At 43.4% G+C, this 576,716-nt stretch overlaps 4 protein-coding genes across 7 annotated transcripts; 2 read left to right on the top strand and 2 right to left on the bottom strand.

Annotated features, from left to right (window-relative positions):
- Positions 1 to 67,568: 67,568 nt before the first annotated feature.
- On the bottom strand, positions 67,569 to 276,127 carry plxna4 (plexin A4). Its single transcript, XM_069670686.1, has 31 exons — positions 274,892 to 276,127; positions 262,077 to 262,259; positions 166,160 to 166,288; positions 155,046 to 155,146; positions 139,368 to 139,491; positions 135,020 to 135,173; positions 132,194 to 132,293; positions 131,419 to 131,533; positions 123,101 to 123,301; positions 122,212 to 122,308; positions 119,297 to 119,487; positions 114,608 to 114,759; positions 113,244 to 113,367; positions 110,478 to 110,614; positions 109,779 to 109,946; positions 108,718 to 108,811; positions 106,870 to 107,109; positions 106,617 to 106,763; positions 105,576 to 105,810; positions 104,788 to 104,930; positions 102,334 to 102,602; positions 95,784 to 95,850; positions 94,489 to 94,635; positions 93,900 to 94,059; positions 90,811 to 90,914; positions 87,561 to 87,660; positions 84,683 to 84,873; positions 80,437 to 80,606; positions 75,478 to 75,690; positions 72,902 to 73,052; positions 67,569 to 71,326 (listed from the first exon to the last, which is right to left on the bottom strand). The coding sequence occupies exons 1-31, from the start codon at positions 276,125 to 276,127 to the stop codon at positions 71,231 to 71,233; spliced, it is 5,739 nt and encodes a 1,912-aa protein (XP_069526787.1). The 3' UTR covers positions 67,569 to 71,230.
- A 55,469-nt stretch (positions 276,128 to 331,596) lies between these two features.
- chchd3a (coiled-coil-helix-coiled-coil-helix domain containing 3a) lies at positions 331,597 to 407,110 on the bottom strand. Of its 4 annotated transcripts, XM_069671217.1 has the most exons (10): positions 406,905 to 407,110; positions 405,617 to 405,892; positions 404,959 to 405,055; positions 395,587 to 395,680; positions 383,815 to 383,995; positions 364,104 to 364,118; positions 362,321 to 362,404; positions 351,054 to 351,124; positions 336,913 to 337,048; positions 331,597 to 332,275 (listed from the first exon to the last, which is right to left on the bottom strand). In XM_069671217.1, exons 1-10 carry the CDS (start codon positions 406,983 to 406,985, stop codon positions 332,252 to 332,254), a joined length of 1,059 nt encoding a protein of 352 aa, XP_069527318.1. In that variant the 5' UTR covers positions 406,986 to 407,110; the 3' UTR covers positions 331,597 to 332,251. The 4 variants fall into 4 exon arrangements, with proteins under 4 accessions (XP_069527318.1, XP_069527319.1, XP_069527315.1 ...); XM_069671218.1 differs by lacking the exon at positions 364,104 to 364,118; XM_069671214.1 differs by lacking the exons at positions 405,617 to 405,892; positions 406,905 to 407,110 and having other exon boundaries at positions 404,959 to 405,607.
- Positions 407,111 to 411,980: 4,870 nt separating this feature from the next.
- On the top strand, positions 411,981 to 544,644 carry exoc4 (exocyst complex component 4). Its single transcript, XM_069671506.1, has 20 exons — positions 411,981 to 412,063; positions 412,770 to 412,959; positions 415,624 to 415,818; positions 421,010 to 421,203; positions 423,607 to 423,716; positions 425,642 to 425,742; positions 426,919 to 427,073; positions 431,355 to 431,535; positions 445,843 to 445,988; positions 446,141 to 446,229; positions 462,957 to 463,053; positions 495,609 to 495,711; positions 496,733 to 496,849; positions 509,610 to 509,746; positions 511,592 to 511,747; positions 513,296 to 513,474; positions 524,385 to 524,526; positions 528,492 to 528,670; positions 528,811 to 528,970; positions 542,575 to 544,644. The coding sequence occupies exons 1-20, from the start codon at positions 411,984 to 411,986 to the stop codon at positions 542,810 to 542,812; spliced, it is 2,949 nt and encodes a 982-aa protein (XP_069527607.1). The 5' UTR covers positions 411,981 to 411,983; the 3' UTR covers positions 542,813 to 544,644.
- A 791-nt stretch (positions 544,645 to 545,435) lies between these two features.
- Positions 545,436 to 561,313, top strand: lrguk (leucine-rich repeats and guanylate kinase domain containing). The gene is made up of 20 exons (XM_069671576.1): positions 545,436 to 545,564; positions 546,137 to 546,238; positions 546,452 to 546,533; positions 546,705 to 546,805; positions 547,073 to 547,154; positions 547,267 to 547,391; positions 548,578 to 548,721; positions 548,830 to 548,910; positions 549,056 to 549,142; positions 549,376 to 549,482; positions 549,809 to 549,931; positions 550,797 to 550,893; positions 553,458 to 553,571; positions 554,763 to 554,961; positions 555,729 to 555,848; positions 557,100 to 557,257; positions 557,510 to 557,598; positions 557,914 to 557,982; positions 560,716 to 560,834; positions 561,045 to 561,313. The coding sequence occupies exons 1-20, from the start codon at positions 545,436 to 545,438 to the stop codon at positions 561,245 to 561,247; spliced, it is 2,331 nt and encodes a 776-aa protein (XP_069527677.1). The 3' UTR covers positions 561,248 to 561,313.
- Positions 561,314 to 576,716: the final 15,403 nt, after the last annotated feature.

The following is a 576,716-nucleotide window of genomic DNA, read 5'->3' as shown; positions in this document are numbered from 1 at the left end:
ACTTCTCTTGCATATTTATCGTCAGATCCTTGGTTCTTCCCTCCACTTGTGTGTCATTAAGCATGCATGCACGATGTAAGACACATGTAACTTCTGTATAACATAACTTTATTAAGCTCTACTTTTATAAACTATGTTGAAAGCTAGCATGCCCTTTTTCTACAGAGCTGCAACAAGAACTGCTTTACAGATACTGATATTGTGCTATTGTAGAGTTGACCTTCTCAAACTTGAACATGGCTGGCTTTTAACAGCCTGTTGTTATACTGAACAAAGCGTAGTCGCAATAACTTTATAGAAGCCTCAATGCCAAAAATCTAACATCCTTCTCTGCCAACTCTCTTTAATGTTCACTCTATTGAAAGCAAATGTTTTTCGGTCCTTCTCAGACATTTCACAGACACAGTGTGTGTGCACTGTGCAGTCAACAATCTGTCCTCAGCTTATTTAGAAGCAAAAGAGAAGCAATGTGAATAACAAATAATGAAGCATTACCATTTGTCTGGTCAGAGGTGGGAGAGAGCTGAGTCATAGCTCCTTGGCAGCTTGAAAGAAACAGATTTAGTTTAAAGAACAGAGTAACCATGGAGGTGGAAGGAGAGCAGGAAGAGGCCTCCGCTGAGTCTAATAGAGTATATTGGTACCATGGACAGCGGCTGTAAAACCCTCATGGTCCTGATAGAGACGGCATTCATTAAAGAGTGAATGCTAACAAGCTGATGTTCGCTGCTGATGACAACGTTTCAAATACAAAAAGATATTGTCGGAGAACAAAATGTACCAAATCTCGGTGCATGTAGCCTGCTTATTATGAGCTTCATATCCCCGTGCTTTTACCCTGGCTGTGACAGCACTGTGAGCACACACAGAGCCTGGTTTTAGACCTATTAATCTCTGCCCACATCCCGGATATTTGCAGCTATTCAAATAGAAAAGATTTGAAAAATAATGAAGTGAAACAAAATAGCAATTCAGTCTAATGATGAGGAAAATAAACATTAAGCCTGTTCCAGTTGTGAGACAGGTTTCAGGTTGCATAGCAACTAAACCCAAACATCAAAACAGAAACATTTATGTTCTCTGGATCTCTAAATGCTCCATATGCAATGATTTAGACTGATGTGTCGACAGTCTGTGTATAAATTAAAAGTTCAGGTGCGCAGGATTCAGGCTCTGATACTTTGGATGGCAAATAACACTTTTTAATGATTCACCAGAGAAGGTCACCAGCACACGATGTGTTTGCAAAGATCATGTTGCCGGGTCCTTTGATGTTGTGCAGATGATTTAATTTGACTGATTACAACTTGTACTGACACATACAGGCGTGTCTTCCACACTATTAAAGGTTATATGTGTGCAGGCAGACTTTTTAAACACTCATATGGCTGAAAAATGGAATGATTCCCATTTCTTACTATTACATGGTTAGTTAGTGTTTGAGCATCTGTGAAAAGAGAAAACAACAACACACAGAGAAAAGCTTTGGGGAATATAATTAAGATTGCGCCTCAGGAATGAGCAGAACGTGCACAAGCAAGTGTTTACAAATCTGTACAAATGGGACAGCTTTAGTTTGAAGCAGTTTCGCACACTCTGCTATCCAACATGTGGGTCATGAGTTTATAGTAGGATCTGGGTTTGTGGCTGTGGGGAATCAACACACAGATAGCCCCTTCTTTTAAATAAACAGTGCTTTGTTCAGCGACTACAAATTGACTTGTGGGCTGCAGCTGTGTTACTTATCATCTACTGTTTCTAACGGTGTTCAAATGTATGTTTAATCAGCATGAGCAGCCTCGTGACGGGAACTTTTGGCAACTTGCGCATCCTTCTTCCTGTCGCCAAACGCATAACCTCATGCCGTGAGCAGGTGAAGCCGCTAAAAGTAAACACCTCTGCTTCGTGAACCGTCCGTTCATGCGGCCACAGCATCAAGACGAGGTTCCGCTAATAACGGGCACTCAATCATCCCGTTGACATTACATATGACGGCTGCTGCGTCCGCGCATGTTTACAGGCAGGTGACACACACACACACGCAGACTCTGCATGCAGAGCGTCAGGTCTCTATGTGCTCCATGGAAGAGATGCGCCGTGTGATATAAGACAGACTTTTCCTGGAGATAAGTTAAGGAAAACGTGTACGAAAACATTTGTGTTTATCCCGGTATTGACTGTATTGCAAAATCCAAGTCGTGGTCGGACGTCACACCGGTGACGTTGTGAAATCGATATACCGCCAACCCCTACTTTGTGCTCTCACTGTAAGCTATTAAAAAGAAATGAGGCTGGATGATGAAACACTTAATGCAGATATTAACTGATTACAAGCCCAAATTATCAACCGCTGTAATCTGCATTTTTTTTTTGGCTTTTTATTATTTTATTTTAGAGAGAGGACAGCGGATAGTAGCGGAAATGGGGGAAGAGAGAGTGGGGATGACACGCGGCAAAGGGCCGAGGAGGGGAGTTGAACCCAGGGCCGCCTTTGTATATGGTCGCTGATTTTACCGCTGAGCTAAATCTGCATATTTTTATGTCAGTTGTGAGCGACAAAGTAAAAAAAGTCGATCTTATAATGTCCCTTGACTCATGTTATAGACACCACACTTTAATTTACACACTGTATTCAGAACTTAACCTCCACAGGGCTGAGCAACTGATAGCAACTTCCTACAAAGGCAGCAGTGTGCGAGTGTGACTGCACCTGAATGAGAAAGTGTATGTTGCAAGTTTGTTAAATTTAATCTTCCAACAGATACACGACATTATTAAGGTGTAATGACGGCACATCTGATGCTTTGATGTCTTAATTCAGTTATGCACAGTAACATTAACCTGGTAAAATGCTAATAATATCTGTAAGGTGTGATACGCAGCATGTGCGAAGGAAATGATGAGCAGACAGAGGCAATTATGCATTATTCAATCTTTTCTCTAAAAATAGCCCTCACCATCTGCTGGGCCTGTGCAATAAATCCCCATGTTCACTATTTTGTAGATAAATATCATCAGCCAGGAGAAGGTGCTTTGCTCATTTTCTCATCCAACTGTTGTTAATTGGTGACTAAATGAGAGACCTGACCTTTGTTTAAAGCCATGTGTTCGTACAGTACCTGCGTGCATGCTGGTGTCTGTGTCTGTGAGCGAGCAGAGCAGGGAGTGAGACGTGAGAAAAAAAAGAATGATGCCAAAGTATAGAAGAGGCTGAGATGAGGAGAAATGGAGGGAGAGGGCAACTTTTCACTTGGCCCCCATCCAGCCCTCATATCAGCTGTCTGTTGAGCTTTTTCAAAGGCAATTTATTTTTAGATATTTCAAAAACTCATTTGAAGGCGATTTTCACTCTATGGCTGCAGCCCTCGCCTTCAGCCTCCTCCCTCAGCGCCAGTCTCACCCCCCTCTCATGTGGCACCCGATGTGTCGCAGAGCCCATTCCTTGGCAGTCAGCACAGTTTTGATTTAATTCTGAGGGCCATCTGTAATCCCCTGCAGGACACAGAGGCCCGGAGCCCCGCACAGCACACCTCTCTATCTCACTATCTGCCTTTCTTTTCCTCTGCTCTCCCCGGACCTTACCTTTTTCTTTCTTCTTCACTATCAGCTGCCCCCCCCTCGGCCCCACTGTGGGACTGTCAACACATCTCATACATGCAGGGATAATGGGATTGCAGAGCTTCAAAGACTTACAGCAGCTCGAAAAAAGACGTTAGGCTGAACCATGAGGACAACTAGAATGCACTGATGTTCAGCATTGTTGTTGGTATATAAGTATCAAGTCATGTTTCATTGAAGACGCCAAGGGGTCAATGTCTGCTAATGCAAATGCACATCTCTAGTAAGCTGTATCATCATTAGGAAGCACATTATAGCCTGTGTTTATTCTAGTTATAGTTTTGTATTTGATTCTTCCATTAAAATGTCTGTCTTTGATAGACTGAAGTTTAGATTGATTGACAAGTACGCCCGAATGATGGCTCTGTGTGCAAATGTGTGGACTGAAAACGCTATATAACAACTTTCTACACAGCTTGAGAATGTTATACTTCTTTAAAGTCTCCCGAATATCTCTATGTATCTGCTTATAAATGCAAAACCTGCTGGATGTTTGTCATCAAGGTGACCACCTCATTATTGTTCTGTTGCAGGGCAGCAGACGTGAATTTGCGGGACACACGATGGCGAGAGAAATGACTATTATAGAGGCAGCTGGCACACCCGAAAAACTATGCAGAATTAATTTGTAGTTATAGTCTTACAACAGCAACAACAGCAAAGACAACAACACAAGATTACTGTTTGAAATTCAAAGAATATTAAGAGCGCTTACAGTTTAAGTGGCAATAGCAGCACGCTAAATATCTTTCGAACTGAATGATACGAAGGCCACTGAAAAAATTAAATGGGAGCGCCAGATAAAACCTCCATAAATTGATTTTCAACGACTTTACAAATAAATTTGAACATCTCAATTTAAATTGGATAGGCTCAACCACAAAATAAAGTCTGACTTGACTCAGGCAGACCTGAGGAGGAGGAGAGCCATACATTTAAAAAACAGCCCACTCCCCCAGGACACATCGAACATTTAAATAAACTCTGCTTTTAGCGTTGAATATGGAACATTTAAAGTAGCCTATTTAACCCCGCTTATATGCGTTTCCACTCTCACCCTATCTTTGTTTGCTGTGTAGTGAGAGGGAGGGTGGAGCTGCCCCTTCCTTTATTACTTACTTACTTTATTTTCTTGTTTTGTTAGTATTTTTGGTTTGAAATGTACAACCAGGAGAAGCAGCAAGCAGGCTATCAATCTCTTCCGCTCTGTGTCAGTACCATGGACAGCGATGCACCTGTCGTACACATGCACCACCGGCAGAAAAATATTTTTAAACCATAACAGTTACTGGGGGGAACATTTTCAATGTGGGACTATATTTTTGGGAACGTTTTTGGGAGTTACATGGTTAATATATCACATTTTTAACAAAAATACATTGAAATGCGGGACATCTGCTTTGATTTGGAGAACGTGGCGGGACACGGGACAAACGTCCCAACGCAAAATGCGTGACGGGTGGTCACCCTATTTGTCATCCAAGTATCTAACTACATTTCAGCTGGCTTTGGTTGTACAAACGAAAACAGTCCACGTGGAGAGCAATAGAGGCTGACCACATCAGCCCACTGTAACAGTTAGCTGCATAAACAGTTGTTTCACAGAAGCCCTAAAACCAACCATCGCTCCCTGAGGCTACATGGTGGTCAGACGGTAGCAGATGGTTTCTGAGATTTTAGCCTCTTAACAGTTTTAGATGTTGAACTTAAGCTCCTGTTATGGTCATTTTTTCATATTTAAACACCATATGTTGGTCTATTCGACCACAAACTGTACAGAAATCCAGAGAAAGCTGCTAATGGAAGATCTTTTCCATGCATTGAACAAACACTTGGTTTAAAACCAAGGCATTATTTTACAACAGTACTTGGGCTGTCATGGTAACCGCATGACCGCAATACCGCAGTTATGTGGTGGCAACCGAGGGTTGGACCCAGTGACCGTCATCATCGCTGTTTTGCTGATGATTACTATAAAAAAAACCAATAAAATTACTATTAAAAAAAACCTATAAAATTACTATAAAAAACAACAAAAAAAACGTCCTGTGCACTGCCTGTCGGCACCTGTGTCCTGTCGCACTTGAAGCTGTTTGTTCGCACTTATTGACTTTGTTCCCTCCTGTCTCGATCGTTGCTTGTGTTGCATTAACACTCAGATGTCTGTCGCTTTGGAGTAAGTGTTGGACTAAAGCGTCTGCTAAATGAAATGGTAACATTGTGTTTTTCTTTTTTTATATCATAGACCCAGGGATGTTGCTAAGTACACGTCCTGCCTCTCTGACGCATTCAAATCTAAAGGGACACAATAAACTTACTATCCATGCGTCCCAGGGAAGCACCTCATCTTTCCCATACAGAACGAAACATTATGAACAACAAACATGTTTTAAAAATCACAGTAATCAGCTAAAGTAACCTTGCTGTCAGAGCAACGCTGTTTCAACTCTCTGCGCAGACGAGCCCGTGTGCAGTCTCGCAACATGCTTGTTTAGCCGCTACAACACGAACAACTAGCCCGTCACCACAGATTTCATTTCAATAATTAAGGATACAAACTTAGTTGGTTAAACTTGGTTAATAAACTTGCGTTTCCACCGCTCATGTCGATGATGTTTTACCGTCTGGAGGATGCGCTGTAGTTAAATAAATAAAAACATACTCCAGCAGCAGGCTGGGGCAGCGGTTAACTGCCCAACCACAGGGGGTGTTAGTGTTTAACCATGGTCAGAAACATTCAGTACCCTGACAGCCCTAAACCGTACCTATAAAATTCTGCCCTTTTACTACTTTGGAGAAAATGGCTCTGTTGTTGCGCCCCATTGCACCTGTACCGCTCATGCAATCTAAGTCTAATTTCCAGAGTCAGAGTGGACATCTGAACTGGGCCACTACCTCGCTTCCTGCTTCATGTGCTCCTCAAACCACAACAGATTGCAGTGTTTCCCATACAAGTCAAGATGCCGTGACCGTCCACACACTAGTCCCAGCACAACACCTTTTATGATCCATCTAGCTAAGATGTTTCATAACCATTATGTCATCTTTTACTGCCATCCAGCACGATTGGTACCTCGGGAACATCTTGAAATAGGACTTCCTGGTGCTTGAAACATAATTGTCAGTGTTCAGAAGTCGCACAGAAGTTTAGAAAGAACATATCTGCTGCTGAAAAGTTACACTAGCTTGGCGGAAATATCTCTCCTGGACATTGCTCCTCACAGGCTGATTGGAAGTTACCCTGCGAGTGTCTGCCTGTCAGGGTAAAGCAGTTTGGCGCTCGGTTGACTCTGTAAGCTCTGGTCAGAGATAAGCACCTGGCTGGAGAGCTTTTCCATTTCCTCCCAAAGCACCCAATCAAGTAGTGGCTGCAACTCAGCACTAAAGAGACCTAAATACTCCGCGCTCTTCCTGTCTCCCTCTCCCCCGTGGAAGTCTCTCTGACTCCTGCCTTCACTCTGTCTTTCCAGTTCTTTCAGTCTCTTTTTGAACTCTTGCCTCACTCTTATCCCAAAGAGCTCCAGTTTGTACATCCAGTTTGTGTCGGTTCCTCTTGTTTATGATGAGATAGACCAATTAAATTTCCACTTGTGGAGATTGTGGATATCTGCCCAGTTTTGGCTGACTGTTGAAGTTGTAGCTTGAGGTTGCGACACTGCTGTGTGTGTTAATTAGAATGATCAAGGGGCCACAGCGCTTGTCATCCTTCACACTCTGATTCAGGCCAAAATGACTATGTTACACTTTTGAATTTGTGCCCTAATCTACCTGCATAGTGGTCTCCGCCAGGGTCAGCCCTACACATGGGTCTGTATGTGACTGACTCACTGAGTGAGTCAGTGACGGTACTTTCAGAGCCCTAGAGAGATTAAGAGTTTTGACATTGTGATGGCGGATCATGGAGCATATTGGACCTCCACTGACGCGACTCTCTGTCTGTATGGCTCTGGATACTTTGTTCGGGGAGTAGGCGGGGCTGTCCTCACCATGTCCACAGCATGCATATCCAGGGGTAGTTTCGGGACCTTAGTTAACACACAGCGAAAACAACAGTATGAGCCGAGACGAAGATGTGGCGAGTGAGCGAGGGGGAGAGAGGGACAGATCGCATGCAACTTACGTCTGTAACTTATACACTTATGGCCTGCGGGAGACTTATGACTACGTTTTTATGTCAAAGAAAATTAAGCAGGAACCGCAATAAGGAGCCTGTGAGAGAATTTATCGATCAAATCACTTCCTGGAAAAGTTACAAATAAAGTTATAACAACGGGCCGGGAAACACTTCAAAATAAAAGCATTGTTTTCAAACGAGGGGAGTCAGAATTCCAGATTGGGCTTTTACTTTGAAAAAGCATACAAGAAGTGTCGACCTAATTTACTCTCCGTGCCTGTGACTTTTACTACAGGAAGAGATGTTAATATTGCCGTCAGTCATCAGTAGGACTCATCACACTTCATTTTCACTGTGTATTTTGGCCGAGAACCGCGCGCAGCTCGCAATAAATATAGGCCTCTTATTCTCTGTGTCACACCAGCAGTGTGAGGACTCGTCTGTTTTCATGCATTTAAAATGAAAATGAACACGTCCCTCAGCCGTCACGCACACGCCACGCTTCCAGTGTTGCCCACAAAAGCGCACATTGACCTGCTGCGGTCAGCCACACACTAGGTTTTACCTACTCTTGTTAAACTTTAAAAGGATATTGTTTTTGTCTGATAACTGGGGAGCCATTTTTCACATGCACAATCCCCCCAATAATCCAGTGGCCCATAAGTTACCAGTAGTAACTTCTATAGATAAAAAAAGTAGGCGAGTACGAGCAGGATTTTAAGGGTTTAAGATAATTGAGGTATGGATTATGCAGCAGCTGCAAATGCCATCTGATTGTTTTGAAGATATGTTTGGCCTTTACAGGTAATTGCACTGAATGAATCGATGAAATGATGAATGGGAAGAAGTTCTCAGATTAGTTTTTCCCAAAGTCGAGTGCATTTATTTTTCATTACTTTGCCGTCTGGTAAACCGCGATGCTCACTAAACCATAAAGCCCCCTAACTTTTTGTTTTTTTTAAGAAGATTTTGGATTTTTTTCAGTGTTTTGTGGAAGAACATCTGCTGTCGAGATGAAAGGGAATGAAGCTGTTATCCAAAGAAACAAGATCACATGATATTATAGTTGTTGCGTAAATCAGACGCTCTCGGTCTTAAATTTAAGTCTTGTGTCCCGTCGTCTCCGTGACCGTGACTTTTCCCTCTTTTTCTTTCTTTTCTCAACATCGGCAGGTGATGTCTTTGAAAGTGCTGAGTCAGCAGTGCCCATGATACGCTGGCTGGATACTTTGTCTTGCTCGTGACCTTCGCTGCTCCTCTGATGTCCATAACAAATTGCCCCAGGGTATCAGCATGATCATGCAGTGGCAACACGGCATAGGAATAACAAAAAGCTTATCCATGCTGCATTGCGTGTGTGTGTTTGTGCGTTGATGCTGCAGTTTTTTAATTACAGTCGTTGGTGTCTTTCCTTAAAGGAAAATGAACACTGCCCTGCACATTTCAATTCATGCCCGTTAGTGCTAATGAAATACCTACTACTGTGTGTAAATATTGCTGCAAATCCCAGTTATTAATTACTGAAGCCGTTTCTGTGGCTGTAGGCACAATTTTAAATTACAGGTGTGTGCATATTCATGATTGCCAGTTTTCACCTATTTCTATCCCCCCCTGTACAGTAATCAGTGGCTTTGGTTATTAACGTGTTTAAATATGTGATTTATTGAGTGCAAATGGCCCATTGGTCAAACTGTAAGTGGCCGTGTCATCCACGAGTGCTGCAGGGGTTGTAATTCCCTCTCTGTTCAATACACACTCTCAGCCCCTTGATGAACAAGCTGGGCAGGGCGATTTGCAGCAGAAGCAGGATTTTATAGCGTGTGTGTGTGTGCCTTTATGTGTGTGTGTGTGTACATGTGCAAGTGTCGACGCATTTAGTAGTTAACACAAATGTGCATGTGAGAGCGTTGGCACATTTAAACAACATTGCCGGGATCTCTGTCTGTGCTTTGAATCATTAACCCACCATTAAAATTGCTTACACACACAGTAGTAAAGCGCTCAAACACTGGCACTCCTTCTATCCAGACTTGATGGGGTTTTTCACAGTCAGGGTCACTCACACGGACCTGTGGGACCCCATCACACTCTGAGCTCAGCATGATAGATGAGGGCTCTTATTGTTGAGCCAAGATAGCAAGCTAGCACCCCTGCCCCACCCCTCCAAATCTGAGCCACACACACACTTTGCTGCTGTCGCAGCATTGCATTGGCACACACTCTCATAAAGTTCCAAGGGCATCGATTCCACTTTGCTTCATTAATATGTATTGGAAATTATTTTCCACTTTGTTAAAGCAAGTCTCGCCTCCCTGAAGGTTAGGTCCTGTGGGAGTGTGTGCACGTGTGTGTATCGTTTGAGCTGTGCCAAATACTGTAGATTTGTGGTAATCAAAGTACGATGCCTGTTCAATTCCTGCTCAGCAGAACAAGACAATAGATGATGCTTCATGCTACATGATAGTATGTTGTTCAGCTTGTGTTTAACGGAGACGGAAAACATCTTGTAATTACATTAGCATTCCCTTAATATTGATATTTCAGGAGAAGCTGCTGGATCATAATTGATGACTCTCCTGCCGGTGAAAATAAAACCAAGACAACAGATTTGCACTTAGAAAAGTATTCAAAACAGTTAGTTATTAATATTCAATCTTTTAAATCTGTCTTTTGCCTCCAGTCCCAACCTTTTAAATATGAGCCTTTGCCAATACCTATCATTAACTGAGCCCGCCGGCTGCTCTGTGCTTTGCAAACTCACCTGCTCTCAACGCTGCATGTTAGGAGACCTCAGAGCGTTTCACTGAGCTCAAAGGGCCATTTTTGACAGCTGGGGTACGCAGAGCAAATAAGCAAAGCATTGGATATGGATTGAGCTTTATATAGCCAATACTGAGCTATTAAAAATGCTTGGATCGGCCCCAGCCTGCACCCCGTGGATGTGTTTACTGCTGCTGATAATGATACCCCTCCTGAACAGCGTTGTTTGTTGCCTCTGCTGGTTAAAATGGTTACTGGCGTTTTTAGTTTTAGCTGATTAATGTTGCTCCAGAGCAGCTACACTGAAACTTTTATCAGTTGGTTGATGTGTCCTCTGCAAGCTGCTGCCTGCGCTCTGCCAAAGATTGTTTGTAAAAAGACGGATCACTCTGTTAAACAACAAAAAACGTAGTTCACTGTTGATTGTAGAGGAAAGTTAGAGTTACAGCTCTTCTCTGCAGCATTGATCAAGCTGACTGGAGTACAGGAGAGTCCCAGTTAACGGAACGACCCCCCAGTGTTTGGATTAGGTAGTTTCAGTTTGTCAGAACACTCAGTATCAATCATCAATGAACATTTATTATCTTCTGCTGCTCATTTTCAGCCGAGGAAATTTATAGCTAATACATTTAGCTGCTACCTTTATCACTGTGTTGTCTCTTCTTACCCAACAACAGGTGTTCACAGATGGAAACTAATTCTTTTAGTTGTGGTTGTTTACAACTGTAGTTACTTGCAAATTAGAGCTGCACGATACATCAATTGTGATGTGCAAATGTGCAATAGTCACATCGCAGGACGTGCGATAGAAGCAAATTAAGTGAAACATGTCAAGCTGCTACTTTATTGTTGCTCGGTGCAAAATGAAAACCTGTTAGTTTCTCGTTTTTCATGACTCGTCCACAACATTAGTGCAGCTCTTTCTCAGAGCACTGACTGACCTGACCGCTGTGCAGCAGAGTCTGTGCGCCACCTGCCTGTAAACTGTAAACAAGCGCGCGACGCTGCTGCCGTCACAGATGACGTCAGCAGGATGATCGAGGCCGACGCCCAGTTACGCGATGTCTGGTGGCTTATAAGTGAGTGTATTCCCGTTATCAACGGCACCTAAACGCTGTGGCTACATAAACAAACCGTTCACAGAGTGAGCCGCCGACTGTTTACTTTTAGCGGCTTCTCCTGTAGCACACACGGCGTGAGGTGGTGTGTGCCGACAGGAAGTGGGACATAGAAAAATTTTATTGTTGATTGTTAATTGTTCATATGAACATGAAACACACTGCTTTTGTCTGGTCTAATTTTTTAGTTTGTTTGCAATGTTAGTTTTTTTTCAATATCGTGCAGCCCTATTGCAAAGGATAAAAGCTACACATGATAAGATTTGATAGGGATTTGCTCTGCTATGGAGTCCCAGCCCAACTCCTTGCGGACTGTAAATGGTTGTGGAAAACAAACTCTTTCACTAATTATTTTGTTAATAAGGTTTATAATGCATTAATACCAGCGAGACGGTCGACAATATGACATATAACATCAATCACTTTGCCTCTCTTCTAGAAATACTTCTATGATGGCGGCCCCAGGCTCCCCTGCACTCTCAATTCTTTCACTGATTAGCGCTAATCATCGTGTGTGTGTGTGTGCGTTTCTAGGTGTGTGCGCTGGGCATTGTTTCTAAATGGGGCATAATATTGGCAGTCCTGGCGCAAAGCTGGTCTCGTCGGGGAGCTGGTGACACCCGAGGCTGATTTGATTAAAGCCACTAGATCCCTTTCTAAGGCTGCTCATTACACCGGGGCAGCTAGGGAGCCGACGACAAGACCACTTAGCATATATAATAGGCAGGTAGTGGGAGTGCAGATTAATGGGAGGATTGGGGGGGAAGTTGTAGAGAGAGAGAGAGATAGAAACTTTCTCATAAAAGATCCCAAAAGAAGCTCACTTCAAGACTTAGCAACTATTAATGCAATTTTTCACTTTTACATGTAGCTCACCCTAAAGGTATTACAGACCTCTTGTTGATGAAATGTCAAGTATAATTTTAATGTGGCCCGTGTTTAATATATGGCCCTCGGATAGATTAATCGAGACCCACCCCCAAATCGCAGTTTTCCCTCCCTGAGGCGAATGAAATAACAGCAACCTACATTAGTGTTATGAATATACTCGCAGATGTGTGAAATTAATCCACAGAAAACGCCACTTAATTTTTCAAAAGAGCAGGAAATGTTAGCCTCGTTCAAATTGAAAATATCATAATGAAAGATTTTTACTGCACGGGCACGCCGCACATTTTCCACTCCCCCTACGTGCAGGCTCATACATAGAGGAGACGATTCTCCCCCTACATCCTTTAGAAATAAGAGATTTAAATGGAGGTGTCAGCGGCGGGAAGATGGATAGGTCTCAGTTAATGTGTTTTTTCTCACTCGGTAGGAATTAACTCCTCTTCTCAACTCTGGCTCACCCGGGACTGCAGAGTAATGAACCCTAAAAGGAAAGCGCTGAGCATGTTTATCTTTTCTCCTGTGTCTCTGCTGCCACACACCCAAATTCCTCGACTCGACCCATGACTTATTGAGAGGCTCAAAGCTCAGAGCCAATTTCACAAACATCCTCCATCTCCTATTTACTCTTAGGTGTGTTCATTGAAGGGGGGAAAGAGGCCTTTAGTGTATAGGTTAAGATTTGTGTATATTGTGCGTATGATTGTGCAGCAGTGATATGAGGGAGTGTGTGTATACAGTATGTGCACCTAGGGAGCTTTAGTCCCCTTACATAAAAGGAGAAAATCAAGTGTTTTGTTAGTACTGAAAATAGTTTTCATTCTGCACTAGCTGACCAAACTGGAGAGCTTTAATGCAGCTGAAACTCATCTTTTCTTTTTCCAGACATGGGGATGAATCATGACTTTCAGTTTCAGCACAGACAGGGCAGAATGTGAACGTCTGCTCACTAATACATCTGTTCTAGCCAGAGTCAGAAAGACTGCTCTTTGTTTTGTTTAACAAAGTTTTGTTTGTCCATTTTCATTGTATCTCTCTTGTAGACACATTTGTATTTGAACATAGACATACTCCACAGTGCAACAAACTGGGACAAATTCTACTGATTTTGGGATGGTTAATGGTATAGAACCATGGTTCTCAACTGGTGGGTCGGGACCCAAAAGTGGGTCGCTGAGTTGTTTTCAGTGGTTTGCAGATGTGTGCTTAAAAAAGTTGTGGCAAAAAGTCTATGCTGCACTTGTATTTTGAAGGGCATGGGTTTCCTACAATGACGCGTCTCAATCTGCTCTCATTGTATGGAATTGAAGCCAAAATAGCCCCTGTGACAGGCGCTGCCATCCTGCGATGGTGACGTCATTTGGACCCAGAGTCTGCGCAGTAGAGTTCGGCGGGTGGCGCCGTCGTAGCCACTTCCTCTAACCAAAACAATAACTTAACTTACTTCTTGTGTTGGTCTGAAGCAGACGTTCACAGGTATGTCAACTTCAACGACTGTAGTGATTGTTTTAGTTACGTCTCCTCTCGCCGTTCCTCCTCTACTCTGCTAATCCGGAACAGATCGGCTGCAGGAGCCGGATTTGTCAACAGAGCTGTCAATCATCCTTTTTACAGCATCAAATAACTAATTAAAATTAAACTTGTCAGAAAAATGAACACTTGGACGTAAATCAGCATGATAAGAACTAACTATAATGACAGAAACCATGTTTGAGAAACATTTATTTGGCGTGTATTTTGATTTTATAGTTTGACTCATGTCCCATCTGTTAACATGGAGGAGGCGGGCTTTATGACTTATACTGCAGCCAGTCAGCAGGGGGCGACAGAGAGGGTTCGGCTTCACTTTTAGGGAGCTGTCATGTCGTCCATCTTTTTCTACCGTCTATGGTTTCGTATGACGTGCGTGCAGTAGTTTATTCAGTGTAGTTCATTCACACTCCATGTATCCGCTGATCGGGTAATCCCTGCTACAGTTACATGTACATTCTTGAAACTTGATGAGCCCGATAGTAGTTACACTTTTGTCGCACTTTTTAGTTTATTTCTGTTGGAAAAACAGCTGTTAATTGAATGAATTGTCGAGGGAGTATTTTCCTCTTATGCACCGTTACCTGCAGGTCATTTTGGTTGACTGTAACACTGTTGTGTGTTGTGATGTTGACATGGACTCAGGTCCAAACTGCACCATTTTTCATTCAATAAATTTGAGTGAAATGTTTCAGATATTTGGGTGGTGATTTGTCATTAAAGAGGTGGTGATGGGTCCTGAGGGTAGACCAGCTGAGAACCACTGGTGTAGAATACCGTGCTGTCATGACACATCTTACATCTATGTTAAGCTTTGACTGAATTATTAACTTGCAATTACTTAGACGTGTTAGACATTGTATAAAAACATCAGATTCCATTTATCACCAGTGTGAACCAGTGTGTGTTTGAAGTTCAGGGATTCTCAGTGCTAATGGCCTGTCATGTCTGGATGAAACCCAGTCACCCCTAAGAAATGTCCTCCGACAGCTGAGGGCCTCTCCTCCCGCTCTCTGGAGGAGAAGGGTCCCCTTTTAGTCGACAAAACCCCACAAGGCAGCGCCTGACTGGGCCTTTGTCCTCTGTGTCCCGCCTGGATATGGTCCTCTGCTTCTCTGCTTTTTCTCTCTCTTAGCTTGACATCCATGACAATTACTTCAAGCCTAGGGGAGGTGATGCAAAAGGACATGTGCAAGGGCACAAGTGAAGTACAGTCTACATGCTTACAGGGCGTATACGCAAAGTAGCTCCAAAAGTTTGTTACTCATTATAATTCATTTCTCAATATGTTGTGTAGTACAGATTCCTCCTCCTCACTCAGCACACACCTTTCCTGTGTTTGCCGACACATCACATGGATATTGATGTTAATTAGCGAGCTTCTTGCTAGCAAGTCAGGTGCTCAGCATTATCTAACCATCCATTAAAACTGTGCGACGTGCCCATTGAATACAATTTTCTTCTAACCAGATAGCCATCCATCAGTGTGTGTCGGCTATTGACGGGTGGGTAATGAATAGCTTTTACAGGTAACCATAGATAACGCAACACATTTAAACTCAATCAAACTGCCTGCTGTGTTACCAAACTGATTGATCCTCTGCTGAGACTCTCTGAATATTCCTCCAATATTTGGCTAAAGCGTTTTGCTCGGCTCCGTCGTGGTAGAAAACATTTGTGTTCGTCTGCGTGTGTGAAAGTGTGTGTAAAACAATGCTGCTATTGTTTAGAAATCTGTCGTACATCCACATTTTAAGCCAAGAATTATTGATTTTTCCGTTCTTTATTTGTTTAGAGAAAATCAGTCCAGCAGTCTAGACTTCCTCCAGCATGGTCTTACTTTCATACTGTTTAAATAAGTATTTCTTACAGTGTCTCTTGGTTACAAAACTGCGATCTCTGACCAACTGGCATCAATCTTTAGAAAACTGCTCTGGCTATATTTCCCATTCTCTCTGTTAGAAAATGGTTTTTGCCAATTGCACAAAAGCAGACATTAAAATTAAAACATTCATTGACAAAAACCCGTTTTATATTAATGATATTGTCCTTTCATTACGCTCCTGTGGTCTGTGGATGTGCCACAGCCACAGTTAATTCCACTGGATGCTGGCCAGGCTCGGAGCCGCTATTTGATTATAATCCATCCCCCTCATCAAAGATCAGCTCCTCTGATTGCTTTGTGCTGTGTTTGACAAGATTAAGTCCCTTTTCCCGCATTGGTCGTAAAGATTGTGTTGGATATATGGTTCTTCCGACTGGAAATGTATTTAAACTGCACTTCTCGACACAAGTCGTACCAGGCCGGATTTATTTCATACACCATGACTGTATTTAAAAGCAATGTTCCCCTTAAGCAAAAATATAATCCTCTATATGTGGAAATAAGTGTGTCTGGTGTTTGTCATGTAATTGTTGGACATCAGAGGAGAGATGAGAGAATTGTTGTTTGATTGAGAGTCCTCAAAGATGGCGGCAAAACGCCCATAAAAAGTTTGCACTGGATCGAACAAGCTGCAAAACAAGTGTGTTTGCTGCTTCTAACTCCATATGTTTACTGTAAGCTGAAATTACATTACAAGCCCTCAAACAGCTGCCACGCGAGACTTCGCCAAGTCATTAAGGCATTTCACTCCTAAACTCAATTAAACCAAAAAACTGGTGAATCAGCTTATTCAGTTTGGACGTTAACTTTGAGTCAGTGGAGCCAGACCAGAGTCTACTTTAAACTGTCCAATGACATACTGTACATTTATTCATTCAGGTGAGGAGTGAAGGAGGATGTCCGACACAAAAGGGTGTCGGTCTATGGCCCTTGGCTGCTGCTGCTGTGAGGTTATACTTCATTTATTCAGTGTTTAAAGAACACAAGTGATATTATGAAGACTCTATAAAGAAGCATTGGGTGTGTAATGTTCTATCAACTATTTACAGCCAAATACTTTCATTTGTTATTCATCCCTAAATGTTTTGTGAGGAAATAATTCATCACACTGCACATTAATAGCACTTAGTTGTTTACATCTTGTGTTTGAGAAGGAAACGTGTCATTGAATCCAATCACTGTAATGACTGAAATAATAGTACTGAACTCCTGATCAAACCCCTGCTGGTCCATCATTGTAATTCCGTTCTATTGGACGGTAACAATGCGCTGCCATAAAGCAAAATGCCTCATATTACCAGAGAAGTTTACTTACTTTTGTCAGGAGTAAATATGTCTGAAAGCAGGTACTTTGGCAGGGGGATACACCGTTACATTTAGCTTGGCATGCAGCAGCCAGAGCGTGAACTTCTGTCCTTCAAGCTCTAACGGGATAACAATTTTGTAGTCATTTGCATACCAGCTGACCTGCATTATGTATGTGTTCTCAAACGCAACCAAGTGCACTCACGTGTGCATACACGCATGCAAACTCATGTACACAGACACCTTTACTTGCACACGTACACACAAAAACCTCTGACCCTGCATATTAATGGAACGTTGACGACAAGAAACTCCTGAAAGCGCATTAATACTCCTAAAAATATCCATAAAATCCAGATCAGCGTGTAACTGGACAGAAATATTGCCATTTTAATGGGCGTCCTTGTGACCGATTACCCTGATTTAGGGAACTGTGTTTCTTGTTTCAATGATGTGTTAAAAACAACAGGGTACTACAGAAGACTGTCATCATCCAGGTTACAAAAAAACAAATAGTTAAGACTCACCATGCCCACTTTTGTGTCCGTGATGCATTTAAATTAGGAAAATCTGCAATATCCAACCTAAAAGAAACACTAATTAACACTGAAACATTGATTCGTTAGTCATTTTTTGTTGTTCATAACAGCAACAAGCACAGATGTACAGATGGTAAATAAAACATTTGTTCTTGTTACTACTTTGCATAACAGAAGTATAAAGGTAGATGTCATGTGGACTTAAAAAATGCTATATTCTGACCTTTAAGTTTAGGACTTTGGAGTTGCTAATGCGACCCTTCATTTTATCCTCTACGTCCATTCCGTTATTGTAATCAGGCGAAGCATCATAATGGATTTCTGACCACCACAGGAACTTCACAAATCTACTTTACTCTCTGTGTGTTTGTCAAATAGCGTGGGACTCTCTGAGGGATGGAAAGCACATAAAAGCAAACAAAGATAAGTCTCTTCTGGGAAAACATAACCGCACATTTTACACCCTACACACCTGCCAGCAGTTTGTAATGTGGCACGTTGTATTTTGCATGTCCAATTGCTGTGCATAAATTCCCAAATGAGACACGACGCTGTATGAAATAATGTAAACAAAGCGGAAAAAAGTTGCCTTTACGTGGTTGGAATATTTATGGCTCTTTTTGATACAATTATGTGAACCTTGCGATGATGAAACTGAACAGAAACGGTCGTTTTCAGGGGTTTACTGCATATTTGTAGCCACAGGCTATGAAAGCAGTTGCCTGGCGACTTTCTCCTCGTACCACTTCCCTCATCTCTGACCCAGAAGCCCCAGCAGTCACACAAAAGGATTGGCTGAGATTACTCTGCTCCACTGCATCAAAAACGACCTGCCCAGGGGCAAATTTGATTGGTTAAAACACGGCATCCGTGGCTATTTTCCATGTGGAAGAATGGAAGCCCACAGCAATGCACCAGCGGAGCAGGTTCATAATACATATTTATACCTGCAGTCTGTGGAGCATTTATACCTTTACTCTTTTCATTTATGTGTTGTTTCTTATCTTCTCACCTCTGGCTGTGTTTCTCATTTATGTGGGCAGATTTGCCTTTTGTGTATTTTTGCTATTATCATATTCATTTTTTGTTGCTCACCTTGTGGAGAAGAGCTCCAGGGGATTAATGATGGAAGACAGTGGCAAAGAAAAGGAAAGCGACTTGCCTAATCGCAAACTTTTGAAAGACTTCCTTCTACTTATTTTTTGTTATTGTATTATTGAAAGTATTTAGGATGTTAAAGCTGGTAACACACAGGAATCTTCTATTACTGTATATAAGGGATGCACGATATTATCGGCTCGTTATCGTTATCTGCAGATTATGGCTTGAAAATGACCTAACAGCAGATAAGTAATTTTTCCGCCAATAAAACAGCGCTTTAATTCTGCCTAAATGCTCCATGATTCCCTAAAAAAGCCTCATGTAATGCTATGACATTAGTTCTCAACAATATACAAATAAAGACTAAAAAGTCACAGAAACTCGAGCCAATGAAAAGTAGTTAAACAACTTTCACAGCTCTTAACTAGCTAACAGTTAGCTCACATTCTCGTCATTTTACCAACTTAACATCAAACACGCCGAAAATACACTCACGGCCAAAGCCAACGCTAACAGAGAGTAACATAAACATCAGAGCAAAACTAACTTACATATTCATGGATGCACACACGATAAAAAGAGTCCGTCTGCGATAACTGATGTCGCTGTAGTTGGTGCAGTAAACAAGTCCGGGCATGTCTTTTTTGGGGGGATGCTGTATTCAGGTGCGCTCAGAAACGTGAGTGATCAGACACGAGACCTTTTGTACAACGCCTCTTCCGTGCAAAGATGCAAGATGTCTGCTTTATGGTAGTTTTTGGCCTTTGCAATAAGAGTAGGCATGATATCAATTCCACTACAGAGGAGACTTGAAGTTCTCTGCAATTAGATGGAAAAAAAACGTATTTAATATATCGGTATTGAAATCGGCAAAAAGTGTTAGAAAATATCGGCACAAAAACGACTATATGTGATCTTAAGCAGTCCATCAAACGGATCAAAGGATGAGATCAACTTGTTCTCCTATCTTGAATAAAGACGTAGAAAACATGGATCATTATGGACCCTCGTTTAAATTAATCGTAATCAAACACTTATAAGATCACTGCAATTTTCCTTTGGTTCATGACCTGTGAAACGATCCCGCCCTGGTCCGTTGCTAATTGGTGAGAGTGAAGGCCGGGACAATTGTGATGTGTGCAATTATTGCTCAAATTGGATATACTGTAGAGCAATAATGCATCTTTTCTGTTGCCAAGAGAACCCAGAGGGCTCAGGCGGAGTGATTTAGAGCGCCATATAGCTTTTTGACTGACATCAAATCCTACAATTGCGAACAATGCTGTAATGGCAATGGAAATCTTTGCAGTTACAATTGCTTGCTGCCATTATGCACCAGGGCCTCTTTGGCTTTTGTGGAGAAGACACAAAATTGCTCTGTTATTATCTAACCGTTCCCCTCCTCCTCCCATCATCTCTTCTTGAATAAAGTTGCCCTGAGAGCGAGATAAACACGAGAGGAGTTGGTTTTCTTCTTCTTACGACAGACAAACCTACGTTGATTGTTAGGAGGAGTGACGAGGACAGCCTGTGTGTGTTTGTTGGTCCCGTCGGTCGAGGATGGAGAGACGTATTTAGGCCTGTTCTTGTGCCAGTGATCCAGCAGAGATTGAAGGGATTTCCTGTTCTGTATGTCGCCTACACAGTCAACCCCTCCTACCATCTCTGCTGTCGTTTACCTTCCTACTTGACCCCCAGCCTATCCAAATCCTCTCCCACTCCTCTCCTCACTATTCGCAGTCTCTTTCCCTCCCACACCGTCGCTATTTTCTCCATCCATTACTCCCTCCCATCATCATCCGTCTGTCTGCTTTCCTGACTCCTCAACTCTCCTGCTGTTTTTCTACTCTTTACTCCCTTGATTTCAGTTGTCTGTTTCCTCCTTCCAATCACCCCTCCTCCTCTTCTTCATCCTTTCTTCTTTGCTTTTTTTTTTTGAGTTCCTATATCCACTCCCTGAGGGGGAAGTATGGGTCTGGTGAACATGGAGAGCCCGGAACAAATCAGTCTATCGATCTGTCGATGTATCCCTCGCTCTGCCCCTCTGATCGTCAGCAGAAAACAAAGTGTTTATTAAGCGAAACCTTCCCAATCTCCTTCCACCCCCACCCTTCCTCTCTCTGCTCCACTATCCCCCTCACTTGGTAATGGAGAGCCTGTTTCTGGGACCTGTCCACCCGGCTGAGACTTGTCGTGTCTTCCAATTACATTTCTTTAGCAAAGTCCCACCTGTCAGGGTTCCTAACTTCTGCATTTCTTCACCTGCTTCCTCACCCTGTCCACCTCTGCTGCCAATTTAAAGTTGGCCTGAACTATTCCCACAGCAAGAGCACACACCTACCTCTTATTTATGACGATGCACTGCAGCAAAGCAGAGCCATGAGGAGAAGAGTGACGTGGAGTGAAGTGGAGTGTTTATCAGTCATCTGCAGTCTATAGGGCTTAAATTGGGCCTGAATTTTGTTCGGAACGATTGCATTATGGCTTCTTCTGAAAGGCCTGAATTTGATTGAAATGGAAAGCAGTGCCTTCTTGCTCTGAAAATACATCACAGCTGATTAGATTATGGAGAACTGCAGGGGGGGTTGGAGGGGAGCGTGTGCAGAGTGGTGGCAGATATGCGGCTAAAATGCAAGCAAAATGTTGTGTGCTAACCGCCGAGCGCGAGGAGAAAGCAGGAGAGAGGGATGAGTAATGGTGGCGGCATGAGAGACACTGACTGCAAACAAAATTAATTCCTGGATCTCTTGATCCTTCCCCGTCTGATCGCAGCAACCTCATATCGATACGGTGTTAGCTGGAGTCAGAGGTGCTGCAGCAGAGCAGCTCGCCTTTACTTTGACAGACAGACAGAATAGATCCATGCCATTCCCAGCCGCGGGGCTCCCCAGCCTCACATAATCAATCAGCCATTAATGGAGTAAGTGGCTGTGGAAGGATATTAAATGTTAATTGCTGTAAGGTATTGATAACACCCATTGATCTCCGAGATAATTGCAATCAGTGAAAACAAAGATACATTATATGAGACTAAGCCCCCTTTACTAGAAGCCTGAGCTTAACAATGATGAATGGACATCTGGACGAGATGTGCTCTTGTTGTGCACATCGCTTAGCTGCGCGTCCTCATGGGGATGTTTAATAGCAGCTCCAACGATGACAACAATGTTATATAATTTTTTTCAATCAATCAGGTCTCTTTTTTAATTAATTTCATCCTGATTGAATCCTGTTTGATGAGGGCCTTCTATAGCAGTAAAGATAGATTTTATTAAAGGGCGAGTTCGCCTATTTTCAACTGTCAGTCCTATCATGCTATTATGGGGAGCTAATGCCATTATGTAGAAAAGAAATGCATCGCTCTGTGCCTTTGGAGGACGCTATCCGCTTCTCCAATAGGCCCTCGAAAACTTCCGGGAGACTACGTAAAATGCGTCATCTGGCGGTGGCCAGGGAGCTCGCTAAACTACACTTCCTCAATCTAAGACGCCCGCCTCCGATGTCATGTGTCATTCAAAACTGTCAGGTTTGAAATGTAGACTGCAGACCTGAAGATTTTTTAGATGATCCACCGTTATATTCTCATCGTATTTTGTATTCTGTACCGCTCTGAGCCTTTGCCTGCAGCAGTAGTATTTCACTCCAGTGTCTCTCGCTGGGCCGTTTCAGAGGGAGGGGCGCAATGCACGCTGGGTGTTGTAGGAATGTAGAATGGGCGAAACCACGAGCTGTTTGTGCAACTTTCTCCACAGCTATGGCGCCAATTTCAAATATTATTGCTTCTATGGATTACAGAGAACACCAGCTTTGACTGACAGTGGCTTTTTCCTGCTCCTTTAAGGGTCAATTCTGCCTTTGGGAGGATCTGTTCCTTTGTTTAGCGTAACCCGACCTGAAAACACAACGCAGCCTCTATAAACAGTTTATATCATGGGAAACTTAATCACCAAAATAAGGTTTGTTCAGCAAGACAGGTAATAAAAGTTGAGCATAAAAGCAATCAGTGCCTGTCATACTCACCTAATTAAAATATTTTCTCTTGACTGACAAGTTAAACTTTAAATGTACAGCACCATTACCCACTGACAAACCACACACTGGCTGCTTTTATCCACAGATAAAAACCTTCTAACTTGAATTTAAATATTTCAAATTGAGGACAAACCTCCTCATCGCCTCCTGTTCTCGCTGTCTGCAGTGTGTTCGCTGGGAAAGCTTGATGCCCATAAATGACTTGTTGGGAGCAGAAGGAGACGACGGCATCAGTCAGTTCATTATAGATTAACCCCTCAGTGGAGTGTGAGGTCGATCGGAGAGCAAAACAACAATCTACAAGCTGCAGTCAGAGGGGAAGAGTCAGGACTTAGTGATCTAACTGTGTGTGTGTGTATGTGCATGTAGCATATATGTGTGTGTGTGTGATGAGGTAGAATCAGAGTGGGGTGGATGGAGAGCTGCGGCTACTCCCATGCCACCTGAGAGGAATTGGCAGGCCCTGGTGAGGCGTCGTGTCAGAATGCGTGTTGAATAATGCATGGCCTCAGAGCGGTTGTGCTCTCTAATACCACATGACTCTGAGACACCCCTCCTAAGATCAATAACACTTAGAAGCTGCTTTATAATGAAGGAGACACTAAAATTCCATCATCAGGCAATTAGTTGAACTCTGCCTCCCGTTCCTCACCCCTCCTCTCCCATCTCTCTCTGGCAGCGCCGTGCACACCATTTGTTACAAGAGAGTAATGTGGAGACAGGACCGCCTTTGATGGAGTGTTTCTCCGTGTTTGATGAGGAAGTTTGTCACAGCTGTTTTTTAACACCAGAGTTTAAGAGTGAGAGTCGGATTTCCCTCTCTGTAGGTTTTTTTTGCTCAGTGTGTGAGAGAAGAGGGAGAAATGTACAGTGAGAGTGTGAGAAAACGACATTTCGCTCTTTTCCCTGCTGCTCTCAGGCCCGGGGCACATGTATTACCAATTTCCTCTAAACTCTGGCTACATATCAAAAACATTACAACTTACTATGAAGAGTTCTCAGAGAGAGGCCAGTAAGTAAACTGTGAGAGCGAGTGCAGCAGTTACAGAGGCAGTCCATTATGCCTTCTTCTCGCAATATGCCGTGCGGTCTGTGCGACTGCATATATAATGACTGAATGAGCTCTGCAGACAGGAGCGCGCTCTAGGGAGGTCAAGGGTCAGGAAGCGATAATGCAGTGTAAATGTACTGGCTTGGGATTTGGAGTTCATTAGAGGTCCATTATAGTCTTTGAGTGACATCACTCTCTCAGGGAGCAGGAAGAAAGAAGGAGATCCATCATACGCGGCCTGGAGTGTCTTAGGTAGGGCGGACACGAACAACTGTTTTGATAATCGATTGATCTGTCCATTATTTCTACCATTAATCGATTAGATAAAAAGCTACATTTTAGTATTAGCACTATATTCAAAACACAAAACATATTATCCTGCTTTCTTGTACAATGAAATGTTAATATATCAATAATGTAACTCAATTAATAGGTTGTTGATTTACTTAATAATGTCACATGAAAAAGGAAGTACAGACGAGGCCTCTACAATAAAACTGGACATTGGGGATGCAGCCATGAAGTGAGTATAATAGGGAAATGTAACTGACCAATATGTTTAATCAGATGTTGCTTAAGTTTCTGTTGTGAATAAAAATACTTTAGTCTGTCTCTGACTAACGGCATGAAATGTTCAAAAACTCCATAACGTTATGTTTTACTCCAGAGGCTGAATTTCAGCTAATTAGTACTTATAAAGCGCTTTTCTAGTCTTGCGACCACTCAAAGCTGCTTTTACACTACATGTCGCATTCACCCATTCACACACACATTCACACACTGATGGCAGATGCTGCTACCTAAAGTGCCCAACTGTCAGTTATCACATTCATATCCGATGGCTGTGCCACCGGGAGCAATTTGGGGTTCAGTGTCTTGCCCTGAGCCACAGCCGCCCACAGCTTTACTACCACAGTACACTGTCCTCCTCTGCTTCATCAGCGGCCCGGCTATGGGCCCGAGTTTCAGTCCGTTACATTTGTTTTCAAATGAAGGTTAGAAACCGTAATCGTGCGTTTGTCTGTGTAAACGGACACTAATCAATCAGAGGCGGACACATCATCAGCACTGCACAACAAATGGATACTCCTCATTGAAAAATAATTGTTTATCCCCGAGGAGACTGGAGATGTTTTAACTTCCTGTAATTCATCATGTGAGCTACACAAGCCGCGGCATTGGCTGGCTGCCTCCAGTGACGTTTTACACAGCCCACACCGTGCATCACTTTTTAGTCTAATATTGTCAGAAAGCAGCTTTAAAAACATTTGTTTGTCTCTACTTTTTAAAGGTTCACATTCGTGCATGATCACAAAACAAGCTGAACTGTAAGGCCAAGCCTTCATACTGCAGGGCCAGCACTTCTTACCTAAGTCTTGTGATTGGTTTATGAACCCCCTTTATTTTTAACTCCGTTATTGCCCCTTCCACCACCTCCTCACCTCATCCTATATTCATATTCATAATCAGCATCTGTAAAACCGCTGCTGTCATCTGCAAGTAACAGAATTTATTAGGCGAGAGCAGAAAGGAGAGAGATTACCCGCGTGGACGGTGAATCGGCTTAATTTGGACCCGAGCCAACATCTCATTATTCATCCTCTTCACTGTTTATTGGTGAGGAGTAGGAGAAGAGGTGGAGAGGGAGCAGTCAGGGAGTCAAGGAGTCATCCAGGGCTGCGTGGTTCTACAGGGGATCTTTTCTCTTCGCTTTCTGGGTCCTGGAGGTCAATCTGAGCTTCGGCCTCCTCTGTCAGTCTGGAATAATAGAATAATGGCATAATTAACTGGCAAGACGATTTTGCCCCGGGGACGCGCTCTGCTGCTCCATTAGAAGGAGCCGGAGCCCTGGTCCTGGCTGTAATTAGGTCTCCATGGGTTCTAATTGTCCTGCAGTTTTAGAGTTTAAATCGTAGCGGTGTGCCAGGATGAGATCTGCAATGAGGGAAGTGGAACAGCTTTCATGCACATGCACACTGAAGGTGTCTCTTTAGTGCACCAGACCCAATGAAGGCCAAATGTTGGTACAAATGTGATGGAGTTGGGCTTAAAGTCAAATATTAGTTACCTCACGTTGCTCTGGTTGAAAGTTTCAAAGAGCTGTAGAGCTTGTGAGCTTTTGTACGGAAGCCCGTAGCGGACATGCATCCATACATTTTATTTACTTTACTCGACTTATCATATTATCACAAGATAACGTCGCAGCACCACCGTCACGTCAGATAATCACAACTCGTGTCCCCAGAGTTGCAAAGGCACAAGTCGAACAGGCTCAGCTTGCCTCATTAGTGGGCGATGTTAAAATGATATCTCCTGGTGTGTAATATCACCGTGACCAGCCTGTTGTTTTATTTTCTAGATCGCTGGAAAACTATCCCGTTATCGCGAGAAAATAAGCTCTGTTATCCCGAGATAATGGGAAAAATAAGTCGAGATCTCGAGAAAACGACCAGAAATTCCCCGTCATCACGGGAAAACTGAGTAAATACAATGTATGGATGCATGTCCGCTAAGGGCTTCCGTACTTTTGTCTATTTGTTGTTCTAAAAAAGTTGGCAGGCTGCATGCTAAGCTACGTACATTAGAACAGACGCGAAGCAGCTCCCCTGTAGCTTGTTAGCGCTCCGTCACTCTCCACCACCGCTTCTAGCTGTGTCATGCTCTTAACACAACAGAACACTTCGAGCCCATATTGACTCTCTGATGCTTTAACAAAGCCTTAGCAAGCTTCGCCGTAGCTGCTCCACCCAGCACTCGGCTCTTACTGATCTCCCGTTGAAAGAGATAGCAGTACATATTGGTTTTTCATCCAGCCGCTTGTACTGTGCTCCACTGGATACACAGAGCTGCGCCGCTTCATTCCTGTTTCAGATTTATTTGAATTTTCATCACCTCTATCGATCGAGCCCCTTTACTCAAGGGACAAAGATGCAGACTAAATGACTATTGACTGCCAAATGTTTGAAAAATGCATTTGTCAGACCACCAGTGCTATTGATGAGGGTGTATTAAAAAATGTATCTGCAGAATCAATGAGGAGGAAGGAGAAAGTCCATAGCAATAGACTACCAGTGAGGGTCTTGCTCTATTATTTGTCCTTCTCTGTAGCTCTCACTGTATCCCTCTTTTTCTTTCCGTCTGTCTTTTGTCTCCTAGCGCTATGTGCTAACCACTGCTGGCGCATTGCAGTAAACTAGGGGAGGTAGAGTAGTGGGGTGTGTATGTATGTGTGTGTGTGTGTGAGGAGTTGCAGCAGAGGCATCGACAAGCATCCGTGAGTTTACTGTCTCCATAAATCCCACTTACCCACACGTGCACACATGCACTCGCTCCACATCCAGACATACTGACCTTTTCTTACAACTTCTTTTTTATCTCGGCACAAAACGCTGAGGATGAATCACATTGGAATGTAAATGTCACACTCATTCCTCTGGGTTATTAATGAAGTTTGGAATAATATAGCAGAATGTTTTAAATGAAACACTGACAGACTTTTGTTTTTTCAATATGTGCTTCCAGTGTTTGCGTAAACTCCTTGATGGATGCACGATATTATCGGCATCGGCAGATATGTCGGCTGATATTTTCCGCCGATAAAACAACGCTTTAATTCTGCCTAAATGCTCGGTGATTCCCTAAAAAAGCTTGACGTAATGCTACAACATTAACTTGGCGCGAGTGTGCGCGCGCACTGCCTGCGCAAAGTTATCAACAATATACAAATAAAGACTAAAAAGTCACAGAAACTCGAGCCAATGAATAGAAGTTAAACAACTTTCACAGCTCTTAACTAGCTAACAGTTAACTCACATTCTCGTCATTTTACCGACATAACATCAAACATGCTGAAAATACATTTGCGGCCAAAGCCGACGCTAACATAGAGTAACATAAACATCAGTGCAAAAGTAACTTACATATTCATGGACGCACACACGATAAAAATAGTCTGTCAGGGATCACTGATGTCTCTGTAGTAGGTGCAGTAAACAAGTCCGGGCATGTCTCCCTCACTGCCGTGTTTGGGGGGGATGCTGCATTCAGGTGCGCTCAGAAATGTGAGTGATGAGACACGTGACCTTTTGTACAACACCTCTTCCGTCAGGCGTGAAGAAGGGTGCAAGATGTCTGATTTATGGCAGTTTTTGGCCACTACAATAAGAGTAGGCATGATATCAATTCCACTAAAGGGGAGACTTGCTGTTCTATAGAAAATTTGGTGGAAAAAATGTGTTTAATATATCCGTATAAAAATCAGCAAAAAGGGTTTGAAAATATCGGCAAAAAATCCAATATTGTGCATCCCTAGAAAATAATGAATATTCAAAAGATGCAAAGACATGTCCTCGATAACGATCAATGTATGTTAAAGGCCCTTCCCCTCTCAGGTAGGGAAAGTCTTTTCCCTCTCAGGTGGCTCAGATCTGCATCATAACTAAACTGCGGTCTTAAAATATTTGCATTCAGTTTAACAGGATTCGGACTCCAATTCCTCCTCACATCCCAAGTTTTTTTTCCCCATGACAACCTTGTGCAGCATCTTCATTTCCGTAATATTTGAATTTGCAAATCTTGTTTGACTTGTGAACCAATCACGGCCACAGTCATCCGTGCAGAAATGTTAGCTGTCTGGGAGCTAGCCGTACAGTTTGATGGTTGTGTTTGCTGTGGGATTTTAACATCCTCATTTCATGACTGGCTGGACTTTATAGAGGAGATGATGAAAGGTGCCACAGTCTACACCATCTCGTATATCACGTCCTCTTCACACACACACACACACACACACACACACACACACACACACACACACACACACACACACACACACAGGCTCGCACGCTCGGCCTCTGTCCATCTCTCCCTCCCCGTCTCTATTTTATCTCTCCATATAAACTGGCATACCTTCCGGCTAATGCTCTATCAAGATCGTTAGCGGGTGATGGACAGCGTTTGATGTGTGTCATCATTACCCGGAAGAATGTGTGTATGTTTACGGACTGAAGTGAGTCCCAGTCAAATTGGAGCAGCTCTGTAAAGGTGCGCGGTGACCTTTGACATTTGAAAGCAGAAAACACAGGATGATGATGGGCCTGGATTAAAGGAAATATCATCATGATGGGTTTGATTATGTTTGGCCTTTATTGCCACAGAGGAAGATGATGGAATAGAGATGGTCTCGGGGATGTTTGTAGTGCTTTGAAGTAATATTGATAGCATTGTTTAGAAGTGAGAGGCCCTGTAGATGAAACAGCCAGCAACACAGCCATGTTCAGAGCTTTAGAGATAAGCGCCTGATTTTAACGTGAAGGTGCAAAAAAAAGTTCCAAAAGCACTTGGGAGCGGAGGTTTGCCTTGTGGGCCGCTGTTGTAATTCTTGGTCTAATATAATGATGTATTGGTGAAGGGTTTCAAGCGTAAAATCCAGGTCAAGCGGACTTCAGAGAGTTAATTAAGGGACAAAAAGAGGACTTGAACCTGGGCCTGCTTATCTCAAGGGTGGGCAGGTGAGTGATTTGAGGTCAAGATGCATCACTTCCTTGCAGAGGAGGATATGTGTGCATGTGCACATGCTTGCACGTGCATCAACACCTGCTTCCGCGCATGTAACTGTGTGACACCCAGTCAGCAAACCAAACTTGTCTCGGTGATGAATGGCATTGTAAACATTGAGCTGGGCCAAAACAGCCCCCTGGAGACAGTCCATGTTTGTGTGAGATCAGCAGAAAAAGCTCTTATCGGGCTTATAATGGTCCGTCCCCTCAGCATGGGGACGGTATGTGCTTTGCATCCTAATGTCCTAATCTATTCTTCATTAAAGCTTAACGCAGCAGTTAACGCGCCCTCTGATAGCATCACACTGTGCCCTCGCAGCGGCACACACCAGGCCTGCGTGCCACTGATAAAGTTTCTAAATGCAATAGAGATGGCTGAAATACGGCGCGGAGAACGCCACCTCGGGATGCCGGCAGAGCCGCGCAGATACCCGATCTCATTAAGAACACTGAAGTGTTAATTTTAAGAGAGAGATCTCCATATTTCTCATGCCTCCATAATTCAGAGAGGACGCTGACGTTTGGAGGGCCCTGTCATGAGGTGCCATGTGTTCCCTGGTGGATGATGCCATCTGGCCCAGTTTACAGCGGGCTGCTAAGGCCACCAAGAGGGCTCAAGCAGCTGATGTTTAACTGGCACCGACTTGAACCCTAAACCAACCAAGCGGAGTGTGTGTGGGCAGGAGCACTCCCACACCTCCAGTCTGTTAAGTTGTACTGCCGCACGATGACAGATGTGGCTGTGTTAGTGCCAGCATTTGCTAGAAAATACAAGACTACAAGGGACATATTCATGGACAGAATGCCAACACGAAATCTCAAGTCTGCTGTAAAATTAAATATATAAAAAAAGAACATTTAATTGGAAATGTTCATCAATTTGTCACCCGTATCAGGTGAAAGAGCCTTAAAAAAAACACAAGGAACACAAAGAGGAGCGCGATGTAAATCTCCCAAAGAATGAATAATGGATTATAGAGTGGAGGAGAAAGATAATGGGAGAAAAATGAAGAGAAAGCAGAGACAGATGATTGACAATGACAAGAAAGATAATAGAGAGAGTGATCAAAATTCACCAGGCTCTCCTCTGCATTCAGGCAACAAGCCCATTATGCACAAACCCATGGAGCTGTGTTGCTCATCGCCTGCAGGCCCTGAAGTGTCTCAGCCTGCACAATAACACCTCAAGGAGCTCGGTGGCCATTTTTAGTTGGAATCCAGGATTACTTTTTTATCCCTTATTATTCTTTCATTCACTATGCTCCCTCTGATTCTTCCTTCACTTACAAATTCATCCAACTTTTAACAACATGCTTCTGTCAGGACAAATACGCAACTGATCCTCCTCTGGCTTTCTCTCTTTTTAAATGAGCTGCTTTTCTTTTTGCTTTCTCAACGTGTGAGTGATGCCACCTCCAAGATAATAAGCAAAACTACGGCATTAAAATCAAGTGGCTGTCTCGCTCACTCGCTGTCTAAACCTTGTACAAAAATGTTGCTGCTTAAAGGAATAACACACCCACAGGTAGTGAACTTGAAGCAAACTTTTCTGATGCTTTATAAGAAGAAAGAAATCCGCAGCACAATCACTGAATGTGGAAACAGTTTTAATATTCATGTTGTGCTTGTTCTTTACATTGAGGTCAAAGGTCAGGAACTGTTTAGGATTCACTGCCTTGTTTATTTCTCTCTTATTTATGCAGTGAGAATCAAAATGAAAATTCATATCACTCAGTCAGGGACGAGACATTCAGTCTCTGCTGTTAAGGAAACTGTTTTGATTTCACCTCTGCAGATTTCGCTTTGCCAGACGACCGTGTCTCACTTTTATACCTCCATTAATGTGCAACAGAAAACACGGTTAAAAGAAATGCAGTGCAAACCAGATTTATTTTTTTTTTAAACATAATGAAAAAGGTTTTAAATTAGAATCTCAAAGTCACAAGATTTTATACAGAATGTAGCTGCATAACATTCACTTATTCTGTATTTTTGTGTCTTACAAAAGAAATCCAGGCATAATTTACTTATAAATAACTTTTTGATCGTTCTGTTTAGGCAGCACAAACAATTGGGGGAAAATTGCACTCTTAGTTAAAGATGTAATCTCGAAGATCTCAGTTTCGTTCTCTTTGGCGGCACCTTTGGCGACAAACGGTACTTGCGGGAGCACACTTCCCAGATATCCAGACAGCGCTGCATGTGTGACGTCCACAGTTGGCTCCGGTTGTAACTCTTGATTTTCCTCGCTGACGGTCGCTTTCCTTTTTAGACTGTTTGCCTTCATCTGAGCGTCGAGTTTGTTTCTTTTTCTTTGGATTTTCACTTCTTGTTGAAGTTGTATCTGTAGTCATCAATCTTTTCTTTTTTTGTTCAGCCATAGTAGATTACTGTTTACTCGCAACACTTGCAGAGACCGGAAATCAGCCGCTTAGCTCCGCCTACCCTCTCTGGCAGGCCAACCACTGCTGGGTGATGGAAACATGTCACTAATGGGAACCGCTTTTTTTGCCACAGACAGCCAGTCTGTAATACTGCAAATACAAAGGCTCCACAGGCTCAATCACCATTGTGTTACCTCATTCGGCGATAGATAGTGACTTAACAGACATTTATTTACATGAAAATCTTCCAGATTATCACTTTAAATATTTAAAAAGTCACATGCTTACATGAGGATGTGTTTATATCTCTATATTCATATATGTCTATACACTCTTAATTTTAAGGGGACATGCGTCAGAAGTGTCCATATGTGCACGTTAGATGGGGTGGGCTGCAATTCTATTAGCCAAACGTATTTTGTGATTTCGCCCAATGAGGCAGATTTGCATTAATTTCAATCCTGCTTGTGATGAATAATTGTTGAATGTCATTGTTTTAGTCAGTTTGTGTAACTGAGAATCTTTTTTTTTTCTTTGAGTCAGAAGCTGAATAATCCCAGTTTTCACTGAACTCTTCCAGCAGAGTGGTTTGCATTTAAGCGCCTTGCTTAAGCGCACCTTGATTAAAGTTTAGGAGTGTTAATCGTTCTCACTGTGTGATCCGATTTACTCCACATCAAACTGTCCTAACTTTATCAGCTGAGGGGGAGAATCCATCACGTTGTCATGTTCCCGTTCAGCCTCAGTATTGATTAATGTAAGCAGAGGACGAGGCATCTCATCACTAAATGAGTTTCAGATTGTCACTCCAGTTTATTAGGCTCCATGCTGCAACGTGTGTGCATAGGTGGAGTGTAATTACAGCTCTCACCCTGGCTGTCTGTTGTTGTGCTGACCATGGCAGTATGTTTCACACACATTCATGTATGAGGACAGAAATACTTTGTTAGTGCTGATGTGCGGATACTCGAGTGAGAACGTGTTATTTAGTCTGTTGGATGGTGACACTGCAAGAGTGCAAATGTAGTACATCTTGTCCTGTATTTTCCTCTCAGCTGTCTGCCTTCCGCTCTGTACCATCCACTCTGATATTAACAAGATGATTAAAGGAGCCAACTTAGGAATCGTGTGTGAAAGATGAGAAACGCTGGGGTTAGCAGGAAGAAAGGTGGAAAGAACGCTGAGAAATTTTACTTGAAGTGACACCGTACACTTTTTCTAGTCCTAGTATAATTCTCTGCACACAATCAGACAATCTTAATGTTCCCTTAGATTTTTAATACAACACTAGGGCTGTCATGGTAACCGTGTGACCGCAATACCGCGGTAATGTGATGCCAACTGCAGGGTGGCCCTAGTGACCGTCATCGCCGCTATTTTTTATTATATCATAGGCGATACTAAATGTAATGTTTACTGCACAAAAATAATTACCGATAGCTGTACTGACTTAGCCACACATAACACCTGTTACTGCCTGTTCCAAAACCTCCTGCCTTATCGAAAACTCATGTTTGCATAAGGTATACCGACTGAACACAGAGCTTGATTGAAGTGAGTAGAGTCAACACTGTAGCACTTCTCACTAAACTCCTCATCGCTGAATGAACGCGCTCCGAGCAACCTTTCCATGTTCAATTACCTCCCTTCTAAGTGGCTGTTATGACATACTGTACAGAGCACCTGTGGATTTTCTTCCTCTGAGCTTTGAGCCGCTGAGCCTCGACTCCACATCAGGCTTCTGTCGATGTTCACAATTGGATCGGTTATTAAAGGGGAAAAGTGCAGGACTGCGTGAAGAGGAAACTTTCTGGATGGATTATGGCAGGTGTTGTCCCTGACAGTCCCCCTTTTCTTGTCTTTTATAACCTAAAGCGCCTCGTGTGAGGAATAACTTCACGGGAAATCTTATGATGTATGTGCTCTGATTGGGAGATTCACTATAACACAGCTCTCAGGTGTGATACCTTTAGTAGGGAGTACCTCTGATAATGGCTCAGGGGCTCTGTGTGCTTCAAAGTTGATTTCACAGTTGTTAAATTTATGTCGCAGCACGCTGAGGATATCTCAAGGCAGTGAAGCCAATGCACTCATCCCTCTGCTTTTTCTGTCTTCCATTTCTGACCTGCTTCAATCGTCCCAACTACCTGAAGAAGTCGGTGGTCCCACTCTTGTTTTGTCTCCGAGACGTGATAGATTACCGCCGGTCTGTCTTTAGATTTATGACCCGCTGTCTCGGGCGTGCTGCATTATGAAGTTGGAACGAGCGACACAATCTAATATTCCGAACTTAAATGATGAATAATGTCGCACACCTCCCGCACGCAGCCCATAGGTATCAAAGCAGAGGAATATTAAGCATTTCCAAACTCAATTTGAAACCCACCGGTGGGAAAGTGGCGTTTATAATGGAGGCGGTGGGCCATCAGATCTGAGGTTGAGAGCCGGCTGATCGGAGCTATTTTTCCAGCACTTTCAATTTGCGATGGAGATTTGGACGGCGATGGCGCGGCGTCGACAGGTAATCTGGTACAGCCATTAGTGCCTGTTAAGTGGCCGGGTCTCAGTGTCACACCTTGTCCATCAGTCTCTATTTATCGAACACGGACTTTCCATTTCACAGGACGCTCCCTCGCATCCCCTACCCCCCTCTCAGACCCTGTCCTCAGAGCAGGTTACCACATGCTGATAGTCTGGCAGAAGTGCTGACACCCCAAATCGACAACACAGACTAATGCAGTGTAAATGGATGAACTGACCCGCCTCATCAACCCCCACCAACCCCCAGCCCTGTGTTAAGACACCCCCCTTCCTTCAATCACTCTATCCGACCGCTGAACCACTCTGATAAGGGGCCACAACCGCAGAGGGGCCCCTGATTGCCAAGGGCTAATAATGCTAACATGGAGATGTTCATAATAAGGAAGGAATAATAGAGGACTTTAAAATCCTCATCAGACCGTGGTTATGTGACACCAACCGCAGGGTGGACCCACCCCAGGGTGGCCGTCATCACAGTTGTTTTAAATTGCCTTTAAACATCACAGAACTATAGCTTACCTACTTAAAATCCCACGTTCAATAAATGAACTGAAACTGAAATAAAATGTAAAAAACGTAATAAAAATAAAAGTTCCAATATAAGCAGTGAAGCTTAACTCAAACGCCACACGTCACATTTACAGGTCGCTGTGGCAGCTGGGAGAAAACCGCAAGACCTGAAGGCTGCGACCGGGGCGGCAGTTGACCACCGAACCGCAAGGGGGCGCTAAAGTTTCACCGCATTTGGAAAAAATTACCGTAGCTTAAATTAAGATTGCAAAGTGGCATCAAGAAGTCGTTCTTTTTCAGTGCATTAGGGCCCGATCAGACAGAACGTGTTTTAGCAGCGGGGGGCAGCTTTTTCATTGTGTTCAGTGAGAGGGATGCTTTTTGCGTGCTGCTGTTGCGTTGCAGAGCGGCTCGCATTTTTCCGCTCTGTGCGGCTCGCTTTTTTGAGGAAATGCTGTGAGCGCTGAGTTCAAAAAACTTCAACTCAAAGTAGAGTCCAATCGGATGAAAGGAGAGGCCTTCTGTCAGTTTACAATATAACGGTTAGGTTAATGACAGCTAATGATTTGGTGGTTGCCTCAACAACAGTAGAACAACGTTCTGTCTGATCGGGGCCTCGAGACCCCGCTCTCTCCTCCCCATATTTTCCTGTCTCTCTTCAGCTGTCCTATCGAGTAAGTCAAAACCAGTGGAAAACAAAATGATGTAAGGGCGATTGGCAGAAATGAGCAAATCTTTTCACAACACTGGAAGTAACCTTTAAAGGTCAAAGTACGGGAGGGTAAAAAAATCCAATCCTAATAAAAACCCATTGACTTTGTGCTGCTTTTTGTTTAAAAGGTTCTTGCAGTGGAAGGTTTTCATTCAGTCTGCAAGCGACGCAATCGATCTGCGGCCAGAAGTGTGTTCGTTTCTTGTTCAACAACCAGGAAATCCAACCGGTGTGTGAATGTGTGACAAGTTTGCTTGCCCAGAGAAGCTGGACGTGTCACATGGCTGTCAAACAGAGCGTCTACATTTTTAGACGTCTGTTTCTCTGTGTGTTATCATGTTCATTATTCACCATGTAACGCACTGAAGCTTCCTGGTTTCTTATTTTTTATAAAAAGACAGTAAAAATACAGATCTTTGGAATTATAGTAGCATTACTTTGATGCTTGAGTCTTCATGCCAGTAGGAATACTGCCTATAGGTGTGATGATCTGCGTCTAATGTATGATGGTCACTTATTGACTCCCTAGCCAGCTTCACAAGAGGCTGTGATTTGTCTACTGTCTGGCTGCATCTATGAAGTGAAATGAGATCCAAATGTTAAAAGGTGCTTTGTTGGTGGAGAATAAAGGAAGTGATGGCAATCACACCCTTGATGAAACAATTATCCTCCCCTCAGTCTGCTGCCACAGCTGACAGTCTGAGGCCGAGACGGGAGCCTGCGCCCCACTGTTCCACTCCCTCGCCACCTCCATTTGTCTCCTGTCCTCTCCAACCCCCCTCCCTCATTTTTTGTCATCTCCTCCACCTAGCCATCACTGTAATTAGTGCCTCTGTCATTTGCTCTGACATGGGTGAGCACGTGTTGGTCTGTGCGTGTGCGTGTAAAAGAGTGAGTGCGCGCGTGATAGGGGGGGGGGGGGGGGGGGGGGATAAAGTGGAGCAGCAATAGGTCGACTTCCCGAGCGATCGATTCTCAATTGCCTTAGAAGCGCTTTTCTTCTGTTTTTTTGCCCATTCAACACATGATTAAAGCCGGCGGGGCAATTACCATTCATCTGGAAGGAGACAGGAAGAACAGGCCCTCAAAGAAATGTGAGAATCAATCCATTATGAGCAGCTCTCCTCCTACTTCTCTCTCTTTCTTTCCTTCTCCCTCCCGGCTCTTTCTTCCCTCTCTTTCCGCAGCTTCTTCTTCTCCTCACGCCTAATTTATATCTTTCTGTCCCCCTTTCCGTCACTATCCTTCCCGTCTCTCTTTCCCTGGTCACCGTAATTACTTCTTTGGTCTCAGTCAGACACTTTTTTACCTTGTTACATTACAGTATGCCCACAACAACATCAGCAACACTTCATCCGCCTTTCTTCATCAGCCCTTTATCCACCAAAAGAGACTATTGATCCTATGATTTGACATCTCTGTAAAGGAACAGTTTCATCTGAAATAACAGCTTTTAAGTAAAGAAGACAATGCTCTGTGTGTCTGGGGCGTAGCATGTATGTTCTGCTCCAATATAAAGGTAAAAAATAGCTTGGAATATTTGATGAACAATCTGTGTAACAACAAATGAAATAGAAATCAATGTCAAGTGGGATTGCGGCTCTTTGCTCTGATAGAGAAGCAGGAAATGAGGATGTGTACACTCTTTGTAATTGCTTTTTTAAGTGGGACTGTCCCAGGTCTGGCTCATTCATGGAGCGATCCTGAGTCTCAGGTCATTAAACCTGGGAAATAATGTGGGTGAATTCATTAAGGGCTGGTGATTGTTGACGGCTCGCGTGGGTTGAGAATGGCCGGAGATAAGGAAAGGTCTCGGTAATTGGAGTTCTTTGGACACCAAGGCCTCGCGCATAGTCGGGAGAAAATAGGATATAAGATTATCTGCAGCTGACACACACGCAAAAGCCTCTTCACGCACACCTAGAGTTCACTGACATACTCATTCAAAAAGGCGTACTGTAAATACACACACACAAATATCAATGAAGCCTGAGGAAATTATGTTACGAGTGCAACAGCCCTAAAAATCAGCTCATTTATGATAATATAAAAAATCCAATTTGCTGCCGTTCCTCATGAGGAGTGATAAGCAGCGTGCGTGTGAGCGCGAACGTCTCCACCTTTTGATGGAAAGGTGACAGCCGGGCACAATCCCAGGCCCAACAACTTTGCCTCTTTACTCCGAAATCACACAGCCGAGCCCTTCTTCATCAAATCTGAGAGGTGTAGACTCTCTTCTCCGACGCAGCAGGAAAGCGTGACTGATTGAAGTTGATTTCCCCTCACAGTGCTTTGCATCGCAGCAGAATGGCGAAACACGCAAAGACGGTCGAGTAGGCAGACGTGGTCGGGGCTGATAAGTAGAAGCTCAACCCCCACCCTCCGGCGCTGGACGACAAAGGCTCCATAAAGACTGTAGGAATGTGATTATTCTGTAAACTGGTGCGAAGGCAAGCGAGTGGTCAGCTGTGGTGTGAGTGTAGTTTTAGTTTCACTGTGTGTGTGTGTGAGCAGAAACATCAGATCCTGGTCTCACATCCAATAAGAGATGATTACATCCAGAGATAATGACCTCTACTGGATACCAGTGCCCACACACCCACACACATCACCCATGTGACACATTACTCAATCTCGATGAGTTAATTAAGCCGTAATTACAAAGTCAGCCCTCCCCCTTTTACCATGAACGTTACACCAAATATAATATTGTCATTATTGCAGCAGTAAATCAACAGCAGATTCGTTTAGGGCTGAAGTGGTCCTGTGGTTTTCAAATGACTATTTACTGGGATTAAACCATTAATACCATGCCCTCCTTGACTCACTTTTGATGTAGAATTCAAAACTGCGGATTGCTTTTCAGAAACAGGCGCTTTACCGTTGCTAGGTTACGAAAATAGTCTGGCAGCACTTCCGCGTTAAGCAGCAGCTCTACTTCTGGAAATTGTACCCTCGAAAAAACGAAACGATACGCTTCTCCTCCGCCATTGTTGTTGACAAAGTTGATATCTGAAGTCCCGCATCTTCTTGATTTTGATTGGTCGGTGAGAGAGAAGTGATACCGATGAGCGTGGCGGTGTTCCAAAAATGTAACTATTTTCAACTGAGCGCAGCGACAACAACAGCTGATGCCTGATTGGCTGCAGGAGCTGTATTGGTCAACAGAGCTGTCAATCGTCCTTTTAACAGCATCAAATAACTAATTCAATCTAAACTTGTCAGAAAAATTAACGCTTGAACGTAAATCAGCATGATAATAACTAACATAATGATAGAAACCATGTTTGAGAAACATTTATTTGGCATTTATTTTGATGTTATAGTTTGCCTCATGTCCCATCTGTTAACATGGAGAAGGCGGGCTTTATGACCTATACTGCAGCCAGTCAGCAGGGGGCGCTTGAAATGTTCTGGCTTCACTTTTAGGGAGCTGTCATGTCGTCCATCTTTTTATACAGTCTGTGGTGGACACTGACCCTTATTTAGACAATACACAGTTCTGATATGTTTTAGTTGTCCCACGTGTGTATGAATTTTGAGCTGGTGTTTGTGTGGTTTTAGATACAGGGTAAGCTTAATGCCCTTTGCACTCTTCAACCCACTCTGTCGGCATTTATTTATCAAGCAGGTGGATTGTTGGCTACCATTTTATCATTAAAAGTTATTGTACAATATTGTTATTACTTATAACAAAACAGACATGAGTTGCTATTTTTAGATACACCTAGCTCATGCTAACGCAGTTTTGTACAACAGTCCTGCAGCTCCAAATAAGCTGGCTGATTGCATATGTAGTTATGTACACGTCTAACCTAATCAACTTCTAAACATAGAGTGATTGTTTTTATGTTTTAACTAAGATGGGTTGTGGTTAAGTTGACCTGAGGATGCTTTAAAGTGACCATTTGTTAAATGTAACACAAAAAGACCCAAGAAGAGCAGGTGATATTTCGTGTCATTTTATGGCTTGAAACAGGATTTGGAACACAGCATGGACTAAGCATTTCAAATACAGGTGCAAATTGTTTGAGATTGTCAGTTGCTTGTATTCCCTTTATTACAAACTTGATGGTGCCTTGTTAATGTTACCGATATATTTGTTGTGGTAATTAGTTTACATGTTGTTTATCCAGGCTGTCAGTAAAGCTTACTCAATGCAGTGACATTTGTACATTTATTTTTGCTCCCTTTCTGCTACTACTACTCCACACTCAAAGTACAGAATAAAACATGGAGAAAATGTTTGGACCTATAGCCTCTTATCTCCAAGACGACCATTAACATCTTTCAATTTTCCACTGTCTTTTTAATTTCCCTCAAAATGCTATTCCGCGTTGCGCTGCGTGCCTAATGGTAGCCCCGAACGATTCCTTTTGTCCACCAACAGAATTACAAATAAGCACACAGCGCCATAAAACAGCACATTGCCTCCGTGCCCCTCAGGCCAGGCAGCAATGAAATTGATTGATAATCAGCGAATAGGATCACAGCAAATATGATCCCTGGATATTAACGGGGCTATTGTAGCAACACATTTTCTTTTCATTAGAGTCCAGAGTACCCTCCATCCTAATGAATTGCCAAGAGTTAAGAGTGCTTTTTAGGTGGCAGACCTTGGTTGGTTATTAATCATTTAAATGGCACGGTACCAATTAAGCCCCACAGTGCTGGGCATTAAGGCTTTTAAATGGCCCCAGATTACCCCGGACCACTCCACTAAGAACCTTTTAATTACCTCCCTTACCCGAGAAGGCCCCAGTCAATGAATACATCAATGTGTGGATACATTCATACAGCAGGCTCTTGGTATCTAATTGCTATGATTGACTTTTAGAGGAGGGTGTTTATGGATGAGGGAGAATATGAAGTTGTTGGTACAGATATATTTGCATTGAAGACGGAGCAGAAACATAGAACGTTGTCAGGCAGGAGACAAGGTCAAGAGAAAACTTTTTGCAGTTCTACGATTGTCATCCGCAGTTTGACTAAATGTGAGCAATTAGAAGAGGAGTTGTGTAAAATGAATTCCTAATAAGCTCAGTGGAGTTGTTTCACCAAGTGATGCTAATCGTCTTTTGTGTATATCTCATTAGACGGAACTAAAGCAAACCACAGTCCAGAAACAATTAAATTACATGCATGCAAAGTGAAATCATTTGTCAATTATGTTATCTTGTCATTTCATCCAATAAGGTTTGGATTCTGTCTCTTTGTGCCTCTCCGGTGCTTGTCGTAACTCTGACGATGACTTGACATAAGACGAGGCTCCCCCTTCTCATGGAGCCCGAGATATGTCATTAATTAAGGAGAAGAAAAAGACCCTGACAAGGAAATTGAATTAATTATATGTTTAAGATCTTGGAGGGTAACAAAATGTGGTACATTTCTCTGGAGACGAAAGATACGGCCAGTTATCATAAGTGAGAAATTAAATTCAATATTCGGCGCTGCTATAAAACCACATGATATATTTTCATGAAATAGCAATAGAGACCACGCGGGGAAGTATAACAGTCGGAGAACGTGCTGCTGAAAATTAGAAGAATGCTTTTGTTGGATGGAATCTTTTCATTTAGAGAAAAGGTGGCTGGTTTTACCCCAGACATTCACGCTGATGTGACCTCACATTAGTCTTTTAGTGTAGTTTTAACATTTTAATTGGGTTTTAGGACCTGATAAAAGATAGGCCTACTCGGCATATAAAAGGACAAGGAGGAGGATTTTTGCAAAGCTATGAAAGTCTTTCTAAGGTTTCTGGATGTTCTGCATCAGGGGCGTTACTGACATTGTTAGGGGCAGTGATCCACACATGGAAAAAGGGCACCCAAAGTCAGATGTTACAATGTGAAGAACCATGTGTGAAGCTTCATTTAAAGACCTGCAGTAACAAGAAGCTTTAAAATCCAAGAAATCTATTCTACAGGTTTAAAAGGTTGAACAGGTTTATTTTAAACAAAAGAAATAATGCACATTACTAGGGGACAAAATATCAGTACAGCAATATATAGTCGTCCTGACGTGTGCGTATCGTAACGCGTATATCGTATCATCTACATCATATAGCGTTTCGTGAGTTAACCTGGCATTCATGGAAACTGGTCATAACTGTCGAGTTGAACCCAGACTACACTTTGTTCCTCTTTTCCAAAGTGCATTAATGCATTGTTATCTTGGGCACGTATCGCGTATCGCATCGTGTATATCGAATCGTGTATTGTATCACGTATCGTATCACATATATTGTATTGCGTATATTGTGTTGTATATATCGTATCGCGTTTATCATATCGCATACATGTTTATCACATTGCGTATATATCGTATCGCCTATATATCATATCGCTTATATCGTATTGTATATCGTATTGTGTATCGTATCACATAACGTGTTGCGTATATTGTGTTGCCTATATCGTATCGCGTATATCGTATCGCGTATATCTTATCGCGTATATTGTATTGTGTATCGTATGACGTATCGTATCACATATAGCGTGTTGCGTATATTGTGTTGCGTATATCGTATCACATATATCATATCGCGTATCACATATATTGTATCGCTTATATATTGTATCGCATATTGTATCGTGTATCGTAACACGTATCATAACGTATCGTAACACGTAACGTATCATGAGTTAACCTGCGATTCCCACCCCTACACATTACAAGGTCTTAAGATACATCATTAAAACCTGTGCATTGCATTCATGGAAACTGGTCATAACTGTTGAGTAGAACCCAGACTACACTTTGTTCCTCTTTTCCAAAGTGCATTAACGCACCGTGATGTATCATAATATGATATGCAATATATCAATTATCGCAGAATTGCTGTATTGTGATATTATTGTTATCTTGGGCACGTATCGCGTATCCTATCGTGTATTGTATCACGTATCGTATCAAATATATCATATTGCGTATATTGTGTTGTATATATCGTATCGCGTTTATCATATCGCATTCACATATAGCGTATCGCATATATATCGTATCACCTATTGTATCGCGTATATCGTATTATATATCGTATTGTGTATCGTATCACATATAGCGTGTTGCGTATATCGTATCACGTATTGTATCGCGTATATCGTATTGTGTATCGTATCACGTATCATATCACAGTTAGCGTGGTGCGTATATTGTGTTGCATATATCGTATCGCATATATCATATCGCGAATCACGTATATCGTATCGCTTATATATCGTATCGTGTATTGTAACGCGTATCATAACATGTATCGTAACACGTAACTTATCGTGAGTTAACCTGCGATTCCCACCCCTACACATTACAAGGTTTTAAGATAAATCATTAAAACCTGTGCATGGCATTCATGGAAACTGGTCAGAACTGTTGAGTAGAACCCTGACTACCCTTTGCTCCTCTTTTCCTCAATGCATGTAACACACCTGCACCAGGAGTACAGTGACACATCCTCAGTTATACAAATCCAGGACACAAAGCCTGTTTACAAGGCTGCATCTCAGGAGGCGAGCTGTTTTTCCTCTGCTGTCAGAGTTCCCCTTCTCTTCCTGTTGCAGTGAAACCATGTAATGCTATTAGTCAGCGTTTGCATTTCAGCACTGTGAGGGTGCTTCACAATTCTTCTCATGATGTTTTCTTTATCCCTGAGCTCGTCTTAAAGGCTCTGCAAGCAGCTTAATTCTCACTATCAGCCAAGGCTCCTCCACATTGTTCACCAATAAACCTCCGCGTCCTAAATGTGTTATTTTTTTTAACAATTTGAGCAAAGTATCTGAAGAGTGCTGGAATTGTCGAGCCATTTCACAGCACATTTCCTAATTGCCGTCTTCAGCTCAATCAGCCGTGTGTTTCGCTATTAGGCTCCGTTGCAAACAAACGCTCTGCTGTCTTTTCACTGCTTTGTCATAAACACAACCGCCGACTGAACACATGAACACAGGCATGCACAGGCACACCTTACATAAACACAACAACAACCAGCTGCCTATCAGATTGGAACAGCTGGAATAAACACGTAAAAACCAGCGCTCTAAGAGGTTGCAATCAAACTCTGAGCACCGCCAACACAATCGAGGAGAGGATCTGATGAACAGATGGAAAGTCGGGCAGCTGAAGACGTGCTGCTCGCTATGAGCTCCCCAGTTTGCTTTTTTAATATAGGATTAGTCACAATATAAATCGCACTAAATGTGAAGAAGAACATCTGAAAGTTTTAAAACACAATGCAGTAAATACTGAAGTTTAACTCAAGCAAAAGTATGTAGGTCTATTCAGCCATTAGTTAGTGATAAGCAGGCAGAGTTCAGCTGAGCTGCTGCACAATAATCAGGTCAAGACCTAAAACATGCACACAACACGGCTACATGTGAAGTTGCACACATTCGCCAAGTGACAATTGCGTGATTGAACGGACACTGGCCTGTAATTACAGACTACCACAATATGTCTGCTGCCCTCTGTTCCTCAGTCCCCCTCCATACGTCCCCAAAGCCACTGACCCGTTGCCTTCTATGTAATGACCGCTGAACGGGTCATTCTGTCTTATTGACACAGCCTGGACATTATGGCGTGTCACTACTGGGATCACAGCTCCAACAGTAATGGTTGCTGTTGTGGATCACCGTCCCAGTTAATGGCCTCTGCTACAGGGTGAGGAAAGAGTCTGCGTCGCCGCTGCCGCCGTCCCTCTGTCCATCTGTCTGTCAGCAAAACTCTGGAGGTCATGGCCTATTTCGGGAGAGCCGCTGACATTAACAGTGCCTGCAGTTATGAATGCATTCATTCATTCATCCATACATGAAGAAAGATCAGACACACAGCGTCCCGGCAGTGGGCCCCAGGTCCATTAGAGTGACATGGATGTTGACCCTCCCCTCCTCACTCCCTCTAGCAATCCCACATATTGAGGGGCTGGATCACAGAGCCTGAACTCAGTGATTATCCAGGCGACAGATGGAGGGGACACATGGAGAAAATCGTCCGCCTTCCATTAGAACACGCGCACACACACACAGCCTCAGAACAGGGATGTATATATTAAATACGACTGTGTTCTCGTTTTAAAGTCTGTTAAGAAACATGGAGAATTTTTTTAGATGGATAGAAGACAGAAATATGCATTTTAAAGTAGGTTTTAAACAACTTTTCAGTCATGGTTTAAAACAGTAATTTCCTTGATATAAGCAGTCACGACAAAAGCAAACTGATCGCTGCCCTGCCATCTGGTTTCAGAGCAGTGCCAAATACAGAATGCTAATAGATTCAATAAAACAATTTTAACTGTAATGGGCAGTAATATGAGATGCAGGTTACCTTTGGCTTTATTAAATGTCATGCACAAATACACAAAGCTATAAATGAACATCAAACACATACATTGTGTTACCGTTCCATCCACATAGTTGAAGATATCACATTGTGTTTCAAGAGCATCAGCCAGAAGATGATGCTGGATAGGTGATAAATGATATAGTTATTTTAATGCCTGTCTCCAATGCCACTTGGTAAAGTTCAGATGAAGCTATCTACGGCATGCTGACAAGAAAAGGCTTTCTAGTTTCCTGCATAGTTTTTCCCTGTAGGTGGTACATTAGCAGGTAAAGGGGAAGCAGGAGGACACATTTCTATAGAACACAACATATGCATTTACAGGACAGGATGCCAAATAAAAAAAGAAATGAAATGAAAAGTCCTTATAGTAGCTTTAAGTTGTGTTTTGTCTATAAAACGACAAACTGTCTGCGGAAGAGAGGAGAGCAGCTTTAAAATTTGACAGCAGCGGGATGATTGGTCAACAGACATCGAGGCTAACTCTGGTTGGTTTAGTACTTAAATAGTATACGCCCATAATCAGCTGATCCCCACACAGTAAGGAAAGGGAGGAAGAACGAGAGAGAGAGAACATGACATGATGAATGATGGCTAATGGATGAATGAATGAGTATAAACAGTGTTCCTTCTTGAACTTGCACTACATTTCAAACAGGAGAGACTTCAGCAAGAGTGTGTGAAGAATGTGCAAAGTCTTACGTGATTAGACTTCATTGTGATGTCTTCATGTGCTTGAAGGCATACACTTACAAAAGGATGTTTAACAGTCATAGTCAAGTAAACTAATTAATCCATTAATACAAGGAAATATACAGCAGCATATTCTCTCAGCTGACCTACAGCTCAGTTGTTATTAGTCAGCAAACGATCAATTAAGGCCATGTCTACACGTACACGGGTATTTTCTCTGTGTTTTGCTCTTTCGTCCACACAAACATCATTTTAGGTCACTGAAAACAGATCTTTTGTAAAACCCCGGCCAGGGTGGAGACTTTTAGATACTCCTTTTCGACAGAGGCGTGTCGATGTTGTAAACAGCGTTTTGGCTCGTGACGTCAGGCTGTGCTGTTATCTTCTCTGTGAGGTGTCACACATGAGGCGACAATCCTTGCAAAACGACGGACGTCACAAAAACAGTGATGCTTAACAGGACCTTTTATATGTTACTCGTCCACTATATTTATATATCACCCCTCGTCCTCGATGCACCATTGCAGCCCAGTCTCTCTGCAATAGATTTTTTCAGACTTTTGATTGGCTGTGATTTTCTTTACCTTCTTAGCATGACTGGGTTATATCGCCTCCTGTTGGTGTGGTGTTTTCATGACAGCGTTTCTGTTGTGTTTTTGCGTTTTCATTTGGATGGGGATTTTTTTATAACCGTGCTTGTGTGGACGGGGTGTTTTTATGGAAACGAATGAGGCAAAAACTCGATTCCTGGAAACCTCAGCAAACCCCAAAAGGAAACCGTGTTGGTGCGAGACTTGAGGAAACTGGGGGGAAAACACATTTCTCCTTGGTTGTTGAAGGAATGTTTGTTTTTCAGCAGCACAGGGGTCATGGTATTTGGAAGTGTTTCCAGTATTATGAAAATAAAATGCAATGCTCTTTCTGTATATTCCATTTCACTGGATTGAGTGGCTTCCATCCCCGCAGGGTTTGATTAGGTATGTTCTTTGGTTTTCAGAAACAAGGTTACCACTTAAAGGTAGCATCCCTGAAAACGCCCGCGTTGGTCCGGTGGGAGCAGAATTTTGATGAGGCTGGAGAGAAAGCATAATCTCCTCAATTTCATTGTTTTCCCATTTCTACATTATTTCCATGAGACGCGTGCATCTCGAGGCCCCGCTCACAGATTCAATGTGGCGAATGTAATTCTGTGTGTGCTCCCCTGGGCGCTGAATAGGTGTTAGTGACTTGACTGACTTTAGCTTGCGTGCCTGAGGCCCTGATGGGATCTGTGCCACCCATGTACCTCGTAATCTCTTTGGAACAACACTGTCCCCCAGCACAGAGTGTCTACCTGGCCACAGGAAACGTGTGTGTGTGTGTGATTTTATTTTGCATGTATTTGTCTGCCTGATTTTACGTCCAGTTCTTTCTGCCTGCTTGTATGATTGACTTCTGTCTATCTTTTCCCGCTCTCTCTCCCTTTTAAAGGAGATTGCATCGGTCACTGTTTACAAGTCTATCGCCATGGTAACAGTAGCAGCTTCTTAAGCACCTCCACACCCAATTATCTCTGGTCCTCAGGCATGTTGGACTCTCTGCACTTCCTCCTGTCCCCAAACATCTTTATTCAGTATTAGACTTACAAACACTCGCATACATTCACACACACACAGTCACATCAATGGTGAGAATATTGGTGGCAAGAGAACTAGGTTAGTGATGAAAGTTAGTGGCAGGATAAATTACTGGAGTCAATCTGAAGTTGCCTGTTATATGAGACTCGGCACTAGAATAACAGCAGGCTGTAAGTGGCACAGGAGATTGTGTGCCAGAACAAAAGTTATGAGTGTAATTCAGTGCGTCAGACGAGTGAAACTGAATGACATTTTCAGGAATAGATTTTTTAAATTATGAATGAATCAGAAATTTTGATAACAGCAGTTGCAGGTTATAGAAACCGAATCTGTTGCATTTGAAGGAATGAATGAAAACAACTCTGCAAAACTTTTCCAACTAAAAGTTACAAATTTGCAACTTTCCCATTAAAGTCAGAAGAGTCTGATGGAAAGTTTGTCTCTCAGTGAAGCATGAGGCTGACATTTTGGAGCTGGACGATACAGGTGGCGGTTTAGGTCATCGCTCTGCAGCAGCTCGGGACGGGTCGCTGCGTCTGCCTGTGAGGGAGCGCTCCTCTCCTGGCTCTGAGGCCGGTCCCCATGGGTCATCGGTGTTGGGCCTTTCCCCAAATTTGGCTGGTCTTGCAGGCTGCGCTCAGGCTGATCGCACAGACTTTTGTTGTTGCTTGGAGAAGTGGGAAGTTTTTTCTCTTTGACCTACCACAGACAGTTTGCCTGTGCAAAATCTCTGGGGCTCCAGAGTGTGGTTCTCAGTGGACTGTCAGTGTGATTAAAAGAGGAGAGTAAAGACGCTTTCCCACTGGTCAAAAAACCCACTAACACCCTCTAACATCCGGCTTTTATGCTTAATGGGAAAGGCTACAATCGGCATTCAGGCCCGGTTCAAATTCAGTAGACCTGGGCAATTATCGCCTCGGCTCCGATCGGCATGATGAGAACACAAAACCTGTGTCGACACACTAATCTCCGCCCCCTTTCCAGCGCGATGCTATGCTCCGTCGCTAACTTCTGCGACTCCTTGGCCCAATCCCAATCTCCACCCTAAAGCCTAAGCACTGAACACTCACAGACTTTAATGGCGTCAGGCGTCCAGTGCATGAGTGCGTGAGTCCGTGAGTCCGTGAGGGTCTGAGAACTGCATAAAAATGATGAATGGGATGCACTATGATGGCATCACACGTTGCCTGGAAACCAGATGGGCCATTAAATTTAATAAGTAAAAAAAAAGCTGACCTGCAGCATGTATTTGTGTGTCTGTTTATTTTAAGATAAGATAAGATAAGCTTTATTAAACAAACTATCAAAAGTCAGAAAGGCATTAATGTTAATCATTTGTGAATATCTAATTGTCACTTACAGATAAATGTATTTGCGGTTCCCGTCACCGTCGATGCTCGAATTATTTACATTTATTATTATTTTTTGGTCAAACTTTATTGAACTACTTCAATGTACGAACATTTGTTTACATTTAGTGGGGGGCTGGACAATCACGTTTGTATATGTCACCAAGTTCGCTATGAACCCTGGGTAAATCCCACAGGAAAGTCTGCAGATATGCGGACCCACGGAAAGTCCGTAATTTGGCGTTGTAAAGTCCGCATCAGAGCCCTCACACACTTGCTGATCTGACAGTGGGACAGCACTAAGCAGTCACACACTGAACAGGAACGCGCCTCAAAGTCCGTGAGTCCGTGAGCCCGTGAGTGTGGAGATTGGGATTGGGCCCTTGTCAACAATAAACAGACTAATGAGTAATAAACCTAACCACTCTAACATTTTCATTGTTTACCAACCCTGATGTAGGCGCGTTTGTGACGCTGCAGAAAAGAGAGGAGCATACTTCACTGGCAATGGGAAAAGAGACAATCGGCATCTGTAAGCGGGTCTGAAAAACCTGCATCAACACGCTAATTTTGGTGGGAAAGAGGAATAATATAACTAAACACATTATTGTAGTAAAACAATTGATCAGTACTCGACTCTCCCAGAAAGCCGTGTTCTTTCTTTCCTGTTGCTAAGGCTTACATATGTTCAGTTACTCCAAAGGGAGACAGTATTAGGATTTATCAGGTGTTTCACTCTGAAGTTTTGTCTCCACTTTGTGAACTGTGAAATTTTCTCCTGTTGTGGGGGTGAAAGTGAAGTAGCAAGGTCAGGAGGAGATGGAGGAATTAAGTTGGAGAAAAGCAGACAGGCTCACCAGGCAATTATAACAAGATTAAGGGGAGATTTGAGATGTGAGAGATATTGTACCCGCATGCTTATGCACATAGGCAGACCAATTTCGGCCTCTCCCACTCGCTCTCCCACACACTAACACAAAACCCTGTAATTTACTTTGGCATATAGAGAGACAAAGCTTGCTGCTTGTCTTTACAGACATTTAGTGACACAGAAGCCAGAGACAGTCGCTCATACAGACACTTTGAGAGTGGCGACAGGTGAAGAAAAGTCTCTATTGCTGTTTGCATTTTAGCTGTGTTGAAGTCTTCCTCTTCCTCCCCCCTCTGAGATCATTCCCTCTGTGAAATTCAGGAGGAGTCTTCACAGCACAGCACAGAGAGATGGCACCTAGCAGATAGTCAGACTAGCAGAATAGAGAGATCAGATTCGTGCATCCTTTTCAAGTGTCACAGTTTGACCTTTTCACCTCGACTCCATTTGTCAGTTCCCATCACTCCTGCAGCCCATCTCTCAAGCGTAGCGCGCACACCCTGCTAACATTTGCATTGAGCAATGGCTACATTAGCTCATAGCTGCTGCCTCACCACCCATTAGTCAATTAAAGGGTTAATGACATGTCACAGAAGAAGGTTCAGTGGGCACACGCGACTTCCAGACGACCAACCTTTAATCTAGCCCACTTAAATATGCATGAGCCCTCCCAGTGGGGCTTTAATGGCCCTTAGTTCCTCCCTCCATCTAAACCCACACACCCCCACGTCTGACAAATGAGATACTACACCTTGAGTTACCAAGACAACACTTTGCTCAAGGTTCTGTGAAATAGACCATCGAGGGAGGTACTTGTCAAAAATGTGTCTTGGCTGCTGTCAGCGAGCCTCTCCTGACCGCTATTATTTTTTTATTGTGGGAAAACGTGAAGAGAAAAGTGAAACACAGCACAACACAGACAAAACATGTTTAAGTTTAAGGGCAATAGAAACAGGTACAAAAAGAAATCAGACAAACAAGGAAACAAATTAAACAAACAGACACAAGAAAGAACAAATAAACAGGAAGAGAAAAGACAGAAGAATCTTTGAAATGAGAGGGTTTCTGTGTGTGAATGCACATTAGGAATGTGTGGGTGGTGTGGTGAGGAAGCTCATTTGTAATGGGGTTGGGGTTTCAGGGTGGGGGGGTTTAGGAGCCGTACTAGGGGTTGCTGACCGGAGCTACACTGCCGGGGTATATGGGGAAAAATGAACCTTTTGGAATATATTTTTGTGAAACATCTCACATCATTTGTGAGGCTCATAACAGCTGGCTAACTTTTCTATTTTGCAATTTTCCATGCATGAGTGATGGTCAACATACCTCTCACCTCTCACCACGTTTAATCCGTTACATTTAATGCAAAGCGGGACGCATGTTTACAATTCAAACGTGATCACCGATTGTGATGTGTGCGCACAGTTAGCAGGCTGTTTGCGCTTCTCGTTGCGGCTGCACTTCTTCTCATTATGAATTTAATTCCTGACGTTGTGATAGCCATTTCTACCGAAACATTACCAATGCACAGTTGTCTGATTTTGCATAAGAAGCACTTGTCATTTTGGATGTATTGTGTTAATGTTGCTGGGAGCTGTCCGGTGCTGCCGGGTGCTGAAGTCTCTCATGTTGACACGTGAAACTTTTGTTGTTCTTGCCTTCAGTCAGTTGTTTTAAGCTTTTAGCTATTTTGTTGAATAACCTTAGGGTGGCAGGCTTTTGGGATCATCTTGTCCCGGGCCTGGGCGAGATACACGGCGGCGCTGGATATGAGGGTGTGGTGGAGGGAGGGGCAGAGGAGCTTGTTTATACGTTATCTTTCTGGCTGGGCCCAACAACGCGAAATTCTGTCTGTTTAGAACGACGTCTTTCTGACTTTTACTTTACTTACATATTCACCAGAATCCCAGATGTCCCAGTATTCCACGAGCACTTGAATGCAGCATGTCTTTGTGGATCTATGTGGATCTGGAGACCATGAGATGAGTCTCAGACTTGACTTGAACTCTCTGTATGTGGCTGTAGAACAGTCGTTTCTGCGGCGTCTCCAGCTTGTGCAAAATGCTGCCGCACGTCCGCTAACTGGGAGGAAAAAGCACGAAAGTATTACGCAAATCTCTCTCTTCACTGGCTGCCTGTCCGTTTCAGGATACATTATAAGATTTTGTTGATTGTTTTTAAGGTTTTAAATGGAATGGCTCCGTCTAATGTCTCCGATCTCCTGCATTACTATACCCCCATTAGAGCACTTAAGTCGACCAACCACTTGCTCTTAGAAATCAAGACTCGTGCCTTTGTGGTGGCTGCTCCTAAGCTATGGAACAGCCTACCTTTACATATAAGAACTGCACAGTCGCTTGATATCGCTGCTTAAGACCCATCTTTTCTCGATGGCCTTCAATTACAGCTGATTTTGTCTTATACCGTCCAGAAATTATTTATATTTTTATTCTGTTTTTGGTTTTATTCTTCTATTTTATTCTATTCTATTTATTTTAGTAACTGTGTAATATTGTATATGTGGATTCTCTTGCCTCTGCAGCACTTAAATAGTTTAAATGTGCTTTATAAATAAACCTGACTTGACTCATTGGTGCCAAAATGAAGCTGAAAGTACATTTGTTGCTATTCTGAGTTAAATAAGTTTCCATAACTTCATGTTGAATTTTCACTTTGTGTCTTAGTGCATAGGTGAAAAAGTAACTAAATCTGACAGTTTTCTTATAACTTCCTTCTTATAGTGCTATTCCAGTTTTACAATAACCTTTCACAATACGATTGTCTATTGTATCTCATCTTTTGCTGACTTAAAGTTAAAGATAAAGTGCTCACCCAACACTGTTTTCACAGTCTCACAGTTTCTTCCAGGAAAACCTTTTAAAGGCCAAAACCTTGTTTGACTCTTTTATATTAAATGTGTTCAATCCTTCTGTTTGTTGTGCACCTGCACACAAAGAGAAAACAGAAGATCGACAAATTCTGTTGTTGGCACTTTTTGAATAACCTTGCCTTTTGCTTTCGAGCCTCGGTTTAGGTAGGCGGTTAAATCGGTGGCTCATGTACATAGACTACAGTCCTCGATGCGGCGGCCCCCTTGGCCCTTTGCCACACTTCATCCCCTGTTCTCTCCTCCCCTGTTTCCAACACTATCCACCATCCTCTCTGTCAATAAAGGCATAAACGACCAAAAAATAATCATAAAAAAAAAAAGGTATAATTGCTTTCTGTCGTCAGTTAAGCTTGGCGGTTAAATCGGTGGCCCATGTACATAGGCTACAGTCCTCGATGCGGCGGCCCCCTCGGCCCTTTCTTGCGTGTCATCCCCCGTTCTCTGCTCAAACAGTGTTTCCAACACTATCCACCGTCCTCTCTGTCATTAAAGGCATAAAATACATCAAAAAATAATCTTAAAAAGAAAAAAGATATAATTGCTTTCAAAGTGCAATTACAGCCTTTTACTTTACTAAGACAGTAAATTATTATTTCAAATATGTTTCTTGTGCATTGATTTATACGCTTTGGGTTATTATGGCATGATTTTAAAAGCCTCCTGAACCTTTCCTCCAGCCCTCCCTCATGTCCCCGGTGACCTGAGAGTATATTGCTGTCTAAAGGCATTCCTGTGATTCTTTCCGGATCAATCGTGAACATATGGAAATCCTGGGAATGACAGATGCACGGCCATTCAGTTATTGTAAACACGCCAATAATATCAATGAAGGGAGGCTAAACGGCAGAGGTCGTTTGGGTTGGCTCTAAACATGTCGATAATGTTTATTTAAGAGACTGAAGTGGGCAGCGCAGAGCCCACTGTTTCTGCACGGATCTGTTTCAATGCATAGATGGAATCAATGTGCGAGTGAGCTTATGTCATTTGAGTATGAAGTGAGTGGTTTGCCCTTGCTTTTTCAATTTTCACTCTGACCTCACACAGATCCCCACTAGAATAATAATGGCAGAAGTGGGGTGGTAACCGCGCTACAGTGTAGGGGACAAGTCTCATTGCACTTGGGAAAACAAGGTCATCCGCCAACCTCCTCTCTCAGAGCAAATACTCTGAGGGAAATCCACCATTACCGGCTCCCCAAAGGGGGTATCAAGTCAATTCCCAGCAGGCCACACGAGCAAACACACACATACAAGCAGGCCGCAGACTCTCTGACACACACACACGCAGTCTCAGGCATGTCCGCACTCCCTTCACTCCCTCTGACCTCACCTCAATTAGTGGGAGACGTCTTTGTTTGGGTTGCCGTGCCTAATTAGCATGGTTCACCGCAGAGCAAGTGCTCTCTTAAATTCATTTATCAAAGGGGGCCTGGGACAATGCTTCATGTCACACCATTAGGATTGCAATCTCTCTCATCATCTCTCCAGCTCGTTTCATGAAGCCATTTGACAGTTGTGAGCGAGGGAATGAGGTAGGGATGGAGGGGAAGGGGGGGACGTTATGGAGCGATGGGCGGAAGGTAGCAGCATGTAAAACAGAATGCAAGAGAGAGGATACATGTGGATACTGAGCGAAACAGACAAATCGTGTTAGCGGGAGAGACGAGGAAGAGGGCGAAAAGACGGGAGAAAAATGAGCGACAACGTTTGAGAAAGCGGCAGATGGAGGACGAGAGGGTTGAATAGATTTTTTTAAAGACAAATAAACGAGGTAGAAAGGGAAGGGAGAGAGAAAACGGGCTCAAGGGTATTCAAATTGAGGCCAGTCTGAGAGGGACTGGACAGATATGTGTATAGACAGCCTGAATCCCTCCCTATCACACCTTCCCCATGAGGACGCAGCTTAATGGCTCTTTGTATACACACACTGCCTATAGAGGCCACTGCAGCCTTCAACATGCATCAAATATTCAAAGCATCTTCTCTTCTTAAGACACACACACTTGCGCACACAAACACATTTCTCTCACAGCCTCTAAGCCATAAATGTCAATAAAGAAAGCAAAGCTGGCACGTCTGCCTCTCTCCCTCTCCGTCGCCGTCTGTCTCTGTTTTGCTCCCTCCTTCTTTTAGTAAAAGGGAATTGTTTATCAGAATTGCTAGAGGATGTTGTGAATCATTTTTCAGAACGTTATCATTTGTTATTTTTCACATGGTGTGCAAATTGATGCATGGGTAACAGAGGGGACGCGGGGGTTGGTAGAGAGAAGGCACCGAGGGAGACGACCATCAGACCATCAATCACCGTGAAGTAGCCCACAATGACAAGTAGAAGGTCTTTGACATCTTTGACTGACTTGATTGATGTGTTTTTGAAGTGTGGGGAGAGCCGGTGTCAAACTTCCGTCTCTGGCGTGGAGCAGATAGATCACACATCACACCGCGGCGCTCAGCTGGGATCAGGGAGGTACTTTTAAACAGTTCGTGTGGATCTACTTACAATGTAAGAAAGGAGACGTGACTTTGTTCACTTTAACTTTGACTACAGTTTAATCTCATAATTATTAGCCCTGTATGAGTGTGTTGGCACCTGCTCTGGCCTCTGAACACAGTAGTTGACTTTGAACGTCTCTTTTTTACAGCTGCTCCAAGGTAACTGTTGAGCAGCTTTCTGTTGCACACAGTAAAACGCAGCCTGTTGCTGCACCGCGAGGTGTCCCAGTTGAACTATAACGTCAGGTCTTTTCTCTGTAATGTATTTCACAATACTGTTGCACAGAGACTCTATTGTGCCACCGATGTGACATTCAAATCCTTTCAGCTGCTATGCACCATTAGTGTGTTCACTGCTAAGACTCAGTTTGAAAGCTGCTTTGAAGGTCAGTCACAACTTCAGATTGTGTGATTGTGCTTTATTCTCTTGTAGCTGCGCTTTAGAGGAGAAAGTCTTATACAGTGTGTGTGCGTATATGTGTGTGTGTATGAGAGAGATATGTAGAAAAAGACAGGAGTAAATGGGTGGGATTTGAACTACATGTATGGGGGGGGGATTATGCTGTTTTTAGACTTTAAGACATATAATGTTACAGTGTTGGATGTCCACACTAAACGTGGGTGAAGTTTAAAATCTGTAGGTATAAGTATGCTCTTCTCAGCTCAGTCTGCAGGCTGCTGTGAACGCCAGGTTTCACACAGTTTTTTCTACAGGCTTCCGTGAGCTGGCCAATCAGAAGAAAGTGGGCTTGTAGGGGCGGGGTTTCTTATGGTGGCTGCACACTGCCCAGACTAACGCCAACCAACACCAACTGTCAGGTCAGTGTGCGCTGACAGTTGGTGTTGGTTGGAGTTAGTTGGACGTTGACATGTCCTTTTGGGTTTGATGGAAAAGCCGGACCAATGTGCGCCTTTTCCCAATTAACATTCTGAGAGTGCGTTCCCTTGACAACTACTCGCGTGCAAACATCAGTACGCACAACCTTCGTCCATGTAAATTAGAGCAAAAACTTAAACAAGAAAAAGTAGGCAACAAAAGTCTGTCCTGTCAGCTGGTGTCTGGGCAGTGTGGAGCTGGCAGTTGGTTTTTGTAACATTCTAAAGTCAGTCTTTAGAATGTTCCAGCAACTGCCAACTTTAGAATGTTGAGCTGAGTTGGGCGTTGCCTGGGCAACGTGCAGCCACCTTTAAAGGGACGGAGCTGATTGAGTCGTCTAAGGCAGAGGCTGTATGAGGGCCTGCACAGAGCACCACTGTGAGAAAAATGAGTTTTTTTAACTGTAAATTATGCTAAGCTACTCCACAGGTATCACAGAGCGAAATATGAAGCTTGAAATTAGCATAACACCCCCCCTTTAAAGGATGTGAAGTTTTTGAAGTTTGGTCCTAGAACTGAGGCTAGAGCAAAAATAGGAATTACATTTTCAAGACATCTGTAGTCATTTACGTTAAAGAACGGTGCAAGAGAGTCAAACTGTAGCAACATTAACTTGAGAGTGCCGTTCACAATGACTAAAAGGGTCAGTGGAAGATGTAGGGAAGAAGAGACATGATTAGAAATGACGCAGATACACAAAGTTTATTTCTGGAGGGAGTTCCCAAAATAATTAGTTTTAGTGTGAATGAATAATCAGCATTTAAAGTGACCAAACTGCCAACTGCCGTCTCATTACAAATATGTTAGTTATGCTTTGCTGAAGGCTTTAAGATGGCAGGGAAATGTGGAAGCATGCAAGGCTATTTCCCTCCCAACAAATCTAATTACACTCATTATAACTATGATAGGAGCAGTGTTTTTGATGGTGTGTCACCCTGTTGCTATTTCAGTCTTGTTCAAAAGACACTCAGGAAGTGTTTGAACATCATATAACTTTATTGACTCATGTTGGCATGTCAAAAGGCTTTGATGTTCTCCAAAAACACCCAAAACTTTTAACTATGTTTAGCTCAAAATTAACTCTAAGTTAATTTTTAAAAATTAAGTCTAAGATTCTTTTGACCATTTGTGTTTATTATAAGCTGAACGATGTTCATGGCGGGTTTGTGACGTCAGACAGCGTCGAGACCTAAAGGAGTATACTTCACTGGCAATGGGAACAGAGACAATCGTCATCTATAAGCAGCTCTTCCCGGGTCTGAAAAATTTGTGTCAACACGCTCTATTCAGGTGGGAAAGGTGCATTAGAGTTCTCTTTTGTTCCATGAAGTTGCAAAAAATGAGTAGAGTCATGTTCTTCCTCCTCTTCTCCAGCTATTTTCTCTGGGTGCTCTCTTTCACACCGCTCTGTCTCTCAGCGTTAAGGGTGGCAAGGCAAGGTGACATTTGAAAAGTGCATTTCCCTCTTCGCTCCGTCAATCTGTTCTTCTCCCTCGCAGACAGCCCCCTCCATCTGCACACTGCCACGGCACACACACACACACACACCTTCTCCCCGCCCGCTGACAACGACGTCCCTGGTTACCACCGGGGCCGTGTGCTTATGGTAGACCAGCCCGCGACCTCTGGCCCCCTAGATGACACTCTGGCCGGCTGCGGTGTGACCCGAGGGCCCATTACGAGTCAAAGCAAACACCAGATCTGTCACATACACTCCTGTGACGAGCTGTCGGACACAACACTGTCACCTCCTGCTGACGGGTTGTCAACACCTGTGTCAAGATGATCGATTAGCAGATTGAGTCCCAAAACCTTTCCTCCCGCGTGCTCTCCCCTCTTTAGACTGATTAAAGGCGGGCTGCAATCACTTACACTCCCTCGCAGACAGGCAGCAGGTCTGTTTGTCTCCCTGGTGACAAAGTTTTGTTGCACGTTCGGAAGCTAATTGCTCGACTCATTAGCCGCGTGTGTGTGTTGCTGTCTCGGAGCAGTGGGGGATTTGATATTATCTTGTTATGGTGAGATGTTTTACAGTGCGAGTGGTGATCTCTCAACCTGAGGCATAAAATGGCCCGAGTGTGATCTGTTCATTCCACTCGTTCATTTTTAATGGCCTTTGAAGAGAACGCTTGTTTTCCATCACCACCACCGTCCTGGCAGCGAGGTAAACAGATGGAAACTGACAGTGAGCGAGCGTCTCACAACAAGTGTCTCACTCGCCATTTCTCCTCCTTGACAGAATCCAGCACGCCTTGGCTTCAAACGCTTTCTTCCCTCAGCGGGAAGCCAGTAAAATATCCTGCAGACATTATAGGGATTTATATAGCATGAGGACTGGAAGAAACACCAGTGTGAAGTTGACAGCTTTTCTACTTGTCACAAATAATGCCACTCTACTGTACGTTTATTGTGCTTCTCTGTGCAGGCAGCTCCGGTTTTATGCTGCAGCTGCCTTTTAAAAAAGCTAATTTGTTTCCATCTTAAATGTTTAATAACTTAAAGGAAACAACCGTCCTTCATTGTCGCTCTGTGTGCGTTTCATGTTGTGTTTTTAACGGGGTAATCCGCTTGTCATTTACGTGACATTTGCAGGCGGAGACACTCTTCATCCTGCAGTACACGAGTGCAATAATCACGGCCGCGGCAAAGCTATTGACAAATTGATGTTATTGTGACTTTAAATGCGCCCATAAACAAGCGATTCATTAATCACTTTATGCTGAGGGCTTTTGATCAGCGAGGAGAGATTGTGTTCAAGGACTTGTTGAAGGTCGCGGCGTGCAGATCTGTGATTGCTGTGTAAATCGATTATGGCAACAGCTCCCTCCAAGGATGCTGTCGGAGAGGCAGGCGGCTCCTCGCGCGGCCTCAGAACAGGAGACACTTCATACATCACAGACATGCACACGGACATATTAACATCCTTGTGCTGTTTTCACATTGTCACGAGTCTGCTGTCTCAAACAAGTACAAACGCAATCAAGTGTGCTTCCCCATACATGTACATATACTGCACTAACTGACTGACACAGCTTTAATCCAGCTTTAGTCATGTGACGCACGTCTGCCTCCTGATCAGCAGCATGTTTGCTCAGTTGGCTAAAGCATTATAAAATCTCTTAAAGGTAAAATAAGATGCATTTTGTCACAACACATTCAAACTGGGCCCCTCCTCCTGGGTGTCACCAGAAGCTCACTCTCACTCTCTTGTGTGAGCAGACGCCCACCCCGCCGAGCTAACACCGACAGCATCATGGTTACCTTTGCGTTAGCATGCTAATTGCCGGTTACCTTTGCGCTAGCATGCTAATTGCCGGTTACCTTTGCGCTAGCATGCTAAATGCCGGTTACCTTTGCGCTAGCATGTTAAATGCTGGTGACCTTTGGCGCTAGCATGCTATGCTATGGGGCCCAGTTGCTAATTTGAACCACTCCCGCACTCACCTATGCACTGTGATTGGCTCAGGGAACCACAACAGCGCCCCTCCTGAAAACGTCCCGAGCAAAGCAAAGCAACAGAATAGATGCAATAGAGGGAAGTCCTGTTCTTTAACAAATGGACTTCCTGTTATCTCCACCTGTTGAAGGCCGTGAGTTCTGGGGCAGACAGAGATGTGGTTTTCCACCCCAAATAAAGTGGGAACATTGACGGATCACTGCACTGTCCTGCTGACAGCCTCAGGACCACTCTGGCCAAGTGCACTCTGCTGGTGTCCTGTCAGCCGCCGGCTACATTTGGGAAAGAGACTGATATGAAGAGGACGGTGAAAGAGTGAGGGATGTAACTGGAGGGGATTGCGACGGTAGAAAATGAGAGGCAGCTTGAAAGAGAGAAGCATTTAGATGACAACGGGAAGAGCGAGGAAGGAAGAGAAAAAGAGCAGAGCCAGGTGAAGTTCCGTTCAGTCTTCTGAGGAGGGATGGGGCTGTTTTGTCAGCTCCTACAGGCTGAGGGTTATCTGTCTCCCCCAGCTGTGCCACCCAGCTGTCACACACTGCTCTGCTCCGCTCTGTCCTGGCATCCTGGCACACAGCACCTTTATCTGCCTGTCTGTCTGTGTGTGTGTGTGTGTGTGTGTGTGTGTGTGCTGCACATTTTAAGATTATTAGCATGCAAATGAGCAGGTTCAGGTTATTTATGCAGCACTAACCAACGTGACCATCACTTTAGCTAGCTAGCAGCCTAGCATCCTCCCATGCCAGTCTGTGCATGATAAAAGTTTTCTCTTCTGTCTTGGAATCTCTCTGTAGTCATTTCCCAGTGGAAGCCACGTGTCTCCTCTAGACACCAGACCAATCTGCGGCGCCCACCGCCGCTCTCAGCACCCCAGCCCCGCCGGGTAAGAGCCTCAATTACCCAGAGCATATCACCGCAAACAGCCACTTTGCAGCCAACCACCTGTGACTCGCCACTGTGGGAAGCTTTGGCTGCGACGTGGCTGTGTAGAGGGGGAGAACAGCCAAAGCCTTGGGCTGGCCAGCCAACCATTGATTAAAGGAATCAGTATTGATTAAGGGAGCAGGGGACATCTGGAATGGACCAATTTATGTCCCCACATCAATTATTCAAATGGCTGCTGCTGAATTGGATTAAAGGACGATCTTCCTGCCATCGTTTCTACCCTTCTACAATCTGTATCCTCTCAGCAAGCTGTCCGCCTCTTGAATGCAAACTTTGAGTTCACACATAGACATCTATTGTGAACACAACTGGTGTAAGTCACTGTGGCTTTGCTCTGCTAAATGACGAGCATTGGGACAATCCTTGGGCAAACTTTTTGCAGCCCCTGATCACTGGCTAATGCCGATAGCCGGTCGTAGGCCCACACTGTGTTGTCAGATTTGTTTCTCAGTTTGCCCTTCTGTCTCCATGTTGACATCTTGAAGGCTTGAACGCATCACAGAACGGCTCAGCCTGCTCACGTCCCGGCCAGAGGGTTATTCATATTCATAATGTTGGTGCTACAGAAGCTGTGAAATTGTGCGCCGCTTTGTTCGTGTGCGGTGTGTGTCGGTCGGTGGGGGGTTGTGGGTGTTTGTGTTCGTGTCTGTGTCCCTGCGCCTGGCGGGGATTCGTCTTTGTGTATCATGCAGCAGCGGGCCCACAGAGACGGGCCAGCTCTGAGCCCAGCTGATGGGCTCCTGTCCATTGTAGACAGGCTAACATGGCGGGGATGAGGAGGGTGAGTGAGCCAGGGACGGACGCCCACAGGTGGCTGAGAGTGATAGAGGGCTGCCCTTTGTCTGCGGCCCCACAGGAGCCCCTCACACAAACACTGACGCCTCTGACTGTGATTGATGGATGATTTTCTGATACGATCATGGAGTCAAAAGCAGACTCATTTTATTTCTTCCATTTTTATATTAGTTTATTATACATGTTTATGCAGCAGTAGTGGTTTTGTCCGTCGCTCAGCTTCCTAATCCATTATCAACTGCAAAAAACGTGTTCAACATGTAAGCAGACAATAAAGTCATGATAAATTCAGCATACTTCTTTACCAGCTAATCAATTCCCCGTTCTGTCGAGGCTCGCACAGCTCCGGTAATTCGTGTTTCGGCGGGAGCGTATGGCGCCGGAGCCCGGGGAGCAAATGTGCAGTTTAGAGCGAACTGCATGGTTGTTATTGATCAGGAGCTGAAGTGGGGGGAGAAGATTTGTGGAGCCCATAAAGGGGAGACTTCAGAGCATGTTTGCTAGAGTGTGTGAGGCAGCGTTGTGTCAGATCAATGGCAATGTTTAGCATAACAGGATGTGTCTAGACATTGTGTGGCTGTGGTGGTGGTCATGGAGAGATTTCCCACTTGTAGTTTGGTAGCAGTCGCAGTAGGACTTTTTATTAGCGTCTCAGACAGGACGAGATGTATCTAAAGCACTCGGATCTCAGCGAGGACCCGGAGAAGAACTTCTGCTCATTGATTTGACTCCAGCAGACTTCTCGTCTCGGCTTGAACGTCGCTTCAGTGTTCAAACTCTTTGTTCTGACAGACTTGCGTCTTCATTCTCCATCTGCAGCGTTTAGGGTGTTTCTGGCTGTCCCGACGTGCCTGTCTGATTTTTTTTTTTTCTTTCCCCCCGCCGCCACCAGCAACACAAACATTTACCTAGACCGAGCAGACGGAGGAGAGGCGACTAATACCGGTAATTGCTCCCATCTGCTTGCGTGCAGTTGTCGATATCTCTGAGTCCGCCGCTGAAATTAGACCCATCAACCATTGTCCGAGCCGCACTCCTATCATCAATCCATCCGTCCTGCCGACCAGACAGTGCGCGCCGCAGCCACATGACAAACCCTCGGTGCAAATGACGGCGGGGATCATCGGAGATTATTAAAATGATTTTTGGCAGAGATTTATCGCCAAACTAAAACATTTAATTCCAGTTTTTGAAAGAGTAATAGCAGAGGAATAATCAGCTGTCATACTTTTACTGAGTCATTTAAAAAAGCTTCAAAACACTCAGCATGATGAGTCACCTTTCAGAGGCCAAAACCTGCACAGATATAAAAGACCAAAAGCGAGATCATGTTATTTTTTACACCTTTCACAGTCTGACACTTCAGAGTCTGGGATAAAACCTCTTCCTCCTCTGCTGTCTTTGTTCTCCAAACACAAACTGCACCATTAGCGAGGCCGAACCATCACTTAGCTTGAAGTGTTTTCTTTTAAAGGTAACCGATCTGCGAGTGCAACCCCTCGCTCTCCTGCCTGCACCTGTTACTCAAACATGTCCTCCTTTGTAAGGTAACTTTGCCACAGGAGCTGCTGCAGTGATATGAATCTTTTGAATCGCTGTGCAGACGGTTAATCTAATCGTCTCTTGTCTCGAAGATAAGTCTGTTAAGCCGAGCTGGCCGGAGGATGAATGCGGGTTCAAGTCCCCAAAGCTGCAGGTTCAGCCTCATCGATTGTCCGATCCCGTAACCCCCCCTGCCTTTTAACACTGATTGCCTCCAAAGCAGCAAAGTCCTGTCGTCTCCTCCTCGTCTGTCCATCACTCGACCTCCACGTGGAGTTTTATTTTTTTTCCCAGTGATGTGATAGCAGGGTGGGGGTTTAGGGTGAAAGTGCTGCGGTGATCACGGGAGTGTGGAAAACCACCTCTAGTGAGAAGCAATCATAGCCGCCTCTCTATCATCCTGCCCCCTCCCGCCACCTCTCCCCACCCGTCACCCCGTCCATTATCCCCACCTCAGTAGACACTTCACGGACCCTCCCTCCTCTTTCTACCTCTCGTCCTCCCTCTCCTTCCACCTTCCCTCTTTCCATTTCTCACCCATTACTCCCAGTTCACTGCTCGGTATATGGAGGGTGACACTGGGCCAATTCAATCTCTCGCCCCCGTCGGCCGCTGCAGCCTCCCCTCCTGCGGGGTGTCACTCTGTTTTCTACACTTCACACCTCCGCTTCCCTCCTCTGCGACACACAACTTTCTATTTCCTCATCTGTCACTCCGGTTTTACATTGACTTCTATTTTTTTTAGCTTACCTCTGACTTTTAAAGTCCTGTTTGTCTCATGGAAGGTGTTTGAAGATGGCCTTGCGGTGCTGGCGTAGTGATATGCTTTATTGTGCCGCTGTAGCAGTTAGAAAGTTGATGTTGCTAAAAGTTAGTGTAGATACTTTTGCAGAATCATGCGTGCTTGAGGCATTTTACAGAGTGGCTTCATGTCTAGCTTATAGGTTCAAGCCATTTATACTAGGGGTTGACTGATATGTTTTCTTAGGGCCGATACAGATACCGATTATTCGTAATCAAGGAGACCAATAACTGATATTTGGAACAGATATACAATTGTAGTAAAAATGAAACTTTTGGTGTCAAAATTTAGAATAACAAACTTGAAATGCCTTTAAGCATGTTTAATTAACAAAAACCTTTCAACATTATTTTAAAACAAATGACTTTTGAGTGCTTTCCTCGTCAGGGATTTATTCCTTAAACCTGCCTTTGTTAATGTTGTTTTGTTTGGCGATAATGATATTCATGGCGATATAAAAAAAAGAACTGAATAATGTTTTGTATGTCATTTCAGGCAGCAGCATTTATTCATTTAAACTGAAGTGCTTCCCTTGTTTTCCAATGAACTTCCATCATATTAACTACTAGGGCTGGTGATATGGCTAAAGAAATGTCAATTAGATGTTAATCTTTAGAGAAATAGGGAAGAAAAGCGAAATTTAGGCCCTATAAAGGTAATTCATTAATGTGTTTATTCATTAAGCCCATAAACCTGCTCACTGTGCAGGCATCACGTCGCTGCCGCCGGTGTTTTCCGGTGTTTTCTGAAGCAGCACGTAACGACGATGGCCGCTCTCTGTGCATTAAAATGCAATTGTTCTTCTTGTCTTCAATCCTTTTACTAATATCTAATAAACACTGAAGTCTGCTCTCGCCCAACACGCTCTCTGCTCTCAGCGTAGCACCCCCGGTTTACACGGACAGACAGGCATCTCTCATACTCGTATTGATTTAAAGCGCAGGCGAGTGCTTCTAAAAATGTTCTTGGAGGTCCGACCTCTTGTAGCCACAAGACTGAAGTAGTGCCCTTCCTGGGCACTAAATTCTCATGAAGGCTGTAGGCTGCGCGAGAACAGTATGATATGGCACAGCCAGATTGCTCAGCGATTATTAGGTCTCGTGTTCAGCCCACGCCAAGACTGACTGACCATGAAGAAGTTGCTGACGTTCGCTATAGTTTTCAAGCTTATTTATGACCATCGGTTTACATATATATATAAAGACACCAACACATACGGGCGAGTAATGTGACGTTTGAAATACTAAATACGTTGCACTGGCACCAACGTTACTCCAAGATATAACTATTACTGCGTAAATAAACGTTATATAACTGTATGACTGCAACACGGTGCATTCAGTAGGGGTGTAACGGATCAGATCATATTTCAGTCAACCCCTAATTTATACCAACACTGTACCTGGCATCTTCATTGTACTGATCAGGGCTCATTTATGTCAGAGAACACCACACACTTTTGTAACCTGCCCCTTACAGGTCAAATAAGATCCATAGATTCACCCCATGGAGCTCATCTTCCTCTCATTCAGATGAGGAATTAAACAGTATTTGCATCACTTGGAGGAGCATCCGGCGGAGTTGGAGCCAAACACAATGAGAGGTCCAGGCCCTGTGAGCCAGACTTCCTCTTTAATTATGAAAATGCATCCGCCAGTTTGTAACTACAACATCCAACTTGGAAGATGGAACAGAAAAGTTGTCGATGTCGGGAGGATGCATTAACTGTACATCTGTAGGATTTACTCTCTCAGCCCTGTTGGATCCAGTTAAACCTTCCCTTTAAGAGATGGAAAGTAGCTGCACACCTACTTTCACACGTGGCTCCATATACCTACATCTAATGTTATCAGCTGGTTCTCACAGCTAACCCCAGTCTTCAAGTGTTAGTCTGTAGTTGCAGATATTTGAGCCCAGCTTTGTTCACTCCGACGCCAACTTGGAGAGATGTTTGGCCAATTGTGCGATTGCTTTGTCTCTGGGTAGAGAAGCTGCTTTGTGAGCCAAAATCAACTGCGATGACAGAGGTTTGGACACATCCTATTTGCATGCTCGGCTACTGCCCCTGTTCTCACAGAGCAAGATTTATAGACAGCGTGACTGTAGGATGCTTTTTTACACATCGTTTAGAGATCCACTCCTCAAGCGTCTCCTATTCAGAATTGGACTATCAGTGTGTGCACGCTGAGCACGACTTCCCCCGTACAAAGATTTATTCCAAACCTTGGATTCTTTATCTTCCCCAGTGGCACTGTGGAAAATCAGACCATAGACTCTGAATTAATTGGATAAAACCATCATTTGAATAATTTGGATACTTAAGTCTAAAATGATTGGGGCCATTATGTGTCTTAAAATCAGAGGGTTTTACTTTCATTGTGGAAGTCTTGTCCTGCTACTAAAAGCAGTACATTATTTGTTCTTGTGCGTCCTGACTCTTGACATGCATACAGTCAACAGCATGAAGAATAATTAGACGTCTCAGACTTTAGAGCATAGGAGAAATGGCTACTCTCTTTTTTTTTGTCAACCCTTGAAGCAGACAAAGGGAGACCTGACATGGCCTTAAAATCCCTGAACACCCGGTCTGACTGACGTAGCACCTGTCACTGTGACAGAAGGGAGAAGTAGAGCTACTTGACAGCACACAGTGAAGTCTTTATGTGCAAATGCATTCAAAGAATTCAGAGCGATTGTCGCAGGTTATTGCTTTGAGTTTTATCTAACGGTGCATAAAAGGTGTGTCTCATACCAGCTGGAAAATATGGCTGCAACATTGACTGTAAAGCTTCTGATTGCCGAGTGTAGAGCCTGCTTTACTGACACCTCTCCAAGTGTCCGGTGTTGATGCTGTTGCACCTGTTAGGTCAGAATAACTTACTTCTGTATGATATATGGATTAGGGTTACTTTAGCAAGCGTGGCTCCACCCACAGCACGTGCAGAGGTCTGTGAGGTTGAATGGGTGTTTAAATATTTATCAAGTGTGCATCCTGCAGGAAGCTGAGTGTTTCCCTGCGGGATAAAGGGCATGTCATAGTTTAAATCTGGCCTGTAGTATTTTTAAGATTCAGACCATCACATTTCAATATATTATTCAATGTAAGCTTGTTTTGTCAGCATGATTCAAAGGTTAGTCTCCAACAGGGGCCTATACTACGAAGCAAGTTCAACATACCCAATCACGCTAAACACGACGCTGGTTATCAACTCGATGCGTTAATGACAGATTTATTCCCTCAGCCGTATCAAACTATGGAGCAAATAAATAAAAAAACACAATTTAAACAGTAAGAATGCTTACAAGTACAAAAGTACTTCAGGCTGCGGTGCTGTGATGTTGTGTATATATATCAGTAAAGCTCGATGAATATCTGTCATGAATATATTTCATAAAGTCAGACGGTGAAGCGGAAGTGTTTAACCGGCCTCTCTCTCTCTCTCCCTCCTCCCTCTCAGCATCTTCTCGCAGAGCTCCTGAATCAAGAGACCTGATCGGCAGTGTTGTGACCAAGTCATCTTCGCTCAAGTACCAAGTAAGTCTCAAGTCATTTTTTGTTGTGCAAGTCAAGTCAAGTCACAGGTTAGGTCAAGTCAAGTCCCAAGTCAAGTTTTTTTCCACCCAAGATCCAGCCCTCTCACCTGTAGTATCCGGTCTATATAAAGAGAAAAGACAAGGTGTTAGCAGCCTGTCTCATAATGATATTATTGGCCCATTTCTATAACCTGTTCAAAAATAAGACAGTGAATTGTATCTGTATGATCTTGGCACAGACGCAGCCATGATGATGGTCTGCTCTGAGACCGTACTGAGTAGTAACGAGTACGACTGATGAGGCTTCTCTTTGGGGGCTTTGATGTTACTTGTTGCCATAGTGAGGAGTTTGACTGGCAGCCAGTCATCCAATCATGACAGTCGCATACCGGGGAGATTTTTGAGTCATCCAATCATGATTCCCAGTTTGCGCTGCGTACATACTTGATAGTTAGACAGAAACTTGACAACACTGAATTATACAATTTTATATGTAACAGCTAACATTCAAACTTCAGTGGGTGGTGTTTAGTTCAGGATTATCTCTTGTCTCGGACTTAACCTGCTCCGGACCAGCATAGGTTACCATGGCGATCTGCCCTTCGTTGTACTTAAAACTCGGAGTAAACCCTGAAGTTACCTTGACAACCGCAAATCCTGCTTCATAGTGTAACCCTGCAGGCATGCAGTCTGCTAACGTGCACAAAGAGCAGAAACAATCATGAAGGCTTGGTTTCATAATAAAGTTTATTCTATATTACAAATAGTATTTTGTTCTTGACTGCAAAATAGGAATGCATTATATTTACATACACAGGTATACAATTAATTATAACAAAGTTAGAGAAGCTCGCCTTATATCCCCCAGGTTCGTTTTTATCTCTCAATAAGATACTCTTTATCTTTCAAATATGGTCTAGTAAAAGTCTTTTCTAGCATGTTTCTGTAACACCTGCTATAACACTGAGCTAGGAGGACATTTTTAGTTCCTACAAAACGTTTGAAGGTGGAAACTTTATCTGTGCTCTTGGCAACACGAGGCGGCTGCGAGCAGACAACCTCTGTTGCGGGAGAAGGGACGGGGGCAAGGAGAAAATGAAAGACAGGATGTTACACTGGGGGGCAGATTCACAATGACAGTCCAGGACTCTCACCGGGTGTTATTTATTAACACGCGGCTGTGAGGGGAAAACTTTGGGCATCTAGACGGAGTACACATCGGCTACATGAATGAAAGAGGCTCTTAGAAATTGTCTAGAGGTGTTTCAGTAGTTAGTTTTTTTTACAATATTGACACCAGCCTTGTATTCAGTCCTTTGTCTCTCTTAATCCAATAACAGGTAAGAATCGATTTGATATGTTTATATAACATGTCCAGCAAACACCTTGTGAATGTACCCCTCCAAGCTGAAACAACAGACATTCATATAGCTGCAGAAGGTAGTTAATGGACAATGGTGGATATCTCACGTACATTTGACTTAAAGGCTAAAACAGAAACAGTCACTTGCCAAACTCAGTCTTAAACATAAGTCTACTATCAAGCCCTAATGTGCCTCTCCGGTTACAAAGTTCTTTATCTACATGATGAAACTGAAAAGGATTGTAACATGTGGTGCAGACTGATGCAGTCTGTTGTTGCTTTTATGGCATGAACCTTTGTTTGCCGTTCTTCAGAAAATCAGGACTGAAAATATCACTGAACAAAAGTCTGGGCTCGACCGACGATGAGTTAAAGAATATCAGGAAAGGATGCGTTAGAAACTTCAACACAAGATGTAATAGCAGCGAAGACAGAGCAAGGCTCAACTTGCATCTTCAATGTACCAAAACTGAAACCACAGAGGAGACAGCTCTCCCTCAACACTGATGGCCGCTAATAGAGGACACGTTAACTTGAAATGATTTGTCTTCTTGTGAGATCCATAATCTTAAATGAACAGTTGGCTTGTAACTTCAAAGTCCCTAGTAGTAGTAGAAGTATATAAATATCTTTGAGCAAGGCAGTTTCATACCATCCAAATAGGTCAACATGCAAGGGTATATAGTATCTGTTTTCTTAAGCATCTAACACGTCACAAAAATGGGCATGAGGTTCTGCAGGAGGACTTGAACTGGATAAAGGTTCCACCTTAAACGAAAGTTATAGTTTTTATTACATGAACAATCCACTGTTTCCATCTCGATTCTTCCAAGCAAAAGAAAGATAAAAGAACACATCCACATCATCATTGCAAGGCTTAATTTTCTTATTTTTCACTTTTTTTTAAATAAGTTTCTTAAATTGTTTACGTTTTACATGCGCTTAAAAAGCCAATAAAGGACCCAAGGTGGACCTAGGGCGGTCTTCACACATTCACATCACCACATGGGGCACGTTGTCAAGGCAAAAGAAAGGGCAGAGGTCAAAAGGTACGGAGGGCGCCTCCATCATCTCTCTTTCAATCGCTCTCTCCAACAAGTCGTATCTACTTTAATGTCCATCGTTTTGTGTTGATCCTGCCGTGATGCTCACGTCTTGTTCTGCTCCTGCTCCGCTTTATCAGATTTTTTCTTTTTTTCTTCTTCTTTTTTTTTGAGGCTTGGAGAAGGCCGCCCCCTGCCGCCACTGAGGACAACTACACTAATACAGACAAGAGCGCCTCAACAGTTACACACTCAAGAGTTGGGGTTTTGCCGTATGCAACTAGCTACCATCTCCAACGCTTGTGCAAAACAGAAAGAAAGTCAGGAGCCGGACACAGGGGTGAACGGTGTGCCGAGAGCCGGAGAGAACCGGGACGATGGAAAGAGAAAGAGGATGGGATCACCTCGCCCGCAGAGCCCCTCTCCTCGACACACTGAGGTCAGAAAAATCACACAGGTTTCTTAAAGTTCCAGTCACAATATTTTTTTTGTCCTAGAAGTGGTTGTCTTCTACATAGTCCTTTTTTTGTTAGTTCCTCAGTGGCACTTTACAAATACATTTTTGACCGTTTTGAAAATTTCAAGCTCCTTTGGTTTTTGGCTGACCGACTTAGTCCATCTTGTTTGATTTCTCCACACAAAAGTCTTTAAATAAGAACATCCTGGGAAAGAAGTGCTACTCTCACAACAGACCCCTTTGGGGAGCAGTCAGCCGTCTCCGGCTGTGCTGTATTGAATCAATCTTGTTATTTTAAAAGGATCAAGCAGTTCCTTACCCAGTACATTTCAGTCAGCTCTTCCTTTTTACTGTAGATATCTGGGCAGTCGGGATCTTAGGCAACTGCTGATCGTGTGTGTATCTGTGCGGGTGTGTGTGCTTTGATAGACCGTCGCAGTGGCGGCACAAGATTGGAAGAGGCGAGAGCCAGAAAAAGAAGACCGCTCCTGGTGTTTGGATGAGCAGCCAGAACACTGTCTTCCACAGTTGGTTGTGTGCTTCTTACAGAGGATCCACTTTGGGTCAGTGCCCTCCCGGGTTTTGTCTAATAGGTTAATTTTGCAGTAGCCACGTAAGCCGGATGGAAGCAGAAATCATGAGCATTTTCTTCGACGTAAATGTAAGCTGGGCGGGGGGAGAATGTGCGAATGTTGCGAGGGGGGTATAGATTGGGGGATGCTCTGGTTTGTAAAGTTTTAGTGTCAGTCACGTTTGAATAAAGGAAAAGTTCAGAGAAGCACTAATCCTTCCCTTCCCCCATCAGTCTGTTTCTTAAATACAACTCCAGCTACATTGAAAGAACATTCTAGGTTTGCCTGGACTCGCCCCAAATTTCGCAGATATGTATGCTTTGCTTGTAGGTACAGTGTAAACTTGGCAAACCATCCTTGCATTAATTTTCTTCAGAGGTGTTCATTTGGCTTGCAGTCATCAGTTGTGATGTTTCCTCTTGATTCCTTATATTGAATATAGAACTACAATAAACAGGACTCTAGAGATGGTTTTATTTTAACTATCCTATTTTCAAAAAGTTCTCAACAAAATGGACACCAGCATCGTGGTTGTTAAAGAATCACCTATCAGTGTAAATTCTTGAAGGCAACATAAAAATGTTTCTCCCCTCTTCTCGTCCAGCAGGGGGACCGAAGTTAGCCAATATGGCTGCTTTCGAGCAGTCATCCCTTGGAGCTCTCCCTGTGGTGGAGCTGAGGGATCTCCCACATTGCACTGAAGGAGACGCCAACCACAGCCCTGAACCACCCGTCAGATCGTTTCTGGTAAACTAGTCTATGCAGCAGAGTGGATGAGGAAAAGAAAATATCTCTCGGGGAAGAGGAAGCAGAAAAAAGGTCAAGGAAGAAGTCATCATCTTTGAAAGGCGGAGGGAGGAAGTCACATGATGAAAAAGATGGGGACAGGTCTTCGCTCAGGCACGGCTCGGTTTCTGATGGGGTCTTTTCCCAGTGCGCCCTGGGAAGTGCAGTCCTCAGCTCTCCAGACTCATGAAGGCCACCACCTGCTCCAGCTTGAAGGCCAGCCTCTGTTTCCTGGCTCCGTCGTCCTGCTCCAGTGAGCACACAATCTGCCGCAGGGCACAGAGGTAAACACACACACACACACACTTTAGTTAAAGTAGTTAACATGACAAAGCTGCAGTCAGTCCCCTCAAATCTGGTGTTTCATGGTAAATAATCAAAATGGTCCAATGTGTTGTGTATTTTCTGATATATTGAGAGTAAAACCTCATTAAGATTCTTGTAAGTGTTGGTTAATAGTGAAAGGTGCTTATTAATTTTATTATGTTAGTAAAAACGCTGTTAGACATTTAATATAAACTCATTTTAACTTATTAAGCTGCTTAGCCCTTTTTAAAGCCGTATACATTTCTTATAATCCATTTTATAGGGTTGCAAACATTTTTATTTAGTTTATTGTATTACTGCTGCTGTCACAGTTAAACTTAAGCTTGCTTTTTTTAACATTGATACATACGTCTTCATGCACTGGTCTTAAACACTATGTCTTTAACAGGAATTGGATCCAAGGTGAATGCTGGTAAGAAGTTGCTCCAGGTGGGGTTTGAACCCAAGTCCCTGGTGTGATAACTCAACACCTAACCTGGTGAGCTACAAGCACCCTGCCACTACTCAGAAGTGAACTAATATTTACAGATGATCCAAGACTATAGCTGTAAATATAAGAATCATGTATTTACTACATTAAACTTAAAGTTACCTGCGACAGAATGAGTTAGTTAGACTAAACGATCGTGTTTGTAACGCTACTAAGAAACGTAAAAGACTTTTTAATGTGCTTAATCTATAACCTCTTAACAAGTTTAATTATAATCTACAATCTTGTGAAATGTATCGCTTTATTATCTTATTTAAGGAGTATAAATGTATATATATATATACATATATATATATGTATATATATATATTATGTTCCTATCATATAATTGTATCTTAATCAATTAGCTCATACGTCTATAATATTATGAGATTAGTCCCATTATTATATTAATTTTATTGACTATTTTTCTGTTTATTGTTGCTCTACTTTAAACTTTTTAGTTTATAACACATTTATACTATTTATACTGTACTGTATTGTAATATTCTGTCATTCCTACTCGCTCACCTAACACATCCTAGCTCAGATCATTGATTATCGTTAAAGAAATTAAATGCTTTTGGGTTCTTAGCTTTAAGTTTGCCGTCTGATAATTTTTGTCGGTTGTCTCTCAAATCAATTATTCTTCACTGAACTGGATTTAAATTTGTACTGAACACTAAAAAACACTCTATCTAACTTTAAACATGAATACATATTGAAAGTTATCCATAGATACTCTATTGATCCTGGGATCAGGGACATTTAAAGTTGTTACTGAATGTTTGTTATCAGATTAATTAACTTTAATAACTAGCATTACTTTAATTCACATAAAGAGTAATTTGGCCCTGCATGAAAAGTCATACATTATTTGTGGATATTAAAATTTAACTTTTACTTTAATAAATAAGCCACTTTAAGACCTATTTTCAGTGGACTATTCTCTTGCATTAGGTTTAAATTGTACTAAATCTTATATAGTGATGCTGCAGACGTGTTGTCAGGAAGTGTAGCGTGTGTAAGTGTCAGGATCACATACCTCCTCAGCGTATTTGCCCACGTAGGAGTAAATCTCACTAAGAGAGCTCATGCTGTTGAACTCATTCATGTGCATCCGTGACTGTTCTGCCAAGTAGGCGTTCATGTCCTGGTCGCTGATCGCTGGCATCTTGTTAATGTCTGAGTAGTACCTGGAGGAATAACACAAAGCAAAGACGCATGTTGGAGTCATGTTTGCTGTGGGGAACACTGTAATAAAAACCAGGTGCTGTGTTTGAATGTAGATAGTGCTGCTGCTGTCCTTACAGCTCATTACTCCTTGCAGTGTTTACAGCAGGTCTTTGAGGATATCTAACTAAAGCGTGTAGCATAAAGGCAACAAGTGTGTCGCAGGGTAACATGAGTGATATGGAGTCATAGTAGACACTGACAGGCCTTCGATTTCAACCTTGAACAGCACAACAGAAACAAATACACACCCTGCGTTGAAGTAAGGGTAATCAGTCACTGTCAGCAGCAGCTGTGTTGCCCCTATCAACTATGTTAATTAAAGCTGCGTATTTACATATTAAATTCCTGTAGCTGCAGCCGCTTGAGGACAGGCCGGGTGTTTGGCTGGATAACTCTGGGCATGTGTGAGGGAGAGATGCATTTGCCAGGAAGCGAGTCTTCAGAGCAAACTGAGCAAAGGAAAAGACAGGTGGGTGTTGCTTATAGCCTTTGCACAGAGGTCACGCACACACATCAACACCTGTTCGGTGCTGGAGGGCAGTGGTGGGGAGCGCCTAGCAGGGGATTGTTAGTGCAGAGACCAGGTGTGCTTGTTTTAGGAAGAAGTTAGCATAAACACACTTAAGTCTTTTACTTTGAAGGAAACAACAGGGGTTATTTCCTAATTATTACACTAGCAAAGGATTAGCTTAACTGCGCTCTGTAGTGCCAGAAATAATGAACTTTTAGCAGATATGTTTACAAGAAGGGTTAACAGTCTGTCTCCTCTACGCCTGACAGGTGAGATTTGATTTTAATCAAGAGAGCTTTACATTGCAGACAGCTGATCTAAAACTCACTTGTGAATGTCAAACTGCAACACAAAGAAAGTTTTTAGGCATCAAGGCGTGCTTATGCAACTCCAGCCATGCATATGTATGCAGTATAGATTAAGGGTTGGATTAAAGTAAAATCTTAGAAAACCAGATCTTTTTTGCACAGTTGCTCTAAGAACTGCATTATGAGCGTTTCTTTAAAATGTAACATTAGCAAATGTACTGATCCATATGCGCGCCCTCTTGTAAACAAATAATGTTATGACAGCTGTGATGGATTCGTCATTGTCAGGAGACCATCAACTCCCACATCAAATTCAAGGCGAGTGTCGATATCTCACGAGCTCGCTTCACTTCACAGCCCCGAATTCATAACATCAACATACTGCAGCAGCTACAAAGATCTGTGGGGAAGAGAGCTGCACTGCCTTCTAACCCTAATGTACAAAAAGAAGTAAAACTGCTGAAGCAGCATTGTTAAAAGTCTAAAATAACTACACGTGTCTCTGCAGAGAGGCCGTGAACAAGCAGCAAAGACTTCCTCCTGAAACAGATTCCTATTAGCCTGCCCACCAGGTAAGGACGCCGTATCCTTACAATTCAGCTGTAGCATGAAGGAGACAGAAAAGGACATCTCTCTGCCTCTACACTGTACATTTCAGCCGTCTTCCACAGCTGCTGCAGCCTGCCTTTAAATCCTCCCCCTAACATGACCCTTACTTTGTCACAGTTGGACAGCAGAGTGGAGCAGCAGTGGATCCACCCTGAGTCAGTCATTACTTTATTACGGAGGCTTTTCCAACTGAATAAATTCCACTGTGGGCTGTTCACTGATGTACGGCTCCCCCAAACTTGCAACTAAGGTGTTTTATATACTCGACAGGACAGGGGGATGTTTCTTTTTCAGCACATACAGCATTTCCTGAAAATCCCAGAGTGGAGAGGGAGTGCTATAAAAAATAAGTAAATACATGCTGAAATATCTGCCCCCCTACAGTAGCTCTCCACAGACATTGTTTCGGCTCACAGTGTCCGATCAGGCCATGTTTAAGGGGAATCAGAGAGACAAACACAGTAAGGTGTACAGTCCTGAGCCTGAAGCAGCTCATTTGGTTTCACCCATTCAAGCAGCACAGATATATTCTCATACTGAAGTTTGCCACAGACGCATAAATACTCGGACCACTTCACACTGCCCCATCTTTTATTCAGGACCTCCTCGCCAGCCCTGCTGACAAATAAATTTAATAAAACTCTCATTTTAACAAATTACCTGCTTGTACTGCCTCAAAAATACTCTCACACACTTCTGCACCCTCCCAGCACTCTGCCTCCTCTGTACTGTAGATCTCGAGCCCCGGGCGCTCCCATCCATTCCCGCTGTGTTGTAATTTGGCTTGTGTTTCATGGCCCATAGATCACAGTGCTACAGCCCCATTGTGTATGTGTCGACATGAAACATGGCTAATGCAGCTTTTCTGACGTTTTCACTCACATAAAGGCCCACCCCACACACATACACAAACTCGGTGTTTGCCGAGTACACGTGTGCGTTCTATCGACAGCTCACCTCTCCACCCAGCTTTTGTAGCTGGGAATGTCCTTGGCATAAAGCAGCTTGTTGGAGGGTGAGTCCTTCCCAAGGCGGTGTTCTGAGGTGGAGCAGGAGTCCATGAAGGTCTGGGCCACCACGGACAGACAGGCATCTGTGATGCTGCTCTTGTGTATGTCGAACACAAACTGGGGGTTCTTGATCACATTCACCCAGAAACGCAGAGGTAGGCTGCAGGGAGAAAGAGAACAAGGTAGTTTAGAGGCAACTTAGTTTATTACCGTAAAACTCAGAATAAGATGCACTTTTTTTGTCTAAAAAGTGGGCTGCGTCCTATGTAGCGGTGCGACCAATATACCAGTATAAAATGCAGAGAGAGGTATGTTATTGTTTTACGCTATTTTACCCAGACTATAGTGCTATCCGATTGTTAAGTGGTGATGTCATATCTCTGCATTACACTGTTTCCAGGTGCAAGCTGCTACAATGTCTCCTGTTTACAAAGTGCCACAGTGCTGTTTTGTGTTTTCACTGCTTGATTGTTGCTAACGCTTCGTCCCGTCATGATCCCCAGTGCAGCTGCCACCCTCACAACAATCAACGTTACCGTAGGCTGCCAGCTACCGCTAGCTACATCTGCGGTGGCTAGCAAGGACTGCAAACACGACATGGGGAAAACAGATGGTAGACTGTAATTTGTGTGTTTTGAATGTGTCTTAAATGAAAATAAATTGAAATAGTGTTGAAATAACGTATATCCATTAATTAATAACTATAGAAAAACCCTTTTCCCCCTGGGATACCCCCCAAAACAGACTGCATCTGATATTCTGGTGCGACTTATATTCCAGACTTTACGGTACTTTTACAACTCAGAGCCAGCTGTTCTGGTACCATTATCGGTACTTGGTGGTACTTGGTATCTGCCAGTACTGAAGTCCAGGCATCAGGAAGGACAAATGGTATCAGAACATCTCTACTGTGATGTAACAGTATGCTGGTGTGGAATGAGTCCTAAAATACGGAGTGCTAATCAGTGCGCTGTTTTAACTTAACTAAACTTTGACTTTGACAACCTGTAGACCAGTCATCTGTTTAAAAATTACTTTTCTGCATGTGTATGTGCTGTGTTCGGCCCGCTTTCATACAGATGACTGTTGCATTGTTAGTTCACCTCCATCTCAGTGACAGAGCGCTCAAATAGCCAAATGCAAACAGAGGAACAGAGAGTGTAAAGTAAAACACCAGCCTGTGTCCGGTTGAACTGCTCTGAGATTAAGTCCCTAAATGCCATTTTTATATTTGCCGCAGCCAGTCAGGCAATAGACGCGAGCATATTATGGGCCAGAAGGGGGACGAGGATTCATTCACTTTGCAAAGCGAGTACACAGGCCCTGCTGTTGCCGATGTGCTCTATTTGATGTGTGTGCTCAATTCAATAAAACCTTTATCTTTAAAACCAGGTGGTGGCTGGCTCTCATTTTTTCCAGCAGTGTCCAGGGGTCCTCGCTGGGGGCCGCACGGTGACACAGTTCATATTGCCTTGTTTGTGCTAGTGGGTCCTATTTTGTGCCTGTCTAGAATAATAAAAAAATACAAGTGTGTTTATTTGCTGGGCTTGTTTCTGCCAAAATGAATAGATATAGGGCCAGCTTTATCTGTGGGCTGCAGTGAAGGGGCTCAGGTGGTATTAAGGAAGAGCTGAGTGTGACTTGGATCTCTATATCTTTACTGTGCTTATAGCTGATGTGGCTAAAATCTAAAAGACACTGCTTTCTCGCCTGCATAGGACTTTCTTTATGTGGTATGATATGAAGAGTGAAATGAAATGCAATCACTTAAACACCACCGGTGCTCTCCTACCATCCCACTAAGCACAACCACCCACAAAGCCATTCAGATGTACAATCTAACAAAAGAGGATTTGGACTCAGGGGAAAGAAAAACTCTACATTATGAGTTGAAAATTAATCGAAGCAAAGAATCTAGTGGGATTAGGTGCGGGGATCAAAGGGATATTAACACCACTGCTGTGCCGGCTTGATTGTTGACAATCTGCCCCAGCTGCCCTGAGCTTTCAGCTATGTGCTGTTCCAACGGGGCATTGGCAATACTAGTTCCCCCACATGATTGTGTGCATTCAGAATAATCACCATAATAACTTCTGCATATTACCTATTGTGGTGAAAATAGGCAAAGCGCAGATTTTTAAACTCACGCTGAGTAGATTTAGGAATCTAAAGGACGGCCACGATCGGTGCTTTTGGCCAGGGATTAGGGTAAATATCAGCTGCCGAGATCAAGGGCATCTCTGATCCTGGAGCAATTACGCTGGTGGAGTCAGAAAAAGCCCTTTATTAAAAGACTAATGCTCTGTCCATCGATTACAAAGGGCTATAAACTGATTCAAGAAAAATGTGTTAAAGAGTAAATCCACTGCTCCAATAGGAAGCATTTGAGTATATAAGAAACACTCGTACAGTATCTTTACTACATAGATTTTGGTCTCTCAACTCATCTCCCCAAGAAGGAAAGCTTACCAACCAGTATTTACAAAACGTCTTAATTGTAAAGCAGCAAAACAACCACAAGAGTTTAAGCTCTTTCTGCTGTTTACAAGGCCTGGTTATTAATATGTTCACAGGCACTATACTGCAAATGACAACAACACTCGCGGCACTGGGAGCGAGCGAGCCTCTGACTCTGCAGCTGTGGGATGCTGGCCTAATGAAGTTGCTCGCTTTGGCACGCAAAGGGTCACAGATGTGGCGGTTCAGGGCTTCCCATTCAAGGGATTACAGCACAGACAGGGAACAGCCCAAGCCTGACCTTTCTCCCTGCAGCGACCCGAGTTTGAATGAACAGCTTTATGAAGGTGACCTGGCTGGGCATTGTTCCAACTGCACCTCAGTAGGCCAAAAGCCGTGACCTTTCGAGTGAGTAGCAAGATCAAATCCACTACTGAACACACTGTATGCCTGGACAAAGGGGCTTTAAATACCTTGAAAAGTTTCTGTAAATTACACACCTTACAAACACTCCAGATAATTAGCTCGTCCTTAAAACTCCTACTGACGGCATTTACAATGCGAGAAGGCTGGGACCGCATTATGACAGCAGAGAGGTGGTAATCTGCATGCAGACAAGAGGAAGTGTGTGCCAGTTTTGCACGATAATTAAAATTCTGTCTGCTGCATCCCGACATGACAAACACACGGTCACACGGCGCAGACAGACACACACACACACACACACACACACACACACAGAAACCAAATACAGAGGAGCGAGGATGAGAGGAGACGCTGACACTCTGCCGCTAATCCAAAAGATACCATCTGGAGATGCTCTCGGAGCCAGTGACTCATGCATGCACACAGTTACTGTACGCGCATACAAATACACATCACATCTCTGTCACTTGGTACAGAGACGACTTACAGTTTGACTGATTTTTTACTCATAAAATTAAAACTTAAAATACCCTCATGTACTGAAAGGAGAGGCTCTGAAATGTACTGTACTGCTCTAAAGGCATGTCAATACAACCATTCCCCTCAGATATAACAGCACTAATTATATTCTCAGTCAAATTATTGGTAAGTAAGTCATTAACACAATATCATGACATAAGAAGCAAACTCGGGATAGCAGCCTCTTAAGCCCTGCAGGCTGAGGACTGCTTTGGAAGATGTACAGTGGAGCTCCGATAGCAGGGGAACCCAGCAGGGGAGGCCGGGACAGCAGTCTGGCTGCTGCGATGGGTTGAAGTTAATGGCATGTGTGATGACGATGGGTCTGATGTGTTTAATGGGACGGGGGCCCAGTACGGGAGGGGCACTTGCATTATAATTCTCCAGCTTCAGACTAAATGAAGGCTTTTGCCACAGCTGCGATTTGCACTCTTTCAGACGATTAAAGGTGACGGTTAAGCACACGCGGCGAGGAGCGAGAAGACATATGCGCATCCCACACAGAGAAGATATCTGTGGTGGCATCGGCACAAACTGCTGTGCTGCAATCTAAGTGGCTTTTTGTGCTGGTGTGTTATGATAAATAGCTATTCATTCACAGCTCTCTAGTGAGAGCTCGTTCCATTAAAAAGTGTAATGTAAGAGCGACCCGTGGCTCTCAGAAACACTTAACAGACACGGCGAATGGCCCGATGATGCAGACAGGAAAGGAGCAAAATTAGGACCATGGCGGAAAGTAAATAATAATCCTTCCCTTCTTTAGCCACTCTAAACCCTTTCTTCCCTCCATCTATCTATTTGTCCCTCGTTGCACATCAATTTTATCCTCCCATCTCCATGGTACCCCTGGGCCTAGCGCTGAGTGATGCATGCTGGGATCTTGGCAGAGGCCAGGAGGCTAATGAGATATTAGTGTGCGTTTAACTCCCACTGAGTTCACTTCCCTTTCTTCACCTTTTCATTTCCCTCCTCACCACATTCTGGTGCACTCTTGGTTATTTAACCCCTGCCAGCCTGTTCAGGTGGACTCAGAGAGGTCAGCACGGTCTAAATTAATCAGTGGATATTAATTTAGAGGTGGACTTCCTTCCACCTGGGAGCGTACATTTGTCACCATGGAGGTTTCCACAGTGACAGGCGCTTTTTGGCCCAGTTATCCATGATAATAGATGGAGAGTCTTGGCAGCCAATTGGATTAGCCCCTTGTGGTTGGCTTTAATGAAGATTACACGCCCCTGTGGTTAATGGATATTAGGAAGGGAAGAGGCGTGTGGTGAAGCTTGGCACTGACACTGGGTAATACCAGGGCAATGCCGTGAGTAATGTGCCAAAATGTACTGATTATGTCTGCAGAGCATTAAACAACAGCACAGAAAAAGGGCCATGAGTAAAGCTACATGTACAAATAATTAAATACATTTTAAGAACCCGCCCACAGCCTCTCTATGTCTTTGTGTTCATGCTGGTCTTTGTGTCATTAAGACTTTCACACTGCTCTACTCACCAGTTGCTCTTCCATGTGTGTCGGACATGCGGGTCGTGGATGTTGTGTTTGTCGGCCTGCTCATCCAGGAAGTCAAACATGTATTTGATGGCCAGCGGCAGGGCGCTGCCTCTGTGGGCCGTGCTGAAGATGGTCTCGAACAGGTCGTCCACAAACTTCTGTAACGTACCCTGCAGAGGAAGGACAAACAGATTACATGACGCTCTAAATCTTCACATGTGTTGGTCCAGTCTTTGCCAGTCTACAGTTTCAGTATGTTCAGCCAGTTTCTATATTGAAGGAGACACAGAGCCAGTGAATAAGATTGCTTAATACATGTTGCTACATTCCAGGACATAATGTTGACAGAAAGATTGGCATAAACCTGTGCGGATATTTTCCTGTGTGAGTTTATGAGTTGTGCAGCGCCTGTCACTGTGTCCCCTCGCTCCGATGTTTATGTGTCTGACTCCTATCTCGCAGACCTGGCCTCTAAATCTGCTTGCAGCTTTGATGGGGGAAATTGTTATTTCACAGCTGACTTTTAATAATATCTGGGAACAGGAGGCGCATCTCCTAAGCCTCTTTGTGCTGCCGGATTAGCTCCCACACTGCACCATTGACCCTAATTTGATTTAATGTTGGCGACTTTAAGGAGGAGGAGGAGAAGAGAGAGGAGAGACAGAGAGTGAGAGAATCTAATCCTCTTGTAAAGAATGAGCTGATGGGATGCACGGGAGAAGGCGAGGGCGAGGGATGGAAATGAAACGACAGAGGTTTCCTATCAGGAAAAGAGGCCATTGAGTGTGGCAGATGAGGTGTGTACAGGCACTGGCAAATAAAAATCCAATTTGGGCCGGAGCGGGCGACCGAATCACAGAGTCAAGAGAGGTAGGAGAGAGTGGGAGGAGAGAATCCTGTTAGTCCGACAATCACGGCTATAATTCTAATGTGGCCCACATTCCCTTATCGTTCTTCTATGAAAGGTGGAATCGCATATCTCTAAATCAAGCCCACGTGTCTTCCCACTGACAGTCTGCATTAGAAGACTCTACAGTTTGTGTGTGCATGCATTTATGTGTGTGTGTGGAGAACCAAAACCTGCGTGTGCCTACAAGTGCTGTTGCTGTGACATTTTACGTCATCCTCCATCTCAAGGGGGACTCATGCATCAACACTGTCATCGTCACGGGGTTCTCTTGTTCCCTGGTGGAGCTGAAGCTGCCAACACACACACCCCCCACTACCATCCACCCTGTCATTAGACCCCGCTCTAAACACAATGTGTCATCTGGATGTTTAGATGCCGTCTGCCTGCACATTGAAATGAGAGCAAACAATCAGAATGTTATGGATTGTATTAAAACAGAAAGAAGCCAGGTAGAGATGGAAACACACACACACACTCCTGAGAGGAGGTGAGGGCAGTAGATGCGATTCTTCCCCCGTGCCCCTCCACTGTCCACACACGAGCACGCCCTGTACCCACACTCAGTCAGAGTGACACTGATGGAGCTAATATGAGAGACGTCAGCGGCGTTGCCAGGGAGAAGTATTTATTGGCAAGGTGAAAGCCAAACGCAGTCAATTACGCTGCCTGTCTGCCCAATCATTCCTCACCAAGAGAGATGGGCGGCCAAGATAAACTGGTTATTCCACGAAAACAATCCATCTGGAAAGATGATGTGCTGTCTGCGGTCTGAAGCCCTTCCTGCTCTCTGGAATGGGATAATAGCAGGGAAATAGAGCAGCTCATAAGGGCCAAGAGGGGGCGTGTGTGCATGTGTGAAGGTGTGTGGAGGACTTTACAGTGTGTGTCGAGGCTGCTCCTTCTCCCCTACATTAGATTCTGCAGAGTCCCTCTTTTGTGTGTATTAGTTCATATTCACAGACTGTTGTACCTCTGTTGCCCTGTTGTCGTCACTGTCTCTGCTTGTTTAGACTGTTTCAGTTAATTGCATGTGAGTGTGGTCCTTGAGTCAAAGGAAAGACACTTTTCTTGTTCAACCTTACATGATCTGATATGAACTGTAGCCTTTAGCTGGCTAACGCTAGCTAACTTTATAGATATGTGTGAATGCTTTTGCAGTTTCTAACTGTTTAGAGAAGAGTTAAAGAAGGATAAAGCCTAAGGGGGGAATTCACTAATAATGAATTGCGGCTGCTGATAGCTCCATAAATTGCGCATCATTTGCCCCGGCTATCTGCTCCGTCTCGGGGTCTGACTCACAAAGCAAATTGCACAAATGATATTCAAGCACAAACATAAGGTTTCGCAGATCCGTGCAGTTTGCTCTTGTTTTGTGTCTGATTGTGAAGCTGTCTGCACCTCCACTCTCTGCTGCGCGGTCCTGCGCTCTCAGGTTAGTTGATCTCAACTCCACGCACAGATCGATGATGAGCAGGGAAGGGAGGGGGCAGCTCTTTTAACAGTTTATTGTCAAGTCCAGACTCGATAGGTGTTTACTTGTTTAACTATTCGAATGAAGCTTTATTTTTTAAACGAGCGCAAAACAGCAGCTCTTCCATGTAATAATCCCCATCCTGCTTAACTTCCCCCCTTAGTTTTGAATAAAAAAAGGGGCAAAGGGATGTACTTATTTAAAAGATATGTGGCTAAACATGTGTCACTTACAAGTAATTGTACCGCTAATGCGGTATGCAGTCTGCTTAGCAGGGCAGAACGTTCAAGACTGGATGTTTCTATTCTCCTTCTCTTCATGTTAGTTTGCTCTATATGTGTCCTGTTTTACACTCTGTTTAACACACTGTCTATTTACATTAAATACACAGAGCTGAGCTGGTGTTCTCTATGTAAACTGTTTCACAGACGCAGACAGCGGAACAAAAAACAAACTGAAATGTTCTTTATGAAAAATTACAGCGTGGACATTTTCCGATTGTAGCTTTTCTTTTTTCCTTCCCGCTCCTCTGCTCGCTGCTGTCTGAGTCTGATAGAGTGGACGTCTTAATGAAGAAAAAGAGAGAGGCGGTGCTTTAAGAGTGGGTTGGAAATTTGCATTCAGCTTTTGGATCAAAGTCCAAACCAAATTAACTGCTTTTTGGAGGCCATTGTCGCACGCCACATTCAAAGAGACTCATTTTATAGGCGTTTCTATTTTTGCCTGATCTTTTTTTTTTTATATAACAGGAACACCTGCACTAACTTCATGGCTCCTTTCTTCTTTTCTCTTTTTGATACGCTGCAGCGTCAACGCAACAATGAACAGAGCAAACAAACAGAAATATCTATTTTCTCTGTCTCACCTGAGGGGATAGAGGAATACATTAGAATAATCTTTTCCACTGAGATGACTCATCCAAAGTAAACAAGAATATTCAAATAAAGTCAGGCTGTTCTGACTCATGTTAGCACAGGGTGATGGTTAAAGTGACCTTTTGACCTTTCACCATCTGAACGGCTTCAGGAAGAAAGAAACATTTACACTCATTTTAAATGCAACAGTTGGGACTTAAACTCTGTATTTGCTGTTAAATAATTATTAAAATTATTCGCCCTACTAAATTTTACAGACTCAAAATTCAAAGTGAATTTAACATGAGAAAGAAACGACCAGATCATGAGACAAATTTAAGATTTCCTCGAGCAGTGTTTTGTTCGATGACGACAATTTTTCCGTGATGAAGACGAGACGTTGACGAGCTAAGAATAGATCGTTGATAATAAAAACTCAGTCGAGGCGGTTTTTTTTTTTTTCGTTAACGAGACTAAAATGTTAGTGGTGGGCTGTCGGACATTTAAGTCCCATGACATGTTGTAGCCTCCAGCACCAGTTAGAGATAACTGAACTTTCTCTGTCACCCAGCCTCTCTGCTTCAGAAGAAAGGGCGGCTTTATGCGTCATTTGACGTTGCTTCTGCACAAAAAGGAGCGATCATCGGCTGTCTGCTTCTGTCAGACTGTTTAGATGAGAAGCGATGAAAAGTTAGGACCAAGAATAAAAATGTAGATGCCGTGCCCTCATCCTTCTTTACTGTATGGACGATCTGCTCTAATTTTACCAGAAGCAAACGGGTAAAAACGACAACAGAGCAACTGGAGGAGTTTTCTCAAGAGGGAAAATGTTTTGACTAAAAGTAACAACTTTTTATTGACTAAAACTGGACTAAAATGTTTGGAGTTGTTGTTGACTAAAACTATATAGGGTAAAAATGACTAAAATGTGACTAAAACAAATCTGCATTTTCGCCCTAAATCTAAAATAGCCGACAAAATTAACACTGTAATAGAGTTCAGGTGGCTCACCTTGGTCGCCAGAAGTCGTGTCAGGTAGATCTCAGAGACCATCTTGCTGCCGCGGTCGCCCTCCTTCTGGTCTCCGTGCTCGTGGTTCTTCACCAGGTGCCAGACCTTCACCCCGCTCTCCAGGTCCGGGGTGATCATGGGAGTGCGGGAGCGCAGGCTGTCGGGGCTTCCAGTGTACTTGATCATGTTCTCTGTGAAGAACAACATGTATTAGATCATGTCCTTCTGATGGTCGATAGGGAAATCAAAACCTTCTAGCTTCTTTTTTTCTTACTTCTTACTATGATATATAATGGTAATGTATCTCATAAACCTTTATGTGCGCCTATAAAGCTCTGTAGAGTGTGTGCTGGAAATAAAAAGCTGAGTTTTCTCTGCCTAAAGAGTAATAAGCGAATGAATAAACCTTCATCAGAGCAAAGCTAGAAGGAAAGAAAGGTAAAATAAACCTAAAAATAAACGCCTGTCGCTTCACCGAGGAGGCCAGGAAGGCCATCGCCTGCACGTCACCTGCAGATTACAGTTTTCTGGCTTCCAATTTACAGGTCTGTGAGATTGGACATGAAACTTTCAGAGAGCGTGCATGCTTAATTTTTCATGCCTTCTTCTCCCGGGGACGAGACATGGCATCGCCAGCTGACACAAAATCGAACAGGTGTCAGAGGAGATGAAATATGTATGGCCCACCCAATGGCCGCGGTGGCGATGACATTTCCAAACACATGGCTCAATGAATGTTTACACAGTGTGAAAAAAGATTGATCAGTGGGTGAGGTTTGGAGAGAGGAGAGAAAAAAAAAAAAGAGTGTTTTTCTACTGTGACAGAAATCAATCTGTCCAGAGAGAAAAGAAGGAGGAGAGGGTTCAGAGAGAGAGGGACAGCTGGAGATATCAGATACAGTGTGTGTGTGCGTGTGTGTGTAATTACAGTACGATCATGTGACAACGTTTGCAGCTCTTGTTGTAAGACCTGTGTCAACTATTCTCTCCAGGGCTGTCTCAGGGACGCCGGACAATAGAGACACTAATTGTGCTGTGTTTGAGGGTGTGTGTGGGTGCAGGAGGACGTGATTGTGTCGTTACATAAAGCGAGAGTGGGTAGTTCATTCATTTAGAGTTAATTATTCATTCAAAAAGTTGGAGAGCTGAGGGTGATGAAGAGTCAGGGATACACAGGAGACAGATTTCTGGTTCTATTCTGATCCTCCTCACAAAGGACGTGTTATTTGTCTGATGTTTTTTTTTTTCCTCTTTTGGCTTCTGATGGAAACATTACATCAAAGCCTCAAAGGTTTCTCCTTTCATTGTCTGACTCAACACGTTACACAGTGTTTGTCTTAATCTTTGTACTTTTTCCGGAACTTTCCTCTCTCCCGCTCGGCTCCCCCCTCTCTCTCTGCAACAGCTATTATAAATTCAAGTCTCTTTCTTCAGTATTCGGCCATTGTACTCAGAAAGAGTTCAAAGTCACTCTCGAGCGCCACGCCAGCTGTAAAGTGGATCACACTCGCGTTTGAAGTCAATCCTTTAAAAAAATTGTGGCGGGAGATATTCCTAACCTCCTCCCTCCCTTTTTCTGTTGCTCCACTCACCTTGTCCTATCTGGTCTAATTTGGAGCCGGAGAAGCGAGGTGAGACCGTATGGAGATGAGGCGATGCTAATAATGTGGCACCACATTTGATGTGTCTGAAGTGTTTGCGGCCGGCAAGGCCGGCCCTTTGATCAGCGACTAACTTGATGGTTTCTGCGGTTCAAGGAGACGCGGAGCAGACGGACAGGCAGAAAAAACACAGGCACACGGAAGCACTTTGGTGTCTCAAGAGGCCAGAACAACAGAAGAAGAAGTCTATTTGGTCTCTTGTTATGTTGCAGAAATCCTTTCAACTACTTTAAATTGTGTCTTGTCTTTCGAGGTCTGTCAGGACTCTCATGCAGGAGGCTGTGGACGCTCATCACCTGTATTTTTTCTCAAGTGTTATATATTATTTTTAGACACATATTCGATATTTTTACTGTTTTATCTGTGATTTTATTGCATTAAACTATTCCTCGCATGTTTATTTAACAGTTTTTTCCTGTTACTATTAAATATGAAATAATAACCGAGTATGTTGCGAGTATTTATAAGATATAAATGTAGTGTGTAGTTTACTATTGCTGTTAAAATTCCTGGATGTATAGACTCCTTCATCTAGTGTTAGGGTTATTATGTTAGTATCTATTTTCTCCTGTGCTGTAGTCGCTTTAATTGAACCTGCTGCTGTAACGCCACAACTTCCCAGTTTGGCATCAATAAAGTACATCTATCTATCTATCTAGTTTCTACCTGTGCACTAGGCCTTAGGCTGGAGATATACTTGCTTTTAACCTCGCGTTCTCGTACACAACCCGCTGCGTCATGAACGTAATTGTTCACATACTTGTCTATGCACTACGCGTGTTACTGGAGGATACCTCTAGAGGGCAGACCAGAGAGCTCAGGCTGTTTGCAAGTACCGTTTGTGCGGGATGTAAACAACAGACATGGACACTCGAGGAGGTTACTGCTGTGTTAAATCTAAGATCACACTGTCGGCACCGTCCCCGCTCTGTTTCTCCAACATTTTCCTCCGTGCTCGGACGTAACGGTCCCGGACTTGTTTCCGTTTAGCTTAGCAGGTTTCCAGGTTGACTTCTAAAGTGGAACTTATCTGTTGCCAGCTATTCTGACAGGCATGTTTGTCACTGTGCAGTGGCAATGACACATCAGCTTGTGGTCAAAACTTTGTTGTCCCTGCTGCTGTGTTGACTACACTGTGCTCTGAGGACGCCAAGCAGACACAGGTCTGATAGGAAAGAGGCTGAAACCTGAGGAAGTGCAGAAACATGTCGGCTCACCATATTTACTCGCAGAAGTCCGAGACACGGTGGAGTTGTTGACTGAATTGTAGGCTGTAACTTGCTTGGGAACCAACGCCATCACTGCATTATCAGGGACCTGAAAGACAAAACATACATACATTATGCAAATGACCATTCAACACAAAAGCTATATTTTTCTAACAAAACCAATAAGAAAAGCCATACATCACTGTGCTGGTGTCATTTTCTATACTTCCCTCCATTTATTCTGGTTTCATGTGGATAAACAGAATATCTTATTACCCTTATGTGCTCCATTCAGCCCACACATGCATATGATGAGTGACAGGGGGAGGGCGAGTTTAGCCGAGCATCACACAGGCCTGTGCGAGAGGGGACGTCCCACAGCCTCTATTCAATAATACCTTTCCTCCTGGGCTGGGTAGTGCGCGTGTGAAGGTGTGAAGAATGAAGCAGCGTGTGTGTGTGTCTACGTGTAAATAAGTGTGTGTAAATGAGTCAGTCGTATGCTCCTCCCTTCCCTAGTCGGCCAAACAGGATTCAATTAACACAACTGGGATGCACTCTGTCCCAGCCGTGCACACACACACACACACACACACACGGTATACCCCTACTCTGCATAATCTGGCTGCCCGAGCTGCAGGGGAAGGCAGGGTTAATTGAAGTGATCTCCATCATGGTGCGGCTGGATGGGACAGGGAATAGAGACCAGGGGCTTTTTGTGCATACATGTGTGTGATTGCGAGCTGAGGTCTTATTAAGATTGTATCATTATTTCACCCAGTCACTCAATCTGCTCCTTATGCATAATATGTTTATATTATTGTGAGCAGGAGGCCCACAGGGCAGATTTTGTTATTCCTTTGTGGGGAGCCCCCCCCGACTCTCCAACACCCTTAAGCATGCTCCCTGATCACTGCTCTTATGTTGAATGGATTTAAAACGAGCCGAGCACAATGGAGCATAATGAAAAGGAGGCCTGGCATTTGGGGAAATAACATTAGTAGGAGAGGATAAAGCACGATTTCCCTGAAAGAGAGGAGGAGGAGGAGATATGTCTCTCATTATGGGACAAAAAGATCTGATACGGCAAATGCCACTTTTTGCTCGTAGCGACCACGTGATGTTTCCACGAGCAAGATATCAAACTATTGACAGAGTTGGTGATGCAAGCTGCGACGCTCTAACCGAAGGCAGAGTGAGTGGGTGAGTTCTGCTGGTGGCAGATCAAACCAGATTAGCGTAATAAAGGAGAGCACATGATTCTATTGAGCGTGTCTGGTCGGTCGTATTAGCTTGTAATAAGGCAAACAATACTGTGATATCATGTCTGGAGGACATCCTAAGAGCAGAGATGGATCACATCTGGGTTTGCATCAATAAATAAAGAGTGCATCAATGGATTTGATTAGTAAAGTGAAGATCTTTCTAAAGAAACCTTTTTAAACTAAAGCCACATTTCAGTGATTAAGTTTCACAAACAAATGGATGGAAGTGCAGATGCCCTTGAGTGAGGCTGATGGAGGTGTCCCCTCCCTTCCTCGCTCTGAGCATAGCCTCCTGACAAATTTGGAGTGCATGTAGAGTGCTCTCTCTCTTTTTTTCCTGGTCTGTCAAGGATAAGGCGCCCTTATTCCCCGGCCCTGGAAAAAATGAATTAACTTCTGTCTTCATTATCTTATCTCAGATTCAAATCAGCTCCCTAATCCATTCCACCCGCGCCTCCTACTTCCCGGCCTGTTGACACTTGCTGATGCTGACATTTAATTTAGGCACCAGGCAAACGGCACTTGGAGGGGACAGTGGCTGCTCGCTCAGCTGCTCCGATTATTAACACCATGTTGACAAAACTTGCCTCTCTGCAATCACGTCTCATTGTGGTCGGCTTGAATGGACAATCACTGCTGATGAGGTAAAATAGCACCTGCCTTTATGCGTTTGTGTTATGTTCTGCATAAACACATTTGTGTGTTTAATTAGTGAGACGTCTTTGGATTTTTTCTTTGTATCTTTGTTATGACTCTTGGCCGGCACATCTGATTTCACAACAAGCCCTCTCACACATGAGGGATTACTTCAGTGGAGATCCCTGCCTCATTCCTCTTAACCTGACAGATAGTTTGTGTAGGTGTCAGTAGGTGTTGTGTGTGACTTGCACAACTAAATGTTTAGAAAAGGGATTTGGCTGAATGTTCCATTAGATTAGAGCTTAGTGAAGAATTGAGGGTGCATTAGAGACAGCTAGATATAGAGAGGATTGGTGGTAAAGATGAGAGGTTTATATAAATGACTAAATAACTTAGAAATGGTGAAATACTGGATGTCAGGCCTTTGTATTTAGTATCCACGTTTTTAATATGTCTTAATGTGACATTTATCAGCATTCTGTTTTTGTGCTAATGCTGTATAAGTGGGATGAACAACAAAACTTTTCTGTACAGAAGGATGCGAATGTCTTAAAGCCGAAGATGTAATCTATCAATTACAAGCAATCAGCAGATAGCAATCATCTTTTTTCCTCACTGCTTTCTGTGTGGGATCTAACGGTTTTCAAATGCTTTCCAATTATATTAAAATAATCTCATACTAAAATGACTTTTTTTTTTTTATTAATTAAACGCATTTCTGTTGAAGTCAAATTATTTCTTCCCTCTCCATAGACAAACATGTATACACCAAGGAAACATACTTTTACCCACGCAATTATCAGTCACAACTAGAATCAAAGCCACAATCGTTGACGAACAGGCTCTTTTTTCTGGCAAAATGCCTAAAATCATCCAAATATGACCCTCAGCCACGACCACACCCCTTGACGAAAACTCAAGCTTTTAATAACTTTTAATCTTCAATGTCTTGTCAATACACTGACCCAGTTTGGAAAGGATCAGATAAAAGGCCTAGGAGGAGTTCGATAAAGTATAGACCCTGTAAATAGCAAAAAATACACCTTATTTTGAAATTCAAAGCTAAATGGCTGACTTCCTGTTACATTTTGGGCATGGGTGTAAGAGACTTTTTTGTAGGTCTTGATATGATAAATATGCATACCAAATGTCATACATGTCGGTGAAACATACTCCAGGGGCTGAATTTTAGAACATTTGTAGTGGGCGATCTGGAGCCATTTTGCCACACTCATGTGCATCACCTACAAAATATGACATTTTTTCACCAGACCTGATGCATGTGCACTGCGTTCAGTGCTGAGTTTAATGCAGGTTGCAGTTGTGCATTATTAAATATACAGTCATAGGCGTACCTGATAATGAGCCAGCATGTTCAGTCTCTTCCAGTCACCTTCGATCTTGGTGGTGACGTCTTCATCCTGCAGGATCATCCGCTGTCCTCGACCCTGACGCCATTCTGCAAACAAAAGACAATCAGAAAGATTAGAAGCAGTGACAATATTTACTTATTCTCTTATTTGTTCCTCTGCAGAGGAGATTCTGTTTACCCCTTTTCTGCACTTTTGATTTGCTGATATACATAAATTGTTTGCATTGGATTCCAAGGGATGGCCTAATGTTGAGACCAACAATCATTTTAAAATGCTACGGATATATTTGCAAAAATAATATTTTTTAAGAGAAGAATGATTACCGAGAGTCTGTCCAGGTTGAAACATTCAGATTTTTACCTGCAGGCATCTTTCTATGGTTTATAGCTTAATCTATTATTCATATAATGTCCACTGGCTGTATGTGTAGCAATCTAATTCTCCTCATGGATTAAAAAAGTTGAGTCTGTAAGCATAAATAGGATAAAAAAAATGGAGGAAAACACAAAATCTTAAGAGTAAGAGTAGAAAAGAAACGCAGAGTGATGTTAAACCCACTCTACTTCTTTTATAGCAACACTCTCCCTCTTAACTTTCCATCTCTCGCTGTTTGGATCGATCGGTGTGATTACTGCTGCATGCCCGGGGCTAGTGCACTTCCTGCAGTGCCCGCCCTCATGCTCTGCTCTCTGAGGGCACTGAAGGTCCCTGCTCTGCTTTTGTCAAACCCCCATGCACTGATCTAAGCCCTCTGATTGGCTGCTCTTATATTGCTGGGACACTCATCCACACCGACAGGATATGGAGGAACTAGAAACCTGCAAACGACTGCAGATTGTCTCATTTCCATCCTTTTTAACAAGTAGCTTCCAGTGCACATGACGACATTTACATGACCTTACAACACTACACACCGAATACACCAGGCGTCCCACATCTGTGCAACCTCAGCACAAAACAGAACAAAAGCTGTGACAGAAACATCTCACAATACCCCAGCAACATTATCATAAGTGAAAAAGGGAAGCCATCTCGAAAAACAAACAAGCACATGATTCCTCTTTTCTTTCTGCAGACATCCTGGGCTTTATGAATACGTTATTGCGCCTGTGCTCCTCGCCGCGCTTCCCACTCGAGTCGGCCACTGTCATCTCCTATTCCGATCACAAACAGGAAAACAAAGCGGCAATCACCACGGTGCGTGATGAGGCCTGTCTTTGGAGGATCGACCGGAATTGTGTTAGCATCTGAAGAATCTGCAGGAAATAAAGATTCTCCTGTTGTTTTGGTCCATACAGTACATCTTCCCATAAAGATGCAAATGAGCGCCCGTCTCCAGTCGAGCCTCAGTAAACAAATGAAGAAATGAGGAAGAAGAGGGGAATAAATAAAAGAATAAACTTGGTGTGAAAGCAAAGCAAACTGAGAATACTCAGAATCCCAAATCCAGTGGTCCCCATGCAGAGGGAACAGAACAGTGTGTGTGCGTGCGTGTGTAGACTGCAGACGCAACCAAAGAGAAAGTGGCTTTAGGGAATGTAAGAGAGCTGATGGTGAAGAGAGAGGCTGAAGGTGACTGTTGTACTCCGCAGAGATGCGTGACACACATTTGCTGCGAGCAACAATCACACAAAACACACACTCGACACACACAGGGTCGAGCTCCTTTATTCTCTGAAACCCTGTGGATGATTGCAGCGGTGGGGAATTAAAAACAATATCTGAGATAACAATACTGCCGGCCAATCCGTCTCAGGACAGACCTGCCACAATCCCATTATCCTTATCAGCCGCTGCAATCAGTCTGTGTTTGTATGTTTGGATGCGTTTCAGAGATCATGAAAACCACTGTAGACTCAGAGCACCCTCTGCTCAAGTATTCTCTGTTAATCAACTCATTATTAGAACAGAGCTTTTATTTGCAGCATGTCGAACACACTGCAAACAGAGCAATAAAAAATATTTAATTTCATGTTCTCCTGTGAGCTTGCATTCACTCGCCCTCTCCCTCTCTCTCTTACTCACGCTCGCAGACACACAGAGCGAGTGGCCGGCTAACTGAGGATTTCCAATTCCCTTTCATAATAAAACAATAATAGAAGAACACATCTCGCCCAAAGGGGGCCGTAAAACAATTTTATCAAGGAATGCCGTCAAAAGGCTAAAGCAATCTCTTCACTTAGCTTTCACACAGGCAGATTCCCCACGGTATGCACTCAGCCCATCTCCAGGTCCAGGTGTGGTTATAAATATGCTGTTACAAACACACAACGGGGGCTTGGAGAATCCATCTGGCAATATTAAACCATAAAAAGCATGGTGCATGGTGCAGAGACGGGCTGCAGGTATCGATGGGCAAACAAGATTATGTTCACAATCGTGCATGTCTATGTGCATGAACACACAAACACCGGTGTACCAAACCCCCTAATCACTAGCTGTCTTGTAGAGATTCAGTTCCACGCCTCACTGAAGCCCATACAAGTAATCTGCACATATATTAGGCCCCAAGTTAGATACGATTAAGAGCCAAAACAGCACCTTCAAACATCACTCAAGAAGTAAAGAAGGACAAAGAAAGAAAGCACTAGCAAAATGATTCTGTAGGGAAGAGATCGCTGAGCGTCTCGATTGATTAGCTGATCAATCATGTGACTCAGACGCCCAGTCGACAAGAGAGGCGATCGATGGGAAGTTTAGGGAGGGGGAGAGACCAAACTCAGACATCTGACTGAGAGAGCCAGGAAGTCCAGTCTCCCGAGGTCGAAAAGAAAGCTGGTTCTCAGTATCTAGGAAGACTGTGAAGGAGGAGTGGGGAAGCCTTAGTGAAAATCGATGGGTGTCTAAGTTCAGCCTGCTTTTCTCCAGGGACATAGTTGAGTAGAAATGTTTTGACAAGCTGTAACATATCTAGAGGGATGTGCGGGAGCAAGACTTCCAAAAAAACCCATCATTAACATGCAACACATGGAAACGGCACAAACTCAAATACATTCATTAGACTTGCCCTGCTCCGTATTACAACTGTCGGCTTTTTCACATAGTGTATATAAAGGGAGAAAGATTCATACCCAGGTCCATGTCAGAGGCTTTTAGGCGGTGTGAGTGTGGCACGTTCTTGTAGATGGCGTCCAGGATCTTCTCCTTCACCTGGCTGATGGTGTCACAGTTCAGCGCCTTCACCTGGATCTCTGGGCTCTTCTCGTTCTCTGGATGGATGCAGTTCACCACCTGGAGCACAGATACAAACATATATTTATATGTTGTTACTTACATAATTTCCCTATCACAGTTAACTTTACTCCCAGAAGGTTGAATAGAAACAGATGGAAGAACTAAGAGTTTGAGTTCACAGTGGAGAGAAGAAGACAACAGAGCGACTTTAGAGGTTCTGTGCAGACACATTCACATGCATAATCTCTTTCATTCCTCCTCCTCTCAAACCCTACTCTTTTATATGACAGCTCCAGTCTGAACAGGAAGTGAGGTCGCCACTCCTGTGCCCTCTGCGTGTCAAGCGTGACAACAACAACTTCATGTCGCATTGCTCATCTCATGACCGACAACCCATAACCACCCTTTCCTCTCTCCTTTTGTCCATGAAAGCATATTAAGCGTCCCCCTTTAGCCCCCGCACCCCCGGGCAGGTGAACCCCTCACCAGCGTCTTGTAGTCAATCTGCTGTCTGATGAGCTTGTCCTCGCTGAGCGAGTAGCGTGCCTCTCCTGTGATGGAGTCAATGGGGCCTTTCTCCATCTGCTGCTTGATGGCACAGAAGAGAGAGAAGAGAGGTTCGCCTGCACACTCCTGCAAACAGAGAAATAGAGAAAAAGTTTAGAGGGTGATAGAAAACTTTGAAGCCACATCAGCTGTCAGCAAAGTTTAATATCTGAGAAAATATCTTTCTGAAAAGTTGTAGCTCCTTCTTGTAATGTTTCCAGTCTGCCTCGCCTCCAGAGTTGCTGAGCAAGACTTATAAACACCATGTCCACAACTTTATTGCTCCCCTAAATTAAAGAAAATTGTGCCACCTCTCAATATATATGTACTTTGGCGAAATAAAGCCAGAGTTTGGGAGGGCTTTGATGGATAAACATTGAAAAATGCCATAAGGGACAGACTTTGAAGTCACCCTGTCTCACCCCTGAAAACACTGCTGTTTATCAAGCTGAAGAGATTGGCCGTTTATCATTGCTTTTATTCTCCCCCCAGTGGCAGTAAAGGGATGAGTGGAGGGTGGAGAGTTTTGAATCTTGCTTTTAGCGTTACTGGTTACCTATAGTAGTCTGGCGACGACATTTCTATGTAGAATCTGTAAATAGAGATTACCTATGGAGTAAAAGAAACTCTCTTAAAGGGGTCATGTCTTTTTGAATGGATATTCTCATATTTTGCATGTTTCAAATTTTTTGGGTGTTTATTGTTCACAGTGAAAAAGTGAAAACTGCATAATTACATGTTTTTCCAGAATTACATTTTTAAAAAGGTTGCCTCTGAAATGGGCCGTTCAGAATAGCTGCAGGTTTTTACATAGAACCTTGCTTTCGCTGAAATCGACCAATCGTCATTCACCTCAGACCATTCCGATACCCCCTGGCGATTCTGGCTCGTACATTTAAGGCCGAATAATCAATCCTAGAACAGCCATGTTTTCTACAACTTTGGAGAGACAGTGTGGCCGCTCCCCCATATGGGATCGCACATGTGGGGGAGTGGCTGTGCGGTCCCTCAAAATACTGTCAGCCAATCATGGCTAAGGTCTGACTAAGGTCTGATGGCAAAACGGCTTGTTCGTTTCAGTTTTAAATTAAAATATGTATACAAAGACGTCTGGATGTATGCTATTTAAAAAAAGGACAACTTGTTTGTTAAAGTTATAAACAAACATTAACGAGCTGGTGCATCTCAAGGGCTTCATCCTAGTAAATAAAATTCAGTTAATTAAAAAGATTTACCTTCAAAAACTTGTAGAGGAGGAAGGTGAACCAGTTGGTCAGCATTTTCTCTGCGACAGACTCGGTCCTGCAAACAGACACATAAAGCACATAATGAACACATGATCCCCTCGCTCTTATTACCGTCATAAATATTCAACACTTTCAAACATTCTGCTAAAAATGATGACCGCTGCTAATGAATAGGCTTTCGTTACACAAATATAATGAATCGAGAGAGCCTCTGCACATGCTATATGATGGCCTTTCAGACAATCTTTGGGCCGGCTTTTATGCTCAGGCACGCCGAGGGCAGCTCGTCTACGGCGGCGGGGATTTTAATATGAGGCAAAGCAATTAAAAGCCTTTATTTGATCCCAGTGGATTGATGTCGTTAGGGGGCTGGAGCGGCTCTGTAATAACACTGGCCTCATTATCAAGCGCTCCCTCGCCTATTCACTGGACTAACACTCGATCCGCGCACAATAGAAAGTGAATGAATACATCTCCCTCTCTTTCTCCGCCTGGCATACATGCTCCAATGGTGTGGCAAAATGGTGTGTGTCTGCGTTTGTGTGTGTGTGTGTGTTGACCCGGGCCAACAGTGTGATTGATCCCATGTGAATGGGCTAATATGCATACATAATAACAAGAGTGGAGAGGGGAGAGGCGAGGATCCGATATCCTTTGACTGCAACCTTCTTGACCAACATCAGTGTGTGTGGGTAGACTGTCTGAACACCTCACACACACACACACACCCCTCCCTCTGGTTTCAATGAGCAACTACCAATGGCATCAATATTTCAGGATTAGTGTCCATTGTCGTCTGCCACCTGCAGCCCTCCCACCTTTCACTATTCAAACAGCCTCTTTAAGGGGCTCCACACTGAGGCCTGAGGGGGGACATGATGTCCGCTGTGCCAGTGGGCCGACCTGGCACCCCCCCCCGCCAACCCTGGCACAACACCTGGGGGGGATTAACTTCCTGCCTCTCACTGTGCCCGCGCTCTCATTCTGCCGCCCCTCCCGCCCCGATCAAAGGGTCAACAAGGTCTCTTTTCATCTTTTCTTTCATGTGTCCTTGCGGCCTTCCCTCCCTCCCTGTGGCCGCCCCACTCTGGATCCTGTAATCATACACACTTCCAAATCCTCTCCATTTTCACAAATGTAGCCCATCTATCAAAGGGATGAAAGGAGCATGGAGAAAGGAGGAGGTGCACAGTGAAGGAAGGAGGGAGGTAGCAGTGAAAAGGGAAATGAAGAAAAGGCTTGGCCGAGTCCGGCCTTCCCTTCTCTTCTCTTTAAACTTCCTTTTCCTTTCTCACTTCCAACAGACATCTTGTGTTTGTGTGCCTGTGAAAGTGGACAAGTGTGGAGCCGTTTTAAGGCTAGCGTGCAAAAAGCACAAATTAATCCCACTGCGTATGTATTCAGAAATTACCATGTGTGCTGACTAGTGTTTATTGTGTGTGTGTGTCTGTGCATGCTTCTGGCAGCGGGTGCCAGCCCAGCAGTAATAAGAAGTCTTGGCACGGCCTCCCCGGTTTGCTTCTGCTCGTTCTCGATCACAGCGCGGTCTACGGGGAGCGAGGATAAAAATGGAAGTGTGACGGAGCCGCTTTAAGATCTAACGTTAGCGTTTGGTTTTACAACTTTCAAACAATTTTTCCCCCCAAACGCCTCTCCTCAGCTGCGACTCCAGACACAGCCCAACCTATGTGTGGGTCAATGCAATGAAATGTGCCGTGGCGTGTTGGCATGGTCAGGCGTGCCCACTTGGCAGCCAGTCAGAGGGGCAGTGGGCATTGAGAATGATCTAGAGCAGAGGGGAGCTGGCAGTGCTTAGTTCCCCCTGATTACCGAGGTAGGGTTGATGGGAGCCGTGCCTCATCACACATGGAACATTTTGGTTGGCCATAGCTGCTGGGTACACGTATTTGTGTATCTGTATGAAAATTGGCACTTAGACTTCCTGGAAAATGAGTGTTTGATGGGAGATGTGAGCATCAAATCTACCCAACAGAGCCACAACAATATTCTCAGTAATACCACTCTTCTGACTGTCTAATCCAATCAAAGTGGATCTCTTTTTTACAGATATAAAGGTCATTCGTAACAGATCATTTCACATGCTGTATTACTCAAGTAAAGATGCCCTTTAATGTTGTCTTTAAAGTGGTACTTAGTTTCGTTCTCTTTGGCGACACCTGTGGCGATAAACAGTAATTGCGGGAGCACTCTTCCCAGATATCCAGACAGTGTTGCATGTGTGACGTCCACGGTTGGCTCCGGTTGTAACTCTTGATTTTCCTCGCTGACGGTCGCTTTCCTTTTTAGACTGTTTGCCTTCATCTGAGCGTCCAATTTGTTTCTTTTTCTTTGGATTTTCACTTATTTTTGAAGTTGTATCTGTAGTCATCCATCTTTTCTTTGTTTGTTCAGCCGTAGTAGATTACTGTTTACTCGCAACACTTGCAGAGAGCGGAAAAGCAGCCGCTTAGCTCCGCCTACCCTCTCTGGCAGACCAACCACTGCTGGGTAACGGTAAACGCGTCACTAACTGGGCGTCGCTTGCCACCAGACAGCCAGTCTGTAACACTGCAAATGCAAAGGCTTTCATCAGTGGGCCACAGGCTCAATCATCATTGTGTTACCTCATTCGGCGATAGATTGTGACTTAACAGACATTTATTTAAATGATAATCTTCGAGATTATCACTTTAAGACCTATCATAAGTGTCACAGTATGTTCGCAAAGAAAATAAGAGAGTAAAAGGAAAGCTGGAGCTGCTGTGTTAACCGAACATGTAGCTGCATCTCAAAGTCTTCCCCTGTTTTCAGTCACATTTTAAAACAGCACAGCTTGAAGTCAAGAATCATTTCCATTTCCCGCTCTGGCTCCCAGTGAGGAAGATTGGTCATCGCATGTGTCAAACAGTCTCTCAGTGACGTCTAGCAGCTGACACGTACAGACATTTATTCTGTCAATGAGTCACGCACAAACAAACACAACAGAAAGTATCCTTACAGTCAGGAGTCGACCCTGAGTGATGATGATGTGGGTCTGTTTTGAAGCCAAAGCGAGGTTCTGATTGACGTAAAAAACATATTGGGCTTTCATCTTTTCACCAAAATTAAATATATTGACGCATTAATGGGAGCCAAACTAAACTTAAGGCCAAGGACAGCTTGTTTGACTCTGCATGATGGGGAGAGGGATGGTGTTCGGGGGGGAGATGGAGGGAAGAGAGGAGTTAAAGGAGGAGAATGCAGCAAGGAATGCGACAGATGGTTGTGGAAGGCTCTCGTTAGTTAGCTTGCCTGGTGCTTGTGCTTCAGCACAGGTTGAGATGGGACAGATGGAAGGATGTGTGTTTGTGTGTGCTGAGAGAGAAAAAAAGACACACACACACACACACACGGACAGATTTCTTGGAAGAGGAGGCAGTGGGTAGCCGTGCTCAGATGCTGTGCCAGAGACACCCTGCTCACGCACTTTAAGCATTGATTTAGCAATCAAGAAAACAGGGGAGGGGGAAGAGGAGGGGAGGAAGAGCTGGGAATATAGATTGAGAGAGCGAGTGGGATAAAGATAGTGGCGGTGTGAAACATGCGGCAAAAGCCTCAGAAGTGAAGATAAATAGGAGAGAGCGGTGGAGAGTGAGCAGGGAGAGGCAGGTAGTGAGGGACGAAAACAGTCAAAATGAGCAAACATGGTGAAAGAAAGAAAGAGAGAGCAGACAAATTAAAGAGAGGAGAAGAAGAGAGGGAGGGAGCCATCTTCCCTCTGCAATATTAAGCTTCATCTTCACAGCCTTATGTCTGTGTATCTTGGCTATTTTCAGCTGCTATCCAAGGACATGCCAGTCAGCCCACACTATGGGGTGGCGTAGCTTGCTCACACTGCCTCATCACATCTGAAATGCATGCTGGGATGTTGAAGCACTAATAAGCGCATCCGAGGAGGAGAAATGAGATGAAGACAGTCTGATCAGTGCCCATCACAGATGTGTGTTTGACAAATGGGCAATCAAAGTGGGCGCGCGTTTGTTGTAAACATGTGCTCTCCCTCCAGAGCTGGCTGAATGTGACGGTGTTTACCCCGGGTCTTCTTCTCCCTCTCCTTTGATGGCAAGGAAGGGGGAGAGAAGAAGTCTCTCCAGAAGGGATAAATGACCTGATTCTTTCTCTTTCTTTGAGAATTTTACATAAAATTCAAATCAAATCGAATTCTGACATGACATGACACAAATAAGAGGTGGATATAGCCTCTTGCTCAGACGTAAAGCAAATGCAGAAATGGCTTAAACCTGCATTATTTCTAATGGCCAGCAGGGGGCGACTCCGCTGGTTGCAATAAAGAGTCGGGTTGCATCCTCCTCAGTCCATTTATTACACAATCAATCTCAGAACCCGTCGGTAGTATAGTCTGACGACGATATAGCCTCTTGGGACAACGGTGAACATGCCGGGCAGTTAGCGATAAACAACTTTCGGTCAAGACTTCTTCTGTTTACAGAAAAATAAACAGTTTTTCTTGTGACTGACTTTAACTAACGGGTCTTACCTTTGCCAAAATTTCAACATCATGATGCAGATTGGTTTAAAGTAAAGTTGAAGCTCTGTCAGGTCTGTCCTCAAGAGGAGAACAACAGTACTTTCAAAATGCTCGTTTGTTGAACAGAGGTCGGATCCATCATTTCTGATGCCTTCGAAGAAGTCGGGAAATCTGAACGGCTTTCGTTACACAGCGTCAAGGGAATTTGTCTCAAGTTGACTTTTTGATCTAGAACAGGTTGTTAGCTGTTAGCATGCAGATGTTTATAGAGATTAATAAGAAGCTAAATCAGATGTCCGCTGATGGGAGCTGGGATGTCATTATGGCTTTTGCTTTTGCTCTCCACACGGACTGTTTTTCCTGCATACGCCGCAGCCTGCTGATACGTGATTGGTCATAATTAGTGGGACTACAAGCATACTACAAACGGAAACCAGAACACTTACCACCCCTAACATACACGCCCCTGCCTACAGATTCTACATTTCTGTGTAGAATCTGTAAATAGAGATTATTACACAATAAACATTTTTCCTGACGAGTTAATCATCTTAAATGCTAGTTTAATTTCTCTCAATACAGCATGATGTTTATTTTGTAAACTATGATCCCATTTAGAGTAAAATCAACATTAAAGCAGGATATTTTCTGTGATTGACAAGTTGCCACGTCCACAGATCATCCAGGAAAAAGACGCAACAATGAGTATCCTGCCTGTAATCCAAAAAAACAACAGGGCAAAAGCCAAAATGCCGAACTCAAGACTTCATAAGGGGGGTTCACGTTGCGTTGCAGCCAGCATGCACGACCACATCTTTTACACAGTCTTTGGTATAGCACACACAAAGTGTTGCTGACATGTGAAGTGATCAAAGAGCTGATCTCACGTCTTGCCTCCGTGCTTTAGTAGTCTGTTTTCCTCACTTGGTTACACAGCTTTAAGTGTGTCCATTCTCCCCGTCTCCGCTCACACGCCATCTCTAATGTCGTATCTGCCGCCAGGATCAGCGGATACTTCATTGTTTAGTGGCTGCACCATGCTCGCCGAGCTCTGGCTGCAATTAATCATGCCTCCTGCCCAGACAGCATTAATCCGTCTCTGCATCACCAAGTAGAGTGTAAACAGGCTTTAATGATGTGAATACGGCCGCTGTCTAGTGGACGCTATGATGAACAGCATTGTTTCGGGTTTTTCAGCGTAATATCGGCTCGCTGTATGTGTCTGGCACTGGCGGAGATGAGTTCATAGCCGGAGGGAGAGTCAGAATTTTAATTTAATTGGCTTTCAATTCATGGGGATGGATGTCCCCGAAGCAAAACAATACATGTATGTATAGACATGCATGAACACACACATCACACGTATAAACTACAGCTGTAAGGAAGCCAGTTAACTCAAGTAACCATAATCATCACATTTACCAAACACTGTAGGCAGGAAGCGTAATCACACACAGCGCTGTGTTCAAGTGCACGCCATTAAAGCTCTGACTGAAATCCAAAGGAGGATTGTGATTGTGCTAGAGTGCAAGCTTTTACAGTCACTCTGTCTCCTTTTTTTTTTCCATAAATGAGATTTTTTTTCTCCCTCTTCAGCTATTTGAAATGAGATTCACTGCTAATTAATCATAATTATTTTGCTAATGATGTGCAAGGCAATGCACTCTGGTGTCTCTCAGACAGAGCCAGCAATTCAAGGTCAGGGGAGCTAATCCAGACATGTCACAGATAGGAGACACTAAGCAGCATGTCCTTGATAGTAAAGGGCCGACATTAAACCTCTACCCTGAAGAAGGTCATTACAACCCAGATTTGGAATTGAATGTTTGGTGCAGTTATTGAAATATGAAGCATGGGCCTGTGACTTTTTATCAGAGGAAACAGAAGCAAAGAAATCTGCTTAAATGGATCCTTCTTTGTTTAGGAAAATGCAGCGAATCAACAACGAGCAGTGCAACTTTTGTCGCTTGTTAGGCAGCGATAGAAGTAAAGTTTTACTCTGCTTCTCACCTGCGGAGCAGTAGCTTGGGGTGGTTCTTGCTCTCAAGGTTGCGGTCTATGAGGTCGGACAGCAGATGCTTCAGGACATCGGTGGCATACTCCAACTTGCTCTGCAGCACTGTCATGATAAGTGAGGCCACGTTGCCTCGGTCCCTCATGGAGAAACCCCGCTGGGCCTCCAGAGTGCGAATGAAACACAGCAGGAAGACCTTGTTGTTAATGAGCTGGCCGAAGAGCTTCAGCCCCTTCTCCACTTGCTCCTGGCGGTAGCCTGGCACCTGTGAGGAAACAGGAGATGTGTTCATTTGACTGAGACACATTAGAAGTAACAAGGAGGGAGAAAGTACAGATTCTGCTACATATAGAACTAATCAGCAATCAGTTGACTTGGGTAATATTAGCTCTCTGCCTTTGCTATCAAAATCTTTAGTCATTAACATCCGTCTAATTGTTTCAACACAGTTTTATAAAACCTTTATTCACAGTATTTGGATCAGGTTTATAGATAGGCTAGTTTCTCTAATTATAAGTTAAAACATTCACCTTTATGAATAAGGATAGAGAGCAGAGAGAAGCAGGATGAGGGGAAGAAAGTAGGATCTGGGGAGTTTAACATCTTCCAGCTATTATTACATTTAGTGTGAAGGTTGAGAATAAAGGCAGGAAAACACTGAGCCTCTTGAGGGAATGTTTATTACTTTGATGGCGCTGTGTTCCACACTAATGCAAGTAGAAAGAGAGTGCAGTGATGTGAATTCCCCTCGTCTGAGCCCACATTGTCCCTGCGCCATTTATAATAGTCACTTGCCGCGCATGCTTCTTCTCTCTTTTTTTCATAAATAGCACCTATTGAGATTCTTTTTTTTTTGTCTGTCAAGAGCACTCATGGTGCCGCAGCATCTCTTTGTACCCAATGCAGCTGTCAACCAGCATATGTTCTGTCTTCTTACCTTTCCTAGAGGAACACCTTGTAATCTGTTGGGAGCTATTGTTAAGTTGCAAGTCTAATTTCATACCGCCTGACAAGATGTACCGGGGTTTGTGTGTGCACGTGTGATCTGAGTGTTTTTTATGCTCACACACTGTATGTATGAGCACAGGCACAGTTTAGTTTGTGCATCTGCTTCTGTCAACCCAAATTAACTGTGAGCGGGTTACAGACCAAACAAATAATCCGCAGCATACAGAAGACTCAAGTATTTAAGTTTGGCAGGTTGAGGAGAAAAAAACTACAATAACTGCTGAATTGTTTCCGTGAGGACCAAGAGGGAAGTGGGAAATATAACTGCAGAAGAAATCAGCAGAAAGTAAATTGGTGATTCCAGTGTTGTGAAAATAGAGAGACAGGAAGTGATTTTAACTGCCAGGAGGAATCCTTTGTAGTTGCAAGAAAAATAAAATGTCAAGAAGCGGGCGTCATTGTGCTGACACATGCCAGAGTACATTTTGATATCTATCCAAATGTTATTCTTATTTTAACTGAATGCCTGCTGGGTTTTTAAATGTTTCCTCAGCCTCGGTCGACATTTAGTCACCTGTGCTATTTTTAACTGTCCGCAGCGTGCAGTCAGAAACTTGACTTTCTCCGACACATCAATAACAATTAAGCAGCCATCAGCTGCCTAAGACAAGCCTGCTGCTTTTTTCATTAGGCTCCCATTCCATATTATACTCCTCATACAGTTGGACATTTATACCAATTAAAACCTAATTAATATAGCTTATTACTGGGAAATTCTCATCACGGATAGAGTGGCCAACCCCGAGGGCAGTGAAACGGGGGTCCATCATTCTCTTAATGGAACAAGACGACCTGCTCAATTACGGCTGTCTATCAATGTCACCACCGCGGATAAATGACTTGATTTTTTTCCCCTTACGCTGTTCTCCCTCTGATTGACTTTTAATTTGTTTTTGAGGTGGCGAGAGAAAACGGCGCAGCGTCTCACAGCGTTGGGAGTTATTAATGAGAGCGCGCTCCTGATTTGAGGGCTGCCTTGTTTGTTTTTGAAAAAGTGCTGTTGTCGGCCGTCAAAAAGGCTTTTGTTTAGCAGACAGCAACACAAACAACATCGGCGTCAATTTCACCTACTGTGACCTGCCGCGTTGTTAATTTGTTTGCTCCTTTTGCTCTCTTTTCAAATAAGGCTAATTGCATTGTGATTGTTATTTGATAGAGTCTGAAGAACAGGTAGAAACACTAGTGTCATTGGCACTTCTCAACTAGTTGGACACTAAATTAACTGGGAAATTGGTTTTAACTTCACATACCTGGAGCTATCTTCTACTTATCAACACATCTGATGGAATATCTACATGGGGGAAATGCTTAAATATTTGCCCTCAAGCCTCAATAATATAACTACCAATTTAATAAGCGCTGTTTTAGCCAATAGCAGAACCTTCTTTGAGTAAGTGGGACAATCCATATATTATACACTTTGAATATCAGTTTAACCATACCTCCAGATCTCTGAGTACAGGATGTTCCTCGATGCCTGGGAAGAGGACCCTCATGGTGTAGGTCCTGTAGTCCAAGAAGGGGATTCCTGCTCCGTCCAGATCACTGGTCAGTTCATGGATGTCTGTCTGGAGCTCTGCGAAGGCTGAGAGATAGAGCACACACACATCAGTTATAATGATAGCTAAAGTGGCAGCAGATACTTAAAACATCCTCACTCATTAAGCTCACCCTGCAAATGCCCTTTAGTCCTCGCATACTTGATAAGCTTCACTCAACATGTAGATTCCAAATTCAACTTTTAGTGCAAGGGCCAGTTCGCCGATTTTCAACTTCAGTGCTATCATGCTATTATGGGGAGCTAATGCTATTATGGTAGGAAAAAAATGCAGTATCGCTCTGTGGCTCTGGAGGACGCTATCCGCTTCTCCAATGGGCCCTGGAAAACCTCCGGCAGACTACGTAAAACATGTCATCGGGCGGAGGCCAGGGAGCTCGCTAAACTACAATGCACGCTGGGTGTTGTAAGAATGTAGAATGGGCAAAACCACAAGCTGTTTGTACAACTTTCTCCACAGCTATGGCACCAATTTCAAATATTATTGCTTCTATCGATTACAGAGAACACCAGCTTTGACTGACAGTGGGTTTTCCAGGGGTGAACTGCTCCTTTAAGGGAGTTGCAAATAGAAAATGCCAGAAGATAGATAAACAAAGTATATGAATGATTCAAAAAGTGTAAAACATATCTGAGGTAGAAGGTAAGTTAAACTGAAAATTAACCCCTTACCCTCTTTGCACTCCAGAGCCACACGTGACTCCAGGTTGTCCATCTGCATCTGCAGCCTCTTCAACGTCAGGTCGCTCTCACGAGACTTGCGCTTGTAGGCGATGAGCACCACCACGATGACGAGGATGAGCAGCGCGCCGGCCGCAGTGATGCTGATGATGGCCGTGCTGCTCAGCGGGCTGTCGGACGTGATGTGGACCACACCTGGGGAGAACTCGATGCCACCCACACGTGCCTAAAGAACAAAGTGGCAGATTATAATTACTGCATGCATATACTGAACATGAACAGTTTAGTTCCTTGAGAGGTTTTCATAGAAGGGGCCAGATGTTAGAAACTTGTGTGGATACTTTACACATGAGACAAGTGGTTCAGCTAACCAGAGCTATAATCAGTGAAGTGCTACAGTTCAGCAATAACACTTAGAAAAGGTTTAACAATTTGATCCTTGAGGATGAGAAATAACTGGCAATCAAACTCACAAGGAAGTGTGGCGTTCTTTGAGACATAAAAGATCACAATGTTTATGAAGTGTAGCGTAACATTGCCTCTCTGAAGCACTTTTAAAGCCTTTCTGGGTTTAAAATCAAGGTCAGATCTCAGACAGACATATTGATTTGCATTTTAAATATGTACACAGTTCTGTTTATTGTGCCTATACTAACTGCGTTACAGTAATGTATCCGTCTCTTCCCTGCTGCTGGGTTCAGGTGGTAACATCAGGAAGCGTTTTGTCCAAAGTGGTCCCGTTTATAACCACAAATGGAATCTTTATTGAGTTTGCAGGGGCCCTAATCCCTCTTATTGAAGGCTTATTTGTTTGTCTTTCGTCTGCTTGTGGGCAGTAGCAGGAACCGCACGACTCATTGGATTAGACCTGTAGTCTGTCTCGAAGTGGACAAGAAGCTGGAAAGAAAGCAACACGAGGAATGCCCCGTCCGTCTGTCAAACTGTCAATCGAGTTGTCTGACTTCTCCTCTGCAGCCTGCCAGCCTGCCTGTCTGCGCATCTGTGTATCTTTCTTGTCTTTGTGTCACTCACCAGGACCTTGTGTCGACCCGTCAGGTTGGGCGACTCACAGAGCAGCTGGGTTTCCGACACGGTTAACATGCACGGTTTCTCGCCAATCAGCACCGAGTAGTTCAGCTTTCCGTTTAAACTATTTGTTGGCGGGAGGAAGTTCCGCCCCTGCAGGAGAGAATTAATGCATGATTAGAGATTTTAAAGGAAGGGTTAAGAGTTAAGACGGAGCTGTCTGTGTCTTTACATTAATGACAAAAGGACTAATTAATACCTTCAGTATAATGGGTGATCCAGGTTTAAGCTCCAGCACTCCAGACACACTGAGCGGCTCAAACTCCGGATTAGGGTAGTAGATAAAGTTGGTGGTGTTGAGCGCCATCAGAGCCTGCACATCGTCCAGTTTGAAGCCAAACTCGTCGGGTTTTTCCGGCACTTCCTGATGCCTGGCCAGGCTGATGGACAGCTCTGGGGCCTGGCACAGCATGGACGTAGGGCTGAGCACCTGGCACAACTGGCGAAGGACAGAAACAAGACTTCACTTCAAGCAAAGAAATCCCTTAAACAGTTAGCGTGCATCTTTTATGTTGCAGGTTTAGATTTCACTGGGCAATATCTGGAGACTTAATTCAACCTTGGAAGTCCTCTATTTCAAAAAGTGTTGGGAGTATTTTTCCTCAAAGAAAGCCACCAAATGAGGTGTAGTTAGAGAGCGTGAGCGGTCTCACCACAATCAGGCTTTGATGTGTGAAGATTCAGGAGTGATAACTAGGTCCTACCCTCCCTTCATTACCCTACAGAAAGACCCCCAACCCTCTCATCACTTCTTCATTCTCTGTCCTGTTATTCTTCTCTGTGATCTTTTCTTCTCTGTAACACTTTCTCTATACTACTTTCTTGCTCAATTACAGTGTCTCTCACACCTTTTTTTTTCAGTGTCTCACTCTTGTTTTTTTGGTTCTCTGCCTGGGCCCCGGTCGTTCATTTGACATGTTGTGTGATATAACGTCTTCCTTCCTGCCTTAAATTATTCCTATAAGCACGTTTTATAAACAGCTTGTCCGATATGTCACTGTCACGCCGCACGCCCTTCAATATCCCTCAGACATCTTCATTTCTCTCGGTCTGTCAGGGCATTGAAAAATCAGCCTCATTCACAGACATTCTCGTCTCATTCACAGACATTTCACATTTCCACGGTAACCTCTGCCATGCAGCCACTCAAACGATTGCCTGTCACTCTAATTGGCTCCTTCAACATCAAGCTTGGTAAATCCTGCAAGGTCTCCAGGACATCGCTGACATGTACGGTTCACTGCTGCAGAAAGGTACCTGCAAAAACAACCTGCCTCTTTGTGCAGAAATGTTGCTTGAGGATGCATTCAATGTTTATTTTTGTTTAGTGCAAATCTGAATTTAGATGTGGGGAAGTTAGTGCACAATGATTCTTCAAAGTAGAAGCCACTTGTGCAGCAGCTTGAGACACAATTCCCTGCAGAGGCATATGTGAAAACAGATGTTAAACATAGTGCAAGGTTATGCTCAACCGGACCGCAAAGATAGCATTACAGCCTTTTGTTACCCCCTCTTCACACAATCAGATCACAGAGACCCTTGTGTGGCTTTATCTACCCTCCCCTGGGTAAAAGGGTGAATACAGGGTAGAAGAATTTGATAAGGGTCGGTCCCTGTGGTTTTAAGTTCGGTGTCAAAACTTCCTCATTGTTACAAAGGTGTGGAGAGGAGTTACATCATTCTCTATCAAGTCGACTGCAACCTGTTGATTTTCACGAAGCCCTCTTAGTGTTGTCTACTTTTTTCTTGACCTATTTACCTAAAAGTGGCACCGAGGCATTGAGTCATGCTCTGCAAAAGGGAAAATTACCCTGACATTCACTATGAATGAGTTCCTTTGCAACACTTAGTGAAATATCTGTACCACTACCAGTGTTTCTGACTTAATTTCCTTAATGTTGACCCCTGCACCGAAACAAAAACATACAATACAATAACCTTTCAAACACTGAAATCACACATATACAGTATTCCTTCTCCTCACCTACATTTTTACAAAAATGAACCACAAGGAAGCTGCTTCAATCATCCACATTCGATCACTTACATTGAGAGTCTCAAAGCTGTTATATTTGGCTCTGATGAGCGGGGTCTGAATGATGTCCAGGTTAGTTCCCGTCACTGTCACTGGGGTATGTCCACTGTGAGAGAGACAGACAGCAGATTGACAAAAGGATAGTGTGCGTTGACATATGAGACAAATGACTTATTGGGGATGATATCGATGATTGGACATAAGCTAAGGCTGCTGGTGCAAACCAACGACTGTGTATATAGATGGACGACACGTCTCCATCTGCTCTCATTGTATGAAATTTAAGCCAAAATAGCCCCCGCGATCATTTTGAGCCAGAGCTGCACAGTAGAGATAGGCGGGTGGAGCCGTAGCAACTTCTGCTAACCAAAAAACACACTCAACTTACCGAGAAAAAAAAAACGTCCAATACCCGCACGTCGCCGTATTTAACAGCAGAACAGCTTCTTGTGTTGGTCTGAATCAGACGTTCACAGATATGTAAACTTCAATGACTGTAGTGATTGTTTTAGTTACGTCTCCTCTCACCGTTCCTCCTCTACTCTGCTAATCAGGAACAGATCGGCTGCAGGAGCCGTATTTGTCATCAGAGCTGTCAATCATCCTTTTTACAGCATCGAATTACTAATTAAAACTAAACTTGTCAGAAAAATGAACACTTGGACATAAATCAGCATGATAAGAACTAACTATAATGACAGAAACCATGTTTGAGAAAAATGTATCTGGCATGTATTTTGATTTTATTGTGTGACTCATGTCCCGTCTGTTAACATGGAGGAGGCGGGCTTTATGACCTATACTGCAGCCAGTCAGCAGGGGGCGATGGAGAAGATTTGACTTCACTTTTAGGGAGCTGTCATGTCGTCCATCTTTTTATACGGCCTATGATGCTAACTTGATGTCGTAGATGTTATATTATGCTCTTGTATATGGTTAAAACTTCATTTTTGTTTTGATATTTTATGCTTTATTACAGAACCATTCAAAGGATGCAAAGCATCCATCAGCATCAATTCCTATGAGCTGTATGTTAGCTTTTGTCAACTGAATAATGTGCTCTTGTACCATACCTGTATATGCTCCACTCAGGCTCGATCTTGGTGATGGTGGGATCTTCCACATACTCGAAACGCAGGTCCTTCTGGAGGTGAGCCCTGTCTATGCTCACAGACACGGACACGTTTCCATAGCCGTGCAGGGAGGCATGAGTTCTGCATGTGAGCCACTGGCCTCCCCTCCTACAGAGATGATAAATAACTAGTTATATTACTTTGTCATAGACAGAAGAGTTACCCAGTATAGATTTTTATCTAACAATATATTAGATTGTTTGGACAATCAGATGTAATCTCGCTAGTTGTTTGTCAATGTTGGTGCAGACAACTAAATGATTCAAAAACCAATATCCATGTAATATCTATCAGTTGAATGGTTTTCTTAAGTGGACATGGATGGATGGTTTATTGACTGAACTTGGTATTGTGCATTAATCAGTGTAAAGTGATGGATTACAATGATATTGCGTCTTCTCTCAATAATCTTAACTGCAGGAAACTACCTTTTCTAACTCATTAAAACATAAGATTACACTTCATTACACTTCATAATGATATAAACTATACACCATCTCTTGTTTACCACATTTTATTCACTGCTAGGGCCCATAACTATTGGCTTAAAAAAAGGGATCTTAAAGATGGGAACTAAATTGGTTGATTCTGTTGTTTGACCAACTCTGGCTTTGATTGACTGGCCTGTTCTCCACTAACCTCAGATAAGTGCATGGCTGGTCCTTAAACATGATCGACACGTTGCTCCCTGCGTCAAGGTGGCTGCCGGTGATGTTGACAATAGTCCCCCCAGAGACCGGCCCTCTGCTGGGCTTGAGGTTAATTATCCGTGGGATCTGGAGAAAGGGCAGAGGTTAAAAGGTTAACAGTATTCAGAGCATGAGGCAAAATTATGGTTGGTGGTGGTGGGGCTGAGAGTATGAGCGTAGTACTGGTGCAGGGCAGCGGTGGCAATGACAGAGCAGAGAGAGACAGCCTGGAAATCTTGCAGCTTAAATAGACGCCAAATTGGGAGGAAGTGTTTGTCAGGTGATTGCGGAGAGTGATGCATGTCAAGTGTGCAGCTCGAGTTGCCTGCCTGAACTAGCTCGCAGGCGTTGCTGCAGAAATCCAAAGTGAGAAGGTAAGTGTTTACAGGCTGTGTTTACATTGTTAATTCAACAAATAAATACATATAACATGTTGTGAGTTGGATTAAATATTTACATGTTTTATATTATACAGCTACATTATAATGGTCTACTCGTCTTATTATAAGAAGTCTCTATGTTCTATTGAACCATTTAAATGTCATTTTTATAGGGCCAGTCATAAATCCTTGTTCTAACTAAACAGCCTTTATAGCTCAGGAAAACATAACTTAAGTCAGCGTTTCAGGCATATATAACTTGTTCTTATATAACAAGACAATCAATTTGTTAATAAGCTGTGGAATCTAAAACGTTCACTTAGGCCCCGGTCAGACAGAGTGCATTGTGCAGGCTGTAAAATGCGAGGAGCACCGCACTGCCTTTTCTGTTGAATCATAGTTGTCATTTACCGAACCGTTATATTTTAAACTGACAGAAGGCCCGCCTCTCCATTCATCCGATTGCACAATGAGAAAAAACACAGAGGACGTTGGGCGCTTTTCTGCTTTGAGTTTAAGGTTTTTTTTTAAGAGTGGAAAAACGCTCAGCGCTCAGCGCTCAGCAACGTAAAAGCTGCGGGCAAAAAGCGTCCCTCTCATTGAAAACAGCTACAAAAAAGCCGCCCCCCCGCTGCTAAAACACGTTGTCTGATCGGGTACTTAGTGTGCAATCAGTCAGCTAAAAACTGTTCACCTTCTTCCACCACTTGCATACACGATACTGAGGTGGAATTTTCATATTAAAGTGACACAGCAGCAGCTGCTGCAGACCACTGGATGCTCCTCCAGTTCATTTGGCCTTCTGCTAATCTCATCTTCAGCCTGCTGTGTGATGTGACATCTAGACCTGACATCATATAATCCTGCACAGAGACCCAATCGAGGAATAAACCCCCGGCCAGCACACATTAACGGCCCGCAGTAAAAATGATATCACAGCATAAAACAAGTACATAATGGCACCAACTGCAAAATATATATCAGCGTGCGCGAGTGAGTGTGACTGATGCTGATTAAATATGTGCAGAGTGTTAAGTGTTTGTTTTTATGTGTGCAAGTTTTTATAAGCATCAGTGTTTCCTTCTCGTTCTGAGCTCATTAGTGACTGGCAGTATGCTCTCGCTGTTGATACACACATGAGGAAGACCCCGCACCATGTAGGATCACAGCCAAATATACAGGGGAACCAACATGTACAGAGAGTATTAACACAGTAGGTGAGAACATGGGCTAACAACTAGCAAGGTGCTAACATGCAGAGGGTGACATATGCAGCACGGAGGGAAAATAGTGTATGTGATGAATTCATTAGCAGGAGTCTTTTGAACCTGAAATAGTCGGACGAAATCCAACGCTTCTGAGAATTAATAACGAGTCTCTTGCTTTATGATTGTAAAGGAATCGAGTAAATGCTTGGAAATTCTTGTGTGAGGAACTTTCTGCTTGTGTTGATTTTGGCGCCCCCTGTGGACAAAGCTGTGCTTTATCTCTTTGCTGATTTTGTCCTGTCCATGCTTAAGTGGTGGTTTTCAACACAAATAGTCATCCTGCTTTCTTTAACAGTCATATGTATCACTCACTTTAAATTTTTGCCCTGGAAAATGTAATCAAAGGCAGCGTGCAGTTAATCGCTTCGTCTGACACCTACCCCCCCGCCAACAGGTTCAGGCATAAAAAATAACTATATAGAAATAATCAGTCTTGTCGCAGTCTGGTTGGCTTTTGTAGGTCATATAGAGTGATCAGAATACATTTCAGTCTGTTTCAAAACCAGCGAAAAACTCCTCACAGGAGCTTTAAAGTGATAATCTCGAAGATCTCAGCTTTGTTCTCTTTGGCGGCACCTATGGCGATAAACGGTACTCTTCCCAGATATCCAGACAGTGTCGCATGTGTGACATCCACGGTTGGCTCCAGTTGTAACTCTTGATTTTCCTTGCTGACGGTCGCTTTGCCTTCATCTAAGCGTCGAGTTTGTTTCTTTTTTCTTTGGATCTTCACTTATTTTTGAAGTTGTATCTGTAGTCATCGATCTTTTCTTTGTTTGTTCAGCCATAGTAGATTACTGTTTACTTGCAACACTTGCAGAGACCGGAAAAGCAGCCACTTAACTCCGCCTACCCTCTCTGGCAGACGAACCACTGCTGGCTGATGGAAAACGTGTCACTAACTGGGCGCCGCTTGTGATTTTTTTTCTGCAAATGTCACCAGTCCATAATAATACTATATAATGCAAAGGCTTTCTTCAGTGGGCCATAGGCTCAATCACCATTGTGTTACCTCATTCAGTGATCACTTTAATACAACATGATCACATTTTAAAAGTGTAGTCTTACCACAAAATAGTAGTACTTGGTGGACTTTGCCATGAATTCTGGCCTGCAGTCTCCAACTCCGACGCAGACCTGCACGTTCCCAGTGTACTGGCTCTTCTCTGCTTTACCCATCTCACACACAATCCTGTAAACACACAAAGGCATAATTGTGGAATATGTGAGAAACAAATGCCTAATCAAAGTTATTAAACACTTTCTATAGGAAAACGATACAAGACAGTCTTAGCCTTACTAGAATATGCAGAGCAGATTGCTAAAAAAGAGGCCTAAAGCTATTTTAAAACTTCAATAAAATAATGTATTTTTTGGCAACGGCTCTACCTCCCGCGCACTGCCAACTTGCGGGAGAATAAGGGAAAAGTCTCTATCCTTTTACATATGACCTCAAATACAGCTACCTCCTCTGCTGGGTCAGCGTTTGCTTAGAAAGTGCTGGCACACAACTTACTTTCTTAGCAGGAAAAGCGCTGGGTCTGTTGATAAGGCAACTTTAAACTAGTTTAAAATAATTTGATAGACGGCACCTGTAAGGGACCAAAGCTTTGGATTAAACTCAAATGTCAACTGAATGTAACCTTCTGAACTTTCTAAAGTGATTAAAGAGGCGTGTGTGTGTGTGCTTGCGTGCGCTACTATGAAATATGAAGGCCTGAGTTTTTATCTGCTGCCCACAGCACAACGCATGCAAGTCTCTTTTACTCTCGCTGCATCGCTGTGACTTGAAGTTAAATCAAACTCTAATTTCTTCTGGTCTGGGGATTAGGCCAACTTAGCATTCATTTACCGGCCATGTCATAGTCTATTTCCCTCTCACACTCTAACTCCCCTTTTCTCTTGGTGCCTTGCAGATACAGGCACACTCGCGCACACACACACACACACCCTGGGGTGAGTTCTCTGACTCATGATCACTTGGTCATGCTGACTTGTTATGGCTCTTTCATGAGGGTAACACAGGTAACATAGTGTTGTATCTGTGTGCGACTTGCTCCCTGGAGGGCATGAAGGGTTCAGCTGTGGTCAAAGTGCTTCAAAAAGAGTTTGGAAAGAGAAAGGAGAGCTGGAATTTATGCTGAATTCATGATTTAGCTCTGCGGCTGCTGCTGCTAGTAAAATATATTTTGACTTCCTCTTATGGTTCCAGTGCAGCTGGAAATGAATATATGAGTAGCTATTCAGAACATATCGGTTGACAAAAAGGTGAAGTACTGTACAGCAAAGATCATTACAGCCTGTTTTTATGAATATATGTGTTATAAGCAGCCCAATATGAGATTTGGTGCTCTGCAGGAATGTAAATTGAGACTATGTGAGGACATATTCATTATCCAGTGTGCTAGTGTTCAGTGTAAACTGTGACTTACTGTTCTGCAGGGATGTAGCCCTCACGTATGGGGGTGCAGTCCACTTCAGCCACCTTCACGTTACCCTGAATCTCTCTGAAGTCCAGTCCCAGGTTTTCACCACGGATAGTCACAAGGGTGCCGCCCTCCCTGGGACCCCGGAGAGGGGTGATCTGTTGGGAACAAAACAAGACTAGGTCAAAATCTAGTATGTGGCTGACCGCATCAGGTCACTGTACGCTTTTGTTGGCAATGTGTTATGAGGACTGTCCTTATGAGGCCGATGAAAACGTGTCTGAAAGCAGGTGCGTGCTGCAGACGCAGGTGAGGACAGCGGACGAGCAGCCCCGTCTACTCCCCGAACAAAGTATCCAGAGCAGTATAGACAGAGAGTCGCGTCAGTGGAGGACCAATATGCACCATTGCGATGTCGCAACTCTCTCTCTCTGCGGCTCTGAATGTACCGTCATTCACTCACTGACTCACTCACTCACTCGGTTACTCAGTCAGTCACATACAGACCAGTGTGTAGGGCTGACCCTGGCGGTCGGCCCAAAAAAAAGAAAAGTAGCATTAATGATTTAGAAAATCTAAATTTTGTTAGTTTTCCTAAAGAAGCTTTACATATTTACACAGAGGATTCTGCTGAAAACATAATATGTTATCGGGCAGGTGAACATAAGAGGTAGTTAATTTAAAGTGAATTTATCCCTCTTTGGTCTTTTGTGTCTCCTTGTTTCACTGATTTAAAGAGTGGGTATTATGCTGTTTCACATTGTAAGACGTATATATAATGTTACAATGTTGGATGTTCAGACTAAACGTGGGTGAAGTTTCAAATCTGTAGGTAAAAGTATGTTGGAGTAATCCCCAGGCTTCTCAGACACAGTTTTTTCTACACGCTGCACTTGGCAACGTCACAAAGCAGGCTTCAGAGAGCTGGCAAATCAGAAGAAAGTGGGCTTGTAGGGGCGGGGTTTCTTAAAGGGACAGCGCTGACTGAGTCGCTTCAGGCAGAGGCTGTATGAGGGCCTGCACAGAGCACCAGTGTGAGAAACCTGAGTTTTTTAACTGTAAATTATGCTAAGCTACTTCACAGGTATCACAGAGTGAAATATGAAGCTTGAAATTAGCATGATACTCCCCTTTAATGTCTATTTTTTTTTCTTCAGTCAAAAAATACAGTATTTCATAATGTAAACAAATCTCGTTTTTAGCTTTAGAGGCTATTATTTTAAGTTACAACTTTATTTGCAGTCAGGCTACAGTAATCCGGCATCTGAGAGTTGTGATTCCTACATCTGTATGGGGAAAGAAGCCCAAAGCAAAACCAATAAAGGCAGCTCCTTCAAAAAGGACATACAGGTGAAGAATGATAGCTATAAATCTATTTCATGAATATATTTATAATTACTCTATTTTCCTATATTTTATAGGGTTTTCTGCTCACGTGTTATCTTACTCTGAAAAATTAATCATGTTGCTGAAGGTTGGGAGGAAGGGGAGGGACGGCTGCAGAAAAGAGACAATAAACGACACAAGAGCAGCACCGGTGACAGCTCAGGGGTCAAGACTCCGGGGTCAAGGGATTGTCATTTCTCAATCCTGTATTCAGTGAAAACCACAACAATACATAACATAAGATTAACTTAAAAGTTGGCATTGGGTGACATCTTTGCAGTAATCACAGTGTCCTTTGATTTATCAGCAGCATCTCTCGTTGTTGATGAGGCAGTTCCAACATCCATCAGCACTTTACTCACACAATTACTTTCTGGCCTGCGCGGATGTGTGTGTGAGTGTGCGTGTGTAGACATCATCGAGCCCGCCTAGCTCGATGGATGTTAGAGACGGACACAGAACAGTCTGTCTCTGTCGAACAGAAGTCCTCCATGCTGCATTCTGCAGTCCCGGCTTTAACGGTGCTGTGTCACCATCTGACTGAAAAATAGTGATCCTGAAGATTTTCACTGAGATGCCTTTTGTTCCTATCCTCGGGTTATAGCTGGCAGCGTGACCCCCTGGGGTGTTCACAGGTGGCGTGCTGAGCGAGTGTGCATGTGGATTTTTATCTCATGGCTCGAAGCTCTCACTTGCTGCACTGTGATAATCCTTATGTTCCAACAACATGTGCATCAAATAATCGTAATTTCATTATTTTCAAAGAAGCGAACCAAAGCTAATTGAACTAGCTGGGCTTGAAAGGAACGAGCCAATCAAATGACGGAGGCGAGCTCAAGCCAGGTCATGCACGACACAAGTCCTGTGGCTGCCATGTGGGAGATATTGTTGTTGTATGGTTCAATGTCTCTGATTAATATGACTCCCTGCTGATATCTTAATGGAAAAAAAGAGCCTTCTGGGAACAAAGCTACAATACATGCAATTAAAAAGATTGCACACAATGCATTGTGGCGCTCCATTTATCGGCAAATATGGATTGAAAGACCTAAAGAGAAGTAGTGACGAAGAGGAAGAAGCTAAGGAATAAAAGAGGGAGAGAGAGAGGGGGAGAGAGACGCAATGAGGCGTTGATTAGATTTGTGACTTTGACAAGATAATTGACGGTTGGGTAGAGGCAAACGCTTAATCACTTCTCTCTCTCTCTCTCTCTCCCTTTCTCTTTCCATCTTGCTATGCGAGTCTCTCCCTCTCATATTGTTGATGGGAGATGTCATTATAATGAAGCGTATTAGAATGCATTAGGGCCCCGGTCGTCTTGGAAAAGTCCTCACTCCTCACCCGCTGACAGTTTTTATGGGGGACGTGAGAAGGCTGCAATATGTCCCTGCTGCAGCCTCAGGGTTGTGAGAAGAAATACAGGGCACATCTCCAGGAATAAATCCACGGCTCGGGGTGAAGACAAACACTGGAGTGGAAGGATGATTGAGTGCACTTTGCTGATCTATACTCTTTAATAACTACAACTATGGACAAAATTTCATTCAAGTTACTAAAAAAAGTCCGCCTTACTTTCTAAAGATTTCAGACTCTCTCTCCTGTCTGACCGTACACCTTATTGTATTTAGAAAAATAAGGTGAACATTCTGCTGCAGAGTCATGGTGCATTCAAGGTTGCAAGAAACAATAGGTTTAGGCCGCTCCTTTCAGTAAACCAAGGTCTGCCTCTTATCTGTATTCTGCTCTATGTAGGATGATGCAGAGAGAGAGGGGAAGCAGAGGGCAGAGAAAGGATCACCGTCCACGCCTGTATCCCTCTTACCTCTCTCTGTCCAAACCCATCACTCCCCGGGACGCCAAAGGGGATTCCCCCTTCTGTCTCCTTTATCCACGCTTTGCTTCCTCCCTTCATTTCTAGTCAGTCACCATCTGCTCCTAACTCTCCTCCTCGGGAACAGGATGCAGAGAGGACCTTCCATCATATCCATCATGGTGAAAAGGGGGAGGGGGTAAGGGTCTCCTTTCCTGCACCGTCAACCCATCCGTCACTACCTCTCTTTTATGTAGACTAAATCCATCCTCCTCTCCCTTCACATGGGCATTATTCCATCCGTCTTTTCTGTGTATCCTTGTATCCTTCATCCTGTGACCCGTATCCCTTCTGCTACTTCCTCTCTTATATGTCTGACAAAGGTCAAGTCTATTTGCCATTTACATGCTGTCGCTGGCTTTCAGAAACACACAGGGTTAAGTGTTTACGGTGGTTGGTATCTGTGTAGAGATGACTGATAACTAGCAAGAGTGAGGATGATTTATCTAAGTCTTAGATGGACTACTCATTTATTTGTATTATTTTATTGAGAGAAGTAAATTAAATCTGTTCCTATTCACATATTTCTAGTTAAAACAATATCATCTATAACCTATTAGCTACCTCTAGACAGAAGCTAGCATTAGCATTTAACCACTTCCAAGCTAACAGACATTATAGAGTTAATGACACATTTAATAGTACTACACAAAACGATAGGAAAGGCAGGAATTCTTAGGGATAATGTTAGCTAGCTAACGTTATCCCTAGCTAGGAATTCCTGCCTTTCCTAGCTAGCAAATGGTTGCTAGCTAACGTTATCCCTAGGCATTCCTTCCTTTCCTATTTTAATCGAATGCTAATGTTAGCTTTGTCTAAGGTGTCAGTAGCTAAGAAGTCATACAATTTTGTTTTAACCTGAAATATAACCCAAGTTTCCCCTTACCACTAGCACTTTACCAAATTACCGTTAGCTAAGAATTAATGCCTTTCCTATCCTACCGTTTCATGGAAGTGGTTGAATGCTAACATTAGCTGCTGTCTAACGGTCACTAATGGTTAAAGATATATTTTGTTTTAACTTAAAATATGGTCATGTCCCTCTATCAATTGGCTTTCACAGTTGCTAATCACTGGAGAAGCAGTTAAATGCATTATATCAGCTTTTTAGCTTCCTACCCTGAGCGTGACGTCAGAGGAAAATGGCCGCCCTATAAATTGTGAATTACAGTTCAGAGAAACACATTTTCAATATGGTTGTGATTCTCATATATTATTATCGCACAAAGGTTTGATGAGATGAGAGGTGTAACCGCACTGTAAAAATAGCTCGGGTTGACTCACAGCCTCTGCCATTATGTTGAAATGATGCGCTAACAACACCGTCTCAGAGGTGATGAGTATAAGTACATCAACGCACTGTGATTAAATGTGTGTTTGCATCACTGTTAGCTCATGTAGAGCTCATGTGAAGAGTGTTTACTGCATGCATGTCTCACCTGTGTGATCCGTGGGTGGGTGCACTTGCTGTTGATGCCGTTGTGCTCCAGCCACTGGTTCTCGGGGTGGGGGCAGTGTTGCTTGAGGGTGCAGCGGTTCTCTCCTTTACACCAAACACATCCAAACAGGGGGTCCGCCTTCAGACACAAACCACAGCTTCCGCGCTGGGCGTCGCACTTGTACAGATGGACTGTGAAAGGGGCGAGAAACAGGGAGGAGGAGGGAAGAAGGTAACGCAAATGAACATCCTTTGTGAAAATTATTACAGAACAGCAAATTCATGCAAATTTATGTGTGGAAAAGTCTTTTAAAACGACGGACAAACACTTCAAGACACCCAACAAAATAAAAGTTGTGTTGTTTACTAGAATCCCTCCATGTCTGGCAGCTGCTAATTGAATATGCGAACAACAAACTGAACATTTTGAGTGCGACATTTGTTGATATCTTCATCTCATTATGTCTCCATCTATCATCTTCTCAACATACTCCCTCACTCTTTGAGTTTCCTTCACTGCTGCCTCTCGTCTTTTCTCACCCACGACACATTTAACATATCATCTCCATAGCAACCGGCCAGCCAATTTCTTTTTAATTGCCATTAGTTGCATGTGTGATCTGTCCATCATATGATGCCCCGGGAGCTGCTTCCTCCTCAGGCAAACAACGGTAGGAGGAGGATAGAGGAGATTCCTCCGCAACCCTCTCAAGCATCTCTCTCTTTCTTTCTTACTTCTGTTGCTTCTTTGATTTTACTTTCATGCTCAAGGATATGTTTTGTACATTCAGCTCAGACACGTACACGACTGCAAACACACACAAACACTGTACAAACTTTGCCTTACAGCTCGGTGTCATGTTGGCATATCATCAACATTTTAACAATATGTCTCTTATGCCTGACTCCACTGCCTTTGGTTAAAATGAGTTGTTTTCCTGTCAGAGAACTACAACCCCCAGCATGCTGCCGTTTCCCCTCCCCAGCATGGATCACTCACAGTGGTGGAGGATCGCCAGTGGCCAAACTGGATCAAGCTCAGCAGCTGAATGCTGCATTCTTAAAAATTGAGCACTGAGCTGTCATTCCCTATATACTGAGAGGGGATGAAGAGCTGGTCAGAAAAGAGGAAGTCAGTATTATGTTTGCTTCACGTCTTTGCTCTGCATAAAATCTAGCCAGGAATAATTACTTAGCTACGCCTTTTCAGATTCATAACTTTGGTGTAATTTGTGTTATTATCAGTAATTTATCAGCATTATTTTGTTCTTTTTTTAAACATGATTTTTTGGGGTATTTTACATAATTATCAAATAGTCAGTAAATACAGTATTACATCAACTGAATTGACACGTGGCTAAATTAGTAATTATAACTGGGGTTAAAATACAGATGTTACAGTAATGACATAATCATGTGGACTGCTAGTCAAAAACTTGCTTTTCTTTAGTAATGATTGCAACACATCTTGATAGATCCTTACTATTTTTAGTAGGAGTATCTTGCATATTTTTAATTTATTATTATATATATTAATTCAAACAACAGTTAGTTTCGACCAAGTAATCTGATTGGACAAGAGCATTCCATGAGTGCTGATATACAGTACAACATCACTGTGACTTTTCACTCTGTGTATCACTCCGCCTCAGCCACTTGTTCTGAATACTGTTAATTATCATTACAGCAGACAGTGTGTGTCTACATTGACCACCCTGGTACCTCTGAATCACACAGCAGACTCTTATTTCAAAGAGATAAATCTACATGATAAAAAACAGCTGATCTGTGACTGTAACCTGTAGACACAGAGTGCAGGAGAATGTTTGGGTTGCTTGGCAACAAAAGTCCAGTTTCAGTTAAGTTGTCGGACAAGTTGAGTTGGTGGAGCAAAAAATAATCTGTGTTGATTAAGACTTTTTTAGTATTTGCAGCTTGTATAACTGTTGTATACCCGCGGCCTTGTGCCGAGGACTGAATTACGGCTGTGATGATATTTAGTACAACATCACTCCCTCTCTTCTGATATTGCTTAAATACAGATTCATACTTTTGTTCGTTTGTTCACATTTTTACATCCTATAGGAAATGATCCTTTAGCTTGTAAGAGAAACTCTCTTGGATAAATACCCAGAATGCACAACTTTGGCACACAAGGGCTCAGTTTCGTGATATGGCTAACAATGTCAACGACCTCCATAACATTTGACCACATTACAATCCCATAAGCAGTGAAAAAAGTGTTCCCTTAGCACTGTTACATTTCAAGAATGTTCAGCTGAATCTACTTGTTTTCCATAACTGCTCTCTGGAAACTTGTGCCAGAAATGCAAATTATAAAGTGAGAGACAGTGGTGACAAAGATGGGAAGATTGCCAAACTCCCAGAAAGGTGTTGACTGAGCAAATAACAGAAACGGCTGAAAAGAGGAAATATCTGAGAGGAGGTAAGAGACAGAGACAGACAGACAGAGAACTACGAGGTGCAGAGGAGGCCTATAGACAAGTGGAGAGAGACAGGAGGGGTGAGAGAGAGAGAGAGAGAGACCTACAGAAGGAGAGCGTCAGAGAGGATGTGTTAAAGTTAACCACTCTACACTGGGAACATCAGGGATGGATGCTGCACCTCAGCACACCGCCCGCCTGTTGCCATGGAGACCGGCTCCAAGGGCAACAATGGGAAGGCAGTGGCTTTAATGTGTGTTTGTGCCTGTGTGTGAACAGAGTTTATAAAAGACTATGTCGACTTGTGTGTGTGACTGTGTGTGTGCGTGTGAGGTTTCTTATGATACCGCAAGAACTATGAAAAGAGCTGAATGGATTTATTCATTCACAGTGAGTCAGCGTGTGTGCGTGCGCATGCGTGTGTGTGTGTGTGCTTAAGTGTACAAATGCTCGTGCCAATGTGCATGCTCACCTTTGTTGTGGGCGGGGTTGTCGATGCTGAAATCTCCGTTCCAGATGACGGTCAGCTCGACGGGAAGACTGCTCATCTCCATCCCATCGTAGAAGTACTATCACCATGGCAACCAGGGGGAGAACGAGGGAGATACGAATAGAGTACATGAGAGACAGAGAGAGAGACTTTAAACTGTCTATTATCACTAAGTCTAACACGCACTGCTAACACAATACTCCTTTGACTGCACAATGCATCATCAACAGGTGGCTGTAGACACACATGAACTCACACACACACACACTTAACACACCAAAGAGCTTTTAAAAGACAAGATTATTTTTCGTTTTGCTCTGTAACACTTGCAGCAAGGAGGGTCGCTGCCTGAATCATAATTTTCCGCTAAATTACAGTTTTCCTCCTCCACAGCTCAATCAAAGTACAATATTTGGATTGTACTGTGATTATACACACAAATCCCACTGACATCTCTACACGCACACACACACTCGGAGTGATGAAGATAGACAGGAAGATGAGATGTTATTGTATCAACAGACGATTAGCATCAAGACCGGCATAAAGCCTTTTTCATGCTAGTCTTTCATTGCTGTCGATGTGTTATTCAGTCAGTGAATGGAGCGTGATCGTAGGCAGGAAGTGTAGGAGAGACAAAGTCAGCCTCTTGTCTCATCTGCCCACTGTCTAGCAGGGAGAGCACATCTAGTGGAATCCGTGTGTGTGTGTGTGGCTGCAGGTGTGTGAGAAAATATTACTTTTATAGGAAGTCTTTATAGAAATGGGGCGTTTTTATAGAGAGTGTGTTAGTGAGTGGGCGGGTAGTGGTCGTGGATGATATACAGCAAACCCTGGCATGTAAAACACACACACACACACACATCCTCACCGAGGTGTTCTGACACTGCACAGAGGAGCTGTTAAAGCGCAGGGCAGGAACTCGGTGCTCGTTTCCCTGGATGGTCAGCAGACACTCGTAGCCCCTCTGTCCAGACTGCGGCTGTGGGAGGTTCTTTGCTCGCAGTGTGATCGGCTTCACCACGTTGACCGGCACCAGGATCCTGTCTGCAGGCAGCAGCTGGGGGCACCCCTGGAAGACAGACATTTAGATTAAGTACACAAGGATATGTAATTTCGCACCTGAGTGCTGTTAGAAGTGGCATTAGAAGTGCAGTTTGCCTGTCACCTAAGTGGAGTAACAAAACTCTCTTTTATGACTTGTAATGGGTAAACGTTAGGAAAATGACAAAGTCCATTTTGGTGTTTCTGGGACGCCACAGCTAACCGTTGAGCCTCCTCGAGGTGTCGTGGGCGTAACTTAACAAAACACCAGTGATACTTGATAACCCTGTTGATGTGCTGCCTCTGCTTTCTCTTCTGTCCTCTCTCCCTTCGTGAAAGTGAGGGAGTAGGGGGAGGTAGAGCGTGCAGCCCGGTAGGGGTTTCTTCACAGAATGCTTATCCTTATAATTAGGGCACAAGTGTCTTGTGTTTAATTTACTTATGAGTGCATATCTGTTCCTTCGTATGCGAAGACGCAGTCATTAGAGGGTGTAAAAACTCATTACAGTGTGTGAAATCTATGCACATGACGACGGGTTGGCCACTAATTTCAGCATCATATACAAGTCAATTACCCTACCCAATTAAAGTTTGTCTTCATCTGAGCGTCGAGTTTGTTTCTTTTTCTTTGGATCTTCACATATTGTTGAAGTTGTATCTGTAGTCATCGATCTTTTCTTTGTTTGTTCAGCCATAGTAGATTACTGTTTACTCGCAACACTTGCAGAGACCGGAAAAGCAGCTGCTTAGCTCCGTCTACCCTCTCTGGCAGACCAACCACTGGTGGCTGATGGAAAACGCGTCACTAACTGGGCGCTGCTTATCCAAGTCGCCACGGACACCCAGTCCATAAAACTAAGAATGCAAAGGCTTTCATCAGTGGGCCATAAGCTCAATTGTAGGTGTTAATACATAAAAGCACAGACCAATAAAAGTTTTTTCTAACTAATGATGCCTTACTACAATGAATTAAAGTAAAAAAAAAAGGGAAAGCTAAATGTATTTAGAGACACTCAGGATGGATGCTAATTGCACCAGAAGTATTCCAACCACATGACTCTCATTATCCATCTCATCAGGTACAGTACCCAACAGCACTTCAACACCATTGGTTTAATTGAATGACAAAGCCACTTCAGCGTGCACTTTTGTGCTTGCATTTGTGATAGTTCATGTTGTGTTTTGATCAGCTGAGCCTCTTGGTTAGATAGTCCGGGGACTTGAAGGGTCAACTCAGCGGGTACTCCATCATCATTATCAACAGGTCGGGAGCATTACTGATACAGTGACACAAAAATGATGTGAGCTCTCAGTTAAAATCGTTCGGCTCATGTTTTTGTTCATTAAGTAAAAGATGTCACTGATCTAAATAAGGTTCTGCTTGCGCATTAATTAGACGAGAATGAATGACAGAGAGAAAGAGAGGGAGGGAGATGAGTCACTTAGCAATTGGAGGTCTAAAATTAACAGCCAATCAATTCAGGTGTGAGGAGCTGGCTAAATATAGAGCCCCTATGGTGAGAAGAGGAGAGGAGAGGAAAGAGGAGGAGGACAGGTGAGAAGTCATGGTCAGAGGAGAGAAAGGGAAAGATAAGAAGGCAGAAGAGGAAGAAAAAGTAGTAGCAGGAATAGTAAAGTGAGTGACAAGCTGAAGGAAAAGGTGAGGGAGGAGGTAACGAGGGGGGAGATAGTAAACAGAGAACAGCACTTCCTCAAACTGTTTCATGTTTTCGCTGGTGGATAGAGAGAGCGAGCAAAATAGGCAAAATGAGAGAGAGGAACAACAAAAGGAACAGAGCGACTGAAAGAGGTAAAAAATACCATAAAGCGTACGCGACAGGAGGAGCTTTAGCGTGTCAAAGCGGCAGAGGGAGAGAGGGTGAAAGGAAGGAGCGAAGATAAGGTGAGCCCCCGCATGCAAGGAGCTGGGGGGGACTGAAGCATAGCGCACGGTGAACTGGGTGATAACACTTGTTTGAAGTTCATTAAAAGCCACTTGATTGGGTTAGGCTGAGTGACTGACTGGGTGGCTGCGTGGTGAGAGAGAGGGGAACGCTCTGTGACACTATTCACAAAGTCATTATAGATAAATGACAAGCAGGGTGAGTGGGTGCAGCGGCGGAGGAGACGGAAGGAAGAGGTGCTGCACGCGTGTTTGCTCTTCCAAATCTCATTTTCCTAAGTACGAAAAGGGTCGTATTTGGAGAATGGAAATGAGTGGGAGAGCAAAGAGAGACGCGATCCATTTTTAATCACATCTCTTCCAGTTAATACACTCGAACAAAAGGGACAATAAATTTGATCTGGTTTGTGGAAATGAAGGCATGGGACGCACTGGAGGATGACTTCACACGGCGACTAAAGCCGAATCTTGGAGACACAGATCTGTACTGATAGGGGCGTATGGTGATGAGGTGATAGCATTGAGCACGAAACAAAGCATCACAGCTAAAAGTGTCTGAAACCCTTAACCCCAAAACACACTCTTGGACATGAGAGCAGCATCTAGGTTAACACACGCTGGCACGTAAGCGTATGCACACAAACACATACAGGGAGTGAACTACAGCCTTGGAATCTCATTACAGTATAAGATAAATGCAACAAGTCAGAGCCAGACAGCATCTCTTGCATCATCTGCCTTTATGTCAACATGTCAGGGAGAAACTTTCAACAGCTGCTGACTACACACACCCATACACACACAAACGCTATTTCACCATTTCATTAACACATTTCACTATCCTCTACACTGACACCAGAGTAACTTGATGTTCCTCCCTTCATCCCTGTAGTCTCAGGTATATAATCTTATATAATCACAAATACAAACTGGTGTATTTAAAGCCATGCACTTAGATCTCTCACTCTGCAATTATAAAGCAGGCTTCCCCCACTACTACTTCAAGTTTACTGACAGGCAAAATACAAAAACAGATCCTTTATTTTCTTCAAAAACAATGAAAAATTCATAATGTGTCAGGGAATCTACAAACAAGTGTGTAAGCTGTTTGTAGCCTGTGTTTTTTCCCCTACTTAGCTCAGATTTTGCTGTTTGTATGTATACATACACACTCAGACAGACCGTGATCGTTGCCAGCAGTCCCTGAGGCCAAATGGGCTCTCAGTGGTTTGGACAAACACACGTGTATATGCTAGTTGGCTACTGATGCTGCTGGTGTTGGCAGTGATGCTCGCTGTCGCCTGTTGAGATTTATGTCAACATTAAGTTGATCGAATGTCAGTGCGTTTACCTCCGCTACCAACCCCCTCAACCCCCCAACGACTGAAGTACGATAAATAACAGGGGAGCAAATGCAAATCACAGATACATGCATTCTAAACACATCCTGCATGGACACGCACACATCAGAGTGAATATGCATACTTCAGCTGTGTATCATCACATAGAATACAGCAATATTACATGTACAACCCTTCACTCCATAATGCTCAGAACTGACTGCTTGTGTTTGCACAACAGGAGGAGGATGAGGAGTGTGGAGAAGTGAGATGTGGTAGTATGGTGATTATATAAAGACTTTTTTGTGTTAAATAATTGATTCTGATTGGTTAATTACAGCAGTCTGTTTTTATCATTTTTCAATAACAGACCGTTGCTATGAAGAACAGACCGTTGCTAGGGATTCGGCTCTAATCACACAATCCGGAGGCTAACTGTAATCATATCAATCTGCCAAAAGTAGGTAAGCTAGGTTAGCTCATTTTCATGTGAGTTATAACAGCTAGGTTAGCTAGATTAGCTTATTTTAATGTGAGTAAAAACAGCTAGGTTAGCTAGGTTAGCTCATTCTAATGTGAGTAAAAACAGCTAGGTTAGCTCATTTTAATATGAGTAATAACAGCTAGTTTAGCTAGGTTAGCTCATTCTAATGTGAGTAAAAACAGCTAGGTTAGCTCATTCTAATGTGAGTAAAGACAGCTAGGTTAGCTCATTTTAATGTGAGTAATAACAGCTAGGATCGCTAGGTCAGCTCATTTAAATGTGAGTAAAAACAGCTAGGTTAGCTCATTTAAATGTGAGTAATAACAGCTAGGTTAGCTCATTTTAATGTGAGTAATAACAGCTAGCTTAGCTCATTTTAATGTGAGTAATAACAGCTAGGTTAGCTAGGTAAGCTCATTTTACTATGAGTAAAAACAGCTAGGTTAGCTTATTTTAACAGGGAGTTACCTTGGTGTAAAGACAGAATACTGAGCTAAACTGACAAATTAAATCTAAACTATCTGCATAATTACTGTAGGTTTACATTAAAGGAAAGGAAGAACATTATCTTCTGTAATTTGTGTGACTACCCTTTAATATTTTTCTCCCTTGCTTGAGAAACTGGTCTGTCAGTAGGCGGCGAGAGAGACTACAAATAACATTCTAGCTGTGAAGCAGGCTACTTTCTGCTTTTGGTTTTGTGTCTTTGTGTGAAGGACTTGCACTAGAAAGAGAAAAGTACCTGTCAATAGCGTGACTCACCACCACATAATAAGCCCTGACTCTCCAAACTAAGTTGGCGCCTCTTTTTTTTTCTCCATATAATTATCTTTCAATCCTACTCTCTCCATCACTGACTCATTGTTTTCTCTGACCTCATCTTTGATTCTCTGTCATGCTCCTGCTTTATCCCTCCTTCATCTCCCCCTCGCTCTCTCTAAACCCAGCCTGTGTTCTTCATCCTATCTATCTCGCTGACCCTTTTCATTTCTCTTATCAATTCCCTCTCACTGATTCCCTCTCCTCCTCTCTTTCCTGGCTCCTTTTCTTCTCCAGGACCTACTTAGATCTGATAATTGGAGGCTGGTGGGAGGTGTGAAGGGTGGAGATAGGGAGAGTGACAGGGAGTAGGCAGCCGAGTGGGAACTGTGAATGTAAAAGCCCTTGGCATAGTTTGAAGCGAGGGAGGAGGGAGGGGTGAGCGCGAAAGAGAGAGAGAGAGGGACGTAATTATAGCAGTGTAAGGTGTGAAGATGAAGAGGTTCTTAAGTTTTCATACAGTGCACGTACACACACACAACCAAGGCACACACCTTGTGGTTACCAAGAGCTCCCCTTAACTGGCCTCTGTTTTATCGCCTCCTACAGAGCCTGGGGCAAAGACACTCTCCCGCTCTCTGTTCAGCCTCCCTCCTTCCCTGCTGCTCCTCACCTTGTTTCTACCCCGCTGTTCAGTCCACACCTGAAGTTTTTCCCCCCCAAAATCCCTCTCTCTCTCTTTTCTCCTGACATTCTCTTAACAAAACTAAGAGGCAGGGGCTGCTTCTCAAGGCTCTTAAATTGCATCCACTTATCCATCTCTTGCGTCTTAGTCCCTCCCACCAGAGTTGCATGGAGAGACGCGAGGAAATCAGACGAGGAGAGACGAAACGAGGAGATACGATTTATGAGATATGACATGACTCTTTCCTCTGAAGCTGATCACCGACGTTGTTTATAGTTTCAAGACACCCTTAAAAGTCTGTTCTTCCTCTCTGCGGTGTGAGACTCCAGTGATGTTGTGAAGTTTCACCTCAGTCCGATCAGCTGCAGCCTCCAGTCAGTAACTGATATCTAGTAAGCCGTGATAAGGGCTTTGAGACAGTCCTCAATATGGCGGATTCGAAAGTACTTATGATTCCAGCAAGGAAATATAACAGCCTTGAGATCCAGCCAGGGTGTGAAACCATGAAAGACCCTTATATTAGGGTATTTAATTGACGTAATGAAGCACCTCAATCTTTTCTTTTCAAGTCATTCCCCTTTAATTGTCAGTTTCGACTTTGGTTCTTACTCTACATATGCCTAAGTGACTCCTCAGCAGTCAGGGCCTGTGTGTATGACATTGATTCGTATGAATCGAACCAAAGCTTCTCTCTCTACCATTTCTGTCTAATATTGGCAACTAACAGCTATTACTGCTGGCATTTAGCTTCTTAAATAAAATTATCTTGATCACTTGGTCAATAAGATCCTGGTAAATAAACTCCCGAGCATTGATTACGACAGTAGAAGTAAATACTGCATGGAAGTACTCAGAGGAAGTGGTATATATTCAGTGATGTTAATATGTTGGTGTGTTTCCTGTCTTACTACCGGTTGAATATATTAAGGAAAGGCTTGGCAGCAGCTCAGGTAGTGTTTGAGACAGACGAAGACGAGAGGGAAATATCCTCCTGTGGATTTCATCAGACAAAAGAGAACAGGAAGTGTCCTCTGTTTCAGCTGCTTTAGGTGAGGCTGTGTGTGCACTTATGGGATTAAGGATGCAGGTAACCAAACCCGGCAAAAAAACACTCTGCTAATACTCATGCAGCAGTAGTGGTCAGGAATAACTCTAAGCTATTTATTCAGTGTAACCAAGTTAAGCTGCAGGCATGTTCTTTGTCAGCGAGGCTCCTCAGAAGCTAAGCTAAGTCCTTGAGACATGTGGAGGGCAAACTGGGACGTGGCCTCGGTGAATGTGCCAACAGGCATACGTCTGATCCGTGTGCCCATATCATTGCTGGCATGAATAAAAAGGCACACACTGTACGCCCAGGCCTGGTGTTAACGCCGTCCTGCCTTGCATACTAACAACAAGCTCAACCAGTAGGGAGATTTGCCTAGCCTCCGTCATTAGCATAGCGTTAAGGGATTATTCAGATCACTGCCTGAAATCCTTTAATTGTAATAGTACACAAAAAGTCATCTGCTGCAGAAAGTGGCCCAGTGCAAAGTTGACTTGTTGCCTTTTGTGAAATCTTGGGAGTGATCCTGTGGTTATCTGCACGTGTTTCTGCATGCTCTTAAGCTGTGTGTGTGTGTGTACATATTTAATTTAAACAGGAAATACACGACCTTGGATTTGAGGGGTTAATTAAAAGCAAATTAAAAGTCATTAAGCCTGCAAAACACCTGCTTTTTCTGAAACAACATGCAAAAAGGGGATGTCATTAATGTGCAAATACCAAATCCCCTCCGCTTTATTTATGGTTTTCTTTGAGTCCGCAGCACAATAGGAGAGGATTCACACATTATTATCCTCGGTCAATATTGACCAGCAGCCCCTGAGTTAATTGGAAAAGTAAACCTGCAAAGACTCAGGCTTGGGCCTGACTAAGCAGAAGGTTCAAAAGGATAATGGAAACGGCAGAAAAAGGAAAATAATATCGTCTGCGCAGGTTGAATGGCTCGGGGGAAACATGGGTGGAATAACACAATTGACAGCAGACTGCTCATCAAAGGAGGCAATCTGGCTAAGCTTGTCCCTGCCCGTCGTGAGGCTTCTGCCAGCCCAGACATGAGCACTAGTGATCTTCATCATAGCTCACCTCGGGCTAGGATTAACAGGCCACTAACTCCGTGTAAAACCCTCCCACTGCAAACTACCGGGATTTGGCAGGGAAAAACTGCATTCAGATAAACACGCACGCATAAAAATACATAGAAGCACATTGATAAAGAGACATACTGTACCCAGCAGCTGAAAAGGGAGGTTACACACTAACACGGGCACACACCCAAATCTTCTGTTACCTCCTCACTCTGGGCCGCTCACTGTGGCAGCGACTCTAAATCAGAGTGAGACCTCTCTCACAGGAAGAAGAGTGGGTGGGTTGGGGGCACTAACTGAACGTACCCCATCCAGCGAGTGGCTTGTCCTCCGCAGCCGAGCAGCCTAATTACGGTGGGCTCTGCTTCGAGGGGAATAGAACTGGCTGCCAATACTATTGATAATTCACACAGACTAAGCTGTCGCAGGGAATAGGGATGGGCAGGCGGAAATGGCTCCGTTTTATTAGTTTCCACTGCCCTTTGATGTGCAGTCAAGAGCGAGACATGCCAAGAGACTCACGCCAGATGGAAGCACGGCAGCTGAAAGGTGTCTCAATCCTTTTAACAGAACTCTTTTTTGCATGTGAATCCTCAGAATGACGGCTATTAGTCTCACGTAGCCAAACATTTCCCCTCAATTTTATATCACCGTGTTTTATTACTCAGCTGGCCCGGGCCGGCTGGAGATGGGACACTTTAACTGCAGGACTTTTTGGACATCTTCTTAATGGGCTACAGTTCGATTGCATTTTAACCTGCAGACTCTTGACAGCAGCTGAGATTTTTCCAAGCAGCAGTTTGAGTAAAAATAAGGTAATCAAGTTGTCAGGCTTCTCACTCACCTCTGGCTTCTTGACTCGGCCCTCCTGGAAGGAACAAGTGCGAGGGTCGTGTGTGCAGTCATGCCTGTATTTACACCAATGGCACTGGTAAGGACTACCCACACAAGACAGACACCTGCATGGAGAACAAAGGAGAGATAATTAGAATTAGAAGAAGCTCAACACACATTACACTGTCCACATGTTTAAAGTGATAATCTCGAAGATCTTAGTTTCGTTCTCTTTGGCAACACCTGTGGCGATAAACGGTAATTGCGGCAGCACTCTTCCCAGATATCCAGACAGTGTCGCATGTGTGACGTCCACTGTTGGCTCCGGTTGTAATTCTTGATTTTCCTCGCTGACGGTCGCTTTCCTTTTTAGACTGCTTGCCTTCATCTGAGCGTCGAATTTGTTTCTTTTTCTTTGTATTTTCACTTATTTCTGAAGTTGTATCTGTAGTCATCGATCTTTTCTTTGTTTGTTCAGCCATAGTAGATTACTGTTTACTCGCAACACTTGCAGAGAGCGGAAAAGCAGCCGCTTAGCTCCGCCTACCCTCTCTGGCAGACTAACCACAGCTGGGTGACGGAAAACGTGTCACTAAGTGGGCGCCGCTTGTGATTTTTTCTGAAAGTCGCCACAGACAGCAGGACCAGAATACTGCAAATGCAAAGGCTTTCCTCAGTGGGTCATATTGAGTTACCTCATTCAGAGATAGACAGTGACTTAACAAAACCTTCGAGATTATCACTTTAAGAATCAGGGAGATGTGCTCTTGGAGACATGGACTTACGACTTGTGGACGCTACAGTTGTAGAAAACAAAACTGGTATTCGCGAAGGCCAGGCCGGTCTCCTTGGACTTCAGATAGAGCTGCACGACCTGGTGGTCACCTAGAGAAAATGGATCATAGTCAAGATTAATACACACAGGTAGGAAGAATATTTTGTAGAGGAAAAAACTACAACTTTGAACTAACAAAAGCATGAATTGAATTTTATTTCGAAGTCATTTTTAAACCCATTCGTGACAGTTTTAAACAAATACCAGAAACAAAAAAGTATCATACTGGTAATTGTCGCACGTCACAACTACTTTTCAAACACAAGCAGTGGGTAGATATTTTTACAGAACCCTGCCTGTATCAAAATCATTTTATTCACTATTCACATAGTGTCAAGTCAGTAGATTTTCCAAAGAAGAAAAGATGACTGCAGCGCTTTGAGCCACAGGTGCTGAGCCTGTTGCAGTGGCAAAGGCGGTATCTTTACAGAGGGGGAGAGTAGAGGGGTTTTGTTGGGTTAAGTCTCCCTCTCCCTGCAGCCTTACAAAAGACAATAAAAGTTGGTGCACACACATCTCCCTTGGGATGGAAAATATTCCCCCGGAAAACTCTTTGAGAGTGTCTTTGACAAGGTAAAGGGGGGAGGAGATGAAACAGAAACCGTGTGTGTTTGCGTGTGTAAGTGTGTGTGCATGCGAGCTCGTGCCTCATCTGTATTTGGCGTGTCCTTTTGTCTGGCTCTAATGAAGGAGTTCATGTTTAATTCAACAGCAAATCCACACATCTAACTGCTCTCTCGCTACACTACCTCTGCACCTCTCTCTCTCTCTCATCCCTACTATCTCTACACACAGGTCTCTCCCACACTGCGACTCCTTCTTCTCCCCCGTGTCTCTCTCCATCTCTCCAACAAAGAAGGAATCATTCATCAATCACAGTAAAGCACCGCTGACAACGGATCTGTCCTAATTAGGCCACCTAAATGTTACCTTGAAGCCTGCTAACACTATCTATCCCTCCCTCTTGCTTCACTCCATCCGGTGCTCTCTCGGCTTTTCTCTCTTTCAACCAAGCTTATTGTAACGAGCACTGGTAAAAATGGGAGATAAAAAGGCAACAATGTGGAGTGTTTCCCCTCCACCTGAAACAGGAAAAAGAAACTGTGTATTTGCGGGTGTCGGAAAGAGGGAAATACTTCATGCAGAATTGCACATCAGCAGTGTGTTGCCAGCTTTACATGTGGTTAACATGCAAACATTAAACAAATGTTTCTAATTCCCCAAAGCACCCTCAGGCTCCCTGTCAGTCTCACATCTGTACATGTGTGCCGTCTATCTGTGGATTACTTTATTGTACTGGTGCCGTCTGTTCGATCATGGCAGGCAGTGTTGGGGTTAATTTAGATACCTTTTTTGTTGTAACGAGTAGCATTAGGCGTTACTTCTGCAATTCAAGTAATCCTTTTACTCAGTAAAAAATAAATTGCTGTATTTCCCTTATATTTCCCAGGTAGCTGCGTACCAGCAGAAGGTAAACACAGAGCGTCAGTGCGCATGCATGGCTAGCTAATTCAGCTAGCGAGGTGGCAGAGAGGACAGCATTTATTTCCTGTATATATTCACATTATTTTGAATTTTTGGTGAAAGGCATACGAACAACATGACGATGAATTGTAAGTTGTGTCTGGAGGATAAGTGCTCGTCAGATGTGAAGAGATCTACTTCAATTTGGAAGAAGCATCTGCAGCTAAACACAGCTCTGCTATACTGGTGGGGCCAGAGCCTGTGTTGTTTTCATTGAAACAGCTGTGCCTAATAGTGTCTGCCTCTGCCGAGTTCACTGTTAGATTGTTAGCATAATAAGAGCTGCAAAGGTTATATTGCAATGTAATGAGTTACTCTTAAAAGTAACGTTATCCAATGTGTATGTGAAGCTTTTATTCATTTGGGTGCCCTGAATAAATTAAGGAAATTACAAACATTGATGCACAATGGTCAGCCCACTTTAATATCTACAAAACAATACACAGATAACATAAGTGTGTGTTATAGTTGTTTTCTGAATACCTCAATGGTAGCAGGGTCTAATAAACAACAGAGGGCATTCCTGTGTGTGTAAATCTTGTTCAAGTGTAGACAGGGATGGCATCTTCATTATCCCAACGTGAGTGATGTTAATGAAGGATTGGCCCTCCAAAGTGGGAGCTGTTCAATAGACAAGGCTAAGCCGACTACTAAGAGGGGAGGTGAAGAGTGGGGGAATTAGAAAGAGCAAAATGTATTTTCCATTCTTTGCTTGTTGAATGAATATTTTCAGAATTGTTCTAGCTGTTCTTGAAAACATTAGGAACAGCGACGGTGTCTGCAGGGACTGTGTAATCTCCAGGCACTAAATTAGCTGCAGTAAAAACACTTAGCTGTGCAGTTTGATATTCCACTAGTTGGGGTTAACTGGGGTCCCATCACTCCCTCTTGCGCGTACAGCGTTCACGTTGAGGGAGGGTGGTGAATAAACCCCGCAGCAGCTTAATAACTAATGTTCATTCAATTGCTAAACATGTCCTAGGGCAGTGCTGCAAGGCCGACCGAGTTGGTGATGAAACGAGAAAACAAAAACTCTCACTCATAGCCCCGGGACTAGCACGCTAAATACGACAAAACATCCAGATGAATGCACGCTTGAAGAACAGACATGTATGATGGCATTCAACAGGTGTTATAATCTTAATATTATTCGTAATGTCACAAATCAAACCGGCTTCCTTAAGCTGATCAAAGGCATTGATTTCATGTACACAGACAAATGCAATTGCAGTACTGTAGTTCTGTCCCTTACCTTTGTCAACAATAATGCGTGGCATCTCTTTCTCTGCGGGGGAGGAGCACCTGATGCGGTTTCCCTCCACCAAGCCGTTCATCTCAGCCAGGTCCTCAAAGGTGCAGTTGACACCCGCAGAGAGTTCTGGGACGTTGTGGGCCTCCAGCACCAACTGCAGAGAGGGAACGATGGAGCATTTTGTCATTTTTTATGCAAAAACATACTAAATATTCAATTTGAAATGAACTCAGATACAGCACACATCACACATCAATTTAAAGATATTGGAGGAATTATGACACATGCTAAGTAACTGCAGCTAAGGTCAGGAAAACAGCTTAGAGTTGTGCCCCAACTGTTATTGCATGAGTACACTTCTCAGCCTCCCACATCTGTGAGTGCTCAATATCAGTGTTGGAGCCAATATGTTCTTCAAATATGACTGTAATACAATATTGCTGATGAGGAGCACAGCTGCAGGATCTGTGCAGAGCAAAGATCCATCTGCAAAGGGGGTCAGCGGCCAGAGGAGCCACTGGAGGCCTCTTGAGTGAGAGCTAAGTGCATGATCAGGGATCAGATGCATCCTGAGCAGAAATCCAAATAAGCTCAAAAAAATGGTGATACAGAAATACATAGAAGACTTCCTATAATGCCTCGTGGCATCGTAGAGCTGTGTGGATTTAACAGTCCATCTTTATGTCCTGAGAGAGGGGTTTAAATGGGAAGAAATGATAAAAGCAGAAAGACAAGGTAAGTGGAGGGATGAGGGGTTAGAAGTGATGGAACAAGCCAATTAGATGAATATGGCTGAAACAAAGAGCTGGATGAAAGGAGACGATGGACATCGAGGTGGATAGAAATAAGTGAGACAGTGAAGGATGGAGGAGAGGAGGAAAGTGGAGGTGCACAGGCTGCTGGACAGGGAGGGAAAAGAGGACTCCACAGGAAATAGAGAATGCAAATCGTTGAAAACGCTGTGTAAGCTCAACGTGCACCTCAGCAAAAAGTAGAGCAGGAGAAAAAAAACACTGTCCTTGAATAAGGAGGGAATAAAGGAGGGTCGTGGAGTCAGGTGGAGTGGGGTCAGGACCAAAATATACATATTGATGTAAAAGCGTGTCCGCACTGGGTCTAGGTGGAGGCATTGATTTGAAGCGCAGTGCACAGTACACTTATGATGTGATGCTGGAAGCTGCCTCAGCGGCGGAGTAGGGCTGACCTGCGCTGTTTTTATATTGCTGTTTAATGAAAAGGCAGCAGCGTGGGTGTGAACAGCTCCACAGCTTCCCGTGTAAGATGGACAGTGCGTGACCCGGCTTCTATCTCTTACACATCCTCCCCTTCATTCATTGCTCTTTCTACCTCTCACCTTCTCCTACTCGCGGTTTAATTTATTTTTCCGTTAAAGGTGGAAAACAGCCAGACCTTGAGTTTCTTCAATTACAGTCGGAGTAGTCACGGCCGAGCCGAGCCTGGGCACGGCTGCATTAATATGAAAATCAGCCTCTCATGTTAACTGAGACGTCCGCCATACGTGTACAAAATCACACACATAAAAGTCCTTCTGTAGTTTGTGAAACACTGATGTAGAGGACACATGATGATAGGTTGTTTATGTTGCCATGGTAAAATAAAAAAGGATTGATGCGAATGTATTCAAAAGCAGATGCCTGACAAAGAAAAGTGGATGCATCCTCTGACATTACTTATTCTGTAAGTGCTAAATGTGGCAGCTAAAAATGTAGCACTCTTACCTAACTTTAAGCTTTACCTTTAAAATACAGCGTATAAAGAGACACTTCCTCCTGAGGCCTTAAGTATAAGAGTAGAAACTTTTCATAAAACACCAAATGGTAACAGTGCCAGTAAATTATGGCCCTTGGGTCTGATTTTGGCAGCGAGGTGTCTCTGTTTCACTTGAGAATGCCGCGGCTTATCTTCCCAAACAAATATTTAATAACACAAAGGTCAAGTGGGAGCCTCTGTCTGTCTGGCAGCAGCCTCTGCCCTGCAATCAGTTGGATTGGAGACGTGTAGCACAGCCTTTGGGTAAAGCCCGCTTTCCGGGAAAAGGTTAAACACTCTCAAAAGCAACACACACTCACGCACACACACCCCATGAATATCATTAGAGCGATGCAGGGGTGTACCTCAGAAAAGCAACACTTTTGTGTGACCCTCAGAGCAACACAGATGGAGAATAGTCACTCAGGCTTGACCTTAGCAAATCGTATCGGATATTTATGCACTCCGTGTCGGAGATTCAAAGCCATTTCCAAACCGACATTAAAGGGGAAATGGGAATTGAAAATGTGACATCACTTTAGGTGGTTAAGGTCAGTTCGATTTCATAACATTCACTGTTACGACCTTTCAAATAGGCTGATTTTGATCAAGAAAAAACTGTGAGCCGTGGAAGATATAGATAAGCATGATGTGTTCGGGTAATGTCAATCTTCTCCTGAGCCTGCGGTAAAACCACACACACCTGCAGAGGTACTTAAAAACGTCAGAAGCTGTTTCTGTTCCGGGAAAATAACTGTCAAATCAGAATGAGCCTTTCATTTAGGCTGGAGCAGTGCTAGAAGATAACGTGAGGAAACAGCAATGATAATAATAAAGCATAGCCATTAGCGTCTGTAAATAGCGATGTAAATCACATACAGCGTCAGGGTATGTCTAACAGATTTAAGTGAAGTCACTGTTTTGCTGAAAGTTGGAGAAAACTATGGAAAAACACCCCGAACAAGTGCTTTTTCAATTCCCACAGAGCCAAGTGCTGTTGCAATGCTAATCAATACACTTAAACAATCAAAACCATTCAGACCCTTTCAATCTGGCAGCTGTTTTAGAACAAAATGTCCAGCGCTGCGCTTTAGCCGCCAACAATCACAATAAACACAGCTGAGCTAAACCGCGCGCCGTTAATGATTGTTGACATTTGTTTGGGAGAGTGTTTCGCTGGACAGGGCTGTTAAGTTGCGAGGTCAGGATTTGAAGGATTCATGTTGGCAGGCGGTAAAATGATGTAAAGCAGGATTATAGAGTTAACACTGGCTACTAATCAGTATCTAGAGCATAATTACATCGCATTACAAATTATGCTTGAGTGTGTGATATTGTCAATCTGCCAGACAAGATTTTCTCACCAGTAACACATTCAGATAGGCTTCACTGTTTGCTGCAATATGGCTCCACTAAAAGAAACGCTCGCTCGAGTATTTCATCCTTATTGAAAAAAATAAACACTGACTCACTTTTACTTTAAAATTTGACATCTTGTCCTTCAAATAGTAGAAAAAAGAAACATGGTGATAAACAAATAAAGATGTTCAGAATTTATATTTTTCCCCCTTCTTGATACCGATTTTGACACCTAGAATTAAATATTGGCAGATAGAGAGTAACCCTCCAATACTAGCTTGTTAAATAAAATATACATATTATTATTACTACTGTAGGTTGCACTAGAAACCTTTATGGATATGATATCATAATTCATGTATGGCCTGCCTCGTTGCACTAAAGCAAACCTAGCCTAAAACAAGCTGAGCACCTAGTAACAGGCTAGCAGCAGCTAACATTAGCAGCACCTCGGCTCACTGCTCCTCCTTTACTCCTGTATAAACACAAGAGTAAAGGAGAAAGAGTTTTTAACATGAAACTGCTTTATTCTGTGTTTTTAACAGTAGAATTCATCTTAACTTAAATTTTAAAACAGTGCAGCCTTAAGATTTTTGAGGGAAAACAGTAGTTGCTAACATTTGCTGCTAGCTAATGTCAGACTCCCCGCTAGCAGCACACTGTTCTTGTTTGCCACTCTGAAACATTAGTAGTTATTGGCAGTCACAATTCATGAGATTCATAATGTACACTGGAGCAAACCTAACCTAAAAACAAGCTGAGCACCTCGTAACACGCTAAGCTAAGGTTAGCAGCAGCTTGGCTCACTGCTCCTCTTTTAGTCCTATGTAAACACATATTTAAAAAAAAAAGTACAGCCTTTAAATTTGTAAGGGAAAACAGTAGCTGCTAACATTTGCTGCTAGCTAATGTCAGACTCCCCGCTAGCAGCACACTGTTCTTGTTTGCCGCTCTGAAACATTAGTAGTTATTGGCAGTCACAATTCATGAGATTATATATGTATGGGGCAACGTTTGGAAGAAGAAAAAATATGTTGATTTTTGGAAGGGCTTATTAATGATGGTATTTGATTGATATATTGACTGTCTTACTCTGCGGACCCCCTTAATGATGTTTAGCTAGTAATGGAGGTATATTTAAAACTGATATTGGTAAACTACATTAGAGTTCACTGTTTCTTTTTTAGTGTATTTGAGGAGTTTGTTTCTATCCACTCACCGTGACGCTAAACTGGGACACTGAGATGTTGTTTGGGTGGACACTGAGGCGCACACACTGCTTGATGTCTGATGCAAAGCGACGGGGCTCTGATGAGCGCTCACATTTCTCCTTCCTGGTGCACCTGGAAAAAAAAACACAAAAGAGGGGGGTGTTATTCACGGATTACAAATACACACACACACACACACACGGACCTAGTAACCTGAGCAGGGCTTACCCCTTTCCACCTGTTGGCACAGGGGAAAAGGAGAATGTCCCATTGCTCCATGACGGACGGGGTTATACACATTTATCATATTTCCTCTCTGGCAGTGTGTAAGCGACAGTGGCCAGTGAATGGAAACCAGGTCTCCAGGGGGTGGGAGCAGTGGCATTTAAAACAAAGGGTGCTCTATATGTGGAAGTGGAGCCGGCCCATTGGGAAAGGGGTAGGCCTCGTCTTTGTAATGCTGTCTTAATGACTGGCATTCATGGGCAGTGCCAAGTGCAGGTGGAAAGTGGATGTTGGTGGGGGGCAGGGATGGATTTCCCTGCCTCTTAATACCGCACCAGGTGGTCTAATCCAGTCTGTTACAGAGGTTTGGGGGAGTTTCAGGACTGGACTCTTTGTGTTGCAGGACGAATTCAAAACACAATCCCTCGACATCCTGCAGATTAACTCCCAATAGTTTGAGCACCAACTCTTTCATGGGTTTGTTTTCAAGTTTTTATGTTAATGGCTGACAGAACAGAAGTTAAAGTTTTTGATAATTTGTGAGAAATCCACCAACCCCAACTGCGGTATAACCTCAACCTTCTACTTCCCCAACTTCCTCTAATCCCCTCATAAACTTATGCAAGTCCCCTATTGATTGAGACAAAAACTTTCAGTGCAATTAGCAACCTGGCAAATCCACAGAGGGCCTCCAAAACTCTCTCAGACAAAGACAAGAATGAAAAGAAAGGAAGAGGTGCTAATGAACGAAAGGAAGAGAAAGACTTTCGAGGTGGTTGACGAAGGAGATACAGTAATACCTTATACAGCGAGACGCTTTTCTATCCTGAATAGGAAAGACTGAGGGAGGGTTGGTTTAGACCTGACATGAGTATTGTAAAGTTAAGCGGCCTAACGTGCTGCTGCAAAGAAGACAGACATAAAGAAAAAGAAAGGAAATAATCTGTTTGAGAGAGGGAGGGAACAGAAGGAGGGGTATATAGTGAGAGAAGGTGGAAAAGAGAGCAGAAGAGAAGCACGATTTAAAAGGAAGGCAGCCATTGTTGGCTTTCTGTGAAGGCTTTGGCTGCTAAGCCGGTTTGAGTAGGGGTTTAATCGCTTTGGGTTCCTTTGTGCTACTCTATCACTCCTGTCTGTTCCTCCTTTTCTAGCACTGATTTAATAAGACCACATCATATAAGTACCCCGAGGCAAACAACACACACACAAACCCCCTAACGCACACTTTCACCCACAAACATACATAAACGTACACACTCAGTCTGCTTCTGTGCATACCCACAGGTCTGCTGCTTACACCCATTGAGGAATAAAGCTGTAAAAAAAATGCTCAGCAGGATATTTTGTGCTGGCCTTGAATGGTGTGAGTATTTATATAATGATGTTTGTCTTTGTTTTCGTTCATTGACTGTTTTGGGAAAAGCTCAAATTTCATGCCAGAAACACAAGCAGGAATTCATTATTATCATTTACTGAATAAGTGAATCATCACAATGGGTGACTGAATCATTACAACTGCAGGAATAAAAGGGTGAGTGGTGGTTTCGGGGTGATTTATAAACAGACATGAAATTTAAAAACCCACAATCTTTCTATGTAAACATGTTGCACAGAGTATAAGTGAAATAAAAATGATGCTATATGATATGTTACCATGCAAAGGATGCTATGGGGTCACTGGGTAAAGGATCCCAAGTAGCACTTTGATTTATGAGGGATGTGATAAATGCTTGTTATACTTTCAGAGGGTCAAAGTCATGACATCATGTCCAAGCTTGTAAATTTAGACACGAGCTGCTGTAAATAATGTCGGGAGGAGTGACGGATGAAAGGTGGGACTGATAGAATCAGCATGAACAACATACAAGGTTAGGTTTTATATTTGTTAGTTACAAGAAGTTTTGGCATCTTCAGAGTTATTTTATGTGTCTTTATATAGCTACAAGCTGCAACTGTTAATGCATTATCATTAGAGAGGGTGCATCGAAGAAGTGGACGGGGGCCAATACGTTCTGATTGTTATGCAAATGTGGAGCAAATGTGGAAACGTTCCTTAAGAAATGAGCAACATCCCCCCGCTGACACAAAGAACATCAATCTTTTTCAAAAGTTTATGGATTTAATGTTTGCTTGTGTCGATGTTTGACCCTTCTGGCGTTCTTAAAAAGGTTTAAATTGATGTGGCTCACTGTTCCCTGTAATTATGGAACCAATTTAAAACACCATAACCTTTGAAAAAATGTACATTTCCTTTACAATCCTCCCACTTTCATAGTATCGATTATGACAATCAATAATGATGTCTGAATGCAGGTAAACAGACTCACAGGGTGTAGATAGTGACAGCCTGCCACTGGTCGCGGATTTCAGGCACTACATCTCCCCTCCGACTGTTCAAACCACCACCACTAAGTGAAACAACAACAACTAAAAATGGCAAGTTTTGACAAAGATTCGTGCATAAGGCGTTTCTGGGATTTAGCCATTTTAATTCCATGGCTTGCCTCCCAATGTGCAAAACAACTTCCTCCCTGACACTATTTTTTCCTGAGCACTGTCGCTGCATCCTGAGCTTAGTGTCGCCAGAGATGACTGTGATTTGTTTGGAGGAATACAAACAACCCGGAGCGCTTTTTCTCCTTTACTGTGGAATTATCATGGGTTTAGCGAGGCCACTGGGCTTTAAAAAAGCGTGAGATTGGAACACAGGTAAAGCCCTCTAGCCTGAGATGATGTTAGCAATGCCAGCTTTACTGTATACGTTAGAAATAGAGGTGGTAGTGCGAGCCGGTGGACTGTATAGCAAGGACCTGGATGGCCTCTGTTTATCTCTGTAGACGTCATAAAGCCCAGCAGAGACTGTGAGTTTCATATCTTTCTCAAGAGTCAGAAGGTCACAGACTCGCTGCGCAGGACGAGACAGACAACAGGTGGAATTATTCACTTTCACATCCCAGACACGGACCATGCAGGGGCTGTGACTCAGCGGAGGAGGGAGGCTGTTTATTCTCTCTGCATCTCTCCGCCTCCCTAAGGTTTGGACGATGACACTGCAGCAAGAAGAGCTTTAAATTAAATGAGACAATGGTGCTGTTGCAGGGCGTGCACAGAGGGCTACACGAAGGGACGCGGGATATTCCAGTGGAAAAATGGGCAATTCAATGCTCCAACACAGGATATAAACAAGTGCAAAACTTCTATCCTGAGTGAATCTCCTGCTTGTAGAGGCCGATGTTATCAGACAACAAGCCCTGATTAATTATTTTCAATTACCATCCAGACAGACCTTGAAAATAAAAGAATCCCACCGCTTTTAACAACATAAAACAATCCCTCCCTTTGTAAACACCACAGAACAGACCATTTAGTGAACCCAGGAAATCGGAGCGATTTAGATCCAAATAGCAGTCACAAGAAGCCCGACTGCGGCTATCTTTTTAGATGTCCGACATCTATTCATCTGATTAGTAAACACTGCTGTTGTGCAGAGTGGCGAAGACACATTATGAGAGAGCGAGCTGAAAGGATTAGATTGGCCCTGAATGGAAACTAATCTGCGCCCTTGTTTCTCTGAGGCTTTGATAAGGTGACACAATTAGAGGGAGACTGAGGAGAGAGCATGGATGCTGTCAAGGCCATTCAAAAGTAGATGGCCTTTTGGATAATAAATTTCATCACACAATGGTCATCATTTTGCTCTTTGGATGAATTAAATGACCACTATGTTTGGAATACAAGATGATTAAACTATTATGTGCAAAAAGATCAAAACATTTACAGTCATTATTAAGTGAGTCACAAGGCAATAACGTGCATTCATGTTCAAAAAGCTTTAACCTTTATAGGAGCAGTTCACCCCCGGAAAAAGCCAGTCAGTCAAAGCTGGTGTTCTCTGTAATCGATAGGAGCAATAATATTTGAAATTGGTGCCATAGCTGTGGAGAAAGTTGGACAATTAGCTTGTTGTTTCGCTCATTCTACATTCCGACAAGTACCACTACAGTTTTCGCTGCAGGCAATGGGTTAGAGCGGTACAGAATCCGAAAACGATGAGAATATACCGGTGGATCGTCTAACAAATCTTCAGGTCTGAAGTCTACATTTCAAACCTGACGATTTTGAACGAGACATGACATCGGAGGCAGCCGTCCTAGATTGATAAAGTGTAGTTTAGCGAGCTCCCTGGCCTCCGCCAGATGACACGTTTTACGTAGTCTGGTGGAGACTACCCATAATATCACGATAGGACTGAGGTTGAAAATTGGCGAACTGGCCCTTTAACATAAAAAGGAACATCACTGACAACTGCTTATTTTTTGATTCATAGTTTAGGTTTGCACCTGCATAATGAGGCAAACCCTGGAAATAACTGAACACAACATGAAAAGAACGAGAAGAAGAAAGACTTCAAGAACTCAAAGACTGAAAAATACAACTAAAAATGAACACAATGGCCGAAGTCAGCATCAAACATTCAGTATTCTCTGGGATTTTAAAGGCACGGGGACCAAGTGTAATTCCAGGCTTGATCCCTTATAGTTGAAACTAGTCGAGTATCAAGTGGGGGCTCAGGGGAGCGTACAGAGAGAGAACATACTAAAGAGAGGGAGCAGATGTATCTGGCCATGTGAGACTTCAGGTGTAATGCATATCTAATGTGAGGCACGGAGAAGGTCAAGCAGGCTGGGAAATGAAAGCTATTAAATTCTCACAAAGCCGGAGTCCAGCCATCCTCGGCTCTATCAAACGCTCATGTCACTGGAGGGGGGAAAAAAATAGGCGAACATACAGCACATGAGACACAGAAGTGAGGATATATAAATATAATCTCACATGCATGCATTTTCCTGTACTTACAGGAATAAAGCCTCCTCTGCAGTAAGATTCTACACAGCTGGATTTGCCTTTACACTGCTGTTTGTGCCAAATCAATACACAACAAATAGGCAGTCTGTAGTCCAAGTGAAACCAATTACCATACAACCCATGCATCATCAGACACTGTACGGAATCCTATACATACTAATACCCCGAGGCTGCATACGGCACTGTGTCACAGAGATGCAGTCAAATGACACACATCTACACTCCGCCTGGACACATCTCTCACTCCTACATGTGACCACAGACACACAAACTGAAAACACACACACACCCAGAAACAGTCAGTGTGCCTTCTTGTGCTATCATTAAGAGAGGTGGTCCGCAGAGCAGAAATCCGCATGGAGGGGCCAGTGGGAGAGTCATTACCTGGCCCAGTGGCCATGACCCTGTTACTCCCGATTGTGCACACACACACGCACGTGAGCACACACGCAATCTGTGTCTCAAATAAGCCCGTATCCAAAGACACAGAAATTGCAGAGAGGTTGCCCCCAAGTGTAGAAATTTCCGAGCCATCCCCTTTCTGCACGACTGATGCAAGACACCTAGTGGGCGGAAAATTACACAGCGGCTAAGAGTTTAAACAGGTAGCGAAAACAATCTAATGAATATGCATATATGAAGCAGATTGAAGCAAAGACAAAGCCTGATTGTGTCAATCAACGTCCCACAAACATTTGAGTAAAATAAGGTTATAATAGCGTCTATTATTTCCAACAACCTCCATAAATCCTGTGTTTCTTTCTCACGAACACAAACACAATAAATGGCGATCAGCAGCATCAATCTGGCCCCGAGGGCGAGCAAGCAGCAGCTGTTCCTCTCTGTCGTGACTTTTGCTGCCTCACACTCCAACACGCAATTTTAGCAGCTGTCAAAAGCGATGCCATCTCTCTCTCTCTCTCTCTCTCTGTCTCGCTCTCACATGCACAAGCAAACACACACACACGCGACAAAAAAAACCAAAACAACAAACAATCCCCTGGCAGAGCTATCTAATGGTGGGCTGGTGTGGCAGGCTTATTAGGCTGTTTGTCTAGCATATGTGATGTCAGTGCTTTTCCCCCTGCAGATGCCATTAGAGCAGGTTCTTTTTATTAAAGCGCTTTATCTGTCTGATTCAGAGGTATGCTGGTGTCTGTGTGTGAGAGAGAGAGAGAGAGAGAGCGAGAGCGGGGGCAGTGAGGTTAAAGACTATGACAACAAAATGAGCTTTTATGAGATCTTTACCTGAATGATTGAATCATTATGCTTTATGAAGCTTTTTTCAGAAACAAATTAAGGAGGATTTCATGGACAAAAAAAAGAGGGCAGAGGGGGCGGTGTCATTACAGAAATTAGACTGTTCAATCACGCAGGTAACTACACTATTGCTGGTTATTTGTACATATTAATTGCATAAATCCACGTGTAAATGTTCGAGCTCGCTCATCCTTTGTATTAAAGATGACAAATTGCTGCAACGTGATAGTTAGGATGAGATAAGACAGCCAAAGGATGTTAAAGCTAATATTGGAATGCTTCCAAACAGCTCATATATCACCGTCCCATTTATTACATCCAACACAATCTGACCTCACAATCATAAAAGTGAAGGCCCAGACTCTGACAAGGGAAAACAATGGCGTATCATCGCATCGCATCGCATCTACAGTATTTCCCGAGGTATTTGTGAGCCGAGTTCCCCGTTTGATGATGTTTTCATAAGAGCCTCTTGGGGTGATAGTGCAGGCCACCAGAGGCCTGCTTTTCAATGGGGTCTCAATAGTGCACTCGGCTTTTTATCTTCCATATATTGTGCTATGATCCGGCATGTGTGCAGCGGCAGACGGCAGCGTATGATACTATTGATCCAGGCGGTCAATATGAGCCTGCAGAGATGTGGTGTGTTAATTCGCCGCCACAAGGCAGTTTGTAACACTGAATGAGGAATAACTTTACTTATCATCGTCTATGGTTAGAGAACAGGACATTTAGAGGTCTACAGCCTTGGTTCTCAGCTGGTGGGTCGGGACCCAAAAGTGGGTCGCAGGGCTGCTTTCAGTGGGTCGCTTTAAAAAATGAGGTCAAAACCTAGTATGTGGCTGACTGCATCAGGTCAACGTGAGCTTTTGTGGGCAACACTGGAATTGTGGCGTGACGGCTGCGGGACGTGTTCATTTTCATTTGAAATGCATGAAAACAGATGAGTCTTCACAATGCTGGCGTGACACACGCGTATCTGTTGTTACTCGCGCGCCAAAAATGTAGAGAATAGGAGGCTCGCCTATTTTTACCGCGAGCCGCGTGTGGTTCTCGGTCAAAATACACGGTGAAAATTAATTGTGACGAGTCCTTATGATCTCTGACAGCAGTATTAAAATATCTTCCTGTAGTAAAAGTCACAGGCATGGAGAGGAAAGTAGATCAACACTTATGATTTTTCAAAGTAAGAGCCCGATCTGGAATTCTGACTCCACTCGTTTGTACACATTTTTACTTTATTTGTCTCTGAAAGACCCCAGCGGTCAGCCAAAAAGGTGTGGTAAGAAGTGTGCTTTTATTTTGAAGGACATGGGTTTCCTATGACGAGCGGGCAGTAATCCATGTATCCACTGATCCCAGCTACAGTTACATTCTTGAAACTTTATGAGCCCTACAGTAGCTGCATTTATGTTGCTTTTTTTTCCCGTTTATTTCTCTTCAAAGAGGGCTGCTTATTGGTTAAAACTTGCAGCTTTTATATATATATATATATTTAAAGTTTTTGGAGAATCTTCACAACATGGTAAAAAAAAAAAAAAAAGTGCTTGGTTGGCAAAAAGAAAAAAGAAACGATGCACAAGACTAAAAATAGCTGCGTCAAGTTGGTGGGTAAATTAATAACAACAGAAACATGCAAATTACATTATAATTAAATATAGCATGCATAATCTGTCACGATGCTATCTGGATTACTACAGAACAATCACAGGGGATTACTGTAGGATTATATAACATGGTTATTATATTCTTACTATGCCACTGTTGCCATAGCACCAGTTACGTGATGGGACATGTGAGTTGACCTGCATGAGTACTCTCTCCCCTGGGTGCTCTCCATCATAGTCAAGATGAACCGCACCTGTGTGTGTGTGTTTACCCTCATATCCTCGACTAGAGTACCCGCTCCTGGAGTTAATTTATGCTCTTCAGCGGAAGATTCCTCATCCCTGCTCTCTCTCTCTCTCTGTGAATTTATGTAACCTCGCCCCTCTCATCGCATGGAATACTTCACTTCGCCTTCCTTTGACTGTCAACACATCTCTCATTCATCCTCTCTGTCTCATGTCAGGCCCCGTGTGAGGTTCACGCTCCGCCGGACAAAAGAAAGACACCTTCCCCGCTGTGAGTGTGTGTTTCTGTGCGAGAGTCCACTGTCTCTGTTTCCCTGTGTGTGGTGGGGTGACAATAGGTGACAGTGAGCAATGGCCCCGACTTAAAAGTGGGTATTGTGTGTGTGTGTTTGGGCTAGGTAGATTGGTTTGTGTGTATGTGTGTGTGTGTTCTTCACACTATGATTGTGACAGTTGAGAGGGGAACTGGGAGGTGCAACGCTCCGTTCCGTCCTGATGCCCCTGTCACTTCTTGGCCTTGTTCCCTTCCCTCAACTTCCCTTAGCATCCAGCGCGAGGAGCAGGGAGGGTGAAACCAGTCATCCATACCCAGGGGACGGCCACCCTCTCCTGGGCACGGACATCCGAGCAGGTGCGATGGATGCAAAGATCTCAGGATCAAAGAAACTACTTGGAATAAATTTAAGTTTGAGAGAAAGTGTTTGATAAAAAATCCGGAATATTACTTTCATTGTTATAATTTTGGTGCAAGGTCAGTGATCATCATTGAGGCCTTTGATATGAACACACAGCTCTCTTTACTCATAATGTGGCTGGTCTATTAGAGGACAAAAACTTCCCTTTGGTGTAAACAATTCCTTCCTCTGCCAACAATTTGTTTCAAAGCACTTACATCCATCTCCAGGGGGGAGGCTAGTGGTCGCCACAACCGAACACGAGTCCTCGCTAGCATGCCAATTGTGCCACTGCAGTTTAATTAGCATTACTTTGGCATACCGCAGTAATGAGCGCACTGAGGTAACGGATGACTGTGACACAGCGACAGGTAGCGGCGCTGCAGAATTAATATGAGAGAGAGAGAGAGCGGAGGAGAGAGAGAGAGAGAGAGAAAAGGCATTGAATGGATCTGCCAATTAGCTTTTCCCTCTGAAAAGGTTACTCGTTTGACAGCAGCAGAGATGTCTCGGGAAAACAAAGGGTTTAGGAGACGAGGAGCCTTGCAGCATGACTTGCAAGTTTTATAAGCAATTCTGTGTGTTTACTTATAACTTCTTGAACTTTTATATCCTCCTAATATGCTAATACAAGTCTTTGACAACTGTTAATTAATATGTGATGGTGTGACTCCAGAATGCAACTTGATAAACACATTTAGATTTGTGTTGTCTTAAAAACGAAGGTGCAGACATGTAAACTGTGACTGTCACCATGATCCAAACTCAACAGCCTTTGTCCACCGACTCATTCTGCTCTCAAAGTTTACAATTGATTGTATAGACGAACTTTCTCTAATGAACGAGGAGAGGCCATTAGCCTGTGGCCAGTGGCACACAAGACTTTACTGTCCCCATTCCACTTCAGGAAGGAGGGATCAATGTTTATGAGGAAAGAGAGGAAAGGTGCTAGAAGAAACACACACAAAAATACAGTGTATCAGCCTGCTGGAGATAGAGTTCGATTCTAATGATAGTGAAGAGGGGAAGAGGGGAGGAGGACACAAAGGAAATGAAAAAGTGAGAGAAAATGATCTCACCACTCTGGGAATATAACGTCCTATCTCTGCCAAAAGCAGAGATTGAGAGATGTCAAACCAATTATTAATGTGAAGATACTGCGACATTAGCGCCACTTGTTCCAAATTGACATCGATATCACAGAGTAATGTGAGATATTCCCAACGTCCATGCCAAATATGATGACATTCGTTCTGACAATGCTACTTCTCCAAATATGGTTTCCAATCTGTCTGGCTGTCACACATGACAGGTGCGATGACAGCCTAGTTAACCACATGCAAAACTGACAGCTGACAGAGCGGCATTAGGGGAGGTAACATATCCACAACGTTCTCGCCCAACTGCTTACTTAGTGAGGTAAAAGAATGGGTGGATTCGGAAGAGAGTTTAAGAACATGTTTTTAAGTAATAGAAAAGTGACTTAAACCTGAATTAGTTCTAATGGCCAGCAGGGGGTGACTCCACCGCTTGCAGAAACAAATCAGACCCTACTTCTGAAGTGATTTATTACCTCAGTGAACATTTTCCTCCTAAGATTATGGTTTCACTTGCAAATTTGAAGAAATACAGCAGGATATGCTTTTAGGCTTGGGTACCTGTGATTGACAAGTCTCTACCTAGGAGACCTGTCTACCAGGAAAGAGATGTAGCACTCACTGCATGTCCACCCTGTCGTCCCAGTATGGTCGGCTCTGGCTCCACCACATGGTTCCAGAAAAAATGCTGAAAGCTAGGCTTCAAAATGATAGTTCTCAAACCACTGAGTGACATCAAGGTGGCCATGTCTACATTTACTGACTATGACTCTAGAGCTGCATTTCCACTGCAGGAGCTTTCCCCGGAGACTATGGACTTTAGGGAGGACTCAGTTTATTTTTACAAGGGCACCAGGGTCTAAACAGAATCCTGGGAACTAGAATTTTAGACCCCAAAAGGTTCCTGCTAGACGGGTTGTCGGGGTGGGAATCGCAGCGTAACTCACGATATGATACGATTGACGATACGTGGCCCACGGTGACAATAATATCGCGATATTGCGAGTCAGGACGTCGACATATTGCCATATCGATATTTTGTCCCACCTGTAGCTGGTAGTACTTTCTTTAAGTACAAGGACTTGTACTTGTGGAACATTTCTGTTAGAGGTCAGAAAACTCTTTCACATGTCATTAGACTAAGTTGCCTTATCTCCACGAGTCTTCAGACCTCGATGGAAACGCAGACAACAAAGGGCTGGACGAACATTTTAATCCCTGGATTTTGAGGTCCTTAAATAAGTCCCAGGTACTTTTGATGGAAACGTAGCTTTGGTCCTCTCTTATGACACAACCAGGATGTTGTGATGGAACATGCAGGACGATGAAGAAGTCAATTTATTCATACTTTTTGTTTAAGTACGTGGATGTTTAACACGCATCCCATCAACCTTCTACTGTACAAAGACCTACAATGTGCTTCTGACACACTCCCTTACAGGTAATCTTCTGTAAGAGCCCTCTACGAGACCCTCCTCTGATTGATGGAGTGTGACATCCAATGTCAGTGCTAAAAGAGTGGAAAGAAGGGGAATGAAGAAAAAGGGGAGGCTGATATGAGTGAAGACTTTCCTTTCACCTGCCGGGCTCGACAGGCATTAGCATAAGTCGTGCATCTCGGCAGAGGAGAGCATGAGGATGAGTGTGATAGGCCAAGACAGTTTGGTTGACAGGTGAAGCTCCGGCTTTACTGGAGTAGTGGCAGGGGTAACCGCAGGGGGGGAATCTGAAGAAGTCTCCTAGTGGGCTTCTAAAATATGCAGTATAGGCAGCATGAAGGAGGTGCAGATCATAGATAGATATGTGCATATGTCGATAAATGAAGACATTTGCCTTCTAAATGAATGGTCAGTGTTTGTGAAGGACGACTGCGATCACACACACACAGGTGCACTATCCTCTCCTGTTGATTTCCTCCCCTGTACTATTGATTGCCTCTCTCCTCTTCCCCCGGTGTTCTCTCTAACAGCTCCTCTCACCGATCTATAAAGTAAATAAAGGCAATGCTGATAGAGAGAGCCAGGGAGAGAGAGAGAGAGAGAGAGAGCGCGCTCGCGATTCTGTTTGCTCTCAGACCAGCGAGGTGATTTCAAGGTTGATTGGGAACAACAAACTATCTGGAAGAACACTTTGAAGATGAACAGCATGCTATCCCCTTCCCCTCGACACCGCTCCTTCCAGCACAAAGTAAGTGTGGGTGGGAGAGTGTGTGAGAGTTCACTGTGTTTCGGCCCCTTTGTTTTGCTACATGTTATTAAAGATGCATTGTTGAAGCCTTTGGTCTGCAGTCAGTGCACCAGGCAGGGGGCCTGTTTTCATATTTTTATTCTTTGTAGAAATATCTTTAACCTTGACCGACGCCGGGGAAAGTGTTCCACGGGATACCGTTGCATTGAATATAGACATAATAAGAAGTGTACTCCATTATAATTCACGACGCATCCATCTGTTGTCCTTTTGCTCCACAGCAGCGCAGACGGACCCCGTGGGCTTGAGGCATCATAATGCTGCCATTCACTTATGGATGCTCGTTCACTGGATTTCCCTTTGGCTACATCCTGTAATGTCAGGCCAAGCATGGGAGCAGTTTGTGCTTGTGGTTCATTAAGCATTACTGTTGGGAAAATATCGTAACAGCAACATAGTATGTAAGTGAATAGCAGAGTCTTGGATGCTGTACAAGTCGTTGTTTTGATGTTCTTATGTCTGACGTCCATTAAATTCAAGCTAATGAGCAACATTTAGACTTTCAGTGACGTAATCCTCTCAGGATTTTAACCCCATTATGTTTAACCGCACATGTACCCATCTATAGATCTGTATATTTACCAAAGCTCAGTCAGGTCTTCCTCCTTTCAGTCGTTTCCTGCACCAATATAAATGAAAATGTTATTCTGCCAAGGTACTTCAGTGGAGGTGAGAGCAGACTGAAGGACATAGGATGAATATTTCAATCCTCTGAATATCAAATAGTTCGACTCACACTGCATATGTTGCATTTCTTATGGCTTAGATGTCTGGAGGGAAGGGCCTTGGGAAAGGTGTGTGTGTGTGTATCAGACAACCTACTTATACCGAGGACATACACTGTTAATTCCTGGTTACACTGTCTACCTTTTGCGATATTACTTTATTTCTTTGTTGAACTTTCTTTAACCTTTGGCGCATTTAATTGTATACTTCAAGAGGGGTTGGTGACTGAGAATGGGGGGAAATAGAGATCTATGAGTGAGACATTAAATAAAGGGGCCATGAGGATGTAGTGGAGACATACATGCACACAATGCTACATTTTGTTAAAGCGCTAATCTCGAAGGTCTCCGTGTCGTTCTCTTTGGCGGCACCTGTGGCGATAAACTGTTGTAACTCTTGATTTTCCTCGCTGACGGTCACTTCCCTTTTTAGTTTGCCTTCATCTGAGCGTCTAATTTGTTTCTTTTTCTTTGGATTTTCACTTATTTTTGAAGTTGTATCTGTAGTCATCCATCTTGTCTTTGTTTGTTCAGCCATAGTAGATTACTGTTTACTCGCAACACTTGCAGAGACCGGAAAAGCAGCTGCTTAGCTCCGCCTACCCTCTCTGGCAGACCAACCACTGCTGGGTGATGGAAAACGCCTCACGTTCATCAGTGGGCCATAGGCTCAATCACCATTGTGTTTTGGCGATAGATAGGGATTTAACAGACATTTATTTAAATTAAAATCTTTGAGATTATCACTTTAACATAGCCAAAAAAACTACAGAGAGAGTTGACTTTAGTAAAAGGGGCTTACACAATAACTATCTCAGGTGCCAAAGATCAACTGTGGTTAATGTAACAGGAGGACATAGATCAGACAGGAGCAAAGAGTCCTGCCTGCCCTGAGGTAGATGCATCCCTCAGGGGGGCATCGGTTACACCAAGACCCTGTTAAGAATTCACAAGCTTGGGGATGAAGAGCGCGGAGGTGGAGGGGCTCTCAGAAAGGTAAACCTGTGGTCGATCGTTCACTCTCCGGTTGTGCATTTTACGCGTCTGTGTGCTAGAAGGGTAAAAGAGGCAAAGCTGTGTGTCCGACTAACAAAAGGAGTGTGTGCGGTGTACACACCTGTAATCTCCCTTTCTGCCCTTGTAATGGTCAGACACCTCGACACCTGAGATCGACTGAAGTGGCATTTTGGTTATTTGCTCTCGCTCTCGCTGGGCTCTATTTTGGTTTTGGGGACTTGACACTAATTTTCCAGCAAGAGGGGCGCGTGTGTGTGTCGGCTCCTGTGTGTGTGTGTGATTGAAAAGAGGGGGTGAGATGAGGTGAGCCGATTCTATCAGGGTAAGTGTGACAGGCCAATCTGTGGGCACCTATTTGCTCTGACTGGGAGGACGTCCGGGGTGTTAATGGGTTTGCGCACACACAGACACACACATGCACAGAAAGGAACACGCTCTCACAGAGGGCGCTCATACAGTCTTAAGATTTGATTCCAAGTGGCAAATTTTTCCATGAAGGCTGGTTTTTTTGAGCGCTAAGAGCATGCATGTGTGTTCGGGTGTGTGCGTACATGTGCAAGACTTTGCTTCTAACCTCTGGTATGTGACCCATAACCCATCAGACTGTGTCCTCTGTCTGCTAATGCACTTTCTACCCTGGAGACCTCGAACACATTCATCCTCTATTTCTCCTTCCTTCACTCGGCTGCACACAAACCTGCACTTTTTTTTCCCACCAACACCCTCTTTCAGAACTCATTTTACCCCTCTTTTACAGCTCTTATTATCTCAATATTCTGTCCTCTCCGCTGTCCATCGTCCTTTCTTTCCGGGGGTTCAGCATGTGTGTGTTCCTCTCACACTCCCACCGCTTCCCTGCCCTCGCCATGTCCTCTCATGCCAGCAGGGACAGAGGTCCTAAATGTACTCAGTCTCACTCACAAACACCCCCCCCCACACACACACACACTCTCACACTCTACCCAAGGGCTAGCACCAACACAAGAAACCAATTTTCAATTTACAGTGGAGTGGGAAATCTCCCTGCCCCCAGCAAGCACTATCTCCCACTTCAATCTTGAGGGACAGGGATTTGACAGCAGCTGGGGTGTGTGTGAATCTTCTGCTTCTTTGTGCGTGTGAAAGAGAGAGTGACAGAAAAGCTTAAGGAGAACAAAATGCAGGAAAGAACAGGCAAGCAAGGCTGGGAGTGAGTGAAATGTGGTTAATGAGAAAATCTCCGATATCTAATTTCCAGTTTAGGTACAATAACAGAAGCTATCACTCTCCTCGTGTCAACTCCTGAAGTTTGGAGTGCTGCCCATGAGGGCTCTGGCAGTGCTGCCAGTGTCTGTGCTCTCACCAGGCTCTGGTTTCAGAGCTGGTAAACAAAGCCAGTGGTCTGGTTTGGTAATGGATCTAAGGGGGGCGCTGGCATAAGGCCGAGCCCCGCCAGGAAAGCAATCTGAGAGCTGGCCTGGGTTGGCTAGAGGAGTCCCTGAATGCTCAAGGGCTGCAAGGGAAGGAGAGCTGGGCAGGAGACCAGGCGTCATAGAGGTAGGGGAGGCTATAAACCCAAACACAGCAGCACCCCACAGCATGTCTGCTTAGAGTGTTCAAGAGGCTCTACGAATGGGCAGAAAGTAAGAAAATAAAATACAGTGTTTTGTGCCTAAAGCAAGAAAGAGAAATACAGATGTTCTTGTGTGTGCGTAAAGCTTTGACAGGTCGGGTATTACTTACATGTTGTGCAGGACACACCAGCCACAGTGGGGATCTCCTGATCCGAGGCATTCGCTGCAGGTTGAGTACTGACCACAGGCCTCCACCGGCACCCTCGACAGCTGCAGAGAAACATACGACAGGAATATTAAATATGGATGGAGATGGATTTTTGTATTTACGAATGAAGAGATGCGACGATATTAGCATTAGCATTCGACAGGCAGAATGTGAAATGCAAGATGAATTTAATGCTTCAGGAATCTGACTCTGCGGTGTTTCGGGAAGTCACAGGAGGAATTGGACTGTATTTACATGCTTGCCTCAGATTTATGTGTGTGTGTTTCCAGAGAAAGAAAGAGAGTATGTTACCGCTATGACAGGGGCATCAAAATACTGTTTTTAGTTACTTGCCAACTCGCAAAACTATCTTCTTCTATTTCTTTTCCTTGTAAACCCATTATGGCTCAGCGGTAACACCAACCAGCCAACCAGTCTGCTAGCTCACGTTAGCCTGAGTCACACAACACGTGACACAGGTATCTCACTTTAAAGGGCCAGTTCGCCGATTTTCAAGCACAGTCCTATCATGCTATTGTTGGGAGCTAATGCCATTATGTTCACGTTCGCTCCGTGCCTTTGGAGGACACTATCCGCTTCTCCTCCACCAGACTACGTCAAACGTGTCATCTGTTTTAGGCCAGGGAGCTTGCCTAACTACACTTCCTCAATCTAGGACGCCCGCCTCCGATGTCATGTCTCCATCAAAGTCGTCAGGTTTGAAATGTAGACTGCAGACCTGAAGATTTTTTTGACGATTCACCGGTATATTCTCATTGTATTTCAGATTCTGTACCGCTCTGAGCTATTGCCTGCAGCGATCAATGTCCTTGACTGGAAAGCGGTGGTACTTCACTCCAGCATCTCTCGCTGGGCCGTTTCTTTCAGAGGGAGGGGGGCAATGCACGCTGGGTGTTGTAGGAATGTAGAATGGGCGAATCCATGAGTTGTTTGTACAACTTTCTCCACAGCTATGGCGCTAATGTCAAATATTTTTGCTTCTATCGATTACAGAGAACACCAGCTTTAAGTGACAGCGGCTTTTTCCAGGGGCTCCTGTAATCTAGCTTAACCTCTACAGAGCAGGCAAGAAGTTGTTGCATCAGATACTGTATGTGTAGGAATGAATGACTCAGACCACATTGTTTAAAATAGCTGTAAATTAAACAATCTAGCCGACGATATACAAATGAATTCAGAGGAAACAAACACACCTGATAAATATGTAAAGCAAGAATGTTGCGTGAGTTTTTTGTATCAACACTGATTTACATGAAAATGTAACGACTTGACATCCTCCATCTTTCCCCACTCGCTCCATATGGGAAACTTTGCCGTCCATCCATCATGATATATAGCCCTGCCAACTCTAACTGGCACTGATAGGCACTGATTGGCACGGGCCTCGAGTGACCGAGCGCAAGGGGCAGAGCTGAGGTAGACCTCGGCCTCCTCCTGTCACCATGGTAACAGCGCGGCGCAATAATAGGTGTTGCTGGCACTTTTGATTAATGAGCCGTCATTGGAGGATGACCGCTGTCACTCGCGGGACTCGGCGATGACAGGCGGGGAAAGAGAGACGACATCATCAGCGTGGGAGTGATTTTGGGTTGTAATGAGTGTGTGTGTTTGTACGTGGAGTTTCAGGCGTGTGTTACAAGTTTGAGGCACTTCTCTGGCACGCTCCGAGGCAGGAGAGACAGCAGAAGGTTACACGATCATAACATTACAAGAATAATACATGTGTCCTTTACAGTTTAACAGCCACAGGCGACAGATCTAGCTTCAAAATGTCACAAGCAGGGGGAGCATTTACACGCTGGTTATCACTCTTACGCACTTATTTACTTGTTATGTTGTCGGAAAAAAGGAGCCCTCAGCGTAACCTAACTATTGTGGTATAAATAAGTAGAGAAATATACATAAAGAACTTTGGCAAACATGTTGAAGACATCTTGGCAGTTGTAATGAAAGTGCATCACCTCCACCACTAGTCGCTCTTTACACCTCCAGATATAAGTAATGCAATTATACACGACTTCCTGCAACATTCCACCGAATAAATTCCACATTTGAGCGCACAAAAGGGCCATAATTAAACCATCCGATGTAGGGCACGGCTAAATGTAACAGGAGATCAGAACCGCCTATGTGTAGCGGTATCTCTGAAGCGCAGCCTGGCACTGACGGCGCTCCTCTCTGTCAGACGCACAGACTATCACACGGAGCATCTCTGCCTGACAGCCTCCCTCTCTCTCTCTCTCTCTTTCTCTCTCTCTCTCTCAAATAAAAACACACCAAGTCGATGCGGCAGTTTTACCCACAAGTCATATTCCGACACGTGTGCGCACGGATGCGCGGGAACCACAAAAGACGCACACAGTGTCACTGAAGTCAGACTCCGACACGCTGGCACTACATCATTCTCCCTCCTTCCTCGCTACATTTATGCGTCTTCTGTGTAGTTCTCCAAACACTATAAATAGCACACTCAGGCGGTTATGTGTGCGAAAACACACACGGATTTATACACAGCTGAATGAATTCAGAGGGGGCGTATCTGCTTGTCAAAGTCAAGAGGAATCCTGCATGCTATTACAGATTAAAAAGTGCATCTTTGTGTGTTAAGCGTGTGTGTGCTTTAGGGGGGATATATCAGCTGGTATGTTCTGCCCTCCCCATTGTGTAGAGCAGCATTTGCATTAGGTAGATAAAGGGAATGAGTTTAAGATGGAATCAGAGAGATAGTAGTGCGAGTGTGTGCATGATCACACTAGATTCCCTTCTTTCCTGTCGCTCTTCACCCTCCTCCTCCCGAGATCCACCTCTGCCTCAGCCAGCTGCCGGCTAAATAACCTGTTAGCTGCTGGAGAGAAAGGCCATTGTGTGATCCTATGGAAGGATTTCAGCTGCCAAAGCCTTATCATGAGAGTGTATGAAAACCACAATCTCCCCGTGTTTGTGTGTATTTATGTAATCTACGCGGCCATGTCACCGCGTCGAGTGGTTTGTCACCTCGCGATCTGCCATAAAAGCTAAGCACCCAGACAGAACTGTAGCAAACAATGCCACCATATCTGAACGCTTTATAATTTAACACTTCATCGGTGGCAGATATGGCGATACACACACCACCCACGTGTACGCACGGATACAAAAACACACACGGATTTAGACTTTGTGGAATGGAAGGGACCTCCTGATGCCTATCGAGGCCTTAGACGCCTGCATCTGGGGGAAATGGTTTTTTCCACGACAGATAAAACACACACGCTCGCGCACAAAGACAAACACACACCGCATTCAGAGCTCGGCAGAAGTGGCGGCTGCCAATGTGGATCCTCTGTTCCAGAGCGCGGCTCCTGATATCATTCATTCTCCCCTCTGTCTGTCCGTCTTTCTCCGTCACTCAGATGCTCTGAGGTGTGTAAGATCATACATTCATCATCTCTCCAGACCCTTCTTTCTCTATCCGGCTCACACACACACACACACACTGGAGCACGCAACACTTTTGTCCCCCTCTTTTATAAAAAAAAAAATGGAGGGATTTGGTGGCTAAACGACCCAATGCACCCCTTGTCTCTCTCATCTCGATATCACATTCATTTCATGCAATCTTCTCCGTGGGCTTTGCCAGAGGGGCAACCATTACGGCTCACTGTCTCCTCACTATGGCTGCGCTATCATATCAGCGGGGATAAATACAAAGGATGGGGAGCATGGCATTTATAATTCCCTCCTGTTTCAGGTGAGCAAATGACAGCCATTATGCCCTGCACTCTCCCTCCTCTCACAATAGGGAGAGATGGAAGCGCCTGAATGTAATCGTGCTTTTAAAAAAGGCCAAGATCACAGACGTACTTGATGCCTTAATGTGCGGGGGGGGGGGGGGGAGAGAGGAAGACGTCCTTGATCATCTCCTGCGATAGCACAATGGCGTCAAATTATATATAGATGATATATACAGTGAGAGTTTGGGTCTATTGTGTCTGTGGAGGACTGACGTCAAAGGCGGAGGGAGACGTCTTTTTCTGCCTGTAAGTGCATTTCAAATTCCAGATCTTCATCACTCCTCTGAAAAGATGATAAAGCTTAACTTTGTTTTTCTTTCCTCTCTGTCTCCCCTCCTCCTTACATCACGCCGGCGGCCCTCGACTCAACCTGCAAGTGGGAAAGCGATCATTTAATAAATCTGCAGAGACTTTTATTATTAACTAAATCTTCTGCCTCGTCTCTGTTCTTTCTCTTTATCCTACTCTTCTCCTGCCCCCTCCGCTTGTAATTAAACAGAGATTCCACCTGCAGCCAAACTCCAGCACTCCAAATGAACAGAGAGAGGGAAATTAAAGCGATAGGCCGACGCTGCCTCACAGCCTGTAGGGCACACTGAACTTCTCTTATCTTTTCCTCTTCTTCCCCCTCAGGCTAGCTCCGTCTTTTTCTCCTTCCCCGGTGTGAGTTTGTTCATTAGTTTGGCACAATGCTGGCAGTGCATCATTCCTACCGGCCGGGGAAGCAGGAATTAATAAGAAATAATCGGGTTAAATGTGGCTAATGTCGTGCATTGGGGTGATTCTTTTAATGACGCATTGTATGTTAGCTGTTGTGGGGAAGTGTGAAGAACGCCTTTATTAAGTATCCTCTATGAGGATGACTGCAGGCCATGCATCAAGAATCATTACAGCTGATAGAGTGAAATCAATATTCACATGAAAGACAATGGATGGGAATAATAAATCCTGACCTGCTGTTATCACAACAGCATGTCTTGCAGATGCAAACAGCCCCCCTGGGTGATATAAAGTATAAACATCCCTGTATCCACAGCAATGCCAGTTATTAAGAAGTGGTGAAACAACTCTCTCTCTCATCACCGATCACTTATTAACTCTTTCATCCACAGCCCTCCGCTGTCCCACCTCCCTCCTCTCCATCGGGATGGAGGACAGTTTAACGCGGCAGTCAAATGAAGCGAGCGACGCATCAACGAGCCATCGCCTCGTCACAGCCGCCGCGCCTCTCAATCCGTCAGCGGCCAACCCGACGGTATTATATCATAAAGTCAGTTAACAGAGCGGGCCGGGCGGCTGCAGGTGCAATATTGTTTTCATTCGACGCTCTCAGAGGTCACATGAGAAAGCCATCCATTGCGCTGTCAGGAGTGTCAGCGCACGACAAATGGCGCGGATACAATCAATCATTGCGACTTATCTTTCCGTTGTGAAGAGAGGAAGCCCCCCCTCCAATGCACGAAAACATTTAAACAAGCTTGAGGCTGTTTACTTTAATAGTTTACAGTTTGGAAAGTCCTGCACGGGGCACCTGTCATCTCTGGTGTGTCTCTGCTTACCAAATAAAGCTGAGGCATGCTAACCTCAGCAGCAATAAAATCATACAGCACTTACTGCTAATGTCGTCCCATTACACTGTCAGTCCTCAGTGCGAGGAGCACGCCGAAGACATGATGGATGTCAAGGTTAAGTGCATTTAAGGTGTCAGGCGAGGGCTGACCCTTCGCTGCTCAAACTGTATTTGCATTTAGTCCCTAATGCCATTTCTCCCATTGGCAGCTGCTGCTAGTGCAGTCGCACACACACATAGAAAAGCTAATTCTGCACAGGCTGCATCATCTTGCCCTGCGGCATAGCCTGGGTAAAAATAAGGCCTGTATTACGCAGGCAGAGTGCACAATCTGGACTGTTTCCAGCAGACAACACATTGACAAAAGTAGCTGATGATGACTCACAGAACGGCACATTTTATAAAGTGGCTGTCTGTATAATTAGCTTGCAGATTCACTTTATAATAGAGCGAGAGAGAGAAGGGTTCATAAATGTACTGCAGGAGAGAAAGAGAGAGAAGACAAAGGTAGAACTCCAAAAGGGACTTTGAGTGAGCCGTGAGTTCACTCCAACCTTGTCTGCTCCACTTGGTTGACATTTTTCAGAAGTGTGTCAGGCAGCGGTGGCTGCCGCACATCAGCTCCGCTCACATGCCTTGTTAGACCACAGCAGCCTGCAGCTAAACTGGGACACAAACATAATATGCACAACTAAACACCTTCATAACTCACAGCCACACACGAGAAGGGGAGCGAGGAAAGCCGCGGCGTACAGGATGTGGTTAAAAGTTTCCCGCTGATAGAAATTAAAGGATTCTGGTATTAAACGTCTTTGATGAGATGCGAAGACGCGATACTTCCGCAAATTGGCTTGTCGGATTTCCCTCGGGGCGTTCGAAAAAACAGGAAAAAAAGCGACTGACTTTGAACGATCTCACCCGACTACAGTACACACTTTCAATAATTTACACTTACAGATCTGCATTTGCTACGCTGGGTATGAATTATTTAGCAGCATGAGTGTGGCGGTCCCGGCACTTTCCAGCAACAGTTTAGATGCTGAGTGGAAAAGCCTCGGCACATGTTGGAAAGAAATTACTTAAGTAAGAAAAGCTTGATAAAATCTAACCGCTGTCTGACTGAGCAGGTGCTGGCAGGACAGGTGTGATTGCTGGGTTGCTGGAGGGTGAAGCATGGCTGTGGGAACACTGGAGAAGGATTGATAGGTTAAGACTCAACAGGCGCTGCATGAACTGGTCCCAAATGCCCTGGAAGCCTATGCAAGCCTCTGCACAGCCTGGCTGCAGAGAAATGCGAGTTCATTCAAATTACTCCCAAACAGAAGTTGTTTATTCTGCATTAGACTGCGAGGAAATTAACAATTGCTTTATTGCACCTATTAAAAAGGAAGCCTTTGTGTGAGTTCTGCTTTTAATTTACATACTGAGCTAACAGCAGCTCATTCATTCCACACAGATGTCCTCATTGTGGCTGACAGATGAACCAGTGTTAACAGGGTAGTTACACGGGAGTGAAGAGCAGCACCGGCTCATATTAACAGTGGGATCGACCTGCCCTGTCACTCAAACAGCAGCCCCAACATCCATAATCACACCCCATTCTATAATCTGACTGTCCTCTTTATACCAGAACATCTATTTAACCCACTAATAAGATGACTTGTGTGTGGGGGTGAGAGAGAGAGAGGCAGAGATCCAATTAGAGGACAGCCAATCAGTGGATTAATGAGAGGGTATGGATGACAGATTACTCCGGTACTAAGGAATGGTGAAGAAAAACGGAGGACTGGGGGATGGAGAGGAGTAAAAATGACAATGGGTTGTGTTAGAGAGGGTTAGGCATGGAATAAAGATGGAGAGAAAGGAGATGAAGAGAGAGCAGCGAGGAACACAAAAGGCTGAATCCTCATTCCCTTTACAAATCCCCTTTAGAAATGAATAGGGGCTGGAGGAGCAAAAATCTATAATCCTGAAAGAAAAACAAACCTAACAAAGAGGACGCAGTCACAGGGTGGATGGAGATGGCACGGAAGAGAAATTGAATGAAGGATGAGAGAGGTACAATGACTGGAATGTGGAGAGCATTTTTTTTGCAGTACGGCGCCGGTATGTGTGTCAGTACTTGGCTGGCTTTCTCCTCTAATGAGTGTATAATGTGACACAGACAAGCAGCGTAAAGTGTGATTCTCAGCGTGATGCCCCTCCCAGGAGCTGCAGCGCTCTGTCAAGGTGTTCCAGCACTGCCGCCAAGTTGTAATTTATTTATGGCTGATTATAGACACTTATATATCTTCTTCTTTAGTGATGGGAAGTGATAAAACTATAGTCTGCACTGAAAAAGGCTTTCCAAAGTGCATCACAATGTTCTTATTTGTCTTCCCGAGCCTGTGAATCAAGATTTAACTTTATAATATATATATATATATATCTCATCGTCATAGAGAGCAATGATTGCAGTGAGAACAGGTTTCCATTTGTTTATCGTTAATTAAAGTGAGAAGATTAAAGCAGGCTTTCTCAATGTTCTCAAAGTTTTCTTCGTTACCATCTGCTGGGATCAGAAATATGAGCAACTCAACGTGACTCATCACAGTTTTCCACACACCCTGGGAAATGTTGTTCACCTTTAGCACTACCTTAAAGCCGCTACCTGCAGCCTTCGTATACAATATGAATCAAGTCAGGGCTGAACAATTAATCCTCATCATGATTTTGGCTTACCCACAATCAAATAATTGATTGACAGCGATATTTCCGTTTAAAATGTGAGCTCCGCCCGCAGAAAACTATACCAAACATATTAAATCAAGCGCCTCCTACACTAACAGCCACTCCCCCAGACGGTGATCGAGTTTTGGCTTCACTTTTGGGGGAGCCGGCACGTCATGCCATGAGTGCCTACCTTGCAGCGGCAGTTTAGAGTGGAAGAGTAAACAGTGGAGACCGGTGTTACGGTTCAACAAGTGACTGTTTTAACTGGCGACTTGAGTCTGTGGTTGTCGTGGTTAAAACAGCTGTTGAAAACTAGAAGAGAATATGTAGCTGTCCTCGTGAATGCCTCTTTGATGTTTTTATTATGATCTCAACTTAAACTTATCTTGTTACGTCTGAAGTGTTGTTCATGCAGACGTGTCATGAAGTTTAAGGCTTGTTAAACTCAAACAGGAAGCCTACTGAAAGGGTTCGTCATTGGTTGTTTGGAGGTTTTTTTGGTTTTAGGGCGAGTGATGTTAAGAAGGAAAAATAATATGCAAAGAGTGCATGAAACATTAACACAACTAACTTGTTCAACCAGCTGCAAAAAGAGTGTTTGACGGCCAAGAGGGATAACGTCGCAACTCCTTTCCTGCGTCAAGTCAGATATCCGTAACAGCGGCACTGCACAGCGTGACGCCCTATCCGCCCAAACATTTGTACATGAGCTGGACTTTAGAACAGTATGGAACTGAAAGTGTTGCTCTGTGTATTTAAATGTGAAAGTACAATAAAAAATGTCCCTAAAACTAATAAATAATTGCGATCTCAATATTGATCAATATAATCGTGAAGCCCTGAATCGAGGAATCAAAACTAACTATCTGCACCATTCTTAATAATTACATACTCCTTACTTATGTCCTTTCCTCACCCTCTCTTCCTCACACTCCTGCTGGACTCACACACCAGCAGGATCCAGAGGTGTTCAGCCTCCTGGTACCATCGCCAATCTGAAGCGCAGGGTTTCCAGGCTGAGAACAGCAGGAGAGGAGCTGCATCGACCAGCTCTGTTCTCAGCCTCCCGTTGTTCCCCCCCCCTCCCCTCCTCTCATTCTATCATGTGTTTCCTGTTTCTGTATTTCTCCCTTGTTCCATTTATCACACTCTCTCCGAGTGTCTGGGTCCCAGGCCCCCGGAAGCAGCAGGTGTCCATCTGCTATCGACCGTTTCGAGCTTCTTGCGCGGCGTTTGTCACCACTTGGAATCAGGGAACGCGCATGTGTGTAACCTATTACGCCAAAATATTGTTGACACATGTTCTCAGTGTTGAGATGAGGCAATTTACGCTCGTCTCCTTTGGTGATTGCAGACACTTGGAAGCAGTGTTGTGTTGTAACAGCGAATCAGAGCTGGCACTTTTGGTAATAGAGGAGTGTTTTTCAGCGAAGGTTGAGAAAATAGAAAAGTTATGGCAAAGAAAAGTGAAATATATCCGCTTCAATTAATTAGGAAAATGTGCAAAGATTAGTAAACAAACAAGATTATAATGGCTTTAAAAGGATTGTTGGAATGAAGCCATGTTCCTTGAGTTGTTTTCGTTCACTCTTTTTGTGTTCTGAAAACGAGCGCGTGTTTGTGCGTTCACTAATTGCTCTGCGTATTTGTGTGTATGGTAATTCCCAGATGTTCTTCCTAAACAGTTAGTGGAGGTCAGGCCTCTAACTAGGCTAATAGACTAATTACTATCAAGGCCTAAAACCCACACACACACACGCACATGGGAGCACTATAAACCAACAAAATTCACTTTACTTTTTTCAATATAAGCTAATTGGAATGCTAATTAAAAAATGCTAAATTGGTAACGAGATGTTGGGCGACGATCATGAGACATAAAGGAATCCAACGTCATGGGAAGGAATGGAAATGAAGCATTCCTAACAATGTATTTGTTATGCTGTACGCCCAATTATAACCAGAGAGATATACTAAACTCTCACATTGCTGGATTTGTGCAGAAGAATAATCACATGTAATTACAAACTAGCGTCATCCTCTTCTCTCTCTCTGCGTATGGAGACCTCAATAGAGTTGCATTCGAAAGGGCACCTTCAACTCGCCGCCTGTGTGATATTTAAAGTGTTATCGGGATAATCCCGGGCACTTCAAATCTGCACGCACGCGTACACAAACAAATTGCACCGCACATTAGCAAATACTGACACTTTGGCGGTGCCAGAGAGGTCTATAATCCTCTGGAAGCCGCAGACAATATACAGGGGTAACTAGGCTATCGCTGCCAGCGAAACAGCAGTGGCCTTCTGTGATTACGGGTGGCAGGAGATAAAGAGGCGGGAGGGGGAATGATATGCATATTATCTCAACTTCAGCCACATGAATAACAAACAACAAATGAGGCTACACTGAACTGGAAAGAGACTTATCCACCATCTTCAACTGGTGGCCTGATTTGGCTCATAAACTGCTACCTTTAATACATGAATACAATCTAATTCATCCCCTGCTCCTGTGTGACTACCTAAGACAGTGAGTCATAGGTGTGTGCATGCGTGAGCTCAGCATGTGTGTTACGGACTTCTCATGGTGCTATTTTAGCGAGGTTCTGCCTCTCATAGAGGTGTTCAGTCTCTCTGTGTCTGTGTCCATTACTCAGAGTGCTGCTATTTCGCCCCACATTCCATGTCATCAAAGGTACTATGAGTGATAGTGTGTGTATGCGTGTGCGAACCACTCTCCTCTCTGCCTGTAATTCAACACATTTATTCACTCCAGCCGTACGCTCACAGTGTGTTTCTGTAAAAGGAACATGGTCAGAGCATCCAACAGTCCATCTAATCCTTTTCTCTCCTCCAGCAAGGCTCTAATGAAATCCTCTATGCTGCACCAAAGGTTATTCTTCCCTCTGACATAACACAATGATAAATGCCAGTGGTTATGATATTGAGTCAGCAGGGGGTGAGGGCTGGCTTTTGATGTGTGTGAGTGTGTCTTACCTGGGTTTCAGACATGACGTAGAGGTAGTGGTGGTCATAGGAGAAGGCCATGTCTCTGAGGATGGGTCCGTTCTCCACCGCCTGCACCGTCTCATACTGGAGCGCACGAGAGGAGCCGTCTACTCGGATCTGGGAAAACACAGAAGCACATTAAGAATTAATAAACGCATTATAATTCTTATGACTTTTTCCTCTCAGGTATTAAAGACCCTCTCCAGTGGTTTAACCTTGTAAACTTCTACATGTGGTATTTTTTCATGTGCTACAACATCAGCAGTCATCTCCATGGCTGGGCCTGTCTGCTTTTAAACAGCAGTGTAGCAAGGACAGGCTGAACAACACGTGTTCAGATTGGCAGGTTTGAGACGTCACAAACCTAAGGAGCCAATCCCGTTAATGGACGGGGTGACGCTATGGCAACCACTGCGGCAACGCACAATCCAGCTGTTGCAAACTCACTACTAACGTTAACATTACTACTGCTAATGACTACATTTCAAGCTAGCTAAGTTTCAACAAGTTGCCACTAAACGATGGCAGAGACGTGTCTGTTTTTCGCGCTGGAGGGGGCGGTTTGAAATGTGCATAGTGGGCGGGGCCTATGCAGATTGTGGAATTTTTAATGAGGGAGAAGGAGGAGATGTCTTGGGAGGATTTTTACAAGGTAATTAATTGCAGAAAAAACATATCAAACACAATTTATCATTTGAAGCAGAGCATTTTATATGTCTTAAAACATGACTGGAGCTGCTCTTAAAAATAACAAATATGTGACCGATGGTTGTTTCACCGTGTCACCGTGCTATCTGACAAGTAGTAGTAAAAGTTAACAAATAAAGTAAATGACAGGGCTAAAAATATGGCATAGAAATAAAGAATAGATGGGGTAAGAAGGAAGAGAAATTCCTTCCACAATGAAGGACTTGGTTATAGAACAAAAGGTTGTATGTAGGACAACCAAGTGCCCAAATAAACATTAAAAATGCACCTTTATTTTCCACAGAATTGCCCATGCACAGCATACCGTCTTAAGATGTTCCCATGCATCATGGCTTTCACTGCTCTGTCTGAGCTGAGCATCTTTTCCTATCCCACTTCCAGCCATTCAAAAGTGATTAGGGTAATTAGGCATCTGGGCGAGAGGTGTGGTCTGTGGGCCCCTAGGTGTGTTTACTCAGCAGAAAGTGCATGAAATTGGCCCCACACACACCTGGTGGTGTGATGGAAGTGTTCTGGGTTGTGCCCGAACATCTGCTTACATCGTCACACACACACGCACATGTACAGGGGGGTGTGCGCTCCAAATGATCCTTTCTAAATCTGGTCCTCTGGCTGTAATTTCCCACTAACAGGCAGTCCTGACATATTCCTACTCAAGCAACTTTCAGCACCCGGCAGAATACACACTCGCACACATGCATACACACGGACCTGTGTGGGCTTGCAGACAAGTGTGAAGCGAGTCTTGTTAAAGTTGTGATGACGCTTGGTGCTTCTTTGTGCACGAAAACGGGAGATAATTGGACAGGAAGCAGATGGTCGAGCAGACAGGTGAGTCACTCTATGATTAATTATAATATGCTGATGACAGCGCGCTCTGTCAGCATATCATTATAAATACCTTACCTCAGCCACGCCTCAAGCTACAGTCTCTCAGAGGTCATAAGGCCTTAACTGCTCTAAGTAGGTAAACTGAACCCTTTAATAAAACGATGCTGTACCCTCTCTGTTGTCTATCTTTCTAGCAAAGCCAAGTGGAACTTCTCTTTGTCTTTACGCTGACAATAAAGTATATTAAAGAGAGAAACCCAAGTACAAGGGCGCCGTTAACGTCCTGCTGCTTCCAATCATCTCCAGTTTCACAACACGACATTTCTTTAAACAGGCACCATCTTTCACCCTGATTTCACCCTCCTCTCCTTTGTTTCTCAGCCATTCTCCCTCTCCCGCTCGGCCTCCTGCTTGGCTTGTGTAGCGATCTTGATCTCAAAGGACCTTGAGGTCTGTGTATCAAAGCCTCACACACTTTCACTGGGAACCATTGTGCGCGCTGGGGTCAGTTGCAAAGAAACAGAACAGAAGGCAAACGGGAGAGAGAGAAAGAAGAGAGGGGAGGCAGGAAGAAAGAAATTTCCACGCGAGCCGGGGCCAGATTCAGCAGGTGGGGTTATCTAATCTGCCCCGATCGGGTGAGTTAATTTGAGGTCCACAATGTGTGCGTGCATGTATGGGAAAGATGCGTGTGTATCAGCTTACACACACTTGTGTACGAGACAAGTGTGGAGCAGGAGTTAAAGGGCAGATAGTCCATGGCAGAGGCTGAATATAGAGTTTTATTGTGTCGGGACAGATACACAGTCACCAGGGAGCAGAGGGGCTTCGAGGGGAAGCTCCTGTATATTATCCCTCAATGTGGCCACTAACAAAACAAACGAGCCACCAGGGAGTGCACCGCATGTCCGCGAGCATGCGACGCTGGCTGGTTGTGGCGCAGTGGGACTGGAGAGAAATACAAAACAGAGCAGTTGATTTATTCGTGCTATAAAAGTGGCACTTATAAAGTATTTAAAAGCCTGTATTTAAGGTACAAACAACAGAAACAGCACACCCTAAAGTCAAACTGAAGGAATAATACGCTTAAAGTCAATTAAAATAACAATGTGCAGCATGTGTTTGACTTAAAAACACACTATATGCAAACCAAAAGCACAACCAGGTACCTTAATAATAAGCTAAAGCTAATGAAATGTCTAATCCTGCTTTCACTGTCAGCAACAGCATTTATTAATATATCTTTAAGTGATTCTCATCAGTCTGAAATCATTAAGGCAGCTACACTGGTGCTAGCCAGCATTATCTGATTCCTTTTCAACAGTAATAAAGTGGATTAGCTGCTCTATGCTAAATGGATTACAATGCTAATCTCTGCTATCACATTAGCACGACACAATAGACATCCACTGCCAGACAGACTTCATTCTGTCGCCGTGTAGTGGGAAGGTGAGACGTGCATCGGGCCCACACATAAAAGAACACATACAAACAAGTGTGTTCACACAAGCGCCTGCATGGATGGAAACATTGGCATCTCACTCTCTCTTTCACACGCTTACACACACTCTCACACACACACACACACACACACACTCGGGCTGCCTGGCTGGAGCTACTCATATGGTAATGACGGATACTCAGGGGGGAGTTACTGGCGCTTTTGACTCACATAGCACACTTCCTCAACCCCCTGCGAAATGTGTAGTAAACATTTCTTAGATGTGTGTGTGTATGTGTGGGACAAATCCCCGCTATGCCCCGGATCATACAGAGAGAATCCTGCTCCTCCATAAAGTGGCCATGCTGGCTATAAAGTGTATCCCCCTAGTGGCTGTGAGGGATAACTGCAGCACTGAAGACAGAGATAAAAGACAGAAGCTTCTGCCGTCAAAAAAAGCCTCTTAAGAATAATTTCTCTGTGATTTTTACCGTCACAAAAACACACACAGTAAAAGATATCTATGTGGTTAGAGATAGATGCATCTTTGGAGTTTGCATGTGCAGATTTCATTTCTGCTTTTGAGTCTGTCAATGAAAAATAAATGTGCCCAAAGTGACTATCTCCCTCTCTCCATGGGGCTAACAGCTAGCAGAAGGTGTGATTCAGACAGGGAAGCCATTCCGGTGTGAAAACCGCAGGAGCACCCTCTCTGAGTTTCCTTGTGTTGGCAGGAGTGCAGCAGAGAAGCACATGGGAAGTGGCGCACTTCCTCTGACTCTGCATGCAACCCCTTTCAAGTAAGTAAAAATGTTCTGCAGGGCCCATATTATGTTTTACAGTTGATGTTTTGCAGGGATAAAATGATTTGCATGCAGGAATTTATGCAAAATATACCGAGCAATAACAAAATATTGATTGCTTGTTTTGTTGTAGGTCGACTCCATAAGACACCTTACACATCTTAGGTCAATGCTGTTGTTGCCCCTTTGGAACCTTCCTCCATCCACTGAAAATTGCCCTTTGAAATCCAATAGATCTGGTTACACATTCGAGCACTTCTATTGATTTTAGATCATCTTTGAGAACTTGTATGTAGAAGCTAATTTACAGCAAGTGGTGAGATTGATTGTCCACAGTTTTAGGAAGAGTCTACCCTATGCTCGGGAGACAGAACGCAGCTGACAGATGTCGCTAAGAGCAAGAATAACACTCAAAAAAACCCTCCGTGCAAGACCACATTTGGAAAACAACATACTGAAGGAGAATGGATTGGGGACTTTGGTCGGCGCGTGCTATGGCAGGAGTTTGGGGTGGCAAAAGGAAGGCTAGTCACACAGAGCTGCAGTCTGTTAAGCATGGCACACACACTAACACACCATGGCTGGAACACACTATGACCAACATGCTGCTGGAGGAAGCCAGAATAAGCTGCTGACTATGGTATCGCTCTGCTCTGACAGGGGCTGTGCAGAACACGGTGAGGTGAGTGGGCCGGAGCAGAATGTCATCCAAAGTCATGCGGCACGCTGGGAAACTTAAATTAGCACGACAAAAGTGTGAGGAATTCCACCGAACCTGCAAAAACGCGCAGAGGCAAACCCGGCGACAGTGCCAGGAAGTCTGCAGCCAAGAAGGGTCATGAACCTTGATGTGGAAAATGATAAGCACTGGACTTCATTTTCAGAAGTCCGAGCAAAAGCAGAAGCCTGCTGGGGTTTCCTCTTTAATCCCTTGGGTGCCCGCCCTGTTCAAGATATCATCAGACACATTTTGGAGCAGCAAAGCACAGCCACATGCCAAATGCCACTGTAACCCGACCTGGCACACTTTGCTCAGGTTTCAGCCCTCTTTGTTAAAGCACGGCAGAGTGTTAGGCGTTCAATCAGGCAGGGCAGGACATGCAGGATGAGAGCCTATGAGGAGAGACAACTGAGAGGAACATTCAGCGTGAAAGAAAGGAAACAACGTAATGTCACCACATAATGGCACTGTGTCTCTCCACGCATTCTATTCATACAGACAGCAGTACAATGGCGGCTGTCTGATTGCCCAAATCTGTCCAGCTCTGTGAAACATATGGCAGCCAGAGAGAAAAGAGGAGGATGGAGAGAATAGCAGAAGGAAAGGGGGCTAAGGAGGCGGGCTGGATCCGTCTCTCAGTGTCAATCAATGCCAGGACGAACCGCATTTAATGCCTCAATATATAGCTTCAGGCGAGATGGACTGGTGCGACACTACTGGGGGAGTGTAGATGATTTGACATTAATCTCGGGGTATTAACGAGGATGTGGCACGCTAATGCGAGATGCCAGGCTGGCCGCGTTGCGTTGCTGGAGCACGTAAGATCCGCCGCTATCCATCGCCAAGAGTTATTAAAGACAATCATTGACGGGTATGGCAGATATGTGCTTTGTAAAACAAGCAGGTGACACAGGGATGAGTGATGCCATGGTACTTGGCACAGTGTTTTATGTTTAATGACGAGCTATAATGGAGACGTCTTGCAGCTATCCAAAGGTACGACATGAACTCTGAGCTTTACTGCTTTTCTTTATGGAAGAAAATATTCATTCACTTCATTAAAGACGCATTAAAAACCCCCCCTTCCCTCCCTTCCTTCATTCTGGCTCGCCTCCTCTCTCTATAGGAGGATGAGTGGGCAAAAAAACCACATCCCCACAGAGTGGAGCTGAACTCGTTCTGCTCTTTAATTCACCATTCTCTGTTTAATGTTTGGGATTAGGCATATCTGCTACACAGCAGGATTTTAATTAATGCACTTTCTCCGGATGCCTGCGCTGTGAGGGACGGCGCTTTGTGGGTGCAAATCAGGGAAATGTCATTGTTAGCGGGGAAGTAACTACAGAGAGTCGCGTTGGCTGTGTCAAAACTGTGCAGACGTATGACCTCTGTAACGGCTCTCCCGTTGGGTGTTGAGGTTAATCCCCGGCAGATTAGTTTGCTTAGGTTGTTTAGGAGCAGGAGGTTGAGAGAAACTTCTAACTTGATGTGAAATTAAAGGGAGTCTTAGCGGGAGGCTGATATACTTTAGCGATCGAAGAAGCGTAACACACTGGTGCTACTCCACCTCACATCTGGGATCCGACTCCGCAGCAGACAGCGCTGCGAGGGGACCCCTGCCTCACTGACTGACCGCCGTGGCATTAAAGGTGCGCTACCTGTTAGCCCGCAGGTCCACGCGGCCCGCTAATCTAACCTTCTCCCCCTGCTGAGAGGGAGACAGAAAAAGCGAGCGGAGAAGGACAAGATCGTACAGCGAGGGTTGGTGGTGTTGGACGTGAAAGGGGACAAGTGTCTGGAGGCTCCCTAACTCATTCCTCCTCCTCCGCCCGCTCTCTCTCTCCTCTCCTTCCTGAATCTCCCCCGTGGCTTCAAAGGGTGAGTGACAGGTCTCCCTGCTATCGCTCCCCTCACTGCTGAGCTGCCTTACAGCGCTGTGACCAGGCAGGGGGCTCGCAGCTCGGCTTTTGTTACTCATTTCCCTGCTCTGCTCTCTCTCTCTCTCTCTCCATCTCTCTGTCGTTCTGTCTCAATCTGTAAGTCATGAGGTGGACTGAAATACCTGCAGGGTTACGGCCGGTTCAATCTTGAGAACATTTGTGGCCGCTTGACTTCTAAAAACTCGCTCTTTGAATTTCTTTTCTCCAGCTTCTTTCTGGATATGCTTCCTGCAGACAATCTGCTGCTGCTGCTGGAATAATGTATGTTGTTTCCCTTCATCTGCCCTCTTCTCATTGATCGGAAAACTGTTCACTCTCTTATCTTTTCCAGCAAAGCCCGTTGGTTTACGGTTACTGGTGGTGTTATATTAGAAAAGGGCCTGGCACTTGTTGCTGTAATCTATGTGGAAGTGGACAGGAAGCGCTCTTCAATCATGTCAAACAGATTAAAAACCAACACACAAATGTATTCACTGCAAAATGATCAGCAGTGTCCCTTTTCCATCTCTTTTTCTCTCAAGTCAGTCTTTCAAATTTTACAATTTTTCCCCGCAATACACGTCATTCCATCACTTTCATTGAGCAGAGAAGATGTCAGAGCTCGTCTCTCTCTGCACAACCCCCCTGTTCCTCTCTCCGTTCCCTCCATCTCTCCCATCCGATTCCTCTTTCCCTGTCTCATTAGAAGCACAGCGGGGTGTTGGAGGCGACAGGTAGAGATCTCCTGACAGACCTCATTTAGCGCAGACAAATACCCGGCCTGGCTGAGAAAAACCCATACGCACATTTCTCTTTCAAACCAATTATTTCTTCTACTGTTTCTCCTTTCTTACCCCGTTATTCTGCGGTGATAAGAGCTGCTGTTCTCGCCACCGCTGCTGCAGCTACAGGCTGGGGGCCTCAAGGACCCCACCGAGGCTACAGCATAATTTGAGCGCAGATTCACCACCTGTGTCTCTATTAGTGGTGCAACCCGGTGGCAGAGTTACAGACTGGCGTGCACCCCATTATATTTTGTGACCAGAGGCCACCGCGAGAGAGCTAAAAGGCTTTGGGAGCCATTAATGAAGTCACCATGCTCCCCGAGTAGTGAGGGCACCAAATCAGCCCATTGTGTCGAATCAAGACTTGGCCTTTCAGGAGACACAGCGGTGCATGAACTCAGAGCTACGGATGCCATTCATTTGGAGGAGCCGGCTCGCAAACTGTTTCAGCAGCTTGGTATAAGTAAGTGTAATCACGTGGAGGTGATACTCAGGGGGGCTGAGCTCGACAGAGATGGAACGTTTGCATGTACGTGTCCACACCTGTGAGAATTACAGCACCCAGGAAGTTGGACATATGGCAGAGCGAGAGGCGGCGAGCTTTGAAGTCAGGGAACCAGAGGGGAGAGGAAAGAGAGGTAGAGGAGGACGATGGGAATAGATTTCTTCCTCCAACACTCTCGATTTCCCTGTTAATTAAATTCTATAAATAAAGTCATCAAAAGGAAACATCACTAATGGGGGTGCTTCCAAACACTATAAATATCAATATATCTGTATCTTCTTGCATTAGTGACCACCGAGGGGAGCTGCGGTTCATCCACATCTATCTCAATAATGCTCCCTGGTTTTTCTGCCTTTTTTACTCCCTCAATGACATTAAGCTTTTAGACAGAGGAACTTAAAAGCCTGAAATCGTGAAAGCTTAAAAAGCATGTATGCAGGAAGGTAAAAGCAAGACGACGTTAAGTCCCAACAACGGCAGAACAAAATATTCCATCAGTGTTCATTTCGTAAATTATGACGATAAATGTTCATCAACAACCTTTTTTTCCATGACGAGCTAAAAATAGATCTTTGATAACAAAAACTCTGACGACACTAAAATCCACATTTTCCCCCACCATGCGTCCAACTACAAGCAATGCATTCCTGCAACTGATTAAACTGGTCAAGGGGCGTGCAGATCCTTCCTGAATACGACCCAGCAAAATGAACAGGTATCACAAAGCTTTCTCTGTTAACTCAGGCTTTCTGCTTCAGGCTTTGTGTGCGCTCACAGCTTCTTCTGCACAAAAAGAAGCGATCATCAGGTGTCTGTTTAAATGAGAAGCGAGGATGAATATGCAAAACGTTACTGCAGTAAATACCAACACTGCTGCTGCACGTAAGGCAACAGAGGAATGTGCAGTGTGTGTTACTGTAACTGCACAGCTTCGACCTGAGGCTTTACATGCGTTACGTTACAGAAGTTTCCATAAACACATATAACCTCAGCTGAGGATCTATCTTGCCCGTGGAGAACATGGTCAAGAAAAAATGAATGAAAGGACGCTACTTTACAGCAGATGGAACTTGTATCAGGTTAGTTAAATTAAAGAGAGGAAATGTTTTGACTAAAAGCTGCCAAAATTGGTCCCATACGTAAACTTTATGGTACTTTTATTAGTTGACCCCATCCTGCGTTTAACTGTCAATCATAAATGTATCCAACCACTGAGGATAATGAGAAGAGGATAAGAATCCCTGACCTCAGATGACCTAAGGTCAGTTGGACACACACAAACAGTGTGTGACAGGAGAACCTTAGATCAGCATTACAGAGACAGAGCAGCAGCAGCTTCAGATGAGGTCTTCACATAATGGCCTGGTGACAGACTTTGATCCACATGCGCAGTATCACCTCACGAACACGCCCACTCTGACCTTTACCCACGTCCATGTAAGGTCAGGTTTCAACACAATAACAGGGTGCATTCTTCCCTCAATAGGCTTTTTCTTGATTGGACCGAAGCCTGCTTCAATAAATGACAATCAGCAGCCCATCCGACCATAGTGGTGGAGAAGGACCCGGTCCCCAAAGAGATGTCTAGGTCTGATAACGACCTAATGACAGGCTCAGATCAACTTCAGCGAAGGTAACGGGCTGACTTTGAGAAGTCTTTCGTCCCTTTTTCCAGACTGTTTTGTTTTAGTGGTTATCTGTCTGTTTCTTTCACTGCTTATCAGTCTGTCCTCTTCTCTCTGGTCAATAGTAATTTTCGGCTTGTTTACCAGGGCAAACAGAGCAGTTCATTGACTTCAAGGGTGTGATTTGTTTCCTGGGAGATAAGTGCAAATACGTAGAAACACACAGAGACACAAACGTACACTCATACATGCACAAAGGAGACGGCGAGAAGAAGAAAACATGAACTTTTAAATGTTCGGCTACAAAGAAAGTGGAGTAAACAGTAACGCATTAGGGGAGACGGCAACGTGTGTTTGGATCCAGGTGTGTGAATAATAGATGGGCAGCTGAGAGCCAGACGCTGTCTGAGAGCCGACATCACCCTGGATCCCGTTACCACACACTCCCATCAGGAGAGCTCTGGAGACACAACCACACACACACACACCTTGCCCCAAGTTCAAGCCCTAACACACATACACAGGGCTTTATGTGACATGTACACAGTGACCTTTCTGCCCCCTGTGCTCCGGCTCTCGACACAACGCTATCTCTGTCTGAGTCTCAGCGCGGGTTGAGTTGAAGGATCTTGTGGTGGGAATTTTTACCTCTTCATTAAAAGTTGTTGAGGTTCACATTTATTCAGTAATTTCCCGGAAAGTAGTTGTATAATATTCTAGTGGTGTTAGCCTGCCTTGTAACACACACACACACACACACACACACACACTCCTACATATTAAATCTATGGATCACTGACTGGAGATCACACATACTCATGAATTCATGAATTCCCAATGGCCCTTCCTTTAGGACTGGTGCAGACTTGTATGTGTGTGTGCGTGTGTGTGCGCCTGTTTATGGGGAGCATTCATCGCCTACCCTTCAGTTTTATGTTGTGGTGATTTATGAGGTACCCACCAAAGTTTCTAATTAAATAGGGAAGCACCTCACAACCAATTCCTCAGAGATAAGCAGGTGTGATTTTCTGTGTGCCCTCCTTATTGTTTGTGTATGTGTGTATTTGTGTGCGTATGCTCCCTTGTTTTCAGGCCCCAAGGGCGCTTCTTTTTCCCCCCGCTCATTTCTCCTCTTTGCCTTTATTCCTTTATTAAACAGACTGGCACACTCCTTCTTTTTAGACCTGTTTTTTCCCACTGATGTGAAAAATTGCACTGCTGGCATCGCGGGGGACAGAGAGAGGGAGACAAAGAGACCGGCAGAGAGGGGGAAAATGAAAAACAAGGCGAGTGGAGGGGGACAAGGGAGAGCGAGGAATAACACTGCAGTAAACCCTGGAGGCATGTGGGATAATAATGGGAATCTTTGGAAGAAAGATGGTGAGACGGAGAGGGAGCAGGAAGACTAAAAGGCCAATATGCAGTGGAAATGGTTTGGATGCATTCCGTGAAGGCTTGGGCGACTACAGGACTGGTTGATATAATGGTTTAGATGTCCACCGGCCACATGAGCTGCAGCAGCCAGGTGTTAGCAGACGTTCCTTGGTATATAGAAATGTAGAATCTGTAGGCAGGGGCGTGGATTTTTAGTAAGGGAAGTGTTCTGGTTTCTAGCACGCTTGTAGTCTGAGTAATAATGACCAATCACATATCAGCAGGCGTATATGCAGGAAAAACAGTCTGTGTGGAGAGCAAAAGCAAGCAGAAAGTAATCCCGGCTCCCATCTGATTTAGCTTCTTATTAATCTCTATAAACAGACATCTGTAGCAAGTTCAACAATCCGTTCTAGATCTAACATTTAACTTGAGACAAATTTGCTTGACGCTGTGTCATGAAAGCCGTTCAGCGTTCAGATTTCCTGACTTCCTCGAATGCACCAGAAATGATCCTCCTCTTGAGGACAGACCTGACAAAGCTGAATTTTTACTTTTGGCAAACTTAAGACCCGTTACTTAAAGTAAATCGCAAGAAAAACGGTTTCTTATTTCTAGAGGGGCAAAAGTCTGTTCACTTTTGATCTGAACATGCAGTCGCTTCTGAAGTTGCTTACTGGACTGTAAACAATGCAGCGCACAGAAAAGGAAGTCTTGACTGGAAGTTGTTTAAACCACTGGCTAAACCGGACACACCCGACACCATTGTCGGCAGACTGCAGCAGATGGGTTCCGAGATTGCCACATCGCTAACATCATGCAGTTAGCCGTGTATATTTATGCTAAACTTTCAGACATGATTGAAGAATTAAAGATATATATTTTTGAGTTAATCAGCTACAGAAATATCAGCAACTAATCAGGTGTAAAGGGACATGAGGTGCATGTTTTCTTCTGGCATTTGATTTGTTAATATAACATTATAGCTAAAGCTAATAACACTTGCAGTGGACCTTTGCCGCAAGAGAGTAAGCTCAAAAACGGAGCAGAAATACTGCATGTACCCTTAATTCACTTCTATTTTCTTTTCTTTTCTTCCCGCCTTATTCTCGCCTCAAACATCCACCACAGGCCAACACATTAATCACAACACAAGTTCATTTCTACGCCTCCCTGCATGCGGAGCAATGCTTCACCCTGAATTATGTCTGACAGGCAGGAATTGTATCATTATGCTACAGCCCTGCTTAAACTTTTATACAGAAACAGGGTTTTTCCAGCTTGTCAGGAAAGAAAAATCACTATAATGCATTAGTCTGAGTGACGCTTATTACAAGGTGGGATGGCAAATGCTTCAAGGGTAACCCTAAGCGAAGAGATGCATTTCATCTATTTTACTTTTAAGAATCAAAAGAGGAGAGATTCCCAACCTGGTGGTGAACTTGTTCCGTAACAACCTCCCTCTTTGCATTGTTTTCAAACCCTCTTTTATTCCGACGAAGATATCACAAGTGCGAGTCGTCCTTTTGCTGACTCCACGGGAGGCTTTTCTAAAATTAGCGCTTCTTTATCAGGGGAGCACATTAGAGTTTCACGCCCATGCATTATGCGGCAGCACAAAAGCATCGCATTGTGCATGATAATGGAGGCTTCACAGTGGGTGTCAAATAACTTGAGCCCATAAATAAATGAGCGTGTTGTTTCGGGATGGTTGGTTATCTAATCACAAAGATGAGGGAAGGAAAAGGAGGAGATTGCGTTTGAATGAGTAAGCTACCTTTACGAGCGCGTTTGTATGTGTAAGCATGCAGATGAAAACAAACAGAATGAACACACACGCTCGGTGTAATCACACTGTGCAGAAAATTCAATTCAGACTTGATATTAATGCCGACTTGTCACAGCACAGACTCATTACTCGAATATTGTTCTTCATTTCTCATTCCACTCAGCTGATTGAAAGTGTGTGTGGAGGATTCGACTTTACTCTTCTCTATTTACTACTTATTCTACCTCTTTTCACGACGTCAAATATCAAAGTGTGACGAGCAAACCGAGTGGCCCTGTCGGAGGAGAGCAAGCCTGAGTGACGGAGAGAAAGAGAGACAAAGAGGAAGCGAGAGGAATCACCTGCAGGACGTTCGGATAGAGATGGGTGTAAGCTGCGGTAAAACTTGAAGACAGATAAAAGTTAATTCTCTCTCTGGGAGAGACAGAAAAAGGGGGAGCGAGGAGTCTAAGAGGATATTTGGTGAATGGAGCCTGTCAGCTCACGTTGTGCAGAAATCCTCTTATACCTCAAAATTTCAATTAGGTGGGGAAGCGTTTTGCTGTGCTGCGCTTCTCTCGTTCTGCACAGGAAGTACAAGGTGCATGAGGTGGGATTTGTCACAGCAGCGACAGGCCCGCTCCACCTACATTATGATTCAAAGAACACACAAACACACACACACACACACACACACACGCACGCACGCACGCACGCACGCACGCACTTCCACCTGCCAAAGCCATTTCGAGTGACAACAGCGCTACACTTGATGCTACTTCAGTGTTCAGTGAGCAGTGTTGCAATTGAGTTTGTTCCACTGAAGAGGATCTGAAATTTAAACTCCACAGGTTTGTGTTGGGCTGCTGTCGCGTGTCTGACAGCTACAATTACACTTTGCGCCAACCTCGCCAAATGACACTGACTTACAGTAATTACAATGCCAAATGTGGCAGCCCATTTTCATGCTCTGGTTTGATTTGATTCCCACCTCGGTGATTCGTTTTCATGTGCCCTTGCTCAAAACAGCCGACATCTAATTGTGATTTTTAATCTGACTCAGTGAGTCTTAAAGGAGAAATCAGGTGTATTACATCTTGGGTCATAGCTTAGAGCATTGTCTGACAGGGCATTAAACATGAGCGGGCAATCGGACAAGAAAACTACAACTTCTATAATTAAGAATGTTTAGTCAAACGCAGTGTGGTTTCATGTCCATATAAGCAATTAACAGTCATACTTTGGCACTTTTACGTCTATATTCTTCTAACAAAACAAAACTCGCTCCTACTTTCACCACACTTGGTTCAGAGACTCTGACAGCCGCATGAAAAAGTAAAGAGAGTTCAGGTGGAGCGACACATTTCTTTATTAAACAAATACAAACAGACGTGTGGGCTGCAGTTGTGTGACTTATACGTTACATCATCTACCATTTCTAGCCGTGTTCAAATGTTTGTGTAATCGGCGTGATCAGCCCCGTAACTGTAACTTTTGGAAACGAAAGCTTGCGCCTCGTACTTCCTGTCGGCACACACAACCTCACGCCGTGTGTGCTGCAAGTGTAGGCGCTAAAACCCTGCAGCACGTCTGCTTCGTCAACGGTCTGTTTATGTAGCCACAGCGCTAACACGCACCGGGACGAGGTGCCGTTGAATACTCTTATTTAAAAGCCACCTCGCGTAACACAGCGTCGGCCTCCATCATCCCGCTGACATGATCTGTGACGGCAGCAGGGCCGCGTGCTTGTTTACAGTTTACAGTCAGGTGAGGCACAGACTCTGCTGCACAGCCTTCTGCGCTCCGGTGAAGAGCTGCACTAATGTGACATCAGGCGGAGTTTTCCTGTATATCAGTCGTGGAAAAAGAGAAAGTTTTGCACCGAGCAACAATAAAGTAGCAGCTTGACATATGTCACTTATTATGCTTCAGTATCGCACGTCCTGCGATGTGACTATTGCACATGTTTTAGGGATGTCTTTCTTTCATTCCTACTTATATAATCTTTTCCTACTTTCCCCTTTTCAAACCCACTTCCAGGTAAGTTCTGTTCTTTCCTCCTTCCTTCCCCCTCCCTCTCCTCCAATCATTTCACCCGTTCCTCTCTCTGCTCCCTCAACGTTCTTTACAAGCTATCCATCTCTCGTTACTTTTATGTCCCCTCTCTCTACAAACTTCTCTCTCTCTCTCTCCCTTTTAGCCCTTTTTACTTTGTGTATGAAGCCCTTCTGCGCCTTTCTTTACCAAAACTCAATCCTGTCGTTCTCTTCCTCTCACCTTTCTTCCCCCCCTCCCCTCCTTAGCTCTATTCCCAGCTTCCCAGCTGGCTTTCATCTTCCCCAGGTTAGATTACTGTAAAGCACTGCCTGTCTGCCAGCATTCCTGAAAGCTTTTCATCTCTGCTCCGATTCATCTGGGGAGACAGAGGGAGCGAGGGGGGAGAAAGGGTGAGGGAAAGAGAGAGAGAGAGGAATGTGGAGGATGCTGGGACTAAGAGAGAGAACGTGAGAGAGAGAGCGGCTGCGTTGTGTTGCGGCTATGGATTTCAGAGCCTTCAGTGGTTAACCTGCACTGCACGCTGCACTGGCTGATGGGAAATTTCCCCGCTGGTCTCTTGGCTGTCTGTGAAACGCCCACTCAGAGCTGAGAGCACGCCTCGGCGGGGACAGACGAATATGTGCACACGTACACGCACACGTTGGCTGGAGAACACACAAACAACGTACAGGTTGTCATACAGACGTGCAGTCTGAACATACGTTAGACGCTGAGGAAACACAACAAAATGTATAATGAATAAGAGTTAAAATAAGAGTTAAATTGCTTAAAAGCAAATAAAAATAATGGAGGAAAGTAAAACAAACACTTTCCTTCCGAGCAGATCAACAAATCTGCAGCCTTTTTTTGCATTCGACTTGAATGTTCAAACAGTAAGAAGCAAAACTGCTTCGCAAACACGATAATACACCTGAAGATGTGTGTGTGAGTCAGACCGACAGCGCTCTGAAAGCTCCTCAGCCTTGAGATAAAAACAATGCATGAAATGTAAATGCAACAGAAACGTGTGTGTGTGTGTGTTTGTGCCCACATACGTGCACTGACAGCTTACACACAGCAGTGCAGGTTTAATTACAGAAGGCCCTCCAGCTGTTTATCGCTCTGCTTCGGTGTGTGGAGGTGTGTATTACTGTAAGTTTGTGCGAGTGTGTGTGTTGCTGCTGAAACAGGGGGACTGTGTCAGTGGGTGAGAATCCTGTCTCGCTACTCTGCAGTGCAACATTTAGATGCAACGACGGCGAGGTTTGGATCCTAAGGAAACAGCGTTTATCCTGCTGTGTGCGTGTGTCTGTTTTAGACTCTGTGTGTGCCTGTCTGTGTAGATAGAGCAGAACATGTGAAGATATAAAACAAAATGTGCTTCTTTAAACATGTTTGAACAGTAAATCCAAAGCAGCCGCTACAAATGTGTCTCATTCTGCAGGAAGTGAATCCTCCTACAGCTCTAATTTTCCACAAATAAGCTCAATAACTGCAGAAAAAGATGGCATGACACCACTGGATCAAGAGAACTGCAAATAATAATGACTGTAAGTAAGGTCAACACAGCAGCAGGGACAACAAGGGCAGAAGGTTCTGAAGACAAGCTGATAGACCAAGTCTGCAATTATCTGCATCTGTACGATGTGTCATTGCCACTGCACAGCAATAAACATGCCCGTCAAAACAGCTGGAGACAGATAAGTTCCACTTTAGAAGCTCTGATCTCAGAATTAACATAATAGTAACCTCCTCGACTGTCGCCATGTCTGCTGTTTACATCCCACACATACGGTGGTTGCATACGGCCTGAGCTCTCGGGTGTGCCCTCTAGAGCAGTGGTTCTCAACCGGTCTGGCCTCAGCACCCACCACAACCTCCTTAATGACGAACTGGGATCCACATTTTTTAACCAGTTGGATTTATTTAATTAAAGTCTGTGCCGTTTGGACCTGAGATGGAACGAAAGTATGCATCACAGTATGCCAACATCACAAAACACAACATATAATAGTGAGCCAAAATGACAAGCAGGTGTGTATGAGAGGAAAATACTTCTTCTATAATTTATTCAATTGACAGCCTTTTATCAACACAACTAAACTGAAAAAGTGCAACAACTATCAATCAGTGGATTCATGGAGTATGAATAAAGTACACCACTACTGAAGCACATCATAGGAAACCCATGTTTTTCAAAATAAAAGCGCAGCAAAGACTTTTGGCCTTTGACGCAGCCGGTTGTGTACGTGACCACGAGGTTAAAAAGCATGTATATCTATAAACATAGAAAACTATATATTAGCTTGGAAAATATGTTAACAGGTGAATATTTTCAATTGCAGCCTGGTAAATAAATAACTAAAGAGATTTGTTGTCTATTGATTCTGTTGTCAATACACTAAGCGGTTAATTATCTCATTGTTTGGGCACCGAGTCAAACTGTTAAACAAAACAAGGAAAAATCATGTCTCCATCTATCTGCTTCCTTTCTCCTCTGCCGTCTACCTTCCTCGCAGTGTCACATGCAGCTCAGTAGCAGGTCTCTCCTCTATGACGGCGCTGTGTGATGATATGGTGCTCTGAAGTATTAGGGGCATCCTGCATGTGAAATTTATGGACCTGCCAGTCTTTCAGCCCTACTCACAACTCCCGCACCCTTTCATCTTACTGCTGTCAGCCACTGTCACTGCCTTATGACTATGGCCTTGGCTAACCGCCAGCCTCACACATAGCCACTGTGTGTGTGTGTGTGTGTGTGTGTGTGTGTGTGTGTGTGTGTGAATGCGAGACTGTTGAAATACAACACCATTGTGTGGTACAGTAGAGTACAGTATGAGAGACAAATGTAGGGCAGAAGTGACAGGTGCGAAGGAGGTGTGCTGAGTGATAACACGAGTCATAATACACAGATGTCTTACAAAGGAAAGCCAATCACAGCTTTTGCTTCTATTTCAATGCATGTTTGGTACAACACATGTATGAGGACAGGGAGGAGGAAGAGGCCTGAATTATCTGCATCTCCTCCGTGTGCGGTATCATGTGATGCAAGTCCAGGAACGAATGAACGCACACACATGCACAACATAAAGACGAGAGCTGAGCTGTTCTGACGAGCATTTAGAGCTAAAAGTCTTCCATAAAACAGCTAATTCGTCAGGCTCTGTGAGAGGCTCTTTGTTACTGAAGAGATGTGAAATCGCTGTGATCAGCCCAGAAAGTAATTATAACATAAAACATCAACGCTGATGTGCAAAGTTGCAAAGCAGCTCTCTGCAAATACTCAATAATGAATCAAGAATGCACACAGTTCAGTGCAAGGATTTTGGAGCACAGGTTTTTCTATTGCTCATGCATCATTTAAAGAGGGGGTATAATGCTGTTTCACATTTTAAGACATATATAATGTTAGAATGTTGGCTGTCCAGACTAAACGTGGGTGAAGTTTCAAATCTGTAGGTAAAAGTATGTTGGAGTATTCCACTGCTAAAATAGTCTGCAGGCGGCTGTGAACGGCAGGTGTCGGCCAGGCGCTTCACTTTGTGATGTCACAAAGTGGAGGAACTCTATATTTGGGCATCTGCCCGAGACACAGCACCCATTTCGAATCGAAAAAGTGAAGTTTACCCTTTGCTGACAACTCTGCGTCAAGGCCACAGTGTAGGAGGCGTGCCTCAAAGAGAGCTGGCCAATCGGAAGAAAGTGGGCTTATAGGGGCGGGGTTTCTTAAAGGGACAGAGCTGACTTGAGTCGTTTCAGGCAGAGGCTGTATTAGGGCCTGCACGGAGCACCAGTGTGAGAAATTGGAACCAGGAAACAGAGTTAAATCATCTTAAACTCTCATACTTTTTACGCAAGATCTAAAGTGTCGTCTTAATTTCTTCTCATTATTATTATTTGAGGGGATTTCTTCAGTAACAGCACACATCTAAAACAAAAGCATCCATACAATGACACTGCTGTTCTCTCCAACACATTAATACAGCCCAAACAGACCAGCGTCAGAGTCTCCTCTCACAACAGCAGCCTCTGGGCTGAATGTCCCTCCAGCCTCCAGAGCTGTTTAATTGCAGTCTGGAGGGGTGTGATGCCTCAGTGCTTTAACTGTGGACACAGACAGATGGGTCCGCTCACTCGTCTCCTCTCTTTCTCTCAGAAAGATGAGCATGATTATCTGTCGGGACGTCTCCACCTGCTGAGTAAGCTCATTGACCACTCTCATTGAAGTCCTTCCCATTGTTCTGGGTGGAGTTGCTGGAACTAATGTGGCCTAAATGGTGAAACCAGTACATGCAACACTAATTGTGTTTTCAATCAATTGCTGCATTATTAAGTTGCTGGCACTGAGGTGTTTAAAGAGCGATCAATAAATGCAATTAATGCACAAAATGTAGTGCAGGAATTTTTGCTGGCTGTCACTGTGGTAATAGTAAAAGGGATTATTGTTGTCACTGCTAGGCTAGACGGTGAAACGTCAGTCTGTGGGGAAATTAACAACATTTTCACCTGCTGTGCGAACCCTGCAACATAATGACTGTTGCCGTGTGGACTCAGCTGCACTTGTCTCGGGGGAAAGTTTACATTTTTGGAGGAAAAAACAGTGAAATAATCAATTTATTGTTATACTTATGAAAATATGAAACCAACAATCTACTCTCTTTACAAGCATAGATAATGAATGTTTGATTCAGGCCTTTTCAGGTCACATTTCAGAGATTTATATGTCAAAAATGTGACTTTCACAAATCCTTTAACACACTCAGTTGGATAGCTGTCTGTCACTAAAGTACCAATACGCTCAAAATCCATCTCAACCTGCTCCCGTCACTCTTGGCGCCTAAACTGTCCCATTTGAGCCCTATCATTCCATCTCCCAGGGGCTCTGTATTTCAGCTAGCGCGGTCTCAGGCCAGCAGATGAGGAGTCTAAGAGGGGGACTGGTGGCAGGATTAGCTCTCCTATCCTCCACCAGCTCTTTACCATTTTAATGAGGCAGGGCCAGAGGGTCTTTCTTCTGCCCCAGCCAACTGTGTCACAGTCTGGGCCTGGGGACGGAGCGCGGCTGCAAGGGGGTTCGGGGAGCGTTCTAATACAGCACGGCCATTGTAGGGGGGAAATGGAGTGAGATACAGCGCAGATGAGAGAAGTGTGTGTATGAAACGGAAGTGTGTGGGCGTCAAACCTCGGTGTGTGTCTTCCCCCAGAATAAAAGAGTAATTTAGGCCTTTCTATGGGCCTACCTCCAAAGCTCCCCTGGTATGCACACCGATAACACAGAAAGGGCACATGTGGATTAGCTCTCTATTGAAGGAACTGTAATTACCTGCTGATATGAATATTATTATTACTACTGGGTAAAAACCTGACAATTTTTCTTTCAATAAATCCACAAACCAGCCAAGAGAATAGCAAGGGTTAACCTAAGCAGGGAGGGGAAATTGGGTGGTTATTCTTTATTTGCTACATCACTTTCACAGAAGACAATGAACATCAGGTTAAGTCAGAGAAAGGACGGCTGTCTGGAGCTGTATTATCCCGGGATTAAGCAAACACACAAATGTTCCCAGCTCTGTCTATTTCTCATCAAATTGCAGTTAACCGCCATACATCGCGCGGCAAATACAATCAAGCAACTGTAAGATAAAAGCTGCGGACAGAAGATGATTCGCGGCATTGCAATCAACGGGACATGTGTGAGCTACTGTATTCAATATAAGCAAATTGGCTCCGACATACACTTGCAAAGCCACCTGGGGTTAGCAGAGGCAGATGTCTGCGAGAAGCTTTAAAAGGAGGACAAAGCCACTGCAGTGAGAGAATGGACAAAAAGCCATTGGGCTGCTATAGGGCTTGACAGGGACGGACAGTGGGAAATGCAAAGAGGCTGTGGGCTCTAGTGGTTGTGTGCAAAGATCAAAAGGTGTGTGAGTGTCTGTGTCTTTAGCGTGCACATGGATGCTTCCATTGGGAGGAAGCGTCCCAAAGAAATCGAGACTGAAACAATTTTTCAGAATTCACAAAAACCCAATGGCAAGACAAAACTACAGCCGCAGCAGGGGGCCTGAGAGAGTCCTCTCTATTGGACAAAAGGGCCCGTCAATCATCGCAGGGGGTCAGGAGGGTTGGTCAAAACTCAAATGAGCGCACAATGGCGCTTTGGGAATCCACACTCACACTCGCGCTGAAAGAATGCATGGCTAATCAACGCTGGAGAAAACACAAATAACCTTGAACTGATGTTCTGCGGTTTGTCAGTGATAAAGGGTTTCATAAAGAGGAGGAACTCGACCAGCCAAAGAATGCTACTGATGTGAATGCGAGCAGCCATGGCTATTGAGTTGGTTATAATGGAGGAGTCCATGAAGAGGAGTCATTGATACAGGCTGAAGTCCACTTCACGGTGGTTTTTGGCATTGAGAGGGTGAGACTGAGAAGCATTTCACAGCCAGAGACACTTGGCCTTGGGGCAGACATGCCTATGGAGCAGGGCTAGGCGCAACGCTGTGACCCGAGGGCTCCAAGGGGCACGGGACACAATCATCACTGTCACTAGAGCTTGACAATGACTTCGGCTTTGTCTATCTGCCTCAATCTTTCTCACGCATACATTGAGTGACCTTAGACACAAGTGGCAAGCACATGCCAGTCAACCGAGCCTCTCTGTGGTCATATCCTGAACCTGTGAAACCTTTTCCAAATGCACTTTACTTTCAAAATGACCTCATCTACAATCGTCTGTCTTTTCTTCTCCCCTGCTTCTACTTCTTCTCCTCCTCTTCTCCCCTCAACAAAGCTGTTACCTCTCTGCTCTGGCCCTATAGTTCGTGGGCAGGTTAAATCACAGCCAGCCACAGGCGCTAAATAAGAACAAACGCCTCTGCTTTACCTGGACAGACCTCCCTGAGGGGACACTCAGAGACTAGAAGACAGCTAGCATTCTCTCCGTTCCTCTCTGTGAACCCCCTCCCCAGCTCCCCTCAATCTCTGCGCCGCGTGTAATTGAAAAACATAAGGCCCAAAGGCCTTTACTTTCTCGACTAAAGAAATAGGGCGGATGCCTCTTAGGGAGAGGAAGAGAGAGGGAGGGTGTGGGGGAGACGGAGAAAGTGAAACGTTGGGGAGTGGTGGAAGTGATTTAATTGGACAATGAGGCAGACACTAAGGCCGGCATGTACCTGGGTACTGGATGCACACAGGGGGAGGTTGTTTTAAAAGGGTAGAGGGCAGAGGGGTGATGAAATAAAACAATAGGGATGAAAAAATTCAGTGTGTTGCCTGTAAACTCCAAAAGGGAGTACAGCATCTAGTAACTAACAAAGTTAAAGGATGACACATGCATGAGAGATTTATCCATCCAACCAAGTGTCCACTGTGTCTGAAACTGTGCGTGTGCAGGGAATAAAAGAGAGGATTTGCAGGGGGCTGCTTGGAGGACCCTCCATCCTGCTAAGCTGTTTGATTTCCAGCAGCAGGTGTGTATTAATCCCCCGACTGATAGGACACGAGCTATGGGGCTCTCATCACTCTATTTACACACACGCTCTAAATAATCAAAGGACAATTCACCTGTCGCTTCTACAGTGTGCACAGAGGGACATACACAAACGAACCACCTTGTACAACCTTTCGTCAACAGTCAAATCAGCATCAGCAGACGCGCAAACACCCAGCATGTTTGCCGCTCTAAGCCCGGATGTGCATGTGCATACGTATGATGCCACTCTGTGACTAATTATTAATTTCTTCTTTGTGTATTAGCGTGTGTCACCGCTCCTGCCTGACTGCTTTGCATTCTCATCTCTCCCTCTCACATGGCGCACACAGATGAAAGCAGGACTTGTGTGTAATTAATTGGATATGTTTGTAATTAGGGGGCGAAAGAGGGAGAGATGTGCCCAAGCCGCCTTTTGTTTTGTCTGTTGCGCCTAACAATAGCACAGCAAAATAAAAACTGATTACACAGAACACTAATTACCATGGAATTATCCCCCCTCACTTTGCAGGGTTAATTCTTATTCTATGTGTCTGTGTGTTTGTGCGTACACAAGGATGCATGCATGCAATTTGTCTGGCCTCCGTCTACATGGACATGGACACAGAGTTTGTTATGTTATTGACCAATAGCTTGCTCACAGGGATGCATAAACTGGGGCTGGAAGGTAATGAAATATTTGCTTAACAAGAAAGCTGCTTGCTTATTTGTTGATGAAACACTGTATGGCGCGCTGTCAGGGACAAAATAGATGCAGCTGAAGTTGATAACTCTTGAAATCTTAGCTTTGTTGGGTAGGTCAAAATATCTGACAGAATAATGCAAAAAGGATGGAGTATTGCACATTTGCAGACGAGCTAACGATGGAAAAAATGTGATGAAAGAAGGTAGGAAACAGGAAGCAACATAGTTAAACAAGTCATTGCAGTTGTGAGCCAAAAATATCAGGAAGGAAAAGGATAATACTCTTTAAAGAAGCAATACTACCCTGGAAAAAGCCACTGTCAGTCAAGGCTGGTGTCCTCTGTAATCGATAGAAGCAATAATATTTGAAATTGGCGCCATAGCTGTGGAGAAAGTTGTACAAACAGCTTGTGGTTGCGCCCATTCTACATTACTACAACACCCAGCGTGCATTGCGCCCCTCTCTATGAAAGGAACGGCCCGGCCAGAGATGCTGGAGTGAAATACTACCGTTTTTCGCTGCATTGCTCAGAGCGGTACAGGATATACTGGTGGATAGTCTAAAAAATCTTCAGGTCTGCAGTCTACATTTCAAACCTGACGATTTTGAACGAGACATGACATCGGAGGCGGGCGTCCTAGACTGGGGAAGTGTAGTTTAACGAGCTCCCTGGGCCCATTGGAAAAGCGGATAGCGTCCTCCAAAGGCACAGAGCGAAACTGCATTTTCTTTTTACCATAATGGCATTAGCTCCACATAATAGCATGATAGGACTGAGGTTGAAAATCGGCGAACTGGCCCTTTAATTGTTGTCAGTTAGGTGTTAAAAAAGGAGAGAAAACACAAAAACACCAACAAATATAAAATATCGAATAAGCAGCATTTTGTCGCCAGCCATATTTTACTCTTAGTTGCAGGTAAAGAAATGTCTTCAGACTGCTGCAGTGAATGAGCAAGGGACCATGAAAACAGGATCTATTCATAAACAAGGCCAAGCAGCTATTCAGAAAGGTTCAATAAAGTGCTCTAATCGTACTCGTGTTGGTCTCAAAAGTCAGGCTCTGCTGCTGAATAAGCACCGCGGCGCTTTCACCGCGCCTGCTTTCCTGTTATCTTTGCTTTTTCTGAGCAGGGAGAGTTAGTAATGAGTTGGTCGGTGTTTGGATTGTTTTGTTTATATGCTGTGTGTGTGTGCGCGCGTGTGTCACTTCCAACAGGGCCTAAAATGCCATCTGATTAACAGCCCTCTCTTTTTTTTTTTTGCTTGGTGGCGTTAATAAGCTTATCCTCCGGCAGCTTTTACACAAACAAACACAGACGCACAAGCGACACCGGGAGACTCACTATAAAAGCATTTGAGGCTTTTAGAGTGAGCCGCTATTGGCAGGGGGCAATAAAGAAGTCTACATACACACATTAACCTTCAAAATAAGAGCCCAAAAACATTCATTAAATCTTAGGTCTGACACTTCCTAACAACAGCTGATCTGGCATCACAATAAAGAAGTAGTTTCACGTCATTGCAGGTAATAAACGTGCACAGTAGTAAAAGATTTGGATGATGTTGCATTAGCAGTCATAAGCAGTCATTTGGAAACACTCTCCCTCATACTTATGCATGCCTCTGTATACTCTAATTCCTTTGCTGTATGCACGCCAACCTAAACAGTGAAGCCCCAACAATCATGCAAATAAAACACAAGATAAAAATGCAAAAAAAAGAAGCCGACAGAATGTGCATCCAAAGCATGTGTTCACAAACAGATCTCTTGAATCTATTTTTCCACTGAGGTGGACCTAAGAGGGGGACACCCTCCTCCCTTGGAGATCACGGAAATGGAAGAGTGGATCCCCGTGGACTTTTTCCTCCCTCTCTCTCTCTCTCACTCTGTCTGTCTTCCTGCATCCCTCGGTTGCATGGCTCGGCTCGCCCCGTGTTACCATGGCAACAAGGCGAGGACTACGGAGGGAGAAAGGCGAGAGAGAGAGAGAGAGACAGGAAAGGAAGGGAGAGTCCACCTGCAGTTAGTCCCCTTACAAGCAGCAGAAACCCCTGAGGGAATCTAAGAGGAGAGACGGAGAGACAAGAGTTCATCCCCAACTTCCTGTCTCGCACAAACCTATTTGTCCTTCAGCGTCAACACTGGCTTGTCCTCCTGTCTCCTCCTCTCTTATCGGCATCCTCTGCGCCTCTATCTTCTTCCCTTCCCTCTCCTGCAAATCGTCACCCTTCCAACCTTATTTTCCTTCTCTCCTCTTCTTCATTGCGTCCATCCCTCCTCTCCTCTCTTCTCCTCTCCTCCTACATCCCCCAGAATGAATTAGTAATGACAGTGGTTCGGTCCACAGTGGTGAAGGAGGATTGTAATTATAAAAATGTCACTCCTGGTTATGCCAAGAGAAGGAGAGAGGAGCCGTTAATGTCTGTGACATCTGTACTTTGTTGGAGAGATGAAAGAAAGAGCAAAGTCTGCTTCATTATATTTACAGACTCGTATCTTTCTTAAGATGTGAGTTGAGAAGGAAAAAAACAGAAAGACGAGAGCTGTTGTTATAGTGACTTTCTTTTTATGGATGTATGACGGTCACATGACATCTGGGAGGAATATCTGGGCTTGGAATGTCACCTTGTTGGTCCTCTGTTGGCTCAGTTTATTCTTATCCAGCCTTGTAGGTATTTAATGCAACGTTTTCCCATGATTCATTTTTTCCAAGCACATTTAAATCAAGCGGCAAACTCCAGTGCAGTGGAGTTGTTGGCTTTTCCCCAGAAAGATTACAGCGGACCGTAGTGATGAAGAAATCGGCTACTTTAAGTGTCGAATCACCGCTATCAACTTCTTTACTCTGATAAACACCTGCAGTCAGTCACCGTCACAAACAGAATCTCCTCTGTTGGAAACACAAAGTCAAACTAGCTCATTCATTATTGATACAGTCAATGGCTAACAACCGATAGCTACACTGAGAAGCATATAGCCTAGCGTCTTAGCCGTAGCTGGCTGATTCATACGGCTCGCTCATAGTCCTCAGCCATTGGCTTCAGCTCGCTCGTGCTCCGCCTCTTTGCCTGCCTCTGGATTAGCCGGCTCTGGCATTTCCAGTATGGCGACTGCCAGCGTTGCCGCAATTTGGGGTTCAAAGCACTTCTTCAGAAACCTATGAGTGACATCACTGAGACTTATTTATACAGTCTATGATTTAAATACAGTTTACAGCCCTTAGAATACCATTGGAAATGAAGGCAGAGCTGTTTGGTTTTCAGCTATAAATGAAAAACTGAGGATGTTCTGGCCTGAGTTCAAGTGTTTAAAGAGCTCTTTTAAATCAATCTCAAGGTTTAAAGAGATATTTCTCTTGTACGGGCATAATATGGCATGATTGCAGAGACTGGTGCCAGGTGCAGTGCATAAGAACACTGCCCTTCAGCTGGAAACAAAAGGATCAAGCCTCTGCTTTGGCAAGCATCCACTGTGCTGCTGTGACTTTCGGATGATCCTCTGAGCCACCGTAGTGCTGCTAGCGACCATCTGCTTTGACCTCTTGAAGCAGCGATATTACAGAAAAACGTCAGCATCGCATCAGAAAGTTTACTTCCTTCCGCTGTCACCTAAACTTGTAATATACCAAACAACCTCATTTGAAGCTTTGATAGTGACACAACATGCAGCCTTATCATAATTCCCACTATATTGTTAAGATAGGAGAAGCTTATGTGGCTTCAGAAGCAGCGGGGAGTAATAAAGTCTATCTTTATCTCGGTCGGTTAGAGTCACAAGTAAAGGCAGAGCTGTCACACTGATGTAACAATCTGACCCGAGCAGGGCCATGGTGCCGAGACTCCCATCAGACTGATAAAGATGTTCATAAAAGGATTTATATTGGCTGTCACAGAGTGTATAGATTCTTATCGGGCACATATAGATGCAACATCCATGCACACGCAGACACAGATGGAGAGACGGACACATCGCGCGCACACAGCTAAGCTCCCGCTGCCCCATTCATCTTCACTATGTATGTCACCAAACCGAGCGCGATCGCAGTGATCTCACCAGCTGATTCTGGTTCAGATTTGGGGTATTGGATGACGAGAGGAAATCACATAGAAGGCAGATAGGATCAGACTCAGGGACGTCCTCTAATGCCTTCTGCATCGAAACACAACTGGATCACGCTTCGACACATAACACAGGCGGCCTGCTAATCCATTCATTACCGCGGCTCACATTCCCTTTGAAAGACAACGTAACCCAATTACCAGCTTCCTGTTTTTGATGAAAACAATACATGAATGAGTGACAGTGTCTCTGTGTTTGTGTATCTTGGTATTTCAGATTATTACACTATGGCTCCCAATGAAGGTCACACATCTACATCCTGCCTGAATCCTGAATAAATATAGATTCTGGGACTTGTTGTATTCAACACATGGAACTGAATTGATATACCGATCAGCCACAATATTATGACCACTGACAGTAACATTGATTATCTCGTGGGATATGTTAGGAAGCAAATGAAGTTCATGTGTTGGAAGCAGGAAAAATAGGCAAGCGTAAAGATGTAAGCGACTTTGACAAGGGCCAAATTGTGACGGCTAGCCGACTGGGTCAGAGCATCTCCAAAACTGCAGCTCCAGTGGGCTGTTCCCGGTCTGCTGTGGACAGTGCCTTCCAAAACTAGTCCAAGGACAACCGGTGCACTGGTGACAGGGTCATGGGCGGCCAAAGCTCAGTGATGGTTTGAGGAACATGACGATGAGTTCAAGGAGTTAAATTGGCCTTCAAATTCCCTGGTTGTTCAAACGGTTGTTGCAGGAGCACACTTCCCAGATATCCAGACAGTGTCACATGTTTGGTTGGCTCCGGTTGTAAAGGTTGTTCCTTTTCAGACTGTTTGCCTTCATCTGAGCATCAAGTTTGTTTCTTTTTCTTTGGATTTTCACTTATTTTTGAAGTTGTATCTGTAGTCATCGATCTTTTCTTTGTTTGTTCAGCCATAGTAGATTACTGTTTACTCGCAACACTTTCAGAGAGCGGAAAAGCAGCCGCTTAGCTCCGCCTACCCTTTCTGGCAGACCAACCACTGCTGGGTGATGGAAAACGCATCAAACCCAGTCCGTAATACTGCAAATGCAAAGGCTTTCATCAGTGGGACATAGGCTCAATCACCATGCTTTACCTCATTTGGAGATAGATAGTGACTTAACAGACATTTATTTAGATGAAAATCTTCAAGATTATATCATTAAAAGGATCTGTTGCTGACGTCTTGGTGCCAGATACCTCAGCACACCTTCAGAGCTCTAGTGGAGTCCATACCTCTACCGGTTTGTTGTTATGGCTGATCGGTATAATTCATGTTGTTGATGCTTTCTTTGCACAAAATAGTTCAAGGAAAGGTCGAATTTTACATCCAAGAAAGTCATGATAAAGCAGTGTTTGAATCTACGCACCCAACTTTGAGAAACTTCAAGAAAGAAGTGCAGTAAGAAGTATTCAAAGAGATACAGGAACAAGCAGATACATACACAGGAATGAGTCGATGAGGCTGGAGGAAGTACTTAACTTCTAAACTTGATCACTGTCCGATTCACTGTTGAGTTGCATAACAAAATGCAATAATAAGCTATTGGATTTGAATAAATGCATTGCACTGTAGAGGCTGTTTATACCCGATGCATCTGTCTAAACAAGAGTGGATGGAAAAATGGAGGCAGGGATGGAGGGATGAAGAGGTTTATGGTGCAAGAGCCATTCATTAACAGAATCCATTAGTGTATAAATGAAAACACAAACAGGAAAGACTCATGAGTGATATAGCACATGCTAATTAGCATGTTTATATGTACATTAATATGCATGTACGCCCGTCGCCATGTGTGTTACAGAAGTCATAAACACTGCTGAGTGTTATCAGGCCTCTCTCAAGGTTGCCATGCACTACTTTAATTAACACACACAGCCAGAGGGAGGCTCCACTGATATAACAGCAGCACACCAAAATTCTCTATCAATGCTTCTACAACATTGCTGCGGGCCGATAGCATTTATGTTGTTCCCACTGAGATGCACAAGCAATAAATCAAAGTGAAGGAAAATCCAGGCACTTCATGTGGAGGCATGCTGATGAGACTTTAAAGAAGCTGTTTAAAGATGAACACATGAGGAGAGAAAGTCGGTGCGTTTTCCTTCAAACGTGTCACGAAAACGTCTGCAAACATTTTACACCCTGTCAAGGTCAAGTTGTTGTTGTGAGACATACATGTTTCTGTCTGTTACTTGTTTTTGGAAACGTCAAAATGCTACACTATTGTCGGATTTCTGATCTGTCAGAGCCAAAATGGCTGCTTTGCAAAACTGCAAATGTTTTCTGTCTCTCTGTGTGTAGAGAATGTTCCCACTCATGTCTCAAACATGTCCTTGAGCAAAGCAGTGTGCAAGGAACAGAAGATAAGACCTGTCTGCGCACACACACACACACACCTACAGTACAGAGTGAATGCTTCACAAACTCATGCATAGACACACAACTTATCTCTCTGTCGCACACACATGCAAAATCATCTCCATCCTTTGAACCACAACACCCTGCACAGCCCTGATCACAAACACTGACCCGCTGCTGATCCTTCCTATCACATCCACACACGCTGGTGCACAACCAAACACGTGCTTTGTGATCTGAGTCAAGTAAACACACCTCTGGGTGAACACAGAGAGAGCACACACACACACAAATCTCCATGCAAGCAGATACACACACAGAAACCCTTTTCTTAGACCTTTCCATCACTGATTCTCTCAAATCCTACAGGCATTAACATGTATAAATATATATTTATAGCATTTACACAACAAAACCAAATCCCTACTCAATTAATCTCTCTTATTTCCCTTTAAAGTTTCCCTCTGACCCCTTCTGCCGCTCTTCTCTCCCATCTCTCCCCATCAAAAACCTCTTCTCCCTGTTGGCCTCGCTCCGCTGTGCACCGAGACACGCGAGAGGAAGAAGAGAGAAGCAGTAAAACATAAAGAGAGTGGGATGAAAAAAAAATAGAAAGACAACGCCAAAGAGGAGCTCCTTCAATGCTACAAAGTTCAGAGATAAAGTGGAGGAGAGAAAGGGGAAAAGGACGGCTGTTTAAACGACAACAAAAACCTACTGTGCTTAGATATCAGTGAGCCACATAATGAATATACTGCAAAGCTCCGTCAGACGTGTGTCCATGTAACAGGCATGTCATTAAAACAAGGCGAGTTGGATTAGGGGAGCGAGACAGGCAGCGAGAGAGATAAAAACTAATAACAACCTTGATGAAAAAGTTAAAGCAACAAAGGTAAGAAAAAAAAGTAATTAAAATGAAGCCAAGAAGTGGCTGAAAGGAAAATCAATGAGAGAGAAATTAAAAGGAGATAAACAGAAGCAGATATGCGGATTTGAATGTAGCAAAGCATGGCCGAAATGTTCTCCGAAGCAGTTCATAAATAGAGAAAAAGGAAAGGAACAAAGGAAGGAGAGAGTGAGCAGAAAGAGGAGGATGGAGCATGTTTCCTCTAGTGCTGAGTCCCCATGTGTCTGACAGTCCAACGGATGATTTATGGCGAGCATTGTCTAGCTGTGTAATTGGCCGCCATGTTGGTTTCCCCGTGCGGGAATGAGAGCGCGAGAGACGAGGAGATATCTCAGGACTTTGTGTGGACTTTTGTCCAAACAGCAGCAATCTGCAGAGAGAGAGAGGCGGGAGGTGAGGGCCGGAGAGAGGGATGAGGGCGGCAATCTTTGTGCAGCTTTTTCTGTCTTTGCTTCGAGCTAGGTGAAACAAATGATACAAAAGGTATATGGCTGTACTCCACACACAGAATCTCCCTGCAGAAAAAGTGAGGCTTGGTATGAATAGAAGCTTTAAAATTAGCTTAAAGACCACCTCCAGTCATGTTTTAAGACATATGCTTGAAATAATAAATTGTGACGATGCGTTTTTCTGCTAAATATGTTTAATTACCTTGTAAAAATCCTCCCAAGGCATCTCCTCCTTCTCCCTCATTAAAAATTCCACAATCTGCATAGTCCCCGCCCACTATGCAGATCTCCAACCCCCCCCCCCCGTCGTGAAAACAAAACATGTCTCTGCCATCGTTTAGCGGCACCTTGTTGAAACTTAGCTAGCTTGAAATGAAGTAATTAGTAGTGTTAACGTTAAATTTGGTCGATGACAGCTAAGCTGGCTCGCGCATCGCCGAAGTGGTTGCCATAGGTTGCACATAATGATATGCATAGCGTCACCCCGTCCGTTAGTGCAATTGGCTCCTTAGGTTTGTGACATCACAAACCTGCCAATCTGAAACAGTGTTGTTCAGCCTGTCCTTGGTACACTGCAGTTTAAAAGCAGACAGGCCCAGCCATGGAGATGACTGCTTATGTGCCTGATATGTCTTGTAGCACATGAAAAACACCACATGGAGATGTTTACAAGGTTAAACACTTGATTTTCACTGGAGGGGTCCTTTAAAAGTTAAGTCCTAATGATGTAATTTAAAACTCACTTTATATTGCTGATTTCAGGCTTGAAGTCTTCGCTCCGTGTTTTATTCACACCTAATCATTCTCCGGGGGAGCAAACGTCAGCTGATGATCTAGCGCTGCGTGAATGGATGAGTAACACCTAATCAAGATGCCATCAATGTCCGGCGACAGAGCGGTAACCGTGTCAAATTTTATTGATTTACGAGTGCTCGGCAATGAGATCATCGCCGCCACGTCAAAATGAGGTCATACTTCCGATCTGTGGTTTAAGACAAAGTACACAATGGATAAGGATGTACGTTTTTAGCCAAGGTCAAACAACAACTTTATCCAGCTTTAAATGTCACATGTCTTGTGTTTTAAAATGGCTTAATGGCAGCATCAATGTAGCTTAAGAGTTTTTATTTCAATTATGTGCATTTACATACTGTGAGAAAAGAATTAATCTCCTCAAACTGGGCCTCGCATTTGATCTAATTCTATAATAGGACTCTTCATGTACAGATAAATGATTGAGGATATTCAATAATCTATTTGTCCAAGGAGGCAGCCATGTTTGAAGTCAGTGCGGGGTTGTTATGTTGCTCTGATGTGTAAATAACATTGTATAAATAAGTAGAGTGCTATTTGGTCGGGTGTTTAACTGATACGCTCTTTGAGAAAGACATCAAAGGGTCCACTGTGTCTTTTATCTTCCCATCCTGGAACTGGTTTAATGCACACACACACACACACACACACACACACACACACACACACACACACACACACACACACACACAGGGGAAAAAAAGCTGCATTGTCATCCAAAGAGCCAAAGCCAGATACACTTCTTTCACTGATGGACCTCCATCCATCCCCTCCTTCCTGATCCCCTCCCTCCTCTTTTGTCTCCACTTTTCCCCACCGGTGCTGGCACTCGGCTGAGAGAAGTTTTTCTCGCTATTTTCTCTTCGTGTGAGTGGAGCCGGCCAATAACTTCTCTCTTTAATGAGCATGTCGTGTTCCCCCTGCTCTGCTCGTTTCCCCAAACACACCCTCCTCGACGCTGGCAGATTTCTGGGAAGGGGATGCTTTGTGTGCGCGCGTGTAAGAGCATGAGTGAGGGGAAAAAAGGAAAGTATGGAGGGGGATATTGTCGCTGTGTGACTAGTCTGGGCCAATAACTCCTCGCTTTAATGAGTGAGTGTCATGTCCCCCTGCTCTTATAACTCTCCTAACACAGCCGCGCATACACTGATAGCTTTCTTAGGGATGGAGAGAGGAAGAGGGGAAATAAGGGACGTAGGGAGAAAAGTGAGGGTGGATAGTGATAGGAAGGAAGTGACAGATGAAGGGAGGCAAAAAAAGGAAGACAGAACCAAACCAAACACCTTCAAAAGAGCTGTAAACTAAAGCTGTGAAAGGGTTTGGCACACACATGCGCCATGCATGAGAGCCAACATACATGCACACGCGCGCACACCATCGCCCTGAGGCTACCCCGTCAATCCACAAAACCCTTCTCACCAAACCGTAATCCCCTCAACCTTCCTCTCTGTAGCCTCCAGTGATTTCCAACCCTCCACTGATGTTGCATCACCGCTGTTGTCTGCTTGATGACATCACAGACGCTCCTTGAGGTATAGATCAGTGGGTATTGTACGCCAGACGCCGCGTATATACACCACCAAAGCTCCTTACCGCCCAAAGCTGACGAGAAGAGCCAGATTTGCATAATGGCAGAGCTATTAGCACAAAACAAATCAGCCTGTCACCATTTAGTAACCCGTGCTATTTCACAGGCAATAGAAATACGATATGAGCGCTCCCCGCCAGCAGAATAAAAGCATCATTTTACCACAAGGTCAAAATATCAACCAATTAGAGTTAATACATTTTTATGTGGCAAAAGATATCACTTTAGTATGCAGGTGAAATTTATTTCCCAAAAAGGGATATAGAAATAAAAAAGGTTGTTATTGCCTATTATGTGAAGTGAGACAACAGCTGTGGGGCAAACACACACACAAACACACACACACACACATTAACAAAAGAGATCAGGTCCAAACTTCTGTCTAAGCAGCAATGAAACCTGCTAAAAACTTTCTGCCGGAAGCAGGTGCGGATGAATATTCATGAATGGAACGAGTATCAGGTTCCAACCACTATTGTGTGAGTGAGTGAGGCTGTGTGTGTGTGTGTGTGTTCCTGTATATCTGTGTTTTTGTGTGGGTGGAAAAAAAAAAAAGACCATTGCTCAGAAAGGGACAACTAAAGAAAGACAGAGGGTGAAAACAAAAAGCAGACCGACTGCAGCTCTGAATATTCATAAGGCGTGCGGTGACTCACAGCATATTAGCAGAAAAGAACAGGACGGGGGTTTTGTTCCACTAATTCCTGTTCAATCAAGTTTGACAAGAGCTTGGAACAATATTGCACGACATGTTCGGTAGTTCTTCTTTTTTTTTTTTTTTTTTTTTACATATATGCAAATAACTCTAATCTTTGTAAAAGTTAAGTGATGGAAAAGTGAGGAGAAATAAGATACAATATGCAAAAGGATAAGAGTGTTAAGATTAGATTTTAGGCTCCAATTAAGTGCTGTGATTTGGGTACATGGCAACGTGCTACAACATAGTCTAAGACAAAAAATGTAAGACAATGGGACAGGATGTAAACAAGCAGTCAACTCAACAGTTAATCTGGAAAGTTAGAGCGCCAAAAGGCCCGGGTAATCCCCTCATTATGCAGGAAAACTGCATGGACAATGGTGCTACAGTACAAAGAAGATCAAAGGTCAAGCAGGAAGTTGCTCTATAAACTGTGATGGATGTGTATAACAGACATACTGGGTGATACATTTAACATGTGTCCTTGTATTCTCTTTTTGGTTAACTTGAGGCTAACTTTAGGTTAAGCCTTGTTACGCTTATTTTAATTAATGTACCGTACAATTCAGTGTTTAAGACGCACGTTACATACATTTGATGAATCGCTACCTTAACGTGAGGGGTTGGGTGTCCCTGTGAACTGTGCCCTCCGGGGCACTAGCCACTGGATCTCCCACAAAAATTGGTCCCAGGGGAGGGACCAGACTAAGAGAGGTTCAAAAACCCCTACGGAAAGGCAAACACAGGATACAGCTACCTTACCCAGATTAAGGAGACCAGGGCTACCAGGCTTTCGCCCATGGGGCCCGGTCCAGCCCGAAGGAGTGACGTGGTGCCGCTACCTTTTGGGCCCACCATCTGCAGGGATAGGCATAGGGCTCGGGTGCATTGTAAACGGTGTGGCAGGCAAAAGCGGGGACCTTGGTGTGCTGATCCCCGGCAGCATAGCCTTTTTTATGAGCTAGTGATAGTAAACAGTTAATACTACAGCTTTCATTTACTGTTGATGCACGGTGCAGCCATCTTTGATTATGAGGTCGGGGTTGGTGAGGTTCCTCCGACTTTCGGAGTCAGAAATCCTGGTCGTGGGTATGCGCTGCCATGATCGCCAGTGCAGCCGCCACCCTCACAACAATCAGCGTTACCGCAGGCTGAGCTAAATTACCGCAGTGCTAGCTAGCAGGACTGGAAAGTTAACAGACAGTAGGCTATAATTTGTAGGTGTTTCAAATGAAAATAGATAGAAATAGTGTTGAAATAACTTGTATACATGTTTTGATTATTAAATAGCTATAGAAATATCCCCAAACAGACTGCATCTTATATTATATTTTTACAGTAGTTGCCTTCCCAGATCTTTTAACAGCTTTGTTTATTGGAAATTACAGTTTAGTAGTATTACTAAGTCAAATTATACCCACGACTAATAAATAAGACCCAAGTTAGCATGAACTGTAACTATTGTTTCAATGGAAACTAGATAGACACCAGCATTAAAATCAGGCAAGAAATATGGTAGAACATACGTAGTAAAGAAGCACATTAGCAGGCATGTATCATAGATATTACACTGTGCTCTCGCTCTCTTTCTGTCTGTCCCTTTCTCTCTTATACCCACACACACACACACACACACACACACACACACACACACATCTGCTTCAAAGCCTTCTTCCACTGAATGGGGAGCTTTATCAAAAACCTGGCCTCTGAAAATGTGAGGGACACGTCGCCAAAGGGCATACACACATACAGTACACACTCGCGCAGACACGCACGCTATCACACTAAAGTGCTGTCACGCCGCAGCAAGAAGACGAAAAGCACATTTTCTCCGATCCTGGTACATTACCATGGAAACACTTTTCAACAGCTGGTTTGCATGTCAGAAGTATGCTGGTATTCAGCGCTACATTATTCAAGCCCCATTTAGATGAGCTTTGTCCACTCAGTGATCTAGTCAGAGGCCGTGGCTGTCATACATATTTTAGAGGCAGGAGGGGGGAAGTGGACTGAGAGATTCTTCTTAAGACATGTTGCAAGAAAATTTATATTGGTTCAATCGGGGAAAGGTCCAAATCTGCTTGTGGGGGAGTGGAGAAAATGAGTACCAGATGCACGAGAGAGAACTGTGAACCATTAGGCGAAAGAGAAAATCATATTGTTTCTGCCACAGAGAGAAAAGAGGATAAATTATTTATGTAATCCTTTGTTTCCCCCCGAATCAGTGAGGATTGTACACGTATTCCAGTGAGTGCACAGAGAGCTACAAGGAGGGACAAAGGAGCAAAGAGACAGCAAGACAATCTGAGACACGAGAGGAGAAGTGAGTGCCGAGTACTCGACATGATTGGCATTTTAATGTGATACTGAGATAGCTGCGAGACCGTCAGCTCGCCATGCTTTCAATAATAATAATGATAGTAATAATAATGGCTTTCGCAGTTGGACCCACGCGGCTGAGGCAGAGCCCTGTAGTGGAATCTGCTCGAGCTATTTATTTTCATCTTTACTATAATTCATTACCATCCGCTCTTCAGCTCAAACGGCTGCCAGGGGTTTTAGAGTCCCGCGTTTTTTCGCGAGAGAAAAGTAAATAAGCCATTAAAGCAGCTGAAGGGATATCTTTCACCTCTTATCTCATCGTGTTTATGTGTCCCGTTGAATGTCTGCGGGCTGCTTTGAGACTCGTTAAGATGTGGCTGTTTAAGGGAAAATACGGGGGAGGACTGACAGCGCAAATGACGCAATGACAGCTATTAAAAACTTAGAGCTTGGGGTGTCTGTTACGTAATATCTCAGATTTTAAAGCAAAAGTTCAGTATTCTTTGCAACAAGCATTAACTCATGCTACATGTTCCAATGACCTATAAATCAATAACCCTATGACAGCTGACTGCGCAGTAAGTTACCTCAAGGTTCGCGATGTGTGTTTGCGCCCGGGTGTGTGACCTCGACGTGTCTCATCTTGTCAGTCAGGATAGTATGACAGTGTAGAGAGAGAGAGAGATAAACAGAGAGTCAGCAGACACCCTCAATGAATTTCAATCAGGCCAGATGGGCTGCTGCTGTGTCATGAGAAATATGCAGACCTGCGTTCACCATGCAACAGCTACGCGGATACTGCAGACAGCTGAGGGACCGAATCAGCATGTGGAACATGATGTAGCAGGGACAGGAAGTGATTATTTAACTTTGGATAAGCAGGTATTTTTAAAGGCTGAGCGTTATGTGTTCAATGTTTAGTTTATTAGCTTGTTTAAAATTGTTCAAGTAGAATGAAATCCACAGAGTTTAATTCACTTGGCTGTCATTTGGCACGACAGAGCATCCTGTTTTCTTGACAGGCAAGCAGGCCAAACTCTGAAATTTCTGCTCCTATTTCCATCTCTGCCTCCTCCTTCCATCACCCGTCTCCCTCCTCCTCCAGCTGCCCGGGCCTGCTGTTCCCGTGCGTCTCCTCCAGGTAAGGAGTGATCACACCAGCCCCCTGACGCCACGCTGGGACATGTGGCACTTCTACCGCCACACATCTCATCTGCCTAAATTAGCATGCATTATGCTATCACATGCGTAGTTAAATCGACAGTGCATGCTAAAGGTGGGAGACAGGTAGATGTAAAGAGAGGCGGGGGTTGAGTTGGAGGAGGGCACGGCGGGGGTGTTGTCAGGCGGAAAGAGCAGAAAAGAAAGAGAGGTGAGGGATTTTAGAAATATATATGATTGAGACTGAGAGGGAATCCAGAAAAAGAATCCAGGTCAGGTTAAGTATAAGCAAAAAAAAAACAATCACAGGCTGTCCGGCTGCCTTTGCCTTTTCTCTCTTGACACCACCACGGCCCTCTGACATCACCTGACGGATTAAGTGCTTTTCATCTTGTGGCAGGGTTTTTCACCAAGAGACAGCAATTGAAAATGTAGCTAAAAAGTCCCGTTAAGAGCTTAACAGCCGCCTTTGTAATGGGGGAGGAAAAGCGCCGGCTAAAAGGTCAATAGGCTCCCACTTAAAATCTGGATGATAACAGCGAGAGCGACAGCACACGTTGGTATGATAATTCCTATGGTAACGTGTGCTGCTTACTCAATGTATTTCCCGCGAAGCTACACCGCCGGAGCCACGTTCGCGTGCACACACTGACACAAGAGGGGAGTTAAACTTGCAATAAGTGCAGGAGTTTTTAATTTCAAATGTCGGCCAAATAACATACAGCACCATCATATGTACACAGTGTCTCAGTTTAGACATGTCTGATGAGATATATCTACTTTAGGTCTTGTATTCCTGCTTCCTGCGATGTAGGGCAGGGTAAAAAGTACCATATATTTCATATATCACAACTGTTGTGGTTTTCACAACTTTTCTAACACCGTGTAAACTGACACGCAGTAAAGCTGACACGGCTGGTTATAAATATACGAGCGATTCTTTGCTACAACTGTTTGACCCAGATATACCGTAAAATTCTCTGTGCGAGACGCACTTTTAAAGCTTTTTTTTCAACTAACAAGTGAGCTGCGTCCTGCCTACCGGGGTTATTGTGTTAAGGTATTTTACTCAGACAATGGAGCAATAATCTAGCTAAAGTTGGCGGCTGTTAAGTGGTGACGTTACACCTCCGCATTTAACTGTTTCCAGGTCCAAGTCGCGACAACGTCTCCTATTTACAATATGCCGCAGAGGAAAACTAACTTGATTGTTGTTGCTTCGTCACGGACATGCGCCATCACGATCGCCATCGCAGCCGCCACCCTCACAACAATAAACGTCACAGAAGGGTGCCAGCTACCGCTAGCTGCAGCACAGGTAGCTAGCAGGATTGCAAACTCGACATGGTGAAAACAGATGTTTTGAATGTGTTTTGAATGAAAATAAATTAAAATAGAGTTGAACTTACTTGTATACATGTTTTTATTAATAAATCGCTGTAGAAAACTTTTCTCCCTCTGGGTAACCCCAAAAAACAGACTGTGCCTTATATTCCGGTGCGCCTTATATCCTGGATTTTACGGTAATCGATATCAGAGAATTCTAAGGGTCATTTCAAGATGTCTGTGTATCCAGATCTGACTCATTGTGAGTCAACTGCTGTGTTTGCAACATGGTTTGTATCAATCACTTTTGAGAAGCCAACAACTTTGGGGCAGCGAGGCATGGCAGGGTCATCACCGGCCAAGAGCGGTGTGCGAAATGAGTGAAAGGATCCCTTCAAGTGTGAGTGTGTTTTTGTCCGCACGTCTCCATCTAGGTCAGTGAGAGACCTCATGAGTGGCTGCGTACATGATTGAGTTTGTGATTTTATGTGTTTGTGTTTAGATTCTGAACATTTCATCATTGCTCATGTGAGATTGTGTGACGCGTCAAGTAGCTGGGGAACATTCTCACAAGCCGTTGAGAGCATGACAAAAGCATGAATTTATAAATCTGGCATCCATCATGAGGAAGGCTGTACGAGTATTTGGAGCAATGGTAGACTTTTTTACTTTACAGGCTGAGAAAGGAAAATATGCAGTCGAGAGGAGCACAGATGTGCGGCAGACTTGACATCAGAGTTCTGGGAGTGCTAAATGCCAGTCTGCCCACACAAACACTGACAAACTTGCACCAGCGCTCAGCCAGTGTTTTCCTGTCAAACACAGAAGAAACATGACATCCATGTAGATTTTATGAAATCAATCCGTCTCTAAACATGAATCATTAAACAAACATTTGCATGTGAACAAGCACATGCAGGCAAACACTGGCACTTCCACGCAGACTCCCACATTCATTACAGGGCCCTCTGTGGACCTAATCTGTGGTAGTAAACACTGCTGACTATGCACAGTAATGTCCTGCCTGAGGCCATGCAACTATCAAGGTGAGTGAGCGGCTAAGAGAAGAATAGGGTTATTTATCATTTGGGACTCGTGCCACTGGAACCAAACTACTACTAGTTAAGAAGACTGTCCAGCAACATCGACCTACATCAAGGCCTGCATGTGTGCAGATCTTTTATTTAGCTGAAAGAACAGAGCAAACTGTTCCTACGACCGTTACCAAAACAGAACTGGTATTAAGAGAGAGACACGAAAACACAGCAGAGTGCAGAGGGAGGACAGAAGCTCCAAACACGTACCAGATGCTAAGCTAGCAGCGTGGTGCCTGCTGTGCCAGCGGCAAATTGATTAAAACAGCCTCTGGCCAGGGGCAACGGCCCAAACACGGTGGACATACAGGTCACACAGGACAAATACACACACCTGTGCAAGATCACATGGCCTCACATTCATTTTTTTGTGTGTCTGTAATGCTCAGTCAGCACTGTGAGGCCAGGCTGACAAAAAGATGAAGTGGGTGCAACAGGAGCGTTTTGACCTGGGTCGCCGTGAGGGCAACGATCTGAACCCACAGACGTGCTGGAAGAGTCTGGGCACGGACGGTAAGACTGTGACAAGCTGGTAGTAGCAGCATGTGTGTGTAGTAGCTACTACAGCAACAGATTGTATCATAAAAACCCTGATAAACGAGGGATCCACTTCATAACCGTAATGAAATAATCTGAAAAGCCTCAACATGATAGATTCTACCTCTACTTCAAAATAACACACAAAAAGTCCTGATTTATCGGCCTCATATAAATCCTAATTGCTTCAGAATTAGTGGGCGATTGCCCGTCCAGACAGTGGCACAGTGTGGGTGCGTTAATGTGTTTACATACCTGATGCAGGGAGGGGGAGGAGGTCATTTCAAAGGTGAAGAGAAGAGGAGGCATCATGGAGATATGGAAGAAAGAGAGAAAAGGAAAAACACATTAATAAAGTATTAGGATGATTCATTTTAAGCAAAACTTATTAAGACAAGCACAACAAAACAACTCAGAGACTGAAATGCTCAATTTACACCACATAATAACCACATATGTCTAATTAATTCAACAACTGTCCGCAGGGGGTTGTTTGTGTGAACAGAAAAACACCCACGGGCTGAAATGATCAAATTTGTCAGGCAGTTTCCGCTCATACCCAGAATCTAATTTCCTTCTCCTCGCGCTAACTCTCAGCCTCCGTTAGCGGTGACAGCACCCACACCCGGTGCCATGTTGTGCCAGTGAGGCGGGCTGGCACGGGGCTGACTGGAGCTCTGCAGTGCTGTGAAAGTGCAGTGGCACAGTAGCAGCCTCAGGTTAGAAAGACTTGATTCATTAATCAACACTCCCCGCGGGGGAATAACGCTTCCTGCTGGCACAGCCGCTTTTTCCATGCTCCTCCGCTCCCTCCTGACTATCCACTGGACAAACAGCACAATAGTTTGCTGTATACATGTACAAACACTCAGCTATGCATCCCACTCGCAATTAAGCACACTTACACGCACACATCAACATAAATATTCATACTTTTTTCGCCTGAGCTGTGTCCCCTGAGGCTTATCTGTGAGAGAATGAGCCTGGTTCAGGGACTTGCAGAGACTGGGAGGATAATTAGTTGAAAGCAAAGTGGGAATTTAATCTGAAAGCTCCAGATTTCTCCTGCCGTCCTGGCCTCTTTGGTCAACCGTTTACATTCACATCCCATTTTCGTTTACGTAGCAACACCGGTTTTATTAATCACTGTCAGCCGTAATAGGGCCTGAAGAGGCCAGTAATTGCTGTTTGCAGTGTTCTCTACGACATTATACGGGTCCCCTGTGATTTTCTGCAAAGGTGAGAGGACTTTTAGCGGATGTATGCTTTTTTTCTGTCATGTTTTACCTTGAAAAGACAATGCAGCTATTTGTGTCATTTGCTAAATCCTCATTTAAAGGTATAATAAGTGGGATTTTTCCTTGCATTTTGTCAACACCAGACCTCCTCTTCTTCGCCACAAGAACACGCCCACCCTGCCGAGCTAACACCAACAGCACCACGGTTACCGTTGCGCTAGCATGCTAACCGCCGGTAAGCTTTGCGCTAGCATGGTCTGAATGGGGCCCAGTTGCTAATTTGAACCACTCCCACATATATACACTGTGATTGGCTCAGGGAACCACAACAGCGCCCCTCCTGAAAACGTCCCGTGCAAAGCAAAACAGAATAGATGCAGAGGGAAGGGTCTCACAAGGGTCTGCACACACACTCAACAAAACACACGTATGGAGGCCCATAAGTGATGATTTATATTATATTTGTAAAAGTCTATATTTTATTTTTCTAGGAAAATCCTACTTATCACACCAGTTTTGTCTTTAAAAGACTAAAATTTTCTTTTGATAAAACGGTACATTGAGTGTCACGCTAGCAAAGCCACTGAGAATGCAGTGCTTCCTGTCAATACACAGAGGATGAGTGCCTGGCTCTAAAAAACTTGCACATGCCATTAAAAGCCCTGAGGTTCCCAGGCTCTTGTTAAGTGCCGGTTTAGCATCATGAGCAACCATGCAGTCTGCCCCGTGGAGCCCTCAGACAGCCACTTTAAGAGGACAGCCTTGCTGGGATTAGAGATAAAAGACCATAGCTGTGCAGCCAAAACACAGTTTGACGCAGTGTGTCTCACACAACAGTCTTAATGGATCAGCTTTAGCGAGGGACGGAGCTGAAAAATGGCAATAGTTCCCTCTGCAGGTTGGAGATGAATCACTAAGGAAACAATGACTGAGATCTGAGTTGTTTTTTTTCTGCTGAGATTGAAGGAGAAAAGCAGAACATAAGAGCAGCATGTTCGCACAGTGCTGCAGGAGGAGTGTGTAGGCTGTAGCACGCAGGAGCTGGCTGCAAGTGTGCTTGGCAAAGCGTTTAAAGGACAGAGAAGCTGAACCGAGGTGAAATGTAAACAACGGTCAGCCTCAGTCCAAACAGCCTTTTGTTTCCTGCTGACAGGAAGTACTAAGTCTTCCCTGCTCAGAGATGAGTCCGTGTGTTGAATGCAAATTGTGGGGACAGATGGGTGTTGTTCTTGTTGTACCACTGACTCTAATGTTTGGGTACCTTTCCCGTCACATTCAAGCATTTAATGTCAGTTGTAATAATTCCATGGTAAATCTGCTGAATGGGAAGGTCTCAGGGTGTGAAATTAAACTCTGTTTATTATAGTCTTCTCTTAATAGCTTTTAAATTATGTCTCTGCAGTCGAAATGAATGAAGTGAACAATAATACCCGATAGGTTAAATCCACATTCACATTTCTGTAGCACAATCTAAAAAGCAGCAATAACCATTAAGCAACTATTAGCCATCTGGTTTTGCCTGACTGCACCGGCTATTGAGGTGGAGAAGCTGCGAACACAAAAGCAGGGGAATTATCAACTGCCCAGCTGGCCGTGACCAAATAAAAGGGCCGGACTAATTCTGCTGAAACAACACATCAATTGGCCGTCCTGTCGGCCACCAAAGGGTGGCGACTGATTAGCGAGACCTGCCGCTGCCTTCAGATTAAACCTGCTTTAAAAAGGGAAGGAAAAATCCATATCAAAGTCCCAGAGGATGCATTGCCAGTCATCGCGGCAGGGCACGGAGCAAAGAAGGACACTCAGGAGGAGCATCACTCCACCCCTCTGTGCATGTCCCCCCTCCATCTATCATAACAGCACTGCAGCAGGTCAGGACCCTTTTAGTAGCGGGAGCAAGTCTGATACACTGGGAGCCACTTATTTCATTATCATATTTCAAATTCACAACATATGTGGCCACCCTGAGAATACTGCCCATTTTACGCATTAGCATTTAAACTCTGCAAACGAGATAAGAAGACGGGGAGGGGGGGGAGCGAAGAAACATAATAGTGCATGAAGAAAATTATGGAAATTTTGATTAAGGTTCAACAGATGGGCGTCATGTAGATGAGCCACAGCTGACATTTCTGTGCCAGGGGAAACGGGGAGCGAGACTGGTTCTTCTAAAATAAGTCTGCACTAAGTAAAAACACTCAGAGCGAAGGAGGGCTGGAGAGCGTGCGCGTCTGTGCGTGTGAACGCCCGCGCTTCAAATATGTCAGGGAGCAACAGAGGGGGCTTAAGCGCTTCTTGTTTTTCGTCTACCGTCACACTCTCGACTGTGGCTCAAACTAATTACCTGTAGAATTTACAACATTATTTCACAGCACCTAATGACTGCTCCTAATATGCCTCTAATTACCTGTCAATAGGATATAATTGACAGTAACAGCAGCAGGCCTGAGCCTAAGAAGAAAAAGGGAGGGGGATTAGTGGCTGCAACATCAAGAGTTTTACAACTAGCAGACGTAGAAAATGTTGATAGCATTAAACTCCGGGCACAGTTTGGTTTTAATTGAGCTCTTTTTGAATATCAGTGCTTTAATTTGCAGTGATTTTGCAGTGTGCCAGATCTTAGGAAGGCCGTAAAAAAGGGCTCTCTTGCATCATATTCTCTGATCTCTTATAACTACACAGGAGACCCCACTTAACCAGTGTGTTTCCCCATTAAATGTAGCACATAACTAGTCTTATTAAAGTCTTTATGTGTTTTTTACTCCTTCTTTTGTTACTCACCCTCTCCTGCTTTCTCTCCACTCTTTCACAATCTGTTGGCCGCACGCTCTCGCGCCGCCTCACCCCATTATTTATTGATTGGGGGACCAGATAGGGAGAAAGGGGGTGAAACAGAGGAGGGGTCTGAGCAGTATTTCCATAGAGGATATTTAAGGCCATCGCCTCTCACTTCCTCATCCAGCATCCCTGGAAGACATACTGCGGGGTCATAGGGCATGATGAAAGGACAACTGCAGCCCTCATGAAATATGGACAGCTTATGAGAGTGGCAATGAGGGGAGCGGGGGGGGGGGGGGTAGATTTAAAGGGGTTACTGTGGCTTTTAAGGGTGGCTGTGTTGTAAATTTAACAGTGAAGAAGGACATAAGGATCGTATATTCAGTCAGATCTGAGTAGCAGAATGCAGCTCACTCAGTTTTCATTCCCTTTCTCGCTTTCAGTCAGACCGCTTTAAGGGCCACTCAAACCCCCCCCATCCCCCCTTTCTCCTTTGAATAAAGGACAAATGGTGCACCTGGTCGCCTGGCCGTGCAGCGCTTAAAATTGAAGCGACATTGTGTGTCATTAAATTCCTCCACACCGGCCCGGACTCTGCTGATTCAAAGACACTGCTGCCAGTAATGGGAATGGTGTGTGTGTGTCCTAAGAGCCCTGTAAAAGGTCAGAGATGGTACTGCAGTCCCTTGTCAGCGTTTATGTGGAGCGGCGTGGCAGGAGGGAGAAAAGGTTGGTAGTATCTTTTCATTCGGGTTTCCCCGGGATATGGCTGAGGGGGGAAATGAGGCTGTGTTTCACGGCTGTCTTTGCAGCAGGAGAAAGAGACAGGCAGGAAGAAGACGGACATGCACGACATGATGACCGATGCAACACAGCTAAGGTGTGAGTGCTGTTTGGTGTGAGTTCATGTGTCCTGCCAAGGCCAAATCACTGCCTTAGTGACCGACAGTGGCCACTGCAACCTGACACACATGCCAGCAGATTCACAGACACACTAAACATGGGGATGGGGCTTTGGATTACAAACAAAGGACGACTAAGGTTGAGTAATACACTCAAACCCTAACTAAGCAGAGAGATCAGTCAGCCAGAAGCACACAACAATCTAACAGAGAGGAAAACAGGCACTAAATACACGAGTGAGGTGACATGCTAAAGCTAACATAGAATGTCAATGTAGGGAGAATATACAGCCATATTAGCCGGGCAGCTGGGCGATGCAGGCTACAGCAGCGAATGAGACAGGAGGAGACGGATGCATCGGAAGCAGCAACACGCTCGCTCACTCTCCCTGTTGGTTTCTGTAAGGTCTTCCTCTCTAGTTACAGCGTAAATGATCTATTGGCCATCATTTAGCCGGGCTGCATGTTAATCATTCATCACGGTAACCATTCAGTATGTAGGAGGCTGTTAGCTGGCCGGCCAACCTATGTGAGACAGAGAGCAGAGGGCTCCCGATGGGACTCGCCGGAATGGAGAACAGCGATGGATCATCCTATTGCCATTAATCATGCTAGCCTAGTTCCTAATACAAAGTGCAAATATGAAGGGAGGTAAGGTGGGGTGTGTTCGTATGAGCTTATGTGTGTTAGAGTATAAAAAGGAAACGAGGGCATACACAAAGAGAAGCATGAATTATTCTAATTACTGTTCAGGTGTCAGATTATAAACTTCCCCCAACACACCCGTGACCCCAAAGCAAAGATTGTTCGCTAAGTCACGCCCCTCTTGGTTACTGTTGCTACGCCTGTTAAGCTTTCGCATCGGCATGTAAATGTTGAGATGTTCCAAGACAAGGACAAGACAAACATATGCAATGTTCTTGCACAGCAGGTAAGTCAGTATATTGTTTTATTTGAAGCTAATGTTTAGTTATGACTCCCTATAACTTTCATTATCGAACATGTTTTAGCGCATTGCTCGCAAAACTTAATCCCACTTTTTCATTTTGTTTTAACCGCATCAGGATATTGCTCGCATATTGTGGGCTTGATCCAAACACTTCATCCAAGTTTGCCACAACAACGGCACAAACCAAGGGACGGTAAAATAAAGGCTGTGTCGATATCGTCGGTGGTGGTTGGGAAGGCCAGACAGGATCGCAAGCGGAGATCAGTCGGCTGTCTTCCACAATTTTTAATCCATGTCCGACATCTCTCCTCTCGAGTTTTTGACTTCGGAAAAGCGAAAAAATATGACACCCCCCTCTAAACTTTGAGGATATCTGCTGTCGGCATTTCTCCTTGTTCTGAACGCTTGACAGGCCTCCTGCACCTAGTTACGGTTGCTAACGTAGCAGCCGTACAACACATACAATGAAGACACAAGGTATACACCTTACTTACATTAAAATACATACATTATGTTTCGACATGCTCTATCGACCCAACAGTTTGTGCATTATGACAATGAGGAAAGCAGGTTTTAGTGCATTGTGTGTTTTGATTCTTACATATTTGGTGTTGGGGTATCGCTTACAAGGTTATTGCTGTGCTACCTTAGATTAAAGACTTGTGGTCCAAAGTGAAGGAAATGCAGATTTGCTGCCACTATTCTAAATATCAAGCTGTCTGAATTTGCAAAAACCCGAGCAGCATCCTAATCGCGCTGCGCGTGTTGTGGAGCGTCGCCGCTGACAGAGAGCAGACAGAGAACACGACAGCGGTAACTGCAAGCAGGGGACCTGTCACCTGAAGACAAGGGATGGAGGAAAGGGCGGAAAAGGAGTGTACAGGGGGAAATAAGAGCATGGAAGATGAGAGATTAAAAGGAAATGTGAGCAAACGGGAGAAGGGAGCGTATATGAGCTACGGGCGAGCGATGGGGAGAAAAATACAGATATGAAGAAACACACGGAGGGAGAGAGGGATAAAGACAACAGCGGGCCATCTGGTGTGTGCACGAGTCTCTGTTTGAGTGTGTGTGTACATGAAATTTTTATGGTCTCCCACTCACATATGATACAGAGGAAGCCATGAGCATATTGCAGACGGCGGACGTGCCCACTTCTGCTTCTGCCCCGCACATAGAAAGAGGGTGTTGGTGCGATCGGGGGCGACGCACACAGAGCTCAAACAAACACACACAGCTGATGTTCCCCTCGGGAAGCCGCCTCAAACAAATGCTTGACCTGCGCGCCGTGTTTGTGTGCGTTTCAGACGCTTTTCTTCACAATGTCTTGGTGACAAACAGTAACAGATGCAGTCAGTCCTAATTAAATACCTGTGCATCTGCTGCAGGATCTTTTCAGCTTGTTTGTGTCTATTGAGCCTGGTGAGTGGGTGTTTCTCTGTGTGTGCATGCATCAGCCAACTTTTTCTTCCTTTTAGAATATCCCTACCAAATATTTCTGCACAATATCCATTGTGTAATTAGTTTAAACTCTACCTGATTAATAGTTTTGCAGCATTGTTAAAGATGTGACCCGCAAATGGTCTGACCTCGACTTTCAACCAGAGCCATTACTGTCATCGTTGCCGTCTATAACGGAGCGTGCAAGGGGAAAAAAGAGGGTGGCTATAAAGTCATAGAGAAGAAGAGGAAGAGAAGAAGCCACAAGGTCAGAGCATTAATCACTTTTGGGACTAGATGAGAGAAAGAAAGCTTGATGAAAGAAAAGCGGACGCTTCTGTTGTGTCGATGATGAAGATGATGATGAAAGGCCGAGCAGACAGAGACTGAGCTCTTTGTGTGTCATCAATAGCGGCCAATGTCCAGTTTCTAACCGTATCAGTCTGTCTGCGTCCATTCAGCTCATCACCTTCCCTCAGGCTACCTCGGGTTTTAAATTGAGGTCAGATGTCACAAGTGTGTGTGTGTGTGTGTGTGTGTCCACGAGCGCATGAGGACGCCTCATCCTACGCAAACACGCGCAAGAAAACCACATGAAGACAGGAAGAAATCCCCGGCTCATCGCGCCTGGGGGGGACAGCGGTACTTGACCCTGTTAAATATTGACTGGAAGTGTTGTCATCGAGTGTCTCACACACTTAACTGCTGTCCGTAATATCACACTATCTGTATTATCTTCAACACAGTAAGTCATAAATTAACGCCATTTTCTCCCGCTGATGTTTCCTGTTCTTTTAAACACAAGCCGCCTTCATGTCGGTCACCAGGCCTGTATAATAAACGGCAGAGGCCTTATGAAGACCTCTGAAATACAACAGCTGATATCCACCGAGTTATATATGTCATCAGGACCTGTGAGACCACTCAATTTAACAGCTGACGTACTCCATTGTTTGGCTAATAATATAGACAAGTCATGCATGCATAAGGGAACGAGTCCTGTGTGTGTGTGTGGGAGCCAGCCCTCGCCCCAGGGGTGACGCTCAGGGCAATCCCTCTCGCCTCTGCATTGTGTTTAACCCCTGACCTTCCACAGCGATACAGTGTCAGGGTGTTAAATATGTCTAGACCACTTACTGATCGCAGGGGTCAGGAGAAAAGCGGCGGCCCCGGGACATCGTTGACTGAGATTTATGAATGAAAGAGGAGACGCAGGGAGGATGTTTGGGATATTGGGGAAGGGGCTCTCTTAAAGGGGACATATTTTAGCGATGAAGTTAAAAAACGGAGCCTCTCCTTCCTTCTGAAACGAACAAGCCATTTTGCTATTCAAAAGTCAGACCTTAGCCATGATTGGCTGACAGTACTTGGAGTGACCACATAGCCCCTCCCTGATGTGTGTGATTCCACATGGGGGAGCGGCTGCACTGCACTCTCATTCCAAAGTTGTAGAAAACTCTAGGATCTGTTATTCGGCCTTATATGTGCGAGCCAGAATCGGCAGGAGGTTTCGGAGTGGTGAGTTGAAATCTTGACGACTTGACTACAAGCTCGTGCAAGAAGGCAGCCTGAGGTGAATGACGGTGAATGATGATTGGTCGATTTCTGCTAAAGCAAGGTTCTGCTTAGAAACCTGCAGCTGTTCTGAACGGCCCATTTCAGAGGCAACCTTTTTAAAACTGGAAAAACTGGTTTTCACTTTTTCACAAACACCCAAAGATGTGAAACAAAATATGACACCATCCATTCAAAAGAGACGTCCCCTTTAAAGAAGTTACAATTCTGCTAAGCTCTGTGAGAGTTAGTGTCCGTGTGTGAGCGCGCTTTCTCGTTACATAACAGTCATTCGCAGGAGTAGCATTTATATTATCTAATAGAGTTATTAATTCTGAGTCAGAAAACATTTAATGAAGCCAAATCAGCTCGACGGTATATAAAAAAATCTTGATGGGAAAAGAGGAATGTAATCAGTGATGGAATAAAAAAAGCGGCCCTGTGTTGGCTTTAAAAACTGGCTGCTAACGCGGCGAACCGAGTCCAAAAAATCCATCAAATTCAGGCGAACATGTTAATCTGAAACAGAAACTGATTAAACTTTCATAGTGGAATCGCAAGAGAAGGCTGCAACACCCTGCTGTGTATTTGTATCATATTTATGATGGAGTACGAGCTGTGAGGCACCAATCTACATAATATAATGGAAGCTGACAGAAGGGGCTACTAAAATTTGATACCCGATCTCTCATAATCTCCCTTCTGGGTTTTAGGTCATCTGTATTGTGTCAACACAAGCTTAAGTGTGTGCGTGTGTGCGTGGGAGGGAGGGTTTGGGAATCAATAGTGTCACGTGATTAGAGACATATGCTGGGCTAGTTACTGGCTGGGATCATCAATCAAAACACACTTGACTGCATGAGTGTCTGCGAGCCACAAAAAGTGGGGCGATTTCCCACAAATCACCTGCTTTACCGCTACGAATAATTGTGTCTTATTCAGCGTGTGTGACTTTGTGTGTAGTTGGGACGCATTATCCCGTTACAGAAGATAAAGTGCACTTATAGATCAAAAGAAGGCCAATAAGGAGGTCCTACTATTTCAAACGCACAACATCTGCTACCAAGGGAGAAGCACTTTGCCCTGTAAAGCCCCTCTCCCTTAAGTATTGGGGTCTTGAGAGCCTGTAGCAGGAGGAGGGAGTATGAAATATGGCGGGTGCTAGCTTGGCAGTTTGCCTTAGGGATGCTCTCTACAGCTCTTATTCCATCTTACCCTCCATTGTGGGATGTTGTGTATCCTAGACCAGTCAATACCCCCGCCCCCCTCCCCGGAGGTGAACCCTGCTAAAACATGCATGAGTGTAGGGGCTGGGAATGCGCCATTGGAGGCCTTCGGGGCTTTCCGAGGTGGTGGAATATCTAAAAGCTAAGTGAGACCATCTTTCCGGGATTAGGTCTAAGGGCTTTCCACCTCCTCTCTAATACTCTTTTACTGTTTCCTGCTCTCGTCTTCCTCCTTCTCCCTCGCTTCCTTCCAGACAGACATATGCTTCTATACATATAAATCAGTCCTAAAGCCTTAACCCTTGGGGCAGGTATAAAGCACAGATCCAACCTGTTTAGTGAAATAAGAGAACCTCCCATGTCCAATGCACTAAGCTTTTTGTCACGATACGACCCCGCTATATGCTATAAAATTAAACGTGTTTTGTAACAAGACGATGGGGGCTTATCCTGCTTAATCTCAATTTTTTAGAGCTTTACGGAGCTTTGTAAAGGAAGATGAGGAAAATAAGAGGAAGGTAGGTGAGGGGAGACGCAGGGAGATTTGGGTCGATGAATGTTTGATGAGCCCAAATGGCCTGTTGTGTGATGAAGCTGGGGAGGGCCAGGTGGGCTTTTAGAGGGCAGCAGAGATGAAGCACTGAGGACGATATGAAGACAAACTCTTGCAACAGGATACACAATATTTAGGGTACATTGTGTTTCCTTTTCACGCAGAGGATGTTGCACATCAATGCCTCTCCATGCCACGCCAAATGTGCGACGTCTGCAATTCTTCATATTCAAAGCTGGGGCTCGGTATCAGAGCAAACCCGCCACAAATCACGGCGGAACAAAGAATGGGAAAAGTAATGGAGGGCTGGTGAGAGGAAGGACCGCCACAGCTGATGGAGGAGAGGACCCCCTACTTACCAGCACATTAATCATTTACATAAAAAAAAAAAAGCAGGAGTGAAGGCAGACAGCACGACGCTAGAGCCACAACAACACATGATCAGCACCACTTAAAAAAAGTGTTTTCTAATATAAGACACAAAAAACAAGTTGTACTTTTCAGCTCTCCTATTTGTTGCCTTTCCTGCTCAGCATTCCTCTACCCCCTTCTAAGCAGACAATGATGCTCAGTGAATATCACACTCATCCATCCTTCTTTTAAGTGCCCTCATTATGGTTAGCAGATGCACTTATGGCTTTTTAGGCCCATTGATTGGCACAATCAATACGTCATCTTAGGAAAGTTTGGAGACACTACATTAGGCCTTCCAGACGCTCTTAAAGCTTTAAGCAGTCGTTTGTATGGAGATGGGTGCTAGTTCATTATGTTAATGGTAAAAAGCAGGTGGGATGGGGTGGGATCTCAGCGCCTTATGGCTGCTTCCGGTATTTACATTTTTTTCCCCCTCCAGGATTACTGCGGTCAGCATGCGTAACGTTTTTTTTCAGGGTTTGTTGCTGCCATTAGCGCCCTAAATGCCTTTGCAATCATTTTTGTCATAACTGTCATCAACTGTATTGGAGTATTCATAATCTGCCGCCACATGAAAAGTTGCCAAGTCGTTTGCTGCTATAATTATATTAACAAGTGCATCTTGTAAAGTGGCTTCGTGAGGTTCACTCAAGGTTCAAGGTTTGTTTTTTAATACACAGGGGTAATTCGGTTTTCCAGGCAGGAGATGCAGCATTCACAGATGAAAACATAACAGAGAAAAGGAAAGAAATCAGTCACTAAATATTTCACTAAATTTAAATTCTGAACAAATTTTGGCCTAGAAAACACCCTAGTTTTTATCTCCTTGTTTTGCATTTCAGCAGCGTCTAGCACCTGCAGGCCTTAAACTGCCAATCAAAAGGAGTAAGCTGGACTTTACAGTGCAAGGGAGTGGGCTCAGGGCCAACAACCTTAAAGGACAAATTCGCCCCTGGATAAAGCCACTGTCAGTCAAAGCTGGTGTTCTCTGTAATCCATAGAAGCAATAATATTTGAAACTGGCGCTATGACTGTGGAAAAAGTTGAAACAGCTTGAGGTGTCGCCCATTCTACATTCCTACAACACCCAGCATGCATTGCGCCCCTCCCTCTGTAAGGAACAGCCAGCGAGAGACGCTGGAGTGAAATACAACCGTTTTCACTGCAGGCGACGGCTCAGAGCGGTACAGAATCTAAAATACGACGAGAATATACCGGTGGATCGTCTAACAAATCTTCAGGTCTGCAGTCTACATTTCAAACCTAACGATTTTGAACGAGACATGACATCGGAGGCGGGCGTCCTAGATTGAGGAAGTGTAGTTTAGCAAGCTCTCTGGATCCATTGGAGAAGCGGATAGCGTCCTCAGAGCACAGAGAGAAACTGCATTTTTTTCCCTACCATAACAGCATTAGTTCCCCATAATAGCATGATAGGACTGAGGTTGAAAATCGGCGAACTGGCCCTTTAAGCTATTAAAGCTATGGGATTGTTGTATGTAGGAGTTTCGCTATTTCAGGTTAAAGGACATATAGATATCAAAGAATATGTCTTAAAAAGGGAGCATAATTAACACCCTACTTGAATGCACAGATGTATAATCACAGCCTTCATCCTTACACTACAATTCTCCTTTGCTGTCGAGTACTTGCACTACGCTACACCACAGATAAGCCCCGTTTGCTTTGCTGTCTTCCCACTGGCCGCCAAGCTAATCTCGCATGTCATGCTCGCAATCAGGCTGAAGCAGGTGACATGCGGCTGAATGGCTGAACAATGGGATGGAGCTTGGGTCTCAGATAAGAGAATTAATATTGATTGCACATGCATGTCAGACAGATTGTGTCCATTAGCAGTTGCATTGCTTTGCTCAGGCAAGGCTGGGCTGAGGGCTTCGGTCTTTGGATCATTCAAGTCATTGTTGCTGGCGAGTGTTTATAATGAAGTGGGTTCTTTTATGTTTCTTTAGATGCTTCACTTTTCTTTCTGCATTCTCAGATGGATTGCTTCTGTTATCAATTTCCCTTTTTCCGTTTGTATTATGTGCTTAAACAGCAGAATTAACCTCCGTATTTGCTATCAGACTTTATTCATACTGGCTGATTTCCTTTCTGCGGTCTCCAAATGTGCTGCTGACACTGTAAACTCAGAGATCAATGGGAAAACTATTCAATCATTTGCTGAGTCATGTGCGTCACTGAGAGCGAGGTTACATAAAATGTTCCATCCATCTCCCCAGCAGCCAGGCCTGCACAGTCCAAATAAAGCTGCCGATATCCGCGCACAGTCACCTCTTCGCAGATAAGGCATAAATAAAAGCCCTCGCACGCTCAGTCTGGATAGTGTAAGTAACACCCAAATATAGATCTGTGTGTACGAGAGTGCATGTTTATGTGCGCGAGTGTGTGAGCGAGAGTGAGAGACAGACAGAGAGCGCTAAGAGCCATAACTGTGGGAGTGTTTTACAAGCTCAAAGCCCTGCGCCTGCTCCTCTAATTCAGCACACACATTGCACTTTCAGCAGATCAATGATCCCACTGTGCCTCACGCACACACGCACAATGTCTCCCCACACATATGCACATATACCCTCCACAGTGCGCGAACACCGACACACATACATCCGTCTCTGTGTCTCGTATATACGTGCTCTCTTACACCTTCCTCTCTCTCTTTCGTTTTCCATCCCTCCTTCTCTCTGAAGCCCTGAGCAATTACTCATCGAGACTCTAGAGAAGAGCAAAACACAGAGAGAGAGGGAGAGAGGGGAGGCAGCGGCAGAGGGGAGAGAGAAGGACGGAGTGAAGGATGAAAAAGGAGATGTAGAGTGAGGCTGAATGAACATTTGCCTGCAAAAGTCTGCATCTCAAAACATCTGCTCCTCAAAGGCCAGGGGTCAAGGTGTCAGGCAAGAGTGTGTGTATCATCTGTGCAAGTGTGTGTGTGTTTAATGTGGGGTTAAAGGGGAGCGCGCGTCTATGAGGGAGGCGGGTCACAGCTTTATGACACGACATCATTTATTCATTGGGGAGGGTAATGTGTGTGTTACAGCTGGGGCGCACATGCGTTCGAAACAACACACACACGGCACTTCTGGAAAACAGGGTAAGTCCTATTGACCAGCTGTAGCCCCCTTGCTGCGAGATAACACACACACACACACACACACACACACACACACACACACACACACACACACACACACAATAGAAGCAGTTATGAAATAGTCACAATATACCGGAGAGAAGTTATAACACAGCACAAGTAAATCCACTGTATGTGTGTGTGTGTGTGTGACTTGCAGTCTCCCCAGCCTTCACTAAGCCCTCAGGTTGATCCATTTAAAACACAATGGAGGATTACATTCTCATCTGGCCACTGGCTTCAGCCTGCCCAGAAAAAACACTCAGGCTTTAATACTACCTCGGCACACAGTGCGTCTGTGTCGAAGGCAGTGACTGCTTTCATATTTTATACAAGCAACACAAGTTACAGCATGCAACTCGCCGTCTATCAGCGTTTCTATGTGTGTATCTGTGCGCGCAGGAGGCCTCGGGCCTGTGATGGCCAGGGCAGGTTGTGGGGGGATAAGACCCCCTCTCCAGTGTGGAGTGGTTGTGAATTGGTTTTTGGCTGCGGGCTAAATCTCCTCACAGACACCTCTTCGTTTTCTCAGCGAGAGCAGAAAAGAGAGCGCTTTCACTCAAGCCTCACACAACACGTCCAATTCTCTGAGATTTGAGCCAGGGCTTGGCCAAAATGCAGGTGTGAGTGTGTGCGCACACACACACACACAATGTCTCTCCTTTCTCTCGCTGCTATCTCATTTCCACAACTGCTGAATAATTTTCAAAACAATAACGGACCCCCTGCATAATGACCCCCCTCTCCTCCTGCATCTATCCAAATCTTCCACAACCAAACAGCAGCTTAACCATGCCCTCTCTCTTTCTCTCTCACACACACACACAAACAGCTACCATTCCCACATACCCGAGCCCCCCCCAAAAGCAGGCGACAGTTGCAGCCTGTCTATCCGGCAGTATTCAGGCCCCTGATTAAACCAGCGCTTATTGGTAATTAAACACTGTGCTTTGTGGCAGTATCCAGAATGGTGTACAGCACTCCACCTCCCCACCGCACACACACACACACACACACCCAACCCACCTCCGCTGGCACGGTGCCACCCCCTCCTCTCCTCTTTTTCTGCCTTTCAGGGGGCCGCAGGTGGCACAATTGGCAGTAATGTGTTCTAATTGTTGGCAGCGCTGCCCGGGTAAAGATACGTAGTGGGGAGCGGAGGCTTGGCTGGCGTATGGCAGGAGACAGGAGGGGAGGGAAGAAGGGAGGGATGGAGTGTAGGGGGTAGAAGGGGGAGGGAAATAAATATAAAAAAGGATGGAAGGGAGGAAGGAAGGAAGGAAAGGAAGTGACAACGTGAGGATGTGGCATGAATAACGCCAAGAAAAGGAGGAGCAGAACTAAGGTAAGAGTAGGAGGAATAAAAACCAACAGAGGATGCTGCTCCTGTCGTGTCCAAGTTTTTCCTTCGCTGTTGTTGTTTTCCAGGCAGCTTGGAGAGAGGCTCCCCTGGGTTGAGGCTTAGCTAGAACTGCAGCAGAGACACACACAGCATGAGCTGCTGGCTTCATGTAGTAACAGAGAGGTCAGGCACAAGCCTCCAGACCATAGAAACCCCTGGAGTTTTCCAATTCACTTTATGTACATCGAGAGGAGTGTGGAATGGAGTACGATGAGGAAGGCCAGTATACATAATCCATAAAGCTATAAGGTCTCACTGCTACTGATTTATGAACTACCAAAGTATTTCAACCTATATACACGTTATAACAAGACAACTAGCGGTTGGAAGATACCAAGCTACCATCCTTTCAATGTTGGACCCACAAAAAAACCAAATTCCCCATGAAGCAAAATGAGTCAGGGTTCATTCAAACTCTCTCCAAGTGGCTCCTATTGTGTTTGTGTGTCTGTGTGTAAAAGTGTGACTCAGCAACTCTCCCGTGGTGCGCCGGCACCTGTTCTTCAGCGCACATGGACAGGTGTTTCCATCCCCCTGAATGTTGTTAATGTGGGCTAAATCAGATGGAAAGGCAGAGTGACAGCCACTGAGCACACACGGTTATGCCATGAGACACTGCAAGACAAAAATAGTCTTCTTAGACAGTGCTGTTTATATAGGGGTGTCACTATCGTGGCAGATGCAAACATGCATGGTACTGAGGTTGGTCTACATACATATCATATTATGTTATCAAAGGCTCATTGAATAGTAGTCTTTTGGGTTTAACATAAACAAAGGGAGCCTGACATAAGAGTCATAACCTGGATTTAAAACTCTCTGAGGACATGGTTTGACTTTAAGTCCCTTCTGGTTGATTGACACCCATAAACATGTCCAGAAATGAACTATTTTAATATATAAGGGTGTGGTGATGGTGCTCCCACCAAGCTAATATACATGTCAAGTATCCAATCTTTAAATTGTGTGTATGTGTGGCCGTGTGTGTGGCTCTTATCTCGAATGGCAGACAGGCAAACGAGAGGGGCTGCTTCACATGACGCCACGTTGATAGTCGCACACCGAATCATGGTTATCTCTCTGGCTACACACACTCCATGTCACCTGCCATATTGTACACATGCATACAGACTTACGTGCACACACACAGCCCTCTCTCTCTCTCTCTCTGCAGTGGCTGCACAAGCTGTCGGGTCATCTCCACACAGGTGGAAACTTTCAGAGGAGACAAGAAATCCACTGGAATGAAAACTGCGTCGAGTTTTTGAGAAAATACTCCACACTGCAAGGCGCTGCTGCTGCTCCTGCTGCTGGATCACCATGGCAACGGTGAAGAGAGCATGTGTTGGGAGTCAGAATCTCAAGGTTACTCAATCTATTCATGTTTTAATAATACCACTCCCTTATGAAAGTAATATTACATCCCTTGTAAGTATGATGAAAATACATATCAGATCTTTCCTGCCAGCGGACTCGTGCTACGAACACGGAGAACCTGCCATCGAGGTTAAGATGAGGAAATGAACTGCACGTATCTTGGTTTCATTAAGCAAGACTCAAGTTGATGAGGCCTGATTTCACTCTATTACATGGGCATACTATTTCTGGCGTGGCCTATTTAAATAGGACAAGATTGGTCAAAACCACCGGTGTGTTTCCTCCTTGGAATTGACAGATCTAGGAGGAGGAGAGGAGAAAGAGAGAGGTGGAGTATATATATGTTAAACTGTCAGAAACAGAGAAGAAGAGAGATTGAGGAGGATGATAACATGTATGGCAGTGTTTACAGGAGTTCATAAAGGCAGTACGACAGCTTTCCATGGTGGAAAGGCTGCCTTGTTTTCCCCCAGGTGTTTGTGTCAGGGGTGAAGCAGCAGGTGAGCGACCGGCGCTGTACTTGCATCTGTGGAGGCGGGATCAAGAGGGGCCTGCTGGGATTTGAGTTTTCCACCTGATCCATCTCTGGACACACGTGTAGCCTACTGAAGCCAATGACAGTGCAGCTGACAAATAGCATCCTGCATGGAGTTAATGAGGGAAGAGCAGATGTACGCTGCCCCTTTGGAGATACTCTGCGTGCAAGTGCATGTGGCGCAGATACAATTAATTGCGTATAGTGGTAATATATTCATGCACACACGATGCTATAATTAACCAGTGACAACAGATTTAAAAGTTACTCATATTTGTACAGAATAGAAATACAACTCCTCTTCTTTCAGTACAAAGTGCAGAAGCATGCTAACACAGTGTCATGCTAGCAAGGTGTTTAACAAAGAAATATGGCTCTACTTTACTCAAGAAAGACAGCTACAGCACATACATCATGTCCACTTTCACATCAGCGGGCTGCATATGTAACAGTCATCTAAAAAAGCTATAAAAAGACAAAGCGGCACTGTATTTCCTTCACTTTAAATAATTGATAAGCAATAAGCTTTATGAGAGAGAAAAATGAAAACAGAGCTGAATAGGAGACAATAAACAGAACACAAGGATTTATTTGTTGTTGTAAAGAGGTGAAATTAGCTTTTCTTCTTTGTTATTACAGCTCAGCTCGCACCTTAAATCCTCCCATATCTCTCTTTTCCTGAATGCATAACTCATTGCTATCAACCTCACTCTCTTCCTCCGTCTTTTTCCATCTGCAGTGCAGACGAGGCACGGCTAACTACAGTTGTGTGCTTCTGTCCCCGCTCCGTACTCTCCAGTCAGCTCTACTCTCATTCTCTAAGGCAGCCACTACTACTGCAGTGCTACAGCATCCACTGACCCCTGACAGAAGCGCCGCAGTGCTAGCAGAGCCCTCTCTGCAATGAATTCATGACATTATAAAGAGATTATGTTGGCTCGAGAGGAATAAAACAAGAGTAAACAGTCCCCGTTGAAGCACTTTTAGGCCTTCTGGCTAAAAAAAAAATTGTGGCAAATTCAATTAAGTTTTCAGAGCTGGGGGGACGGTGAGTGTCTCATTTATTTTTAAAACTGGAAGTGGATGATTAAGCTGGAATATAGTTTTGAGAGTCTGTATGATGTAATGACAACAAAGCAACTGTTCTAACAATAAGACACAATTTTCTACCACAATCGATGGCCGTGGTGCGGCTGATGCCAATCTAAAGGGCTTCCCTGGTCACTGTCCATGGTGCTGATCTGACTCTGAAGGGGAATTTACAGCACTTCTGCCATCACCAGACATATTGTCATGAAGTATTAAGACACATATGACCTATCTTAGTCTAAACACAACCTTTGCTTTGTATAGTAGTCAATCAAACCATTTCCTGAGCTGCAATTGAAACTTTGTCTCAAACTTAAGCAACACAGTCCACTTGGTTTGTTCCTTAATCAATCAGTCAAATCCTAATCTGCCACCAGGTCATGTTGTACAATGGTTATAAGAGTTCGTCTAGACTCTCGGAGAAGACTTATCTCCTCACTAAAGAATGGATTAAGTACAGTGAGTTCAGAAACTCTCTTTCATGAAGCCACATAAACAAAATTGTTTTGGTAGTCTAAGTTTTTAAAAGATATTTTTGGCCTAATTAAGCAAACGTTGGCGGGAACGCATCAGAGCATGAACCACTAAGACAGGCAATTTCACTGCTCTCTCCTCTCTTCTATAAACTATTAATTGATCTCCAGGGAGCGTTGCTGTTTAAGCTGTTCAGAAATATAGAGACCACTCCACCGCAACCTTTAACAGAGAGTGGGAGACACCCTCATGGGTAAAGAGTGCGGACCTGGTCTGTAAAGCCCAATTTTGTCTGAGCGCTGCTTAATGACGGTATTATCACATTGTGGATCCAACTCCGGAGTTGTCAAAGGACGTCGAAAGTGTGTGATCTCTAAAAACTTAAGAAGTCAGCGCTGTAATTGGGAGAAAAACATCTGTTCATATGATGTCCAGAAGTTGAAATCCTTCAGTCAGACTTATAGTGTGAAATCTTGTTACAACAACAAACTGACTGACTGTTACATCTTTGACTAATTTGGCGGAGGATTCGGCCAATTTATCAGTCAGATGTCTCTCCACTTATGAATGATAAATAAGGGCTGGGAGGTTATCATCAGTGCCGTGCCGGTCCCTGTGTGTCCATGAGTGTGTGTTCCATTATTAATGATGTTACAGTGTACCATCTTTTTAATTTAGACGTGTTCTTTAAAGCTGGAGGGGAGCAGAATATTAACGGGTGTTTGTGTTATGTCTGAGTTGCTGTAGCTGTCATTAAGTGGGCTCCAGCACCTAAAGTACAGTGTGTGTGTGTGTGTGTGAGTGTGGATGCTTGTGTGTTTTAACCCCTCACTGGCAGCAAAGGTGGGAGGTAAACCAATTCTATGTTCTAAGACCCTCGACTATAATACCGTTGTGTTTTGCGATGTTGACATACTGTGATGTTTCGTTCCGTCTGAGGTCCAAACTGCACAGATTTTAATCAAATACATTTGAGTGGTTAAAAAATGTGGGTCGCGATTCGTCATTAAGGAGGTGGTGGTGGGTCCTGGGGCCAGACCAGTTGAGAACCACTGCTCTAAGAGACGCTCATGACGTGTGATGATGGTAAGGAGTTCCATAAATACGCAATAACAGCCACTCGCATGTCAAAGGTAATAGAAAAGTGACACCATACATTGCAAAGAGAAGCTACAACATATTTCATAAAGAAAACTTTTCTCTTTTCCTTCATCTCATGTGTGTTGTCTTGCCAGAAGATACACATGAGCACGCAAATCGTTTTATTTCCAGCACGACAGCCAAAACAGACAAATCAGCTCTAATAACCCGGGAGAGCGGTGAAAGGTGCCATGATGTAACAAAGTGTAAACAAATACAGCGGAAACAACATCGCTGTTTGTCACAAACGGATGGAAAGCAGACCGAGAAGACACCACAGGAGAGAGAGAAACTTTCCATCTGATGGAGGGGGTGAGGGAGTGCGTGTGTGTGTGTTTGTGTGGAGAAAGAAAGGGCCTGAATTTGAATCCCTTTTTTAATGGAATTGCCAAAATCAGTGAAATCCGCTCATGGAGGTGAAGTGAATTCATGCATAGTTTAATTTTAATGTGCAAATTTGTGCCACTGACCAACAGGAAATCACCTCAAACCAACTTTTGTTGCTATAGTAATTAAGTTAACTCAACTCTGAGGGTCCAAAATAAGAAGAGTGAAAGGCTGAGCAGTATGCTCTTTAGCAGTCACATTATTAGTTTCCTCTTTAGCCACTTTCCCGCTCAAAAAAACTGCTAACACCCAGCTTTTTTGCTTAGTGGGAAAGGCTACAATCAGCATTCAGACCCGAGTCAAATGACAATGCAATGATGGGAACACAAAACCCGGGTCAACACGCTAATCTCCGCCCCCTTTGCTATGCTCCGTCGGTAACTACAGCTTCAAATTTGCCCGTCTCTGTCCGAGCAGCGCTCAAACATCGTTCCAAATTTGTCGGTGCCGAGTTTGATACACTACTACTCTTTTGGCTGGCTGTGTAACAGCGTCCAGTGAGAAGGTGCTGAACCACCATGATGATTAAGACCCGACACCAGAGCACCTTTTGTTTTGTGCCTTGATAACAACGAGGACTAGAAGCCGACTATCTCCAGTTTGTTTTGGACCAACCACCGACAATAAAAACCTGAACAAGAAACGTCTACTGACACTGCCTGGAGCTCTCGGTTTGAGCTAGCCACTGTCGCTGACCTGAAGTAAGCCCCACATCACCCACTGCAAGCCAGCCTATTCTCTTCTATATGCACTTTGTGTTAGAGAATGAACATGCCCTAGACACGCCAGGAGCCAAACTCAGTCATTCTCGTAGCAAGTATTTTATTCATTTCAATACACATGAAACTACAACTGCCGTTTTTGCAAGGTTGCATGAAAGAGTAGCCAAAAGAAAATGTGGATAGGCACAAAATACTGGAGGTAAGGATGAAGTGAGGAATCAAGAAAGAAGAAAAGCAGGTCGGAAACAAACTACGATTATCATAAAAACAAACAGGTCACATGAGAGGAATACCTCATCTCTGTCTTACACACATAAACAAAGGCTATCCCTGTTTCCCTCAGGCCAAAACACAGCTGCGTCACAAACAGCATAAGAGCGTATACATGCTCTGCAGTTATCATTGTGGAATAGTGGATGCTGTCTCCGCTAAACAGTACAAGATCAGGCAGGCCTACGATTCATCATCATCATCCACCGAGGGAAACGCGCGCACACACTCTGCAGATAAACAACGGAAGAAGAATCCCCATAGATCACAAAGGGGGAATCTCTCCTCTGTGTGTGTTTGCATGTGCCAGCTCGTGCGCACATGTTACTATCCACTTATCATCACGGGCATCCATCACAACAAGCAGCTGAATAATTCAGCAGGACAAAATAAAGGAACATCGTTGCGCATGCTGAAGAATAAATGGCCTCATAAATGATGAAGGAGAGGATGACAAACCAGGAGGGTTACTATAGCGTAAGCGACTCTCATTCCTTTTCCTATGGTGCTGCATTGTTGAGCATGTGTCTGAATGTATGCAATTGGATCCATAACACCTCTGCATTTGTGTGGAGACAGCTACAAACAACAAGGTGTGCACAAACATACGCATAAGTGGATATTATACAAAGCTTTTCTGTGTCCCCGAGGGGTGAGTTACGGCACAAAGCAGCTGGGAGTTGGGCCAAGCAATTTTCCTTAACACAACAATAGCTGCGGTTGTGATACTTATATGTAGAGAAGCACGGCTTGTTTGGAAAATATAGAAAAATGATAAAGAGGGGAGAGTTATGAGAGAAACAGAGAGAAAGACAACAGTGAAATGGAAAAAGAAAGGAACCGAGAGGCGACTGGAAATGAAAAGACAAAGGCAATAAGGCGAAAGCAAACACTGGGGCTTATTGAAAGTGCCAAGGTACACACATACACACAATCACACACACACAAACATACACACAAGGATGGAGATGTAGCATATGTCTCCAGCAGAGCCAGCTGGAGACATCTGGTGCCAAAACTCCACAGGTCAAACCAAGTGACATGCTCCCTGAGGCGTGGACGGGAGTGTGCATGTGTGCCAAATGATTAAAATGGTCATTATGTTTAGTATAAAAGCACACACATTAAAACGAATACAGTTACAGATGCATGTGACATTCGCACATAAACACTGGCATCAAAGGATCTAAATTGGACGGGAATTCAAAGTGCGACAAGAAGAGAAGAAGCCGGAAAGAGAAGTGTTTAATTCTTTGTGATGTGTGTGACGGAGCACAGATGTCCACCAGAGGGGCGAGACGAGGGAAGAGGGAGGGAGAGAGAGACGATGGAGGAAGAGGGATGCATTCTAAAGTCTAAACTTCCCGACCAGAGGCCTTGCAGCTTCAAAGGGAAAGACCAAATAAGACAAAGCTGCTGCTAACTGCAACCAGGAAAAAAGAACCGACGCAAACAGAATAACATTGCACAATTTAATGGCCCGTCCTGCTCTCATGATCATTACACACAGCGGGCTTCAAGAGACACACAGGGATGTGCTGGTTAATCAAAGACGACTGGCGGCTGTCATCATTAGGCAGCTATTGAAATAAATAAATATATCCAGAAAACTCTCTTTGTTAGCGCGGCGTACTGCAATATACAGTTTGTTATAAACTAGTGTTATAATATGTTATGTTAGGCTGTCAATGGGAGAAAAGTTGTTTATTTTGTCTCATAGAAACGGAACAAAACAAGAAGGACAAAACGGAGGACAACATAATAATAAGTTGCAGTTAGAGATAGAGCACTAAAGGATACAAAATCCACCAGCATGCTACAGCTGTGTCTCAATACATGGGCAGCATCCTTCGAAGGAGGCGCTCTACCGAGGATGAGTCATACGTAGCCTGCGCAGACGCTAAAGCCGAACTGAATCGAGACGGTCTGGTCTACGGAGGATTTCCTGTTTGCGTCACCCAGCTGTTCCCACATTTGCGCCACTCACCAAACGCCGCACCTGTCGCCTAGCAACAGATAGCTAGCGGGCTAACTAGGTAGCATAACTAACGTTGCGCAAGTTAACCTAGTATTTAAGATATAAGATCATTTGTTTCAAGGCCCCTTTCGCTGTCTTTAACATTTGTATCTCTAGCTATTCGATTGAGTTGAAACCAAACAGTGTATTCCTCCTTCCTGCCCGTTTCTGCAAGTGTCAGCACCTGTTAGCATCCTACAAGGCAAGTTTTCTGTTTTGCGTCCTGTATTTGGTCCTACTTTAAGTCTGTTTAAGTTCTCACCAGAATCAAACGGGACCGTGGTTCATTTGGAAATGGACCGAGACACGTCTTTCTTAGCGGACCATGGTCCGGTTGTTTGGTCCACACCGTAGTTTGATTCTGCCGTTCACACCGACCTAAATGATCCACACCAAGGGGACAAACGCTCCAGGGTTCGGTTCAATCGGGCTAAACTAGGCTGGTGTGAACCCGCCCTGTAAGAGTCCGCAATGAATCTCAGCATACGTTGGGCTGTAAAGGATGCACCTGATGGATCCTTAATGGCCCGGTAAAAGGAGGATGCATTTGTCGGCCTCATCTGAAGGAGCCTTTGACGTGCCGCTGTGACGCAATCGGCCTTCAAATACAGCCTCTGAAGGCTGCAGCCCCTAGGTTGGGACACGGCTTCTGTTCTAAGACCTGATTACTGAGAGTTATTATATGTGTAAATATTATGTTGTACCAATATCCAGATGAGTCTGCTTAAAGACATTAATGACGCACAACCACATAATTGCAACCATCGTTTTACATCTTGTGTTCTGTTTTGCATCTCTGTGTGAGGGATAAGTTGGTTAAAGGGCTAAGGTGAATATGATCGATGTCCACTTAGCACAGATATAACTTGTTGACCGTCTTCCTCACCACACACCAGATGAAGTGTATTAATAAATGTACAGAGCCTTGGTAATGAAGAGAATAAGGAACCAATGGATGACTGATAATAAAAGGTTTTATTAACAGTAAATGAGTCACTGGCTGTCTGAATAAGCACACACACACGTGCTGACAGGACATTAACTTTGAGGTTACTTAGGGACAAAGTATTCTCACAGTTGCTTAATATGTGCAGTTGTTCTGCCAAAAGACTCTCATGTTGTTCCGACCAAATTTCGACAGAAATCCGGGATTTCGACATTCAATTGCAAACAAATGGGAATGACTTTCATCCTTCACTTTTGCAACAACAAACAAGCCACAGCTGTTTTCATTATGCTGAACCAATCCACTCATATCCTATTCCGGCCGCCTTTATACCATTCCCTTTCAGATTCAAGCAGCTTATTGCGCAAGCACACAGTCCAAAAGCACCAAACAGCCCTTAGATGTATACTACTCTTCAGATTTGCGGTGCTGCAGAGGAGGAAAGTAAAACAGCGCTCATCAAGCAGCAGAGAGTTTACTGTAGAATTAGCATTGGCGCGCAGCTTCCAGTGCAAACAGACAAACACAGAAACAGAGATATGATTGTTATACTGGTTGTCCAGCGCTGCTCATTAGGCTGAAGAGAGATACGCTGACACGGCCCAATCAAGCTGTGTGTGTGTGTGTGTGTGTGTGTGTGTGTGTGTGTGTGAGAGCGATCGCAGTTACAGCTGTGTGTTCCACTGAAGTCTGTGTGCTCATTAGACTGCTTGCAGGGAGAACAAGGGCCAGTGGCCAGAAAGACACACATATACACACACAGAGTGAAAGGGAGACAGACAAAGGCAGAGAAGAGAAAAGACGCAATTAGACGAAAACACAAGAAAAGAGACACTTAAACTTCACTTAACAATGTGATCAAGAATACAAATTAGGCGCCTACTGAAGACAGGATATGAGAACATCCTGTTTGAAAAGGAGGTAAATGAACTGAATATTTGTAAAGTAGAAAAACACACACACACACGCAGAGAGAAGCTGAAGCAGGCCAGCTAACTATCAAACACAACCTCCTCCCGGCCTTCACACCAAGGCCTTCATATCACTCATCTCGACAGTTCAAACATGCACAAAAACACAGACAGAACAGACGCATTCAGTTAATCATTCGATACGAGTGACCCCGATCTTTGATCGCTGCCCGCCTCACACACACACACAAACACACAGGCAAACAAACACAGCAGAGGAAAGGGCAACGTCCATCTTCTTGTCCCGGCCATCACCAGAGCATCCAGCAGCCGAGTCTCATTAGAGCTCAGAGCAGAAAGAGAGGGGAAACACACTGAGACAATGTGACAGACGAGCCTCTTTCCAACTATAGAAAGAGTCATGCATTTTTAATAGCCGCCTTGATTTTCACCTCTTCATAAAAACAGGGATGGGTTTTTTTTAACTAAATAACAAGCATTTTTGTAGTAGCTTTACTTCCTGTTACGTGGCGTAGAGGGAACAGGGCTGTCTGACACTGAACTGGAGTGTTTGAACATGTGAATCAAAGAGGAAAGTTGTGTAAGATCTGAGTCACCAAACTGTTGTAGGTCACCCCGAGGTGAAGGCAGTCGCAGTGCTGTGCGGAGCAATGTTTAGGATTTAAATCTTCCCAAGACTTCCGAATCAGGATGTTGCAGTGTCATTGACTTTCAGGGATTAAATGATGCATGAGAAGCATTGAGTAAATGTGGTTTTAATTAGAGTGAGCACGCTCTCTGTTCAATCGTCTTAAACGGAAAACATTCAGGAGGAATAAGAATAGAGTGTTGCAATGAATCCATCCGTTTTCAATAGCGCTTATCCTGTTCAGGGTCGCAGTGGAATCAGACTCAAGAATCAGATGTCTGACGTCACACAACAATGGCCGCACCCATGGAAAGTTAACGGTGAACTATCAACTGAAAAGCAACATAATATATATATTTGCCTGCATTTAATTGAAATAACAACTACTATCTTATAAAAACACATGTCCTGCATGAAATGTCGCCAATGTGATAAGGTAGCTGGTTACTATAAATAATGTCTGATAGTTATCACTGAAGTTGAGTTAGGAAAGTAGGCTGAACTACTGACTTGCCAAAGAAACATCAGTTCGTCACGGTCGGCCATGTTTTTTATTTATTTTTTATTTATATTTACATTTGGCGCAAGCACCTGGAACGCCCTGAGCTTGGAAGTCGGAAATTTCTACTGGGTTAGTCCTCCAGTTTCCAGCTGTCTGGAACGCAGCAACAGAGACAGACAACCTTTCACGCTCACACCCATAGAGTCACCAATAAGCCTGACGAGCACATCTTTGGACTGCGGGAGGAAGCCGGAGTACCCGGAGGGAGCCCACGCATGCACGGGGGAGAGAACATGCAAACTCCACACAGAAAGGCCCACTTTATCGAACTAGGAACGTTCTGGCTGTGAGGCCTGAATTCTCAATTATGAGGCCTTATTTAAAAACTACCCAGGAGAACAATTCAACAATATTTCTAATTGCGAAGAGATATTGGCGTAGCCATAAAATAGACCCTTAAAAAAAAGGTCCAATGTATCAGAGCCTAATGTTTTCAGGCTGCCCCGGGCAAATTTCACACATAACTAAAGAAACTCAACAGCTTACTTGAATGTTTTTGAGATATTTGTGAATGCTAAATTTACTTGTGATGCCTCTGGATGCAAGTTTTCTTAAATAACCTCTGAGTAATTATCACCCAATAACAACCTGACAAGTATGATGAAACCGAATTAGAAGAATAAAAAAAACAAGGTTTAGTTAACACTCACTGCTACAATAATCCACCACTCACAATGAGACTATTTAGCTGTATTAGTATTTAGTCAATTAAAGAGTGGATAATGCTCCCAGTTTATTAGTATCAGGCTTAAACTGAACGACGATTAGATTAAAATAATCTTTAATTATGCGCCCAACGGGATAAGTACAGTGGGGGACATGTTAATGATATGGTGAACAGACGGCACCATTGTCATTCCTGTCACTGAGAGAAAGAGAGAGAGACGGAGGGGAAGGAAAAAGGAAGGCAGAGAAAGAAGGAATGTGCGTCTTTGTGAATGTGTGTGCGTTCGCTCACACCCAGTGTGGGTCAGAGCCAGTAAGCACATTTGCTGAACCCATCATTAAGTTCTCTCCCCTTGTGGTTGGTGTCAGGGTCTAGACAGGGAAAACAAAGCCGGGGTCTTTCCCCCACATGGTACCCAGGGGAGAGGGCACAGGCCTGGGGGAAGAGAGCCAGGGTGGGACGGCACGTCGTGGGTGACAGACAAGCAGCAGGAAGAGAAGGAGGGAGAGGGAGGGGAGGAAGTAAGAAGGAAGGGGAAGATGTAAGGAGACAGAGATTAAACTATAGTATCTTTCTTCTTATTAAGGAGGAAGGGGTGCACTCTTGGCAAGCTGGGGTAAGGGGGGTAATTAGTGAGAGAGACGCACATGTCCCTCATTGAGGGGGTCCCATGGGTGGGGAACAGCTCAATCAGGAGCCAGCTGCAGGTAGAGGGGTGGTGTGTGTGCATGTGCAGCTGCACTTTTACCCTTTGCACTCTGACTCATTAATTCTTATGCTACATTAAGGGGCTTACCAGCACACACACAAAAGAGACACACACGTCTTTGTTGAACACCGTAGCCTGGGTCGACACGGTGCACTTGAACTTAGATACATTAGATACCTTTTGGATGTTTGGAGATACAGTTTGGAATTAACCAGTGCTTCCCATGAATTACCGTCTAATTTGTCCCGCCACAGCTTCATAATATTTTTACAGTTCTAAAGTGCACATGTGCCATAGTCACATTACAGGACAAGTCCGTCTGACATCCCATTAGTGCAGCTCTACATCAGAGCACAGAGTGAACTGACCGTCTGTGTGTCACCTGCCTGTAAACTGTAAACAAGCATGCAACGTAATGTCGGCAGGATGATCAGGCTTGCTTTTGAGGCGGGCTTTTAGTTACGCGTGGCGGCTTTGGATGTGCGCGCCGTTATCAGCGGAACCTCGCCCTTGAGCCTGTTAATGCTGTGGCTGGTAACGGACCGGTTGTACACTTTGGCGGCTACACCTGCAGCACACACAGCGCGAGGAAGTGGGATACAGCAATATTCTAAACTTCCTTGTAACGCAGATTGCAAGCACAATCCAGGCAGCATTTTATGTCCTACTAAGATGTAAATAAGCTGCATACAAACATAACATTAAGGAGACAAAGCGGATATGCAAGTAGGTAAAAAAGCATCTCTGGTGAATGTGGCTGGCTCCTGCTGCGCTCAAGATGCCTGAGAAGATGGAAAGAAGAGGAAGAACATAGGAGGAGAGTTGGGGGAAGGGGAGATGCTCGGTTGAACAACAGCTGTTGGGATTACTGTTTAATAAAAAGCCGTCAGACGCATGCTCTTCCTCATGCCCCCCTGCCGAGCAGACCAAAAGGCATTGCTGTGCTGAGCCCAATAACCTGACATCACAGCCGCCCCGCCACCCCCGGGGACCCGACGCCTGCCACCTCGTACCACGATGCCAGGGCCCCCCTGATCTCCCACCAGGCCTGCCATGCCTCCAGGCACAACGTATGTGCGTCTGAGTGGGTGTTTTGCTTATTATCTGCCTATGCATGTGGTTATACGGTGCATAAGTGAGTTATGGACCTGTAAAGGAGTGTGCTAGCGAGACATATGTATCTGCATGCATGTGTGTGTGTATGTGTGCGTGTGTGTGAGGGTGAAAGTGTGTGTCCCTGTCTGTCTGAAGAGAGGTGGTTGTGGGGGGGATTCATCAGATAAGCTACCTCATTTGGGCCGCTTCAGGAGCAGTGAAAGGAGCCGTGGGGAGGCTTTCATCTCCGAGACGGGGGAAAAAAAAGAGACAGAATCAAGATGGTGTGAGTGTGAAAGAGGATGAGAAGGCGGGAGGGAGGGCGAAGAAAGGAGGGGGTGAAGAGAGGAAGAGAGCGAGATAAAGAATGAAAGAGATAATCCAAGAGGATGTTTACCTTGGTCATGCTGGCAGAGGACAAAAGAGGCCGCCGATGTGTAGTGCCCCCTATAGGGCTGCAGGATATTGAGCGGCGCAAAGAAAAGTTTATTGAAGAAAACACACATTGAGGTGACGGTGTGCTGGGCCCCATCAGTCTCTCTCTCTCGCAGACAAACCGCTTAATTAAACATGAGCTACGTGAGTGCTGTCTGCCTGCCTCTGTATGTCTGGATATACCGACCCGTGCGTGTCTACTGTGCATTCATCTCCTCGTAGTCATAGAGAGCACGAGGAGGTCATTTGCAAGTCAAATTCGTGCATTTAATGACACGGGAAATCATCTGGATTTATTGAAAGGCGGCTCGGAGAGGAAAGGGGGCTTGTTCAAGTTTCAGATCAGAAATGCATAAAATTGCCACCTCTCTTTGCCTACAAATGGAGCTGTGAGTGCTTCTGAAATTAAATGACGGGATGTGTCAAGGTGAATGGGAGGCAGGCTGATAGCTCGGGGCTCCCCGGGTGCAATGCCAGACTCCATATTTGATGCAGATCACAGAGTTTAGACAATTCAACTCTGTAAACTATTGGAAGGAAGCCACTGAAGGGCTGCATCGAGAGGAACATTTACTGTCTTTGCAGCATTGTGCTCGTGTGCATGCGTATGTTTGTCTTGTGCATATGCATGTACTGTTGTATCTGTATCTTGAGATATGCTTTCATTGCAATGAAGGAACTAGATTTCATTTTGCTTGTCTGAGTACAATGGCCATTACATTACAAGATCAAAGTACATGTTGGGTATGTAGTGGCACATACAGTGCGTCTAAGGTGGTTCAATACCAATATGTTAGGCACATGTTTTTTTCCACCTAATTGCAGAGAACATCAAGTCTCCCCTGTAGTGGAATCGATATCATGCCTACTCTTAATGTAGTGGTCAAAAACTGCATTAAAGCAGACATCTTGATGCGTGACGGAAGAGTGTTGTACAAAAGGTCACGTGTGTGATCACTCACATTTCTGAGCACACCTGAATGCAGCATTCCCCTGAAACACGGCAGTGAGGGAGACATGCCCGGACTTGTTTCCTGCACCTACTACAGAGATCGTCAGTGATCATCGATGGACTCTTTTTACCATGAATATGTTAGTTTTGCACTGATGTTTATGTTACTCTCTGTTAGCGCCGGCTCTGGCCGCAAGTGTATTTTTTCAGCGTCATTGATGTTGTTAAGTCGGTAAAATGACGAGAATGCGGGCTAACTGTTAGCTAGTTAAGAGCTGTGAAAGTTGTTAAAGAGTTTCTGTGACTTTTTAGTCTTTATTTGTATATTGTTGATAACGTTGCGCAGGCAGTGCAAGCGCACACTCGAGCCAAGTTGACGTCGTAGCATTATGTGACGCTTTTTTAGGGAATCATCGAGCATTTAGGCAGAATTAAAGCGTTGTTTTATCGGCGGAAAATATGGGCAGAAAAATGACATATCTGCCAATGCTGATTTGTCATTTTCAAGCCATTTTCTGCAGATACTGATGCAGATAATATTGTGCATCCCGAGAGAATAAACTTTATTAACAACAGAATACTTAATGGTGAATATAAATCTGATCAGAAGGACCTGGAAATACAGAATAAATCTCTCTGGGTAACACAAAGCAGAGCCACGCTCAAACGTACAAGAGGTTAATGACAGTGAACGTCTAATTAATAAGTCATGTGGCAGCTACAACCGCAGTTGCTAAAAACGCTCCTCCATGGCAACACTCCTGTCAAAGCGTGCTGTTGCCATGCGAGTAGCATCTAAGAAAACTGTGTAAATGAAAGTAAGCAGGAGAGAAAGAGATGTGACGTGAGGAGAAGAGGAGGGCAGTATGTTTGTTATAGTCTGCATCCATCATGCTAATTGGAAATAAACAGCAGCTCATTGTTTGGAGAGCATTAAATCAACCTCTAATCAAGTCCCGGCGTCGAACGGTGAAGCTTCGCCGCTGAGGACATTTCCCACAGAAATAACTTTAATGGCTTTAAATGAGGAGGATTGTGTGTGTATGTGTGTGCGCATCGCCACGCGGCTGATAACCTTTTATATGAGCACAAAGGGGGCTAATTGCGAATGATCTCAGTGGTGAGTAATCGGACGGCACTTCTCTCTCCTACACATAAAGTATATCCATCTAAAGGTTCTCTGCAGTGAGCTCGGCAGGAGATGCACATTTGAAGGCTAATGTGTGATTGTGGTGGAGAAACTCCAGAAGGAAACAGGCAGGAAAAGGGTTTGCAGATATATTTGGAGCACTGTCTGGCCTAATACATTTCTATTTATTAGGTTATCTCGTGCTATTATTTCCTCGCCGTGTATTTAATCACGATTTGCATAATGCTAGCTATTTGTGGCACTTAAACTATAAACCACGCGCAGCCAACCGTTAAAAGGACAAAACAGATGCGAGAATTGCAAAGTGCGCCAGGCGGCTAGACGCCACGGAAGACGAAAGAGAGACGCAGAGTTGTTGATCTCATTAAGATTAATACAGTCAGACAGGAAAGCAACAGCAGTGAAAGAGAGGGACAAAAACAGAGGAGCTGCTTTAATGGGATCAATAGATCGGGCATCAGTGCAGGGTCAGCCGCCGTGTCCATGGTGACCCGTGCCTCGCTGGCTGGATGAGTCACGTCAGGAGTCCTCTGTCCGTGCTCACTCACACATCCCTCATTTCCTCCTTTCTCATCATTGCCCTCCTTCGGTTCATGCGTTTTCCAGAAGCTTGTTATTCACCTTGATTTCCTATTCTGCCTTTCTTCTCTTCCTGCTGTCCTTCCTCTGCCTCCACTGAGTCATCTCCTTTCCCTGCACATGCTTTTCTTCCCACTATGTCTCACCTCCATTCCTGGTGACAAAACAGCTCTGACTGACTACTTTGCGCTGCTTAAAACAGCACATATGCTAACCCAATGTTTGGCAGCCTCTTCATGGAACGAACTCAAAAGGTGCACTAAATTATGAGTCGCCGAGATGTCACATAGCAGCACATTTTACTGAGGGATGTCGCACACTAGCTGCTTCTTTCTTCTATCACTTCTGATCCGACGCCTCACTTTCTCCTCTGAACATTCACTATTTTGTAACTTGTAATTCCAGTTGACATAAGAGTGTAGCCTCATGTCCTGTTGACTGAATAATTCAGTGGAAGCTCGGTAGGGCACGCCGCACACTGTTACCTAACCCCTGCAAGAGCCGCTGTCACAGCAGCACAGAGAAGAGAACAACAACATGTGTGAGGCCGGACTGGAAGGGGAGGGACATCAAGCTGCACACAGAGGGAGACGCAGGGAGGATGGAGATGAATGGGATGCGGAGGGAAAAACAGATGAATGAAAAATGAGGCGAGCGCGGAAATGAAGAGGAAAAATAGATGAATGAGGAATGAGGGAACCTGGAAAGTGTGAGAAACAAAAGGAAGATGCGCCGTTTGAAGGGCATTATGGGAGATTGGCAAATAAATAAAAGGGAAGATACAGAGAAGTGACGACAATGAGGAAGTTAAAAAGGACCCTAAATAGACGGGGAAAGAACGACGGGGAATTGTGCTAATGTGAGAGCAGGTCTCACAGAAAGTGACGTCCAAACCGTGCAGATAAATAGAAACCCTTTCCCTTCATCTCCAATAATAGCATCTCACTTGTGTATTCCCCTCTATACCGAAGCTGCCAGTTCCCCCACGCAAAACAAAGCCCCAAAAATATCACTGCCAACACATGGCACAAGCATTTACCGAGCTGTGTGTGTGTGTGCGTTTGTGAGTGTGTGTTCCATAGCTGTGGGGAGTGAGGAGTTCAGCATGAATAATTGAACATGGGGGGAGAAGCCTGTCGTCCAAAAAACTGCGAAATGCCAACTGCCAGGCTCGTTTTATTTTAGGGGAAGGGGGGAGCGAAAGGTGGAGTAAAGGAGGGAAATAAAAGAAGACACCAAAGACACGAGTGCAGGCTTGTGAAGCCTAAACAGCCCATTAAAACAAGTAGCAACAGCTGCGCTTGCCTGCTCTTGCTCACAATGATGTTAAACACAACAGCGGAGGTCACGGGTCAAGGGTCAAGGTGAGGGTTGAGGTCAGAGCCTATTTGAAGAGCTCAACAATAGACTGATGCTATATGACCTTGGCCGGATAAACACATGCTCGTGGTAATTGATCTTAACGCAGAGGGGAAGCCGATGAATGAAGAGATGGAGTCGCTGCTTCGGGGCCTTTTGAAGCCATTGTTGGGTGAATTGATGGATAGCTGATTTAATGCAACAAATAAGGTCTATTACATTTTAAGGGATACATTTCTAAAGGGATAAAGGCTTAAATGAAATTACACAAGACAAAAGGATTGTGGCAAAAAGCATTAAGGGTGGATGATGGAAGATTATTGGAGCTAAAGGGCAGAAAAGTCACCCCTGCTGGGAGATCACAATTTTATATCCATCAGATATTTGCAGGGGTATCAACCAACCGCATGTAAAACAATGTGGCGACATTTCCCCCCTCTCTCTACCTTGGCTTTGGTGGCGGTCAGCTTCAAACTCATTAGTGCGTTTTGATAGATAAGAGGCTTGCAGCTGGAAAGCCACTAGCAGCAGCGGGGTTTTGCGGGGTTATAAAAGCGATGTAATCGGGTTTTGGCAATAGAAATCTGAGGAGTTTAGGGAGGAGACCGACTGATTTGTGGATTTGAATTGGATTGAGACTTGTTCAGAAGCAGATCTAATGTGGGGAACGGTTGTAATCTGAGGAGGGGACGTGTACGACAGAACAAGACTGCGAATGGAGACAGCCGTGAGTGACACATGATATAATACTTGGGAAAATATGTGAAACTGCTCGTCTGTTTCTCTGTGAACTCATTTTCTCCTTCGATATTTCTGTCACTGACTCCAACTTTCTGTCTGTGGTTTTGTGATTCTCGTCCCTCTCTCTGCCCCCGTGCCCTCATCTTATTTTTCTTTGCTCATCCACATGATTTCTTCTTCTTCCAACCCCCTTTTTCCTCCCCTCTCACAGTAATCCTCTCCTCCCTTTCCCTCCTCCTTCTTCTCATGCTGTCAGATCTCTCTATCCACTCCAGGCAAATTACACTTTTCAGATTACACCCCAATTAAAGGCCCCGTTGGTACTGTGTTTGCATGCTGCATCTCGTCTCTGGAAACTGGAAAAGGGGCTGTGTGTGTGCGCGCACGGCTACAAGGGCTTTCTAAAATTCTAGCGGCTGAAAAAACAGCATATGTGCGTGTTTGCGTATGTCTAATCGCAGACGGCAGCCCCCTGCTAAATCCCTATTAATGATCCTATTTACACTTGTTGCCAGATTGATCAAAGTTTAGCAGTTGTGTGATCCGCTGCCTTTTCATCTCAGCTGGTTTAGGGGGGGGAGCGGTTGCCTTCTGTGTGTGTGTTAGTCTGTGTGTACGGAGGGTTGCAGGGAGGTTGTTAGTTGGCACAGTATGGGGTAGTTGGCACAAACAAGGGCAAGGCGCCATGATATAAAGGCAGGGAGCTGGTTGGTGTTGAGGGGCGTTTAAGTAGTGTCTGTAGTGTGTGTGTGGGGCGCTGGCTGCTGGCTGAGATCTGACGACTAAAGGAAAACAACCATAATGGTCAAGGCCAGCAGGTGCAGAGGAACAAAGCCCCATAACAATGTGAATGAGTGAGATACAAAGTGGATGCAGCTCCTGGTTTGACTCTCATTTAAATGTAGATTTTAAAGTTTGGTTTAAAGGGCCAGTTCGCCGATTTTCAACCGCAGTCCTATCATGCTATGATGGGGAGCTAATGCCATTATGGTACGAAAAAAAGCAATTTGGCTATGTGCCTTTGGAGGAAGCCATCCGCTTCTCCAATGGGCCCCGGAAAACCTCCAGGGAGCTTGCTAAACTACACTTCCTCAATCTAGGACGGCCGCTTCTGATGTCGTGTCTCGTTCAAAATCGTCAGGTTTGAAATGTAGACTGCAGACCTGAAGATTTTTTAGAAGATCCACCGGTATATTCTCAACGTATTTCAGATTCTGTACCGCTCTGAGCCGTTGCCTGCAGCGATCAATGTCCTTGTAGTATTTGACTCCAGCGTCTCTCGCTTGGGCCGTTCCCTTCAGAGGGAGGGGCTCAATGCACTCTGGGTGTTGTAGTAATGTAGAATGGGCGAAACCACAAGCTGTTTGTATAACTTTCTCCACAGCTATGGCGCCAATTTCAAATATTATTGCTTCTATCGATTACAGAGGACACCAGCTTTGACTGACGGAGACTTTTTCCAGGGGGTGAATTGCTCCTTTAAATCCTCAACAAACCATAAATTGAACTTGAGTATAGAGGAACAAAATTGCAATCAAAATTGCAGCACATTCAAAACATGTGTTCCTGCAAATAGAAAGTAAACACGTCGTGTTTGCTGCCAAGTTCCCGTAAACTCTCCCAGAATTTAGACGGTAAACTGATAAATGAGTGCATACATTATCAGGTTTTACAAAGTGTCATCTTTAGCATCTGTTAGCGAGAGTTTGCACACATTTTAAAGATGTATCATAAGAAGACTCCTCACCTAAAATAGCTCTATACAATATACTACTCACTGTCCATCCTGTTTTTTACCATTTCCCCTCTATTATCCCCTCACCGCCTTCCCCATCCCTCTCTCCATAACTCGTCTCTCCTCGCCTTGTCCCCCCAGGCCTTTGCCTTGTTAATTGTACCAAACAGAGGGAAACTTTGAAGTTGCTGTCCCGTAAAATAATATTGCGCTCATTTGTTTACCGCCAGAGCTTTAGCCTGGAGCTAAAGCACAGACAGAGATGAGGTTTGTGAGGGAAAGGAGATAAATGACTTGGAGAAACACAGCAAACAACATAGACGGGGAGGGGAAGGACGGAGTAAAACGAAGGGGATTTTAGCTACACGAGGAGGGTAAAGATGAAAGCATGGAGGACTTGGAAGCATGGGGTGTTTTATAGACACTCTCCTCCACTCAACCTCTGGATCGTTCATCAACTGGACAGAGGCCCTAACACCGTACACTCTGATGCACACACACACACACACATGCACTCACACAAGATCTCTTCCATTGTCTTTATGGGTGTTCATTTCCCGTAAAAGCACTTCCCTTGCTATGTTTGATGCACCACTTCCATAAGCAAGTATCAGCTTGTGTAAACGCACGCACACAAACATGCTGAAGTAATATGCAATAAGTCAGTTTCACAAGACAAGACCGGATTTACCACCTGCCACTTTCATATGATCGAGTTTATACTTGTGTCCTGAGAAAACCTGCAACCATTCTACCATGCTAAGGAGTGGATGTTTTTAATTTACCAAAATAAAATAGTGCATCGCCATTGTCGACTAAAATCGATGACGAATAATTTAATTATCAATAATAGTTGGTTAAGTCATCGCGCATGTTTTTCATGCTTTGCGTGGACATAACATCGGAGCAGAGTTGCAGAGGAGTGAGCCATCTCGCATCCTCATGATCTCTGCTGAGAGTTACACATGCAAAGCAGCGACCGAAAATCGATAGGTAAACAAAACATAGCAAACAATGGCAGTCGATGCAACACCATCACATCTTATAACTTCTAAAATCTTGGAGCTCTTCACCCTCAACGCTGCAAAGAAATCTCTCTGATTACGGGAGCACGTCGGTAATGTGCGAGCATTTGAAGAGAAGGCACGTTGGACTGGACGTGGATGATGCAGACTCTCCCACGTAAGATAAGTAGCTATCTATGGACGGAGTTGTATTGGCTTTTGATATAACACTGTAGTGCTGGTAAAAGAACCACTTCTCTTTTAAAGATCAACAAGATTTTTCTCTCATTTACATTTTCAGTCCCTCACCTTCTCATCTCTTTTTCTTCCATCTTTTATTTCTCTTTTGTATCATTAGGAGCCAAATCAGCAGCAAAGTTTATTAAAAGATATTTTTGAATGAAGAACTCATATTTATTGTCTCTATTGTCAGTTCTTAAAGAAACCTCCAATTACATTTCAAGCTGATAACCACTAATTAATTGTGCAAATTATCATCCGACTTGTCGACTAATCGTTGCAAAAATCAATGATCAGTCGACTATGAAGATAGTCGTTTGTTGCAGCCCTAATAAATAGCTGTATGGAGCAGAAAACTTTTTCTTTACCTGTCAGGGAAGTGTCAGTTTTGGTAAATTGAACATTGTAGAAAACATGCAAATGTAACAATAGCAAAACATTTGAAAGAGTTCCTCTGATTTAAAAACATACGGAAAATCTGCTCCAAAGCTCTCCTTACCATCAACAGACGCCATTTAAATCACAACTAACTCTATTCAAATTGTGAAAACCTGACAGTCAGTGTTTTTTACCCCACAGTAGGAGGAGATTTTCTTAAGCCTGCGAGGAAATTAACCATTCACTCCATCACGGCCTATTCATAGTCCTATTGGCATGCAAATTCACCAGTGATTGACATCAATCATCTCCTTTCCCTGTTCAGCGGTGAGCCCACGCTGCTGGATTTGGCATTGAGCGTGCCCACTTTGATGATATTAAATGGTGAGATGGTGGCTTCTGTGTGTGTGTGTGTGTGTGTGTGTGTGTTTACGACATCTGTGTGCAGAGTGTGTTGGGTTAGATTGAGGAGTATTACTTTTAAGGGAGGGAATTAGGATGGGAAGGTCAGAGGCTCACCTTTAAAAGGGAGCGAAGAGGAGGGAAACGATCGACTGCTGGCTGACAGGTAGAGGGTAAGAGGTGCGTGTGTGTGTGCGTGTGTGTGTTTGGACAGGACAGGTCGAGAGATACAGTAGAAGTCAATCCGATATAAATAGCAGAGGTCTCAATTAGCACCTGAACTTCCTCTTGACCCTCACCAGCCTCCGTATCTGCACGCTGACGGTAAACAAGGATATAAGAGAGAAAGAGAATATACTACAGTGTGTGTCTGAATGATTCATGATACAGCCTTGTATGTTTTGCTTTGTGTTCTGCTCTCGTACTGTATATCTATGCATGGATATGTTGCGTGGCAGCGACTGGCTTGCAGCTGTTTGCCTCTGCTGCAGCTGAATGTTCACACTTGCAACTTGAATGTGCACAATATGACACCGCATAGTGCACAAAACAGAAGGCCAAATTGTCTGTGCTAACTTCCCCATTGAGCCCCGCAGAATCCCATAATAGTAGATAAATAGTTACCTAGCAACAGAGCCTAGCAACAGCAGCAGTGTAGATATGGTATCGCTGCACGGGGAAACTCGAGGGGAGAAATGCCTCCACTTTCAGCAAAGCAGGCGTTTATTAGCCGAGGGCCCGGGGAAAACATCAAACTGCACTGAAATGGATCTGCTGTATCAACCCGAGTGTAGAAAACAGATCATTTTCCTGCTGTATGCTAACACAATGGATCGCCTTTGATGGGTAAGTGCTCGGTGCTGGCTCAGGTTTCTGTTGACACACAAACACAGAGTCGTGCAGCTTATGGGATATATCAAATGGGACAAAATAAGGTGATTGCGGTTTGCTCGTACGAGACGAGGCGGGGCGGGGACAATTTCATAGCGTGAGATCAATATTTTTCTCAATTACACTGAGTTAAGATACAAACAGAGGAGAGTGAATGAACAGGGTTTATAGACTGTATATTCTGTTGCCAGCAGCAAGAAAAAGAGTGTTTAAAATGCTACACAACAACGCAGACGGTTTTTAGTAGCTTGCATTTGATGAAATCGGCCTCAGGGTTGAATTCCTACAACTTGTTTAAGATGTAGCCTTTGCTATCATCTTATAGGAACGCACAATTATTGAACAGCACTGCCTTCACACAGGCTGTATAGACGGCCTTGAGCACAAGTACAACTCCACTATTAACTCCGCAGAACAGTTTGGCACGCTGCAGCCGGAAGACAAAATGTCTTTTTCTCTCAACTGATGAGTAATTTCACTCCTCATCCATAAATCAATTATGTATAATCCCCTGATGCAGAGAATTAGCGGCCATTTAGCATGAGGAAGCTAAGTGCGCAGCGCATGCTGAGTGTGAGTGCCCGGGAACACACCCCTGTGTGTTTATGTGGGAGGAGTGTGAGTGATGATTTGCTTAAACAGACAGAGTTACACTGATGTAAACATGATTTGTTTCCGTGCTGCAGCAGAGAACATAAGCTTGGAGACTAAATATACGGGGCTGTGTTACACTGAGGAGCTGGTCCCACATTTTTTTGGGTGAGCCGTGGTGATGCAACAAAAGTCTGAGACACTTTAATTTACCGGAGTGTGAACAAATCTTCTCCTCGGCATCTATCTGCTTAAGAAAGAGAGCTGACAGGTGTATTATTAGGCGCATTTAAATATGTAGTTTGTCACCTAAGCTGTGAATTTTCATAAAACACCCTTTTTTGTTACAGACTGCCAGTTTTAGAAAACAGTCCTTTCGGCTATTGAGAAAGGACTTAAAATAATGACCAATTATGGGACGAACCTGGTGCGTATTTACTCTCCTCCTGCAGGGGGAGAAGTAAAAAGGAGCATTAGAGTCTAACAGCTATGAAGGGAAGGAAATAAAGGATAAGATAAAGAAGGAAGGGTGCAGAGACTATCTTTAGTATCATTTAGTTTGAGCTTTGGAGGGAGTTTGCTGGCATCCTTCTGAGAGATTCTTCCTCCTCATTTGCTCAGTTTGCATGTGCACTGCCCCCACCTGCATCCCTCCACCAATCTACATTTGCATCACAAGATCATTATGTCAACTACTGGTAGACCTACCGGCCCTAATCAGAAAGCAGCTGATGTTCAAGGAGCTCAAGTTTGACGGAAAAGCAGATCCTGTGAGAAACGAGGACAAACAAGGGGACAACAGCTCCCTCTCCACTCCCTGGCATCCGTCGCTACCACCCTGCCTTCCCATCCCTTCATCCGTCTGGATAGAAGCGAGCGGGACTGATGTTTCTATTTCCGAACGTGTCTCCCTCGACGTGTCTTCGTCGGCCAAGTCTGTAGCCCACGCTGTGTGAAAGCGGGCGCCTGCCAACACGTTCTAACACATACAGTTACATCTGTAGCGTGCTAAGGCGCCAGGGAAACGAGAGCCTAAACTGTAGGGCATTGTATCACAACACAAGGTACGAGTGAGAATAAATAGAGCTCAATCGGCATCCACCTCTAAAGGCACGTTTGGAATGTGCTGATGATGCAATGTGATGCAAGAATGACGCATCTTGTGTTTTTTTCTTCTTCGCTTTTGTCTCATTTTAATTGAAATTTTAAGAATGTAGGAATTCCAAAAAGTCCCCACACTGTCCTGGTTTTCACTTTTCAGTTTCTCTGCAGAGCTTATTGGACGGGACTTGGAGCTGACAGTTAAGCTCCCGCTGCGGACGAGGGCCAAGCAATGATGGTGGCGGCAGAAGGAGAGGAGGACAGTGGTTTGGTTGGTTTGCCAGTTGTAGGAGCGGGCAGCTGAGACTAAACGGCAGTAATGGCCAAACGAGGAAGAATCTGGAGAGCCAAACCAGATGGAACGGCCACAGCCACGTGCCTGCCTGGCAAAGCTCAGGGCTTGTCAGCCAAACACGGATACAGACAGAGATTTAGGACAAGATGAAGACAAAAAGATGGAGGAAATGTTGGAATGACACAAAGGAATTTCATCTCGTCTACATCCCAATGCATCCTCTTCCTCTCTCCAAAACCTTCCCCCTGATTGATATTCAGCACATTTGGTGACTAAGCTTTTTCTGCTTCCTCTGTGTGCTGAGGGCTTAAATTTAATGAGAGGGGAGAAGTTGATTACATACAGGGAGCAAAAACTAGGCCTCCATCTCCAGGGAGGAGCGTAGTAGACGAGATGCCGCTCTGAGTTTTAGTCAACAATGAAAGCAGACAGAGCAAAAAGGGAGCTGGTGTTGCGGGTGTGTGCACATTAGAGTGACCTTGGAAGGCAAATTTCCCAGGGTGCTTTGGTGTCAGGAATCAAGGACGTGTAGAAAGAGATAAAAGCTTTCCATGGTGTCGGGCAGGTGCTGGCAACACACAGACATTTCACAGCATCCACAGTTTATAGAGCTGCAGTGCTACTATGATGCCTAACCTAAATCCATCTCTGACTATTATAGCAGTGAGCGGTGACTGGACTGAGTATGGCAGAGAGTATCCCGACAGATAGCAGAGGAGCACATGGTATCCCCAATGCCTCCGATCCCTTTGTTCACAAAGGAGCGTTGTACTGTAGTGTTCAAAAAGGATCATCTTTCTCTTACAACTCGTCCCACTGGATCTCTTCCCATTTGTTTTGAGCTACATTAGAGGCAGGAAATAGGAAGCCGACACTAATAGAATCACTCTCTAAACTTATCTGACAACTTCTCTCACATGGTGCCGGGTGCCTCTACTCTTATTGTATTTGCTATTAAGGTGATGAATGTTTATAAGAGGAACAAAGCGCTGCGCTGGCTAGCTCAGCTGCTTTTGGTTGCCTTGAGGAGGTGGAGAAAGGAAGAGGAAGGGCATGGATTCACAGCGAATCGGGACTGTGGGGTTAACACCTATCGACGGACGACATGACAGCTCCCTAAAAGTGAAGCCAAAACATTTTGAGCGCCCCCTGCTGACTGGCTGCAGTATAGGTCATGAAGCTCGCCTCCTCCATGTTAACACATGGGACATTTTTCTCAAACATAGTTTCTGTCATTGTAGTTAGTTCTTATCACGCTGATTTACGTCCGAGTCTTCATTTTTCTGACTAGTTTACTTTTAATTAGTTGATGCTGTAAAAATAATGATTGACAGCTCTGTTGACCAATCCGGCTCCTGCAGCCGATCAGTTCTGGATTAGCAGAGTAGAGGAGGAACGGCGAGAGGAGACGTAACTAAAACAATCACTGCAGTAATCGAAGTTTCCGCATCTGTGAACGTCTGCTCTGCAGTTAAACACGCCAACATGCGGGATCTTTGCTTGGTTTGGTTATCGGAAGTGGCTACGGAGTAGCCGATCTCTACTGCGCAGCTCTGGCTCCAAATGACGTCACCAACGCAAGATGGCAGCGCCTGTCACGGGGGGTATTTTGGCATTTATTTCGTACAAGGAGAGCAGATGAAGACGTGTCATCCATATACAGTCATTGGTACCATTACACAGCACCATACTTGCATATCAGAGATATTTATAGCTGTATTATACTCAGGTGCTTGCAAGGACATATCAGAGAGCCTTACACCTGCCTTAAATATATACAGTATAGTAGTAAAATGAGAGATACTGTGTAAATAAACTGGTAGATCAACCTCAAGGCTGAGGGACTAATCTGTGAAGCCATGTGGTTGCTGGAAAGGCAAGATAACATTAGCTAACAAGGACAATCAATTAAAAACGTGCAACTTAGCAATTCCATTACTGCCTTCTCCTATCGGGCTGTTTATTTATTTGCATGTGCTTGAAGTTCAGTCCTTGATCCAGTGCTATGCAGCATGTGTAAGATGTCTGGTGTATTTATGTCATATAAAGGCGTGTGTATGTACATGTGTGTGTGAGTGTGCATGGCCACACTTTTCATCTCCTTCTGCGTGAAGGCCAGACGATGGGAGGAGGCAGCACCTTTAGCCCACGCAGGCCACAGATAATGTGTGTTAGTCTAGACAGTGATGAGACCATGAGTGAACTCGGAGCTACACACAGGTTACAACAGGTGCGATGTTAGCAGAGCAGCTTTAAGACGACGACGACGAAAGAAGTTTAACCAATTCTGCCTCATTCCTTAAAAACAAGGAGTGTCTCTAACTGCAGTTCGGCAATTACCATTCTGTGTGTGCAGCAGAGGGAGAGAAAAAAATCCCATAATCCTTTGGGAGCGCTTGTGTAGCTGAGATAAAAATCCACTTATTAAGGTCTGTGTTGAGGATGGGAAAAGCAAATGTGAGGAGAGGACGGTGAGGATAGGTGTGTAAGATTACAGATGTTAATTTCTCTCTCTCTCTCTTTTAGCTGTTTTTTTTTTTTCGTATCTCTTCCAGCATTCCTCTCTCTCTCTAATTCCATCTCATTTATTTACTCCCTCTCTCTGGTGTTCCGTCTCTGCTGTCATTGTGTTTATGAAGCGGCACCTGAGGCACACTTCAAAGTCTTGATGTCAGACAGACAGACCCAGGGACCCTTTTAAAGATGTTTACGCTAGCATCTGCTTAATGGGCGAGTCGGAGTAATCTAAATCGCAACGCACTGACACCGCTGCAGCTACATTAGAGGGTGTGTGTGTGTGTGTGTGTGTGTGTGTGTGTGTGAGCATGTGTGTCTGAGTGTGCCTGCAAGAAGAGTGGGAGGAAAAGCTGAGCAATATAAGAATGTGCAAACAAACCGATGCAAACAAACAAACAAACAGGTGCTGGAGGAAGCAACTGATGTTTGCAGGAGACTTTATACATGGTGGCTAAAGGAAGCCTCCGTACACAGAATAGAACATGCAAACACATGGAAAAGAAATGTCTCTTTCACATATACCTACACATTTTCCACCCCAATCTGCCTGCATTCGCAGAAGGTTTAGCACACACACACTTAGCGACAGCCTAGCCTAGCCTGGCTGTTAGCATGTACTGCAGGGAGGAGAGAGAATGACCCAGTTGTGAGGCAAACCGTTCTCTGCAGAGAGAGAGAGAGAGAGAGGAAGGAAGAGAGACAGAGAAAGAGAGAAGGTGGAGGAGAGGAAAAGGTGTGCGGGGGCATTAGTCGCCCCAAGAGACCTATATGGCGTGCAATGATTGGCTACAGGCGCGCAGGGAGGGAGGAAGTGAGTGAAGGAGGGGGAGGCGGAGGGCTCACCTGCAGTGGTGTGTCCTCTATAGCTGCGCAGACAGCCATAAATCACAAGAAAGGGAAGGATGGAGATATAGAAAAGAGGAAGAGGTGTAGAAAGAGAGAAAAAGGGACGCTTCCAAACAATCAAAAGAGAAGAAGAAATGCGGCTGCTGCAGCACGCGCTAGCACTGGTACAAAACGAGGAGAAAATGGATCAGCTTCAACCAGTCATCCATCAATGATTTTGAGAAAATCCATTACATAGAAAGTGATGAAAGTTTGTGTAGAGTGGAATGAGAGAGAAAGAGAGACGTACTCGGCAAAGAGAACATTGCTCCGCTGGCCCGGAATGAAAAGAACATCAATCTTCACTTATCCTTCATCATCATAAACCTGAAGTTATGGCTGGTTATGAGTGGAAAACTAAATAATATGCCTCTCATACCATAATAATGGCACTGATGAGAAATTACACTGCGGCCTTAGCAAGGTTACTGCCGGAGCTGCGCAGGAACACACTGTGATTACTTGCTAGACATTGTATTGATTTTCCACTGCTGGTGCACAAATTAACAATCGCCATGCAATGATTTGGTGCTCAGACACGGGGAAATGCCAACACATGCAGAAAAATTTAAAAAATATAATTAACACACTCATTTTGCTGGAGTTCAGCTACTATAAACTTTTTCTATACCGCTTAATTAGCGATAAATCACCTTAAGAAATTAGTGTTGGAGAGCCAGTGCCTTCACAGGCGGCTACACAAGAGTAATTAAAGCCAGTTCAAGCGCTTCTTCCACAGAAAGGAACAGTAGCTTCTTCCTTCAGCAGCCGCAGACGGTGATTGTTGGCTGTTCAGCCACCTTTGACACGAGGAGACGTCTGCGTAAATGTCTGAGTGTTGTGTGTATCTCTGTGGTTACCTACTCAGTGATCCATCAGTAGGAGAGAGAGGAACAAGGAGAGAGAAGCTGGGACGTAATTGCATTCCTGTTGCTGGCCTGACACGCACTTGATAGGGCTGAAGAATGTTAATAGTGATGCTAATTAGCCGGGTGAGGAGACCTGGGCTTTGAGAGTTAGCTTGACAGGCAAGGTAGAGAGAAACATTGTGATGTAACTAAGCAAGTAACGTCAAAAGCCAACCTTTAACTATGTAAGAGAATTTAAATTCTAAGATGTTTGTCGATTTTAGTCCAGATTTTTGTGATTAACTAATTTTTAAAGGCCATGGTGTAGATTCATATGTTCATCCCAGCTGCAAAGCTTAAGTTGAAACTACTTTTGTGATTCTTTTAATGCAAAATCACCATTGTAAGTGAAATCATAGAGGTCTTTACGGGTCCAGAATGTTGGGGCCGTACCAAACGAGACCCAGAAATGTTATTGTTCTTATATTTTAAAGCTGGGACCCAGACCCATGCAGAACCAAGAAAGGTCGGCCCCGACACCGGCAGAGCGACACAGACCCGATCAGCACTAACTTCAAAGCTGATTGCTATCAAAGTCAGCTGTCAAAACAAAACTTTTTGTCCTACCTAATGTGACGCAGCCTTCTCCCCTGTGCCTGGCCATGCATATAATCAATCCTGCTTGTTATCCATGTCGTGTCGAAACAAACAGCAATGCTATATCACTAGTTATTTCAGATCTAAAGCCCACTTGCTGTCACACAGACGGATGACAAATGCGCGGCTCGTTTAGAAGCAGCATTGCCGTTTTCCATGTTGCATAATAAAGATAACTTCGACTACTTGTCCTTTTGAACAGTGATAACGATTCCTTTTTGCCACGGCTGCTAATGTTAGCATTTCTAGTTTGCCATCATAGGTGTTGTTCGAGTCTGACCTGCGATCTGACCCTTCACCTCCTGAGCAAAAGCAGCTGGAGCACTCGCTCGTCTGGGTCATCGGTGCCACCTTGTACCCAAAGCCTTGCCCTTTTTCTTTCAGCATGACCAGCGCTTTCTAATCATGGCCGGTCTTCCCGGATCCACTCGGGTATTACACATGTTGAACAGACCCAGAACCCAGGATACTGAGATCGTCCCAAAGTCTGACAAAAAGGAGGAGGAGGAGACTCACATCCTTATTGTTGAGGGCTTTCTGCTGTACACCTACGGACCTTTGATCGACGCGCTGAACCAACGTTACTTCATTTCCATCCCTTACGAAGAATGCAAAAAAAAGAGGGGGTGCTCCAGGAACTACTCGGTGCCAGACCCCCTGGCCTATTCGATGGCCACGTCTGGCCCATGTATTTGAAACACAAGAACATCAAACCAAACCCGTCTGGGTCCTGGTTCGGACCCGTGAAGACTACTACTACACAGACCCTGACAGAGAGAAAACTACAGGCCCCAAACCCGCCTGGCAAAGCCATTGCCACTGAGCAGCTTGTAAACACACACAGGCTGCCAGCTTTTCTCACTGGACAGCCACACAACAACATGTTAATTAGAAAGATGGTAGGAAGGAGGGAAAGACGGAGACAATGATAGACAAAGAAAAGCAAGAGAGAGAGAGAGAGAGTGGGATGTGGTGAAGCTAGGAAGAGGTAGTAGACATGGCACTATCGCAGTAGAGTCAGTTCAAACAGGGACACATAAGTAATTTGAAGCTGCAAGATACTCTCTTCCATCAAGGTCTTACAATTCTGACTTTTTAACCTTCCACTGGAAAGAGGTAGAAAAAAGAAAGGTGTGAGTTATAACTTCGATCAAAGCACAGATTTGAGAATCCGTGTCAGTCCTTTGATTTGTTTACGTCCCAGGACCTTGACTCATCTTTCTCCTCACCGAACCTTGTCTTAACCCTGAGCCGGCAACACATCAGAGTCAAATACAGTTCAAACGATCAGGAAACGGAAAGATCAGACTGAAGTTAGTCATTTTCTCTCTCCAACTTCTCTGCTGGCTCGAGCCTTTCAACTCCATGTACACACTGCGGAGAATAGCCACTCAAATCACTCACGGCTCAATAGGCTGCCACATACTGGTACTCTTCTCAATAGGTGCAGACTCACAAGGGCGAAATGAACATCAAACTCTATTTCAGCACTCTCGCCCTCTCCTCCCATCAGACTGTCTGCCTTTACCCTTTCTCGACATTCTCTCCATCTCTGTAGCTTTCACCAATCATTCTTGCTCGCCAATTTTGCCCTCTACACTCTTGGAGTCTCTCTCCGCTGTGCTCTTTTTTTTCTTCCTGTAGCCGCTCAGCCACTTTCTTGCTGCTTTGCAATATATGAAAAGATCTGTGTAAAAAAAATAAGCCTAAAAAAAAATATGCACGCCTTATGTCTGAAATAAAAATGTCATCGGATGGTTCAAAAACATTAAATTGATATTCCAAGGTTGTTTAATTTCACTGTGACTCAGAGCTTTTAAAACTAACCAGCAAGGCAGAGCAATATAAACAGCATCTAGGCTTTAAAACTACACAGACCATGATTCATAGCTGGAGGCTCACCTTTGCAACAAGCTGCAGCAATACAAGAGCCTAAAGCTATTGAGTGGTTCTGACTTAGTGAGCGTGTGTGTACCCAAACATGGTGTCGACCTGCAGCAAAGCAGCTGGTTACCATGGCTTGAGTGTGTGTGTGTGTGCGTGTGTGTGCTGTTGCCCTGCTCAGCCTCGGCAGCTCATCAATTATAAAGGAGCCCTGGAAAGGAGGGATAAGGCCCAGCTACAGCAGTGGCATCTATAAATACACACCTGAATGACACGTGTGAGGCAAACAGCTATTTCTTGCATACGACCGCGTACGCACACGCGTGAAGGTTGGCAGCCAAACGCGCTGAACGCACAAGCAATGTCATCCGCCGTATCAGGGCACTTTGTGGATCTGTCGAGTCAGGGAGGACGGCGAGCACAGGGCTGCTCTTTGCTAACCCGAGCACCATGTGATACTCCGTCTAAATCAGAGGAGAGATTGCTTTCCCCCCCTCTCTTACCTCGTGCCTTTCATCAACTAAGCACCAGAGCTCGGTGGAGGACGGCAAAATGGAAAAGTTGGGGTGTGTGTACGTGCGGGTAAATTCGGTAATGGTCTGGAAGACGTGCTCTATCACTCCCTGGTGGCCCCGGGCTTTCTGGTTCTACCTCTCTCTGTGTTTCCGTATACCTCCACCTTTTTTTCCTTTTTCCTCTTGTATTATTTAGCTTTGAGTTTATCTCTGCATCAATCCGTCTCTACTTTAGCTCTCACCCTCGCCATGTGTTACATATTCAATCTCCAAGAAATATATCGCTCTCTGCATACTCCATCTGGCTTTACTGTTTCTCCAAAATGCATCCAACCATCTTTCGTCATCTCTGTCTTATCTTTACTGAACGAGGGCTGGGAGATAAGGCTAAATACATTCATGCACCTTGGTTCTTCTCTTTTATTCTGCAAAAAATAACATGTTCCTTCCGCCTCCAACCGCCCAACCTTTCCTAGTTCCCCTGCATTTTTCGCTCTCTCAATCCATCTTCCCTAATCTTTCTTCCTCCATCACTACCCCATGTCTATCTCCAACCAAATCCTTCCTTACTGACTGACTGACTGTGTTCAACAATCTAATCTGTCCATTTAGACTCGCCTGGCTGCTGGATGAGTTTTTGTCCTGGCAGCAGACACGGCAAGTATTGTGGGGAGTGTGCGCGCACGAGGCAACCGCTACCTTCTGATCCTCTTCCCAGGCCATTACTGGACTTCACTTTGCATTAGCTGCTGTGATTCCCTGCATGGAATCCACTAATGTATACACAGGGACTCGTGTACAAGTATGGCACGCACATGCATGCTATTTAGCAGCTGCATAAATCTAAAGGAGAAATTTTGGAAGGGGGCCTAGGCAAACATTGTGCACCAAGCAATTAAATGAAGATGTTTGCAGAAACAATTGGACAAGAACAATGGTGCAAAAAAAAGAGCATAAGGTGTTGAGGGCTGCAGGGGGGTTCCTACTGACTGATTCCCCTCGACATGCCTTTCTATCTCGACAACAAACAGCAGAGAAAAGCAGGGTAAGAGACAGCGGTTAAACACATTAATATTGTGTGTTCAATCAGCCTCACAGCTGTGAGGTGGACGGCACCTGTCATCGAATACCAGCTCACTGCCATCACATCAGATCATCTCAACGTGCTCTCACCGCATTGTAGCAGCTTCTCTCTGACATTAAACACACAGCGTATCACAATTCACTCTCAGATATGTGCGTGAATGTGTGTGTGTGTGTGTCTTCTATACATTCTATCCTGTGCGTAGAACAGCCTCTGCTGCCATGGCAACCCGCGGCTGAGCTTGCTTTAGTGTGTAACGCCGCACTAGCTGGTGTGGGAGCAGCACACAGAGCCGAGGCAACAAGGAAGACTGCTGAGGAATACTTATCAGCATGGGTACATTGACATTCTGGGAGTACTGGCTGGATGGAGCAGCGGCGTAGACCACTGGCCAGAATGGGTGGGGCCGTAATGGCGACAGGACGGGGTAATAGAAGCACCTGCTTTGAAGTACATTGTGTTTATGACAAGGGTGAAGAGAGGAGGGGGGCTTGAATCATAAACCACTGTCCGCACACACACACGCACACACACACACACGACGCCTGCCCGTCCTAAAGCATATTTCATCATTAGCTCTAAGCAGTTAATCCTCTGCTCCACTGACCACGGCTCAGCTCGGCCCATTTCAATAATCTGCATCTGGGGCTAACCAACCCATCATACACACAGACACACAAGCGCACACAAAACAAGGACACAATCAACTCACAGAACATATGGGGCTGGTCCAAAGCAATAAATATCTCAAGTAAAAGCTCTCACACTCAGACAAGCGTAAATCTTTCTCTCCGTGATCTATTGTGCCAACAGCAAAGCCCGGTTACAAGACAGGAAACGCCTCTGAAATGCATGTTAATTGTGATTCAATGGGAAATAATTGGACATATATTTCAATCAGTGTCGCTCCGCGATCTTTCAGTAACTTTTCTTGACTTTAAAAAGCTTTTAAGCGGCTTACAGGATTCAGTATCCTCATATATCCACACACACAGATGAGACTTTTTACAGTCGGTCAAATATTTTGAAGACTTCAGTTAGGTTTATGTGCACGAAAAGAAGGCATGGAACAGGGAGTTGAGACAGGGTAACATGAAAGAGGAATACAACAGAACAGGAAAGTTACATGACACATAAACAGCATGTTTGTGACAAAGACAGAAGCACACAAGCACTGAAAGGAAAAGAGATTACTCAAAACTGGCAGGGGTTGAGTGAAGAGTAAGAGTTTGACCTTTCCCTTCCCAACAACAAACGTTAACCATTCATCGTCAGAATTGACCTGTTCCTCGCTCCTGCCATCTCCCCTGGCAACCTTAAATGACAGATTTCTCTCTCGCTCCTGGAAGAGTTTCCCCCTCTCCTCTGAGAAGCTACAGCCCTGAAGACTACCATTCATACACCTTTACTGTCTTGCTATCCATCTCTAATGTCTTCCCGTTCTCAAACTCCTCTCCATCTCCTCCTCCTTTTGTGTGTTTGCATCTTACTCGCCTTCCTCCGTCTCCTCAGTCTGACTGGAACAGATTGAAAAGTAGTGCCTGTGGTGAAGAGGTGAACGAATTGTCACAAGCCACAACACTCTGCTCTTTGCCTTTGGCCAAATGCTGACAAATGCTCTGTGGAAAACATGTTTCTTGCTCTCTTTTCCCCCCTATGTACCCTCACTCCATGAGGCATGCTCACGTCTGCCTCTCCAGACGCTACCTTTGCCGTCTTTTTGTATAAACTGGTATCTAGGACACACTCTTTCAGCTTGTTTCCTTGCTCCCTTTGCATGCCATGCCTTGCTCAATTCTGTGCCTCTGTCTGTGTCAAGTTCAAGGTTAGCTGCTCATTGTATTGAGCGCCAATGCTCCCCCATTGGGACGGACAGAGCGGAGATGCATTAGCACCTCGGCAGGCGGCCCCTCAATCTCATCCCTTCCCTCTCTTTTTTCTCCACATCTTCCCTCAACACCTCCCTCTCGTCCCCTAGTCCACCTCTCAATCTGCGGCCCCATGGAGGTTCCTGGCCAGTGTTTCTCCAGCAGTGTGTGCGTGGACTATAAGTGTTCATTGATGCATGCTTATCTGGATACATGCAATCGTGTGCAGAGTGAGTATCATGCATATGTGTCCGCACAGACGAGTACCTGTCATGCTAATGTGTAGCCTGACCAGATGACCATAAAGTGAACTGAAGCCTGCAGGGGGTTAAGGCTTTCCCCTTGACCTGCTCCTGTGCGCTGACCTGCATTTAATGGGTTTAAACCTCACCCAGCTACAGCCTTTTATCTCCATCACATCTCCATCTCCTGAAAAGCCACAGACCAACGCGCACACAAACTGACCGACAGACAGGCGGACAGAAGCCATATGGTCCATTCACTTCCAATGGCGGGAGGTAGCCATCAAAGAGCGCTCACAGCAGCTCCACTCAGGCATGGGCGGATAGGCGCAGGGAGAAGGAGAGATGAAGGGAAAGAGAAAGGGAATTAGAAGGAGAGGGCAAACAGAGGTGGAGAAAGGGTGGGGAATGAGGTGAGGAGCATATAGGAGAAGATATCAATTAAAATGAGGTAGAAGTGGGACAGACATGTAGGTGTACGGATCATATAAGCCCTGTGTGATTGTGATGTTAGGGCTCTAAGCCTTGTGTGTGGCAGTGAAGGCCAGGCATGGCTGTAGCTGCACAGAAATCTACTGATTCAACAGCACTGCCTGTTTTGTGCTGACAGGAGGTTGTTATGAAATTCAGCTTAGACTGTGTCAATACGACTTTACACAATGCAGCCACTCAGCAGCAGAGACATGAAGGGCAAGGGCTATGTTTATGTGTGGTCTTGTGCTACTATCTTTGTAACTGGAAACTGGTTATACGTGGGAGCTAAGTGAGGAAATTTAGGCTGCTTCTGCAAGAGGTCTAAAGACTTTGCTTTGAGGTGAAGATTTCTTTTGCTTTCCCACATCCGCATCATTCTGCTCATCTTTTGGAGCAACTGTACAATCCACTGCATCCCCCAACCCGACCGCAATGATGTTCAGATATTTCCAGAAGAATGACCCCATTCCCACCACCAGCGTCTAGACTCCAGAGCAACATGAAAATACTCAATATTAATGCAGTCTAATTGCCTTAGTCTCTTTCTGTACGGTTCTCCAACTGATCTAGTTCAGGTTGAAGTTAGGGTGAGGGTTGGGGTTAAGGTTAGGTAGTCTTGAAGATTTCAGTTTCTTCTCTTTGGCGGCACCTGTGGCGATAAACGGTAATTGGAGGAGCACACTTTCAAGATATCCAGACAGTGTCGCATGTGTGACGTCAACTCCGGTTGAGTTTCCTCGCTGACGGTCGCTTTCCTTTTTAGACTGTTTGCCTTCATCTGAGCATCGAATCGGTTTCTTTTCTTTGGATTTTCACTTATTTTTGTGTCGGTAGTCATCGATCTTTTCTTTGTTTGTTCAGCCATAGTAGATTACTGTTTACTCACAACACTTGCAGAGACCGGGAAAAGCAGCCGCTTAGCTCCGCCTACCCTCTCTGGCAGACCAACCACTGCTGGGAGATGGAAAACACGTCACTATTTCCCCTTTCCCACCAAAAATTAGCACGTTGACGCAGGTTTTACAGACTCCGGAAGACCTGCTTATAGATGCCGATTGAGTGGAGTATGCTCCTGTTGTCACTTTTGTGCAGCGTCACCGTCTGACGTCACAAACGCGGCAGAAACAGGGTTAGTAAACAGTGAAGATGTTACAGTTGTTAGGTCTTTACTGTATCTATTACTCATTCAGTCTGTTTATCAAACTCGCCGCTGACAAATTTGGAACAATAGAGCGCTGCTTGGACGGAGACTTGTAGCTGAGATGAGTCGCAGAAGTTACCGACGGCGCATAGCATCGCGCCGGATAGGTGTTGGAGATTAGCGTGTTGACACAGGTTTTGTGTTCCCATCAATGCCGATCTGAGTCATTTGACCTGGGTCTAAATGCCGATTGTTACCTTTCCCATTAAGCAAAAAAGCTGGGCGTTTTAGTCGTTTTTTTTGACCAGTGGGAAAGCGGCTTCACTGGGTGCTGCTTTTGATTTTTTCTGCGAAAGTCGCAACATTCACCCAGTCCATAATACTGCGAATGCAAAGGCATTCAGACTTAACAGACGTTAATTTAAATGAAAATCTTCAAGATTATCCCTTTAATGAAGGTCCACGTACAACCATGTCTTAAAATATACTTGCTAAATGTACCCTTACTGGCATGACATAAAATAATTTAACAAGCAAATCGAATTTAATTCACTCAGCTTCCTGCCCAGCTCGACTTCATGATGTCATAAACGTGAGCCTGTAAACACTAACATTTAGCTCACCCAAACACCATCCACTTTCTTTTCCCGTAAATGCTAATATTTACTCAGGGTGACGTGTAACAGCATCATAAATAACATCGGGGAAAACCGTAAGAGTCAGATAGAGTGAGTGAGAGAAGAAGTGTGAGAAAGGAGGAGGGGGTTGAGGGATGGAACAAGTAAGATGGAGGAGTGTGTATAAATCAACATCCATTAGCCGAGGGGTTATAAAGTCACTGATGAAGGAGGTGGACTGAAGCTCGGGGCTTTTTATTGTCTTGTTGTTGGCTTTTATTGCCTGTGATGTCATCTAATGGTATACAGTTAACGACAGGGGAGGGGAAGTATGTACATGGGAGGAGAGGATGGGGATGTGATGGGGCTGTGTGTGTAAGCTTGTGTTGACACAGAATATTGATCACCCTTTTGTCAAAGCTGGTGGGTTTCTGTGGGGTTTCTTTTGCCTGAATGCGCCATATGTGCACAATCGGACCTTCATTCATGTTGGGTTTGAATGAGAACAATGCAAAAATTCAATAAGTGGCAATATGTGGTTTTAAAGGGGATGTCCGGATGGAGGCAAAAGAATTGTTTCTAACAACCTAAAGCAAAGCCGCTAAATGTGCTCTTTCTAACTCGCACTCATCGTCGCCGTCGAGCAGCAGGTATTAAATGTGATTACATATTTCTCCTGTTTGAAATTTCTGGCTACGTGTCGGTTATTGTCTTACAACATAGGAAACCGCTGCCTCGACTACTCTGCTCCTGTACAGAACGAAAACATCAACAAACACAGGCGGGGGCCCATAATCGACACAGACAAACAATGTAAAATCCAGCACTCCTGCCTGCCTGTATGGAAAAACACCTCTACGCATTGTTAGCTTGTTCTAGTCACAATTACATCTTTGTTCAACTTTCTCCACACTTTGCCTAACCACGTTTCTCGACTCGTCTTTCAGTAACATAGTCCACCTCTGTCCACTCTAAACCTTCCTTTGCTTCCCTCAGTCCCTCCATCCTTCCTCCTACTGCTCGTCAGGCTCACTAGCCTCGCCATCCCTGAATCAGTCTCAGTCATGGCCCCGACAACGTCTGTGTGTGCAGGTGCTAGAGGAGTGGGAGTAAGAGCACAGGAGCCACCGGCAGTCTATCACACCTTGCAGCAGTGCATCATCCTATTAGCCCAGAAAAGGGCCGCCATGCAGGGGAGGCCACAGGGGCATGAGGGGAACGTCTGAGGTGGGAGCCACAACACGGCAAAACCCGGCTTATCCAGTTCTGTTTAACTCAGAGGGGACAAATCTTGTTGAGCCGAGGGCTTTGCTGTCACACAGAATGTGACATGTTTGTCAAGGGCGAGGCTGTTGTGGTCCAAGATGCTAACAAACACTATGGCTGACACTCCCAGCACATTTATTTAGCAATTTAGTGCTCAAAACCGCTTAATTCTAAAGACAGATGCGACTCTCACTAAATTGTCTGATACTGCACTTTAATGCAGATAAATAAACACCTCAAAAATGTATATATCCTCATATTCTGATCCCTCATTTAGCCTCAAGACACAGAGAAGAAACTTTGTCTAATCGATGCGGCAGCATGCTGATCTCTGCTGTATAGCAAGTTCTGCAACATGCTGATGTGTGCTACAATCTGCCCCCAGGGCTCTGGATTTTCTACCCGTCCAAAGTGAAGGAAAAGTACAGCGGATACTCTTGATACCGGGTGCATGTGAGTGTATGCGTGATATATGGTGCAGGGGATGAGGAGGATGTTGAGAGATATCAGATAGGCCTGGCTCTAGAAATAAAACCCCCCTCAGGGGTCCTCCCTGATCCCCCCCCCTTCCTCCAAAAACACACACACACACACACACACTCAAATTCTCTCTCCAGTAAAGTACACACACTTCCTTCTTTCACTCTCTCCCTCTTTCATGCACACACTCACCTCTTCTTCCTGCAAATACAGCCGACTCAGCTGATTTGCCTGAAAGTCAATCTGTCTTACTACTACTATACTTCCTCCAATCCAGCAGTCCCCAATTCCCAGCCCTTACTCCACATTCTCACAGAGAGAAACCAAATCTCTGCTCTCATCAATTCAGCCGTCTCTGCAGCTATATATTTCCGCTCCTTACCTTCTTGACTCGTCCGCTTTTCGTGCCCACGAAGACCAGCGAGTGGTTCTTGTAGACGTAGGCGATGACGGAGGTCATTTTGTCGATGGCGTCGGAGAAGAGGGGTTTGCCGCGCACCATCTCGGACACGCCCAGCGGCGCGTTCATGTCGAGGCCACAGAAGTCGTCGTCGATGGTCAAGAGCTGCAGAGGAGAAGAAGAGACATGAGCGCTTCAGTTTTCCCTCAAACACTAGAAATACAAAGGTTTTTACTTCTCACAGAGGTCCCTAGGGAGAAGGATTTGAGAAGGATTATTCAGTTAAAAACCTTCAAGTAACCTGATAAAACAGCACAGAGTGAGCTCAAAATTAATGAAAAGAAGAATCAATATTTAGTGTCTAAGTGTATTTTCACAAGGGACAGATATGGATCTTGTATATGCAAGAATGTGTGTGCATTTGTATGCAATGTGTGTCTCTGCTGGTTCACAAAAACAGCAAATGTGGAAACAAGTAAGAGAGAGAGATGAAGATAGAAGAAGACTGCAGTCAGGCTCCAGCTCTGTAATAGTGCCAGAGGCTGCTCTGTCAGGCACAATTCCCCACCGTCCACCCCGATGCAACAGCCACTGCAGAAACGCCAGTGCTGCAAGATATTCAATGTGAAATGATTCAAAGTGAACGGAGTAAAATATGAAGTAAAAATAGAAGTGCTGCATCGTCAGACTGACGCAAATCACCACATTGCATCTGAATATAAAACAGAATACGACCTTAGAGAGTCTAATGCAAGTTTATGATGGAGGTTCATATGTTCTGCTTCCTGTGTGGACATGCTGCTGTGATTTTATGATTAAATGCACATGTGTACATTCTACATAGAAATGTAGAATCTGTAGGCAGGGATGTGGATTTTAGGGACTGCAAGTTTTCTGGTTTCCGTTTGAAGTACGCTTATAGTCCGAGTAATATTGACCAATCAGGTATCAGCAGCCTGCGGCGTATGCAGGAAAAACAGTGTGGAGAGCAAAAGCAAAAGCCTTAACGACGTCCCGGCTCCCATCAGCGGACATCTGACAACAATTTCGCTTCTTATTAATCTCCATAAACAGACATCTGCATGCTAACAGCTAACAATCTGCTCTAGATCAAAAATTCAACTTGAGGCAAATTCCCTTGATGCTGTTTGGTGAAAGCCGTTTAGATTTCCCGACTTCCTTGAACACATCAGAAATGATGGATCCGACCTCCGTTCAACAAACGAGCATTTTAAAAGTAGTTTTGTTCTCCTCTTGAGGACAGACCTGACAAAGCTTCATTTGTACTTCTTACAAATCTGCATCATGATGTTGAAATTTTGGCAAACAGGGGAGCAGGGGATTGGTCATTTTTCTGTGTGTATGGATGGATTTAAAACACTGGGTTTAGGACTGAAGCTGGCTTTGCTCTTGATTAACAGCTTAGCGATGCAGTTGGCTGGTTTGAAACTAGACACTGGCTTTACTGTATTTCAAAATGCACAGAAAACATCAACACAACTTGATTGGGTATTGTCACGGCACACTATCTCCTGATTTGCTGTCTTTTATAGCTTTCAGGGTAGGGCCTACCTAGTCGCACAGCCAGCGTCTAATTAAAATAGTGAGGACAAAAGTGATTGCGAAACAAACGCGGGGAAGTTACCGCTTGAGGAAATGTTCGAGTGCCGGAAGGGAGGACAGGAGGAGTTTCCCCTGTGTGACCGTGTTTTGTTCAAAGTTATTGTCCACGTATTTATGTACAAAAGAACTGTCAAAGGGAGCACTGACGCGAGGGAAATCACAACCAAAAACTTCCGAGATTAATTTGAAAATGTGTCTTTCATTTGGCTTCAAAACCATCAAACCGTGTACAGCAGCCTGGTGGTTTGAGCTGTCAGAGGTGGGTTGCTCTAGTGGGGAACAGGGGGTCTTTTACCGTACGTCTTATTTTCCGTTCCCCTCAAAGCGCACCCCCCGGGCTCTCGATCAATCTCACGAGCACCGAGTGTCTCCTCACAACCTTTCACTAAAGGCCATCATCATCATCAGAAGCCTCGGACCGAGCCGCAGAGGAAATATGAGCTCTGCTTTCATTAGACAAATGGGACGTGGCTGGTCTAGGCCACTGTGAGCTTAAGGCTATAACATGGGGGGGTTATATGTAGTGGTGTGATGATCGATAGAGATGACCTGAATTTGGGTCATGATCGTGTCATGTGGTTAGAAGGTTGAGATGAGGACAAAAAGGAGCTAAGCTCAAGATGAATGGAGGGAAAGGAGTAAATAAAGACGAATATTGGTGACAAAAGTGGCACACTTCCACCCCTCCCCCGACATTTTTAGAAGGAGCTGTTGTCGAGAACACTCTCTGTCCTACAAGATGTGTGGTGGCTCGCTGCTAGATTAATGAGAACCAGGGTCACTCGGTAAAACAGTGTTGCTCTACCTGCCTCTCTGGTTTTTCCTGGTGTCCACTAACCATCCATTTTTTGCTCCAGTTACCAGTAATGTGTTTTTTCCAATGCAATCAGGAGTACTCCTTGTCTTTCTGAAGAATAGAAACACTAATTTTTGCAATAGAGGAGGCCCATCGCCCCCGGGGTCAAAGGTTAACAGGGTCTATCAGAAGCAAAATGAGCACTTTGTAGTATTCCGAGCCGCCGTGATTGAATACCGCCTCAAAAGATAATAAAAGTGCAGCCGTTCCTCCCAAGATTGATTACTTTTCCGAACAAGTAAAAGCGTTTTTCATCATTAAAAAGTCATTTCGAATTATCTGTCTGTTCCTGTCAACAGGTTTATGATGCATGTGCAAGAAGAGGATGTTTTTGCGTGTGAAAATGTGTGTTTTCATCTCTCGTCTCCGACGCGCACACGCTGTATTATTTCTGCCGGTTGCCAATCACAGTCACAATCTCCGTCCCGCATTCTGAAATCTAATGAAATATACTTTCCGTCTGTCAGTTCTTTCAGGAAGCAGACACGTTTTCATTACCAGCAGAACATGACATTTGTAGTTGTGATGCCGAAGACGCCTTCAGTCAGAATACCAAATAATATCAACGTCGCCTTTGACATTGGCTGCCAATAAGTCGCTGCTGTCACCGCTTCTATCGTGTTTCATGCCCCTCGTCTTTCTCTCAATCCATCTCATTAATGCATGTTCAAACTCACAAGGTTATTCGCCGCCTTTTCTTGCCACCGTTGGCCAGCACTTTTCAGTTGTCCAAGCCTTCGAAACGTCGACCATGAGGTGGATTTCCTATCTGTCTTTTACAGTCACGAGCTGCTTGTATGCACAGATGTTAATCTGGTGATAAAAGCTCAAGAGGCTCAAGTACAAACTCAAGTCTTGCACAGGTTTGGTAGGTATTTCGGCTAGTGCACCACGGAGTAACAACAGAGGAGGAAGCCAGGGGGGTTCCTCCCTCAAGACAGAGGGACAGCAGAGCAGAGTCTCTGTATTTGGACAGAGGCCAGGCACTGAGGCAGAATCAGGTCACTCTCAGCCATATCCATCTCTGTGCTTGTGTTTTCCTGCCAGCAGCAGCACAAAGAGAGCTCTCTTCTGGACTGTGCAGAGGGATCAGCAGATACAGAGTGGAGAGAAAGAGAGGGGGGCAGTAGGCGCACGCGAAAGAGAGAGAGAGTGAGAGCATTGCTCAATGCGATTAGCGAGGACTGAAAGAGATCCGCTCTCATACGCTCTCTGATGTATGGCCTAATCTGGCTTCAACGTAGTGAGGGCCTGTTCCAATGGCTGCGAGTTCACGAAGTTAATGACACACATTAAACCGCTGAGACATTACGCTTCATGTCGCTGCTTAACATTGGAGGCTCCAAAGAGTCCATTTTCTTGCACTTCAAGCTATTCCCTTTTTAATGCAGTTATTATACTCCATGTGGCACTTTTAATGACTTTTCTCCCCGCGTCCTTTAAGTTAGCCGATTCTGCACTTAGTTTTGGTTGTAAAAAACCTTCATGGAGCATTTGTTACATGATCAGCTTGTTTACCAGCAGAGTAATGAGTGGTTAGATGGTCAGTGCCATAGAAAGAAAGACTAGAGGAGCAGAATATGAAAAAAAAAAACATGCTCGCGGTTGTTCTTTTTATAATTAGCCCCTCAGACATCCAGTATTTCCTCGAGCCCCACTGTGTTAAATGCCTGACCTGTCAGAGTGATTGGCGGCACTAGAGAATTATGTCATGACTTAAGTGGGTTTGCAGTGTTCACTCTAAGATATAATGTCAACATCCAATTTAGCCATACTAAAACATTGGCTGTATGACTCCTGCAGCAAACAGTGAGTCACTTCGAAGTGAAGCATCTGAGAAAACAGTGTTTATAACTGAAGCGCTATATCAACATATGCAGGAGGATGCTTAGATCACAGTGACGGGCATTGAAAGCATGGTGGCTCTAATCCTCTGACAGAGTTATTATTTCATATGAGAGTAATATTAGTCATATATTACTGGTATATTGCAGCACATTACTCAGATGAACTTTTATGTTGCTTTATGCATCTTTATGTGATCTCCTTTCTCCGTTGAACAGCTCAATATTTATGGTGCAAATGATATTTTAACAAACCTTTTCATGAGGTTCTTCTATTTGTTTGTGTGCCTGTGAGTAAAAGAGAGAGTGTGTGTGGACCACTGGCTACTGTGCCAAGATGTAGTCTGTCTGACTACTGATCCATGGTGCCCTCCATTGCACTAGCAACGCGTGACAGAGCACACAGCGAACTAAACACAGACACACAAACACACACACAGGGAGACGCGCGACGCACAGTCCGCTCTCCCACTTGTGTCCCGTCTGCATAAACTGCTTTTTCTATTTCCCTCGTCACAAAAAAAACTGTCTGTTTTGGAAACCGTCCAACCTTATACCAAATTGAGCCATCTGAGGGTTCTTCTGCTTTTAGCTGCCTATTTGAGGCAGAAACAGAATGAGCCCGACGCAGAGTGCCAAAAAAGGAAAGAGAGAAGCCTCAGCGTTAAAGCCGTGCTGGTCAAATGTTTTAACAAAAACACAGAATTACTTCTGATTTCAAATGTGCAAATGTTTTACCATCGGAGCAAGAAGCTGTAAACTTTTTCTAGGATGGAATTTAAACATTTCCAAAGATTCATTCAAGCAAAAATCATGTTTGGCAGGCATTAAAGGAGCAGTTCACCCCTGGAAAAAGCCACTTTCACTCAAAGCTGGTGTTCTCTGTAATCGATAGAAGCAATAATATTTGAAATTGGTGCCATAGCTGTGGGGAAAGTTGTACAAACAGGGGTCAAAGGTTAACAGGGTCTATCAGAAGCAAAATGAGCACTTTGTAGTATTCCGAGCCGCCGTGATTGAATACCGCCTCAAAAGATAATAAAAGTGCAGCCATTTCTCCCGGGATTGATTACTTTTCCGAACAAGTGAAAGCGTTTTTCATCATTAAAAAGTCATTTCAAATTATCTGTCTGTTTCTGTCAACAGGTTTATGATGCATGTGCAAGAAGAGGATGTTTAAGCGTGTTAAAATGTGTGTTTTCATCTCTCGTCGCCGACGCGCACGCGCTATATTATTTCTGCCGGTTACCAATCACAGTCACAATCTCCTTCCCGCATTCTGAAATCTAATGAAATATACTTTCCGTCTGTCAGTTCTTGTCTGTGGTTTGGCCCATTCTACATTCCTACAACACCCAGCATGCATTGCGCCCCTCCCTCTGAAAGGAACAGCCCAGCGGGAGACGCTGGAGTGCAGAATCCGAAACACGACGAGAATACACTGGTGGATCGTCTAAAAAATCTTCAGGTCTGCAGTCTACATTTCAAACCTGACGAGTTTGAACGAGACATGACATCGGAGGCGGGCATCCTAGATTGAGGAAGTGTAGTTTAGAAAGCTCCCTGGCCTCTGCCAGACTACATAAAATGCGTCAAGGTTTTCCAGGGCCCACTGGAGAAGCGGATAGCATCCTCAAAAGGCACAGCTTCCTATTATAATGGCATTAGCTCCCCATAATAGCATGATAGGACTGATACTGAAAATCTGCAAACTGGCCCTTTAAGAAGAAGGATTGACAAAAAGAACAATATGTTTTACGTGTGACAAAAACAGCTTTTAAAGCTTATTGACTATTTTTCTTACAGATAAATGTGCTGTTGTTTTCTTGGTAAGATCAGAAGTCATCGTGAATCTGTGGTTCACTGTTGTTTTGTTAAGGCGTCCGCAGGGCAATCCAAACCAGAGAGCATATTTTTTCAGCACTCTGTCTGAATCATGCTCAAAATTCAGTTTCGATTCACGAGTGTCGAGGCAGAGCACAAGAGCTGTCACCAAGTAGATTTAACTTCGTCTTTGTATGGCGCCCTGGGGACTGTTTCAGAAACCAGTCACAATGATTAGAACTGAAGACAGAAAGAATACATACATATGGGTGCACACACACAGGGGGTTCTCAATGCCTGGCAGTGGTGTCATCTCAGGGAGGATGCTCCATCAATCTTGGCAGATGTGTGCAGTTATAGAACGCAAAATGGGATCTGAAAGCCTGAGTTAGTGCACGTCCATGCTAAACAATGCAGGAAACACATCAATGTTGTGTTTATTGCCGTGTTAATGGCTATAACAGGTTGATTTATTTGCCTGTTCTTTTTGCAGGTTTCAATATGACAAACAGGTTTTTATAGTGGTATATTTTACTAATTCATGTTTGCTCGATGCTCGCACCTGCCAACAGTTAGCTGAGCAGCTACAACAGACAATAAATATTGGTTAGGGAGAACAATGAAAACAGAAACAAACACATGATGATTTTTGAAACAAACTGAGACATCACTGAAGCAGAAAAGGAGAATGGAGGAGAATGTCAGAGGCAAGATGAGGGTTCAAGACACGCAGAGATAAAAGGAAAAAGGAGGGATTCACAAATAAAGGAAGGAGCTGAAAATAGAACTCAGCATCTTAAAGAGAAATGTGTGTCAGAGAACATCCTCTCCCGTGTTTGCTGCTTCACTGAGAGCTTTTAGAACATCTCTCATTACATCTTTATGGATCATTACGAGGCACTACCATCTTATTTGTCACCCATAATGTGTTTATTCAAATATTGGAAAAATAATTAGAAAGAAAAACAGTCTGACGGTTCATTAGTTATGCTTAAAGAGGGGGTATTATGCTGTTTCACATTTTAAGACATAAATATAATGCTACAATGTTGGATGTTCAGACTAAACGTTGGTGAAGTTTCAAATCTGTAGGTAAAAGTATGTTGGAGTAATCACTGCTAAAAAAAGTCTCAGTCTGCAGGCTGCTGTGAACGTCAGGTTTCAGACTGTGTCCCAATTCAGGGGCTGCAGCCTTCAAAGGCCGTATCTGACGGCTGATTGCGTCGCAGCGGCGCGTCGAACGCTGTCCCAATTCAAAGGCTCCTTCAGATGCGGTCCTCCTTTTCCCCGGCCGTGAAGGATCCATCGGGTGCATCCTTCACGGCCCAACATATCCCGAGATGCATTGCGCGCCGATTCAAATGAGATGGCGGACTCTTGCGCAGCCGAGGAATACACTTTTTGGTTTCAACTCAATAGAAATGCTAGCGTTACACATATTTATAAAAACGAATGGCCGCTTAAAACAAATTATCTTTAAAATAATAGGTTAAGCTACTTGAAGTTAGTTATGCTAGCTAGTTAGCTGCTAGCTACCTGTTGCTAGGCGCCAGGAGCGGAGATTGGTGACGAAAGGGTAAGGGCGGGAACAGCTGGTGACGCAAACAGGAAATCCTCCGTAGACCAGACCGTCTCATTTCAGTTCGGCTTTAACGGTCTGCCCAGGCTACGAATGGAGCATCCTATGTAGAGCGCCTAATTCGAAGGCTGCAGCCTCTGGAGGAGGGACACAGCTGCTATATGACTCCGGCAGCAACGTCAAAGTGCAGCCTCGGCAGGCTTCGGAGAGCCGGCCAATCAGGAGAAAGCGGGCTTGTAGGGGCGGGGTTTCTTAAAGGGACAGAGCTGACTGAGTCCTTTCAGGCAGAGGCTGTATGAGGGCCTGCACAGAGCACCAGGCCCCAAACTCGGTCTGTGTTTTCAGGTGGAGGCCAGCCAGCAGAGTACAGTGATGGAAGACATTTGTTTAATCACAGAATAATGATATTGTGATGGATTCTGACCTTTAGCAAGTGGTATCATGTATGGAGATTTAATTAGCGAGCCAGGATAGCGGATATGTGGATGGAGTGGGGTGAAGTGGGGAGGAGAGGGAGGGAGGGGTGGGCAGTCTGGATGTTCTTAATGAATCCACTAGCCTTTCCCTTCCTGAGGATGTGGCCTAGACTGACTCATCAGCAGCAGCAGCAGCGGCGGGCTGATTAAGCTCCGCAATCAGTAGGAGGAGTGATGGAGATGGTCGGAACAGAGAGACAACACAATTCAAAAGGTTGGTCCAACAGAGGAAAACAGAAGAGGAAGAAGCGGCGATAACATGAAATAAGAGCGTGAAGGGAAGACAGAGGATGAATCGGAGGACGAGTCCCTTTCAAGTGAAGGATGAAACGAGGGGAGGGAAGAGCACGTGTGTCGGGAGAGATCAAGAAAGAGACTCAAAGAAACATCAGCGACCGAGTAGAATAATCTAATTAATTGGAGTGAATTCAGAATGTGAAGTCGATAGCACATGACAAATGTGGAAGAATAGCCCGTGGCGTGTTAGTTAATGACATGTAATTAATGATCATTAGCAGAAGGGATGAGGGGAAGGCTGTGGCCTGTCAGGGACTTACAGGCGACCTTGTGATTTTGTCATCCATGTTTAGAGGGAGGCAGAGACACAATGCTCTACTGCGCGCCTATGGAAGAGATCGTAAGAGGAAATAAAAGCCAGGGAAAGATGCGATGGCGGCAACTATTTTTATAAGAACATGAAGAGAAGGACAAGCAAAAGGAGAAAAGAGCGGCACAGGCGGTGAGCAATGAATCAAAGATGCGAGGGAAGAGAGCAGAGAGAGAATTTATTGCGATGCCGCTGTTTTGTTGTTCTGTTTTTTTTCTGCTGACACAGTGAACATGGAGGGAGCAGGCAGCGTTTTTTTTATAGGTCACATGCCACTTCACAATGATCTATGGATGCAGCCCCTTTGCAGACTTATACTGTTGAGCATGCATTATGTGGCTCAGCCAAGCGTGGACGTTTGGGGGTGAGAGGAAGCATCCATCCCCCCCTCTCTGACTCCCCCTCTTACCATCTATCCTCTCAACTGTTCTCTCACCCATCATGACACACTCTGTACACACTTTCTCTTCTCAACTTCTCCCACTTTTCATCTCTCCCACTTCAACTGAAAGCCTCTTAAAGGCGGCGTAAAGCAGCAAAGGTCTGACACCACTGAGTGTTAATGCTTTCTTCTTCTCAGGCCTGCTCGCTGTAAATGTTAGTGTGTCCTTGAACATATTTGTGCCTAAAGTACTTAGATGATTTGATTGTTAGGCCTTGAAAAACATCAGCATCTCAGTGTCTTTTAGTGTCTAATACTCCCTCACATGGCTGGATGAATGACATCGTTGGTTTTAATGCTGGTTCTATCACAGGCACATTGAAAACTAATATTTCCTGATCCAAGTTGACGCTCACCAATGCAGTTTTTTAAAAATAAACAAGGTCCTGTTGCAGAGCTGCAATCTCAGAAAGTGTCTCAGGTGTTAAAAGTCAAAGGAAGGGAAATGCAAATGAGCTAAATCCTCTTTTAGCCAGTTAAAAAATCCAAACAGTTTGACTACTTTTTGTGTTAGACGCAATGATACGAAATCTGCTCTGCAGAGAGGGTGATTGGCTGCAATCTGCCATCTCTCGAGGACCTGATCACCTCCAGGAGCCTGAGGCGTGCAGGTAAGATCAAGGCCGAGCCCTCTAATCCCGGGCAAGAGGCTGCGCTCCATCAGGACCAAAACCTCCCGACACAGGAACCGTTTCTTCCCCTCTACTGCCAGCCTCGTCAACAAGGCCCCGGCCCCATCCCACCCCTATACGTGGCATGGACTCTCATCCAGCCCCTCAGTCACTCATCATTTCTCAGCAACGTTTAAAGACTTCACACCTGTTGTACATATTTTGTGTTACACGTATTGTTTTTTATATTTTTATTCTTACTGCCTTGTTTATCTTGTTCTATTTAAGTCTTTTACTTATTTTTATTCTAGTTCTGTGTTCATTGTTGCTGCACCAAAATCACCAAAACTAATTCCTTGTATGTGTAAACCTACTTGGCAATAAACCCAGATTCTGATTCTGAAATTTTGAACTTCAGTAAACTCTGGCACACTGTCCAACTTGCAGAAAACACATTTTATTTGCTTGCAACATTTCGGTGCTCGCCCTTCATCAGGCAAAAACATCCGTGAAGATCGAGAATGGAAACGTTGCAAGCAAATAAATGTATTTTCTGCAAGTTGGACAGTATGTCAGAGTTTACTTGCGATTTTGACAGATTTTTTCCTCTCCCTTCGCATCTGTCCCATGAAGCAGATGTGCAAAGCGTTTCTCTTCTTTGAACTCAACTTCAGTAACAGTGATAAAGTTTATCTCCATCAACATACTGTATTTGTACATTAATTAGGCCTTAGTTTTACAGAAACTTTTATGAAAGTCTTCATTAGTTTTTTACCCATCTTTGATCCGATACAGCCAACTTTTATTGGGTCCTTAATAAAAAAAAAAAATTGTGAGATTAAAGCAAGACTGCGTAAGAGAAGTGTAAGAGTTGAGTAAGACCCTTATTTGATATTTATGTGGTAAAATAATAAGTTCAGGAACCAAAAAAGCACTCTTGCAAGCTTGTTTGGCATGTTCAACAGAATACGAACATGTGTAAGTGTGCTATGTGCATCTGTGCTGGCACTCTACACCCGAGGGGAGCACTGAGAGGAGAAGATGAGAACGATGATCTTAAACTACATTTGTGGTTATAATGAACACACGGCGCTCCAAGTCATGCATCATTTAAAGCAGCGAAGGAATTAATCAGAGACTAACAACCAATGATTCATAAAAAATCAACTGGGGGATGTTAGAAGTACAACCATCCATCATAGAAGTGAGATGGGAGTAACTCTGCATCTTAGCATGCAACACATAAAAAAGGCTCATAGGAAATACAGACAATATTTACACCTATTAATTTGCTAATGCTCAGGCAACAGACCTTTGATTCATGTCTTTGCATGTCTATCTATTTAAGAATGAGTCCTTATTTATGACACTAAAGCAGCCAAGAATGATCCGCTCTTTATTTTAATGAATCACGTAATAAACCTTTCATATACATCTGTATTTATTGCTATTATTCTACATTATCAAAAGCCTCTATGTCTATTTAAAAGCCAACATCTCCATCTCTGCAGAAGCCAACTTGGAAGAGTTGTGGCACGTGTGTGTGTGTGTGTGTCAGAACTCATCTATCTCCTGCAGAGCCCACCGTCACTTGTTCAGCAGGGTCTAATTTATGCGGTGGCGGTGGCGATACTGTGGCGCATGCTGAAATGGCATCATTCCTCAGCGCTAACCCCGGTGTGCTCCCTCACACTTCCTCTCCCTGCTGACAGCCCCCCCCCCCGGCATGATTTATCAGGCCCTCGAGCGGCAGACAAAGGCGCCCCGGAACGTGTGCCGCGTCAGAGGCGGAGTAATAGATAAACACTTTGATTCCAGAACCAAACATGAGAGAGGGTCAGCTTCAAATGATGTCTGCTGATAGTGCACCGCTGAGGTCAGAGCAATATGGACCGAGCAGCAGCCAGAGCATCAAATTTATGTTTCTGAAATACGATCATGACGAAGCGATCAAGTTCTTGTCACAAGTATTTGTGGACCTATACATTTTCATTTGTAGCTCTTGTAGATAGTGAGGCTGAGTGGACGCAGTGAAGAGGATCCTGTTTGTCGTTCCAAATATTGTATTTACGTTTGTTAATTTTGCTCTTTCAGTTTTATCTTTATGCAAATACATTATGCATTTCTGTAAATCCACAATAACAATTAAAGAACTCGTACCAAAAAGCCACACGCTTGTGACATTATACCTTTAACTAATATACACACTTTCATCACTTTAACCGATTAGCTACACCTCTCTGAGCTCGAAATTAGCAAGTGCGTGCATGGTTCATTTAGCCCTGCTTGCCATATAGACAAACATGATAACTAACAAATGCACTCTGATGGAGGTAATGTCGTATTACTTGAGCTTGGCAGCTTTTATTAATGACGTTATATGTGATCAACAACAACAAAAAAATGCTCTGGCTGCATGTGTAGGTGGTCCAAACATGAAACACCTAATTTAACCTTGTTTTTTTATGTGCACAAAGTGAGAAATCAAATGAACTGAATCACTGAATTTGTAATGCTGTTACGGAGAATTGAATTATGGTAATTTGGCGGAGCATTCGGCTGCATTGTCTAAAGGGTGAGCAGATTAAAAGAGGCAGTGGATGGTTAATATCTCGTCGTAATGGGATGGAGCATGAACCCACCCAAGAGCACATTCTTCATGGGGACCTCCTGCTGTGCACGTAAGCTCATTATAGTTGCATGTGGGAGACAAGTGATCACAAGTGATTTTTCTCCAGACAGACACCTGTAGTGTCCCTTAATAAGAAATCACACTAAGGACACTAAGAATTAAATAACATTTTCCACAAAGTATGAGTGGAATAAAAAAGAACTATAACAATGAAGCACAGATTTCCCCAGCTCTGTCATTAGGCTGTGTAAATGTGGCTGAAGGTCAGGTGTGTATGTGTTTCCACATTCTCGTTGTACTCACCGCACTGCTGCAGGGAATATCTTTGACTTTGAGCCAAGCCAGGTCCAGTGTGCCCTCCCCCTTGTAGCACGACTGCAGCCTCTCCTTGATTTTCTCGTTGATCTTGCGCAGAGAGAAGACACACAGTGCGGAGTCCTGCGAGGCTTGCTGCGGCCGCCTCTTTTGGCCTTTGGAGAAGACGGCGAAAAGAACATCATCGTCCGGTGCCACGTCTAGTGAGCGTGCCAGGATAGCACCAGCTTTGGACAGGTAGGCCGCCTCCAGTAATCTGTACTCCACGTTGCCACTAATGCATCCAATAGGCACCTCCACGTAGGAGTTGAAGGCAGTGTCTGCCTTGCAAAGGCGGACGATCTTGGAGGTGTAGACCTGTTCTCGACCTGCAGAGGAGGACCCTGTGGTTGGTCCGCCTCCCATCTCAGGCTGCAAAGTCAGGAAGTAGACAAAGTTCCCACTGGCAAAGCCATAAATGTAATAAATGTCAAAGTCTGGGATGACAGTGAAGGTGTCTGAGGGGATCTTAATCATTGAGGCCACAAACTCGTCATGGAAGACGTAGGCAAACATGCCGTCCTCCTCAGAGTTTCTGGCCAGTTTGCGGCTAGAGATGGTGGGGAAGTACTCTGGCTTGCCGTCCACTGCTGTGGCTACAAACAGCATGTCTGGAGAGGCGTTGCCATATGACACAATGACGCCAAACACAGAGCCGCTCTCATTGACGCCAGAGAGGTAGTGCTCCTTCTTGTGGAAGGGCTCTCCTAGTTTGAAGAGGTCATCCAGGCGGAGGAGTTTGCAGATGCCCTGGTAGAGGCTGCCACACGCCAGCAGACGGTTCTCCCGATAGTCCATCAAGAGCATCTTGTTGACATTGTTGGTGAGCGTCAGAGGCTCACTGCAAGGCTGGACAATACGAGGTGGATAGCACTTGCGGTTGTCTTCATCTGGGCCGGTCTCATGGGAAACCTGGACCTCCAGACCTGGAGACAGTTTGTATATGCGATTCACAGCTCCCAAATAAACATTGCCATTGCGATTGTCCACCGCTAGATGGTTGAATGTCCACTCAGGGTTCTCAGCACAGAACGATGCGTACTCCTCCTCCTGGAGGGATGCTGTGATCACCTGGGAGCCGGCACTGTGAGCCTGCACCACTGTTTGTGACGTCACAGGAAGTGCCAGACTAGACAGGAAGCAGCACACAAAAAAGCAGGTCCGTGTCCTGATGAGGGACGTCATGGCTGTGCTGAGGCTGGGGGTGGTGAGGAAAGGGAAGGAGGCTCAGTCCAGTGCTGTCGGCCAATCAGGATCAAGACTCTCTCGAGATGGAGGACATTATGTTCCTAAAGGAAGAACAGAAGAAACTCAGTGAACACCATCGAGATGAGCGCAAACATAAACAACAAATTACTAAACTATCACATGAAATTAAGCTTTTTAAAGACATTTTAAATTTTCTAACTTTATCAGGCACAGATTAAAGCATAGCATCTTTAGGAAGAATAATGAGGAAAACAGGTGAAGAGGTTACACACTTGAGACTCCAGCACAATCTATACTTAGAAGAAGAAATGGGCTAGACGAAAAAAGGAATGAGGCTAAGGCACAGAAGAGCTTTAAAAGGCAGTGTGCAAACAGAGCTTTAGCCAATAGCATCACAAAGTCTATGGATTGAGGAGGGGGACGTAGGAGGAGGAGGAGTAATGCGTTGTCTCAAAGGAGGTGATCAGCATGGCTCTGCACCATCTCTCTGCATGGACCCCTGCCTCTCTCCACCCCTACTTGTCTTTCTGCTCCAGCCGCTATGCACCTAATTGATTCTCCCCTTGGAGTAGCAATTTGCATGCTTTGGCGATTTCTCTCTTTTCTCCCAATAGGGCAGCTCACCTGCTGACACTGCTAGCAGAGAGAAAAGGACCTTCTTTCTCTCTTTAACATACCTGCACACACACACAGACACACACACACAACGCTTTATGGGCAGAAGAGGAACAATTAGGGAGGAAATGCAAGTGGTTGCAGAAATACGCTTCCCTTAAGTCCTTAGGTCATTTGCAAAGTCTCAGCATTACACACGCAGTCATCACAGACAGACACACACACACACACAAAAACAACACGTGTAAAACAATGCCAATTTAATGATAACGCTGCATGCTGACAGTAGAACCATTATATCTATACTGTCTGAGAGCAAAAGACACACACCAGTACAGGTTATCAAGGGGAAATGACAGCACTTCCTGTAAACATGGTGGTCCCCTATGTGTCTCATTAGGCCTCTCCAGTGGCACCCTGGGTATTATGAGGAGTTATGTTCACCTGGGTAGTATCCAGGTATTAGTTTTACACAGACACACTGCCAAACACGGCAGTTGAAGTCCTGCAACACATCATGCACTGACACTCTACAGTGTTATTGTGCATTACACTGAGACCAAAATGCCCTCATTGTCGAGTTACAATAAAACATGTGCAGTTTCAGTGTATGTAAAAACAATACCAATACCTTTTTTTCTGTAATTCAATTAAATTTAATCAAAGTGTCTGTTAAGTCACTATCTTTCGCCGAATGAAAAAAAAAAAAGGGTGCCCAGTTAGTGACGCGTTTTCCATCACCCAGCAGTGGTTGGTCTGCCAGAGAGGGTAGGCGGAGCTAAGCGGCTGCTTTTCTGGTCTCTGAGGAAAATCAAGAGTTACAACCTGAGCCAACCGTGGACGTCACACATGTAACACTGTCTGGACATCTGGGAAGTGTGCTCCCGCAATTACCGTTTATCGCCACAGGTGGCGCCAAAGAGAACGAAACTGATTGTCACTCATCTAAAAGCTATGCAAGAGCTTTTTCATCACACTTAAAGACAGCTATGACAACTTTCACATTATATATCAAAAGTTTTGGCAAAACATTTCTATTCTAATTTTTGCCATAAAATAACTTTAATCTTAAAAGTCTACTTGTTAGAAGCCCTTTGATATCATCCCAAGGAACACGTTCACTCATAAAAAGGTGCTACCGCACATTATCAAGCCACAGATCTCATCGGAGGTTCACATCCAAGCAATCACAAGTTGTGGTGGTGTCAAACGCAACCTCGCTGCAATCTTACCGATCTCCCCTCCACTCCATCTCCTGGCAGGCAGAGAGAGAGAGAGAGAGAGAGAACAGAGCAGACAGCCTCTCAAAGTGATAAGAGGACCAGAGAGGATGATGAGAGGGATAAAAACCGATCCAGAGATAGAAAAGGTGACTATGTTCACAAGTGTGTGCGTGAGTTAAAGATCGACCATAGGTATGAGGAAGGCAGGAGGGGTCATAAAATAACCCTGCAGTAAATAGACAATCCAGGCACACACAAGAATGTGTCATAGATAGTAACTAAATCGCATGAAATCAACAAACTCAGGAGCCTGAAAAAAAACATCACCAAATTCATATTAGCTGCCGGGCAACTGCACTAAAAGTTGTTTCTGTTTCGTGTCTATTCTCTAAAGAGAAAGTGTGAGAGCGTCTGCAGGGAGAGAGGCTCAGAAAAAGGAGCTAGTTGTAGCTGCTGCTGCTACATGAGGAGTAATGACAGGGCAGCGAGCCCATAATGTTCCTCTAAAAATAAAAGGGCAGCCGCATATTAATCTCATACACGGAGCAGCACTGGAGCACCCGACCCTCATTTACCTAGCGGAGGGGACGGCCATAACAAAGTGTTCCTCTGAAAATCCCAGACAACTTGATTCAGCAGTAATTATTAATAGATAAAGGGGAAAAGACGAGAAGAGGGAAAATGAGGGCGTGAGACTGAGGGAGAGGCTGTTAAACCACCTTCACATCCACCTATTCTCGTGAGTGTAAACACGACTGCAGTCAGATGAAGCTGACATCCAAAACAAAACAAAAAAGAGAAGAAAGGCTCACAGTCGTCTCCCTTGAGAAATAAATGAGAGCTTCGCGAGCATAAAACACACTAAAAATCTCTGAGAGGAAAAAGAATTACACCCTCATCAGTGGTTCCCCGCGATGGCAGCGTGTCTGCCACAAGAATGTGTTGGTGAAATGCAATTATCCTCCCTGACGGGGGGCGAGCTCGTTTAGCTGCTGTTTGCTTTTGCCTGCTGATCATCAAGCGCCATTAATTAAAGCTTGCTTTGGTTCTGAGGATTTATACATCAGACACGCACACTCACACACAGGCTGATTATTCTAACACGTAGTTTATCTTTATCCCGATGCATGCCATCAGCGCGCACGCCTGTTCCCTCGCCTGCTTTTATTTATGCATATTAAAATAAGATGTGAAAGTGATGATGTTTGAAGACAAGTGCAAATTAGAGGAAGTCAGTAAAAAATATTCTAATTAGTTTGATAAAATAGTTCATCCTCTTTTACCATAAATAATCACGCCTGCTCTCACTGATGGAGTTTATAGAAAATGTTTAGAATGTAGTTGTGAAAATAAGTTGCCTGCCAATGATGCAAAAGGAGGGGGCTTTAAAGAGCAGCTCCACTCATGTTTTAAGACGTATAAAATGCTCTGCTTGAAATAATAAACTGTGTCTGATATGTTTTTTTTTTTGCAAAACATGTTTAATTACCTTGTAAAAATGCATCTCCTCCTTCTCCCTCATTAAAAACTCCCCAATCTGCATAGTCCTCGCCCACTATGCAGATTTCCAACCGCCCCCTCCGTCGTGAAAACAAAACACGTCTCTGCCATCATTAAGTGGTAACTTCTTGAAACTTAGCTAGCTTGAAATGTAGTCATTAGTAGTAGTAAAATTAAAAATTACGATGACGTTACAGCTGGCTCGCACATCGCCAAAGTAGTTGCCATAGGTTACACATAATGATATGCGTAGCGTCACCCCGTCCATTAACGGGATTGGATCCTTAGGTTTGTGACGTCTCAAACCTGCTGATCTGAAAACGTGTTGTTCAGCCTGTCCTTGGTACACTGCAGTTTAAAAGCCCAGCCATGGAGATGACTGCTTATGTTGTCCCTGATATGTCTGTTAGCACATGACAAACACCACATGGAGATGTTTACACAGTTAAACACTGGATTTGCACTGGAGGGGGTCTTTAAGAGCTAAACGTATGTACGCAGACTAATGAGGGCTAGCTGCCAGATTTACTCTAATATCAGTCAGTAAGTCAGTCACACATTAACAGACTCACAGACAACAAAAAGTGCTAATGAATCCATGATTTTCACTCTTTCCCTAACAGACATTCGTAGTATTGTTGGAACAATGAGCAAAAACAACACTGTTTGAGTGTGTGAGCTTTTGTTTGTGTGCACTCTTTCCATCTGTGGGAGACGAAGCTGAGCCGAGTCCTTAAAAAATAATTGGGACGTTTCTGCTTTACCGTTTTGTTTCCTGTGTCTTAAATGCTGTCAGGAGGAATCACATTATCCCCGTTAGAAAAACACAGGAGATATAAACTGTTTACATTTATAAATGTGTGCCAGTTAAGGGAATTAGCTTGTTTTCAAGAGGCGGTTAAGTGTGAGAGAAGAGAATACACCAGAAAACATTCTCTGCTTTGTCTCTCACGTATACGTTTAGTTTTGCCGTCGTCAATATTTCTCAAAACTTTGGACATGATTCAAAGAGCAAATTGGGTTCGAAGATCAGCGGCTACAATTTGCCCTGTTTCAGACCAAATATTTTGATGCTGCAAAGCTAATTTCAGAGACAGCAGTATTACACAAAGCCATAATGGATATGTCAGGAGGCATTTTGCTTTGACAAAGATGGTGTAATGGAGAGTCGAGGCCAGACACGACAATTGGGCGAGACACAACAGAGAAAGCAAGCCTCGACAAAATAATCTCCTGTTATTTTCTGACAGAGGGGGAGGCATTTATGTTGTAGAAATGACTCGGAAATGAAGAAACTGTCAAAGTCTTTGGTAAACAGCTTAACTTCTCACAGTGTGGGGAACGTTTAAAAATAGTGATCGCATTCATAAAAACACTATGACTCAAATGGGATTAGGAGATTATGGGTGAGTAAGGAGTAGCATAATTACACATAATCCTTTATATTCATAAGGAAAACGCAGGTTTTATCGAAGGTAATCTGTCATGGGGGGGAAGGAGGTGAATGAATGACAGCTGCTAACACACACGGACAACAATTAAGGCCACAGCATGACAAGTGAATGGACCTGAACGCAGCACAGAGACAGTGATGACAAACACTTAAAGGGAAAGAACAACTGAAGGTAGGTGGAAGTAAAGTTTAATAGACTCTAGCCATTCAAAGTGACAGGAAGAAATGATGGTGAGATGTTAAGAGTCTCGCTCCACTTACAATAAGGTCACTCAGTGCTGTATCTCTTTGATTAGAATGGGGAGATGAACGGAAGCATGGCTGTATTCATTCAAGGATGTAAGCAGGCAGAAGCTGTGCCCCAATCCAGGGGCTGCAGCCTTCGAAGGAGGCGCTTTATCGAGGATATGTTAAAGCCGAACTGAAAAGAGACTGGTCTACGGAGGGTTGACCTGTTTGCGTCACTGGCTGTTCCCGCGGTTACCCTTGCGTCACCAAACGCCGCTCCTGTCGCCTAGCAGCAGGTAGCTAGCAGGCTAACTAGCTAGCATAACTAACGTCACGTAACTTAACCGATTATTTTAAAGATAATTTGTTTCAAAGGCCCTTTCATTTTTTTAACGTGCTAGCTATTCGATTGAGTTGATGTCAAAAACTTTTACATTTAAAAGTGTATTAAAAGGCCGCATAAGAGTAAGATTGGCGCACAACGCAGCTTGGGATACGTCCTTCGTGGCCCAGGAAAAGGAGGACGCATTTGTCGGCCGGATCTAGGGGAGCCTTCGAATTGGGACAGCCTTCGACGCGCCGTCGTGATGCAATCTGCCTTCAAATACGTCCTCCGAAAGGCTACAGCCCCTGGATTGGGACAAAGCTTGAGACTCACAGAATGTAGTGGCAAGCATTTACTGTGAGAGATCACACCTCTCATGTCTTGTGTCTTGCTCACATCCAGTAACATTTACAGTATATTTTAGGATCGTGTTGATTGCGAATACAAAGCTTTATTGTTGTTATACTGATGTGCAAAGACAACAAGACAACGAACAACAAACAAAGGAAAGAGCGACTGCTTGCCAGGCCTCTGCGGTAGCCAAATACTATAAATTACAGCAGTGGCAGCATTGTTTTAGGTGTAATTATAACAACTAAGTGTACATGTTGTGTCTTTGCTGTAAATTCATACATTTGTGTGCGTTTTTCTACTACTTTCATGGGATGTAGGGCCCTTCTGTGGCTTTTACACCACCGGAAAAGGTGTCAGTGGCTGTGGTCTATCATAGGAATATCAGCTGGCAAGGGACAGGGTGATGAATTGTTGCTGTAATATGTAAGAAACTGTTTCAGGATATGCACCTGCTGTTATGGGACTGCTAAACTGCTAGCATGAGGTCTACTTGGCAGCTTGGTTACATCTCTGGTAACCTCCTGCTACTCACTCACTGGTGAATACAGGAAGTGGGAGAATAAGCTATAAACATGGGGTTTTGAGCGTTAGTCATCTGGGAGGAGGGATTTGGGTTGCTAGAAGGAGTAGGAGGAGTAGTAGTAGGGAGCTATAGTAGTAGAAGTGCATCAGCAAGGGAGTTCGAAAAGAGAGCAAAAACGAGTGAGTGAGGGAGTCAGAGAAAGACGGAGAGAAACACAGTGACAGAAGCAGATGAAGAAAAGGGAAAACAAGCAGACAGAGATGTGTGTCCCAGATCAGTATTTGTTCTGACTGGAGTGGTGAAGTCCCCCCCCCCTCACCCTCCCCTCATCTCCTCCCAAACCTCCGCCTACCCCCCTTTGCCTGCTGAGCTCTGGCACTGATCAGACGAATAAGCGTCACTCTGCATCGCAGCCACACACTGGGACGGGAGGAAAACACAGTGTCCCTGCACTCACCCAGCCTAATCACCATCACAAATGTACACATCGCATCCAGACCACAACACAGCAAGACACACACTCAAACCTGACACTTTAGCATAAAATACACACAAACGCAGCAAGCGTACGGACCAGGAATGCCCCCCAACACACAAAAACTGGCACCGCACCTTGGCACAAGAACATCATGCCCCCACGTTACAACACTGGGAAAAACCAAATTAAACTAGAGCAAAGTAAACTGAGGCTTTCTCAGCTTGTTGGTGGCTTGGGGGTGGGGGTGGGGGGATCACAGGCCTCTGCTATCGAAGCATGCGGCACAGGAGAAGTTGTGGCTACGAGGGAAACTGAACAACAACACATACAGTGGAGTCTGCTGCCTGCAGGAAGGAGAGAATTAGCAGGGGACAGAGCACAGGAGGATTCATTATTACCATTCTGACAGCCTGAGCATAAACTCTTTCTCTCTCACACAAATCCAATTATATTTTACTTGAGAGTATAACCGAGAATTCAAGTCTGAATACAAATGCAGACCACTTAAAGTCAATGCTCTCAGGCTAAGCTTACACACAAACATGCAGACACCATTAACTAACATGGACAAACATGCATGTGCAGTAAGTATAACCATGTAATCTATAACCACGTACGCGTTAAATAGGTCAGCACCCTTTAGGGCTAAAACTATAATTTGCTTCATCTTGCAATCATGATTATATGTCGCGGTTATGAGACACAAAGTTATGCAATTATGCTTTTGTTCCTTAAAATGTGTTTGCAGTTAATAATTGTTTTTTATTCTCAGAGAATAATTAAAACAATTACTGTTGGGTGCTGCCGCAACCCTTTTCAACAAACCTTTATTTTTAAGCATAAAAGAGAGAATTAAAGAGAATAATTGTGCTGCCGTATGAATCACTCGCACAAAAACATGTAAACAGACACAGATACTTAAAGTGGTAATCGCCAAGATCTCAGTTTCGTTGTCTTTAGCCGCCTCTATGGCGATAAACGGTAATTGTGGGAGCACATTTCCCAGATATCCAGACAGTCTTGCATGCATGACGTCCACAATTGGCTCTTGATTTTCCTCGCTGACGGTCGCTTTCCTTTTCAGACTGTTTGCCTTCATCTGAGCATCAAATTTGTTTCTTTTTCTTTGGATTTCCACTTATTTTTGAAGTTGTATCTGTAGTCATCGATCGTTTCTTTGTTTGTTCAGCCATAGTAGATTACTGTTTACTCGCAACACTTGCAGAGACCGGAAAAGCAGCCGCTTAGCTCCGCCTAACCTCTCTGGCAGACCAACCACTGCTGGCTGATGGAAAACGCGTCATTAACTGGGCGCCGCTTGTGATTTTTTCCCACGAAAGTCGCCACAGACATCCAGTCTGTAATTCTGCAAATCAGTGGGCCAAAGGCTCAATCCCAATTGTTACCTCATTCGCTAACAGATAGTGACTTAACAGACATTAATTTAAATGAAAACCTTCGAGATTATCACTTTAAATAACGATGGAGTGATCAGGTCTAACATCCCTATCAGGCTAAGCTAACCCCTGCTGATACACAAAACAGATGGCATACTCATCTCTCTCAGGAAGGCAGCGGCAGCAAAGAAGGAGAGAGACGGTAGCGGGAGAAAGCGGGGGTGCCCTTGGTTACATCAAGACGTGGATTAGCAGCATGGATTACTGTCACTAGATACCCTGTCTAGATCGGGGTTAGGAGGTCTAATCCACCGCGGAGCTGTTGATATCATAAAGAAAGCCTTAGGATTGTACCGTCAATGGAGTACATACAGTATGATATGAATGGCAGAAAACGGTCTGTGAGACTGTGTTATTGTGTACTACAGATGTAGCAATCAACCCACTGTTTACAATAATCCAAGCGCTGCAAATAATGCATTATGTTGAATTATTAACTCAAGTGTTTGAGACGGAAAATGTGCATCTAAAATTTTGAAGGGGAAGCTCCTCGTGTTCAGCCTGTTAAAGAAAAACAAGGCTTTGTAGCAGACAGCTTTTGAAATTCTTGACTGATTTTGAGTTTCTTACATTGAGAGAAAGATCCATCCATCCATTCATCCACTGTCTATAAAGCTTATGCTGTTCCGGGTCGCAGGGGGCTGGAGGCTATCCCAGCTGTCATTGAGCGAGAGGCGGGGTACATCCTGGACTGGTCGCCTGTCAGTTAGGCAAATCATGATACGATACGCAAGACATGGCCCAAAAAGCATGTCTTTGGACTGTGGCAGTAAACCACAGTACCCGGAGGGAACCCATGCATACACGGGGAGAACATGCAAACTCCACACAGAGAGGCCCACTTCGTCTAAACCTGCATTCGTACCAGGAACCTCCCAGCTGTGAGGCGGCAGCGCTAACCACTTTTAGTGCTTTTGGCTTGGCCAAGTGCCCCTTCAAAACCGACTGCCATGATTTATTTGAGGGAAGACGGTGAGGGATCATTTTAGCAGAGACCCTTAGTAACAGGTTCTGGTTAAAAAGACATGAATGCTACCTCCTCTTAGCTGCTGGGTTTGAAGAAATGGCTGGTGACTTCATGTGTATCAGCAGTCGCGTGATAATCGACTTACTCCCTCATCAAACTGTCGGAGTTAGCAGCATAAAAAGTGGCAAAAATTCAGAAAAAGTGTCCTGAAAAAGATTCTGATCCAGTTTAAGTGTGTCACACAATTTCTGTGTCACTCACCACTTTGATTCTTGCTGCCTATCTTTCTGTCTCTGATTCTCACTCTCCAAGATTAAGTCAGAGCATTTCAAAGAAGAGGTCTAGGCAAAGATCCAACTGGACAACCCCACTGGATTTTAGAGAAATAGATGACATCTGCCCATCCCCTTTTCCTCGCTCCATCTCTTTCATTTTATGCCACTCCTTCTCTTTCACCCTTTCACATCTGAGACTTGCTAATCCTCCTTAGTGGATGGGGTTCAAACGCGCTCGTTTTTCTAAACACGCTCTCAGAGTCGGGCCCTTTAAGTATGTTTTCTGAACAGAAATAATGATCACTGCATTGCGTCCTTGGTTACAATATCACCAGTGGCGTTACAGCACAGCAAAGAGACTGGAGAATGACAGAGTCCTTGAGGAAGCACAACACTCAAACAGTCCTTGGTACTGGAGTAAGGTCAGTGAAGCGCACACGCCACACTACACACACACACACTTGGCTCGGGCTTGGTCTTTGTGCAGTTGGTGCTGATGCAGGCTGAGATTGGTGGAGTGCGTTATCGTCAGTGCAGATCAAGAGGCTCTAATGTCATTAGGAGGACTGTTGAAGAGACCACTGGCCTGCCGTCAGCGCTTCGATCTAAGCAGGTTAGACTGAGGCAGACTTCCTGAAAAGGAGGGGCTTCTTTGTGTGACAGAGACCACACAGCGGCGACCGGGCAGGGCCCGTTTACGGGGTGAACTTAATGAAGCTCTGGATTCAATTAGGATGTCTGACTCCCAACAAAGACAGAAGAGCAACTCATCAGTGAGCGTTAGGGGCCGTGATTACACAAATGATGTTAAGGAAATTTGAATTATAAAAGCCCTAATGTGCGTTTATTAATTAGCTAGCTCTATACAATACAGAATAAGAGCAGTGCATTGTTAAAACAGGTCATTATGATTATTACTGCTGCACATCTATCAACCTTTTTGACAAGTTTTGCGATACGAATCACTCTCTCAGATGGACTGTTTAAAAATGCAAATGTGGTACTGCTGAACAGAGCTTTAATATTTCTGTTTAATCTACATCTAACAAGAAGCACATAAGGATTTTGTGTTAACAAAGACTTCCTCTCCATCATCCGTCTGAACTGCCCACTTGTTAAAGCCATGTTGTGCCACAGAAGCTCGTTCCGATTAAAAAAGGCAGAGATATTTTGCTGTAATTACTATAAATGCAGCCAAGAATCCTTCTTAAATGGTGTTGCTAGGCACTGTCTGACAGCTGCTTTCACAGAACAAATTCAAAGCCTCTAGCTCTCTCTCGTCTTTCCCGTTTCTCTCTCTCTCCCTCCCAATTCCCTTATTCCCCGCGCTAACGGGCAGACAGGAATGCAGGGCCGTGTAGACAAATCAGCTCTCGCTTCCATCGGCTGCCGACTGGCACCATCTTTAGTCCCAACACGTCCTTCCTCTCTTCCTCTATCCATCCATCCTTACTTCCCTGTACCTCTTCACCTTCCCGCTTTCCCTTAGCTCTTCTGTTTCTTCAAGAGAGTGAAATCTTCTGCCTCCCCCCTCCCTCTCCTCACCCCTGTTTGCCTCCTTGGCCCTTTCTCTCCGTCTCATCTCTGGTTTCCAGTATTCCTTTTTCCTCTCGACACAGTAATTAATTATGAGTCGTAGTTTGCTTGAAGCTGGGATGACTCGGGATGTTTTGCTGCAGAACGAGAAACACTGAAACAAGACACGCCAGGGTATGTGCGCTCTGTGTGTGTATGACTGTGTGTTTTGGTCAAAGAGACAGAAACGGCTCAGCTGTCTGTTACCTTTAAGGCAGGATTTTGCTGTTGCTGCTGCGCAACAATCATCATGGAAGTGCTTGTGTTTATCAGAGTAAGAGGCTGGCTATTAGCCTACTTCCACATGGTCTAAAAATCTAAAAATGTCCTGCCCAGAATGCATCTTATTCTCAAGTCTTAACCATATTTAAGTGATACCTATCAAGTCTGTAACGTCACGTACATTGCCTCAAATATCCAGTATCATTTGGGCTCCACTTACGCAAACCAGCAGGAAAGCAATCACATCTTTTCCAGCACTGACAACCGCCCACACAGCCATAAAAAAAAAAACTGCAAATATAACCCACAGCTTCTTCCGACAGGCATAGTGTGACCTCTGAAGTATTAATCATCGTGCAGTCAGGCTCCCCGAGTTGTGGTAAGACTTGATATCCAGCAAAGGTGACATCCTTAAACCTCTGCCTTCACATTAGCTCTTCACTCTTCCGCTCCCTGCCCTGTCACTCTCCCCTTTCCCCTGCCTCTCTCACCCCAGCACTATCCAAGCATGTCAGAGCCACTGAAGCAGGCAATAAATCAGGAATTATAACACTTCATTTTGCACATAGCACACTTTGGGCCTCTGATCGTAGTAAACAGGTTATGTAAGACTGAACGGAGGAGGTTATGTGAATGGGAAGATTTTGAAGTCTCTTTGAAGGCTCTCTCATGTCTTCCCGTAGCACTTCCTCTTGTTTTAGAGACTCCCTTTTTAGGGGTTGTCCCTGGAAGAGAGGTAACGGTCCACTACAGCAGAATGGAAACAGCAACTGCAGATTAGCTACCAGACTGCCGAGTAAGGTGGTGAAAACCCCTTTCTTGGAAGGAGAGGAGGAAGACGGAGCTGCAACTTCAAAGAGAAAAGTTTTGCATAGGGTCATCACTATTTTCTAATTAATGCAGAATCCAAGTGGTTGGTTGAGGAAAGGGGAGATGAGGTTATGCACAAAGTCGGGAAGAAATTAGAAGCCAACACTTGAGATTTTGACATGTAGTAGCAGGAAAAAGCAGCAGGTTTAACGCCTAACAATAATAATGACATTGTTCCATTTAATTGTTCCAGTAAGCGATGCCAGTTATCCAGCCTGCACAATACCAGCTCTGTCCAACTGGAACACTTTAATGCAATTCAGCCATTATTAATGCTATCAATTACACCTTTGCTTTCCCTGTTATGATATGCCAAAATGTCTACCATGAAAAAATGACACATGAGCAGACACATAACCTCCCACACACAAACAAACGCAGCTCACATACACACACATACACACACAGACAAAAGCTCGGAGCCTGAGGGAAGGCTGCCGAGGAGTTGGGTTGCGGTGCTCCAGGTCGAGACAAGCCCGGTGACTACTCGAGCCTCAAGGAGAAAGAACATGCAAAGTGCAACCATAGCATGCGATCTAAACCGGCATAATGTGCAAAACAAATGTGCTTCAATTTAAATGTGGCTGCACGGACGGAACAAAAGGAGGCCACAGAACTGTCAAGACACCCCACAACATCTGTTTAACTGAAACACTTCAACCCTTTCTTTTAGCCATAAGGGAATCGATCATATCAACTTGTATGAGTCACACTGGCACGGACATCCACGGATAAATCACTCACGACACTCAGACGTCGAGACAATGATTATTGTCTGAATGGTGTTTAATTCCAACTGGTTACAGCTTGTTAGGCGCCAGAGAGAAAGAGAAAACACATCTCCACATGCCAAAAAACCCACCCAGTCACCCATTGCCTATATAAAGTTTTCTGCCTTGTAAACAGGATCAGACCTGCCCTCATTCAGATGTTTTGTCATGACAGCTTGTTGATCACAGACCGCAAATGTAGCTTCACAGTTCTTCTCGCTCAATTCTTTATATCTGCCTGTTTCTCTCTGTATATCCCGAAGCTTTCCCCGTCTTCCGCTCCTACTTGTGCTGCAAAGAGCTAAAGCAGACTTGACCTCTGAGATTAACTTCTAAGACATGAAAGCCCGATCATTTAGAAGGCTTTGTGCTGATTAGAATGAATGTTAAACTGCTTTAATTTTTCTCTGATCCTCCCGCTGTTTCTTCCATTTCTTTATATATTCAACCTCTTTCATATCATGTCTTTTATATGTGCTGGTCTGTGAAGTTGCGCTTAATATATGAGGTGTGAACGTGTGTAATCAAACGTGTGTGCTTATGTGTATCTGCGTGTGTTTGCTGTGCAGAGCTCAGAACAAAGAAGTAAACAATTGAACAAAACAGTCCTATTAATCCATCCCCTCTCATCCCATTCCATTGCTCTGTCTCACACACACACACACAGCAGAGAAACACCACGCACATCTGTGAGCCTCATCAGTGCAGCAGTTGATTTGGTTTGCAAGTGGATTACAGCTTTTGCTTATAATCCACGGTAGTGATGAGGCAGAGTCTTAAAGATCTCAGCTCCTGGTTTACGACACACAGCTGGAATGAGGTCAGATGACTGGCCTGTTGTGCCCTTTTTAAATTGTTATTTTCCTTTGTTACAGCAATTCATGTGTAACTGCCTTCTAAAGTGGGTTAACTCTTACAATAATTAACTCATAATTAAGTGAACTGGGTGAAAAAACACGACTGTAATGATTTATCAATTGAAAATGTTCATGGAATTCAGGCGGCAACAAGTAAATATGCTCGACTAAAACATATCAGTGCTAAAGATATAATCTTGAAGATTCTTCATTTAATAAATGTCTGTTAAGTCACTATCTATCACCGAATGAGGTAACACAACAGTGATTGATCCTATGGCCCGTATGTAGCTGTCCGCATCAGGTCAATGTGCTTTTATGGACAATGTGTTACAAGGACCGTCCTTATGAGGCCGATGACAAGGTGTTTGAAAGCAGGGGCGAGCTGCGGACGTAGGTGAGGACAGAGGTCAAGCAGCGGAGGAGCAGCTCCGCCTACTCCCCGAACAAAGTATCCAGAGCCGTGCAGACATAGAGTCGCGTAGGTGGAGGTTCAATTCAACGCTCAGGTGAAGGCAAACAGTCTAAAAAGGAAAGCGACCGTCAGAGAGGAAAATTAAGAGTTACAACTGTTACAAAGGGAGCCAATTTGGACGTCACACATGCAACATTGTCTTCTGGGAAGTGTGCTCCCGCAATTATTGTTTATCGCCAAAGTACCGCCAAAGAGAACAAAACTGAAATCTTTAAGATTACAACTTTAACCAATGGTACATATCTTTAAATTTACACAAGATTACCCATTAAATTCAGCCACACAAAGATAATTGAACACATTATTTGACACAATTTTTCTCAAGAAAACTATGGTATAGTACAATGTTGTTTTCATGTCCAAGTGCTGCAGGTACCAACAGTTCAGTCACCGTGCTACAATGTAGCACTTAACTTTGCAGCTCCCTCAATAAGAGAGAAAAATACAACCTTACCTCCAACCCTACTTTCAGAAAAGTATATGTCATACTTTGTCATTCTGCTCACATGCCAATCCAGTGAAAATTACCTAAGTATAGGGCCTTGTGGGATAGATGGAGAATGTGGGACATGCTAGTGAAGACAGAATGTCTACACCTGCAGAGTCTTGCAGCCCTGAGGTAATGGTCTCAGAAAAGTGAAAAATGAGCAGTTTGACAGGATGTGTCAAAAGTGCCCTTCCAACCGCCCAGATATCCCATTTTTAAACACATTCGGCAAACGCTGCCATATAATAACTACTGCCTGCGAAAGAGCAGAGACGGGGAGGGAAGAGGAAACAGCTGACGTGACAAATGAGCAGAAGTTGAGGAGTGGATGTGCGAGTTCCCTAGGAGGTCAGAGTTAGTAATAAATATAATAATAATTCCATTACCATAAGAAATGATGGTGATTCAATGATATGATACAAACTGGAAATCACAGACTTCACACTCCATTCCAATCACCTCCAGAGACGTAACAAATGTGTCATTCTTCTACTGTTTAACAACGGATATGCGTCCATCTCACACCGGCATGGTGCCATAATAGGTTGTAATTGTCGGTAATTTCCCATAATTGTCAATAATTATAGTAAAGAGTGTCCTTTGGGATTGTTATGAAAATGTTATTTAATCAAGGTGTTGAATGTTAAACCATTTATGGGGAAGATGCAGGGCATACTCATGTATGATTATGAAGGTGATTTTAGTAAGAATGATGAACAAACAGCCGATATATGCACCTTCACTGAATATTTCTATTACATCACACATTATTGTTGACGGCAGGGAAGGAAAAGGGGAGCGTCAAATGATGCTTCGATGTCAATGGAGGTGATATCTTTAAACATTTGGGTGTGTAAAGCTCCTTAAAGAATCTGAGTGAGTTCAAGATACGGTTTTTGAGCAGGTAACCCCCATTATGGTGCTCTTTAATGTAGGCCTATTACATATACGTTTCTGAGGAGAAAGACTCCATGTCTATTCAGCCATAAATCTGCACCGCAGGCCGAATGTCAGCGTCATACGTGGTCTGTGATGTCCTGGGGCGCAAAGAGGCATCTAAGAGGAGGAGGGAAGAGAGGTCTAGTGGGACCAGGGCCGTGATTAAATGATTCACAGACTCATAAATCCACTCTGTCACCACCCTGGAAGAGGATACAGACTCATTCACACTTTCTATCACTTACACACATGCACGCACAGATTACAAACCACAGGCAGTGCACAGCATCAAAGGCACAAAATAGGCTCTGTTACCAGATCCCTTTGGCCTCTAACATTTTACTGCCCAGAAACATTGTAATACCTGGTTTCAATTTTACAGCAGCAAGAGGTGCAAATGTACGGATTTCACGTTAGACACTTGTTAAGTATTTTTCTTCAGTTGCCTTTGGCTGTTGGATACGCTGGGTGAGGTTACCCAGGTATAAAAGATAGGGCTGGGGCGACTCGTCGACGTAATCGATTACGGAAATACGTCGATTTGTATAACGTGCAAATCATGCGTCGTAAAGACAAGAGGGCGGAGTGAAGAGCTGCGGCACAGTAAGGTAATGTGCGCGCAGAAACAGATCTTGTTACTCATCGTTGGCTGTCAAAATAGGGGTAAGAAGAACCAGGTCCTACTCAAGGTGATACAGGCGGTCTCCTAGAGCGCCATGATCTGGGGAGTGCTGGCTTGAGCCTCAAACTTTTTTAAGTGAAGCCCTGATACAACGTTAAATATAAGCCTAACTTTCTCTCTGCTCCGTTCGCATTTACCATCATCCTTTTGAATATCGCCACATAATTATGTTAAAATTGGAGACTAATAAGAGATTAGAATTATGGATAAATTAGCGGTTGGATTAATCAACTAATCTAGAAAATAACCTTTAGTTTAATCAATAAAATAAATGTTACGTGCAGCCCTAATAAGAGAGCATAACTACACAGGAAGGTGAAACAGAGCCGTCAACATGTGTGGAAGTTGTGTCCACATGAAGGGTTTGGCTACAGAGCAGCCTGCCAGCTGCACCTCTTTATCAAAAGTCACTCTGACATGAACTCGGCTTTGTGACAGGGGCTGAATTGATCTGCAGAGTTAAGCCTTTTAATAAAGCCATCAATATTCAAAATGCATGTTGATTTCAAAGACAAAACATTGCGTATTTCAGAGAAGTCCGTTTAGTTCAAAGTTTAAACTTTTACAGTCAGGAAAATATTCACTTTACCTCAAAAAGTATGCGGCTGCCGCTCTAACATAACACTATTCTATGCACCTTTCAAGAAAAACATCCTTGAACATCAACTGGAAACATGCTTGAAGCCATTTAATTAACTGAGAGGTGGTAAACAGAGTTCACACAGGTTTACGCTCCATTACAAGCCTTTCCACAGCCCCTCCCTCTCTGCCTGCCACTGTTTGTCTCCCCACAAACTTTCCCTCTCCCTTTAACTCCATCCTTCAAAGCCTATGGCATAAACACATCCGACAAGCTTTCTAGCCAGCCGCTGTTCACAGTTGCAAGTGAGAGGATGCAAATTGTTATCCAGCGTTTTACCCCTCCTCCCTCTTCCTCCCTCTCCTCCTACCCTGCTTTCGTCTCTCCACAGTTGGTCATGGCCGTTTTTTTATACTTTGATTTTCTGCAGGCTTTACCTCATCGCATTGCTTTTTTTCCCAGAGACATGGAGGAAAACCTCTTACACATAACAACTCACACTTTGAGAAAACGCGCACGCACACACACGCACACAGACAACATAACTATCTGGTTGCCAGATTTGCCGGTGGGCCCAAAACAAGCCAATCAAAGCTGAACTGGAGGGACTGCCATGACGAGGCAGAACGGATGGACACAAAGAAAAAGAGGAGGGAGGGATGGAAACCTCTGTCAGAAGTTGTGTGTTCTCCACAGTTACACTTGTTGACTCAGAGAGAGAGAGAAGTTAGCCTTTTTTGTGAGCCAACAGAGAAAAAATAGTCAGAGGGAGATGCTTGATGCAATACAACAAAGTGGCTCACCTCTCCTCTTCTAGTCTGTCATCTGGGGATTTGAGGAGTGCTGATGTCTACAGAAACTCCCAGAGCTCTGTGTGGGAGGTGGCGGGAAGAGATTTCTCAGTACAGAAAGGTTTGGTAATAACAGCCAAAGACTTTGTCCATGCAGAAAGTGCTGGACATTCTGTTGTTGCAAAGTTTTGAGTTTAAATTTGTGTTTCAATGCAATCTCCACTGTTAATAAAGTAGTTGATTATTAAATTAAGAACTTTTTTCTGATTTGTTTCAGCCATTAATTAGAAAAATGCATTTGCTGTCTCAAGCTTCTCAAATGTAAAGATTTAATCATTCACTGCTTTTTAATTGCAGCATACTGAATAAAAATATCATAGTACATCTTTGGGATTTAGGCCTTTTTAACTTGTCTTTAACCTCTTTTAAACCTGTGAGAAAGCAGAAAAATAACATATCAGATCAATAAAAGGAACACTGTTCGGATATTTAAAGAGGACTTATTTCAGCTATGCAATCAATTTTCCTCTCCTTCCTCGAACAAGCTGTTTGCCATTCAAAGGTTAGACCTTAGCCACGATTGGCTGACAGTATTTGGAGTGATCGCGTAGCCCCTCCCCCACGTGGGGGAGCATCCACACTGCACTGTCACTCCAAAGTTGCAGAAAACATGGCTGCTCTAGGATCAGTTATTCGGCCTTATATGTACGAGCCAGAATCGCCAGGAGGTATCAGAATGGTAAGTTGAAATCTTGACAACGACTTGACTACAAGCTAGTGCAAGAAGGCAGCCTGAGGTGAATGACGATTGGTCGATTTCAGCGAATATTTATTAAAGGTGAAATGTGTGTCAAAAACCCATTTTAATTTAAATATTGTGCTGCAGAGATGTTCTGGCCTCCACATCATACACAGACACAAGTATCAAATATCTTTGTTTGGTACTGATCCCTGCAGAAAACACACCATAATCATGTTTTTCAATGAACATGAGAAAAATGTTAGAACAATGATCATTCAATTTAATATTTCAAATCACATCGAAATAGTAATACAAGTAAAAAATAATCGCAATAAGATATTTTTTCAACATCGTTCAGCCTTGGGTCCTACGTAGAAACCTGCAGCTGCTCTGAACGGCCCATTTCAGAGGCGACCTATTAAACATGCAATTATGGAAAAACACAGAATAATGCAGTTTGTGTGAACAATAAACACCCAGAAATGTGAAACACATGCAAAATATGAGAATATCCATTCAAAAGACACGGCCCCTTTAACACAATATGGAAGCAGACTGTTGTTGTTGCTCAAGACAATGCAAGCACAAAACACTCCATCAATCTAACAGTGCTGATAATCAGTGCTGAGAATGTCAACAAGTATCGGCGCCTCTCCCTCTCTGCACAATAAATGTTAATGGTGAATCTGAGTCCAGTCACTGTCACATAAAAAGGTCAAAACTCCATCTCAGTATCAACCCGTCACGTCTCTTTAGTGCCTCCTGCTATGTTTCAAGCCAAGCACAGCCGTGAGGAAAGTTTCCGTGCAGGGGTTCTCAGTTGACAAATCATGTTGCCATAGGAACACTGTTAGTCGCGTAGGTGGCAGGTAAGGATGCTGTGTGTCACTATAGTAGGAAGATTTAATAGGAGCTTTACCTTGAAGGCTTTAGGAGTTGAATTTTGTGATTCCCAGGCGGAACGATCTCAAAAACAGGGGAGGGAACTGAGAAAGGATGATGTTATCAAATATACGTGTCAGATTTAAGGATCATGTGTGAGAAAGCTCACAGGATGATGATTCAACAGTCTTCAAGGGGGAAAGACAGAAAGGTTGGCTGTGTTACATGGCAAATCTTGCAGTGCAGTCGCTCTTTTCCTGGCAAGTTTAATTACAGCTATCACAAATCAATACCCGTCAGTGATGAAAGTCCAGAATAACAAATGAAACACGTTTTTATTCCAGGAGAGCAACAAATTTCTCCCCAGCACTTGGCGAGATTTCGGGGGCCTGGCTAAGAGTCAATCACTGCATTCGCACAGAGGCAAGCCATTCCAAATCCCATCAACAGAAGAAGAAAAAAATACTCAAGAAAGGCAAAATCCCAAACTCAAAAGGGAGCAGCACACAGAGAGAGAAGAATAACACGAAAAACCCAGTGTAAGCCTTGTTAAATCTCTCTGTAACATCCCCAACATTATGCTGCTAGACTATGATATATCCTGAGGGGAGGGGGGAGACAGGAGAAGGTGGAGTGATGCAGGGAGGGTATTACAGTAAAGCATATCCTCCCCCTAACCCACTGCCTTCTGGCTACAGCGCGACAGGGGGTCCTCTGTGAGCCCGCTGTTTCACAATTACTGTGGTATCACTGCATACTGATGCCCCCTGACACCGCTGACACTAGGAGCAGACAGGAAGTGGGAGAGAGAGAGAGAGGGGCGAAAAGATAGAGTGTGTGAAAGCTACAAATGTGATGAGACATATCATTAACTATAAATCCTCTGGTCATCCCAACAGAAGATCCCTCCTGCGAGGAAGCAATATAACACTGTAGAATTATAGTAATCAAACACAGTCATCACATTCATAGTGTTTCTTGCTGTCAACACGACTCAACTGGGACATCCCTGCAGGGGTCTGAACACACCTGTCAATCACAGCAGCTCTACACCTCAGTAAGGTTACAGTATTTTCTATAACAGCAATAATATAGTCTTTATGGATGCTGGTTTGCCTGTTTTTTCACAGCTAAACTTGTATAACCTTACAATAGCTTTGTGTATGTATCTGCAAAACTTATTTACATTAACTCTGATTGAGTTTTGATTCATTCTATGGAAAGTGATAGTAATAACTCTCACAACCCACAAGAAGTCCTAGCCTACTTAAGCTACAGGCATCCTACTTGTAACATGAGCCAAGTTAAACTTCACTTCTCCAGAACTCCTGCAACCAGTAACGTTAGATTACAGCCGGGATGTTACAAGAGTACAAACTATTGTGACAACAATTAAAGGAGCAATTCACCCCCTCGAAAAAGCCACTGTCAGTCAAATCTGGTGTTCTCTGTAAACGATAGAAGCAATAATATTTGAAATTGGCGCCACAGCTGTGGAGAAAGTTGTACAAACAGCTCGTGGTTTCGCCCATTCTAATTCCTACAACACCCAGCATGCATTGCGCCCCTCCCTCTGAAAGGAACGGCCCAGCGAAAGATGCTGGAGTACTACCGTTTTGCTCCAGGCGATGGCTCAGAGATCCAAAATAAAACCAGAATATACCGGTGGATCGTCTAAAAAATCTTCAGGTCTGCAGCCTACATTTCAAAACCTGACGATTTTGAACGAGACATGACATCGGAGATGTCCTAGATTGAGGAAGTGTAGTTTAGCAAGCTCTCTGGAGGTTTTCCAGGGCCCATCGGAGAAGCGGATAGCGTCCTCCAAAGGCACAGAGCGATGCGTTTTTTTCTACCGTAACGGCATTAGCTCCCCATAAATGCATGATAACACTAAGGTTGAAACTCAGTGAACTGGCCCTTTAACCAATTAAACTACTACATTTGAAGGCACTTGAAGGCCTTATTCTTCACTATTTACAGAACATGCTCTGTCCTTAAATGAATCCTTGAGGGATGAAAGAATAGCGTGATGAGAAAACCCAAAGGTTGGAGGATGTCTGCCTGAACAGAGTGCCTCCGGGATAAATCAAAAGCCATAAAAAACATGGCTGTAGTTCATATGTTGGCTGTAGGTTACATGATAAATATTGAGAGCTCTGAGGTATTGTCTGATAGGGATTAATAATATGTGTGTGCACGCATGCATGCAAACTCAAGCATGCATGCCCCTGCTTCCTTTGATGAAAACAGCATTATGGGCCTAATCCTGGCGTGGACTTAAGGCGCCGGCGCAGGAGCAAATGAGAGAATGTGAGAGGGGGAGAAATGCCCTCAGACCGTCTGCAATTTTCTCATCATTTCATGCATCTGAAACAAAACTAATTTACTGCTCGTCATGCTCGGCTTGGCACACAGAAACATAAGAGCCAATATGCACAGCTTGTCACCTGCCGCTGCAGCAAAAGAGAGCCGTTTATATATCAGACTCACAGCTCCATATGAATCATAGAGACCTGGGAGAAATGCTTAACATGGTCTTATCAAAAGGAGCAGTCTGGTAAACCCACTGATATGTTGGTGCCTTTCCACGTCTGCCTGATCCCCATCTAAGACAGCGGTATCCCACGTCTCCTTCTCGCTCTGCATCCTTCCTCATAGGTCATTCCAATGTCACAACAGTCGGGGGGGGGTTCAACACACAAACACACAGAGATAAAGTTGTGTGCTTGGCAGCTTAGAGTGAAGCAGAAAGATATGGCACGAGCGAGCTGGAGGCAGAAACAGTCCGAGAGAGAGAGAGAGAGAGAAGGAAGGATTGAGAGAAAAGATGAAAGGAAGCATGAGAGAAGGCTGGAGGGAGAAAATAAAATCGGTGCGACTGTGATATAGCAGCGTGTACATGCATTGGGCCCCATTATAAAAGGCACGTGACAGCTTAATAGGACTCTAGTTGCCAAGAGGGGGGAAAAAAGACACATACACACCTACATCTTCTCTGCAGGAGTCACACATATGCTGAGTAAACTATTTAGAGGTGAACAAAGCGTCTCTTTAAATTGGACATCGTGACGGCTATTGATTTCTCCCCATACAATTCGCAACGGCTATTGTTTGGAGATCCTCACTTCGGATCTTAGCTGTCATGGCTGCAGCAAACATCAATATGCAGCTCTCTGGTGCATTACCAAAGGGTTAATTACATACTTGTAAGCAATTACTGTCTTAATGTAGCATAGAATCCTCCCCCCAAATTAGAATTTAGATCAAAACCATCAAGCTGTCAGACGGTGATATCATCTTTCTAATATTGTGTCAAATGAAACATAATAGAACTTGAGTCTTTCATGTGCACCACACACAAAGTTTGACGGTCTCCAAGGTCAAGTCAAGACAGACGGGATACAAAGATGGAGGTTTTATGTGGCATGTAAAGGCCTGAGATAACTTCTCCAGTCATCCTAGAAAATATGGCTCTCCAAACAAGCCATCAATATATATCTTCAGTTTACAAAGAAGGAAAGAGAAGCACCTAATTTTCTATCAGCCCTGCAGCTATTGTTGCAGCTAAAACATGTGTCTATTTGTCCTTAAATATGGGAGACAGATTTGGTCGGAAGAACAGTTGGTAACAAGGAAATACCATTTGCAATCTTCTCCATGGCGTTTGGTAGAAGGGGAGAGGAGGATGAGGGGGGGGAAGTCTAATTGGACACAAGCCTGCGTCTGGTCGTCCTGTCACAGCCCAGAGGGGTTTAAGTGTGAGTGTGTGTGTCTGTGTGAGTGAGAGAGAGAAAGAGAGAGAGAGAGACATCAAGTGAGAAAGAGAGCTCCAGAAAGAGAATGAGAACAAACAGAGAGCTCCATTCAGGTCGGACCCACAGACGCATCATTCAGTCTGACGTGCCGATACATCTCTGTGACCAGAGGATTCGTATTGGGCCTCGCCTGGCCGGTCAGTCACAGATGCATCATTCACACATACTCAGACACACAGTTCTGCTGAGTCTTGCCTACACTGCTACCGGGCATTTATATCACTATGGAGAATCTGTCCAAGTTTCCCCATTCATACTCATTCACAGGCCCTCCCCTTGACATGGATATATTGCAGAGAGCTTCAATAGAGCTTATTCTTGCTACTGCACCGCCCCTAAATTGTAATGAATGTCTTTACTACCAAGGTTGGAGTCAGAGTTTATCCATTAGCAAGCTATAATATTGACAGGGCCGTGCTCTGTGAGTCCAAACTGCAGCCTTGTAGCCGTAACATTGGCCGACAGACAAGGGGTAGTATGTCAATGCGAGGTGCTTACAGGCCGATAAAGGCTGCTGTTCCAATTCCTATAGGCAGGGCTTGATGGACAGCACACGGGGCGGGAGAGAGGGAGGGCGGGCTGGGGAACGGGGGTGGGGAGGAAGGGAGACTGAGTAGTGCCAAGCGCTCTCACAGCCTGCGAGAGTTTACAACGGAGCTGAAATTTGGTGAAAGGACAAGGAGGCAGGACACAGATTAGATAGGATTATCAGACTGCTCAAATGTTTCTCACTTGAGACCTTGAGAGAAGCAGAACACACACAGACACACTCAAACGCACCATCCTTTTAAAGGGGACAAGCAGAAAAGACACACACTTTAAACTGATACAGACAAGCAGAGGGACTTTAGCCTGCAGTATGAACTGTTAGAGAGCTTCTCCCTTTTACCTCAGAATTGCAAGATGTTAAACAGCTACTAATGGACCAAATCAACCACTAATCAACCAACAGCACTAAAGTCTATTTGTCAAGGCTGAAATCCAATAATATCCATTGATTTTCACCGCCTACAAAAGCACAAACTTATGTAAATGCATTAAATGTAAGGATGCTTTTATAATTTTTAAGTAATTCGCGTTAATGAACATGTGTTTGTTAATTAATTACCCAATAAACATACAACTCACACTGTGTGCTTTTGAAATAATCCAAATTGAGGTCACCAACAGCTTCATATACGGGATCAATCTATCTACTTGCACCAGCCTGTGAAACCACACTGCCCCTCATGGTTTTCCAGGATATAGCCTCATCCCTTCAGCCATGCTCTGTTGAGTGTGCACTAAAAACAAGCATGTAAGCCTTTTGTAGGGATTGTTTAGATAATAACACCCCAAAATGTATCATCACGGTGCTTGCAAGATGCCTGTGCAGCAGCAACAACACAATGGTGTACATAGAGTCATAAAAATCAGTGCTCAGAGGGGAGACACTGAATTGATGCATTGAGCGGGGAGTGCAGGTGGAGAGAGGGAGGGAGAAACTGGCAGAGGGGCTCAGAGTACACAGTGTGACTGCCGTACTACAGATCTGCATTTTGCATAGGCTGGAGCAGCTGCTTTCTGTGGATGAGGTGGAGGGGGGGGGCGATGGGGTGCGAAGGAGCAGCGGAGAGACGAAGCATAAAGTCGCATTTGGAATCAGGGACCTACATCACGCTGCATGGCTGAGACTACAGCATGCACTGAAGAGCCTGCACATTTACTTCCCCTTGCTTAAATGTCAACAAATCAGCTCGAGCTCCAACAAACCCTCCCATTCAAGTAGAGATGACACTGATGCCAGGAAATGACACACACATACGCTGAGCCCAACAGGATGATTAACCCTGTGCAGACAAAAAAACGGAAAGTAAAATACTGCAAACAGAGCACATGCATCGTTTAAAGGCAGCGTTGACTGTAACAGTCTTAAACATTCAGCCTTCAGGAAAAATTACTCATCATTGCTCATCACCACGTCTCTTGGCTTACTCTATAGGGCACAACTCCAACACAGAGCAAAACGCGGAGCAATGGAGAGAAAGATGATCTATGCAAATGTGGTCTATGCAAATACCTCTTAATCATCTCAGTAAATCAAAGTAGCAATATTTTTGACTGTAACCAAAATCCAGCCTGGTGAGAGGATCATTTAAAATTGACAGTCTGTCACTACATATTCTGAAAACATTTACATACTACCACTACTGCATCTATTAACCAGATAGACTTTATGAATACAAAAATTCTTCATATAAAAGTCCTTTAATAATCTGCTAAAGGTAATTCAGTGACTTCAGATAAAAGTCACATTAAACACAGAAGCCGAGGCTACTGCATACCACAGAGACGAAGTCCCTGTAGAGATATTACAGTACAGTGTTTTCTCTTTAGAGTCGTCTATCCCCAAAGTCAAGCCCTTCAGTCAAGTTCAAAAGCTTTCAGAGGAGACTGGTGTATCCAAGCCACATGAGGAGAAATGTGCCTCCATAAAGGTTCATTTTGTATCACAAACATTGTCACACGCAGTCGAAACAGCTGCTGTAGAAGACTAAAAGATAAATGCATGGCTACATTGTGAGTTCGAAAAAACACAGCCCTCATAGCACCATGCTTTAATAGTTTCAGCCTACATCAAATCATTCCAGTGTGGATCCCTTAGGATGCTGCATGGATTTCAATAACTTTTCTACAACAACCACGCCGTGTTCCTCATTCTACTTCACAATATTTCCCATCAACGGTTTAATATTAACAAGTCATGGAGTTACAGCCGCTAAGAATCCTGATAAAACCAAGTGTGGTAAGAAATCAGCTAGTTCTGCCCATTTAGATTTAGAGCCGAGCCACGGATAAAATCACAATTGCAATCCAATGGACTACACGCCACTAAATGCTAGTCTCACACGTCGGGTTTGTCCCAAAGGCACTGCGTAAATCTGACGCGGAGTCCCCCGACACATCTCTCAGTTTTTAACCTTCAGAGTTTTACGCTGCAAGAGGAACAAGCACAATTTGGGCATACAGCTCTCTCGGGCTTACAGTGAATGAAGGACATGAATGATGTGAAGCGCCAAACGGAGATAATCCGGTCAATATGAGGTCCCAAGTTGAGAGAGAACACGCCATACAATGTTCTGCAATTGTCCCTCTGGCTGGTTATACCATCCAAATGTGCAGGTTCGGATCGGAAACCCGCCCGTACACCGGAGTGCGCAGAGCATGCATGGCGCAGCCAGAACAGGTGCAACACGCCTCCGTCACCTGGCTGCTGCAGTGGCAACCTCACACCTAGAACCTGTCTATAATGGCACCAAGGCAGCCTAAAACCAGTCCTGGCTGTGGGAACTAACGCTGTGACAAGCCTCTCTCCTTACCTGTAATCTTTGCAGATATCACTTCACAGCCGCAGCCGCATCGACACTGCGGATAAGAGGCACGTCCAGAGCAATCCCCAACTCCGTGTACTCCCCCCAAAAAATGGGAAATGCTTAGAATAATGTTATATCCTGATCAAACGGCTTGTCCACTTTAAATCCCCGGTAGAGGTGTAGTTAGAAGGCGATTCCTGCACGTGAAGAAGAAATAGCAGCAGACTTCCAGCAGCATCCCCGATCAGCAGGACCCTTCTTCACCGCTCTGAGCGCTCTGACAGCCGGGAGCTGCACCTCCCATTCCCCGGCGAGGACGCACTTGGTATGCCGCTGGAAAAGCCGCTGCGCCGTATGGGATACCGCAGGAGGCAGTGCTTGTGTGCGTGTGTGTGCGTGTAAATGTGTGTGTGTGTGCGTGTAGAAAAAGCGTGTGTGTAGAGATGTGACTCAGTGCGGTGCTCCTGCTCGACTGAGGTGCTGAGGGTGCTGCAGCGGAGTGCGAGAGGGAGAGAGGGAGCAGGGGAGGGACGGAGAGAGAGAGAGGCAGGGAGTTTGTAGCTTCGCGGCGGATCTTGAGGCTCGGGAGGGACTGAGTGGATGGCGCTCTGCCCGCTGCCAAAAGCGACTGTTTTTAACCAAGGATCTGCAGTAACACCTCGGGTCTGGAGAGGGCTGCGATTGGGTCACATGTTAAAGTCAATTGCAAACACCCTGATCACCATCCAAAACAACAACCATTTATACGCCTCTCATGCACGCTTAACATCTATTTGCAACTAAATGCAGTTTTACGTAGATGTACGTAGAACATCGCCTTTACGACTTTTAAACAGAATTTAAAAGTTGATTTTCAGGTTTAACGTCTCCACTCTCCACTGTTATTTTTCACCTTAGAAACAACACGATAGAGGATATGACATTAAACAGAGCTTATGCTTTGTAAAAAAATAAAAAATAAAACAGGGGTTTATGCAAGGCAATGCATCCACCCCGCTGCGAATGGGATTTAGCAATGCCAAAGGGGAATTTTACACAAATACGCAACAATACGGGGGTGAAATGATCAGATCATCGGATTTAAATATCTAATCGCAGGATCATTTAAAAGATAGAGATTAGGGAAACACAGCAACATAATTACGACTCTTGCATAGTTGTAGGGGATTAGAATCTGCATTTTTGTTCTTTGATGATCTTTTAATACGCTTCAGGAGTGTATCCTCCCCCCATACATTTTATGCAATTAATATTCTAAAAGGACTAATTATGTAATGGTGTCTTTTAAGAAATAAGCGGTGCGGGGGTGCAAGAAGAAAGCACTTTTTCATAAATAGACTATTAAGCCTACTCCTTATCAGCATATGAAGATAATTCAAAACAAATCCATCATTATCGGCTAAAGATTGCGCACAACATTGTGGTTTCTTTTATTTCTATCTCATAACCTCCAAATAAAGCTGCATGTAATATCACCATGTTAAAACAGTCAATGACAGATTAGAGGGTTTGGGGATTTGGCAATGAAACAACAAACTGGGGGGGGGGGGGGGACAACTTTATGAAAATATGAGCACGCGCCCCCTGACCGTTTATCCTACATATCTAAAACTCAGAGAGGCAGAATGCGCTCGAGGGAGGGAGAGAGGGAGGGATGTCTTTCGGGGAGGCTTCAGTGCTTGCTGCAGCATCCTCTCCCTCCCACCCTCCTCCTCTCACTTCCAGAGGGCTTCCTCGCTTTGAAACACTGCATCAGAGCCCCACCTACAGGCCAAAGAAACTTTACAGCCACTGACAAATAGAAACCATAGAAAAGTGCTTCACTGTCTGGCCCTGAAGTGCTCGGTGACAGTTTGTGACCACAATTTACAGCACCTTTTTCAAATACTTCAACCAAGTGTTTTAAACGTAGGCTTCTAGGACACCTGCACTTATATATGATACAAATATTACACAAGCAAAGCAGAAAAGTCAAGCCAAATAGGTGCTTCAGGAGCCCTCAATAACATGCAGCATCATGTAGACCTACTGCAATGTCAAAAATGAGCAGAACAGGCGGTGCGGTAATATTATTATTTTCTGCTTTGTATTTGTCAATATTTAACGTTACTTTCGTTGGCCACCTTGGAAGTCAACATGCATGCAGCTTTTTTTAAAGAGGACGAACAACAGCGAAGCAGCATTAATGCAGCTAATAGCATGCAAGCTAACCAAGACAAACATGGCGCTGACGTAACTGCCAACAGTAACAAGCATGTAAAAACTTACCTCGACTATTTTCCGCGGCTGTCCATCAAATAAGTTAAGTCCAGCGTTAAAATCCATCTCTAATAATAAATTGAACTCCAGTTATGGCGTGTAAGTTAAAAAAAAAAAAGAAGCTAAAATTTGTGCAATTAAAAGACTGTAAAGGAGGTTCTGTCAAAGCACTAATTAAAGGCAGCTCAGAGTCACGTGACTGTAATCACGACCACCTGTGCTCTTTTTGCTGCAGTGACTAAACGCTTTCTACTTCTGAAGCTACCGCGTACTAAATATACACTGTAAAATGATCCCAACGGTACATATGATTTCATAATAGGTATTCTTAGCTAGGCTAATAGTTTAAGCATATTGTTATTTAAATTGTGGAAGAGAATTGTATCAGACTTACTTATTATAATGCATAAACGACCGTGCATAGATAACTTTGAACGTTTTACTTTAGTTTTAGGTTTCTTGAATTATTTAGAATACTTTTGTCCTAACTTTATGTAGTATACTATATTCTGTGTCTGCTTTCTTCTGATACTTTTATTGAACCTGTGATGGCTATTGTTGCATAAAATAAAGAAATAAAGAGTTGTTTATCTCAGTATAGGCCTATACATTTCCCAAAAATTCAGACTAACATAATTGGTACACTTTTTTTTTCACGATTATTGTTTTGGCCTTTGCTTTTATTATATAGGACAGCTGAAGAGAGATAGGATATGTGGGGAGTAGATAGTGAGGGATGCACCAAATGATTGGTAGAGCAGGAATTGAGCCTGCGATCAGTGACTGTAGCCTCTGTACACGGGGCATCTGCTCTCAACTGAGCTAAACCAGCACCCCATAATTGGTTTCCTTAAAAAGGCTGTGACCATTTACCAGTACTTGAATAAAGTTCTGTAGTTTTGAAATGCTCAACCAGACCAGATTAGGTTAGAAGAGATGGACTTATTGGTGGCACTGAAAGAGTACTGTTTGTTTACAGGGTTACACTTTGTACCTGCTTTTTGTAAACAAATAACACATGAAATAAAAAAGGTATTTAGGTCTAACAGTCCACTGACACATCTGAGGAAGACTGACCCCCTGTAAATCAATTCACACAGTAAATCAACAATAGCTGTGTGCTTGGGGGTGGTCGCTATTTACCAAAACTCTCTTTGACAGACCATTGATTTCTCCATGTCAGATCTGCGTTCATTTATTATACTTTGGTCGGCTTGACAGACTCTGAGGGTATCTCTCGGAGTCATTTGAAGGTTGAAAATGGATAGATATGAACAACCCTATTGGCTTTATTTAATTATTCAATGCAAGCGCAGTGCTAAATCAACAGTCTGTGGATCTCAACATCAGATAGCTTTCACAGCGCAGCAAATCAATAGCGCTGCAATCTACAGTGACAATAGTCGGGTCAGGAACGCATGACCTTATGAAATTAATGTGAAGGTCGCTGGCCCGAGTGTAGATCAAACATGCTCGGACCAGATGATAATAGTTCGGCATAATTATGTTTTATCATCGGAGTTCTATATCTGTGTGCTGCACGGGCATAAATTAATTCCAAGGACGCGTAGGTTTGTCTTTTGAACATAGATTACTTTGACTTTACATTCCCTTTGTTTAAATATAGATCAGCTGAGTGGAAAACATCCATGCATGTCAGACATTATGTTAAAAACAAATATTCAATATTAATAAGTTTCCTTCTAGTCCAGTACTAATAAGGTTTCAGCAGAAGTTGTCATTGAAGTATAGTTGCAAAAATATGAATTGTTCCGAGCACTTTAAAGACTTCTAGTCCATGTTGGATTGAAAGCAGTGGTCAAAAGTTATTTCTCTTTATTGAAAACGGAGGTTGGCAGAACACAACATCCATTAGTAGCTGTTTTGGAGCTTCCATTAGTATTACAAGGTCTTCCTCAGCAGATATAAACAAGTCCTTATTTCTAGTTTTCTGAATATTTTGCTGATGTTAAAGCTCCAGACTGACATAGAAAAGAATGTCAACAGGATCTGCAAGATTATTGTTATGCATGTGTTAAAGTATAAACGTAATAATAGTTCCGTTAATGTGGTTTTGCTGTATGGAAGCGTGCGTCTGTGAGGGCAGAGGAGGATGCTCGCTGCGAGCTTGGCTCTTTATTAAAATGCACTGACCAATCTGACTTCCCCATTTGTCTTGCAAATGAGATGATGACTTATGGAGGCAACATGAATAGCTTTGATGAAGCCTCCTTTTTAATGCAGTCAAGTGGGTCGGAGGGAGGTGCGCTTGTGTATCTGTGTGTCTGTGTGGACCCTGTTGCCAGCTGGCACGGCGTTATTTCAGCAGCTCTCCTCGTCTTGCAGAATCCTGTGCGTGTGTGTGTCGTGTGTGCGTGCATTAGTTCTGTTTGTGAAATAACTCGGTGAACCCCTTTAAACACAGCTGTACATGGTTTATCTAAAGCCTGTGGGGATGCACAGATCACCCCACAGTGGATACAATGTTCCCGCGGGTCTTCCCCTTTAAACACACACAGGGTTCATGTCTACACACACACACTGTATCACCAACATAATAGACATTCATCACACATCTGTCACTGTATATCCCTCAATGCTGCAAGCTGCTAAATCACGCATACAAAGCGTGTATATATTCGCTTTATGGTCAATTTACAAGTCATTTCTATCCTGGGGATGATAATATTTATGAGCTGCCAATGGTGACGCCGGATTTAGTGTGTCCATCTTCATAAAAGTGTCTGCCCATTCCCTCCGCTCTCTCAAAGCCTCCTGGTTTAAATCACTCTGAAACACTGGATATGTCAGCCTCATCCATGATATCTCATTTTCCGAGAAATCTATTAGCGTGTCGGCGAGCTAATGAAGTTTTATGCGCTGTATGGACGCAATGAATGACACTCTGATATCCCATTGATTTGGATTGTAAATAGGTTTTCAATTTTCTGTCCGTTTTGCGAGCGAGCGGATGGTAAATTATATTGAAGCTGACATTTCTGTATCTTGTGTGTGTGTGCGTGGACGGACGGGTGTGTTGAATATGTCAGTCAGTCATATAATTAGTTAGTTTGCATATTGATGACTTACTGAGTTTTGTGAAAATGTGTGTTTCACTTTTTATTCCAACGTGTCCTGTGTGTGTTTATTCAGCCATGCATCATCTCCATCAGCCTCCCCATCAGGCTAGCAGCTGCCTGTCTGTCTGTCCATGTGTGTGTGTGTGTGTGTGTGTGTGTCTGTGTGTGTGGGCCAGGTGAGTCAATGTTTTGCCAGCCCTTTTCTCCAGAGATCCGAGCTAATGTCCATGGAGATCCAGACCCAGACCCAGCCACCCCCACTGAGCCTCTCTGCGTCCCACCAGAATTAAACTCTTCCGTTGGGAAGGGCGCTGCAGATGGTCAGGGGGTGGAAACTGGGGACACATATTACACATGCAAAGAGCCACTGCAACCAATGACAAAGTACTAACATGAAATCAGGCTTGCAGATCATCTTTTAACATCCCTCTCCTATCTAGCAGCCCAGTCAGCCTTTACATCCTAAGCCAACGTCCAGAGCCAAATCAGGAAGTAGTAAGTAAGAGCGCAGAGGACGGGGTCGTGCCTGATGTTCGTCAACATAACTGGATTTAACTTTGATTATTCTATGAACCACATCTTTCCATCAGCTTACCCCTAACGAAAAGCATTTTTATCTGACATAGGGCTTTGCAGGATGATTCAATATCTATTTTGCCTGTATGTCATGTCTCGCAACTTCCTGTCTTCAACTTCCAACCCTAAAGACTACAAATCAAGACAATCTGACGCTAACATGTAGCTGATTTCCCAACCTGCTTGTAAGGAAATAAAGAGTTGCTAGTTGTATTTGGAATCTTAAGAACATTTCGGAGAAGCAAGTCAGAATATGGTTTAAAAGGTGTGGGCTTATGCATGAAGGAAAGAGGAGGCAAGAAGAAAATGTTTACTCTAACAACCAGCTTTTTTGCTTAGTGTGAAATGCTAATAATCGGCATTCAGACCCGGGTTAAATGGCTCTGCAGTAGACCCGGGTAATTATCGCCTCGGCTCCAATCGGGAGTGATGAGAACACAAAACCCGGGTCGACACACTAATCTCCGCCCCCTTTCCCGGCTTGTCCAAGCAGCGCTCGAACATCGTTTCAAACTTGTTTATTAGCGGGCCTTCTCGGGTCTAAAAAACACATGTCAACAGGCTAATTTTGGTGGGAGAGGGGTATAAGGTGAAACTATGCTACATGTGTGCAACCACAATGAAAGGGGTAGCAGCCAATCATACTGCTCCAAATGTCCAAACAGCCGCTGGTAAGACCCAACTACAGCCAATGGAAGCAGACAACCCTCAAACAGTTCATGCGATGGCTTAGTGTGTCATGATCCCAAGTCCTTTTATCAGCCACATTGTCACACATTCCCTCTTCCACAAGGCAAGATAAACTGATGAGGACTCCAGAATCACAATCTACTGTGAGAGTGCACTTGTATTATACTCATCCATCCTCTGTCTTTAGTCACTAACACACACACACATACACACACACACACTGATGAAAATCCATCGCTGTGGTTTGTGCATATAATCGACAGTATCTTTCACCAACTTGACCAGGACCTTTCAGCGAAACATCAACTGGCAGCGTTCCACTTTGCACACTATCACTACTCCTCTCTCCATTTCCCTTTGGATCGCATCCATTGGCCAAATTTGTGTGTGTGTGTGAGCATATCCTCTTTCTGCTTTATTTTGAAGGTCCATGTCCTCAGCTATTCTTGTCATGTGATATTTATCCGTCCTGATTTTCTTGCCTTACCCGAATCAGTATTTCTAAGGATGTTTTCGTGCATGTAAGGAGTTTATTTTTGGTCCTGTGACCCGCAGTAAAACCATCTCCAGAAAGCGGATACAGCCTCCTGCGCAAACTGCAGCCTGCGTACACACACGTCTCTTAGAATGAGTTTGACATGTGTCTTAATACATCATGTTGAATATTCAGAGACAGGAAAGTTTCTGGAGGATATGACAAAACAAGAAAATCACAGACCGAGATTGCACAGAAGTTTGCTGCTGAAAAAAAAACATGCCTTTTACTATCTCCCTGGCATTTAATCTCGATTATGCACCATACATGATGATACATGATAGCACCGGTAATAAGACGAGGAGGCAGGAATAGGAAGCGAAAACATCAAATTACCCACAAATGTTATTTTTCGCTGCTAATTGATTGAACACGGAGGGAGCGCATTTACATTTTAAATTGATCATTGTCTCGCAAGTCTGATGGAAGAGCTGCAAATGGGGTAATTATGCATGCATGAATACGTGTCATAAACACGCTGTGTCATTGCACTCCGCCGGAAAGTGCCGTATGCGTTACCATAAGCAATGAGTGACAGACTATGGCGCATTCATTTTGCACGGAGGCTTTGCTGCACTTTGTAAACAAACAAGAATGGAGGATGTTCTGGCATGTGGACGAAACACTTAAATGTTGCGATATTTGACTATGTTTTGCACCAAAACTGCAATAAAAACATCATATTGCTTGATCGCTAAATAACAGGAACACAAGCACACTATGCAGGCAAAAGAAAGCACATGATGTACAAATGCTGGGTGAGGGCGCGTAGTAGGTTTATGTGCATAGTACAATGCACCAAACAGCCCATCCAGGCCTGTTAACACATGTGCAGAAGGCATCTTCAGTCACAGTCACTAAAGAAATCCCTTTAAAGCGTAGATCCTGGATCTACCCTGCCTTTGATAATCCTTTATAGAATTGTTTTTACTGTAGTTGTCGTAATACTTTATAATCCCGCTCTGTGATGTCTGTACTATAAATGAGAAGTACCATGCACAAAGACCAAAATAGTATACTGTATAAGCTTTCATGTCTGTATCAAGGTCGGAATCGAAATTCATTCATTCCACGGCTACATTGCAGTAAGAACAAAGTCTTGAGGCGAACGAGTATACTACAAAATAAAAGCATCCCTGAACTACAAAGCCATTACTTTGAAATTCCCCAAACTTAAAAGTGCTTTTTTTTTGCAGGAAGGGAATTTGTGCAGCAGTAAAAGGTGAAACAGAGGTTTCACTCACAAATAAGGGATCATAAAATAGCTTTGCTTTCATTGCAGAAGGAATTATGTAAACCAGACCTTACAGAACCATCCAAACCACACAGAACACAAGTCATGAGCATCTGAGCATACTGGCACTGCGTTCAGAAAAACACAGGCGCATATTTAACACACCTACACAGGCAGGAGACATGCATACAAACACATGGACACGTGTACAAATCCTAAGCACCCAGTGGGAATGTCATCAATTTACAAAAGGAAGCAGTCACACATAAAGGGTATGCACTGCGATACAGGGCTGTTGTGGAGGGTAAATGTATTTAAACATTGTTTCACCACCTCTCATATTCTGGAATAGCATGAGAGCAACGTTTCATGTGGCTGTACACGTACTGTAAACCTGTTAATGCGCTCAAACTGGGTTTTTGTTTTGCTCTGCTCTTTATCCTGTGAACCAACGGCGAAGCTCAACCTACGAGTGAATTGGAATTAAGTGAATTTGCTGGAGCAGATGAATGGAAGAGCCAAAGTGAGTGGAGGCCATTCTAGCCATTATGCTAGCTAGATGAATGTCAGCTTTGGCAGGTTTTTCTGTCAGACTTAGCAATACAATATCAACTGCAAGTAAGGTTAGTAAAAGAGATTAAAGCCTTGCTTTGCTAGAGAATAAGTCTACACTTGAAACTTTTACTAATGTACTTTTGTTAGCAAAACCTAACCACAGCAGCGTCCCAGTCTGACCAGTCGTCTAGCCATCACAATTTGGCCTTTGTCAAAGTCGCTCACATCCTTACGCTTGCCCGTTTTTCCTGCTTCCAATGGATCGGCTACTGGAAGGCTGGTCATTAGCGTCCAAGGCTGGCGACCAGCACGCCAAAGCTAACAACCCAATGGATCGGCTTCTGAATAGGCTGGTCATAAGCGTCCGAGGCTGGCGACTAGCACGCCGAAGCTAGCAACCGACTGGATCGCCTACTGGATAGGCTGGTCATTATCTTCCGAGGCTGGTAACTAGCATGCTGAAGCTAGCAACCCACTGGATTGCCTACTGGATGGGCTGGTCATTAGCTCCCGAGGCTGGCGACTAGCACGCCAAAGCTAGCTACATTGGCTATTGACTTGGCTGGTCACTTTCTTCTGTTGTATTTTATTGGCGGATTGGAGCCAAATGCGGCACGTTACCGCCATCAACTGTCAATAGGATTTATCTAGATTCTATAAATTAGTCTATTTTTTGTGACCAACAAAGAAAGAATTTCCTCTTTCCTTTGCTGACAGTTTATGTACGGTACTACGACTTAGAACATGCATGGGCATATAGTCTAGTCTTAATTTTGTCCTTTATCCTGCGCCATACTCCTTGGCCCTACAACAGAGTAGCTCAGATAAAGTGGGATTACAGGGTTACACTATAGCCCCTCTGCAATGAAAATACTCTTTACTCTATATAGGTGCTATTTCAAAAGTTTACACTCCAACAGTCCTCACATCCTGCAAAGACCTTCCACATTCACTCACACCTAAACCCACAAAAGAAGAAGTGGATGAAGCAGAAGACTTCCACAATCTGACAAGCCGAAGATTAATCCATCTTTCCCAGCCAGTCACTCCCACTCCCTCCCTCCTCCAGCTTCTCCCTTCCAGCCTCATTGTTTTCAATAAAGTGTCAAGACTGGCCATTTTATAATCACATTTGTGACTTGGGATCTGGGATTCAGATGCAATCAATGTCTATTAGAATCACAGGGTTATTGATTGAAAGAGGAGAGATGGTGCGAGCGATCTCTCCCATTTCCACCCTCACTCTCATCCTCACACTGTAATGTATATATATTTACACATCGCCAGAGCTGGGATCTATACTGTACATCCCTCTCTACAGGTTGCACTAGCTGGAGAATCTTACTTAGAATGTGAAGAAAGACATTAATGAAGAGTAGGAAGCTCTTTCATGTATTCCTTACAATATATACACTTCTATGCTTACGACAATACTGTTATTTCTCTCTACCTATGTGAATGTGTGCGTTTGCATACAGTAGTGCATGTCAGCCGGGGCCTCTGCAGTGTTTCCACAAGGTGACATTTAGGGGACAGTTTCATACACTGAGGATGTGGCTCCTTTAACTGCTGTTTATCGCCTGCTTCTTGAAACGTCAACCGGCCTTACAATCGCTATATATCAGGACGCACAAGTGAGTGTGTGTAAGCATCTGTATGTGGGTGTTTGTGGGTGTGTAAGAGAGGCAGAGACTAAAACGATCTTTATTTTGTTATTGTTTTTTATACTGTACTTGTATATAATGTACTAATGTCAATCTGAGTTTTTTTTGGGATGCAGATGATGTCTATTGGAAACATGGAGTTTATCAAGCTCACAAATGTATATGATGTTTGATTTATTTGGCTTCTCATCAAGCTTTTGAACATTCGCTCACCTTAGTGGCATTGTGAAAAGCAGGTAAAACATAAAAAAGTAGTTCCTCATTAGTCCAAAAATGTTATATATCCTTTATTTTAAATGGTCTGTACTTATATGGCACTTTTCTCTATTCATACACTGATGGCAGAGGTTGCTAAGTAAAGTGCTCAACTGTCATCACATTCACACACCACTGGCTGTGCTACCAGGGCCAATTTCAGGGTCAGTGTCTTGCCCAAGGACACTTCAGCATGTAGAGTGAGGGAGCTGGGGATCGAACCACCAACCTTCAGATTGAAAGCTGACCGACTGCCACTGAGCCCCAGCTGCCCCACTACTAGCAGTTGAGGACCCACTGAAGACTGAGGTCTCCTTTCCAGGGATGCCCTGCAGCAATAAGTAAAAACAGAAGAAAATATACACATATAAACACAGTTAAAAATAGATGCATATAGATTCATACATTTATAACTATACTTGCAACCCATGCCCCTTTCAATATTTGCAAATTTTAAAACAGTTACCTTCCTTTAGTAGTTCAGACACTAGCTCTTTAAAACGTTATATGGTGCCAGAGAGGGCAGCTTAGCTATCATTTGAAAATGATTCCACGTATTGGGTGCAGAAATACTAAAAGTGGTCTTCCCCGATTCTGTCATATACCTTTGTATTTTTAAAGTGACCCAATTTTGAGATCTGGTTGTTCGGCTTGAAATGTTTGCAGACTAGAGATCAGTCGAGTAAGGAGGGAGTTTACCAATGAGTGCCCTGTGTTGCTTTCTTCATTGACCTCAGCTCAGTTAAAAGTACTCCTGTAATCCCCCTCGTCAAGCCACTTCATTTAATCAATAAAAACTACCAATAATTTGTGTGGAGTTATTTAAACACATCCGGAGTGATTCTTTATCTCGTTGTGGGGAATTTGTCTTTTCTCTTGCTCCCTTCTACAAAGGTCAAAGGACAGGTTCACCTAAAAGCATCCCGGCCCGAGCTGGTATGATTGAGTCAATGGAACTTCAGCATTAGCAACTGACACACTGGCCTCGATTGCATCTCTTTTAATGTCAGCTTTATTGACAACGATGTGATTAGCTGGGGATTTTGTTGAAGATGCGACTCTATGCAGATGATCTCTATTCTACATTACAAGTAGAACATTAAAGAAAAGACAACAATATACTGATGGAATGCACTCAGTGTCACCTGAAGTCTATTTTGAGCCTAAGACCTTAAACAAAAGAAGAAAGAAGAAAAGTGAGAATATTTTGTCTAGCCTTATCCTCGAGGGTTAAGATAAAATTAGAATTATGAATAAGGGTGTGGGTTTGGCCTGTTGGTGGGGGCTTTAGGGAACTTATTATGTCATTGGGAGTCCTCTCAAGTATAGATAGAGGTACAAAATGTATGTGTATGGGCATTTTTGTGTGTGTGTAAGTGTGTGTGTTAAACAGCCTAGAGTCCCAGGACGTCTCATTAAGTGTGAAGTCCTTCTGTAGAAGAATAAGGCGAGCCGGACACTGTGCTGCAGTCTGCACTCAGCATGCCAGTCACACACAGGAACCGTGTGTGTGTGTGTGTGTGTGTGTGTGTGTGTGTTCCAAGGAGAGACATACACATCCAAATCAAAGTTATAAAAAACATGAACTGTTTTTTTCCTCAAACTCAAATTCTCTCACACAATCAAAAGTACAAGCACATACCCAACCACACACACACACACACACACACAAAACATACAAATTCTGACAGGGATTTATGTTCCCCACTGCTTAAGGAGGCAAGCCTCCGGGAAAGGGACGAATTCGACCAAAGAATGGAAACACCCATTGTTCAGAACGACACAAACACACACACGGACAAGAACACACACTCTTACCCTTAACTGGAAATAGCTTATTGACTGTGCAGTGTTTAAAGTCGACTTGTGTGTGTGAGAGGCTGTTGATTTAGTCACTGCATGCTGCTGTGCACTGTCTCCTTAATGGAATAATTGAGTTTGGGGCTTCTATTGACACACAGACACACACATGCACACACGCGAGCTAATAAATGCAGATGGACGGAGAAATCTGTGGACCTAATTCATTGTGATCACTGATAAGAATCCCTTGGATTTGTGTTATTTGAATGGAAATGAAGCTCAGGATTATGTTTGGTTACTGTCTCGGGGTGAAATGTGCGCGTTTCCATGAAATGGAATTTGAGGAAGTCATTTGTGAGGCGACTGGGAACAACAAGGCATTAATGAGCGCTTGTTTGATTTGGGAATTGGAAAGTGGAACGTCTTTTCTTCACGCCGATTTGCTCTGTTTAGTAATAAAGTAAACACTGTTTATATGCATGTGTTTGTCCTTTATTCTTCTTTCCTTCTTTCTTTCTTATCCTCCTTCCAGCCGTCTATTGTTCCTCTAGTTCTTAATTCAATATTTCTGAACACACGCGGCAAAATAAGATCTGAGACAGGAAAAAGACAAAGAGGGTAAATGAAGGAGAAATGACATGAATCTTTTGTGCAGCTCCAATCTCTCCTCAGTCGATGAACGAGAGAGCGAGGAGGGGGAAAAGAAAACACAAACAAAAGGAAGATAGGCCGCTCTCCTCCATCTCTCCTCAGCCCCCTGACAACTCCACAGCGATCGATAATCAATCCCTAATCTCTCTTATCTCTCTCACCTTCTCTCTCTACCTCCTCTGCTCCATCCTCTTTCCTTTCAAGCCTCTCTCATGTCACCAGCTAAGATATTGAACCTGCTGCAAGGCCACTCAGATACACACAAATGTAGCTGTTATGCCCAGGCACACGCATTTAGGAGTAAATTAAAAAGAGCTACTTAAACAGCACAATAAAACACTACAGAGGGAACAATCCAAACATCTGCACAAGCACTTATTTTTACGGACTGTTTCTTAGCTTGGCACAGTAACTTCCTCAAGGCTTTTGGATACAATGTTACCAGGCAACCAGGAAGTTACTTGTAACAACATATTCCAGCCCCGTTAAACCACATTGGCCCAATCCCCGTCCAAAGCCTAAGCACTGTACCCTCATGGATGGCGTGCAGTGCGTGAGTGTATGCGTCCAGGAGGGCTTGAGAATTGTATAAAAATGAGGAAGGGGACGCACTATCATGGCATCATATGTTGCCTAGAAACAAGACACGCCATTAAATCTAATAAAAATAAAACATGTATGTTATGTGTCTACATTACTTTATTTTTTACCATTACATTTTTTTTTTGTTCAAACTTTATTGTATACTTCTTCAGTGTACGAACATTTGTTTACATTTGATAGGGAGCAGTACAATCAAATTTGTATACATCACCAAGTTTGCTATGAACTCTGGGTAAGTCCCACAGGAGTGCTTAATTTGTCGTTGAAAAGTCCACATCAGAGCCTTTCCCAAACCGGACCCTCCCCACTCCCACTCCGAGTGAACTCCGTTTGATGTCACAATCACAGCTGAGCGGAGCACCCTTTGAGACGAAGCTGATGTCAATATATTATTACATGTTCATCTTAATTAAAGCAGTTCTTGTTTGTAAGCTACAGGTTATAACACTGAACTTTAAGTTACGTCTCTCATCTCATGATGATCATAACACAGCGTTGCACCTGGTCAGTAAGTCAGCATCGTCGCAGACTCGCTGGTGGAGGGTTTAACAACCCACTCCTTCTCCACACTCAGAAGTTTTGGAGCGAGCGCGCAAACGGAGTGGAAGTGCGTAGGAAGAGGGTGTAGGGAGCAGTTTGGGAAAGGCCCTGGGACAGCACTAAGCGCTCACACTCTTACTGGAAATGCGGCAAAAATTCTGTGGTGTTATTATTATACCTCTGATTTTTGGACTGATTAAACAAATAAGAAATGGTAATTAATAGGCCGCAGAAGCACTGGTAGGAAGCTTTTGTTCCCCCTATAGAGTCATACTAGTCGCTCCCCCTTGTTTCCAGTCTTTGTGCTAAGCTAAGCTAACGGCTACATAGTGTAGCTTTAATTTACAAAGATGCATCTTTCTACCTTATTCTCGTCAAGAAAAAAGACGAGTTCCAAAAGTTGTTGAAACACACCATCCATCAATCATCATACCGCTGATCCTGCTCAGGGTCGCAGGGCGGCTGGAGCCAATCTCAGCTGTCATTGGGCGAGATCGTTAGTCAATCACAGGGCTAAAAACAGACATCCACTCACGCCCACGTTCACACCTACGGGCAATTTTAGAGTCACCAATTAACCTGATGAGCATGTCTTTGGAATGTGGGAGGAAGCCAGAGAACCCTGAGGAAAAAAACGCATGAACGGGGAGAACATGCACACAGAAAGGCCCCCTACGTTCCGACCTTCTAGCTTTGAGGCGACGGTGCCCAAAACACACAATATATAATAAAAAATTTACAAAAGTATATTTTAATAAAAGATGACAAGACAGAAATGTAAATTAAATCTCCTAAAAAATGAGCCTTCAAAGCGCTGTCCTTTGCCGCCTTACTTTTGATTGATGTTTTATTGAAGTTCTCTAAAGAGGGTATTAAAACTACACATTCAACTCTAAATCAAGATATTAATGTAATAGTCTTTTAAACATTTAAACACTTTTATTGGACAATTCTACATCGAAGAATTTAGGTCCAATGCCTGGTTATTTGTCAATGCAGGCAGCAGTGTGCCAGGTGGGAAGTAAGCGTGTATATACGTGTCGGACAAGCATGTAGCGTGTGTGACTTTCACACAAGTTACCTAACATCAAACATATCTGGGATTCAGAAAAATGAGGGGGGGGATCATCCTCCAAATCCAGAGTGGAAATTAGGCCATTACAAAAAAAGGAGATGCACCTGCATGCACACACAATCTGTCTACGGCCTATATAATGAGAGTCTCATTGAGGCAGAAACAGCAGCTACGCACACACACACACAGCCCATATTATAGGCAGCTTCAGGGTCTGCCCGCTCAAATGTATAAGCCATAAATCTACCTCTCCTTTACCTTCATGTACCTTCACAGGTGGCTGTTGCTTTAGGAAATGTTAATCTGGCCCATATGGACGTGATAAAAGAGGAGAGAGAGATTAGTGGGTGAAGGTGGAGAGGAAAATGAAAGAACAAATGGGAGACAAGAGGAGAGGGATTGAGGTTGCCAGAGATCGACTAGCATTAAATCCGCCTGCTTTTGTACGCATATGGACCCCTGCTGGCCTGTGATCAAACCTTCTGTACTCTTCTGTACCTGCTGCCCTGCTCTCCAGATTCTTTCCCAGTGATATCAGGACAAAAGTGCTAATAAATACTGAGTAACAGCTAAATCAGAGGAGAACGAGAGAGGAAAAGGCCCGGTGTTATACATTCACAGCTGGCTCAGGTGTTGACAGGAAACTGAATAAGAACAGTGACACTGTTAGTGGAAGCCACCTGCTGTTCCGGCATGTGTGTGTCCGTGTCCCTGTGTGTGTGTGTGTGTGTGTGTGTGTGTTATTAGGGATAAAAAGATGTCCCACTCAACACCTGTCCAGCTTCCGGCTGCAGCTAATTCACACTCACTTGCTCATGAAAAAACATAAACAATGACATAATACTAGTTGAGCCCAGCTTGCAGGGTCTATTACTCTGTTTGTGCGTATGTGTGATGAGCATGCACCTGCAGCTCGGTGTGCTTGCAATGGACACCTGGCCGACTGCACACAGAAGCAGTCTGTGGTATTGAAGCTGCAAAATTTATAAGTCTGTTTTTCTCTACTCATCCATCTTGGATCTGTCTTCCTTAAAGTTTGACTCAATTTTAGACCCCTTTTTATCCAGTTATACTGCCTGTTAATGTATTATCCGTACATGAACATCTATTTGGAAGCCTTCAAAATCAAATCCTGGTTGGAGAATACTGAATTTATTGTTTGAGCTGGTCATAAATATGGACTTAAAACAACCTTTAAAGAGGGGGTATTATACTGATTTACATTTTAAGACATATATATAATGTTGGATGTCCAGACTTAAAGTGGGTGAAGTTTCAGATCTGTAGGTAAAAGTATGTTGGAGTAATCCCCAGGCTTCTCAGCTCAGTCTGCAGGCTGCTGTGAACGCCAGGTTTCACACAGTTTTTCCTACACGCTGCACTTTGTGATGTCACTCAGCAGACTTCGGAGAGCTGGCCAATCAGAAGAAAGCGGGCTTGTAGGGGCAGGGTTTCTTAAAGGGACAGAGCTGACTGAGGGCATTTTCACATTATGCAGGATTGCTTCATGCTCGAGTACCGTTGCCCCCCCCCCCCCCCCCCTCCCCCGCCGGTCAGCTTTCACATTAATAATTTCGTTCCGTACCTGAGTACACTTGCAGTAGGACTCCGAAGCAGAAGGTGGCGGTAATGCAGCTCAAAAACAAGAAGAAGAAAGGTATCAACTACCTAACAATGTTTATGTTGTCGTTCCAGTGTCAAAAAGGGTGTGAATCACATGATCCCAAGCCCATACAATGGAGCCGACCTTCGCACTCTGCCTGCTATTATTCCTATTTTGGAGAAACTCTCAAGGACGACCCTCTTACCTACATTCCTATGGTAACAGCCACAGCCGTGCAGTTCAGAGGGTGAGATCGGCAGTGCTGCGCGCATACGCGGATTTGATGCATACTGTACCCGAGTACACATGAACCGTAGTAGACCACCTTTTCAAACGGTACACAGTGTTCACACTAATCAAACTAACCGGACTTTAGGGTCAAATGTACTCAGATCCAGGCCTGGGTGAAAGCCCCCTGAGTTGTTTCAGACAGAGGCTGTATGAACGCCTGCAGAGCACCAGTGTGAGAACAATTAGGATTTTTTTTTTTTTTACCTGTAATGATGCTAAGCTACTCCACAGGTATCACAGAGTGAAACGTGAAGCTTGAAATTAGCATCATACCCCCCCTTCAAAAAGCCTTATGTGTATGTTGCTTAAATTTCAGTTGCAGAACTGAACAGAACCTTCATGTTTCACGCACAAGAAATATTTTCTCTAACAAGTCTATGACCAAGCCCTTAGTATTATTGCTGGAAGAGTGTGGGAGGAAATTTGATATGTATAAACATAAGACAGGGCGTATCGTGCTAATATATGCATGCAAATAGAGTCACTTCCAATGACTCCAAACAGCACTAAACAAAGTTTCATTTGTGTCTCTTTCCGCCCTATTTGCAGGCTTTCTATTTATGAGCTGTGCGGTCGGTAAAATGATTCTTATCTAATTGTCAGTGGCATTAAAATCAGCCCTCCCTAATATAACCTGATCTGTAAACAATGGCTGTACAGCTGCTGTTATGAAAGCTGACGTTGTTGGGTCTGGTTTTGCATTTGTTGCTATGGCGAAGGACTTTCTGCAAATGTAAATAAGACAGAAAAAGATGGGTTTTTTTCCACTTTTAGCCTTGAGGTTGATTCTTTTTTTTCCGCTTTTAAAGCGTCTAATATTTCAGTTCACATCTCTAAAAAGGTGCCAGCTAAGAAACCCTATTTGCATATCTTTAGATAATAAAAAATATGAAAGGGCTACACGTGTGTTATTTCCTCTGTAGGAAACAGAAAGGAGTGCCGCTGCCTGCAGTGATCACAATCTCTGCATGATCAGGCTGTAATGGCAGCAAATCCTGCAGGAGCTGATAGCTGCGGTACCGAAAGAAGAAAATAGGTCCTGCACAGACCTCTGAAGCAATGACTCAAACATCAAAAAGACAACTTGAGATTGCAAACACTTTCGACCGGCTTGCTGCGTCTCACTCTCACAGACAGAGACGGAGTGCAATGCAATGACAGCAGCTTTTCAATTCCGCCTCCACAAGTGCTATGAAGTATGAGGAGGGGTTTCACAAACTCTATTTGGTCCTTTTTGGCTTTGTCGCCCCCCCCCCCCCCCCCCCCCCCCCCCCGGTCCCACATCTCTCACAGCTTATTTTAAATTCCAAATGTAGGCACTTAAACTTCAAATCTTTTATTCATTAGTCTGATTGTGAGACACGTAGGTGGTTTGAAGTGCTTACGGTCACTTTACAAACCGCATTTGGTGATTACAAAGCTGCGAGCCAGAAGCATGGTTATTCAATAAGTCTAACTCTTTTTTTCCCCATTTATTTCCCTGCCTCAGAAACATACAAAAACACAGCTAGCACACGCAATCATATGCACAAATCCTCTGCACTGTGATTGCAACATTTTCCTCTTCCTGAGACAAAAATGTGCACATTGTGACGGCAAATCTTGACAATAATGTATGCTCAAGCTGTGAAACGCACACACAGACTCACAAAATATAATAAAAATGTGATGATTCATTCCGTACTCTTTCTCTACGTCGGAAAAATATGTACCGTTATTCAATCACAACCTACATTTTACTTCCGCTTTCCATTTTTTCAGCGCAACGAAATCTAGAAAAAGGCGAGAGTCAAAAGTGCAGAAAAGAAAACTTCAGGAGACGATCTATAAAGTTGAGTTTGTGCGGGGATTTAGACATATGGTTGCAACAGCATATTTAATCCCGTGGGAAGAAAGAGACGCTCATATATAGAGAGCTCGCCCGTAAAAACATCAGTGGATCAAAAGGGAGCAAGAAGAGAAACAGATGGAGCGGCTCGGAGAGAAAATAGTGCGTCAATATGAGTTTTTCAGTCCAATCCTGAAGTGAAGTGATGCTTACATACATATCGATACACTTTATTTCTTAAATCTAATATTTTTTTATGTATGGTGCAAATATTTGGACCATTTATTCACTTTTCACTTGTGTTTTTTTTATCTCATGTTGTTCCATCCATTATCTATACTCCTTATCCTGTTCGGGGCCGCAGGGGGGCTGGATCCTATCCCAGCTGTCATAGGGCGAGAGGCGGGTTACACCCTGGACTGATCGCCAGTCAATCACAGGGCTGACACATTTCCCCTTTTCCACCGAAATTAGCACGTTGACGCAGGTTTTTCAGACCCGGGCAGACCCGCTTGTAGATGCCGATTGTTTCTTTTCCCATTGCCAGTGAAGTATACTCCTGTCGGTCTCTTTTCTGCTGCGTCACCGTCTGACGTCACAAACGTGCTGGAGACAGGGTTAGTAAACAGTGAAGATGTTACGGTGGTTTATTGTATCTATTACTCATTCAGTCTATTTATCAAACTCTGTGGCACAAATTTGGAACGATGTTCGAGTGCTGCTCGGACGAAGATGGGCGAAATTTGTAGCTGAGATGACAAGGAGTTGCAGAAGTTACCGACGGAGCATTGAGGCAGAAAGGGGGCGGAGATTATTTGGACTGTAGGAGGAAGCCGGAGTACCTGGAGGGAATCCACGCATGCACGGGGAGAACATGCAAACTCCACACAGAAAGGCCCACTTTGTCCGAACCGGGGATCGAACCAGGAACCTTCTAGCTTGCACATTTTCCCCCATATATTGTCCAAATATTGATCAAATTGTGCTTAGATGCTGCCAATAAAGCCATTAAATTGAGCTTAACCTGCATGTGAAATGACCTTTTCATGCTATTATCACACCATGAAATCAGACATGAAGTGGATACTGTAGATGTGTGCATTATCAAATTAATGCCATGTGAATTTGTGCATGATACCTTTGTATCCTTTTTGCAGGCATAAAAGATGCATTATGCAGGAATTTAAACATAGTTTTAATGCCTAACATACCAAAATGTTTTGCAGAACATTAACAATATTGAAGAATAATGCATTTATAGTCAATAGTGCACAAGAGGCTATTGCAATCCAAATGAAATCATTAGATTTGGGTACCTAGGGCATTGCACATGCATTGGTAGAATAAAAAATAGGGCCTGGGATGCTGCAGGCTGGTAATTTAAGAGGAATAAAGAAAAGTCCATGCAGGAAGTCACTCTCTAATCGTATTAAATTGGGAAAATAACAATGACTGATTAATGGTTTTCATTAAAATGCCACGACACAATAATTTTCCCTCAGAGAAGAAGATGTTTACAACCCCAAAGCGCGTGTCATTAGTAGAAAGTTGTGGTATCTTAAAGAGAGAGATTCATTCGGTGGAGCTGAACAGAAGTAATAAGGAGCTTTATCTGTGCTGGCACTGATGCTACAGATAGTATCCTCTGTGTCCTCTACAATTAACCCCAAAGTGCACTGCTATCCAGGCCGTATCCTACAGTAATGAAACCTTTTGCCTCTGGCTGTGTGTGAGAAACAATTAAAGTATAAAATGTGTGACAAAAAAACAAGTTCCATCATGATATCCACCAAAAGCGCTGAGGTGACACAAGCTAAGAAACACCCTTCATGAACCTGCCACTTAAACACAATGATCTCCCCACATTGATAACATATAACCCAGCGTCCCCTCGGGCTGCCTACACACACACATAATACACACACACCTCCAGGGTTAAACTCGTCCAAACGCTGATAAGCCAATGTCACTCACACAAAGCGTTAACACAGCACCATGTCTGCTCCATCAGAATCAATAACAGCCCCCGGGGCGAGTGTGTCGGCCATGTTTAAAAGCAGCACGAGTACAACACCAGCAGCAATAATAATAACCATGTTAATGAGCTCCACAGAAAGGTCAAGGCTAAACAAAAGAATTTCTCCTTATAAATATTTAAGTGCGATTAACATTAGCAGTCCTAATTAAGCCATCAGTCTTCGCCCCGTGAAAGGGTCTTTGATTAGTCAACACTCAGGACGCCGCTCTGCGCTAAAGAGCGACTCTGCACGGCCTGATGGGGAGGATGTGGAGGAGGGAGGGGGTGTGTGTGGGCTGGCGGGACGAGGCGGTTTGATTTTGAGCAGATGAAATGTGCATTTTGGAGTAAAACCAAATCATGAAATGAATCCAAAAATTCTCTTTGCCAATGGCCACATTTTCACTAAATGGGATAAAGGTAGCTGTTTTTGTCTTAATGGGTGCTTTTATTTTGAAAGGACTGTTTTTTAACTAAGCTACATGGCCACTGGCGTTCATTAGGGCGCACTGCTCCTGCCATTTCTAAAGATATTGAGAAAACAACCCGAAATTACAGCTTATCACGGGATAACGGAGTGAGTAAAAGAATGGATGTATGTCCGCTCAGGGCTTCCGTAATTTCAGGAGATGGAGGTAACCTTAAGACTCATTCGTGTATGAAGCAACAGGGGAAAATGTCGTACCTTAAAATAGCTGCCAAATTACTTTACCCAGCGAGCACAGAGCGTATTTACCTTCATGCTAACAGATGTTTGTCTGTGGACAGCACAGGGCTCAGTGGTTGGCACAGACACCTCACAGCGTGAAGGTTCACAGATCACATCTCAGCCCCAGGCTGAGTCCTCGGTGTGGAGTTTGTATCTTTATGTAGAGATTTTCTGCTAACTGTCCAATGGAGTGGTGACAACTCCATCCCCAGATTATGATGTCTCCCTTTATCACCCTGTAAGGAAACAAGCAGGTATGCAATTTCAGTGGAGAGTCGTTAATCTAGCCACTTTAAAGGACATCTAATCCAGACTGTGTGTGTGGGTCGGCAGGGCCATTATTTGAACCTACAGTATGTTGTAAGTTGCTGAGTATAAAATCCTCACCTATATATGAGGTGAGAAGTAATTTTGAAATAACAATATAAGAGCACACACTACAATCAATACAGCACCAACAGTCAATGCCAATGTAAAATACTCCAAATAAGTCCTGCAGATGGATTCAGTGTTGACCATGTGTAAGCTTCCCCTGGGATATACACAGATGTTTGTGTGTGTGTGTGTGTGTGTGTGTGTGTGTGTGTGTGTGTGTGTGTGCGCACTGATGATTACTCCATGATGTCATCCGTCCCAGTATGACCCAGTCGGAGACATCAGATGGAGATAATCATGTTTGAGTGTGTCTGCGTTGGGAATGCCTCGAGGCAACTTAGAGTATACAATGGTCGGGGACAATGAGGCATCAAAGACAAAACATGCATCTGTTTGTGTGTGTGTGTTTTAATGTGCAATAACTCCTGTTTGCCCTCCAGCCCTTTGCTTACAATGTGAGCGTGCGTGTGCATGAGATATAGCCGTACTGTAAATAATAAATAACCTTTGTGCGTCTCTGTATTCACCTTCTGTCTGTACTTTGTGTTGTCAGTGCGTGTGCGCATCTCAAATATATATAAAAAGTGTGTATGTGTCGGCCTCTGAAGGAACAATATACGCACACTGTATACAAACCGGCGCCAGTCACCCGTGTGTATTGGTCTTGCGGACAAAATTAAGAACAGAAATGCTCCAGGCAGCAGCAGCATGGCACATCGCAGGCAAGCCGCAGCACAAGTTGTAAGTGTAAAGTAATTTAAATCCTCTTCTGAAGGATGAGAAAACATTTTTTACAGTTGTGGGGATTAGTCTAAACTGGCTTCTCGCAAGTCACGGCTGGATAGGCTTATGCAGGGCCATGTAACAGGTTTAGTAGCCACTGGCTTATGGAAGAGTCATATGCTGCTCTGACATGTAGGGAGTGTCTCACCTTCACGTGTGAGCGACTCGTTTCTTCTGGACGTCTTGGTCAGGCCATTCAGTCAGGATCAGCTGGAATACAAAGAAACATATTGTAGAAGTTAAAGTGCTTTCCTTAAGCTTCCTTACTGTAAAATAATTCAATGTAACACTTTAAAACACAAACTTTTCATTGTCAGCGATGGAATATTTTCTCATTAGCAAACGTCTGTCTTAATTTTTTTCCGACTTCAGCCCTCCAGCATGCCAGCTTTTAAGTCAAGCAACCGAGACAACAGCATAAGAAGGATTTTCTGCAATATGGTGATTGTTGTCACTCCAAAGAAGACAGACACACTCTAAACCTGCAATCTGTTTCTTTCCTCAAATTGAAACTAAACTCTTTAGAACTTTTCCTGTGCTTTTGGGAAGTAATTGCAGCTGTTGCATTCAAGATATTTCAATTAAGCATCATGGTTGTAATATAGACATATGTGCAGTTAACTTTAACATTACAAAAATGGTTTGACTGCTGAAAGTTGGTGGATTGGAGTCAGTGTTCAAGTGCGAGTGTGTGTGTATGGCCTTCAAGGTCATCCTCGTCCCCTGCCGGTCCTCCTGTCTTCTCAGCACAGCAGCTCAGGGCCTCATTACAGCTCACTTTATCTCAGGAGGGAAACTGAGAGTCAAAGCCAGGCTCTCACTCACTGCCTCTGTCTGCTTTCACACACACGAACACACACATGTACATGTACATCTATTGCACCACTGTATCTACCACAGCTAATGTTAACGGCTATTTAAGCCTGCTCTGTTAACTTCTGACTTTCCATCTATTACCACCATTTTCAAACATGAATAACAACGCCAATTTATGTTTTATATAGTTAACATGTTTATCCGACTTCTATCCTTGGGTTTAATTGTAGGATTGATATCACTCTCGTATCTCTCTGGTTAACATACAGCTAAAACCAGCAGCCTGTTAGCTTACCTTAGCATAAACTGGAAGCAGGAAAACTGCCATCCTGGCTCCATCCAAAGGCAACAAAATGTGCCTTCAAGCACCTGTAAAGCTCACTATTTAACATGTTATGTCTCGCTTGTCTTCCTGAAGTGTTGTCTTTACTCCAAGGTTATAAGGAGAGACAGAAATTACTGCTCCTAAGAAAGAAATGATAAACCTTTAGCTATATTTAAATGCAGATTTTGTTACCTTTAGACATGCTAGCTGTTTACCGTGCCCATCGTTAGTCTCTTTGCTAGGCTAGTTAAGCTAACAGGCCACTGGCTGTTTTACCAAGGGTTATGTGCGGTCTTATTTCTTGTCCAGAAGTAGTGACTTCCTAAAGTGTTGTCTTCACTTAAAACTTGTAAGGAGAGAGTTACTGCTCCTAAGCCAAGAAATTATAAACCTTTAGATATTTACAGGCAGATTTTGTTACCTTTAGCTATTCACCCTTGCCCAGTCTTGGTATTTTTGCTAGGCTAGCTAAGCTAACAGGCCGCTGGCGGTTTTATGAAGGGTTACAGGACTATTTCTTGTCCGGAAGTAGTGACTTCCTGAGGTGTTGTTTTCACTCAAAGGTTATAAGGAGAGACAGAAGTGACTGCTCTGAAGCCAATAAATGACATGATAGCTGTTTACCCCTGTCCATCCTTGGTTTCTTTGCTAAACTAGCCAAAATAACAGGCTGCCGACTGTAGCTTCATTTTGAGCATTAGTATAAGAAATTGGTATCGATTTTATCTTGTTTACCATAACTCTCAGGTAAAACAAAAAGGCAGTTCTCAGAACTTGAAACTATTCCTTTAAGAATTTCTAGTTTGTTATTCCAACTAAGCTAACATGCACCGCAGTAAGCTGGCATTAGCTCAAGGTTAGCTCAGTCCGGTCCAACTAGACTTCCCTTGCCACCAAGCAGCTCTGCCTCAAAAAAAAAAAAGTGTCTGCATGACCAAAACTTTAGTCTGCCAGAAAAACAAAAAGACAGGAAGGTAGCAGCACTTTCTTACACTGAGCCAGTAACTCACTCCCCCAGCAGCAGAAAGTCTTGCTCGAATGAAACAGACTTTTTATGGTGCCAAGCAGACAGACACCGGCACACAGACTGAGAGAAAATAAGAGAAGAGGTGCAGACTAAAACAAAAAAAGTACAAATAAATAACAGTGAGGGAGAATAGCAGAGGGGAGTGTGAGGGAGATATAAATTGTAGCTGGGTGCAGGGCTGCAGGGAGGCCGAGCAGCCTGATGAATAGAGCCATCAGCCTAAGCAGAGGCTACAGAGCAGCCTGCCATCTGCCTGCCCATTACTAGAATAGAGTGTATGACAGTCTCCTCTCATCTGCAGGCCCCTATGGCATCGCTGGTAACCTAGAACATTCCTTTTTTGGTGTGTTTCTTAATCGGAAAGAGGTGTCCTCGCCTTGACAAAACCATCACATTTTCATAGTGTCTTCTGTTGTGTTCTTAATTTGTGTTGGCGAACGCATTTGTCAAGCGCTTGTATCTATTTGAAGCATATTGTGTGAAAATGTGCGTGTGTGTCGTGAGGGTGTCCCTCGGAGAAGAGTTACAGCAGCGTGGCAGACGCTTCACACCTCATTGGCAAGCGAAGAGAGCCAATCACGGCCAGCAGATCCGCCCCTCAGGCTGCCTCAGTATCCTTGATGAGTTAGAGAGCGAGGGGAAGAAAGAAAGAAGTGGAGAAAAGTAAGAAAAGGAGCAGAAGGAGAGTGAAGCAGAACAAAAGGACAAAAAAAAGTCAATGCAAACACAAGAATGGGGATAGACTGTGCAGAGACACTAAAAAGCACAAAGAGACGCACAGACGGATAAGAACCGGAGGGAAACTTTAAAGTGAAAGCTCTTTTTTTTGCTTCAAAGAAGGTCTTTAAATCAGATGTGATTAGTCATCATGGCGGAGGATGTTGTCTTTTGTGATGCTCAGTTGAGTGCGTTCTGGTGGGGTTTTTTTTTTAGAGAAGAGACAATATAGGACTGAAATATTGTAAAAGCATCTAAATGAAATTGCAGCTTTATCCTAATCGCTTTATAGAGTCCACTACGGGGAGTAGCGTCTGTGGCAGTGACAAAGTTTCACTGTTGCTACTGAGACAGATGGTACAGAGCACTTATAGAGACAGTGGAAGCCAAACTAACAGAAGCTGGTATAAATAACAGTATCAACTTTTTATAGCTTGTTGCAGCCTTTTAGTCTGCAACACTAGAAATGTACCCATAATTTTGCTCCGTACTTTGTTAAACTGTGATATTATTCCCTTCTTGTGTTTACTAGGTGGGTCAAATCAATGGCTTATAGCGAGATATAACTGACCTCTATATGTGATAGCAATGTCCACCCTCCTCAGTCTTTCTACACACGCCCTTAACTAGTAACCGAATTTTCAGGACATTTTTTTCTGGTTTTAAACACTGATGTGTAGCCTTTTTAGTGCGTGAATGTGTGAGTCATGATGGTGGTTGGAGCTTAATTTATGCATGGCAGAAAGACTGGAACAATGTTAGGGAAAAACAAGAATTTTGGACTATACGACCGTGATATTCAGACAGAATATATTCATAAGATTTGTTTCACAGCAACATTAGAAGGAGGAAATTGTAACACAAATCCCTATTGGATCCTGAAGATGCTTCATTGTGATTTGTCTGCAACAGATGGAGTTTGTGTGAGTATAGTTGGTCTTCCTGCTGTGAAATAAACTTGCATGGACCAGGCGTTTAATTCTGGAGATGTAGTACTTTATTAGCGACCGGAGTTTTGTGTTAAAAACAAGACAATCACAATGTGAGTGTAAGAAGAAGAAGAAGAGGATGAAGAAGACAAAGAAGAAGAACATGAAGACGAAGACGAAAAAGACAGAAGACAAAGAAGACAAAGCAGAAGAAGAAGACAAAGAAGACGAAGAATGCACACACAGGTCTGAAATACACACATGCACAAACAGGACTCTATGGACATGCATTAATGGAGAGATGTCAGAGTGAGGGGGGCTCAGTGCCTTGCACAAGGGCACCTCGACAGTGCCCAGGAAATGACACGGCACCTCTCCAGCTACCAGTCCCAATTCCCATGCTTGATCTGTACTGGCACTATAACCGGCCACCCTCCGGTTCCCAAGCCAAGTCCCTACAGACTGAGCTACCGTCAACCTTGTAACTCCATCAATATCAAAATAAAATTGTTATAAGCCAACGTTTGTTTCCCTTTTGGGTTGGACAATAAAGGTGCACCTCTAGTCAATGCAAAACCTTTGATTGGCTGTTTGAGCCACTGCCAGGATAAACAGAAATCCAGGACGGATATTTATATTGCCAGCTGTCACTGTCATGTGGTTCACCTTTACGACAAACCTTTTGTCCTCCTTCACCTCGACCCCTCAGCCACGCCGCCACCATATGATCACTTCCTGTTGCCACCGTGCTGCTCCACTTAGAAGATCAGCAGCAGCTCTCAAGGACATCTCCGCTGTGAAAGAAGTATTTTTTTTTTTTTATCTATTCAGCTCGATCTGTCACTTATGAACACCTTTATTTATATAAAAACACAATCTTCCCTTGGATCTAAATCTCATTAATTGTAGCCGCTGATGAATGAAAGATTTCAACTGTCGCTTTAGGAGGCGTGTGTATGATTTCCAGCTATACCTACCATATATATGGGCTATTCTTTTTAGGAAATACATAAGCAAATTCGTCAACTAGAGAGAAAGAAAAAGTCTCTTATCATGCTTTAATTATATTAGAAGAGATTTAATCTCATTTGAGACAGAATACACCGTTAAATCAATTATTTTGGGGTCCGAGAGGGGAGTTGTATCAGAGCAAGGGAAAAAAAATGTAGTGGGTCTGCTCCGTGGCAAAACACCTGCCATGAACTCCAATACCCATTATCCCTAACCTTTAGAAAATCCCTCCAACCCACACACACACACACACGTCGTATAATAGAATTCAACCCCTCACCCCTTCATGACTCCAAAAGTCAAAAAGCAAAAAGGACAGCTGACTGACACGCAGAGGGGGATTAGTCACAATGAATCACATGCTTGCACGCACACACACACACACACACACACACACACACACACACAATCTCTCCCTCTCCATAAAACACACTCTTTCTTCTTCTGATGCAGAATAAAGATAGCGTCTCCTCTGCCTCCACATCAAACCCAGACGGTGTCCCTCCGACGTCCCCCTCACACACGGCATAAAAAGCATGTGGATGGCTGCATTACTACCCCGCCCACACACACACACACACACACACACACACACACACACACATATAGTGCCTGTCTATCCAGTTAAACCCAACCCAGAGAGTCTGGCGGAGTGCAGACAGCGTAGAGAAGCCGCCTCCTCCAAGGCAACATTAGCCTGGGAGACTGAGCGGAGAAAGAACACACTCCTGAAAGGAAGAAGAGAGGAGGACCGAAAGAAGTAGATAAGTGAAAGGAAAGACGGGACAACGAGAGGATAAAGATCCAGAGACACAGAAAGAGAGAAAGATGGATTACAAACCTGAGCATCTGGGATGAATATTTCCCCCGCGCTCACATCTCCCTCTCTCGGGCTCATTCCCTCCGTTTGGCGAAATGTCGCCGAGACAACTTATGGGCCGTGTATCCATCAAACAAGTACAATGCTTGCTGTAATTAGCATAACACACACACACACACACACACTCGAGAGACACCACTGAATATTTATGGAAGAAAAAGTTCGACAACAGCTCCTGCATCGCTCCGTCTTTTATTTCCTCTGATCACACATTGTCACAAGTGTTGGTCGGGATGAACGCTCAACACGCACATTGTTACATTATTAACATTATCACACGAACAGATGCAAGGAAGAAACAGATGCTAACATGTGTATTAGTGTACATGATAGTGCATAAGGGACAGGGTTTATGGAGAGCAACATGGGACTGACTTTTGTGTGTAAAAATAGACTTTTATTTAGCTAACAGTGGAGGATGGGTCCAAGAGAAGTGACAGAGGTTGCTTGCTTTCTTGTAGTCGATCCGGTTCATGCTAACTGTCCGTTTAGCGGCCCGAGCTAAGGCCTGCTTGGTCCAATCGGTCTGTGCTGGTGGTCCAAAAATGGCCGACAGAGTCGCAGCCTCCCTACGTGCTCACAGGAGAGATAGACAAAAGGTAAGAGAGGAGGGGGAAGAAAATTATAATCAAGGGTGTCTAAGTCTCTCTCAGGGTGCTGTGTGCGGTCTCCACTGGGTTTTTGAGGGTGTGTGTCTTGGTGCTGACTCATTCCTCACTTCCTCCACTCCGGTTTGGTCTGTCTGTCTGTCTTGTCAGTCGGTCGATAATAAGTAATCCCACACCATAAACTCTTCATTGCTCCGTCTTTCCTCCTCCATCCTCTTCTTTAACCGCCGGTCCTCAGCTTGTTCTGCAGACAAACACAGACAAAAAGTGCATTAAAGAAACAGAAAAGGGAAATAAAAAAAACGACATAGAGAGCAGAGCGAAAAGGCCTGAGAGTACAATAAAAAGGAAAGAGGATGGAGCGAGCGGGGAGAAGTGGAGGAAAGACCCGAGGGCAGTGGATTCCATGTTAGCGATAAGTGCAAGCACAAATCCCCAGCACTCTCTGTCAATAACCATTTGAACTGGACTACTGCAGCTGATGCCACCGAGGAGAGCTGCCTAAGAGGAGAGGAGGGACACAGAAAAAAAACAGGAGCGGGGGAGAGACAGGGGACAAAAGTGGAGGGGAAAGTAAGAAAGAAGGATATCTTCCTCGTCATGAACCATCTGGTGTTGTGGACGAGTTTATTTTGTACCGTATTGATCGCTCATGAAGTGATTATTGACAACAGTTTGTCAGGCAGTCATTTCACACGGTCACATCCAGGTGTGGACAAGTTGCAGAAAGAGACTCCAACTTAGGCTTCATTTTGAATCTCATGATTTCATGTCTTTTAAGGAGGCATCCTTGCAACTTTTCCAATATGGTTTCTGATGCGAAACAACAAGATATCTGCCGTTTCTGATCTGATTCCACATTTTTAATCTGTGTACATCGCCGGTCATTGCAGAACCTTCTAGACCACAGATTGCTGTGGTGTGAAAAACTGAATCAGAGCCGCTGTGACACTGAATGTATGCACCTGTTTTTCAGGTGCAGATGTGACTTACACTGCCCCAAACACGTGCTGAATTTATCAGGCAGACGCACCAGGCTGGAGTCACAGTTTGAGTGTTTACAAGGTGAGCCTCTTTTCACACAAGAATTTAATGGTCATTTAAGGGTCGTGCAAATAATAGAAAACATGCAAACAGAGGTTGATTATGTGCTCTTGCTCTTGACTGTCAGATTTGCTTGTTCTCCCTGTGCATGCGTGGGTTCCCTCCGGGTACTCCGGCTTCCTCCTACAGTCCAAAGACATGCTCGTCAGGTTCATTGGTGACTCTTAAGTGCCCGTAGGTGTGAGTGTGAGCGTGACTGGTTGTCCGTCTCTATGTGTCAGCCCTGTGATTGACTGGCGATCAGTCCAGGGTGTAAGCCCGCCTCTCGCCCAATGACAGCTGGGATAGGACAGCTGATGAGAGACAGGAAATGTGGGGAGGAGAGAGTGGGGGATAAAATACATCGAATTATTGGCGGACCGGGAGTCGAGCCTGCGATCAGTGTACTGCTCTGCCAACTGAGCCAAACCAGCGGCCCCTGTTTTTTTAAGCGTAGTTTGCAAATGTAAATATGTCCACAGGCTGACTGCGAGCCGAAACAATGATCTGTAATTTGCTATAAAGCTCCTTTAAGCTGAGTGGAGCTGCAGATTTGAGTGATTCTTCTCTGTAGGTTTGTCACTAAAAGCATCCACTTTCACATTGTAAGAATAAAAGTATAGCTTAAAGTTGTTTCACACGAATATAAACAGAACTTTTTTTTCATAAGGAAACTCCACAGGAGCCTTAATGACTGTATTTTTCACATCCATTTTCTCTCTCGGGGAAATTTGTTTGGGTTTGTTTAAAGCCTCTGCGGGTCTCTAGCTGCTTGTGTTCCGTATTGTAATATGGATTTGTTTTCACATCACAGTAATTAACTTAAATATAATCATTGGCGAAAACAGATCTATGAAATCAAAAGGAAAATGTACACAGAGACAAGATTTACAGATGTCTGGAGGACACGTTAAACATTCAGATGTACTTTAACGGCGATTTCTTTTGAAATGTCAATATAAAGATGAAGCTGAAGCAGATATGTGAGCTTCTCTTTCATTCGATCCTTGCACACTTAACGCCCGCTGAAACCACAAACAGGAATCCGGCTCGGCCCTTCAGGAGTAAAAAGGAGACGGAGGGGTCAGTCTAAAAAATGAAGAGAAGGAGGAAAAGATAGGGAGCGAGAGGCGGCCATGCGGCGAGAATATGGAATGAGCAGGCAGGCAGTGGATGGAGAGATCGGCCTGCGTGATAAACCCCTTTTTCATAGAGGGAGAAGGAGAGAAAAAAAAAGACTTTATCTGTCCTTCGACCGCCTCTTCCTCACAGTTTGCTATCGGGACCTCTTAAGTGCTGAATGCATTAGAAATGTGACGAGGGAGGAAGGGATAGTGGATGGAGGGAGTGAGGAAGGAACGGTGGCGGGGCACAGAGGGCACAAAGGAGAGCGAAAGTGGGTCTAAATGTTATCGCGGACTGCGGCGATAAGGACGCTAATTATCGGTGACAAAGGGCGGCTGTCTTGGCTGAATCCAGCTGAGGGGTCAATATTGTAAAACTGAGATTTGGGGGATTTTATCCTCTGAGAGATGCCATCTTCCCATGTCCACCCATGGTGCTGCAGTCTTTTAGATGTAAAGGGGAAGGACACAGAAGGGCGTTTGAAACTTTCTTTCAAGGGGATGAGGCACGGCGTTTAGAGGTCACGTTTAAATCCTCTGACCTCCGGAGGTCAAAGTCCCGTCCTTTAACAGTCGTTCTTCCTGCTTCGCTCTGATAAAACTGTGTAAACAATCCTAATCACGAAGCTCCATCAGCTCCTATCAATCCTACTTCAATCCTTCCCCCCGTTTTGTTTCTGTACGATTCTGCATATTATTCCTTTAAAGCCTTATCACAGAACCGCTTTTCCTTTCACTTAATGACTTTAAAAGCAAGTCTTACACCGATAAGCCGCAGACAAACAGGAGTGTGTGCCGCGATTGCCGCAGGGCGATAAACACAAGCGGATTATCATACCGTCTCAGGCTCGCTTCTAAACAATTTACAACATCATAACAGCATCCGGACTGTGAATGTGAACGCACCCTTGCTGCATGTTGACGAGGCTACAGGTATCTCTCTAAAAACGCACACGCAATGAATAAAACATGGCGCAATTTACATGATGTATAGCTTAAAAATCTGCCTTTCAGATCTGATATTAATACCCGCGTGAGACATAAAACTCGGTTTCCTTCATTTCCGGCAAAAACAATGCAATTGTAAAAAACAATCTAATAGAAAAAGCTCCCTGAATGTAAATTGAGCCTTGTTGGGGGCAAAGTGAGAGAGGGGGAATCAAGTTAATATCAACCTGAGTGACATTACTATTACCATACAGTGTGTGACCGGGGGAGGCAGAGGGCAGAAAAACATTTACACTTGGCAATGAAAGGAGAGAGCCCCACAGAGGACGATGCTATCCAACTAGCAGCGGCTACTCCTTTGGTCTTATTACATTAAAACACACACACAGAGACAGCCGGGGGAACGCCAGTGTCAGCAGGTATTATGGAAATAGATTGTAAGGTTTAAACTGCCTATTTAGGGTGAGCTTTATTCAGGCGCCAGTGGCACAGTGGAAATTATATTCTCCTGTCTAAGAGCAGGGAGCTGGGCCCATGTAAATGGATGCTAGTGTATATGTGTGTGTGTATGTTGTTAATTCATTTATACATTTTAGAGGGAATAGCTGCTCTAGTGTAGCTACCAAACACATTTATGAAACCATGACGTATGCTAAAGCTAAAACACACATGGGGCTACTTTGTAATACACATTAATTCAACTGAGAGCTACACTACAGGATTACGAGTCGCTATGACTTACATATCATCCGTCCAGGCTGCACGTACATACTTTTCGTTCTTTTCAGAGAGGAAAAAATACATTATTTTGACTGATTGAGAGGGGGCATCATGCTGTTTCACATTTTAAGACGTATATATAATGCTACAATGTCGGATGTCCGGACTAAACGTGGGTGAAATTTCAAATCTGTAGTTAAAAGTATGTTGGAGTAATCCGCAGGCTTCTCAGCTCAGTATGCAGGCTGCTGTAAACGCCAGGCTTCACACAGTTTTTTCGACATGCTGCAACTTTGTGACCTCAGCAGGCTTCGGGGAGCTGGCCAATCAGAAGGAAGCGGGCTTGTAGGGGCGGGGCTTCTTAAAGGGACAGAGCTGACTGGGTGGTTTCAGGCGGAGGCTGTATGAAGGCCTGCACTGAGCACCAGTGGCGCAAAAAGGGGGTATGTAAAATATGCAATGCAAATGGGCGCTATGCAAAGAGGGGCGCTAAACCATGGTGAAAATGAACCTGCAACAGGATATGAAAATTAGTCTTTGGGGCCAGTTATCTTTGTTATGCACTTTAAAATATTTCAATTCCGATGTATTTTAAGTGTTGACTCTTCAAACACGTAGCCAATACGTTACGGTTGCTGTCCAACAATGACTAGGGTGTGTTGTCATAACAACAGTAAGCATGCAGCCCTGGTTTTAGGCGCCCCGCCCAGGGATACAGGGAAGAGAGAAAACACTAAATGATGTGTTTTACTCTGATGTGCAGTTATTAGAGGTGTGGACTTGATGGAGCGAGATGCGGAAGTTGACGATCGTGCATCGATGCAGTTACAGAACGTAAAGTCTGGGGAGATTAGCAGCTGCTGCAGCTGAAATGTTCATCAATTTTACTTTACAAGCATGCAAGACACAAAAACACAACATTCATATGCAAAATATGCTTCAAAAAGTGTAACAAAATGTGTCAAATTGAGATATAAGGGTGATAAAAAGACTTGTAAATACACACCTGTTTGGCGTTGTTGACACACTGTAGGTAAAGAGCTGCTATGTTGGAGCAGTTGAGAGTTTTTCCAACGTTGTCTCTGTAGCACGCCAGGATCTGGCCCTGCAGGTCTGCACACACAGGGTACATCTCATACCGCCTGCAGGGACGAGAAGGGGAGATAAGAAGTGTGAAAACGGGGGAAAACATGGTGCAAGAGAGGAGGAGAGGATGATGCAGGATGAGAGTTAAGGGGAAGTGAGAAAAGAGCTACATGGGATCAAGGTGGACAAAAAATGAAGATAAGGTGAGATAATATGTATCTCAAGGCAGCAATGCATCGTTAAATCCCAGTGAGCAACACTGTCATTCCAGTACGAAACACCTGAAGCACAAATCAAATACACCGTTTCTGCTGGAAGACAAAGATCAAAGGTCAATCTGGCCTTCAAAAGCTTCTGTGATGACCGTACCGATGTGTCCATTACAACATATCGACAGAGAGGCCGGAGGGCTTTCTGAAAAAAGCGGACAATAAGAAGTGTCACATAAAGCTTCCAACAATGGCTTCCTATCCTTAAAAGGGAAATCCATCAGAGCCAAGGGACAGCATGGGAGAGAAGCTAACTCGGCTAATCAATGTGTAGTGCACAGAGAAGGGCATTGGTTTACTCTAAGTTAGCTTTATGGTTCACTTGTTACAATGTGTTGATAATGATGATGGGGTTAAAATTACCGGCAATCTAAGTGTACTTTCTGATTGTTTAGTCACGTTATAAGGGGTACCTAAAAAATAAAAGCATCACAGAGTGCAGAGTATTGACCACCCTATTGGAGTACAAAGGAATCCATCCATTGATTCAGGAAGAGAGTGTCAGCCATTGAATTCTGGGTAGCCGTCACCTTGGACTCGTCTAAATAGCTAATTGAGTATTTTAGCATCCAATAGGAGATTGTTGTTGTTGTAGGCTGTGAATGCTAATCTGTCTAGTTATAGGATTCACATCGCTAGCTTCACACCCTCAGGTCTGTCCTTGAGGTCTGCTAAAGCTTTAGCGCTGGTACCATCCAGATGCTAGCACTTCTTATGGTAGCTGATATGCTAATTTCCAGTACATTTAAACAAGTCTCTCCTGCTACAGATTTAGAGCAGGTACCATCCAGATGCTAGCCCTTCAAATGGTAGCTGCTATGCAAAATTTCAGTGCTTTTAAACAAGTCTGTCCTGCTACAGATTTAGTGCTGTTACCACTCAGACGCTAGCCTTTCTAATGCTAGCAGATATGCTAAACTTCAGTGCATTTAAACAAATCTGTCCTGCTACAGATTTAGCACTGGTACCATCCATGAGGCTAACCTTTTTATGGTAGCTGATATGCTAATTTCCAGTACATTTAAACAAGTCTGTCCTGCTACAGATTTAGTGTTTGCACCATCCAGATGCTAGCACTTCTAATGCTAGCTGATATGCTAAATTTCAGTGCATTTAAACAAGTCTGTCCTGCTACAGATTTAGCACTGGTACAATCCATGAGGCTAACCTTTTTATGCTAGCAGATATGCTAAACTTCAGTACATTTAAACAAGTCTGTCCTGCTACAGATTTAGCACTGGTACCATCCATGAGGCTAACCTTCTTATGGTAGCTGATACGCTAATTTCCAGTACATTTAAACAAGTCTGTCCTGCTACAGATTTAGTGCTGTTACCACTCAGACGCTAGCCTTTCTAATGCTAGCAGATATGCTAAACTTCAGTGCATTTAAACAAATCTGTCCTGCTACAGATTTAGCACTGGTACCATCCATGAGGCTAACCTTTTTATGGTAGCTGATATGCTAATTTCCAGTACATTTAAACAAGTCTGTCCTGCTACAGATTTAGTGTTTGCACCATCCAGATGCTAGCACTTCTAATGCTAGCTGATACGCTAAATTTCAGAGCATTTAAACAAATCTGTCCTGCTACAGATTTAGCACTGGTACCATCCAGATGCTAGCAATTCTTATGGTAGCTGATATGCTAATTTTCAGGACATTTAAACAAGTCTGTCCTGCTACAGATTTAGTGCTGCTACCATTCAGACGCTGGCCCTTTTGACGCTAGCTGATACGCTAAACTTCAACTCATGTAAAGGGACTCTTATGTTAGATGTATGCAGAAGTTGGATACTTCAGTCGCTCCATGAAGTGGGATGTAACACCAGCTCCGGCGCCTCACCCAATGTTAACTGCTTTTGTCTGTCTCTTCACACACCCCATAAAAACCAATAATGATGACACATGCACATGCTAGGGCTATTATGCTAATGGTGGTGTCATCGTTTTGTTCACACCAGTGCTCAGGACACTCCATCTGCCTCACTAAATGCCTCGCATGAGTGTGAAAGAGAGAAGAGGGGTTTTTGCCCGTCAGCAACTCTGCTGATCTCAAAGGAATATTGGGGGTTAGCTTAGCCCCTGTAGTCAGAATCAGATGTTTGATTCGCCCCCCGGAGAGAGAAATTACACCCCCGTCGGATACAAAGCAGGGGATTGGTTGCACGGGTCATTAAACAGGGTGAAATGCAGCAGGAAGCTGGTGCAGTGGAGATGCGCACATATGTGCATTACTACATGGGTATATTTGTTAGAGGAGGCCAGAAAAATCTATAGTCCTTGTAAGTGCAGGTCAGTGACAATTTGTGACGAGGGTCTGGACACCTTCAACAGTAGTGTGATTTATCAATACACTTAATCAGTCACCATTCAATACAGTGCTAAGAGGCCAAACAGGGTATGATAATGAAGAATATGTCAATTTTGGACAATTAAAAGGTGTAGATCCAAAATTTGGGAATCACAACGAAAAGATTGACATCCTACTCATATCTATTCTGTACATGTGTCGCGACATCCTAGAGACAGTTAGCTTAGCTTAGCCAGAGCCTTGAGACAGCTGCTTCCTTGAGTATACTCATACCTGTGAAGACTAGAGATGTCCCAATAACATTTTTCATTCCCAATACTGATAACCTTGACTTGATTATTGTCCGACACTGAGTACACCTCCAATACCAGACTCTAAATGCTAAGCTAAGCTAATTGATGTTCTCATCTAACTCTCAACAAGGAAGTAAATAATCACGTTTCTTTAAATGTGGAACTATTCCTTTAAATCTTGGTCGATGCAGCAGTAGGCTCTATCGCTTTTAGCACCGACTGAAACACTCTGCTATTGGGTATGGAGAAGGATCTGCATTTGTGGACCCACTGGGGAAAGATTCAGTCATTTGCTAGCAGGCATGACAAGGCCATTGCTCTGCGTCAGGGTATTGAACGATGACAGTGGTGCTAGCAGAAATCGCTGCCATCCTATTCCTATGGATCCTGGCGCTCATTTATTACCGCCTATGGGCATCTACAGGGACGAGAGGAGCCACATACACCGACTAATTACTTTCTTAAGCGTTCGCGTTAATGCCAGGTGCATCCTGCTGATACAAACCACTGTGTTTATCACCAGTAATGGCCTCTGAGAGAGAGAGAGAGTAAGGAGGACGGAGTTGGAGAGGGAGGGAGAGGATGGATAGAAATGAAGAGAGCGTGTCTTGATGAAAACCAGACAGTGGTACTTCTATTTTTGCCTGCTCTCTGGGTCTCTCTGTGAGAAAGGGGGGAAGGAGACAGTGGCTGAGTTAATCATAGAGACAATAACACTGTCACACACACTCTGTGGCGACACGCTGCATCCTCTATCATCTATCATTAAGATTAACATTAAGTTCCTGCCGCCTAACAGACGGAGCTGGTAGGGAAAGACTTCCCACCTCCCTCCTCTTGGTTTTGCATTAGGGTGACCTTATGTCATTTAGCATAGCCTGACTGCTTTGCGCTATGCAGCAGGGTGAGCAGATGCTGAAAGGATAGACATGTCGTATCAGGAATGCACTTTAAACCATGACCACTAGAATATTACACATGATGTTACTTTTAAAATTTGACTGAATTTTGTCATCTTAAAACGATCAATCCTACCTGGAATGAGTAGTTTTTTCCAAGTTGGCTTTAGGTCGTCACAAAGATCTTTTAGCCTGTTAATTGTACTCAGCTTTAGGCAAACTAGGGGGGATTTTAAACCGATAAAACCTCCCCATATAATCAAACTAAGCAACAAATCAAGGTAAACCTTCAGTTCTTCATGTAGAGTTTAGAGCAACTCAGGGGTAAAACTCTTCAGAGTGGATTTGACAGCCAATCTGTCATTTTCTCAGTACTGCAGACAGTTTGGAAGCAGCTTGTTCTCTTGTTTGTTGGTTTGGTTGTAAATAACTACATGCATCTGGATATGGACCTCTGGGCAAATCAAGGGCAAGTCATAACTATATAAACTAAATAAAAGTGGTCTGAAGATCGATCCCTGCGGGACTCCAACATAAAAATTGAACCCACACCGTGGGAATCATACTCTGAAATTGTAAATAAACAACTATGAATCATCAAGTTCCCGTGTAACCTGAGCAGTAAGGCATTCATAAATATTGAGACTGTATCACTTTCCCAAAGCACGGCATCTTTTTTTTTAGCTGTGTTTAAATGAGTCACAGGAAATGACAAACATGTGCTCTTTGTATTGTCCTTTGCTTCCTAAACTCTTACGCTTTTGACCCCGTTTAATGATGCAATGTCTATTTATTACCTATCTTTAAAGGGTGCATTTTAACTGTGGGCAGTTTTTCTTCTGAGATTGTTGAATTTCATTCATATTCGGTGGCTTGAAGATGCAAATTTCACATCGAAAATTCTGAAAAACATGATTTTTTTTAGGTCAGAAATGACTGTTTTCTCAATTCCTGATGCCTTAAGATAGATCATGTGACCCCATCTAGGGAAATAAGCCCTCTTGGTGACAGTGCTGCTTTATATCTGTACAGCAGCTCAACATGAACTATATACACTTGTACACACACATCCATAGATCATTCTACAAGTTATAGAAGCAGCCATAGCCAATAAATGTGCATTTATTGCCCTCTCTCCCTTTTGTTTACCATCTCCATCTTCCCGTCATTCCTCTCCTTTATTCCCTCCCTTGAACTCCAGAGGTTCATGGGATATTTAATAAAACTCCATGTGGTGGGAGACACAGCCAGGCAGATACAGTTGGTTATTATTTGCTCTATGTGTGTGTGTGTGTGTATTGTACCGCTGTACCTAAGAGACAGTAAATCTAAACAGTCATATAGGGGTCTCGCCTCGTGCCATCAGTAGCAGGAAAGGTCTCTATAACATCACCTTATCAACCCCGCCCCCACCCCCATGCACACACACACACACACACCTAGCAAGTCCCTATTGCCTTGATGCGCTGATATGAATGATAGGGAGGAAGTGAGGCTGGTTTAGATATCTACATTACAGTTTCTCTGCTGTGCGTCATAAATCACAAGGTGGAGGGAGGAAGAGAGAGGCATATAGAGACGAAAAGAGAGAATGGCAAAACAGCAGAGAGAAGAAATAAAAGGGCGGAAAAGAAGGGAAAAGACGTAACTCCAAAAGAAGAGAAGAGAAACTCCTCCAAAATAAAAGCTTACAAAAACTACCTATCTTTTTAATCCTGCTTTTATTTTGCAGAAATGTTTTGCTCTTATGTTCTGTCTCTTTCTTCCTATTTGAAGCACTTTAGGCTGCACGTTTGTCTGAAAGGTGCTTTGTAAATAAAGTTAAGTTGAAAAGAAGAAGGGTGTCACTAGAAGCACAGGAAGTTCTTCCCTCGCTTCCTTTTGTAAAGTTTCCTTAAGGAGGGAACAGAAAAGGAGGTTGAGAGGAGGGGCAGCAACGATGCGAGAGGGCGACTGTGTCCCATTTAACATGTAATAAAGCAGAACAGATTACCTGCTCCCTCCCTCTCGCTGTCCGTCCCGCTCCTCAAGGTGTCCCTGTATCATTTAATACAATCCCTTCTTTCAAGCCTCCCGCTAATCGAGTCAGCACATTTACAAAGAGGGGACAAATTCCCGCAGGTTTCATGGCTACGGCTACAAGAACGCATCGACCGCAAACTATTGTAATCAATGAGGGATTTTGATGCAATATGCATGTGTTACGCCGATAGACAGAGCGAGGATCAGAGACAGTACATTTTTCAAAGCAACATATATTGACCATGACTACCATCTGCTGTAACAATACAGAGACTTGTGCGCTGGAATGGCGTTCATAGATCTCCGTTAGGGATACAACATGCTTCAATTGTTGAAGAAAGTGCGAGACGCATCTGGACACACGTACGTTCATCCATCATAGTTTCAGATACATTATAACAGGGAACAAAGACGCACACAAGTAACAGAACATTGACTACTCTAATTCTGTCCTCTGCAATAAGAATTACTGAACAATTACTTGCTCCAGAGGATGGCTGGAAAAGTTTTCACTTCATTTATAGTCAAATTTGGCTTTAAAATATGAAGATTGAAGACTATTTATTCCTTTCTGTTCCACATCAAACCCCATATATGAACCTATATAAGTCCCATGTTTTTACCTGTAGGACACACGTTAGACTGACTGCCGGCTGGACATTAAAACCTTTCCAGCTGACTACTTTCTGATTGTTTGACGAAAAGTCAGCAGGCAGAAAAACTCTTGAAAAACACAGATTTGTAATGTCAAATTGTTTTTTTCAGTGTTTTTACTGGTTGTAATTACCAGGTCCCTTTGTGTTGGAGAAGAGGAGACATCTGTGGATAATTAATCTCCCAGTAAAAACCTCTCGAACAAAGAACACTGAAACTCAAACAAGTTGAGCAACTAGGATCAAGCTAGCGGCGGCAGACCCTGCTGACATCCTGTTTCCACAGAAGATCATTGAAAAAACACAGATTTTAACTCAAAACTGCTTTAATCAGTGTTTCTACTGGTTTTAATCACGGAGTCTGTTTGATTTTGAGTGGAGGAGACCTGTGCGGATAATTTGGCTCCTGGACACATCTCCTGAAAGATGGACGCTGAAGAGTCATTTGAGATACAGTTTGAAAAGTTTACAACATGCAAGTCGACTTAAGGTCTGATTGAAGAGAAAAACGAAAATCTGATAGATGTGTGTTTAGATCATAGATTGTAGCTCCCTAAAAGTGAAGCTAAAACATTTCAAGCGCCCCCTGCTGACTGGCTGCAGTTTAGGTCATAAAGCCCGCCTCCTCCATGTTAACAGATGGGACATGAGTCAAACTATAAAATCAAAATACACATCAAATAAATGTTTCTCAAACATGGTTTCTGTCATTGTAGTTAGTTATTATCATGCTGATTTACGTCCAAGTGTTCATTTTTTAGTTTATTTCTAATTAGTTATTTGATGCTGTAAAAAGGATGATTGACAGCTCTGTTGACCAATCCGGCTCCTGCAGCCGATCTGTTCCAGATTAGCAGAGTAGAGGAGGTACGGCAAGAGGAGACGTAACTAAAACAATCACTACAGTCATTGAAGTTTACATATCTGTGAACGTCTGCTTCCGACCAACACAAGAAGCTGTTCTGCTGTTAACACGCCTACATGCAAGATCCTTGCTGTTTTTTCCGATACGTTATGTGTGTGTTTTGGTTAGCGGAAGTGGCTACGGAGCTGCCGACCTTTACTGTGCAACTCTGACATCACCATCGCATGATGGCAGCAATTTCGTACAATGAATGTTCACAGAGACGCATCATCCATCTTTATTGGTTTAGATCAATGCAGAAACAGCAACATGTAAATGAAGAACACACATTCTAGAGCCAAAACTAAACTACAGTATAAGGTGTGGTGCAAAAACACACACTTCATATCACAGCTTTAACATTTCTTCAGCCCTTTCATCATTAAAAATAGCATCAAAGTACATTTTGATTTGATTCTGGGAAGTTCGTGCTTTTCTCTTTTTGAAGGAATGCACTTTATGTAACTGGAAGAAGCCATTTGATGTGCAGTCACATGACTCTTCTAATGGACGTATCATTCTATTATGATTAAAAAGCACTTTTAAGCAGTTTTATGGTCTGATTTCACACATTTCCAGAATTTATCTCCCCGAATCTCTAACTCACACACACACACAACTAGAACAACACACATACACATACTACAGCATCCAAAGTATGGATTACCCTCGCCTGCCACCAGATTGAGTCCCCAATCACCACGTTGTCTATTTATCATCATTTGGGTCCACTTAGGGGTTAATAGGGTTAAGGGGTGGGTGCCGGATCCCCCTTAAAAAGCCCTCATGTTCTCTCTAGTTAAGGCAGGCGTCAGTATGGAGGGGGGTAAATAAATACAAATGATCCAGTTAAGGAGAAAAATGACACACATTTCGCTCACGCTGCTTTTTGAAAAGGGGACCTGAGTGACCCCCTGCAGTGAAATCCATCAGCATGGAGAAGAGATTGAATGAGGGAGAGGAAGGGACGGAGAGAAAGACAGGAATCAAGGATAAAGGAGTGCAAAAGAAAGGAGAGAGAGAGAGTGGAGGGGAAAGCAGACAGATTTAAATTAAGACAGAAAACACTGGTCCTAAGTGAGCAGTGAGGGGAGAAGAGATGGATGTGAGGGAAAGAGAGGGAGTGTGTGTCCTCTCTGACCTCACACACACGTACAACGCAAACATGTTTGAGATATTTCACACACATATTGAAGTATGCAACAGATTCAGGGACTATATCCTGAATATGTGGTGCACATTTTCTGCATGTCACTTCTTTTCTTCTCCATCATTCATTTCGTTTTACGACCGACTATACGAGAGCAAAACCCAAATAATACAGCAAAGCAATAAAAGCCATGAGTGTGTTTCCCGTCCACTAAAAGGTGTGTATGTGCCCACGCAGGTTCCCTCGAAATGTGTGCTTTTTACAGCCGGCGCAGCCGAGCTCTCAAGGCCGAGAGGGGAGCTTTTAAAGCAGTTATTGACTTCTGTCTCCTCGGCCGACCGCCACCTTGTCCCCGCGCCCTGGTTGCCTCGCTACAGACCTGTGGATCACCCTCAGCTGGCAGAGAGGTCAAAGAACACGTCACAGAATAAAAACACGTATATAGTACAACAACCTTCCTGAAACATCAATTCCTCTGTCATTTTTAAGTAATTAAAAGTGCAGCTTGGCTCAAACAAACATCAATAAATCATTAACTTCATTAATATTGGGACGCTGTTATCATATCCTTAAACAAACAGAAGCTCTGCCGGGAAAATGGAGAGCCTCTAACTGCCTCTACGGCGCATTTGCATTTTGTAGCAGCAGGTGGATTTTGCAGGATTTTCACCGGCGTATTTATCCTCTTCAGTTATGTCAAAGATAAAACAAACGCAATCGTCCTGCAATGCTTTGTTGCAGGGTGATGTGTTGGATTGCATTGGGTTGCAGAGGATTTGGTGTCCACAACATTGTGACAAGAAGTGTTGATTTGTCAAAAAATGGAGGAAACGTGTCGTTGAACAACAAGTACCCTGTTGGCAAAAAACTTGACCTTTGTGTCGTATAATTAAACCAAAATATCATAGTGGTCTTAATATGATGTTTGCCCTGGGTTTAGTCTCTCAGGCTACAGACAAGCTACTACTAGTTATAAAGCTGTACTGAAATCTCTGTACTTAAAGCCTATCTCAACTGTCATTGGGCGAGAGGTGGGGTACATCCTGGACTAATCGGCAGTCAATCACATTCACACTTACAGCTAATTTAGGGTCACCTAACAAGCATGTCTTTGGATTGTAGGAGGAAGTACCCGGAGGAAGCCCACGCAAACTCCACACAGAAAGGCCCACTTTGTCTGAACCGGGATTCGAACTAGGAACCGTCTAGCTGCAGCGCTAGCCACTGCACCACCGTGCAGCCCTACAAGCAGCAACTTCCATCCATCCATTATCTATACTGCTTATCCTGTTCAGGGTCGCGGGGAAGCTGGAGCCTATCCCAGCTGTCATTGGGCGAAAGGCGGGTACATCCTGGACCGATCACCTGTCAATCACAGGGCTGACACATAGAGACACACAACCGTCTTTGGACAGTGGGAGGAAGCCGGAGTACCCGGAGGGAACCCACGCATGCACAGGGAGAACATGCAAACTCCACAAAGAAAAGCCCCTTAAGTCCGAACTGGGATTCGAACCAGGAACCTTCTAGCTGCTAGCCAATGCACCGATGTGCAGCCCTACAAGCAGCAACTTAATGAAGCAAAAGTTTGCTGATTATATAACACAAATATAATGTAACTTCATCAACAAAGTAGATAAGGTGTTTGAGTTGTGTTTGTGGATTGTTTATGGTTTTAAGGGGTAAAAGAGAGACGAGTGGGCTCTACTTTCTGTCTGTCTCTTGACCGAGACAGCACAGCACACCGGTGTGATGAAGAAAAACAACGAGCCATTTACATTCAACAAGTTCTGCTCCACGCCTCCTCATTCTACCTTTTGTGTGTGTGTGTGTGTGTGTGTGTGTGTGTGATGAAGAGAGGACTGCAGCTGCTGTTATTTTCACCAGATTAAATATTTTAAAAAAAAAGGTTTATTCAAAAGAGCTAAAAAGTAAACAACAGACAAAAGGGAGGGAGTGTGTAGCCTGAGGGAGGAGAGGAGTGACAGTGAAGTGACGGGCTAAAATGAGATTTTATTCGCTGCTACGGCTGACTGTGTAGGGAAGCTACCGGAAACACGAAGAGTGTGAAATGTGTTGCCTTTTCTGATCTTAAGATAAATCTCACTATCAAGGTAGAACGCTTAAAAGAGATTGTGAGACCTGAGAAGGAGGATTCAAGTCAGATCGAGCCATTCACCATCATAAGACGTCCCCATCCCGTCTGTATTCTTCAGGGACCCTGGACAAACAGCGACAGTGACCGGCTTCGACAAAGAAGCCCAAAGCCGCACCAAAGGTTAGCGCTGACAGGAGGCTTAGGTCCACGCTTCGTTCTTTCATTCCCCATTCCATCTTTTTTCGCATAATCTCACATCTATCATTTTCCCTCCACGCCTGTCAGCTTCCGTTTCAAACCGAAGCCCCCTCTGGGTCACCGCAGGGCCGGGGGAAGTCACTTGCACGCCCACGCACGCACGCAGACACTCGCATGTGCAGTCTTACATGCATGTGGTGCAGTAAAGGTCACGCATTCAGCGCTGGACAGTGTGATAAGGCATCAGACGTGGATAAACAACTCGTGGTGAACGTGGCAGGATATAAATCAGGCGCAGGGAGAGATAGCCTCCGTTCCACAAGGAAGACGGGAACTCTTATCTACAGTCAGTGTCACAGGACAAGTAAATAAAGCCTGGGTTCTAACATACTGTCTCTATGCATTATCTTTTACATGTTGCATGTATATGTGGAAGACCTGTACACCACTCTTTGAGAGCAGGTGATTCATAGCAACAATTTCAGATACTACAGCAGCTTCATTGTAAAACCCCATAGGTGTAAGAAAGTGTAAAAGAATGCATATGCGTGCACATCTATTCACGTGTGTCTTTGTGTGTGCGCGCGAGGATGTAATGAGGTCACAGTGATGCAGGAGCGTTCCGGTTGGGAGAGCTCCATCATTCTCTGGCGGGAATACTGCGGGAGAGCGGCAGGGAACAGCTGTACTGCAGAAGTACGCAAACAACTACACACTCTCACACACAAATACACACGCTTTCCCTCCCTTGTGTACCATACGCTAACAATTTATTTCTTTCAACATGGCAGAGGAAACTGATCAAACTGTACCTCTGCTATGAATGGAACGTACTGCTGTGCAGCTAAACTTCTTAGTTAAGTATCATACACAAAAACCTCATACATGCAGCTATGACGCATACACTCCAACCAAATCCCATTCATATTTTGTCCAGTTTTAAAGGAGCAATTCGCCGTTGGAAAACGCCACCGTCAGTCAAAGCTGGTGTCCTCTGTAATCGATAGAAGCAATAATATTTGAAATTGGCGCCATAGCTGTGGAGGAAGTACAAACAGCTCGTGGTTTCGCCCATTCTACATTCCTACAACACCCAGCGTGCATTGCGCCCCTCCCTCTGAAAGGAACAGCGCAGCGAGAGATGCTGGAGTGAAATACCTGTCGATTCGAGACACGACATCAGGGCCGGGCCTGCTAGATTGAGGAAGTGTAGTTTAGCAAGCTCCCTGGTCTCCGCCAGATGGCGCGTTTTACGTAGTCTGGTGGAGGTTCTCCAGGGCCCATTGGAGAAGCGGATAGCGTCCTCCAAAGGCATTTTTTCCTACCATATTGGCATTACCTCCCCATAATAACATGATAGGACTGAGGCTGAAAATCGGCGAACTGGCCCTTTAAATATCACAAGCTGAAAACAGATTTGACCCATGGAAACCAACCAATAGTCTTTATTATAGCTTCCAAAAAGCAAATATTCACATGATAAACCCTTTGACAGACTCTGGTCCCACACTTCTTCTTCTCTTATATAATAAACCGTAGCCTAATATCAGCCCTAATCAAACCCTGGAGGACTATCACTCTCTTTACAGCAGCACTGACATGCGCTGAAGTGGGGAAATGAAGACATTCTAATAAGAAAGATGTCATCTCCCGCACTTTATAACATCCTCGCATTAACATATCAAATGTTAATTCTATCAAGTATGGATAAGACTTCTTCTTTTTTAATCTCGAGGGGGACATTTTCAACTTTGAGGAAATCAAAAAGCCTGCATGAGACAAAAAATATTTCCTTTTATTATTCAGCAGAGGCCATCGATTGCATCTTATCTCTGTAGGGTCTCTGTCAGAAGAGAGAGAGAGAGAGAGGGAGAGGACGGGAGCTTCAAGGAAAGACGCACGCTTTATGTTCACACGAGATGTTCAACATTTGAGTGCATGCAAACATACGCCATCACACATGAACTCACACACATAAACAACGCCCTGTTAAATCCAATTAACCTGCGGCTCTGATCCCCTCAATGCATCCATGCTCCTGTCTTGTAACACCAGACCTTCCCGCCATTTCATTAGCACACACACACACGCACACACACACACCCCTCCTCTACCTTTCCACAATTGTAACCCAGTCACATCTCTGCTAATGCACCTCCTCTAATCCAATCAGCCAATCACTGCTCTCCATGCAAAGGTCTGCATCACATGACTACCCGCACGTTACCCCGACGCTCTCTTGCAGTTAGCGCTGTCATTTAGCGCTAATGTTATTCCACTGTATTCCCCCCCCCCCTCTTCTTTAATGTGATTTGGGAAGTCTCAGCTCCGGCTTCCACGAGTCTAGCGCTTAACCCCCGGTGGGCTAGGCTAATCAGTTTCCAGCATTTCTGAGGGAGACAATGATCCCGGTGTTAGCGCTGGCTAATGACAGGCTAACACAATTAGCCTAGGCTCCCCGGAGGAGAGCTCGGAGCCGGGGCCCATTCTTGCCCCACCTCCTGCTGGCTCCTCATCCACTTTCCCTACATTACGATGGAGCCTAATGGCCTCTTATTAAGAAGACAGATGGAACGCGGATGAGCACCTTCTTGAGTTACATATATGTGTCGGATGTGTGCTACATCCATGACGGCTTTTGTGCCGAACAGTCATCACTCATAACAGCAAGGTGTGGCCGGAACATGTATTTAGAGCTAGCGTATCACTATCAAAGTGAGGACCATACATCCATTTGTGATGCTTTAATGCACTTTGGAGAAAAGAAACGGCAAAAATCTTAACATTTATTGAACTACAACACGAGTGGGAACTAATTTGCAACACCATTGTAGACGTCAGCACAGAACTCACCTTATTCTTTGTGTTTTTAAGTGGAAAAAAAGCTCTGAATAAAGCTCTACAAAATAGATGACGCCCCTTTAACACTCAAATTAAAAGAGAACAAGAAAAAGCCGTGTCAGCTACCATCATCATGCGATCGGGCTTATCAGCGAACAGCATCATCAACATCAGCTAATGGGACGAGCTAATGCGGGCCTGATTGAAAGACGTAGGTTAGGATGTGGCTAGCATAATTCAATCATGTGTTCACTGGTCCATATGGGGTCCCAATCTTCAATGAATGCCTGGTTTGAGACGATTAACATGGAGCTACAAGGATCCTAATTTAAATACCAACTACAAAAAAGGCTTTTATTGTGAAAATGAAACATAAAAAAGTCATGAAAGCAATGAGAGTGAAAGAATACTAAACTTACTTGAACTTGGCGTTCACTTGGTCGGCAGCTTTGTGGTAGTTCTCCGTGGTGACCTTGTAGAACTGAGCGCTCTGCAGAGAGACAGAGAGACATCCAGTGAGTGAGGAAAAGCACCAAAAAGGTGATGGTGATCATTTTTCAGTCCAATTTATTCACATCTTTTTGCTTTAAGGTTGAAGCCTTTTCGGCGATAGGGAACATTTCAGCAAAGTGACACCTCTCTACACCTCAGATAAGATATAGCACTAGATACACTGACTCCATTAGAACTGTTTGTAATCAGTAATATAGCTTGTAAGTGAGGGGCACCATGGCTGTGTGTGAGGTTGTGAACCATGCATTTTTACCTTTCTGCCCGGTTGCTTGAACTATTCGTGTTAGTCCTCGCTAGCAAAACGACTGCTGTAAAAGCCAGCAGCAATCCCGTAGGGTCAGAGGGTCGCTAGTCAACAACATACAGACCACTGGTCATAATCCCCCGGTGACCAATAGCCAATGAACTCCCAGCAAGGACCCCTCAACCTGTATTACCTCCTTAAACACGGCCACATAACCCAGCTCCTACGGCATTTATAGCACTCGAATAAGATCTGTTTTTATCAGCCCTCAGCGGCTGTTCTGCACATTTATGATCTAATGGTGAGAGGTCGTAAAGTGTGATTGACGGCTTGATTGAGAGTCATGTGACGTTTGATTCAGGGGTATGATTATGCAATGTCTGCCAAAGGCAATGTCTTCCTATAAAGGGATAATTGCACTACTGCTTTCCCCAACACATGACATAGATGGGTTCTGATTACCTGTCCGGTTAATATGAAAAAACATAAAAAGGTCTTTTCAAGGATTACAAAACATAATGTATTTAAAGGGGAAAAAAAAGTTGTTTCTGGAAAGTTTTAAGCGACATTTTTCAGATCTTTTCGAGAAACCCAATACTTAGACTTATCTTGCATTTATTTCAGATACACAAAACGATGTGACAAATATAACCCTCTTGGTCCCATCTGCCCCGACTTAACCTCCTAGCAGGAAAGACATTCATCATAGTTCAGAGCAGATCAATAGGAATGAACTGCGCTGCTGAAAAGATCAATAGTCATGTGTTGCAGAGCTAAAAGAAGATGGGACATGACAAAGCTGACAAAAGGTCTGATACAGAGTTGAGTCGTATTCATTTGGACGGACAGCTACACCGAGGGTTTGCAAAAGACTCTGAGTGCTTTGCTCTGGCAGAGTCCGTAAAGCCAAGGACATAATTTAAGAGATATTTAATTATTGTGATGTTAATATGCAGACTGCTCTCTATAAAAACACTTTTACTTTTCGACCAACTGTTTGGACCAATATCCAGCTTGGACCAACTGAACTCATACCCACTAAGTCTGAGCGGAACCTGGGTGTCATAATTGACGACCAGCTAACCTTTAAGTTTCACGTGGCCTCCATGTCATGTCGATCTGTCCTGTACAACATCAGGAAGATCAGACCCTACCTATCAGAGCATGCAACACAACTGCTGGTACAGGCTCTCGTGATATCACGCATTGACTACCGAGCTATACTCTTTTATGTAGTCCCTCGGTGGTGGAATGAGTTACCAAACTCCATTCAGTCCGCAGAGCCCCTTGTCCACCTTTAGGAAGCTAAAGACCCAGCTCTTTCATGAACACCTCTGCACTTAATGATATTGAAGCTGTTGATGACATTAATGATGACGACGTTGAAGATGATGTTAAGGATGATGTCGTTGATGATGATGGCGATTATGATGACGATGATGATGATGTTGAGGATGATGATGTTAAGGATGATGACGTTAATGATGATGATGTTGAGGATGATGACGTTAATGATGATGATGTTGAGGATGACGACATTGATTACAACGTTGATGATGATGTTAAGAATGATGGTGTTGAGGATGATGACACTGAGGATGACGACGATGAGGATGACGACATTGATGATGACAACGTTAATGACAACATTGCTGATGATGATGTTGAGGATGATGTCGTTGATGATGATGACGTGGATGATCGTGACGTTGATGATAATGACAATAATGAGGATGATATTGACGTTGGTGATGATGACGTTGGTGATGATGATGACGTTGATGATCATGGCGTTGATGATCATGGCGTTGATGATCATGACTATGATCATGATGATAATGACTATGATCATGATGATGACGTTGATGATGATGACGTTGATGATGATGACGTTGATGATGATGACATTGATGATGACGTTGATGATCGTGACGATAATGAGGATGATATTGACCTTGCTGATGTTGTTGATGATGATTAAAAAAACAACAACAAAAAACGCCCTGTGCACTGCCCGTCTGCACCAGTGTGTGATCGCGCTTTAAGCTGTTTGTTGGCACTTACTGACTTCGTTCCCTCCTGTCTTGATCGTTGCTTGTGTTGTACTAACTCTCAGATGTACGTCGCTTTGGACAATAGCATCTGCTAAATGAAATTTTAACATTGTATATATAGTATATGTCTTAAGCTGAAATAAATCATGCACTTAGACCATTTGCTATGACAAATTGAGTTGATAAATTTGCTTTCATTTGATTACTGTGGTGTCTCATGTCCATGTGTGTCAAATGTAATTGATTGGGAATGATTTATGGTTGTGTAGGGTCCCATGAGTAATCCTCCTTACAGGCTCAAGAGATGAATGAGTCAAAGCGTTTATGAGTGACAGACAAAAAATGTGATTTCACTTTATGTATATTGAGCGGTTTGCAGAGAAAATAGATCCTGTATAATATGTATGAAACGATAAAATGTGCAGAAATAAAAGGGGTCTGAGTATGCTACTAACCCACTGCAGTTGTCCCTCAGGCGGACATTGGTTTGTATGTAAAACACCATAAAGAAGTATACCCAAAGTTTAAGAGTTAACTTGTAAGCTCATGCTGAATCTGTGCCCTCTTGGCCTTGACTCAAGTGCTTTTCGGTGTAGACAAAGAAACTGTCAAGAGCTAAGGAAAAGGATTTAACAGAGAAGCTTATTCACAGATAAAAAGACTAAAAAGAGATTTGGGGGCTGCTAAAGAGGCAAGAATAAGACTTCTCCTGGGTGCCGCGATTGAGCCATTGGAAGAGAAAAGAGAGAGTGGGATTGTGGGTCTGCGTAGAATATCAAGTATAAGGTAATAATACCTGGCTAAATGGCAGAGCTGGCACTAATCAGCGCTCTAATCCACCAGGGAGGACAAAAAGGCCATGTGTGACAATGATTGCAGGACCACTTACAATACACACACGCAAACAACGCACGCTTACACACACAGCATGGGGACATGTGTGTGGACATGCTGCCAGAAGTGTCTACTCTGCTGGCTGGATATAAACAGTGTCGCAGGGAGAAAAAAAAAGCACTCAGTCACCACCAGGCGGAGAGGAGTGTAATTTGTGTGATTACTGAGTGGTCTCAATTTGTGATTTCCAGCTGTTGCCCCAACTGATTTAAGGAGCAGCTCGTCTTTTTATTAGCCCTGAGAAGAGAGAGGCTACACTCTGTTTCTTTTTTAGAACCTGCAAAGAAATAACCTCGCAGAAGGCTGTTTTTGATTACTGTCAAGCTCTTCTTTGCAAAAGATGCACAGGATTGTGTAACTACAAGAACCTGGCGCTGTTTTTACCCCATGTGTTTCTGTTTATTCCATCCTTTTTCCCTTTATTTGCTCTCCGCTAGCTTTTTAGCTCATCTGGAGCCAAACAAAATGCTGGTGGGGGGTGTCATAGACAAATTAAGTCATTACCGCTAATGCACCGCAGCGATATGGAGACGATAGAAGCTGCATCCTAACACGAGCTCCAAGCTCAATTTAGAGGGAAAAAAAGCCTCCAATTTTTAATGAATAAAACAAATAACTCCCTGTACTGATGGTTCTTTCTCTTATCTGCTGCCGAGCAGGAGGGCTGGAAATGGGGGAGAAACCCCACCATGGCGAACATACCGCAGAGCTGGAGAAATGAGACTTCTGCTGTTTGACTGAGTGCAACTTGCAAAGAAATGGTAAACTGTTTTTGAGCCTATCCTGTATACAGACTTTACTAAGCATCTGACGAGTTGATTTAAGGAAGAAGAAATGAAAGTGTCCATCTTTGTCATGGATATGATAAACATCTTTACAAGTTTTTCTATAACCCACAGGGGGTGTCTTCACAGGTAACAAGAAGAAGTGGGTTGTATAAAAGCAGGTGGGAAAACAACCCAACTTCTCTGTTGATTTATGACCTCTTAATAGTTTTATTCAGCATGTTGCTCATTAAGCTAAATATGGTCCAATTTAGAGTTGAAAATATAATTAATTATACAACAGTTAGTTCCAACCAAGTAATCTGATTGGACCAGAGGCATTCCATGAGTGCTCATATAAGCTGTGTCCCAATCCAGGGGCTGCAGCCTTCGAAGGCCGCTTGCGTCACAGAAGCGCGTCGAAGGCTGTCCCAATTCGAAAGGCTCCTCCAGATGCAGCTGACAAATGCGCCCTCCGTTTCCCGGGCCGTGAAGGATCCATCGGGTGCATCCTTCCGCGGCCAAACGAATTCCAAGATGCATTGCGTGCCAATACAAATGAAATAGCGGACTCTTACGCGGCCGACGAATACACTTTAAAATGGTAAAGCTTTTGGTTTCAACTCAAATCAAATAGCTGGCGTTACACATTTATAAAAACGAGAGGGCTCTTAAAACAAATTATCTTTAAAATAATAGGTTAACTTACTCGACGTTAGCTGACCAGACCGTCTCATTTCAGTTCATCTTTAATGGTCTAAGCAGACTACGAATGGAGCATCCTCTGTAGACCGCTTCCTTCGAAGGCTGCAGCCCCTGGATTGGGACACAGCTATAGAGTTCATCACTGGGACTTCTCACTCTGTGTATCACTCCGCCTCGGCCAGGTGTTCTGAATACTGTTAATTAACATTACAGCAGACTGTGTATGTCTACATTAATCAAACTGGTACCTCTGAATCACACAGCAGATTCTTGTTTCACTGGTTGCATGCTAATTTAAAACAAACAGATAAATGTACATAATACAAAGTAGCTGATCTGTGGTGACCGAGTGTAGGAGAATGTTTGGGTTGCTCGGCAACAACAGTCCAGTTTCAGTTAAGTTGTGGAACTAGTTGAGTTGGTGAAGCAAAAAATAATAGGTGTTGATTATTACTTTTTTACTACTATTTGCTGCTTCTCCATTACAATACCGCACAAAATTATGGCCTAAAAACTAACAATGAATTGAAACCACATCTCTGCAATCCAATCCTATTCTGCTAAAAAGACTTTTTAAATAAACGAATGTGCAGCTCTGTTGTGAACTCACAATTCCTCTAAAAAAAGCCTTCCTGTGAAATCCCTGTGAATCCCATCATGCAGCTCTAACAGCAAACCGTCTCCAACACAATAATTCAACTCTGCGGCACACTGTCATGTCTTCACTCTGGATTACTCCCATCTTTACTGCTACAAAACAAGCAAGAAACTACTTTATTTCAAACACACCACAAGCCAAATGTACTTATAACTTTAGCTCGAGAGTTGAGGAAGAGAGACAGGCGCAAAAAAGAGTGAGAGGGAGAGGGGGAGAGAAATGACAGACAGAACGAGAGATGAAGATAGCAAGTCAGAGACAGAGATAGAGAGATAGAAGCTATTACTGTTTTTTTAATGCTCTTTCCCCCCCTGTATTTCTTCCTTTCACCGTGCTGTGGAACTTTGCTATGAGATGGCAATTGCTGCAGTGATTGTCCTCCGTGGGAGAGCAGAAAAATCCAATTTCATCGATATACAAGGCGAAAAGAAAGATAGATAAAAAAAGAAGAAGACAAATCTCTTCTTAAAAAAAATGAAATTGAGGCACGGAGGAAAAAAAAAAAACACCTCTCAAAAAAAAAAAAGAAGTGATATAGAGAGACAGATGTGGCAGGATGGGAGGGCTGTGGTTGAGAAAAAAAAGGAAAAAAAAAAACATGGGCAAGTTGATTGTTAAATATGAGATTGTTTTACAGCCGGGCAGGTATTGAGTGAAAATGTAATAAATATATAGATATTGTTTTCAGGGGCTATTTGGTAGCTGTGGCCACAATGAGCGGCAGCAGCAGAGGCAGCAGGCTGAGCTGCCCGCGAGCCTGGTGATGGCCTGTCACTGGAAGCCCCTCTGATGAATGGCTATGTTGGATTGAAACAGACGTGTAATATATATCAGACTTATATTCTCTCTCTGTCTCTCCCGACCTCTCTCTCCCTCTCTGTCTCTGTCCCTCTCGGCGCCTCTTTCTGTGGTGCGGAGGATGCTGGGGGAATCCTGAGGTAAAGGAAGGAAGATGGAGGGAAGGTGAAGAGCGTGATGGGAGGTTATATTAAACTAGCAATACACGCCAAGTGGAATCGAATTTACTGCGTTTTTACGGGGAAAGAATGGAGAGTTTAGAAGCAGAGAGGAGCACAGCATTGGTCTATGATAGCCACACTGTGCACAAACTACTGACTGTCCACCAGCTACCAATATATCTTGAGTGGCCACTATTCAGCAATGATTGATTCAGGGCTACATATTTTTCCTTTCCTTCCTTGAATGAGCCCACTTTGTCTGTTCGGAGGACTTTACAACACAGTGTACTAACCCTTGATAAGTTACATAACAGTTTTCCCAAGCCCAAGGTTGTTTCTTCAAATCTGTTTTCCTTTCCAACAAACATTTAACATCTTATTTTAGTAGTTTAGTTTATTAGCTTATTTGACAGGGGCTATATAGTGTTTGGCTATATAGCTAATTTACATCCGTGGTCCCTTGGAGTTTTTCTTTCTAAGTCTAAGACTTAGCAGACTGCATGTTTCATTATTCGATTGTTTTGTTTGTGTTAAGAAGAAAACCATATTATCACCACTATCTTGCTATTGTCGATAACATTACCACAAACACAAATTTTTAAAAATGCTCACTCTAATGAAAACTCTCTGGTTGTATTGATATTATACTGTATATTATCCAACAGTGAGTTCCGACGAAGTAATCTGATTGGACAAGAGGCATTCCATAAGTGCTGATAAAAGCCATTTTTACACTGCGGTTCCGCCTCAACGAAGCTCCGCCCACCTTTGTCATTTTACATTGGACCAAGCAACGCAGGTGTAAAGCCGCCCTAGTGTGTGGTGTAAACAAGCGCGTGCTTCACATACACACACAAGGCACTGTTCCACCCTGCCGGCTCTGCAGTTTACACAGACGCCGTTTAGAGAAAAAGCCCAATAGAGAACAACATCACTGGGACTTTTCACTCTGTGTATCACTCCGCCTCGGCCAGGTGTTCTGAATACTGTTAATTAACATCACAGCAGAACGCGTATCTCTACATTAATCAAGCTGGTACCCCTGAATCACACAGCAGACTCTTATTGCACTGGTTGATGATAAATTAAAACAGATAAATGTACATGATAAAAACAGCTGATCCGTGGTAACCTGTAGAAAAGAGTGCAGGAGAATGTTTGGGTTGCTTGGCAACAAAAGTCCAGTTTCAGTTAAGTTGTGGAACTAGTTGAGTTGGTGGAGCGAAAAATAATCTGTTGTTGATTGTTACTTTTCACTACTACTTGAAGCTTGTAGAACTGTTGTATAAAAGCAACATCACACTCGATGTTGTGATTTTATTATATTGCTTAAATATTATATTTAGTTAAATTACAAATTACATTTCAATTTATACAAAAATATGGTATTTGTATGTGTGTAAATGTGTCCTCTGCTCTGTCCACATGTACGGATGGGAGTCACACAGAAACAGAACAAGCCAAAATCATTTGGTGTGCCGGGTTTACTTTGGCAGAAGTGAACAGTAAGCGAAGACTGTCAGGACTGAGTGCCTGACGGGGCTCTGTGGCCACAGCAAGACAAAGGAGCGCGATTAACACAGTCCAAACACACTGCACCCCCTACTGAGTCCCAAGCCGCTTGCTGCACAGTAAGACAACGTGCAATATGCCCACCATTGCTCCTCAGTTACACACGGCATCCCCACACACGGTTGTCACTTTTGTTTTGCGATGTCTCCACAGGCAATGATAGAATCTGCAAATTGAAATGCTGTGGCTTGTGGGCATACAAGGACAAAGTGGTTTGGAAGTTTAATTAATGTATCATTTAATTTGTACGCATTAAATCAATAACTATATCTGTGTTCATTTCCACAGACACTCCCTGCACGTCAAACTCTTGTATTTTTCCGTGATGTAGAGCTCTTTCAACCTTTTCCTAACCGTACTCTCTTGTTCTTTATCATGCTGTGACATTTTAATCTTTTCACCGCTCCTCTGTCTCCGTCTTTTACTTTTTTCTTGTTCGTATCCTCTATCACTCACTCACAAATGTCAAGTTATCATAACTTCAAGGCAGAATCTCTTCAATTTTAATTTGCCTCCAACCGTCCTGCCTTTTTCCATCTCGTCTTTCCATCCACTGAATCTCTAGTTCCTCCTCTTTCCTTTTCCTTCTGTCTTCAATAGAGTATCTCTTTGCTTGTTGTCCGTCCCTCCCTCCCTCTCTCTCTCTCTCTCTTTCCCTCTCTCAATCTCCTGTCTCTCACTGAGGTGTGAAGGTGATTTGTTGACACTTTGATCTAAAGAATATTGACCAGAGGCCAACATGTCTGATGGATGGCCGGCGCCTGGAGTCGATAATGCCTGTGTTAGTTGGGAGTCATCACTTCTACTATCAGCACTTACATTGGCTGTACAGCGACGCTGTCCGACGATGTAATGATACAAGACGAGCTCCGCAATAAGACTGGATCTGTTGCCTGCCTCCATGTGATATTAATTAATACATCTCGAGTCTGTAAAACGAATGTGGGTAAAAAAAGTAGTTGTTTACTTTGCAAATGATCCGTGTCGGCCAATGGCGTCCTCTCCGCTACCCAACCAAAACTGTACAGACCGATGCACTTCCAATTACTGGCAGACGTCCACTACCGCTCAATACCCACCGGCTTGGCTTAAGAATTCATTCTCAATGCAGGAAGGGGGAAAAATGCAAGCTTCATTGACCGTAAGGGAGAGTTGTCTATTGTGGAATGAGAACAAACAAGTGCACGGTGGAAGTATTCAACAAGCGTGTTATTGCAACAGCGGATTCTTACAAGTGTCGTGTTAAATCGGCTTAGAGGAACATCAGGAAGTAACAAAAAATAATGGTGACGAAGTTAGGACACAATCTGCTTCCCCAAGAAAATCTCATTTGATCCTGGAACCCATCGCCCATCATGTGACGACGATATAGCCTCTGGGAGCAACGGCGAACATGTCGGGCGTGCTCGGTTTAGCCAGTGGTTAGCGATAAACGACTTCCAGTCAAGACTTTATTTTCCACATGCTGCATTGTTTACAATCCAGTTAGCAACTTCAGAAGCCCATTAAATTTCCCAGAGGAGCGTCTTTCATTTGTTTCTGGTGAGTCTCAGTTTCACTGTAAGTAGTGAGTTACACAAAGGCTGCACTCTGGTTTACTTCAGCAGTATGAACTCGAAAAAGAAACCATTTTTCTTGTGATTTACTTTAATCTACGGGTCTTAAGTTTGGCGAAATTTCAACATCATGAAGTCAAAATGAAGCTTTGTCAGGTCTGTCCTCAAGAGGAGAAGAAAACTACTTTTAAACTCGTTTGTTGAACGGAGGTTGGAGCGATCATTTCTGGTGCGTTCGAGGAAGTCAGGAAATCTGAACGGCTTTTGCCACATAGCGTCAAGGGAATTTATCTCAAGTTGAATTTTTGATCTAGAGCAGATTGTTAGCTGTTAGCATGTCTGTTTATAAAGATTGATAAGAAGCTAAATCGTTGTCAGATGATGCTGTTGGGAGCGGGGATATCATCACAGTGTGTTACGTTCCGCCTGCTTTTGCTCTCCACATGGACTGTTTTTCCCTGCATACGTCGCAGCCTGCTGATACATGATTGGTAAATATTACTAGGACTACAAATTGAAACCAGAACACTTCCTGTACTTAAATCCAGTCGCGTACCTACAGATTCTACATTTTTTATGTAGAGTATCTATTCCATGATGAATATTTGGATTCAGAAGGCTGTAAGATTTCCATTGTTCTTCGAATTGAAAGGGCATTTGACTTTCTGCTCCCTCCAATTGGGAGAAAACTCCTTCCCAGTATGAAGGCAGCATTTTAAGCACATTAAAAAGGGGTTTTGTATCCTTCCCAAGATACACTTACGATTTGAGAGCAGCATGAAAGTGTCCTTTTTTAAACACACTTTAACAGGGCATTTGACCCTGCGTTCTGCCTCGCAGGCATCTCTCACTGGGACCAGCATGAAGCTGCCAATTGAAGTGGGCTAAGCGCGGCAGCTGACCCTTCTCCCCCTCCGTAGGACGCAGGTTTGACAAGGAACATCAGGGTAGTGTCATTTTCAGGGACACAAGGACGCACACAGGGATGAAGGAGATATAACCTTTTATCCTTCAGGCAGAGGGATAGAGGGTGACTTAGAGACAAGAAGAGAGAGGCAGAGAGACAATTACGGGGAGGCAGAGAGCAAGAGAGAGAGCGGTGAATCTCACACTGAGGAAAGCACGCAGAGTTTAAGTTGAAGGACGATAACAGAAACAGTGGGGCAGAGGAAAGAAGAAAAAGAAGAAATGTGACTGTACTTTGGTTGAGCCCTGTGGTGACCGAGCGCACAGCGTAGGCTGGCTCAATCGCGCACTTGTTTGTGTGCACACTGTTAAATGTGTTTCTGCTGTTTGTCTGCGAGTGCATTATACATTAACAGAGGTGCGATATGAAAACTTTTCCCCAGGCAGGAGCTGGAGCTGCAGTGTGTGATGTACGCTCTTGAAAATAACGATGATGTAATCGCGTTCGGTGGCTGTATAATGCAGCATTTTTACTTTGACTTTGTGAAATGGATCTTTTGTTTTCCTCCACCCACTGGGATGTACTCATTAGTTGTGCTGTTCTGTCGTACTTTTTCTCTTGTTTATATCTTTCCTGTAGTGATTGCTGCAGCTAAATTGTTGTTTCCTCTTGGGGGTTTTGTTTGGTCACAATTAAAACGAAAAGCAGTTTTGTTAAAAATATGAAAACATTAATTAGATATCATCACTTCCTTTCTGTTTAAACGCAAGAGCCTAGCGTTGTAAGTCGGGTTACAAATTAATGTAACCTAGCACGACCATATATGGGCATTTGTCATGTTGGTATATGATGCGTCTTACCCTCTCCTCCAGCCGGGCCACCTGCTCTCTGTAGAAAGCATCCTGCTTCTTTAGATCTGCTTCTCTCGCCTCCAGCTGCTTGGCCTAGACGCACACACACACACACGCACACACACACACACACACACACACACGCAGCAGACATACATAGAGCACACAGAGAAGAAAAACATTACTCATGTGCTCAGTGGAGCGTTGCCAATTTTAACAAACTGATCTCAAAATACGCACACATGAGAGAGGCCTATAATGAGAACTCAGACAAGTGTGTTCACAGAAAACATGCATTATAATACAACACAGGCACACTTTTGTTTGCCTGCTAGCATGTGCACAAACCCAAATGTTGAATATGTTCTACATTTGTGTACAAAAAAAATACAACTGACGGCCTAGCATGTATTGTACGTGCTTCTCTCTCCTCTTGAGTTCAATCTTCAGCCGAACCCTTATCAGGCCGAGAGGATAACATCACTTCTCAGTGCGTAGGAGCACCACGGTCTGGCGTATATATTTACCCCAGCCTACCAATCTCCACTGTCCTCTCTTCTGCTGTGACCTTCACTAAACGTACGGCTGACTCCTTGGGTGATATACAGAACAGATAAGAGCGGGGATGTGTCCGCTCACAGGGAGGAAAACGCACACCTTTACTTTGTGATTGAGGACTAATCGAAAGGGAAGTAAACTGTATTTACTATGGGTGGGACAAAATATCGTCGTCCTGACTCGTGCGATACAATTATCACTCGGCTGGTGCTGATTACTGATACTATAATTTACAAATATGTGGCTCTAAAGATATCCCTGCGATTTTGACGTCACCAGGTCATGATTCCTCGCGGTGGCTTTAACTGGCCGAAGTAGAACCACTTTCAAATCCAAGGTTCTTGTTGGTTTTTACTGTTGTTCTATAGTTCTGTAAATGTAATTTACAGACTGAAACCGACACCAAATTGAAGAGCATAAATACATTAATGGGCTGCACGGTGGTGCAGTGGTTAGCGCTGTTGCCTCACAGCTAGAAGGTCACCGGTTCAAACCCCGGTTTCTTTGTGGAGTTTGCATGTTCTCCTCGTGCATGCGTGGGTTCCCTCTGGGGTCTCCGGCTTCCTCCCACAGTCCAAAGACATGCTTGTAAGGTTAATTGGTGACTCTAAATTGCCCATAGGTGTGGGTGTGAGTGCGAAAGGTTGTCTGTCTCTATGTGTCGGCCCTGTGATTGACTGGCGACCAGGCCAGGGTGTACCCCGCCCTTCGCCCAATGACAGCTGGGATAGGCTTCAGCCCCCCGTGACCCTGAACAGGATAAGCGGTATAGATAATGGATGGATGGAAATACATTAATCCTGCACTTTACCTACATCAGGATGTCATGATTATCTTGCAATATATAAATTATCGCAGAATCGCGATATTATCGTTATCGGGGCTAAGTATCGCGTATCATATCGTGAGTTACCCTGTGATTCCCATCCCAAGAAACACAAATTATCCGAACACATAAATTAATTGTGTTTACTTTTCATTATTTACTTGCCAAAGCCAATGGTTTTCTTAATGTGGGTCTAAACAGCTCCCTCCTGTTAATGAGTTGTCAAAAACAAGGTAATTGCATCCAATCTATAACTTGGAGCGAGGGAGTTACACAAAAATATGGACAACATGAAATACCTGCTGGAAACAGAAATGTAAAACGTCTAAGAAGCCGACAAGGGAAAAGAAATCCTTCACTCTATCATCCAGAAACTGTCTGAGAGAAAGTAAAGACCTCGAGACTTACCTTCCGTCCCATCTCCTGAATAACGAAAGCATTGAAAGAAAACAAGAGAGAGAGAAAAGGAGTGTAAAGAGGCAGTGATTCATCCATGAACTTCTTCAAAGTGACATTTAGAGAAGGATTGGTATTCAGAGGCCTGGGGTGACTGGATACCACGCTGCTCTGCTTGACTACTCTAAATCTCCTCTCTCGCTGGCATATACAGAGACAATACATATATGCCTTAGAAGCATCTTTGTATGCACACATGCACAGTTACATACATTGACACTCAGACGCCATACTGCGGAGGATTCTCGTATGGAAAGCAGCCGGGCAGAGACACCTTACAGCCTGTGCTTTGAGCTCTATAGGATGCTCAAGGAGCAGGAAGAAAAGACATCGTATGGAGAAGAAAAATTGCATTACCACATCCAATCTCTACTGCGCTGATAACCATCTGTGTTTGGCTACTCAATGCACTGCAGGCGGAGCGGCGTTGCTCTATGCATTGTGATGAGGAGTGGCGCACGAGTGTCACCGAGGGGGCTGTCCTCTCATGAGATGAGTGGGGGGGGGAAGTTTCAAAGTCAAGGGGATGCTCGAAGCTTTTCCCGCTTCGTTCAAGACACACGGGTAAACACCTGCGCGCACACACACTCGTATTATGTCTGCAGCTCTAGATATAGAGACAAAAACTCCAGAGCACCACTTTATCACACTCAGGAACAGGAGAGCAACACCATGAACAAGTTGCTGCTGCCTCTATTGTCCTTAGCGCAACCTAACATTAGCGGGCCTTGTTGGTGTGGTCAGACACTGCCTCCATCGTGTCTACTTACAAGTCTGAAGTGCTATTGTGTAGCCAGGGTTGTACAAAAGCTACAGCTACCTGTACCTGGGAGTGCATCCTTCAAAGTGTCCTGTAAGTACACTACAATGACTTCAACATGTGGTATTGATTCCAAGCATGCAATCAGGGCTTCTCTGATAGATCTGCAATGTTTTTGAGGGACTGGATTACGCTCGGTGAAGGTGCCAAAAAACTGTCTCCCACCAACAACTCAATTTAAGAGGAAGAGAAGAGGGATGGAGAGGAAACACAAAAGGAGAGGATCTGCAAGGGGGGGTTGCTGTCGCAAGTGTGTCCAAACTCGATGCTACGCTGAAAGGTGGCGACTAAAGACTTTGCGGAGACGGACAAAAAGATGCAGGGGCACAAACAACGGCTCAGACGGTGATCTGAAACGCACACACCAGCCGGAGCAGCTGTACCCACAGAGTGCGGGGCGGAGATATAAATGCGTGCTGAAGGCGAGACTAAAAGGGGTCATTAAAAGAGGAGAGGTTGTGACGGAAATGTGTACCGAGGGATTTTCCATTTTTACTCACTTTTGTTCGCGATATACGTCTTTTTTTGCCGTGCATGTGTTCAATTTCCATGCGAGCAGGTCGGCCTTCCTCTTGACGACACACACACACACTGTGTCAGGATTACTTCCGACCGATTAACCCCATTCAGCCGACTTTAGAGATAATCTAATCATACTAAAGGCCAAACAATGGGACAGACTTCACCACTGCCCATACACCTTTTGTTCGCCTAATGAAGAGGCGGTCGTGGTTGGAGGAGGAGGAGAGCGGGGGTAAGAGTGTTGGGGGGGGGGGGGGGGGGGAGGAATAGAAGGGCAGAATTTGACAAGAAAATGGAAAAGAACTTGAGAGTGGAACGAACACAGAGATAAGAAACAAAGAGGAAGAGGACAATAAAAGGTGATTTATCATTGGAGGTGTCAAGACTGGAGAGGTGGCTGTTGGATGGGACGTGGAGCTCGGGCCAAGTGCGTCTTTGTAACTTTAGAAAGGAGTTTAAGGGAGGGAGATTATCACCAAGTATAGATAGGAAGACAGAAGTCACGCAGAGGACTCGGAAAAAAAGGGAAAACTTGAAGCTCTTAAAATTTCTAACTTTGAAATTTGGACCAGACAATGATTTGCGATGAAAGAGTAGAATGATTGGGCCGTTTTCTGCTGGCTAATCTTCCTCTTGTTTCTTATATTTAGTCTGATATGAAGGGTTAGGGTTAGGGTTCGGACCCAGACCCAGATTTTAGTCCAGACGATGTTATTCACAAATTGGAATTCAGCCATTCAGTCCCCCACATACAAAAGAACAAAACAGCACAGTTAAACTACAAAACATTCAAAACAATAGTCTCCCACTGGGCGCAGACAGAGTCCACACACTGCCCAGGAAACCACATTAACATCAACAGCAAACTTTTACAACCCGCCCTCCCCCGTGTCCGTCTCCCCCTGGTCTCATATTAAGTACAGTAACACAATGGCTGAGGGTGACAGGCGGCAGAGAGTGAGACCGTGGTGGTCAGATTAAACGGATCGTTTAAGCGGGGTGAACGCCTCTGTGAATATCAATTAGCCAGCCGCTGAATAATTAAGGACAGCCATGTTTTTTAATTAGCCGACTGCCGCAGTTTGAGCAGGGGGAGCGAGGGCGGAGGAGGAGGAGGAGGGAAGAGGGATGAAAACAGGTGGATTTTGCTGCGTCAGGTCCCCCACCCATCTCCTGTTCTCTCAGTGATGTGCTCCCATACTCTCTCACACCTTCTTCTTTGTTTAAAGTGTTTTTCTGGTCACTGTTTTTTAAGCATTTTGAGGGAAAGAAATAAAAGTAAATCCTGGCTGGAGAGCTCAGCAGGCTTGAGGCAACTGCTTGCAAAATATCTCTCCTGTTTTAAGAGATACTGTGTACTTTCAAGGCAAATCGGGGTAACTAATCCTCGTAAAATAAACACAATAGGACGTTAAAATAGACTAGATATAAGGAATTATGACAAGAGCAAATGATTAGGTCAGGTAATGCAGGATGGAAAGATGGTTCACCAAAGTGTTGGCATTTTCACAGGCTGCTGTTTATTTCCAATGGTGGTGTCCTTTTACCGTAACCTCGGCTGTTCTATGACCCTACCAAACAGTTATTGCTATGAAATGATAAGGTCCTTTAGATCCCTTAACATAACAAAGTAGTCATTGTCAGTATCAATTAGTATATGTTCCCTGACCTTTAAATAAATATGTATTCAAACCAAAGCCACTTTTACAAAGTTGTTTCATTGCTGTCCTGTTCAAAGGGACATGAGACCAGTTAACTCGGTTATTTTGTCATTTATTTGGTGGACTTACACCGATCAGCCATAATATTACGACAGGTGAAGGGAAACGCATTGATTATTCCGTTACAAAGGCACTTGTCGGTGGTTGGGATATGTTAGGTAGCAAGTGAATCTTTTGCCCTTTAAGTTGATGTGTTGGAAGCAGGAAAATGGGCAAGGGTAAGGATGTGCGACTTTGACAAGGGCCAAATTGGGTTGGCTAGACGACTGGGTCAGAGCATCTCCACAACTGCTGCGCTTGTGGGATGCTCCCGCTCTGCTGTGGTCAGGACCTACCAAAAGTGGTTCAATGAAGGGTCAAACCGGCAACAGGGTCATGGGCGATGCACGTGGTGAGTGAAGGCTGGCCCGTGTGGTCCGATCCAACAGAAGAGCTACTGTAGCTCAAACTGCTGAGAAAGTTATTGCTGCTTTGTTGGGTATAGGGGCTGCTGGTCAGGGTTGCAGGTGGTCATAATGTTATGGCTGATTGGTGTAAGTATTCAGTTGTCACGCTAGACAAATCCTGTAGTTCAAAATCCTTTTGGCTTGTACCAACGTAACATGTCCACCTACGACCAACGTAACACGACCAACGTAACATGTCCACCTACGACCAACGTAACACGACCAACGTAACATGTCCACCTACGGCCAACGTAACACGACCAACGTAACATGTCCACCTACGACCAACGTAACATGTCCACCTACGACCAACGCAACATCTCCACCTACGACCAACGTGACATGTCCACCTACGACCAACGTAACATGTCCACCTATTTTCCCTTCTTAAGTTGTTTCAGTGGGTTAACTTTCATAGCCGTGAAAGGCTTACAAGAACAAGTAAGCAACTCACACACATTGCCACCCCTTTGGGGAGTCTTGACCTAGAGGTTGAGAACCATTGACTTAAACAAGTGGGTCTTCTTTTGATAGAATTCGATTAATTACTGTTGTTGCTAACAGCACAAATAAGGCTAAGCATCATAGTATTTTACACACACAGAAAAAAAATCTAATTATGGCTATTAGCAATTCTGTACATATTACATTTCTCATTTCACACTTCAATGATGGAGACCTCTGTGTTGTAACAATGAGATGACTCATTGTTACACTGTTTGCCCGCTACATGCTTATAAATCATGCTAGATGAAAACAATCTTGCAAGATGCCATGATCGATAGAGCGCAAATCAAATCTCATCACATTAACTAACAGCGCCTCATCCATAACCTTGGTGTCTTTTGTCTTCCCCTGCCAGCATCGGCTCAGGCCTGATTCACCCCCCTGTCACAAGTAGCATCATAATCAATGCTCCATCACACCATCCGAGTGAGCGCTGCAGCACGGTGGGTCAGAGCTGCTCACCGGGGCCCATCTATCAAAGACCCGCGCGACAGGGCCCGGTGACAAACTAATACTGAAGCCGCGGGCCTCGGTTCTTCTGTTTGCTCCGACAGGCACGGAGGGGGTCAAAGGGCAGCGCAATGTGACCGTGCTCCGGTGTTAATTGGCATGGCGGAGGTGTAGGTGGCATGTGGGAGGTTAGAGATGGATGGAGGTATGGGAGGGGAAGTGCGCGGGGTAGGGGAGGGGGAGAGATGGGTCAATGTTTGGATGGAATATGTACGACAAGAGAATTGGGTTTTTTGACAGTTGTTGGAAGACATCAAGCTTGGAGATCATTTTACAGCCAGAAACAAACATAGCTCACACATGCAAAACGGTTTAAGACACACGTGCCTCCCACCCTGTAACTGCCTCTAAAACCACTGCAACTCTATCTTTAAAAGCTATCACTGGCATATCAAATCTAAGTGATGGTGTGTAAAATGATATTACCTAACACAGACCTTACTGGCAGTATTCCGCATTACCCTCAGAGTCCCTAATAAAACATGAGTCCTGGTAGCAGCAGCTGTAAAAACTCCATTGGAAACCATTCACTTTGGCTGCTTAATTAGCATCATGGGGTTTTTACTGAGCGGCAATAACACTTCAGGTTCAAGGCTAGCTATTAGTCTCCATGGGAGGTGGAAGGGTTATGGGCGATGTTAGCGTGTCAGAAATAGTGTGGTCAGTTAATGGGCTTAACCTTGACTGATAACACTGAAGGACAAACACAGTCAAACACTTATTCACACATGATGACTGCTGAGAAGAACTTCTTATTTCTATTCTGCGACAGGTTTCAGAAATGTACCAACTGAATACATATCAAAAGTGCTGTATTCAAACTCCTTGTAGGTCTTGCCCAATTTAAAAATAGTCCATCGTTCAAGGAAACCTAAGTTTGCTTGTCACTTAACTGTCTGCACAAACTGCCCATATCTTTGGTTCTGTCATCCCTATTTTGTTTGGTCAGAACCTCAAATAAGCCAGACTGCACATATGTTTCCTTCAGATTCTCGTGTCATTTGTTCGTGTGATGGATCAAGTCAAGTGAGGTCCAGTAGTTTGACGGTTAAATGTAGAAAATGACGGGAGTCTGCCTCACGACCTGACTGATTTCTAATCAGTTACATGGGTCTTTCACTTCTTGGCCACAAGGACACCTCAAAATAAACCTGACAGCGTGGCCGCCCTGCCCCGGCATAATATCCAAGAATCCTGGGAACCGCTTCACATGGATTTATGTCAGTGGAGCTTGAGATGATCATAATAAAGTCAAAAGAAGCAGTGGTATCATTAATCACAAGAGAAGCTTACTATGGGTATGGAACTCTTGGGAATTACCCTCTGACCACTACCCTGTACAGATTAGCCTATTTTTTCCCATATAGTACATTGCAAATGTACTATTCCCTTTTGGGTATGACTAATGACCAATGACATTTGCGTATTCTTTGGAAACTCTGAAAGCAATCCAATGTATATATCCGCAACTACAGCAGTATGCAGGTGTTGCTCGCCAAGTGTTTGTTGGCGTACAATATGACGAAGTACAAATGTGGCAGGTCATCAATCTATCAAATGAATTGGTTCCTTGTCAGTCCTGGTAATTTAACAAAAACAAAGTCTAAAAGTGATTTGAACTGATGCAAAATCCTGTTTCCTGTACAATCACACATATTCAGATGTGCCATCGCTCAAGATGCACTTTCCGAAACTTGACTCAATCGCAAACTTGACAAGCAAAAGAGCGCAGCATGGAGCATCCAAGTAGAAAAAAAACAAAGCCACAGGCTGCAGACAGAACTGGTCTCCCTCTGGGATCTCTTAGCACAGTGAGTAATGACGCGACGACCTGATGGGTCAAAGGGCTGACCTGCCCAGGACAGGGACCAAAGGCCAAGAGGTGTAGGTGGAGCGTGTGGGTGTCTCAATGTTTGTGCGTGTATCTTAACTAGTGGCTGTTTAAGGGCACATTAAAATGAAGTGTCCTGTGGAGTCTGTAGCTCAGTGACTGTGAACGGAGGTCAACAGAGGGCTTGATCTGAACCAGCTGGCCTTAATGATGCTGAGACAGCGGTGTCAACCCACTCACACGTTTACATCCTTTGCACTTCACCCCAATTTGCAGGGTTTTGAAAGAATATATAAAAATTTGTTTTACGGAAGCAGATGGTAATCATACGCCTTTGAAAGATACAAGAACATGTTGCTTGGTAATTTAAAGGAAAAAAGTGATAGGAGTGCAAGGAAGTTCCAAGGCACCCTCCTTGAAAAACGTAAAATGCATTTATTCTTCTTCTAAACTAGGACCATGCTTCATTTGAGATGTTCTCTAGAATAACAAAGGAAAAGCTAGAACTGAAAAGATCCTCCAATGAAAACGAAAGTCTTGGTAGAAACATGAAAAATGACTCGTCTTTCTACTCCCAGACACTTCAAGCCCCTCAGCCTTTGTTGGAGACACCTCCTCCACCACTCCACTGCCAGCTCCTTCGCTGAGGGACAGCAACAACATCTGCTGGCTCAGAGATTGATTAATTGGCTGATCAGGCGCCCGCGGTGTAAACTGATTGATTGATCATCTTGCGGTGGGAGCTGCCTTTATCTAGAGCCCTGGGGAGCGAAGCTCTGGAGGTCCCCAGTCATCTGTCATGTCCAACACACGAGGGAAGACGAAGGAGAGATGAAGAGCTGTGGGTTCATTACCGAGACAAGGGGGGCATGTATGGAGGAAGTCGCAGCCAAGATGGGAACAGGGGGCATGCCGAGAGAACAATGGGAACATGGGGACAAAGGCGCTGAGGATGAAAGGAAGGGAGAAGATCCTCCAGTGCTTGTGGAGAGGAAGATAGATAAGGACATGCATGAAGGCAGGATGAAAAACGAGTGTGGCCAAGCCAAGAACAAAAAGCAACTTAGAGAACATCTTGTCCATTATCCAGACAATGAATCTAACAATAAGAAGAGCTGACTTGGTTGGAAAGTATTAGCAGAAGCAATGGACATTTTATGCTATTTTTTAGGACATTAAACCTCCACTCGTGTATAATTCCCAACACTAACCCTGTTATGCAGCAAGCCACAGGAGTAATGGGATACAGGGAGAAGAAATAGGCAGATGAAACAAGTATGGAGAATGCTAGTGTGCATTTTGTCAGGACGCAAGAACTGCTGGTGGAAAATCCCTGTACTTGACGGCAGAGGACACAGTGAATGACCTGAGAGTGGAGAGAGGCATATCGTCTTTGGACAACAGAAATCCCTCGGGAGCAAAGTGAATGAGGGAAGAAGAGAGGTAGAACAACCTATACAAGAAGGTGAGAGGCATGTAGAGGGGAAGACAATAGGGGAAGACATGCAGGGAGAAAAAGGGACAGCCTGAGGATGTGTTGCTGACCTTGGACCTTATGGACAACTCAAGCTGCATGCGCCTAACTCCTTGTGTCTGCAGGATGTGAATCCTTACCTGGATGCACGTCTAAGACCATCCTTGTGTCAGTGGCTGACTCTTTATGCGATTACGGCTGTGGAAATTCGGTGTATCTCTCACTGCATATGTGCTCATGCTGTGTATTAATGCATATTCATTCCACCCGGCAGCAGGTGGTCTTCCCAGGCCTGATGAAGCTTGGAGGGGGGGGGGGGGGCACAGTCCATTTCAGTTTCTGTCCATCGAGCACATGTCAGCAGACTCAGGGTCACCTTTAATACACTAACCTCTTCAGCTGAAAACATGCATTTTCACCTCTCTCTGATGGCATACTTACCCACAGTTAGCTGTGCTGACGACTTACTTTAAAAGGCTCGCGCTAAAAAGATCAATTATGATGTTTTCTTCGATTCTTCTTGTGTTTAAAGTTTACACCTTTTATGTAGTTTTAAGTGGTGTTTTGGATTGGTTTGTTTCCTGATTGCAGTCTCTAACACTGTTTTGAAAAATGCTTTATGAATCAATATCTCCTTCTCCCTGCTCTCTTTCAATGCAACTCTAGTTATTCCCCTATCTTGTCTCCCCTTTCCATTCTTTCGCCGCTTCTATATCTCACCCACATTTCCTGCTGTCCATGTCCTTTTTGACATCCCTCTCGTCTTCATTTCCTCCAAATGTTTAAGTTCTTTCCATCGTTCAGTCGAAATCTCTACCTCCAGCACCATTAGCGGAACCGACAGTTCACTTCCACAGAACCTCATTAATACCACTCTCCTGTCAGAGCCGAGAGGGAGAACACAGAGAAGGACCGCGAAAAGGGAAAGGGACGAGCTCAAAAGACAATACCTGTCATATTACGCATTGAATATATCTACTGTACCGAGCCACACACACACACAATACTTCCTCAAAGTTAACTCGGAGCGTTTGCTTTCCAACCTTTGGACGTCAGTGTCTGGCCAATTAAGTCTCAAGGCCAAATAAGGAGCCAAATTAGACAAACACAAGTGGCACTATAATAAACATAGCACCAACACAAAGTTAGTTCATTATGTAATGAAAGTGGTATTCATCAATTAGTGTCAAATACATTCATTGCTCCAACAAAGGTGAAAGAAAGCACCTAGCAGACCATTCTACTCAGCTTTCCAAACTGCTAAGAACAAATGCGGCTGAATACATACATAAATACATACACCGCCCATTGAGGCTGAGGCGGTAAATTGACTTTACAAGCGCTCTTGTCAGGAAGAAGCTTTCCTGACACCAGTATCCATCCATCAATCGAAGCGCTGCCGTAACCCAGCCCCGCTACCGGCCGCTCGCAGTGCCAATTAGCTGACAGGGTAAGGGCCTGGCGCAGAGTGCCAGCCACGGGCCCTGCCAATTAGTGCCTGACCTCCCGTCTAACCCTAATACTGGCACGGCGTGTGGGCACCCCACCCTGCGCGGGGGTGAGGTTCGGCCGCCAACATGTAAAGGACGGTTGAGTGGACACTGTCCAAGAGGTGAGGAGGAGGAGGGTGGATTACAAAGGCAGGAAGGAGAAAGGGAAAAAAATGGACTTGTGTATGTGCAGAGGTGCAAAGAGAATTTCTGCTCATTTAAGTTGACGTCTTACGGTACACAAACATTTAATTACACTGTATTTGTAAGAGCAAGCAGGCACGTGTTTACACAAACCTCATGTTTTTAGTAGGTGGAGAGCATTTGGTTTGTAAGGCCCCATCTAAATTCAATAATGTATCCACAGTGACTGATTCATTTTCCCTTGAGGCGTGAGAAGTGTCTGCTTGGTAGATCTGTAATTGTAGCTCCCCCTCTGGGCCAGTCCATGAAACTCTGAGAAAACTGGGGAGAACTGGTGCCAATGTGTTTTTAACCAAGTCAGAATCATGTCAGTATTGTCTAACGAAAGAAAAATGATCAGAGCCAAAGAATATTTGGAACAAAGGTATAAAAATTTGACTTAAATCTCAAGGGAGGTCATATTACAAAACAAGCAAGTACAAAATAAATTGCAAATAGAGAGGCTGTTTGGACGAAGGGTCCTTTCTCTGTGGAGTTTGCATGTTCTCCCCGTGCATGCGTGGGTTCCCTCCGGATACTCCGGCTTCCTCCCACAGTCCAAAGACATGCTTGTTAGATTAATTGGTGACTCTAAATTGCCTGTAGGTGCGAATGCGAGTCTGTGTCTGTATGTGTCAGCCCTGTGATTGACTGGTGACCAGTCCAGGGTGTAACCCCACCTCTCGCCCAATGACATGGATTCACAAATAGAAGAGGCATCGTATTCGAGTCTTAAGTAATGGTTTGTATTAGTGCTGTTAAGAAATACCTGATATGGGAACAGGTATAGAGGTTGCTTAATGCTAGGAAACATAAGAGTGATGCAGAGTGGTCTGATGAGAGCGTGAACAGGGTTGAATGACAAATCAAATCAAAAGCATAATCCTTATTTTACCTAAAAGTCCAACATACATGAGATAAGATACTGTATTGATCCCCAGAGGGTGCAAGTGCTTCCTTTACTTTCTCTCTTTATACATGAACACATTTTATATCACCATGTAAAATACTGAGGGTACATGTAAAAGGAAAATTATATTCTTCACAAATTGGAGGAACCAACTTAGGATGCACGATATTATAGGCACGTTATCGATATCGGCCGATATTGGCTTAAAAATGAACTATTGGATATTGGCCAACAGGCCAATATCCGCTGATATAATTAACCCATAAAATAATGGGCTGCTGCATACTTGATTAAATGCCCGACCTCGGCGCAATGTCCACGGTGTGAAGAAGACCTGCGTGGCGCAGCGTGATGACGTCACGTGTGTCTCCCTGCAGCATGAGAGAGTTAAAAGCCAAAATGTCCGTGGTGTGGAAGTTTTTCAAAGTGTCCGAAATAGATAGCAAAACTGCTATTTGCAATGACTGCTCAGCTTCGGTGATGCGAGGAGGAGCCAAGGCAAAGTCTTTCAACACTACAAACTTGATTAACCATCTCAAGACCCGTCACCCCGACCGTTGTAACAAATGTGATAAGAGTATCACCATTATACTGTATGCTAATTCCAATACAGAAGAGAGTTGATGATCTCTGCAATTAGGTGTGCGGGAAAAAAATATCGGTATCGGTAATTGGTAATGAGTTGTAAAATATCGGCATATCGGATATCGGCAAAAAATCCAATATCGTGCATCCCTAGAACCAACTCATTCCTCTTCTCTCGCATGCCAAATGGGTTTAAGGTACCTTCAGTTTTGAGTCTAAACCCAACCTGTGATCTACACCAAATCACCCTAACCCAATCCTTAGTCCATCTACAGAGCATACTCATCAAACATACCGGCAGTTCTCTTAAATCCAGTTACATCAAGCATTGCAGGGGTTACTCGTACAACAGCTCAGAGAACTGGAGTCAAAGATAGGATGCAATTTGTCCTTGGCGAGCTGAGCAAATCCAAAATATATGTAAATCACAGCGTACCACTTCCTTCCTTTATCTCATTCAAAAGTAAAAGACACGAGGACCCTTTCTCCCCCCAATCTTCCTTATACTCTCTGATGTGTAGAGAAAGAATAATAAGAGAAAAAAGAATGTTTTTTTGCTATTTTTTTTAAAAACACCACCAACCGGCACCAATTCAAAACCCAGCAAGTCTCCTTTAATACCTGGGAAATTAAATTGTCGCCCTATTATCAGCCGGGTCCAGTCGGCTGTATCTAAAATGCAACAGCGCTCGACTGAAGTACACAGGGTTTTTCCAAAAAAAGGCAGGACATTTGCCGGAGACTGCAGATTTTCAGGGTTGGAAGGGAGAGAAGTACCGGGGTGAGAAGCGAAGAGGGGGGCTTGTTGCATTAAAAACGTTAAGCTTTACCCAAAGTCATTTTCAAGCCAGCCAAGCATCAAATGGAACACAGTTTAAGGAAAGAGTAGGTACTGATTTTCTCCAGGAGCTCTGACAGGATGGACATGGTGTGTGTGTCTTAGTGTGTGTGTGCAGGGAGCAAACAAACAGTCTTGCTATGCTGTGTTATCCCTTGCTGTGAAAGCAGAGGTGGGGGAAAAAATCATGGAAAATCACATTAGCCACTCTTTTACAGTTCGTGCGTGTGTGTGTGTGTATGAGAGGGAGATAAAGACGGAACCAGAGGGAGTAACAAATGCTTGATAAACAAGTGCAAGGCTGATTGGTGGAACAAGGATCTGATTGATCAGAATGGCACTAATCTCCATATCTGCACTTCTTTCGCTCTCACATTGAACTCCCTCTCGTATTAACAAGAGAGGACACCCTGAAAAAGGTATCAAATACATGGACTACATCTTAATGTAGGTTGCTTAGTGATGCTGCTTAATGTTTTATGTTCTTGTTAGTCTACATGTATAGTCAGTTATGATACGACAGTTGACCATAAAGACAGAGGCCAACGTTTAACTGGTTTGATCCAATGGAAGAACCATCTGCTTAACAGTTACCGGTTCTTACAACTGGTGGGTGACAACATGCTTTTTCCACATGTACTGCCGTGATGTTATGTGGCCCGTGTCACACTACATGAAAGATGGGACAACAATCCACGCTTTCCCATGCCATGCAAAAATGATGCAAGACAAATAATAGGCTACTTTTTTCGTTCTTCCAACATCAGGAGAATATAAACTAGGTGGCACTTTACATGGCTTAAGCATGGAGGTTTTAAATATGTCTACTGCCCAGAAAGCCTTGCTTTGATCCCCACGTTCCACCATAGAAGAATGATCACACCGTTTCTTTAAGCTCCCGTAAACGGAAACTAACTGACGATATGATACGTGATACCTGGCGCACGATTAGGGCTGTCAACGAATGTTCTAAATTCAAATATATAATGGAATTGTAATAAAAAAAACAGATTATCGGATATTAAAATTAATATTCGTTGTGACAAAAAAATCAGCACTACCATGGCTGTTTGCGAGCTCGCAAGTTCTCGTATGTCCTCACGCGCACTCTTGGTTACGGAGCATCCTTGAATGCATCACAACATCACTATGATACATTAATAATTAACTTTGGTCTCGCTGAAACGAGCAAAAACAAATACTGTGTGGCGTGCGGTAATGATGTCAGAGAATTTAAATCCCAGCCCGGCCAGACAGAGAGATTCTCACCCCCAGCATAACAGACAGGTGTAGGTATGTTGATTTTTTTTTTTAAAGGCTATGTTTGAATAAATATACCTGTCACAGCACAGCTCGCTTGGAATGCTGAATGCGTTACCGTAACCAAATTCTTAATTATTTTATTTTGCAAGGTGTAGGATCTTTTAAAAGGCACATTTCTGTTTAAATCAATATATCTTTGCAAGTAAGTTTGTCTCTCGATGTGTTGGTATGTCCTCTTGCGGACATATTGTGCAAAAATAGATATTCCAATAGTTCGAACATTTGTGGCTTTTTTTGAAGAAATAATCGAACGTTATTTTTGGCCAATTTTGACAGCACACCAGAACCATATATCACAATACAGTGAGTCTGCGATAATTGGAGTAGTGACGCAGTGACCAAAAAAATGGCAGGAAAATCTGTTTAGAGTGCCATATATTTGTAATAGCAATAACGATAATTGTATTGCCCGAGTCAGGACGATGACATATTGCCGGATCGATATTTGGACCCACGCCTATTAATCACACTACTTTAGTATGTCGCAAGAGAACATTAAGTGTAATGATGTCTTTGTGTGGTGCCTCTTTTCAGTATAACTGCTTCAACTAGTACTATGTGTGTATGATTTATGACTTATGGCCTTTACATTTCATGTCAGAAGAGTGAGTTTCTCCAGCTGTGTCCCTTCCAGCTCCGATTTTTATGACTACCTTGTTTAGTTCCTGAGAAAGTCCCTTTGAAATGATTGCCTATAGTTAGAAAGAAAACAAGAAAATTAAACACCTTGGTGGTAGCCTAAGGGACTCACATCCTACTTTTTTTTTTGTGAATGTTTCAGACGAGTTTCCAACTGTAGACAAAACCATCGCCGCCAGGTAGACCCCACCCAGGCCACAAGTTTGAGCTGGGAAAAGATTGATGACTCGGAGTTTGATTGAAAAGTCTGCCTCAGGGGTTAGAGCCTGTGTGTCTGGGTGCAACGCTGTGGCCGGTGATTGATTGGCCACTGGGCCAGTTTGGATCCGCGGGGAGCAGAGTCGTCGAAAATCAAAAGAGGGGACGACGGAGAAGTCTCTGATTTCATTAAAACACAGATGTGTGGACTGACAGATGGATGTAGACTGTGAATAAGAGAGTTACATGACCCATTCATGCTAGCTGTAGTACATCATCATTTGTCAGCACATAAAGGCGAGATTATATCTATATTGAGCTCATTCATTCACTGCTTTTTTCTGCGTATTCTTTAGCCATTATCCGCTAACAAGAATCACATGTTCCTAATTGATTTTAAAAGGGAAATTAAGCGCTAATTGACCTGTTATCTAATGAAGGGTTTATTCGAGTGTAATGACTCTACTAAGTAACTCCTTGATGAGGCCGTCTTGACCAAATAAAAGCCACCAATCAGAGCTCTTTCACACCAGGCTGGTCTACTCAATAAATCACACTCATGTAGAGAATTTATTCACAATGATCAGAAGATACAGTCTTTCTTTATTAGGCTGCCAAGTACGTGGAAGACAAAACAATAGCGTGAAGTGTTGGGACACTTTTCTTTCCAGTGTGAAAGTGACCAGATTGACCCTTTGTTACTGGTAGCCACTGCGATCTGGAGAATGGAGCTTTTTTTTGTGAATGACAGGCAGAAGGACTGAAAAAGACGTGACAAACGCAACTTCCCAAAGACAATGGATTATCAAAGGCTTATTTAAACGTCAGTCATTCAAACATTAATTATATCTCATACTTTTCTGTCCTTCCAAAGAAAAGCTAACACTATGCAACTGTAACTACCCACAACCCCTTTGTGTGCGTCGGTGTTCCCCTTTCCTTTACTGTGGTTCCCCCCTGAGTGGCAGAACATGTGTGAGCGCTGACACTGAGCATGTTCCCCTCAGACAACAGAACCCCAGGAACCCAACAACAATGACAAAGACAACACACAGCCCTGCCTACACTGCTGTGAAGTTTCAATTACTGGTGGACTTGGTGGCTGGCTGCTGCCAGTCAACCTGACAGGGAGGGGAGTGACTGGTGGTGGAAAAGCATGAAGGAACAAGCACTCCCACCAGGGTGGTAGGAACCATCGAGGGCGCCAGCTACACTTGACAAGTCGATATAAAAACATACTTTAGTGCATTTAATGACAAGATTTAATGCGTTTGCAACAGGAATAGATGATAAGAAATAGTTTGCTGCATATACTTTGAGCTTAATTTAGAAGTTGGCAAGCTGTCAGTATGGACACAACTACAATAGTAATTCCAGAATACATAAGAAGGGGTCGAGTGATATATCAGTCTGTCGATATTATCAGGCCGATAACAGATATATGAATATCAGTTAACATGTCTTTTAATATTAGACAATATGAAAACTTTTCAAACATAACAATTACCGTAAAATTCGGTGTATAAGTCACAATTTAAATAAAAAATCTTCATCTAAAAAGTGGGCTGCGTCCTACATACCGGTTCCACCAATATACCAGTATAAAATGCAGAGAGAGGTATTTTATTGTGTCAGGTACTTTACCCAGATAATGGCGCTATAATCTAGCTAACACTTCGTCATGGACATGCGCTGTCATGATTGCAAGTGCAACTGCCATCCTCACAACAAACGACGTTATCGTAGGTTGAGCTCAGCTACCGACATGGCGAAAACACATGGTGGGCTGTAATTTGTGTGCGTTTTGAATGCGTTTCACATTGAAATAGTGTTGAAATAACTTGTATACATGAAAAGGGTTTTCTATAGCTATCTATAGAAAACCCTTTTTCCTTCTGGGATACCCCCAAAAACAGACAGCGGTGCAACTTATATTCCGAATTTTACGGTAATTAAAAAAAAACTATGCTTGGAGAACATGACGTGGGCCATCATGACTGAACAGACAGAGATCTGCAATTAAATCAGTTGAGATAAAATGTCAGAAAATTCAGAATAATTATATTAGTGCAAAATTTGGGCACAAAGAAAAGGTCTGCTTTAAAAATTACACCATGATCTATATGATCTATATCGGCTCACATATCGGTAATCTCTGAATAGATAGATTGTCAAGTTAAAACACATGTAGTGGAGGTTAAACTTCTGTAGGAGAAGTAAGAGAATAGCTGCATCCTCCCCTTGTTTTAGCATCTTTTTGAAAAAATAAGCGCACAATTTATGACAAATTTCCATATAATTTTGTTCCTCCTTGTTTCTAAAAAGGAAAAAGGATACAATAAGAACCAAAATCTCTAGGCAGAATCTAAATCAATGAAATCTAAACGATACCCAACCCGAGTCTAACCCCATGTCTCGGGGGCAATTCTCCAGAATGGGTGTCACTGTAATTGGTGCAGAAACGCTTGCTGGCCATAATAGGCGAGCATGGGGAGGCATAACAGCTCACAGCATTGCTCTCATTGTGTGTGAAGTAAGGGAGGGAAACGTACGGGGTCCTGCTGCTCACCGTGACCTGTATCTTAATGAGACGGACGAATCAATACCACGGCGGACAAAGAACACAAGAACTGCAGCTGCCGTAGACAAATGTTTTTTTTTTTAAGGTGGCAATGAACATGAGAGCAGGGTTCAGGTCAATTTACAATCAATTAAAACAATCTGAAGTGCAGTAAAAATAAAGATGCAATGATGGCTTTCCAATGCTATTTTGAGCTGCAGACCTTTTTCTTTCTCTCTTTCTTACATGTTAGCAGTGTTTTCATTATCTTCCAAAGGTCATCTTATAGTTTAAGTTAGAACTATGTTTCACATTATTTCTTATTTCAAGATATCATACCTCTGAGCATTCATAGTCCCGAATTTAAATCCAGAAGGGGACAATTGTTGTATGAAGTCCCTGTCTCTGTTTCTTCTAGCTCTATTAAACCATCAGAATAAAAACAGTCCTCCAGAGTTGCAGAGAAGGATTGATTGATGACAGATGTGATGTAGGCGACGTTTTTTTTACTTCCCACAATATTGGAAAAACAATGTCATTTCTCTTGACACCAAATCCACCGGTGGGCCGCGATAAATCCGGCACTTTTCCAAACACTCACAAGTGATGGCATCAAATGGGAAGATGTCAGAAGCTTTTCCTTGCAACTTCTCAAGATGATTATATTTATTATCATTATCATAAGTTTGCCGCACTAAAGCACCCTTTCTGTTAATCAAAATTCAGCAAACGAGCTAAATGTTGCGTGAAAGCGAAACGGCAAATGGAGTGTGACTTGAAAGTATTTGCTCAAGGATATAACAGTGCGGCCTATAGGATAATACATGACATGTTAACAGGTTTACAGGGGATAAGGGATGAGCAAATCACCTTTGAAAGCTCTGTCAGCCACCAGATTATGTGCTTAGACAGTACAGCAAAGCACAATCTCTCTCTGAAGCTCTTTCCCAATGAACTTATTGACTTTGCCCGGTAATCAGAACCAATCTCAGCTCCCGATTGCTGATGCTTATGTGCTTTAGGACAATGTAAATTCAATTTGTGGGCTAAACTATGCAGAGGAGGCACTTTAAAAAGCAACTCATGTGAATATAAGAAAAAATAGTGTATAAGCTTGTAATGCACTGTTTAAAGGGGCGGTATGATGCTAATTTCAAGCTTCATATTTCACTCTGTGATACCTGTGGAGTAGCTTAGCATTATTTACTGTTTAAAAAACAAATTTTTCTCACACTGGTGCTGTGTGCAGGCCCTCTTACAGCTTCTGCCTGAACGACTCCCTTTAAGAAACCCCGCCCCTACAGGCCCACTTTCTTCTGATTGGCCAGCTCTTTGAAGCCTGCTGAGGCTGCACTTTGTGATGTCACAAAGTGTAGAAAAAACTGTAGACTGTAGCCTGCAGAGTGAGCCGACATGCCTGGGGATTACTCCAACATATTTCACCCACATTTAGTCTCGACATCCAACATAAGTAACATTGTATATGTCTGTAAATGTGAAACAGCATAATACCCCCTCTTTAAAGTTTTTGGGGTAAAAGAAAGAGGCAGGAAGACAGGAAGGCAGGAGAGACAGGGACACACACACACACACACACACACACACACACACAAAATAGCTTAAAAACATGTTTTATGTTTTATCAAAGATGCGTTTTATCACTGTTGGGAGCGGACAATCCCGGAGTTCGACAAACACAGAGAGAAAAATGACAATAGGTGGGAGACGTCTTGGGCGAGAGGCTGCCTTTTAAAAGGGAAAAGTCCATTTTCAGTTGAAAAGAACAGTGACTGTGTGGAAGCGTCTGACTTGACAATTACATGAGCGCTGCGAACGGCGCTGCGCCTCCGCTGATAACCCGTCGGATTCTATTAAAACTCCAGCACTCCAAAATAATGTCAGGAAATTATCACACACACACATATTTAAAAAGCCACTGACAATTACTCTTTTGCCGCAGTGTGCGTGCTTTAAGGAAGTCGAGACAAACTGGACGGAAAATAGAAAAATCAACTGGATTTGTAACGTTACAGAGGAAGATTAAAACAAAGGCTGTGTATGAGTGTGTGTGCACGCTCGTACTGAATGCAAAGCCACTGCAATGCAGCTATCTGTAGTTTCAAAGGCTGCTAATGGCCTTAGGTTAGCCTTGGGGCCACAAGCAAAAGCTTTATAGCATCTTAAGCTGCAGGAGTTAGTACTTTAGGAGTACGCAGGCAATGACATGCACAAGGACTCTCCTCTGTAAGAGTTCACGAGACCTACCAACCACAATCCTGCTCATAAGCAGGTCTTACATTCATGCCTCCCGTCATGTGTCCTGTCACCCTCAAACTCAACAGAAATTAAATGACAAAAACCTGACGTCTTTCTCCGCACATGCTGAAGGGAAAAACACATCCCATCATGAGTCACCCCTCCCTCGCCATCTCTATCTTTCGATTGGATCGCCGTTCCAAACGAGGGATCCCTCGCACACTTGTCCCGCGGCGTGGAATCACGTCAGCGCTCCCCTTCTTCTCCCTCTCTTCCTCCCTATCACGACGAAATGATTCATTTTTCTATTACGGCGATGAGCGTGTGAAATGAGCTATATAATCAATAGCATAGGTTTGTAAACAGCGGCCGCACTCCAGGGAGAATGTGTTTTGTTTCTGAAAACAATATGTGTGTGTGTGGTAGGGAATGCTCATCTGACAATGTTTACAAGGGCAATTTACAGGATATAAAGACACAGGTTCTTAAAATGAAGGTAGCTTTTATGAAACAGCAGGACGAAAAACAAGAGGACAAAAATATCGACCTGCAAGATGTGAATACAGCGAAGATGGTTTATTTATTTACCGTTTGTTTTTGTGAAATCTGTGTGTGTGTGGAGGTGAGTTTCGACACAATCAAGCTTAAGCACTTGCTGATATTTGTCACTGTAAGGCATGCTGTCGGTTACAGCAAACAGGTTCACTTCTGTGTGATAGAACATGAATGTGCGGACATAAAATTGCTCTCATAAGTGAGTCTGTGTTTGCAAGGTCATACCGTTAAAATCTTTGATATGTTTGGGGCTAAAGGCTAAAATGCACTGCCATATACCGAGAGAAAGACTTACAAAGAGTTGAGCGCGGAGCTTCTCGTCCTCGGTGGCGAGCCTCTCTCTTATCACGGCCTGCTGCAGGCCCTCCTGGGCCACGGCCCGCTCCACAGACAGGATCCTGGACACCTCATCCTGCACCTGGGACTGGGCCTCAGCCTCAGCCTGGGATGCTGAGCGCGCCTTCTCTGACTCCAGCCTGTGAAGCATCAACATTGAAGACGATTAATGCACTATACAACAAACAGACCTAGTGTAACCTTAGAGTATTATAAGAATGCACTTAATGGCAGAGGTGGAAGTGACGAATTACAAGTACTCAAAAACTGAAGGAAGGTTTTTGTTTAACCAGAAAACAGCCGTTAGATCATTCACTTCAAAGCTACCAGACTCCATTAACAAAATAGTAATTTTTTCCTTGCAGAACAAGGGAATTGCTGGTCTACCGCTGTCTCATTACACGCCTAAATACATGTTATTTCAGAACCAAACAAACCCTTTAAAACACCACACAATAACACAAACAAACTAACCAATCAAGGCAGCGGTAGATCATCAGCAAATTCCAGGTTCTGGGAGGTAAAATTACTGTTTTTGACAATGGAGTCTGGTAGATATGAAGAGAGCTATTAACTGTTGTTTCTGGTTAAACAAAGGATCTTGCTCTTTGACTTTAGGTGCTTTTTGATAGCAGGAACTAGGGTCTAAATTTAGTAGTACTTTCAAAAGGTCCGGGATCTTTCAGGGCGGGGCCTGCAGTGCTGATCGTTTCTGATTGGTCGAGTACTAGCAGCGTTTTATTTCAACCGCCATGTTAAAAAGACTGCAGCTGCAAGCTACTAGCGCTCGTCTCATTTCCAGTGTTGATGTGAATGAATGAATGAATCCATTAACAAAGCAGTTGATTCTCCTCCATGCTAACAGGCACACTGTAGTGTCGGACAAATGATGCTACCGGCCCATTCGTTGCGTTTCATGGCGTCATCTTTGTTGTATGGCCTTCATCTTCTTCTTACCGCCACCTAATGGACTGCCGGTGTAGTGCAGTTACTTTTATTGCTTCTCCATACGTCATTGGCCTGATTTGAATCTTCTGGGGACGAAAGGCCACTGTGGAAACGCAGACAACAGTGGGCCACAGGAACCATTTAGTTCCTGGTACTTTTGGTCAAAAAGCACCTTCAGTAACTTTTACTTGAAGTACTTTTTAAGCGAGCTACTTTTTACTTTTACTTGAGTAAAATTTCAGTCAAGTAACGGTACTTCTACTTGAGTAGAATATTTCAGTACTCTTTAAACCTCTGCTTACAGCTTTGGGGTTTAAACCACCACCCACGTTGTCATACTGCTGTAGTGTATGCCGCAGTGTTGCAGTGTCTCCCAAAAGACTTAAAAGGTCACAAATGTGATTACAGTGCTAATGAAGCATAGATAGCTCAATACACCTGTTTATTGATTTCCAACCTTAATGTCAGAGTCATCCATACACATGTCCTTGCTATTCCCCCGCTTGCAAAGAGGGGGCAACATGGAGAAGTCATACTTAATCAAAAGTTGAGCTGAGATGAATCACTGTCAGTTAACATCTGTCAGACAGTTTAAATCAATTCATATCATTTCCAAATGATTTACACTGAAGAGTGATTCGACTATTAATATGTAACAGGCGCAACCATCTCCCCAAAACTGGAGTCATCAATCCAACGCACCAGTGATACAGACGGAGGCAGCACGCTCTCTGCAGACACAAGACCACCATTTGAACCCTGTCACTGGGTTCTCGTTGTTGCCTAGCAACGCACTCCCCACTCTGCGACAGTGCGCTTTGATTGGAGAAGAGGAGGAACGTCCCTGAAACCCTGAAAGTCTTCTTTTGCTAGGAATCAAACAGTGGCGGTGAGGTAAAATAAACACAGAGCAGGGAGAGCGGCTGTCTGAGTGAAATATGACAGACTGAATGAAGACGGAGAGGATCTTAATAAAGTTCTGCCAGAGAGAAAAAAAACCCAAAGACAGCCCTGACAGACAGGCGTGATGAGAAGCAGGCTGCCTCGGCTGAGAGTGACGCTGGATGTTGACTGTTTTGTGACCTGTTCCACAGATAAGAAAGGAGTTCAGTGCGAGATTCCCTCACATTTAAACAAACCAGGCACCGCTATAGCTCTATTTTACCAATCTATGAATGATGCAGTCGAAGATCTGGTATTGTTTCTGAACAGTGAATTATTAGAACCACACATTCTTCTATTGTTTCTGTCTTTTTCAGAATCAATTTTATTATAATTATATATAATTATAATACATTTAAACATAAAACATTTCACTTGGTGTGCATTATGGGAAGCACATATATAATAAAAAAATAGGAAACTAAGTGAACAGCAGTACTGCTGCTGAGAAAACTTAATTAAAATAAAGTAAAAAATATAAATATTAAAGAGCATCATATAAAATATGTACAATGTATCTATTTGCTATGTAAGAGCTGTATTTTTGTACAGGGATGTGCGGTATGTTCGTGTCAAAGTTGTGCTTTAAAGTAGAGTTGTTCCAAAATCAATCATATTTATTTATCCTTTATTGTAGTAGGGAGGACCCAGGGATGCCCAGCAGCAATACAAGTAAAAACAAAAGAACATAGAAACAAAGTTAAAATAGTTATACATTAGGAGTGGCACAAAATATCGATACATTGTTTTTTATTTTTTTATTGTCATCCTGACTCACGCAATATAATTATCAATATGCTGGCGCCAAATATAGCTTTTTTAATTATCAAATATTCAGTGCTCGAAACAGATTTCCCTGTGACTTTGACTCACTGCGTCACTCCTTCATGACTCCTCTCGGTGGCGCTTACGACATAAATGAGGGTAACGTGAACGGAAATGAATTGGCCGAAGAAGAAGAAGTTAGTCAGATATTGTGATGTATCATTAAATGAATGTCTTACAATGTATCGCTGATATTATCATTATCGTGGGCCACGTATCGTATCATGAGCTACCCTGTGTATACATTCATAAACACATATTGCAAACACATGTCCCTCTCATTGTTTCCATGGTAACGTTATTGGCCTCAGATGCAGCCTAAAATAAGTTTTCGGGTATCGGCGAGTCAGTGAGCCAATCCAATGACATTTACTGTTTTGAGGTAAATCATCATGTGACACGACAACAGTTTGGTGCTAGCGGAGTTAGCTAGCAAACTGTCTAACATCTGCATTTTTACACCAATAAGAGACCTATTTTTTCATAGAAGTAGTAGCAGATTGGTACTCGGTGTCGGCCAATACTCAAGTCTTATCAGCATCAGGAAGGATACATTGCTTATTTAACTGAATGCATGACTGTGGCTTTTTCTCTTATTGCCTCTATTTTCTGTGATACTGTGATACATGTAAAGAGTTGTCATCTTTAATTCTGTTTTAAAATCCCAATTAAGTCTTTATTCACCTGTGAATACACACAAAATTCTGACAGTGAGGAAACATGATGGACAGACTCGACTTCTCCACGCCTTCAGCTCTGCGCAGACAACAGGCGAGGTTTAATAAAAATATGTCTGATGTCTTAAAGCTGCCATCTGCCCTGCAACACCACTGAATGTCGGAGAGCAGACGAGACGGAAAGACAGAGAAACAGAGACAGAGAGAGAGGGAGAGGAAGAAGCAGGAGTGAGCGGTGGCGACATGACATGTTTGGCCCTGAGGAAGTGAAGCAAAGAAGGAGTGAGGCAGGGAGTGGGAGAAAGAGATGGAGGGAGACGGAGAGAGACCAGCCATGTCCAGTCTCACAGTCCACTGGGCTGCACACGTCAGCACACTACATCCATCATCTGGCTCCGACTCACGCACACACACACACACACAGAGACACACACACACACACTCCTAATGGCCTCTTACGTTCACCATTTCCCTACAATCCACACCTGCCTGCACTGCTAATGCACCTAGCTTCTGCTGCTCAAGACGCTCACGCTGAAGCAGGAGAACAAATCTGCCAAAGCAAATTAAAGTGTGTTTTACCTGATGAGGCTTTGGTACAAAAGCTTTGCCTGTATTCATTCCACTCATTTAATTATGTGCATTAAAAGTGTGGAGATGTTTAAAGGACAACAAGCATTCTGTGGCAATAGCTTCTTTTGTCGTGACAGGAAGCAAAAATTGAAGAGAAACCCGAAACATGCCAAGAGGTAAGGTGACCAAAAGCTACAATCCTGGATGACTGAAAAGAAAGGGATCCAAGAAAATAGACAGCCTTGCAAAAAAGTCCCTTCTACAGACTTCCTCACAAGTGCTAACCCAAGCAAAGACTGCTATCACTAGCTGGATGCTATCTGTCTGCTTCACCTCTATTGCTTTCCAGTCATTATTGCCCTGTCCCTGGGATATTGGACGCATTTTTCATTCCACTGTGGAAGATTGGCACCGGGTAGGAATGGGGATCTTTGAGGAGGAGTAGACCGAGAGAAAGAAAAGACAGCACCTATGTATGGAGAAAAAAAAGTCTTCGGAGGATAAATGGATGATGTTTGGTCGGTACTGGAGAGAGAGAGAGGGAGGATATTCTTGGCCCGGTAACCTTTGTATTGATGGCTCAGTGGATCTGGCTTTGGAAACAGAAAGGAGCGAAGACAGAACCAGTGGGGTATCATTAATTTGAAAAGGAGTGCAAGAGTCCAGGTCGGCTTTTTTAGAAAAGTAAGTCGCTATTTTTAGGAGGTGACCTTGAGAAAATGAACGTTAGTTTAGGGTACTAGTTGTGATCTGCGGATGTGAAAAATACATAGGTTGAGTACATAGAAATGTAGGATCTGTAGGCGGGGACGTGGATTCTTAGTATGGCAAGTCTTCTGGTTTCTGTTTGTAGTTCGCTTGTAGTCCGAGCAATATTGACCAATCATGTAACAGCAGGCAGCCAACGTGTGGAGATCAAAGGCAGGCAGAACGTAATCAGCGGTAATGACACTCCGGCTCCCATCAGCGACATCTGACGACCATTTAGCTTCTTATTAATCTGTATAAACAGACATCTGCACGCTAACAGCTAACAATCTGTTGTAGATCTAAAATTTAACCTGAGATAAATTCCCTTGACGCTGTGTCACGAAAGCCGTTTAGCGCTTAGATTTCCTGACTTCCTTGAATGCATCAGAAATGACCGATTCGACCTCTGTTCAACAAACAAGCACTTTAAAAGTAGTTTTCTTTTCCTCTTGAGGACAGACCTGAGACTCCCAAAACAAGAAATCACAGCATTTATTTTGCTGACATATCTGGAGAAGAGAATTTTGCTTTACTTTTCATCTGAACACACAAAAGCTGCTTCTCAAGCTGCTATCTGGACTGTAAACAATGCAGCACGCGGAAAAGGAAGTCTCGACTGGAAGTCGTTTATCGCTAACTGCTGGCTAAACCGCACACGCCCGACATGTTCACCGTTGTCCCCAGAGGCTATATCGTCTCAGACAATAGCCGATGGGTTCTGAGATTGTGTGTGTGTGGAAATCCAGGCTTTCAAAGTAAATATACATGGTCATGAAAATAATGTTATGTCAATAATGCAACAACAGAGAATACCCTTACTGCAGCATAAATATGAAACAAAGGTACTTAATGTTTCTACTGCTGTCTCTCTCCTCAGCTCTTCACCCAATAATGCCTCCTGTTGTCTCGCTGTCATCTACACAAGAAGTGTCTCAACACAGAGCGCCTGGCAGGATGGATTCTGACAGACCTGCATAACAGTGCACACTGAAACAAAGGCATTTAAAGGCCCGATGCAATATTGATGTTAGGAATAATGCTGCTGAATGCTGCCTATGAATATTTTATGGAGGTATGCACTCTCCCTGACACACAGGCGCTCACACACAAACACACACACACCTCCTCGCACCTGACTGTGGGTGCTCTGAAATGTTGGGACAGAGATAAAATTAAGTGTGTGAGGAAACAAAGGACAGTGTAGTGGGGAAATTAATTTAGAAGAGGCCCCACTCTGCAGAAAGAACATGGAGGCTTTTTTTATACTCCCTCTTGACTTTGTCTGCAAACATGAAGAGAAGAGGGCAATGTTCTTCATGCTACGACCAAGCACGCTATCAAAAGTGGATAACATTGTCACCCTGACCTCTTTTATGCTGCATAAAGCTAAAAACCTCAGCATACAGTAATTTAATTTATTGAAAGAGGCGGTACACAAAGTCGCTCTGTAAGTTAAGTTGAATAAGTTCAGAGGCCGGATTCTATATGGCTCTCAGGGTGTCAGCGCCTAAACACTGGGGCGATATTAGTAAGTTATTTAAAGATATAATCAGTTTCGTTCTATTTGGCGGCACCTTATGGCGATAAACGGTGATTGCGGGTGCATACATCCCAGATAACTGGACGTCTGAGCTTGGTTTGCCTTCATCTGAGCGTCCAATTTGTTTCTTTTTCTTTGGATTTTCACTTATTTTTGAAGTTGTATCTGTAGTCACCAATCTTTTCTTTGTTTGTTCAGCCATATTAAATTACTGTTTACTCCGGAAAAACAGCTGCTTAGCTCCGCCTACCCTCTCTGGCAGACCAACCACTGCTGGCTGATGGAAAACGCGTCACTAACTGGACGCCGCATTTTTCCACGAATGTCGCCACAGACACCCAGTCCATAATTCTACTATATACTGCAAATGCAAAGTGGGCCACAGGCTCAATCACCATTGAGTTACCTCATTCAGCGATATTTATTTAAATGAAAATCTTCGAGATTATTACTTTAAGTTTCTATAGAACTGTAACTTCAACTGAAAAGGTCGGCTGAAGTACAGTAACATTTCTTTTAGTCAGGTTGTTTTGGTCACTACCTACCTCAACACCGAGGTAAGGTTGCTACTAAAGCCCTTTTTACACATGCACTCTCACGATGCAGGACATGATGTTAAAAGTACAGTCCCAGTAACTGATGAACAATTTTCCCCGAATCTCTCATGTCTCCAATTTGCAGACATCTTTGCCATCTTCTAAATGATCCTTCTTCTTCAACCTCGGATGTTCTTATTCATCCCGTTATGTGTCGCTCTTCTGGTCGCAGGATATAAACGTCATCGCCCCGCCCACTCGCTCAGTTCCTGACTATTACCTACTGTGCTCACACATCGTTTCATCCGGACTTCTTGCAGACATTTTACTTGGAGGCTTGCAGGAAAAAGACTGGTGAAAAATTCAGCCCAGCTGGACAATGTCTGGAGATGTTCAGGATTGCCATGCATGTGTGAAAGGGGCTTAAGTGGCTCCTGTTCACTCGTTTGTTTTGCACAGCTGCTTAGTTAGCATTAGATGGGCAGTATGAGGTTCATAAAACGGTCGGTGGAATAATATTAGCAAACTGCAAATTAGATGCTTTGGATTGCTAGTAGCTGCTCGGTAGCTAGTTGATTGTTGGGGTGCATGATGAGGTTGAAATTCTAATTATTCTCCTGGATATCGCGATCACCACCGTCAGTAAATGTTATGGGGGAAAGACTCCTGGAAAGTTGAAATGTTGTGCTGTGTTTTTGCAGTAATCGCAGTAAGAATATCACGAAGAAACAGAAAATTCAAGCGCAGTCAGGGAATCCGATCAAAGCCTAGAAATGTTGCTGATTCAGATGCATATTTTTAGTGAAGAATAAATACTCCCCAGACACAATCTAAGCTAAATCAGGTTCAGGAACTATTTCTAGTCTCCCAGCTTTCTTTGAAATAAAAGTTGCGGTTCAGTTTGAGGTTATATGTGCGTGTCAGTTGATGCATTTCTGCTTGAAAAAAAGATAAAGAAATAAACAAAATGTAAAAATCTGTAGGCTAGACTATCTCTCTATGCGTCTGACCTGGGAGCAATACAGACTTTAACAGGCTGCCTGGTTAGCAAAGGCAGGGGGAGACAGAAGCTCTGAGAGAAGGTCAGTGTTCTCACTCGATAGTCTGACATGCAATTATATCGCACAAGGCAACACAAGGTAGTGAAGTAGATGCTGAAATAATGGGACGAAGTTGCGGAGCGACAACTGAGCTTAATGTGTTTGAGATGGACTGAAACACATGCTTTTTATGCAAGGACATTAAAAGAGGATATAGGAAAGGAATAGGAAAAGGTAAGACCGGTTCAAACAATGACGCAGGATAAGTTAGGTAGGAGAGACTGAATGGTGTAAAGACTTCTCTCTCGCTCTCTCTCGTCCTTTTCTCCGAGTCGTTCTGCTCTGATGCCTCACAGAGAAGCGGCAGAGGCAAATCTGCTCCCTGCAGCCGCTCCTCGCTACAAATGAGTTTAGGCTGCACCCAAATGAACTCCTCGCAGAGCCCTTGCTTCACTCTTACCAGAGCAAAACATTCAAAGCCAGATCTCTGGAGTTCAAGTACGGGCCCGAAAGCCAAACAAAGGAAATGCAGCCTAATCGAAACAACTTGCTTCCTCAAAATGCCCCGTATCTGAGGACCCTACACAGCAATACAGGAAAGAATGGAGGAATTAGACTAAGTGTGGAAACAATTAGATTTACACAAAGGCAAAATGTGTCCTGACGCCTTACGGATGTCCAATGTCATTTAGCGAGACATAATTTTTAGGCTATTTTTAGCACCTTTTTCAAAATAAAAGTCTCTTCATATTGTTAAATTACATGTAAGATATTTTAAGCTTTGTGGAAATAACATTTTCATACAACCAGAGAACGAAACACGTGTGTAGCTACACAGGTTTTAAGGGGCTTATGTGTGTTAGCAAACACAAGGAGGTGGAAGGGGGCATTTTAACAACAGAAAAAACTGCAGGAGCAATTGTTTGAGTCGAACATGACCTTGAGATTTTGGCCTCATGTATCTCATGTGTGTGTACATGTATGTGTGTCCTTCCCCGCTGACCTGAGGGTTCACACATTATTCCATTTCCCCGTGTTCAAGCTGTGCAGCAGTTTCACTGCAGGGTTCTGTAACTAGTGAGCCACTGTGCGGGCTTGTTAGCTGAGCTTTGATACAGACACACACAAACACAAAATGTGGCTCTTACCACATTTTTTTTGTTTTCATCCAGTCTCCTTGCTGAGTCTCAACACACAGCTAAGGCCACAATCACAGCGCTGCCTCTGCCTTCAACGACCAAAAAACTCTGTAATTACTGCCCTGCGCTGCGAGGAGGTGAAACACCTCTGAAATGTAATAATGCTTTGACAACACAGTAAAAGAAAAAAGCACTGTTCCTCTCATTTATTTCAATTAAAATAATCGGTCACCTTTATCTGCAACAAATTTAAAAAGTTCTATTGTGGGAAGAAAAGAAGTACATGACATTTTCAGTCCTGGCGGGTGGTGGTGGGTCAGCAGGAAGTTTTTTTTTTTACCGTTCATGGACGTAGTCACCGTGACGTCACCCATGGGTATCTCGACTGCGCAAGTGACGCCTCGAGCGTGGGATATAGCTGCCGCCATGTTGGTTTTCTGGAGCCAGAAGTGACCATATTTGGATGAGAGGGTGGTGCTAAAGATCAAAGCTTAAAAGTTTGTGTCTGAAGCTGGTCTATTACCTCGTGAATGAGCTAGTTTAAGTTCATGTTTCGCCACGGAGGAGATTCTTTTTGTGGTGGTGACTGACTGCAGTTGTTTATTTATCAGACAAAAGAAGTAGCAGACTCGTCGTCTTCTCATCACAACGGTCAGCCGTAATCTCTCCGGGGAAAAGCCAGCCACTCCTGACTCCTATGCTCTGGCTGCTGAATAAATAAATATTTTATGTATCTTAAACTTCCCACATCAAACTTAAACTTGTTTTAATGTTAAGTTGATCATGACCAACGACCAGCAGGCCAAAAACCATCCAGGCCTTGGAAAAAAAGCTCTGCGCTGTCAGATGGACGACAAAAACATGCTAACAGATGTGCTCTAATGTTAATTTAAACTAAGGGAAAGAAGAGCTAGTTTTTTATGCAACTCTAACTTTTTGACGTCACAGAGTGCAGCCTCAGCAGGCTTCGGAGAGCTGGCCAATCAGAAGAAAGCAGGCTTGTAGGGGGGGGGTTTCTTAAAAGGGACAGAGCTGACTGAGTCGTTTCAGCAGAGGCTGTATGAGGGCCTGCACAGAGCACCAGTGTGAGAAACATTTTTTAACTGTAAATTATGCTAAGCTACTCCACAGGTATCACAACGTGAAATATGAAGCTTGAAATTAGCATAATACCCCCCTTTAATATAGTGTGTGGTTATATGAAATCTTGGTCAATCTTGATCTGTTCTGGAGAAACAGAAAGACAAACCTGAAATGGAGTCAAGCACTGATATTAAAATATGCCTTAATAAGGAGGCATAATGTTGCAGCTCTAAATTGAAAGTGTTCAGGAAAGCAACACCCTGATAAATTCCGGCCCGTAATTCGATCAGATGCTCGCCAGTCTCCACGCAATCCGAACAAACTGCTTACGTCTGCCCTTTACGCTGAAATTCAGTTTTATTGAAATGTTATTCGTGTTTTCTCTTTCATTACATTTGGATTTTGTCTTCAGGACTTATTGATTCTGGAAAAGAAAAAAAAAACACCACAGAGTTGCACCTTTTAAATCCCAGAATGCAGCCTGATAAGCTGCCCCATGTATTTGTGGAAAAGGAAAAAGGACACACACGCACAAATGCACGTTACAACAGTAGAACAAAAATAAAAAGGCTACATTAAAGTGATATTAATATGCATCTAAGTGCTGGCTAACTGATGATTGCTTATAACCCATTTCATGTTCAGTAAAGACTCCTTAAGTGAAAGCGCAGCCTGTGCCGAGCACAAACAAAAATTGAGGACTTGAAAGCCACCATGATTTCAATTATTTGCAAGGAGGGCATTATTTTGAAGCACTTACTCCTCCAAGCAGACGTCAATAAGTGAGCTGCAGGAAGTAGTTACTTCAAAAAAAATAACCAGCTAGGGGGGGAAAAAATCAATAGAGAAATGATTTCTCAAAACCACTTGTTAATTTCTCTTTTCTCGCATGAGCCTCAAAAGAGAGGCTAATCGCTAGGCTAATGCTACCTCCTTCTGGATGTAGAAAGGTTGTGTTTTTTCCCCCCGTACGGTACAAGGGTGCGTTTAGTGGCTAATCACGGTCGCTCATTCACCAGGGTCTGCTGGAGATCATCCAGGCCTATTAAAGGGGCGGAGCTACGCGATTATCGGACATTATGGCGCGTGCACCTGCTTCTTTTGGGGTCAAAAAGAAGAGGAGAGGGAGAGAAATGTACTCCTTACGTGAAGAGTGTGTTTCTTCATCAGGCAGGGCTAATGTATCACCCACTCAACACCCAGGAAATTACCTCAGGATAGCGTCCTCCTCTCTCAGGCATGATTAATTGATCCGGAGAGAACAAGAGAAGCAGAGACAGAGGGGGGGGAAAAAAGTGCTGATGTGCTTCGGAAGAGGGGTAGATTGGGAACACAGTGGGGATCGGAAAGAATGGTGCTGACCTTTTTGACTATTAATGAAAGCGGGAAATGGTCACATCTGAAAATGTCCCCGGTACTAATGAAATCCTGGAACAGGAATTGACACTATTGCACTATCCCTGATTCAATCTATCACGCTCCAAAGACAGGTGATGGGAGAGAGAGGAAAACGAGAAGGGTATTCAGGAAGTTCTGACTTTCAACTCTAAAAGACAAGCAATTCATATATTTCTGAATGCTTAAGAAGAAAAAAAGTTTCAGAGGAAGATCGTAAACAAAAAACGACTGCATCATCCCACTCTAAAACACTGTGCATGTGTGCGTTTGTGTGTCTAACCAGGCTTGCAGCTCTTGCTCCGCCTTGGCCCTGTCCTGCTCCAAGCCTTTGTGCAGCTCAGCAGTGATCTTCTTCCTCAGGGCCTCTTCATCAACTGGGGACAAAAAGAGAAAAGAGAAAAGAGATATGTTTCTTTGAAATAACAGCTATTGTTTGCTGACAGGCATATTGTGTTTGTCTGGACGCTGAATAGAGCCCTATTGTATACAGAGGTTATAATAAAGAGAGAGGGAGAAAGAGATAGGTGGGTGTTTTGTTAACAAGTGTTGGAAAATCTGCATAAATCGAAAAATGTGTTGTTCAAAATTAACATATAAAATATAATGATTTAGTCAGACGTCCAGATTGGTGTGTCTGGGTTGTTACCAAAGCTGCAACTATTAGCTAATTAATGGGTTAGTCGATTGGCAATTTATTGGCGACTATTCTAACAACTGAGTCATTGTTTGTCATGCATTTGTGCGGATTTCCGCTTATTCTTATGTCTATGTGAATGTGTTAGTAAATTGAATATATTACTGTTGGTCAAACATAATTTCAAAGCAATTTAATGGCATCACCTTGGAGAAGCAGTAATAGGGTAAAGGAGTACTCGCTAAATAAATCACAATCGGTTACAAAAAAAATCTGTAATCGTTTTGTAGTCCTATATTTTTTCTACATCTCACCCCAGTAAGTTCCCTGTGTCATGTAGGCCTACAATTGTTATTTAAAAACCTATCATGCTTGTTGCTTTCTGTGTTTAAAAAATAATCCCCATGGCAATGTTGCCAATTCAGCGATGATGTCATAGGAACCGCACGCAGCTGGCTGTAGCTAAAGAAACCTGTGAAGACTAACGCCTATACCACAGAGAATCCGTGACCGCCGTGACCTCCGGAGTTGATCGCGCTCACTCTAGTCGATACTTGTGTTTCCACAGCACGCGCCGCGTTCCGTCTTCAACGCGTCTCTCCGCTCTGCTCCACCAAAAACACACACCAAGTCTATTCTTGACGGAGGCCGCGTCAAGCAGATCGTTCCAAACAGGAAGTCAGACACGAAAACAGCATAGAGCATCCTGTAATTTCAAAATAAAACACCATGTTGGCCCACAGACTCCCGTTTTTAAGTACTTTTTAATTAAGTAGTTAAGTATTTACCCGTGGTAGAAGAACAAAAATCACGGAATGATATCCAAATGAGTAGATAATCAACCTCGGGGTGCAAACTGAACTGTTGTTCGTGTGTTGCTCTGTTTAACATTGATGTTATCGCGTGATTTCGCAATTCTCCCGTGATCTCACAAATCTAGCTGCTTGGGCCAGCGCTCTGCTGCGCTGTGGTCCAGAAACGCCTCCTGTGGGGTAGGGCGCATGCCGTCTGACGGACCAGAACCAAGGCGCACACGGAATGCGGCGGGCACAGATCCTGTGGGCTCTGGGCGCTAGCTAAAAGCTACTGGTGGCGCAAAAAAAAAGTTATACATGGCAATAGAGCCATCATGGGAGCGGCTAGTCGCCCCATTGCTGCAGGCTCCCGAAGCAGGATCAGATGGCCCTCCTAGAGCACAGCGTAATCTAGTGTTGTTGTTGGAACTCTGTTTAGAAAATGTTTGTACGCCTTGTTGAACAGAGGTGGGCAATCTTTGCCGTCCTCTCTGACCGCTCTTTCACCAGCCACAGCAATGCGCACACACTGGAGCTCCAGGATGAATACTAGAGGGATGCGGAGGAAATCACCCCAGTGCTTAAGTCCCTGCAGGTGGCAACAACTGCCATATGTGAGCAGACACCCTTTCCATTGCCGATTAAGTCACACACCACCGGGTAAGCAACGGAAAGAGAGACTGTCCCTGCATTGATTCCATTGCGCAACTTTTGAAGACTGGACCGCACTGGAGATAATGTTGAATTTCTGCTTCCCTAAACAGTAATGAACATTTTGTAACTGATTCCTAATAGAGCAAGAAATGATCCTAAAGTGCACCTTGAGTTGTTATGTTTCTGTTAGCCATAAAACATTATGGAGAGTTAGTGTGTGGGCGTGCAAGAGTGTGTGTGTGTTTGAGTGTCAAATGCAGCAAGGCCCAATAAATGAACGAATAATACAAGACACAACAAATAAACTACCAATGTTATCTAAAAACACACACGCCAAGAGTCACACACACCCTCCATTCTCATATCACAGCACCGCACCACCTTATCTACATATATTCATGTCAGGGGACATCACACATGTATATGATTCCGTGTCTCCGCTGGTCTATCTTGGCAGGTAATTAAGCATGAAAGTAAAGATGCCCGCCTGCGACCCGGCCGAAACGTGCTCTGAAGGCAGAAGTGCCATGCGGTGTGCTGCGACACTGCAGTGTGCGGGAGGGGGGGAGTGTCTGCGTGTGTCGAGATTACTCTCCCACTGCATTTGTTAGACGGGATAATCCCTATTGTCGGAGTCTATTATTACCTGGTAACATGTGGTAACAGCAGGAAAGTGGGCATGCACACACAGAAGCCTAATTCCAGCTTTAAAACGTGCAAAGGAACGTCCAAATTCACTGACGGGAACTGAAAGGTGTGCTTTCATGTATTCTCCTCTATTTGACGATTGCAATCTAAATCCACTTTTAAAGCTCCTGTGAGGAGTTTTTCAAAGGTTATGAAACAGACTGAATTAATTATTTAATAATTAATTCTGATCACTCTATATGAGCTACAAAAGCAAACCAGACCATCAGCGACAAGATTGATTATTTCTATATAGTTATTTTTAATGCCAGAAACCGCCAGCAGGGGGGTAGGCGTCAGACGAAGCGGTTAACTGCACGCTGCCTTTGTTTACGTTTTCCAGAGCAAAAATTTAAAGTGAGTGATATATATGACTGTTAAAGAGAGCAGGGTGCGATTTTGTGTTAAAAGCCACCACTTAAGCATGTACAGGACAAAATCAGCAAAGAGATAAGAGGTACGGCTTTGTCCACGGGGGCGCCAAAATCAACACAAACCGAAAGTTCCTCACAGGAGCTTTAACGTCATACACACAAAAGTTTATACATCTTAGGCAGTTGCTAATTAGTTGATGATAAGGTTTGTCATTAACGAGCACTTCTCCCTCCAGCTTCTGTCATCCTTTTCGCCGCCCTTAGCAGCTCCGTCACACCCACACTGTAAACTATTTTCTCTGCTTCTGCCAAAACACACAAAACCAGAATGCAGTTAATTTAATAGTTTCTCTCAATGTCAACCTCTGTCGCCTTTATTACTCTTCTCTGACAACTATTCTGTGCAGTAAAGAGAATGAATAAGCAGGTAAAAGGTAAAAGGACGTTTGGTATGACAGGGCTTCAGAAGCAGTGGCAGTGATTGACAGGTGACAACTTTTCACTGCATACTCATGAATCTTCAGAGACGGACTTCTATCACCCGCTGTCCAAAGTGTGAGGAAATTATATCCATCTAGTCTGACGGCACCACTGCCTGAAGCACCATTGATCTAACTGCAGAGGAGAGGTTAATTACAACTCTGCTGTTACACTGTTAGACAAGCTGTAGGAAATCCTGAGTCTGCCACGGGGACATGTGGTGAGTAATACGTGACACAATACTATATGAAATTAGGTAAATACAAAAACATATCACATAACAGTTTAGTGAGACTATAAGATTATAGCTGATTAAAGGTGCACTACTGATTAATCATCATTTTATCAATGGATTGAATGACTAAAGATGTGTTGCGAAGGTGGACGCTCAAAAAGGCACCACACATTATTTATTATCTGTTCATTCTAGAAGGTTTTTAGTGTCTTTCAGCTCATTGTTTTAGTTATTTTCAATGTATTGTCCATCGCACATCGTGGTATAAAAGCTCTGAAAAGGCCACTGTACGATACTCAAACAATATGGCAGACTTTTACGGGGCCGAGGAATACACTTTAAAATTTTTTGGGTTTCAACTCAATCGAATAGCTAGCCTTACACATGTTTAAGAAAAAAAAAGGGCCCGTGAAAGAAATTATCTTTAAAATAACGTTCGACGTTAGTTATGCTAACTAGTTAGCTACCTGTTGCTAGGCGACAGGAGCGGCGTTGCAAGGGTGGACCAGACCGTCTCATTTCAATTCGGCTTTAACGGTCTACGCAGGCTGTGAATGGAGCATGCTCCGTGGACCGCCTCCTTTGAAGGCTGCAGCGCCTGGATTGGGACACAGCTATAGTGTGGGACTGAAGACACCTCTATTCACGCCTTTCGGCAGATGATCTGTGGTGACATATGAGGCACATATAAACCCTCTATTGCTCTTCACCTCTCTATGAACAACTCTACCGAGTAGGGCTAGTTAGCTACAGCTAATTAGTTTGGCCTCTGTTAAGACTTGAACTTCACCCGCACTTTAAATATGTTAAACTTATTGAAAATATACAGTACACCCTTAAGCAATGCACAGTGACGAGCAAAATTTTAAAAGTCCTCTAAGTTCAGGCAAGCCTAAGCGACTCATTTATCAGTAGATCCTCTCCAGCCCTGCAGAGAGAGGCTTCAGATAGCTAGCGGGCCCGCAAGGTCAACCGGAGAACAGGTTCTGATATGATAAACACTGTCTGGGGTCCTTGAGGGAAGCTGGTTAGGGTCAGAGACAATATTCCAGATCGACAGCGCCCGTGTCAATCCTGAGTAGGACATGTAAATGTTAAAAAGATTAAAAACTCATCATCTTTTTAGACGTGTGCCCCCCCTCCCCCTTCCGTCTCCGCCAATCACTAAACCCTGTTGAAAAAAAAAAGCCACGGAGAAGGAGGAGGGGCGGCGGAGCAGGGGCTATTGGCAGTGGAGATAATAGACGAAGGCAAATTGCGTTTCTCATCAGAAGTTTCATTAACCCCAGGACCCGCGTGGAGGGCATAATCTGTAACATTACCACTTCCTCACGTTTCCTGCTCGCGCTTAGTCGAGTCACCGAACACCTTTCACTACGTTCAAAATAGGAAGAGAGAAAAAAAAAAGTCCCAGGAGCGAGCTTCCAGACCTGGCAGGCAGGTGCCAATTCTGATTCTCTTTTATTCACATGCTTCCTGGTTAATTCAATCTCATGTTATGAAATAGGACCTCACTTATCTTTTCACATTTTCACAAGATAAAAGTCAGCTTCAATAGAAGACTGATATATTTCACAAGTTTCATGGACACACACACACACACCGAGTCGCTCACTTTCTCCTACTGTTTTCTTTTGTCTCTCCCTTCCTCTCTGCTGCACCTGGGAGACATCTTTAAGCAGGCTATTAGTCCAGCGCAGTGTGTGGGCTTTTGGCATATGAATATTTATAGCACATTGGAGAAGGTGTAGGAGGTTCAACCTTGACTACGGTGTAATCAGCACACATACTGACTCAGGCCATGATTTAGAGACAGCTGACCTGCTGAGAGCCTCACTCGATACCCAACTCTCCTGGATACACATAATCAATGTCCGCCTCATTACGGCCGTACCCTTTCAGGATTGGGCTGAACTTTGCAACTTTTTAACGAGATTCACATTCACATTCATCGTGCCATTTTTTTATTGTGTTCCTTAAAAAGAGCACGCTTGATAAATAGTCCAGGGTGACTTTTTTTTCTTCTCTCTCCTTAACAATACTCGGTGAGCTTGGTACATATTCAGCTGTGAGATGACCTTGCAAGGACAGAATACCTGAGTAAATGTCAGCCAGCATCATTGTTGTGTGATACTATAAATATAAGGGCCGATGCCTGAGGGAGTCGGCCATGAACAAAACTGTAAACCATGCTGACTATTAGTGTAAGAAAATATTGATACAGTTGCAATATTATGTTAAGTGTTGTTTTATTATGTTAAGTGTGTGGACTCCCAAAACACTGTAAATTTCTAATTAATAGTTTAATTTTTAAACATTAATTCCTTTGGTTTGAACAAAATGTAATTTATTGTATTGGAGGTAACAGCCTGGGCATAAAATATGTAAACTTTTTCTACCCAGCCTTAGGGTTGTGTAATCATCATCATCATAAAAAGACTAAACTTAAACTTTTTCATTTAAATAAATGTCTGTCAAGTCACCATCTATCACCAAATGAGGTAACACAATGGTGATAGAGCCTATGGCCCACTGATGAAAGCCTTTGCATTTGCAGTATATATTATTATTACAGACTGGGTGTCTGTGGCGACAAAAATCACAAGCGGCGCTCAGTTAGTGACGCGTTTTCCCATCACCCAGCAGTGGTTGGTCTGTCAGAGAGTGTAGGCGGAGCTAAGCGGCTGCTTTTCCGCTCTCAGTAATCTACTATGGCTGAACAAACAAAGAAAAGATCGATGACTACAGATACAACTTCAAAAATAAGTGAAAATCCAAAGAAAAAGAAACAAATTCGACGCTCAGATGAAGGCAAACAGTCTACAAATGAAAGCGAGGGAATTAAGAGTTAGAACCATGACGAAGGGAGCCAGCCGTGGACGTAAATTGGGAAGTGTGCTCCCAATTATTACCAGTGGGTGGCGCTCAAGAGCACGAAACTGAAATATTCGAGATTGTATCTTTAAAGTAGATTTAAATAAATTGCAATATATAGTAATGATTACAGGATTGCAAAATATCACAATATATTGAAACATAACACCTGTATTGTATCATATTGTATTGCATCGTATCGTGTCGTATCGCATTGCATCGTAACGTATAATATGGTATTGTATTGTATCTTTTCGTATCCTGTCGTGTCGTGTCGTGTCGTATCATATCGTATCGTATCGTATCGTATCATATTGTATTACATTGTATCTTCTTGCATATATATTTGCCGATACAAAGCCCTGTTAACTATTAAGAAAAACAGAGCCAATGCAAACACAAACTCTGTCCTTAATACAGCACATATACTGAGCGCATAAAAAGATGTAGAGTAGAGAAAAAAGTCCTTTCTATGTCTTTTTTTATTCATCCTGAAGACCTCTGTAACCTCTAAAACTTTCCATCTATACGTTTCCATACTGAAAGAGTCACGTATGGAAATGGAAATACACGGCAGTAAATACAACTTCATGTCCTCCAACAGTAAATGTAGAGCTTACATTCAGCCCCTCAATATAACCACACTTACCGCACTCCAAACCTGCTACAGAATAAGTGAGATATTGCAGTTTTTATCTTTGAATCTGAAAAACTAATTAGCATGAACAATGTGGGAATAACTTTATTAAACGTGGAGAAAAATGAAACATTGTTGTGAAAGTGGCCCCACAGCTAATGAAAAAAAACAGACGGACAAAGACGTGTTTTTGCGGAATGTGAATGAATAAATTCTATCAATTGTCCAATTGTGTTACTAATGTGCTCAAACTAAAAGGCTGTTGGCTCTAACTAAATGCAATGTCATATCGCAGGAGCCCTATGGCCAAATAAAAAGTGAACATGCACATACACACAAGCGCACACTGACCACCTCGGTCCCTTAATGAGGCCTGGTGGTTTGTTGTGTGAAACTGCGGAGGTGTCGTTTTAATCACTGGAGTCAGTGTGGCGTGGCATAAGTTGGCCCTTTTTTAATTACCTTACTGATTGAGCACAGTCAAGGATGGGGGAGCCTGCCCACACCGTGGATGCCAGCCTCTGTAGAACTAGCCCCCCCCTTACACCCCGTTCTGTACTTGTGTAATGAATAAGTAACATTCAGATGTCCTCTGCCGGATATGTCACGAGACGAGGGATGTGCACCCACATATTAAGAACAATGAGGCTACAAACTTTGTTGGAGTGATAGAGAGCAACTACATATACTCTCTCCTGACCAAAACAATGATACTCAATTAACCCTGCTATATCAGTGTGGTGTGATACTATATTATCTGTAGCGACACTTCACCTCATTTCTGTCATGTTATGAAAAATACGTGATTAAACGCAGTGCTGCCAAGAAACTTTGTTTTTCTTTGCACTTTTCAAATAAGATATTCTAGTTTGGCAAACTTGTTAGCAAAGGTTGCTTATTTGCAGCTGTATCAGATACAGAGCTACATTAGCATTCATTTGGAGTCATATATCTGGCCACCTGTTGAATGCAAGTTCAAAAATCCAGAGGAAAGGTCGAGCTCTTAAACAGGTAATTGTTTGCATCTGCACGAACTAGTTGCAAATTTCATCTGTCTGTTGTTTGGTCCTGTACAGGGAGGGTCGTGCTTTGGGTTTGTAGAGTTGAGCTGCTGAAAACAATTGCCTGTGTCGATCAGACATAGTTTTGCAGGCGGCAAAGCGCAAGGTGCACTGCACTTTTCTGTTGAAGCCTACGGTTAAAAAAAAGAGCAGTTATTTTGTAAACTGACAGATCTGTTCCCATTTATTTTGGCGAGCTAAAATACCTAACTTTGTGTTCAATAGATTAGTTATACCTGCATTTAAAAAAATGGACAGGCGGGGGGCCCTTGCTCTGTTTGATGGAGGGTGAGAGGCTGTTCCCAAAGACATTAAACACAGGGAAACAGAGATCTGTGTGGACCGCATGAGACCCTCAGAAAGAGGAAAGATCACGGCGAGTACCACCAGCTGGCCCAAGAGCTTCGCCTGGATGATGACCACAGAAGGCCCGCCTCTCCATTCATCCGATTGGACAATGAGGGAAAAAAACGGCAATGACGTCGAGCGCTTTGAGTTGAAGTTTTTTCGACTCGAGGCTCTCGGAGCGTTTCCCCAAAAACGCGAGGCACCCAGCGAAAAAACGCGAGGTGCTAAGCAACGCAAAAGCCGCGCGTAAAAATCTTCCCTCTCCTTGAAAACTAAACTAAAAAAACGCTCTGTCTTATCGGGACCTAACTCTGCATAGTCAGACCAGAAAACAAAGAGGCAAAGGAAACTATTGCTTTGTTTAGTCTCGCTATTTTGAGCGTTCTCCCGAACCACAGGAAGAAAAAGCGTTATTTCGACAGCTAGAGCTCCGCTGTGACAAGGCAGAATGGAGGGCCACTAATTACAGCATCAATTCATTAGCATTGTAACAAGAAAGAATTAATCATTTCATTAACAGTAAGGGAATGGCAATGAATCATAATATGACTAAGGCTACTGCGGGACCCATTTTTAAAATGAAGACTAATTACAAATTGTGAGAAAAGTTGGAGACAAAAAGCTTAAGGTGGCTCAAAGTAAACACCCACGCAATAAAAACATCATTAAAATTCAATAAAGCTGGACTTAAAGTAAATCCTCGGACAGTTCATTCCCTCATAACCTTTGCCTGTTAATTAAGCATGCTGCTGAAGAAGCGGCCCGTGCATTTCAGGATAAAATGAGCCATTGACAAAAACAATTAATTCCTTGTGTTTATATAAACGAGCATTTACTCCTGTCTCCTGTGAGAGGATGCTACAATAAAACTCACCGGCTGGTGCAGGAGGTGGCGGAGGAGGAGGCAAAGTCGACTCAGGTACTACCACTGGCTCAGGGACAGGAGCAGGGGTTACTGGCTCAACTGGGGGCTGAGGAGGAGGTGCAACTGGTTCACAAGGAGCAATAAACTCAGGCAAAGGAGAGGAAGCAAGTGGCTCAGCAGGCTGCGCGGACAAAACATCCTCTGAAGGATGCAGGGGCTGCGGCAGGATGATGGCAGGCTCAAAAACAGGAAGGGAGGACAAGGGTTCTGATTCAGGGAGAAGGGGAGCAATGAAGGGTTCAATCTGGACAGGAGGAGGAGCTGGCAAGGGTTCGGCTACAGATGGGGGAGCAATGGATTCAATTTCAATTGGAGGAGCAATGGGTTCGATTACGGTAGTAGATAAAGCAACAGACTGCATTATGGGAGGAGGAGATGGTTCAATTACAAGGGGAGCAGGAGCAAGCAGAGTGATCTCTTCCACCACAGCGGGAGCATGGCAGGGAGGAGGATCGGGAGGGAGAGACAAAATTAGCGGCTCAACAGCAGCAGGAGCAAGAGGAGGAGGTGCCTCCACAGGCTCAAAAGCAGGAGCAGCAACAGCATTAGCAGCAGCTTGGGGTGCTGAGGCTGGGAGCACCATGTCAACAATGGTGGGTGCTGCTACCTGTTCTGTAGGAGGTTGTGGAGGAGGAGGAGGTGGTGCTACCACAGTCTCTATGGCAGATGGAGCTGGTGGAGGAGGAGGAGCTGGTGGTGCAACAGGTTCTATAAGAGAAGGTGGAGGAGGCAAGGAGGTGATTGGGTCAAAGGGGGGAGGCACTGGCCTCAGGAGAGGAGGGGGGGTGAAGGTAGGCGCCGTGGAAGGAGGCGGAGAGGGAGCAGGGGGGAGCTTTGGAGGAGCTACAGGTTCCCTCATGCGGTTGATGACATTCTCAGAAAGCTGCAAAGAAGAGTGGAGAAAAGTTTCAGTAGAACAACAAGATGGATTAAATTTAACACTTAACAAACCTCAAACTGCATTTAGATTGAACAAACAAGGCACAAAATGGCTATGGACGTAGCCATATTCACCTGCTCCAAATTTCATGCTAAGCTAGTCAGCTCCTGGCTTTAGCATGATACTTAACAGACAGATAAATGAGTGGTTAAAATGTTTCTCAGCTAACTCTCTGCAAGAAAGCATAAAAAGGGTATTTTCCAAAACTGTTCTGAAGACTGTCATTTGTGTTTACCTGGAGAAGACAAAGCTTGATGTTCAATCCGTTTATGTAACCACAACAGCAGTAGTATTAACAGGATTACAACTACTGAAAAAAAACAACATTAGCCTTTCCTGATTCTTCGCCAAATAAGTAGAGCCGTGCCAATATAAGCCTTATCTGTTCGACTAAAGCCTCTCAATCTATATTTAACATTAGCTGACAGGCATGCACTGGAAGAAGCTGACAAACACTCAATTTCACCATTTGATGTATTCAACCTTACAAAAAATCGCCCAAACCATTACATTATCTATTACCAAGAAAGCAATGGGCAAGTTAGAGTAACTTTCATTCATAACTTGAGTGACTGACAGCAAAGCACGAGGATGGTGACGTCAACGTCAACATTCCGCCGGGCAAGGACATTCAAAACTGTACTGTGTGTACATCTCACAGCCACTGCAATAGTTCATAACTGTATTTTGAACTAAGTACTGACAACACTTCTGTAGATTAACCTACTTTGGAGATTTAAGAATGAATGAAAGGGCTAATGTCTGTACTGACAACTTAGCATAGCTACTTTTAGACCATATCACGTTAGCACTGTTGTAACGTTAGCACTCTTAGTATAGTATTTACGACAATGTTACAGAACATTTGCAATATTTTAATAGCTTATATCATTAGGAGGCAGTCACATAACACCTGTTTACTCAACACTAAGCAGGTTTGTATACTTTTACTTACCCGTATGCCCTTCACCACCGTTATATTCTCGTTCTCATCTGACTCAAACGACACGCGGCGGGTACTGTTGTTCGCTCCCATTGTCAGATCGTTGTTTTTATCTACATGTATTAAATGTATTCAATAATATCGTTTTTATATAGTTATAGTTTGATTTAGAGCCAGGTATAGCTGGCTAGGGCTAACACGCCACTGCTTCAGCACGTCCTCACTTCCTTAGCATGACGTATTCGAAAAACGTGCGATTTGATTGGACAGGAGCGTCATCTGTCCTAACATCAGCGATTATCATTGGACGTTCTTTGCAAGCGAAAGTGGGAGTGCAGCGCTACCTGTCAGACTTTCCAGTTGACTAGTGTATAAATTGACACCATCAGTATGTTACCTATTCATGTATGGCTTTGAGTACAGTTTGTACCCGAAGATAATTCGTCAAGATTTGACAATGACACTTGTGACATTACTTATATTATACCAACTGCAAAGGCAATGCAAATGCAAAAGGCTACGCTCTATGCAGTATGAAGACAATCCATATATTTTATAATAAAAATATTTTACAGGAGAAACCGTGCTCATTTGCTCTAATACATTTGTTAATTAAAAATATATGCTTAACAACTGTAAATGCTTTACAATTTAACATAAAATGGCTAAATTAAATATAGCCAATACATAAAATGTTGTCTTAAAGCTCCTGTGAGGAATTTTTCACTGGTTATGAAACAAACTGAAATTAATTCTGATGACTCTATATGAGCTACAAAAGCAAACCAGATCATCCACAACAAGATTGATTATTTCTATATAGTTATTTGTAATGCCTGAAACTGCTGGCAGGTTGGAAGTGTCAGACGAAGCAATTTACGGCACGTTGCATTTGTTTACGTTTTCCAGGGCAGAAATTTAAAGTGAGTGATACATATGACTGTTAAAAGAAAGCAGGATGAGATTTTGTTGTTAAAAAACACCACTTAAGCATGTACAGGACAAAATCAACAAAGAGATAGGAGGTACTGCTTTGTCCACAGGGGGCGCCAAAATCAACATAAACCAAAAGTTCCTCACAGGAGCTTTAATTACAAGAATTAATATATCATTTCAATCCTTGCATTATAACTAGAATCGTGGTAGGTTAAAAAGTCAACATTTTTCTTTTTGTTATTTTAGTTTCTGCTTATCTTTAACTCAACAATAATAATTAAGAAAAACAATGGAACAAGAATATGAGAGGTGTAGACACAGGGAGACGAGCAGATGGGTTGTTTAAAGTATGCCACCAGAATGACGGAACAATATTGTCAGATTGATTTTAAAAATGCAGAGTGAAAGAATGAGTTGCCAAACCCATCAGGGAAAGCAGAGACAGTGCCTGAAATGGAAATAGAGCTGCAATGAGAAAAGAAGGAGAGGAAATAGAGATGGAAACAGGGACCCATTACTAAGCCAAATTCAGTAGCTGAGTTCTGATTGAGAGCCTTTGCGTCTGAACTGGTCCAACATCCTGAGATTCATTCTCATATTGGAGCTTAAGCTATAGTGATATTATGTGTTTTGGATTTTAATGATCAGTATTGCTATTTTATTATCTAAATATATATATATATATATATATCTGCCTTCTGCCCCCAGGAGAGGAGTCAGGGAGATGCAGAAGAAATCCTACTTTCAGCACCACAGGTGTGGACAGTTCTCACACCGAAAAGTGGGTCCATGAGGTTGAACTGATATAATAAAAGAAGGCTTCGCTTGGTTTCGAAAAAATATGCATCAAGGAGAGATGATGTTATAAGGAATGACAGGTAATAAGAATCATCCTCTAAACTTGATATATTACACATACACAATAACCTAATACAGCTTCCTATTACCGGTATGATCTTCTTAGCTGATTTTTGTGTATTCTGCAATATGTATCTGTGCTGTGCACACATAAATCAATCACAATCTATTTAAAGAATTCATTGTGGATCTGTATACTGTAAGCACAGTCAAATTTTCTGCGTAATATACAGTAAACTTTAATCAAATATATTTCCAATATGAAACTGCGTACCTGAATGGCTGACAGTGCTGTATGTGCAAATAGAAACATATAAAGTTCAGATATGAGGGTAAAAAAGCAAAGATAAGGAAAAGATTTATGAGTAAATTCAATCAATCACCAGGAATATGCTGACAAAAAGTATGTCTCACTTTGATTTATAGCAGATGACATGTAGTGATTATTCCAGCAATGAGAGCAAAGGACACATGCACGACTGTGGACCATTCATTAAATTTAGTCATGCGGTACACAACATATACAGTCATTTTTAGGTGGATTTATACATTTACACATATTGCAGTACAATTAATGCAAAGTTTAGTTATTTTGCCATGAATAGATTTCCCTAACATCTACAAAAAGTCTACAATTAAAATGTGTCACGTTTCAAGTCAGAAACAAAAAGGGAAGAGGACCCAGGTGCAGACCTTGAGATATTTAATTTAACAGAAAAAAACAAGAGCTTACTTTTTAAGTCCAGGGAAACAAAATCCAATGTAAAGGTCTAATGGAAAATGCAACAAAAACAGGAGAAAATCACAAGGAGCCACGAGGAGAAAGCACAGGTAATACTAAAGGGCTCACAAGATATGCTAAGGGGATCACGACAAAGGCATATGACAAGAATACCAAAAAAATAAAATACAACACTAAACAAGAACTGACACCAGGAGACAAAGTGACAGAGTAAAGCAGGAAATAACGTGAACCCAAAATACAAATCAAAACCATAACTAAACTAGCATAACTTATGTCAAACTGTTAGATATTAAATAACAAGAATTAAGCAATATTACATGAGAAGGATTGTTTATCTGTGGCCTACAACCGAATCACAGCCGTGATGATATTCCGGGCAACATCTCCACCTGGAGTGTGATATTGCTTTTATACAACTGTTACGCAAGCGGCAAATAGTAAAAAGTAACGATCAACAACTTTTTCGCTCCACTAACTCAACTAGTTCAACAACTTAACTGAAACTGGACTTTTGTTGCCGAGCAACCCAAACCTGCACTCTGTGTCTACAGGTTACCACAGATCAGCTGTTTTCATCATGTACATTTATCTGTTTGTTCTAATTTAACATCAACAAGTGAAATAAGAGTCTGCTGTGTGATTCAGAGGTACCAGCTTGATCAGTGTGAACATACACGGTCTGCTGTAATTAACAGTATTCAGAACACCTGGCTGAGGCGGAGTGATACACAGAGTGAGAAGTCCCAGTGTTCTGCTCTACAGTATATCAGCACTTATGGAATGCCTCTTATCCAATCAGATTACTTGGTTGGACTTAACTGTTGTATGATATGCAGTAATGCCCTGTGCGGACTTTCATTACCTATGTGTTATTTCAACAAGAAACCTTTACCTTGCCATTCTACACTTATCTGCAGGTGTTGCATTAAGTTGGCGATGTGTGACACAAGTTGTAATTGATCTGTTTCAAAATCCAGAAGGCACAAAAAAGATGCAATGTTTTGCTGTTTGTCTTACATTTCCATGGAAACAAGACTTTTCCTCTTTTAATCACCAAGAAATCATTTCATTCCAAGTTTCCAAAGGGCATCGTTGGAGAGGTGAAAATTCTGTATTTACACAACCCTCTTATCATTCCTCTGTGTTTCCTTTAATGATACTTATTAAAGCTATTATCATTAAACCATCAGTTAATTAGCAACACGAAATTACTTTAAGATAGATTCTGAAGACCAAGGACGATAAATATTTAAATCTGAGGAAAGCACCTGATAAATGCATGCAAGCTTCTTTTATGTTCGAAAAATTGCCTCCTACAGTATTTTCTTTACTGAACGTAAGATGAAGGACACAGAGGGGATGGAGCATTTGCATTGAGATCCATACATTAAAAGATCATATAGGCATGTCCTACAAAGACCTTATTGTTCCTGTATTCAATCCACACATAGGTCAGTCAGTCAAAGCAATCACTTAGTGTCTGAACGCACAACAAGCTGAGAGAAATAACCTTGGTGCAGCGTTATTGGAGAAAAGAAGCTGTAGATTAGTTGGACTGATGGGGCTTAGGCTGCAGAGAAAGGTGATAAGAACTTCAAAATTAAACTTGGACCTGAGAAGCTTGGCACCTTTCAAAGAAAAACAGCAACTCCCGGATGACACAGTGATTGTTTCTTTTTTTTTGGAAGGGACACAAAGATCTCCCACAATGTTATCTCGTCAGTCCACCAGCGCATCAATCAAGGCCCAGGCTGTTGGGAATCGACCCCTTTTGCTCCAGGATCAATGCCCTCTCCCATTCTCATCGGTACAGCAGAGATTGTCAGAGATACAGCGCAGGAGAGCACCGCCAAAACCAGCACTTTATGTTCTAAATGGGGGAGGCTATTAACTCACTCGGTCTCTCTCTCCTTTTTTTCCCTGGCTCGACCTTTCCTTTATAAGTCTCAAGAGGACTAGATTGAAAGTGTTTCAATGAAGCAGTGTTTCTCTATTGTGATATTGGTATTGTAAATGACTAAGATATCAATAATACACGGCAAATTATCTTTGTCTGTACCCACTGCATGAGTGTGAATACATATTTTGTCATCTGGATTATAGAAATCTCTGATGACAAATTAAGAACGATTTAATAACTATCGTCAAATTTAGAGTTTAAAGACTGTTTGAATGGATGATTTGTCTGTTCAAATATTTATATTATAAAAAGACATAATGTTTTGTCAAGTTTATGTTTTAAATTAAACCCAGCAAAACACCCTAAATGTGTAAAATGGGTTATGAAATATCTATTTCAATCCAAAAAGAGAAACCCTGAAAACAAAGAGATTATTATTTACCTTCCAAACATTTGTTTTATTTATTTCTATGTTTTGTAGCCTGTATCTATGTATTAAAACCCTTTGGTTTCCCATTTTTTACTTTAAAAAACGAAGGAATGCAGAATATATGTACTACGACGGAAAAGACCTATTGTCCTACAACTCCCAGAATTCCTTAGTGTAACCTCGCGCTTCTGTCTTCCTGTTTGGGTGCCGCAGCTGGAAAAAATGGCAGCTGACACAGGAAGATACAGGAGTGCAGTTAGCAAAAACAAAGACCCTTCTGGTCTTCTTATCTCTGTCATAAGGTAAGGTTTGTTACATTATTTATATTAAGTTAGCGGTGCTGCTAAAACGTTAGACAGCTCATGGACTATACTCGCATTTGCGGACAGACACTGAATGACTAGCTTTAATGCTAAAGCTACATGCTACTAACATCCTTCCTGTAATGTTGATAGTATGAAAGAAATATAAGCTCACACATTTACCTTTAGTATTTACAATATAAATACTAGTGAGGGTCAATATTAACAGCAATTATACTTATTCCGGAATCGGAAGGAAGTGTAGCATGCTAAATTTCCAGTTCGTCTCTTATTCGTGTCACAAACGTCAATGATTTCCCATTTAATCATAACATTCAGCCCTATGAGTGCTGCAAGTCGTCCGTACCATGCAATACAGGAAAATGTTTAACTTGCATAACGGAAATAAAGTATTGCTTTTTAAAGTAGGAGGATCAGTCTAACATCTTCTGCTGTTTTTTGACCACACAACTACTTATGCTGCTGTTAGATGTTACAGCATAATTGTACCTGTTCATGTTGCTATGCTACCTGTTTTGTTAGGGTGTACTGTCACAAAAAAGTCCCTTACTGACACTGACATCTTCAGCCTTTTTCTGCCTTTTTAATTAGAGGAAGTGCCATGTCTTTGCTCTCCCCTCCAACATTAGTGCTTCATTCAGGCTCATTTTAATTCAGACTCATCTGTCCTTCTTCTCTGATGTAGGACTCTGTCCAGCAGCGATGATGTTGAGGACAGGGAGACGGAGAAGGGTCGTTTGGAGGAGGCCTTTGAGACATGCGACAGGGATCTCGATGAACTCATTGTTCAGCATTATGCTGAACTTACCACCGCCATCAGGACCTACCAGAGCATCACCGAGCGCATCACCAGCTCCCGCAACAAAATCAAACAGGTAGGAAGGAAGGACACTGGGCAAAATGTATCTGGAGGGTTGTCAAAGCTATGACTAGAATTCAGGCTCTCATTGATTTTAATGGATTTCAGAGCAGTGGCAGAAAGCTGTGTAATTAAAAACACATCACGTATTTCATTTATGATAATTTGTCTCTTCAAACATTTTAAGTGTTTTTTTTTTATCTCAGTTTTTAGGCTTTCATTATTCTCCAAGACTGAAAAACTGACTTAATTAACACAAATCCCATCCACCCAAATGAAACTGGTGGCTTCACAATTGCCAGTTGTAGTCTGAATCTGTCGCCCTCTGGGCATAATTTTCTCTATCACACTTAAAAAAATATTTGAAATGGGGTCTTGGCCCCTTGTTCCTCTTAATGAGCAAGTGAATACAGATTTGGTAAAAAAAAAAGTCATCAAGTGTTGAATTTTTTTTCTTCTTCTTCTATCTTTAAAGGATAAAAAAGTCTTGTTACAGTAGAAAACGAACACGTCTTACTTCTAACATTAACCCTGATCTTTTCAAGTATCCAAGTTAGATCTGATGCTGTGAGCACTCCAGTTTGTAGATAACCTGGACCCTGCCACTGAACCAGAACTATGATAATAATAATGAACTTATTTATACAGCATTTTCAAAATAAAGTTACAAAGTGCCTTACATAAATAGATCAGGATCATAACATTTAAATAACAAATAAAATTGAATGTGTGACGCAACATTATAGTAACAGACACGTTGGATATAAAACAGTTTGCTTTTATTATATTAAAGTTGTTTTACAAAGACAAGTCCTCAGAAGTGATATAAAGATGTCACTTAGTCTGCTGAGTGTCAGAACCTCCTGAGGTCTAATCAGCCATAAGTGGAAACACCTGTTTGTTATGCAAAGCCTTTCAAAGTAATTGGCAGTTGTTTCAACGCTCTGATGTACTAATGGAGAAAATTTACAAAAACACTCACACGAGTAACCCAAGTGTTTCAAAAAGTTTCAAAGGATTTGATCACTTCTCTCCTTTCTCTATTTACCTACTATATATATTTCTCAAAGAGGCTTCTAAGTAGATATTGTTAATGTTACACAGTATTTTTTGTACCTCTTATTCCTGTTCCAGTTAGCAAAAACTGTTTGTAGTTGTATCGTCCAAGCTAGCAAAATTGTTAACTTAAGTGGAGCTTGTTACAAGTCAGCTAGCAAGCTTGTTAGCTAATGAGACAATGAGTTACGAAGGGACCACTTGCTTGGCTAGTTGGTTCACAGTAAACATGCAAGCAAGTTTGGAATATGCTAGCAGCTGTTTAGTTTAGTTTAGTTTGTTTTGTGTTTTTTGACAGGGGCTGCGCACAACACAACTGTTATCTATATAGCTAATTTACATCTGTGGTCCCTGGGCAGGGAGATCTAAAAAAACACACATGACAATACAAACAATTAAAAATAATACAATTTTGACAAACAGTATATGACATAAAAGCAACACACATTGCAAAGCTACCTTTTCTTCTCTCGATGTTGGAGGACGGTTCCATACAAAGGTCAAAACCAGTGATCACATGACTGGTTTGCCTGTCAGTAACTGTACTATAAAGTTTACTCCTACAGGACATTTTGTTTTCCAGAATGGACGTAATTTTATTCAGGATTGACTTTTAGTCTCTTCACTCATGTAACAAACAAAACAGTCAAATGTTTTTGCTACAACAAGTGAAGTTGGAGAATAAAACTCTCAAAGCTAGCAAACTTGCTAATGTTAGTTAGGCTGTAAAGCAAGCCTGTTAGCTTAGGGGACAATAAATTAACATATAAACAAGACTAGGTCAAAACCTAGTATGTGGACGTAGGTGAGGACAGCGGACGAGCAGCGGAGGAGCAGCCTCACCTACTCCCTGAACAAAGTATCCAGAGCTGTATAGACAGAGAGTCGCATCAGTGGAGGTCCAAAATGCTCCATGATCCACCATAGTAAACCATATAAAAGTACCGTCACTCACTGACTCAGTCACATACAGACCCATGTGCAGGGTTGACCCTGGCGGTCAGCCAAAAATACGATAGAATAAAAGTACTATTCACTCATGTCTCACATCTTTCCTATATCCATTTTTCGTCACTAAAAATTTGATTTACTTAATAAAAGTGAACCCAGAAAATCGGGTTTGTTGCAGGAAGAAAGGGGGAACTCGAGGAAGTAAAGCTGTCCTGGATCTTATTTCAAGGCACTGACTTTCAGTAGTTTTGCAACAACACTACTCTATGTTCACATCAAGTTTATCCTTAATTAGACAGTAGAGAAGGAGAAGAAGCCACACGTTTTTTCAGCAAAGAACAAAAAGGATATGTTGGCACAAACTTAACTGGGCATGAAATTGAAGTTAAAAGGTAAATCAGTCAATCTACATTATAGATCTAACTCTTCTGGAAGTAGTCTGCATTAGAGGTTTTATTATTCCCTAGTGTTTTTATTTTTACTGGAGCTTTCAAATGTAAACACACATGAATGTCTTGAGGAGTCAGAAGGACCTTTCAATATTTGTCGTAATGGCTTGAGCTTTCCTTTTAAGAATGCTTTTGTTCATAGGTAATAGAGTAGCTTAAATATGCCTAGTGGACAGGTATTATGTCTTACTATTTTTTTAATGTCGACTGGCTCTTCCCTGCAGGTGAAGGAGAACCTCCTGTCCTGTAAGATGCTGCTCCACTGCAAAAGGGACGAGCTGAGGAAGCTGTGGATAGAGGGCATCGAGCACAAGCACGTCCTCCAGCTGCTGGACGAGATTGAAAGCATCAAGCAGGTGCCTCAGCGGCTGGAGGCCTATATGGCAAGCAAGCACTACCTTCATGCCACAGATATGCTGGTGAGTAGCCTAATTGCCAGAGGTGTGGTTGTACTGGGGGAATTTTGTGTGTCTGAGCTGCACAGTACTGTATTAAAGCAAATCGAGAGCAGGGAGACAGACAGAAAGAAGGAAGACATGATAGATTTGGTCCTCTAGATAGTTTATTCTCCTGTTGGCTCAAGGGTAAACAAGCTGCAAACGTTTTGACTGAATGTATATGAGGCAATAGTGAGGCAGAACGGTGCTGCTTAGAGCCGTGCTGTGCTCAGTATACATACATAAACACCGGTGTCTGTGAAGTGTTGCTGCTAAGGTGATTTCCTGGCGCCTGTCATCCCCTTTAAAGAATCCTTTTCTAGCCTTGAACAGCCCAGTGGATGCAGCTCTTTTACTTCAAGCGAACATCATCTGAGTGCAGAGAGGGCGCTGCAGGTGTGTACGTATGGCTGTACTCTTGTTCTTTTGATGTGTGTTTGCAGCACGCTCCACAGGGGAGCTGGAGGATGGCATTGAGGACTAAACGACCCGGCTCTCTGATGTCTCTGTTCCTTTCCTTCCTCCCTTTCCTCTGTCACTCCCACACATCTTCCTTCAGACTTTGGTAATAATTAGTTTGCTAGAATGGAGTTATCTGAGGAGGAGGGAAAAAAGGGGGATGATGGTACGCCCAAAGGACCATGAAAAATCCTCTTTGTGGGCGAGGAGAGGAGAGGAGAGGAGTGGAGCTCGGTTCAACCTGTGCGCCGCCAGTACAGCGCGTTTTGAAAGGTTGTGGAGAGTTCAAAGTCTGTTGGACGCTTCGGCTCTGTCTTGCAAACTTCAAATGAGCTTTATTTGATCAGAATGGTGCAGTTTCATGGGTATGTAGAAAGCAAACTTTAAAGCATATTTTATTTGCCTCTACAGATGAAAACTCTGTTGGATGCATTAGTTCTACCTTTTCCCTCAGTGACATATTTATTCGGCTCATGAATAAATAATCCACTTTAGATAACATACGCTCAAGCCAAAGTAGAGGATGTTAAAGTTATTTGAATAGTTTATGAATGAAATCTGTGAACCTTCGTGTTTCTTGTTAGGAAAGTTGATTAACCCATTAGTGGAGTTTTATGATTTCCTTCACAGCACTTAAAATTCCAGCTGAGCGAAGAACAAATCCATTGAAATGTTAAGTCAAAGTATGAGGCCACTGCAGCAGTTTTACTTAAACGGCTATTTTTAGTTGTGATCCACATGGGGTAGCAGGCCGTCGGGGTCAGCCCTACACATGGGTCTGTATGCGACTGACTGACTGACTGAGTGAGGGAGTGAGTGACAGTACTTTCACAGCCGTAGAGAGAGAGTTACGACGATCGCAATGGCGGATCATGGAGCATATAGGACCTCCACTGACGCGACTCTCTGTCTATACGGCTCAGGATATATTGTTCGGGGAGTAGGCGGGGCTGCTCCTCCGCTGCTCCTCCGCTGCTCCTCCGCTGCTCCTCCGCTGTCCTCTCCTACGTCCGCAGCGCGCACCTGCTTTCAAACACGTTGTCATCGGCCTCATAAGGACAGTCCTTGTAACACATTGGCCACAAAAGCGCACCTTGACCTGATGCGGTCAGCCACATACTACATTTTGACCTAGTCTTGTTTGATTTCTACCCCCCAAAAAACTCTAAACCAATAGGTTAGGAGTATCACATCTTCTGCCTGTGTGTGTGTGCATGTGTTTGAGAGTTCGTTGTGTATATGTACATGTGTTTTTGCATGTGTATGTTTGTGTGTAAATGTGTTTTGAGACACCTCAAAGGGCTTTGGCTAATCAGAATACATTCATTTCTATGGGCCCATAAGCCGTTAGCATGCATCCTTGAAATACATTGGAAATGAATGGGAGCCATGTTGGAAACGCCTGGTTTTGAAGCTAAGTTTCCCTTCATTTCTTCCCTAAAAGTTGATTGAAGAATATATTTTTTAGGATTAATTCTTACTTGAGTGTATGTGGCCTTTAAGTGCACGAGAGGTTTTGAACATGTGATCACAGGAACCTGTATTTCCTGTAGTTTATTTAGTAAAAAATCAAAAAAACCTGACTACCCTTGTGTCTATCAACTAAAATGAGTATGTTACAGAGATGGCTGTTTCTCAAAAATTACAAGGAGTTATCATTGGATTCAGAACAACTTAAATTCAATAATAAACACACTCAATCAGTGTAAATTGGACAATGACAAATGAATGTTAATGTTAATGTTACTTTTCTCTTTTTTTTCTTGCGTTTTTTTACCCTTTTTTGTCAATTAAATTAAGGCATGATAAATATTCACCTCCACCTCCAGCAGAACAAATTCTGTGGGACTTAATACACTAAAGTTAGCTGATAGTCATTAATGGGTTAAGGGCTTTGTGAGACAAGTTGTTCTGTTGTGTATAAGCCAACTGTAAAAATAATGTCTTTCTTTGAACAAGTCAGTTAAAAACTACATGCACGTATATGGAGAGTTTAATGAGAGTGAAAAAAACTCAACACAAACTTCAGCTGCACTTGAAACTAGCCAAAAGGAATCATGTCCTCCCCAAAGAGTGTAATATCTAGGTTTTTATGAGGACTGTAACATCATCCTGCCTGGCTGTGTCACTTTGCTGAGAATCCCTGATGTGTTTATTCCCATCATGCTGTCACTCATTAAGCACTCATCTGTCAGATTAACGTCTCCCTGGTTCTCACAGGCGCCTTCTGTTCCTTCTTTTCTATTCACCCTTTATTTCATTCGCTCCTTTACAAAAGTTGTAATGTAACTTCCTTGCACCTCTCTCTTTCACTGCCTCACGCTCTACATGTGTCCGTGTGTCTTTATGTGAGTCATGTCTCTGAGGGTTGACGATTAGAATTCAGACTCTGCTCACTGTCGGCCACTGAATGGCAGTCTTAGACCCCATGGGGTTGCTTAAAACGAGACTGGCTGTGGCTCCAGAAAAAGTCCTGTCCTCCCTTCCGCTCTGCTTTCTTCTCCTCTCCCTTGCTCAGGTATACCTTCCTTCCCCTCGCTCCCTTGCTCCTGTAGTAGCACAAAATCCAGATGCAGACATAAAACTGCTGAAACCCACCCTTGGAGCTCAGGGCTTAGTGATAAACTGTCTCTCTTCTTCTCTTCTCTCCTGAGCAAATTCACCAGAGGCTTCATATCCCTCATTATCCTGACAGGCCCGGTCCCCTAATGATATTAACCAACCTTCCTCTGTCATCCCAGCCCAATGGTAATGAGATATCCCCCATCTCACCCCCCACACAGAAACATAAGCGTTAACTGATTTACAGTTATACAATCACACGCATAAAACCATACACAGTCACATCTGAGACGCGTACACACACACACACAGGACACGCAAAGCCTCGCAGGCATGCCGAGTTATTCTATTAAGCCAAAGCAGGCTGATCATGCGGCGCATTAGCTCATCTTGTCACTAATGTGGCTCTCATTTGCATCAACACACACTTGACCCAATGCCCCCTGCCCAGCGTCCTCCCTCCCCCTGCCTACCCATTCCCTCCTGGCCTGCTGGAGCCATGCAAATATTTTTCACAGTGCTGTCACCAGGCCATTAGAGCCCTTCAAACTCGCACAGAAATACACATACATGCAGAATGGGACATTTTATTTAATGGCACTGGAATTTATTAATTGTAAACATATTACAGCTGCTGCTGCAAACACAAACTGAGAGGTTGGAAGGAGGGAGGGTGAGTTTGGAGGTATCAAGAGCATTCTCAGTTTCATGTTGTTTTTTGGAGAGAAATATATTCTTTATATATTTTTCATGACTATGTTTATTTAAATTTTTTCAATTAGTTTAAAGGATTGTATTTAGTATCGCTGTAAAAACATCCAAGCTTCACCATTGCTTATCTCTATAAACAGACATCAACAGTATGCATATAAATCAATGACTGTATAAAAAGATGGACGACGCGTCTCCATGTGCTCTCATTGTACAAAAATTGAAGCCAAAATACCCCCGAGGCGGGCGCTGCCATCATGTATTGGCGACGTTTGGTGTAGCCAGAGCTGCGCAGTAGAGATCTGTGGGTGAAGCCGCTGTAGCCACTTCCGCTAACCAAAACATAGACTCAAATTACCGGAAAAAACTCAGCAAGGATCCTGCATGTCGGCGTGTTTAACAGCAGAACAGCTTCTTGTGTTGGTCAGAAGCAGATATTCACAGATATGTAAACATCAATGACTGTAGTGATTGTTTTAGTTACGTCTCCTCTCGCTGATCGTCTACTCTGCTAATCCAGAACAGATCGGCTGCAGGAGTCGCATTTGTCAACAGAGCTGTCAATCATCCTTTTGACAGCATCAAATAACTAATTAAAAATAAACTTGTCAGACAAATGAACACTTGGACGTGAATCAGCATGATAAGAACTAACTATAATGACAGAAACCGTGTTTGAGAAACATTTATTTGGCGTGTATTTAGATTTTATAGTTTGACTCATGTCCCATCTGTTAACATGGAGGAGGCGGGCTTTATGACCTTTGCTGCAGCCAGTCAGCAGGGGGCGATAGAGATGATTTGGCTTCACTTTTAGGGAGCTGTCATGTCGTCCATCTTTTTATACAGTCTGTGATGTAAATGCAGAATCGGTAGGCGAAGGGCAATATTTTAGCATCCCCAAAAATCTGCAGAATCCTTCAAATGAGGGTTTTCGGGATGAATTGGGCTCAAAAAATGTTTTAAAAACTTTTGCTCTGATAGATTTTGCTCTTTAATAAACACTGGAAGGACAAAATGTGACTCCCTCGTGGATTCGACTGTCATTTCAATCATGTTTCCATTAGACATGCTGTATGATTTTGGCTCTTTTTCCATAGAGGAACACTAACCCGAGGCTAGTCGGATGAAATATGATGATACAGGATGTATAGCCTTAATGCAATTATTGGTGGGTAAGAATTAAATAAGAGGTCCTTGAGAGTGTTTTTCCTGTAGGTAATGATCCTATAGTTGTAGGTTGTTTTACGGCGTGTCGAGCTAAAATGACCTGTGTGCCTGTCTGCATTTTCTGATCTTGGTTGAGTAATGTGTTTTCTAGGGCTTTCTATTCTTTCAGCTATCCTGCAAAGACAAATACTTCAAATCAAGACACGAGAATAAGTATGTGATTTGAGATACAACGCACTGATTGTTGTTGCATGTATGTTGTAAAATGAAGGTGTCTGCCGTGGAGTCCCTGGAAGGCCCGCTGCTACAGGTGGAGGGGCTCGGAGATCTGCGCCTGGAGCTCCACAGCAAGAAGCTCAACATCCACGATGTGCTCATCGATGAGCTGCACAGACACCTGTACATCAAGTCCACGAGCCGCCTGGGACACAAGAACAAGGACAAAAATGCTGCTCGCCTTCCAGGGTAAGAGGCGGTTTCATACATATCCTAGGTTGCAACCATTCGGGTGTCCTGTGGCACTATAAAGTCATCAGGGGATGCTTGGGTGTTTACTTGATTGTGCATGCTTGGAAAACATGGCATTAGTGTTTCATAATGGCTTCTGTTGTTGTGCATGGACTTACAAAATTTTGCACTTCAAACTTCAACGTCTAACTTTCAAGTACAGTGAGTAGGGATTTGGGATTTAATTCTATTTTCTCTGTATTAAAATCTCCATTAAAGCTGTAGTTATCCTTTTTATGAGTCCACACAACAAACATTAAATAAAATCATTTCATTTTCTTGGAGTTTTATCTCTAATATACTCTATAGAAACGGAGAAAGTGGGGTCGTTAAAGTCCAAGATGGTTATAAAACACATCTTTTAACTAGTTCAGCTGGCTTGTCTGGTCTAAGGTACCAAAAGCCTTTATTGTGCGCCTATAGTCAGCCTTTATTCTTTGAAAAGTTTAGACTGTGTAAATGTTTGTTCATTATAAGTTATTCCATTGCTCAGACAACTTGCCTGTTATTTATGAGACGTGAAAGGCAAGCCAATTACTGACAAAAACAATTAGATCTTATGGAACTTGTTGCTTCTATATCTTTGTACTTTTTGCTGTGAAGTTCCAAAGACACAGAGAAACGAGCACCGCACATCATTTATTGTAAGGAGGCAAACATCAACATCACTGCATTATTGTTGTTGTAGGAGAGATTCTAAAGGTGCAACTGTAAGAACATTCAGCATATGTACACGCTTTTTCTTGTTTGGTGTCCTGAAAGCAAACATTTTTTAAACCTTTAAATGTCGGTTGCCAATTATTTGCAGTAAATATGACGACAAACATGCAACAAATAATGTAGGTTTTGCAGCCGCCAGGAGAATAACCTCTGTGACCTAAAGGACAGAATCTCAGTTTCGTGATGTTGCCGTATAACTTATTAGGTATAATGCGGCGCAATGGTTCCATACACGCTCTTTATGTTGTTGTGTTCTGTGGAAGGCATTCAGTTAAAGTGTTTGTGCTTTTACACACGTGTCTGTCTGCGCCTGTGTGTGTGTGGGGCGCAGTAATTACGACGGCGGTGGGTTGCCGAGGTACAGTGATTTATTACAGAGGGTCAGCCAGTGACAGGTCCCGGCCTTCCTGTATTGGGTCGCCTCTAACAACAAGCCAGCCTCCATACACCCCACTCACTTAGCAGGCACACTGTGTTTATACCGCCCAAGTTAAAGGACCTGGATTGTGTCCACCTCAGGCTTAAGGCTTGATAAATGGCTCATTGGAAAGCAGCAGCAATCCCACCTAGAGATGCAAGGCGTTCTGTTATAACAGTAGATTGTTTTTGTTTGAGATCAGCAGGTTAGTGGATGCGTTTCTGTAGCAGCATACTAAACTTTTATTTATGTGCAAAAAGCGATTACTGCTGCGTGTTTCTCTCATCCATCTTGTTTTTCATGAGACAGAAAGCATAATATTTCATACCATGCCTTTATCTTATACAACAGTTAGTTCCGACCAAGCATTCAATGAGTGTTGATATGGAGAACAACATCACTGGGACTTTTTGCTCTGTGTATCACTCCGCCTCAGCCAGGTGTTCTGAATACTGTTAATTAACATGAAAGCAGACTGCGTGTGCCTACACTGATCCAGCTGGTACCTCTGAATCACACAGCAGACTCTTATATCACTGGTTGATGATAAATTAAAACAGATAAATGTACATGATAGAAAACAGCTGATCTGTGGTAACCTGTAGACACGGGGTGCAGGAGAATGTTTGGGTTGCTTGGCAACAACAGTCCAGTTCAGTTAAGTTGTGGAGCTAGTTGAGTTGGTGGAGCAAAAAGTTATCTGTTGTTGATTGTAACGGTTTACTACTATTTGCCGTTTGTATAACTGTTGTATAAAAGCAATTAGAGATAGACCGATATGTTTTTTTCAGGGCCGATACTGATTAATAGTAGTCAAGGAGGCCAATAACCGATATTTGAAGCCGATATTCATTTGCAGTAAAAGTGAAAATATTGGCGTCAAAATTTTGAATAATACAAACTCCAACACTTAACTTTGTTTAAATGCCTTTAAGCATATGCATCAGAGCCAAAATAACCCAGTTTTAAATTGATCTCTTATTAAATTAATTAAAAAAAAAAAAAAAAGAAAAAAAAGGCGGATGCCGATATCCGTCAAAATGCCGAATATCATCGCCGATAATCGGTCTATCCCTAAAAGCAATATCACACTCAAGGTCATGATGCTATACTGAATATCAGCACGGCTGTGAGTCGGTTGATGATATTCAGTACATCACTCCCTCTCATGTTATATTGCTTAATTGAAAATCACCATCCTGGATATTATTTTCTCTTCACAGCTCAACAGGCAAAGATGCATCCCCGATGCCTGTGTTGGATGTCAGCACCCTGTCCACCCCACGCAAGCTTTTGGATTCATCACAGTTCGGCACACCTGGATCCAGCAGTGGTACGTCTCTAAAGTCGAGTTAGAAGGGGGAAAAACAGGGAATTATAGACAAAACAATGGGTGAAGAAGGCAAGAAGGTGATGGTAAAAGAAAGAAAAGCAAACTGGAGTCGGATTTAAAAGGATGTAGCGTGAAAAATATATGTATAAATATATAAATATATAAAATATAAGTTATATAGTTTACTCTCCATTAAAACTGCATATTTTACGAGGACCATACAGTCAACAACACAGCCTTGATGGTCTTTTTGGATAACAAAGTGTTTGGATTTCAATTTGCAATTTTATTTTCACTGTGCTAATATTCGTAGCGATAATGAAGTCATTAGCATCACTCTGGCTTACATTCATTTGCATGTCATTATGAGTACGCACTGCCCATGTGCACACTCAACACACCTAGTATGACTGCAGAAACTAGATCTAAACTCTTATACAAAAACGCACACACCCACATGTCTTTCCTTGGGGCTAATGTCATAACATCGTCAACTATGATCATAACATACATTTCCATCGCTGGCGTTATAATCATTTCGTCTCCCATCACACCATCCGTCACACAGCGTCTCTGTCATCACAGCGGGGGAGCAGCATTCATTATATTCAAACTGGTAACCAGCGCTTTAAAAGGCTCTGATAATGCGGACCGCTGTATTCAGGAATGTATGAATTCTCTCTTGGATGTTGGGGCGTCGAGGCAGCGCTGCATTCCTTCCAGGCAGAGCACAGAGGAACGCAAACAAGAAGATAATGAAAAAAGCTAATCCTGCAATAACGTGGTGTTCCCTTGGTGCTTCTGAGTTTTTATATTAAGCCTGGCTTTTTTTTTTTTCTTTTTTTTTTTTTTTACCACCCACTGTTGGCATTCAGAGTTAGCAACTCACCACTTCTTTTTAGCTCTGTCGATACCAGGAAATCACACACCATACTGTAGGTACCAGTTACAACAGGAATATTAGCGTATTGCTGCTGCTACCTTAATGCTAACACAATTAGCTTAAAGTTGGCTCCATCTTTATGCCATTTATGACAATTAAACTGTACTAGTTTTCTCTGCTGTTCTCCATCTCTGCCTCTTTCTCAGCTACGACCCTCGATTAAGCTTTGAATCTCATCTTTCGTCTGTCACAGCGAACGTGCACCCCCTGACCTCAGAGACACAAATGATCACTTCTACATAATATCTGTTCTATTCACCCACCCTGAAGGCCTCAAAGTAAAAGCTTTACAACAGAATCCTCAATGTTATGCAAAGAGAACACTGCTAATTAGCTACCGGCAGTCAGTAAGTGCCTATACGCCGTCATGCTAACAACCGTGGTCACGACACAGCAGCCGGCTTCCATCAACGGCCTTGCTTGCCATTTTGTCTAATAGCATTAGTGCACCTCATTTGTAGCTAGTAATTGTCATAATTATTACACAAACTACAGTTGGAATGGGGGAAAAGAGGAAATACACCCAAAGTCCATTAACTTGCCATAAACATTAACTCTCTTAACGCGCTTTGATGGGGAATTGGGAGGCCCCATCTAATGGAAATTAGAGCATCATTCGATGCTGCCACTCTCAATTGAACTGCTAATGTGGCTAAGTCAGATGGAGAGAGCACAAAAGGGGTGGGGGGATTACGGGATTGGTGCAGGTGTCAGCGTTTACAAGAGAAAGATGCAGTTTGTTTACGTGGAAAGCAATGATTTTATTTGTTTGAGTGTTTTATTAAAAAGGTGATTGTTGATGTTATGTATGTTGTTGGAAAATGCATCAAGAAAACAGGACGTTCCCCTTTTCAGAGCACAATAACTCAAACACACAACATGAAGAGAGTAAACAGTCTGTTTATCAATAAGAAAGGACTGTGCAGGACTTAAAGTATTTGCTAATCTTTGCATGTGTATATGCTGTGTTTACTTTCTTTAGTGCGTGAGCTGCAGCAGGATGGGCGGGAGTTTAACCAAGCGGACCTCCCTGAGGTGGATCCAGAGGAGAACAGTGCTGAGTTCATGGGCATCCTCATCAAGGTACGCAGGGTTGGGAGGGTTACTTTAAAAATGTATTCAGATACAGTTACTAATTACCTGTTAAAAATGGAATCAGAAACTTAAAGCTCCTGTGAGGAGTTTTTCACTGGTTATAAAACAGACTGTGAATGAAAGCAAACCAGACCATCAGCGACAAGATTGATTATTTCTATTTAGTTATTTTTTTACCACTTAAGCATGTACAGGACAAAATCAGCAAAGAGATATGAGGTACGGCTTTGTCCACAGGGGGCGCCAAAACCAACCAAAACAAGTTCCTCACAGGAGCTTTAATCCAATTATCACAATTTTAAAGTATATAATGTAACTGTTTACTTTCAGTTACTTTTGGATTACTTCAATTCTAAATCTGCAAATAAAAACAAGAGAAAAGGAATTTCAATACTTTTGAAATGCGCGAGTGCCCGTCTAAATTAATAGCGGTAATTATGCACATTTAAAAGTACTTGCTATTCACACTACTTCACACTCAAACTTCAAGTAAACTGATATAAACTTATTCCAGTTTGGGACATCTCCCACAACATCCCGATCGCGGCCATCACCAGAGTCACAAACTATTTTTCAGTAGTTGTAGTAGAAGACGACAGACATTTTTAACGTGAATTCTGTGCCACTAACGTTCGTGGTGTGTCTTACCTGTAAATGTTTCTTTAAATTAGATGTCGAGTACTTAGATAATGACAGCATTTTCACAGGCGGAAGGCAGAACTTGCACTGTGCTGCGATGTTGCTCCCATTTCCTCCTTTGAAGACAAAAGTTACAAATATTTTTTTCACCACAGGCCATCGCAACTTTGAGGAGCGGTTGTTGTGAGACTGTGTCGTAAAGTGTTGCACCGTGTGCGCGCAGCTGCATGGTATAATCAGAGACGGTCAGACAGACGGTTTAGAAATGAGGCGCCAGATGTTATAGAGCATGTATCTGTAATATAATTACCTCTTTGTTTCTGTCACTGTAACAGAATACAGTTGCTTTTTTTTGTTTCCTAATTACATAACACCGTTACTTGTATTCTGTTACTCCCCAAGCCTGAAGGAAGATACATAAACACTGCTGTTAAACTGTGACTCCTAACACCTTAATTACTTCCATCTTTGTGATCTATGCTGTTGATTCAGTGTCTCTCTGTTTGTATTGTCCCTCCTCTTTAGGCTCTGGCCAAGTTAAAGAAAATCCCAGAGACCATCAAAGCCATAATGGAGCGGCTGGAACCTGAGCTGAAACAGATCGTCAAGCGGTCCACCACTCAGATAGCAGACCACGCTTACCAGAGAGGGGAGAACCTGGCCCAGGAGAGCCAGCCAAGGTACAGTGAGGATAAGGGAGGATAAGAAAAGGTGCGCTGAAGGAGGAAAAATAACAGCTTTGGAGAGTAGAGAACGATGCCCTGAAGAGGGAGGATTGCAACAGATCAGTGCAAAAAGAGATTCATAATAAAACGTAAATGGAAAGGAAAATAGAGTTAAATAAATAGCCATGAAGAGGAAGCTGTAAGCAGCTCTGTCAAAAGATGAAAGCCGTCTTTTTGATATGATAATATTTGCCTGATAGAAAATAATAAGCAGCATTAGCCATGTTTCCACAAAAATGATCAGTGTAGACAGCGGTATGCAGCTGCTGTTGTTACAACTGAATAAAGACCTTAATAAAGCTGTCACTTGTAATCCTCTCAGCATTATATCTGTGAAAGAGTGTTATCATAGCAGCCTGGTTGCTTATTCTGCTGTAGTTAAAGTATTCCCATTAGGATCAATTCCCCAGGTTACATCTCTCTCCTGTGGTTGTTAAACCTCCCTGCAGATTCTTACTGTTTAGAATACTACTGACTTTGGTAAGGCATCAGTCATTTTAGCTGCAGTCTTTAAGGTATATTTAGAGCTGACAGTGAAGGCAGCAGACAGCGTGTTTTCAGTGCAGTCCCAGTGTGTTCATCGTCAGACAGTCAACCAGGTATGAAACACAGTAAAGGCTAGAACTGGAGTCACACCTGCCTTAGACCATGAAAACAGACACTCTGCTGCTTTAAACCCAGACAAGTCATGCTTAAACACACCCACACGCACACACATAAACAAGCTCACACCTGCCGTAGAGGACTGCTGCATTTTAAAAGCAGTCACATCCAGCTCCTGCAGACATACCGGCACAGTGAGCAGACTTGTGGGGGGGGGGGGAAACACAGGTCTCACTCCACTGATCCCGAACCATTTAAGAGGAACGTCTTGTTTTCTGTCAGGGATGTTCTCTCCGGCCTCGTCTGGCTTCCTTCTCCCGGTGCCCGCTGCTGAATCTCATCTGACCTCAATGTAATAGGCCGCCGTGTAGCTCATTCCCCAGCTCTACTCCTCGCAGATTGTTTTAAGTTTGCCTGCGTGTGCGAACGCGTGCGAGCACTTAACACTGTATTTGTGTCACACTTTAGAGGTTTGTGTGTGTACTTTGTATTTGGTCGCATACACACCTAGTTCTGCCTATGTTCACTTCAATTTAAAGTCAAGGCTTGTTGCTATGGAAACTCCAACCAATGTACCACTTGTGGGGAACAATGGTGTTGCATATTGCACACTATATTTTATAGCTCTGCAGACTTGCAGGCAACACTTAAGCACTTTACAGGCGGTGTGTTGTTACTTTAGGAGCTTTATGTTCTCATTCACCTCCTCTGTGATCAACCTTATTGGAAGTGCTTTTTATTTCCAACTCCATATAGGTCCCAACTAAATGCACGAAAGCTGTTAGCATGCACCGCTGATCTGTGAGCTGCTCAGTTTGATTTACATCAAGTCAGACTTTTTCGTTGTGCGCAGAAACGTCATTTCTGTTTGCTTTGTTTTGAGCGTAAAGTAGACTCTGAATCTCTTAAGAGAGAGAGCTGATACAAAGTGGAGAAATGCTTGAGCGACCGAAGAACATTAAAATAAAAGGCTAAGTGTTTTAAATCCAATTTAAAAACAAGAAACACACATTTATCACAAGCTTGAGTGCTTGTCTCTTTTCTGCGTTTTTTTTTCCTGCCTGCTCTGTAGAGTGGTCACTGGAAACTTCTGAGGGACAAATCTGTGTGAGTTTCTACTTTATGTCCATTTGTGTATGACGGGGAGGATGACCAGGCACTTTTAATACATCAAAAATGGTTCCTTTAAACATGTAATTTAATTTTCTAGCAACCAATCTAACGGTAATCAAATTCGGACGCTAAAATTGACCTCCAAAAATAAAACAAATGTACTGATGGTCAGTTATTGGACTGGATGCACACTGGTGCGCTCCCCGATGTCTCCCCCGACTCTTCATCAGCCATGTGTGGGTTAGCTTCGATCCCGAGGGGAAATAAGAAGTGAAGCCTCAAAGAACAGACGATATGGATTAGGATGGCCACCACTGGGAGATAATGAGGAGGACTGGGCTGTCTGTGCGGGTGAGATGGGGGTATAGTTGGCGTGGCGACAAGGTCACAGCCATATATTTTGTCCCTGTCTCCCTAAATGCATGCATACATGATCGCGCATCTTTTTAAAGCCGCTCCTCACTGTGTGTCTTCTCTCGTCAGGCCTTCATGTTTATGCATGAGGCAGAGAATTCCTCGACTCGTTGGCATTTCACAGCTCCTCTTTTCCGTCTCGCGAACATCTCCCATTCACCGAGTTATATCTCATAGTGATTTGTGCCCGCTTTCGTCTCCATTAATAACATTTACTCGCTGCTACTGCCAGTGTAGTGACAGCGCGCCAACCAAAATGCCCCCTAGTGAAACATTCATCTTGCCTTTACATTATCCTTATACCTTCCCAGGAAACCTTGGCCACGTCCCAAAACTTTCAGCATGCATTCTTTTCTTTAAGCATGCAAATTGGTGCTAATTTATCTTGACTTGGCATTAATGAGGTACGGACTCGGGTGCTTTTGGAGTCAATTTAATAGAAGACGGTTTGGAAGAGTATATACATCTATTTATGGATATATGAATTACTACTCGACAGTGACAGTGTTGGCTGTAATATCTCCACTAAGATAAAGTGGGCACTCACTGGCATGGGTGCACCAGGGACTCATTCAAACTCAACTAATGTAACCTGTGTTCCCTCTTTACTTTGAAAGCTTTGTCCTTGCGCAGGAAGCAGGTAGAGCAAAGTCAGTATGAAAGCATTAGCGTAGATGAGGCAACTGTGGGTTTCCAATCCAGAGCGTAGCACTCAGATCAAGTGGAAGGTCTGTTTGGTTTTGGCTTCGCTTTCTTCTTCAGCCACAGCCATTTAGGACTAATGAGAATAGCTGTTCATTTGAGTCCAGGTCGGGCTGCTCGGACCTTTTTCGATAGTAAGGCCAGGTGCTGGGTTATTACTGTCGGAAATGTGAATGAAAACAGGGAGCTGCTGTACCAACTGGTGCATTCAAAGACACTCAGTGTACTCATGACTAGATTTTCTGTTGTTAATGATTTCCTTCCTTCTCTTAAGGTCAGCTTAAGTACAAATGTATACATATTTAATCATTAAAGGGGGGGTATTATGCTAATATCAAGCTTCACATTTTACTCTGTGATACCTGTGGAGTAGCTTAGCATAATTTACAGTTAAAAAAACTGCTCTGTGCAGGCCTTCATACAGCCTCTGCTTGAAACGTCAGTCAGCTCTTTCCCTTTAAGAAACCCCGCCCCTACAAGCCCGCTTCCTTCCGATTGGCCAGCTCTCCAAAGCCTGCTGTGACGCCACAAAGTGCTGCGGGTAGAAAAAACGGTGTAAAACCTGGCGTTCGCAGCAGCCTGCAGACTGAGCTGAGAAGCCTGTGGATTACTCCAACATACTTTTACCTACAGATTTGAAACTTCACCCATGTTTAGTCTGGACATCAAACATTATAACATTATATATATGTCTTAAAATGTGAAACGACATAATACCCCCTATTTAAGGAGAATGTATCTCTGCACATATGCATGAAGAGGCTTTACCAATTTAAAACAGCAGATGCTGGAGATCTACAACTGGTGCTATTATTGTAAAATCATGTTTGAAAAAATGGATATCTGCTTTTACCACCACATATTAGGTTACCAAAGGCATCAGTATGTCTCGGCTGTTTTACAATGAATTCCGATGTGAGGCAAACCTGCAGAAGCACTGAAAGCCATCTCTAATTATGCTAATTCTTTGGGTTTGCGTAGGCTTTTAATGGTGAAACCAGGAAAAAAAATGTTACCTGGTGGCTGTAACTAGGAGTCGGGCTGCCCTCCATGAGTCATTTTGTTCTATTTCTCATATTAAAACAGCAGCTTAGTTCTTTGGCGGCTCTCTGATTCCTTTGCAAACCAAGGCTGAGTGGTGTAATGTAAGAGTGGGGTACTTTCCTTACCAATAGAATAAGTCTCATGATTGTTGTGCTGGCTGTGCTTCTCCTGCATTAGATAGTAATGGACCAGACCTTCCAAAAGTGAACAAAATTCTTTCTTTAATTACAATTATTTTTTGTTTACATAAAGTATTACTTCTCTTAACTCGTATTGATCCCTCTTTCCCCACTCTCCTCCGTCCCTCTTGTGCCTCCTCCTCTCCCTCCCTTTCTGCTCTTCCTCTGGCTCCCTCTACAGGCTGCTGCTGGAGCTGCTGGAGCTTTTGTTTGACAAGTTCAAGGCAGTGGCCCAGGCTCACAGCGTGGTGTTGGCTCACCTGCAGCAGATCGCCGTGCAGTGCCCGAGAGGGGCTCACGAGGAGGGCATCAAACTCTACGAGCAGGCTGACGTCTCTGCCAAGATCCAGACGGTTCTGCAGGTCAGATATGAGCAACGATCACTGCATCCAGACCATTAATATGTGTGCTTAGTATAGTTTAAAGTAGATAGAGTTTGTGGCAGTTGTTTGTCCTAACAAAGTTTCCCCTATTACATCATCCACAAATCAAGGCTACTTAGATTTGTGGTATTATTATGCCTCTTCTCCATTAAAATTTCTGTTGCCTCTGTTGTTGAATTGTAGCCCTGCGCCTCTTAACAAGATGCTTTCACGGTGACCTCGCTGTTATTTGTTCTGTCTTCCCTTCCTGGCATACCCTTAGGCTTTTATTTTATCTACTGCCATGGACATTTTTTCCATCCTTTATTTATTTTCCATCCGGCACTTTTCTCAAAACCGATTTAATTCACCTCCTCTCTTAGTAAATTAATCAGACGAGGAACTGGCGATGATGGCATTCAGACTGTCAGCAGAAAGAGACAAAGACAGGGGGAGGCTTGATTACTCGGATTAATGTAAGGTTCTTTAATTGGTGTGTATTCATGCTGGGTTCTTGCTCCCTGCTCCCGTTTGATTGGCTGAGGGGATGAGCAGCTGTTGAGCTGACCTGTGATGATTCTCGGAGGGAGTAAGTGGCAGTCGTTGCTCTCAAAGCGATCAGTGTGTGTGTTTGTGTGTGTGTGTGTCCATACTCAATGAAACAGCATTTTCCCTTTTGCTCCTTCACTAGGAGTTGCGCAGTTTTAATTGATAATCCCTCATGTGTAGCCGCCTTTAAAGGGTCAGTTTGCTGATTTTCAACCTCAGTTCTGTCATGCTATTATGGGGAGCTAATGCCATTATGGTAAATGTAGTTTCACTCTGTGTCTTTAGAGGACGCTATCCGCTTCTCCAATTGGCCTTGGAAAACCTCCACCAGACTACCTAAAAAGCGCCATCTGACGGAGGCCAGGGAGCTTGCTAAACTACACTTAATCAATCTAGGACGCCCGCCTCCGATGTCATGTCTCGTTCAGAGTCGTCAGGTTTGAAATGTAGACTGCAGACCTGAAGATTTTTTAGACGATCCACCGGTATATTCTTGTCGTATTTTGGATTCTGTACCGCTCTGAGCCGGTAGTTTGGAAAACGGTATTTCACTCCAGCGTCTCTCGCCGGGCCGCTCCTTTCAGAGGGAGGGGCGCAATGCACGCTGGGTGTTGTAGGAACGTAGAATGGACGAAACCACAAGCTGTTTGTACAACTTTCTCCACAGCTATGGCGCCAATTTCAAATATTATTGCTTCTATCGATTACAGAGAACACCGGCTTTGACTGACAGTGGCTTTTTCCAGGGGGTGAACTGCCCCTTTAAACTATTTGTAGAATTTGCAAGTGGTTGAGGTGCTTATTTCTTAATTTCAAGTTGTTCTCACACATTCACGACTCAGACATACTCTATAAACATATTCAATAAGAACTTGATATCTCTTTTTACGGGCTGGATGATGCAGCAGGAAACACATTTTCTCAGAGAGCACTAATGCTTTGATTTATTCCATGTTCAGTAATCAAACAGGGTCTTTTAGTTGTTTTTTTTCCTGCACTAACATGTGTTTTTACTGATCACCAAAGTGTAAAATTAAATAAACAGCTTTTCTTTAGTCAAATTGAAAGCCCATCTATTTCTAACTCACCCTCTATGGCTCGTCAGCCTCCAATAACTTTCCAGCTGGCACACATGAATGCGTAAACACAGGAGTGTTTAGGTGCATGCGCTTGTTTCCCAGGGTGTGATTGTGCATAGGCATGTACTGTAATAGCTCTGCTGTACCAGCGCAGTTATAGCAGGCATTAAGCCATTCCCCTGTATGCAATCTCTGCCAACACCCAGTTGCCAGGGGCTCCACTCTCCCCTGTCTCTGCGATGTGAGATAATGTAATCTCTTGATTAGAATACTCATTACGTGAAATGAGGTTTTCTTATTCACTCACTCGTGTTATTATTTCCTGACCGATTGTATCAATGCGAAGGCCCCTCGTCCATCGCACCCCGCCGCTCGCCATTTCTCTCATCTCTTGCTTGTTGTTCGTTTGTCTCTCTCTCTAACCTTCCATTTCCCTTTGCGTCATCCTTTTGCAGCATCACTGCCGCTGCCTCTGTATTACAGACTCTCAGTTTCCCTACACCTCGTGCATACCCTTCTTGCTCCTTGTAATTTCCTTCTTAATCTCATTATCTTGCTTTCTTTTTCTCTCACAACTCCCACACTCACTTTCACCCCCTTTTCGTTTAGCCCTCTCTGTCCTAGAGAGTCGCATATCAGCAATGAGAGAAATTAAATTCCTACGGCTCCCACGGTGGCTCTGTCAAGTTTTATTGGATACTGAGCCGGTACTTATCTTGCATATCAAGACCCTCAAAGGGGCAGGAACCTATGCAGCAGTTGTCAAAATGTGGCTAAGAACTTTATTTGATTCTTGTCTTTTGTCTCTAAAGTTTATTTTTTTTATTTTAACCCTTGTTTCTCTTCTTACCTACAAAATATCCATCCATTATCTACACCGCTTATCATGTTCAGGGTCGTGGAGCTGACCTCAGCTGTCATTGGGCGAGAGGCGGGGTTACACTGTGGACTGGTCGCCTGTCAATCACAGGGACACAGACGCATACGTTTAGTGGCAACTTGCTGAAACTTAGCTAGCTTGAAATGTAGTAATTAGTAGTAGTAACGTTAACATTAGTAGTCAGAAGTGAGTTTGCAAAAATTTCGATGACAGCTGGTTGCCATAGGTTACACATAATTATCTGCATAGCGTCCCCCCAGTCCATGGCTCCTTAGGTTTGTGACGTCTCAAACCTGTCAAACTGAAAACGTGTTGTTCAGCCTGTCCTTGGTACACTGCAGCTTAAAAGCAGACATGTTGTCAGTCATGTTGTCCCTGATATATGTCATAGCACATGAAAAACACCACATGGAGATGTTTACAAGGTTAAACACTTGATTTACACTGGAGGAGGTCTTTAAAGTTATTATACCCATACTAGCATCAGAAATGCCTCTGATACAGTCTGAAATGCTGTGTCATGTACACCACAGCCCACACAGCAATGAAACATATTAAGGCTGCCACTAGCAACTACTGTTTTAAAGCAGAAGAACTGATTTCAGGTACATTTTCATGTGACTACAGCAACAGCATTGCTAGCAGAGATTGTAATACTCAACTGGGCTAGCTAAACGTTAGCAATCAATGTTTCTCTGTCACACATTTTAAGGCGCCGGGGTCAGCCCTACACATGGGTCTGTATGTGACTGACTGACTGACTGACTGAGCGAGTGACGGTACTTTCAGAGCCAAATAAAGTAAATAAAATAACAACAACGGACCGGGAAACACTTCAAAATAAAAGCATCGTGTACAAACGAGGGGAGTCAGAATTCCAGATCAGGCTTTTACTTTGAAAAAAGCATACCGGAAGTGTTGACCTACTCACTCTCCATGCCTGTGACTGAGGAAGAGATGTTAATATTGCTGTCAGAGATCAATAAGACTCATCAAAATTCATTCTCACCGTGTATTATGACCAAGAACCGCACGTGGCTCGCGGTAAAAATAGACGAGCCTCCTATTGTCAAAATTTTCGCCGCGTGTCACGCCTGCATTGTAGTGACTCATCTGTTTTCATGCATTTCAAATTAAAATGAAAACTTCTTGCAGCCCTCACGCACACGCCACGCTTCCAGTGTTGCCCACACCATAATAATTAAAGGTAAAAACGTAAACTAAATGTTAAATGTGTGCGTCTCCATGGTCAAGAAGGGTTGCAAGCCGGTTAGCCTAGCTCGTTAGTTGATGCTCAGCTTGTTCTTTGGTTTGGTTCCGTCAGTGTTCTGAGCCAGAACAGATAACAGTGATAGTAATCACATCACTTCCATACAGGGTTAGTAGTACAAAGCTGCTTTTTAACGCACTGGTATCAGAAGGAAACCCTGTCGTGGCTAATTCTCTACTTTAGGTGAATCAGCATCTGGAAAGAAAAAATGGTACCCAAACTTTTAGTATCTCTCCCCCTTCACAGTTAAACCATTTGAATCCCTGCCCGTCTTGCACCTCTTACATATTGCAGTTCACATCTTTGACATGCACAGAAACCTCTCGGTAGGTGTTATTTTTTCCACACTTTGAGAGGTGGAGAAACCACGTTGACCTTTCCACATGACATACCAGCAGACAGATGCGAGAACCGACAGAAACACAGGCTGCACCCAGCTACAAGGCCTCTGCAGAGAAAACGCCGTTCATCAATACGTGACTGGGGCTCGGTAGGCTTCGAGTGGGGAGCAGGTAAACAAGCTTTTGAAAGTCAAGATTCGTGTAATGGTTCTAATCCCTGTTCAGAGATGCTGGAGACGCTTCTGCCGGCTGCTAATTTCAGCATGGAAGTATTGATTTAAAAGACTGCATGCTGGAAAAAGCCACTTTTTCATGTCTCCTTCTTTAGAATGTGCGAGTATATCTATTGATTATTCACACCATTATTGAATTTACATTTCTAAGTGTACGCAACGGCACGCCTTTGCTGCTCTATCTCCTTTTTTCCCCCTTTTTCCATCAGAAACCGTCACGTCTTCAAAGTTGCCTGAATTATCAAAGAAATGGCGGTGACTGGGATTTCTGTTCATCCATAAATGTTTAATATGCTTCTCTTACCCTTGTAGTAGGAGCGTCACATTATCATGACTGCCAAGTTTAACGTGATGTTTTCTGAGTCAAAAACAACATCAGGTGCCAAATTCAAAGTGTCCTTCTCCTCGTTAATGGGACTGAAGTTACAATATGTTTTCAGGCAGTTGCGAAACACAGTTCATAAAAGATCCGAGTTCGTAAACCATGTGCATTCTTCATTAACAGTGTTATTTAATGTATATTTGGCACCCAGAGTGCGTCTCCGGCTACCGTCGTCCATCACCCTTTGACCTTGTCGGCCGTTCGGTGTGAGGCGTGCAAGTTTGTTAATTAGCTCGCCATTTGCGCATTCTGCAGGGATTTACGGCTGGGTGACTGCGTGCCATGTCCGTTGTCTGCCGCGAGTGTGTGACCGGAGTGCAAATCACACTTTTAATGAGTAGCTCCCTCTCCGCAGACAGGGAACTTTGTGCCTGCATTCAAAAATATGGAAAGATGCTGACTGTCTGCCTTCTGAAAGGACTGATTTCCAGATCATAGAAACAGCACCAGAGAACTTTTGCTTATTAACATTTTGTACTGTAGCGAGAGATAAGGCGAGGGCTGAGTGTGCTCGGAATAAAAAGCGAAATATTAAAAAGCAAAGTTAGATAAAAGTGACTTTAAGGTACCTTTGTGACACCAAACAGTAAAATCCTCTCTCTATTCTAAGCTGTGATTTTCCCGGGCTTTGGGAAATCTTTTAACTTATTGCCTCCATCCGTTTCTTGAATTAAACTAAATGTCTTGAATGAATGATTTCATTGCCAAGGATAAAGCAAGACAAAGGACGGATGTTATGGTAGTGCCAGGAAATATATAAATATACACGTGGCTTCAATGTGCCGTGCCCTCTCTCGGGCTCATCAGCGGAGTGAAAACGAGCCGTATTGAACTGCCAAAGCAGCCAGAAGACAATGATCTCTTTTAATTAGATATGAAGCGCACGTTGTTCTCGCCCAACATTTTAATCAACGTGTCACATTTATTCTGCCCTCCGAAGCCCTGTCATATTTACATACCGCTGGAGTGCAGTGAAGTCTACCATCTTCATGGTGTTGCAAAGTCACACCGACCCCCCACGCTACCCTCCACCTTTTTCTACTACATCAAAATCACTGCTGATGTATGTTTTTGTAATAGCTTCCTTGACTTGTTAATCAACATTCAAACAAAATGTAAAAGCACCCGAGTTAGCTGAAAGGCTATCATCGATTTGCCAGGTGTTGTTGGCATCCTAAAACAACAAAAACAATTCAATAGTCACAATAAAAGTATATTAGTTTGTGATAAAAGCATACAATACAGACAACGTTAAACAACATGAGTGGACAGAATCCGATTCACAGGTGATATGCAAACAGTTCAAGCAGTCAGTGTTGACATTTTTAGTTATCAACAAGCCATTTCTTCACATTACACCTACAAGAATGATATGACAGGGACTCTCTTATTGACTGTGGTACTGAATTCCATTGATGTGATGCTCTGAGGGAAAAGACGGCCTGACTGAATGCAGATTTTCTGAGTGGGATGGTGCAGTCCCCCCTAGCTGCACCTCTAATTGCTCTAACAAAGGAGGAGGAGGAGCTAAACCGTTCATATTCTTATAGACTAGACATATTTTTGTATTTTTTGAGGTTTTAGCAGCTAAGCAGATTATATTTCTTTATGATATGGCAATGATGAAAACTGAATGGCTTCTTGTCTCGAGTTTGAAGTGCTTGTTTATTAGGGCTGGGTTTAAAAAATCGATTTTACCGATTCGAATAAATCCTGAGATCGACCTTTAAAAACACGTCTAAAAAACTTGTCTGATCACTCGCTTTTCTGAGCGCTCCTGAACGCAGCACGACTCAGCCGAAACGCAGTGAGGGAGACATGCCCGGACTTGTTTACTGCAGCTACTACGGAGACATCAGTGATTGCAGACGGACTCTTTTTATCATGTGTGCGTCCGTGAATATGTAAGTTAGTTTTGCACTGATGTTTATGTTACTCTCTGTTAGTGTCGGTTTCGGCCGCCTGTGTATTTTTCGGCATGTTGTACAGTATGCCTTTCCCCATAACTCTGAGTCTTGTGTGGTTTTGTTCTCAAATCTCACGCAAGTTGAACTCCAGTTTGTTTAATCAAAAATTCATCATAAAATTGTTACTATTGTGTTGACTGCTGTGTGTTTGTCATGTTGGATAAAAAGTAGATGATGTAACTTCTTTGGGGTCAATTCTTATTGTAAACATTTTGATAATGCACCAGGTTAGAGGTGCACCGATATTGTAACTGAAATACCCCAAAACAAATCGAATCGGGACCTTGTGAATCTGAATCAAATCGAATTGAAGTGAGCGACACCCGGCCTTATTGTTTATATAATGATTCCATTGTTTTCAGTGCTGCAGAGTGTGCAGCGGACCAGCTTGTGAGACAATAGGTGATGTGGGAGAAAACAATTGAGTGGAAGAAATAACTTCAGTTTCCCTTGATAAAAAGCGTCTGGTAAACCTGAAATTGCCAGACTGCATTTTACTTTATTGCTGACTTTGAAGTTTTGAAGCTGAGGTCTGACTTTGCTCTGCAGAAGGGAACAGTAGTAAAGTTGTTTTTGTATTTAAGTAAATTATATCTAAGAAAAGGCATTCTATCAGAGAAACTAGGGGCCGTTTGGTGACAAATGATTCAGCACAAAGTTTCCATATGTCACCAAAAATCATGCTGAACTTCATTTACTGCAATTATTATATTTAATAGAATTCATTAGATAAAGACTGCAGTCGCTACTGATACCAAAATGGTAAAGTTAACCCTTAATGTAAACCAGTTATAGCCAGTAATATTGTCAATAGTCTATTTGTGTTTCCTCTCCCTTGTCTGCTCTGCTCTTAAAACAAACAGTCATCCTTAAGCTTTCAACACATCCCCTGCTATTTTCACTACATAATAGAACGACAGTCTAAAAGGACACATATTCCTAAAGGATAGTATCCATAGAAACACCTCTCAATGCTACAAACTACTCTATTATTCTCTCTTCTTTGTCTAACTATGTATGAATGTTTTCACATCAAAAAACCATGTCGAGGACACAGCAAGGACAGAGAGAAATAAAATGGGTTTCAGTGAACACGCAGGCACATCTTCCTTTTCCCCCCGTCAACAAGATAGCCTTCAAAAGATTGACTAGATGCGCTACACTCCAGGTGGGAACCCCCACTGGTTAGCGGCGGTTCAGTGCTGCGGGAGAAGCTGTGGCTGAAGCTCTGTCAGAACTCGTGAAGGTTATTGAAGTTTCTGGAGCACAATCAATACGGGGTGTGTAAAGAACACTTTCTCTGACGGCCAAGGACACTTTGGACTTAAACTTCAAGCTAGCAGCGAGGGATATCAGTCGATGTGTTTTGTGACAAGACACCAGCCAAGAGATTTAGCGGGGAAACAGCCAATTTCAATAAAGCCTCGAGAAAGGGACAAATTGTTGAGATTGCTCTCCCACCTGCTTTTCAGGTGACTTAATAAGAAAGAGAGCGTGGAAACAAAGAAGGAGGAAATTAAGTGATAGTTATTTCTTTCATTTTATCCAATTCACCGCTGAGTTCCTGCAGTGACAAGTGCTCACCTGCGAGGCTTTGAGTGATGCTCTCTTAATTGTGCTGATTTGTTGGGTGTTAGGGCTTTAATGGACAGGATGGAGGATGAGGATACACTTTCTCCAGGCACAAAGGTTGACATCAGGACGTTAAGTTTGAAACGGCAGTGCTGGTGATGAATTACAAAGACGCACTGTGATGGAGCTTTTCTTATTTAATAGAACTTAACACCCGCCAGAGACATCTGGTTTTAAGTTTGGGACGCGACCCAAGCCACTCAAGAGACGCACAAACGCTGGAGTTGATGTGAACTCGTGAGCTTCGCCTTTGTATCTGGTGTGAAGAGCCTTTTTCCATGTCCGAAGTCTTCAAATATCACCCCTTCTTTCAGCCACTTTTTCACAGATTCACCCATGAACATTGATTATTTTTTAGAGAATTTGGGCAATTAATTTCCTCCTCCAGCTTTTCCATCAGCTTTTTGTAACCTTTTAGTATAATTTAGTTAGAGAAATGATGATTAAAACTGGCTCCAATTTGAAACTTGGCTCTTAGCTGCAATTGCAATTTCTGTTATTGTAAATGAAGTACTTTACGTTTTTTTTGTTTTCATCAATTGTGGATATGTAGTGTTTTGTGTTCCGTCGTTAATTTTGGCAGCTGTTTTAGATTAAAGCTGTGTCTCAATTCAGGGGCTGCATCCTTTGAAGGATGGTCTGTGGACGATTTCCCGTTTGGTCACCAGCTGTTCCCGCCCTTACCTTTGCGTCACAAAGCGCTGCTTGTGTCGCCTAGCAACAGGTTGCTAACTAGCAAAACTATTACACATAGCTTATTATTTTAAAGATAATCAAGGCCCCTTGTATCTCTAGTTAGTCGATTGAGCTGACCCCAAAAAACTTTTACATTTCAAGTGTATTCCTCGGCCATTTAAGAGTCGGCCATCTCTTTTGATTTGGCGCGCAATGAATCTTGGGATAAGCTGTGCCATGAAGGATGCACCGAATGGATCCTTCATGGCCTGGGAAAAGGATGGACGCTTTTGTCAACCGCATCTAAATGGGACAGCCTTCAACGCGCCGTCCTTCAAAGGATGCAGCCCCTGAATTGGGACACGCTTTATAGTTTTAGTCCAGATTTAGTCAATTTTAGTCAATAGAAAGTCATCAGAAGGACACTGGATTACACTTGTATGCTTGGCCCTAACTTTTCATCAGCAGACAGCCGAAGAAGCGTCAAATGACGCCTTAAACAGCTGTTTCTCTGTGAGTGAGGGAAGCACTGAGCCTGAAGCAGAAAGCCTGAGTTAACAGGAAGTTCATACCCACCTTCATCATACCCGTTATCTGTTACTGATGCTGGAGGCATTTACAAAACATGTATTTTAAACGTCTGTCAGCCCACCACTAACATTTAAGTCCTGTCTGGTCTCGTTAAGGAAAACAAAACAGACGTCCCGTCAGAGTTTAGATTATCAAAGATCTATTTTTAGCTCGTCAACGTCTCGTCTTCGTCATGGAAAAAAGTTTACGAAACTAACACCGGTTGGTTCTCTGGTTCCACTGAGGCAGCCATGCTGACGACTGCTCTTCATCATTATTTGCAAGAGAGGGACGCCTTTGGTCTCCCCATTCTCTCCTTATTACACTTTTTGCATACGTCCCAATGCATCCCTGTCTTTGCTACAAACATCTTCATGTCCTTTGCCTTGTTTGAAATCCAATTCCCTTTACCTAATCCTGCTTTTTTGATGTCGTTTTTTCTGATTCTTCTTTTTGTGCCTCACTGATGAGCCGCTCGGTCACAGACAGGTGACAGGAGTAAGATCCAGGCTTCTTTGTAGCTTGAGTAATAGCAATTTTAATGAGATTTCACGTGCTTGACCTGATGGGTAAGGAGGAAGCAAAGAAGGGAAGATTGTCTTTGTCATTGTATGGAGACGAGTACAATAGATCCAGGTTTTATGAGGAGTTGTGGGAAGTTGCCAAGACTTTATACGGAATACGTGTGAATCAAGCAAAACAGCGACCTCAGATTACATTTGTTAGAGAGGCTTTGTTACAAAGTTGTGTCGATATAATTGCAGTAACAGCACATGTGATTCAGATATATTAAGTGAGTGTCATCTTGACATCTTCTAACTAAATAAAGCCAATACTTTGCTGTAGTTTGGCTTTGCAATCAACAATTTAACAGGGCTAATGTAGCACTTTTTAAGGAGACAGCTTTGTGACTTGAGGTGGTGTAAAGAAAACGTTACATTTGCGAGGTGTTAGCTCTGTAGCGGTGTTTGCTGCCCCATACAGGCTTACAACCTCGCCAAGAAATTAATAGGAGATCCTTCAGTGAAGCTGAGGGCAGCGGCCATCTTTTTGTAACTTCCCTTGAAGGTGTTAAATCAGCAAAAACAGGCTATTTATCTTCTTACATTGTGTTCGTTTTTACTTCATTCTCTCTTTAGCATTCTGTTCGGTTTCCACTCCCCACCTACCATAATCCTTTGCTCTTTTTACACTGCACAACTCTACCCGTGACTTTATCTCTCCTCCCTCTCCACTCCCTCTGGTTTGCTTTCCGCCTCTCATCCCTCTCTCCTTCTATCTGCCTCTCTGTCCTAGCAGTCCAGTTAATTGCCTGCAAAGTTCACTCTGTCTCTGGGCTAATGCAATTTAAGTAGGGTCGGAGCCCCTTCATCAGCCCGGCGCTGGCATTTCATTAAGTCCACTTGGGCGTTAGCTTGCAAGCAAGTGGGGGTTCCGCTCCATCAGCTCATCATTAGTAATTAATACACTGATAGGATTAGCTGCAGCATGAGGCTGGTGGCAAGTGGAGGCCCGGGCGTTGCCAGTGCGAGAGGGCGTGTGTGATATGGCCTCCAGAGCTGCCTGTGAGAGTAATTGTTTTAGAGTAATTACATGTGCGGTTGAGGTTCGTTTGCAAGTTTAAACAACATATTTACATGAACATTAGCGACCAAGTGCAGAGACATTAGACTCATTAAACTTTACATCAGATCTTTTTTAAGTTTTAAAATTGATTTTTCTCCTCCAAATTTTATTTTAAGTTTTGTTGGATTGCATTGAAAAGACTGAATGCATCAATGAAATTCAGTTTTTGAAATGTAACATTAGGGATAGACCGATTATCGGCGCCGATATTCGGCATTTTGACGCATATCGGCATCGGCCTTTTTTTTTTTTTTTTTTTTTTTTAAATTTATTTTTTTTATCCGACGGCCGATAAGAGATCAATTTAAAACTGGGTTATTTTGGCTCTGATGCATATGCTTAAAGGCATTTAAACAAAGTAAAGTGTTGGAGTTTGTATTATTCAAAATTTTGACGGCAATATTTTAACTTTTACTGCAAATGAATATCGGCGTCAAATATCGGTTATCGGCCTCCTTGACTACTGATAATCGGTATCGGTATCGGCCCTGAAAAAAACATATCGGTCTATCTCTACATAACATATTGTATTCTGTTTCCATCGGAATAATGAACATGATATAATGATGTTTTAATTGGACAAGAGGAATTCCATGAGTGCTGATATGCTGTAGAGTACATCATCACTGGGACTTTTTACTCTGTAAATCACTCTATCACTCCGCCTCAGCCAGGCGTTTTAAATACTGTTAATTAACATTGAAGCAGACAGTGTATGCCTACATTAATCAAGCTAGTACTCTCTTATTTCAATGGTTGATATTAAATTAAAACAAACAGATAAATGTACATGATAAAAACAGCTGATCTGTGGTAACCTGTTGACAGAGTGCAGGAGAATGTTCAGTCCAGTTTCAGTTAAGTTGGGGAACAAGTTGAGTTTGTGGAGCAAAAAATAATCATTTGTTGATTGTATTTACTATTTGCTGCTTGTTATATAATAGCAATATTACATTCGAGGTTGTGATGTTATACTGAATATCGGCTTTGAATCAGTCGTAGGCACAATGTTTGGCTATGCTGGCAGTGCTGCTTTGGATGCTATTGTCAGTTATGGTTGTGTACTAATTTAAAATACCAAAAGAGCAACTTTACTTTTACAAAAAAAATGTGTCCTATACTTTCTTTTATGACTAAATACCTGCAAAAGTGCCGTCATTTCCATTAGCATCACCTTAAAATTTGTGTCAAGTGCTAATTAGCTAAATTTAGCATGCTAACACCCTGAACTAGCATTGTAAACAAGGTAAAAATGTAACCTGCTAAACACCCGGATATTAGCAATGCAAGTATGACACTGTTAGCTCGCTGATGTTAGCAGAAAGTGCAGCTTTACAGAGATGCTAGCAAGGCTGTATAATCATACTCTTATTGTTGTGTAACTTCTCGTAAACTTGTGTGCTGCACTTTAAAGGCTCTTTTGAATGTATTAATAATTCAGATTTTATAACAACACATATTCCAAGAGCTACCTGCCAAGCCATTATTTTTTTAATGGGTATACGTTCATGCTGCTGCTCTTGGATTAACTTCCAGGCTAGCATGTGAAGGCTTTCCCATGCGTGACGGGGGGTAGCTCTCCGCAGCGTTAATTACATCATTATGGTCGGGATGGATCTCCATCTGCTTGGCCATTACTCCTGTCCCATTCTGGGCTGACCCGCACTGCGCCTCAGAATTAGACACACACAGGCTAAATGGCCCTGCTAAATTATGAAGCTATTAGATATGGGAGGCTATTTTAGAACATATGTATTCACACAGAGAGAGCAATGAAGAAGGGGGACGACGGGCCGAGGTAGACAGAGCAACAGAGGGAAAAAATAGAAACGTGAAAAATGAGAGATGAAGCACTAAGAGAATTTGAAAAATGAGAGCCAATGAAAGCTACAGAGGGAATGAGCAGATAGAATGATAGAGTAGAGGAAGTTAACTTTCTCCGTCTGGCCGGAGTTTCAATGTGCTTGTCCTCAGCTATTGTTAGAAGTTGATAAGATTTTCATGAAGCATGATAAGACGTTGATGGATTTCACCATAGATCATGCAGACAGATCAGGGAAAAGGAGGACACGGATTTTTACGGCCGTCACACAGCCATATTAGGAGCTATTTTTCTATTTCAAAGGATGGATGTTCTTTAGTTTTTCAGGATTGGCTTTTTACTGTGGTCAGTATTTTGCCATTAGTGATAAATCTACAATCTATGCCACCTCAGATCTGCTGAATCTTTTCTCAAGAAAGATTTTTTTAATTGCATTTGACATGAAACAGGATTTGGAAACATCCATCCATCCATGATCTACACCGCTTATCCTGTTCAGGGCCACAGGGGAGCCTATCCCAGCTGTCACTGGGGCGAGAGGCGGGTTACGCCCTGGACTGATCACCAGTCAATCACAGGGCTGACACGCAGAGACAGACAACCTTTCACGCTCACACCTACGGGGTTTAGAGCCACCAATTAACCAATTAACGAGCATGTCTTTGGACTGTGGGAGGAAGCCAGAAGGGACAGCGCTAACCACTGCACCACTATGCAGCCTGGATTGGAAACAGACAGAAATAAGGCAAACTGTTCTCCAAACAATGCAACAGAATTAAATAGCAATGATTGTATGAGTTTTTGCAATTCCACACGTGTATTTTCAGCTTTGTTTTGGTTCAATCTCCACAGGAATTGAGTGTAATCTCACAATTAATGGATGTTATTTGGGTCTTTTTACCTTTTAATCTAAGAGTAGATCTGCTGCACAAAGGATTTGTGGATGGAAAAAGGTACTTCTGAACAAGTGGATAAAGTAAAGAGAGCAGATTGGTGGAGCTTACAGGGTGGGATTTGGAGTGGGAGCTTTGAAGTCATTAATAAGCTTTAGTGCTCCATTTCACATTATCTAATTAATATTAACAGGCAGCATGTAAATGTGATAAAATGGGGACTAACATTAGGTTGATGCTTTGTACCTGATTGTGCTCTAAAGCATCACGTCATGTAATTAATGGACTTGTGTCTGTCTTGATTTCTTGCTTTGTCACTTTAGCTCTTTGTTTCCTTTAGATTCTTCTGCCTTTTAAATGTTGACCTCGTGACCTCTCTGGCGTTCAGGTTCTGCTAATGGAGTATCTGGATGTGAAGAACAGCCGCAGTGCCACGGAGCCATCGGCTCAGCTCTCCTACGCCAGCACTGGCAGTGAGTTTGCAGCCTTCTTCGCGAAGAAGAAGCCGCAGCGTGCCAAGCAGTCGCTCTTCAAGTGAGGATCACACTCTTGACTTTGCTCTCTGCCTTGCACTCGTCCCAATATACGGCAAATAAAAGAATAAATCGCCCTGTATGTGAGATAGACAAAATATATATTGAAGGTTAAATTGTACCCGCTGGTTTAACCTTTTATGTGTTTCGTAGGTTTGAATCGTCTTCCCATGCCATCAGTATGAGTGCGTACTTGAGGGAGCAGAGGCGAGAACTCTACAGCAAGAGTGGAGAATTACAAGGTAAGGAGGGGGGCTAATGAACAGAGGAGTAGAGGGAGAGAGAGAGTGGGGGTTCAGGCGGCTCCGAAACAGCTGGATTGGAGAAGTGAAGATTAAGAGGGGAGGGAAAGAGACGACAAGAGCAGAAGGTGTGAAAAGTATTGACTTCACAGTGAGAAAAAGGGAAAATACGATGGAGGGAAAAGAACAAAATTGGACGGGGGTTTATGGTGTGAGGGAGAGAAAAGAGCAGTAAGTACACACAGAGGGAAGGTTGAGGTCAGGGGGAAGGATGAAGCACAAAAAATAAAGTCCTACTAGCTTATTGAACAGACAGAAATAATTGGCAAACAGGTGGAGAGCTAACAGGATGGAGAGAAAGTTGAAGGAAGTAAGGGTGCTTTGGTCATTTTTTTTTGCTAAGACCTGTGCAGCTATAGAGTGATGGAGTGATTTGGGGTGATGGAGAGTTGGAACAAGAGCACGAGGGAGCAGAATAACAAAAGGTGCAGTGGAGATAGGAAGGGCACGTCGCGGGTCGAGAAGTTACACTCAGGAAAAGAAAGGCAGGCAACAGGAGTGGGGAGAGCGAAGCGGCGATGGAGCGAGAGATTGACGAGAGGCAGAGAGCGGGGTGACTTTGCAGAATCCGCCTACAGGGAGAGGCCTTGAAAACCTCTCACACACACACACACATGCACACACAAGAAAGCACAGTGAGTGAGCTGCACAGCCAGACCCTGGAGAGTCTAAGCTGCTCCTGCTTCTTCTTGTGTGTGTCTCTCTCTCCCTCACTCCTCTGCTCTCTGTTTCTCTGCCTTTGACCTTGAGGTTTCAATCAGCAGTGCCTGACAGCGCTGTTTGTCTGCTGCTATTCCCTTTTTCACCCCGAGCTCCTCATTGACTCTTGTTTGGATAAAATGGAAAAGGTAGCAGATGGAGCCGGACAACAACAGCGAAGTGCTTTTAATTTGAAGGGACTATTCCGTAATCAATGCAAAATCTATTCTGTGACAATATCTGCATAATGAAGTTTGACTATTAAAGGCAAACGATTTAAAGGTGGGGTGTTATGCTAATTTCAAGCTTCGTATTTCACAATTTACAGTTAAAAATGTTTTTTCTCACACTGGTGCTCTGTGCAGGCCCTCGTACAGCCTCTGCCTGGAACGACTCAGTCAGCTCTGTCCCTTTAAGAAACCCCGCCCCTACAAGCCCACTTTCTTCTGATTGGCCAGCTCTCCGAAACCTGCTGAGGGGCTGAACTATAGACTGTATAAAAAAATGGACGAAATGACAGCTCCCTAAAAGTGAAGCTAAAACATCTCTATCGCCCACTGGCTGCAGTATAGGTCATAAAGCCCGCCTCCTCCATGTTAACAGATGGGACATGAGTCATAAAAATACATGACAAATAAATGTTTCTCAAACATGGTTTCTGTCAGTATAGTTGGTTGTTATCATGCTGATTTATGTCCAAGTGTTCATTTTTATGACAAGTTTAATTTGAATTATTTTTTTGATGCTGTAAAAAGGATGATTGACAGCTCTGTTGACCAATCCGGCTCCTGCAGCCGATCAGTTCCTGATTAGCAGAGTAGAGGAGGAACGGCGAGAGGAGACGTAACTAAAACAATCACTACAGTCACTGGAGTTTAAACATCTGTAAGCGTCTGCTTCAGACCAACACAAGAAGCTGTTCTGCTGTAAACACGCCGACGTGCGGGATCTTTGCTTTTTTTGACAGTAAGCTAATTAAGTGTGTGTTTTGGTTAGAGGAAGTGGCTACGGCGGCTCTACCCGCGGATTTCTACTGCGCAACTCTGGCTCCAAATGGCGTCACCCTTGCAAGATGGTAGCCTATCACAGGGGCTATTTTGGCATCAATTTCGTACAATGAGAGCTAATTGAGACGCGTCATCCATCTATTTATACAGTCATTGGACCGAACTCAGTGTTTGAGGCACGCCTCCTACCCTGTGGTCGTGTAACAGAGTTGTCGGCAAAGAGTAAAGTTTGCTTTTTCGATTTGAAACAAATGTCTGGTGCTCTTGTCCTTTGGAAAAGTAAACACTGATGTCTTTCCTTCACCAACTTTAGAATTTGAAAAATTCCTCCACTTTGTGACATCACAAAGTGAAGCATCTGGAAAAGTCTTTCTGAAACCTCAGACTTTTTTAGCAGGGGATTACTCCAACATACTTTTACCTACAGATTTGAAACTTCACCCACGTTTAGTCTGGACATCCAACATTGTAACATTATATATATGTCTTAAAATGTGAAACAGCATTATACCCCCTCCTTAACTAATGAAGTATTAGCCTTTTTTAACTTTAGAATGCACAACTTGGCTCACAACTTTTCAGTTAATGCCAATAAAAAAGCCCCTCATACAGTAGGAAGTCTGTAAGTGTATGCAGAATGTACTGCCTCAGCTCCCCTGGCCACAAAAAGAACAGCATTGATTAACTGTGGATAAAGGAAAACCCCAAATGGTCTTCAAATAACAGCTCACTTTTTTTCCCTCTTCCATCTGTCGGTGCCTCAGAAAGAAAGGGGAAAAAATATATATATATTTTGACTGGCTGAATGCCTCGGAGCGTTTATAAGAAGATGAGATTTCTCTGGGCTTTCATTTCACCTGTCACAATGCGTAGCACCGGCCACAAGCCTCGGCCGGGGCCTGAATGGCTGCAAAGAGATTGAAGGAGTAAGAAATCATTTAGAAAGTGAAATAAGTCGGCTGCGGAGGAGGGAGGGGAATAGATGGATGGAGGGAAGGGAGGGAGGGAGGTAGAGGAGGGTTAAAAGTCATTGTTTTCATCAGGGTCCAGCAAAGAAGCCATTAAGAGATTTCTGAGGGAAGAAATTAGAAAAATATGTATCGAGACGGCGTGGAGAGGGACTTTTTTCTCTCGCTTCAAATTAAACTCACTGTTGGGAGAGGGAAAGAGTTCGAAACGAGAGATTGAGTTGATGAGTTCTTCTGGCGGCGGGATTACTCAACACTTAAAGCTTAGTCATGTGTGTCTCTTAGTCTCTCCACTCGGAGTTTCCTAAACTCTTTTTTCCCCTCAACGGTCTCCTTCAAGTCAATAAAGTTATTAACTCAGATGCTCACCAACACAGCCTCGGAAATAGGACTTTGATTGTTCGTTTTAAATCCAGCTTTGCGCCGTTAACAAAGGAGGAAAATGGTCGCGCGCTAAAAAGAGGACGAAGTCAGAAGTTGACAGAAGCCTGCTGCATTCTGTACTTCCTTTCCTGTATGTTGCAAATCTTTATTTAAGCCGCCTGATCTTTAAATAATAATCACAGCAGCAACATATAATGATTTTATACCCTATCCAGAGTTGCGCATCTGTAATGGCTTTGAAATTAATCTGTAATATCTGTAAGTTATGTCTCCCGAGTGTTGTAAGGACCTGCCGTATATCATCACACGCATGCACACAGCTTCGCATGCCTCACGTGCACACCAGCAGACACTCAGGGGGACTTAATTGCTCGCCTCCTCCGCTCAAACACGTCTCATGCGCTTCAATTAATCCAACGCTTCATCTAAAGACTTTATTACGGCTCCATATGTAGCCGCAGCTGGAATATGTGCTGCAGCGACACCCACATGTGTATAGTATTCATATATACGGCACAATCCTCATCTGTCTGTGTGTTGCGTATCCTCCACAAACCACTACTCCAGAATCACAGACCCTCTTCTCCGATTCAATCACACTTCCTATGAATAAATTATGAAAGTAACAATTTTCCAGCTACGGATGTGTGACCGTATTCCTCCGCGTGTTTCCCGACACCCTCAACATTGTGCTTCCTTATTGCCTCTTTCATGTGCGTGCATGCTTGGGAGGAGCGCCCTAGTGGTCATCAGGGAGGTGGATGTATCTCAATAACTACCGCCGTCTCGCACCACGCAGAGTCCGTAACGCGTTTACAGCCTTTTTTTTCATTTTATTTTATTCCTCTTTGTGTCTTGGCCGTTCATTGTGTTCCCCCCAGATATTGCCTTGCCCCGGGGCACGTTTGAAGTCCCACACCCCCTTCCCTTCATGCGTGACAGCCGTACACAAAGCCTGCCTATCTCCACATGTGTGCCCGGGATATAAACAAACATACACACTTACATACACTCAGACTTACCCCCCCTTTCCCTGCAGGCATGTACATACAGTATACCCCCATTCCCAACTCTCTCTCACCTCTGACCTCCCTCCTCTCTTAAGATGTATTCATAATCAACTCGGCTCCAAATCTATTTCACACCTTCCCTGCTTCCTTTTGATATTCAAATGGACTTGTTTACACGGTGCCCGGCAAACAAAAAGAACCGTCCCATATGCAAGGAATCTAGTTACAAAGATCCTCTCTGCCCACACCTTCATATCTCCCGCTTGAATAAAAACCACTGCGCTGTATTAGGAGGCTTCTTGTTTATGTATAATAGCATCATGTTCCCAGGAGACGTGAAGGAGGAGGAGGAAGAGAGTGACTGCTGGGGGGCGACCAGAAGTGGTGTTCCTTGTCAAGCTGATTTGTAACCCCCCCCCGATGGGGAGGGGAGGAGGAAGAGGTGCAAATGGAAGAGATGTCTAGTGGGAGACACGGGTGATGGTGATGGTGGGTGGGGCCAGCAGATGTTGGCAGCCACGTGTTTCGCAGCAGCGGATGTGTTTGTGACGTGAAGTCGCAGGAACATCTCGTTCCTGCCAAGCGGTGTGTGATGTTACGCACTTTGGCCAAATTGGGGTTGTGATTGCGGGAAGTGGAATGTGTCGTGTTTGGGGAAGCGTTTCAGAAGGGTAACGGGGTCGTAGGAGCTTTAAAGAGACACATAATCGTCATCGACAGAACTCTCTTGTACTCTCATTTTTTGTAACTTTATTTAGAATCTAAAACGTTTACAGAGTCATCGTCGGTTGACCGAATAAGTACTTAGTTGTACTATTTTTTGATAAACATGAAAGTCAGATAAAAAGTTTGTTATGTCCTGAAAACATTTATTTCTTTGTCTACTTTAGGACACACCCAAAACAGATTTGTATTCCTCCTATCTCACATGTTTTCCAAGTCTAACCTCAATCCACACCAAAAGACTCTCTCCTTATTTTATGCAAAATCCTTGACTTTCCTTTTCAGTTATTCTTTCAATCATTCACTCTCTTCATTGCTTGTAGGAATTCAAGGATAATGGTTGTTCACTCCTCATAGTGGAGGGATCAATACTTGACTTTAGCTGACCTTGCAATTATGATTTATCATATTCATAAACGGCACCTTAGACGGAGCCGGACTCGGTCGGTAAAAGAGTCAATAATTATTAAAGGATTATGGCCCCTGGAATGTCGAAGGCATGCGATTTGCTGTGATTGATGCCTCTGGTTTTTATGTCTCCCCTCCTCTTCTTGCCTGTACACTGAAGCTCCATCAAGATTTTATGCCTCGTGCTTGTCCTCCTTTTCTTCCGTTCACTTTCTCCTTCTTTTTGCCACTCAGAAAGGACATTTTAATACATTTTATGAGCAAATTAACTCCTGTCAAAGCAGGCAACATCTCATATGTTCATATGGACCCAACATAAGTAAATGTCAGTCAGATGATTTCAATAAATCCAATATTTAAATGTCATGCTTCTCAGAGAAAGACTACATAATATGTCTCGCACTTATTTCCCCAGGGTACTTAGTTCTTATATGAGCAAAAGTAATTCTTACTTGACTTTGGAGTTGGATTTCTTTTTTAAATGACTTATAATCTGTAAGTCCTCGGGCCTTTCTAAACTCTAAATTACATCTTGGCTGCTGCAAAATGAGAAATAATTCCCTATTTTTCATAAAGCTAATGTCTCTCTTCCAAAAGTTGTTTACATTCTTTGCTCCTCATTTTGCAACAGATTAAATTCAACTGGCATAAAGTATACAGGAGGTAATAAGTGTGACTTCTGAAACATTATCCCAGTCTCAAAGTTAAGGATATTTAGGGAAATAAGTTTTATGAACCGTACAGGAACAGTTTCTTTAAGTTTAAGACACAAATCATGGACGTATCTCTCACCAAAACAAAGTCATCTGTATGTAAAGAATATAACGTATTGGTCCGAATATAAGAAAAACGTATTTTACCTGTTAAATAAAATCATCTTTCAATATCTTTAGGACTAAATTGTCACATTTAAATTAAATAGAATGCCTTTCAACATATCAATAAATCATGAAATCATTAATTTCAAACTTCATATTTCACTCTGTGATACCTGTGGAGTAGCTTAGCATAATAACTGCTGTGTCTTGGGCAGATGCCCAAATATAGAGTTCCTCCACTTTGTGACATCACAAAGTGAAGCATCTGGAAAAGTCTTTATGAAACCTGGCGTTCACAGCAGCCTGCAGACTGAGACTTTTTTAGCAGGGGATTACTCCAACATACTTTTACCTACTGATTTGAAACTTCACCCACGTTTAGTCTGAACATCCAACCTTGTAAAATTATATATATGTCTTAAAATGTGAAAGAGTATAATACCGCCTCTTTAACCATTGGAGTGAGGTCTATTTATAGAGCAGTCTTGAAACAGCTGGATGACAGCTCTGGTAACGGGCGTACCTACGATTTTCTTTGTTAGCATCTGTTCGGTAAGACTTAGCATTTTGAAGACTTTCAGGCTTGCCATCTTGGGACATTACTTCCTGGCTGCTTAACAGTTAATCAGTTTAATGCTGCATTAATAACAATTGTGTTAAGATTGGTATCTTTACTCCGCTTCAGTTGTTGGTGAACTTGGCCTACTTTACAGCCCTTTTGTTCCGGACGATCACCGCGTCTCTCTGTCTTTCATCCCCCTGGTACTGTAGTTGTGACTAAAAGACGATATAATTTTTTCACATGTATTTCAAGAGAAAAAAAAGACTCTGTCCTATATTCGAACCTGTACAGTAATCACCATTTTCTTTCAAAGACTGTCCTTTAAAGTGCCATTATTCCCAGGTGAACATTACCCACAACCCTGAATGCTGTAGATGTCACAGCAATGACTGATGAGGGCTGTCCTACAGGCCAGATGCTACATACAGTATGCATGTCAAGTTGCGTCATGTACGACATGCTGTAATTGAATGACACGTTGTAACCTAGTCTATACTTATAGTTATATTGAGCGTAAGAATTTCACGAGAGAATGACATGTTTTCCCTCGCGCGCAGACCTTTATGAACAGCCTCGTTCCAGCAGCGACATAACTGTGTTTGTAGATAAAACTCAGGGCACCTCTGACAGGCCATTACTGCGAAAAGCTTTTATTTGTGTTCAGCATGGAAGGAAATATGGAGCAGCTCTGCGTATTGTGGGAAAAAACAAGCACACACACAGAAATGCAGATGTCCTACTGTAGCTCTGAGTACTTATTTTCTAAGTGTTAGCTTGGGCTCATCATGTTCAATTTGCTCGTACATAGATTTCAGCAAGGTTGATTGGTTAAGACATTAGAGATATGATTCCCATCCTCTCCTATTTCACACACACACACACACACACACACACAAACACAGCAGCAAATGTAGTGTTAGATTCTCATCTGCAGAGGGACCAGTGATTGAATTACAGTAGCTCTGGAGCTGAATTAGAGTGGAGCATGGAGACAGTGTAGAAAATGCACTGTGGCTTGTAATAATAACATCAGCGTTTGACTGTATTGTGCCTCACCAGGCCCCTGGTGAAGGATCGAAGCATGATAGTGGTAAATACAATAGAGGCAGTTATTTAAAGACTGATAGAAGAGTTGCCAGCGTTTGACACTCTGTCGTTACGTCATATGTTATTCCTATTGTGGCAGCGTGTCCGCACAAAATGTAACTCATGCACGGTAACCAAAACACAGGCCAGCAACACCTGCTGAATATCTTAGTCAGAGCCAAAGAGTAAAACTGGATGTCAACCAAAATTACTCCTACATTAACCAAAGCACTGCATGCATGCCTCATTCAGATTTTATAATATTTGTGCTAATGTAATCTGGCCTAAGTTTGTGTTGTGTAAAAAGGTACAGGTTGGTAGTCCGATCCCCAGCTCCTGCAGTCTACACGTCGAAGTGTCCTTGGGCAAGACACCGCACCCCAAATTGCTCTCGGTGGTACAGCCATCAGTGTGTGAATAGGTGAATGTGACATGTAGTGTAACAGCAATTTGAGTGATCGCAAGACTAGAGCTACCATTTACTTTGGAGAAACAAAACACTCAGAAGGACTTCTTAAGCATACATCCCAAGACAATAACGGCATATATGCAATCACGTCATATGCAACATCATGTAATGCAGTGGTTCCCAACCTGGGGTCCGGGCCTCCCTTAGGGGGGCGCCAAAGATCGCAAAAATTAGATTTGCACATGTTAAATAAAATAATTTAAAAAAGCACACATAAAATTTTTGACATACATGCATGCTGAAATACATCCACGGATTTAAATTGAACTAAAATGGGTGTTTATTATAATAACAGAAGATAACTTTGATAAACTTTTGCCAGTAAAGATTTGGAATGAATCACTTTGTTTTGGTGTACGTGTGTGTGGGCTTGGGGGGGGCTCAGCCTTTCTTAGATACAAGCTGGGCTCCAAGGGAAAAAAGGTTGGGAGCCACTGCTCTAATGCCAAGCAAGTTCAGTCTCAAAAGTTCACTCAAGCGTAGCATGCTACAAGGTAGCCCCTTGAACCAAATTCCTGGCCACTACTTCTTCATGTTAAAGGATAACTTTCCCATGTGTTTGTGTGTAAGTGACGAGTGGAGGCCACAATTATTGAAATCGATCCAGTATTCAGGGAGGGAGTACCGGCCGGCAGCCGCGAAATGAGATACAATGTAACTAAACGGGGTACCGCGCATACGCCAATATACAGCCACTAAAAGCGCTTGTTTTTGCTACTGACAGGCTCAGATCATTATAATAAGTGTCTGACAAGCACTGTGGCAGACATGCTACTTTACCTTATGCTCTCTGTTGTTGTCTGTAACCAAGTCTCGCTCACGGAGAAGTCTCGCACGAGGCCGTAGTTGTTGCAGGAAGAAGGAGAGAGGAGTGAGAGAAGATGAATCCTTTACGAGGATTTGTGCATGAAAAGGAAATAAAATGTAACTCTAAAAATTGACTATGATTAAACACTAACATTAATCAAACTTAAGTAACTTTAATTGACATTTATAGCACAATAACACGCATGAAAAGAGGAAGTAAAGAGCTGGCCATACTTCTCTCAAACATCTTCCTCCATGGGACGGTGTCTAACCTCAACATTACACACAACAAACTTGCTCACAATATTTCTGTAAACATACAGCATGTCAACAAAACTTAAGCAACATGCTAGACAAGCTAGAGGGAATTTTAACCTGCCTCCTTCAAAATAAAAGCCTGTGCTTCAATTCAGACTTTAAATACAGCGAGAAAGTGGAAGCAAGAAGACAAGGAAAGACAGGGCGATGCAGAGGACAACAGAAGGAGAATAGAACAAGGTTGTAATAGTTTACACAGTGCAGACATTTAATCAGAGAGAAAGAGCTCGCTGTATCCTCCCAACCTGAGGCTAATTCTAATCAGCATTGGTCTTGTCATTATTGGCGGCTTTGACTGTCACCTCTGTGTTTACTTTTAATCTCCGACCCCCTGATTGGAGAAGATGGAGGGATGAACAAATGAAAAAGGGAGGGATGGAAGAAGGGCATGTGGGACTCGAGGCAGTGGAGACCTTGGCACCCGCATCGTCTTGGTCGCCAACACGGATAAACACACACGCACCTCTTCCTTTCCAAGTGTGTAACAGGTTCTTCCAGCAGAGAAGAGGGGGTGCAGTGTGTGTCGTCTGGCTCCCTGCTGGGTCCAATCAAAGATGTGATGACTCGTGGTTTTCTGGCCGATTAGTTCCTTCAGCCTTCACACTCACACACATGCACGTACTCAATCACTCGCACCTTATTCTTTGTTGTGGTTGACAGATTCAAGAGGCCATGGCAGCATGTGTTTGGACCCTTGATGATTGAAGTGAGTCGGGTTTATTCCAAACAGCACACGAGGCAGAACGGACCGTATGTGTTTTGTTAATACTGTTCTTTGTGTTTTTTTGTCTATTGTCACTAAAGTTTGAGATATAATGGCTGCTGATGGTGCCGTTTCTTCACGGGAATAGTGCCTTTTTTTTTTCCTCTCAGAATGTGCGAATGAAGAACACGTTCATCAGTCAGAGTGCCCGGTCACATAAAAAAATGTCAAAGTGAAATTAGTTTTTGCGTCCTTTTAAAATAGGTGAGGCAAACCATAAACTGTATAAAAAGATGGATGACATGACAGCTCCCTAAAAGTGATCCAAACCCTTTCTATCGCCCCCTGCTGACTAGCTGCAGTATAGGTCATAAAGCCCACCTCCTCCATGTTAACAGATGGGACATGAGTCAAATTATAAAATCAAAATACACACCAAATAAATGTTTCTCAAACATGGTTTCTGTCATTATAGTTAGATCTTATCATGCTGATTTACATCAAATTTTTCTGCCAAGTTTACTTTTAATGAGTTATTTAACGCTGTAAAAACAGCTCTGTTGACAAATCCGGCTCCTGCAGCCAATGTGTTCTGGATTAGCAGAGTAGAGGAGGAACGGCGAGAGTAGACGTAACTAAAACAATCACTACAGTCATTGAAGTTTACATATCTGTGAACGTCTGCTTCAGACCAACACAAGAAGCTGTTCTGCTGTTAAAAATGCCGACGTGCGTGATCTTTTTTTTTTTAGTAATGTTAAGTGTGTGTTTTGGTTAGTCGAAGTGGCTCTACTGCGCAGCTCTGGCTCCAAATGTCGTCACCATCGCAAGATGGCAGCGCCTGTCACAGGGCTATTTTGAGACGCGTGCAAACACGCAGATATAAGGAAAGAGACCCATTTACTTTTTCACAACTCTGTCGGTTTTATTTCCCTCCCAAATGGCTGTGCATCGTTGTTGCGGACTGATGATATGCTAGTTTTACCTGGCAAACTTGACCTCATTTTCGGTTATTTTTTCGTAGGAGTTCCACACAGAAGTCTTTGATGGCTGCATTTTTCTCCGCTTAAGAATCTCACAGCGCAACACCCTATTTACCGACACCTGATGCTTTCTTCTTCTTTTGTTATTTAACAGCGGTTCCTGAGCCGCTTTTAGAAGCCACCGTTGAACGGTAGTACCGCATTACAACCAGACGCCAGAAAAAAAAAGTGAAAAAGATATTTTGAAGATGAGATAATAATCGTTTGAACTTTGAATATTCGAAGATCCTGACCAACCCCCGGTAGCAGCGTGACTATAGTTGGTAATGAAGGCCTGACGCTGGACGAGTTGTTTGTTCCAGACCGAAAGAACTAAAAAACTACCTGAGAAATTGTTGTGAAATTTGTTGACATAGTCATCATCTCTAGAAGAGCTATTCTACTGACCTTTGACCTTCCCTCTGGCGCCAAACTTACCTCACCATGTTAGCAGTGCTTTTGCATTCAGCTCAAAGAACCACTGCACCAAGAATCTTCCTCCCAGAGCCGCTAGCATCGCTTCAGACTGTTTATCTTGAAACCTTGAATATGTGAGCAACTTTTGGAATCTGAACGAGGCTTATTTTGCCAAAAGTTGCCAAAATATAAAAATCGCAAATCCACTGCTTAAGAGAAACTCTCTGCTGTCCAAAAAAGACCCTTACTTATGAAGACTCTTCCTCGTGTCTTAGAAAAACATTCTGCACAATTAATATTCATTCTGCTACAAGACAGCCGTGTTGTCATAACACCGCTGACAGATGTGCATCCATTAAACTGAAGACCACGGAGACACATTGTATGCAGCAGTGATGCTTTTAATTATTAATCCAACTCAATTTACACCTGAATTTATTTATTCCATCATTTATTTATAGCGTTTATTCTCGGCTGAGCGGTGGATCTGGTCTCCTGCTTTGGGGAGCAGCAGATTCCATCGCATCAAATTAATTTTAATAATAGAAGGGCTCTCATTAAGACCCAATCAGACATGAAGACAGTCTGAGTGAGATGGGTTGCCCAGAATTGACCGGAGAGTCATGCATTATTGACACGGAAATGATTAGACGAGCAGGTTCCAGGTCTGCGAAAATGTAGCCGACTTCCAGTCTAATTCTTTCATACATGCACACTAATGTTTAAATGCATCTGATTTGCAGAATGTTACCTGAATTGATCACTCGCAAACTAATTCTCTAAGCATAACAGCTGCAGAATGAGGCCATTGAGCATGAAAATTGGATTACGCTATATGGTGCTTTCTATTGCGCAATTTAGCTTGAAATGTGCAGCGCTGGCTAACGGCACAGATTAGGGCGCCTCAATCAAAGGACGAGCTCTGCTTGATTCTTCTTGTGTAAAGACCAACAATTACTGCACTCGCCGTGGAGAGGTGCAGATACTGCAGAATTTCACAGTGCTATTGTTGAACTCGAAAGATTATGTTTATTGGAGTGTGTTTGTATTTTCATGTCAAATTCTGCTCGTATTGTCTGGCCCAGCACGACCAATTGTTGTCACTTCTATGAGCTCTTGTTTTGTGTGTGCGTGTGTGTGAGAGAGGGACATGATTGTGAGTCAATTACACCAATCACCCAATCGCCCTCCCGCCAGTCCCAATCAGAATCCAGCCCGAGCGATCACAGGTGTCTTTGATCCTCCTGAGATGACACAAACACAAACCCAGCTTGGCACGCTGGCTTTAAAGAGAGATCACAACCCTGATCAAAAAGTCTGTTACATGTCTCACATATAAAACGCAGCTTATACACGTCAAGAATCCTTTTTATTTGCATTACTGAACATTTGAAAGACCACATATACTTTGTGCACTGTACAATTCATTATGAAGCTGTACTTGCAATGCATTCTGTTCTGCTGATAAATTATGACAAATTTAATTTGATCCTGTTACAACATTATCTTTAAATCAGATTGTAAAGTATTGCAGTATTGAAGTATTCAAAATGACATGGTAGAAACAGTTTATCTTAACTTTATCTCACACTTACCGTAAAATTTGGAATATAAGTTGCACCGCATTTGCTATTTATTAATGAAAGCATGTAGACAAGTTATTTCAACGCTATTTCTATTTATTTTCATTTGAAACACATTCAAAACACACAAATTACAGCCTTCCATCTGTTTTCACCATGTCAAGTTTACAATCCGGCTAGCTACCGCTGTGGTAGTTGAGCTCTGCCTACTTTCTCAGTTTTGTTGGCTCCGGTTGTAACTGTTTGCCTTCATCTGAGCGTCGAGTTTGTTTCTTTTTCTTTGGATTTTCACTTATTTTTGAAGTTGTATCTGTAGTCATCAATCTTTTCTTTGTTTGTTCAGCCATAGTAGATCACTGTTTACTCGCAACACTCGCAGAGAGCAGAAAAGCAGCCGCTTAGCTCCGCCTACCCTCTCTGGCAGACCAACCACTGCTGGGTGATGGAAAACGCGTCACTAACTGGGCGCCGCTTGGGATTTTGTCCGCAAAAGTCACTGCAGACACCCAGACTGTAATACTGCAGATGCAAAGGCTTTCATCAGTGGGTCATAGGCTCGATCACCATTGTGTTACCTCATTATAATACCTCACAGTACCTCTCTGCATGTTATACTGGTATATTGGTCACACCAGTATATAGAACGCAGCCCACTTTTTAGATGGAAAAAAAGTATTAAAAGTGTGTCTTACACACCAAGTTTTACGGTATTTAGACAAAAGAACTGTTAAACCTGGTATTTTTGTATGATAAGCAAATTAAAACACCATTTAGAAAGAGCTTTACGAATATATAATATATAAGGTATAGAATCAAGTAAAAGCCACAGCGAACAAGGTTCTCTAAAAATATTTGCACATATCTTTATTATTTGGATTAACTTATGTGTTTTCTATTTTCCTGTTCCCATACATACAGGAAGCAAATTGAGATTGTGGACACGAAGCAGATTCCAACCACTTGTAAATTAGGGATTATGACTGTTCCGTTGGCCCGTCTGTCTGGCTTTCCTCATCTCGCCCTCTCTGACACACTCACAGATGCATACAGAAACGCTCCGGTCTCGGGGGACGTCGGGGGTGTGTTAAAGAAGGCATCACACGTTCATTCTCTCCCTGCCTAAATCTGGGCAGGGCCGGAATTCATCACAGGATCAAAACCCGTTTCTCATCAAACCCAGGAAAGTGTAGCTAATGCAATTTCACTAAGTCACTGCCTGACTTGATTACATGTGGGCTGGGGGCGCGCATGCTAAGGCACCACGGGGGGCTGGGCGGGTGTCACTCTGAGTGTGTGTGAGCATATGCTTTCTATGAAGTTGAGGTCCCAAAATGTCAGTACTTGCATATATACACACATTTGTAGCTGTGTTTTTTTATGCACCCCTTTAATCCGTGGATGACTTTGCGTAGGTGTGTGCGCTGCAGACGGAGCAGCGGTCCTCAGGGGGGATTTCAGGCAGATTTGGCCACATTAGAATGTGTCACTTCTTCCTCTCCGGCTTTCCGTTTGCCGTCCCACTGAGCACCACACCTCCACACACCCCTCCCACTAATCCTGGATCAGACCACACACCAGGGGACACCCATCCAAACAACGCTAACGAACACTCGGCAACACACACACAAGCAAAATGGCGCTTTCGCACGTTATTTGGAGAGAGTTCTGGCAGCAGTTTGGTGGCATCCTGACCTGAAACCGGAGCCACCCTGTCACGTCTAGACAACTCAGAAGAATGCCATGCATATTAATGCGGGTCTATTTAATATTCATCACTGCTATGCCCTGTTGGCAGCTGGTCCCAGACCCCGTGGATCAATGAGGTCTCTTCCTCGCTCCTTTGTCTGACACGGATGCAGATGTTTAGAGCATGAAATTAAATTGGTCACCGTCATTGGGAATACGTACATGGTAGTCAATTTGGCGTGTGCGTGAGCGTGGATGCCGGGTTCCTGGAGCAGACGGGTCAGGCTAACTTCCCCAGAGTCTGCGGCACGTTGTTCACGGGAAGTTGCGAGTTCAGCCACGTTGAGAGAGAATGTGATGGAGAGAAGAGGAGTGTGCGAGCGAGCGCGTCGGCGGGCAGCTTTGTTTAGGAGCCAGTAATTGAGTCTTAATTGAATTGGCACCAAAGACAGGATGAATGGATGGAGAGATTGAGAACAAGAGACTTTGAGTGAATTGGACCTCGTCTGTGTCTCCACGTAGCAACGCGAATGTGGACGCTCACCATGCAGGCGCGCTTCATGCCAACAGATCCGAATCAGAAAGCCTTGATTTGAAAGTTTGGAATGAAAGCTTCCCTTCCCCCCAAAATACGGTCGCGTGTTGTCTCCTCTTACTTTTCAAATGTTCCATTAGAAAATGTATTATGGAGGCGGGCGCAGGGAACAATGGGTTGATATGCATTTGAATGCAAGGCAAGGCAGGGCTGTGCAGGTAACGCGGAACGGGCTCTCTCGCGCTGCGTCGAGGTGTCTTTTGTGTTATATCACACGGGCTTTGCAAGGCTGTATCGGACATGGAAATGAAACAGAGGGAAACAGAGGAGCGAGGCTTTGTGCCAAACTCGAATCTCAGGTTTCAGAACACACACACACACACACACACACACACCTTTTTCCATTTGGAAACCCCATCAAAGTAGCTTAGATCAGCGTCTTGTTTGATATCTATCCAGCGTTTCCACTTAACCGCTCCTGTACACTTGACACCACATCACACTGCAATTCAACTGATCTTAGACGCAAACTTTTTTCCCGCCATACATGGCGCTCAAATGTCTATACATCAGACTCCTTTAGCTTTGAATCTAGAAGGTTATTTATTGTCTGTCTTTTCCGGCCTCATGCATGTATTGCCGCTGAGTGCCATGGGACTTAATCATAAAGAAATTCTAATGAATATTTTCTCCACTGTGTCGCCGCCTTGCTGCTCCCCTCCCATTCTTATTCATCAACCTATTTGCTTGTGAGCACTGTACAAACATATACGTGCATGCATCCATGCGCAGTATTCTTTCAAAACCTTGACACACACACACACAGACATTTCTTCTTCTGCTGTATCGACAACGAGCCGCAATTTCTCCTCCATCAATTATATCGATTACTTCAGGATGAGTGGAGGTAATGAGCTTTGGTGTTCTTTCTCTCCCCTGTGATCTCCCCCTCGCCCCGGTCTGCAGCCGCTGCCGCCGCCGCCCCCTTCTCCTGGCTATCGTTTCTGAGCATGTAACATGGCAATGATTTTCTGATTAACCCCGTTAGCTGCGGGGTTCACCCACGCGGTGACGCAGGGGCAGGGAGGTGCGCGAGCCCGCTAGATGCGCTTAGATTTGGGATGGAGAGCTGCACTGATTGAATGATGCGTTTATCAGGACTGAAAGTGGACACCTGTACTTATTAATAATTAAATGTTTGAAAAATTACAGTATTATCTTAGATTTTTAAAACAACTGATTAGTGGTGGGGACATCAGTTCTGCGAGGCCCCTCCAGGGAGATCAGAGTTCAGGGTCACTTACAGAGCAGCGCTCTAGGGGTTAGTTCAGATTCAGTGTCTTGTTAAAGGACACAGTATGGTGATGATTAACTTTTAAATCTGGGCGGGCCTGTTCAGAACCACCTGAACTTTCTAAATGTCATCCTACATACGAGTCAAATCTTGTCTGCTTTGTTCTAGGTGGTGCTGATGACAACCTGATTGAAGGAGGAGAGATGAAGTTTGTGTGCAAACCGGGAGCGAGGAACATCACGGTCATCTTCCAGCCTCTTCTAAGGTACGGTACTGAGCAACACATGAAACACAATGGACATAGCCGCTGTGATGTCACCCATTTGTTTGTGAAATCCAATTTTGAAGCCGAGAGTTGGCGTCATCTTGGGTTGTAGTTTTTTTTTTAACCAGAAATGACTACATTTGGACGACAGGCTGGCTACGTCTCTCTTTCCCGGTTGACAGGCCACTGTGGTAGAGACCTGTCAATCACATGTAGCCCCGCCTTAAAGCACACCCTTTACCACAGATGGGACATCAAGCAGCAAACTTACTTGCATATTGAAGCTCGTCGGGGCACCCGGTTCCCGTAGCGTTAGCTCCAAAAGCTAAGAGCTAAAAGAGCTGACTTCCCTTTCCAATCAGAGAAGTCGCCCCCTGCTGGCCGTTCAAAATAACACAGGTTAAAGTTCATTTTGAAACCAGCCACTTCTTTTACACAGTCTATGACGAAACATCAAGCCTTGATTATATTCAAATGTAGCCTCAAGAAGTGTCGGTAGTTTACAGGGAATGTGATCAGCAACACAAGCACAGTGAAGGCCACAGTCACTCATTTTTAATGAGTCACTGCCGACTGTATAGGCAAGTGCTGAAGTAGTGTTTTAGTGTAATGACTGTGGACGGAGTCACAATGAATGAGCTGAGTCACAATGAAAGCTCAATTAAATGATAAGCAAATCATAATTTCAAATAAGCCCTCACTGTTAAATTTAGCAATCGGACCACCAGAGATGTCGTCGCATTAAAGTTTTGCACTGTTTTATAATGTGGGCAAAAACATGACACTGCTGCTGTGGGCATATTTAACACCAGGACGTTTTAAGAGATTACATTTTTCTTAATTTAATCAAAATAGCATAAAGCTCCTGAAGGACAGAACCTGCTGTCTTTACAGGCGCATTAACTTTACGAGACACGTGTGCGAAAGAGGCACTGGTGTCAAACTGGTCTGTCAGAGAGGGATGAAGCCTGGGACATGACTCAATACCAGTAAAATGTAAGCTAATTATATTACACGGCCTCTTAGTGACCATCCATCGATTTCAACCTTTTTAATGTTTAGAGGGATATCGTAAATCAGGCATGACGTAATACACTGCTGCTCCAGTCCCAAATGTTTCGTTGATACCTTCCAGGAATTGGGAATCGACTACCGTCCCTGCTTTTGTTGTGAAGGCTTGTCTTTGTGGTCGTCTTCTGTACGTCTGGTAGTTTTTCTATACAGCGCCGTGCTCCCAGGCGAGTAGTGCAAATCTAATAGTGGAGCAGTTTAATCGAATTGGCCTCCATGCCGTGATACATTACCTCCTAGGATCCATTAAACAGAGATGCTTCCGACTTCCACACTATGGCACTTGGCATACATCAGTTTCAGCGTTATGGTGCATATTTTTATGCATACAGGCAGGATTGGCGTGCTTTTTTGGCTATCAGTTTGTTCGGAATTGGCAGGTTTGCGGATGTTTGGACTGTAGAAGTATGTTGAACACTCAGCCAGTGAAGGCCATCTGGGTCGTAACTGTATCACGGGGTAGCTAACTTGATTTGCTTTTTGGCGCCGTGATGGTTGTTTTTCAATCACAGATTCAGCGATTACAGGCTGAATTGAAAAGAAAAGTCAAAACCGAGTGAGCAAAACAGATGTTACATTTCGCTTATACCCCGACCACGACATGTTGAACCAACTACCAAACTGTATTCAATCCGAGAGACTCGGCCAGTTCACTTTGTTAAGCTCGATTGCACCCCATCTATCAGCTTCATTCTGCTCTTCATCACATCTCCACTTACGTAAGCTGTGTTGTCAGTTGTCATGTTACCTTTTGTTTGATTGACTGATGCTCTCTGAAAGCAAATTACTGGTTTCAAAGAGAGTAAAGACTGTCTTTCTTTGTTTGTGTGTGTTTGTGTGTTCAAGTGTGCGTGTCTTTCCTTGCAGGTGGTTTCATCTTTCCCTCTCTCCCCTTCTCTCGCACACGCTTGCTAACCCCCGATCACTTTGGGTCCGGCCAAGCTTTTGTCTGAACAAACGACCAAAAATAAAACCGTGACTAGCTATCTGCCAACCTCTCCCATGTTGTCTGTAATGGTTCGTATCAATCACGCCAAACTGCCTCTCTCTCTCTCCCTGCCCTCCCCAGACTTCTAGTGCCAATGGAGCGCTGTGTTCTTGCAGATGGTTTTCTAATGGCAAAGCTCTGGCACTCCGCTGATGGATCGCTACACCTCCTGCAGGCAGCCATGCAACTCATGGCTGCTTTAATGACGAAAGCAGTATGGGGTTGCAGCGCTGGAAATCAGTGGCGTGTGGGACAACAGGGTTTTAATGTTGTTGATTGTGGTACATTTCTTCTTTATCGTTTTCCAAATCCTTGTTTATATCTGGTTTCCAAAGAACCGCAGCGTCTGCAAATGCCTCTGAAATGTTTATATGATGTTCTGCATCACATTAGTACTTGATTGTGTACTTAAGTACAGAAGTATAATAGTTAGTGAGCTGTCTTTGGGGTTGACTTCGGTTTTCCAGTATCATGAAGCTAGCCCACTTTCAACTGGGATAGATGGTAACCTTGGCAGCACAGCTAACAGAGGGTTAACCTCAGAGAAACCTTTCAATAGACCAAGTTATGGCCAGTTAGATCACTTACAGTTTGTGTAACATTTTCGCCATACATAGATAGCCCTTCTAGCTTTGTCATTAAGTCAGATATAGTAAAGCCTCTAAATGTGCTTGGTCAATTACATTCACTATTTCTTTCTGCTGGAGCATCAATCTTTCTTCCCTGTGGGTATCACCATGTCATCTTACGTCATATTGAGTTCTCTACTCCTACTTTAGATTAGAGATAGACTGATATGATTTTTTCAGGGCCGATACCGATTATTAGTAGTCAAGGAGGCCGATAACCGATATTTGAATCCGATATTCATTTGCAGTAAAAGTGAAAATATTGGCGTCAAAATTTTGAATAATACAAACTCCAACACTTAACTTTGTTTAAATGCCTTTAAGCATATGCATCAGAGCCAAAATAACCCAGTTTTAAATTTATCTCTTATCGGCCGTCGGATTAAAAAAAAATAATAATAATAATTTTAAATTTAAAAAAAAAAAAAAAAGGCCGATGCCGATATGCGTCAAAATGCCGAATATCGGCCCGGCCGATAATCGGTCTATCCCTACTTTAGATCATCTTGCATCTGATTGCCTTACAATTATACACCTATCAGTCATAACATCGAGGCATGGACTCCACTAGACCTCTGAAGGTGTGCTGAGGTGTCTGGCACCAAGACGTTAGCAGCAGATCCTTTAAGTCCTGTAAATTGCGAGGTGGGGCCTCCATGGATTGGAGGCCAAGTCAACACCTTGAACTCGTTGGCTTGTCCTAAAACCATTTCTGCAGTGTGGCAGGGCATTATCCTGCTGACAGAGGCCACTGTCATTAGGGAATACCGTTTCCTTGAAGGGGTGTGCTTGGTCTGCAACAGTGTTTAGATTGGTGGTCAAAGTGACTCCCACATGAGTAGCAGGACCCAACGTTTCCCACTAGAACATTGCCCAAATCATCACACTGCCTCCGCCGGCTTGCCTTCTTCCCATAGTGCATCCTGGTGCCATGGAAGCTCTCCTATCAAGATTAAAGGTGCTTTGTTCACACAGAGAAGGCATATTTTATTCACAGTACCCATTGGCAATTCTGTAGAAATGTGAGGTGCCAACGCCAACAGGCTTTGGGCCCCACCAAGGCTACGGCTGGTTACCTTTTTCCTTTTTGGACAGATCGTGTCGAATCTGCCAATGAGTGAGCAGAATTGCATATCCTCGCCTCTGATCCAGAATATGCTAGAGTGATTATATATCCCACCTGGTCTTGGAATGCCTCAGGCTCCCCCAGGAAGAGACAGAGGAAGTGGCTTGGGAGGAGGACATCTGGGCTACCTCGGTTAGCCTGCTGCCACTATAACCCAGCCCTGGCAAAAAAACAGGAAATAGATGGGTTATCATATTTGAATTTTATTTTACAAGGCTACAGGCGTTGTTGTTGTTGTGTTATTACAGGTACAGCATCAAACCCCCAAAGAGGTTAGAATGTATATAGACAGACATGCATTGGGGACTGTTTATGCTTGTAGCAGCCAATTTGGTTGGCCTTGTTGGGTCTCCTGCTGACATTTTGGTGATATTTACACCCTTTGCTCTGGACATGGTTGGCATTTTGAACAGCTACAACAGAGCCCTAATCTCTCCCCTCTTCACCCCCCAAAGGATGACCAGGCCTGGCCATGCCTGTAGATGTTTGTAGCAGGGTGTGTTTTTGCGTGTGAACCTAAAATGTTATCATAACCGATAGGAAAAGGGCCAAGTCTATGAAATTATTGAGAGCAAACTATTTTTTATTTAATGAGGCAGTTATGAACTTGCTTGCTGAAGGGCTTTATGTAATATTATCATACTTATGCTTGGCTAATTTCCTTTCTAACTGCTTTTTATCGTTCTCTTTCTAATTACTTGTCCTGACTTCAAATTTCTCGGCCTCAACTTTAATTTTTGTTACGCTTTAATGCGAGTCAGTCATTTTTCTTCCACTGTGTCTTACTCTAAATTTGACCCAAAGACCTTTTTGTACGTGCGTGTTATTCGTGCACGTTTGTCGGTGCATTTGTGCTTAAAGAAAGCTTACAATAATCCCGCTAGCGTTCAGATCATGTCAGACTGCTGGGTGACATTGAACACTTCACAGTCGATTCACTCCCGAGCTCTTTCTCCGCACTCCCTGCATTGGCTTATTAAAAGTACTCACGTTGATGTGGAGATACTTGAAGTCCATGGTCGAGTGAAAGAGTCTGAGGGAGAGAAAAAGAGTCAGAAGGTTGGAGACTGACAGAGAGCGCTCGGGGGGGGGGAAGCGGAGAGGGAAGGACAATGGAACGAGTGATGAAAGGAGCGAGGAGCGGGCAGAAAGAGCTGGATGACAGGGAAAAAGGACAGAAGGGCTCTGCCTCCCACCGCCGTAGCCTGTGGTGAAAATGAAACACACCATGATTCTGCTCTAATTTCGCACTCTCATTAAGTCCCCTCCTGAGCAGCGCACACAGACCGAGACAAATAGAAAGAGCAAGAGTTAAAGGTGAAGTGGAGAAGTTTTTAAAAAGTATGTTTCGAAGTTTACACGAGACTTTGCTGTTGAATTCTCAAACACAACATCAAAGAGGAAGGACATTTTTTAAGTCTAGTTATTTCAATATTTAACAGAAGTGTGTTTGAGCTTAAGAAAAATTATAAAATAAGATGTGACACATCAATAGCTAATTGGATTTGGTCAGTTTGACTAGTTTTAATATATGTGCAGATCAAATACATAACTTAGTTATACCCTCGTGTGTTTTGAGTGTTGTGATTTCCTCTCTCTACGGCGAGTAAGTCACCCAATCTTTCCCAAACTATACATGCAAGATACTTAAAGAGGGGGTATTATGCTGTTTCACATTTTAAGACGTATATATAATGTTACAATGTTGGATGTCCAGACTAAATGTGGGTGAAGTTTCAAATTTGTAGGTAAAAGTATGTTGGAGTAATCCCCAGGCTTATCAGCTCAGTCTGCAGGCTGCTGTGAACGCCAGGTTTCATACAGTTTTTTCGACACGCTGCACTTTGTGATGTCACAAAAAAGTGGGCTTGTAGGGGCGGGGCTTCTTAAAGGCACAGAGTCCTTTCAGGCAGAGGCGACTTTTTTCTAAAAAAAAAAATGTTCACATCTCTTTTACAGACTTTTACAGACCACTGAAATATATTGTAATTCATTCCCATGTATGCTGCTCAGAGGAATCGCAGTTCACGGTCCCTCTGCCGACAGCTCCGAGTTGCTCTCTCTCCTCTCTCCTCTTGTCCCGTGCGCAGCAACAACACGCAGGCAGTCAGGGGGCGGTCGGGGCTGGCCTGGGGCAGCGGCCAATCAGGCAGCTTGCTCACTGCAGCAGTGCTGTGACAACCGCCACACCGAACCATCCTGGCTAAAGATGGATAAATGATGGTTTCGAAATTCAACTATAGGCCTGGGTTTTGTTGTTATTTCTTTTAGTACATATAAGAAACATGCCTTTCGAGCTGACAGTCAGTTGTGCTGGCCTTGAGGCTTTTATTGGAAATCTGTGGTTCACAGGAGAGAATCTGTGTTTAAAGTTAAAAAGATGATATTAAACAAGTATTTTAACTTAACTATATTTCTTTTGTGTTGATTCTACTTTGATACCTGATATTACATTTAAATATCCAGTATTACAAGCTTCAGTCTTAAGAAGAAAAAAGCGATTAATCACAATTAATCACAGCAAATTGTGCGATCGATCGCCCCCTAGTCTAAATCCTTAAAAGTCTTGTTCTCAACACATTCTGGACTCTACCACTTACTATTAAGTAAGACGATCTGTTATTGCGGTCATAAACATGATGCTCATGATTACGGTTAATCTTCCAATGCACCGCCAAAATAAAAGCGAGGGCTGGAATATGACATGATTTCTCAAGCCAGAGATGCAGCTGCCTGCTCATCTGCATGTATCACCATGTTTTATTGTCTACTAATGACGAGCAGACAGAAAAACAAGTTTGATTATGCTTTCTCTGTACCGCTGCAGTAGTCACTCTCAATAAGCTCCCTACTTCAACATGGAAAATGGCAGCCATTACTCAGGTATTTATGGTCCATATGAGTCCTGCAATTACACAGTTTTTATGATGTTGATCCAGCATGCACTTTATTAGGCAGCACGAACGACCACATCTCCAATACGAGCATTGAATAAAGTGTCTTTTCATGCCTGGAACAAGATTTGTGTGATCAGAGCCATTGTGCAGAAGTCATTGTGACAAGTTTGGTGTTTGTAGCTGCCCACTGAGTTACCCCGTGCGTGGCCTTTCTAAAACGCGAAATCCCACTGCGCCACAACTGAAAATGGCAAAAATAATTTGTGGTTGAACCTTCACCTTCTTTTAATCAGGCAGCGGCTCCATAATTACTGGTAGAGAATTCAGTTTTCCGTGAACAATAACATCTCTAGTCCACCTCAAAGAGGTGTCTGCGCATTAAAATTCAGCATGGACGCCTTGTCTTAAGTCTTCCTCACACATACAAGCACGTACCGCTTTGCTCTGCCAGCCCTCGCTCTCTTTTCTAATCTTTTCTCACTCGTTCAGGAGGATTTTCCTCAGTAAATATCTCTCCCTTTCTCTTTCTCTCTTTCTCTCTACTTCTAGCTCACGCCCATTAAAAACTGGGAGCATAGTTGGGAATCAAGTGTAGAAAGGATTTAACACTGGAAAGGTCAAAGAAAGAGAGAGGGAGATAAAGAAGGTAGAAGAAAGAAAACAACAACAGAGAGGGGAGAGCAGATGGGAGGCAGGGAAAGAAGAAAACACAAAGGGAAAGATGATAAAAGAAACAAACAGACAGGTGGGATGAGAATAGAGCGAGATAAGTCCGGAGAAGAAGAAAGAGAAAGCAGAGGAATAAAGAAGGCTTTTAGATTGCATTGCTGGGTGGCATGTTAGCTTGCTACGAACTCAAGTTGTTTACATGCACATGCACACTCTTCATGTATCTTTTATGTTGTGCACATGGGGAGAAAATCAAACGAGACTGCATGGTAGTGTGTAAAAGTGTGTATTGATCAGAGAGTCTGCGTCGGCTGTTCAAAGGGGACGTCGAATCTCGACATGAAATGCCAGAAGAATTGGATTGTATCAACTTTAAATTGCAATGTTTTGTTCCAGATTCTTCTGTGGGTTTTGCATTCAATCAGACCCTGCACTGTAAGTCCACACGATTGCCTCAGAGAGAGCTGCAACTATCGACTGAATAGGAAATAAAGCAGTAGCTTGTATAATTTTTTTTCTATACCTAAACTGATGACAAATATACACATGGAAGGGAAGCAGAAGACACTGTACAGAGCAACAACAACTTCCAACTCGCCAATACTTCATCTTGGTCTGTGGCCGTACCACTTTTGCATCTGTTGTCAAGCTGTCAATAACAAATATGCTTTTTATATAATATAAAAATTTTGGTCTGATTTTTTTCTATAAGGATTATATGTTTGGCTTTTGCCTTTATTTATAGCCGACAGCTGAAGAGATACAGGAAATATAGGGAGGAGAGAGTGGGGGATGAAATGCATCGAATGATCGGAGGACTCTACTCTTTTTGCCAACAGGCGCTTGCTCTACCAATTTAGCTAAACCAGCGCCCCCGTTAGATTTTCAAAGTAAAACAGTCGATAATGAATGAGCAACATCTGGTTGGATTTCCAAAATAAAGCATCATTAGCACATGGTTAACTAGTTTCCCACTTTGGTAATTTAAGGCATCAAAACAACTTGATTAGGTTTAGGGAAAAGATCATGGCAAGTGCTAACGTATGTATGCTAGGTAGCTGTAGCTAGCTAGCTAGAAGATCATCCAGAAATGACACGACAGGGGTCCCTAAAGCTTCATATACTGTACTTAGCTCCCGTCGCTTAAATGTTATGTAAGTAATGTGGGCAGACAGTAGCTCAGTCTGTTGGGACTTGGCTTGGGAACCAGATGGTGGCAGGTTCAAGCTCAGACACTAAGCTCACACACTGATGGCAAAGGCCTAAGTGCCATTCTCCAATCAGATCTATGCACATTCATACCTGATGGCTATCACCTGGAGCAATTTCGGGTACTAGTGCTTGTGAATAAGTTGTGTACTTGTGTACCACACTTCGACATGTGACTGTTACAGTCAGGGATCGAACGTCCAACCTTCTGATTGAGACGACCGACTATACCACTGAGCCACAGCTGACCTGGGCACTGTTGAGGTACCCTTGATAAAGGCAACAAATCCCCCAACTGCTTGGAGCGGATGTTGTGAAAACATTGAATTTCCCATCTGGGATTATTAAAGTACATCCTCATCTTCTTCTAAGTAATGCACTGTATTTGATGTAAATATCATACTTACATGTAATAACTAACATCCCTTCTTAAAGACTTTATGGACCCATCCTTCGTCCACAACAACCGCCCAACACTGACTCCTGCCCGCCTCATACAACCTCACCTGACCTCATTACCACATAAAAAATATAAGCTAGAATACCACATCCAGAAATGACACGCCTGGGGCTCCCACAGCTTCATATTTCGAAGCGTAGGGCCCTTGACCAGGCCGCCATATTTGATGCCTTGGGCGCGAGAACGGGCTGACAGAACACAGTGTCAGATTTTATGAATCTGTCAGACGCTCCGACCTGTCACTAGCTGCAGCACCGCCACATCGTTATTCTTTTATCTCTCTGATGCCTGCAGCACAGGACACACACACACACACAAACACACATTGTTGTAAATAATACTGCTGGTTTTTATCGCTTTTCCGAAAGTGCAACTTCAGCCACTTTCTAGTGAGGTGCAGAGTTTTCAATCTCCTCATGTCTTACAAGCACACACATGCACGGAGACTGACATACACACCGTGGGCACGACGCACACTCCAACACACACCAGATATTGTGCAGGAGATTAGATCCATCATTGCGGGGGTCTTTTCTCCAGCTATAGAAGGTGGATAAACTCTTTGATTGTGTTTATCCATCCCATAATGGAATCAGACCCGGTTCCCAGGGCAACCTGTCCAACAGACTCATGTGAAGCAGGCAGTCGTCAGTTAGAGCTTAAGGGGGTCTAGTTTGTCTGAACGCTCAGCAGTGGACTTCTTATGAAGTCGGCTTTGAAAGGTCCCCGTGGTTTTAGGTCCGTGTGGGGAAAAATAACGGATACTGGGAATTGTTGCCTGCTCCGATTAGAGGCAGAAAATGTGCCGGGACACAAAGACAAACATTTCTATGCACCTTACACACACATGATTAGGTCTTTGAAGCTAAATCCAGAGGACCAGGTCATAATCACACAGATGTTCGGTCCCCAGTGATGTCAACCCCCCGCGGTGGCTAATGATTGGCTGCTTTTGAGAGATTAGATTCTATTATTGTGAGTTTTGTAGGTCTGTGTGTGTTAATTTGAATAAAAATTCTCCATGTTATATTGTTAATGAAGCCTAATATGGCTCTTCAGACCTGTTGCTATGAAAGGACAGGAGAGGGAAGGCAGAATGCCCTTAATGCTTATCGAATTAATGCCAGAGGGAGCTGTTGCCAAGAGCGGAATTACTGAACCACAATGAAGAGATGTTTTCACCATGTGTTGCTTTTTGCCTCCATTAGTCTTCTGTTTGTCTCCTTTCTTCTGTGACTTCCTGCATTTTTCAGGGAGGTAATCAGCTTAATAATGATACAAAAACACGACGACTTCCAACAAAAGCTATACAATGTTTTCCCTCTCTCCTCCTGTCCTTCTGAGACTCATTTCAAGGTAAACACGCGAGTGCCCGGAGATGGATGATTTACCGATATCCTCTTGTTCCCGTCCCAAACACTTCCTTCTGTTTTCATCCTTTTGAATCCAGCCTCACTCGTCCGTCTTTCCTCCCTCCATCCTTCCATCCCTTGGCAACATGAGCTGCCACTCTGTGTTACTGTCACATGAGCGAGCGCCAGCCCCCACATCACAGCAGCCTTTGATTGGCCGGGCCTTTCCAGGTCGGCGAGCCGCTGCCTGATAATAACCTTGTTTGATTGCTGGAGCAGAGATGTAATTGATTGATCTGCTCGCCCCGTCTGGGGCTCTGCTTCTGAAGTAGCCTGTGCGGATGTGTGTGTGTGTGTGTGTGTGCTCTAGATAAGCATACGTGTACACACAAACCTCAACACCATGCAAACACATACACACCCTTCTGTTACTGTATGGTGCAGTAGGCAGGGAGAGCGTTCCCAGCACATCTGCCCTGTGCACCTCTCTAAACAAACTCCACCAACCACTCAACAAGTCTTTAAACCTCATTAAAATTCTCCGACTCCCTCTGAAAGGATTGTTTGTGATCGCCTAATTGGTGGTTACATAAGTTAGTCCATCTTTCGGGATACTTAATTAATCTCAAAGATAGATGGTCTCAACTCAATGCTAATCCAATAGTTGCTAAACACACTCCAGGTATAAGAGAGTGTTTGCTTGCTTAAACTTATTCTCAGGCTGTTCACATAATTGGCGAAGTTGTTGGACGAAGAGCTTTCTTGCTTCGATTAGTACACTTTGGGTAATTGAGCCTCATCCTTGTGTAGCGTTTAATGATCCTTTTAGTGTATGTTTTTTTATTATTTTCCTCCCAAACTGACTCATTAGAGATGAATTCTTCCAGATAGGGTTTCTAATGGATGAAATTGTAACCGAATATGTCTCCATTGCGCCCGAATTGAATCATCCAAGACCTAAACCGTAGAGCAAACCAAAACTCCACGTCCATTTTTAAGGAGATGGATATGTCTCCCCTTTCGTCCTTCCTCCTCCTCCTCCTATCAGTGATGGTTTGATCCCCGACCAGTCACGCTGGAGTCGTGGTGTGCCCAGTGAGTGTGCAACCAGTGGAAAAAGCCAAACTGGCAGACTCTGCATAACTCGCCTCTCCTTTCTACTCTCCACGCTGCTCCCTTCGCACGGGTTATTCAGAGGTAAAGGTTATGAATTTAAATACTCTCCCATTCCCCCTCGTAGACGTTGGATCTTTACCCAGAAGTCGATGCAGATTTGGATCCCTTCTTTAATCCGATCTGCTCTTGTGTTTTTGCGGCAAACTAAGTGGAAGTAAAGGGAGTTAAACACTTTTTAAAGTAAGCGTAACAACAATGAACGGCCAAGCTTTTCCTCCAGGGCCGCAAAAAAGTAGCTCCAAGCATCCCCCTCTAAAACTGTTTTGCTGAAGTCTTTACCTCGGCCCAAAATAGGTCGCACTTCCGCATCAGCGACGACTGCGAGGGAATCTCAAGCGGTGGACGGATCGGACTCTGTGAGAGGAATGAAGCAACAGTAGGGAAAAAGGCAAAAATCCATTATGTTTGATGTTAGTGTCTCGCCCTGGCGGCAAATGCTGCTGGAAAAATCCTGTGAAATGACATTAGGGGCGTCTCGTAATGTGATTTCTGCTATGTGTGAATATGAGATTTCTAATGGATTTGAGCACATTAGAGCAGTCTTTATCTGTAGTATTTATTCCCCCCTGGTTTCAAATGCAATTTACTAAGTACGACGTTTCACTCGGCTCGAGCTCACTAGCTTCCTGGCTAGGAGGGATGTGGGGGAGGATTATATTATTTTTCTTTTTTGTGGGGAGGCGCTACATAAAGATGTCATGATAAATATTCCAGGCACAGCATTTGTGACAAATTGGTATCCTATAGGAGCTGGAGATTATTTCAGTAATATGTGCAGAGGTATGCAGAGAAGAATCCTCGAATCAGGAGACAAGATCTGTTTCTGTGTGTGTGTGTGTTTTGTGATGTACAGTAGATATGCTAGGTATTACCGCAGTACTCTGAGTGAAATATGTGTGCATGAGACTCTACGAGAGATACTGCAACATGATTGGAGCAGTAATCTATCACAGTTTGTCAGCATGTAACATGTTAAAATGATGCTTAAAGGGTATGATTGTTTTGATCCGCAAGCACATTAAATATGTCAAATTCCTTACAAAGTATCGATACAGCAGAATATCGTCGTCCTGCGTCATCCTGCGATACAATTATAGATCAGATGGCGTCAAATATCGATATTTTATTTAACAAATATTTGGCACTCCGTATCGCGTATCGTATCGTGAGTTACCCTGTGATTCCCCTAATCGATGGTATAATTGTCATGTTCCCACACTTCTTTAAACCCTTGTCCCACTTTGGTTTATTTTCAACCCTCAAATTTCACAGGCTCTGTCTCAAGCACGTTCCGTGTGCGGCACAACCTCCAGAGTCGATCGCGCCCATTCAAGTCAATGCTCGTGATTCCACAGCACGCGCCGCGGTCCGTCTCCGCCGGAGCGTCTCTCCGATCTGCTCCGCTCAAGATACGCACCAAGTCTATTTGTGACGGAGGCCGCTTCAGGCACGTGTCAAGCTGAACAGAGCAGATCTCTCCAAACAGGAAGTCACACACGAACACAGCATAGAGCATCCGGTCATTTCAAAATAAAACACCATGTACAGACCGGTTCAGACTCCCGTGTTTATTTTTTTTTTTTTATAACACTTATAAGAACACTTAATTAAGTAGTGTACTCAGCCATGGGAGAAGCACAAAAATCACGGAATGATATCCAAATGAGCAGATAACCTCGGAGGTGCAAACTGAACTGTTGTTTGTGTGTTGCTCTGTTTCAACATTGACGTTATTGCGTGATTTCGCAATTCTCACGCGATAATATAGTTCTCGATCTCGCGAATCCAGCTGCTTGGGCCAGCACACGCAGCACAGACGGAACGCGCCGGTTACGGATCCTGTGGGATCGAGGTGTTAGACGATGTTATGTTACTCTTGAAAATATAATAATATTTATATTTCTGTACTTCTCAGATTAGATTTCTTTAAAACCCATTTTGACAGCTCTTCAGTTGAAGTCAAATGTGTTTTGTAGGGCAAAGCAGAGGAAGAGAAGTGCTTGGGGAAAAGCCAAAAGTATAACAAGAAATACTTTAGCATCAATTTTATAACAAAAAAACAGTATTTCAACAATTACAACAGTATTTTCACCTAAATGTATCAGTTTGCAAGAATTCATTACATTAGATTTTTAATAAGCAATCCCTCCAGGATTGATTATTTTGCAGGCTTTTTCTGTCATTGTTGTGGCATAAAAAAAGCCTGATTTACTGCAGCTTTTAAAAAAAATTGTAATGCAAGTTGCGATGTTTTGAGGCCTTTTTTCTGTTTAACACATCACACCTCCAATGTGAGCGACTGCACGCACGCTCCAATAAATCCGAGCGAGCCGTTTTGTCTTCTGACATCACTTCCGGTCCATTTCTGTGTCACGACAAAGGTGTAAAAACTAAATGACACTCAAGTCAAGTTTGCCATGAAATGCTGATTTCGCACAGCATGTGCACATCCAATGCTATTTGCTGTTCTACTCTTTATTTTGTCTGGTGCGGCAGTATGAAACCATTGATTGGAGAACAGTGTTACTGTGTAATGCCTATTTCAAATCAGCGCTGACAACGTCGCACCTTCCTGAAAGGACCAAATAAGGGCAGGGTCTGAGGTCTGTCGTGACAGCCAAAAATAATGTTCAATAATTAAATGCCAAGCCTGTTATAATGAAAGCCAACAGGTGGCCGACGTACGAATACGAATCTGTTGCAGCTCTTTCATGATCAGGAGAGTCCAGAAGTTTTGGTGCCGTCTTTGTTGCGCAGATTTCTTACATTTTCCACCACCAGTTTGGTACAAGACTATAATTTTCTTACAGAGTGTCGTTCTTACATTACAATAAAAGACAAAGAGTCATGTTTGTCTGCAGTTTTTCCGACACCCTAATATCTGTGTGACTGATTAGGGTCACAGCAGCCCTGATTAGCGCGCACATTTACGTGTTCCTGCCAGCATTCCCGTAAATCGTCCCAAATCATCCAATGTGCTGCACTCAGAGCTCTCCACAGGCTTAATGAGCTAGATTAAGACGGAAGTCATTTAACCCCTGCCTGAGACACACACACACTCACTTTCGAGATAGACATTTGTACCCATCACAACCAAACAAGCACACACACACACACACACACACACATACACACTATAACAACCGCACCTCCACCCCGCGTTTCAGCAGATAGGAGATGGAGCGAGGCCATTATGCAAATGTCAGGTGTCAAGTGTAAATGAGATTGGAGGGATGGGAAACAGAAGTATTGAATATCACATCGGCTCCCTTGGCAACCGCGGCGAGGTAATGAGAGCATTCCAGGACGAAGGCTGGCAGAAGCCTTTGTTACACTGAAGGGCGGCAGAACGAGGAAGCCTGGATAAAAAATCTTTAAGAGGAGGAACACTGAGGCGAGGGGATGTTTTCAGTTACTTTCAAGTTGGTGTTGACAATTGTATATTTACTATAATAGCAACTACTTGTAGGCTCATGCAGGAAGTTAAAATGTAAACCAATGGAAATGATGTATAAGGCTGTGTTAATTTCGAAAGTTACTTCTTTTACTACTTTTTTTCCGTGACGAAGATGAGACGTTGACGAGCTAAAAATAGACCGCTGATTATAAAAACTCTGACGACACAAATGTTTTGAGACGGGACTAAAATGTCAGCGGTGGGCTGTCAGACATTCAAAATGCATATTGTCCCCCACTGTGTGTCGAATCTGTCTGTCAAAATACAAGCACTCAATTCCTGTAGTTGGGTACCCTGGTTGGAGTTAACGGGTGGTTGTGAACTTTCTGTGTTAACCCAGGGTTTCTGCTTCAGGCTCTGTGCGCGCTAACAGAAAAAGGGGGCAGTTCTACGCGTAATTTGACGCCTCTTCCGCACAAAAAGAAGCGATCATTGCTGTCTGCGTCAGTCAGACTGTTTAAATGAGAAGCGATGATGAAAAGTAATCTTTAGATGTCCTCATCGTTATTTTACTGTGTGGATGATCTGCTGAAATTTAAAGTGTTAATTTTCCCTGAAGCAAACAGGTAAAAACGAGAAGAAGAAGACGAGAGAAAACATTTTGAATAAAGTAAAGACTTAAATGTGATGAGTTTTTATTGACTAAAACCGGACTAAAATATTTTGAGTTTTCATCGACTAAAACTGTAAAGGGTAAAAATCACTGTGACTAAAACTAATAAGCATTATCAAGATTAAAACTTAAACTAAATTTGCTGCCAAAGTGAACAGTGGTAAAAGGTTACCTTTAGGGGTGGGAATCGCAGGCTAACTCACAATACCATACGTGGCCCACGCTAACGATAATATCACGAAACAGCGATTCTGCAATAATTGATATATTGCAAGACAACACATGATGCATCATGATTAGGGCTGTCAAAGTTCACGCGATAATAACGAGTTAATGCTCATTCCTTTAAATGCCACTATTTATTTTGACGCGCATGCAGGAAGAGATGCATCGGTTATGTTGTGGATAGAAAGCAGAAACAAAGAAAAGGGTCTTTTAAATGGCAGCCTCAAAGCCCTGCTAGATGTTCTCTGGACAAGACAAAAGTTATTTGTATTTACTGTCGATGTGACGGAGTTACCACTGGAGGATGTCGTGCTGGCCAAGCACACAGCTGATGCAGAGAGCCTCAGGTTGTGAAAAAAGTGATTAAACTTTGACTAAAATTACATTATTTTTATCTCCTACTGCAGACTCAGTGATGACTTATTACTTAGGAATGTTACATTCAGGTCAACATGCCCGTCTGTTGTTTCTAGTTTGCCATGTTATGCCTACAGCATATTTTTTGAGCGTGCAGTACCTTTGAGGTTATTCTGTAGAATATTCTGGACAGCATTTGTCTTTGTTTTGGAATGTTGCAGTGATAATAAACATACATTTGCATAAAGGAAGCATATTTGTCCATTCCCATGTTGATAAGAGTTTTAAAAACTTGAAAAAATATCTCTTTAAGGTACATTTACAACAGGTAAGAAATGTGCGATTAATTTGGGATTAATTGTGAGTTAACTATGGACAACCATGCGATTAATATTTTAATCGATTGAAAGCCCTAATCACAATATGTGATTAATAAGAAATGTCCCTAAAAAGTTCAAGTGCAGGATTAATGTGTTTATTCATGACGATACATTGCCGTATGGATATTTTGTCCCAGGTTTGCAGTACACCGACAGTTTCCTTCATAAATTGTCCCTGTCAGTCTGTAACTTTTTTTATTTTGATGCTCTTAATACACAGTGGCGCACAGATCTTCATTATCGGCCCTTTTGTCGTCTGTCACAGAACTTTAGCCCAGCTGTTGTTAAACACCGGTTGCATCCATCTCTCTCTGTCTTTCAATTTATTTCACTCTTTTATCTCTCCGTCTCTCCAGCCTGTCTGTAGCTGTCGGCTGTGTCCTGATTATTATGTCTCCTCATTCATAATCCTCCTCTCTTGTCTCTCCATCTCTTCTCGTTCCTCTGACTCCTCTCTTTATTCCTCTGTCCCTCTTTCTCTTTGGGCCATTTACCGCTGGCCTCGGTGTCCCTGTGAGAAAAACAGAAAGATTAAAAAGTCCTGCAATTACTGAAGCCTCAGACTACAACTATTAGTTTAATAATGGATGTACGTCTGGACAAATAATCGTAAAGAAATAATGACTACTCGAAGAACTCCAAGTTGTCCTTCTCTCTCTTCCTTTGCTGCGTTAACAAACTGACCTTAAAGAAACCTGCATTTAGCCAACAGAAGCTCCACTGTTCTCACATGTGCTGCAGACAGACGACAGCACAATGTATTACACGACTGATCACGATGATGGCGCACGTGAATGACACTGACATGCGTGTTCAAGAGCCTCGGGGGGTATGGTACGCCTCATTCTCTCCCTGGTGTCATGTTACAACCACTACAGTAGCTGCTTGTATCCCTAGTGGTGTGTGCAGACATGCAAATCAGTTGTGACAAAACGGTTGTGTATTAAATATTTCATGCTAACAAAGTGGCAGTCTGAGACGATGACTGTATTTGGTTAAATTGCAGACGACTGGCACGAGTGGAGAACACTCAGAGATACTTCAGAGTATATTAACATACTCAGTACTTGTGCTGTCTGGGTCGGGGGCTCTGTCGATTTCAGTGTTTTTGCCATGTGAGGGCTGCGTGGTAAAATCCACATAAATACGATTGGGAAATATTGTCCAAGAACATTAGAAAAAATACTGCAGAAAAGTCTTGATTGACAACATGCTAATAACCCAATCAAAACACAGTGACAAAGGTTTTTCCAACTAATAGACAGTCAGTCTGAAAGATACCAAAATAGGCACAACATGGTTGGCTGTATTAAAATACATGCTTTTATTTTGGTAGCAGAAAGCATTTTTCATTCCAGTAAGAATCAGTGTTGTGGAGAGACGTTGGCTAGCTAAACTTTAGCCACTTAGTGAATTCAACCATCCCAAAAATGGTTGTTGATGTTTTTTGTACCGACTCAAAGACCACAATGTTACAATGTTGCATTTCGCCTAGAGTTTTGTGTTCACACGGCAGCTTTTACCAGCAGACCAAAAGTTTTGATGCGCGTGGAAAACTGCCTCCTGGTCGGCCAGAATTTCCACGTGGGTAAACTCCCTGAAGTAAACAAAGAGAGAGTGCAGAGGTCGTCTGAGTGTTTTTGACTTTAAACCTTTAGTTCTTCCAGTTTCAGTACCTCCGTATTCCACGAGCATTCGTGAAATTGTTTGGTCAGCCCATATTTCTATTTCCTCGTCGTTCCCCCATGTTTGTCCTCTACTCATCTTGCTGCCTGGCTGCGTGGCCGTCTCTGCTATCCCAACATCCGTTAACAATACACAACAGTCAGTGAATGTTCTCACCTGAATCAAACTGAACCGTGGTTCATTTAGAATTCTGGCGGACCATGGTCTTGTGGTTTGGTCCGACCCAGAGTTCGAATTCAACTGTCCAAACGAACCGAGAACTTTCCAAGCAAAGTCCGAAAGTCCAGACCAAAGCTGTCAGGTGTGAAAGCACCCGAGTCTGACAAATATCAGAATACTTATATTATGAGAACTAAAACTAAATAATGTATAACATAACCAGAGCCATAAACCTCTGCCAACAAAGATAGGACAGTCCACAAAATAAGATTGTTACCTACAGCAACACGCATCATCTAAAGGTGCATACAAAGAAACGCCGCCTAAACAAACCTTGAGGGAGGGTAGTTATACGCACATCACGCACAGGTGCAGGGCAATCAGAAGAACAGCAGCAATGAAAAGAAGGCACACTTACTCTGTGCTACAAAAAGCTTTCATAATCGACACTTGGGTCTTTATTGGGTGATAATTTTAGGGACACTTTTCCTGAAACAAACCTTGACATAACCGCGCACTTCCCTCAGAAATGATTCCCTCAAATGTCTCCTCCCCTCCTTTGGGTCATCCTGATACTTGAAATATTTCCCCCCCTACAGATTTACCCATATGTCTCTGTACATGAAAACACACCACTCACCTATTGCATACGCACCTGTCACTTCCTAAAGTGGAACACAGAAAAGAAACTGAAAGGTCAGTGCCAGCTCAAGGTTGCCTCTGTTCCCCTGAGAGCCCTTTCAAGTGGACACACACACTCAAGACATGACACTACAACAAGCGGGCCCCGGACAGGCTATGAAAGGATCGATGAATAATTTAACCCCTAACATCATATTTCCCCTGGCAGTAATGTATACAGAAAGGCGCGCACGTGAAATGTGTGTATCTGCTTTCGCTTTCTGCACGCCCTGTATGCTGAGAGGTGGCTATTTCGTCGGCGTAATGTGATGTGTGGGAGTATTATCAGAGCTGTAGGTATGACAGACAAGCGGCCCCACAGCCGACTTCCTGGAATTGCATTTTTTTGTTGGCCCTCTCCAATATGAGACCTGTCACCTCGCTCCCTCCAGGCCATGCAAACCGTGATTGAGGCATTTCTGCGAGGTGTCACTATCAAAGGGTGCACGCCTGTGAGGGGCTTTTGTGTTTCTGTCTACCTGTGTGAACGTGGTAATAGGCTGGTTTTCATGCCGATGAAGACTTTTACACATTTTCAATCACTCTCCCCTGCTGTTCCTTTTTTTTTTCTTTTTTCTCAATCCTCTTCCTGTCGCTTTTTTCTTCTCTACTTCCCTCATTTCCTTCCCTCTCTCCTTTCCACCCATCCCTCCCTGTCACCCCCCGTCATAGCTTGGGGAGCCCTTCAGTGTATTACAGACCTCTCGCCACTAGTTCTCTTTATGGCACTTTCTCTTTTTAAATTCAATCAGGCTTCAATGGAGCCCCCAGAACCATTTCAATTTACTACCTGGACGCCACAGGATGGAAAGTCCTACGCTAACATAAAGGTCTAAATGGAATGGAAAAAGAGGGAGAGAGAGAAGAGGGATGGAGGAAAGGTTTGTCAAGGAGGGGACGGGGTGTTTTGAAACGGTGCCGGGGAGAGATAACGGCAATGGAGTGGTAAAAATAGAGAGAGGCAGGGGAATTAGGGGAAAGAGGGGGGGGAGATGAAGCGTTACGGGGGATATGAGAGCGGGGATGACAGCAAGGGGAGAAAAAAAGGAAAGGAAACGAAGGGGAAGAGGAGCAGATAAGGGTGTACAGTAAGGAGAGAAGGGCTCATAGCAACCTGTTCAACCTTTATGGTGCTAAACACTGCTAGCATACTCTGCTGCTACGAGTTAGCTCGGAGGCAGGAGGAAAATACTGTTAAAACTTCGATATATAACTGAAGAAAATGACATATCTTGACCTGTGGCAATTGTATCGTTGAGAAATATCAAAACCATTCCCACCTCCTCACAACAATCCTTTTGACCTCGACTCGCCTCCTCTCTTTAGGGCAACTTTCCATTCACTCTCCCCCCCTTTGGGCCAAAATAAACTCCTCGCGTCTGTCTTCGCTGCCGGCCTTTTGTGTGTGTGTGTGTGTTGTGTGCAGGTTAAGTGTTTTTCTCAGTACTTTTCAGGGCGAATTGAAAAGCGCCTTCACACTCTCAGGGATAGTTGCCATTTCAGTCTTGCTGAGTCATTCACCGAACGGTGATTGTGCTTTGGTGGCTCAAAAAAGACTGTATCATCGCCATCAGCTCTGATTAAAGGAGCAGAATGTGTGTTTGTGTGGGTGTGTCTCTGTTTACCAAGTTGAAAAAGGGTCATTCTGACTTCCATGTGCTCTATTTTTCCTCTCATTCTTCTTCTCTAATTCATTTTCTCAAAAAGTTAGCAATGTGGGATGATTTTGCCAAAAACGAGCCGAGGCCTCGCCGCCCCAGAAAAACCTGTTATTAATAAGAGCTTAGCACAGGCATATGTATTTCTTTCCTCTCTGTCTCTTTGTTAAGGCCAAAGTGAATCACAGTGTACTGTAGATAGCAGCTTTAATTAGGTCCAAAGCCTCCTTTTCCTTCTTCATCCTTTGAGTTGAAGTCTTTTTCTCAGACTCCGGAGTGAATCACCGACAGAAATGTTGAGTCTAAACTTTAAATTTCTCACAGAGGGTCACCTTTATACACGTCTGGGTGCTGAGACTTAAAGGGAATGTATGTTTAGGTCTTTAAAGTTTTCACACATACCTCTCAGACGAGATTAAACTGTCAAAGTGAGGGCGCCTTATGATAAGCTTCGAATACTGTTTGGATTAGAAAAGGAATCACTTTGGAAAACAGGAAACGGCACTTATTTAAACGCTCTATCAGCTTCTTTTTTTTTTACTTCCTAGTAATAAAGCAGTCCCCGTCCTCCTGTTTCTGTAAATGCCACCTGTGGGAGGCCACTTAATGCTCCGCTTATTAATCAGACTTGTTTTATAAGCAGGAGATGAACACTTAAATACTTAAGCATTGAGCACAGGAACAATCAGAACAGATACAGTATTTGTCTGCACCTGCTGTATCTGAATGGAGAGTAGTGTGTGTGTGTGTTTGTGCTCAATTGGCGCCTGTTATTAAGAAAATAGGCATTTGAAGGGGCCATACACCCACTCACATACACACACACACACACTATGGGACCAGCGCAGTCACCTGCCTCTCTGTCTGCATTGATTGACGTTGTACAGTGTTCACAAAAGCAGCAATTTAAGCCCGGTAGCCTCCCATTGTGACATTGTGGCATCTTTCCCACTCTGTGGTCTTAATGGCTCTGTGTAGCATGTTGAGCCTCCCACAGCAGCCATGTAATTTAAGAGGGAGACAGCCATCCTTCGAGGTAGATAATATCTATTAGAATGGACATAGACTTCTATTAAAACGACCAAAGGTAGGGTAGAACATTGTGTCAGGTAGGAAACGTCTATCAGAATGGGCTACTACTTCCTTTGAAACGACCTAAGGTAGGGAAGGCCATTGGGTTGGGTCCGAAATATCATATTGGGCTACTACCTCTATAAATATATTTAAGTGGGATAGGTCATTATGTCAGGTAGGAAATATCTATTAAAATGGAGTACAACTTCGATATGACTTACCAAAAGTAGGGACTAATAGTTAGGTAGGTCATTGTGTCAGGTAGTAAATATGTATCAGAATGGACTACTACCTCTATACATGTAGTGAAAAGAGGAGTAGGTCATTGTACCATGCAGGAAAAACGTATGACAATGGACTACTTCTTCCTTAATAATGACCAAAAGTTGGGTAGGCCATTGTGTCTGGTAGGAAACGTCTATCAGAATGGACTACTACTTCTATAAAAATGACCAAAAGTAGGGTAGACCATTGTGTCTGGTAGGAAACATGTATCAGAATGGACTACTACTGGACTTCCTTAACAACAACCAAAAGTTGGGTGGGTCATTGTGTCAGGTAGGAAATATGAATCAGAATGGACTACTACCTCTATAAATGTAGTGAAAAGAGGAGTAGGTCATTGTGTCACATAGGAAACACGTACGACAATGGCATACCTACTTCCTTAATAAAGACCAATAATTGGGGAGGTCATTGTGTTAGGTAGGAACCATCTATCAGAATGGACTACTATTTCTATAGAAATGACCAAAAGTAGGCTATACCATTGTTTCGGGTAGGAAACATGTATCAGAATGGACTACTTTGTTAACAATGACCAAAAGTTGGGTAGGCCATTGTGTCAGGTAGGAAACATTTATCAGAATGGACTTCTACTTCCATGAATGCAGTCAATAGAGGAGAAGTAGGTCATTGTGTCAGGTGGGAAATAGAGTAGGTCATCGTGTCTAAAACATTCATATAAATTACCAAAAGTAAGGTAGACCCTTGTGTCAGGTAGGAAACATGTATCAGAATGGACTACTACTTCCATAACTGTAGTTTATTGCGGAGAAGACCATCCTGCCAGGTAGATAATAGAACGGACTAAGACCTCTATAACAACAATCAAAGGTAGGGTTGGGCATTGTGTTGAGTAGGAAACATCTTTTAAAATCTACTTCCTTAAAAATGACCAAAAATAGGGTAGGTCATTGTGTCAGGAAGGACACATCTATCAGAATGAACTACTACTTCTATACATGTATTTAAAGAAGATTGGGTCATTGAGTCAGGTAGGATAGATGTATAAAAATGGGACTACTCATTTTATAAAAGGACCAAAAGTAGGGTAGATGATTCATTGTCAGGTAGGAATTGTCAGAATGGACTACTACTTCTATAAATGTAGTTAAAAGAAGATTAGATAAATGTCAATGAATAACATTTAATGGATTTAAAAGTCCAAACTTATGAGCCTTTAACAAATTAAGCAGGATATAACTGTCTCCGCTTATTGATGCTGCTATTTCTTCTTGTCATAATAACTGATATTCCTCACCCTTACAGACTCATTATGAAGTCTGTGAGTCCGTCTTTATTCCACAAAATCTTACTATTTACCATTCAGTTGACAGCGGAGACAGCCCATTATATATAAGTCATACTTCAGTGACAAAACCTTCAGAAATGAAAAGATGTGGTCCACTGAAAAATTGAAAGGCGTTGTGAATGGGAATGAACCGGCAGTGGACAGGTTTGCCCCCCCTGCTGCTGTGATTTCCTTGCCACAGGCATCGCGCCGGGGAAGGTGTGCGTCTTTGAAACCAAGTTTTAGTGTGGGGGATTTTTGCAGTGCTTAATATAACTGTCACTGACAACTGAACGACAGAAGACAATGATTGTTTGGCATGCTACAATCATTGATTATCATTAATATGGAATGTACCCTCATAATATTCCATTCCTATAGCTACATGATTCATTCTTTACTTTACTTCTAGACTTAAGTCTCAAATACTTCCAAATCTGTGTGAGAATTCCAGCTAGAAACACCAGACTAGTGACAGCTAAAGGCTTTATGTGACATTATAGGATCAAATAATAAAAGGCAGCATCTGTTCTTCCTATCTGCACTGTATCAACTGAATATAGCTTGACTACATTACTCTTTGAGAAAGGACTAATGAGAGAGATAGTCTCGGTTAGAATTAGAGAGAGATAAAGAGATGGAGGGTGGAGAGCGCGCCGTAGGAAGATGGAGGAGAAGGCCAGCAGCAGCGGCGAGGCGGTGATTTGTCTTTGAGGCTCTGTGGTGTTGGCGTTGGCAGCGTCAGCTAAACAAGGCCATCTCATTTCCTGTTGTCTGCAGGAAGCAGCTGTCTGCTACCGCTACTGCTGCTGCTGCTACTCAGAGCCCCTGGTCATCAATCTCCCCCGTTTTAATTGGTCTGCACCACACTGCGACGGACCAGCACACACACACACACACACACACAAACACACGCTGACAGAATAGGTGCAGAGACATAAATGTGCATGAAAGCAATGTGTGGACGTACCATCACACACACACATCCAGAATGAGCATATGTTGCACAGATACAGATATACACCTGCTTACCTCTGTATCACAGATCACAGATAACCACCCATGAACATCGCGCTTGTTATCCTCCATTAGCCCTGGTTGAATTATGTATTATTTCTGCATACAATAACACCTTTTATCAGCGTACATGTTCAGTAAATGCAACTAAGACCCCGAAAGTGTAAGTGCATGTTGAGTGTTGGGTAGCTTAAGAGGTACCTGTCTTCATGTCTGTTTTTCACTGTCTAGCAGAGGGACAATAATGACAGTGTGTCTGCTCTATAAGAAGGCACTGTTCAAGTCTTTATACTGCTGGTTATTCAGGGTTCTGGCAGTTATGTGATGCCAATTATAGGAACATTTCTGTGCCTTACAATCACATCCTGTTTTTATTTGGTTACAACAGGCCTTTTAACAGCAGACATTTTTGATTCGACACAGTAAAAAAAAGCACAGTTTTGTTGAATAAAATTGACAGTGGCAGCTCGCAGTAAGCCATGTGAGAGTCAGCCAGCACGTACAGTACCAGGAGCTTGAACTAGAAGCAGCTAAATGGTATTTAACCTTTGTTTACTTTCCTACTTTTTAATGTGAGAATCTCTTCTGGGAGTTCTGCTGGTCGGGTATTCTTTCACTCATCGGCTCAACCAATTTATTTTGTTGATATGATTTGTTAAGGTCTCAATTCTCTCTTTTTTGACTAGTAAAGACATTTGCAGTATGTATGCTGGTTTGTATTTAACCAGCGTTTAAGTACCATCGGAATGGCCAAACTTAAAGTGATAGTCTCGAAGATTTTCATGTAAATAAATGTCTGTTAAGTCACTATCTATCGCCGAATGAGGTGACACAGTGATGATTGAGCCTATGGCCCGCTGATGAAAGCCTTTGTATTTGCAGTATTAAGGACTGGGTGTCTGGTGCGAAAAATCACAAGCGGCGCCCAGTTAGTGATGCGTTTTCCATCACCCAGCAGTGGCTGGTCTGCCAGAGAGGGTAGGCGGAGCTAAGCGGCTGCTTTCCCAGTCTCTGCAAGTGTTGCGAGTAAACAGTAATCTACTACGGCTGAACAAACACAGAAAAGATCGATGACTACAGATACAACTTCAAAAATAAGTGAAAATCCGAAGCTCAGGTGAGCGAGGAAAATCAAGCCAACCATGGACATCACACATGCGACGCTGTCTGGATATCTGGAAAGTGTGCTCCTGCAATTACCGTTTATCGCCATAAGTGCCGCCAAAGAGAACGAAACTGCTATCTTCGAGGTTACCACTTTAAATACCATTAGAAGCCCAAACATAAAGTCTGATTCCTGGTAGATCTCCCCCCACAAATGAAGACCAAATACACCCAACATTCCCTGCAGTGGATCCATATAATTGCTTGCCATTATTTTAATTCAAAATAAATGATAGACCTGAAGTTTTACCTCTCAAAACTGTAACTATGTTTAATCTAATGTGGGAGCTTTAATATAAAAGCCATTGGAAGCCTTTCACTAGTGATCAAGATATATATCTTTCATTTAGCTGTTAACATCTTATTTCTTAACGTGAAGCAGGGTCAAGTTGAAATAAAGTAATAGAAATAAATGATGGATTATCCCATAGTGACAGTCTGCAGTCAATGAAGGGTTAAAGGAAGATGGACCTCAGCTTTATATCCTATTAGCATCGCTCTCCCAAGGAAAGGTCCTGATTATGAAGCTCATTTATACCTGCTGCTGTAAGCATGTGGACACACACACACACCCACACACACACATAATTAGCGTACTGCATTTCTGCACCTTCCCATCACACTCCTCTCTTTCTCTCTTTTGTTCCCTTAAACAAACACACACTTAAAGCCCTCCCTCCAAACCATGCACACACACACCGCCTCACATGTGCACACACACTGAAAGCCTACAGCGTGTGTGCTGCAGCATCAGGGGCAAGGCCAGGGTAGAAAAACAGCAGGGAGTCTGGCAGAGGCGTAGGCGGCGTGTGTGGGAAGACCATATGCATTTCAGCAGGCACTGATGAAAACACACGCTCGTACACTTAATCACACACGGCATTGTCACATCAAAAAAAAACAGAGAGGAAGGGAAAACAATATATTCACACACACACACACACACACATCTCTTACTTTGTGTCACACACACACGCCCTTACAGCAAATCCTGGGCAGGTTTCAGATGGTACACACCAACTGGAATCTTAATTCTTCCTCAAAACCATCCGTGACAAAAAAAACAGAAGCTGGTTGTGCAGCCTGAGCTGATGGAAGAAGCTGACACAGTGCCATCTAGTGGCGGTGGTGCTTATTGCTGGAGGTCTCGGAACATTTACCTGGAAAGTATAATCTTTTCAGCTATATATCTTTTGGATGAAAAGGTGTTCAAGATCAAGCCAGAAGCCATCTCGAATGTGATGTCTCCTCATCAGTCTATTCAACTGTCTTATTCTTTCCTGCAACAGCCCCGCGCTTTGAAGCCTCTCGAGAACGTCTTTATATTCTCGGCTGCGACTTCATTAATTTAACACCACTGTGGAAATAAGTAAGTAGTGTGCATTGGAGCGTGTAATATTCCCACAGAATCAATATTGAATGCGCAGCCGGGGTAACAATTAAAAGCTGCCATTTATTGTCGGATCCATTGGAACGAAAGCTAATGTTGGTTGTGCAATAAAACCCATAAAGTGACGCCGTCCATTAAAATCCTTTTATGACTTTGAAATCTTCCTGAAGTGAAGTGGGTTGCGCTGCGAGTCAGAGTAATTGCATATAGATAAGTGCTTTCAAGTGTCGCCGGATGTGGTGTATTGATGTATTGACATGTGGCTGTACATTTTTAGGGCAGCCGATGAGTGCGTGCGCCGAGGTTCAGTGTGTCCCGTCCTTGGTGTGTGACAGGCCTTTACAGAACAAGCCCTCCCCTCTGGGGGCGGCCGAATCAGAATTCACCGTAGCTGATAGGTTCGTGCCTGAGGGGAATTGTGGGAGATTTAAAAAGTGCTGACTCTCTAATCGATCTTAGCACACTCTTACTCCGCTGTCTTTCTTTAAATCTTTGTCTTTATCCCATTCCTCTTTCGGCATCATTACGCCGCGGCTGCAGATAGAGATGGATGATGGGATCCCAACCCTTCCCATTTAAAGAAGCATTTGTTACCTTAGCTTTAGTTTCCTGTGGGGAATGACTTCAGAGCAGCTGCTATAAAACATCTTTGTCCCTGTCTGTTCTCGTTTGTTTTAGCTGTCGTTAAACAGAATCAAACATTGGCTTTCTCTGAGTAATCCCGCTCATTTAAATGCAGCGACTTCACTCATTAGCCAAATCCCGGTTGCTTTCCAGGAATGTTGTTTCTCGACGTGCCTACATATAGGGCATGGCATAAACAATCATCCAGCTCCAGACCATAGGCTCTGACATATGTTTCATAATGACACATAATTTCATGCTGTCATGAGCAATCATCGGCGGTTGCTGCTCAGGAAGCAGGTTTGGAGTGCGTCCGCTGCAGCCATTTAGATCCAGAGGAGAGTATGTGAGAGTAGTAGTGGATGCATGGACGGACTTGTAAAGGTGTAGCCAGTCTGTTGCCTTCTAAAACCTTACTTATGCAGCAGAAAGAATGCCACTCAAAAATCTGGTAACTCTCACAAACCAATTTAAAAGTTAAACTATTTATTAATACCAAAGTTGAATAAGCTGTAAAGATTTGTTGAATTTAATGCAGAGAGTCAACTCGTCATCATTTTCATCATCGATTAATATACCATATATTTTGTGGATTGATTAATCATAAAAGCCCAGAGAGATGTCTTTTGTCAGATCAATATCGCATAACCCCAAAAAGACTTACCCCCGCAGAAAATCCTCACAGTTGAACCTGGAAATGTTCTCGTCTTTAAAGGAAATCATTCTAAATCGATGAATCAATTATGAAAATATTAGTTATTAATTAATCAACCAATTATTTCAGCTTTTATCAAGTTTTTAACACAAAAAGAACTCAAAGCTAACACCCTGATACGTCTTACTTGCATACAAATGTGTATGTAAGGCATAATGTATAGTGAGCAGGTTGTTATAGCCGAATATATACCCCTGCTGTGTCTGAAATGTCATACTACACTAGCAGTACGTACTGATTTGGCCAAAATGTAGTATGTAGTATACAAACAAAAGCAAAATGTGCAGTATGCCAAAAATACCCCGATGTCTTACTGATTCTGAGAAAATCTCCAGTATCCATCGGATTAGAGCCGCATCCCTAGTAACGGTCTGTTCTTCATAGCAACGGTCTGCTATCGAGAAATAGCACACCTCAGAATGCCGTAATTAACCAATCAGAATCAAGTATTTAACACGGCCGTGTAATACATTTACATAATTCACTTACTGTACAGATAGGGCAGTAAGGTGGCCAATAGACAGACCTATACACAAGACAAGAGCTTCACTGTGTCTTGATCTGCTCTGTTATTGTAAGCACCGTGTTGTACCTCGTTCCTCTCCCTCAGGGAACAAAAGTTACAGCCGTAACATTTCGTTTTTTAATAACTGTTACTTAGATCAGCAAGAGTCGTTATTGTAATCAGTAAATCAATAAGCACCACAAACTTAGTCTACATGTCCTTGTAATGATTTCACTCTAATTCCCTTCTTGTAATCGACTCCCACTATTAGACCTTTTGCTGTGCGCCAGAGTGTATAAAAGTCTGCCACAGTGCTTTTAGGCCAGTTAGAAATGCTGTGTGTGTTAGAGGGTAGATAAGCAGATTATTTAAGGTTGTTAAGATTTCACACACAGGGAGCGAGGCGTCGCTGTGTCCCCGCGGCTCTTCTGCAGCCGTCTCCTTACCGACTTGGCTGACACCTCTGCTGCGTACAGCTGCCATGTGTGTTTTTGTTGTCACCTGGCAATGAAAGTGACATTTTAAACATCACATCGGGTCCTGTTATAACAGCTTCATAAGCTGAAGTGGACACAAAAAGTGAATTCTTGTGGTTTTGTGAGGAATGAAAGCACCTTTTGAATGTCTAATGGGCTGTTTAAGTCTTCCATTAAATTGGCTTTTATGTCGTACCTGTGAGGAGAGTAAGTCCTTAACCTCGACAACTGCACAGACACATTTACTCCAGTAACAAAAGCAGTGCTTGAATGATGTGACCTGCTTTCATAAACTGTAACATCTCTGAAATTCCCTCTAATGTGGTGAGGCTTGCTCAAAGAAAACTACACTTTTAGCACTAATAAAGCGGCCCCACTCCAGACAGAAATAAGTGATTTATTGTGCAGTAGCTCATGATAACTGGTGAAATAATGCCAGTTTAGAGCAATGTAAAGTCAAACTCAGTTGTAGCCTTGAGACATTAAATGAGCCTAGCTGTCATTCTTCAGAGGAGGGGGTTCAGGCTAAATGCGTGTTTTTGTGTAGGAGGTTTGGCTCAGACTGCGAGCTTCTGCAAATGGCCTCGTAAGAGAGGGCTCTTCTGACTTTGTGATTCATTTGGAGTCGAGACAAGTTGATGGCTTTTGAATGTCTGTACAGTGTGTTCGTTGTCATTTGTTATCGCCACCATCATATCTTTTCCGGAAGCTGGTATTCTCCGCGTTGCCATCAGCGACGTTTGGAAGATGTGGTTGTAACGATAATGAGCTTGGAGAGATTCTCTTGGAAGTCTTCTCTGCGTTGCCCCGTATTATTAAACCGTTTGCATTTTAATCCAGCCTTTACGACTGATTGTCTCCGAATCCTCTCACAAAGCACTCGCTTTAATGTGTGCTGTCTTGCTAACGACACCAACACTCCTAAAATGTAAATTTGCTGACATGTCGGGGAGGCCTCAGTGGTGCTTTTAGCCCAGTTACCTTGGCTTAACTTCCTTGCAACACCCATGGGCTCAGTGTTCTCGTGAAGGGGCCTGCGGCTCGCCTCCAGATGGCCCTCTGGATAGACAAAGCCGTTTTACTGCCTGGTCCGTGCTACATTACTCAAACGTTATCACCCCTGCCTACAAAAATCCATCTGTGCTCTCACTCTAACTTGAAGATCCATCATCCTGACGCTCGCATTGAAACAATGACAATAATGACAGCAGGAGATGGATCCGGGAACAACACGGTGCACGTTTAAACCGGCGACTTTTGTCGAAGGATTGATTTTGGGAAATGAAGTTGTCAGCAGAAACAGTATTTCCTTGTAAAGGAGCAGCGTTTAAGTCGTGCTCTCTACATATTTACACAGAGAGGCTGAATGTCTGGCCTCCTTTGTTTTGCCAGCTTGACGGTTTTAATGAGGCCACAGAAGAGTTTCTCCTGCTTAACTTTCTGTTGGAGTTTTAGTGGGAATCAATGAAGGATTTAGAATAGGGTGAGGTTCCTCGCTCACTCTGTCTCTCTCTTACTCCCTTTAACACCAGCATGAACCAATCACGCACAAGCGCTCACACAAGCTTGCCTCAGCTCTTGCTGACTAATTGGGACAGATGCTGAGTAGTTTTATCTTAAAGTTTGGGTTCCTCTGTGATTTTATGCATGTGTTTTTGTGTATACATGCTAGCTTAAAGAGGGGGTATTATGCTGTTTCACATTTTAAGATGTATATAATGTTACAATGTTGGATGTTCAGACTAAACGTGGTTGAAGTTTCAAATCTGTAGGTAAAAGTATGTCGGAGTTATCCCCTGCAAAAAAAGTTTCAGTCTGCAGGCTGCTGTGAACGACAGACTTCTCCAGACGCTTCACTTTGTGATGTCACAAAGAGGAAGAACTCTATTTTGGGCATTTGCCCGAGACACAGCAGAACTTCCTGCCCCTGGCACAGTTTAAGGACACACCCACCCTGGAGCCCAGTCTGCCTCAGAAATGTTTTTCACTCCACCACTCTGCTCAGCGGCTCTGCTCGTCAAGGCGGTTTAGACTGTCTTGGAGAAAGTGTTTCTTTGGCTGTGACGGAAAGACATCAGAGTTTACAAGAGGACAAGAGCTCCAGACATTCAAATCCAAAAAGTGAAGTTAACTCTTAAATGACAACTCTGCAAGCTAGCTGGCTTGTAGGGGCGGGGTTTCTTAAAGGGACAGAGCTGACTGAGTCGTTTCAGGCAAGGGCAGTATGAGGGCCTGCACAGAGCACTAGTGTGAGAAAAATTTGGAGTTTTTTTAACTGTAAATTATGCTAAGCTACTCCACAGGTATCACAGAGTGAAATATGAAGCTGACAATTAGCATGATACCCCCCCTTTAACTTTAGCTTATCAATTATCCACCCTCACTGATCCATAGTTCCTGCGTGTGTCCATGCTTGTATTCTGACTCACTGCACAGCACAGGCACTGATTCCATTTTACAAATAGTTTGTCCATCCAAATCTCCTTCTAGAGTTATGTTTGTAGCTTCATTTTCGTCTAATTTTCAGTTTTTCATCCTCCGTTTCCTCACTTAAACATTGTTCTTCCTCCTCTCTCCCTCTCTCTCTCTCTCTTCGATAAGTTGAGGTCATATATATCGCAGGTCTCGCAGGTCAAAGAAAGACCTCTTATGCGACGAGTTTGATTTATTTCTGCATTTATATGTGCTGAGCGCTCCAGGAGGCGCTCACTCTTGCGTGGTCTGCCCCGTGGTGTGTGTGAGACGAGGCCAGTGACCAGTGATTCTCTGACAAACGAGGTGTGTGTGTGCGCCCGGGCCAAACCATACATTACTGTCTGACCCGACTGACCAACCAGACACCGGCTTTCTGGGGGGAATTCTGAGCGCGTTCATGCTGTAGCTCTGGTCATTTCAGTTTCTCTTTAGTGCACCCTTTTGCTAATGTTGCCTTGTAAAGTCTTGTACCAACAGCTCCACTGCAGCACTTTCAGGTTAACTACCTTGCTCAAAGACACCCTGAGAGCTTCCTAGAATCATCTCCCACAGCAGATCTTAACCCTCCAAAACCGTCAGTGTTGGACCCATTCATGCAGTGTTACCGTGTTGCTGGTCACAAGCCTGTGTCTCATTGCTCCTGTGCTCAGGTTTCAAGCATTTTAGTGGGGCGTTAGCCTCCATTAGCAGGTGGTGTTATGATGTTGGTGTATGCTAGCTGTTTAAATGTTTGTTCCTCTTCTGTCCAGGTTCATTCAGGAGATAGAGATGAACATGGGGCCAGGCCAGGCCAAGCAGTGTCAGCTCCGAGCCTTCCTCACCTACTACATCAATGATCTCTTCCTCAACCAGGTCAGTGAAATGACACAAAAATGCCTTTTATACTGTCTGACCGGCTCTCCCAGAAAATGACATCTTTATAGCAAAACAGACTCAGTTATTTATACTTTTCTTTCATACTATATTAAAAGAAAAATCCACTGATGCAGTTGTGGGACCCAATTCATTGAAATTCAATTGACCTAAATGGTGCTTGGAACCATTGTACTACTTAATCTACTCAATGTAAAATGAACAGAATCCTTGTTCTTATCAATCTGCACTTTAATTTTGTGTGTATGTACAGAGGCTACAGCCCTCAGTGCACTCATCACAGGTTCGACTCCCGTTAAAGCATATTTAGAATTCTGCGTTAGGGCCTGTGTCCACTAACAGCGCTTTTTGCGCTGGCAGCCGCACAACCTCAATTTCAGGGCACTTCTCACCAGGCACTTACTGTTTCTAGGTTATGAAAGTTGTCTGGTGGCACTTTGCTTCCCTTGGTAGTGACGATTAAGTCTCAAATTCAATTGCTTTTAGTCAGGGAAATTTTACAAAGGAAAATATAAAGACAATGTAAAGGAAGTGCGTCCTGGCATTAGCAGCAGCTCTAGACACGGAAATTGTACCCTTTAATAAAGCCTCACCGCCGCCATTGTTGTTGACTAAGATGATATCTAAAGTCCCGCCTCTTCTTGATTTTGATTGGACATTGGGCAGCGCAGCAGTGTTCCAAAAGTTGAACTGGTTTTGAATGAGAGCACAGCAACAATAAACAGCTGACGCTAAGGGCGCTGAAAACGCTGAACTACATTGGTTTTGTATAGAAAATGGGTGCTGCCAAAAACCACTGTTAGTGGACACAGGCCTTTATGCAACTGTATGGCCCCTCAGGGTTTAACAAAGACATCAACTACCCAGTTTAAGGCATATATCTTACATTGTAAAAGCATCTTACAGACATTGTGAGCTAAGCAACAAAATACTTGTTGCTTTCCAAACATGATATATGAGCCATTTAAACGCATGTAAACTTTTGTTACTGTACGTTTAGGTGCGAGCGGAGATCAACAAGGAAATTGAGGCTGTGAGCAAAGCAGCTGACCCTTTGAAGATCCTTGCCAGCGCTGATACCATGAAGGTCCTGGGCGTCCAGAGACCCCTGCTGCAGGTGAGGAACACCCACCATTTACTTTATCAAAACACAAAATGTAGACTTAAATTGGGGGAATTAATTTTAATGTAATGTGTCATACTTTTAGCATCTAAAAACTGCCATGCACTCTACATTTGAGCAGTCGGAGAGGCTAAACAAAACACACTCTACCTGTTTGTTTGGCACCGTTTCCCCTTTGTACCCCTGTTCAATGGAGGAGGCCTCTCCTGAGTACACTCACCTTGCAGTTCTCTGTGATCACAGTTAGTTCAGGGGCAGGCAGTGCCACACACACACTTTCACCCTCTCTGTTTCACTCTCAGATCATTATGCCCACCCTGCCACCTATCTCACAGGATCATAATTGCGGCTGAAATAGTGCTTGATCTTTGAGTTGTATCTACCGTCCTCTCTCCTCCCTGGGCTGTCTTTTACAGGAAGGAGGAAGTGTCTATTACCACACTAGTAGACAAAGACTGTAGCTTTTCGTTTCTGTGCTTGTGCTTATTTAAGAGGGGTCGACATTTGTAATTTAAGGGGTCAAGTGAAGGTCAGATTTCTAGCCTTCTAGTGCGATTTTGCGAAGGAAATTTAGCAACTTTTTAAGACTGTTCTGAAAATGTTTGCAGCCTCAAGTGAGATAAAGAGAATTTCATTTGTGCTGCTCGAAATGATTGCAAATTCTTTCCAAAAAAACCACAAATTGAAATTGTTCGACTTGGCTTTGAACTAGAAAGTAAACTGAAAAACATTAACTAATATCGACTGCCTCATTGACTGCACCACATTTAACCAAGGGCTCATTTCGCTAATTCTGGCAGCCTTTCTTATTCAAAACGTGCTCTTGGCAGGTTGAAGATTACAGCAGTGCCAGAGTCAAGATCCAGACAGTTGGCAAGATTTTTCTTGCGTCTCAGCTGTCAGATATTCTGGATGTTTGGTGGAGTATGGCGCTCTGTCTCTTCAATATTGTAAAAAATGTTTCTCACGCACACATATTTCCTTTGACAGGTCTGTGTGTGATGTCTGCGTGTGTGAGTTTTGTCCATGCAGTTGTCAAGAAAGAGAGTGTCCCAGAGAGGTAGTTTGTTTTTGTTTTGTGTGTGTGTGACGCAGACCTTGAACGTGTGTGTTTCTGTCAGAGCCTTCCTGTCTGTTCGCCTGGTTCTCTCGCAGGGAGGGAACAGCGGTGGCAGATCATTACAGAGAGAGAGAGAGAGACCGTGGGCGTTTGGAGTTCAGCGGGGTTTGTTTACGGCGCGGGCCCCTCCTTAACGAGGAGTGCAGCATCTTGCTAATTATGCTGCTGCGGCTAATGAGCCTTTCTGCTGATAGAGGGGAGTGCAATAAAACACTCCTTTTGTTTGGGCTTTTTGCCTTTTTTAATTGGGCTAAATAAAAGAGGCTTACGCTCTTCTTCTGCTGCCATTCACATTGTGGGGTCAGGATGGCATCCGGGTGTGTTTTTTGTGCTTTTTCATGTGTGTGTTTGTATCCACATGAGAGTGTTTTGCTACCTGTGTGTGGTTTTTGGTGTCCAATTTAAGGGCCTTCCAACTGTTTTCTGCTTCGACAGTGTCACTTGAGAGACTGCTCTCGTCCTCAGTGTGTCGTTTTTATTCTTCTAGTTGTCATGAGGGCTTCTGATGAAGGGGTTTGACTCCTTTTTATCCAGGAAGTAGAAAGTCAATTAGGTTTTTGACCAGGAAGTACTTTAAAGGATGGGTATTATGCTAATTCCAAGCTTCATATTTCACTCAGTGATACCTGTGGAGTAGCTTAGCATCAGTTACAGTTTAAAAAATGCATTCACTCAGCTCTGTCCCTTTAAGAAACCCCGCCCGTACAAGCCCACTTTCTTCTGACTGGCCAGCCCTCCGAAGCGTTGTGATGTCACAAAGTGCAGCGTGTAGAAAAAAACGTGGGAAACCTTTTTTTAGCAGGGGATTACTCTAACATGCTTTTACCTACAGATTTGAAACTTCTCCCACGTTTAGTCTGGACATCCAACATTGTAACATTATATATATGTCTTAATATGTGAAACGGCATAATACCCCCCCTTTAAGTCTTCTGGTTGGCCAGTTGGTGAATCTCCCATCCATGCAGCTGAAACGGATAATTAAAGATTATAGTGAAGGGGTATTTAATGGTCGAGATACTCCAATAAAGGAGCAGATGTGGGCCTGTGTGTCTTTGTGTCTAAGTGTGAGCATGTTTGCACACATGTGCTCTATTTAAGTGCCATGACGCTCTCCATTGCCAGGTGTGTTATCAGAAAGAGACACACACCGCTGGCATCATCAGACGAGAGGGAAGGAAGCTCAATATTGCTACAGCACATTAAACACGCCGCCTCGCACACCTTGGCTGCCGCAGCCACATACGTGACACCATAGGGGAGCGCGCTTTTATAGACGCATCTGCTCTCTGCAGCCACTGGAGCACACGTTAATGCGTGCAGGAGTTCCAAGTGGAGGAAGACATTAGCGTTAAGCATGTGTGGTTTTTGTATGTTCTGGAAAAGAGCTGAGGAGGAAGGAGCCAAGCGGAAATGTAATAGTGCACTTGCACACACCCGTACACACGTTTATAAAAGTCTCATGGATGCACAATCAGGCAGCATTTTATCTCTGCTTTTACATATACGGATATCTACATGAAACTCTTCTCAACCTTTGCTACATCATATGCGATGGGTCTATTTTTTCCGCCGCTTCGCAGCACTAACAGAATATTTATAGCTGAATTTCCATAGCATTAACATTCGGAGTGCACCCATATTATTAAATACATCTATGTTATATGAATCCTTTGACCCTTTGTCACTGATATCTCACTCAAGAAGTGACTTTGCACAAACACCGCACGGGAGTCAAGGTGAGTCTCGTGCCTTAAACATCCCATAATAAGCAATACACATGCAGTCTGGGCTTAGGTTAATAAGTAATATCGATATGGGCGATGATTTGCCTATCACAAGGCAGCAGCAGTGTCGACTATAGCACTTCTATATATATCATGTACATATATTACATAATAATGATATGATTATGAGGCTGACACTGGCAATATATAGTCCACTGTGGCATGAGATAAGGGCAGTGTATGGTTCAGAGGGAAAGGTTAACGTCCACTCATGCGTTGGTGTGATAGCGCAGCCTGGGCTGATATGTGTCCAGAGGAGAAGAAACTAGCTACAAATGTTAGCCTTCTTTATGTTTATGCTTATTTGATATATGATTTGTTATCCCCCCCTTTTTTTAAAATTATCTACAGTACGCACCAACATGCACGCTGTTAGCCATAGCAGCGTGATGCTATCTGTCCAGCTTTGGGGCTGCCACTGATTGATTCATTTAATTAGAGTTAGATCGAGGGAAAAACAGCAGAGAGGGGGAGAAAGAGAGAGAGGGATGGGGAGTAGAATAGAAGAAGAAAGAAGGATAAGGGGGGAGTATGGTCACTCTGCTGGATAGCTGTGGAGATTGGCTCCATTAATCTTAGTACAACCCCCGCTTATGTCCCCTTTACACGCTAACATGCAAGCATACACAGAAGGTGCGCATGCTGCTTCAGAGGGCTGTTTGTATTCTGCTTGTTTACTTCATCAGCAACAAAATTATAATTACATCGGGCCACTCTTTCCAGTAAAGTATCAGTCCGCTTTGTCCGAACAATAGCCGCTAACTAGCCCCTTTTGTATCTGCATATGTGTGTGTGTCCGTGCTGCGTTCACACACATGTATTTTCCATTCACACATAAGTTGCTCCGGAGCCAAATAAAGAATGATTTCATTCACTCGCTGTCAGCTTAGCCGAACACTCAGCTTTCTGCAGATGTGTTCAGCTGCCAGTGGCCTGCTAATGACATTGACCTTTTACATTTTCATATTCACATGTAGCTTCGTGAGAGCGGAGCGAGGAAGCGGGCATACACACATGCTAATTGCACGCACACTTACACACACCCACCTCCAGTAACTGTAATGACACTGACCTTTTTATTTGTGATGATGTGTGAAGGCAATGTTTATTTGTAAGGGTGTGTGTGGGGGGGCGATCGCCTCCTGTTGATTAGCTCCCCCCATCACGCACACACACACAGTGCAGGTTAGAGCTTCTCTTTATTAAGGAGCCTCTCAGCAACCTGCCACAGCAATCACAACACGATGCACCTGTTAGCAGCATCAGCCGTGTCCCGGTGATTGGGACACAAGTGAGAGTGGAAGTTGGAGGAAGGAGAGGGTGTTAGGGTGGTTTGTATGCACACACATGCACACACATGCACTCGCACCCCCGCAGGGTGAGGCACACGCTAAACATTACCAGAAACAAAACAAAGGTTTATTGGGAAAAACAAAATCTCTGGGAAAAGTCTCAACAACCATTTAAATTTGCCAAAATAGGCTAAATATACTCCAAATAGGTTCTGCAGCCTTCTACAACTTTATTTAGCATCCAGTTGTCAGCTGTTAAGACTTAAAGGAATACGCCACCTCAATGGGAAATACCACTTTTACTCGCAGCAGCTTCATCTGCACATGAGTTCCTCAAATGTCTCTTTCCTCGACCACCAAGAGAGACAAAGTTTTATTGAGCAAGACAACTTTGTGGACCCAGAGAATATTAGATATTATTTTTAACACTTGAAGTTGAGATCATGATTTGCAGTATCTTAGACTGGTGTGTTTCACCGACACTTACATGCTCTGACAGTTCTGTGCATGCTCTCTTGGCTCTTCTGTGCTGAAATATGATTGTAGACAGCCACCAGTCCTCCGCCTCTCTTTAGATATTTCTTTTGATACTTGATTCATTATTATGGTAATAAAGCAGCTCTGTTCCTCCTCAACAATAAATGCCTCAGAATGCGTCTGAACTGAGTTTTATTGTTATTTCATCGCTTTATTCGAGCCGTCTTTTGTGGCGAGTTAGTTTAAATCAATCTCATCGCATAGGTTTTCTACTGTCCACTCATGTTACTCGCCATCCCATTCCGACTCCCCCTTCAAATCACAACTTACAGGAACGTTATAGACTAATCACCTTTACGTCCCAACAATACAAAGTATGTCCACATAAACAAAAGAAAACTTCTCCCCAGACTTCCGTCGCAAAGCCCTGCACCTCCGCAGCCTCTTAAAGCATCCCCAGCTCCGGTAATAAACTTGCCTCCTTGCCTCACGCCGAGCCGTAGTATCAGCAGCGCGCCCAGACACAATAATACCTATACAGCCCCGTGTGCAGCTGCCATGCCTTACATTATTATCATAATCTTAATCTATACAGAGAGGTTTGAGCGTGCATGCTCTTTAAAAGGAACACTGTGCAGACAGATATAGGCCTGTATCTCTCCTATTAAAAGCTATTGTCCTTTTTCATAGGAACTTTTAACTGTAGTTTGTATTTGATTTTAGAAACACATCATAGAACTACCATATGATGAGCTGTCCATTCATTTACCGTAAAATCTCCCAAAGGGAAAAATGTTTTCTATAGCTATTTATTAATTAAAACGTGTATACAAGTTATTTCAACACTATTTCAATGTGTTTTCATTTGAAACACATTCAAAACACACGCAAATCACAGCCTACCATCTGTTTTCACCATGTTGAGTTTGCAATCCTGCTAGCTACCGGTGCGGTAGTTCAGCTTAGCCTCCGGTAAAGTCCCAATCTCCACACTCACGGACTTTGAGGCGCGTTCCCGGTTAGTGTGTGACCGCTTAGCGCTGTCCCACTGTCAAATCACCAAGTGCGTGACTGCTCTGATGCAGACTTTTCAACGCCAATTTGAGGCCTTTCCGTGAGTCCTCATAGCTGCAGACTCTCCTTTCTAGTTCATAGCCAACTTGGTGACGTATACAAACGTTTGTATATTGATTTAGTATTAAATAAAGTTTGTTCAATTGATGCCTTTCTAACTTTTGATAGTTTGCTATTGTTGTGAGGGTGGCGGCTGCACTGGCGATCATGACCGCGCATGTCCGTGATGAAGCTTTAGCCAGATTATAGCGCCATCATCTGGGTAAAATACAGTAACAACACCTCCCTCTATATTTTATACTGCTATGTTTTAGATGAAAATTTTTTTATTAAAAGTGCGTCTAATAATTAGAATTTAATAAGATCAAACTCCCCAGTATTTGAGTTACATCATATAGAATCTTGTGCTGGCTTCTGTGTCTTACTGCCCAACGTCCATCAGCTAATACGGCAATTATTTCTGAGAACTTATTCAGTCAAGTTCTTGTTCCATTTACCAGAAGAGTTTTCCCATTAAAAAGTGTTTAAATATACATATCTGCATTTACATTTATATATGCAAATTGGCATGTTAATGATAATAACAGTCCTTTTTTTATAAGCTATTAACACTGCTAAAATAATGTAGAGGAAGTTATTTTTTTCCCACTAAAAGGACTCCTGATAAATTCAGAGTTTTTTTACCTCAGTTCAACTCAAAGCTGTATTTCTGTTCTCACCGCTCAAGGTGTAACAATCTCCACCACCCACCTTCTCCTGGTTATCTCACACAGAACACATACACTCCTGAGGCTCGCGTCCAGCTGCCCAGGGCCTCCAACCAGCCTTGGAAACGTTCCTCTCTCACAATTGAGACGTAGCTTTGCTTTGTTCATGCTGTTTAGACATTCATATCAACACAGGAGATATATATATAGTACATTCTGTGCTGTGAAAGAGAATGCATTTAAATTAAAAACAAACTACAGCCTAAGGTAGTACAGGTTCTCACCATGCAGTGCTACATCTGACAGTCTGTGTGTGTAACAAGACATAATCTTTGCCTTTGGAGTGAGCAAGTGAGAGAGAGAGGGAGAGAGAAGTTGAAATGTCAGCTCTGCCACAAACATGCCCTTTGGTTCCAAGGAAGGAAGGTTTTGGCTGTGGGCGCCTGATAAAAGTTACTGCTGGAGTTTTTTAGAAGCAAGTTAGTGCTCTGAATTTGCAAATGACTCTTTGTGCGGCAGCGAGCACACACATTGTTGTGCTTGTGCGTGTGTCTGCGCATACGTCTGTGTGTGTGTGCGGCAATACAATGGCTCCATATGGGCCTAATGGGGCACAGAGCGGAACGTGCACCCCACGCAGAACGCATTAAGATACATTATAATGTCTCTCCTACTCTCGGATAAAGACTTCTATTAACCCTCTCCAACCAGTTTGGGCCTCACCAAATATCCTCTGATTAATAATTCAAAATAACGGATAATGATAGGTGATAAATACTTCCACCAGAAGAAAATAATACAATGCTGCAATCAGTAAAATGGACTTTTTGGCTGTTCTGTGGAACAAATGGCGCATCTGAACTCTTGGGTAAACCATAGCATTAGCATACGCAGAAGCTCCACATCTCACCCTGCATTTGTTTCTTTCCTGCGTGGGTGTGAATGGGATGGGGTGGGTATAATGTGGAAGCCCATCTGTAATCAGCCGAGTGTGATATTGCTCCTCATCTCTCAATTAGAACACTTACACTTCCTGCATTAAGCTTTGCATTAGAAGCGATGATGGCGGAGGTGATAGAGAAGATGTTTTCTCTTAATGACTTAATTTCATCCACCCGGAAGCTATGTTTACATCTATTTCCTTCATAGTTACATTCCTTCATGCGGACATCAAAGCTAAATCCATTATTTTCTTCTCATTATCAGTCGGAAATGGATCTTTTAATGTACGCCAGCTACAAAAGCATCTTGGATTTAATTAGCATACCTTAGATTTGACCAGAAAACAGGTTAAAATGGTTTCTTTGTTATGCAAATGCATAGGCATGTTATAATATCTACTGCAGGCCATCAAAGGGGATGATTTCATGCACTTAATTAAAGGTGACAGCTGTTGATTGGTGACTTCCAGTGCATAGAGGGAGAACTGAAGTGCACTTGTTTGTGAGAAGGTAAATCTGCATACAAATAAACCAGAGCCGGACCAATATGGGGATTTTGGAGGCCGATACCGATATCAATTTATGAGTGTAAAAATTCAGTTAATGCCAATATGGTGGCTTACATTTAAATTTAAATAAACAAAGCAACTCTCTCAGTTCAATTTTGTGCATCACTCGCCCTAAAACCGAAATACCTCTCCTTTCTGTTTTAGCATAACAACAACCAGCTTTCAAAACACGACTGAGCATTGACACATGACACGTTAGCACAAACTACACTTCAAAGTTGTAACAGATAAGTATGTTGACATCGTGATGAAAAACAACACAGAGGCATTCACGGGGACGGCTACATATTCTCTTTCCGTTTTCAACAGCCGCTGTAGCTACGACAACCACAGACTCGTTCGCCTGAAAGTCGCTAGATAACATGGTCACTTATTGAACCGAAACACCGGTCTCTGTTGCTTACAGTTCCACGCTTAACTGCCTCTGCATGACATGAAATCTCCCCCAAAAGTGAAGCCCAAACCTCTCGATCGCCCACTGGTGGAGTGGCTGTTGGTATAGGGAGCGAGTTTTGTACGGGCGGAGCACACCTTTTAAACGTCAATATCGCCGTTAATGAATTATTTAATTGTGGGAAGTCAATTTGTGATTGGGATTAATATTAAACCTCTGCTACATGTTCTGCAGACAGTGTGGAAGGTATTATAAACTGGAATTTGAGCGCTCTCTGCTGGACAAATACGTCATGACATCATTTCTAAATCACCCCAAGCATTGTCTTCAGGATAATGTGTTCTGTAACTTAAGTTTTTATATTGAAAATCATACATATAAAATACCGATATTTAAGGCCCATGATATCGGCTAACCCATATATCGGTCGGGCTTCAAAATATTCTTAACTGTCTATTTTTTAAGATTACCGAATAGAATCCCATGAGGGTTGGGAGCCATGTTTTTTGGCACATTATACACACTTAAACAAACTCAAATACAACCCACACCCACGCACACACATACAAAGAAGCATGTGTTGAGGTTGAGTAGGCACAAGCATAAGGGCCATCCGGTGTGTGTCAGGGGAGTGTGACTCTACTCTGACGTTGATGAATGATCTGTCAAGACGATGTCCCACTCATGGCCAGCTCCCCCTTTTACCCAGTAGAGGGACAGCCTGTGTGTGTGTGTGGAACGGGGGGGAGACGGCGGTTATCTTCGCATGTGTTCCTGTTTGTGTGGGTGTGTACACGCACTGCTACCCTCGGTCACACATGTGAATGGCATGGCGTTACAAACATTACACGAGTCAGCAGTTTGGGGTCACAGTGTGAGTGAAATGGCAAAGAGCGTGGGGTTAAACACTCTGACCCCTGCGCAACCTTCAGGGGGACCCCGTTTTTTTTTTTGTTTAAATGGGGAAATCCATGATCCGTTTCTGATTCAAACCTGGGGCCCTCGAGGCCCGCGCTCCACTTCAACGGCTCAGAAAACAGAACACAGAAAACAAACACAGCGTGTACTTAAATCGTCAAAGTGAGCTTGAGTAAATAAATTGCATTTCCATTTTGTGTCTTCTTTTTTTATTTCCCAGGATGATTCCGCATTTAGCCAACACAGAGGAGTTAAGCGATTACATCCCTCCACTCTGACTGTATTAATGCCATTGCCTGTGTTTTGCTTTTTACTCACTCAACCAAAGGAAATAACTACTTTTAGCACCAGCTCAGGGTGGTTTCTGTAGTGATGACCGTGCATTAACAGCTTTTTCCGCTGAGGCGCCTCTCTTGAGTGCTAGTGCTGCCTTGTTGCTATCATTAAACCACTACGGCTGCGGCCTTTATTTCGCTCTTAACGACAGCAGTTTACCCCAGCAAATCCCCAGATCCATTTGTGCAATCAGGCTCAGTTTCAAGCAACACTGTGGAATGACAAGGAGAAATACGGGTGTTTATCGCATGATGCTGGCGTATGTTGACCTTTAAAGCTTGAAACATTAGAAACAGAGAGAGGGAGAGAATAAGATAGACGTAGTGGAAGTCGTCTCCTATGCAACGGTCAAGTAAGATAGAGGAGATGTAGCAGAACATGCTCTCTCTCTCTCTCTCAGCCCTCCCTTTCTCAATCTGTCCCTTGATTACTTTTTAATGATTTCTGCAGCCTGAGACAAATGGCTGTGTTAAATGAGCAGAATTAGACAAGGGAGCCGAGCGCGAGAGCATTTGTTAGAGCAGGAGTAATGGATCGGGCATCCATTGTTTACTCTTCTCCGTTCACTGGCCCGGCCCGGCTATCGAGCGCCATGTCCTCAAAGTCGAGGCAGCAAAAGCGTTGTAATTCTGGCTACACATGTACTTCTTGAAAACAACAGGAAGCACATTTTTAAGTTGCAAAAAATCAGTACTTGATGTTTTTTTTCTTGATTTTGCTGTTGCAGCAGTTCACTTTCCCCAGTAGGATTGCTGCAGTGCATGTACTAAATCAATCCACTTTGATTTATCTATATAATCTAATTCCTCCAAAGTTAAATGGCTCATAAAATCCGTACTGCTGTTATGGACTCTATTTCGACTGGCTGAAGATGTCAGTCATGCTGAAGTTATCCTGAGCCACCCACTGATCCCCCTACAGCCTTGATGCTGACCTTACAACCCTGGCGAAACAAACAAACTTCCCTCCAGGGTTCACAAAAGCAATGTTATTATCACTGTAGTCATGATAACAGCGATTGGCAGCTCTGTCATTGCTAACGCTTTTGTTTAATTGAAGTGGTTACAGCACCACCAGCCTACACTCGACCCGAGCGTTTTGCCCTCCTGCAGTGTCTGTGTATTTCTTCCTCCTGCAGGCTGACAGGCAGTCGGGCATGGACAGTAAAGGGTGCTCCCTTGGCAGAGACGAGGCCTTGGTTAGCACTCCGCGGGCATGGGCACTGCTATGGATCATTACTTCCCTCAGTGGAGTGTCTGCTGTTTGTGTGTGTGTGCGGGCATATGTGTGTGTGTGTGCGCGCACCGTTGCCTGAATGTGACAGAATGAGCGAGGGGGGAAAGTGAAACACAGAAAGAGCTATTAATATTAATGTCATTCTATCACATCGGGGGTCTCTCCATATTTTCTCATGATCAATTACAGTCACTACTGCCCCCTGCAGTCTTTTTAGACACTTTGGCTGCTAGATACTGGCCTTGAATATTATAGAACTTAAAAAAATATTTTATTAAAATAACATAGATAGGACTTACAATAATATCACGCAGATTTTGGACTTTTACATGTTAATATTCATGTCTAATATTAAGGCATACTATTGATATTATACCCAACTACATATTATTTTTTCCTGACTTCAGAATAAGGGCCTTAATCCTCTGACGGCGTTTTTGCGATTGCAGTGATGGCTGCTCAAAATCAATGCAGTTCAGCGTTTTCAGTCCTCCGCTCAAAAATAGTTTAACTTTTGTTTGGAACACCTACGCGCTCGTCAATGTTACTCCTCCCTCGCCGGCCAATCAAAATTAAGAAGAGGCGGGACTTACAATATCACCTTTGTCAACAACAATGGCGGAGGAGACGCTAATCCGTTCGATTTTTCGAGGGTACAATTTCCTGTCTAGTGCTGCTGCTTTTGCCAGGAAACGGTTCCTTTCCATTCTTTGTACATTGTCTTTTTTAAAGTTACTTGAATATAAGCAAATATTTGGCATACAGAACAATTTAAAACAGACGTAACGGTCACTGGCAAGGGAAGCGGAAGTGCCGCATGTAACCTAGCAACAGTCAGCGCCGGTGAGAAACGCTCTTGGGGGCGTGGGACACAGGCCCTAAATCGCCTCTGTTTTTTCTGCCTGGATTCTACAGCTAACACTAAAAAGTAAGTTCGAGCCTCTGGTTTAAAACACCTTCTACTCCTGCGGTTGTTTGCACCTCGCACAGATCATTTCCATATTATTCATCTTTGACCAAGCTATTAATTTTTCCATTTCCCGCCTCAACAATGGAACTCTGTGTAAAGTTTACACAGGAAGAACAGTGGGATGAATATTAAGACTCTATGAATGATGAATAGAAATCACATGTTTAAGATCCCTCTCTGTGCATCTTTCTGCGTCACATACAGTACTGCTTGCACAGTCGTAGTGAGTTCCAGAGTTAGTGCAGCAAAGCTATGCCCAGGCGAATAGGGAGTTATCAGAATTATTGGAGATGTAGCATAGATTGGTAAAGTGCCAGGAGCTGGCAAACGTGAGCATGCTGAGTTGTAATCTCATTTAACAGTCCTTGAATTGCTCAAAGGTGTGCGTTTTGAAAAGTTTGCTCTCTGTGTGCGAGTGTGTCTGAGGATATGAAGCTGCTCTGCAGTTCCCGGGCCAGCTATTAGTCACGCAGGAGTGGCTAATCTGTAATGGCTGCTGTCACAGCCCTGCCGCGGCTCCTGGTGATGGGTGCACTGTGACAAATGCACACACACTCTTAACTTTCAGCCAGAGAACGCACACAACACAGAAGTTCGAAGCACACACACACACACCAAAAAATATGTGCACTAACTCTGATTCACTTACACACAAAGAATCATCCATTCCTGCAATACAGTGTTACAGCTTCTGACAGGCTCTGCAGCACCAGTCATCAGTCCAGCCGCAGGTGACAGATAAGTGAAGTGAAGTTGGAGCCTTCCTGATACATTTGCACTACAGCAGACTGGATCTGACCGGGCACTTGAATGAAATCTAGTCCACCTTGATTTTCCTGTGTGTCCCTATATTGTTCTACTATTCTAAAAGTTTAAAATTCTCTTTTTTTAAGCATGAAAAACTCTGTTCTCTCCTCCTGTTTCTACCTCCAGAGCACGGTGGTTGTGGAGAAGTCCATCCAGGATCTAATGAGCCTTATGCAGGACCTGAGTGCCTACTCCAACCAGTTCCTTGAGATGGTCTGCGACAAGCTCAAAGAGTACAAGGAAATCTGCAACACAGCCTACAGGTAAAACAAGACAGAGGCTAGCTCTTATGCAATATTTGACTTCTGATCACTCTTGTTTGGTCATGTGACACTATGTGAAGATTTTACAACCAACAAAAGTAAAGAAAAGCCGGACTCACAGCATTCATTATTTACTTTCAAGAATATTGAATTAGATTTCAAAACACATCACAAACATCGCTGCTGCGAGAAGTCATCCGCCTGTGCTCCTCTGGGTTTGTATAACACCTGGCCAGGGGAGGGGGGGAGGGCTAGAGAATATGGAGGGATAAGGGAGGGAGTGATGAACGGGGCCGGGAGACGCGGGAAAGCACTGACAGACTGCTGGGACTCCATCTGGACTCTGTCACAGGTCAGCCTCAGTCTCACCGGGGCCTCCGAGTGATAAAGACAAGCCCAACAGAGGCTGCCAAAGTGTGTGTGTGTGTGTTTGTATTTGTGTGTGTGCTGTATGTTTGCTGTGCAATCACACATGAACACGTCTGTGTGTGTGTGTGGTATTGATGTGAAACCCTGGAGTGCTTGTGTCTCCTGTACGAGGTATTAGTATGATATTAATTGCAGCGCCAAGTAGTTTATCCAACCCAGACACATGCACACAAACAAATACATGCTGGCAGTCTGCCCTAATATCTCTTCTCAGCAAACCAGTGCTGCTGTGATACTATTTTATATGTCAGTACAGATGCTTGTGTACCTTGTGTTTAACTACCTGAATAGCAGTGATGCTAGTCTGTCTCTATGGCTGTATTTACCTCATTTTAGCTACATTTCTGCAGGGCTCCAGAGCAGATAAAATATCTTAGCAATATCTGGATCAATTCCAATCTTATCTTGGTGCAAGCATTCTTGGTTTGTAGCAGGTTAATTTGAACTATGGTGATTCCCTGACTTTTCATCCAGCCCCAGCAGCAGAGGTCAATTTACATCACCTTGTAATTGAATGCCTAACTGGCACCCTGATCTACAGAAAACACCACAGAATATAAATCCAGAGGATCCGGAGGGCAAGATCACAACAGTAGCTAACAGACGGACTGAAACATGGAATTAAAACACGGAAATAACAAACGGCACGCAGCTCCGGCGAGACAACGTTCCTCTTACAGGGAATTTCCACAGGCAACTTAAGCGGATTTTACGTGCATGTGCCGGGACAGTACCGCTCCAATGTTATTCAATGCTGCAAACTCCACCAGCCGTGTGCTGCGCGGGAGGCGGGCGTAAAATACGAGTAATTTTCTGCTGCTCTGTTCGTTTTACGTGCCAAGTCTATTTCCCCCCGCTGCTGCGCATCAGTGAAGCACAGAAAACCGTTGACTGCTATGTAAATACATGCCCACACCCAAGGAGTCCATATTAAACGATGTGATCTCTTATTGATAGGCTAGATGAGCAGGCAAGATCAATTTGATTAATTCATCCTCATTTGACTTCGACATCCTTCATTAATACAGAATTTATGCACAATTCAGAAATCAGTCTACAAGTAGGTTGCAAAGTTGTCAGACTGCACACTTTTTAGCGTCACTGACACCCCTGTTTATGGCCAGGAATTGCAACTACCATTGCCTAACTTTGAGACTCATCTTTGCTGTAGTTGCAGCCGGTGGAGATTGCAAAATAGATGCTGCCGTGACGCTTACGTGTTGCGCACGTTCATCTGACGCTACAGTGTCGGTGTAGATTCCCAGTTACAGTTACTACATCCTTTTAGCATGGTTAGCACGATAATCTGGCACCTGAAATTAGTTCCTTGTTATTATCTGTTGTTTTATTCTTGCTTATAGCCACAACAGACAACTTGTCTCAGTTCTTCTGCATGCATTATGTTTGTTTCCTCAGGGGTATCGTCCAGTGTGAGGAGAAGCTCACCATCAGTGCTTCCTGGTCCAAAGACGAGGACATCAGTCGCCTGCTCCAGTCGCTCCCGAACTGGGCGAACATGACTCAACCCAGACAGACCCGGCAGAAGCGGGAGGATGAGGAGGACTTTACTCGGTACAGGCATAAATATGTTCTAGTTCATGTCAATGTTCATACATCTGTGTGTGTGCGTCTGTCAGAACAAAGCATAGTAGCACACACTTCTTAACAGCGTACACAGACAAACAAGCAGAAGTAGACAGGCACAACCACACTTGAGCAATCACGCAGGTAATCCCTCCCTCCCGTCTCTGCTCCTTTATTCACATATTATTGAACCGTCGCTTGTTGACTAAGATGCGCCCATAAAATAAGGCATGATTGCTCTTTTAAACACTCTCTATCTGAAGGAAGTGAGGAAACGAGGGAAGAACAAAATGGGAAAATATAAGGAGAGCAGACGGAGGCGGGGAGAGGGGGGGGTCAGTCTTATCGAAATTGCCTTTGAATGTGCGCACTCTTCAGGGAACAGTGGAGCTCATCGGAGCGGAATAGTAAAGTAAATAAATAAATTGGTTATGTGGCCAAAGAAAGTCAATCTGTTGTGTGTGCACTCCCTCTCTCTCTCTCTCTCTCAGACACACACACACTGTGAGAGCTCAGAGATAGCAAGAGGGAGAGCATAAGGGTGTTTGATTTGAGGGCCGTAGATGTTTTCATCGCTATGAAAAGGGGATTAACTTCTGCACGACTGGCAACCCAGCGCTTCTATAAAGCCTCATTAATAAGCTACACAAGCCTATGTGCGAGCGCGAGAATATGTGTCGGCTGTTTGTTTTTGTCTAAAGGATCTTGATCTTGCGGGCATCCTGGTGACTCTGGAGGCCGGTGCACATGCCGCATGTTTGCAGCACCGTGGAGTTGAGATTCAGTTATCCCACTTCCCTGCTCTGCCTCTCTTTCTTTCATGCCAGACTCCAAAGTCGGTTATCCCTCCAAAAAAGAACTCCAAGTGCTCGTAAATATAGTGAAAAAGAAGTTTTGATCTCTAAGTCTTTATATTTCCACCCTGTAAATCTCTGCCTTCTGTTCGTCTCTCATTTATAAATGTTCTCCATCACCTGTTGTTTTTCCTCTCCCACAGATTGTTTCGCTGCTAGCAACTCCCTCTTCTTTAACTTTCCATTCCTATCCTTCTCCTGTATCTCTCTTTAAAACTGTCTTTTGATCTTTCTAGTTATGTACCCTTTTTAAGTGCCTAAATTAAGTCACCAACATTGTGCACATACGCATTGGAGTTCTAAAGTTTGTACCCTCTTCAAGTATAAAAAGCCGTGCATACACACTTAATAAACAAAGTTAACTCATACATTTGCAACTACATTTTGTTCAGCAATCCATTCATTTTCAGCCTTGGCTATTTTGATAGTTATGTAAGCCACTTACAGCCTCTACAGACCAGACGTCTACAGTCCATTCAGCCCACCAATAACTGCTCATTTCCTTCAGATAACTTAACACTGTAGACTGATTATAGGCTTCTTTAATAGTCTTGCCTCTTAGCCGCAGACATATTTTTTACAGCGCTTTTTGACAGCAGTCATTTTTGTTCAAGAAATATAACAAATCCATTATGTACTTATCGCTTAAACTCTTACATCCTTTCCTCTCTGCATCCGTCAGGGCGGCTTTTGCTAAGGAGTCCGAGGTGTTAACCGGGAACCTGGGAGACAAGCTGATCCCCCAGAATGAGATCCTGCGCGACGTCAGCGACCTGAAGGCTCTGGCCAACCTGCATGAGAGCATGGAGTGGCTCGCCGGGCGCCTCAAGACGTTCTTCGCAAACCTGCCTCAGGCCTCCAGTAAGTGAAGATGATACTTTTGGGGTGTGGAACAAGTTGACACATTGTTTGGAGTCCCAACAGTCAGTTTACATCATTAGCAAATGAAAGGGCAAGGGTTTGCTAGAAAAGATCTAGTCTGTACAAGCTTATACTGACAGAAATAGATTAAGTAAAGGATTCAAAAGAACATATATCAGTTTTGGAACCTTAAGGAATCTAGCCCTCCTTTCTTACTGTCATTAGGTCTGAAAGGCTTGCTATAAAGAGACAGGGTTCAGCCAGATCTGTTTAGCTGGGGCTGCAGTGAAACAACTAACATGTACAACATGCGTTAAAAAGTTAAACTTCTATAACAAAGCAAAAAGATGCAATTTGAGGCTTCATCACGCTGATCTCAACGAAACAAGCTTTCTCAACTGTCATTGGACCAGTGCAAGAAAAGGGGCGGGGCTTAGGACAGACCTATTACTGTATGTGTGTGTGGTTTTGGGGGTTTTTAGGAGGCCATTGAACCATTTGACAAGCAGTATATTGGTAAGCAAGTCGCTGTAACATCACATCAAAGCGACGTACATCTGAGAGTTAATACAACACAAACAAGGATCAAAACAGGAGGGAACAAAGTAAGTGCCAGCAAACAGCTTCAAGTGCGATCGGACACTGGTGCAGACAGGCAGCGCACAGAGGTCAATGTCATCATCGTGAATATCCCAATCAGCATCAACAACATCCTCAATGTCATCATCATCAATAGGTGTTCATGAAAGAGCTAGCTTTTTCTTATAGGTGGAAAGAGACTCGTTCCACCACCGGGGGACTACAGAGGAGAAGAGTCTAGTTAGAGACTTAGGGCCCTGTTGTGATGGGAGTACCAGGCGCCTTTAAATATCAGCATTTTAAACAGAAAGTTAGAGAGAGTTGTTATGCTGATATTTATCTCCCAAACCAACTCAGAACTGTGTTCCTTACTTATTTCTCCATCATGTGTCTGTGGATAGAATTAAGTTATGCAAAACTTGGGCAAACATTGACATACGCAATACATTTTGCGCCAGCCACCAGACATCTGTTGCTGTTCACTCTGCTTACAGAAACACTGACAACTCTTTGTCTGATGGTTGCATTAAACCAAAAACAATTAGATCATCTTAACTGTCATATTCCTTCCTTAGTATCTTATTTTTCCACTTTGGCACAGGCAGATCGGCTTTCGTAGCTGCCAAATAAACAGACCAAAGAAGCACCTTGGGACAAGCCTCTGTGCCACCATACATCCGATTACTGATTGCTCTATTACACTGTAGTGCCATATTACATCAGCGACATTCCTCAAGCAGATATTGCTACTGCTCTCTCAGGTCGTTAAGCAGTTATTGATCAGAATACACACTAACATTGTCTGTTTGCTTTATGGAGGGTCACAGTCAAAGGTATGTGAAGTCTCCTCATCCTTAGCTGCCGCACTTTGCAGCAACACTTCCTTACCTGTGCCTCATTAAGTTCTTGTTTGAGTGTATTATCACGCACTCATTACCTTCTCCACTGGAGTTGTCAAAGAGCACTTTACACACGCACACACACTCATTATGTGTGGCGGCTCCTCTGCGAGTGTGCGCACATAAATAAATGCCTCATAACAACTCTTAAAAGCATTTCCTACATTCCCTTCTCACTTTTGTATCATTAATTACAGATCCAAACAAGGTGTGTATGTAAGCGTGTGTGTGTGTGTATCCATCCAACACATCTTCATGCCGCTCTTGTTAATCACTTACCATTACACTAATGTTTTAATCCTTATTATCGCTTCGAGAACATGTTTAATCTCATTAAAGATTCCAGCATCTTGTAATATTCTCCTTCAACTTCATATCTTTTTAATAACATCGTATGATAGCAATCAAGGAGGCATTAATCTCCCGTTAATGACTCCTCTAGTCGGGTCAGGTTTGTTTTTGTGCTCTTACTTATGGTAGCAAGCTTTTATTTTGAAATTTAATCCACTTATTCCATCAAAACAAGAGTATAAATGCTTGATATAAAAGCTTTCCACATATTTCCTCCCACATAAAGATGTCAGACTCTTTCCAATAAGCTCATTCAATACTTAACAAGTTTGAATGTGTCATCAAGCTGAATCTCTGGAGCTGGATTGGGTGATTAAGTATCAGTCAGTCCCTCCAGGAAGTTGCGATTCAGCAAATTTGCGCAAATTCAAAAGCCCTGCAACTTTTTCACGACCTTGCAAATTTGACCAATCAAAGTATTTCCCCCGCGGGCGTCGACGTGTACATCACTAAATGCAGATCTTCAAAGGTCTGCAATGTTGTATAAACACCGCAGAGTATCGTTTACTGTGCCTTTAATATCCCCAGAACGCTGCATGTTGGAGATTTAGTGTTTTTTTAGCTGTGCAGCAGACAGCTGATCCATTTAAATTTTTAAGAGGATCCGCTGCGATCATCTCTCTTTCATTAGCTACCTGATCCAGCTTCTAACTACAGTGTCTTAATGAGACTCTACATAATGAATCTGTGTCGTCTTATGATTACTTACCCATGTTGAAAACTGTTAGCCGTTCACTTAGCCACTTCCTGGTGCCTTAGCTCTGTTACAAATGTGAGAGTTTGTACAGTGAGGTAGTAATCACCGTCTCTCATCAGTGGTTTTATATAAGCATAGCACCCCAAATAATAAGTACAACAGCTTAACTGTTATAAATACTGTGTAAATTTGTCTTTTGGCAAATGGATAGCATTGAAATATGCATGTGCAGTGCAAAATTACTATTCCATGGTAGTTTTCCTTTAGTTTCCTTCAATTTTTTCACAGTGGATGAGCTGCAACTTTCACTGCAACTTTTTTCAAAAATCTGCTGCAAAATCAGGCATTTTATTATATTTCAAATATTTTTATTGGCTTTTTTAGATCCCAAAATCATACACTACATACAATCTAAAAGACCACAGAAAAATAAATTAATTAAATAACAATGATAAAATAAACTAATAAAAAAAAAAAAGGAACTCCCAGACAGTAATCCAATAATGGCTGCCAGACCCCATAGAAGCCATGAACGGTTCTCCTGGCTGAATATTTCAGCTTCTCAAGCTTTAAAAGCCCCATCACATCCCCGACCTAGTGCCTGTGTGTAGGAGGAGGAGTAGCTGATTTCCAATTAATTAAAATAAGGCGCAAGGGCTATGGCATCTGACTGGGCAGCACCCAGCCAGGGACAACACCAAAAATTGTACCAACTCTGGGCATGACCAGAACATATGATGGAGGGTGGCTGGAGCCTGATAGCATCGAGAGCAGGTTGGATCTACATCAGGCATTTTAGCAACATCACAGGAAAAGCCTGCGAAATCCTGGAGGGACTGATCAATCTTGACATTATGATGCTTTTCAAGATACTGTTTTTATGTGAAAAAGGCTCCAGTGTCAGTTTGTGTTTATGTCACAGCCAGACATCTACTTTTTAATATAGTTTAATGCAGCAATGGATTCAATTTCAACACATCAAAACCTGTAGTAATCACCACACGCAGCTCTTTCCCTTACCTCTTTCATTGTTTTGTTTTACAGTACAATGGACAAACTCAACCGTCTCCACTGCAGTGTTTTGGTCCTCAGGCAGAGTAAAGTGCTTGTAAATTATGCACCTTCTCCTAAAGGGATAGAAAGAGGACTTCAACCCTTATCAGCCATTGTCACAACTCTCCAGCTCCTGATTGCTCATTGAACTCGCACTATTTTGCTGTTCCCTATTGCGGCTTTTCTTTTCGACACAAAATAATTAAATGAGACTTTTCAGATATTCTTATTTGGACTTGACTTTGTCGCTATCTCTTTTAAAACTTCCCCTCCCCCCCTCTCTCGCTCTGACGCTAGCTTTCTTCGTTTATTCACAGATAAGAATTCAATAAAAGTACGGGAAGAGACGTGACATAATTATCATTAATTCTGTCGGGTGGCACTAATGGGAAGGATAGGGCAGTCACTTATCATGCTGGGACAGCCTCCGTATTGTTCATTATTTAGTGTTTGCAGAGCTGATGACGGACTACGTGTGCGTCGCACGCTCGTGTGTGTGTGTGTATTTAAGCGCGCGCTGTGTAAGATGGGACAAGGGTACGGCAGGGGAAAAGGACCCCACCTTATCTCATCCTCCTCCCCCCTCCCAGCCTCACGTCTATGCCTCTCCAAATTGGATTTTATATTACAGAAGCAGTCAGGTATGAACACCTCATTTTCCTCTCACTCTTTTCTGCTTTTTTTTCTTTCATTTCTCTTTCTTACTTTCTCGATTCATTCTTAGTGAGTATTTCTTTTATTCTGTCTTTTCCTTTCTTTCGTTTTTGTCTTCCTGCTGCACTTTCTTCATCCTGGTACTGTACTGTCTTTTCTCCAAGTTGTATGTTTTCAGTACACCCTGTCCATTAGGGATGCAGAATATTATCAGCACGTTATTAGTATCTGCAGATAATGCCTTGACAATGACATATAGGCATCGGCAGATATGTCATTTTTCTGCCGATATTTTCCGCCGATAAAACGCTTTCATTCTGCCTGCACAAAGTTATCAACAATATACAAATAAAGACTAAAAAGTCACAGAAACTCGAGCCAATCAATAGAAGTTAAACAACTTTCACAACACTTAACTAGCTAACAGTTAGCTCACATTCTCGCCATTTTACCGGACTTAACAACATCAAAAATGCCGAAAATACACTCATGGCCAAAGCCGACGCTAACAGAGAGTAACACAAACATCAGTGCAAAACTAACTTACATAATCATGAACGCACACATGATAAAAAGAGTCGGCGATCACTGATATCTCTGTAGTAGGCGCAGTAAACAAGTCCGGGCACGTCTCCCTCACTGCCCTGTTTCGGGGGGATGCTGCATTCAGGCGCGCTCAGAAACGTGAGTGATCAGGCACGTGACCTTTTGTACAACGCCTCTTATGTCAAGCGTGTAGAAGGGTGCAAGATGTTTGCTTTTGGCCACTACAATAAGAGTAGGCATGATATCAATTCCACTATAGGGGAGACTTGATGTTCTGTGCAATTAGGTGGGAAAAAACGTGTCTAATAGATTGGTATCGAAATCAGCAATCGGCAAAAAGGTTTGGAAAATTTGGGATAAAAAATCCAATATCATGCATCCCTCCTGTCCATGGCTTGGAGAACTCTGCAGTTTGTCATAGTCACCTTCAGGGGTGATTGAATCCCACTTGATGTGTAGATACACACATTGCTATGTATAAACATGAACATGCATATTTGACCCCACGACTTCCTCGAGGTGCTGCATCTTAATTCAATTTAGGAGAGTGTGCAGGTGCAGTTTTGGGCGTCCACCTATATGTGTCTGTGTCCTCCTGTGTGTGTGTGCAGACAGACCACTGATGGTGATTGGCCGTGAAGGTGGCTGCAGAAAGGGTCTTATCGCCCATCTGGTCGCAGCGCTGGACTTGCAATCCGCTGTGACAATATTTACCCGACAGCACACGCGCGCACAGACGCCTGAGGGGCGATGTCAGCACGACAGACGTTTTTTTTTTCTCTGTTGACTGCTGTGCGTGTTTGAATTATAGACACTTTTAATAATATTTGCCCGCGTGTCCTGCAGCCTTGTTGGAACTTTGTGGACCTGCAAACAAGAGATCATAAACAGTAGGAGAGGCCGTCTTCTTACCAACACTTTGTGTGCAAATGTGTGCGACCATGTCAAAGCACTGACCCTATTAGTTGCGTAGAAACAGGCCTCTTATTCATGCTGCAGGCTTTCTGGACAACAACCACGTGCCCTCCTAGTGGGAATACGCTCCTTTTCTCTTTGGTTGTTGTTGCTCTGCTGCAAGTGAAGGGTTTATGAATACTCCTTTCTAACCTTGACTATTTCCCTTCAGCGATGATTGTTTTCTTGACTCCACTTAACAAGGCAAGTTAACACATTCTTATTCACCGCACAGGCCTCGGGGACTGGCTGCAGTGGGAGATGATGGTGTTGTTTTAGCAGTTGGTGAAATATTGTCTTTTGTCTTCCTCTGTGAGGGTTTCAAATCTGTTAAAATTTCCACCGTGTTTTCATTCTCTCTCACAAGACACCGTTTAGCAGTTTGGGATCGTTCAATCTCATCCTCAGTTTTAACCTCCCCTCGCATCGCTTTCCCCTCTTCCTCTCTGGACAGCAGTTCAGATCCCCGCGTGCAGATGTTCATCCTCTACCAGAGGCAGCAAAATAATTAATAACTCCTCTCCTCTCTTGCTCAGTCAGTCATTTATGAATCATTCATCACTTCACTGCTGCAGGATACTGTCCTCTGCTTATCTTTCACCATTTTTCCTCACTCCTCTTTCCTGTTGCGGGGTAGGACATGTTGTACTTTTTAAACAACGATCACGATTCGTATCAAATTTTTAGCATCGAGATTTGTCAAGCCTACAGAGATGGTCCATTTTTCCCTTCCCTTAATGGCGGCCGGGTCACGAGGAGAATCACTGCGTCTGTGTTAATACAAACTGTCCATGTATGTGTGCATGTGCCGCCTGCATGTGTGGATTCCATCACTGAGCTTCTCCCTTAATGTCTGCCACCCTCATCTTCCACAGATGGCAAGCAACAGACGTTTCTCTTAGATGGGATCTGAAAATAATTGGATAAGCTCGACACACACATGTATGCGTGCCTACACATGGGCGCATAAAAAGATACACGACAACCACATACATATCCTCGCATCTAATCAGGAGGAAGAGGAAAAAAAGAGGGCAAGAAAGTTGTCAGTCAGGACCAATGACTTGTCTCCTTTCGCCCGTCTGTCTCTGAATCTAATGGCGCCCCCCCCCAATGCTGCAACGCCTCCCCAGCATCATCAAAGCGGGAATCCGTGTGTGTTTTTTTTTGCATGTGTGTTTCACGGACACCCCCTGGAGAGACCTCCATTCCACAGCGAGCCCCTTTTTTTCCCCTTTCTGCTGCCAGAGTGAGCAAGGGTAATGCACATGAGAGGAAACAGAAGCCTTCAAGTCACACGCTCACCTATATTCACACACAACAGTACAGGCAACTACAAGAGACAAACAACATGCACCTTTTGTCTGGTGCTTTAAATAAAACTTTATTGAAGCACTAAATGACATCTTTGAACTGCTAGCTGCGCCAAACGCTTGTTAATGTTCCCACCATCCCTGCTGCCAATACACAACAATAATAGCATCTAATGCAGCCGTTAGCGTCCTCGGTTCTATTCGTAACACTCTTGTTATTGTGGCTTTTACTTTGAGTGGCAGTATCGCGTGTCAGTGCTGCGTTCTGTATCTATTAATGATCTGATAAGGTGACCAGGGAGAATAAACAGCATCCTCTAAACACAATCAAATGAAGTCAATTAATGTCATTATGCTCGGCTCCCCTGAGAAATCATTGTGGATTTTTCCTGTTAAGACCGATCTTGTTTGTTGTGCCTGCGGCTCATTTAGCCGGATTAATATTGATATCATCAAGCTGAAGATGTAATCCACAGCATTGGAGCTTTTTCTGCTGGTGGAGGAGGAGGAGGAGCTGATGTTGATTTTATACAGTGACACTGGTGACAGCTGACAACCAGACACTGCAATGTTAGACTAGTCAGTTGAGTTCAGCCAGTCCTGTTTCCATGTGAAAGAGTCAGATTAACGAATAAAACGACCTAAACTATTAGCCTCCCTATCCTGCGATCAACAGTCGGGGTTCTGGCTATTCTTACAACTGATTAAAAATGACAAGAAGGCTCGTAACCGTGGGGAGCGTGACTGGAGAAAGGATGGAGCATTTTCCTTGCCTAATATTATCTAGTTCCCCCTTTTGCCGCCAAAACAGCCATGACTCATCGAGGCACGGACTCCACTAGACCTCTGAAGGTGTGCTGAGGGTATCTGGCACCAAGACGTTAGCAGCAGATCCTTTAAGTCCTGTAAGTCGCGAGGTGAGGCCTCCATGGATCGGACTTGTTTGTCATCCCACAGATGCTCGATTGGAATGAGATCTGGGGAATTTGGAGGCCAAAGTCGACACCTTGAACTCGTTCCTCGAACCATTCCTGAGCCGTTTTTTGCAGTGTGGCACGGCGCATCATCCTGCTGAAAGAGGCCGCTATTAGGGAATACCGCTTCCATGATACTTGGTCTACAGCAAGGTTTAGGTAGTTGGTACGTGTCAAAGTAACATCCACATGAACGACCCAATGTTTCCCAGCAGAACATTGCCCAAAGCCTACCACATGATTCATCAGACCAGGCCACCTTCTTCCATTGCTCCGTGCTCCAGTCCATTGTAGGCACGTTTGGCGGCGGACAAGAGTAACAAGATCATGTCTTCCTGTCCAATCCATGTTCTTCACTTCGCCTGTTAGTGGTCTTAATGTTATGGCTGATTGGTGTATGGATGTTGTATTCCCAATTAGAAGAATAATCAGAAGTCTCCCTGTTTATTTGTTCCACTGAAGCCAGAGTTAGTCCTCCCACTTGCAGGACTTTGCACTGACACATCCTGTAACAAAAGAAACCAGCCTGTACCTGCTGTAAACGACTGCACTGCAGTGTCCTCCCACACATTATCAAGAGGTTTACTCAAGAAGACAGTTAATTAGCAGCTAAGTTCATGCATACAGCTCATAGCCCTTCTACATACACGGCACACACATCACGTGCACAACCTCTATTAAGAAAAACAAGTCCAAGCTTTATCTCTGTATGTCAGACACACGGCCCCTAAGAGCAGCTGTCACACTCATGTCACATCACACGAGCGCAGGTGTGTTTGCTTTAATGATTGCATGGTCAGGCACATACCTCACTGCTGTTTGCTTACGCCAATGGTCCACCATGTTATTAGGGTTTCATTTAAAGTAACTTACAGAAGAACATATGCAGCAGCATATACTAAAGATGGCCGGATTTATGTGGGGGATATGCAGATGTGGACCCTTTTGAAACCCAAGAAACAACAGTGACTTTGTTGCAGTTTAAAGCTTTAAGGTTAGCTTTAAAAAGATCATCAGAAGCTAATAAACTTACTTACTCATTAAGGGCATAAAAAGGCCAAAAAATGATCTCAAATTATGTTTTAATGTCTATTCATGAGTTGTCCAGGTATCCAGGTTAGACCAAAGTATTGAATCTGATCTATTGCATGCTTTTAAAGGTTCATACACAGAACGGCGAGGTCCTCCTGGGTCTATAATCTCCATTACACTCAGTACATTTAAAGTGATATACCACCAAACTTTTGAAAGACTGTAGACCATTCAGCAGATATTAAATCTAAGGCCTTCTAGTATAGTGGTTCCCAACCTGGGGGTCATTTTAAAGTTGGGGATGGTTTTTTACAATACCTTACCTGTTCCAGTGATAGAATTTGCGTGTCCGTCAGAGTATCGTGCTGAACCGAGCAGCTATGGGACGCTGGTTTAGCTCAGTTGGTGGAGCAGGCGCCCCATAGACAGAGGCTCGCAGGCTCGACTCCCGGTCTGCCGATCACTTGGTGCGTGTCATCCTCCACTCTCTTCTCTCAACATTTCCTGTCTCTCTTTAGCTTTTGTCACGTCCGTCCTTTTTCAAGGAATGTCGCCTCATTAGTGACGCGTCACCGTGGAGATAACGGCGCACAGCTTGACGACGGGAGCCAAAAACGCTCTTTACCCCGTCTACGCGTCTCCGTGGAAACAGAGTTTCCAAAAGTCTTCTTCTAAAAGCCGGAGTTTTACAAAAGATCAGTTTTCAGTGACCTAACATGGCGTTTGCGTGTGGATGAAAGACCAAAACGCAGAGGAAAAGCTACGTTTTGAAAAATACCCGTGTACGTGTGGACATGGCCTTAACGTCACAGGAAGGTTTTTTGTAATGTCTGAACTCTTTGGACTCTGGTTTCCCGTTGTAACAACAGATCTAGAGTTTCACAAGTTCACAAGGAACCTCAGAGTTTTCTACAAAAAGCACTTACAAGATACCTTATGATTACAGGATTGGGTTTAAGCTACATTTGTTAAACATGGTCAAATCTACTTGGTTGGACTTAGTGTACCAATGTGAAAGACTCCATGTACAAATGATGAAACCAGCATCTTACGAGTGAAATTCCTCCATGTTGTGGTGAATATCAGTCAAAAGTATCAGTCATACAGAGAGAAGACGCGTTAACAGATGATTTCGGCCTTCGTTTACACATGATGACACTCTGTCCTTATCTCTGTGTGTGTGCGTGTGCGCTCGCGTGCACACGTGTGTGACCTTCGGAAGGGCAGGAAGAGTAACTGGGGAGCTGGCTTTGACTGCGGCACATCGATCGTGGACCCCTGCATTCTCCTGCTCAACAGTCACTCTTCGTACACACACATACACACGCACACACTCGCCTCATTGACCAAATAGACTTACATATGAGTGACGGGGCCAATTTCTCTCCCTTTCCTCCCCTTGCTAATTTATGGCCATTGATCTACACCCGGCTGAATTTATATACACTCATCATGCTCCCGTGCTCCCTAGCTCTCTCTCTCTCCCTCTCTTTTCACACACACACTCTGGTCTTTTGTGTGGTTTACAATGCAGTGCACTGACACATGCTCCTGCTGTCTCAGCACAAGTGGCGAGAAGAAAGTACAAGTACACGCTGAAGGACTCAGGAAGTGTGCGAGGGTGAACTAATGCTTTACTTTTGCTTTTTTAACATGAAATGACACATGCATACATATAACCTTGTAGGGGTCAGAGGTCAGAGTCAACTAAAGAGCACGACCTCGAGCATGTAGGGATTAAGCAGCTCGCTCAAGCAGCATCCCCTCGCCCTATTTAAAGGACAGTGCCTCAGATCGATACTGCTGGTGAAGTTGTGTTTGTTAATGATGTCCTTTGTGTGTCTTCCTGTCCGTCCAGATGTGTCGCCGTGCTCAGACAGCCAGGTGGTCGGGGAGAGCGAACGCAGCAGGGAGCAGATTCTGCAGACCCTCACTGATCTGTCCAGGGGCTTCCAGGACATTGCTGACCGCTGCCTCCTGGTGTTGCACCTGGAAGTCAGGTATGCAGAAAACAGGAGCTCGTCCACACTTGCAGAAATAGAAACGCATGGTCGAGCCATTTTAAACGCTTCCGAAGTAAGCACTAAGACTACAGATAAGTGGGAATTGTTGCAAAATGAAAACAGATAATGAATAAGAAATGTGTAAGAAAAGTAAAATGTGCCTTTTTTTAGAAGTATAAGGAAAGATCTGAACAGTTTGTGCAGAAATGTGCCAGATCTTGCAGACAGAGTTTGTAGAAGTTTAGTTTTCCTCTCCTGTATGCATTGATCTGAGCGTTGAAATGGCACTGAAGATTAGGTCTAGATGATGATTCGTTTCCCAGTTTTTCATGCTTTGTAAGTGTTTGAAGCAATGACTGTATATAAAGATGGACCACGCCTCTCCATCTGCTCTCAAAATAGTCCCCGTGACAGGCGCTGCCATCATGCGATGGTGCCGTCAGGTGGAGCCGCCGTAGTCACATAACTTACTGAAATTAAACAGCAAAGATCCCGCACGTCGGCGTGTTTAACAGCAGAACAGCTTCTTGTGTTGGTCTGAAGCAGACGTTCACAGATGTGTAAACTTCAATGACTGTAGTGATTGTTTTAGTTTCGTCTCCTGTCACCGCTCCTCCTCTGCTCTGCTAATCCAGAACAGATCGGCTGCAGGAGCCGGATTTGTCAACAGAGCTGTCAATCATCTTTTTTACAGCATCAAATGAAAACTAAACTTCTCAGAAAAATGAACACTTGGACATAAATCAGCATGATAAGAACTAACTATAATGAAAGAAACCATGTTTGAGAAACATTTATTTGTCCCGTATTTTGATTTTATAGTTTGACTCATGTCCCATCTGTTAACATGGAGGAGGCGGGCTTTATGATCTATACTGCAGGGGGCGCTGGAAATGTTTTGGCTTCACTTTTAGGGAGCTGTTACGTCGTCCATCTTTTTATACAGTCTATGGTTTGAAGTTACAATCACGTTCGAGGCGTTTGAGGTCACCACACACACACATAACTCACTTGTGTCGCCTCCCAGCTGAACGAAACACAGATTGTTACAGCACAAGTTTAAATCATTCACCACCGTCGTACAACACGAGCCTGGAGGACGTGTCATTAAATCATTTGGACCAAAATTACCAGTGGCATCACACTTCAAACCCTTAATGCACAAGATCAGGAATTCCTACCACGTCTTGAGTATGTGTTTTGAACGTCAATATCCCAGTTAATTTACCACACCATATACTCTTTCCCCCTCACAACCACTAATAGTCCTCCATCATGCCTCTCTCCCCCTTCTTTCCATCCCTCCATGTACCACCATTTCCCCTGTGGACTGTTGTGTAGCTTATGCAATATTGTTTATGATTTCAGTAGAAAACCCTCCCTGAGGCTGATGTCTAGCTATATGCCACACTCCATTGACTCTCCCCATCTAGCGAATTTCCCCTGATAGTGGTACCAGCTAAATGAAGCCGTGAGGAAGAGAGGGGGAGTGGAGGGTGGGAGGAAGAGATGAGAGAGAGAGAGAGAGAGAGAGAGAGAGAGAGAGAGATGAGGGTAGGAGGTTAAAGGAGGGAGATACAGTTGCTAAGAAATGATTTGATAGAGAGAGTTGGAAGTGAGATCGAGGCGCAGTTGTTGGCTTAGCCTAAGGGTGAAGAGACATTCACCCATATCATTTTATACATTTTATATGAGCTGATATTATCTTATCTTAACATTTTATACCTTTTGGCTCAGGGCACTGTGATGATGGAATTAAAAGAGTATCGACTCCTTAAGACCAGACTGAAATGAGCCTTTTATTGAGGCAAAGCCCGTAGACTAAGATGATGGTGTGTAAAGGGACAGAGAGAAATAGCATCTTGGTAAAGTCCTAAAAGTAATGTTAAAAATATACTTTATAGTGGGTGTAAAATGTGACAAAGAGATTCATATTTTGCCTCTCGATATGAAGGTTAGTTTCAATTAGAAGAGAGGAAAAAAGACGAGCCTGCACGCTTACGTTTCGATGCAGAAGCTCTGTGCAGGCCCTCATACAGCCGCTCCCTGAAACGACTCTATGTCCCTTTAAGAAGCCCCGCCCCTACAAGCCCGCTTTCTTCTGATTGGCCAGCCACCCAAAGCCTTGTGACGTCACAAAGTGCAGTGTGTAGAAAAAAACTGTCTGGCGTTCACAGCAGCCTGCAGACTGAGCTGAGGAGCCTGGGGATTACTCCGACATACTTTTACCAACAGATTTGAAACTTCACCCACATCTGGACATCCAAGATCTCCTGAATGTGATCAAGAGGAAGTGGGATGGTCACAAGCCATTTTTTTGTTTTGAGTAGCATAAAGTCACACAACAACAATGTGACAGATTGGTGGAGAGCATGCCACGATGCACGAATGCTGTAATTAAAAATCAGGGTTATTCCACCCAATATTGATTTCTGAACTCCCCTGAGTTAAAACATTAGTATCCTGTTGTTTAAACATGAATATGAACTTGTTTTCTTTGCTTTATTCGAGGGCTGAAAACATCTTTTTTGCATCTTTTGGTTCTATAAACCAGCCGTCTTTTTCTGCATATAAAAGAGCTAAATGAGAATATTTAATTTGGAAGTAAGGAGAAATATTGATTACAATAAAACAAAAGTTAATTTAACAGAAACACAAACCCATACTCTCACTACCTTGGGTAGACGGTAGCTCAGTCTGTAGGGGCTCGGCTTGGGAACAGGAGGGTGGCCGGCTCAAGTCCCGGTACGGATCAAGCGTGGGGATTGGGAGCTGGTAGAGGTGCAAGTTCCTTTCCTGGGCACTGTCGAGGTTGAGCAAGACACAGAATCCCCCAACTGCTCGGGGCACATGTCCATGCGCAGCCCCCTCACTCTGACATTACTCCATTAGGGTCCTGTATGTGCATGTGTGTATTTCGGCTTTTGCCTCTGTAGCATGTTTGTAAAAACAGAGTGTAAACATAGATTTTTTCTGGAGCTGTCTACAGATTTGCACACCAATACACAGTAGGTGTAATATGCTTAACCACAGTATTACACAAGTCCTCTTGTTAAACCAGCTTATACCAGATATGTGTAATTCTACCAGCCAAGGAAAGTTAAAACCCTTTAGCAAGGTTCTTAACCCGCAATTACTCCGCTAGCTGCTGCCCAGCCAAGATCACAGACCCGTGTTTGGACCACATCTTCATCCAACTTTCCCTTGAATATTACATTCATATAAAATGAATTATGGAACACTTTAAAAATCCAGTATTTCAGCCAGACATAAAGATGAAATTCTCTGGCTTACATGTATTTTAACATCGTGTATCACATCAAGTATGGCCATAGCAGACTCAAAGAAATCCTCAGTTTGTACTTCATCTACAGAAGTATAAACCCTGAAGTGGAAGCCTTTATTTCCTAACATGTCGGCTGTGAATCCCAGATGTTTGAGTCCTTTCATACGTCGACAGAACACTGTATTTAGCGCTGTGCTCCGCAGGTTACCCTTAACTAATCAGATTTCCCGGCTGAATGGGAACCAGCCGTGGCGTAGAGGTAGCTGAAAGAGTGGATATGTTATGAGCACTCTGCACATAATGATTCCTGTTGGAAATTATAGGTGTTGGAGTAGGTATACATATAAGTGAGAACACTCAGGGACGCCTGAAGTCTACACTCTAACTATGTTATGCTCTGAGGAGAGAGAATAACACACCTCGCAGTTACTCACCTCTTCTTGGTGTAAGTGGCTCTTTTCTTTCTTTTGCTCAGCACACTCAACTCAGCACATATTGTAGTTGATTTTAACCAATCAGCAGCGACTGTGTGATAATCTGGGAGGCTCTATTTAGCGTTAAAATCAACAGGTGCAAGATGAATAACAAGACCTAACATGGAAAGAGAACACAAACATTATTCCATAGGTGATGTTCCATTTTCTCTTTCTTTACTCTCCTCCCACGCTCACTCCAGGGTGCATTGTTTCCATTACCTGATCCCGCTGACGAAGCAGGGAAATTACGCCATCGTGGCCAACGTGGAGAGCATGGACTACGACCCGCTGGTGGTCAAACTGAACAAGGACATCTCGGCGATAGAGGAGGCGATGGGGGCCGCCCTGCAGCAGCACAAGTTCCAGTACATCTTTGAAGGTTGGTGTGGACCTTTGGTGAAGTATACACAGCAGAGTTTAAGTATATGAATGCCCCTCTTTCCTTTGATTCCTCCCTGTGATGATGTTACAATTTTTATTCCCTCTTTCTCCTGTCGTCTCTCTCTTTTCTCTCTCCAGGTCTGGGTCATCTCATCTCCTGTATCCTCATCAACGGGGCCCAGTACTTCAAGAGGATCAGCGAGTCTGGCATCAAGAAGATGTGCAGGAACATCTTCGTCCTCCAGCAGAACCTTACCAACATCACCATGTCCAGGGAGGCCGACCTCGACTTTGCCAGGTAAAAGAGCCCTTTATTCACTTTTTCACAGGGTTAGCCGAAGTTCTGATCACCTGGAGCCGCTTTTTGGACCAAAAACAATACACCTTCCACCTGTATGGGTTTGTAAAGGCTCACAACTTTGACTGAAGTAGCTGGAGTAAGATATTCTTGCAGTGTCTCTTAGTTTTCATGCCAAACCCTTCTTTAGAAATGCCTGTTTTTTCCCCTTGAGTTTTGCTGTTATCATGGTGATAAAGCCTCTGATATTACATGATAATAAGCCTATAAATATTAACACATATCCGTGCTTTGGCTTCTGTTCAATCACTCTAATTTTACACCTAACCAGTGTAAAATGTCTAAATTATACATCAATATAAAATCAAATGAGCTGTATTATGGGAGCACTTATTGGCTGATGATGTTTTTCAGCTTAACTGAGTTGATATCCGTCCAACCCACCTACACACCTGCACAGACACACACCGCACAATGTCCTCAACTTCAGACAGCAACTATGTCAACGCACGAGGCAGACAGATGGTCAAACAGATTGTCAACCACACTGTGCGTGTCGGCGTGCTCGCGCTTGTTGGTGTTTATTTCTTATTCATACATTGATATTTTGTGAGTCCACCTGCTGTTGCCCGGTGCTCTACAGGCCTGACAGGCATGGGGGAAATCAGCGCTCAGACATCTTTGTGGAAAAAGTAAGAAAAGGACGGAAGGGAGGGAGGGAGAGAAGAAGACAGAGAGAGAAGGGTGATTCAGAGTATTCATGTGGCTTGTGTCCTTGACAGGAGAGAGTGTGCGTGAGGAAGGGTGATGGGGAAAGATGGAGGGAGAAGGGAGGGCTTAGGGCGAGGAAAATTGAAAAACGAAGTGAAAGGAAGTTGCAGAAAAGATGTCTTTCACTGGGAGAGGCATTGATTGACTTGGAGAGGACAGCAAGGGAAGAAGATAGAATACAGCAAAGAGACGGGAATAAAAGTAGTAAAAGCACAGACGGAGAGAAAGGAAGAAATGAAGATGTAATATGGGAAAAACTCACATAGGTACCTTTTAATGTCTACCTTTTTCCCTCTTTATCTTGCGTATTATTACATTATTACACAGCTGTGTTAAGAACTTGATTCTGATTGGTTAATTATGTTATTCCAAGGTCTGTTATTTCTCGATAACAGACTGTTGCTATGAAGAACACACCGTTGCTAGGGATGCAGCTTTAATCGCACAATCCGGAGGACAAACTATAATCATATCAATCCGCTGAAAGACGTCCAGTAAATTTGACGTCGGTTTGTTTACAGAAGCGAAGAAAAGAGACAAAACAGCGGAGAGAAAGCAATAAAGGTTAATGAAGTAAACATTAGAGGGAACACAGTGCGGGATACGGAGGTGTTTAAAGACGCTGAATGTGAAAGAAAATGTCAACAGACTCTGGCAAACATCAATCAGGTGCTGTGGTCCCATTCAACTTTTCTTATTTCACCGTCACTGGAAATGTTTCCAGTTAATGTGAGTAAAAACAGCTACACTAGCTCATTTTAAGAAGGCTACAGAGTTAACTGTTGCTATGGACACAGCTCTCACTGTAAGTGTAACAGACTATTTTTAAACGGAAGACAGAAAGATAATCATTTTTATATTAAAAAAATCATTTCCAAATCAGTGTTCATTTTTCTGACAAGTTTAGTTTTAATTAGTTTTTTGATGCTGTCAAAAGGATGATTGACAGCTCTGTTGACAAATACAACTCCTGCAGCCAATCTGTTCTGGATTAGCAGAGTAGAGGAGGAACAGTGAGAGGAAACGTAACTAAAACAATCACTACAGTCATTGAAGTTTACATATCTAAGGAATTATAGCCTCAGACCAACACAAGAAGCTGTTCTGCTGTTAAACACGCCGATGTGCGGGATGTTTACGGGTTTTTTTTCAGTAATGTAAGTATGTGTTTTGGTTAGCGGAAGTGGCTACAGAAGCTCCACGCGCCGATCTCAACTGCGCAACTCTGGCTCCAAATGACGTCACCATCGCAAGATGGCAGCGCCCGTCACAGGGCTGTTTTGGCATCAATTTTGTACAATGAGAGCAGATGGAGACACGTTGTCCATCTTTATATACAGCCATAGGTTGGCACCATAAAGGTCTGCTAAGAAAAACAGCAGTCAAGTTTTGAGAGTGATTTTTGCTCCCTCTGTTTTTTTGGCAGCATCTCAACTATCTATTGCAGCACACCTTTCCTAACCTTCTCAGTCTTAACACATGCTGTGTGTTTACCCATGTTGTCATGTCGTGTTGTCGGGTTAATTAGCTTCTTTTCACGGCTCCTGGATTCATTATGAGTGTGTCCTGTGTTTAAATGAATGGGCGTCTGTGGGCTGCAGTCTGTGTTTGGACATTTGTAATATGCCGCTTTTGCAAGCCAAGTTTCCGTCCGTGAAAAAAAACACCGAGAAGTAAACTGAAATGACCTGAACTGTAGTGGATGCAGAGGACCATTGATTAGCATGTTATTTCTACCCTCTGTCTACTCTGATTATGGAGAAATGCCGGTGATGGCTTCTCTGTCTTTCCTCCCGTTCACCCGCTCTCTCTGATTACGAGGCGTGGGTCGGTGTGGAGGTGTTGATTGGGAATTGCGGAGCGCATTGTTTACAAATTCATGGCTTTTTGGATTGGCCAGCCTCCGGCTCCATGACACACCAACTCTCGCAAACACACACGCTCACACACACACACAAACGCCCACACATGCGGCCGCGCAGACAGAACCCAATCAGCCCTTTTTGAAATCAACATTTTTATGTTCAGGGCATGAATATTTTTGATATTAAACATAGAATTTTGCTGTCAAGATTTTGATAAACAACCCTCAGCCACTAGAATCAGCACTTAAAGAAGCAGTCTGAGTAAAAGGGACTAAAAGCTGACTATTCATTAGTGTTTCATTCCCACCTGTAGAGAAAGCAGAGTGAAATAAGGAAAGGAAATGATCCCAGCAGGATGTCTGCTTTGGAGGGAGCCTGCAGATGCTTGCCTGTTTACCCATGTGTTTCTATGGTACCATGTGTGTGCGTGCATGTTTTTCTGAATCTGTGTGCTTGTATGGGAAAGAGAGAGCGGAGAGGGACCCGGACAAGGGCACGGTAATAACAATTGATCTGAGTTAAAACTAAGGAGAGGCCCGGTAGCCAGCACTGCAGAACTTATGAACACATGCACTCTCTCTCTCTCACGCACACACACACTCTCTCTCCCTCTGTCTTAGATGAGGAAGAAGGATGTGCAAACAGTGCCACCTTGTGTCTGACTCCATGCTTCTGTACAGTATTACACAGTGAAAACCTACAGTATGTTAATTGTCAAGTTTGCACAGGGTGTTAAAATGCAATTATATGTGTGTGTGTGTGAGCATGTGTGTGTGTATGACAAGGTCCTATGGCGCTCTCATGTCTCTCAGTCAGAAGTTTGGCACCGATATCAGCCTGTGGGTCAAGGTCAAACACACACTCGCACTTAAACACTCACACACAAGTCGACGCGCGCAGACCATCTGCTCAGAAACAGTTCAGTGGCTCGGTCTTATTCTGCAGAGCTGTGTGTCAGTGCAATGTCACATCTGTGTGTGTGTGTGTATTGACAGCACTCTCAACCTCCATTGATCACCCCTCAGTCTCCCGTGTGTCCACCTCTCTCCGTGTCTCCCTCCCTATATTTGTTGATTTCTGGTTTCTTGACAGAAGCAGAGATACGATAAAGGTGATGTTCGTGAGGCTTTTATCTTGAAAAGCAGCAGAAGGCACGATAGTTCCCAAGAAAACAAAGCAACAAAACTTAGCAACAGTCGGTTACAGTCTATCAGACTTATTTTTTAGTAGATTCAGATCAGATTTAGTTGCCTTGAATAAAGATGAATCAAATTAGGGCTGCAATTTTCTTGTTTTCATGACTTATCTACAGGAAAAAAGTTTGTCTGATGAAAGCTGAGCTGCTGAGGCTGTGTGTCACCTGCCTGTAAACTGTAAACAAGCACGCAACGCTGCCGCCGCCACAGATGATGTTAGCAGGATGATCGAGGCGGACTTTAACTCTGTTACGTGAGGTGGCTTTTCAGTGTGTGTGTGCGTGTACCTCGTCCCGGTGCTGGTTAACGCTGTGGCTACATAAATGGACAGTTCACGGAGCAGACGTGCCGCGGAGTGTTTTCTTGTAGCGGCTACACCTGCAGCGCTCACACGGCGTGAGGTCGTGTGTGCCGACAGGAAGTAGGAGACATCGTTTCATAAAGTTAGTGTCACGGGGCTGTCATTTGAACACAGTTAGAAATGGTTGATGAATTACACAACAGCAGCCCACAAGTCTATTTGTATTTATTTTAGAAGGAAACACCGGATTTGTTTGCGTGGCTACATTAGAAGACACCTGAAACTCTACATGTGTCAGTTGTGCAGCTATTTGCACCTTCTCGTTCAGCGCTTCAGATCATGTTAGACTCACTGGCTTACTGTTATAAAGCTAAAGACTTACTACTAGAACTACTTAAAGTCTAGGTCATCCACTGGTTGCAATGGGATCTATAGAAAAAATATGCAAAACTGCATTCAAATACACATGTTGATTCTCTTCTGGGGCGGGAGACAGTAAACACAGATATGTTTTGCACAACAACCTGTGTGCACAAGAATGCCCTTTAAGACATAAATAAAGTGTCCCTGTTTGTCTGTGTAAATCTTGTACCATGTCTGCCACAGGAGCATTTAGCTTGGTTTTCCAGACACCCAGAGACATAACAAACTCATAACACGCACTAACACAAACACACATGCGGCGGCGCTCGGCGCTGCCCGCTGACCCGTGTAGGCAGGTTGCAGGGCTGTCATAACACCCTTAGCTAACTCGCGGGCCCCTTTAGCTTGTAGCTAGGCTAAACACCCATCTGACAGGCTCGCTGTAGAGACGCCCCAGAGTTCAGACCATCGCACGCACCTGTCTGCTGCTGGAAATTACCCACCGTGTGCAGGTGTACATGTGTGAATTGTACAAGAAGCTTGTGTACTGCGTATTGTCCCCGTGTGCACCCCCCCAGCCTCTGCATTTCTCAAAGATCCTGTGTGTGCGCATCTGCAAGTAAACTGTGTGTGCGTGTGCGTGTGTGTGTGTGGAGGTGACAGGCTGGTGTGTCTGCAGAGAATGTGGTAATAAGTACAGTTGACGGCCGTGTCAGGAGGTAGTGGGAGTCAACAGATAAAACTGTTTGTATTTAGGCCTGGCTTCAGTACGCTGTCACTTCGCTCGGCTTCTGTCTCCCTTCCTGTCACCTTGTGTCTCTCTCTTTATCTCTCTCTTCCTCCCCTCTCAGTCCTTTTTTCTCCAATTTTCTCTTCCTATCTGTTTTTTTTCTCTCTGCCACAGTCCAACCACCTGCACTGCCTCTGCTGAATTATTCTTCTCTTCTTCCTCCGGCCCCTCCCTTCCCCTGCTCCTGTTTTCCGAGTGTGCATGCGCAAGATGCAGTATGATGAGACTGGTCTTTGCTGATGAAGCCTGTCTATTCATGCTGTCTGTGTGTGTGTGTGCATCTCACAGCATGATGACGCTGGTCTTTGCTGATGAAGCCAGTGAGGGTGTGTGCATGTGTGTGGTTGTATCTGTGTGTTTGTTGTGCTTGGCACAGCATGATAGGGCTGGTCTTTGCTGATGAAGCTTTAGTCTCAGTGTCTCTGCAGACCTTTCCTCATTAGCAGAGGAGAGACAATTGCACTGCTAGGGAGGGGGGAAGAGGAGGGAGGGTACATGAGACGGATTAAAAATGTCATGTTTGTGAAGGTACGTCTTTTCAACACATTAGAAATGAGACAACACAAAGAGCACTGATGCTGCAGGTAACGCAGGTTTCTAGATGCACAACAGACAGAAATTATGAGCAGTGATGGAAAGTTTTGCAACTTTAAAAAGCTGAAAATGTAAGAAGTAAAACAGACAGTAGAAAAACTACTTGGCTCAAAGCTCTTCGTGGAAAGGGGACAGTGCTCCCCACAGGTCTGAAATATACTTGTGGTGGTAGCCGGCGGAAAGGTCCGGCATTACCTGTCGGCACAAAAATGGTCTACATGGTCCGTGCTTGGAAAACATCCACCATTTGCGGGGCTTCAACGCAATACACGCGTGTTCGTCTCTCTCTTTGCAGAGCATGTGCGACTTTCAGTAGGTGAAACCTCCCCGCGATATCAGAACGAACAGGTAGGGGAGGGGCTAGAGCGAGGAGAGATTGCCCAGTGCAGCTATTGAGACGATTGCGGATGACGTCGTTCTCTCGGATGGATAAAAAAAAGGCTTAAATGGGTTGCCAAATATAATTTGCTGGCTGTTAATATAGCCTGTGTGTGGGAAACCCTGGAGTAGGCAAGCTGTCCCTCAACTGGATGCCTCATCACAATGGCTGTCATGGGAAAAACAATTCACTTTTTTTTTTACTTACTTGTCACAAACACCCAAAGAATAAGATACTATATATGTTCCTCTTCATCCTATCCCAGCCTGACATGGCATGAGTAGTAGGACAGAAAACAGTGTTTCTACGACTCTTAGCTGTTGAAGTCTGTTCTCCTTCCTTTCCTGCTGACTATCTACATGTTCTGTAAAGAAGTATTTATTAGTAGACAGTGTCGCATGTGTGATTTGTAATGGGGTTGGGTGAGGTTGGGGTTGCAGGGTGGGGGGTTTAGGAGCGGTACGAGGGGTTGCTGACCGGAGCTACACTGCCGATGATATGAGGGTATGGTGGAGGGAGGGGCTGAGGAGCTTGTTGTCTGTTGTCTTTCTGGCTGGGCCCAATAATGGCAGACCCCCAACCGTTAGGAGGGGGTCCCATCCTATGTCGAGTGCAGCAGACCCAGGGGAGGGACATATTGTTGTTTTTCAGTTTTCAGACGACTGAAGATGCATAAAACAGCAACTTTATCGCAGGTCATAAATGCCACTTGTTTACCAGAACGGCTTTTTATGATTACAAAGGCGCCTATTAAGAAACGCAGAGCTTAATGACGACACCTGTGTCATTTGATCGGCTGTGCTGACATTTAAAATGAGTGATCACATAAAGGGTTAGCAAAGAATCTGGATGTACTGGTTTAAAGGCTTTAAGAAAGTTATTTAAAAGCCTTCTTGGTGCTTGTCGGGCTAGTATCTGTTACCGCAGCAACAAGTCTTGGTTGCAGCTGATGGAGAGGCCCCGCATCCTCCTCCTGCTTCCTCACCTCATCTCCCCCCCACCAACTAATGTGTTGTTCCAAACACGCTGACAGAGGCAGCCCTTAATGGCCTTAATATTGTACATGCTGGAAATGAGGGGGAATGAATTGTGCTGATTCCTGTCTTTCCTTCACTCGTCTTTGTCTCCTTCTTCTCTCTCTCTCTCTCTCCCTCTCAAACCATTGACATACATATCAGTCTGTCCTACGCAGCATCCACGCGTCATAAATTTACTTAATATTCTTTGTATGCGGGGAAAGGGGGGGGGGGTGCTAATTAAAATTTAATAGAAAGCACACCATGGAGGCATAGCGATGCACAGAAACACGAGCTGATTACTAAAACGGCGCTCTTATGGATGGGACTTCTGGTGGGAGCAGGTGGGTATTTTTAAAATGAGTGTGTGTGTGTGGAGAGAGAGGGAGGGAGTCAGCGGGCGATAAGGAGAGAAAGACTTAAAGGAAGGCGGCAATCAAAACAACAATTCACTTTGTTTTTGCAGGGGAAAAACGAATGCTGGTTTCATTAACTAGCTCTATCTTTAATGGATGAAAAGAGGTGTTTGTGTGTTAGCGCGCACGCGCGTGTCACTGGGGGTTCTTTCTCCAAGGTGGGGTGCCGAGAGATTTTAATCTTATTAACAGCCCTTACCCTGTTTGGCAAATGGCTTTCCAACTGCTTGGGTAATGAACTGTTTGAAAGTGTTTTCAGCACACGCTAACATACATCACTCAGACACACACACACACACAAAAACACGGCTACCACTTTCTCTTTCTGAGCCAGCCCCCTCCCCTTTGTACTGAACACAGGCCAGATTGCCAGCTGTCTTCACGACTCACACACACACAGTAGAACCAGATGACAGTCTAGCACACAGTGTTTCTGTTTAGACTACAGAGAGAACCGCTCAGTGGATTTAGTACCCCATCACCAGGCTGAAACGAGCATCAGTAGAGCTGCTTTTAACAAATCCTGCGCCGTATTTTCCCTAAATGCATCACTACCAAGTGAGTTATAGTTGCTATTATACTGTAGTTAAGCCCTGTTTTATAGCCCTGATGAGATATTTTTTACGTCCACTCTCCGGCTGCTGCATCAACAGATGGATTCCGAAAGCTTTTCGGTGACAATTTTATCCGACTAAAAGTTTTTTCGACTGTAAAAAAAAAACCTCCCAAACAGGTTTTTGTGCCTGTCAAAGTGATCTGAGTTATAATTTCAGTTTGCAGCTGGGATTTTTTTTGTTTCCCACTGTGCGCATAACTTAAAGAGTCCACCAGACGGCTTTTCTTAATTGAAAGAGGGAGCCTCGCCTACACACATTCAACAGCAAGTACTCGGAGATAATTCCTACTGGGAACTTTTTTTAAGGTTTAAAACGTCCATCCATCATCATTTATACACAATACTGCTCCCACTGCGCGACAGGCAAATTAATGCACCTTGGACAGAACGCCCATCTATCACAGCGCTGACACTTAAAGACAGACACGCTCACATTCGCACCGATTTAGACTCTTCAATCAATGCATGTGTTTGGACCCACGTACTATAGCAACTTATAATACACCTACTGCATAAATACTTGCAATCATTTTGCCACGTTAGAGAGTCGGAATGAGTCAGTCTCAGGAAGTCTCATGCTGTTCCTTTTCCTGTTTACTCCTCAAAATCAACATACTTTCTATGCTAATCAGTCAGAGGTGGAAGTCACGAATTACAAGTAGTCATGCTACTGTAGTTGAGTTGCTATTTTGTGTACTTGTACTTTTTGGAGTGTTTTTCAAAGTCAGTAACTTTTACTTAAGTTTGTTTTAATTGTAGTATCATGCATCGCGTCAAAACAGCGTTGTCGGTTGATTTTCACTGAGTCCAAAGCGAAGGAGGAGAGCTGGGCTGCAGCTACCCGGGCCCGACGCATAACATGAGTGAACCATGAATGGGACAGAAGAGAGTTCGGAGGAAACACCACCTGTGACACAGACTGAAGGAAGTTGTTTTGTTAGATCACTCTCTTCAAAGCCACCAGACTCCATTAACAAAAACAGTCATTTTACCTCGCAGAACACAGGACTTGCTGATCTACCGCTGCCTTGTTACACGTGTTCGTTTGGACCTACCCGTCACCACACTCCATTGACAAAACAGTAATTTTACACAAACACAAACAAACTAACCGATCGAGGCAGCGGTAGACCGTCAGCAACTCCCGTGTTCTGCGAGGTGAAATGTCAAAGGAGTCTGGTGGCTATGTAGAGCGCTATTACCTGCTGTTCTAAATCATGTAAACACAGGGCCCAGGTTTGAAAATAATATAGTTAATAATAATAATAAGTTTCATTTTATTTCATTTGCATAGGATGCACATGTAAGGTAACCATGGCAACATTAGTTTATTCTAAAAGTCAGTGGGGTGGGAAAGTAACTTTTACTTTGAGTACTTTTTAAGTGAGCTACTTTTTACTTTTACTTGAGCACAATTACATTTAAGTAACTGAACTTCTACCTGAGTATAATATTTCAGTACTCTTTACACCTCTGGTTCTGACCCACATACTATAGTAACAACTTATAATACACATACTGCATAAATATTTGCAACATTTTTGCCACTTTGGGGAGTTAGAATGAGTCAGTCTCAGGAAGTCTGGTGCCGTTCCTTCGCCTGTTTATTCCTCAAAATCAACAGTTTCCTTTGTATGTTAATCTGTTTCCCATTGAGAGCCCAGGATGCAGAGTCTTCTGTTCAAAGCTTCTTACCTCAAACAAAATACAATCTTTCCACTGGTTTAAAGAGCTTTTCTTATTACAATATACTGTACAATAAAGCAATTTGCCTCAAGCACGCAGGTAATCGCTGAAAATAACTTGGTAATGCTTTAGAGCTGGTAGGTAAATGTGTGTTTAACTGTGCAGAGACAAACAGATCCAAAACAGACCCATCGGAAGGCGCTAACATTTCGACACAGAAACAAACACACCGCACATTTCATTGTAATATAAAATCACAAGTGGGACCCAGCTTCTCTTGCCTTTCTTCTGTCTTGCCCCCAGGTTAAGGATTGAACCATGTGACCCTCATCAATATTGACAAGCTTTTTCATGAAATGAGCTCAGGGATGGAAAAATGAACAAGGCCTTGGAGAGAAATTGAGAGCAGGCTGGAGAGTGAGACGGAATGCAAATGCTTGGATGGCCAAGGGCATTACTTGTAAGAGGAAGGCCAAAAAAACAGATATTATGCACATCTATTCCTCACTCATCTCTTCAGTCATCACTCTTTTTGTATCTCTCCAATTCCTTCTCGCTCATTGTGCCCCTCCATTACTCTTTCGAGGTCTTTTTCTGCTGTTGAATCTCCACAATGACAGCACATAAAACACCTTGGAACAGAAGCTCCCCGAGTGCTCATTAACGCCTCGTTAGCATTGAAAACGATCATTTCAAGAAGAGAATGGGTCGTGGATGGGCGGAGGAGCTAAACACACAAGATAAAAATATCTTTTCTAAGCAGAATGTCTTTTTACTGCGACATCACTTCAGATTTTAATCCATTTACTTTCATTTCCTCTGGGACAAGAGAGAGCTTAACCCTCCTTCGCCCGAGGCTTTGATGGACAAAATAACAAACCACTCTTTTAATCTCTGCCGTCAAACAAAAGATATATTTGAAAACAGGTGGACCTTACCTTCTTTTTCTTCTCTTCAACAAGCCCTCCAAGGGTTTTCTCCAGCCTAACTACAATTATCTCTCTTCACTGAAGGGTCGCACTCACAAAGAAGGAGCTGCTACTGTTGAGTGACAGACATGTGCGTTTGGACAAGGTGGCCAGTTCATGCTAGTTGAGGACACTGCATAAGAAACAATGCCTTCAATATCACACACAAGTGAAGGGAAAGAGACAGGGAAAGACTGTAATGCAAAAATAGTCAGAAATGTAGTTACCGTTATTAGATAGGACAGCTGACATAAGACAGGAAGTGTGGGGGGTAGAGAGTGGGGGATGACATGCACCAAAAATCGGCAGACAGGGAGTCGAACCTGCGATCCGTGCCTCAAGGACTGTAGCCTCTATACATGGGGCACCTGCTCTACCAACTGACGTTAACCAATGTCTTTGCTAGCTTGAGGTGAAATTACAAGTAAACTATATTACACATAATTTTAACATAACTTAAAAAGCTTACACCCTCAAAAAGGTTCTTTAAGTGCTCGATATTAAAACGTTTCTCTTCTAGGTTCTTTAGTATCCAACCTTTTTCTTCCACAACCTCATGCCCTCTTGCTCAAAATGTATCTTCAACCTTTCTATGGAAGTGAAACATGCTACAACATAATACATAAATTAATGTATCTTTATGGGATCATACATTTAACCTGGTCTTCTTTAACTCACATTTTCTTTACATCAAAGCCAGCCTTCATCCAGACATCAGTGTTTGTTTAAGCATCTGGTGGTTTCCATTATTTAATTTTTTTGGGCTAATTCTTTTTTGGGCCATTTTGCCTTCATTAGATAGGACAGCTGACGAGAGATAGGAAATATGGGGAGAACAAAGTGGGGAATGACATGCAGCATGGGGCAGAGGGCAGGAGTCGAGGACTAAGGCCTCTGTATATGGAGCGCATGCTCTACCGGCTGAGCTAAACCAGCACCCCCAGTGGTTTCCATTTACTTTCATGCAATATGAACATCAATAAACTGAATTGACACCACACACAATATAATACTGACAAACATTATCAGGCTTGATCTTCATGGTAAAGAATACTGAAGGAAGTTCCAAGACTTGTTGCTAGATTTTGTATCCTGTAGAAATCAGTGGAAATCAATGGAAGCTTTGGACTGACATACATAAAAAAAATCTAATAATCTCTATAGGATGCATTCAAAAACAGGTTGGGAATGTAATTAAAAGCACAGTGAACACAAACACTGAAATGTCCCTTAAAGTGCTGCCCAAATACTTAAAGAGGGGGTATTATGCTGTTTCACATTTTAAGACATATATATAATGTTACAATGTTGGATGTCCAGACTAAACATGGGTGAAGTTTCAAATCTGTAGGTAAAAGTATGTTGGAGTAATCCCCAGGCTTCTCAGCTCAGTCTGCAGGCTGCTAGAACGCCAGGTTTCACACCGTTTTTTCTACACGCTGCATTTTGTGATGTCACAACGCATCAGAAGAAAGCGGGCGTGTAGGGGCGGGGTTTCTTAAAGGGACATAGCAGACTGAGTCGTTCCATGCAGAGGCTGTATGAGGGCCTGCACAGAGCACCAGTGTGAGAAAAATTAGTTTTATTAACTGTAAAATATACTAAGCTACTCCACAGGTATCAGAGTGAAATATGAAGCTTGAAAATAGCCCACCTTTAAAGGTCATAGTGTTTATGTTATTTAATATTTTTCAACAACCTGTGTCCTTCTTCCTCCGACTTTATCTACAACCACCGTAAAAAAGTGCATCATTTAGTGTCTTTTTGGAGTAAAGGGTTTGTCCCATAGCCAAGGGCAGGCTGTTAAAATCCATTCTAGTGTTGGCCTGCATTTTGCTGTTAACACAATCCCTCAAACACACACACACACAAAACTCTATTCTCCAAGGTATTTGACCTGTTTTGCCCCCGAGCAAAGAAAAATTGTCTGTCCTGCATCCCAACGCTCCCCTGAGCAGTGCCTTACCTCCAGCAGTGTAAATCGTATTAGTTACCCTCCTACTAGAATGCATATTCATAACCGAATAGTGTCTACTACTGTGATTTGGCTCTAATGAGTGTTGCATCCTGTGCTCAAACACACAGGAGTTCTACCTGTAAATATTCAGTGAAAGCAACAACAATGTGAATTTGACCTTTATGATGTTTTAGACACAAGTTGAATGTATGTTATACATTTATGCTCACTCCCCCATTGTGTTCCTTCTTTGTCAGCATGTACTTCATGGTCTTTTTCAATCATCCCGTTGTGGCACGAGGTCCCCGATTAAAGAGCTATTAATTCTACGCACACCTCCTTCCTGTTTTGGCTCTGTCAACAGTGTTTCATTAAAGCGGTCTTAGTAGTTTGCAGCAGCTGAATGTTTTCCCTCTACCGCCAGCTCCCGGTGGCGGCGGGGTGAGGTCCTTGAAGTCCTTTTTAAGGAAATTGGGCTTGACAGCAACATCAGTTACTTTGGCTTTTTTGTTGTTGTTGCTCCTTTTGATTCCACGGTGGAATTATGCAAAACAGAGGAAAATGAAGCGTTATTAACTTTCCTTTTATTCCCCCCCCCTGCTTCCTGTTACTGTTTCTTTCTGCTTTTCTTCATCCGTAACCTCCTGTCTTTTTTTCTCCCTCTCTCTCCCCGTCTCTGCTTTCAGGCAGTACTACGAGATGCTGTACAACACCGCAGACGAGCTGCTCAACCTGGTGGTGGACCAGGGCGTTCGCTACACGGAGCTGGAGTACATCAACGCCCTGTCTTTGCTCCATCGCAGCCAGACGGGCGTGGGAGACCTGAGCACCCAAAACATCCGGCTGCAGAGGCTGAAGGAGATTATCTGTGAGCAGGCGGCCATTAAACAGGCCACCAAGGACAAGAAGATCACTACAGTGTAATAATAAAACAGGACGTGCAGGTGTGTTTTCTAGTCGAGACACCTCAATCCTACAAGTTCTTTCTTTAAATTCTTCTTGCAGGGATATGTAAAGCAAAGAAAATGGGTCATGTGTGCAAGAGTAAGGAATGATGGAGCTAAAATAGGAGATATTTAAGAACTGGGTTAGAACATAGAGGCTTTCTCTAGACCTAGATCATAATATGTGTGATGGAAAGTGTGTCTTCTCCATTTCATTTTGCTTATCTGACGAAATGAATTGCAGTTAAGGGTCGACATAGATATACTTTATTCTAACTCTGGGCTTGTAGATCATATAAATATATATATAAGCCCAAGCAGCACTGACTCACTCTAATTGGGAGGCGAGGCGGCAACTTACACAACTGCAAACTCTGCGAGTCGACTTTGCTATAAATCTATGTCAGAAGGTAGCCTATATTGTCAATTTACACTTTTTAAAAGACGCAAAAAAATGCCGCATTCGAGCGACTCCAGAGGTCCCCAGCTCGCCACGACTCCAGCTCCAGATAAAAGGCTATTGTTTTGGACACTCCAACCAAACTTGGGCCCCATCTCATCTCATTTTCCTATTAGATCTAAACTGCTGCTCTCAATTACACCTCTATCTCTCCTCTCCTGGCAGCCCCATGGGCCCACTGATTCTGTCTGCAATAACAGATGCCAGATTAGACTGTCTGAATGAGGCCACATCTTCCGCCTGCTGCCAATTTGGGTTGGTCCCTAAAGATTACCCACGCTGAGAATTGTATCATATCTACGCCTGTTAAAAATCTGTTTATCTGTCTTTTTTTTCTCTTATAGCTTGTGCCGTAAACTCGGGCGGAGAGTGTGGAAAGTTGTGAGTTGTTTTTTACAAATTGGACAAAGAGGCATAAGTAATAAAGATATTCATGCTGGTTCAGTTTCACCCTGCTGTCAAACAGGCATGTGGTATTTCTAAAGTCCATCACAACACAGTTGCAGGGTATGTGAGAAGAAATCTGCATGGGAATACATTTCATAAATCATACTAGCTCTATAAACAATGCAGTTTTTATTTTGTCGTCTCCACTTCACGCGCTCAAGTCTTCAAAAGTGAACTAAACATGAGACGATCACAAACCGCTCCCCTCTCTGTTTTTAGTTCATTAACTTGAAAGAGAAGTACTTAACGAGAGGTGGAGAGAGGGGAACGGGAGCCTTGTCAATACAGCGGGCTCGGCGCTGGTCTCCCTGAAGCCCACAGAGCAATCCATCATAATGACACATAGGCTGGGATCGATGGGAAAACAACCGTGCAGCCGCTGAGGGGTTTGCCTAACACTCTGAAACGTACACTTGGTGTAAAATCTCAAATCTGCTCGTTCAGCTGTTCACTTCAGAGCTACTTTTGTAATGCTATGCGTGGGAAACTTTAATGCAATGTTAACTGGCTGTGTTATGTCACCAGTGATACTATTATACAATTACGACACTGCACACAGAACCCATAGAAGTCCAGGAGGCTGAATTATGGTGCATACCCCATATATCTAAATGCAATCCACTCCTGCTGTCCAAGCTTCTTATCCTGTTATCCAGAAATTAAATATCTAAAATGTAATAAAGATTTTTTTTTTTTGTACTTGGAGGCATAACATTGCTCATCTGCTTTTTATTTCATGCTCCTTTTTCTTAGCAATGGACCTTTCTTTTTCACATCAAGTGAACAAGTTGAACAAGTTTAAACATCCTACTTGCTCTGAAATGTTTGTCTTCTCCAAATTAAGTACCCTTGAATTGTCAATGCATACACTAATACACAGATAAAAATAAATCCTTCAAATTCCAGTCTTGTTTTGTGTATTTTATGGCGGTTTTCCTTGTGTTGTTGCATAACAAGTCATATTTTCCATTTGGGGAAATGCATGTAATGACACCTCTTCCACAGCACAGCCCGTCACTGTTTTGATGCACCCGAGTGCCTCATATCTTATGATGGAGACGGATCCAAAACCAACACGAGAGGATTTACTTCACCTGACAGGTGTGATGTGACATGGTTTGAAGCATGAAGTGCAACAGTGTGGCATACTGGAATTTGGAAAGTAAACACAGACAACATACCAACTTAAGGCTTCTGTTGTGGATTATTCCATGTCTTTGGGGCAAGATGCAATATTTACACTGGGTTATTAGCACAACTGTGTCTTGTGTCATGGAGTTCTAACTTCAAAATAAAAGGTAACAAGTTCATTTTTATGTGAACATTTTGATGGACTTTAATTGCTCTATTAATTGTCAAGCCTACCTAAATAAAGGTTATTAACATTTAATTAGATGATTTGAATACTTTTAAGAGTTGTAAGTTTTCCCTTTCTCCGTTATAACCGTTGGAAACTGTCTCAACAAACTAAGCGAGCTACTTTTGGTTTGGGAGCAAGTATACTACATTACCCACAATGCCTTTCACCTCACTTGTCCCAGCGTTGCCTAGCGACGTAGGTGTTCGCTTCGTGTGAGGAGACTTATTTGGTTGCTGAAACACGGATATTCTGACTATTTTTCATGACAAAGTTTTAATTTTTATTACTTCTCTGTCCTTCTGTGGTCGCACTTCGCCAAGTTTCAATCATGAAATAATGAAGGAAACGACGAGTCAACGGTTTTCCTCAGCGTCGCCTAGCTGCTGCTCCCCAGGGTCCCTGAATGACGCTGCCTCTGCTGAGGTTCCAGGCTGTGATGAACCACAAGACAACAACGCCATGGAGGTAAGAAGTACGATAGCTAAGCTGCATAAACTTTATGAGCTATATGCATTTTTGAGAACTGTTTTTTTTTTGCTCGTTTCTATCATTTTATGGTTTTCATAATGACAAAAATATAAGTTAGTGTAAATACTTGACATTTTGCCAAACTGGCGTAGAAAAGGCAGAGCGTCTTCATGTCAGTGGAGCAGTTTGAATAAACCTCCATGTTTGTTCCGTTATGCAACAGGTAAAGCAGGTAACCTTGTTCAAGAGGTCTGGGAAAGTAAAACAACACAGCAAGGTCAAATGGTTGATTATTTGCTATTTGAGATAGCCGCATTGAGAGCAATTAGAGTGGTGTGCATGCCTTTTAAGCATTATCTGTTCTGTGTACTGCATTATTATGTGCATGTGTCCTGTGAAGCTGTGAGCACCTGTTTGATGCTTATAGTGCCCTATGCAGTATATTAAATTTTTGCATTATTATTGCAGGGATGCCCCTTTACTGCTTAAGTACATTACCCAAGGGCTACACATGCTGGCCTCACCATTCTCATTAAAATATTAAATTGTATTGTCTTAAATGTTTACAGAAGGATGGTGTTTTAACTGCTGAGGTGGTGTCCAGCACTATGTCTCACCTTGGACGCTTCAGCACTGGGCTGCAACACTCATACCACCACCTCTCCCTGCCTGTAAGCCACTAACCTTCATTTGTACGAAAATGTATATGGCTGTCAATTATGTTGACTGCCTTATTCATGAAGATAAAGCAATCCTTGACACATCCTTGATATGATACAACACATTGCGTCATGTTGTTGTCACGTTGTTATGTCAAAAGATCTCTTTGCAGTTTAGTTTTGACATAAATTAAGTTTAATAGTGTTTTTCTTTCTCTTCTCTAGAGTCGCAATCTCAGTGACATCTCCGTTTTATGCAACTATGCCTATCTTCAGAAGCTGGAACTGCCACACAACAAAATTAAAGGTGACTTTTTCCTTATAAATTCAGCATCCTTTTACCTTTTACAGACCTGCTTTTTATCTACACCAACAACTAGAAAGTTGTCATGAAGATATCATCTATTCACAACATTGTATTCTTCTTTTTGCTGTTTTTATTCTTTGATGAATTTCTCTAACTTTTCTCAATGTTTAGATTTATCCTGTGTGAGCCACATGCCCTACCTCGTCATCCTGGATGCGTCTCACAATGAAATACCCGACTTCTTTGGATTCCAGCCCCCCAAGAATCTAAAGGTAACACAGGACCTTGAACTGACATAATAAGACCAAATTTGATTGTTGGCTTGGGCTCCAATCTCTTGTGCTATTCCCTCTAGATAGGCCCTGGATTTCCATAGCCCATCTGTAGTACTTTGAATATGCTTACAAGGCATTAACTGCCCTTGAATGACAGTGAACTTGAGCGAATTGAAATTTCTTTCACATACTCTATGGATTTAGTCGAAGAATTTATTCAGGCTTTGATGACTTTGGGTAATAGTGTTCTGCTTTTTTTTTCAGGAAGTCAATCTCTCCCACAACCGAATGATGAAAATGAAGGATTTGTCAGCCTATTCATCTCTTACTAAACTGGATCTGGACTGTATCCTTATTGGGAGACATTAAGACTTACCTATATATATATGAAAGTATATTTATTAACAATATGTTCAATTGCATTTCCCATTGTTTATCCTTAACACGCCCACTCTTAGACAACTGTTTTAGTGAGATCAGTGGTCTTGAGCGATGTTGCAAGCTCACCCATCTCAGCCTGGCGCACAACAAGATTTCAAGGATCAGCGGCCTGGACAGTCTGCCTCTCACACAGCTCTGCCTGGTAGGTCCTGCTCTATACACAGAGTGCACATTCGCACACATAAAGTTCACTCAGGACAGACTAACAAGTATTGATTTTAAAACAAAAATCTAATTTGCCTTTCTTCGCCAAGGCTTGGCAGCAGAACTACCACTTACATGTCATTGCTTCTCATGATGTTGTTGCCCTTCCTTTGTTGCCTTGCTTCGAAACGCACAGTTATTTTGGAGTTGTTCTTCTTTTACCTCTTAAATAATAAATTTCACCTCTTTCAGTCTGTCTCTCTATTCTCTCCCCTCTTTCTTTCTCTTTATGTCTCTGTTTTTGGCTGCATTTTTATAATCAGTAAAACCTTGGCCCCCTGTTCGAGAATCACCATATGGTCCAACAGCAGGCCTTCTCTCTATCTTTTGCTCTCTCTTTCTGCCTCTGTGTGTGTGTGTGTGTGCACACATGCGTATTCTGTCCTTTATCAGTGTTTCCTCATTGTCAGCAGCCATCGGTCTGGCCGTGTCTGCCCCTGTCTGTTGCTCTGCTTTGGGACCAGCTGCTGGTGTTTGAGTGAGCCTGGACCAATTTCAGCACACGCACACACGCTCACACGCTCACACATACCTTGTCCATCCAACATCCATCTCATCCCGTCCCTGACCCCTCTTCCACACATGCTGCCTCCCTAAACAGCACAGCCCTGTCAGCCAGCCTGTTTCACAGCCCATCACAGCATCGACCTGGAGCTTCGGGGGACCGGCGCAGTCACCCACCCCCGCTGACAGCAGCCCTCTGCCAGGCAACATGTTTGGCAAGAGCAGGCTGAGGTGTGGCCAGACGGATGGATAGCAATTTTAGTCGGAGGAATGAAGTGAGAAGCAGGCTGGGGACCCTGACAAAGGATGAGGGCCCAGGTCTGGTTCTTTAGTTGGTTAGCGTGCTGTGCTAGCACCTCGCCAGCTGTTTAGCTGTCAGTGCTCACCTGTCAGGATGTAGCAGAGAAAGGCAGAGCTGCCACTCAGCGCAGCACTGAGGGGAAAGAAGGATCAGGCATCCTGCGGAGCGACCATGGCATGTCCTCAATATTTATTAGTGGGAATCATTGACTGTATGTTAAGTAGAGCTGTGATTTTGAAGCCTCCTATGTTATCATGCATATTCATGAAAATCACGTACTTGTCTCTTCAAAAGTGTCCTCTATCCTGTCTGTGTCCAGGGGGGGAACCAGCTGGAGAGGATTGAAGGGTTGGAGAGCCTGAAGAGTCTGCAGGTTCTTGACCTGTCTGTGAACCGCATCACCAGCCTGTCTGGCCTCCAGAATCTCCACCTGCTGGGCTCAATCAATGTGGAGAAAAACCTGGTATTGATCTGAGAGAACCTTCAGAAAGAATTAGTTAACAGCACAAAAATGTCAGCCGAACTCTTACAGGTGATTAAGCATATTTATGTGATAAAAATGTTCTTTCAGGTTAGTGAAATTCAGGAGTGCAAACACATTCATGATCTTTTCCTGTTGAGGGAACTCAACCTGCTGGGAAACCCTGTGCAGGTAAGCCAACCTTTTACTGAGCAAAGCATTCTTCTATAAGAGCATGTATTTAATGTGCATCACTGTACTTAAAATAACTCCAAAAAGCATGTGAAGATTAATCTTTATTTCTTTGTAAAATAAGCTGTGTGAATGTTAATGGTAGGAGCAACCGGATTACAGACTGGCAGTTGTTTTCCTCCTTCAACATCTGACTATGCTGGACCAAGAAAAAGTCACTGCTGAAGAAAAGGTATCAATAAACAATATTATAAATCATTTTGTAATTTCATGACCAGAGGAATGTTGCAATTTAACAATTAAGACATGTCTCAACATGCCTGAACTCCATATTTAGTCAGGGTGTTTTACTAGTTCCCTTTTTTAAAAAGCCACCAATCAAAATTCCACCATCATAATCATAATTTCCCTGGGTAATATATTATGTCCAGTATATGACACTTGATTACTCATTTTAAATCCCAGGTGTCATCAGTAAACAAGTATGACCCTCCTTTGGATGTGGTGGCAGCCAAGGACCACATGACCCACTTGGTGTATCAGCTGATGCAGCCCCAGGTGCTCTACGACAGGTTGGTACAAAACTATGTAAAGAGTTAGGATAAATGTATTCATTTCCTTTAAAGATATAACCTCAAAGTTTTGATTTAAATAAATGGCTGTAAAGTCACTATCGCCGAATGAGGTAACATAATGGTGCAGTGTTATGGACTGGGTGTCTGGTGCGACTTTCATGGACAAACTTGCACGCATTTTCCATCACCCAGCAGTGGTTGGTCTCCCAGAGAGGGTAGGCGGAGCTAAGCGGTCCTGCTCTGGTTCGTTGAGAGGAAATATACCTGTAAAGTTTAAGTTTATCAGAAACCTATTTGTATTTGTGTGTATTTATGTCTCCAAGCAGCACTTTGCCCAGTGCAGACTCTCCATACCCTATGCTGGTTCTGACTGGTCCTCAAGGCTGTGGGAAGAGAGAGCTGGCCCACAGACTGTGTACGGAGTTCAGCGAATACTTTGCCTATGGGTCAGTTTCATTAAGCACATGTCACAGAGGTAGAACTAGATAACTATACCTGCAAAATTCTGTAAATTAAAACTGTAACTTTACATGATACAATTGTTAAACATGCATTAGGTGGTCATTGGTTGCTGTTATTCAATTTTCCAGTCCTGTTTCTGAACCATCTCTTGTGTAACAAATCAGGAACAAAATTCAAACTTCTTTTTCCTTGCCAGAATCAATTCTTCAGCATAGCCAAAGCCCATACGAGGCTTTAGCAGTCTGAGCTAGCCAAAGCAAGTTGTTGGAGTCCTCGTCTTGGTTGTCACATGTGAAATTATTGCCGAATGTTTGTCTGGAAGATCCTGCCAAAAGGATCTTATCCCTCCGCTGCGCCTCGGCACGGAAACTTTGGAAAATACCCAGTCAGTTTGTCAAACTCAGACTGGTGAAGACTCATATTAGCTTTGGCGCAGCTTCAGAATACATTTATGCACGGAATAAGGATTAGAATTTTGTCTCTTATTCCTTACTGTAGTTCAGGCACAAGGGGATCTCGTCATGAAGAGGAGGATCAATTACACTGACCAGTATCTTTTCTAATATAATGTGCATAAGGCCTGCAATTATGATAGTAAGTTTGAAACCTACTCTTTAGATGTGGGAGCAAAAGAGCTAAAAGTTTCATCTGGATGTATGGTTTAACTGTCTGAAACTTTCCAGAAACCCAGGGATCGTGTACTGCCTCATATCCCCCCTACTGATCCTTTTTAGTGCTTTTAGATCTGAGGTGTTCCGCATCCTTTGACCTCATAAGTTATAAGGCTGGGTTAGCTATGAATGAATTCTCCAGACTGAAGCTTTCTCTACTTTGTGTCTGTTTCAACAGAACCTGTCACACCACAAGGGGGCCCTACATTGGAGAGGAGAATGGCATTGATTACCATTTCGTCAGTGAGGAAGATTTTCAGAACATGATTCATATGGTACGTTAGCTTATTAGCTTACCATTTAGCTTTTTATGTACAGCACAAACCCTTGGCGTCATTACATGAGAACAACATCTGTGTTTCAAGGTTATTTTGACTTTTGCCTTCAGAATAATCATATCCACTTCAGCCTTTTTTACACTGCGGTTCCGCCTCAGCGCCGTAACGAAGCTCCGTTCACATGCCACCTTTGTCATTTTATATTAGACCAAGCAACGCCGGCGTTAAGCCACCCCACTGTGTGTTTTTAAATAGCGTTCTGGCGTTAAGCCGCCCCAGCTATTTTTAAATAGCGTTGCGGCCTTGCGGGAGCAAAACGTGCGCGAGGTGTAAACAAACAGCACGTGCACACACACCTGCCGTCTCTGCAGTTTACACAGACGGCCTCTGTTACTACCTCCGATGCCGGCACCGAGGCGAAACGACTTCGCCCCACCATTCCGCCTCCGTGCGTTCTACATAGAAGACGGAACGTAACAGAGGAGTAATAAGCCTGCCTTGTGCTGTCATAATTAGCCAAAAATGACGTTTGATTATTCCTTCTAAAAAAATAGATTAAATATTAAACATAAACATGCCTTTTAAAAGATCAACATAGGCTTCCTACACCTTGCAAAATAAACAAATAAAATGATTAGGTTACAGTAGAATGGACACTCCGAGCGAGCTGTGCTGTGACAGGTATATTTATTTAAAAATGTGTCTTTTAAATAAATCAACATACCTATACCTGTCTGTTATGCTGGGGGTGAGAGTCTCTCTCTCCCCGGCCAGGCTAGGATTTGAATTCTCCGCCATTATTACCACACGCCACACGGTTGTTGTATTAGCTTGTTTCAGCTACACTAAAGTTCATTATTAACATATCGTAGTATAAAGTGACGTGTGCATTTAAAGATGCTCTGTAACAAAGAGAGTGCGCGCGATGACATACGAGAACACGCGAGACAGCCGCAGTAGTGCTGATATTTTTTCACGTTGAATATTAATTTTAATAACCGAATATCCGTTTTTTTATTACAATTCGGTTATATATTCGAATATTCGTTGCCATCCCTAATACTGGGTTTTCAATACTTGACTTTTTTTAGTGCCCTCCTTCAAGATTAATTTAACGAATTGGCAATAATGAGCTCTTGGGATAATAAGTTTTAATTGATTTAACTTTAAGTGGCTATTTCATTAAACAAAGACACATTCAGCTGAACTGATCTTGTTCAATAAGGTATAATGGCTACATTAATTACATTTTACTTTGGTGGTGGGTGACAACTCGCAAGGACACAGAGGGGTTTAACATCATCAGTTTGAAGACATTGGTTAAAACTCAATAAAGAATGCTCTATTTTTGCCACTGCCAGGCTCTGATTTTATTCCCATGATCAGTTTCTATTTGTCCTAATCAAAAACAAAAGCATCTCATTCATTACATTACATTAGTTTTTGCTCAAATGCTTTAGAGATAACAAAATTATTTGATGAATGGACCTCCAGTTTTCTTCTAGTCAGAAAAATGGACGCTGAGGTCGGAGGCCTTGGACACATTTGTTTTCCATCTTGTCCGTCCTGTCAAGCTGCCTGTTATGTAAGAGTGGTGGAGGATGATGGATAGAGGTCTGGGTCATGTAGTGATTTACACAGGGCAAGGCTTTGATGCTGGAATTTATGCCTTTTGTCTACTCCAACAGAGGAAGTGGTTCAGGTTATCTTTACAACCCGTTCCTCACTCTTCTTGATTTTTCCATTCCTCTCCTTCGCCCTTTATTCTTTTGTTTCTACCCGTCCTGCTCTCATGTGTCAGCTGCCCTCTTCCCCTTCACTCCTTTGTCCCTCAGATGGGCTTTTCAATAACTATGCAATCATAACCTCTCAAACCCTCTTGTGTTGACTATTCAAAATTAACCCCAATCAGCAGTCCTTGGTACTTACTATACTCCTTAGTGTGTTGTAAACACAAGGAACGCCTGCTGTGCAATTTTGTCTGAATAGCATCCACCTTTGTATGTAGTTTGGCCTCCATAGTGTTGTCTTTGTAATTGAATGTTTGAGTGCTTGTCAGTTACCTATTTAGGAAGGTTCAAGGGAGGTTAAATTCCCTTTTAACTTAATGAGTTTTCTCTGATTTATTATTATAATTATGATTATTAAATCCTGTAGTTTGTGTAATTGTATGCAGTTATAAACTTCCCAAACTAACAAACAGACCAAAGAGTAAATTAGCTTCTTTTAGTGATGTCACCGACTGATTTGGCTCTAAGCTTTTTGAGGGTTATAAATTATGCTGCTCCAATATAACCGCCCCCCAAAGCCGGCAGACAGAAGGTCAAGGGTCAATGTGTGAGAAGTAACAAAGAGACAGATTTTTTTGTATTTACCACCAGGTCAACAGTTCAGTTCACAGGTGGGCACACACCGTCGGTTGTTAATCTTGTCAGAACATGCTCGGGTTGCGTATGTACGTCAAGTCTTATGTCCACTTTTGAAGATAACTGCTGCTCGTAACCGTGGCAACATGATAAGTAGTGGGGTAATAAACTGCTTAACTTGAAATCCTCTTTTAGGGTAAGTTTATCCAGAGCATGCAGTACGGGGGTCACAGGTACGGTCTGACCAGAGACGCCATAGAGGATGTAGCCAGAGAAGGACTCGCCTGCTGTGTGCATATGGAGCTCGAGGTGCGTATGGAAAACTGTCTGAGAGTGCATAAAGCAGACACATACCATATGTGGTCATTAAAGTCAGATGACTGACACAATAGAGAGCAGCTTAGGAATATACTGCACATATAAAGTATCTAGTACACTCTAAACTATATGTAACTGTATGTTGATACCAATGACTGTATATATAGGTGGACGACGCGTCTCCATCTGCTCTCATTGTACGAAATTGAAGCCATAATATCCCCCTTGATGGGCGCTGTCATCTTGCGCTGGAGACGTCATTGGAGCCAGAATTGCACAGTCGAGATCGGCAGGTGGAGCCGCCATAGCCACTTCCACTAACCAAAACACACCTACTGGAAAAAACCCAGCAAGGAATCCCGCGCATCGGCGTGTTTAACAGCAGAACAGCTTCTTGTGTTGGTCTGAAGCAGACGTTCACAGATATGGAAACTTCAATGACTGTAGTGATTACGTCTCCTCTCGCCGATCCTCCTCTACTCTGCTAATCCAGAACAGATCGGCTGCAGCAGCCATATTTGTCAACAGAGCTGTCAATCATCCTTTTTACAGCATCAAATAACTTATTAAAATAACTAAAAATAACAGAACTAACTATGAAGACAGAAAGCATGTTTGAGAAAAATGTATTTGACATGTATTTTGCTATTATAGTTTGACTCATGTCCCATCTGTTAACATGGAGGAGGCGGGCTTTATGACCTATACTGCAGCCAGTCAGCAGGGGGCGTTCGAAATGTTTTGGCTTCACTTTTAGGGGGCTGTAATGTCGTCCATCTTTATACACAGTCAAATTTTCTTTCTGTGGTCTCGTCCACCAACCAATAGTAAATCTGACAATCCAGCAAATATTAAACTGTTACATGAAACAGCTGCTGTATTTGTTTTGCTATGTTGCAAATGCAAACTATTTCCATCCAACCCATGGGGCAGAGATTGAAGCTTCCTGTGTGCTTTATTGAGATGAGAAATGCTTTCAGGGATTCAGGATGCGACAATGAGAGATCATACCATATGAAAGAGTAAATTGCTTGTACCAGTATATGTAGCCGAGTGTGCTGGATTGAAGTTGTTTGGTAGTCATCTCCCAAGTCTCTACAGCACAGTGTGAATCAGCTCAGAAAGCATTCAAAGTTATAAAACCCTTCATTCTAACACAACTGCAAACGTTTATCACTGCAGGGAGTATTCAGTCTGAAAAACAGCTACTTTGAGCCTCGATACATCCTGCTCATCCCCACCAAAGTGGAGAAGTACATGGACCAGCTGAAAAGCCGTGACCTCTACACCCAAGCACAGATTGACACGGCGGTGTCACGTATAGAGCTGTATGCCAAAACCAACAGGCAGCGACCAGGATTCTTCGACAACGTTATCCCCAGTGGTACGGCGAGGAAGCACTCTGTGTCTGAAGTGTTTATTGTAATGAAATGGAAAGTATTCATTCATGTTGTTTGATGTTGTACTTGTTAATTTAAGTGTGCAATACAGAGGATAATAACGGTAATTTAATATCCTCTAGTGGCTAATCAGATCAATTCTACTATTAGTCATTGAGAGCTTAATTGCAGTACAAAGTGTAATTATAAATATGCACAATTAATTTGAGACAAAAATCTATTTACAGCCAAGAAAACACTTAAATCGTTCCCAAGGGAGGCATTTTTTTCTTTTGCACTTCGTCAACCTTTGGATGTGATGTTTGGAAGAAAGAGCTGTGAAAGTCGCTTCAAAGGCAGTTTGTCATTGCAGCGCCTCACAGAGCGAAAAATACCCCCTCCATACCCCGTCTTAGCGCTAGTGTCACTGCGATAGCCTCAGATGAATTAACACACTTCTCTAAAATCCATACACTACACTTTCAATCCAATTACCACATGTATTAAGGGCACGTATCCGCAGAATAGCTCTGTTTATCATTCCCTCATGAAAGCACTCAGACATGTTCGCTGTTTCCTTAATGAGATGAACATACAGGGAGTGCAGAACCTCATCACTTTTATGCACTGCTAGCTAGCACATCATTACACTAAGGTCATCATCCCCATATCTTTGATTCATCACTGTTTGATGGGAGACGCATTGGCTCTGCTTGAAACCAGATTCTTTTTGTGTGTCTGTGTGCGTTCCTGCCCCCGGATGTGTGAGTAGATGACTGCGAAGAAGCCCATCAGTCACTGAAGCAGGTAGTGAAGGAGTACCTGTTGCTGGAGGAGCAGGAAGACAGAGAAAACAACAACAGAGCATCCCCTGACAACGCCTCAGCAGGTGTGTCTTTGTTTGTTTGTCAACTTCACCTTACTCAGTTTTCCTTTCTTATTAGTACTATTTTTATTTAAAGGGGCAAGCCACCATTTTTTTAAGTCAAAGTCAATTTAAGGAGACAGAAAGTAAAAATAAAACCACAACACTCTGTTGTTTAAAATCGAAGACAACAATTCCCATGATCCAAACCTCATTAAACCCCATCTATCACTGTTATTTTGATTGAGAGACCCTAAGGGGCAGAAATTACATACTTCGCCTTTAAATCTTAAAAACCTACTAATGGAGCATCACTAAGAAATTAAGACTGTCCCTCAACTTTGCATTACAAGACGTGTGGATTGCTCCGTTAATGCAGCCATCAATCTGATTTGTAGCATCTAAATATAAAAATAATGTCTGCTTATCTGTTTTCATGCTTATATTTAATATCCGCATATACATATTGTATCCTTGTTTGCAGGCTGCACTGTGGTGCAGTTGTTAGCGCTGTCGCCCCCCAGCTAGAAGGTTCCCGGTTCAGACTAAGTGGGCCTTTCTGTGTGGAGTTTGCATGTTCTCACTGTGCGTGCATGGGCCAAAGACATGCTCATTTGGTTCATAGGTGGCTCTAAATTGCCCGTGGGTATGAGCGTGAAAGGTTGTCTGTCTCTATAGCTGTTTTCCCACTGGTCAAAAAACCCCTGAACCCGCGCTAACATCCACCTTTTTTGCTTATAGGAAAGGTTACAATTGGCTTTCAGACCCGGGTCAAATGACTCTGCAGTAGCCCCGGGTAATTATCTCCTTGGCACCGATCGGCATTGATGGGACCACAAAACCTGCGTCAACCCGCTAATCTCCTCGTCATCTCAGCTACAAATTCTGCCCCTCTCCGTCCGAGCAGCGCTTGAACATTGTTCCAAATTTGTCGCGCCGAGTTTAATAAACAGACAATATAGACCCATCATCTTCACTGTTTACTAACCCTCACGGTGACGCAGGATTTCCCGGGTCTGAAAAAACCCGTGTCAAAACGCTAAAATTAGGTAGGAAAGGGGTATTTGTGTCAGCCCTGTGTTGGGTGTACCCCGCCTCTCGCCCAATGACAGCTGGGATAGGCTCCAGCCCCCCTGTAAACCTGAACAGGAAAAGCAGTATAGAAAATGGATGGATTGATCCGTGTTTGCATGCACATACCCTTGTATCTGTATGTATGTTGGAACCTTTACATCAAGTTGAACACAATGTAGTATCTGTCTCTTCCTCTCTCAGGTCATGGGCCAGCAGAGAAGCCATCCTCATCACTGTCGAAGTCCAGACCAGGCACACTCACGTCACACTCTGCCACGGCTCTTGAACTCTCATGTTCGTCTTACAGGAACTTTTTCACCAAGATCCAGGCAGAGCTCAGCCCGCAGAAGAGCCCCGCTGTGAGTTACAAGATGTTCGATGATTAATTTATTTGTATTGAAACCTGTAAGTGAATGTTAAATAGGTCTCTAGACTGTTTTGGGGGGGAGTTAATCCTCCTGTCAAGATTGGCTCTATCCCACATCTCTCCCCTTTTAAACCCCCTTCTCCTCTCTCCCTCTCTGCATCAACTTCTCTGCTGTTTTTCACCTTCCTCTCACTTCCCCCACTTCCTCTGCCTTCCTTCTTCTTTCCATCTCCTTCCTCTGCAGGAGCTAGCTTCCATCAGGAGGCGAGAGCAGCTGGTGAGAGAGGCTATCGTAGGGAAGAGTCCAGGGGTCTACAGCCAGCTCTTCAAAAGGTTTGTTATAAGTAGCACACACTCCACTGCTCTCCAGTACTTAATTTCAAGTGGGCCGCTCTCTGCTGGCCCAAATTGATTTAATTTGTGCACTCGTCCTAACTGCGATTTGATGGTTTGTTTTGGGTCATTGTTGACCTTGCGGGTGAAGTGGCAGGTGTCCAAATTAATAGCCTCTAACTGTTTGTTAATACGATGTGCTTGTGTGGTGGTACTCACTCCGGGTACTGCTGCACCAAATCCGAGTGTGAAATTGCTTTTCTACATGATTTATGCTCATGAAGAAGTATGATTGAATTTAGTCCTCTTTATCAGCTCTCCTCAAACAGCCCCATCGTCCCTGCAGAATCAGGAGCCTGGTACACGTTTAAGTGAGGACAGCAGGTAAGAATACACACATGCACCGGATACATGATGACAAAATTAATTAATTGTCTTAAATTGTCTGTCAATTTTCTGTAGGTATTAAATTTGCAGATGGTGCGTTTAAGGCTGATGGGAAAATAGTCACGCAGTGCCCTAACATGACCATACCAAAGCATATAGAAGCAATATAAGTTACCGTAATGTCTCAGACAGTGTGTCAAGCTTTACGTGTTTACGGTATGTTGGCTGCGTCACATCATCTTGTTGTCAGTCGTGATTTGTGGCAACATACAGATGAGTTAAGATGTCAAGATGCAGGTTTAACAAAAAATGGTTTGAAGTAGAGATAGACCGATATGGTTTTTTCAGGGCCGATACCGATAATTAGTAGTCAAGGAGGCCGATAACCGATATTTGGAGCCGATATTCATTTGCAGTAAAAGTGAAAATATTGGCGTCAAAGTTTTGAATAATACAAAGTCCAACACTTAACTTTGTTTAAATGCCTTTAAGCATATGTTTATTAAACAAACAAACAAAAAGCGCAGGGAGTTCCCAGGGTCAGCAGCATCTCTTATAAAGTTAACTGAAAATTTTAATAAATAAATAAATAACTTCCTGAAGTTTTATAAAGTAAATAAAACAAAGTTAAATAAAATTTGCAAAGAAATTCACTTTTTCTCCTCTCCGCCGTGTGTGTGAGCACTCTGCATGCACAGCTTTCACTGCTGATTGGCTGTTACCCGTGCCATGGCTCTGCGTGTAACCAATCAGTGCTATGGGTGGAACAATGCTGGAGACAGAGTAGTGACTGCAGACAGAGAGGCATGGCTGCATTAGAGCCAAAATAACCCAGTTTTAAATTGATCTCTTATCGGCCGTCGGATTAAAAAAAAAGGCCGTTGCCGATATGCGTCAAAATGCCGAATATCGGATAGACCGATAATCGGTCTATCCCTAGTTTGAAGGAGGGAGGTTTTGGAGGTTGTTGGCACGAGCTAGAAATGACAACATTTTCATTCGGGACCATGGGGGCGACAGCTGTTTGAATCCCACTGTAGATCCCAAAAACAGCACCAGTACGCAACAGCAGCAAGTGGTAGTTGGGCTATGCCTGTGTTGTTTGCAGGTAGCAGACCTGAAAGTTCACACTTCCCAAGAAAAGAGCACAACTTGATCTCAGTACATGTTTGTTTGTGGGTGTTTTTATGTGTATTTGTGATCTGTGGATTATGCATATCCCAGTCCAGGTAATAAGATGTAACATTCAAATTAATATCTGATGGGTTGCGGTCAGTGAACGAATGCGTCATTAAAGAGGAAAATATTCATTACATTTTCTAAAATGTGAACATATTTTAAGCATAAATACTTGCAGCGATCCCTGGGTCTTAAAATATATTTGTTGTCGGGGAGCTGGTTTGGCTTGGTTGGTAGAGCAGGCGCCCCATGTATAGAGGCTACATTCCTCGTTGCACTGATCACAGGTTCGACTCCCTGTCTGCCGATCCATTTGGTGCAAGTCATCCCCCACTCTCTGCTCCCCACATTTCCTGTCTCTCTTCGGCTGTCCTATGAATAAAAGGCAAAAAGCCAAAAAAATATATATATATTTGTTGAGGTCTTGAAAAAGTCTTAAAAAGTATTGAATTTGACTCTTAAAGTGGTGCAGGAACGCTGCACAAGCAAGGCCAGATGTTACTGTACGAGAATAACAGATTCACTTACCTACTTCAAAGTTGCATAAGATTTCAATCCTCATATGGTTTCTAAATCAATAATAATAGCACTCTGTTTATGCTGAGGTGAGATATTAAAAAAGAGACTCTGGGTTTATAAAAAAAAAAATCTAAAGCTGAAGATTTAGAGGCAGGAAATTACCCTTTGAGGTGTATTATTGCTCCCTAGGCTTGTTTTCACAACACATGTTCACTTTTATAGAGATCATCTTTTACAATCCATGTGGGAACAGATCTGAACACACACATGCAAACACACACTTGCGTACACCCAAATAAACTCGCTCATAAATTCTGATTTAATTCTGACTCCCCTCAGCTCAATAAACAAGCTATCTGCACAAATATGGAGTGAATCAATCAGACATTGACATTATACGTGTGTGTGTTTCGCAGCTTTATCTCTCATGTACAAATTAGCATCATATTAATTTAATTACTTGAACAGAAGAGGACCTTTAAGATACACGCAGAGATACCGAACATGTTCCGGCAGGTTTCATTTGTTGCCCTTGGGTTCATGTTCTCAGAATGCAAGTGTCACCAAAACTACAAGTTCTGTCAGCGATAAATGCCCCCAGTATGGTATGTCAGCATTACTCAGCCCTGCAGTATTTCTATAGAGGATTCCAGACATCTGTCTACAGAGCTCTTAATAGGGATGTGTCTTAACTTGTGTGCGTCTTTCTCATATACTGTAACAGAGGATCCTTTTGTATTGCTCTGATAGGATTGTTGCGTAGTTTCCTATCTTTGTATGTGGTCAGTAAATCTGTCCATATCCCCATTTCCGATGCTGCAAATCAGGTTCTGCTTTTCTCTACTTTCTGGTGTTTTCTCTCTCGTCCCCCTTGTGTCCCTTCCTCAACCTAATTTTTGTTTCCCGGCACACATTGCACCTCTCCCTACATGAACTTTTACCTTCCCTTTCCCTTCTTGGCTGTCTCTTTTTCCCTCACCCTCTGCTTTTTGTCTTTTCTTCCATCCCTTCTTTTGCTCCTTTCACAAGCAGCTCGGATGAGTCGCGTGCTAGTTCAGCGCTGTCTGTGCCCAGTTCGGCCGGGGCCTTGTCCGCCTTGGTGGAGCCGCAAGATATCTCTGTCCTTGGACGCACCTTGGAAACACCCAAAGGTTATTAATATGTTTTTATTTTCATTATTATTTTACAGCAAGAAAAGGGAGAACGTGTTTGAGCAGCTAGATGCCAGTGAAAAAGATTTAACTTATACAAACTATATTTTTAAATAATCAAGCTGGCTTTTGTTTTAAAAATGTGTTGAAATTTAACCTAATCTTTGATTCCTTCGAATAAATATCCCTGTTTCATACCACGTCCATCAGGTCAATCTCCTGAAGAACCCGGTCCCGGCACAGATCAGCTAGCTGCTGTCATGTCCCCCTCAACTGACAGACGCCCCGGATCCAACGTCAAGTCCATCCTGCCTCCGATTCCCACTGGGCGCAAGACCCCTGCAGCACCCAGCCCGGCTGCTTCACCCAGACCAGCAATCGAAGAGGGCGGCGATGCAGACAAGGAGGGATAGCTTTATAGTCTTTAGGGTGTGTTGTTTACATTAGAAAGATAAAGAAGAAAAAAACAGTCAATAAGAAAGAGGTAAAAGTATGTAACTTAAATGACAAGATTGTCCTTAAAAAACTCCTGCAAAAGATAATCAACCACAAAAACACGTGTGACGCTATATTACCACAAACTACACAGGCTGTGATGTTATGCAAACACTATTTAGATTAGATATCACTGTCAGCCCGTGCTGTTTCCTGTGATCTGTTATTCTTGTTACAACACGTCTGGATCTTTTATTATATACTATCTACCTGACAAGTGATGGCATTAATAGCCATATATGAGGTGACTTCAGTGTAATTACAGGCAAAGCTTTTCCTCTCTGGAGAGCGACTAGCGCGCCGGGCGTCGTTGACACACATTCTGATCCAGGCTTACACACTGATTGACGAGCGTGTCTTTCAGTCATGATAGATAAAGTAATGCAGTGATATGTTTAGATTGGTGACTAAACGTAGTATCTGTTCATCTTAATGTCAGTGAAAGAATGCGCGTCACGTTATGTTTTATGAATGCGGCATTAATTTCCCTGACAGTCAAGTGTTATTATATTTCCTACTGTTCAGTAATCTCATCAAATAGGATTTGCTATTGACATCTAGATGCTGATCTTTTATGCGCAGCATGGAACACTTGTCATTGGATGATAAATACATCATTAATCTTTATCTCCTCTGATGGGATTATTTATTCAACTGGAAATGGATTCATATGGAAGTTGTTGACAGGTATTAAACAGCGAGGCATCACAAACAAGTTGGTGTGTTTTTGTCAGTTTGTGCAGCTCCCGTACACTTGTGAATTTTTAACAGCGTTCATTTTTGATTCATTGTAAAATTGAAATTGTCATCTGTCATAGATGTGCGCATTGCTTATTAAACAGCCAGCCTGCTTGTGGCTGCATGTGCACATACAGTATGCATGTTCTGCTTCCTGTGCTGTACTGTATGTGAATGCAGGGCTTCTACATACACACACACGCTTAACACACCTGGCCATCCGTCACTGTCTGTCTTCCTCAGGCAGCAGATGTTGCAACGCTGTCATAATTCTTTGGCAGTTTGAAACCAGACAGTGTCTTTAGGGCCCCTGGGGTCTAACCTACTTACACAGCAGTCTGCGCCCCATACTGTAGCTTATCATGGACTTGCATGTTGTCTTCCTGTGCATTCATTTTACACTAGATACAGCTATGTGTATTATGAGGTTTTCAAAAGTATAACACAAGGCACAGATGAAACGATGAGTGCCTGGGAACTTCTCTCTCAATTCATACATGCCTGTGTCTCTGCTTGTCAATCTATTTTTAATTCGTCTGCATCTGTTACTGTCTTTGTCTTTGTGGTTCATTGTTCGCAAATGTTTCGCTGGAGAAAACAACAAACAGCTGTATTTCGCTCTCTCTGCTGCTTTCTATGCGTCATAAACCAAACCCATAACAAAGAAAGTTTAAGCGGCATACAATAATCGTCTGCAAAACACCACACTCTGCTGAACCACTCGTCTTCCCTCACTTCACCAGCAGCAGAAAAATAAACATGTCACACACTTTGATCTAGACATAACTCCTCCAGACAGCAACACTTTTCACCAAAGAGAAAAGCAGAACACATTTTCTTGGAGACATAAAGACTTGCTTGCTTTTAAGATTTATGTGTGCAGGAAAGGGTTGTTATGGGACATATGCAGAAAAACATTTCACACAGCTCACGTGTTATGAATTAATTGTTTATGATATTTGAACAGTGGAAGGAAACAAGCAATAATATTTATGTTTTTTTCATTCCAGAGAGGATGTTGTAAGACAAAACAGAAATAAGATTTAATAAAATAAATCAGCAATAGTATTACATGGGTTTCACTCACCGATCGGATACGACCTTTGGTCCTGATACTGAAGCATGTGGTCTTAAATAGATTAACAGATGATTGAAATAACGCAGCAGGACTATGAGGTTTAAATCTACCAAGCAAACTTATGCATCATTGTCTTCATTAACTTCTACGTATTGGGATTTTAGAACTAACTATACTGTACTGTTTGGTAGTACATGGAAATGTTCTATATTAAACTACATGGCTCTACACTACACTGTATTTAACTGACATATGTGACATGCCTTACTATATGTCACGACATGATCTCAAACTGTATTTACTGTAGTATATTGTAGCACAGCATACTTTATGGTACAATATTAAACCTGGTACCACTACACTGTAATAGCATGTACTATACTAAACAATACTATTCAGACAAGTATTTTACACTACTATAGAGTACTATACTATACTTATTGGTACTATACTGAGATATGTGGTACTGCAGTATTTTAAACTATATCATACCATCCTATAGGGTGCAATGCCATATTTAACTGTACTGTACCTTAATATATCTCATGACATTATCTCAGACTGTGATTTACTATAGTATATTGTACCACAGCGATTATACTATGTGGTAGAATATTAGACTTTATAGCACAACACTGTACTAGTATGTACTATACTATACTAAACAATACTATTCAGACATCTATTACAACTACTATAGCACCATAGTACACTATACTTATCTGTACTATACTACACTGAGATATACGCTACCATTTTAAACTGTATTATACCATACTATAGGGTGCAACGCTGTAATAAACTGTACTAAACTATACTATATAGTTCTAAATATATTTTATAGTACTTAACCCTCTATGGTACGCATTATGATGCCAGTTGGGAAAAACATTTTGGAGTGTTTTTTTGTCATAAAATAGACCAAATAAACATAATCTGAAGAAGTTTTCAAGAAAACATTTTTTGAGGGGTACTTTTTGGGGTGCGTTGCCTTGAGGCAACACTGTACCATAATGGTAAGTAATGAAAAAAGAGTTTTTGTTTCAAATTTGAACAAAATGTATTTAAAAACACATGGAAAATACTCAGTAGCCTCAACAGGTTACAATGCATGCCATTTGAATGCTTGTTTTCAATTTCTTCAGTGTCTGTCAGTCTCCTGTGTATAAAGAAATATAATAAATATAAGCTTGTGCTCTGCAAAAAAACCTCAAAAAGTTCTCTGTAATAGTAGACTATAGCCTACAGTGTGCAGTAATAGCCTGAACTTTACTTTACTACATCAAATTTATCTAGGTTAAATTGTAGAGATAAAAAGGAAATTATTATGACTGGTATGCTTTTGAACAGTATATACAAACAGTATATACACCTAAATACACAATACTAAAAGGTCATGGTGAATCCATAATGGTACGGTGTTGCCTCAAGGCAACATTTGCATTTGAACAAGTTTCCATTACTTATTTAGCAAATATAGTACATTAAACTATTAGAAATTAAGCTTTACTCATCTATTATTGTGAATAATTTTTTTTCCAGACTGAAAAAGGCCAGGAAAAGACATTTTCAGACCATTTTTGTGGAGTGAAATGGCTGAGTTGATCCTAGTGAGAAAGTCTGCAAAAAAGGGATTCAAAGAGTCATGTGACAAATTCAAAGAGTGCTATTGGTTCCTTATGGTCCTAGCTCTTTTTCAAAGTATTGCATCGTAACTGGGGATGTATTGTGTGAGTGTAAAAGGCCAAAAATGGGTATGTTGCCTAGAGGCAACATCGTACCATAGAGGGTTAAATATACAATATGTTCATATATTTGACTGCACTTATCTGTACGATATTATATGGAAGTATACACTATTATACTTTATTATTTAACTCATCTCAGCTTTATTTATATCGCACCTTTCACACACAAAGCATGCAGCCCTGTCTAACAGACAGTAGATAAAAAAAAACGAAATTGACAGCAGTCGATAAAACAGGAAATAAAAATAGAATAAAAGATTATTAAAATGCAATCAAAAGATACAATTAATACATTAAAAAATTTAATTAAATTCAGTAAAGATTGGACAGAATAAATACCAGACAAAAGACTATAGTTAAAAACAATAAAAACATAGAACAAGGCTATAAAATTACTCCAAGTTAAAAGCCTGATCAAAAAGATGTGTCTTTGGCTTACTATGCTTAAAACAAAGTACTACACTACACTATATTATACTAAACAATACTTTACCAACCTATTCTATACCACGCTAAAGGGAACTTTACATTAACTGACATACTGCATCCAATCAGAATGAAATATTCGTCTGGACCATGGTATAAATTATCTACTATACCTCACTATATCAAAACTAAGATAGAGTCCCATACATACTACTACATCATGCTATACAATATTATACTACAGCGTACTATACTGTGCCAGTCTAACATTTTACACTCTGTACATAGGCCTAGCATGTTTCTGCGCTACCCACAAAGTCTGTACTGCTTCTCCTCTGCTGTGTGTTACGATTCAAAGACAGAAGTAATGATGTCACATCAAAATCTGACCCAGTTCTGACATCACACACAAACAGTACTGACGTAACCCACTTTTGCCTTTGCATACCCAGCATATGAGCTGTGTGTGCATTTATCTTATGTGGTTTTAAAGTAGTATGTTGAAAAGTGACTTCTTGTCTGTCCCTGCCCTTTTTTTCCTTACTCCAGGCCTTCTGGCCAGGTGGACCAAGCTATTATTGAACCTTATGAGCTGCCACAGTATTTTAAACACCTTTCAATTACACCCCTGCTTTTACAGCCACAGTGATTTGTTACTAGATACAGGGCCAGCAGTTATAGCTAGTTTCACTTATTGTGGGTTTTCCTTTTTAAAAGCTCCTTGTGAAAAGACGGGAGGAGAGAGGGAGGGTTATGAGGCAGAGAATGGACTCGGAAAACAGTCTGTGAAAGTACAATAATATGTTACAGACGCAGCTGTAAATGGGTGACATGCGGGGCGCACAGTGCGAGGGAGGAGCAGGGACACACCTGCTCATTTCAGGCTCAAGCATTCAAATCCGTCCTGCAGAGATGAAATGATAATCTCCATCCTTAATGAAGTCTTTGGCATACATACTACAGAATAAAAGCACAGAGAACAGTGAATTCACAGTGCTTGACATTGAGAAATGGTATATTTTTGAGCTTGCGTTATTAGTAATTCTTTTCGTGCAGCTCCGTGAACAGTGAGGTTAGTTAGGTAAAGGACAATGAGAACAGACAGGTCCCATGTGCGTTTGGTTCGTGCTGCATTTGCTGTTTTGAGTAGCAGACTTTTGCTGCAAGCACTGTATGTTGGAGCAGCATGGATGACTTGGTGCAGCACTGACCTTCATGTGACTCTACAACTTGCTCTTATATAACTTTATCCTTGTATTTGATTAGTTCTGTGACTTTCTAACAGTGGTGGAAAGTACATTAACTTAAGTTATGTGCTTTCATACAGTTTCAAGGTACTTCAGTCCTACTTCTTTTTTACTTCAGTGACTCATTTCAATATGAAAACTTTTGGTAAACTTAGAACTTTGTGCGATTTATGACATATGACATTTGTAATGCTGATTGCATGTTCAATTTCTCAACTTTATACATACATTTTATTGCTCATAATACGTCTGTACTTCAAATTCTATGCAGTAAAGGTTATAAGCACCCATAGGAATACTTTTTTTTGGCCTTGGCTTGAAGTGCTTGTGTCATCACCCACCTTCAGCATTAATGATAATGCAGATCGGAAGCTGTTACCAATAATAAACATGCAGTGATTTCAACCGAAACCCTCTGAATTTATCTCAGCAACCTTTCCCTCTCTGTGCTTTTGTAGAGGATGTAGGAATAGGTCAGGGTGTTGATATAATGAAAGCTTAAATAAGAGAGGGAGACACACACACCACGCACACCTCTGCATTAACTCTGCCGCATGATGTGGCGCCACACTCCGTAACTATGGCAACGGCACTCTGCACTGCACCTCCCTATATATACGTGTGCTTGTGTGTGTGTGTGTGTGTATAACTCCTCACTGTGTTCCCAGCGGACAGATTAATTCCCTGCCAGATTCATTCCTTGTCAACTTGCTGAAACAAAAAGTTTCTGTTTTAATTAGTTGGGTGCAGTGTCTCGCTTCATCTATCTATCTGCATTCTCTCTCTCTCTCTCTCTCTCTCTCTCTCTCTCTCTCCTCCCTCGCTCATCCTCTTGCTCTCTGGTGTAATTAAAGACAGTCAGTGCGGATAATAGAACCGTAATAGTGCGTAATTGCAATAATCAATACACAGTGCATACTAAGGAACCAACCATTCATCAATATACAGAGAAGAGTCTGCAGAGCAAACACACACTTAACCCTTTTTAATTTACATATTATTTATGCTGTGATTTGTCATATTGTGTTGGTCTTCAAGTGGCAAAGCTAACTACAAATGTGTTTTTTATGTACCTTAATGAATATGTATTAGCTGTTGCATATTATATTAAAATGCAGCGTTTATGTGTGTTGTTTTGCGGTGGTTTTCATCGTAGTGGGTGATTGGCTGAGAGGTGGATCTAGGGCGTGAAACGAGGGGGTTAATGTGTGTTTTTTGCTACATTAGGGGTGTTTAACTAAGACGAAGTGGAGAGACACAGGAAATGATGATGGAGTATTAATGTTAGCTAACGTAGCACAAGCTGGAGCAGCAGGTCAGCTACCATGTTTAGTTATTTTACCAGGGACACCTCAATCTTCTGTTAGCTGTTGCTACAGCAAGAACGTGTGCTCAGTTTAAATTATAACAGCACTTCCTTGCCATTCTTCATTAATCTGACTGTAGCTACCTCGCAATGCTAAGATACATTAGCCTTGAGAGATTAATTGCATGTGTTCGAAACTTCTAAAAGAGGGTTAGATAAGAAGTCTCTCAATTCTTATATCTGTAGAGTAAAACCTTCCATCAGCAGGTAGTTAGCTTAGCTTAGCATAGCATAAACACTGAGGGGGATAAACAAGACATAGCCTTTGGAAAGGCTTAGATTTGAAGCTGCAATATTACATAATTTAGGATTTTTTTTGTATTGAAAATTTAAGCTAATATTAGCTAGCTTGTTGTCTCCCTTCATCTGCGAAACCTGGTAGCACTAAAGTATATTAGCCTTGAGAGATATGATTGATGTTTTCGAACTTTTAACTTTCTTAGAGGGTTAGATGAGAAGTCTCCCAACTCTCATATCTGTACAATAAATGTTGAATGAACCTTCCACCAGCAGCTAGTTAGCTTAGCTTAGCTTAGCATAAACACTGAAAAGAGGGGGATACATAACCTTTTAAATTGCTTAGATGCAGAAAGCTGCAAAATCTACTACATAAACATCATTTATGATTTTTTTGTAATGAAAACGTTAAACTATTGTTAGCTAGCTTGTCGTCTTACTTCATCTGTGAGACCTGGTAGCGCTACAATATATTAACCTTGAGAAAGAGATTGATGTTTTTGAACTTTTAACCATCTAATAAGGGGGTTAGATGAGAAGTCTCCCTACTCTCATGTCTGTACACTTACTGTATGAACAACAGCCCCAACAGATGGTTAGCTTAGCTTAGTTTAGCATAAACACTGAGAAGAGGGGGATACATAACCATTAGAAGTGCTTAGATGCAGTAAGCCGCAAAATTTTAAGCTGTTGTTGGCTAGCTTGCTGTCTCACTTCATCTGTGAGACCAGCTAGCGCTACTGTATCCTTGAGAAAGAGATTGATGTTTTTGAACGTTAACCTTCTAATAGAGGGTGAGGTGAGAAGTCTCCCTACTCTTGTGTCTGTACACTTAATAATGTATGAACAGCCCCAACGGCTGGTTAGCTTTGCTTAGCATAAACACTGAAGTGAGGAGGATTAAAGGAGCTTTAGAGTTGCTGGGAAGCAGTGCGCCATAAAATTACATAACACAGGATTTTATTTGTTCTGAAAACTGTGCAACATTGTTAGCTAGGTTTCAAGATAAGCGCTGAAAAGCCAGTACAGCTAAAGTCAACAAGAAAGGCTAGATAGAGGAAGAAAAAACACACAAACACACAATATATACATTTATCTCTCTCCATCTCATCCCACATCTGGCTTGGCTTGCCCCCTCAGGCTGTGGGTCAGGTAGCGGGAGATGTCAGTAGTCGGACATGCCCAGACATATTCCCTTACTGGAACAATACTGCCCCCTCCAGGGTGGGCTGACCTCACCTGGGAGCCTGGCAATGGCCGCCTCAGGGGAGCAACGCTACAGCTGTGCTGAGGAGGTGAGGGAACAGAGATAGTTTGACCTAGTGTGTGAATTTCTAGTAAGTTTTTTTTACAGTTTGTTCATGTGTTGGGGGAAGAGGGAAAGTGTGAATGTGTATACTGATTTTATCTATCCTTTGATTTTTAAGGGTTTTGACCTTTGTTCTACTTTTGACCTTTTGCTTTGACGTTCGCTCTTCGGAAGGTGATGACAGCACTTTTTATAGTCCTTTTTATCTCCTTTTTCTGCCCTATCCCCTCTAAGGCTGTCTCACCCTCCGTCTCCTCTATCTCCATGTGTTTCTCTCTTCCTGCAGATGTCAGCTGCTCCTCTACATGCTGTCTCCATCACCTCTTTCTCTCCCATAAGATCTGCTGGACTATACAGCAACAGCCAGAAAGGTTAGACCATACCACAAACGCACCATGTGTTAGCAATAACCTCCTTTTTTGGTCATTTTTTCTGTCTCCCCCTTTTCATGTCGCTTTTTCTCTCTATTTAGATTCTTTGTATTTCATGCTGTCATTCAGATACCATTACTTTTCAGCTATTTTCCTCAAGCATACTCCATTCGCTCCAGCCTCTCTATGCTATTCTCATTACCCTCTCCTCCTCCTCTGTCACTGGATCTCCTGCTTTTACTGCCTCTTTTCCCAGCCTCTCATTTCCCTAAAGTTGAAGCCTTGTACGCCCACAGTCCACTTCCCATCAAATCAAGTGAATATTTCCTCCTCACAGCATCCCCAAAAGGAGGACTAGCCTCAGACTGTGCATCAAAATGCCGTCCTAGTCCCCCCCAACTGTGCCGTGCATATTAAATTGGACCAAATAGGGGCATTTCAAAGGGCACATGATGGGGGAGTAGAGTCAAAAGAGGCGATTACAGCAGGGGGAAGAGAGGCAGAGGTGGATTATGAGGACAAAGGTTATGTGACTGTTGTGAAAACCCCCCAGGTGTCCCTACTTTGAAATCCCTCACCCCACCATATGCTCAAGCTCTAATGAATTTGTCATCTATTTACTTTTAGCAAGTCGGAGTTTGTGGAGTTCAGAGAGTAAGGTTTGATGTAAAAGCTGCTTGTGTTTGTGTCGAGTTAGATTTTGTTTTTGTTTCCATAAAATCAGAACATTTTAAAGGTCAGTAAATGGCAGCCCTGCCTGCAGCAAATGAAAACACGCCAGGTCGTAGATAATGCCAGGAATTATGCTACCATCTTTTTTCTGCATTGTTGAACCACATTTACCTCCCCACGTCTCTGTTTCCTGTCATGTTTTTATGCAAAAAAAATACTTTCCTGAATTTTTATGCACTTACTTTTTGTATAATGCACATGTGGCAGCGGCTTTCATAGCAGCACTCCGCCCCCCTCGGCCATTTTCCATTCCATCGAGTTCTGCCGCAGAGCTCCAGTGACCTGCTCTTAGCAGACACACGGCAGACTTGTCTCTGCTTGTGGGTGTGTATGTGTCATCTTTCAGCCGCGGCCAACATGTAATATTGTACAACACAAGTAGACACATTCCATTGAGTTCACTGCCTGACTGATGGAGGGGGTGCATTTACTGTATATACATGCAGTATACACATAGTCCTCATATGTGAGCTCATATCCTGTTTAAGGTCAGAAGCCAGTTAATGCACAGTAAACACTTACCCACGTAGTAGCAGAACATTCTGATAATTGGTTTAACCTACAATGAGGGTTCACATAAACAATAGATTTGGCACTGTTCTATTAAATCTGATGACATTCAAGGGTTAATTCATGGCCAGCAAATTCATTGAAAAGACCAAAACAAAACAAAACCGTGAATGTGCACGACTTTGAAGTACTGTTCAATTCTGCATGCAGTGAATTTGTTTCATTTTCATGACTAGCGTGGGCACAGAAGTTGATTTTGAGTCAATCCCACGGACTCCATCCTGCTTCTGTAAATATTCATAGCGAAGCAAATGTGTGTTAATCCACCGCTGAAAATAGTCCCTTGCAAATGTACAGTTTACTCTTGTTTGAGTGTTGTTTGGTGGAAACTACACTGCCCAGCGGGTAGTAAATTATTTAGCCTTTTTTAAACAATCAAAGTACATTCTCATGAACAGTTCTTACACACTAAGGGCCTGTGTCCACTAAGGGCCTATGTCCACTAAGGCCTTGTGTCCACTAAGGGCCTATGTCCACTAAGGGCCTTTGTCCACTAACGGTGCTTTTTGTGCTGGCAGCGCCCACAACATCAATTTCATAGCGCTTCTAACAGGTGCCTACTGTTGCTGGGATATGAAAGTTGGTAGTGACCATTCAGTGTGTTTTAAATTGCTTTGTATGCTTAACAATCGCTTTTATTCAAGGAAATTTTACAAAGAAATTATAAAAACGATATCAGGGAATCGTGTCCTGGCATTAGCGGAAGCTCTACACCTGGAAATTGTACCCTCAAAAAAGCGAAAGGATTAGCTTCTCCTCCGCCATTGCTGCTGACAAAGTGCATATCAGAATTCCCATCCCTTCTTGATTTTGATTGGTCAGCAAGGGAGGAGTGACATTAATGAGGGCGGCGATGTTGAACAATTCAACTGAGAGCGCTGTGAGCACAGCGACAAAGAACAGCTGACGCAGAGAGTGTTTGAGCTTAGGATACTGAGCGCTGAAAATGCTTAAGTGCATTGGTTTTGTGTAGAAAATAGGCGCTACCAGCGCAGTAAACGCTGTTAGTGGACACAGGCCCTAATGCCCTGGCATTTTATGGAAGTTATGACGGCAACATAAATTTAGAATTTTGCTAGCCTTATACTCAGGGCTGTCGAGGTTGTGATGTTGTACTGAATATCATCACAGCTGTGATTCGGTCGTAGGCACGAGGCCGCAAATAATCACTCCCTCTCATGTGATGCTTTTCATGCTTTTATACAACAGTTAAACAAACGGTAACAATCAACAACAGATCGTTTCTTACTCCACTAACTCAACTAGCTCCACAACTTAACTGAAACTGGACTTCTGTTGCCAAGCAACCCAAACATTCTCCTGCTGTCCACAGGTTATAACAGATCAGCTACTTTGTAGGATCTATTTGATTTATTTATGAAGCAACCAGGGAAATAAGAGTCTGCTGTGTGATTCAGAGGCACCAGCTTGATCAATGTAGACACACACCGTCTGCTGTAACGTTAATTAACAGTATTCAGAGCATGTGGCTGAGGCGGAGTGATACACGGAGTGAAAATTCCCAGTGATGTTGTTCCCTATATCGCCACTCATGGAATGCCTCTTGTCCAATCAGATTAGACTAACTGTTGCATAATTTGAGGTTACAGTTGGTTTACAGTGTTGATAATGGGAGTAAGAACACATATCTACTTTACAAAACATGTTGATGTTAAACAATCAAAATAAAAACAGTCTAAAAGTTGCATTTTGTGCTGCTTTTATCATAAAACTGTTCTATTCCACTAAAAATATGACTATCCTGCATACCTGAATTCACTCTGTTCTGTCCTTCACAGTCGTGCTCTGTGAACTCAGTTAAATCCAGTTCTGCTCTGCTCACTAAAGCTGGATTAGGTGAAGCTGTGCAGAAAAAGCAGAGCATCGCAAGTCTTGCAGCAAACTCCTTGAACATGATAACCTTTATAATTGAACTTTATGTGGTTTCAATAAATATTGTATGATTTTACAAGGGATCGGTACAAACAGCCAAACCTCTGGATAAGCTGGGCGTGTACAGAAAGCTGCAACAACTTTAAATGCTAAATTCAGGAACCGATTCAACAAACTTTTCTGCCATTTTCCGTCAGTATATTAAGTATTCACCTCATCAAACGAACAATTCTGCCTACTTTGGAGATGAGGTCAAATTTAATTGGCAGAGTTTGCTCTAAATTCCAAAGCGTTTACCAAGCTCTATCATTTCATAGAAACACCTGGATTCACAAGTCAGTAGCCTAACCTCTCTGTTGTTGCAGCCAAACGTTAAGACTGCCAAGTGAGAGGAGTCTGTGCAGGTCTGTCGGATGGAGTGCAGCGTGCAGGCAGGCAGGTAGGCAGGTAACCGAGCTGATAAATCATGCAAAATAACTTAACACTTAGGTAAATGAAATTAAAGCACGCACACACACACTGCAGTGTTAATATTTTCTTGAACTACTGAAGCTTTTTGTTTCCCCCTTGAGCAAATCATCATATATGCACAGTTAAAAATCTCTGAAGACGCTGCTTTAACAAGTTCAGTCAAATCCTCTGAGAGATGGATGATGGCATGACTTCATGCCACTTGATTCTTGAGGATTCTTCCTCGGCATCGAGCTGTGAAGGTGATTACAGCGTTTCCATTAGCAGAAGAGTTTTTCTGTCAGGCAGACACACATGTCTACCCTCGGTGAATTCAAAGAAGCCGCGCCGTGTCTCCTCTTTTGACCTCATTCCCCGTCTTCGTCTATCTCTGTCTCTGTGGTCCGGGAAGGGTTCAAAAGGCAAGCGTGGACAGCTGCTGCCCTTTGACCTTCAGGGGTTGTCTAGTTCCTAAAAATCCCACATGCATGTGAGTTATCTCTGCAGGTCAGACACGGTCTCATCACTCCTGAGACGCAAAGTCTTTTGTTATCGACGAACACGAACTCTTAGATCTGCCTGACTTTAAACATATTCTCCGGCTATGTGGCTGTAATCAGCGTAATTGCTTCCTTGTATTTCAGGTAATACGTATAATCATTACATATTGTTCTCTCGCTAAAACATACACTCATTTAAATCTCTGCTCTTCAATTTACAAGTGCGTAAAGCAGCTTTTGTTTTCATCTTTATACCGACGACATCTTGAATTAGTGTTTTGTGAGGTTATAAACGTACACTTCTACATGGTTATCTCTAGTTTTGTCTTTGTGCTGAACATCAGATTTAATGCGACCTTGTGTCTTCCTAAGCACACTGAAGACAACTGCTTTTGTTCATTATTTTGATATCTGTTGTCGGCTTCCTAGTGGTAATTGGACACACGCTCATGACTAATTCTCTCAGCCCAGACGTCTGCTGCATCTTAATTCTCTGCTCTGGTGCAGCTTGTCCCAACAAACCAGCCCTCACGCTGCAACCGCTGCTTTCTTCTGTTTGTATGACAGCTCGTATCTCAGTCGGAGACGGGAAGTCGCACGGTTTATGGAATGAATTTATCATTGTGTGCAAGAGGCCAGTGTAGATGTTTGTTGGCTTTTCCTGGCTATGTGTGTGTGCATGTGTTTGTATGTTTGTACTGCTAAAAGGCTTGGCACAGAGCAGACCTTTTGTAGCAGGCAGCAGTGGGCGCTCTGCCCAGCTTGTATGGTTCATAGATGTGAGTCAGAGTTGCAGTAGCCTCCGGCCAGAGAGAGACTGCCCATCTTCCTGGTGTGAGACTCCAGCAAACTTGCCAACGCTGACGGCATTAAACAGAAACTGATACGAGCATTGAATCTCTTTGACACACAGCTCATGCTGTCAGTCCATCAATAATTACATTGACACCACACGAAAGGAGGCAGGAGTACAAATGACATAGCAGCGTGTGAAAACCAGCCTCTGAGTTTGATTTCACGCTCCAGCAGCAAGCGACATGTTCTGATACGGATAGTTTAATTGTGAAGTGCAGGTGGTCAAAGTTCAGCTTTACTAATTTTCAGACAAACACTTTACCCCCTCCTTTTGATCTCTACCTAATGCTATTACACATACCCACCACTTACACAGAACACTGTTTAAAGTAATAATCAATTCCAGCTGAAAGCCTCATCTTTACATAATTAAAGTGCCATGTGAGGAATCCCACGATTAAAGTAGAGCCTTACAACCTGCGGCAAAAGTGTGATGTTTCATTCTCATAACATCTGTGACTGAAGCAGTGGAGCAAAAAGAAGGTGGAGAAATGAAGATTTTAGGAATGCATTAAATCTGTATTTCATCAAATTAGATGTAGCAGCTCCTTGAAAAGCTGCCATGAGGCACGAATGGTGGACGACAGAGGCTCTTCCAAACAGAATATTAACAGGTTATTATACTCACTTATACCTCTACATTATCATTATAGTTATGGAATTGATATGGCTTTTAAAGGGGGGGTATTATGCTAATTTCAAACTGCATGTTTCACTCTGTGATACCTGTGGAGTAGCTTAGCCTCATTTACAGTTAAAAAAACGTATCATTTCTGCTCTGTGCAGGCCCTCATACAGCCTCTGCCCAATGACTGTATATATAAATGGACAACATGTTTCCATCTGCTCTCATTGCACGAAATTGAAGCCAAAACAGCCCCTGTGATAAGTGCTGCCATCTCCCGATGGTGACGTCATTTGGAGCCAGAGCTGCACCATAGAGAGAGATCTGCTTGTGGAGCCACCGTAGCCACTTCCGCTAACCAAAACACACACTTAACTTACTGAAGAAAACAGCAAAGATTTAACAGCAGAACAGCTTCTTTGTGTACGTCTGAAGCAGATGTTCACAGACATGGAAACTTCAATGAGAAGCTGCAGGAGCCGTATTGGTTTACAGAGCTGTCAATCATCATTTTTACAGCATCAAATTAAAACTAAATGTATCAGAAAAATTAACACTTGGACGTAAATCAGGATGATAAGAACTAACTATAATGACAGAAACCATCTTTGAGAAACATTTATTTGGCGTGTATTTTGATGTTATAGTTTGACTCATGTCCCATCTGTTAACATGGAGGAGGCGGGCTTTATGACCTATACTGCAGCCAGTCAGCAGGGGGTGCTCGAACCGTTTTGGCTTCACTTTTAGGGAGCTGTCATGTCGTCCATGTTGTTGTACAGTCTATGTCTCTGCCTGAAACGACTCAGTCAGCTCTGTCCCTTTATGAAACCCCGCCCCTACAAGCCCGATTTCTTCTTATTGGCCAGCTCTCCGAAGCCTGCTGAGATGTCACAAAGTGCAGCGTGTAGAAAAAACTGTGTGAAACCTGGTGTTCGCAGCAGCCTGCAGACTGAGCTGAGAAGCCTGGGGATTACTCCAACATACTTTTACCTACAGATTTAAACTTAGCCCACGTTAAGTCTAAACATCCAACATTGTAACATTATATATATGTCTTAAAATGTGAAACAGCATTATACCCCCCCTTAAACTTTTTCCCTTCTTGTTTTTACTCATGGATTTCCTTTTGAATCCTGAGTGCACACTTTTTATTCTTCTGCCTTCTGTGTTCACAGTTTACCTGCACAGCCATAGCAACCAAACGAGCACTCTTTCCTCTCGTAACTCCCAATGGCTTCG

Source organism: Semicossyphus pulcher, unplaced genomic scaffold (genome assembly GCF_022749685.1).
Source record: "Semicossyphus pulcher isolate SPU_LCO1_2020_fin unplaced genomic scaffold, fSemPul1.0.p SCAF_20, whole genome shotgun sequence".
NCBI classification, from domain to species: domain Eukaryota; kingdom Metazoa; phylum Chordata; class Actinopteri; order Labriformes; family Labridae; genus Semicossyphus; species Semicossyphus pulcher.
Note: the sequence above shows the minus strand (reverse complement) of the source record. Positions and strands in the feature narration are given on the sequence as shown.

Excerpts from the sequence above, each read along its gene's own strand:
- plxna4 (XM_069670686.1), bottom strand. The coding sequence starts at position 276,127 with ATGACGTCCCTCATCAGGACACGGACCTGCTTTTTTGTGTGCTGCTTC. Across the intron at positions 139,492-155,045 it reads TGGTGTGTCCTGCACAACAT|GTGCACCAGGAAGGAGAAAT; the intron begins GTAAGTAATACC and ends TTTTTTTTCCAG. Across the intron at positions 102,603-104,787 it reads CTGTACTCAGAGATCTGGAG|GTGCCAGGCTACCGCCAGGA; the intron begins GTATGGTTAAAC and ends GTTTCCTCACAG.
- chchd3a (XM_069671214.1), bottom strand. The coding sequence starts at position 405,592 with ATGGTGCTCCCAGCCTCAGCACCCCAAGCTGCTGCTAATGCTGTTGCT. Across the intron at positions 383,996-395,586 it reads GAGCAAGAGCTGCAAGCCTG|GCTGGAGTCAGAGAAGGCGC; the intron begins GTTAGACACACA and ends GATGCTTCACAG. Across the intron at positions 337,049-351,053 it reads CAAGTGAACGCCAAGTTCAA|GCGGTATGAGATGTACCCTG; the intron begins GTAAGTTTAGTA and ends TCGTCCCTGCAG.
- exoc4 (XM_069671506.1), top strand. The coding sequence starts at position 411,984 with ATGGCAGCTGACACAGGAAGATACAGGAGTGCAGTTAGCAAAAACAAA. Across the intron at positions 412,064-412,769 it reads CTTCTTATCTCTGTCATAAG|GACTCTGTCCAGCAGCGATG; the intron begins GTAAGGTTTGTT and ends TCTCTGATGTAG. Across the intron at positions 445,989-446,140 it reads GCCAAGCAGTCGCTCTTCAA|GTTTGAATCGTCTTCCCATG; the intron begins GTGAGGATCACA and ends TGTGTTTCGTAG.
- lrguk (XM_069671576.1), top strand. The coding sequence starts at position 545,436 with ATGAAGGAAACGACGAGTCAACGGTTTTCCTCAGCGTCGCCTAGCTGC. Across the intron at positions 546,534-546,704 it reads GCCACACAACAAAATTAAAG|ATTTATCCTGTGTGAGCCAC; the intron begins GTGACTTTTTCC and ends CTCAATGTTTAG. Across the intron at positions 557,258-557,509 it reads GCCCGCAGAAGAGCCCCGCT|GAGCTAGCTTCCATCAGGAG; the intron begins GTGAGTTACAAG and ends CTTCCTCTGCAG.